The following is a 522,330-nucleotide window of genomic DNA, read 5'->3' on the forward strand; positions in this document are numbered from 1 at the left end:
ATATGCTTGGGGCCCACAGTGTTAGTGATATGCTTGGGGCCCACAGTGTTAGTGATATGCTGGGGGCCACAGTGTTAGTGATATGCTTGGGGCCCACAGTGTTAGTGATATGGTTGGGGCCCACAGTGTTAGTGATATGCTGGGGGCCACAGTGTTAGTGATATGCTGGGGCCCACAGTGTTAGTGATATGCTTGGGGCCCACAGTGTTAGTGATATGCTTGGGGCCCACAGTGTTAGTGATATGGTTGGGGCCCACAGTGTTAGTGATATGCTGGGGGCCACAGTGTTAGTGATATGCTGGGGGCCACAGTGTTAGTGATATGCTTGGGGCCCACAGTGTTAGTGATATGCTGGGGGCCACAGTGTTAGTGATATGCTGGGGGCCACAGTGTTAGTGATATGCTTGGGGCCCACAGTGTTAGTGATATGGTTGGGGCCCACAGTGTTAGTGATATGCTGGGGGCCACAGTGTTAGTGATATGCTTGGGGCCCACAGTGTTAGTGATATGCTTGGGGCCCACAGTGTTAGTGATATGCTTGGGGCCCACAGTGTTAGTGATATGCTTGGGGCCCACAGTGTTAGTGATATGCTGGGGGCCACACTGCGTCCTTAAATGAATGGAAGCCAATTGGGACGCGGAAAGCATGGGTGCCACAAGGTGGCTATACACTGGCTACATTAACCCCATATTTCTTTAATCAAACGCAGCAGCTGGAAAGCGGCAGCCAAGCCGGCACATGCATCTTAGCACCACTAAGAGTAGCCCTGCAGAATGAAAGACAAACAAGTCGCTATATGTTATGGCATTTAGCTGTGGTAAACCAATGTGCGTTTTCCATAGAAAGCATCACGTTTTTTCCTGTCATAAGACATCTCCAGTCACCCCCAGTAACCGAGAAGCTCGCCAAGGCGTTGCTAGGCAACGTCTCCTAGAATCCGGAAACTGACCTATCTCCTTCCTGCACTTTCACTCACCAAACTCAGACTACAGATGGCTCCGCCCACTATGCGCTGCGCATCACCGCACCCAGTACCGCTGCTGCCTTCACTTTCTATGGAGAACTTTATGACTCCTCCTTGGTTCTGTCCATCATCTTAGTGTTGCCCCGCCCCGCTTAGCGTCAGACGTCACGCCAATCCCGCCCCCTCCCACACGTCACTGGCCCTTGGCTGTGCCCGCTTGGTGCCGCCCGGTGTTTCCCGGTGTGAGTTGCCCCCAAGGATGGCGGCCAGCGCGAAACGAAAGCAGGAGGAGAAGCATCTCAAAATGCTTCGGGAGATGACCAGCCTCCCGCACAACCGCAAATGTTTCGACTGTGATCAGCGCGGCCCGACATACGCCAATATGACTACGGGGGCCTTCGTGTGCACGTCCTGTTCCGGAATCCTGTGAGTAGCCGGCCAAAATACCGCTACCTGGCCAGGGCAATGGGACGTGGGAGGGGCTGCGTTTCTGCGGGGTTTGACTGTGATTCCTTGGGTTATAGGATAGCTCTGTACCTCTGCAGTGTTATAGGTCGCTAGTTAAACCTGCAGCTGTCATTGCATGCTGGGACTTGTAGTTTGGCAATAGCTGCAGTGGAGCCCAGGTCTAGCGGAAAGGCCAGGGGATGACAGTTGTGACAGATCGCCCCCTTTGAAACCTTATAACCTACACATGTTGCTGGCCTGGTGGCTAATTGGTGCATTGGTTTCTGTGTAGCCATGGGGTATTGCAGATGAGCCAGTAAGCCCTAGGGCATGGGAACTTTATAGGTGCCCTGCCTTGTATGGCTATGACAGAGGAGCATGGACTCATCTCCCAGCCATGGCTTGTGCTACAGTGCTGGGGAATTCCATGAAAGCCATGTGGCAAGGTGGCATGAGGGGCAGCATCTGTGGCAAGGAACATGTGGCCCTTGGCATTCCTGGTGCTTCTCAAGTGAGAGCTGTCAGAGTAACGGGACTCATGGCTTCTCTATATAAAGCTTGAGGCTTGAGACAAAGGCGATAAAATTGGGTTATTTGTTAACCCTATTCCTCCTCCAGAAAAAACCTTAAAGAAACAATATAGTTATTTCTTCTGCTGTAATACACGATCATAGGACATATAACTTACACATTAACACTGCCTTCTAAATGAAATGGACTGTGGCACCTCTTGCGCCATTCATTGCACCAATATATCTATATTATTAATAGGACAGTAGTGGTGTTTTCTGTCATTAGCTCATCTAACCCTCCCAAAGCAAAGCAACTTTTCCATATAGATATCATATATATATTATATATATATATAAACTGGCACAGTTGGTTGTGCCTCACTGCATGTACTGGTCAGTTGTTTCAAAGCAATGCTGTTTTGGGTTACTATGAGAAACTAGACCTGGTTAAAATGTTGTGACTTCTATGATGTAATCCCCTAAGCTTTGCTGTTTGGCATTTGCAGTTCCTAAATGCCAGCTGGAAGATGACCACCTTCCAATGTAGTTTGAAGAATGGGCTGCTTTTCTTCCTGCGTTCCCTGTGGCTGAACGCATGAACGTTCCAATGCAAGGGAATATGGGCTGAAATACCTGTGTGTAAGGGCCCTTAGGACTATGGCACACATGGGCGTTTGACTGCTGTGGTGCTCTCACTTAGACCTGGAGCAGTCAGCATCCCTTTATTTGCCAGTCACCAGCTTTGAAAAGCATAAGAATGTACTGCCTATGACAGCGACTGGGGTTGGCACATTTGCACCTCTCAGAAATGCTTGCTCTGGAATTTAGGGTTATAAATGGGTTTTTCAGTGTAAATAGATTCTAGTTGGCGTAAGAGTTTGGGGGTTCTGCATTAATTCTGACACCTGTGATAAAATATGAATGCATGTCCTTCGCTATTCTGAGCACTAGGACATTTTGTGCACTGCAGCAGTGGTCAGAATCTGATTTGTTTTGCCCTCAGCCTGTCCAAACACTCCATAAGCTTCTATGTATTGTGTGATTTTATCATAATGTGGTACCGTATATTTCATGACTGGCACATAACACGGAAACCCTTGGAGAGAACAGATAAGGTTAAAAGCAAAATAAAACTTTATATCCATATTAAGAATACATTAAAGTATGTGCTAAACTGTATCATGTAGGAAAAAGGACAACCTTGGCAGACAAGCTACTTTTTACATTGTTGGCCAACCTCTTGTAATTTAAATTCTTTATAGAGTAAGGTTTGGATGATAACAGTTCTTTCCTTGACAAGATTTGTATAATAGCAATTCTTTCCTTGTTATGAAGTAGCTAAAGAATTCTACATGTTCTTAGGGGTGCGCTACTAGAGGAGACATGCCTAGCCTGGGGGTACTGCCTATAGTTGCACACAGCTGTTGAGGTCGCGGTGTTCATAAAAAAAAAAAGTTGCTATTTTGAAACATACTTTTCTTATGTGTTTATAAAACCTGGAGATCTTATATGTAGAAGGAGACGTTAGACTGATGGCAGATGTACCAATTTCAGGGGTATTCTATTTTAAAATACATAATTAAAATGACCCAAATAACTGCAAACATCATGTTTAATTATTATCTTATACTTTTGTTTATACATTTCTGCCTTGTAGCACTAGAAATGTGTGTTGCATGTGCTGTGCATTTCTCTTCAAAAAAATAATTGTGTTTTAAGATTCACGTTTGGTATATTGTGCAATGGAATTTGCTTTTGCTGGTTACACCCTCAGCCTGGCTATTCTTTCATATGGAGGCCCATTGTTTTATTATATTTCTTTTATTTACTCGTACTACAAATGTTCTTTTCCCTGTTAGAAACTATGCACAATACTCATGTACGTTACATTTGTGTTGCCTTTCTTTTTGCAGTAGAGATGGATGTAACTAATGTTTTCCTATTAAGTATTGTTTATTGATCTGTAGGTGCAGCAAGGTGTATTTGTGTGGTTTGTTGCACTCACCAAGTAGGGCGGGGTAGTCTTGGCCAGTGAATCTAGGGGATTGCATGAAAATAGGCATTGACTATAGCCTGCATGTTAGTTCTTTTTACTTGAGGCTGTAAATAAGGTAGAAACTACTAATCTAACCAGTAAGGCTTTATACAGGACAGACAAGGGTACAAAAGCTTTGTTAATAGGGCAGGTGTTGGCATCTGTACTCAAAAGTGCTGGCCTACCTAGTTCGGGACCAAGATTGTTTTGGCAGTCAACCAAAATATGTAATAGGAGGTTTCAGTGAAATTGGGCTTTAATTTCATATGATTCACTCAGTCATTTCCACTGACAGTTCTTTTGATCTCATTATTGGTCCTAGTGGCCCACACTGGCTGTGTGTTGGGCCACCATAGTTGCTTACTGGGGAACACATGAGTGCATAATCTGTGCATGTTTGCTACAGCCAAGAGTGGAGGTAGGGACATGGCTCAGAGGCAGTGTCTTGTCTAAGGTGTTTGAAAGGATGTGGGTGGCATTCTGAGGCAGTTTTCACTTTTTACTTTTGTTATGATTTGCAGATCGTCAGTTTGGAATTTAAATTGCCTTTAGGTTGTGATGTTTACAGACAGCATTTTAAACCCAAGGTTGAAGAAAGTCAGAATTATACATGACCAGACAAATCAAAAATCAACAGATAATTTTTCTAGAAAACCATTGTTATTTTGCAATGCTACTGTCAATAAAATATATAGATAGGGATGATAGCTTTCCCAGATAGACAGTGACTCTTTATTATTTTTATTTTATTTATTATTGTTTTAGAAATATCTATTTATGCCTTTTTGTAACTGTTAATTTGGTGCAATATGTTATTTTTGTCTACAGTTAATTATATGTGTACCTAATTGCTACAGAAATCCTGGCTAACGGGCACAATCTACTAACCTGTGCTAGGCACATTTAGTCCGTCAGTTATTGAGGTTACTGATTAACCTTCAGCAGTGCCGCGTTTTAAAGCCTGGCCCATTTTAAGTGGATTTCAGAAAGGAGCTTGATCAGTCTGAAAAGGGCATGGCACAATTGCACAAACTGTATTCTGTTGTAGTGGCTACTGTAGGAGTGCTTCTGCAATGCCATGTCTCCTACCTGCAGTTGGTCTTTCTGTGATGCAGTGACAAATGTTCGTATACATCATAGACTAATACTGTTTTTCAGCATTGGGGCAGATGTTGCTAGAGTAGAACAGTAAGCATTCTTCAACAAACATTTCATAATCAAGGGCTAAAGAATGCGGGTCCATAACATCTGGTTCAGAAACATGGCCTAGGAAGAGAAAGCCACTGCTGGCCTTTTTGGCAGCAAAATTTATAGGCAAATTACATCGCTAAAAGGCACAGTGGAACATTTCCCCATATGGATTTAGTAGAGATATGAGACCTGTTATCTAGAATGCTCGGGACCTGGGGTTTTCAGGAAAAGGGTCTTTTTGGAGTTTGGACCTCCATATCTCTACTAAAAAGTAATTTAAATATTAAATAAATCCAATAGGATTGTTTTGCCTTCAGTATGGATTTACTATATTTACGAGGATGAAATACAAGGTACTGTCTTATTACAGAGAAAAAGGAAATCATATTTTCAATGTTAATTTTTTTTATTAAATTTGAGTTTATGATTAATGGTCTTCCTGTAATTCAGATTTTTTGGGGGGGTTTTTGAATAACAGGTGTGCGAATAACAGATCCCATACCTGTATTGAAGCAGATCTACGCCGATGCCTGTTTTTTTAATAATTATGTATTTATATAGGGCCAGGTTATGCAGCTTTTTATAACAAACAGGAGTCCTGAATTAATTTAAGGCTTGCAGAATAAGGGGGTTGATTGCTGAGCAACTTTCCAATATAAATATATTACAAATTTTTGATGGGTTTAAAGTTTCTTTGTAAGTGTAATTGCAATCTAACGCAGGATTTGTTTATGCATTTCTGTTCTCTGCTTATAAACAGAAGTCAGTTCTCCTCCAGGTCATTTAATCAGCTGCTTTGGTTACATTGTTTCAGGAGTCAGAAATGGGATTAAAACTAACCCAGAAAGTTTAATGTTTATTGGCAAATTGCTTAGAATTACATTTTCCTTCATTTTGCAAAATCAGTTTTTGGGTGGAGATCCCATTAAGGTTCCAGATCAGAGAGCAGTTGTGGAGTGACTTCAGCGAGTATTTTTCTTCCTTACTGAATGACTATATCTGGTGGAAATTCTAGCAATTCAGGCAGTTTCCTGCATTTGAACTGTTTTTAAAGATTTGAGGTTTAAGCATCCCTGAGGGATTTCCTAGCAGCATCTGGCGCTTAGCTTTCAGTTAGGGTATACATGAATATGTTTGCTGCATGCTGACAGTCTTCCTACAGAACTGCCATACATACTCGCCCAATAGACTGTTGCGCCTCTGCATTCTTCTGTGGAAGCTTTTTGGCACGTGTCTGACATCTGTAGCTGCCGTTCTGTTTTCTTTTATCCAGCATGATTCCATGGAAACTCTGGTGTGAATGTTTGGATTGAGATCTCCTGGCAGTACTAAGTACTGAGAGCAGGCTACACCCTAATGTTGTAAGCACGGTTCTTGTTTTCACATTTTTCATGGATTACTGTCATTAATTCTATATTTATACCTATAGCACAAGTGCCATTTATGTCACTTACTGACATTACCATATATATAGGCATAACTGCTGAGCAACTGTGCTAAATGGCTTCATCTCTTACAGGGGCCCTGCATTGCTAATAGGGATGCAGTGAATCCAGTGTTCAGTTTGGAACATAAGGCTAATGGCACACATGGCTGTTTCCCTGCCTGCATCAAAACACAGGGAGAGGAAAAAAATAGGAACTAGGCACAAAAGTGCATACTTTCGCATTTCTGCGCCAAAATCCGCCACCAAACCTCTTTGTACATTTATATCAGTAGATCAGCTTGCTTGGACTCCTTGCTATAAGCAGATAGCCTGATATGCCACTGACCTGTGTGTTTAGCCGAACTGGAGTAATCAACATTCACAAAAAATGCGCCACTTGTACCCATTGTAATTCAATTTACCAAATTCAGTAGTTGGTCCAGGTGCACAAACCCCAGACCCTCAGCTTAAGAAGTGGAAACCGTCCATGAACAGAAAAAAGGGGTCACAAGGCACACTGGAAATCCACAGGGCCACAAAATAAAAATAACAATCTCTTCTTTATTAAAATTGATTAAAAAAAAAAAAAAATCCGAACTGGAACACTAAAGGACAAGGAACAGTGTTCTCCCCAGAAAGAAAAAAAGTGGGGAAAAATTTAATGCAGCAGGAGACAAATAAATACAATGAAACCTCAAATGTACATCCTGGTTTTGTTTTCTTCGTTTTACATTGTGGTTTTTGTGGTCCCATGAATATATAATGCATTTTCCAAATTTTACACAATTTTTTTTGGTCCCCTGAAAAACATAGAATAAAAAATAAAAAGCCAGGTGATGTTCTTAGCAAAAAGGGTCTTGGGAGAACAGTGAGGACAGGGTACTATAAAATAAAATGTTAGGCATCCCCCGCAATATAATAAATGACTAGTTTTTTTTTCCCAAACTTGTGTGCCTGTTAAGAAATAATTGCTCCTTCCCAGGGATCGTTTTTACCTAATATCACGCCGCTATCTTATTTGTATTTTCTTATTTTCATCTTCTTCAGACTTCCAGATTTGCAATTTTCCACTTTTACTATACTGCACATGTGCAAGGACCGGAGAGCCACAAGGGAGCCTTTGGAAATATTCAAAAGATGGCGGCACAGTGCTAATCAAAAAAAAGGTCCCTGGACCGGAAAACAATTTTTTTTTCACTCAGACTTAAATATGCAAATGAGGCAGACAGAATTGGGTAGGGAGGGAGTAAAGGTGGCCACACACGTGGCGATTTCCGATCGTACAATCGGGCACTAACCGTTCTGGGCTGAAACGGCAGATAAGGAGGTAGAAACAATAGGATTTCTACCTCCTTCTGCCGATTCAGCCCTGAAGGCAGATTGTGATCAGGCGCCTTCGATGGCGCCCGATCAAAATCTTTTAACCTGGCCGATTGGCGAGTCGACCGATATCCGCAGCCTCCTGCGATATCGGTTGACTCGCCAACTTGCCATACACGCACCGAATATCGTACGAAATGGGGCTTCGTAAGATATTATCAGTGCGTGTATGGCCAGCTTAAGTTTTGCTGCAGCGAAAACTATTTTACCTGTTGGCTGCCTAACCGCAGGGCCGCCATCAGGGGGGCACAGCGGGGACAGCTGTACCGGGCCCGGTCAATATTTACTTTTAAAGGGGGCCCGGCGGTGCTACAGTTTTCTTAGTCGCTCGGGCCCCCTTTAATAAAATCCGGGCCCTGCCATTGGTTGGTTGCGCCCCGCGTGTATGGGTGACGTTATAAAAGGGCCTGTCTCCATTCGCGTGGAGACAGACGTGCGGAGCCGTCGCCCATGAAGGATCTGGAGATGTTGCCGAAGATTCCAGAGGAGCCACTGAAGCCATCGGAGAAGCCGAAGAGGACTGCTGCAGGTCGCCAATGTATTGGGAGGGCTGCGGGACACACTGACCACCAATGTATTATGGGGACACTGCTGCTGGGCACCAATGTATTATGGGGGCACTGCTGCTGGGCACCAATGTATTATGTGGGCACTGCTGCTGGGCACCAATGTATTATGGGGGCACTGCTGCTGGGCACCAATGTATTATGGGGACACTGCTGCTGGGCACCAATGTATTATGGGGACACTGCTGCTGGGCACCAATGTATTATGGGGACACTGCTGCTGGGCACCAATGTATTATGGGGACACTGCTGCTGGGCACCAATGTATATGGGGGCACTGCTGCTGGGCACCAATGTATTATGGGGGCACTGCTGCTGGGCACCAATGTATTATGGGGGCACTGCTGCTGGGCACCAATGTATTATGGGGGCACTGCTGCTGGGCACCAATGTATTATGGGGACACTGCTGCTGGGCACCAATGTATTATGGGGGCACTGCTGCTGGGCACCAATGTATTATGGGGGCACTGCTGCTGGGCACCAATGTATTATGGGGGCACTGCTGCTGGGCACCAATGTATTATGGGGGCACTGCTGCTGGGCACCAATGTATTATGGGGGCTGAAGGGCACACTGACCACCAATGTATTATGGGGGCACTGCTGCTGGGCACCAATGTATTATGGGGGCACTGCTGCTGGGCACCAATGTATTATGGGGGCACTGCTGCTGGGCACCAATGTATTATGGGGGCTGAAGGGCACACTGACCACCAATGTATTATGGGGGCACTGCTGCTGGGCACCAATGTATTATGGGGGCACTGCTGCTGGGCACCAATGTATTATGGGGGCACTGCTGCTGGGCACCAATGTATTAAGGGGGCTGAAGGGCACACTGACCACCAATGTATTATGGGGGCACTGCTGCTGATCACCAATGTATTATGGGGGCACTGCTGCTGGGCACCAATGTATTATGGGGGCACTGCTGCTGGGCACCAATGTATTATGGGGGCACTGCTGCTGGGCACCAATGTATTATGGGGGCACTGCTGCTGGGCACCAATGTATTATGGGGGCACTGCTGCTGATCACCAATGTATTATGGGGGCACTGCTGCTGGGCACCAATGTATTATGGGGGCACTGCTGCTGGGCACCAAACTGCTGCTGGGCACCAATGTATAATGGGAGCACTGCTGCTGGGCACCAATGTATTAGGGGGCCCTGGCTACCAATGTTTGTGTGTCCTTTCTACTGATGGGAGGGTCACTGGGGGGGGCATTGGGGGGCAGGGCGTGGGAGGAGGAGGGCCCAGAAAATTTTGTTGTGAGGGGCCCCGTGATTTCTGATGGCGGCCCTGCCTAACCGCATCAGCCTTTGGAACCAGGTGGGAAATTTTGGGGCCCCTTGGTTCTGCCACCTATGAAATTAGGGCTTGGGTTCAGTTTGGTATTCTGTCAAATGTTGTGAAGTATTCAATATTCAGTGCAAATCAAAATGTTGTTTTGTAGAACCCTGATTTTACATCCTTGGATGTTTACACCGCTTTTTTGCTGTCAGTTTTACCTTGTTTTGATGCAGTCCCTGGACAAAGTAAAATTGGGGCTCTAATCTATTTTATAGAGTATATTTTAACACAGTGATGAATGAAGGACAGATTGCACATGATCCCCCAGTGCTCTGCTGATTGTGCCTCTTGGAAATACTATTTACAGACAGCAAGGAGAATGCCTTGTGTTTAATATACACGATGCCTTTTCACTAGAAACGGTTCTATATTGCTAGATAAACAGAGCACCATAGAGCTGTCTTGAAAGACCTGCTTTTCACTGATAAATAGGCTTATTGTATAAACATGGGAAATCCCGGGGTAAACAGTGTGACTTTTACACTATACATTTTTTAGAGATACCCTAGGCGTGTCCAACTTTATGTCTTGTTGTCCCATGCTATAAAGAGACTTTATATTCTTATTTCTCTCTTAATATTCAAAAATGTATGATTGCTTCAGTTTTTCTGACAATGAGCGGTATTTATTTTTCTGTTTGTATGCAGAGATCAATCAGATTTATTTCTCCAAGAACTGAACATACTTTTAAAGGAGAACTACACCCACCAGCTATAAAAACCCCCTTAACTGGCCTGCCTCAACCCCCCTCACCTCTCCCTTATCGCCGACACGGACCCCGCTTGAGTATGCGCAGTTGAAGCTGATTTCCTGATGGCCCCAGCTGCGCATGCTCAAGCAGGGTCCGTATCGGTGGAGAGACCTGAAGCTTCTATGATTGAATGGAAAGATGGCGCTCAGGTATGCTGCTGCACTGCTCTGCTCTTTTAGGTTGGGGTCAGTTTTTTAAGTCACAAAGTATGCGATAAGGGAGAGGTGTGGGGGGGTCGAGGCAGGCCTGTTAAGGGGCTTTTATAGCCTAGGGGAATGTAGTTCTCCTTTAAGTACATATTTATTATATTGTGTAAGCTAACATCACCAGTGATGTTGCCATTAGAAACCAATCAGACCTTTGCTTTTGTTTTCTAACTTGTAGGTGACTGTTAAATTCTAATTGCTGATTAGTTGCTATGGGCAACATCACCATTGATATTGGCTAACACACTGTATGTAGCATGCCCCTTTGACTAGTCATCTCCTCCTTTGTAGAACAGTTTGATAATCCTCTGGATGTTCTGAACAATGTCCCATTTCATCTTTCCTATGCCAGATGTAATTTATTTCTTCCAGGACCACCAAAACCTTTTTCATGGAGGATATTCTCATATTGGAATGGAACTTGTAACTATTACATGCAAATGAATTATGATCCAGTAACGCTGAACATACTCTTTAAAGGTGGCCATACACGCACCGATAATATCGTACGAAACCCCGTTTCGTAAGATATTCGGTGCGTGTATATCAAGTCGGCGAGTCGACTTGCCGATCGGGCAGGTTAAAAGATTTTGATTGGGCGCCATAGAAGGCGCCTGACCAAAATCTGCCTTCAGCGCTGAATCGGCAGAAGGAGGTAGAAATCCTATTGTTTCTACCTCCTTATCTGCCGTTTCGGTTAGTGGCCGATTGTACGATCTTTCGTGCGACCATCCGTAGGCAGATTTTGGTCAGGCGCCTTCTATGGCGCCCAATCAAAATCTTTTAACAGGCCCAATCGGCGAGTCGAACGATATTGGCAGCTTCCTGCGATATCGGTCGACTCGCCGACTTGCCATACACGCACCGAATATCGCACAAAACGAGGTTTCGTACGATATTATCGGTGCGTGTATGGCCAGCTTAAGATATGCTCGTTTGCAATGGTTGCTAAATAAATGGATTTTCACCCTGTTTGGCCACCAACATGCAAGCCCAGACAACAATAGAAATCTCCCAGTGGTATTTTCTAAGCAGCCCAATAGATATCAGATTTTCAGCTGAATGTATGGCTAGGTTGTTCAAAGGGGCCAAGTCAGCAGCATTTCTCAGGCTGTTTTGCCCATCTTAAGAATTATTGTTCTCAATTCATATTCTCCAGTCTCATTTCTAGAAGAAACACGTTTCTAATCATTTATTAAAAGAAGGAAATCAAAAAAGTACAAACAAAAAAGACATGAAAAAAACACAACTTTTTTGCATTGTTGCACAAATGCAAGCGTCGAAAAAAAGCCTGAAAACCTCAAAGCAAAGAAAGATCTTCTGGTTGTAAAAAGGACACTTGCCATTGACTTCTACGTAATCTCAACAGCTTTTAGATAGTGTATTTTTTTCCTTTTGGATTTGTTGCTGTTTTGTAGCATGATACATTGGGCAAGAAAAATATTTTTTTCCATGCCAAAATTGTATTTTGACACCAAATAATTACAAATCGTGAAAAAAAAAAAACAAAAGTTAGTAAATGCCCCCAATTATGTTTTGTCCTCTGACAGGGAAAACACCAATACAGGCTAGATCTGACAGACAGTAGTTTAGGTAAATTATCATTTACTTTTTACATTTTTATCAACTTCAACAACTGAATATCAAGCGTGAGCCTGGGAAACACTGCTCTTTTATTCCTTTATTTTTTGCTAGAGAAGGACAAGTCACTTTATATAGCCACATCTTGCTCACAGGCTTCAGCTGAAACATAATACATGTGTAGCCCTATGGTTTTAATAGAAGTGTGGTATCTGGTCTTTTAAGTGAAGATGAAAAGAAACTGGGACTGCTTTTTAGGAGATAACACCAAATACCCACCCATATTGAATGTGGGTAGAATTGGCCTCTATCTGCTCTAAACACAAGTATTCTGGAATTGAAGCACCAAGTGATCCTAATGCCAAAGTGATATTGCTTCCTGGGAGCAGCTACAAATCTTAGTTTATATTTTACATTTACCGTACCTTATATTAATATTTCTGTCAAACAGGGTCCTTATAATGAGGGTGGCTTTGCACCTAACAATCAGAATTGAATATAAATAGTAGCAGGCCTGAGTGTAAATCTATGCAATACAATATAACAATAACAATGCAGTTGAAACCTCACCATGTGGAATTTGGTTGCTGGAGTCATTGAGGCTAATACGGTATGGGATCCCATATCCGGAAACCCGTTATCCAGAATGCGACAAATTACAGAAAGCCCGTCTCCCATAGACTCCATTTTAATCAAATAATTCAGAATTTTAAAACTGATTTCCTTTTTCTCTGTAGTAATAAACCAGTACCTTGTAATTGATCCCAACTAAGATATAATTAATCCTTATTGGATGTAAAACAATCCTATTGGGTTTAATTAATATTTTATTGGTTTTTTTAGTAGACTTCAGGTATGGAGATCCAAATTACAGTAAGACCCCTTATTCGAAATACCCTTGGTCCCGAGCATTCTGGATAATGGGTCCCATACCTGTAATTAAAACCACGCAAGATAATTAATGTAGACCATCTAAAAAGTTGTGTAGATTACATCTGTCTATAACATAATCTCACGTGATGGCATGCTGTCATAGCTTCCTGAGGCCTTAAATTGTTTAAAGGGAAGTTACTTAAACCTGTTGTGGCTGAATACACTTTCACCAACACTATTGTTTCTTTTTAACCTTTAGTCCTGTGGGTATATATATATATATATATAATGTATTATTACATTTTATATTATGCCCTTTATTTTTATTGTTATTAATATTATTACATTATATATATAAATTATATATATAAATATAATACAGCTCACCATAATACTAAATCAGTGGGAGACCTGAGATCGTTTCCCTGCAACTAGATGCACCCAGCTTCACAGCTGGCCTGGTTCAGCCCGGTGGTTGGGGGCCACTGCTGTAAAGTATTGTATTTTGCAGTAGGACATTGTGTTCACAGAATGTTCCTTCTTTGTCTATGCATTAAAGGCATCCTCCATTCAAGCACTAAATCTTGTGCATAATAAAATAAAATTTATCTCTAAGCCACTTTCTAATATACATGATTTAGCTATTGCCAGTGGTTTTAGTTATTTCTAAATGTGTTTGCAATTTGACAGTAGTATCTGCCTCTTCTCTTCTCGGTCAGACTCTTAAAACTGTGTAACAAGTCTGTTCTCCTCCAGGTCAGCTGGCTTGCAACATTGTTTCTAGAAGCCAGAAGAGCAGAAAATGTGAGCAGTCAGTGAGGTTATGCTTTCAAAAGCTTTTGTCACAATATTACTGTTTCAACTTTTTACCCATTGATCACTTTCTTAAAGAAATGTGTATCCATATAGATTTAAAAAAAAAAAACTTGGTTAGATATCATCTTGGCTTTGTACATAAAATAATTACAATAACCTTGCATTGTTTACAGTGTAATCCATTTATTTCCCCTAAAGGTATATGGGTGTGATTAATCCGCTTATTAGTGGGTAGTGTAATTTATGTCTTACATAGATCATTTCTTGACTTAAGCCAAGAACGCATTGAGTTCAGTGACTTGATGGAATCCAAATGATAATGTACTGCAGATTATTAAGATGTACTTGCTTTGTATGACATATATCCCATTGTTGTAAGATTACTACAATATTGCAGGAGATAATTCAGCTCCTAAACACAAAATACGAGTATCCAACCAAGTTGTATGGTAATACTAGTAATATGCAGTACTATTATTAACATACTGCATTGCAGGTTTTTAAAGGCTGAATACCTATATTTTGCTGTTTTGTATATTCATGGAACTTTGGATAAATTACTGACACAATTATATTTTCATTTGTCTTATGCTTTTAGCTAAGGATCTCCTGACAAGCTGTCAGGCTGCATAGGAGCTTTTTCTTATTTTCTCATTGTCACATTGGAATTTCTGATTAAAATATCTTTTCCTTTCTTCTTGTTGAATTTCCAGGCATCTCTAAGCAGCATTGCTATAAACAAGCCTAACAGATAATGGGCAATTGATCCTGTTGTGTGCCTTATGAGCCTATATCTTTTATCCTGAGTGATTTCTGTAATCCCTGCTATATAACAGGACTGTTGTTTTTCTGCTAGAGAAGAAGCAGACAAGAATTCCAAGCAATACAAACCCCCAAGGAAACCAAAAAGTTCATTTTTTTTGTTATTTTAGGTATATTTATCGTGGCAGCAGTATCCCTGAACTGTATAGGTAGCTGGTAGCTGTATAGGTAGCTTATTTTGCCTTATTCAGGGTAATAATTGTGTGACACATAGTATTATTTGTAGAGAATTAGCACAAATGTGTTGGTTCTTAGCCAGCAGTTTTTTTGTTTTTTTTTTTACTCTGACCTAAAACTGTAAAATGCTCTAATTTGACTAAAACATGAGGAATGTAGGGGGAAACCCTTGCAGACAAAAGAAGGGCATACAGACTTTATGCTCAGGATGCATCCCAGGTAGCAGTGCCTACCCACAGCACCAGTCATATCCATACCATCACAATCTGCTCTATATAGTTTATGAACTTACAAATGTGTTAAAAATATGCTATGGCAAAAACATATAGTTTAGCAAATTCCTTGAATCATATGTATAAAGCACCAGCAGTCTAACAAAGGTTGTTTACATCAAACATACAAATCACATACACATACTGATGAATTCATTAAATAATGATGGTCCTGCTCATTAGAACTACCAGCCTAAGCCTACTGCCACCCCAGGAGAATCAGCACCTCATATTTTGTTCTTTCTTTTGATTTTTTTTCCCTGCTTAGTAATAATTGAGGCATCTGGCTTTGGCTCAGTGAGATTTTGCTGGTATTTGGCTAGTGATTTGAACATGGAGAGAGAAGCTTTAGTTTCAGTGAAGCATGTTGGTTGATGGAAGAGTTGGTCGCTGGTAGATAAAGATGCTTGCCCATGAGACAGATTGAAAGAGGAAACATTGTCACGCTAAGAACAGTGAGTGTGTGGGAGTAGAGCAGTTAGATAATAGTAATTGATGGTGGTAAGCCTTTGGTAATTTCCTTGCAGATGGATATTAGGTTTAATAAGGGGCATATAGAATGGGTGCTGTCACAAATGTAGCACAGCAAGGGCTGTTACTTTTACAGATATAGACTAAAGCAAAGTGAAACATCTTAAAGCTATATCAGTAAAATAAAGGATAATAAAAATCAGGTCTGCCTTGCATTGCATAACATAGACTCACATAAGTTAAATATATTGGCCCTCTGGCCTGTGTGTCAGATCTGTGCCATTTGTCTATCCATATGTGTGTATGTGTGGCTGACCATTTGCTCTAAATTTTGCCAGTTGCTTTACTTGGCTTATATAAAGCATGCTGAGAAAAGCTAAATAAAGGGAATGGATAATAGCATCTGGATAATAGATCTCTCACCTATATTCTTACAAATGCAAGACAGATGTCCAGCCTACAGCCACATTTTGGAGCTGTCACATGTGACATTAGCTTAAATGCATTGTCCATGGCCCCTTATTTTCTAACAGTAGCCTTGTAGCAGATTATTTGCATTTATGTGAGTAGTATAGAATTGGTAGTAGGGAAGCAATCACTTAACTTTTGCCACAAAGCAAAAAGATGGCTGTCTATAGGTCATTCAATACTGAAAGCCTGTAAAGTGCTGCACTCATAAAATATAGTTCCTGAAGGTGTTCTCATTGAGGAGAGGCAGCTAAAATACTTGAGTATGCTGTATTTGCTAAAGGCTTATATTATTATATATGTATATAACGCAGGGGGGTTCTTGCAACACAACACAGTTCTTACTGTCAGCAAGTAGAGCTTCCTGGCTCACTGCTCCCCTCGTCTCACTTCCCCCCCATCTACTGTTTCATAAACTGAATTAATCACTGGGACTCTCTAGTTCCCTTGGGATAGATTAATTAGCACATGTATAAATGTATAATCTTATTTATATATAATCGCCAGCTACATATCTTCATCAGTTACTTCACTTGCAGTTCAAAACACAATGCTCATGCAAGAGACTAAAGCTGAAATTAATCTAAAAACTCATATTTAGTGTTGTGTATAGTAGACAGGAGTTCTTAAAGTAACTCTCAAAGCAATTTTGAAATAACCGAAAGGCAGAAAGCGGACGGTAAAGTACAGCTTAGCTTTTGCTTGGTACAGAAGGGACCTGCACACCTTCTTATTACGTGAGAAGGGGGACATGGGTTTATAGGAGCTGAAGCATGCTGAATATTAGGCTGTAAATGTAGTTAGGACATGGAGCTAGATAGATTTAAACAGAATAAAGGTGGCCATACACGGGCAGATTTAGGCTACCGTTTCGAATCTTTCAGACCATCTCGGCAGCTTACCTGCCCGTGTATGGAGACTCCCCCCATCGGTCCACCCTGACCAATATCTGGTCGAAAATCGGGCAGATGTTGATTGGCTAGATGTGAGGACCACCGATGTGATCCTCACTCCAAAGGCTCCAATACCCATCATAGTAATTCAATTGAATTAGCCCAGTATTGCCCACCTAAGGTGGGCATATGGGGAGAAAGATCTACTCATTTGGTAGAGGCATGTTAGGAAATTATCTGCACTTCCTAGATGTCACTGCACTCCTTACATTCCCCCTCCCTCCTCACCACTTATAATGTAGCATGGGCATCAGGTCCCCCATTCTGGTGCATTCACAAGATTTCGGGATGATGCTAAACCTAATAACAGTGTCCACAAATTGGTACTTACCTGCTTGCTGTGATTGTGACTGAAGGAAACAACAACAACAAGAGAGCCTCTGCACTCACCCATTATCAATATATATAGGACATTAAGACATTCTGTGCATTAAGCTACTAAGAAATGCTCTCCCCTTTAAGCAAAACTGGGATTGTTTGTACATATATTGCAATATACTTCAAGCAGGCCAACTGCGTCAAACTCATCCCTTCTGGCCAGTCCTACACTGACTTATGCGATTCATTGAGAATTCTGAAGGAAACAAGTTTTAAATCATTTATATTGTGTAAAGTTTATTTTTCTTGACTAACACAATGGAAAAGGATTTCAAATTGTTTGTTAGGTTGAAAGGTCTCTAATAATTCCACTTTCAATGTTTTTTAATAAACATTGTTAAAGTGCTGTTGTTTTCTGTCTCATTACAGGTTCTGTTTTCATATTTTAAATATTTATGCAGTTTAAAGGACACTGGCATTGTGTTTGCTTCACATCTTTTGAAGTCTCCGAGCACAAATTTGACAAACCCTGCCAAGAGCACTGTATAGTAAATAGCTTTTCAGATGAAGGGCAGTTGTTGCCCCAGTTTGCCTGCCCTGTCAGTTAACAAGATGGGGTGTCTGATTTTGCTATACAAAAAAAGGAAAGCATTAAAGGAAAGTTACATGTGGTTTGGACTTTAATTTAAAAAAATTGGCAGATGACTTATTGCTGAGAATAATATTCCATATGTGTTTTTATACATAACTGATTTATGAAAACAAAGGTTTAAACCACTGACATTCCAGTTTATTTCTAGGGTATATTGCACCAAGCAGGTAAACCATATATTCCAAACTTCTCTAATGATTTTTGTGAAATGCCTTGCACGTGAGGGCCCATGCTTTCTATATTACATTCTATTCTGATTTATTATCACTGAGAGGATGCTAGTCTCTGTGCTGCTCTCAGTGCTTACACCACAAACACATTGCATAACAACATATGCTGCAAGTTCCCAGTTCCCTTTTAGCTCTGTCTTGTGCAACAAAGGTTAGACAGCAGTTTAATTTAAGTTTGAAGGAACCTTGCATCTCCATGCAGGAATGGTATCCGTCTGGCAGTGCGAATAGTTCCACTCGAGGTCCACCCCAGGGGCCCACTGGCAGTGCTTACTTTTATGCAACACTCGTCACCATGTGTGCCATTAGCCTCAGGGTGATACAGTGTGACTTCAATCCCTATGTGACATTGGGATTACTTTTACATCGTATGATTTATTGATCAAGGATCTGTTTACCTCCTGTATCAGCCAGCATTTGTATGTAATTTTTTGTCTGAAGTATACAACCTTCTATTGTACAGTGATTTGGAATACACTGGTGCTTTATAAATACATGTCAATAATAATGAATTACCCTTTGTGACCTCGAAGACCCTGCAGCCAACTTTTCTATCTTACCTCCAAATGGTTGCTTCTGGTCTGCTCAGGCTAGCAGAGTGTTACAGGCTGAAGTATAGTTCCTCTCTGCCCCCTGGCAAGTTACATATAATATACAGGTATGGGATCCCTTATCTGGAAACCCACTATCCAGAATGCTCCAAATTACGGAAAGCCTGTCTCACATAGACTCAATTTTAATCAAATAATACAAGATTTTAAAACTGATTTTCTTTTTCTCTGTAGTAATGAAACAGTACCTTGTAACTGATCCCAACTAAGATATAAATAATCCTTATTGGATGCAAAACAATTCTATTGGGTTTAATTAATGTTTTATTGATTTTTTTAGTAGACTTAAGGTATGGAGATCCAAATTATGGAAAGACCCCTTATCCAGAATACCCTCAGTCCCAAGCATTCTGGATATTGGGTCCTATACCTGTATATCAATATATGTAGAATTAGACAAAGACAAAAGGCCCTCTGCACTCACCCATTACCATTGCAATGTATTCAAACTAGCCTACTCCCTAGTGGTGAGCACAACTTTCCATTCCCTTTGAAGCTATAGATAAAAAGCCCATAGGCCCTGCTCTATGGCTGCAATCACATTAGTCCCACCAAGGGAGCAAGGTAATGTTGCTATGACTATTCTATTATGAATGAATAATGAAGTACCCCTGTTCCCAAGATGGAGACAGCTCTGTGATACATCTACTATTCCTTTTTGTCAATAAATACCATGTGACTGGTGTAAAGCCATTATGAGATCAGTACTGAACCACATTCAGCAAATTTTATATCAGTAAGTAGAAGACACGACTGGTAAATAGGTGATCAGATTCTTCTACATTTACAGTTTAGAATGTTAGTCTTAACTGTATCACATAAAACATTAATACATACAGTTAGGACATAGGTCGTGATAAGGAAAACAGGTTGCACTTGTATACAAAGCTATTTGGTACAGGGCTGTTCGTTTTTACTAATTTGAATATATTAGTTCTAATGCAGGTTTTGGTTTAGGTCCTACTAACCTTTAGGTTTTAATGGACAAAAGATACTGTATCGCTAAAATCAGGGGCCATTCTTATGATTTATATATGGAATAATGTACTCCGAATTGTAAAGTAAAGGTAGGGGACCTGTTATCCAAAATGCTTGGTACCTGGGGTTTTCCGGATAAGGGATCTTTCGGTAATTTGGATCTCCATAAATTAAGTCTGCTAAAAATTATTTAAATATTGAATAAACCCAATAGGCTTGTTTTGCCTCCAATAAGGATTAATTATATCTTAGTTGGGATCAAGTACAGGTACTGTTTTATTATTACAGAGAAAAAGGAAATCCTTTTTAAAAATTAGAATTATTTGCTTATAATGGAGTCTATGGGAGATGGCCTTTCCGTAATTCGGAACTTTCTGGATAACGGGTTTCCGGATAAGGGATCCCATACCTGTACAACCATTTTCCTCAACACTGAGGGGATTGATGATTGTAAAATAGCACAAGGCCACAGTTTATATGCTTTTGCACTTAAACATTAGCTTCTGTGTCCTTGTACCAACACACAAGATCCAAGATGGGAAGCTGTAGTAGGCAACTCTGAAGGCATAGATCATCACTGTTACAGGGCGGCTCTGAGCTGCTACAGTTCAGTATATAAAACAGAGTGTTTCTAGCTGTATTTTTTTCTCTCTAGGTTTCGATTTCCCTTTACGTCAGCGTTTTTCAACCGCTGTTCCACGGCACACTAGTGTGCCGCGAGATGTTGCCTGGTGTGCCGTAGGCAGGGCCGCCATCAGGGGGGCACAGCGGGTACAACTGTCCCGGGCCCGGGCAATTTTTACTTTCAAAGGGGGCCCGGCGATGCTACAGTTTTTCTTAGTAGCTCGGGCCCCCTTTAATAAAATCCGGGCCCTGTCATTGGTTGCGCCCCGTGTGTACGGGTGACGTCAGTACGCACGGGGCGCAACGTTATAAAAGGGCCTGTAAGCGGTCACGTGTAGGCAGAAGTGCAGAGGCACCAAATCAGTGGGGGGGTGGGTTTGTGGAGAAAATGTCCCGGAAAATACTTTCTTTGTGTTTATTTGATTCCTATTCAAGAGAATTACTTTATATATAGTCAATATAGGCACAGAGTTACATTTTTTAACATTTTCTAATGGTGGTGTGCCTCGTTATTTTTTTTATGAAACAAGTGTGCCTTTGCCCAAAAAAGGTTGAAAAACACTGCTTTACGTAACACTCGAAACAGGAATATAAGATGAATACACAGATCATTAGAGTTTCTTCCCTTAGTTCTTGTAGGGCTCTGGCACACGGGAAGATTAGTCGATTAAGTCGCCGGTGGGATGGCAGACGTGGCGGGGCGATTTCAGGAAATCGCGAAAAAGCCTCACAAGTCTTTTTCGGCGATTTGCGCAAAATCACGCCGCCGCGTCTGCCATCCCGCCGGCGACTTACATGTTCGCTGGTGGGATGGCAGGGGAAGGCAACTCGGGGAGATTAGTCGCCCGTGAACAGGGAGTTTTGCCGCGGGCGACTAATCTCCCCGTGTGCCAGAGCCCTAAGAGTGTTTTTCCCTACCATATCTTCAGCCAGTGTCTCTGGTTGTGTTGCAGCCATGTGGCCCATTGAGAACTCTATATTTAAGTACAATGTAGAAGTTTCTTTAGTGTTGGAAATAGATCATTATCTTGGGTATTTGTTATATATATATTAAAGAAATATTCCTCATCCACAGCTTAATAAGTTGCACCCAATATGGCAAGTACTGTGCTATTTTAACTAAGAGCTCTAATCCTCTTTGTGTATAATTCTTTCTAACTGAAAGAGTCAAAAGGATTATCACATATTTAAAAAGGGATTAAACATACGGCTAGATTTGGAGAGGCCAAATTCATGTTAGAGTGGAGTGTAATGCCGACGGTGCCCATCAGTCACATCTAATAAGGCTTCATACACTAATTCTCCCTTAGGTAGGAACTTGGTTGTAGCTTCCTAATGGTGCCCTGTAACAAACTCCTTCCCTGCACTTATGTACATTTCTGCTGTTATCTTTTCTATGTGCTTAAAGATTGAACAATAAAATGATAAATAAAAAGAGAAATGTGAGCAGCTGCAGTGTCACACTTCTCTGCATATGGCCAGTTAGGATTGCTTTAGAAGCTGGACAGGAAAATCAACAATCAGCTATAAACCTTTGCCCGATCCAGGTAAAATTGGAGAAAAACCCATTAATCAGGTACATATACAGGGTTGGCCATATTATTATTTTTATAAGTGGAAACTTATTATTCCATAGGCCTTTCAGTCCCTGCCCCAGTTTAGTTTATACTGTCATGGAAAAACATGTTTTGTTTTTTTTGTTTTTTTCCAAAACCCATCAGGTAATAGAGCTTCTCCAGCAGAATCCAGATTTTTTTATATTTCATTTTGAAATTTCACATAGGGCTAGCCATATTCTTTATTTCCCAGGGTGCCACAGTCATGTGACCTGCTCTCTGATGAACTTCAGTCACAGTTTACTGCTGCGCTGCAAGTTGGAGTGATATCCCCCCCAGCAGCCGATCAGCAGAACAAAGGGAAGGGAGCAAGATAGCAGCTCCCAGCTCAGAATAGCACTCAATAATAAGAAATCCAAGTCCAGCTTGCAACTCCTCCAGTTACATGGGAGTAGGAGAAACAATAGGTTACCTGAAAGCAGTTCTAATATGTAGCTCTGGCTCCTTCTGAAAGCTCAGACACGGGCACAATGCACTGAGATGGCACCTACACACCTGTATTACAACTAAAAAATATATTTGTTGGTTCAAGAATAACATTTTAAATGGTAGAGTGAGTAAACACTGTAATTTAGATAAAAAAAGTACACCATAAAAATCATCACAGAATCCATTTAAAATTTTTGGTCCCTATCATGCATGCACACACCTGCCTATATGTTTTTGGACTGCGGGAGGAAACCCACCCAAACACCAAGATATAACCTCCTTGCAGATACTGAAATTGAACCTGTGACACCAGCATTGCAAGGCAGTGCATGTGTGGGGCATATAAACTAGATGATGATTTACAATTTACTATGATAGGAGCTAAATTATACCAGTGCAGTTGCTGATAGCAACCAATTAGATGTGTACTTTTCCTGTCCTAATTGGCAAAGCTGATATCATGGGCTGTTGAGAAATATGTATGAATCACCAGTTACCTGGTACCCATATGGTGCAGGTGGTGTGCCATCCCTGGGGACAGTCCCTCTGCATGGTGTATATAGTGATACACAGTGAGACTAGTGTACAGCGAGTGCATGGATAGACTTACTGCTCTCAATGAGTCAGCTCCCTGAGCATCTGCTGTGTGATCTGTGTGCATGGCATGCAAGCGCTCAGTACCAGGAAACCCACTGGGACTGCTGTTATGTATGGCTGAGCAGCAATGACATAGGGGCCAGCTTGTTAGCACTTATTATGTTGCTTCACCTGATACTCAAAGGAATGGCAGCTGCTCAATGAACACTAAATAATATAGACAACATGGCATCATTTCAGTAATACCTTTCATTGTAATAGAGAAACACCTCCTCCATCAGCAGCAGCATAAAGGTTACCTTCTCCTTCCCATAGCTGAAGCCTCTTGGGGAAGGTAACCGTTCTTATATACGAGATCCTTGTGACATTAAAGGGCCAGTAAAGCCTCACATGACAAGTACTACACAGATCCTCCAATCCCAGGTACCAAGTGCTTTTCAGAATAGTTTCTCCAAATGCAAAGTTCAGATTTAAAGTGCAATATATTTGCTTATCTCTGTTTGTACCTGCTGACCTCTAATAAACAACCCCCATTCCATTCAATTAATGGTTTTAGTTATTGTCTTAGCTAATAAACATTATTGAAGGTAAAGCCCAGGGCCCCACAAGTATATCTCAGAGTGGGCCTGTGAGATGTAGCTTGGCAAGCAAAGCACATTATGGCACCTTGTGTTGATAGAGGCATTTAAGCAGCCGTACCTCAGGGATTTCCGAGCAGTTAGGCTCCACCTGAAGCTGATGCAGTGCGTCTATGTCTCTTTTATTCAACTTGCAGCAAAATCTTCTTCTAACCTCCTATAGTACTGTATTGTAATAGAAGCTAACAGGGGTGGTGGCCTAGCAATGTAGGGCAGTAATTCAGTACATTAGTGTAGCATTACACCTAGGTTTGCTTATAAGGATAAATACCACAAAATCCTGCAATCATCGATGTACCCCTGTTCAGATTTCTTTTCCGTAGGAAACCTGTTAGGTATAGTGACCCTTAAGGTATCCAGTTTTCATAAAAAACCTAATGTTTTCTAAGAGTTTTTTCTTTCATATCCTGCATCATACTTTCCAGTTTTAGTAACATAGCATTTAGGGCTTAGCCAATGCTTATAAACAAAATCCATAATTTTTCATTATGTATTATTTTATTTTCCTATTAAAGGGAAAGTATTCCAGATTAAATATATCTAATTGCCTTTGTAATCTTTATATTATAAATTATTTATATGATATCTTCTATCTTTCATCTGGAATTGTCTGTAGACAACATAATTGCAAATGTTTTTACTTTTTTTATATTGAATTGTTGTAATGAAAAAATGTTGCAGTGTATTCTTTATATCAAACTGCAGTATTTTCCTTTCAAAATTTAAAACCCAGAATAACTCATACTTTTAATGTGATTTTTTTTTTTATATTTTGAATTAATAAAGTTTTCTGTGCTTCAGTAAGCGCATCAATATAGTGAAATGTGCGTGTTCTAATTTGAGCCCTTTTACTATTGGTGATACAATTAGTTTGTGATTGGTGGGGACCATCTTTAAATATATTGTAAGTGCTGTTACATTTTTGCCTACGATTAAGCGTCTCTGAACATGAAACGTGTAAGGCAATTCTTCATGGTACTCCAATAAAACTACTTTGCATGAAGAATTCTGAAGATTTGCTCATTGAGTGTCTGCTCTTAAAAAAACGCTGATATCCACTTCCCTAGTTGAAGGCTCAGGACGGTGTACCTAAACCTCTTCTTCTCTATGGGGAGTTGTTGGACACATTTTATCTTTTGTTAAGGGAAAGTATACCCTGAAAAACACCTTTGCTAATAAATAGGACTTGTGTTGAAATTACATTATGCCATTTTTAATTTAAAAAAAAAAAAATCCTGTTTTTATAAAACACTTAAAGTTGGGCTATTTCTATTGACTTAACCCCAGTTTGTTCAGATCTGAGCAGCAGCCTGTGATAAGCTCAATATCAGGGGCTTCTCCTTGGGCTGGTAATTAGTTTTGTCAGCTCCTTTGAAGTTCTGTTGGGACAGAAAGCACTAAAGTGAAATTTGCTTCATGTTCTTGTTTGGTGCCATAAATACCAGATATTTCTTAATTAAAACAATTGGCTAAACATATGTTCAGAACAAGCCCTATATATTCAGCTTATGTTGCTTATGTTGCAATGTTGCAAAGTAACATTGCCAGAGCTTAGTCTGTGGTTAAGGGTAAAGATGCACGCTCTGTTGTAATGTACCCATTGCCTATATCATATAAAAATGTTTGCTTATATCTGTGCTGGACTATACAGGTAGGGATCCCTTATCCGGAAACCCGTTATCCAGAAAGTTCCAAATTACAGAAAGGCCATTATAAGCAAATAATTTTAATTTTTCAAAACGATTTCCTTTTCTCTGTAACAAATAAAACAGTACCTTGTACTTGATTCCAGCTAAGATATAATTAATTCTTATTGGAGGCAAAACAAGCCTATTGAGTTTAATCAATCTTTATATGGTTTTTATCAGACTTAAATTGTGGCGATCTAAATTACCGAAAGATCCCTTATCTGGAAAACCCCAGGTCCCGAGCATGTGGATAACATCTGGATAACAGGTCCCATACCTATATTTTAATACAGCATTTCTACATAGAGATCGACTCTTTCTGTATTTATAGGTATTCTATATTTGCTATCGTCTACTGGCTGAAAGGGGGACGTTCTCCAGAAATGAACTTCTATTATGTTGCACACATACTAAATCAGATTTTACTGTGCTTGCTGAGATCAGTGACAAGCAGAAAACCTCTTGATGTCGCATTTGTTATTATCTGTAAATGAACTACATTTTGATTAAGGCCGCCTTCTGTTCCCACTTCGTAGACCCTCTGCCTGGTTGCACGGGTTCTGAAAAATAAATAAACAAAAGAAAAGTGCCTTAGAAGCCTGCCTATATCAGAGTCATCAGACTCACAACCTTCCAGCATCTTCCAGCATTTGACGGTTGCTAACAAGTGCAGGGAGTTGTAGTTCCCAACATCTGTCCATTGGTACCCCATTTGAGTATGTTTATATGATGCAGTGCTGAAGCCTAGTTGCCCTGCTGACTAACTATTTAATTGGTGTATGACAAGTTGTCAGCAGGTACACTTGTTCTGTACATTGCCCGTGTGTGACATGTATAGCTTACAGTTTGTGTGAGTAAGTATTCTAAACTCTTTTTTTTCTCTTGTACCCTTTTTAGGCGCGGTCTTAACCCACCCCACAGAGTGAAGTCAATCTCTATGACTACGTTTACACAGCAAGAAATAGAATTCCTACAGAAGCATGGCAATGATGTAAGTGAATTTTGTATCATTAGCTCATAGTAGCCATATGTAACAACTATTGCCCTGCCCCCCCCCCCCCCCCATAGGTTTATGCTGTTAATATATGGCAGCCTTTACTGATGTCCAAACATGGGCACATATAAGCTGCTGATTAAGCCCCAAGACTTGGCAGATTATCTGACTGTCTATAAGGGAATTCCGAAAGGCCTGCCTGAGCTGGCAGGCAGGTTTGATTTTCGAGGACCACGCTGGCTCGCCGATGAAGCCCTCACTGTGATGGCTCGTATTTCCTAGTGCCACATTTTTGAATTAGCCCAATATCACCTACCTTAGGTGGGGTATATTAGGGAAAAGAACTGCTTGTTTGGTGAGCTGTATGTTCAGCTTTAGAAAAAAAATATATGTATGGTGGGGGCATTCCTGCACTCTGCTGTAATCAGTCTCTTTGTTTGGGGGCTTGGTCAGTTTGTTGTAACCACCAGTCAGATATATCTGCTTGGATAGCATATTAGAACTAATATCCTCTGACTTCTGTTGCAGAAGATGCAAGTTCATATGAAGTTTTTAATAGTGCCAGCATGCTACAAACTTGCTTTGAACAGTCAGAATGCATAACATGGTCTGAATTGGATATTTTCCAAAGTAACCAGAAATGTAACATATCTATTAAATGGCAATATTGATTTTCTTTATATTACCTTTCATCCCTTTTTATATTATATAAATTATTTTCCAACACTGCTCTTGATTTTATTGTTATCTCCTTTTTTTGCAGTAATGACCATAAGACCAATCTTATAACACTGATCAAGCTGGAACCAAATAAAAATGAAAACTTTTTTTTTTTTTCATTTTTGCTTCTGTTAGTTATTTTCAGCCACTTTCGGTAGTTCCATATTTCCAAAAGATAAATTTAAAACTTCTTTTTTTTATTGCACCATATGGTGCAATAAAAAAAAGCTTTAAATTCATCTTGAGCTCCTTGGAGTTTGCATGTAGATAATATACAGCCTGTCAGGGCTGGGCAGTTCCCAGTTATTTGTATTTTCAGCAGAATGGCAGAGACAGGAAGGTCTTGCTACATAGCAGGAAAGCCCAGGAGATGACCTCTTGATTGTGCTGCCCCGGTATAACATGTACCGGAGGTACCAGGAAACACGAAACACGTGCATCTTTCCCTGTCATTGCAAGGGAGTAAAATTAGCTCCAATAAATTTAACTGGGATAATGCACATATAATGACATGGCGTTTTCTCTTTTATAAAACCTTTACATTTTTTTATAATGTACTTAAATGTATCTCAACAGCTGCGATCTTATTTTTACAATATACATACACTCAGGCTATATTAATCTGTACAAATTATTTATTTTTTTGCAAGCAACAGAAGCAAAAAAAAAAAAAAAAACCCTTTATGGCTATAGGTTATTTGGGACAGGTTTATCATTCATTCTCTAGTAAAGCAAGATCTTGTTCAGCCGATATCACTAGTAATATTTATTTCCTCTGTGCTTTAATGTTTATGTTTTTACTTTGTGCTTTAATGTTTGATTTTTTTTTTTTCTTGTTTTTCCATTATTTAGTTCAGTGGGGTACAGTCCAGTTTCACTAGGCCTGTTGAGAAATGTTGTTTTGTCAAAATGACATCAATCCTTTTCATAGTGCTTTGTACACAGAGTCTCCTGCTGTGTTATCTTTGACCCTTCCTTTTCCTAATATACATATGTAAATTCGGATTTGGTTCATTAGGGCCGTGGCAGACGGAGAGATTAGTCGCCCGCGACAAATCTCCCTTGTCGTGGGCGACTAATCTCCCCGATATGCCATCACACTGGCTTGAATGTAAATCACCGGTGGGATGGCATATGCGGCACCGCGATTGAGAGGCAACTTCCGCAATTTCTGCATATGCCATCCCACCAGCAATTTACATTGGCATATCAGGGAGATTAGTCGCCCGCGACAAGGGAGATTTGTTGCGGGTGACAAATTTCCCTGTGTGCCATGGCCCTTACTCCGCCAAATCTTTCACGAAGGATTCAGGGTTCGGCCAAATCGCAAAATAATCGATTCCGTGCATCCCTAGAGGACAGTTGGGCACATTAAAACAAAAAGTATAAGTGGCATAATTATTATATATAATACCGTACATGATTTGAAAGATAAAGAATGTATTTTTCTTTTGAGGGCTGGTGTATATTTTTGGGGAATTATTAATGATTTAGACAATGTTTGCAGGTATTTGTTATATTTGCCCAATGTAATAAAAAGGAAAAGGAGGGTTACAATCACTGGGGAGGTGCCAAAATGTTATGCTTACCCTGTCCAGTGCTCCTGTCAGGAGAAAACTGTACTGACTGGGGTGTATGCGAGCGAACGTTGTGAATACCCCAACTGGCGGAGGGTGCCGAATATTTGGCACCCCCTATTGATTTAGCCTTTTCCTTTAAATGCTTCCAGTAGACAAGGCATCTAGCCTACCTGGGACCCCTTTCAGGTTTTTGTGAATTTCTGTTACTGGGCAGATATGTGAATGCACTGCTAGATCACCCTGATCTACTTCATGTTCAACATATTCCATCTTGAATGAACATCATGAAAAATGTGGACTGTTGATTGAGAACCTGTTTCTATAGTCATCATAATTTGCCAAGACAGCTTCTTCCTGCTTTGCCTGCTTCTATAATTATTAGATTAATAATACCTTGTTACAATTAATATTGCTGTCACTAACATTTTTATGAAATCTGACATTCTAACATCCAACAGATAAATCAAACCTGTGCCGATCAGCACCTGCTCGGTTTCAGCCAGATATCGATTAGGAGGCCCATCGGTCGGCGCCATACATGGGCAGGTAAGCTGCTGAATCAGTCTGAAGGGCCTGAATCGGCAGCTGAATCTGCTTGTGTATGGCCACCTTTCCAATTTATTGGCAAACAAGGGCTATAAAATCTAAGTGTGGGATTTGGTAACAAATAAATACTGTAAATGCAACATGTGGCTGGAGATTTTGACAAGGCCAGGATCTTGTGTAGCCTGATTTCAGATTGCTTCCTTTTTGTGTTAGTATGCATCCAAAGCTTTGTCTGTTAATGAAAACACTCATCTGCCTGTCCATTATTACACTCTAATTGCTTCCTGATGTTTTTGTAATTATGTCTGCTGTAACTGGTAAGGTTAGAGATCTGTTATTTGCTTTTGATCAAGATGGATACCCATGCCTTATTGACAGTGGCCATCTGGTACTAAGGCTGTTGGTGATACAGGGGGGGTGGATGTACAGTAAATAAGGGCATAATGCAATTAACCATTCTCATTAATGCAATTAGCAGAGAGCACACCCACAGTAGACTTGAGGAATCCCAATGAGTGTAAACTATTGTGTAGGCCTTTTCTCACATAGTTGCATTAAATGTTGGTTTGATTTTGAAGTGAGATATTAAAGGGAAAGTATTACTACTTACAAATTCTAGATACATTGTATGGCCTAAAGTATGTAGAGGATTCATTAATGGAACTGAATATTTTAAACCAAACCCATTGCTGGCACATGTTACCAGTTAGTAATTTAATCAAATTTCTGCTTTGTCAGAGCTGCCCTGGTTGAAGGTGCCCATACACACGCACCAATATTATCGTATAAAACATTGTTATATAAATGCATAGTTTGATACAGCCTCACTTATTGGAACGTCTGTAGTCTTCTCCTCAACTTTAAATTAAACCATAGTTAGAATATGAGTTTGAAAACATAACTTCCTGTTTGTAAGCAAAATACATGGTGATTTTACATTTATACTTCTTCCGTGCATCTGCCTAATGCAGTACTGTTAACTTTTTCTAATTAGTGGGCTGGATTATATATCATTGAATCATACAAAGAAAGCAGCAAAGCATGTTGGTGGGGAGTGGTGGCATAAATATCATTTGGAGTGCCTAATGTGTGAATGGCCCACCACTTGGACAGTACTGATCTAACTGTAATATTAAGTGTTGGATTTAAAATGTGTGTATGTAACCCTATTACAGAAACCCAGTACCATCAGATGGAACAGCTATGCTGGACAGTCACAATTCTCATTATTCCCTTTTCTGTAGGTATGCAAACAGATATGGCTAGGATTATTTGATGACAGATCTTCTGCAATCCCAGATTTTAGAGACCCACAGAAAGTAAAAGAATTCCTCCAGGAAAAGTATGAAAAGAAGAGGTGGTAAGCAGCATCTTTTTGTCTTAGCTTTTAAAACCTTGCGTTCATTAATTGTATGTTCTGGCCGCACACAAATACCTTATGAAGGGGGTACAGTAGGAGGAGTGTGGGGTAAACATTTTAGCAATCTGTATGTATTACACCTACTAAAGCAGCAACTATATACTATAGTGATATATAGTCAACTTGTGACTCTCTAGCCATAGCTGAATTAGAATTCTGTGAGGGTGTATGAAGGTGAGGATGGGATACTGTGTTTGAGAATATACCTTAACATCTTCAGTTTATAAGATAATGGAACATGTCTTACAGGCTCTTCTCTTATTTGCTTTTTTACTGTGCTTCTTCCCTTTTCACAATAACAGGTACGTTCCTCCAGAGCAAGCGAAGGTGGTCGCGTCTGTTCATGCTTCTATTTCAGGGTCTTCTGCTAGCAGTGCCAGCAGTACACCGGAGGTCAAACCACTGAAAACACTTTTAGGCGAGGGTGCACCAGCACTGCAGTTGAACAAAGGGACCCCTAGCCAGGTGAATGCTAGAGAGGTTTGTATGGACACAAAAAGTTTTATCTTACATCCTTAATAAATGCTAATTACATCCTACAGTTGCAATATTGCTTAGTTTTTAATAGAGAAAAATCACTTTATAAAAGATGTTTAGTACAACGCAAGTAAGTAATATGGTATGAGACCTGTTATTCAGAATGCTTGGAACCTCTGGTTTTCCAAATGGGCTATTTCCTTAATTTGGATCTCTATACCGTAAGTCTACTAAAAAAATCATTTAAACGTTCATTAAACGGGATAGTTTTGTTTGCCACTAATAAGGATTAATTATGTCTTAGTTTGGGCTATTTGTCAACAACTATGGGAATTTTCTGTAAGGGCTTGAGCAAACATTTGCCAATTTCAGTAGATGATAATGGGTAGGGGGTGGCGTGGGGGCATGTTGACCCTTTCTCCTAAAGGTGCCAAAACACCTGAAATGTGAAGACACATGGAGCTACTAGTAGCTGCTACTTTTTCACAGCTACTTAACTCCAGAACATACAGACAATACTGAGAATTGCCTCTGCTAAAACACATGTAGAGACAATTATCAGTAAATGATCAGAATTGTCTATTTTAGTAGCTACTTTTTTCACAGCTACTTAACTACAGAACATACGCCGCCATAGTCAATACTGAGAATTGCCTCTGCCAAAACACATGTAGAGACAATTATCAGTAAATGATCAGCATTGTCTATTTTAGTAGCCGTGACAAGTAGCTGCTACTAGTAGCTCAGTGTGTCTTCACCCTTAAGGGCTCTGGCACACGAGGAGATTAGTTGCCTGCGACAAAACTCCCAGTTGCCTTCCCCTGCCATCCCACCGGCGAAAGTGTAAGTCGCCGGTGGGATGGCACATGCGGCAGCGCGATTTCGCGCATATCGCCGAAAAAGCCTCGCGAGGCAACTTCGGAGATATGCGCGAAATCGCGCCGTTGCGTGTGCCATCCCACCGGTGACTTACATTTTCGCCGGTGGGATGGCAGGGGAAGGAAACTCGGGGAGATTAGTCGCCTGCGAACAGGGAGTTTTGTCGCGGGCGACTAATCTCCCCGTGTGCCAGAGCCCTAAAAGAGATTCTGTAACTGTTTTTTAAATATATTATGACTTCGTCTTTGCATGAACTTTATAAGTTTGCCATAAAAGTACTTCCTGATGCTTTTATGTTTTCTGATCCCCCATGTTCTTCTATGAGGGGGTGGCCATATTTGTGCAGCAGGAGTCCATTACCATTAGAAGCTGTAACTAACAGGTTGAGAAGGGACAGTCAGGTTGGCAGAACAGTCAGGTTTAGCAACTTGTAACAGTCACATACAACAGCAGCCCTATCAGTAAAGAATGATTAACTTTGACCTATAGGGAACTTTTTATGTACATTAAAATTTTGAAAAGTATTCTTTTTGTGGCAGTATCACTTTAAGTTTTTTGTTGTTTTTGCATCTCAACAACAAAAACCCTGTGCAAAGTCTGAAGGGGGCCAGTGTTAACAGTGCTACTTGCCGCCTTTGGGGGCTGCACATGGTTGCACATTTTTTATAAATCAGGGCTGAATTCATCTGCACTGTATAAATAAAGGATATTGTGTGGAGACAGTAGCAACAACTGCTGTAGTGTCATATTCTTCAAGAACTGGCCTATTTTTTTCAGTTCATTAAAGTGTCTAGAAAGAAATGCTCGGGTTACATTCTATAGCATACACCTATATGGAGGCAATAAATGTTTTGATGAATGCTTTTGTTTTTTCTGGTTACATTTTTCCCTTTTTTTTGCATTTGTGGTTGATTTATATACACAAGCTCTTAATCTCCCTGCCCAGGCTCTTAGAGAATACAACTGGGTGCAATATATATACAATATAGTGAGTGCTCTTAAGTGCTCTGTTAACAGTTATCTTGAAATCATTTTCCGTGTTTTAAAGCACCGTTTGAATAAAAGCATTATATCTCTAGCAATCTGTACATTGAACAGTCTATTGTATACTCAATTATATTTCTGTACATTTGTACCGCAGGGTGCTCTTTCTTTTCTTTTGTCATTGTGGTTTAGTTACATTAGATTATATAGTGTAAGGATAATTATGAAATGTCCTCAATGTCTTGGCCAACATGGTTTATTTACAGTGGTGTGAAAAACTATTTGCCCCCTTCCTGATTTCTTATTCTTTTGCATGTTTGTCACACTTAAATGTTTCTGCTCATCAAAAACCATTAACTATTAGTCAAAGATAACATAATTGAACACAAAATGCAGTTTTTAAATGAAGGTTTACGTTATTAAGGGAGAAAAAAAACTCCAAATCTACATGGCCCTGTGTGAAAAAGTGATTGCCCCCCTTGTTAAAAAATAACTTAACTGTGGTTTATCAATTTCAATTTTCAATTTCAATATCAATTTCTGTAGTCACCCCCAGGCCTGATTACTGCCACACCTGTTTCAATCAAGAAATCACTTAAATAGGAGCTACCTGACACAGAGAAGTAGACCAAAAGCACCTCAAAAGCTAGACATCATGCCAAGAGCCAAAGAAATTCAGGAACAAAAGTAATTGAGATCTATCAGTCTGGTAAAGGTTATAAAGCCATTTCTAAAGCTTTGGGACTCCAGCGAACCACAGTGAGAGCCATTATCCACAAATGGCAAAAACATGGAACAGTGGTGAACCTTCCCAGGAGTGGCCGGCCGACCAAAATTACCCCAAGAGCGCAGAGACAACTCATCCGAGAGGCCACAAAAGACCCCAAGACAACATCTAAAGAACTGCAGGCCTCACTTGCCTCAATTAAGGTCAGTGTTCACGACTCCACCATAAGAAAGAGACTGGGCAAAAACGGCCTGCATGGCAGATTTCCAAGGCGCAAACCACTTTTAAGCAAAAAGAACATTATGGCTTGTCTCAATTTTGCTAAAAAACATCTCAATGATTGCCAAGACTTTTGAGAAAATACCTTGTGGACCGACGAGACAAAAGTTGCACTTTTTGGAAGGTGCGTGTCCCGTTACATCTGGCGTAAAAGTAACACAGCATTTCAGAAAAAGAACATCATACCAACAGTAAAATATGGTGGTGGTAGTGTGATGGTCTGGGGTTGTTTTGCTGCTTCAGGACCTGGAAGGCTTGCTGTGATAGATGGAACCATGAATTCTACTGTCTACCAAAAAATCCTGTAGGAGAATATCCGGCCATCTGTTCGTCAACTCAAGCTGAAGCGATCTTGGGTGCTGCAACAGGACAATGACCCAAAACACACCAGCAAATCCACCTCTGAATGGCTGAAGAAAAACAAAATGAAGACTTTGGAGTGGCCTAGTCAAAGTCCTGACCTGAATCCTATTGAGATGTTGTGGCATGACCTTAAAAAGGCGGTTCATGCTAGAAAACCCTCAAATAAAGCTGAATTACAACAATTCTGCAAAGATGAGTGGGCCAAAATTCCTCCAGAGCGCTGTAAAAGACTCGCTGCAAGTTATCGCAAACGCTTGATTGCAGTTATTGCTGCTAAGGGTGGCCCAACCAGTTATTAGGTTCAGGGGGCAATTACTTTTTCACACAGGGCCATGTAGGTTTGGATTTTTTTTCTCCCTAAATAATAAAAACCCTAATTTAAAAACTGCATTTTGTGTTTACTTGTGTTATCTTTGACTAATAGTTAAATGTGTTTGATGATCAGAAACATTTTGTGTGACAAACATGCAAAAGAATAAGAAATCAGGAAGGGGGCAAATAGTTTTTCACACCACTGTATATGCAAGAGCCACAGTACCTTATTGTATTCTATGTAACTGATGGAAATAAGTGTGTGCTTCTCTCTTGCTGTGTATGCTTAGGCTTTTATGAAGGTTACTCACGCAGGTTGCAGTATTGGCTTTGGCTGCAATGCCATTGTTTTGCGGCCTGTCCGGTCAGCCCTCAGTATGCCCTGCCATAGTCAATATTCAGCATTGTTAAACCCTCATTACAGAGGCTAGTAGACTTTTTAGGATAAAGCGCAGAATTTGTTTATTACCCCCTAGCGAGGAGAGGCCTATTTTAATCTTGGCAGGGGGTGTTAGGACAGTGACACACGGGGGGAGATTAGTTTCCGCACGACAAATCTTAGTTGTCGCAGGCAACTAATCACCCGGCAATGCCATCTCACCGGCTAGAATGTAAATCGCCGGTGGGATGGCATACTCTGCGCCGCGATTTGCCGATGTTGCCTGAATTTTCTTTTCAAGGCTCCGCATATGCCATCCCACCACTGTATGTTAAAGGAACAGTAACTCCAAAAAATGAAAGAGCTTTAAAGTAATAAAAATTTAATGCACTGTTGCCCTGCACTGGTAAAACTGGTGTGTTTGCTACAGTAACACTACTATAATTTATATAATAAGCTGCTGTGTAGCCATGGGGGCAGCCATTCATGCTGGAAAAAAGGAGAAAAGGCACAGGTTACATAGCAGATAACAGATAAGTTCTGTAGAATACAATAATGTTTTATCTGTTATCTGCTATGTGCCTGTGCCTTTTCTCCTTTGAATGGCTGCCTCCATGGCTACATAGCAGCTTTATATAAATTATAGTAGACTTTCTGAAGTAAACACACAACTTTTACCACTGCAGGGCAGCAGCACATTATATTTTAGTTACGTTTATACACTTTCATTTTTTGGTGTTACTGTTCCTTTAAGTAAGCCTGGACAAATTCAGTATAGGATTTTTTTTTTTACTTTGCCTCCGCTGAGGTTCCTTAAGCTAGCTAAAGCTAGCACACAGGGAACATTCCATATGCAGAAGTGCTGCCTCCCATTGATTTCAGTGGGAGCTGCCTGTACTGACTCTTCTTGGCCTGAAAAGAACATTAGTGGGGTTCTTTTTCTGACTGAGAACCACCTTAACTCACCGTGTCAGGCAGTTCCTATGTCAGGAGACAGCCGGCAGTTTGTTTCCCTTATGCCAAAGCCCTTAACTCTTTCGCTATTGTTATAGAAGTCTTAGGCATCCTAAGCAGCAGTGCCATATGTCTTAATGAATTTTCAGGTAAAGGGGAAAATGATCCAGCATTATCTTATGGGACATGTTCTCTGATACTGTGTCTAGAATAATTGCCATAAAGCAAGGCAGGAAATAGTTTCATGGCTGGACATTCTCTTTAGAGTCAACTGCAGTAATACATACTATGCTGTCCTTTCTTATTGGATTGGGCGGCAGCATATGCACACACATGGGTACAAAATACACTTTATGCAGGGGTGTAGCGATACGCTGCCAGGCCCCCCTGTAAAAATCTTTGGAGGGGCCCGGCAGGGTCTGCTCCTTCTATAGTTACTCCACTGACTAAAAGTTAGGAGGAATAGGTTTTATATCTTTAACTTACTGGTAGCAACTAATTCTTGAGGTGCATAGCATGGTTTTCTATCTAGGAGTAATCACTCTACCTTTAAGTTGTTTTGTTTGCGCCCCCCCCCTCCCCCCAGTCCTTAGTTAATGAGTAATGTACGTAAATGATTATCTCCTGTGTTTATTATAAATTGCAGTAAGTGACCTCTGTGGCTCACAGGCATTACTGCATTCTTACAGACATGACCTCAGGGATTTATTCTGCTTTGCAGCAACTTAACCTTTGAGCTTTATAGTGGACTGGCTAGATCCAGAGAGAGGCTGCCCCGTCAGCCAAACAACTTTTCTCTTTAACATCGCTATTTAATTGTTAGCTTTGTTGTTTATTACTTGTTTCATTTACTTGTTTCATTTCCAACTCTTTCCTATTCACATATTACCAATACCTGGCTTGAGGGTAAATTGGACCCTAATGAGCTGCTAAAATTCCAAACTAGAGAGTTGCTGAAATTCCAAACTAGAGAGCTGTTGTAAAAAAAACTTAAATAATTACAAATTGTCTCAAAATATTACAGCATGCAAAAAGTTAGGGGAACTACCCTTTTTATGATAAGTTGGTTACAATTCATTACTTTTTATTTCTTATCTTTCTATTTAGCTATTCTCCTATTCGTATTCCAGTCTCTCATTTAAACCACTACAAAACCCAAGCAACCAGACCCTAGCAACCCTGCAAAAATTCCAAACTGGAGAGAAACCATAAAACAAAAATGAAAATCAACTGCAAATTGTCTTAGAATATCAGTGTTAATTCAACAACCCCTTTAGGGCCTGGGAAAATGTAAATCGCCGGTGGGATTGCATATGGGATGCCTTGAGAGGAAACTTCTGCGATTTCAGGGAAATCACGGCGCCGCGTATGCCATCCCACCGGCGATTTCCATTTTTGCCGGTGGGATGGCATTTCGGGGAGGTTAGTCGCCCGCGAACAGGGAGATTTGTCGCGGGCGACTAATCTCCCCGTGTGCCAGAGCCCTTAAGCTCACCATACAATTCAAGATTGTTTGGCAACCTCACCAAACTATCTGATCTTTAAGTATGGTCAGATTAAGTGTGCTTATAGCCTATATGGAGAGAAACTACAGGATATCTTTCTCCGATATGCCCATTTTAAGCTGAGCAATATCAGATCAGACAATGCTAAATTGCTGTGATGGGATTTTTAGACCTTCCTGATCGACAGCTGAAAGATTTATGGGGAGATATTGGTCAGGCTGGCTTATTGGAGGGCTAGATACATGGGCCAATAAGCTGCCAACTCGATCTGCAAGGTTAGGGCAGGTTGGTGACAAACATTAATGACCAAAGTGGGCTGACTACATTGGTTTGATTACTAAACAGAAATGCAGTCTGCACATTTCTCAGTCAGACAATGACATTGGGTCAACACAATGTTGGTAGACTGTTAGCCTCTTGGTCTCATTATCAGTCTTATAGGGTTAATGAATAATTATTGTGAATTTATTTTAAAAAAATGTCCACATATAATATATTTAAAGCCCAAGCACTACAATTTCTCCTGTTTAACTAACTTACCTTTTATTTTCAGTCTCCGGTCGTCACTCGAAATCAGGTGCCCCAGGCGCATCACGAGAAGAAACAGTTTGACCTTCTGAGTGACCTTGGAACAGATATCTTTGCTGCCCCTGCCTCCCAGCCCGCTGCCAGCGCCAACTTCGCCAATTTTGCTAATTTCAACAGTCACACAGGTACAGAAATGAGTATTTGGAACAAGGCAATTTCAGTAGTGCTGCTCCCAGTTTTTCATTCTGTTGTTTTCACAAATACAAGATTAGAAAAATGGTAATGTCCCCAAATTTTCTTGAATTTAAATTTTTTTTATTAGTTTTATTTTATTTTAGGTTTTCTGAATATTTAGAAGTTGTGTATTGCAGGACTGTATTGCACTATTTTATAAGCATATGTTGCTGGAGATCTGTCTTCCAAAGCATCTTTAATACCTCCCCCTCCATTTGAACCACTAATAAGAGTAGTTTTAATAATGTACAGTGTTGCTGCATAATTCAGCATGCTACGGTTAGCAGTATCAGGTGTAGTTGGACTCAGGCCGGTTGCTAGGGAAAGAATCCAGTAGCTGACAGTATATTCGATTACACATTCTTTTTATGCATGCAACATTTTGCCTGGAAAATAAGTTCCTCACTCTACATTGCTCTCACATTTTTATTTGTATGCATATTTTTTCACCTGTTGCTTTAGCCTTTTCCTGTTATTTGCTTTGTGTGTGTGTGTGTGTGTGTGTGTGTATATATATATATATATATATATATATATATATATATATATATATATATATATATATATATATATATATATATAATTTATTTATTTTTATTTGCTTTCTTATTGAAAAAAATTGCAGAAAGAAGAATTTTGAGTACCTTTATTTATTACCGATACCAAAGTTAAAACACAAGTGGGCGACCAGCCTACTAATAAACAAATATTTAGTAAAATATGCACTGGTCCATTATCATCAGCAAAACAGAAGAAGGAATCGCTCAGGCTGGTGCGGTTTTCTCCTAACAGGGGCACCAGCCCGGGGTACAAGGTAAGGGCTCTGGTACACGCGACTGATCTCCCCGAATGGCATCCCACCGGCGAGAATGTAAATCGCCGGTGCGATGGCATACGCGGCGCCGCAAATTCCCGCGGGCGACTAATCTCCCCATGTGCCAGAGCCCTAAGTGATTAAAGTCACTTGGGGGTGCCTAACATTTTGGCACCCCCAAGTGACTTAGCCTTTCCTTCTCCTTTAAGGGTAGGAAACGTTTTACAAATTAGTTTTAGTGATGAAGTCCTTGCAACTCAAAATAGTTGTCACCATAGGCAGTGAAGTTGAGGCCTGGCACTTTATACATTTTGGTAGCAACTTTTATTTGTAAAATACTCTTGTAAAGCCTTAATGTAGAGACAGACCAGTTTGTCTTATGGTGAGAATAAGAATTACAGCATTTAGAAGTCTGAACATGTTATATTTGGTGTATGCTGCACAAACACGAGGCATAAAAACTCAATATGCAGAGCTTTATATTCTGGTAAAAAGAGTGGATTAGGCCTCATAGAAATCTTTTTAGGGGGATTACTGACAAGACGTAAGATGAGCACTTCATTCAAGAAGCTTTTGTAGCTTTAAGAGCCAGGATAGGTCACTATTTTAGTGTGAGAGTATGTTGGTCCCAGGGATTGTTGTTTCTTTCTGCCACTAACAGCACTTACTCTGTAATTTCCCTGCTTGACATGAGCCAGTAAGTGGCCATATACCAGCTGGGATGTCTGGTATCCCTTATTTACAGATTTAACTATCTAAGAAAGAAATCAACACATAGAACTAGAGGACAGACAACCTGTTAAAACTGACACCATCAAGATGGCCTTGCATGCCCAGATTTTCAGGCAGGAAGGTGGAAACAGACCAGACTGTCCAGCTAAAATATATATTATTTATATATTATTATATAATATATTTAACTAATTACTCCCACAGTGTCTGATGTCAGCAGTGAACACATTAGATCTGAATTGATAGGATGCAATTTTGATGCAATCCAGTCAGAATTGACTGGATTGAGAACTGTAATTAATTTCTGGTTGCAATTGGACCCTATAGTGATAGAGGGAGATTGCTGGCTAATTGGCCAGATCAGATAAAAGATTTAGCATGCCCTCTGTCAGGCTGTAGGGGCCCACCCACAGTGGTGCAGCTCTGGCAGTCAGCAATAGCATGCCTAAGTCACATTGTCTTGCCAAGCCAGCCTTGTATCCTTTGTGTCATTGGCCACAGTGCATCAAGAGCTGGGCCCACAGGTAAGACTACATTAAATGCAGTGAAGGCTGATGGTGTGATATACTGAATACATAGGCCAGAATGGCCTCTTGCCTGGGCAGTTCAGTCACTGCATATGTTGCTTGTGTATGTTATGAAATACAAATGATCAGGAGAAAATACAGTGGTGTGGTCTAATCACACAGTGAGAATTTACCTAGCCAATGACTGGAGAGGCAGGGCTTAAGAAAAGCATTTAGAGGATGATAGGATTATACAGAACACCTTGTTAAAAAGTGCCTTTGATGCATGGGTGGCATTTGCACAGGTGGCATTTTGGCAGGTTTTGAAGCATTACTGGTCTCTAAGGTTTATGCTTATGTTTGTAAAAAATTGTTATTATATTATATTGGATTATACCATGTACTGAATCCATAGGATAGAGCTTGGGGTGCTTTGGTGGATATTTAGAAAAGGCCAAATATGCGTTGTATATAAAAGATAGAAAATATTAAGATGTTTCTCATTTTGCTGTTGCTCAGGGGATGTTTGCATTAAAGATTGTGTGGCGCAAAAGACCTGCTTGAGCCATCGGCGTGATATGGCCGCCAAATCTGTATGAAGGAATGTGTGTATAATCCATTGTCAGCAAGAGAAAAAATGGCTCTAATTTGCTTAGAAAGGACCAGTCATGCCAGAGGGCCCATTTCACCACTAGAAAGCCAGTAAAAACAACATTAAACTACAGTTTTCATTTGTATTTGCTGCCAATTTTTATCATTTTTTGGTAACTGTATTTTTATATAATAATGAGGTTTTCTGTTTTACTGCATCTACGGTAATATTGTATATTTGTGTATGTAAATATTACATGACTTATTCTGTATGCTCTAACCTACCATTATTTTCTTATCATATTTTACAGACTAAATTGCTAAATTGATGGGGCTTGAGTCACCCTACAGTTCACTGACTCCCTACCCCCCAAGAACATAGGCCCAGTTCAGGTGATCAGTTGCCAGTTGCCATGGGCTGCATAGGTGCACTGGGGGTTGTGGCTAGTGCCTGTAAGTCCCAACGGTAGGATTGACTGGTTGGGCAAAATTGTTATGGGGAAAAGATAATGTTTACAAATACTTGCCATTTTACTCATAAGTCCACTAAGAATTTTAAGTGCTGTTATGGGTTAGGCTCAGCACTTTTCCAGTTGTTGGTGTAATTGTGGATTGATTTGGTGGTTCATTGTTTTTAATAGTAAAAAGTTATGTTTTAGTGCTAGGATGGTATATATATATTTTTTTGGTAACTGGCACCTGATCACCTGAACCTGGTCAGAAAGTGGAATTGTAGGGTGACTCCAGCCCCATCAGATTTACATTTATTGTGGTCCTGTGGGTGTGTTGGTACATTACTGCTGCCATTGTGTGCCATTCAGTGCTGAGGGCAGAGATCCTTTTACCTGATGAGAAGCCATCAGTATGCGTGTTCTGATCACGTGGAAGCCTTTAGCGTGGCAAAGGGATTGTTCCATTTTGTCTAATTAACATTAACTGTAAACAAAGAGCTGCGCCTTGTCTAGCACTTCCTTGATGGCACAATCAGCACTTAAAGGCAACAGAGTGTATTTCTACTTACAGTTGTCTGCCCTGGTTTTTCTAAGAGGTCCAGTAGAGCAGTGATCTTCTAACAATATCACACTATAGGGGTCATTTACTTACTGCAGCTTCATTGCAGTCGCAAGGTGGGAGATGTGCTTAACATAGTAGCAGCCAGTGTGTCAGAAGTAGCACAACTCACTTGCACTTCACCCTAAATTGGAGGCAATTGTAAAGACAATTTTTGGGATATCATTTGCTGACAAAATGACACCTGCAAACAATTCCTTTGGCGCAAGTGCTTTGTGTCTAGTGATGCAGGCCGCTGTGGAATGTAGCGTCAGTGATTTTCGCACAAATGTTACTCAGTGCAACTATATGGAAGTGCAAGGACTGGCTTTAGACAGGCCAGGGATTTCTTGTGCTGTAGGGTTGAAATGAGAAATATATATATACTTTTTTAAACAATAGTCAGAATATAATTTCAACACAAGTCCTATTTACTGTGCTCATTTTTAGAAAATGTGTGTATAGGTGTATACTGTCCCTTTAAACTGTACCTGTACCTAGAACTGTAAAAAAAAAAAAAAAAAAAAAAGGGGGTTTGCTATTGCATATTGTTCATATTAAAATTAAGCTATTCATCTGTGACACTGGCATTTTCTCTGCCAGTAGATTTCAGAAGCACGTGGATCCACCCCTGCCAGTGTCAACACCAGTGCCAGTACCTTTACTGAGGCGCTAGTGAGTGTTTTAGGCTGCACTACACCAGTGGAGGTGACCCCCGTTGTGCTGTTAGCCAAAGGAGCACCATTTGATTTTGTCATTAATAACATTTATAGATTTTATGTTTCTGACGGCTCATTCTCATTAACTCCATTCTGTTACTCTTTTTGTTTTTGTTTGTTTTGTTTCCCTCGTTTTACAGCTCACAATTCTGCCCATGCAGACTTTGCAAACTTTGATGCATTCGGACAATCTAGTGGTGTGAATAATTTTGGAGCTTTCCCCCCATCAAGTCAGACACCCACCCCGCCCTTAAACACAGGTAGTCATACCTCATACAAACAAGAATGGGAAACAGCTTGTGCTATGGTTCCAAACAAGCTGAAAACACTTCTCTCTGTGCTTGTGTTTGTGTTTTCTCTATACCTCCATTTCCCTTGGGGGGGCTTGTGTTCTCTTTGTGCTTCTGTAGTATAGCATTATAGATCTGCTTGTGTGTGTATTTGTATTTATGTTTAATATATATGTGTGTGTGTGTATATATATATATATATATATATATATATATATATATATATATATATATATATATATATATATATATATATACACACATACATACACTGTTCTATGACTCATCATACATAACATTTCCATTTCATTGTATTATTTTAATATTCTTTTTACATGAAGTATAGCAGTGTTTTAAATGTTGTTGCTAAAGCTCCAAAATTTGAGTGGGGGCCAGACCAGACCATTACTCTTGAAGATCAACGTGTTAAGGTCCCCATACACGGGCCGAATCTAGTTGCCGATATCGGTCCCTTATACCGATTCGGCAGCTACTTGGCCCCTGTATGGGCACTACCGACGGGCCTGCCCGACCGAAATCGGCCAGATAACAGGCAGGTTAAAAAATTGAGTTGGATCGGGGACCGCATCGGTTTGTTGATGCGGTCCCCGGACCGACTTTGCCTATACCCATCGTTATAATTCAGTCGTTTGGCCCCAGTAGCCTGGATTCTGCCAGTATCGCCCACCCGTAGGTGGGGGATATCGGGAGAAGATCCGCTCGCTTGGTGACATCACCAAGCGAGCGGATCTGAAGGTGTATGGGCACCTTTACAGTGATTTAATTGAACATCCCCACATCCTAGGAAGAATTGCTAATACTCATACTGTGTAATTTAGGCCCAGATGAGCTGAGAGTACAAAAGTTCTACTTTCCATCAACCAGTTCTTGGGCTGAGACTTGGGCTCTGGCCTTTATATATAATAGCGTAAGTTAAAGAAACAAAGTTCTATTCTGTGCAACAGGGTCTTTCATTTTCACCCTATAGTAGTAGTTTCAGTAGTAATCTGCTTTTATTCTTCAGTTCACTTTCAGAAATACAGTCCATGATGGGGAAGGCTGGAAATGACTGCTGCTTCCACCTTCAGAATCCTCATAACTGAGTATACTATGGTTAATTATGTGACACTGATTTGATCCAGGATCTCATCCCAAACTGAATAGGAAGCAATCTATGATCTATCCTGGTGATTATGGTGGTTGTACTGGCAGATACAAAAGCTGCAGAAAAAAGGGGGGTTGGATGCCTTACTATTATCTAAATCTAGGGTTTCCCCTCTGAGTCTTCAGAAGACTTTTTTTGTCTCCTCTGGATCAACAGCAGTTAGGCAGCTGTTGTTGGGGAAAAAGATTGAACTACTTGAACATGTCTTTTTGCTATGGTATTGATATTTGGTACAGAATGTAATATGCACAGTAACCACCTAGAGCACTTAAAACAAAAGGCCAACAAGTCTTCATAGTCCAAACCAACTTCCTAGCCAATGTACGAAGTCTTCCAAACCGTCTTATAAACACAGCAATGCTAATGCAGAGGAAAACCAGTCATTCCCCATATGTGTATGTAAATACTAGGATAACAAAAGAAGGTGCCTGAAGAACAGAGGAGTGTGGGCGTGTCATCTCTGGTTTTCTGGGGGCCCCTGCTCCCCAGTCTCACACTGCACATTAAATCTATTTCAGTGTGTATTCTCCCTTCTATCCACGCACATGGTTAGTTTGAATCGCTTCTCTTAGTGTGCTTATTCTCTGTACTTTCATTATAGTCGCAGACTAGATACAGTATATCTTGCTGTTAGCCTGCTGTTCTGGTAGGATGCTACAAACGCCCAAGCTCAAGAAAAGATTAATCGGCAAAATCTGTTAATAAGCGTTCAATGTATTGAAAGTTGCACATTAATCCAGATACCCTGCTATAAACACGCTACAGTTCAGTTCAGTATTACTGGTGGCCTCGTGTGTGCGCACCCTGGTTAGTGCATTCCTGGAGCTACTTTTCCTACTGCCCTGCTCTTGCAAGGCCTATGCCCTGTAGAAAACTATTCACACACATAGGCAGGGGTGTCGCTTTGTGTCACACCTTGTCAGTGTTTGTTCACTAATTGTGATGTCTGCACACTTGTATCACCTAGTATTCAACCCCCCCCCACACACACACTGCCGTTGCATGATCTGCTTCCCCTATAGATCCAGCACCTTCATCAGTAACTGAATGTGGAATCCTGCAGGGGTCCTAGTTATTCAACCTTTGCTGGAATTTAGATTGAATCAATCAATTTAGTTTATTGATTTGATCAAAATAGTTATTTATCATTGTCCATAGCCTTCCACTTCTCAGTATCTCAGACTCCCAAAACAGCTTGTCTTAAAGGAACAGTAACACTAAAAAATAAAAATGTTTTAAAAGAATTAAAATATAATGTCCTGTTGCCCTGCACTGGTAAAAGTTGTGTGTTTGCTTCAGAAAGACTACTGTAGTTAATAGAAATAGCTGTTGTGTAGCCATGGGGGCAGCCATTTAAATTGAAAAAAGGAGAAAAGGCACAGGTTACATAAGAAGATAACAGATAACTGTGTAGAATACAATGGGAATCTATGCTACTTATCTGTTATCTGCTTAGTAACCTGTGCCTTTTCTCCTTTTTTCAATTTAAATGGCTGCCCCCATGGCTACACAGCAGGGTATTTATATAAACTATAATAAGGTTTATGAAGCAAACACACAACTTTTACCAGTGCAGGGCAATAGTAGATAATATATTAATTATTTTTATACACTTTCATTTTTTGGTGTTACTGTTCCTTTAACTATTGAATGTCATAGTAGGCTATGGGCGATATTTACATTTTTGGGTTTTTTTCCCGTGCAGCCAATAATAATCAGTATGAAATTCAGATGCGCTGCAGAGGTCGCCAAACACTGACCCACAGTCCACATTGTGGGCACCCTAGGAGCCCTCTGTGCACCAGAAGAGACAGTTTCCGTTGTATACCATGTGGGAGCATAAAGTATAATGGGAGTTGGCTGAGAAATCTTTAGCAGTAAAGGAGATTTCTCTGCACCCTCTATATACTGGTTGGCTAGGCATAGCAATTATAAGGCCACATTGCGTGTAACTGTGTGGTTATTTTTATATACCCAATAAATAATGGTGCTGTTCTGTTCAGGGCACCCCCAGTGTCTTAACCTTTTGTTCTTCTTTAAACAGGCATGTAGAACTGCACTATTTCTCCTGTACCTTACTATGTGCCACTAAGATCATGTTCACAAGAGCTTACAGTCTCAGACAGCGTTGTTGCATGTTACTAGTCTGTGATTGTCAATCTGCCTTTGCATGCTTTTTTGTTTTGGGGCTTTTTATCTTTTGTGCACCCTTTAATTTCTCCAATATAGCATCTTTTGATTTCTCTCTGCACCCCTTTTTTTCTTCCCTCCTTCCCTGCACCTTTCTCATGGCTGCCCAGCGTTCAGAACGCTCTCCTCCAGTTGCAGTTTTGGCGACTTTACGTCTGCTTTCTCTCTGCAGACCACTCACCACCGTAAGTCTTCCTGTCTCCATGGGGGACCCTCTCCTGTTTCCTGTTTGCTTTTGTTGTATGTAGCTCTTTGTTGTACTTTGTAGAATAGAATGTTGTTGTGTGTGTTTCACAATGATCATTCTGGGGTCAGGAACACACATCCAACTGTTGCTCAGTGTTTCCTGCTTCTTTACCAATCACCAGAATTAAGAATAATGTCACAAGTCACTGCATCAGTCGAAAAGACTTCTCTTTCAAGTTAGACTTTGATGTTGGCACCCTGCGAGATAGCTTCCTACAGCTTAGAACAAGCACAGATATTTTAATTTCTTGTTCTTTGTTTCATCTTTTTTATCAAGTCATTATTATTATTTTTTATTTATATACGACTGACATTCCACAACCGCTTTACAGAGATTATACATCAGTCCCTGTTCCAGTGTCACTGACAACTGACCATAGAGTGTGCGAATATGATAGAGACCTTAGATTGTATCAAGAACCAGTGAATCTGCATCTGGGTTGTTAAAAACACTGGGCTTCATTTTCTCCATGCCACCCCTGCCTCCCTGGCAGCCAGTATGTACCCAATGTTGTTTGATATAAAGCATTTATGGGAATCAAAACCTATTTCTGATTGGCTGCCTTTGCAGGGTCAGTATTAGCACTAAGAATCATACTCCCCAGGGCACACTCTCTCTCAGCTTGCTTTGCTGTAAATCCATAAATGTGTTCTTAGGAGGTTTTGAGTTATCACCGCTTTTCTTTCAGGCACAAACGCCAATGCAAATTTTGCTCAGTTTGACAATTTTCCCAAGTCATCGAGTGCTGACTTTGGCGCCTTCAATTCAACGGCACACAGCACGGCGCCAAGCAAAACTGTCTTGAGTAAAATGAGCCAGCCTGCAGCTGATAAATACGCGGCACTCGCTGATCTAGACAATATGTTTAGCACTGTTCAAGGTAAGGAGGTTTAAATAATACTTCCGGTTATTATCCACTGTCTTGTATAGCAGTCGTTTTGGTTTTTTTTTGTTTAGGGCAGTGGCTAACAAACAGCAGGGTTTTTAACCAGTAACAGGGCTTAGCCTTAAAGGGGTTGTTCACCTTCAATGTTCAAATCTTATTAAATCACCAACAATGCTCTCAGAAAATCCATTTTCCATAATAAAAAATAAATAAATAAATAAATAAGACCACTGTAAAAGTTACTTTTTATACCTGTTAAATTGGTCCTTCTTTTGTCTCTCTGATCAGTTTTTTGAGGGGATGGGAGTGGCCTATTTTGAACCTGACACACTAAGAGCTTCCTATATGCCTACATCATATCCAGGCTTTGCCTGGAAATTAACCATTGACCTTTCTATTTATGCAACTTGTTAGAGTGCACAAGCAACCAATGAATTGGTCTAATAGGAAAAAATAAGGATTTATAGGCAAACAGCATATCAGAAATCTAACACACTGTTGTGTTAGCGTTGCAGCATAGGCACAGGAAGCAGTGTCAGACTGACAGGAGACATAGCCAATAGGAGTTAAGTCTGCTGCCAGTACTATGCGTGACATCATATAATGAAGTAAAAAAGCAACAGTAGTGTTTATAGGGGTCTCTGACCCCCCCCCCCCCCAGCACTTTGTGTACAAAGGGGAACAACCACTTTAAGTTAATTTAGGGTGAGATTTAGTGATAATACCTATATATTATTTAGATACCCCTGAAAGCCAAGCTTGTGCTGCTGAATGATCTACACATGCTTCTGGGTTGATTCCAGTTATAGGTCTGGAACCTATGAGCTAGACTTAATCTATAAATGGGTACGGCCAGGTCTGCACTGGATATTTGATTCAAAGTTCCTAGCTTTATTTACATGTACTGTGCTGTGCCAAGCAGCCATGTTGTATGATAACCCTAGTGGTTACGCTTCTTGCTGTTTATTCTTCTCCTAGAACCTGACGGAAGCAAGATTTTTGTGCCTGCATTCTTATAGATGAATGTTAAGCACAGACCAACTTCTACAAAGAAACCCTAAATACAGTCGTAAAATAATTGTGCTTTCATTGTTTTTACCCAAGCCTTGACTATAGAAAGGAAATGGCACAGATGCTCTCTCTTGTGCTTCAAAATTAAATCCAGCTCATAAAGCAGATCTATATTTGCTTTTATTTCTTAAGCTTGCATGTTAGCTGCTCTGTTATGCATTGTGTGTCATTTTCACTGCACCCTTCCTGCCGGAGGGTATATGTACCTTATCTTAAATTCCATCAAGTTCTCAAAGCAAATATCTGTTAGTGCTACAGCAGAATCAGCCCTGTGTGTCTGAGTGCAGTGCCACCCAATGCCAGAACTTTGTTCTTATTCATTTAATGTTTTGTAGGTGGAGGTGGTGGTCAATCAAGCAGCTATAGCAGCACGTCTGTTCCTGCACCGTCTGGCCCAGCGGTACCAGCCCCTACAGACAAGTATGCCGCGTTAACTGAATTAGACAATGTGCTTGACTCCTCTTTTAATAGGTCTTTCATTTCCTCTAGTAATGTTAGCAAGTAAGTGGCTCTTATCTTGCAAACCATGACCTACAGTCAGTGACTTGGTACTTTCCAAGCTATAAACACCCCTGAGAAAACAGAAGTGTAGTAAATTATATAGACTTACATTCTGATGGGCCACTTCAGGGTATGCTAGAAGGGAGAGGTGAGGGCAGTTAAGGGGGCTTTTGTACCTGGGGGAGTTTAGTTCTCCTGCAATGCTTCCCTGCCCTGTAGAGCTTATATTCTAAGTAAAATTCCCCCCTCCCCAAAACTATATGGTGCTGGTTTTACTCTGGGCTTGAAATGATCAAAATCTTTACAATTGGCCCCTTTATTGGAACTCCCTATATATCTTCCTCTCTGGTCCCTGTCTGTGTTTCAAATGAAGATGTATAAAGATGTATACAAAAACTCTTTATTATAATATGATTAAAATACATATAAAATATATACCAACCCCACAGTCTATAGCCTTATGCGTTTTATGCCTAAATGGCACTTAGTCATAGGCAGTAAGGAGCTACAGGTATACACACTCTGTTTTATGAAAGGTATCGTGTTGTTTTCAATAGTACATTGATTGAGGGAAAGTTACAAATAGCCCTGCAGTATGTGTAAGGACAGCTATATTGTCTCTTGTATTTGTATCTTTTTTGTCAGATGAGTGATTGCTAATGTAATGAATAGTGATTGGTGAAACTTGGATTGTTGGGGTGGGGCTTTGTTTTTAAACTGTGTGTATACCTGTATGCACTGACTGCTTATGACTATTAAAGGAGATGGAAAGGTACAAAATGTTAGGCATCCCCCAGTGATTGTAATCAGTTACCTGGTACCTTCTATTTTTTAATTTTGGATTTAAGAGTTAATTGATATAATTCTGCTATAGCACCCCATTGATACTGGGGGTTTCTCTGCTCTCTAGTGCTCATTTACTATAGCACATGTTATCCCTCCGCATTTTTTAAATAATTGGCGGCATGTTTTAATGGTCCCTGTCAAAATCACAGTAGGAGGGGATAGCCAATAACAGCGTTACTGTCACACAAGAAAATACAGGCTGCAGTTCCCTATCAGGTCTGCCTAGATGCTGATTGGTTCCTGTCATACAGTGCAGTGTGCCTCCAGCCCCCCTGCACATCCAGAGGATAAAACCATGAACAATAAATGACTTCGAAATTGCATACTAAATAAGTATGAAATTGCATACGCCCACCTTTTATTTAAGACAGGATATAATTAGGTCAGGTAGATACAATTAGAGACTGGTATGTATGATTGATTGCAGACTTACAGGGCGATTATGCAGTGCCAGGGAACAACAGATTCACTGTATTAGGTTGGTTCTGTAACTCCTGTGATTAAGTCACATTATTATTATTTCTCCTGTAGCCCTGTATTCTGAGATCACAGTGCCTCTCTCTGTATGTCTTTTTATCTCTCTCTCTCTCCTCTCTCGCTGAACCTTCATTTGTTTTAGGATCTTTTAACTTAACATATTAGCCCTTAAGGTCAACGCCTCTTTATTTTGCAGCAATGTTTTCGGATTGGGTTCAGCAGTTCCCACAGCACACACGCACCCTGTTGCATCAGCAGCGGGACCCTTTGCAGGTTAGTTATAGTGTTTATAATTTCCCTGCTATGTGTTACCCTGCTTTTATCAAGAGCAGTAAAGGGCAACCTGGGGCTGTCTAGAAGTTGTTGCAATTTAAAGGGACAGTATACACCCCTTTTCAACAGTTTTAATTGAAAAATATCTGTGGTTATAGTTATTTCTTGCATTAAACATAAATAGAAGGCCAGTTTTACTTCCTGTCAACTTCTGATCCCAAAGAACTTCAAAGGAGCTAATAAAAGGAATTACCAGTCCACTGAGAAGCCCCTGATAATGAACCCCTTAAAGGCAGCTGCTTAGAGAAGGCAGGAGTTTGTTCAGATAATTGAGCTCTAAATAAATTGCCTTGTTTATAAAGGAAAGGAGTGGAAGACTAAAGTAAACATAGCCCAGCTTTTAAATAAGTGATTTACCGTACATGGCAAGAAAAACAGGAAAATATGATTTTTTTTTAGTTAAAACAATAGACAGAATGTAATTTCAACACAAATTCTAATTAATGTGCATTTCTAGTTCAGCAAAATATGGGTGGCCTCATGTTTCCCAACCCTTCGAGTAATAGCAAAAAAACAGCACTGTGCCATGTTTGGCAAGGGGAGAGGCTGTATGCAGTGCTAATCTATGGCTGGATTTGCTCCCTGCTTTGGTTGCCAGGTCAATATAGAATTGCTCCCCTGGAAATTAAGGGGTCTCCCTATAGCATGTCAAATAAAATCCTTAGGGGTGCAACGGCATTTCTGGCCCAATAGATAAGGACATTGTCACATGCTTTATAGACTTTATTGGTTTATTTCATTTTTTTTTTTTTTTTTTACTGTTTAGCTCCTGCCTCTACAAATCCGTTTGTCTCAGCCTCTGTGGCCCCTGCAGTTAATCCATTCCAGACTAATGGCCGCGCACCTCCAGGTAAGTAACATTCCAAGTAATTGGTAGAATTTTTCAAGTGAAAGCCCTAAGGGCAGGGGTACACGGGGAGATTAGTCGCGCCACGACAAATCTCTGTTGTCGCGGGCGACTAATGCAATGCCACCACACCAGCTAGAATGTAAATTGCCGGTGGGATGGCATATGCATCGCTGCGATGTCCCAAAGTTGTCTCCAGAGGAAACTTTGGGCGACTGCGGGACATCGCAGCGACGTGTATGCCATCCCACCGGCAATTTACATTCTAGCTGGTGTGGTGGCATTGCGGGGAAATTAGTCGCGGCGAGACTAATCTCCCCGTGTACCCCTGCCCAAAAGCGTCTGAAATGTGACATTTTTAAATACTGGCAATGGCAACAAATTTGCTGAACAAGTGAGACCGTTGTTTCTATCCAGTCCATAAGCCAAGCAACTCAGCTAGCATCTGATGTTCATACATATGGCTGCAGAGTTACAATCAACAATCGAAGTCCCTTAAAGGTATATAGTTATTGCAACATCTCATTATTTTAGGTCATGTTTTTTTTTTTTATAAGTTTTTATTTATTTATTTTGCATTTAATATTTAACATGACAAAAACACAAAAAAGGTAGATAGAAAGGGGGATTGTCCCCTTTAGAACCAAGAGGAAGACGATAGAAAGGAAGAGGAGAAAGGAGTGAGTGGAGGGGGAAGATATAAGGGTTATCAGCATTACATTGAAGCAATTACTTCACTGACTAGAGGTTCCATTATATTATCTGAGACACAACTAGTATGTTCATTAGCCTCCAGCCATGCTCCCCAGGCGGCCTCAAGCTTATCAGGGCATCCATGTGCTAGGGATACAAGTTTCTGTTTGGGTAAAGAGTCATTTATAAGCTTTTTCCCGCAGTTCAGCACAAGTGGCCTTGTAGCCTTCCAATGTAGCAATATTGCCTTCTTGGCATAGTAAAATAATTGTAAATAACAGTTTCGCTGGGGATCTCAGCATCAAAGTATCCATGGTGCCCAGGAGGCATAGTCTAAGTGACAGTATATTATTGGGAAGTGCAAGTGCTGATTCAGCATTATTGAGTACTTCTTGCCAAAATCCCTGTATTATTGGGCATTCTCAGAAGACATGGAAGAAACCACCCATAGCTTTTAGACACTTGGGACACTGGTCAGAAACATTTTAGGTCATGTTTAATGTACTTCCAATCAGTACTTGGCAGTTATTTAATCTGCTTATATAATTTTAATAACACTACATATACTTAACTAGCAATTAATTTGCTTTCTTTGCTTTGCTTCGCTTTCTTGTCTCTAATCTAATAACTGATCATGTCAGGGGCACAGAATGCCAAAGTGAAGTAAATTGTGCTTTTTAGATAGAATTTTGGACAGCTGATATAATGTATGGCAGAATTTTGTTAATGTATTCTTGACCTGTACTATGTCATCCTTTACTGATATCTGATGTCTTTCAAATACAGCCTGTTAGTAGTCAAATCGATGTAAAATCACTTTAAAGGTGAATACCAGATTGTTATAGGCACCCCAGATTGACACTACTTGCTAAACTTCCTGCCCTGGCCAGCGGGCCATCCCATCATCCCATCATCCCAAGCACCCCAGGCACCCCTGCATCAGACTTTCATATGGCATCTGCAAATGAAATTATTTCTGGCCACTGAAAAAGGGGTTGCCTGGGAAGCTAAGGGAACATGCGATGGCCTGTCTGCTGAACAATATGAGGTTAGCAATTGGCCATTGGGGATACAAAACAAATTTGCCAACCACTGTGAACTCTACCTGTCATTTAATGGCAGAAAGCTAAAGGAGAGCCTGCATGAAGTTAGCTAGCTGTGCTTTCTGTCATGGCTTATTATGCACTTTGGTATATTAACTGAATAAGTGGTTTCTTTTGTTACAAACTGCTTTTCCATTGCTAGGGGTACGAGACGGCCACGCGGCAGAAGCCCCATTCCATGCTTTCCACCAGACCCGACTAGCGACAGCCGCAGGAGCATTGGATGTCTGTGAGTGAGATGCCTTTGGTTCTCTTATGGAGAATATAACACCCCTGTATGACACGCATTATTAAAGAGGCCATATAGCTATTAACTGTTATGCATATATCCTTGTACTTGACTCAGCCTAACTTCAATGCTTCTGAGTAATGCTAGGATGGCAGCAGGGGTAGAATGGGTAGTATTCCCATATTTTTATAATGCATAACCTCACATTCTTATTAAAATACTTGTGTCCAAGGACATTACCCTTGTGGTTCATGCCCAGTGCTTCCTAAATGCAGACGAGAGTATGAAATGGTCCAAAAATCAGATACACCATTCACCCAGCATTTATGTGCTATTATACCACTGTGATAAATAGACATATGATTGAACATTCCCTCCCTAGCACATTGTGTGATTCCTGGCCTACAGACATACAGTGCTATCTAATGTCTCCCCTCCTCTGTGCACACAATTCTCCTGAGGCTAATTCCCCACAGAGACATTAGTCGCCCACAATAAATCTCTGCTACTGCAGGTGACTAGTCTCTCCGAAATGTCTCTCCACCTACAACAAAGTGAATCGCCAGTGGAAGGGCATATGCCTTGCTTCTTTTTTCCAAAGTTCCCTCCTGCAGACAACTTCGGAAAATGAAACAATGCATAGGCCTTTCCACTGGCAATTCACTGGTGGAAAGGCATTTTTGAGAGATTAGTCGCCCGCGGTAGCAGAAGTTTATTGTGGGCAACTAATCTCTCTGTGGGACATTAGCCTTATGCCGTTACATTACCCTCACCCTTCTCCTAATGTATCCCTTCCAATGCATTTCTAGCTCCAGCCTCTGCCTTCCCTCATTTAATTGCCTTTTTTTTACCACCACCCACACATACACCAGCCTATATTTCTGCCCTCTTGTCTAAGCCAATATGAACTATTGTTATCATATTATTAATAATTATAAAGGCTGCCTTTGATTGTCTTTCAGTAAAAGAAAAAAGTAGTAAAACAACCTAAAGTACTGAACAAATAGTCTGACATTTTAGAGAAATACATATTAAAAAGAATGTGCCTTTATTTCTTGTGCCTATATATCTCTGGGCTGTTATTTCATATGTTGCTGTTCGTTCATTAATCATATGGCCTATTGCTATATGATCTAGGCATAACCATATTCTGAGAAACCTTTTGCAGTAGAATGAGTTATTTATCTTCTCTCCACAGCTTCCTTTGGCACAGCATCTCTAAGCATGCCCGCTGGCTTTGGAACACAGACACCATACAGTCTTCCTACAAGCTTTAGTGGGAGTTTCCACCAACCTGCCTTCGCCCCTCAAACAGCCTTCCCCCAACAGACTGCTTTCTCGCAGCAGCCTAATGGGAATATACAAGGTACCCCAAAATTTAAGTGTTATTGGGAGGAATTAACTCATAATAATAATTAACCTGAAATGCTTGTGTAATGCAGAGCATATTGCTGTAGGTAGTGAGCGGAAGGATATAATTGTAGTTAAGCAAGGACATTCCCTGATGCGCAGCTGAAATTCAGTGAGAGATTGTGGAATATCCGCTTACCCCTGAAATTACATTTTTCTGAGCCCCAAATTAGCACTACATTAGTAGAAACTGTGATTTAACTACTCTCTAAGCCAAGTTGCTTTAATCCAGAAAACTGATCCTTGGGGCAGGTTATTTTTGGGATCCCTTAAATTCATTTGCATTATAGAAATCATGCACAGTGAAACTGAAGATAACCTCTGTTTTTGTCTCTTAGTTTAGTGTATGTCTTGTGTTAGCCTGAGGCAAGTTTGATTTTGCAGGTAAAGCCGGCCATACACTTAAAGATCCACTTGTTCCATGAGGTCCAAAGATCAAATAATAATGCTGCTTTTCCTTTGATTGAGGACCGCATCAACACACAGATCCAGTCCTTGATTCAACAGGAATATCAAATGTGCCCGACACCTGGCTGATTTGTGTCCAGATATTGGATGAGTAGGCCCAGACATAGGCCAATTAGCTGCGGGTTCAGGAAACAGGGTTATGGGAAATATAAAAATGATGCAGAAGGTACAATGTGTTGGATTCAGTGTATTCCCCAATATGCTGTATCATGTAAAATAAATATAAATGCAGCAAATTTAAATGCAAAGCTCTTATGTCTCAGTTTAGTAAAATATAATCACATAGGTTGCTGAGTGTTAGCAGCCATGCTTGCCCTGATGGGTTGCTCTTAAAAAAAAAAAAAAAGAAAAGTGCCCTCTGGTGGCCAAATACTTTCTTTTGCTGAGATAATTATTCTTTTGTATATAGGAATATGCTTGTTCTAATAAGCAAAAAAAAGCAATAGAATATAAATAAATAAGAAAAAATAATAAATGACAATGTTTTATATTACAAAATGTAATAAATTGGTCAAACTTGATAAAACATATAAAAAGAGAATATATGCCACAATGGAATAAAAACATTGCGTTATTTAGCTAAAGGGGGATGCAGTATGTTTCAGTGTCAGTGACCATGCCTTTGCAATGTACCATCCAGTTTTAATGTGTAATTCAAGCCGATTCAGAATATTTTGCTGAAATATTGATTCTTTCTGTTTTGGTATTTTTTGTGCCTAAGGTGCAGGGTTTGCTGTATTTGGGCAGACCAAGCCTGTTGTTACTCCGTTTGGCCAGGTTGCAGCTCCTGGAGTCTCTAGCAATCCTTTCATGGTAAGGTTGAGTCCTGCTTTGTGCAATGGAGTATCCCCTGACTGTTTGTCTAACAGTGTAGCTTTCTCTCCATCTAAAAGAGATCCAACCTCTAGGTCAGATGGAATGTAGTGTGGCTGATATGTTTATGCACCTTTATGGCCACACACAACCACTTCATCTGTTTTGATGCTCTGTTGGTTTAGATGGCCATCATGCTGGGTGGGTTCATATGCAAAAGCAGTATGAGCAATTGCACTTGTCGGCACAAAATGGAAAATGGAATCATTTGACCACATCGTATATTGGGGTGGTGCTCAAAATGAAATTCGATTCAGGGTGCACCTGCAAGGTTTTGATTGGGAAATGGATTTAGATCCAGTAGAGTCCTAAGCAGGGTAATGATATGGGCCCCATCCTTCCACTACTGCTGTCAGCGTACATTTTTTTTGCCTCACTGCACACAGAAATCCATACATGTATTCTCTGTACTTTTTCTACCTAAATATTGAATAGCACCTTTGCACCTAATATTGATAGCACTGATGTGGCCCTAGGTGGCAGCCTAGACAGCTTTGTGAAAAATCTAACTCTGTTCCCAAATTGCCCACCAATCTAAGCAGCACCTACCCTTGTGCACCGCTGCAGCCCATGTTCCAGGTTTATGTACCACATTCTGGAATGTTATCCCAGAGTAACATCAGACAACATATGTCCTGCTTATATTACTTGGCAATGTGGCAGGGTTTGCTGAATGTTTTGTAAAATATATGGATATTATAAGTTCCATGACCATAGAAATGCATATTACATAGGTAAAAATACAGGTCATGGTAACATAACACAATTTATAGAATATAATTTACAGGATAATTATGGCTCTTGTGTATTATATAAGTTTTACCCCCCTCCCCTTGTAAAAGATGAGGATATTATGACTAACCAGGGCATTCCATTACCATTTCAAGCTACCATTGCTTTTATATAGGTCACAAAACTCCAAGGTGGTGTTGAGTATCCTCCCATTTCACTTTTTTAGGTACATTATCTCTTATAATACACAAGATTTAGAGAGTCATCTGACACAGTTTATATACTGTATATATGTAATAGTTTACCGTGTATTTCAAATTAGAAGGATTTTAGAAGCCACGTGGTAGTGATGGCTGAGAAAAATGAATGGATTTGTCTTTACATTTTACTGGCTGTAAGAACCAGTAACTCCTAAACCCTTATTTTAAATTGGGATAAAAAGCTACATGAACTAAGTGACCCATAAGCTAAACGAAGGCAGAGAAAGCAAAGCATACTGATTCTGTCTGTCTGTCTGTCTTTGCAGGCCGGGGCACCTTCGGGGCAGTTTCCAACTGGAAGTTCATCCACGAACCCTTTCTTATAGCCTTAGACTAACACAGGAGATTACCGGGCATCACCGTACATGTACTGCCTCTTGCACTGTTTGTCTTGTTTAACCAGCGTAAGCTTTAAACACAGGGAGTTCTTTCAGAGCCTGCAATTATATATATATTTTTTTGTATTTAAACAAAAAAGGAGGACAAACAAGGTAATATGTGCAATTGGAAAGCCTTTTAGCATCAAAACCCTTCACTGCCTGAAGGTTTGACTGGTAATTTCCTAGCAGAGCGGAGAGTCAATAGCTCTTCAGCAGCGAAGGGTCTAACCTGAGGCGTATCATGTATATTAAATTTGGTAAGTTATTGCAGATTCCATATTCATTAAGCTGCAGTACTGTACATATATTTTCTTAGGGACTAGTTAATTATTCATATCAGTATTTCTAACTCTTAACACCGTACCCGATGCTGGAGAGCTGAAGCAGGTTCCGGATCCATCACTTAAAATGGAAAGAAAAAAAAAATTTGTTTTAACAATCTGGTTTCAAAGGGAGTGGGGATTGCAAAAGCAATGTGGTCTTTATTACAAATTTTATTTGTTGACAAAAGACAAACTTTTATTTTGCCCAATAAAGCTACCCATTTCTATGCGCCTAATCTCCATACTAAAGACTCATCTCTGCATAATAAAGCTAATGTTTTGCTACAGTTTGCAGGTGAAAATAAATATTAAAATATTAGAAAATGTGCTGTGTGACTGAGTGATTTATGTGACTCACGCCTTGTGCAAACTCTGATTAATGGTTAAACTGCTGACTTGGGACTCAGCGGCTAAAGGTGCTGAAATGAAAGAGTCCCCAGTTCATATCTTAACGGAGATCCATGGGGCGTTAGATACGTCATCCTATGAACTTAGCGCTTCCCGTTGCTGTAAAGTGCTTTGTCGGCACTTTCCTAGATTTGTTTAATCACTATCATACTGTATATCTTTGATTTTATTTTTATTATAGTCTTAAGCTGCCGTACAGTACAAATGATATTGTTTTTACAATTATTGGTACATTTATTGTGCCCTGCTGAGGTTTACCGATACCTGGTGTACTATTTGTATTGGTTTGTTCCAGAATTAGGCAGGTTAGAAAATGTTATCCACCAATGCACCATCTTGGCCAGTTCATTTTGCACTATAAGATAAAGTGAATAGAAGCCACAGCTCTGTGGGTGGATTCCCCAAAACGATAGCCTATTACTTGGTGAAACACTCTCTCTTTATAAGTGTATCTCTCTTATCTCCCTTTTACCATATAGTTGCAAAGAGGGTATTGGGTGATGTACCCACCAATCATTTCATGTTTGCTCACAGGCATTTTTTAGTCAATTGCTAAATGTTGCAATTTGTTTTACAAGTTTATCTAGGATGATCTGGAAGCCTTTATTTACATGGACATAAGTAACCCCAGTGCAAGCAGATAGAAGAAGACCCTTATCCAAAGCCTACAATTCAGAGTTTGTGTGATTGTCCATTACAAACACTGGGGGTCGTTTATCAACACTGAGTAAATTTGCCCATGGGCAGTAACGCTTAGTTGCTCTACCCAAACCTGGCTGCTGAAAAAATGCAATTGCTGATTGGTTGCTGGTGGGTTACTGCCCATGGGCAGGTTTACCCAGTGTTGATAATTGCCCACTACTAATACCTTTAAACATATGTTCCTTGAATAGCAGGGACCTTACTTAGTGCTTGGATGTCTCTAGAATCTTGTCTGCTCCTTTATGGCATCTTCTGACTTCTTACAGTACAGAGATATTAAAATGTACATGCTCCTTACAAAGAAAATCCCAGTGATAACTGCAAAGTAGCATCCGTACACCAAAAACTGTAGAGAAAGAAGACAAACAGGCTGTCAGTTACAACAATGGGCTTCTAATTGGGAGAAATCGGTACTAAACCACAGATCAGATCAGTCACTGGGCAGCAGGACATGTCCTTCAGCATGAGATGCCATATAATAATATTACTGGATCTTTGTTTAGACGTGTGGCTTTGGAATTAATGCATAGTGTTTTGATTCAGTCAGATAAATGCCACTTTACCAACGTGAGGCTTCAGTCTAGATTGGCGATTCTTCTAGGTGCCATAATGTTTGATTGTTGGCCCTGTGTCATGCAGGTGTAATAAATCTCCTATCTCTGCATATTTCTTAATTATGCCACAGTTTGGTGTCTAAAAAAGCAGTACAAAATATAAATACCTCTGTAGGAAAAAGTCACTGCCATCGGAGCAGTGGAAATGCATTCTTTGGAGTGATAAGTGGCATGTCTCCATTTACAAGTCTGATGGAAAAGTCTTTATTCAAAATGCCGCAGAAACATTCCTTGTATGAATGAATAATGTCAACACTAAAGTTTGATGGAAATATATAATGGTCTGGGGCTGTTCTAAATCTTGTAACACTTCTAAGAAAATTTTTTTTACAGAGTATTTGACTTTGGTTTTTTTTTGTTTTTTTTTAAATATTGGTTTCCACACCTGAGTAACAATGTCCAATGCCAGGCCTCGAGGATCAACCACAATGAGTGTCAGGATGGTCTGAAGAGCCAGAGCCACAAAGGTGTTAACCCCAAACATTAGAGCATAACGTTCCATGCTCAGATTAACAGCAATCTGGAACCTAAGGAGAGAGCATTATTTGTCATTTTAACCCACTCCACTCTGATTTGTCCTTGTGTGAAATAGTAGCTTAGTTTTATTAAATATAAATATGATATTGTTTTATAATGTAATAGCAATAAAAGTGTTGTTGCAATAAGTTCAAACGCGGTATTTCATAACTTCGCTCTTATCATGTTACCATAAATTGTATTAAGCCAAGCAGAGTATCTTTTATTTATTTCTATATGAGGTTATTTCAAAGTAATAGCTTAGAGACCGATTTATTTGAACTTTTATTTACCAGACTTGATTTCTATAAACATTAGTTAAATGAGAATCTATCTGTGTCTGTATTTAACTTAGATCTAACGTAGATCCACTTCCTGTTTGGTAAATGGAAAAGCTCAAACAATTTAGCCGAGACCCATTCCTCCTTTGGAGTAATTTCCAAAAAGCCACACTGCATTGCGGGTACCAAAGTATAACCTCATATAGAAATAGAGATGATTTACTATTTGATCACAGGCAATGTAAGAGAAGAGTGAAGATAGTAATTGGTATGAGCATGGCCACCTTTACTACTGGATGCTTTATATCTACAGAAGGAAAGCAAAGACTGAACTCTCACTCCGAGGTTAGAGAGAAGTGTAATAGGTACTTTCTAATGATGCCTAAAGGGAGCATCTGGGGGCTCCTATATAATTTCCCTGCAAAATTAATTTCATGCACAGCTGTGACAATGACTTTGCCCGGCACCTTGCATCAGGCTGATGTGCTGATTGGGAAAGGTCTGCGGCTTGCACACCCGCCACCACCTCTAAAGCCAAATAAATGATTAAATAAGTTGACACTAATCAGTAAGCTCTCTTGCTGGCACTTAGTAACACTTTCTTGATATGATTTAATCCACATTTGTTGAGTTTGGCAGGGGTAATATTGGATGGTTGATATACAGAATGGGGCACTGTGCTACTCTAAAATGTGCTGTCGCAAACTGATAGATCAGTAACGGAACAGCCACATAGAAAACATATACTCATTATTAGTGGAGAAATATAAATACAGGCTTAAAAACATATGCAATATGAATGCAACCCAGAAACACTATAAGGGAGGGGGTAATATAGATATAGGCATTAATAAAAGGAAAGTTATCTCCGCAGGCAAACAGAACAAGTTTCTAGTTAAGCTTTACTGTACTTGTATATAATGTATAGTTTAGATTGGGCTGCACTTACGTAGCAATGGTGATGAGGAGCATGTATGATGCTTTGAATATCAGGTACCCAGCATAGCACATCCAGATATTGGTGCTATAATCCATAAGGAATAGGGCTCCCGCATCCACCGCAGAGAAGATGGCAAGCGCCAGTTCTCCCGAAACTTCCCAATTCACTTTGACATAGCCAACCGCCAAAGAGGCTAGGGCTCCTGTAATGGTATACGTCTATATGAACTGAACAACAGTTTTCAGCCATGCAAATATTTGTGTCTCAGAAAAGCTGGATAATGTATGTAGGCTGTGATTGGTGTGTGAGTTGGCAGTATGCCTATAATTAAAGTTGCCACGCTTACTGTACATATTGAACATTATCAGGTTCAACCCTTCAGTGTATTATTGATGGAAGCCCAAGATCATCTTACCTAAAAATGTGGAAACCGCTTCTACACCTCCATTGTACACAGTTGCATTTTGAGCAGGTTCAACATGTTCCCACAAAACTTGCACATAGTTTCCTACTTGGTAGTATCCGGCTGTTGCAAGAGCCCACCACAAAGACCAGTAGATGAGCTCCTTTGAGGAATAACAACGCTTCAGGTCTTTACAGAGCAGCCAAAGGACTTTGAAGAAGTGACTGTTTGCCGTGTCCTTCTCTTTATCCACATCCTGACCATTCTGTGGGGTAGGGTCACTGGAGGCCTCTTGAACAGGCTCCTTTTCCATCCTTTTGTGAAAGAACATGGTCTTACTAGGCATTGGGAGGAATATGGAGGCTACAAAAGCCACTGAAACGGATGCCAGTGTAATGACATTGAGATAGAAGTAGGATACTCCGGCCAACGACACTAAGATTTGACCAAGCACAGCAGCAACTGTAAAGCCCACTAACGTTACACACCTACAGTAGCTGGTGACCTTCTGGTAATGCTCAGCATCAACCACGCTATAGATGTAGGCATAATAAGCTATTTCTGTAGCAGTGACCATGCCATAGACAAACTCCATCCCTTGCATGGCTGAGACTCCCTCAGCAAACAGCAGCAGAACCCACACAATGATATAACATAGACCCTGCAAGATTATGACTGGCTTGTACCTCAGGTAGTCAGTCAGCAGGAATACAGGGAATAAAATGGCGAGGTAACTGTACGTCCATACTGGGAACACAGAGTTTGTCACCTGGAGTGAGAGAGACCATTCATTTTAATGATCAATAATTAAGGCACCAGATAAGTTAATGTTACTGCAAGAAGTGTTCAAATACTTTTTAATCATTCAGTGGGATATTAAAGGAAAGAATAGCTGTTTAATTCTGTAGGCACATGGTATGGCTAGGGGTAAGGGACATGCAACATGTTCTGCATGTACTAAACAGGCTACATATATGCAGCCAATGAAAGACTGAGTGTGTAATACATGAAATGATACTTGCCTTCACTTGCTCTGATATACAGTGTACATAAGCTTTTAAAATAAACGTATCCTCATCCTCCTTAATAATTATGAAGTTATTACATTCCTATAAACAGATCACTTCATTTTTTTCTGCAGGCTGAGAGTTTCAGATCCGCTCCCTTCTGCCTCTCTGTATGCCTACTGTATATTGGCAGTCACAGCTTCTGCCTGTGTGTATCTACACGCAATGTGACAGCAGGTGGATGCTGTGCCAATATACAGTAGCTATACAGAGAGGCAGAAGGGAGCGGATCTGCAACTCTCAGCCTGCAGAAAAAAATGCCAGCTGGTAGCAGCGTAGCCAACGCTCCGTGTGCCCTTGTCCTTAGGCATAGTTCCTTTTTATTAATTCATTATAACTTTTTCCATTAAAAGTCACAGCATGTTCTACATTTAGAATTAAAGTTATGGTTTGTATGAACGAGAAGCAGTTTGCACCATAAACCTCCACATACCAAATACAAATATTAGACATTTAACCAGCCATACACAACCAGTCCACATAGTTCAACCCAGCCATGCCCCTGACCAGTGTCAGTGTTCCCATACAGTAATAGGGAATGGCCATAAAATAAGCTAAATAGATAGAAGCAAGAGGGCCCACTGACACCTGGGCCCACCGGGAGTTTTCCTGGTATCCTGGTGGGCCAGTCCGACACTGCCCCTGACCAATCCCAAGCCGCTACCTGTTTAGGCTCATAATTTGCCATCATTCTGCATCAAGGCTGGAGGTATGGGAAAGGATAAACAACATTTTTTTTAATCTTAATATAAATTTCTCCAAATGTCTCATGTGATATTAAGGTTCCAAAATAAAGTCACTTTATCCCCTCCTCTACAAATGGCTCAGTGAGTTCATACAGTATGTAGTACAGGAATGGGACCAGTTATCCAGAATGCTCGGGACCTGGGTTTTTCCAGATTAGAGATCATTCTGTTATTTGGATCTTCATACCTTAAATCTACTAAAAAGTAAAGATTAAACAAACCCAGTAGTATTGCTTTGCCTCCAAAGATTAATTATGTATTAGTTGGGATCAAGTACAAGGTATCTGATAATTTTTAAAAATAAAAATGATTTGTTTATAATGAAGTCAATGGCAGATGGCTTTTCCAGGTTTCCAGATAACGGATCCCATGCCTGTACTATGCAATAGGCTTTTGACTGCAGGGCTCTTAGCTCAACATGCAGCCCAACAATATTTAAAATGGACAGTTAGCTACTTGTTAAAATGACCATGCATAAGGCAGTAAGTGCTAGTAAGTGCTAGACAGCAGAACTGCAGGGCATGCAGGAAAGCTTGCTGAGAATTTTATAGAACAAAAAGCTCAAGAAGAACCGAGTTGCCAGGTATAACAGTGGCATGTTGCTAGCGGGTTTAACAATCGCTCTTACTGTGTTTGGTTGGGCACAGAATACCGTATCAGGGCAGGGGCTGGCTTGCAGAGCGTTGGCATGGTGAGACCTGTTCCACCAGTTGGTGTTTCCAATCAACACACTACATTTTCTAACTTACCTGCTCTACAGTCAGATTGTGATCCGGTCCTGTAAGGTAGGGAGTGAGGAAAGGCTCTGAGGGTCTGACAAAGGTGAAGAAGCCATAGAGACAGAGGAGAACTGTGGGGTAAACCCATCCTCTGGTGTTTATGCAGCCACTGCCATCCATGGCCCTGGTGTGCCACACAGCTGAGGTTAATACCTCGCAACTGCCTCTCACAGGCTGCCGGCTCTACTAAGCACCACGTGCAGGTTAAAGTACATTGTCTGTTTGGATGGGAGGATTAAGCAGGCACAATGAAATCTCAAACAGCAGAGTGTGTTTATTAAATAACAGCTAAGGTAGAATAACATTTCTTAATTACCAGTGTGGGTGCCACTGCTAGGTGCAGAAATGCGAGCAAGTTAGTGTACATTAAAATGCAACACATTTTAGGGTTATGTAACAGAAAACTTTAGGTTTGCCCAGATGCAGTAACCCAAAGCAACCAATCAGCAAGTAGTATTTACTGGTCACTGGTTTGAAAGCAAGCATCTTATTGGGTGCTATGGGTTACTGCACCTTGGCAAACTTAAGGTGGCTATCCACGCTAAGATCTGCTCGCTTGGTGAGGTCGCCAAGCGAGCGGATCTTCTCCCCATAACCTACCTATGGGTGGGCGATACCTTCAGTCATTTGGCCCCAGGGAATTAGAACGACAGTTATAGGCGTCCATTGGTTCGGGGACCTCATCAATGAGCTAATGATCAGACTAAATTTCAAACCTACCCGATCGAGATTTGGCTGATTTCAGGCCAGGTGTTGGTGGGGCAGGCCCGTCATTTGTGCCCATACACGGGCCGATAAACTGCTGACTTGGTCTAAGGGACTGATATCGGCAGCTATATCGGCCCGTGTATGGGGGCCTTTAGTCCCTTTTATTACATATGGGGAAAGTGGATTCACCTAAAATGTCTTACAGCTAATGCCAATGTGCCAGTTGTGCCTGCTAATATGAATCAGGGCCAAGGGACCCCTGTACTTTACACCTGCCACTCCCGACGGGACTGCCCAACTGATATCTGGCCTGAAATTGGGCAGATCTCGATTTGGCAGGTTTAAAAATCTAGTTAGATCGGGGTCCGCATTGGCTTGTTGATGCGGTCCCCAAACCAACTGCCCCATTGCCGCCAATATAATTCGATAGTTTGGCCCCAGGGCCAAACGATCGAATTAGCCTACACGTTCCCCGATATTGCCCACCCTGTAGGTGGGAATATTGGGTGAAGATCTTCACGTGTATGGGGACCTTTAGCCCTACACTTCCTAGTCTGCTGTTACTGAGCTGAATGTTACAGTAAGTTTCAACTTTAGATAATTTCATCTGTGCAATTATTGGCCCTTAGATAGGATGACCACTTCCTGCACACTGTAATATAGTGTTATGCGGACTCCTGTCCCACATCTGTCTCCACCGGGGTGTTATACTGTTCTGCTTGTCTTGCAACTGCATTTGTACAACAAGAATACATAACTGTTTTTCTGATTATATTTATTAGAATTACAGAATAAATGTAAACATGAAATACTCTACTCTGTACTAGGAAAAATATTTATATTTGTGCCAGAAGCTGTAGTTAAATTAAATATGAATTGTTCTGAAAAAAATATCAACACATAAATAAAATTCTGATTAGTAAACTATCAAAGAATCCTATATATATATATAGATGTATCCATTTTATATACCTTGAGCCACCATTTAGCAATGTTCTGTGTGCCACTCGCTGATCACCTGACAGGAAATAATGCAGATTCTCAGCGGAACGGGAAGACGTGTGGGAGTAAGCAACACACTTATGTTCATTTATTGTAACCATGCAAGTTTCCTTGGTTTGTGTGTGAGCATGGTGGCTTATATGTGCCAAACAGAATCTCTTTCAAAAATATTCCAGTGGAACATATTTTTAAAACAATATAGGTATCGTAAAAGGCCCTTGCTATTTTGACACAGGGGCGCTGCTCCCATGAGATGTGCTGAGAAACTCGCCTCAGGCAGCAGCACCCACGGAGTTACCAGGGGCAGCAAAAAGAGGCTTTAAAGGAACAGTAACATCAAAAAATTAAAGTGTTTTAAAGTAATTAAAATATAATGTGCTGTTGCTCTGCAAAAAACTGGTGTTTTTGCTACAGAAAAGCTACTATATAAATAAGCTGCTGTGTAGCCATGGGGGCAGCCATTCAAGCTGGAAAAAAGGAGAAAAGGCACAGGGTACATAGCAGATAACTAGTAGATAAGCCCCATATAATGGGAGTTTATCGGTTACCTTGTGTCTCAACCCTTTCTCCTAGTAGATTGTAAGCTCTTTTGGGCAGGGCTCTCTTCACCTCTTGTATCGGTTATGGATTGCTTTATATGTTACTCTGTATGTCCAATGTATGTAACCCACTTATTGTACAGCGCTGCGGAATATGTTGGCGCTTTATAAATAAATGTTAATGTAATGTAAATGTAATTATCTGCTAAGTAACCTGTGCCTTTTCTCCTTTGAATGGCTGCCCCCATGGCTACACAGCAGCAAGCCCTTATATAAACTATTGTAGTCTTTCTGAGGCAAACACACCAGTTGTAGCAATGCAGGGCAACAGTACATTATATTGTTATTACTTTATACATTTTCATTTTATGGTGTTACTGTTCTTTTAAGAGACGGATTTCTGTTTTTTAACATGTTAATTTGGCTCAGGCAGCTCAGGGGCCAGAAACGCCCCGTTTCAATATTTTAGGAAAAATGCCTAAACAAAAACAGCAGTAAATGACCCCCCCCCCCCCATTAGTTTTCAGCTGTCAAACAAAAAAATCTCTTTTGATACTGTAAGGTGATAGGTAACTGAGCCGTAACCCATTGCAACCAATCAGTAAGTAGAATTTACTAGTCACTTGTGATTAGCAAACATCTGATTGGTTGCTATGATTTTTACACTGTGTTTTTTTGGGCAAATTCCATTTTAGACAGCATAATAAATAAGCCCCTTAGTGTCTTTTATTACATATAGCGTTTAATCTAGAGATAAGCCCTTGCGTAATGTTGGAGGAAGGGTGTTACAGATCTATAATTCTCAGCTGGAATTAATCCAGTTGTCATTAAAATAAATAATAACTTATTTATTGTAGGAATGTAATGCCAATTTCTTGGGTAATAGGCACAGATTATTTAGTACAGAGGTTCAGCATTTACTCACAAATAGAACCTTTAGAAGTAACCAGTAACCAGTCTGCAAATAGTCAACTTGCAAAAGTTCCACCACAAGCTTTAGGCCCTCCAAGTGGAACTTAGGCATTAACACGTCTACCCCCAACTCTGTGCACTTCAACCCCTATCCTGAGAGTAGTACACCCTGGACTCTATCAGTTTCTCCTTTTTTTTCCTGGACCCCTCCTGGCCAGTTATGGAACTGCCAGAAGCACATTTACACAGGATCTTGAAACAGTTCCCAACTGCGATTTAGAACCCAGCTTAGCTGTCAATAAACTTTAGGAGGCTGCCTGCAAACATAAAGGGTAAGTAATCTATCAGCCCCCTACAATACAGTTTACACATGTAAGTTTCAAGTTGCAAGGCTAGGGTTTTTATATAGTCTCCAATCCAGTACGATAATTTCTAATATGATGAAAACTGAAAAGGTAAATTGCTAAATTTTTAGAAAAGCAATTTAAGATTTAGTTATATGAATGTGTGACATGTTTTAGCAAACTAATAAGGAGGCCTGCTTTATGGAAACATGGAAGGAGTAAAGCAATTAACATAGCCCAAAGAAGTAGACAGTGCTTCTGGTATCAAAATAAATGGTTTCTCTTTGATCAAAACTTGCTAATTACCTGCAAAACTTATAATCAAGCCAAAAGCTGTTATGTGCTACAGAACATAAAGTAATGGGTGTACAATAAGTGTTCACAGGGACCCGATCAATAGGAACATTCTGTCCTTACAGACACAGTTTCCAATATAATTTACGTGTAAAAAGTAAGAGTTGCAGATTGGGCAAAGTAGGGTCAGGACAGGTCCGACTTTTATGATATAGTTAAGCTGATATTGTTACAAGTGATCATAAAACAATTAATCTCCCCGCATTATAGATTGTCCAGCATCTTTGAATGAACTTGACTCCAAAGTCTAGTTGCTCTGGCATAAACATATGTGTTGTAATATGAACTAAGGCCCATATGCCTAATAAGATAATGTTGCTCAATCACCAAAGGTCTTATTTCCAGTAATCCTATATATGTATATGTACATTCTAAATGAAATGTATGGCACAGGTATGGTACCTGCGCAGGGCCAAAGGGCACAAAAATGTGCTTCTGTTAGTGACCCTGATGGCGTAAGCAACTCACTAAATACTATGGGCATCATGGTGATTTATTTATTGTATATCTGATAGTTCCTTTTATATATATATATATATATATATATATATATATATATATATATATATATATATATATATATGATGTATGGCATGAACAAATCTCAGTGTTTCTATTACATAAACTTTATAACATGATTGTTTTCATGTATTTTGCAGTCTCATGGGTCCATTGATATATGCTGGATGCTACTGTAAGCCTCCTGAGTTTAATGACTTCTCTTATATATGGGACAAAAATATGGGGAAAATATTTCTTTGTGCAAAGGCTCCAGTTGAATTAAAGGGGAACCGTATGTTTCAAAAGAAAAAGACATGTAAATAATATCCCGATTAGTAAATTACCAAAGAATCCTACCAAATTGAATTGTTAGTCTCATGGGTTGTCATTTAGACTATGTAATATGTGCTTTATGGGATGCCCAGTTTATTTCCAATAAGGTATGTAGAATACCAGAATACCCAGACTAAATGAGCAATGTATAAGAAGTCATGTGTAGACCTAGAAATGTATTGGCCATTCCTACAGATAATGATCAGTGCAAAATAGTGAGCCACATTATGAAGAAACAATGCAATATCCAACTATTCAGCCTACAGGTTTAAACTAGTGCTTGACTTTTGGAATGCAATAATATAGATATTTCAGATCCCCTCCAATCCATGAATTATCTGCATACTGCAAAAATTAGGGTTACAGATTTCAAGCAATGGAGTGGGTCTTAAAGAGCCCCACACAACGCAGAAACTCATAATATAACTATCATTTGTGGGATTTTGAGGAGGCAGGCTGAGGGCAGTCGACAACTGATCCAGTAGTAGAACAGAATCATAAAATGGCTGCATATTTTTTAATTGATGTATATTGTAAAGAAGTTGCTTGAAATTATGTTTGGGTGGAATCTTCAAGCGCCATCCATTCAAGTTTTGAATAGCCCCAATCCACTTTCCCTGTCATACAATCCCAGGACATACATCCCCGTTGCCAAGATTAAAGCCAATCAGTTTATTTCAGAAAGGTTTTTATTTGAATGATTTTTTTCTTGAAGCCAAGCTGTGCTGGACAGATGAATTTACCATCAAATAACCGGGGAACAGTTTCATCAGTTAAAACAAATATTGTCTACAAAAGGCACGTGGGTCGTGGTTCCAGTTGATGTTATCTGTTTAGTCCATAAAGCTGAGTCTCAGACCTGATTGCAGTATTTAAACTGTTCCTTGGGCTCCTGCAGTAGATTGAGATGAAGATGAACATGTTCCACACAAAGAACATCCCAGCAATGACAGCGTAGTAGCTTCCATACACCAAAAACTGCAAAACATATTGGAATAAAATCAGATTTTATTTATAAGCACTGGCATCAGATCATTTACTATTACTCTGTCTGATGTTCAAACCACTGCTTGATTTCCAGGGTAGCTTCAGTAGATAGCTACTGAAATTCCAAAAAATAAAGGACAAGTAAAGGTAAAATTACTGGGGGTGGATGCTAAGTTGTTAGGAATGACTATAAATTGACTTATTGCTGAACCTGGGAATTCTGTAACTGTTGGTTGAAGCCCTGGATCAAAGCCTAAAATCACTGATCGCGCCCTAAATCTACTGCTATAAAGTTTAACAGTTGCCCTTTAAAAATGCTGAAAACACTTTTCCCCCTGACATGTCTCAGAAAATCTGCTAGAAATAAAATAAAACTTCTACCTGTCTGAATATGTCCAATCCCAGACCAACAGGATCTACTACAATGAGACTGAGAAGGGTCTGAAGTGCCAGAGCTGCCAAGGTGTTGATGCCAAAAAGAAGTGCGTAATGCTCCATACTCAGATTAACTGCAACCTTGAACCTATGGATGGAACAGCATTGATATTATAGGTAGATCAAACAGAATAATGAAAGGGGTTAGAATTGCAAGATCTGGGCAGGTACCACTCTGAGCATGGAGCTTGCCCTTCTGCTCCACTTACATCTGAACATGACAAGTTACTGTGCTGGATTAGGAGCCCTTCTATAGTTCTGATGTGCTGGTGTGGGTTCCTTCCCAGCAAAATGCTCTGTTGCTCCACCTACAAACACATCATTACCTTCCTCTTCTCTAATAGATAAGGCACACAGTGCTCTGAAATAATAATCTACAGTACACCATACATTAACTCCATGGAATCCAAGCTTCCATAGGAATTAGTGATGCACAGGTCACAACATTTTTGACTTTCACTCAACCTTTACCTGTCACTAATGGACCCACACCCACCTGAGCCCACATACCCTTACAATCCCCTACATTTCCCTTGACCTGAACTCGCTGAAGATGTCATGGAGGGGGAGGGGCCTGTCACTGATGTCACTAAGTGGGGAGCACTCACAGGAAACAGAAATGGCTACAGTGAAGGAAAGGCACAAGGGCTATAGGTGGTAGGTCTGGAAATACTGGCAGCTGGACCTGCCACTCACCCAAACCTGCATGAGCAAACTTGTTTTGGGACTTAAACCCGTTTGACTCATGAGTCCCATGGATATTGTATTCACCCGTGCATCACTAATAGGAATGTTGGTTTAAGCCAAAGGAATATACTGCTGCATCTTCTGCTCCTGCTGCAAATCAACCACATCTTTACTTTTTAAAGTTTTTTTTTTAAAGTTGTAAATAGATTATCAGGTCTACACTGAACAGCAATGAGCACCATTGAGGAGTTGAATGAAATCACAACACAGTGGCACCGTTGCCCAGCTAATATGTGAGATGGCATACTGAGTAATGTTATGCATTGAAGTAGCCTTAAAGCTGACATGAACAATGTACGTACGTGGTTATGGTGATGAGGAGCATGTAGGAGGATTTGAATATCAGAAATCCAGCATAGCACATCCAGATATTCCTGCTGAGTGCCATAAGGAACAGAGCTCCTGCTTCAGCGATGGAAAAAACAGTCAAAGCAAGTTCTGAGGACATTGTCCAACTCACCTTTACATGTCCCACCAATAAAGACAATAGAGCACCTAGAAGAATGATATAATGAGTATTTAGGTAATTAAGTATTGTAAGTGTAACTGGAGTAAAAAGCACCAAAATTATTCTGTGCCATGACACAGTATGCCCAATAAGATGCTTACTAAATGTCAAGTGCAAGACGCAATGTGCAGAAACCTGCCATTGGCCAGGTGGAAAGTACATGGTACCCTTGGCTCAGTCTGCCAGTGTGCACTTGTGTTTTATTTAGTCATTTAGGGGCATGGAAGTATCCAACCATGGATCAGCCATATGCTGCCCTTTTACTATTGGGTCTAAGCACAACTAAAGGTCCCCATCACCAAGCGAGCGGATCTTAAGGTGTATGGCATCTTTAGAGCCAATAGCATGCCTATTTAATAAAGGGTGACAATATAATTGTGAGAAAAACATGGGTACAATTCCTTAATTAAATAAGCCCCAATATCCATGTTGGTGGATGATATGGAGGAACCCTCTGCAGACAAACTACAAGGCAGGTTTGATTCATAGTTATAAATACAAACATACTGGGAAGGAATTCTGTGCTGACAAGTTACCCTGTGAGAATCCCAACATATAAATATTGTGCGATATATATAATAAACTTGCCAAGAAATGTGGACAAAGCCTCAACTCCACCATTGTACACAGCCATTGTCTTGGAAGATTCCACGTGTTCCCACAATATTGGAGCATAGCATATGAGTTGGTTGTATATTGGTGTGGCAAAGGCCCACCAAAGGGACCAGTACACAATCTGCTTGGAGGAATAACACTGTTTCACTTCTTTAGACAGAAGAAAAAGCACTCTGGAGAGGTGTTTGCTGTCGGGCTCCGTATCCTTGCCAGTAGCAGCAGCTTTGATTTTCTCTAAACAGGGAGATTCTGCCTGTTGCACTGACATCTTTATTGTGTCCCCTGCCATTTGTTTATGGAAGAACATGCTCCTTGTGGGCATGGGCAGAAACAAAGTGAACACAAGTCCCACTAAGGTCAATGTCAGTGTCAGTACATTAAGGGTGAAATAGGAGACCCCAGCCAAGGACAGTAACAGTTGGCCACCCAAGGCACCAAGGGTGGCACCCACCAGTGTTATACTTCTGCAGTAACTAGTAACTCTCTGATAATGTACTGTGTCCACCACATTGTAGATATAAGCATAATAGGCCACATCGCAGGAGGTGAAAATGGCATAGGCAAACTCCATCCCTTGCATAGCCGGAACACCATGGGTGAAGAGCATTATGATCATAGAGATGCTTAATCCCAGGCCCTGCAGGAATATGACTGGTTTGTAGCAGAGGTAATCTGTTAGTAGGAACACAGGAATCAGTAATGCCAGGTAGCTATAGGTCCATACTGGCAGCACAGAGTTTGCCACCTGCAACAGAATATAACACTGTCAATGAAACACCGAGTGCCACAAATGCCACCATTCCAGCTCTGAATATTTTCAGTGTAACTTTATGTATTTTGATGACTTGGGCACAAATTTGCCATATGCAGGTTTATCTCATGTCTGCAATTATTATGGTATTGTGATGGGGAAACTGCATTGTGGTTAAAAAAAAAAGATAAATTGCATCCAAAATGGGACTTTGCACACTGCACTGATGTTCATCAACGCTATAAAGTCTTTACTTGGATGGGTTGAACTTGATGAACTCTGGTCTTTTTTCAACCCTATGTAACTATGTAACAGCTATAATGTGACCTGTGAAATATACACATATATACTGTATATACTTAGTGATGTCAGCAGTTTCCTTTGAAGCTTAGTGACATCACTTGTGTCACATGATTCACTGAAACTTGTTTAAAATAAAACATAACGCACTGCCTGTTGCTTCAGCCTTCAGAATGATATCATTAATCTATTTTATTCAGTTTTCTTTCTCTGAACTCTCTTTATCATACCAAATAACTGTAATGGCAATATATGTATGTTTTTTTATTGTACTTACTTAAAGGACCAGTAACCTTTGATAGAAGAAAGTGTTATTAATGCAGATATAAAATGTATGTAATGTACATTTCATTTAAATCTAAATAACTGTTACCCTGCAAAGGTAAAAATGTGTGTTTGCCTCCCAAATTCTACTATAGTTTATATAAATGAGCTGCTGTGTACCCAAGGGGGGTAGGGGGCCACTCAGTCTGTAAGGGCTGTGACAGACGGGGAGATTAGTTGCCCACGACTAATCTCCCCAAAATGCCATCCCACCGGCGAGAATGTAAATCGCCGGTGGGATGGCATACACAGTGTGGCGATTTGCCAAAATCACTGAAGTTGCCTTGAGAGGAAACTTTGCCGATTTCGGTGCTGTGTATGCCATCCCACTGGCAATTTCCATTCTAGCCGGTGGGATGGCATTTCTGGAAGATTAGTCGCCCGCAACAAGGGAGATTTGTAGCGCGGCGACTAATCTCCCTGTCTGTCACAGCCCTAAAAAGGATAAAACACACAGTTTATATAGTAGATAACAGCTAAGCTCTGTAGAATACAATTGGTTTAGTGTCACAGACAGACAAACAGTCAAACGCCAGTCATGGCTCTCTACAGAACTACAGAATAAAAACATTTCTAATATAATATAGGACATGTGTTGCCAAGAAACAGTTAATTTGATACAAACTTTAATCATTATACATGTATATATGAATGATATTACGGGCTCTTGTAGTGTAAATTGCAAGATTATATCCTTGCATTAGAGCAACAGATGGTACTTTGCTAAAGTGCAAACTGATAATGTAAGAGTCAAATGCCAGCCCAATTGGTGGTGTTAAACAGTGTTGGACTGGGGTGTCTGGGGCCCACCCGGGCTGCCACCTCATGGTCACAAGCTTCCCAACCAATTAATATTTATATACTTGAACTTGCCGTGTATGTCTCTCCCTACCCTGAAGGAACTTATCCTTTACTGGACAAGAAGAACAGGTTCCAATGGGAATTAAATATAGTAAAAGGAGGTTCTTAGGCTAAAAGTGAAGGTTTTGTACTACGGCTGCAGTATAAGAGCCACTTGTGGAAGGTTGCACATGAACCAGAATAGAGCAGCTTGGATCTAATTTAATTGTTAATTAACTGAGCAAGTTTGCATTTTATTTGCATCCTGATATAACCTGGTATGCCCACTCCCAGCAGAACACCCTATTACACCCCTATTACACCCATAACACCCTATTACAGGCACGCACAACTAGTTGCCTTCCAAAGGCTGTTGGGCATTGTAGGTCAAAAACATATGGAAGAAAACCAGTTGCCCATCCCTCTTCCAATGTTCTTAACGCAATATACTGTATGTACTAATGGTTTTTTTTATAAAGGAAAGCATGAACACGTCAATGAATAGAAACAGACTTAGCCTACCTGCACAGCAGTCAGATTGTGATATGATCCAACAAGATATGGGATGATAAATGGGTCTGTTGCATTTAGATTGACAAAAAAGCCATAGAGGCAGAGAAGAACTGTGGGATATATCCACCCATTGGGGTATTTCTTGCAGCATAGTTCCATAGCTTCTGAGGGTGGTGCATGTACTGCGTTAGAGTCTTCCTAGCCCCTTGCACATTGTCTCCACACAAGGAAGTGAGCAGTGCAGGTAATGCTACGTGCAGGGGATGCAGAGCGAGCGGAGCAATGTGTGTTTGCTCATGTAAATAGGGCCTACATCAAGGACACTGTAAAATGGAAATTGTTGTTTGCATTGAGCGTTTTGCCCTTAGGACCATGGCACTTGTGAGCAACTTTTATTGGGAGGTGGTGAGACGTGCTGTTGGGTTCCAATCCCTTTCAACTCATGTTTTCTTACTGAGGTTTTTCTTAGACAGGCACCTTTCAGGAACTTAGATGATGTGAATTGCAGAGAAGTTGGTGGTTAAAAACCCTTTGGGATGTATTGTTGCCTTTTAACATTTCTGTGTAACATAGTTGTGTATTTTGGGTCCATGAATGAACAAAATGTAAACAAAATGAATCCGTTAATAGGATTTTCTGCATCATTTAGACAGAATAAATAAGACTATAGTTTTTGTGCCACAAAATAAATGTAGTCATGCTTACAAACATGCTTGTATTGTTGTATTGACATACAGGCAATCTGGGTAGTGAATCATGTCATCCACATACGGGCTTAGAATAGGGACGGCCAGGGGGCATTGCTAGGGAGGTCAGTCTCGATCGGTTGGATGGTTGAGGAAAGCTGCAGCACTGAATGAAGCCAAGAAAAAATGCTGCAGAATTGAATAGAGCGATGGATCCTTTGAGCTCCAAAAAGACTGGTCAGCAGAAAAGCTCAGGAGAACCATGCACGACATCCGATCCCAGGAGAACCATGCAGGACATCTTATCCCAGGAGAACCATGCAGGACATCTGATCCCAGGAGAACCATGCAGTACATCTTATCCCAGGAGAACCATGCAGGACATCTGATCCCAGGAGAACCATGCAGTACATCTTATCCCAGGAGAACCATGCAGGACATCTTATCCCAGGAGAACCATGCAGGACATCTGATCCCAGGAGAACCATGCAGGACATCTTATCCCAGGAGAACCATGCAGGACATCCGATCCCAGGAGAACCATGCAGGACATCCGATCCCAGGAGAACCATGCAGGACATCCGATCCCAGGAGAACCATGCAGGACATCCGATCCCAGGAGAACCATGCAGGACATCTGATCCCAGGAGAACCATGCAGGACATCTTATCCCAGGAGAACCATGCAGGACATCTGATCCCAGGAGAACCATGCAGGACATCCGATCCCAGGAGAACCATGCAGGACATCCGATCCCTTCAAGCGCCAGAGGAGAAACTGAAAAGGAAGCTGGTTGCTATTCATAGGCGGAGGGTGAATTATCTGTTTGGGGAGGCTAAAAGCCAAACAACTGAAAACAAATCTAAAGTTAAGTAAAAATTAGAATTCGTGAGCCAATATGGGTTACACACTTGGTATTTTGTTTGATAAAGGGGCCTTGGTGCTCAAAAAGCTTGCAAAAGCTTATAATACATACCTGAAAAAGATTTGGTAAAATCCAGGAAAATGTAAAATTTGGTAGATGTATTATGCCCTATATAGTACATAGTAGGACTACAAAACAACTGTATAAAATAAGGGAAATTTAAAATCAGGGTATGTAAAACTGAGGTTTCACTTTACTACATTATCCATGGAGTATTGTGTGAATAAGATATATATTGTTACATTTATAAAAAGTATGGTGCTTACATGTAAAAACTATAATCATGCTCTGCTTTAATGTTTGCCTTATATGCTGAAGCCTAATCCCCATGTAACTTGTGAAAGCATTTGTGCCCCATAGTACCAGTGCAGTTCTGGAAAAGAATAAAGTTGGAATATTTGCTTCAGGGTTAGCGCAGGAATCCCTTTTCCAATAAAGAATCAGGTGTTGGGAGCCTCTCTTACTGCCAGGACCTGCTGTTCCTAAGAGGGAGGTATGAGCAAACCCAACAGCGCCCCCCAGTGGAACCACTGGTGGCTCAGAAATACAAAGTCCTCCAGGACACGCTGCAGGCTGTAGGTTTTGATTTCTTATTGTTTTTTTCTTTCTTTTCTTCCACATGTTGCTAGTAACTTGCTGGGAAGAAGCTGACGGCAGCGCGCACGTAAGGGAGAAGAAGCTTTCAGGCCCTGCAAGATGGCGAAGACCATATATATTTAACTGAAAATCGGCGCTTCAGATTTTTTACTGAAACATTACAAGCAAGCAGCTTGTATTTGAATTAAAGACTGCCTTCCACTGGATCAACTAGCAGTGAGGCAGGTTATATAAAGGCATTATGGTTGAAAACTTGATGGACATATGTCTTCTTTTTTTTTTTTTTTAATCCGGCTATTTCTTTCTCTATTTATTACTTTTAGTTTTTTTATTGGCCATGTTGCTGCTGCAATTTCCCACATTGCCCTTGTGATGCCATATCATTGGTGCCTTTGCTGAGTACATATAATGGAAAAATGTCAGGTGAGCGGCTGTAAAGAATCCTGAAGAATCTAAAGAATAATAAATGACTAAGAATTTTATTGATTTGGGGGGCAGGTATAAGTGTGAATGACTCCTGATGTGTGGTCAGTTTAATATTATGCTGTCTCAATGTCCATACCTGGCAGCATGATGGCAGACCTCTATAGCACTGTCCCGTGGCCTTCCCCTATTCTAAGCCAGTACATGGCTGGTATGGCCCACCACCAGACTGACCGTACACAGCTCATGTTTAACACCAGTTTGACCCCCCCAACACGATCCCTATCAGGAGCGGTAAGGACTGATTTGGGGACTTGAGACATTACAGCTGTAATGGTTACAATGGTACCAGTTGCCAAATCATGGCATGGATATAGTTACCAATAAATTGAGGCTATGAAGCTAATGGTTATGGCTATCCTTGCTATGGAGACAACAGTGTTGATTGCCGTAAAGACTTCCCATGGAGACAGCTATGATGGTTGCCATAAAGGCAACTGATATTGAGCAGAGGAATGGAGGGCTTTGAAGGTTAGGAGAAGGAGTTTGTAAGATATTCTTGTTTTTAGTGGAAGGGCCTGGACTCTGCTTGATGAGAGAATTCTGGCAGTGGTACAGTATTTATTACGGACTGCAAGGGGGGAAAAGAAGGGAGTAGGGGATTCCAATGAAGGGGTTGAAAAGTATATTTGGATATCATCAGCATACATATGATATTTAAAGCCAAATGAGCGGATGAGACCCCCTAAAGACAAAGTGCAGAGGGAGGATAACAACAGCCCAAGTACAGAGCATTGCGCCACCCCTACATTAAGTGGAACTGGAGATGAGGTTCTGTTAGCATAAGAGACAGTGAAGGATCGGTTAGAAAGTTAAGAAGAGAGTCAGGGTGCAGCTTGATTACGGATACCAACAGAATGCAGAATCTGCATGAGGAAGTGGTCAACCATATCAAACGCAGCAGATGGGTCAAGAAGGATTAGGATAGAGAAGTGACCTTTGGCTCTGGCAACCTGAAGATCATTGGTAACTCTGCACAATGCGGTCTCAGTAGAGTGCGCCGGCAGAACACGAGATTGTATTGGGTCCAATAGATTATGGGCATTAAGAAAGCTAGTGATACTGGAGAAGACAATAGATTCTAGGATCTTAGAGGCAAGCGGTAGAAGCGAGACAAGACTATAATTAGAGAGACAGGATGGGTCCAGAGTGGCCTTTTTAAGAATAGGCTTGACACAGGCCTATTTAAACTGGGAGGAGAAAGTTCCAGAAGTCCGAGAAGAATTGAAGAAATGAGTAAGAACTTGGGTAAGTTCAGCAACACAGAACACAGAATGCAAGTTGTGAGTGGGGATGACAAGAGAAGCCAGGAGACTTGGCAAAATATTAAGACATGCAGAAGGGAACTCAGGAAGGAGGAGCTGGTTAGTATTAGTAGGGGTGGGAATCTGAGTGCAGATAGACTCCACTTTGTGGAGAATTCAACAAAGTCCTGGGGAAAGTGCATCAGGCTGAGTGATCCTGTTGATGAGGGATGCAAAAGGGTATTGAATATAGAAAACAGGTGTTGTGGGTTAGATTAGTTATTATTTATAAGGGTATTGTAGTATTCCTTCTCACCCTTTGAATCTGGTTTGTGAATTCAGTCAGGGGTGTGGGGTTTGAGCCTGAGTACGCAGAGGCTGTAGGGGTGCTCTACAAGGATCCTTGCGAGTTGGAATGTTTGTCCATTGTTGGAGTTCAAAGGGAGAGGGTAGGTGGAGAAAATGAGAGGGCCACTGTTGCGAGGGACCATCGATATGGGAGATAAAATCCCCAAGGATGATTGCTGGATTGCCAGTAAAGAGAAAGAAATGATAGCCAGGTCGGAGAGGAAGGTAGCAGGGGAGGAGGCTGACAGAGGTCTGTAAATGACAACCACCTGTACAGAGAGAGGATGGAAGATTTGAATGGGTTGCACCTCAAAAGAGTTAAATGAAAATGCTGGAGGAATAGGAATAGGTCAAAACCAGCAACGAGAGGAGAATTCCAACTCCCCTGCCACATCCAGTGGGTCGGCGGGGGGTGTGAGAGAGAGAGATCACCATGGGAAAGTGCATCAGCAATGTCCGTATCATTCTGTGACAGCCAGGTTTGTGCAAGGAGATGAAAGGAATTCCAGAAAAAGAGATCATGGATGAAAGTAAACTCTAATCAGAGACCGATCCATCCTGTCTCTTAGAGTTTTATCTTGAATGTAAATGTATGTTTTTTATATTCAGAATTGTATTGTTTTAGCACTATGGAAATAAAACATATATACATTTCCCTTTATAAGCATGGGTGTGTCACAATGATACTGCAGTATGCCCTGTGCGTACAATGTAGGATTGTAAAGTTCTTTTTTAACTTCAATACGTAACTGGCTAAGAATTTTTACCCATGAAATTTTTACTGAAAAATAGCGAAACTATTTTTTTATTTTATTGTAATACAGTGGTAGCTTTAGCCCCCCAGCAGGTTACCATGCACAGACAGCTCATCAATGCATTCCATACAGGATTAATATATTCACACCAGCAAAATCATTAGTTAAAATATAAAATATAAATGTACACCTTCAGGGGCTGCAGTGCAAGCCCAGTACCAAATCTGTGAGCAAACTTGTGGCTTCTTGTGTTTACGACAACTTTCAGGCAACAAAGAGAAAGTATATGAAATAAAAAAATATAGATCAATATGCATATTAATTTGTGATTAGCTGCAGTTTGCAAATGTTCCTTTCTCCCAAATAATATATATATAAAAAAAATGAGTGTATCCTTCCATAGGGATGCCCAAAATCCATCATTCCAGGATCTAGCTGAACAAAGAACACTAAAATGAGCAACCTGCCTAAACCTTAGTCCTATCTGCATTCCCACAGGACTCATCCCTAGGGAGGTTATATTTTCTGAATAAATGCCAAATGGACAGAGTATGTATGAGGGGCCACACACTTTGCACAAATGAGCTGCGGCTCCTCTTCACTTCCTCAGCTGTTGATGCACAACACGGCAGATTACATATACAAGCCTGCCCTATGACCAGAGTACATGCATAGTAGTTGAGACCAGCACAATAAGACAAAGACTGTACATGTATGGCCACCTTAAAGTCTGACCCTGGAGTATTGTCCGCTTCTTTCATTCTGGCTTTTGTAGGCAGGCGGAGAGAAGTAGATCCGCTTTCATCCATAGCTCCGTGTAGTTGGTACAGCTACACAGTGTAGGGATCAGCCCGAAAATTACTGCTTACAAGTATTCCAGCTCAATCTCCATTCAGCTCCATGTAGCTGCACTCATGCCGAAGCTGTGCATGTCACATTGAGCTGCGGGTGAAAGCAGACTGCTTCTCTCTACCTAGCTACAAAACACAGGTGGAGAGAAATGGACCATACACCAAGTGTGTAAAGGCCTCAAGTCTAAGAAGTGCCTGGTCCGGCAATTTCCAAATGCACGAAGAACACAAGCAAACGTGGCCTCCAGGTAATTATCAGGTTGTTATAACAGTAGATAAATACACAGAATTAATAGAATTCTTTTTAAACACAGAGTTTTAATTACCCAGACATTAATCTGCACACCTACACTCTCATCACTAGTTACAATTTAAGCTGAATGTGTAATTTACCAACTTCTAAGAACAAAGTATTTACATTACAACACATGCAGGGGGGAAATTTACAAAGATGGGGACGACTCATTCAAACAAATATTTTACATGACAAAGCTTGCTTCATAGAAATAAATTGGGGGCCGGTTTAAATGTATTTGAATCTGCCCCAGCGAGTGGTGAATGGTGGTACATATAGCAAGCAAGCACTGCGCATAACTCTTGGCCATTTGTGTTACGGAGAAAATAGAGACAATTTAAGTCTGTTTTATCTTTCTCATTTTTTCACTTAGTAATGCACGAGGGCATGATTTTATATGTATAACAAGTCCATTCTGTTTATTTATAGTCATACAAGCGTGGGTGGGGGACCACACTCATTTCTTTCATGAAGGGTAGGCAATAGGGCAGCTCACACACAGCTGCAGAGAAGGAAACCCATTAGGAACATCCCTACACTTTTTATTAAAGGCAAAATGAGTAGAACTTAAGACATGGGAACAGAGCAGCACAGCTCAAGCACTACTGAAAGGCCAACATTTGCAGCTTACCCCTGTGAGTTAAGAAATCGCCACTTTAAAGGAACAGTAACACCAAAAACTGTGTATAAAAGTAATTACTATATAATGTACTGTTGCCCTGCATTGCTACAACTGGTGTGTTTGCCTCAGAAAGACTACTATAGTTTATATAAGTAAGCTGCTGTGTAGCCATGGGGGCAGCCATTCAAAGAAGAAAATGCACAGGTTATATAGCAGCTAACAGTCATTTATTATTACTATATTCTACAGAACCTGTTATCTGCTATGTAACCTGGGCCTTTTCTCCTTTTTTCCAGCTTAAATGGCTGCCCCCATGGCTACACAGCAGCTTATTATATAAACTATAGTACGGTTTCTGTAACAAACAAACTAGTTTTACCAGTGCAGGGCAACAGCATTTTATATTTTAATTACTTTAAAACACTTTCATTTTTTGGTGTTACTGTTCCTTTAATACTGCTGTTATGCTGAAACCCTTCCATGATTATATATTTATACAGGCTGCATTTCTATTACATGAAGATGTGATTGTTTCTGTGTGTTTTAAAATAGGGATGTAGAGTAAGCAAGCCAAGAGCCATCACTGGATCCCAAAAAGCCAAGCCCTGCTTAGACTGTTTTCTGTCTAATAGTGAGGCTGATTTACTAATGGGCTAAACCACACAAATACAATGGCCCAAAGCAACCAGTCTGTTTCTATCTGGTAAAAGACTGACTAAAAAACTAAATGCTGATTGGCTGCTATGGGTAACTGCCCTTGAGCAGCTAAATTAGTAAGTAAGCCCTGGCATGGATTACACTGCACTTGTACTTTATACCTGCTGACAGCCGCACTTAAATAAACACGTGCTAGGTGGGCCCATTATGCTGAGAAAGGGGGAAAGAGAGGAATGGCATCTCAAGATGTGGCCACTGCATATAGTCTTTTTATTTTAGGTGGGCAGTGGTTTGTGCTGTAAATATGGAAGTCCTCAATATCCACCTCATAAAGTGGTCCTGCAAGGTTTTAGTAGTATCCGACAGCAATAGCAGTCTGAGCTGCTTTAACGCCGGAACCACAACCAGCTATTAAGGAGTCCGAAGATGATGATGATGGAATACATGGTCATTTCATGCTTGACTCGTTCTTTGTTTTCTTCTTCAAGCAGCAGGAGCCGTCTGTTAAGTTTGATTATCTACGAGAGGGAAAAGGAGGTATAATGAACTTACAGCCACCATGATTAGAAAGGTTTGCAACAAAACCACCCAAATCTCTGCACGTGCATTGGGCCTATCAGCCAAGCATGCAATGCACCTTCAGTTTAACCTTGCCATCAACACTTACCTGCCTCCTTAATGATGCAGCATCTGCTAAAGCTAAATCATCTGGGGTGGCGTCCAAGGTTGCATCTAAAGTGGACATTGCAGACCTGCAGAAGGAATGATGGAAAGTATATCAGGAGACCCATGAATAAAGATGAGCTTAGTCCAATCCTCTATGGCATGACTTGATGTGTGTGCTACAGAGAGACCCAATAAGTGGCATAAATGGAAACAGCTCAGAAAAAGAGGCGGAGATGAGTTTTAATCATAAACATCTCAGGTACATTGCATTACTAAAGCATGATAAGTTCACTAGTATGAGTATTATGAGTACATTGGGTTTTACATGGCAGTAAGTGGCTAATAGTTGCTCCCACTACATTCAAATACTATCAGGTGTATGTAGCAACAGTTAAAGTCGCCATACACGCAATATGATCCATGATCTGACAGGAAAATCAAACCTACCCGATCGAGATCTGACCACATGGAACACCTTTAGCATTTTATGGAAGAGCCCTAAAAACAGGGCCAACTGCAACCAGTGGCGAGAGGTACATGATAGCACTTGATAACCCATGGCTGAACACTTTACTGTCCCCCATAAATAAACACACACAATGTGGCTCACAGCCTATGGGTTTGCAATACACATGACCAGACTAAGACACAGCCTTACGTGTCAGTTAGTGACATTTAAAATACAACTGAATGAATTAATGAAACAGCAGTACCCTCTTATTTCTAAATAAAGCAAAGCAGTGTATGTAGTGCCACAATGGGCATCTAAATTTACCCAGGAATTACCTTTAGTCTTCACTGGGGACTACACCATCAGGATAGATTCTCACTATACCTCAGGCTCATGTGAAAAGTGTTCAGCACGGATGAGCCCATTCCCATATAATCCTGCCAGCCCTAGCCCTGCCACAAAATTACAGTTCCATCATTGGAAATCAGGCATTTAATGTGGTGGGATTCAGACAGTATCAGAATGAGAGGACATAGATAACTGAACACACAGAAAATCTTGGGTTACCTGGGGTTATCATGATGGGTGACTGGAGCAGAATTTGACGATCCACCACGCAAGATTGGCCTGGAACAGGCACGTGCAGGGCAGAGACAAGAACAGAAAAAGGGAGAGAAGAAGAGAATAAGGAGAGGAAAGAGAATTACTAATGGCCCAAACACATTCATGTAATCACCACATGACCTGTGTATGCAGGGCTCCAGGATTTAAAACACACATATATTTAATAGGAGGAGTAGCTTGGAACAGGTGGGTTCACATTGGCACTGCAAGTCATTCTGGCACTGAAAGGATTAGACGGGTGAGGAAGGTAATAGGGAAGACATTCACCTGCGGTTTTCATCCAGCACATCAAGGACCTGCTGATAAGCCCTGCGGGTGGAGGTCTGGATGAGCGACAGAATGCCACGGGCAGAGAAAAGATCTGCTCCAACTGCAGGGGGCGAGGGAGCGGGGCACAGGCGGCCTGCAGGGGCAGACGGAGTCGGGCTAACCAAAGGAGAGCAGCAGAGAGAAACAAAAAAGTAAGACTGTGTGTAAAAGGCAGACAGTGGAGTAAGAAATAGGGGAGCTAATAAGAGATGGGTTAACACTGATTGTGGAAGGCACAAAAAGAATGAAGAATAAAAAAAAAAAAAAGAGTGAATATAAAGGGAGTCCAAATATTAAGAAAACAAGTGCAAGTGCCCGGAAGAACTGATCTTTGGCTTTTGATCAGTTCTATACAAAATAAAAGAGAGGCCATGGATCTTGTCATGCACCAGTACTAGTATTTCACTGGCACAGATCAGAGATACAATTAGAAGCTCTGAGAGCACTTTTACTATGGCGTGTGTCTTGTCATGTTTAACAACAGGGTATATTTTCACTTAAAAGATAGTAAAATATAAATATTAAGGGTTGCTAGGGTATAAAAGGAAAACTAATGAAGGTGGCATTAAAGCAGAAGCACGGGACTTGTAGGACACAGGGACAGGAAGAGGAGGAGTTATACACACAGGTACAAGAAGAGATGCATGACTATAATAGTGACAGGAATATTATGAAGATGGCATAGAGAAGTAAAAGATGGGCAGAAAGATAATGTCATATAGAGAGACAGCTAGGGGAACCAATGAGGAAAAGTATCTAGTACCAGGGAGAAGTCCCAAACTATGGGGCAGGGCCAAAGGAGCAGAAAATGGTCCCAGCTTAAGGCTGATGCCACACTGAGCGTATGGCGTATATTTTCGGCTTGCCGAAAATACCGCCATACGATCCTACCTGTGCCTGCACCCGAATGAATGAAATACACTCAGGTGCAGGCACAGGTAGCGGATATCCACCGAAGATAAACAGTCTTTATTCTGTGTTTTTTGGCTTTCTGAGAATACGCCCATATGGCATCAGCCTTAAGGCCTTGTCATTCCAGCTAAAGGAAAACGCTACCCATTTATTTGAACAGCAAATTGCCTGGCTAACAAACCCCCTAGAAATTTTTCAGTTTCGGTTGCCCATATAATCGTGTTTCCTGACATCAGTTACATGGTCATTAGCTAAGGAGACCAGACTAGAAGTTTGGCCTTTAAAAGGGAGCTGAAAACCTAGGGAATTACTAATAGAGATACTAAGGGGCACATTTACTAATCCACGAATCCGAAAAAAATCGGATTGGAAACGAAAATTTCTGAAGATCGCAAATATCACGAAAATGCTTACGAAAAAATCATATTAGTCACGAAAATATCGTATTGGCGATCCGAAAGTCACAAAATTTTCGTACCAAACAATTGTAAACAGTGGTAAAACCTTTCCGAATTTTTCGTTTAAACGTCCGAAAAAGTCGTGCGGCGTACGAAAAAGTCGTCCGGACGCCCGAAAAAAAACGGCGAAAATACGCTCGAGCATTCGTGCCTTTGTAAATGTGCCCCTAAGTGTCAGAAAGTTTATGGTAAGGTTATATGGGGCTGCAGGCTGCGTTATCCCATGAAGAATAAGAAGTGTATAAATATATAAGGAGAAATTATATAGAGCTAGAGAAGGGATGCAGAGCTGCCACCAATCTGCTTGGCCCTCAGAAGCACATCTGCTGCCTGCTGAACATCACTAAATACTGATGCTCAGAGTGCCAGGCAGGAATGGACCCAGTACAGTACATGGAGGTTAAAAAGTTTTATTAGGATACTGAAATATAATGCTATTAAAGAGTAACTGAAAAACAATGGGATCCTTTACAAGTACAAAACAGTGTGCTATATCCAAGCAACCAATCTTTACCAGGCCACAGGATATCCATACAATGCATGTGATCAACCAGTTTAGATTATAACATTATTTTAAAAACTTTATTGTATTTTTGAAAAACAGAGCAGAGTCCCAGTTATTTGTATGCAAAAAACACAGAGAACACCTAATGCATTTCATGCTGCTATCCAGCACTTCTTCAAAAGTATTTCTGTACAGGTATCGGACCCCTTATCTGGAAACCCATTATCCAGAAAGTTCCTTCATCATTTTAATCTAATAATTCACATTTTAAAAAATAATTTCCCTTTTTCTCTGTACAAATAAAACAGAAGCTTGTACTTTATCCCAATTAAAATATAATTAATCCTTATTGGAGGCAAAACAATCCTATTGGGTTTGTTTAACGTTTAAATGATTTTTTTTAGCAGACTTAAGGTAGGAGATCACAATAATGGAAAACCCCAGGTCCTGAGCATTCTGAATAATGGGTCCCATACCTGTACCAGGTAACAGGCAATTACAATTGCATTAGGTGGCTATGTGTTTCATATTAACAACTTCTGAGTAATTACTTTGTATTGAAATGGTGAAAATAGTTTCAAGATATTGTCAGCTAGCCCAGAACATGCCCTGTATTTGCATGAGGGGTGAAAGTGGTACCATAGTATTGAGAATGCACAGCAGTGGACACTGGCAACAGGCCTGGAATGGCTATCCGTGTATTCTGGCAAATGCTAGATACTGTAGGTTCCCACAGACAGTCACTATTTAGTTGGCTCATGGGGGCTGTTTTGGCCTCTGTAAACTTGAAATTCCAGGGCCATATTCTGAATCCCAATCTGGCTCTGGCATTTCACGTTTACAGAGGCCCAAACAGCCCACACAGGCCCAATAAATAGTGACTGACTATGGCATTTTACAGCAGCCCCTCGGGCATTTGCCTGAAGCCACAGATTGCCTGCCTGGACCTGCTACAAATGCAGGGGGTGCCTTGTATAGCACATTACACACTCAGGTCTTGCAGCATTCTCAGATAAGTGAAATCATTATTATCCAAGCTGAAAGGACATTCCAGTGCTTATATGCAGGAATAATTATAACAATATTTGTATTTGTACATTACAAGGCAACCAAAAGTCTGGAACTATATCTTTAACTACCTTCAACCAAATACTCCAAAGTACGTCAGTATAGGAAAGGTATCTATGAAATGGTAAAAATAAGTTTGCCCAGAAAAGGAATTGAAACATAATGCTTAGTGGTTATGTTAATATCCAGAAAAAGGTAACTACAATGGCTTTTGCTAGATTACCCACGATAATGTTTCTTAATCCAGCAGAGCTTCTTAAAGTAATGGATTAGGGTTAAATTAATGGGAGAGTCAGACAATCCCCTACAAGCAGTGGCTAGCATAATCTCATACAAAGCTCACAAGACAGGGAGTTTGCTGTTCCTCTGAAAGCCAGTGCATGTTATGAAAGGAGGGGTGACTTGGATGGACCGAGATCAGTTATTTTATTGTGTGTTAGAAGATTGTGCCTGACAAGTCACCTAGGAGAATTTACTAAGGAAAACTAGTTTGGCTTGGGGTAAAACATGGTCACCTTTATTTATTATGACCAATACATCAGTGGTACAGAAGGGTTTTGCCAGGAAGAAATTGTAGGTGAAGTAGTTTCTTGTAAGCCTCTCAAAAAACATCCTTGCTTGTCAGTGTAACCCAGTGGTTGCCCAACTGTGGGGGGGGCTCAGCATGAAGGTCATTCGGGACAGTGACTATACATTTGTTGTGCCAGATAATGTTAAAATTATGACTGAATGATTGATACACTCATATCTTCCTAGTCTGTACTCATTTAGTCAGCTAAGGGGAGCTCTGACCAACATTGTACCTTCAAGGGACAGCGCTGATCCAAGGTTGTGCATTCAAAGTGGGGCTTCAACTGAAAACTACTACACTACTAGTGTAACTTGCTGACATATAATTGCATAACATTTTTTTTAATCATTTTCTGGATTAATATTTATAAACCACTCTTTTCTGCACAAGCAGAAACAGACTCAAAAGTCTTCAAACAACAGGGAAAAACAAAGATATGAAGCATAACAACACAGTCTTAACAGAGAATAGAGGCAGCAAGGCTTACATGGAGTCATGTCTGACAAGTTGTCCATTCTGCCGCAATGGATTCTCAGAGGCTAATCGCTCTTTCTTCAGATGCACACTGCTGCGTACCTAAGGATTTAAGTGAGAGAGGTCAGGGCACTAGGCATACAGAGCGCTTTTGTAATTATATACAGGAATATACTAAGTTATAAAAAATAAATTAAAAGGAGTTCTGTAACCCTAAAGAAATGCATTGGTAGTTTATAATACTTCATATGCTGATCTAACACTACCCTCCACTGAGTAGCACAGGCGGCACATGTCTGCTGTATAAGCAAAGGTGCACAGGCCAAGTGACTAGGTACAAGTCGCAGAGATAAAAGCGATTCAGTCAGCACAATAAGAGACATTACGTCCCACTGTGTCATATGCCATATTTTAGTCAAACGCAAGATGTTCAAGGCCTTCAGTTTATCAAATCAAAGTGACAATACAACAAAAATGTAGGTTTTTTTATGACAAAAAAGGAAAAGGTAATATCTGCCTCTTCGTTGTGTGGAGTGGCTGGTGTAGATCCTTCCAAATCCAGGAAGTCTAGTGGCCTCTCACTCAGAGTGAGGACTCTCGGTGGTGTTTTCAGTGCAAGGGTCTCAATGTTAGTTCCAGGGATGAAATCCAAATCAGAAGGCCTTGAGAAGGGAGACTCCTCATTGTGACCTGGAGTTGAGGTCAGACTGTTAGTAATGGCACAGACTGTGGGTATAAATCTGAGCTCTATGTGTGGCACATGCCATATTATTTATATATCACTAACAAATTACTCCGTTACCAGTTAAATGGCTGACAGGAAATCATGTTCTGTCAAAATGCATGCTAATGCCCAAAGAAATCTTTATATGTTGCATATGTCTCACCTGCTACCACAATCCTCTCAGGCACCTCCATCATTACTCCAGGAAGGGACATGTCTGGCTGAACTTTTGGATCTACTCCTGAGTTACTTGGAGCCACTTTAAGCTTCTCTGGGACCCTCATCCTCTGGCTGATCCCTTCTGTGTACTCTATCTCATACTGCATTCGGTTTATTTCAGCCATCTCAGCCGCAGGGGGTGAGAAGCCTTCAATGCTCATCCTAAGGAGACAGTAGATCACAGTTCAGAAAGCTGAGAATTGCTGTTTATGATTACAGTTTATGATCCAGGGATGCCTCTGAAGTCATTGCCCAGATATCATTTCCCAGGAATGGACACAGCAGCAAGTCATACTTTTAGTGCAGCAAACACTGCTTTTAATTCTGGTACATGCAAGCACTTGTTCTATAGAAGCTACTGAAGACAGAATAGGGATCAAGTTCTTACAGTATTATAGGGATATCAAATCAGAGGCTGCTCAAATAAACCCCCACAACCCCGAGCATAGACAGCTGCTGGGGAAGTTAGAAATGATCCGTCAACAACTATAGTAGGGCTGCATGTGGGGGGGGGGTTCCCTGTCTAGTCGTAGTGTGGGGAATGTGAGTGTTAGCTCAGTATTAAGTATCATTTCATATTATACTGTAAGCTTTCCCATGCAGAGTTAGCTATTAGGTTATGTGCATGCTTTGTATATACTGCAGATAAATACAGGTAAAGCTCCAGTCTCTCATGTTATTCTTTGAGCAATGTTAATATAATAGAAAAAACATTGCAATCCTGAGTGTCATATTAAACTTCAGCTGCCTCAGTACCTCTAACATGCAGTTGTGTGACCATGCTGTGCGGTACACTCCAAGCTATTGCACCTTTACCTGTTAGCCTTGCAGCTATAATGCCAAATGTAATCTGCAGTACTGAGCCTGAAAAACATCAGATCTGGCCTTTGAAACATTTTGTTGATTAACAGGAAGGCAAAACAGCAAACCGAAACAACAGAGATCAGTATATCTTATTATGGGGGTAAGGGGGTGATAGTGTCAAGCCTAACGGAGGGAACTCCCCGCATACAGTATAAGGCTAAGCTCAAGGTCACTAAAGCTGGCCATACACGTGGCGATCTGACGATGTTTTGTGCGACCATCGGTTGCACGAAACATCGTCAGATCTGCCACACACCATTCAGGGCTGAATCGGCAGGTAAGGAGGTAGAAATAATAGGATTTCTACCTCCTTCTGCCGATTCAGCGCTGAAGGGAGATTTTGGTCAGGCGCCTTCTATGGCGCCCGATCAAAATTTTCCAACTGGTCCGATTGGCGAGTTGGCCGATATCAGCAGCTTCCTGAGATATCGGTCAACTCGCCAACATACCATACACGCACCGAATATTGTACGAAACGAGGTTTCGTACGATATTATCGGTGTGTATGGCCACCTTTAGAGTCCTGCTACTGGTATAAAGATCATAATCTGACTATCCATGTGTTATTATCCATGTGAGCAAACCCATTTGTGAACTTGTCTACTAAACAGTGGGGGTTGTCCCTTTAACAGGGGCCAGAGGAGTGGTTAGGGTGTCCAGCCTGAAGGCAGGTAAGTGGGAGTTCCTGCTTCTTACACTGGTGAGTCAAGGGCAGAGCGGCACCCATATTGCCTGTGCATACACATCAGCCCTATGGATAGGTGCAGGCCCAGACTGGCAATCTAGACATTTTGGTAGCGGCCAGGGCTACGTCACGCACCTGTGTGGGGCAGGGGTCTGGGAGGTAGGACCAGGCCTGGACCGAGTTTTAAAATAGGCCCTTGGCATTTCCAGTACACAGAGGCCCAAACAGCCCAATAAATAGTGACTGTCTATGGCATCTTCCAGCAGCCCCTCTGGCATTTGCCAGATCCCACAGATTGCCAGTCTGGGCCTGTGTAAGCCTAAGGGCAATGTGCAAAGGAACTGGCCAGCTTATGTGGCTGCACACAGATCCAGTAGCTCTTGCTGCATACAGCTGCTCTATGGAGGAAACTTGCTTTTGGAAATTCACTGGGGTATCCATGTAGGGCAGTGGTACCAGGCATTTACTGCTGGGGATTCATTTGTTAGCGTAATAACGAGCAGTGTATGTAGGGCCGCCATTGGGGGTGCAGTAGCACAGGGCCCGCTGGTTTGGGGCTCAGGATGGGCCTGGCTGTGCCGCACTTACTGCTAGTACCGGCCCCCCTGCTGTCAGTGAGCCGCACACCGCGGGAGGAGAGGGGCTGCTGGGGGTTGCTGGGTGCCTGAGTGCTCCCCTACAGCTTTCTCTACCGCCCAACGGTCCCGATTTCCCCAACACAGCCCGCCGGGGGGGTGAGAATGGCGTATGTAGCACACAGGAGAATACACTATGGTCTCTGGCACATCCCTGAGATACCCACAGCTCAGCATCACTTACACCCCACTGCCCATAGGCACCATTGCCTCACAGGGGCTGCCAGTAACTCGCCACAAACAGATATAACAAACAAGGATACATACGATGCAAGCTCCTTTCCCAGAACGTCCTTAGTGTGCAATCGTCCTAAACTGAGCCTACACGGCTGCCATATCCCGGAAGCGGCTCGCTATGTGTTTGACATTGGAAGCGGAAGTACCCGCGATAGAGAAAAGGCCGGGCACGTCACATGACGGCTGCTCATTCCTACACGGCACTAGGGCTGGGGAGCGGCCGGGACTTCTTTGTGCGTAACAATAAAGTGTGTACTAGAACTGGCACTCTCAGCACTGTCATTTCTGTTAGCGCAGCTCATATTAAAGGCGGGCTCATTACAAACTGTTGCACTGTGGGTACGCCCTGAACTTACAGTACATATGATACACCTTTATGCGTACATGACGTCCCTCTGAGAGCTTTCAGGGGGTGCTGGGAGATGTAGTTCCTTGAAAAGAAGGACACAGGTTGTAAATATAAGCATTGTAGCTATTCTCAGAGCAGGGTCAGTCATGGGATGTAGGCATACCTATACAGCAATGGGGCCGGGGTGTGGCTGTGCCTTTGTGTGTAACAATAAAGAGTGTACTAGAAAAGCACAACAACCCTCAGCTCTATGTGCAGGGACTGGCATTTCTGTCAGCACAGCCAATGTACTGTTTGTACTGTATGTATTACAGCCTCATACATACCTCTCAGCTTCCGGGGGCTCATGGGAGTTGTAGTTCCTTTGCAGGAGGGACACAGGCTGTATATCTAAGCTTTACAGCTATTCTTAGTGAGTGCAATAACCCTAGGCTGCGGCTGTGCTGGGGGTTTGTAAATGGCACCATTATTCAATAAACAAGATACTTTTTAAGATTTGATCCCTTTTCTTTCTGTGTTTTCTTTTCTAGAAAGTCTCCTATTGGCTGTGCGCTCTATAAATATCCATTTCCTGTGGTACAGATTTAGCCCATGATAAGTGCCTATAGGACATGAAATGTGAAGGGCATTGGGAGATGGGCTTTTGTTTTTTTGAATAAAACCTTTTTTATTTTGCTTTTTGTGACCCATGAAGAGCCTATGAGAGCCTATAAGCCCATGTTCTTTTTCAAGAAGGAGAGGTTGCAAGTAATCTCACCACAGAACAGACATTTTTCATTTTGAGTTAAATATGAATAAATATAAGAGGGCAGAATGATGTTGAACAGTTCTGATGGTTTTCAGCCACTAGGTGTCAGTATGAGGCAGCAATGTTGCTTTTGTGGCTGTTGGTACCACAGGTTTGTTCTAATAAACTGATACAGCTCTATAGTTATTAGCTCTTGGAATACTTAAAGGGCCAGTGCAACTTAAAGTTAACATTTAGTATGTTATAGAATGTACAATCTATCAATTAGTCTTAATTTTTTTCTACATTATTTGTCTTCTATCTCATTCTAGCTGTCAGATGGGGGTCACTGACTCCGGCAGCCAAACAAGTATTGCTCTGCGAGGCTACAATTGTATTGTTTGTGTTATATTTCATTCATATTTCAGTCTAACATTTAAACCACTGGCTGGTTTGTAAAATAAACCCTTAGCAACAAGATGCTAAAATTGGGTGAGCTGCTGAACAGTGTGTCAAAAACATACAAAACAAAAGAGGATATGCAAAAAAGATGTGTACAGCATACTAAAAGTTAATTTAAAGGGGAACCTCCCCTTTAGGCTGATGGCAGACAAGGCGTAGGGAGGATATTTTTGGCAAGTGCTTTTCCGCTTAAGAATGGTTTACCAATTACACTTAATCAATGAGTTTAAGATGATTGTCCACATGTAAACTTATAATTTATTTCATTTTCTTGGGAGTCCTAAGTAAACAGCATGGAAGCTCTTTAAAGGAAAACTGTCATGGGAAAACATGTTTTGTTAAACCCATCAGTTAATACAGATTCTCCAGCAGAATCCTGCATTTTAATCTGTTTTTCAAAAACAGACTTTTTTTTTTATATTTAAACTTTCACATGGGACTAGCCATATTCTTCATTTTCCAGGGTGCCACAGCCATGTGGCTTGTGCTCTGCTAAACTTCAGTCACACTTTACTGCTGAGCTGCAAGTTGGAGTGAAATCCCCCCCCCAGCAGCCGATCAGCAGAACAATGGGAAGGGAGCAAGATAGCAGCTCCCAGTAGGTATCAGAATAGCACTCAATAGTAAGAAATCCAAGTCTGGCTTGGGACTCCTCCAGTTAAATGGGGAAACAATAGGTTACCTGAAAGCAGTTCTAATGTGTAGCACTGGCTCCTTCTGAAAGCTCAGACTCAGGCACAATGCACTGAGAAGGCGCCTACACAGGAATATTACAACTAAAAATATACATTTGTTGGTTCAATAATAAAATTTGAAATGGTAGAGTGAATTATTTGCTATGTAAACAGTGTAATTAAGAAATAAAAAGTATACCATAAAAATCATGACAGTATCCCTTTAAGATGAAGCTGACACAATGCCTTCCTTCATACAATGAATACGCTCATATCAAACTGTAAGCATAGATGTAGGAAGTACAGTCCTAGGAGCATGGGAAATGCTGTTGATGCCACTTATTGAGATTCTTCTCTGGAATTTCAGTGAGCTCATGAGATTGTGACCTGGCTTTTTGTCCCATTCCTCTCATTAGCCAAAGGCTAAAGCAGTCACTCTGAGCCCTGCGATCAGCAATCGCCATGCAGCTGCCCTACTGATTGCACCACTAGCCCCACCCTACTTCTCTCCTTTATGCCATCAAGCAAAATCAATTGGCACTGACACAGCAACGTGCCATATTTGCCATGCTTTATTGCGATCCCAGCCATTAACTTTCAGTATGATGGAGAGAGACAATTTGCATTTGGTATTTATTATTTTATTATCTGTAGTTTTTAGTTATTTCAATTTGTGTTCGGCAGCTGTCCAGTTTGGAATTTCAGTATCTATCAGGTTGCTGGAGTGCAAATTACCTTAGCAACCAGAGAGTGGTTTGAATGAGAGATAAGATTATGAATAGAAGAGGACCTAAATAGTAAGACAAATAATAAAAAAGGGATCAATAACAATAAAACTGTAGCCTCACAGAGCAATAGTTTTTTAGCTGCTGTGGTCATTAACCCAATTTGAAAGCTGCAAAGAGTAAAGGTCCTCATACACGTGAAGATTCGCTCGTTTGGCGAGATTGCCAAACGAGCGGATCTTCACCCGATATCCCCACCTATGGGGTGGGCGATATCGGGGAGCGTATAGGCTATAATTATATTGGGGGCAATGGGGCAGTCGGTTCGGACACCATCAACAAGCCGATGCAGTCCCTGATCCAACTAGATTTTTAAACCTGCCCAATCGAGATCTGGCCGATTTCAGGCCAGATATCGGTCGGGCAGTCCCGTCGTTTCTGCCCCTACACGGGCCGATTAGGGACCGATATGGGCAGCTAGAATCGGCCCGTGTATGGGGACCTTTAGAAGAAAAAGGCAAATCATTTGAAAACTATAAAAATTAAATAATAAAAACCAATTGAAAAGTTGCTTAGAACTGACCATTCTATAACATACTAAGAGTTAAAGCGGACCTGTCACCCTAAGAAATAAGTCCAAATTATTTTCTATATTGTTAGTTGAGCAAAATAAACTTTACTTACTCTATATAAATAATATAAATCTTGTTTCCTTCCGTCTTGGAATTGCTCAATCAAAGCAAGCAGGAAGGCACCATTTTGTGGACACTGTTATTAAGGCAAGCTTTGTATCATGCCAAAATCTTGTTTCTGTGCCAGAATGGGGGACCTGATACCCAGGCCCATGCACTGACTACACAATTAGATGATGAGGAGGGAGGGGAAACGTTAGATGTGCAGTGATATCTAGGAAGTGCTGAATGGAAAGCTAAAGTTATTGCCTGCCCCGCCTCTACGCCTAAGGCATAGAGGTTGGGCAAGCAATATATGATTGACAGCTGTGATTTTTAAATGCCTTTATAATGGGTTTGGATGTGTTAATAAAAAAATGAATTTGGGTTTCAAGTTTAATTTGAACAGGATTTTTATTATACAGATTTTCATGTCTGGGTGACAGTTCCACTTTAACTTAAATGTGAACCACCCCTTCTCCTTCTCTTAGACTGCACGTTCCACATGGCAGAACTCTGCATATTTTTTATATTCATCTATACTTGTATGTATAAATCTGCATTTCATCTACTCTTACCCATCCTACCCTGTGGAACATAGGGGTTGGGGTTATAAACATATAATGGCATGCTGATAATTCAGAACCATTAGTCTTTCAACATATTCATCAGAGACACAGGAGCCCCAGTTCCCAGCGGAGCCCCTTTGGGGGCAGTAACCTGGGCATCTCCCAATGCTCACAGGAGTCCATAGAGAGCAGGGCAGTTTAAATGTGGGCACAAGGTTATATATTCAGCGCTGCTAATAAATGAGAGTGTGATATTTCACTTGGCTCAGGTTGTGTTTTTCTCCCCCCATTCATTTTGTTAGTTTTGGTCGGTCTCAGGGGTGTTTGCTGATTTGTGGGGCTTTATGGAAAGGAAAACATCTTTTCATGCCGTCATTTTAATTTCCTCAGACGTGTGACACAAATCAACGGACAACATTTGCTCACTACTGGCAACCTGATAGGGTATGGGCAGGACTGTGGCAAGCGTAAGGTATACAGTGTATACTGTATACAGTTTATATATATATATATATATACAAAGCCAGAGAAGACAGGCACTCGCGTCTAATAGAATGAGGTGCCTGGGTGCTATAAAGAAAAACGTATAATCCATTGAAGAAGATGCCGCACTCGCAGGACTTCAGTCACAAAATAGATTTATTCAAACGTGGTACTAATGTTTCAGCTGTGTCCACAGCCTTTATTAGAATGGCACTTTGATAAAGGCTGTGGATACAGCTGAAATGTTAGTACCCCATTTGAATAAATCTATTTTGTGACTGAAGTCCTGCGAGTGCGGCATCTCCCTCTATATATATATAAATATATATATACAAAGGCTGGTGTTACAGCCGAAACGTCAGTTGTCGTGCCTCTTTAAATAAAGCACTTAAATGGATCACTAAGTCCTGCATGAGCGCTTCCTTCCTTCCTTCCTATATATACACATACACACACACAATGGTTTCACTTATATAGCTTATTAGGTGGCACAATCCAGGGGTGACAGCTGATTCTGAAAATGCAAATGATAGAAAGCAGGAAAGACATAACACATCTTCCCAGCAAGCGTGCAAGGTGTGCAGGTTTCCATGGAAACCAGAGCAGCATGAAAATGCTCATTTGCAGCAGAGCAGGGAAATGCAGTTATGGCTATAGCCTGACGCTATCTGATCAACTGAGCCAAGCTGTTCTAATCCCACAGTTCAATAAAGAGTAGCAATAAGACAGTAATTACTACCCTTTGCTCTGTAAGAGGCACTGTATATTCATAAATAGCACATTATATTTGTTACTGTCTCGCTGAACCTGGATTGTACAATATACATTCCTACATGCTGACAAGTAGCACAACTGTGGCTTGCAGGATACTTGCCAGATCTCCTCTGCCCCTTGAGCCTAGTATGCACAGTTGGACTGGACCAGCTGGACACCAGGAAAAAAAAAACAGTGGCCCCAGTGAGACAGGCCCGCTTCCCAGCGGGAATTTGGGGCGCCCTACCCCTGATCACAGTCGCATGGAGAAAGTAGGGGTATGTGGTGCATGCAGGGTGGGGTGGAGGCTGGCACTGGGGTAGGGGGCCCCTGGAGCTCCACTGAAGTGTTTAGTTTGGTTAGTAAATTGTCTGTACCACAAAATGGCTCCTTGGTATACTGTATATCACAAGGGAAAGTGGAAGGTTGTATAGACCCAATACTGACCATCAAGTTGGGTTTTTGGTGGATCTAGGAGAGAAAATAGACATTCTCCCCAAATCTCATCCTAACTGACCATCAAGTTGGGTTTTCAGGTAGAACTAAGGAGAGTAAATAGACATTCTCCCCTAATCTCACTCTAAATGACCTTCAAGCTGGGATTTTGGTTGGATCTAGGAGAGCAAACAGACATCCTTACCTAAATCTCACCCCAACTAAATCTGAGGCGGATCTAGGAGAGCATTGTCCCCATATCTCACCCTATCTGACCTTCAGGCTGCTTTCAAGGGGTAGAGAGACAGCAGATACTGAGATACTTGCCTTGCCATTAGCCCAATATGCCAGCGCTCCCTCCTTCTTCCAAGGGCTTCAGACCTTTTGGGTTCTGGCCGTATTTTGTGGTTCAGCATTTGTTGGGGCCTTGTTAGCTCATAAGGTTCCAGATACATAAAACTACACTGAGCACACATTGTGCATTGCTTGTAAATAGAACAGAAAAGGGAAAGTAGGAGGCACGCAACTTTCTGAACATTAGCAGTAACACTGAACCCTTGAGCCGCCCTATCAAGAGATTTGGGGCCACCGTTTCTGCTGTTAAACTAAAAGAGAAATAAAGGGAAGTTTATGATAAAGCCTGTGATATGGTAACATGCACTTTTACAGAAACTGAAAAGATCTATATCTCTTTTTTAGCCCCTGCCATGAATCACAACTGGTATATTGGGGGCCAACCAAAAGTACGATTGCCCCAAGTGCCACAAGTTTGTATAACAATAGATACTGGCTGACTGAAAGGGTTACTTCTCCAACAGACCGACGGTTACTCCAGGTGATACCTGGCTTTGACACCACCATTTATTGCCCAATGGCACTAACCAGGCTCAAACAAGTTTCTGTCTGTGCTTAATTGGTTATGTAGAGAAGCCCCATGATTTATTGTACTTACTGTCACTTTACACACCTACATGAACTCGCCATGCTAGTTACCCTGACCTTATGTCTCAGCCCTCCCTTTTAGAATGTAAGCTCTTGCGAGCAGGGCCCTCCCCCTAGTGTCTCCGATCCTCATCCAATGTAACTGCAAACCATTTTTGTGAATTGTTTATATGTACATGTTAACTGTTATGTCTTTTGTACCCCTCTATTCTGTAAAGCACTGCGTAAATTGACAGCGCTATATAAATAATAATAATAATACTTGGAAAGAGACATTTTTTGGTGCCAAAATATGTGATTTTTTTCATAATTTATCATGCAACAAAACCGCAACAAATCTGAAAAAAATACACTATCACGATCATGTACATGTCAATGGCAGATGTCCCTTTTACAACTGGAAGATCTTTCTTTGCTTTTCGAGGTTTTAGGATTTTTTTGATGATGACATTTCTGCAACAATATGAAAAAGTTGCAGTTTTCACATTTTTCATGCTTTTTTTTCATTCCTGCTTTGTCAGTTCAAATCTTTTGATAAATGACACATTCAAAATAAGTTTAGTTGTGGTTTCAGCAACCTCTAAAACCATGAAAATCTGAATCTGATAAAAGAGCCTCTTAATCTAGTGATTGGGGGGAAGCATTGTAACATTCCCTATCAGCAGAATGGACCAGGAATTTAGGAATGAGTCAGTGTCAATCAGTGATTTGTATAAAGGGTTTCACAGATTTGTTTACTCATAATCCTATATATATATATATATATATATATATATATTATATACATTTTTTTCAGAAGTCATTGGGGAAGAGCAGTTTTGAGGGATACCATGTGGGAAATAGTGATGTCTGCTAGAGACATGCGGAGAGTCGCGTAACTTTACCTCCTTCTCCCACGCTCAGGGGCCTGGGACAGTTAGCAGCCTTTGCTTTCCATCAGCCTACGCTCGCTTCATATGTCAGCAAAGGGAACCAGCTGCAGCACAGCCTGCGGAAATATGGGAATGGCCCCTATTATAGGCAGCACTCATATACTGTATTGCTTCTCTCCTCTGTGCACCTTCCCAGCATCCCACAGAAGGAACATTATACCCCTTACTTTGTAGGCTCCTTTCCACTGTGCTACAACTGCTCTTCCCGTGATTCCAATTTTTTCCTAAACACGGTTCCCGCAAAACTCCTTAATCAGGGGAAGGGCTCCAATCTTATTGGTTGATATGGAAGGCAAGGCACGCATAATAACAATGTTGGCATTTTTCCCGGTGCAAAAACCTACATGTTTTTATTTAGTGAAACAAAACAGAACTGAACTACAGGGCTCCTATGTGCCATGTTTCCCCTGGGAATCCCGGCTTATGTGCCTTGAATACTGTGCAAGCTGGGGACATACCTTGTGTACCCCCCATGTGGAGGCCTGCCTATAAGAATCCTGCCAGGCACAAGAACACATAGAGAAAGTGGTGCAAATGCACCAAAGAGAAACAGATGAGGCTATGGGCACTGCTGGTGCAATTTGGGGGGCAAGAAATCTTTGTGCCTGTTTTTTTTGCATTTTTCACTTTGCTTTTGCACATAAGGACATACACAGAACTCATTAGGCACACTGGCACGTTGGGGGTCGCCATGCGAGTTGATGCTGGGCTCACTGTATCTGTATGTCAGTCGGTGTGGTCGAAGGTGCCGAAATATCTGTGCCTACTGGCACCTTATGTGCCCGGGCCATATGTATTACAGTAACTACTGTTCCTGCTAAACAGCTGCCATATGCAAGATCTGTGCCACAACAGCAGCTTCACATCTCTGGCATACAAAGTTTTTTATTCTTTATTTCTTTCACCTGTGACAGACGGAGACAGACAGAGACAGACAGAGACACACACTAAATATATAAAGAAATAATTCTTAATGAAATTCTCATTTCCAGCACTGGGGCCCAGCAGACTATTCCCTTGTAGGAATTCTTGGAATAGGAAATGCCAGAGATTTTTTTTTCTTTTGTCTATAAACATATTTTATGTCAATCTTCTAAATTCCTTTATTACCAAAATCACCCTGCTCACTGCCATAGACTGCATACCATGCAGAAATTTTTACAGGAATAGAAAGGTATTCATTGCCTTGTAAGTTTATCCCCTGACTACAAAACCGCTGCCTGCGGAAGTCATGGTGCTTACTGGGCAGAATTAGGAGTTTGGGCTGCATTTAGGGGCACAGTTGTCAGAAATCGCCTCTTAGCGCAGCATTATCTTTATAATCATGACTCCATTGCTGTCGATTGCTGAGCGAATCTCACAAATAGGTTAGTGCCAACAGAGCTCTACTAAAGACAGTCTGTATTACTTTATTATACTAGTTTGGATTTAAATTTCTCCAGGCTGATGGTGGCTTAGTAATGTGGCACGTAGGCACCCGCAGTAAGGACTTGTCAACGTTTTAAGATAAGGGAACACAAATTTATAAAAATGGCGTGTTCTGTAATTTTCTCAATTTACCCAGCACCCTAGGGTGAGTGCTTTGCATCATTCATGTGATTGCCAGAAGTGCCACAATACTTCATGTCAGCACTGACATTGTGGGGGCTCACCTTCATTCAGGCAGGCCTTGGAGTTGGTCCCATACATAGACAGACTTAATTAACAATTTAAATCTTCATCTTAAGGCTGATGCCCCATGGGGTGGTTAGTTGCCCGCGATAGATCGATCGATTAACTGTCCAAAATGCCTTTCCACTGGCAACCATAGGAGTCATTGGTGGAAAGTCCAACGCAAATTATTCAACTTTCCGAAGTTGCACGAAGTTGCCTGCAGGAGGAATATGTGTATGTGTGGGGGGACCCCAGGATCTTTTCTGCATTTAGCACAGGAATGTTATAATCTTATTTGAATAAAATAAACGACTGCAGAAACCAGGGACTGACTGATATTTGGGGAAGGAGATTGGGCGCTCAGCACTGCATATGGAATCACACACATATCGGTGATATAACATAGAACTGGAAAGCATCAGCCCTTGACAAGACAGCAAATGTAGAAGAAGGGAGAGAGTAAGTGCTTCCTGCCCAGCCGCCCTGCTGGTCACACTCTAATTCTGTGTAATGTGGACCATACCATTTCCATATTGAAGCCATACAAAGCATACTGGGAACGGTCCAAGGAATGAGGCAAATATGGGAAGCATTTGAGGCAGCACACAGCCCCTTTTGTGAAGGAAATTCTCTTGTAATGATATGGAGGCATAAACATCACATATTCACTTGTTTCAGCAGCCCGAAGGCTATCTAAATATTTACAGTTCACTAATTCCTACTAAGTAGTTACTATTATCCCCGCCTTGCAATGTTTAATGGAAAAAGCAATAAGCTGCAGCCCCACTAAATACCAGACCAATATGGAGCAGTGTTCTTACAATGAATATCATGGGCCTTAGCAGCAATCATATTCCACTTAAAGGGAAAGCTACAGTTCTTATTCTTTTCAGAAGTCTCCCTGTCTCCTGACCTGCCATAAATGTGCAGACTTGCAGAGTGGAGTTTTATGGGGCCATCTTCCCCTGTCTTTTAATCCTCCTCTGTCAGATCACCAACATGGATCTTGGAGGAGATGTGCAGTTGAATCTATGTCCTGAATCAGCTTTGACTGCTCTGGCAAGATCCAATCTACGACTGACAGAAGAGGATCAGAAGCCAGACAGAAGATGGCGCCGTTACCCTCAGTGCGGAACTCAGTAGATTTATAGCAGGTTAGCACACAAGGAGACTTCGGAACACAATAGCTATTGCGGGAGGGAACTTGAAGGGGGCGGGGGGCAGTGGAGGGGAGGCTGGGAATGGGGCAGGGTTAAGTTCTCCTTTAATTTTATAATACGCTACACATTGCCATCCTTATTCTTTGCTGCCCTTTATGTATACAGTGGTGAATGTGGCATGGGTGACATTCTTTCAGTTCTTGTGTTTCTATTCTCTGAAATAATATGGGGAAGCTTAGAAATCTAGCAAAGAATTCGGCATTTGAGCATAAAAATACTACCACGCTTACCACATCAACATGTTTTTCAGTTCAGCCAACAAGCTTGTACCACATTGGCATTGAAACACTGGTGGCCACTGGTCACACGTAGGCTACTTGAGTTGCGTGGCTCTGGGACATTTCTAGTGATGCCCCCATTAGGCAAATAAAGCTCAAACTTAGATAAAAACATAGATGAAAAAATAGAACTGGGGAAAAGGACACCCTGGGGCAGTTTTCATCTTGCCAACCAATGTATGTGCCCCATACTGGCATTGTACCGGGCAGCGTTAGTCCCAAATAAACACAGGCCACAAAGCTCTGGTAAACAAGTCTGTATTTTACCTTTGTAAATAATACATTTCTTATATGAAAAAGCAACACTTTTGACAACCAAAATAGCTTCCTTGGGGCAAAATGTTGTTCTCTGGCTGACGGACACACACACACAACGTATCTGAAGTTCCAGCAAATAGGATTTAACACATTCACAGTGACCGATAAAACATCTGAAACTATTAACATACATCATCATATTAAGGAATAGAATATAAAATGTCTATGTACACAAGCTTACATACTCTGACGTGTGGATCAGATCAATTCTTGCAGGAGCCGAATACAAAAATAAATTCTTCTATCATACCGGTGTCGCTTCCTTCTTATAAGCGTTTAAAAGAACCCGCTTCCATCCAATGGGCTTATGATGCAAAGCATTTACTGCTGCTCGGAGGAGCAAGGAAAAGCTGGATGTTATTGGCGCAGATATACATCTGGAATGGCCAGTCTGTCACCTTCAGCCGGCCCCATATAGTGAGACCTTGTTGGTGATAGAATAGTGACCCAACCTCTACACTGGGGAAAAAAAAAACAAGAAACGTGTTTGCTAATGATCTGCAAGGGCTGGTCCCAGAAAACCGCCAGCTTCCAGAAGCATGGGTGCATTAACTGCCACAGAGTCATTGGCCAATACATGAGGAGCCGGGCACATTAGTGTCCAGTCTTTGCAGCTGACTAGTAAATACATCTCTCCTTTTGTTCCCATAAGTATAAAGTGAAGGGAAACATGCAGAAATATCATATAGACTCCACCCCCATCTCCAGTGAGGTTTCTTATGTAAATCTTTTACTAACACCTTTAAAGGAGAACTAAATCCTAAAGATAAACATGATAGAAATGCTGTACGTTATGTAGCGAACAACTGTACCAGCCCAAAGTATCAGCAGCCCAATAACAGTAATGAATTCCTCATATTGGATCTTACTAGGCCATCTTTTGATCGCTAGTGACACCCACATGCTCAGTGTGCTCTGGGCAGCTGTTATAAGCAAAGCTTAGGGGTTGATGGAAATGGGTCAGAGAAACTGGTGCTGCACTACCGATTATTCAATTCTGATGCAGAATGCACAATTTTTTTCTGAGCTGCCATGTGCACTGGCTAATAAGTCTTGTATTTTCTATTTTATATATACAGTATATTGTGAGTGGGTCCCTAAGCTCAGGTAAGTGACAGCAGCACAGAGCATGTGCAGGGAATCAGCAGAAAAGAAGATGGGGGGCTACTGGGGCATCTTTGGGGGCACAGATCTTCCCTGCTAAAGGGCTGGGGTTGCCTTGAATAGCAAAGCAGCCCTAAACATTATGTGTAGCATTTCCAGCCTCCCTGTTAAGCTTTAGTCCCCCTTTAAACCATGTGTGTCTGTGTGTAATCTTCAGGTCAGGTAGAAAAACTCAAAGTTTCAAGCAGTAAACCCAGAGAATCGGGGTGCCAAGCAGCAGCGTGGCCCATTGCATGTAAAGATTCGGTTGGCTACACCACCACAGGGATCTCTGTATAAAAAAACTGTTCTTCTAGGGCCACAGGTTGTGGGGGTGTTTTATAATCCGGAGCTGAAGAGGTGCCATTCTACTCTCATACAAAGAGCAGGCTTTAAAGGAACAGTAACACCAAAAAATAAAAGAGCTTTAAAGTAATAAAAATATAATGCACTGTTGCCCTGCATTGGTAAAACTGGTGTGTTTGCTACAGTAATACTACTATAGTTTATCTACTAAGCTGCTGTGTAGCCACGGGGGCAGCCATTCAAGCTGGAAAAAAGGCACAGGGTACATAGCAGATAACAGATAAGTTCTGTAGAATACAAATAGTGTTTTATCTGTTATCTGCTATGTGCCTGTGCCTTTTCCCCTTTGAATGGCTGCCCCCATACTACACAGCTTATTTATATAAATTATAGTAGACTTTCTGAAGTAAACACACAACTTTTACCAGTGCAGGGCAGCAGCACATTATATTTTAGTTACTTTTATACACTTTCATTTTTTGGTGTTACTGTTCCTTTAACATCTGACATGGCAACCCCAGAGGCCCAGTCTGCTTCTTACCCCCCGCAGTGAAAGCAAATTACAACTGATATAATTCCACCATGCAGTTTTCATTCATTCAATTAGATTTCACATTTAACATTTTGTTAAAGGCAAATGCACTCTGTGTTTATGTGGGGGTTGTGTTTCATTCCTATTCCCAAAATGTAATGGTGAAGAGACAAAGGTTATTTTGTGCCCAAATCTGCTGCATATTTACATTTACACTTTAGAGCAGAAGCTGCCATATTGTTTGCCTGCGTCCAGCTCCATCACGTTAGTATAGATGTAAATATACAGAGACGCAACACCCCTTGATTTACTAAATTTAACAAAAAATATATATACCCTACTTGAATTCAAACCCCTGGAAACATAGAAGTGAAAGAGTTGAGACCATGGCTAATATAGGAGCAGAAAATAACAACATGAGAGGGAAGGAGGAAACATGTGTCTATTAGCAATGAAAGGGTTTATAAACTAATGATTTGGGGGCTGGTCACATATGTAACTAACAAAACGGATATGTGCCCTGATTGGCTACCTACAAGGTGGCCCAAACCAGGCCGATCTACTGCCTAATGCAAGGGGAATGTGCGGATATTGGATTTGTTTCTTCAAAAATCTATTATAACAACTGAGCCAAGAAATGGCAAATCTGCAGCCAACATGTGCCCGTGTATATAGGCTCCTTAAGCCAAAGGTCACTACATACAGCAACTTACTTTTTCACCACCAAACACTATCGAATGATAATGAAAGGGCCCTCCGTGATGCAGTGGTGTAAATGTAATAATGTTCCAATTAAGAGAATTAATAATCGTGCTACGATTCCGATGATTCATGTGACTCTTAAAATAAAAACCACAACTGGACGAAGCTGTTTCATGGTAGTATCCCTTTAAATATGTTAAGGTGATTTAGTATTGAATGTAAACTCACTGCGAAGCGTTTCGCTTACAAGAAAGCCGCCTCAGCTCCACAGCCTTGAAGAACCCTCAGTAGACTACTTATCATTAAACGCCTGATCATGGATCTCCAGATGGCAAGTGGTTGTGTGTATGATCATCTGCTAACACTGTTAATATTAAAGAAAAATATATGCCATATATATAAAAATCTATACTGTGTAAATAAAAATATGCTTCGAAATATTTAAAATGGACACTTTGCTGTTCCTTTTAGAACTCTAGGTGTCAATCCGTGAAGAGCTTATTCCACCAAAAACACTCACTCATAACTCATTCTGAATGGCAGGGGAGCAAGGGATTTCAAAGGCAACTAGAATCTTTTTAAGACCAAGAAAGAAAAAGGTTAGGGCTTTGAATTGGCACTGAAAGGAAGGAGGTAAAAGGGGGTTGGGGGGGGGGGGTGGATGGGGAGAAAAAGAAGAGTTGTCACATTTTTGGGAAAGCAGCACTGTAACGGACACTTTAATGTTGCATCGATATAGGTGCATTTTTTGTTAAGGATGCTGGCCAGATAATGTCCTCTAGTCCCACTCCCGATATGGACCATTCACCAGCTGCTGCTGCTTCACACAGTTGATGCCTTTCCCCAGAAAAAGAAAAGTTCAACCATCATCAGACTCGAATCCCTGAGACACCTCCTCCGAGGAGCTATCTTGGTGGATTCGCCCATCGCTCCTCATGCTCTGGAAGGTCTTCTTAAATGCCACCATCATGGCATGTGCCAGCTTTTTAGCTTCTAACTTGCTTTCACACTCCACAGCATGACAATCCATCTGGAAGCTCAGATCATCATTGATTTCTCTGTATACCCAGGCAAAGATGTTGGGACTCACATTGTGATCGGCCGTACAATAGGCTATGCGTGCCACTTGGAAAGTGTCCATGTGGACAGTAGCTTCACCCTTTAGGTCCTGGTGGTGAAGCCGTACCTGGAAGGGGCGGATTTCAAGGAGGGCATTAGAGGGGAAAACATCTTCTCGGGCCAGGGTATGCTGCTTCCACAACTCAATCACTGGCTGTTCTGTGCATCCTGAAGCAAACTGACCTCCTGTGGTGGATACTTTCCCCAGATATGTTACCTGGAAAACAAAATCATGACTTTAGACATCAATGTAAATGGATAGCTTTGCTAAAACCAGACTCGGCAATACTCTAGGTCACTGTTAAATATTAGCAAACACAAGGGCAACATCTATATTAATGACTATAATCCATGGTTGCATAGCTGACAATTCCTAACAGATGTTTGGATAGGGGTAGAAGTGCTGACGTATCTAACAGAGGTGAGGTGATAGAAAAGCTGACACTGATTCACAATTACAGTGAATAATAGTCATTATGTTCATGATATCTGCACTGGTGTGATTTAGCACCTACGTTAGTAAATCAATCCCCATCTTACATGATCAAGTAAGACTTTTCACAGATGTGAAGTGATGACGACTATTTTACAAAGAAAAGGTGATAAACTGACACGGATTCAAAGAGGTGAGTTGACAGGAGTTGAAAATGTTACTTCTTAAAGCTCAGAGACCTCAGAAGAAAGGTTACCATTGCAAAGAAGAAGTTATGCATTTTGCATTAGACAAGTGGGACTGAAAGTAGACTATAAATGAGAGTGAGGTGCTCTTGTCAGGATGAGAGTCGACACTCTTTACAGAGTGTGGAGATGCTTTCATAAATATAGTTTAAAACTTGTGCAACTAAGGCCACTCACCGCGCCACTCTAATGGTCTTGGTGTAGTGCAGACACGAAACACGTCAGTGAAAATCAAGGTAAGAAACTTGCCATCATTTTTTGTGTATTTTGACCAATTTGCCTTTTTCTTCTTTCTCCCTCCCTCCACTATAATATTTGAAATTGAGTCTGGCTGCAAAGGCTCCGCTGAGGTTATTAATAAATGGAATTTCTTTCTTCTTATCTTTCTGTTTAAGTCATCCCCATTGACATTGCACATTTTTATAATTATTGCTAATTTTCAATAATACCGCTATATGTATGAGAACAGCAAGCTGTAACTTTTTTCTTTAGGAGACATGCATAATGTGTCCTTCCAGCCGGAGTAAGCAAACTTGGCATGAAACAAGGTAATGACAATTTAAATTCCTCTGGTTTCCGCTTAAGCAATCGAGCCACGGTGCGCTGACTGTACAAGACTCCGCTGGGTCCCAGGGAAGCTGGCCTGCAGTACGCTGGCTGCTGCTGATATATATATACATATATGCTACTTTGGCTACAGCACAAAACCAAGAGGCCCCAGACATTCCACTGACTGAGGGACAAGGGGCTTCATTTAACTGTTACTCACATCAGCAAAGAACACTCATTGCTATTTTCCGCTTTATAAAAAAAAAAAAAAGGCTTATTTAACTTCTCCCCCGCAAGCTGGGAACATCTCCTGCACTCCAGTCTGTCAATAGGCTGTAAAATCTTACACCTCATTTCATTCCAACCCCATTCTCATACAGGCCAATTTCCTTCCAAAAGAAAAAAAAATAAATTATATAATTATATATATATATATATATATATATATATATATATATATATATATATATATTTGAAGGGCCTTATTATACTATACGGTGTCACAACTGGACACTTTCTGCCTTCCAGCTTCCCCCCCCTTATTGCTTTATAACTTGACAGGGAACCCTTTTTGCATAGAGGTCAGTGTGGATCACTATATATCTATAATAAATGGCAATTTCAATAAATACTGGATCAACTATCCAAAATAATCTAAAATCCATTGTGATCCAATCTCTTTTGCTCTCTAATAATACCCTGAGCTTGATGCTAACATGGCACAAATCAGTAATGGTTTCTCTTAACATTTACGTGTGTTTAGTAGTTGAGGAATTTCAACTAAGACAAGCACCTATTACCTGGAAAACTCCTGCTCCCAAGCATTCCATACTAGATGCTGTAGCTGTAGTACTGCAGGTTTCATTGGGAACCACACGTCCCTACACTGATACAATTAAAGACAGGCCATTTAAAGGGTAACTGCTAAGATGGTTTAATATTAATAACGTAACCTTGCGACAGAAAGAAAATGGTGTTATATTATACATTAGCTGAGGTGTTTTCAGATGAATTACAATTCAACAACAAATGAGTCACGTCACATGACTGTTCCAAATTCCTGGTACATGGGAGGACCAAGTCGTCGGCCAAAGAATTACCAGATGTTGCCTGTTTGGATAACACCAGTCCCAAACACCCATAGCACTTTACAGTAAAAAAAATTATCCCAGATGAAAATCCTAATTTACTGCCTGAAAAACCTGACACAGAACTGGTTATTAAAGGCAATGGCACATATGTTTCTATGCTACAAATATGGCATTAAAAAAAATGTCACAGGAGGAAACAGTGCCCCAGGCAATGTGCTTGTGTGTGTTTTTGGCTAAGAACTATAGAAAAATGTGTATTTTTGGTTGATTCCCATTGGAGTATAAAGGGGGTGGGGATTGTAGGGATTAAGAATTTTAGGCAGGGAAGCACAGATGGTTTATAACAACTTGTGCCGCACACATACACAACACACGTATACAAGGTTGTGTTCAACTATACTGCAGAGAATGAGTATGTATAATATCCCTTTACCCATGAATATGAATTGTACAGATAAGGGAAGTTAGACGCAGAACACAAAGTACTTCCCTACCCCAACTTGTGAAATCAAAACAGTCGCATCCGCTCATAAACTGAGACACTCAATTCTAAAAAATGCAGACGCTAGTCCAGTTTCCATTGCTCAGCTTCTTGTCCAGCAAATACCAGTGACAAATGCCAGAGGGGCGTGCCGACTACACTATAAAGGGCCAGTTTGTGGCAGGGAAAGGGTTACAGGCAGGACTAGATATTTGGCTCGGTTAGAATATTCCACCAAACCACTCTGTAGAGTACAAAACCAAAACATCTGCTAGGAGCTCCCGCAGAGTCAAAATATTGGATGAAACCAGACATTCCAGCATCTAGACACACTCACATGGCCCTGTTAACCCCACTGACGCAGGGCGCCATGCATTGTGGCCCCTGTGAGAGCCTAGGAGTCCAACAGCAGCCCATGAATAGCTATATACACAGATATAAGAGAATGGAAAGCAACCAAGCAAACTAATGGTGCATTGCACTAACTGCAGCATGGTCAATTAGCCTTTCTTCTGTAAAGCACAGCTGGTTTGTAACAACTTTAGTCACATGCATTACGTTCAACTATCTCATATATTGAGAGCCACTTGTGTATTTTTACTTTACCTTAGAGGAGAAGGAAAGGGATGATTTGCTTGCAGCTACCCCAGGCTGGTGCGGTTTTCTCCTAACAGGAGCACCAGCCCGGGGTATAAGGTAAGGGATTACAATTACTGAGTATTTTGGCACCCCCCAGTGGTTTTACCCTGCCTTCTGTTTTAAACCATGAATACTTATTATATAGATAAGAAAATTAGAAGCCTTACATGGCCCTAACACAGGCAGGCACCGGACAAGTCTGCCCAAACTGGATCTATATTTTGGGAGTATAAGCAGAAAACAGGCAGGTTAACTTGGTCCTGGCCCCTAGTAGTATGTGCAATAGATTGTCCATTCTTATCAATCACTGCAGACTGAGATATGTTATTTGCCCCCATGTGGCCACATATAGGCTGCAGTTTACAAGAATACTATGTCACTGAGGGTACAACACAAACAGAAGGAATAATTTACTGCAGGGGTCCCCAACCGCCGGGCCGCGGACCAGTTCCGGGCCGTGGACGGTTAGGCACCGAGCGGCAGCGGTTCCCACGGTGCACATGTAAAGGCTCGAAATAGCGTGCCACACACAAGAAGGCAAGACAAAATGCATGCATAAGGTGCGGAGAAGGTGACGCGCGCACAAACGTGCAAATAAAGCGCACGCCTGCATCTGAATTTTGTGCACAGACCCCACCCCCCGTTCCGTGGAAACATTTTTTGGCTTGGTACCGGTCCCTGGCGCTAAAAAGGTTGGGGTCCCCTGATTTACTGGACAGTGTTAGATGGATTCTGGATTCTCTGGATTATACATATACTCATGGGACAATCAACTGAAAGCAACACCAAACAGAATTATTTTTCCATAGCTACTGCATTCAGAACAGCTCAGGGTGTGAGCAGTCACATAGGGGTACTTGGGACCAATAATGTCCCTGCGATACAGGTAAATAGGGTGGGGCAGGATCATCTTCAAGTAACTTGTAAATGCAATTACTACTGAAAGCAGTTTGTCTATCCTTTGCTATTTTATGAACTGGTGGTTCTGATGTCTGACATTTGCCATTAAAACCATAGTAGTAGTCAGCTTCCCAGCAGCTAAGATTCCAGTTCCCACAGTGCTTTGTATGTTCTGTAGTAACAGGAGAGCAACAGAAGAGTTCAAGACATTATGGGCAGGGCCTTGGCTGGAGGATCTCAATGGTACATGAATGTAAAACGCAATCTTGGGGGATGCAACAATTAAAAGGATGTATCACACTTAAAGGGACACTAAACCCTGCTGCACAGCACTGCTCAACCAAACTTTACTCAGTTGTTGCTAAACTACAAATCCCAGAATATTATAACATATAATGAAGGGTGACGCATTCTGGGAGCTGTAGTCCAACAACATTGGGGTATTAAAGCAATATTGCACAATAAAACTGTTCAGGTTCTCCAGTGCCCACGGCAGAATTGAAATGCAAAACAATCTCCAATTAGAATCCCAGCTGATGTGTGTATATCTGGCTCCATGTTCTCTGTTCCTGCAATTGGAGTTGGGAGCATTTAGCAACACTGAACAAGTCTGTCCTTTATCCCCATGTCGGATTCCTGTGCCATATAATGAAGGGAAAAATGACATAATTATCTCTATATGTAAGATAACAGGACATAGTGCTAGGAATTGACATTCTCATTGGTCAGTTCTCTTGCATCTATAATTATGTTTTTGGACAGTATAATTCTCATTGGTGAATTGGTTTAAATGTATAATTAGTTTTTTTTTTAACTTCTATAGAGAACTAGGGGGCACAGTGGCACAGCTTCATGGTTGCTTTTAGTGTCACTTTAAATGAAATTTTAGTGTGAAGTAGCCAGTATTCCAAGACAACGTGTAACTAGTCTTCTCTTTTGTTGTGGTTCTGAAATATGTACTTTTTTTGTTTTCCAGCTCTCAGGCTTGGACAATAAACTGCTATTTAGTTGATTGGGGTGAATTACTTTGGTTACCAGGCAGCAGATTATCAATAAGAGTGGAAGATGAATAAAAAAAATGAAACAAAAATAAATTAAGACCATTACAATTGAAACCTTCCAGCTGATCTGATTTTTCCACAGGAAACAGGAAGAATGAGAATGCTAATAATTAAAAAACACACAAACAAATAATGAAGACCAATTGATGTAAATACCTGCACCTATTCTGAAAGTTATTATAAAGTTAACCTTCCTCTTTAAATTGAAGAGCAAGTTCTGCAGGTCTCTGGAAGTTATTTTACAACACAGACAGACAAACAGAACCTCCATTCAGTATCTGCTCACACTAAATACAGGAATTCAAGTCAAAGGCAGAAAGATTTATCAGACCCACACAAGCAACCTCACAGCTCTGAGGAACTTTTTTTTCTTAGCTCTCTTCCAACCCTTATATTAGGCTCCTGCCAGACGTGGTGTGTTCTCGGCCTGCGGATAAACACAGGCAGAATATCCACCCCTTTGCTCTGGCCAGAGCCATTGCATCTGCCCGAGTGCAGAGAGGAGATTGGTGCAAAACTGCACGAGTAGCCTTAATATTCTCCACCAGTCAACACTTATCTGCCCTTAGTCTTCCTTATTTTCAGTTCAGACCAAGCAGCATACAACCTTCCTCTCTCTCCCAGTCACCACGTGTGCAGACTACCGTGTGGAAGGCCAAAAAAAGCAATGAGAGACCTGAGCCTTGTCCTCGGCAGAGTTCATGCCACTGGTTACTCAGATATTGTGGTTTAAATGAATAGTCTTTACATTAATAGTCAGAACCCAGAATACATATGGGGAATGCAAGAACTATTTGTGCGGCAAAAATACAGGAAAGGTATAAGAGGATCACTGAGAAGGCCATGTTTGTGTGTACAGATATTAATGTGCCACATAAAGGCACTTAACGCTGTAAGAGAGTTACTTAAAGACCTGTATGAAGCAAACACTTTCCACTCCTCACAACACATTTGAGTCTTAAAGGAATGCTGTCATGGGAAAACATGTTTTTTTTCAAAAGGCATCAGATAATAGAGCTTCTCCAGCAGAATCCTGCATTGAAATCTGTTTTTCAAAAACAGTTTTTATATTTAATTCTGAAATTTTACACAGGGCTAGCCATATTCTTAATTTTTCAAACAATAGGTTACCTGAAAGCAGTTCTAATGTGTAGCGCTGGCTCCTTCTGAAAGCTCAGACTCAGGCACAATGCACTGAGATGGCGCCTACACACCAATATTACAGCTAAAAATACATTTGTTGGTTCAAGAATAACATTTTAAATGGTAGAGTGAAATACTTGCTATGTAAACAGTGTAATTTAGAAATAAAAAGTGCCCCATAAAAATTACGTTGATCATTTATGGCCTTCCCCATCTCTATGCTTTAGGCATAGAGCTGGGGCCAACAATTACTTTCACTTTCCATTTAATACTCACTTCTCCCCCTCTCTCCTCACCATCTAATTGTGTAACCAGTGCATGGGCATTAGGTCCCCCATTCTGGCACAAACAAGATTTTGGGGTGATACAAAGCTTGCCTTAATAATGGTGTCCACAAAATGGAACCCTGCCTGCTTGCTGTGATTTTGTAATTCCAGGACTGAAGGAAACAAGATTCGTATTATTTAACAGTGCAAGTGAAATTAATTTTGTTTGACAAACACAATAGAAAAGAATTTGGAATTATCTGTTAGGGTGGCAGGTCCCCTTTAAGTATATTTCTCAGTGCTGTGCTCATAATTCACAAGTGTGGCCGCCATGACTTTATGGGCAATGGAGACACTGCTTTGAAGTTGACAGAATGCTTTACTGAATCAGGAGGAAAAGGAAACATCATCCTATGAAATGAATGCAGTCCTAATGATGAATTTGAATAGTGAAACTCTAAGGTTTTTCTATATTACAGCTTGTCATGGGGGTTGCTCAATTAAAAGGACAGGACTAAAACCATTTGCATACAGGTTTTTCTCTTCAGTGCGTAGAAATTTGCAGTTACATAACCATCACCAGTTTCTGCCATTGAACCTTTTTTCCTCCCAGCATATCACCATATTTATATTCCCTGAGCCATTGATTTTGTCTGATGGTATTAATTACCTGATTTTCATATTGGCTGGGCACAATTCATTAGTGCATCTGTCACCACATTTCATGCTTCAGAAGGTCTCACAAAAATCAATACTTGTACTAACTAATGAGAAAATGTACTGAAACTGAAAAGGCAATAGGAACGGTTTGTACTGTGAGTTATAAAGCAGTAAAACACATTGCGCCAGTGAATTTTCTAAAATCTATGGTATTTCTAAGGTAATAATGGATCTCAACAGTCTTAAAATGTCTGGTTAGCTGAAGCACCCCAACCAAGTCAAGGTTTCTGTTTTCCTCTAGGCCTGGCATATACAGTATGTATTATTAACTTTAGCTCTGTGTGTCTTTACCCTAAGAAGGTATATAAATATCTATATACTCCCCACACATGGTCTAATAAGCTGCCACTTTGTGCAGCATCATGGCTGGTTGGCAGCTAGGGTTAGCACATGTATGGCTACTTTAAGACTTGTTTTTGCTGTCCAGTTTGACTGGAAAGCCACCTATACTAAGCAGCAGAAATGGTGAGAAATGGCTTCCAGCAGTTCTCACTAAAATACACAAATATTTTCATATTTTTGCAGCTCTGTCCACCTACTTGGCTCTTGCTAACCATATCCTGAAGAATGCTTTATGGCCCTTCCTTTTTGAGCTTTTCCTTCAAATATACCACCATACCAATTATCCTTGAAGGCAGGCAGTAGATTGTGTTTCCACCTGCCACATAACAGCACAGACAGGGGATAATCCAACCTTGTGTGTGATGCAAATACGCAAATTCTTTGCAACCAAGTTAATTCAGTAGGGGAAAGGTACCCGATACCAATGCAATATCAGTAGGTTATACCAGCCCATGGAATCTTTAGGAACATCTGTAATGCTATCAGGATCATCCTGTTCACCAAGATCAACACAGAGGAGATTCGGTTTGTGCCCTTAAGCAAATATAACTCAAAATATACTCAAACACTTAAACATTGAAAAAGTGTTTAGGCTATGTCTGCTTGAAACTTTAAGCATGATGACTTCTAAACACCAAAGTTTACATTTACGCTGGGCTTCCATCTGCACTAGTATGCCTACCGCAGGTCTATGAGGTGGTTTGCTAAGTTTTTCCATGTTTTAGTTTCTCGTTATTGTTGTCTGTAGATAACTCAGAAGTCAAAAGCAGTATAAGATACATATAAATGTTCTGTGTGTTTACGGAGCCCTCTTACTCACTTAAGGCGGCCATACACCATAAGGCCCACCTCAGGCCTTAGGAAGGCATATCTTTCCACTCATATGCCCACGTAAAGCCCAAGGGCTACATGTTCAAATTACAACAATGGAAATAGGACCCGCTGGAGCATTGACCGTATCAATGAGCCAATTCGGTCCCTGATCCAACGGGAAAATCAAACCTTGCCCGATCGAGATCTGGCTAACTTTAGGCCAGATGTTGTTTGGGTAGGCCCATTGGGGGTGCCCATACATGGGCAGATAAGCCGTCAAATTGCTCCGAAGGACCCAAAGCTGCAGCTGAAATCCTCCTGCAGGCAACTTCACGTGACTTCAGAAAGCTAAAGCCATGCGTAGGCCTTTCCACCACCGACTCCTATTGTTGCCGATGAAAAGACATTTTGGAGCAGCTAGTCGCCCACAGTAGCATCTATTGTGGGCAACTACCTCGCAGCGTGGGCCATCATCCTTAGAGTGTAGCTAAAACCCTCAATAAAGAGTACTTCTATCTGAAGGGAACACTGTTCTTCCAGCAATATTACATGCCCTCTGTGCAACCTCGTGTGTTGGCAGTCAGTCCCTTGACATGATATCTGCCATAGAATGCTAGCGGGATTTAGTCCAGTAACACTGTATTCTCACTCCAATAAAAATGTTGCTATAAGCAGAAACTTCAATTTGTGCTCAGTTTACCTTAATTTTCCATTTAGGATGACATGAGCATGAGACAAATCATTTGACATGGCAGCCAAGTAAGGAGATGCAATTGCTTTAAATGTGAGTGTGTGTGTGTGTGTGTGGTGGTGGTGGTGGGGGGGGAAGGTTGACAAGAACATTAAGCATGACTTGGAATGGGACAAATGCTGTGACATGACAGCCAAGTAAGGAGGAGGAATAGATTTGTGTGTGGGTAGCAGGGTGGTTGGCAACATCCAATATTGGAAAGCATGTTATATACATATGGACACTATTTATTGCACCCATTCTCTTTTAATAATGCAGTTATAGGATCAGTTATCTGGAAACCAGTTATCCAGAAAGCTCAGAGTTACAGGAAGTTAATCTCCCATAGACTCCATTTTAAGCAAAAAATTCTAGTTTTTAAAAGTGATTTCCATTTTCTCTGTAAAAATGAAATAGTAGCTTGAATCCAAATTGGTGTCAAAACTATTCTGTTGTGTTTATTTAATGTTTAAATGATTTTTACCCCATTCAGGAATGGACCAGGATAAAGATTGTTTTGGTACCATAAAGGGCCCATGGTTTTATTTAAAAAAATATCACCAAATTAGCACCTAATATCTGCCTGCATATGGGTGTGTTGAAGGGGAAGTTTACCTTTAAATACATTTTTAGTCTGTTATAGACTGGCCTGGTCTTAGTAAATTTGGAAAATATGTTAATTTTTTCTTTGTTTTAATGGTTTTTGACCTAATTATCCTAGTCTGCCCTTTTCATATTGCAATTCAAAAATGCTGTCTGGTTGTTGGGGGATCACTGACCCAGCAACTGTTGTTATCTTTAATTTAATACCTTATCTTTTTTTATCTTGTATTTCAGTCCAGGCCCTTTTCTAACTATCTTCCATTTTGGAACCATAAAGGGTGGATTTGAAGCAAGTTAAATATTGCTCAGTTTTGCTCTGTGTGTTTTTCCTATCTATTGCTGGCCCTACCCCACTAGCACTAAGCACCCAGTATCCCTCAAAGAGAGTTCAGTACCTTGCAGCCTGCGTGAGGTCGGGTCTTCATAAGTGGCATTGTGGTGCAAAGTTCAATGTCTTCAGGCTCGTGGAAGATAACAGCTGGAAGAGGTTCCTTATGAAGGGTTAACACGTTCAGCTTGGACTTTATCATGGTCTGGAAGTGCTGAGACAATTTAAAAAAAAAAAAAAAAAACAAACAGAAATGAATTAGAAACAATTAGGAAACCAAACTGATCAAAGTCACTGATCATTTCAAACATAAAAGTTTAAACAAGCTCATGCTTCAAGCCAGCTGTTATCTGCTATCTGTGCTCAAGCAAAATCAAATTTATCCTCAATAACTAATACAGCTGTAAGGAAACATGCCTGTTTTAATTCTAGTAGCCTGAACAAACAATCAAATGCACAAGAGGTCAATATGGGCTTGCGACACCATGGCATTAGATTGCCCAAAATATTTCCTGTAATGCAATCCTGTTTTATTAGAATGCTTCCCAAAAGTACAAAGTGACTTCTGTCTTGTGCCCTTTGCCTCTGTATAAACATGTTGGTTTTGGAGGCACGGAGCTGACCTTAGACAGGGTGGAAAAGCTGCACTGCATAATTTGTATTTTCATAAGCCTCGCTTTCCAAACCTCGCGTTAGGAGCCTCACATTAGGAACCCTTTTGCTTGGCTGCATGTTTCTGCATTTCTGTGACTTCCAGCACATGTTTTTCCAATTACCAGGAGGGGCTGAATACTCCAGCTAGACCCCTGGTTCCTGGAACTTAGCAGGACATGTGCACTAATCCAGGAGAATGTAAAATAGCCATCTTACTTGCCAAATCGATGCAGACTTTGCGTAAGACTTGGCATCTGGTAGCAATAAGGCAGAAAGCAGCGGGGCTTCATGCTCCAAAATGCAGTTTATTAATGTGTTTGCATTTTATTTGATGTTGTCGGCTCAAGCGCATCTGAAGAATGTATAAAACTCTAAACCTGAGACAAATAAAGCTCAGCTGATTATCTTTCCCCAAATACCAGAGGCATATTACACCGAACTTTACATGTTCCTAAAATGCCACATGCAATACATGGCTGGAGGCACCTACATTAGTATCATTCTGCTGGGCCACAAAGCCTTTGAAAATGTACCTTTTATTTATCTATTATTATAAAATTTGTTACATTACCAAAACAAGAAGTTTCACTCTGATTGGGATATGTATTACTTCACTGTATATGAAGATATTGTTATGGCTACCATATGTGCAGGGACCACAAGATGAGTAACATAGGGCCCAGAATGATGAATAGGGTGGTGGTATACAAAATAAGGTTGCAGGAATCATGGCTCAGGGCTGTAATTATGGAAGCTCTTAATACTATTACTCACAGCTTGGCTCCAGTTCCAAACTTCACCTACCAAGCTTAGACTGGGGTTCAAAATAGGCCCCGGCATTCCAAGTACACAGAGGCCCAAACATCACCCCCAGCAGCCCAATAAATAGTGACAGTCTATGGCATCTTACAGCAGCCCCTCTGGCATTATAGCCAGAACCCACAGATTGCCAGTCCAGGGCTGTAACCTACAGGCTCCCTCTTTTAATCCTCTAACATGCCGTGTAATTTCAGCAGCCCCCTTCCCCTATAGTGCTCCCTTTTTAATCCTCTAACATGCCGTGTAATTTAAGCAGCCCCCTTCCCCTATAGTGCATCCTCCAGCTCCTCATCCTATCATCTATCACCATATAATGAAGTCAGGCCCATACTGGCAATCTGTGGATTCTGGCAAATTCCAGAGGGGCTGCTGTAAGATGCCATAGACAGTCACTATTTATTGGGCTGGTGGGGGCTGTTTGGGCCTCTGTGTACTTTGAAGATCTGGATAAAGTCTACATGCTTCAAAGCCCTATCACCAAATGGGTCACTGGCAAAAGGTAAAAGAGAATCTCCACTATCCCACCCATAGACACAATTCCAATCACTTACAGACATGGCAGTATAACACTACCAGCTGATAATTAGGTTATGGTCACATGTCGTAGAACAGTGCTGTCCAACTGGCGGCCCGCGGGCCGCATGCGGCCCGCGACCCCCCTCTGTGTGGCCCCCCACCTGTCTGGCTGCTTTGATGGCTTACTCTTGTGTAAGCTTTAAATGGTATCAGTACTGTGATTAACTCCCCCCCCTGCATGGTTCTCACCTCAGATTCAGGCTGTAATCCCCCTGTATTGTTTAAAAATGTAATCCCCTGTGTTGTTCACACCTTTTAGTTTCTGCACTGTTCACCCCCTGCAGTGTTCACACCTCAGGCTCAGGCTGTAATCACCCCCATTGTTCCCCTGTTCACACCTCAGGAGCAGTAGAAACCCACAAATAATCCCTGCACACTACAAAAAGAACATATACTGTGGTGGTACTGCAATTATAAAGTTTTTTTAATATATAGTTATTGTGCAGACTGTAGGAGCAGTGCCAGCATTGTGTCACTGTAGGCTGCCTGTGTGTGCCATACACACAGGCATCATAGGGCAAGCAGAGTATGGCACACACAGGCAGAGTATGGCACACACAGGCAGAGTATGGCACACACAGGCCAAGTATGGCACAAACCAGCCAAGAATGGCACACACAGTGAAAGTATGGCACACGCAGGCAGGGTAGGGAAGGCAGAGTATGGAACACACAGGCAGGGTAGGGCAGGCAGAGTATGGCACACACAGGCCAAGTATGGCACAAACCAGCCAAGAATGGCAAACACAGTGAAAGTATGGCACACGCAGGCAGGGTAGGGAAGGCAGAGTATGGAACACACAGGCAGGGTAGGGCAGGCAGAGTATGGCACACACAGGCCAAGTATGGCGCAAACCAGCCAAGTATGGCACACAGGCAGGCAGAGTATGGCAGGTTTTTGCTGTACTACAACCATTAATATGGGTATGGTCATGTGATAACATGGGTGTGGTTTCAAGTGGGTGCAGTTTCAAAAAGGGGAGTGGTAAAAACTGGCTTCCATTATCGGCCCTCCACCATGCAGGTCAGAAAAATTCCGGCCCTCGGTACAACAGAAGTTGGACAGCACTGTCGTAGAAGGTTACCGTGAATGGGGTATTTTTTCATTAACCACACATACAAAACACAAATGCTTTTATAGATTACTACACATTATAGAATGTAACATGTACCTACCTCTCTGAGGTGACAGGGCCAAGAGTGATGCACTAGCCATTACCATGCTGCAATGCCAAATATATCATTTTACAGACAGCAGAAACACAGCCAGCCAGGATTTTGCATTACAACCTGTTATTGGAGGTTTTAGCTTACTCTGAGTGTTCCCATTTTTGTACAGACCACCCCTTAACAAAATACTAGAACCGCACAAAGGAGAGAGAGGTGTGAGGACTGAAACACACACTGAACATATTGAATAGACAAAAAAATTATCCTATTCATACCGGGAAAGCAGCCAGGTATTTGTTCATAGAATAGAAGAACAGCATGTGCTCTCAGGCCGTGGGATGGAAGTTGGCTTTTGGTCCTCAAAGAACAAACAGTAAAGAAAAAACAACAAAAACCCTCACGTTTCTGTATATTAGCCAATACGAGGTTTTTTCCCCATTCTCGTTCTCAATCTATCCACTAGATAACAGCTGGAATAACTGGAACTACCAGGCACTGCCCTTCCAGGTAAAATGAGGCAAATGGCACAGAGTTTATCAGTAAACATGACAGAACCGCTCATTTTGTTCACAAGCGCTAGTCCTCTGTGCACTGCTAATCTAAATACCCATCCCACAAACACCAAACATGGACTAACCCAAATCCCTTGTTTGCCCTGTTTAGCTCATGAGGAAAACAAAAATATAGATTTTTCATGATTAAAAATAATCTAGACAAAAAGTAAAGTATGTTTAGCACAATTCACCAAGCTCATGTTTAGGGAAAAGTATAACTCAAAGTCACAAAGATTCAGTGGGTACAAGTAACATGCAATATGAAGATTGAAATGCCCTTTCTCTAGAAATGACTTATACCCACCCAAAACGGACGATATTTTAAGATGTCCTATTGCTTAATAGTTGCAAATACAAAATTTGTGCTTATTTCAACAATACTCAAGATAAAACAAGAGATGAGTCATTTGGAGAAAGACATTTACTCATTTTGCTATTCACTGCAACCACTGTTTGGTAACATGCAATAAATCTTAAATATTAAAAATATTAAAAAAAAAAAAAAAAAATATATTAAAAAGGGGAACTCCACCCAAACACAAGCTTTTGGAAAAGTAAACATAGTTTCAAGCAACTTTGCAATATACATCAATTGAAAATGATGTCGCCTTTTCATGATTTTCATGATCTGACTTTGAGACTCAAATAAAATGTCACAGTAGTCGACTGTCCTCAGCCTGAATCCTGAAAATCCCAGAATTCCCTGCACACGTGATGGCAATTAAAAAAAAGAAACAACATCACATTGCAGTGCATTGTGGGATGTGTAGTTTCTACCAACTTTCTGTAAACTGTGGAGAAGTTGTTACAATTTGTAACATCAATGTTAAAATCCCCTGGCAAGAGAGAACTGAACATTTGCAGCTGGATTTCAGCATAAAAAAAATTGTATTAATTCCTATTTTTTGAAGGAACAGATTACAGAGATAGGGATATTGGGGGTTGTGTGGGGCTCTTTAACAAATTTTGGTTCGGAAGCCGGAGCTCCCCTTTAATGTCATGAATAGTCCCCTAGGAACACAGAGAAATAGGATGCATGTATAGTAACACATGTCACAAAGTGCTAGTATGTGGCAGCAGTATTGTTGAAGGAGAAGGAAAGGCAAAACCTATAAAGGATACCCTTCAATAGTCCTACTACTGTTAATCAAAAACGCTTTACTTTTGGCTCTATTATTGCAAGAATAACCAAGTTTAACTTACTGCAAACTTTAGCATTGCTTTAGTGAACGACACCACCATCTTTGAAATGGGATGCCCACTTCCTTTCCTTCAGCGCACTACACTGCGCACGCGCATCATTCCCTCCCCCCAAGCCTAGGTGCGCGCTCGTAGTGGGAGTGACAGAGGGTCCGTGGGAAGGGGAACGCTCCTGCTTGTGTGCGCTCACAGAAGATCTAAATGTGCATGCGCTGACTAAAGAGCTGGCCTTAGTCTCGGTGCAGGAGTGAGGCATTATGGGAATCTTCTTTACCCAGGCTCAGCGTTTTTTCTTCCTGTTTGGCTTCTGATCATCTGAACAGGAGAAACATGGGGAGACTTAAGGGCACTATTGAGAGAACTGAAGGTATGCCTGCAGCTTGAGATTAACTCTTTACTAGCCTTTCCTTCTCCTTTAAACAAACACAGCATGAGAGACACAAGCATACACTGCAGCACTATTCATCTCAGGGACATCAAATGCACCATTAATATTAGCCAAGTGTATGACACCAGGTTTGAAATTCAGATTCAATTAAGCACATACTGGAAGTTATCATTGTACAATTTGGATGCTATACACCAATCCATTTTAGCCACTGGTATCTTCAGTTCTACTTGGACAGTCAAGTAAAGAACTAGAGCAACAGAAAGCAACTGCTGAAAGGACAGCCTGGCAAGCACAGGCAATTTGGGCCCCCCTGAGCTACAAAACATTGTGGGCACCCAGAAGCACCCCTAGGGACAATGACCCAAAAGTTCCATTCCACAACTAATGAAAGAACAGAAAGTGCTGCTAACTGCACAAAAAACTGACACTGACACAAAAAAACTACTCTTCTAAACATTAAACTATATAATAATTTACCTATAGGGCATGTTCATTTTTTTTCACTGATGGGGCTGTTTTTATAAGTAATTGTTACTTGAAGTTCCTAAACCTGACTGTTCTGCCAACCTGACTGTCCATTTTCAGCCTGTCAGTTATAGCTTCTAATGCTAACAGGCTACTGCTGAACAAAAATGTCCGCCTCCTCATAGAGGAACATGGGGGATCTGATAGGTAATGTAGAAGCATCAAGCAAATACTTTTATGGCAAAATTAAAGCTTGTGCAAAAGGAATGTTATTATATATTTAAAACAGGTATAATTTTAGGTGTCAGTATCTTTTTGAGCATCAATCTCTGCACGCAGTCACAGTGTAACCAAGGTATAAAGCCAACTCATACAATCAAAACATGAACAATAGCAAAACAGATCATTTAAAACTTCCTCCCCCAGTAGTTATTTACCTCCCTACTAATCACCCCCCACATCCCTGGAATATGACTCAGACCACATGATCACAGCAGACGTACCAGTGTAAAGCTACAAAACTGGTGCATGTTTTCAGAAATAAATACCAAACTGAATAAAAATCAGCTGATCCCACAAACATTTAACCACAAGTGCGCTTGGGATGAAGCTGTGGCTAATTTTCTGTAACTCTGCTATACATGTCCCCATAGAGAACCCACTTTGCCCCCTGTACTTATGCAAGGACAGAGCTTTGATTGTCTATACTTCCTGTTCCTGGGTGTTCTCTCCAACATTCTTAGCTGGGGGGTAAAAGTGCCAGATGTTTTCAAACAGGCTGAATTCAAGTTCCCCTTTGTGCTTTCCAATCTTTGCATAAACCTTCAGAGCTTCTGATCCAGGAGTATCCAGGGAAGCAAATGCTTCCTTTAAACTCTGTGTACCCATTTGCCTCAAATGCAATCTCAACTGGCTGTCAGGCTGGGCCACCTCTGGTGAGGGAGGGGGAAGAGTTAATACATTTGCTACATATTGATGGAAGATCAAAATGAGGAATTCATAAGATCTCCCAGCAGATTCATCTTTTTCTATTTATCAAATCTTTCATGATGTCAAAACTTGATAAAGATGCCAAATTTTTAAATGTTCAACTGGGTTATTAACGCCCAGAGATGCTGCTGAGCTGCCAGGGCACTAACAACCACCCAAATGCTCAGTGTAAATGGCATTTGGGGAGAGTGGATTCCACGCTGGAATACTAACTTGCCTCCTTATTCTCTATAAATCTCTATTTACTATGTTAGCACTATATGAAAAGTAATCAACATCCACTTTTGTTATAACTTGGCTGAACTTTTGATCTTTACTTTAAAGAATGCATATCTGGGAAATATTTTACAGATCAGTGTTACAGAAATAAATGAGTCACTGGCAGTTGCTTTGGTCAGCTTTGAACCCTTTTATAGTAACTCCAAGGCAAACAATAAATTCTGATGTATTATTATTAAGATAAGGTTTTGTGCAAGAAATGCACCATTACCATAAGTATTCAATCATTTTACTGTAATTTTGTAAGGGCTGTGACAGAGGGGGAGATTAGTCGCTTCGGGACAAATCTCCCTTGTCACGGGCGACCAATCTCCCCGATATGCCATCCCACTGGCTAGAATGTAAATCGCAGGTGGGATGGCATACGTGGCGCAGCGATTTGCCGAAATCTCCAAAGTTGCCTTGAGAGGAAACTTTGGCAATTTCGGCGCCGTGTATGCCATCCCACTGGCGATTTACATTCTAGCTGGTGGAATGGCCTATCGGGGAGATTTGCCGCGCGGCGACTAATCTCCCCGTCTGTCACAGCCCTAAAACTACCTTTGCAGCAATAGCAGCTTTAATGGTTTTTAGTAAGTGTTTACCAGATTGGCATAATATTGCTATATTGCTGATACAGGTAGGGGATCAGTTATCTAGAAACCCATTATCCAGAAAGCTCTGAGTTACGGAAAGCCCGTCTCCCATAGACTCCATTTTAATCAAATGATTCAGAATTTTAAAACTGATTTCCTTTTTCTCTGTAGTAATAAAATGGTACCTTGTAATTGAGCCCAACTAAGATATAATTAATCCTTATTGGGGGCAAAACAATTCTATTGGGTTTCATTAATGTTTTATTGATTTTTTAGTAGACTTAAGGTATGAAGATCCAAATTACGGAAAGACCCCTTATCCGGAATATCCTTGGTCCCGAGCATTGTGGATAATGGGTCCTATACCTGTACTGCAGTATTTCCATTTGGCGATTGTACCAGTAGAAAAGATTTTGTCACATAATAGCTCGTCACTTCATTATTTGCACGTTTACCTGGGTAACAACAAAATTAAAACTTTTTATTCAGAAACCCATTATGCAGATATAATTATATTTAATTTAAGGTAAAGAGGATTTCATGGCTAACAATGAGAAAAACTGATAAAAAAAAAAAAAAATTAAATAAGAAAAAAAAAGCTGAAAAGCAGGAGGTGTGAACATTGTGTAGAGACAGGGGTTTGGCTGGTAAAAGCCAGGTCACAACGTAAAACACTTTACTGAATGGATGTTTTATGGCAATATATATAGTAACAAGTAATAAAATGCTCAGATTCCATGAAATCCAGCTAAACCAGATACTTAAAATCAAAAGTTCACCATAGTAAAACGGGTGAACTCTAACTTTCAACCATTGATAAATACACAAATAAAAATCCTAGAGAAACAGATCGAGAGTAGTGAAATTTTACTGTGATAATCTCTAATTTAACACTTTGATAAATCTGCCCCTAAATATAATAAATAGGCTGAACAATGTGACGACATATATAAATAAAAATTATATGTATGTATGATATAATGATATATAAGTCTTGATGAAAAAAATAAAGAGCAGAACAAATAATAAACGTTTTTACAACAGTTCCTACTGGTGTGACTCACGTATTGTTTCTAAGAAATAAATCAAAAGTTGCTGTATACTAAGGAGTGAGCATACAGTATCTGCTGTAGGGTAAGGATGTGTGGAGTAAAACGGACTTGAAAAGGATAAATCCAGGAGCTTCTCCCATTAATGTTTATAATAAAAGCAGGGTGCTAGTCAGGGTGCTTGTTTGCCTATAGTCTAACCAAGACTGCCAATTTTTTTAAAAAGTTTGCATGGGTATCCTGTAGCAGACTAACTTTTCATTCACCATGATCTAATCAACCTTCTGCTTAAAGGGCACCTATGACCCTCAAATTGTTTCTCCACCAGAGGTGCGGGCTAATAACTTGAAAAAAAAAAATAGACCCCATCCCATTTAAGGCTATGGATTATGGAGAATACAGCATTGTTTACTCCAGAATTGTGTGTGAATCCAGAAATGAGTTACCGTAGGGCAGGTCCACCGTGTTAGAGGGAACCAATTTGCACACAGCCCCGAAAACAATTGGGGTTAGCAGTTGGGATAAATTTAGCTTACGTTCTGGGGTTGTATACAATCTTAACATGACTTTATATGAAGCTACTAATAATATTGTGTTAATGGAGCTTGTTTTGGTGGTTTGCCAGATGCAAGACCATGTCTCTGGTTCTAATGTACTTTTAATATGACTTTCCCAGGCCTCAACATACACATGTTCCCTGGGATGGTTTATTTTACAAAGTGCAAGGTAAAAAATATAGATACCATACCAAGAGGCGTTAATGCACCAATTTTGATATGAACATTTCAAAAATCATTTATGGTAGTGATAAAATGTAGTAGTTGCATTACTCTAAAGACCTCTGAAGAAGGAAGCAGACATTGATTGCGTAGGTATGCTCGAATCAATAGCCCCTGTGGGTTGAAATGGCCCCCATAAATAAATAGAGGATTCTGAAATATAAGTAGCACAGGAATTCCGGGGGACATAAGCCCGGAGGAGAATTTGAGTCTATCCCAAATGTTCAATGTAGTGCTTAAACATGGGCTAAGTGTCCGTCCGTGGCAGCCGATTAGGTGAGAACCAGACCATAGCTTCTGCACTACATGGATAACAAAACTGATTTTCCACATTGATCCAATGGGGCCCTGAGGACCCTCTATGTAGTGCTGGGCGGTATACCGGTAAAAACCGATCACCGGTTTTTTTTTTGAAACCGATATGAATTTTCTACATACCGGTGTGCTGAATACTTCCGGGTGCGCACGTGACGTCAGCGCGCATGTGACGTCAGCGCGCACGTGACGTCAGCGCGCACGTGACGTCAGCGCGCACACTCTACAAAAGCGCCATCGCTAGGACGCATTCAGAGTCGGATACCAATGTGAGCTGTCGGGGGGTGCCTGGCCAGTAATTATATTTTATGTGAAGGGGATGGGGTTGTGTTTGGGGGGGATGGGGTTGTGTTTGGGGGGGGTGGGGTGGGGGGTTATATTTATGTGAAGGGGATGGGGGGGTTATACTTATGTGAAGGGGATGGGGTTGTGTTTGGGGGGGGTGGGATGGGGTGGGGTGGGGGGTTATATTTATGTGAAGGGGATGGGGGGGTGTTTGGGGTGGGGTGGGGGGGGGGTGTGTGCGGGTGTGTGCGGATGGGGGGGTGTTTGGGATGGGGGGGTGTTTGGGGTGGGGGGGTGCGTGCGGATGGGGGGGTGTTTGGGGTAGTGTGCGGATGGGGGGGTGCGTGCGGATGGGGGGGTGGGGGGGCTGCGTGCGGATGGGGGGGTGTTTGGGGTGGCGGGGGGGGTGCGGGTGGCGGGTGTTTGGGGTGGTCACCTAATCATGCATGGGGAAAAAAAAATACCGTCAAATACCGTGATACCGATATAATTTTGAAAAATACCGTGATATAAATTTTTGGTCATACCGCCCAGCACTACCTCTATGTATTATGGGCATACTGGCTAGTTGATCTACACAAAAATACTGGTGGTTCAGAAGGCCTAGATTCCCTTGATTATGATAGGCATAAAGAGTTTTTTACAAGGTATTGTTTCATTATTACAGAGAAAAAGAAAATATATTTCAAAATTGTGAATTATTCAATTAAAATGTCTATGTCTATGGGAGACAACCTTCTGGATCTTTCTGGGTAACAGGTTTCTGGATAATGGATTGTTAATGGGTCGCTACTGTACTTTCAAATATCCTGAACACATATCATAAAGGAATTACAGTGCATATCTGAGATGAAAAGAAGATGAAAGCACAGTTACTAATGTTACACAGCTTCTTGCATGGCCACCTGAAAGACACATTTAAGACAAACATTACTAGAGCTGCAATGTTCTGGCTGGAAATGAATGGCACAGTATTAGCTATCATTACAGAAAAAAGTAAATGGCTTTGAACAAACTGCTTAGGGAATTTATTATCAGCTGCACAAATATCTGCTTCTGTGGTTTCATAAACAGATCTTGCAATGCATCAAGTGCCGAAATAGTCGGAACACTTCAAAGCATTCTGCCTCACACCCCCCTACAGAATACCTTGCTTTATATCTGCTCTTTCTAAATCATCTGAAAAGGGAAAAAAAAAAAGAGAATGGTAACCTTCAAAGAAACACTGCATAGTACAGAGTGAGTTGGGAAATCTGCAAAGCATATGTACAGCTTGCACCCAGAGAAATAAACAAAATAAAAACCCACTGAAGATCGATACTCCTGCACAGTATGGAAGCCTTTTTCCATAGCAGATTAAAGGGTATGCAAACCCTACAGACAAGCCAATAGTATTGGTGCCAGCCCCTACCTCTTGAAACAAAACCTTGTAGCACAAGTCAGATCTCCTCTAGCCAATACTCAATTTCTCTCAGTGCCTTTTAGGTTTCTTCACAGATCTGGTATAAGTTGGCTTCTGCTTACATTGTTTCAGACAGATATTGCTCTCACTAGCAACTAGATTTACAAATAACTTGCCATTCAAAAATATCAATGTGTAATGGTTTAGTTACTTAGAATTGCATTTTCCATGTGTTTACATTACCTTTAAAAACCTTTTAAAACTATTTGTGTTCTAGTAAGTAGGACTCTTCAACCTATGGGCTTTCATTAAACTATATGTCACAGTACTCCCTGAAGTCTTGGCTCTTAATAGGTACAAAGAGTTTGTACCTCCACAACAACTAAAGGGCTGAGAATGGGGCCACAATTGTTAATGTGACTTTTTCTACCATTCCTATGGTAGTCGTGTATATATGCACCCACCCCTTTCCCTACAGACAATTAAGGTCACACCACATCACACTGTAGTAACACCCATTATATGGCTTTCGTGTGTCTATAAAATAGGTCTCATTCATGGAATGTGCATACACAATTTTACATATTTCTATTGTTAAAATGTGTACATCACATTTGTTGGACTATATTTATATATTTGAGAAAGGTTTTGGGAGCAGCTGAAATGTCCTGTGAGTGTGGCTCCTTTGAACCACTAATTATATATATATATATATATATATATATATATATATATATATATATATATATTATATATATATATATATATATATATATATATATATATATATATTACATACATGCATATATACACATATATACACATACATGCATATATACACATACATGCATATATACACACACTCACTATATAATGTAACATATTACATTTAAATGCTTTACCTTTCTCATTCTCTATGTAGGACACCACTAAAAATCTCAAACCATTGTACTTGTTCTGTACAAAGACTTATACATTCACAAAACAAAGCTAAAGAAAACCCTGTGACAGTTTAAGAGAGGAAACGGAGAGGGACAGCTTGGCTGGTTCAGCAGCGATGGAATAAAACAGTGCGGGAGGAGACAGGGCACATCTGGAAAAGAGAAGAACGACATGGCCACATAGCTGTGTAAGGAATTTTAAAACAATTTACAGGAGGAAGTGAAAAGGTGTGTAATATGGTCCCCCAGGCTGTGTAACATGCCAAAGCAGTCAAGGGGTTTAGATTAAGACACTGAGCTGATGCATTAGTACATGAACATAACAGGAACATAAGCACGGATTCCTATGACAAGTTAGTGACATCACGGGAGGAGCCTTAACAGCAAAGGCAAACGCCATTCAGCCAGTGCTACGAAAGGGAGCGATTAGCAGCGTAGGATGAACACACTTTCTTCAGCAAACTTACCCACTAAAATATACAAGAGAAGTGAAAGTATAAGGTGGTCAGTAAGGAAAATCAAACAAACAGCTGCATTTTAATAAGACCCTTCATGATAATTGGAGAATCAAAGTGCCTTCAACACTTGCAAATGCAGGCAAACCCTACTGTCTGATAATTATGATACAAACTCTATATTTTATTTTCTTCCCAAGCAGAAGCATGATTCTGATCTAGTGACTCAAAGCTTGCACTTTCAGTACCTTATTTTTCAGTGTCAATGTACGACTGCTTCTGTCAACAAGTTTACGCCCAAAGCCATGGGGAACCTACAGTTCCTGAAAAATTAATCTAAACTAATATATTTCTTTGTATAAAAAATCAAAACCACAAATATGTAGCAAATATAGATATCTCAATAAATTACAAATATATAATGACATTTTAGCTCCTACAAACAAGACCACACTCAGCTGATTTTATGCACCTCAATGGAAAACAGTGAAGCAATGAATGCATAGCCTGGCGACCCTGACTGGCACTAGGTGGCTGCCAAGTTGTCCCATTTGTATAACACAAGCTGGCTAACCCTAACCCTAGCTAATAACTAAGAGGGGACTTCCTTGGGGGGGGTCTTATCCCTATACGGCGCAGGACCAGTTGTGCTTAGATTTCAGTTTTACAACATAAGTTCAGGTTAAAGCAACCATTTATTTTCGTTCTGCTATTCAAGTGCCACAAAATAAGTTCAATAAAATAATGTTTTTTCTCTCCCAGCTCTTTAGAGGAATCAATGTTTATATGCATACAAACAAATTACACATTCACGCAGCCTTCAACTATAGAAAGAAACGTAGCATTTCTCCTTTTATTGCGAGGATGTGACCTGCATTCTGCTGTACTGCTTCTAAGAAGGTTGCACAAAAACTACTAATTAGGCTGCAGCTCGTGCCAACCCGGTACCAACTTTGATCTGCTCTTGATAAAATGGTGCCTCCGATTTTAAATGTGACTTTTACAATAATTAACATGTATTTAATGTATTATAAAATGCAAGTTACAACTTCTCTATGTACCAAGAGTATGGATAATGCTTCACTATACCAAGCAATAGTTGTAGCGTTGGGTGCAAGCTGCTGATCCCACTACTAAGAGTCAAATATAACTCACAGATGCACACACAGCAGCAGTCCAGTCCTTGTGAAAAGTGTTTATTGTGCCTGGTTTGTTGCCACAAAAAACACGGGGATCAGAGTGCTGCAGTGTGTTCATCTTTGAACTTCTGTGTGTGTGTTTTCTTTGGCCAGTCAATTCTACCTCCTCAAAATCATTAACATTTATAATATACCAGAATGTTTTCCTTCTACAACATTCATATCAGTGATATTGTGCACCAAAGCAACAGCAAATATAATATTTACAACTGTGAATGTCATGAACAATGTGCAATTGTGAGTGCAGTCGCCATGCACGTGCCGGGGGTGTTGTGCCTAATGTAACTGTGACCGATGCATCAGAATACACACAAATGCAATTGCACTTCGCCACAAATTGGATGTGAGTGGCACATGTGAGGAGCGCATTTTGATACAGGTATGGGATCCCTTATCCGCAAACCCAGGATAAAATGAAAAAACAGCAGCACTCCGGAAATGTTGTAGAAAAAAGTGACTTTACTCAAGTGCACATAGCAACGTTTGAGCTTAAACCAGCCCTTTATCAAGGCTTGATAAAGGGCTGGTTTAAGCCCGAAATGTTGCTATGTGCACTTGAGTAAAGTCACTTTTTTCTACAACATTTCCGGAGTGCTGCTGTCTTTTCATTTTATCCTGGATATTGTTTTACCCTGGCTGAGGGTTCAGCTTGCACCTGGGGCTACAACTAAGCGGTTTGTCCATTGTGTAGCACACCTTAATCAATTTGTTGATAACCTTATCCGCAAACCCATGATCCAGAAAGCTCAGAATTACAGAAAGCCCGTCTCCCATAGACCCCATTTAATCAAATAATTCAGAATTTTAAAACTAATTTCCTTTTTCTTTGTTATAATAAAACAGAACCTTGTAATTGATCCCAACTAAGATATAAATCATCCTTACTGGATGCAAAACAATCCTATTGGGTTTAATTAATGTGGACTTAAGGTATGGAGATCCAAATTACGGAAAATATTGACTTATCCGGAATACCCTTGGTCCCAAGCATTCTGGATAATGGGTCCTATACGTGTACAAGTATCTTTAATAAATGGAGTTTTACACCAACCCATTGTGGGAACATTTGCAGGACTGCAGCTTTCAGTCATAAATAACCCATAATAACTCTTTTGTATACACATAGACACAAGAATGTTACAAGCAAATCACTCAGTACAAGTGTTTTATCACAGCATCATCACTATGAAGAACAGAGTGTAAAAGTCTACCATAAAAAGAGGTGATATCTTGAAAAGTCACATAAAAATTCTCACTTAAGTATCGGACGTCCACATGTCACCACCATGTGACGTGTTTTATGCAACTTGTTTTTTATAAATGACATGGGTGTTAACAGGGGGCTAGATGCCTGATGCCAATTTTTGCCTTGTCTGATAACAGTTATGGCTGTCTCCCCTGCACTATTGTGAGATAATGCCACAAAAAAAAATGCATCAGATGCCTGGCATTCTAGACACAGGTGACATCTAATAGCACTTGGAGCGTGGCAAGAATAAGGGGACTGACACACGATTTGTTGGGCTTCCCCATGGGCAACAAAGTGTCGGAAAATAACTTTCACTGCCAGCATCAGCTTGCCGAAAATATGCGCCAGACGCTTCGTCTGACATTAGCCTAAGGGGCTACAAGTTTTTTCTCTTGGGAGTTCCAGTTGGCTGGAAGGAAAAGGTATTCTATAGCATAATATTATGCTGTGGGAAATTGCCATGTGTTTCATTGTTCTTAAAGTTGCTTTTCATTTTCATTACAGACCCTGCATATTTTTTTTTTTGCCATACAATGTAATACCCTTTTAGGGCAAAGACACATGGGGTAATTAATCATGTCGATTTAGCTGCCGTAAGGCTAATGTTTAAGTCGCCATGACTAATCGCCAATTTGCAGTGTGCCAATTAGGCCACATGACAGTCAGGTAGGCCCATCAGGGTGCCCATACACAGGCAAATTAGTTGCCGAATCGGTCTGAAGGATTTGAAATGGCAGCTGAAATCTGCTTGTGTATGGCCTCCTTTAAGGGCTCTGGCACACGGGGAGATTAGTCGCCCGCGACAAATCTCCCTTGTCACGGGCGACTAATCTCCCCAAACTACCATCCCACCGGCGAACATGTAAGTCGCCGGTGGGATGGTACACGCTGCGCGACGATTTCGGCAAATCGCCGAAGTTGCCTCGTGAGGCAACTTTGGCAATTTGCCGAAATCGCGCCGCCACGGTTGCCATCCCACCGGCGACTTACATGTTCACCGGTGGGATGGCAGGTGATGGCAACTCGCCCGCGAACAGGGAGTTTTGTCACGGGCGACTAATCTCCCCGTGTGCCAGAGCCCTAAGCCTGCAAAAGATATCTCTGCTAGGTCATTAGCAAGCTATTTGTCTACAGATGACGTAGTGCATACAATGGGATTTTCAAAATGCATTGAAAAAATTGAAAAAAAACACAGGCCATTAACTCACAGCAATACAATTAGCAGTTAGAGATACTGCAAATAGTAAGATGAGCAAATCTGACAGCTAGTAATGCTTTGTGTGTCTGTCAAGCAATCATTAGGTTTCCAATAATTATGCACTGCTACGATTCAGTATTCAGTAGTACCTACTAACAGTACCAGCAGTGCACTAGTTATAAGTGGAGCAGCATATGTTTAGCTTTTATATTTATTATACTGAAACAGGTTGGGGGGGGGTTACTGTTCAGTTATTGAACTATACAAATGATATAGAGTTAATGTGTTACAATGCAAACGAGCTCTCTCTTTACAGTTTTTAATCCTTAGTCATTTTAAAAATGATATGTCTTGATTTCACACTTATATTCCTATAATCAAACAACCATTTCCCACCAACCATTGCTACTTTAACCACTTTAAAGGGGACCTGTCACCCTAAGAAATAATTACAAATTGTTTTCTATTGTGTTTGTCAAGTAAAATAAACTTCAATTACACTATATAAATTATTTTAAACTTATTTCCTTCAGCACTGGAATTCACAATTGCAGCAAGCAGGCAGGGGCCATTTTGTGGACACTGTTATTAAGGCAAGCTGTGCCTCCTGCTAAAATCTTGTTTCTGTGCCTGTATGGGGGGACCTGATACCCATGTCCATACTCTGGTTACACAATTACGGTAGATGGTGAGGAGGGAGGAGGAATGTGAGGAGAGCAGCAACATCTAAGAAGTTCTGAATTGAAAGTGAAAGTAACTGTCTGCCCCACCCCTATGCCTAAGGCATAGGGGTGGGGAAAGCAATATATGATTGACAGCTGGGACTTTAAATGCTTATATAATGGGTATAGATGTGTTAATAAAAACGTGACTTTGGGTTACATGTTTCATTTGAAAAGGACTTTAATTATACAGCTTTTTATGTCTGGGTGACAGGTCCCATTTAACAAAAAACACACATATGGGCAGTATCAGTTATCAGTGGAAAAATTGTGGAGAGGCCTGACAAAGCCCCAAAAAGATGATCACAATCCACAAAGTTCTCCAAAATGTATCTTGCATTCTAAAGACTACAACTTGAATTACACTTCACAAGATTGCATTACGTATATTATATAAAAAAGTAGATAGTGAGATTTAAGAACACAAATAAAAAGCACTATTCATAGCCTGCAGATTAGGTGAAACGTGTCGTAGAGTTTACTTTAGGGTACATAAACATATATGTGGCCGTTATGCTTAAGAAAGTGCATGATAAGTGGATGCAAATCTGCCCTATATGGGGAAGGGCGCATAGTGCGTATATCCGCTTCTCTCAAGGCTAAGTTTTCCCATCAGGCTGAGAGAAGCGGATATACGCACTATGCGCCCTTGCCCTATGGGTCAGTTTATGGAAGCAAAAACAGATAAACAGATGTAGTTGTCTTCCAGCTGTGGCTGGGGTTAAAGCAATTGCGTGGCCTGGGAATTAAAAAGAACAAAAAAACATGCATTTGCAGGCACAAATATATTTATACAGGCCAACTAAATTGACCTAATGCAGATTCTGATGTATGAATGCAAAAGTAAGCTGGACACCATGCTGTCTAACAAATAAGGTTTATTTATTTGGCACTTATATTGGTAGTAGGCCCTACCTTTGGCCTGCAATGCTAACAATCCCTTTCACACTGTAAAGTCAATGACCTTTACTTATTAAATAGGACTCTTGCAGGGTAAATACTAGGGATGCTCCAATCCCACAGTTTTAGCATACGGCCAAATCCCGAATCCTTTGTGAAAGATTTGGCTGAATACTGAACTGAATCCAAATTTGCATATGCAAATTAGTATAACAAAGGGTTAAAGAGAACCGCGCACGAATCGCACAGTGAAAAATGTTCAACTTCTGTTTAACGGACAAAAAGTCACATGATTTTCAGGATTCCGATTTGTTTTGGCCAGAGGCATGGATTCAGCCGAATCCTGGATTCGGTGCATCCCTAGTAAATACTGCAAAAAAAAAAAAAAAAAAAAATATATGCAGTTTCAGTTTTAATTTTGGTAAGTTGTTCTAAATAACAGAGCAATGCTGTCTAAGGTCTTACAGTTGTAAACAATAAAGGAGCTTACAGGTGTTAATACAGCCTGAATCTGAGGTGTGAATAATACAGGGGGCCAGTTATCTCAGTACAGATACCATTTAAAGGAGACATATTGGATAAATGGAATAACCCCTAATTTTGTAGGCAATTATAAATTATATATGGTGCTGGTTTCCCTTTGGGCTAAAATTGAATACTGTCTGCAAAAATGGCCCCTTTATTGGAGCTCCCTATTTGGGCGTGTCCTAATAATGTCTGCCAGGAGCTCAGCAGGAGGGGGATAGCCAATCACAGCCTTCCACTAACACAAAGGCAGACTTCAGTTCCCGATCAGGTCAGTCTAGCTGTCAATTGCTTCCTATCCTACAGTGCCTGTACTGAGGGCCGACGGCCCCCCTGTACATCCAGAGAATTCAGCCAGCAGGAAGTGGAACAGATGGGTGGGACTAGTAGGGATTTGGGGGAATTTCTGAAACATAACTTTTTAAAGCACAATCCTTCTATATTTAGAGGAGTATAATTCACTGGTACATTCATAATTTTTATAGGATATGTCTCCTTTAAAACTTAGACAAAGGTAAGCAGTCACGGCAGACAGATGGGGGGCCCGGCCCACCAGTTAGACAGCACTGACATAGAGGAAGAGCTCAAAATGCAGCATTAAAGGATTTTAGACCATTACTGAGGTAAAGATATGCCAGATACAGTTATCTGGAAATCAGTTAAGTGACCTTTTTACTGAAGATGCTTACCGTATATACTCGAGTATAAGCCGAGTTTTCCAGCACTCAAAATGTGCTAAAAAAGGAATCCTCGGCTTATACTCAAGTCAAGTAGGGGCACTGATGGATTACCTGTCCTGTTCGGCGAATCCATTGCCGAACATGGACGCATCGCGCTCCCCCCCCCCAGCCAAGTAGGGGCACTGCTGGATTACCTGTCGAGCGATTCCGTTGCCGAGCATGATGGACACATTGCGCCCCCCCCCCCCAGCCAAGTACAGGCACTGATGGATTACCTGTCGACGAATCTGTTGCAGAGCATGGACGCATCGCGCCCCGCCCCCAAGCCAAGTACAGGCACTGCTGGATTACCTGTCGGCGAATCTGTTGCAGAGCATGGACAAATCGCGCCCCGCCCCCGCGTCGCCCGAGTGCACACGTCGCACGCCAGTCGCGCGTGACGTGTGCGTTGGGCGACGCGGGGGGGGGGGTTGCGCGCGGCGTCCATGCTGACGAACGGATTCGCCCGACAGGTAATCCAGCAGTGCCTGTACTTGGCTTGGGGGTGGGGCGCGATGCGTCCATGCTCTGCAACAGATTCGCCCGACAGGTAATCCAGCAGTGCCTTAGTGCAAGTTAGTACTGTGTAATTCTGATCAAAGGGCATTACATTTAACAAAAGACAAAGCAATTCTTGCATACATCCCACTTCATAGAATACTTCTATAATGACTTCTGTCTAAATATCAAATCTTTTTAGTATGTAGATAAGATTCACTGGCATCTCTCTCCGTTTGCATTATAGACTTTAAGATGCTCAAACAGTATGGCTAAGGACAGGTTACATTACAGGCTTTACAGTTTATGCAGTTACACACTGCTTCTTTGGGAAGCAATGGGCTTATTATATGTCTGCTTAAATATTTGTATGTTGGCCTGACCTGAAAAAATCAACAATAAATATTCTACTGCATCTGTGCAGAGGGCTGCTAGCTGCTGCAATAGAAAACATGTCCCTGTGTGTGCTTTACTGCAGTAGGAATGGGACCCCTAAATGTATGCACATGTATCTCCTTATTCTGGTGCATGCTCGGCAACGGATTCGCATGCTGTGGTTACCTTATGTTGGATGCGCCTCATTTTCCAGCCCACACCTTGTGTTTATTAATATGGTAGTCAGCTAAGCACTTGTGAGTGTCCTTTTATTAAATAATTTGATTATTGAAACTTAGCAGTAGTGGCTGCATTTCCCACCCTAGGCTTATACTCGAGTCAATAAGTTTTTCCAGTTTTCTTAGGTAAAATTAGGTACCTCGGCTTATACTCGGATTGGCTTATACTCGAGTATATACGGTAAGTCTTAATAAGGTAGTTTACCGTTAGGTTAACTTTTAGTGTGTTACAGAATGGCCAGTTCTGATCAACTTTTCAACTGCTATTCATTATTTATTTTTTATAGTTTTTGAATGATTCGCCTTTTTTTTTCTAACTCTTTGCAGCTTTCAAATGGGAGGTCACTGACCCTGGCAGCCAAAAAAAACTATTGCTCTGTAAGGCTACAGTTTTATTGTTATTGTTACATATTATAGCTAATTTTTCTATTCAGATCCTCCCCTATTCAAACTCTTATTCAAAATTCTCCCTGGTTGCTAAGGTCATTTGGACCCTAGCAACCAGAAACTTGCTGAAACTATAAACTGCCTACAAATAATAATGAAGATAAATTGCAAATTGTCTAGGAATATTACTCTCTACATCATACTAAAAATGAACAACCCCTTTCATAAAGTAGTTTAATAAAGTAGCAGTAGAGATACAAATATCCCTGATGGTAGATCTTTCTGCCTGTTTTGTATTTAAAAAAAAAAAAAAACAAGAATCCCTATTTTCTGGTGACCCAGCTGACTACTGCACAAGAACCAGAATGTAAGTTTCAATTTCTTCACGTTCCCTGTTTAGCTTAAGAAGTGAGAAAAGCTATAAATGTTTCTTAATTAAAACATTATGCAAAAAATAGATTTAGCACATGCCCTATTTGTTGAAGTCATGTTGAACAAAATATATTGCCAGTTATTATAACCTTGTTTGCATTTTAATGGAAACCAAATTGTCTGGCAAGAAAAGAAACATATATACAGTAAATATAGGCAGCAAACTTCTAAACAAAAGCTATCACAACAGTTGCCAAATGAATGCCATTATCTAATGAGCTCTTTACATCTCATTAACTTAATGGCTTGCAGGTACTTTTTCTAAAATGATGTTCTGAAGTACAGTAGCTCACGCTCCATAGGATACAAGTCTCCAAAACACTGTTAAAACTTAAAGGAAAAAAAAGCCATTGCTTTTAGTCATGTTTGCTTCATGTGATGTTTTATGTCAGTTCTCCAGAGTTTTCTGGAAGATATAAAGCTACTTGAGAACTGCCAAAAAGGTCCCTTAGTGAGATTGTGTAAATTTATCTGGCACCACGTCCGTTCCACCATCTGGAGAAGATTTTCCAGTGAGCAAATAGAAGCAGAGGCTCCAGCTAAACAGGACAAGATGACTTTGGTCTCCTGAGACTTCCTTAAAACGTGTCACTCTGTACTGTGTTCTGGACAGCGAGACACCTAGCCCAATTCCCAGACGACACAAGCAGTCCTGTAAAAAACCACTAACTGCATTCCTGACACAAGACAGACATGACATATATCTAAAGCAAAAGTGTGCATGGAGCTTACACAACTTGGACTGTGACCTGTTTCCAGACCATGGCTGCACAAAATACATTTTAAAATAAATCTCTCTATAAATCACCATGCTTGTCAATCACCATAAATTTCAGCAAGAAAATATCCTGTATTGGGTTGGGCTTACATTTTTTTGGCAATGATGTTATTACAGATAAAGGTCTTGCAACAGTTTTCAAACAACTGGCCATACACGTTGAGGTCCGTAAGGTCGCCAAACTAGCGGATCTTCTGCCAATATGCCCACCTGAGGTGGGCAACACTGGGCTAACTACATTGGTTCTTTACCCCCCCAATGGTTATCTGGCAGAGATTTTTGTCCGGAAGGCCTTCAGGAAGGTCCCACACAATCAAACAACTCTCTTATGAAGGGTTGACTCAGCTGCCAATGTATGGTTACTAGCTTAAGATAAAGCAAACCATCACAACATGTTTGTCTAATGGTGAACTCAGATTACTGTAAGTAACTAAAATGGTGGGAAGAATTTTGAGGGCTACCCACTTCCTCATCATTTGTTTTTCAGCTTAGTTTGTGGTTTACATTGGCTTGGAGCAGTCAGGGATTCAGGAAGACACTTCAGTCATTTTAGGAAGCAAATATGGCGGACCCCTCATACTAGGGTTGCCACCTCTGCCAGAAAGCCAGGCAGGGAGCGGGGTGACATCCTGGGGGTGGGGGGATAGAAGGGCCATGACCGAGTCCTGCCCAGTTTTCCTAACTAGGCAGGTACCTAGTTATCTCATACACGTGAGTGCCACCCTGCAAAGTCATCTTGGCAATTATGAAGGATCACACCAATAAAATACAATTTATAGCTATGCAAAATAAATAGCATTTAAGGGGTTAAACAGAATAATTCCAGCCAGTTGAAGCAGCTTTAACACAATGCTGGCAGTGGCCAGATTTTCCTCATCCAGCACACACACAAACTTATGGCAGTTCAGTCAACATGTAATGTTTCTCTCCCAAAAACCGAGAAACATCTGGACCCAACGACTGTATCCAGCCAAAATGTTTTCCCTCTGTCATTTTACTAGAACTGTATAACTCATAGTTAGTTGCCCCTTCTCCGGTGATAAATATGAAAAAACAGCCCTAAAATGACCGCAAACACGGACACACAAACAGCTACAAATGTTGAGAAAAGAAGTGCTTAACTCTCATAAGAAATTAATAAGAGTAATAAAAAATATACTTTGTTCACATAACTGCATTTATTAGTAACTGTGAAACAATATATGATTCATACACATAGTCACACCCAATTATATCCTACAGCTCTAAAATAATAGCTTTATTGTGTGTGCAAAATATTCCTTTCTTCCATATTTGTAATGTACATTGCACACCTCAGCAGTCATTCTTTCCCAGATTTCCACAGGACACTCATTTAATCACTAAATGAGAAGGAAATGTACAATCACTGGGTGCCAAAATGTTAAGCACCCCAGTGATTGTAATCGTTTACATACTACCCTGTGCTGGTGTGAGCCATCCTCTTTCGTCTGTCTTCGTTCTGTCTTCCGAATTCTGAGGCCATCGCATGTGTAGTAGGGGGAAGTTTAAGTTTGGCTTTTTTACTACACTGCACATGTGGAGCAAAGACAGAAGAAAGAAGAGGATCGCTCACAGCTACCCTGGTCTGGTGCGGTTTTCTCCTTTACAGGGGCACCAGCCTGCAATATAACGTAAGCAATTACAATTTCTGGGGAGTAGCCTAACATTGTGGCACTTCCCAGTGACTGTACGTTTCCTTCTCCTTTAATGGATCCATATGGATCTTGCAATATCAATGTAGCCAGAGGGGAAGGTATTTTCAGGGAGCCTGTGTGTCACTGCCCTAAGAGCCAAATCTACTGTCACTAATAAACTGTGCCTGTGGAGGTGCCTAAATCATCTAAATCAAAAAGCTGACTTTACAGGGTATTTAAAAGACAGATAAACACGTGCATTGTGCTGTTGCTAAAAGTGAGCAGGATTTCTTTATAAACTGTGGTATTACAAATGAAAACAGAAATTTACTCACTTATAGTAAGCCCAAATTGGATATTTTGACTCCCACAATAAAACTGACACTAGCACAGGTGACAAGACATATGAAAATAGCTTTATATTGCAGGTAAAAAGTTAACTTGCACAATTCCATAAAAATGTTTCTATCCTCCACTCCCCTTAGATAAAGCATGAATACACCGGCTGCTCCGGCAACTGATAAAATATGAATGGACAAATACAAATCTATTGTGAAACACAACCTTTGGCTTTCTGGCCTTTCGGCAGCTCCCAGCATCACTTTCCACTGCATATGATAACAAAAAGTTGTAGTTTACTTTTTGCTGGAGAGCAGACAGTTCTGGGCTCCCACCCACTGAGAGAGAATGGTGGTGGGTGTGTAAGTAATACAACTCCATTACAAATCCATTTAAGAAAAGCAAGATCATACACAAACCCCAAAAGGCTTCTGTGGTTAGCGGCTTATTAATCTGCACACGTGCGGGAACAGCACTAATCAGGTGGCTAGTACATTGGCTGCAAGTACAAATGTAACCGTCCATGGAGGCACGTAGATAAAAAAAAAACAAAAAAAAAAAACATCCCACTTTTTTTTTTTTCTACGCATTAAGGAATGTAAATTATGGAATCTACTGAGACTGGCAGTGTGCCAAGGGTGAGGGGAACCTGGGGATGGAAAGTACTCTCACAACAGGAGTTGCAAGCACACAGCAGACAAATGGATAGATCAAACACAAAACACTTTAAAAGATATATACCTCAACAAGACAAAAAAAGTCCCATTTAAAAAAGCACTGAAGATGAAAGTCTTGGTTGACTTTGAAAAGCAATGAAAAACAGTATGGCACAAGCAATACAATAACAAGGACAGGAGCAATGCAGTCGTCTTTTCAGGGTGCACATGTACTAATCTTTATTGGGACTGCCTATAATTACCAATATGTTTTTAATAGTATCCCTTATTACATTGCAACAAAATTACGAGTGGAAAAAACCCGTTTCTCAGCCCCGTAGCAATGTATCTCTTTTATATCCTCTACATCCACTACCTGTTCTGTTCTTCTGATAAATCTTTGTCAAAATATTGAGTTTTTAGAGGCAAGACTTCAGATTATCCTTACATGACAAGGTTTTAGCAGGGGCTTCAATACTCAGAGATTAGGGCTGGGCTTTCTTGTCAAACTGCAGGGCATGGATTCCAATGCAAATGGAAATGCTGAATTCTCATATGGTTTTTATAGAAAAGGTTAGCGCAGGCATTCCAGGGTAGCTGCACTGCACAAGGGTTTGCAGAATGCAGAGAAGAGACAATATACCCTTTATATAAGCGTACATATACATACTCAAAAAAAAATACTGTTGCTATTCCATATATATATATATATATATATATATATATATATATATAATATTTTGTAATTATTCATATAACAAGGAAGCAGCCACATTTTTTCCTGAAATATTAAAAGTGCATTGTAACCATTTATATCCCATGACAGTAACTTGTTTGGTCACCAGGAAAAGCTTAATATTACATTAATAGTCTATAAGCTTTTAATTTATCAAAAAATAACTACTCTTAAAATGACCAATACTGTGGTTTATATAAACTTGCATAAATAAAGCAACCTGTTCCCCAGGGAAGGATTTCCCAAACACCTGCACATCACTCAAAGTTTATGAAACTATATTTTTATATGAATATGACCTAAAACATCATCTGATTTTCAAACGTCCTAAAAAAGTAGATGAAGGAAACCTAGTGAAACAAAATTATATTTAGTCATGTATTTATTGAAAAAAAAATGATCCAATAACATATCTGCATGTGGCAAAAGTAAGTGAATTGTGCTCTCAGTATTTGTGGCAACCCCCTTGTGCAGCAATAACTGCAACTAAACGTTAGCAGTAACTGTTGATCAGTTCTGCACATCGACTTGGAGGAACTGAGCCCATTCCTCCATACAGAACAGCTTCAGATCTTGGGTGTTGGTGGGTTTCCTCACATGAACTGCTTGCTTTAGGTCTTTCCTCAACATTTCAGTTGGATTAAGGTCAGGACTTTGACTTGCCCATCCCAGAACATTTACTTTATTCTTCTTTAACCATTCTTTGATTGACTTTTAGGATCGTGTGCGTAATCAACTGTCTCGTGAAATTAAGTTCATGGACAAATATCTTGACATTTTCCTTTAGAATTATCTGGTATAATTCAGAATTCTATGTTCAATGATGGCAAGCCGCCCAGGTCGAGATGCAGCAAAACAGGCCCAAACCAGAACACTCCCACCACCACGTTTCACAGATGGGATAAGGTTTTATACTGGAATGCAACGTTTTCTTTCGCCAAATCTAATGCTCCTAATTTAAGCCAAAAAGATCTATTTTGGCTTCATCCGTCCACATAACATTCTTCAAGAATCCTTTTGATTTGTCCACATGATCAAACTGTAGGCGGGCAGCGAAATTTTTGGGCAGAGCAGTGGCTTGCTGTTCAGTGTTCTCCTGATGGCAGACTCATGAACATCAATATTTGCCAATGTGGGACAGGTCTTCAGTTACTAAGGAGTTACCCTGGGTTTCTTTGTAACCTCTCAGACTATTAGACACCTTGCAGCTGGAGTTATCTTTCATGGTTGACCACTTCTGGGTAGGGTAACAACAGTATTGAACCTCCTCATTTGTACACAGTATGTCTGACTGTTGATTGGTGGAGTCCAAACTCCTTAGAGTAGGGATTCCCCAAACTTTCTTACTCATGAGCCACAGCATCATAAACATTCATGGAGGTGCCAAATAAGGGCTAAGATTGGCTATTAGGCAGTCTCTATGCACACTATCATCTTATAGGAGCTTTATTTGGTAGTAAATCCTGTTTCTATTCAACCAAAACCTGCCCCCAAGTCAGGAATTCACAAATAACTACCTGGTTTGGGGGCACTGGGAGCAACATCCAAGGGGTTGGGGAGTAACATGTTGCCCCCGAGCCACTGGTTGGGGATCACTGCTTTAGCAAGTCTTGTAACCCTTTTCAGTATTATGGGCATCAACAACTCTTTTTCTGAGGTACTCAGACACCTTCTTTGTTCAAGCCATAATATACATCCACAGATGTGTTGTGTGATCAGGCGTTGCTGGATCCTTGTTCTTGAAATAAAACAGGGTCTCTCACTCACACCTGATTGTCATCCCAATGACTGAAAACACCAGACTCTGATTTCACCTTTAAATTATATGATTATCCTAGCTTAATTTACTATTGTCACATACAGATATGTTATTGGATTTTTTTTTTCAAATAAAATACATTGCTACTATAGGCAACATCTCTCCCTACTATACCTGCTATCCCACAGCCACAGTCCCTTCCCAGAGGCTATTATCCCACTGCTACTATAGGCACCATCTCTCCCTACTATACCTGCTATCCCACAGCCCCAGTTCCTTCCCAGAGGCTATTATCCCCCCACTGCTACTATAGGCACCATCTCTCCCTACTATACCTGCTATCCCACAGCCCCAGTCCCTTCCCAGAGGCTTTTATCCCCCACTGCTACTATAGGCACCATCTCTCCCTACTATACCTGCTATCCCACAGCCACAGTCCCTTCCCAGAGGCTATTATCCCCCCACTGCTACTATAGGCACCATCTCTCCCTACTATACCTGCTATCCCACAGCCCCAGTCCCTTCCCAGAGGCTTTTATCCCCCACTGCTACTATAGGCACCATCTCTCCCTACTATACTGCTATCCCACAGCCACAGTCCCTTCCCAGAGGCTATTATCCCACTGCTACTATAGGCACCATCTCTCCCTACTATACCTGCTATCCCACAGCCCCAGTCCCTTCCCAGAGGCTATTATCCCACTGCTACTATAGGCACCATCTCTCCCTATTATACCTGCTATCCCACAGCCACAGTCCCTCCCAGAGGCTATTATCTCCCCACTGCTACTATAGGCACCATCTCTCCCTACTATACCTGCTATCCCACAGCCACAGTCCCTTCCCAGAGGCTATTATCCCCCCACTGCTACTATAGGCACCATCTCTCCCTACTATACCTGCTATCCCACAGCCCCAGTCCCTTCCCAGAGGCTATTATCCCCCCACTGCTACTACAGGCACCATCTCTCCCTACTATACCTGCTATCCCACAGCCACAGTCCCTTCCCAGGGGCTATTATCCCCCCACTGCTACTATAGGCACCATCTCTCCCTACTATACCTGCTATCCCACAGCCACAGTCCCTTCCCAGGGGCTATTATCCCCCACTGCTACTATAGGCACCATCTCTCCCTACTATACCTGCTATCCCACAGCCCCAGTCCCTTCCCAGAGGCTATTATCCCCCCACTGCTACTACAGGCACCATCTCTCCCTACTATACCTGCTATCCCACAGCCCCAGTTCCTTCCCAGAGGCTATTATCCCCCCACTGCTACTATAGGCACCATCTCTCCCTACTATACCTGCTATCCCACAGCCACAGTCCCTTCCCAGAGGCTATTATCCCCCCACTGCTACTATAGGCACCATCTCTCCCTACTATACCTGCTATCCCACAGCCCCAGTCCCTTCCCAGAGGCTTTTATCCCCCACTGCTACTATAGGCACCATCTCTCCCTACTATACCTGCTATCCCACAGCCACAGTCCCTTCCCAGAGGCTATTATCCCCCCACTGCTACTATAGGCACCATCTCTCCCTACTATACCTGCTATCCCACAGCCCCAGTCCCTTCCCAGAGGCTTTTATCCCCCACTGCTACTATAGGCACCATCTCTCCCTACTATACTGCTATCCCACAGCCACAGTCCCTTCCCAGAGGCTATTATCCCACTGCTACTATAGGCACCATCTCTCCCTACTATACCTGCTATCCCACAGCCCCAGTCCCTTCCCAGAGGCTATTATCCCACTGCTACTATAGGCACCATCTCTCCCTATTATACCTGCTATCCCACAGCCACAGTCCCTCCCAGAGGCTATTATCTCCCCACTGCTACTATAGGCACCATCTCTCCCTACTATACCTGCTATCCCACAGCCACAGTCCCTTCCCAGAGGCTATTATCCCCCCACTGCTACTATAGGCACCATCTCTCCCTACTATACCTGCTATCCCACAGCCCCAGTCCCTTCCCAGAGGCTATTATCCCCCCACTGCTACTACAGGCACCATCTCTCCCTACTATACCTGCTATCCCACAGCCACAGTCCCTTCCCAGGGGCTATTATCCCCCCACTGCTACTATAGGCACCATCTCTCCCTACTATACCTGCTATCCCACAGCCACAGTCCCTTCCCAGGGGCTATTATCCCCCACTGCTACTATAGGCACCATCTCTCCCTACTATACCTGCTATCCCACAGCCACAGTCCCTTCCCAGGGGCTATTATCCCCCCACTGCTACTATAGGCACCATCTCTCCCTACTATACCTGCTATCCCACAGCCCCAGTCCCTTCCCAGAGGCTATTATCCCCCCACTGCTACTATAGGCACCATCTCTCCCTACTATACCTGCTATCCCACAGCCCCAGTCCCTTCCCAGAGGCTATTATCCCCACTGCCACAGTTACTGCTACACGGACTGCATACGCAAGCGATAAATGTATGGTGCATCGGTGGGCTCGTACTACACCCATCACACGTACAGCTGGCGGCCTATGAGCCTTGTATGAGCGAGGCCCACTGCAGGGGCCCCATTCCCAAGCCCCCTAAAGACAGCTCAGTATAACCCGCCGCCTGAAAGCAAGCTCAGCCCCAGACAGTCTCACATCTCGGCATTCCCAGCTCCCCTCCTCAGGGCACTACTTACCTGCAGCCTTTCGCTCGCCGGCTGCCACATCTCCCTCAGGGCTCCCCACAGACTCCCAGGCGTTGCGTACGAAAGGGCCAAAAGAAGCCGCGCTCGAAATGGACCAGGTTCCTCACTGCCCCGTTATCCTCCTTACCCCAGGCTCCTCTCAGCTCCCAGACACCATGGGAGTGGCCTACCAGATTGGCAGCCGTATTCTCCTACAGCTAAAAGGGAGGGCCTTTCTGAAGAGACACGCCCGACGATCTCACATACCCAATAGGTTTGTGGGAAATAAGTGGCAGCCACTCGGGGGGAGGAGCCAATGATATCCCCGCCTTTGGCAGCGCGCTAGTGGGATGGGGGAGGCTCTGCAGTTGTGAGATTGCTGGAACTCTTGTGTGGCAGGGCTGGGAGCTGAATGGTGAAAGGAATGTAATAGATTATATACAGTAAATATAGCAAACTAGTCTGCTCTATGGGAAATGTTCCATTCATTGGGCTTGAAAGGGGTGAATTATAAAACTGCTAAATGTATCTCTAACTTCTTTTTTGATGAGGTCAGCTGCCCCCTGCGTTATTCTGTTGCCATGGTATTTGTTGGTGAATTCATGGGGTAAAATGTAGACAGAATTCTATAGACATAGTCACCTTTATCAACCAATAAGCTGGAAGGGCCTGCAGTTCACCTGTGTATCATTAGATAGGTTGGTTGGTTGGTATGGGTCACTAGACTGGGGCACTTTGCTACTTGATTGACGGGTACCAGCGGATGTTGTCTATTAGAAAAGCAATGATGGAACGTGGAATGAAAAATGGAATGTTCAAAATCTCTTCAGCTTAAGTATTAGCCCTTTTATTAGAATGGGTGGTCTTTCCTTCTTAACACTGCCCTGTTTGATTGTTTATTAAAGCGGCCATAGTCACTTTTGCCATGTACAGAACAACCGGGATGTAAGCATCTCTGAACATTGTAATTGGCTTATTGAGGATAGGGTTGCCCCCCTTTGTGGAAAAAATACTGGCGTTCCTATACTTTTATAATGTTTCCTATTAATTACATTGGAATTGAACTTTAGTTTTAAAAATACCAGCTAGGTGGCAACCCTACTTGGGGGTCACAATTAGTATGACAAGGGAAACCACCTTCTCAGTACCAAGTGCTTTTTGCTGAAACAATTGCCATGTGACAAGGCCAGGAACAATATTATAAATTTACCAGCAATTTACTTGCTAGTAAATTAGTAATAACTAATCCTCTGACCCAGGCACACCTCCTATCTGCCCCAAATCAGCTTCTGATCTGCTAGGGTTGCCACCTGGCTGGTATTGACACGGGCAGCCTGGTTAAAACTAAAACTACCCTATCTGTACTCACATGTTTGGACTGAACAAACATATTCCCATCCAAGAGCGATCCTGATGGCAAGTTGCCATCCATTTACCCTTACATCAGAGACTTACTCCCTCAAGGACCCACCCCCACCCTGGCCATTAATGTATTGGTGCCCGGTATCATTCAATGAATCTGTATGAACACTGAAACTTTAACATTGCAGTCTTTACTGTTTTGTATATTGATCATTGTAAGTTCTTTTGAACAGGGCCCTCTGATCCTATTTCTGTTCTGGACTGTAACTCTTATTTGTTAAATGTTTGTAAGATCCCTGTTTGATAAACGATAACAATAAATGTCAGCTGAGATCCACTCAGCTATACTCATGCCCCAACCCATCTGCTTGATGTTCATATTATGGGCATCTTCCATTAACAACAGGGAATAGCTACAGTAGTTACAACCACAACCAGGCCTTGGGATTGTGACATGACAAGTTTTTGTTGTTTTCCCACCCTGTCTTTTTCAAACTTTGGCTTTGATAAAGTTTTTTTTTTTAATAAGTAAACCGTTATTCTTTTAGTGAAGATACCCATGCCATGTGATATTGGTTACCTTGTCATTGAAGGGACCACCATAATTCTACATATAGGTATGTATAATATGAGTATTTACAATCTTGGACTGTCACCAAGAATATAATTGTGCTAGCCCTATGACCAGCATGACCATGCAGTCCTTTCCTGGCTCCTGCTCCCCTGAGCCCAAGATTTTGGGATGGCAGACGAGAAACAGCCATACGTGACCATAGCCTAAAGGGTGTCAGCATGAAAGCAGAGGCTGTTTCTTTCACCAGATATATTATTGCAGATGTGCCCCCCAGCCAAGGTGCATCTAAATGCAGGGCTGATTACATTCCCACCAATTCCCTTTCCTGAAGCACCTACTTCCCCTTTAGCAAACTGACTAAAGTCTGTAGCACAACATATAGGCAACTACATGTTTGCAGGCACTGCTTATGTTTTACCTCATTCAGCTTTATGTCCCTGCTACTTTCAGTGGCCAGATTGTGCCAAGCTGCCGGTTATATTCCTAATTTCTTCATGTGTTTAAAGGAGAATGCAAGTCAAAATTTAAAAAGCATACTGCCCAATAGTCCTCCTATTGTTTAGTAAAAACGCCACACTTTTGACTCACCTAATCAAATATTTACTCAGTCACACTTACTTCACATTTTCTATCTGTTTTCTTGAACAGGCAGCCATCTTTAAAAAGGTATTCTCCCTTCCTTTCCCTCCTTGCTTCATACTGCACATGTGTTTCATTCCCCCCTCCCCCCCCCCCCCGGCAGATCCGCTTCTGATTGGCTGGTGGGCATGTGTAGCTCAGAACAGGAGACAGGATCAAGTTACACACATGCTCAGAGAATAGGAAGGCTGCCGCTGGCACCTACAGGAAGGGGAGAGAGATTTCAGTGATGTCACTGTAGGCTTCACACTGCTGTAGGCTACCAGCACCATATCTCAGAGAAGCAAGCAGGGATCTGGGAATTTAGATATGCAGTAAGTACTTAAAAAGAATGCCTTTAGACTTACTTTTAATTTATATTAACCTTTCATTGTCCTTTAACCTTTGCCCTTCACATTAGCTGACTGCTGAAACCATGACTTCATCCACATTCAAGAATCCAAAAAATCAAAAGATACCTCTTCCTTGATCAGTGTTTTACTATTTAAATAGGGCCATAAATGAAACAATGGCCATTTACCCAAAGAGTCAGTCTGGATTAGACAGTTTAGTGGCTATGTGATAAAAGTTGCATGTTTTCACAAGGTCTAGTGACCAACAGCAACCAATCTCAAAATGCTGCTTGCTGATTTCTAGATCTAACAGAAACTTGGGACTTTTATTACATCACATAGTGTGCCTGTCTGCTGTTTTTTGGCTACCCTCCAGTCAACTGTTCCTCTGTTTTGTTTTTGTAGGATATTCATGTTCCTGCATATTAGTGCTATCAGAGATCACCAAGCCTGTAAAGGACTTCTGTACCAGGGTAAATTGTATCTGAGATGCAATCATCAATCATCTAACTTCACCTAAGTAATCACTAATCTGTAATGATGAGGCTGTAGCATGGGAACCCGCTATGTGGATGGAACACAATCCTGTCATCACTGACTACTGTGAATTAGTTACTGTGAATATGTTTGGAGAATTCATGGTATTCTTTTAGGAAATGCATATAGGTTTTTTTTTTATAGATTTTCAGTAGATGTTGAAACATTGTTGCTGGAATTTGCTTCCATTCAGCCACAAGAGCATTAGTGAGGTTGAGAACTGATATTGGGATTCATCTCAGTCAGTATTCCAGTTCATCCCACAGGAGTTCACCTGGGTTAAAGTCAGGGTTCTGTGCAGGTCAATCAGGTTCTTCTACTTCCATCTCTGCAAGTCCATTCTGTATGCACCCCTCTGTGTAGGATGTAGAAAGCACAGCATTCTCAAGAATTTCACTGAACGCTGTAGTGCCAAGAACAGCTCCACTGTTCCAATAACATAGATCTTAATATCACTCCAGCAGACACATATAGTGTTAAACATAGCAATGTTTCCCCTTTGATCTCCCATAAAAAGTCATGCTCTTATTGAACAGTTTTTGTGCTGACAGTTTGGAAATCCAGCTAAGCATAGGGGCGCTGCTTCCATAAGGTGAGTTGAGAAAATTGCACCAGGAGGCAGCAGGCCGCTAATTATGAGCAAAAAGATGCTCCTGGAAACTCCAGGGAATGAAATTCCAATTTTTAAATCAGAATTTCGGCTCTGCTAATGCAGATTCGACAATTGTGCTGTGCCCCCCTCCGCACTCCTGAGAAGGGTGCGAGGGGGAGAGGCAAGGACCCCAGGAATGCCCCTGACTAAGGACATATCAGGACTGTCCACATACTTTTGGCTAAAAATCCATTTGAATACTTTTGCCCATTATGGAGCTGACTGATTAATAATTGAGATAGGGAAGTGAGTATATAAAAAAATTATTCTTGTTCATGTATCACGGCTGCGTATTTTATAGTCTTGTACAATCTTTTTCATCGTTTTTTTTCCTTGCAGTTCTTAAAAAATGAAAAACTTGCAGCCTAAAGCAGCAGTAAAATTTTAAAAAAACGTGGACATAAAGCATTTGATGAATTTTTTTTTGCCTTAATAGATATAATTACATTTGATTATTAATAAATCAGCTCCATATTGTATTATAAATGATTATAATGGCATTCATTTGTAATATTATAAAAGTAACATATATACTGTATATGTGAAGAAGGTGTGGCTATACAGAAGCAATAAAAACCTAATGCTCTACACTGCATACTCACCTTATGTTGTTTTTAGGCACATTTATTTATAATCTTATGGAACACAGAGCATTTACAGACCCATACTAGTGGTGTTAGGCAGTTCCCAAAAGGAGGTTGAAGGATTTATTTAAAAAGCTTCACCATTGCCAGAAAGATTTAAAGGGATTCTGTCATGATTTTTATAATGTACTTTTTATTTCTAAATTACACTGTTTACAAGTAGCAAGTAATTCACTTCACCATTTAAAATGTGAGAGTCTGAGTCTGAGCTTTCAGAAGGAGCCAGTGCTACACATTAGAACTGCTTTCAGATAACCTATTGTTTCTCCTACTCCCATGTAACTGGAGGAGTCCCAAGCCGGACTTGGATTTCTTTCTATTGAGTGCTATTCTGATATCTACTGGGAGCTGCTATCTTGCTCCCTTCCCATTGTTCTGCTGATTGGCTGCTGGGGGGGGAGGATATCACTCCAACTTGCAGCGCAGAAGTAAGGGCTCTGGCACACGGGGAGATTAGTCGCCCGCGGCAAAACTCCCTGTTCGAGATTAGTCACCCGCGAACAGGGAGTTTTGCCGCGGGCGACTAATCTCCCCGTGTGCCAGAGCCCTAAAGTGTGACTGAAGTTTATCAGAGCGCAGGTCACATGGTTGTGGCACCCTGGGAAATGAAGAATATGGCTAGCCCCATGTGAAAATTCGAAATTATTATTATTATTAAAAAACAGATTACAATGCAGGATTCTACTAGAGAAGCTCTATTAACTGATGTGTTTTGAAAACAACATGTTTTCCCATGACAGTATTCCTTTAATAATTAAGTTATAAAACAAATTTTACAAAAATCATTATAGAATCTACATAAGAACACCAAAATTGAAGTTGACAAGAGTGATGAGGACAGAAGCTACAAAAGGTGGTTTGATAACATTTATTTAGAATATCTGGAGGATCCAAGAAGAGAGCTGAAAAAAGACCAAGTAATCAAATGCCTACTGCATATAAATAAGAATACTGGACAATGCAATGCACAAGCTAATGAGCAGAAACGTCTGAGACGAAATCAGCGTTATTTCAAATAAGGCGCCTTGCGTAATCACAATTTAGAAAAAAACCTTTGCGTTTTGAGACACCGAAAAAAAAAATCTTATTCTATTTCTAATCTGCTTCCTATCATTTATACAAGAGCTGCTTTTAGCAACACAACAAAGGGATGAACAGGTACATCGATTCAAGAGCAGATTCTAAAAAACATTGCTGGAAATATTGTTTGCAAACCATGCAGAGAGGAAAGCTAAACAAAAAAAATCTAGTAAATTGTGGTTAGAAAGATTTACCACTTGGTTTTGTATTTTTTTTTCTTCACAACACAACATTGTAGACTCCCACTATGCCTATCAACAGATAAAGTATGTATTATATACGCCCCTACATCTACACATAAAGCCTGCATACGGTTCCAACTGTAACATTGCTATGATAACAGAATTTCCCTAAGAAATTATTTCTTCCCCAACTGGTTTAACCCTTTCACTGTCGGGGTTCTGGAGCCCGGATCTGGCAACAAATAGGTTATATTTTCAGTTGAGACACTGTGCCTTGAACGACTTCTAGAGGAGGTAAATTCCGCAGTGAAGAAAAACATCACAGATTTTTTTCCTTAGAAATAGTTAGTCAGTTTAGTAATTTATCCTTCTTAACAAAGACCCCCCCCCACCAACTCAGTCTCCTGGATCTAAATATGGAATGAAGGGAAAGATTACAAATCCTTTGTCTTGATCAGTGTAACTAGAGGCTTATCATCGGGGCTGTAATCCTCGTAAGACACAGGGGTTGCATCGTACATGGCAGGTCGGGACTTCTTGCCAAACCTGGGATAGGTAAGAAGGACAAAGTCAGATAAATAAAAGTAGTGCTCACTAGAATAAGTGTTCTCATTTTGTTCATCAAGGCATCACATACTTGTAATAGTCAAGACCTAGGCCCCACCCTTAATGTCCCAGTAGCACCACAGACACTCATGATAATATGATTCTTTCCAGGCTGCAAAGTTGTACATTCAAAAGTCTAGTGAGTGAGAATAATTTCTTGATGCAATGTGAATGCATCTCAGTGCATTGTGCCTGAGTCTGAGCTTTCAGAAGGAGCCAGCGCTACACATTAGAACTGCTTTCAGGTAACCTATTGTTTCTCTTACTCCCATGTAACTGGAGGAGTCCCAAGCCAGACTTGGATTTCTTACTTTTGGGTGCTATACTGATATCTACTGGGACCTGCTATCTTGCTCCCTACCCATTGTTCTGCTGATCGGCTGCTGGGGGGGTGCTTGCTTGCAGCTCAGTAAAGTGTGACTGAAGTTTATCAGAGCACAAGTCACATGAGTGTGGCACCCCGGGAAATGAAGAATATGACTAGCCCCATGTGAAATTTTAAAATTAAATATAAAAAATCTGTTTGTGTCTTTGAAAAACAGATTTCAATGCAGAATTCTGCTGGAGAAGGTCTATTAACTTTGAGTGCTATTCTCAAATCTACCACTAGGCGGGGCATGGGAACATTTTTAGCAATACAGGTATCAGGGAGCTGTTATCTTGCTACCATCCCATTGTTCTACTGATTGGCTGCTGGGGGGAGGTTAGCGCAGCAGTAAAGTGTGACTGAAGATTATCAGAGCACAAGTCACATGGCTGAGGGCACCTGGGAAACTGCAACATTTCTAACAAAGTCCTTTTGTTCTTTTAAAAAACAGATTTCTGCACTATTAACTAATGCATCTAGTATAAATAAATCTAAAGCAACTGCACTTGTTAGGGCTGCTTGGATGAGTAGTGAAACGTCTTCAATGATTACCTAACAAGTCCAGTTGCTTTAGATTTATTTATACTAGATATACCATTACCTGGATGAATGAAAATCTTCATACACATATAAATTAATGCATTTTGAAAAAAATACATGTTTTCCCATGATAGTATTCCTTTAATGTTACATTTATTATATATATATATTATATTTATATTAATCAAATAATAACTGTTATATAAACACGAGGCTTAATGCTTTACATTGCTGCTTAATAAAGTGCAATAAATTGCAGTTTGCCCATGAATGCAGTGCCCCAATGTTCAGTAGCACTGTATGCATGAGGGGTGGGCTGGGTGAGGCATAGAGGTACCCTATATATCTTTCCCCCCTAAAGCTGACCATATTAACCCCTTCAGACCAAATCAGGCAGTTATCTGATTATTAGCCTGGGGACCAAATGATCACCTGAATTGGCCTGGCATGTAGGTGGCCTCACTAAATAAGCAGATTTTGATAAGTATGGCCACCTTAACTTGCACATCATTTAGAAAAGCAAGTTAAAAAGTGCCAGGGGATGCATAGGTGCCCAGTCCTTACCATCTTTTTTATTGTAGGCTTTAAGCACAGGGCTGTCTCACCCCTGTCAGTGCTGCATCTTGTGCAGGATTTTGCATTTAGTGCAATGATAAATAACTCCTCCTGTTGTGTTGATAAAACAGTTCTCTCTGTAATTATGCATAGGCCTGATGATGGGCAACATGTATTTCTGCCTGAAGATCAGAAATTATTTGGGTCCAAACAAGTTTTTACTCATCACCTGCTTCATAGCAAGCGTTTGATTGGTTTCTATAGGCAGACCTGGTGCAAACTTTGTGAATTTTGTTAAATAACCTTAGTTTTGTGTCTGAGATGTAAGGAAATTTGCCCAAACCCACAAGTGGTTGACACAGACGATCGATTGCCCCCCCCTCCACAGGTTTGACTCACCTTGCATGTCTAATTGATGCTATTGCACTGCTGAATTCACTGTCAATGCTTCTGCAATTGTAGAACTCCTCATACGCCGGCCTGGAGGATCCTTGGTACTCAATGCGACTAATTCTGCAGATCCCCACAATGAGGATAATCAGCATGAGTACAAAGGCCACACAGAGAGCTCCAATGATTATATAGAGCGAGTGACGAGGCATATTGGTGAGACTCTCTGCCATATGTCCCACTTTCCACTGCAGATCTACACGAGGGAGAGAAAATCAGAATATACAGACACCTGGTTTTCTGCATCCAGAAACCAGACTGAAACTTTGATTTAATACATCCTCCAAACTATAGCGAATGTTTAATAAATCTGCTATAGTAGTTTTCATTTTCTTCTTATTTGTATAGCTTTTTAGCTTAGTTTTTTTAAGTGAATTCTCTAAACCTATAGATTATTTTTCTCATTATATTTTTGAGAAAGAGTTTTTTTGAATTAAAAATTGGAAAAAAAAAATGTTGCTAAAAATTAAAAAGTTGCTAAAGTAGGACATTCTGTAACATGAAAAAACTTAATTTAAAGGAATATCCCATAGCAAATGGATAACTAGTGCATATGGAATGTTGTACTTACGAATTTCACAGGTGGCCCCAACCCAGCCATGGGGACAGTGACATGTATAACCATTGACCTGGTCTACGCAGGTGCTGGCATGGTGACATGGGTTGCTGTCACACTCATTAACGTCAATTTCACACTCCTCGCCTGCATGGAGAAAGCCACAGTCACATTGTGCAAGATATACCCACCCCCTTAACAGCAGCAAGGTGTATGTGACAATGAGGTGTTGTCATTGCCAGAAGTTACTGGGTTGTAGGGAAATCTACGCAGCATACCTACACCTAAAAGCTAAGCATTTGGAGGTATCACCATATTGCTGTTCATACAATACTCTTATTGGGGTGAGAATGTAAATCACCAGTAAGAAAACATACGTGTCTCTTAAGCTTTCCTAAGTCACCCAAAGTTTTCTTGCAGGGCAACTTCAGAAAGCCAATTCCAAACAGCGATTTACGTTCTCACCGGTAAGAAAGCATTAGAGATTAGTTGCTATCACCAGTCGAGATTAATCGTAGGACATGAGGACATCTCCTCATGGGTCATTGCCCTAAGGCACAGGCAGATTAAGTAACATGCACAGTTTCTCAAGGGCACAGAAATTGTAACCAGGAACTGGAAACAAGATGCACCATCATTCCTTGCTATAACCTAGCAACAGACCACTGCCAGAGGCTATTATCCCACTTCTACTATAGGCACCATCTCTCCCTACTATACCTGCTATCCCACAGTCCCTTCCCAGAGGCTTTTATTCCCCCCACTGCTACTATAGGCACCATCTCTCTCTACTATACCTGCTATCCCACAGCCACAGTCCCTTCCCAGAGGCTATTATCCCCCCACTGCTACTATAGGCACCATCTCTCCCTACTATACCTGGTCTCCCACAGCCCCAGTCCCTTCCCAGAGGCTATTATCCCCCCCACTGCTACTATAGGCACCATCTCTCCCTACTATACCTGCTATCCCACAGCCACCGTCCCTTCCCAGAGGCTATTATCCCCCCACTGCTACTATAGGCACCATCTCTCCCTACTATACCTGCTATCCCACAGCCACCGTCCCTTCCCAGAGGCTATTGTCCCCCCACTGCTACTATAGGCACCATCTCTCCCTACTATACCTGCTATCCCACAACCACAGTCCCTTCCCAGAGGCTATTATCCCCACTGCCACTATAGGTACCATCTCTCCCTACTATACCTGCTATCCCACAGCCACAGTCCCTTCCCAGAGGCTATTATCCCCCCACTGCTACTAAAGGGACCATCTCTCTCTACTATACCTGCTATCCCACAGCCACAGTCCCTTCCCAGAGGCTATTATCCCCCCACTGCTACTATAGGCACCATCTCTCCCTACTATACCTGCTATCCCACAGCCACAGTCCCTTTGGGTTGGCAGAAGAGGTATCTGCCTAGTGCCCACCTACATACACCCAAGACAGAAATGACAGAAGTATCAAATAGAGCAATTAATACAGAGTTGGACGGGGGTGTGAGAGGCCCACCAAGGAAACTCCCCTAGGGGCCCACTAGATTTTTTCCCGGTGTTGCCAGGCCAATCTGACCCTGATTAAATATTATCCTGGGCATTATAAAATGTCCCATGCAAGTCATGGAGTAACATGAATTTTTTTTCAAATTAAACTTAAATTTTACCAGATAATTAACTCACCTATAAACCCAGGAACACACACACAGGTGGCGTTCATTCCCTCGCTGTCACATGTTCCTCCATTCTGGCAGCTGACATTGACACATGGGTCCTTATAAAGCTCACAGTGAAGTCCTGGAAACAAAATAGAGCACCTATTTCTCAGTATACAAATATAAACCCAGTTGATATGATGCTTGTTTTTTTTAATTTATATTTTTTATTAGTATGCCCCTATGGCTTTAAACCCTACAACTTCCTAGTTTATGCTGTTACTGGGCAAAGACCCATGTATCCAGTTTATAGTTTTGCAAATGTGCCTTATTGGTTTACAGGTTGACTCCACCATTTGTACTCCAATATAGTGTTTAGCAAACTTAGCCTCTGTGTCTCAGGTGGAAGGTCCATTGAGCCTGGATCAGCAGGGCCCCAGTAAAGCCATCTCTACTCTAGAGAAGTCGGGGACAGGGACCCCGTGAATGAGGACCAGTTATATAGTTATATTCTGTTGAGTACTTTCTAGGAAAGTGAGGTAGTGAGGAAAGGAAGCAAGAGCAGTTTCTGGCTCCAACAAGGAAAGTAGCTGGAAGTACCAACCCATACAGGCACTGTTGCCTTAGCATAGGGCCACGGTTAAGACACAGGATACAGGCTAGTACCTTAACCCTGATCCACAGTCAGCTGTAGGACTCTTTAAGCTAAAGGTATTCAACCTGAGGATTGAGGTATTTATCCAGACTGCTTCCATAGGGGTGCCGAGCCGACCAGGGGCTTTACCCTGCCCAGTCCCCCAAAGAGGTGGGATAAACCGGTGGCATCCTCTTTTGTTGTCCTTAGAGTGTACTACTGCTATAACATCTGCATTTGTGAGTATATGAGCTAACTCGGTGCACTTATTGTCTTTGACAATAAACCAGTTATCATTTGTTCATCCACAAAGAACCTTCTAGCGTCCATTATTCTCTCTTTTACTCTGCACACAGCTACAGTCAGTTGTAGTTGCAGTACACCCCAGGCTACTTCCATATAGCGAAGGCCCATCCTGTTAAGAGAGTCACATGTACCCCATGCTCTAACCTATCCTAGGGCAAATAGGGGTTACATTAGTTTTAAAGTAAACATTCAACTAGACAAAATATATCTGAAGATATACAAATCAATCAATTGTCAAGTTTCAAGCTGGCCATACACGCACTGATAATATTCGTACGCTATTCGGTGCGTGTATGGCAAGTCGGCGAGTCGACCAATATCGCAGGAGGCTGCTGATAACGGTCGACTCGCCGATCGGCCAGGTTAAAAGATTTTGATCGGGCGCCATAGAAGGCGCCTGATCAAAATCTGCCTTCAGCGCTGAATCGGCAGAAGGAGGTAGAAATCCTATTGTTTCTACCTCCTTATCTGCCGTTTCAGCCCTGAACGGTTAGTGGGCGATTGTACGACCGATGGTCGCACGAAAGATCGGAAATCGCCACGTGTGTGGCCACCTTTACAATTTTAGCTCTTACAAAAAGGTTGTTACAATATTTTTTTTTTTTTTTTTTAAATGCCACAAATGGCACAGACAGATGAAAATAATGGTACAAGTTAAGTTGAGAACTCAATAACTGGGCTTTTCTTTTTAATATCCAGAGTAAATTGGGTCCTGTTATTAGTCAATATTACCTATCTGTCTGTGTATCCCCCGTTGCACATTTCTGGGTGCTTTTTTAGAAATATGCAACTTTTGTGGTGTCCAAAGGCAGGACTGAAATAAATGATTGAGATCCAACAAGACGTTTAGAAGAATCAGTAACGTCCAAAGGAATGTTGAATTGGGGCATCCTGACCCAGTATTGTGTATTCATAGCAACAGGATACAGGGGAGTCAGACTTACAGCAGAGTTTTACATTATTTAGTTTCAAAAACCCTTTTGCAGAAAATGTTTTTTCAGGTTCAACCCTTGGCTTAAGAAAATGCAAGATATACATAAAATATTATTTTATGGTCATTTATGGTCATTTTCATGGAAGCTATTGCACAAATGGCTGCATCTAGACAGTATGTGCCAATACAGGGGAACACACAGAGCTTATTGTTCATATCCTTTATAAACAGGGCAATTAATTCAGTGCACCCTATCTACCTTGGAACAACCAAACCACTCTCTTCTCTAAGCAGCAGACTTTGAGCAACTCATTATTAGGGGCTTCTTACCAGTGACCTCACCTGACACCTATACATTGAGCTCATGTTGGAAAGGTGGAGATTCTGTCCCCCCTAAGAACTGATTTCTGTTGATGTGGTCAATGAAATTTGTGTAGTTGGGCAGTTTTACAAAGTATAAGCCAAGGACAGAAAGTCAGAACAGGGAATGTACATGAATATTACTGACCACGGGCAGCTATGATACCAATTTTGTTTAATAAACAGGTTTATTGGTTACATTATAGGACAAATTTAAATACAGTTAAAATGTTTTTCCCCTGTGCTATAGGGTATCTAGAAGAAAATTAATTTCTAATTTTGGCCTAGGGTGTCAAGTTGTCAAGATGTTTTGTTTCAGAGTTTAGTGGATAATAAACAAGCTGCTGGGGTTTTATTTACATATTTCTGTGTTATTATCTGTAATGCAGGCCTGGAGTTCCCCGGGGGAGGGGGGGGGCAGTAACTAACAAGAAGCCCTGTGGGGTTGGTGGGGGGTTGTTGATCAAAAACTTTGAGAAGTTAAGGAATAACTGCAGTTGTCAAAAGCAGTCAGCCGGATTCCTGGTGCTACCAAGCTTCTTGAGGAAATTTTTACTGAAGCAGTATAAAAGGCAACTCTTAAAACATTTTTTGAAGGCCAGAAATAAAACAATGTCCTAAGCTTCATGCTTTGTAAATGTTTAGCCTGAAAACTATTTCATCTTAGCAAACAACAAATAGGTATGAAAGCATGTTCCCTCTGTCCCAGCATTTGTATTATTATTTTTATATGGCCCAGATATGTCTGCTGGCTCCTGGCCTGCCTCCCTGTTGTAATTCTGCATTCATCTGCATAATGTAACAGCAGCAAATAGGCATCAAACACAAAGCGCAGCTGATACTGCTCATTTATCTGTCACCTCTCTCACAGCAGAGAAATTTCTTTCTTTCTTTAGCAGCCAATTTACTGCACAAGAACCTTAAGCTCATTGTACGGCAGTCTCATTAACAAAGAAGGCCATTTAAAACACATTTATGGTTAGATTTATCTAAAGGACACTTACAAGGAATACATACAATTTGGGACCTAATTTTTTTTTGCAGACTCTCCTGGGGCGCTCTTTTTCTATGCTTTCCAACAAGCAGTGCTGCACTGAGCCGACTGGCCAGGTATGCTCTTCTGTATGATGCCTGCAAGTCAACTCAGCACTGAAGAAGTACTGGAGTAGGACATTTGGAGTGACATATACATTAGAGATTGCGATAAAATGTGTCATTTCCAGAAGAACAAACAAACCTTGGTAGAATGTAGACACAAATCCCAAAGTGTCACTATCAGTGTAATGCCTAACAGAAGACCCATCCTTACTGATATCAGGTTCTTGGAAAATCTGAGTAATTTACACACTCCAAGTCCAAAACTGTTCTAACAGTGCCAGAAGAAGTTCTTATAAAGTCTACATGATAGTAGCATATTCCTTATCGTTTAGAAACATAATATAAATTGGGCTACACACTTGCATTAAGAAAGTTTTTAGCAACTGCAATGCTAGTGAAAAGTTAGTTATATATAACTGTGTAGTGACAGCTAACGGTACAGGCCACACTCTGCTAAGAGATATGGCATTGTCTTTTTAAGTAGCCACGACAAGTAGCTGCTACTAGTAGCTCTGTGTGTCTTTACCCTTAGTGTATCTGGTCTCCTCAGGATATAAAGTTGCCATTTTAAGTCGCTAGGAAGCAGAATAAGTTTAGCTACCTTTCTTTCTTCCTGTTCAATTTACCTTCATATTCAACCGGACACACACACTGGTACCCATTTACCAGGTCTTTGCATGTTGCGCCATTCTGGCATGGGTTAGATAGGCACTCGTTGTATTCCTCTTCACAGTACAGTCCATGGTAGCCTGCAGTGTAAGGAAGAACAAGAGAAAAGGTACCATTTGTGTTAGGAAGAGAAACACATTAAACACATAAATTTGAAGTATTTAATAATCAATGTTTAAACTTACGTCAAAGAGTAGAGACATGACATCTAATATTATATTAATATTTCTAAATCGTCACCTTTCACTCTGTCTATTTACATGATAAGCCAACTATTACTGGCAAGTGATTAACCCTAAATATGTATAGGCAATCTAAAGATAACAGGTTGTTAGATATTCCCCCTCCTGGTTTGTACTCTGTGCATCACCACGTTACTGCTATTGCACTGTTACTATAATAGCCTTACACAAGTATTTTACCAGATGTATGCCATTTACTCACTAGGTGGCGCAAGTCTAGTTTTGCAATCTGGGCAAACTGCATTTGGGAATCATGTATCCAAGTCAGTAGCTAAAGTCTTTGTCATTACAAAGCAAGAAGTACTGTTATATTCAGCAGTTCAAAGAATATAATCTGCTTTCAGCTTTTAGTATCCCGCTGCTCTAAAAGGCACCCACTCAGCAAAAGAGTTAAATTCACCATTTTAGCACACAGCCTGCCCAAATGCTTATTCTCCAGAAGAAACCTCAGGGGGCTGCCGTGCAGAACCCACCTGCTTAATATTCTTCTCACTGGCAAATCCCTCAGACAGGCACAAAGGCTCTGATCCAGCATGGGGGCAAATAGTGGAAACATGTACAGCGATGGTTTGTTAACCCTTCCAGCAGTCAGGAGATACCACAGTCATCTGAGGGTTATCTGCATCCCACCGGTTATAAATCCCAGTTCCTTCTTTATGTGCGAATCAAAAGGATTCTGACATTTCTAAATGAATATGCTAATTTGTGCAAAAGATGGAACAGAAAGCGTAAAGTGGTGCAGTTTTTGCCCAAACAAAGCCTCCCTGACTGCATGCTGATATACTTCACATACATCTCCTTTATTTCTCCCTTACTAAATCAAATCACGCTGAGATTTATAAGAAGGTGAAGATCCTCTTCGTTCAATGATTTTTATTGGGTTTAAACATTTAACATGGCAAGGAGGTGTCAGATAAATATGTAGATATAGTCTAGGTTCACAAATGCATTTATTTAAGACATTTTGTTCATTCTTCCTTTGAAAGCGCTGGTGTAGGATAAAGAAAGGGATTATACCCCAAAAATAAAGGAAGAGGGGAACGAAGAGGGGGGGAACAGAGTTCTAAAATAGGCCTCATCTTAAAGGTACAGAGACTGAGTGTATCTAAAAGGAAAAGGAAGCAACCGCTGTTAACATTACGTCCAGGCAGGACTCAACGAGGTTCCGTTTCAGAGGTAACCCTCTCACATAATAAAAGGACTAAATAAATACATTACAGGTGGCTTCAAGTAGTTAAATACTGATGGAACAGTGAGATGTAATGTCCCATAGTTGGTCCCAAGTATTATCAACCATAGCAGGATGCAAGTCATTTTTCCCAGTCTTAACATAAGGCAGCAGATTCTTTCTGTTTATATCCAAAATATTTCTATATTCTGACACAATATGTAATTTATTAGACAGCAAACCTTTGATATAAGGATATTTTACCTGGTTATTTGCATTTATCCCACATAAGGGTGTTGGTTAACATGAGGCCAGCAGTGTTTGGGCTATCAGTCTTAGGGGTCACAGGATACAAAAGCAAAGCCAAAAGTGACCCCACCAGCACCATCACACAGACCCCAGAATTCTGGCATTCATGCACAGTTTCACATAGGACATATTTATTATATTGTGGAAGCCAACATGGTATGGTATGGCCCATAGCAACCAATAAGATCTTTGCTTATGTCAGACGTGGCATATTCTCGGCAAGCCGAAAAACACCAAATACGCCCCGCTACTGTAAATGCGTCCTACCTGTGCCTGCACTCGAATGAATGCGATGCACTCGGGTGCAGGCACATGTAGCCGATATACGCATGAAAACGCGAGAGAATGCAAAATCTTGTGTTTTCATGCGTATATAGGCTACATGTGCCTGCATCCGAGCGTATTCCATTCATTCGGGTGCAGGCACAGGTAGCAGGTGTAGGGCTGAATTTATGGCAAGCGTTTTACCGCTTGCCGAAAAAATCAGCCCTACGCCACGTGTGGCATCAGCCTTACACAACAGTATATGGGGCACATAACCCAAACACTCAAGAGTGGATTAGATAATGGAATAATTGCCAATTAACACAGGTAGAGTCAGAATACAACATCTGCAGTGACTGATCTAATGATCATCTGCTTTAATGACACTGTAATTAGTAGTCTAATCAAGTAATTAATGAAAAACTGCTTACTCCAGACTCATCCAATTTTGTTGCAATTAGCAGACTTTGCAACAAAAAACAAATGATGAAAGTAAAAGCAAAACTGCAGCCTGGGTAACTTTTAGCAGATGATCTAAAGTTGTATTATGACCACCATTTGTAGACAAATACATATACAAGCTTGTATTAAATCTACCAGAATGAGGTAGTTTGAGATGAGGGGCACAGGGCACTGCAGGTAGGCTATAGCTGTCAGCGGGATGCTGGGTGCTGCAGGTTACCCACAGCTGCAGTACAGGAGGTTGGGCATCTCTCATAACCAGAATACAGATATCGAATAATAGGTGCAAGGCACTGATGGCATCTCAGAGGGCCCCGCATTGGATAGCTTTCCCCAGGCCCCTCAACCACTAAGGACTTCCCTGGGTTCAAAAGATATCAAGATGGCCTTCTCAAATTAATTTCCTAAGTCATTACTTGTTTATATAACCTGGCATCACCTCCTTAACTTCCAATATAATCAGTCATTTTCCAGTTATTTATCTGCACTTAACAGTTTGACTGGGTCTTGTAACCCATAGATACCAATCAGATGTTCTAATCAGCCCATTGGTAAATGCTAGCTTCTGATTGGTTGCTATGTGTAATTAGATTATGCAATTTAATTTTTCCCATAATACAATATGTGGCATGTAGTAGAAATACAAGGGAGGAAAGTGAATATTTTGTTCAGGGGGCTACAAATAGAACACATTTAACAGGAGAGTTTGTTGATAATATATATATAATATATATGAATATTATTAGGATTTCACACAGAATTATCAGACAAAAAGATTTAATAACAAGAACTGACAGAAACTGTAACTCCAGGCACAGGTCTGGGCAGGCAGCAAAGAATCACAGTCCATATAACAGGCAGAAATCATGTAGAGTCAGATAATGGGCCAAGGTCAAAACCAGAAAAGTCATATCAGATGAAACAAGGACAAGGCAGGAACATTTCCTTACTGAACAGGAACTCAAGGCATGAACAAAGCAGAATGGGCCAATGATCCAGCACAGGATATTTGAACATATCCCCTTAATGGAACTTTTTCCTATAGCTGACTCATGGGTGTGGTTAGGCAATAGAGCCAAAAGAGAAGAGTTGTTGGTATTACGTGCAAGTCCCTTACTGCACTGCCTCCAGCTAGTAAATGCCTGGTCCCTGGTCCTTATCCAGGGAGTTCCTGGCAGTAATATAGCATTTAATGTCTCTTTTAGGGAGGCTTAGCAACTCTAAATCTCCATTATTCTCTTGATATGCTCTTAAACAAAAGTTCAGATCATGACCATGTCTTCTGAGGCACAGGGCACGGCACAGTTAGTTGTCGCTGGGGCCAGAATCACATGATGAGCAGTATAACATAAAACCCAGCTTGGTATGTCCTGTGCATAAGGCAAGGGAGACATGGAATATTACAGATAACTTCAACATTTTGTTGGCAGCAGGAGGCCGTGGCTATGTGCTGGGAATGATAATGGGAAAACTGACTGCTCCAAATAAATCAACAGGGAACATTTAGTTGATGTCTGTGGTTTTGGCTTCTATGATAAATATGGAATAAATATATTTTTTTCTGTCCATGCTGCGTTCTGATTAATAAGGTCCATTGTTTTCAAAATCTCTCACACTGCTGCCATCTCATATATCTCCTATGGCTACTACTAAATTGGTTCTTATTAGAACATAAAAATGACTGTCAAAATTGAACGAGCTGGCTAGTTGATTGTCTGATTAATGCATTTATTGCCTTAGAGAAAATAGCTCCAGCCTATCGCTAACATGCCCTCCTCTAAAAGCTGAGTAACAGAAATGCATCACTGCTGAGCCGCATGGATTTTGGATAGAGTTACCCGCCTAGCACATCCCAATCAATAAGCTCTCCTGCTGATACAGCGCTCAATAACATCTGACAAGCTCCAAACCACTTGTCCTTCTCCCAAGCCAGGATGAATCTAGCAATAACGCAGCACCACAGATTTCTTTCTCAGATGCTTTCCCTTCATAGCTGCCTGATATGCACTTCCTTCCATTGACAGAATAAACGGCAGTAGCTGAAGAGCTTAAAATGGCCCTGCATGACAAAGAAAGGGCAACTAAAGCGCTAAAATAACATCTGCCCAAAAAGACTGTCAAGGAGAGGTTTTATGAGATGGCAAGTAAGGGCACTGCCATGGGGCAGAGATTTAGAGGAGTCACCCAGAGGGGTAGAAAGTAGATAAATATACAAAGGTCTCATTTATACGAGATTTATATGGAGATTTGTTAATTTGTTCTTTTTTAACTACAGCAACTTTCATAACACTCATAGATACATTTGACAACGATGACCCTAGGTAACAGTACAGTAAACTGTATTTATACAGTTTAGGACTGTACAGAGTATACAGTACAGGGCTGTATTTCTATGCAGGCACCCCTGGGGCCCATCCTTATTTTGGCAGTGTTGGGGGGGGGCAGTCTCAGTTTCCTTTCTAATGCTTTATTTACCAGTAGGTCCTTCCAACGGACACGAGGCCATCCACTCCGTTTAGAAGAAGGGAGGTTCCATTTAAATATTCGGAAAGGATTTTTTACTGTGAGAGCTGTGAGGTTCTGGAATTCCCTCCCCGAATCAGTCGTACTGGCTGATACATTATATAGCTTTAAGAAGGGGCTGGATGGATTCTTAGCAAGTGAGGGAATGCAGGGTTATGGGAGATAGCTCTCAGTACAAGTGAGGGAATACAGGGTTATGGGAGATAGCTCTTAGTACAAGTTGATCCAGGGACTGGTCCGATTGCCATCTTGGAGTCAGGAAGGAATTTTTTCCCCTCTGCGGCAAATTAGAGAGGCTTCAGATGGGGTTTTTTTGCCTTCCTCTGGATCAACTAGTAGTTAGGCAGGTTATATATAGGCATTATGGTTGAACTTGATGGACGTATGTCTTTTTTCAACCCAACTTACTATGTAAGAGACCTATTTAGCATATTAGTTACAATTGTATCTAAGTGCGTGGGTTGAGTATTCTGGGCTCTCTGCCAAAAGCCTACTTATCTAATTAAGTTTAAAAACTTTTTTAGCGTTCAGTGCAGGAGATCAAAGGGAAATAAGGGACTTATCAATAAGGACTGTGGGCTGAGCTGTTAAAATTGAGACTGTCCCACGAAAATCGGGACATTTGGGAGGTATGAAGTGTTTAAATCCAGGGAGTACTAGCACATACACCTTACACATACTGTACTGAGTATGCACTAATTGCCGAGGGAAGGGCATAGCCAGTTTTTGTGTCTGTGGTGGCACTGCACATAAATTGATCACTAACATACTATCACCTCCACAAAGAGACTGAAATTTTGAAAAAATGCTGCATTGTGGGAGAAAAATATGGCAATTGCTCTTAAAATTGCTTGCTGCACTCGTGGTCCTAAATTACCCCTTTTTTATTGCAGTGACAGCAGTGCCATTCTGCCATATTAGCCATAGGCCAGTGGCAACACAGACAGATTTGGGGGAGCAGCCCACCAGAGGTAAAGATTCCCCCACCTACCACTGCTCCTGCCATGAAAGTGAGAACCTTTCCTCAGGGCACCTCTGGTACATTTAAGAGGTAGATTTCCATTTATTAATGGGAAATTCAGGTCTTTGTGATGCTGAAAGTGGGGGCAGCATGGATCCAACCACCTCAGAGCAGCATTTTGGCCAAGAACACCCATTACTTCCACCAAATTTGGAAACACACAGTGCAGAGAGTGCATCACTGCTGCCGGCTACCTACAGTTTGTATAATAGGCATGCCTAAGGGGAAGGCACACTGAGTTTTGCCCCTGGATAAGAGTAATAAGAATAAAAAAGAAATATCTTGCAGACAGCAGCGAATGGCTTTGACACTTGTTTGATACCCTACAGTGCCAAATCAGAAGTGTGATGAGAAGAGAGCGGAAGTGAAATAGCACCGTTCTTTGTCTCCTTTCACTCCTTATTACTTACACAAGGAACACATATTCATGTGACAGCTATTTAATGAACGACCCTACTACAGCAAGTCTAGTGCTTTTAATTAACACTATTTAATCTTAACTCTTTCTTTTTTCCTTAGCCACATTCATAAATAACTTCAGTGCGGTCTGACATTGACAAGCACTGATAAATCTTTACAATAAGCATTCTGGCCAACAATACAAATACATTATTTTAATTTATTTTAACCCCAGCCATTGCAGTACATATAATTATTTATTAATAGATTTTGTCATTCTGGCATTAGATGAAGTAGGCCTTGAAAATTAACAGCAGAGAATATACTTTGCTAGAATCTTTTAACAATGGAAACTATTGGTCTCAATATTCCTATTCCTCACCTTTAGATTAACTACAACCGCTTGACACAGATGCTTCTATAGCCTGCCTAATTTTCAAAGGTAGCGCCAGACACTCCGGACACCAGGATATACTTTAAAGTTCAATCTTTATTTATCCATTTAAAAACAAAAACGCCTGACGCGTTTCGTACACGAATGTACTTAATCATAGGCCTATGATTAAGTACATTCGTGTACGAAACGCGTCAGGCGTTTTTGTTTTTAAATGGATAAATAAAGATTGAACTTTAAAGTATATCCTGGTGTCCGGAGTGTCTGGCGCTACCTTTGAAAATTCGGAATCTTCCCTTGGCTGCGGGTTCGGGGCCCTGAGCACCCGGACCATCACAGGACTACGGTGAGCTTTGTCCATGCACACAGATACATCTGTAAATTTTGGATCGAGTGATTGACCCGGGGTTTTTACACCTGGGTCCCAGCTGTACTTTGGTACGGCTTTTGATCCTCACTATTTATTATAACACGTGTTTATCAAACTTAGTACTTACTATTTATTCACTTGTTTATTAATTTATTTGTTTATAGCCTTGTGCAGTTTTTATTAAAATTGTATAGCCTGCCTAAAGCTAGAAACTGCCCTGAATGATTCTGAGGCCGAAGAATTCAGATAAGGGAGACAAGGCTGCTATCTTTACAGCCAGGCAAGCCATCCATCCTCAAGTATAAATACAGCATTGCTATCAGACTGAAATATCTTTTTAACAATGTCTATCATTTTTATATAAAGGGTAAACATTACTGAACTTTAATAAATAAAAGAAACAGTGAGTGCCCCTTTAAAAACTGGACCACAGGGGCCATAACAAGAGCTTGAAATAAATACTGTTTTTGAGTATTATTTTAATTTAACAGAAAATAAATTCCTAATCATGAAAGCATGAACCTAAAGGTTGGCGATATCGGGCTAATTTGGCGGGTATAGGGGCCGTCGGACAGAGGATCGATTTAATGAGCCAATGTGGCCCCCGACAGGAAAATCATCCTGCCCAATCGAGATCTGGGCAATTTTAGGTCAGGTATTGGTCGGGCAGGTTTAACTTTTCGTCGGATTGGGGACCGCATCAGCGAGGTCACCAAGCGAGCAGATCTTACCGCGTATGGCCACCTTAAGTCTTATGGTAAAACTGTGCAAGTACTATGCATTCTATACGCCTATATACAGTACATACTGCATACATCTTATAATAATTACTAATTACTTTGTATAACTCTCTTTTCTTTCTTTTCTTTTCCCTTTCCTTTTTCTTTTACTTTACACTTCAAGGGACCACACCAAAAAAAAAAACATTGTTTAATAAAAAATAAATCAAAAGGAAAGGGGGAAGGATGTATGGCCCTTACTAGCAAATCATTCACATGTAGGCAGTTATGGAGCAACAGAGTATGTGTCCCTGTGTCCACCTTGTACCTTGCGATTTTTTTATCCAGTACGAGGTACACATTGCAGCTATTCCTGGGGAAGAATTGCACTAGAGGATTGCCCAGTAACAGTAACCCATAGCAACCAATAAGAAGGTAGAATTTACTGGTCACCTGTTTAAAAGCAAACATCTTATTGGTTGCTATAGGTTACTGCTCTTGGGCAAACCTAGTGCATTTTATTACATATGGGGGTTAGGCTTCTGCCCAGGGGAATCCTAAAAGACCCTTATTTTCTTCCTCCCACAGTTGCTCTGTAGTTCCAAGGAGGAGGCTAAACTAAGCATAGCATACAAGTATTCAATTGCACTTTTTTAGTACAATAAATAACAAAAATAGCATTTTGTTTCCAATATGGAAAACATTTCAAACATAAGCCATAGTTATAAGACTAATGTTATATAGAGGTGCATATTGCCTGCTGAATTTCTGTTCCATATAATTTAATTCTATCCCTTTCACAGGAATAATGCTAGTTTGAAAAAGGAATAGAGAAGAGAATACCAGGAAAAAAACTGCCCCACATCCCATAGCAGTCTGCATTTCTTCTAGCACTAATTTGCTTTAATAAATATTAACCGTCACAAATAAGTTTTTATGGTTGCTAAATGTGTTATCGGCTGCATCACTAACTTCCCTCCCCCTCTCTCTCTCTCCTTGAAAAAGAAACATTTTATCAACCTCCCTAAACCTAAATTCATCCTATATATTTGGTTTCCTCTCTCAATTACATTTTTAATAATACGGAGAATATAATTTTATTTATCATGCCAGTCATAAGAGTCTTCTACCCCTGTGTTTCTAAGGTAACAGTTATATCGTAATTACGTCTGGGAAATTCAGTGTTTAATTCTTACTCTGAAGATTAAACAAAAAAATAATGGCTGGCTGGGGTACTATATAATTTTAAGAGCTAATCCTGTCCAATGCTTGATTTTATTTCTAAGCACAGAAGCTCATATGGCTGCTCTCCCTGTAAACGTTACATGTAAAATCTCTGCTGGGATGAAAAAAAAAGAAATCATATAATTGCCATTAATGAACATTAATCCTTTCTGGTACAGATATAATAAGTGCTTCACAGTCAGTGGTCAGCACATACAGTAAGCAATATAATTACTATGTGAAAATAACCTAATGGGAAGTAACTTGTTTATAATGCATTTGTGTTTTCTGCCTAACAGCAATTTTCAGCTCTTCTTATTTGTAAATATATTATGAAAAAGAGATGCTACATTCTTCCACTACATAAAGCTGAGAGCACTAGGAAGACTAAGTTGCTCATTGTGGCTGTGTGACCCTGTCTGAATAGAGTAAGCACTGCATACTGGTGATTCAGGTTATCCTATTAAAGAAATACCCCACAACATAGCCAGGGATATTGTTAGGAGGGTATCAGTAATAGAATGCACTGTAATGTATATTATTGCACTATAAGCTATTCCTCAACTATGAGGGCATGCAGTCACTAGGCTAATGCTCCCTACAGCAGGGGTGCCCAATGGTAGTAAATCTTATGTTGTTGAGACAAGTAACGCCAGTAGCTCCCTTTTTCTGGTACCTTTGTTATTCAATAAAGTTCTAGTTTCCCTAGCAGTGCAGCACTCGAGATGGTAACACTGAGGGGATCACTTCACTAATGTTTGAACCCATACTGCTTACAATTGTGAACCTGTTCCATATAGTATGCAGTTGGGAATACAGATCAAAGTTAACTTAGAGATTAACTACCCCTTTGAGCTACTATACAAAAGTGCTGAAATAGTTTTGCAGCAATCCATAGGTAGGAAATGTATTATTATTCAAAGTAATAATGAGATCCCATAGTTGGTTTCACCCAAGGTGATAGCCTATTTTCGTGAAAGTTTTTCCACCACTATTGTGTGAAGCCTTTTTTTAACCAGGGAACTGATGGATAAAGTACAGATTTCAGTTGCTACTCACCGGGGATACAAAGACATTTATAGCTTGTCCCAATGCTGCGGCAAATTCCATGGGCACATGGGCTGAGGGCACAGAAATCTACCAGCTGAGCGCAGGTAGGCCCAGTATAACCTGGACTGCAGCGACAAGAGTATGAGATTCCAGCGGAGGTGCAACTACCATTATTAAGACATGGAGAGGCAGCACACGGATCTACTTTCTCTTCACAGAATGAACCCAGAAAGCCTGTTAAAGACAGAGGGCAATCAGTGCAGCTGGCTATGAAAGAGACAGAATTTGCCTGCAGAAAAGAACACATTGCTCTATCTAGTTTGCCTGTTTACCTAAGTACTCAAACAGCTCAGAATTTAATTTCATCCTTAGGACATGTCTATCCCAGCTAGTAAGGAATTCAGTATTTGTATGCACAGTATTCAGGCAAAGGCTTATCTGTTTCAAGAACCCCTGTAAACAGATTAAAGGGACTAAATATATATTTTCAGCAAAAGAAAACACATCCCTCAATCCTCTGTCATCGTAGTCATTAGTTCTGACAGACATGGGAGCAGAGAAGACAGGTTCCACTTTTCAGGTTAACGCAATTTGGCACGAGTAAATAAATAATGTCAATACCGCAGTCTCAGACACATAATTTTAGATCACTGGTAAGTACCCTGTGTCCAGCCTGTGTCCCCTATCCGGGATACAAAAGTATGTTTATTGTTTTAGGCAAATGACCTAGATTGGATATGAGCTGAATGTGCATCTTTCAGTCTTCGTTACTGTTTAGTTTAGTGGCTTTTCTTACCCAAACTGACACCATCAGCCATCACATCTTTTGTTCTGTTTGCTCTCCTGAATGCACCTTGGAATACAGTAAGGTGCTATTTAGTTATATATATATATCTATAGCCCAATTATCAAGAAGAACGGGCCTGAATATAATTTATTCTGCCTTGAGGGGCTTAAACCTGAAAAGTCAGAAAAACACTGACCTATAATGGACCTAAACAGCTGCTGGGCTGGGATGAAGTCAGGAGAGGTGTTAAAATAAACAACTTTGAGATCTTTATTTTAGCCATAGGCAAACACATCTGGTTATTTCCCAACAGCCATAATTTTGAAAATCTACCTACAGGAAAGTGAAAAAATATGGACCCTGATGCATGCTTGTCCCATAGGCAGCAAGAACGCTGAATACGTCAAAGGTAAATTAATTCAGCAGCAAAAGGATTGCTTTGTCTTTAAAACAATAAACATGGCAAAACAGTAGATTCTCTTATTTATGGTGCAATCGCTTTGTCCCACAATTTTATATAGTTTATATAAATAGTTAATTACATCCTTGATATTTTACTGTAATTATGGAAACAGATAACCTAGGCCAGAGGTGAGAAAAATTACTGTAGATAAGCAAAATACTGGCGCATTGTGCAATACCATGGCTATAGTATGTAACCTTTATAGTGTGGATGCTATGGGTCTGACCTAACACCTGATTTATGGAATTCTCTGTCAGAGCTATACAAGCCTGTTCTAATTGTTTCTTAACCTCTTATTCTTCCCTTAGAATGAAGATGGCACCAGTATCCTTACCTTCAGGGCAATGGCAGCTGAATCCACTCAGGCTGGTGGTGCAGGTGGCTCCATTCCTACATGGTTGGGGTGAGCAGTGATCTACAAGTGCCTCGCAGTGCTCCCCTGTGTAACCTGTATTAGAATAAATGTCCTGCGTTAATACCTGCACTGACAGGGGGTGTGATATTATACTGTATTGTAAACATACAATTTTAATAAGAAGCTGACACATTCTCTATTGCCTGGTGTCTCTAGTGTCTGGAGCAGAATACATACCAGGCAGGCAGGTACAAGTAGCATTTTTCCCATGATGTCTCTGAGGGATGTCAGTGCAAGAGGCATTGTTTAGACAGGGGTGCAAGTGGCAGGCATCAAACTCCTCACAATAAGAGCCAATGTAACCAGCTTCACAATGACAGGAATATGTATCCTGGAAGTGAAAAAATTAGGATGAATCAAAAGGGGTTATAAGCAATAACGCAGAATCAACTGAACCAAAGTAGAATGTAGCTGGGTTTGATTCTGCTGGTACAGAATGCCTTTTTGAAGACTCCCTTCCAAACCATGATGCATTTTCTCTCAAACCTTATCTCTTACTAGGCCTTGTGTCACAAAGGTAACAAATAGTATTATTTTCTTTCAACTGCCTAGGAATTCCAAGCACCCATTGTTCAGTAGTGTTCATAGGAGTGTTCATAGGAGCCCCAAGGAATTATAAATGTTACAGTATACAATAGCCTAATATAATGGGGTAATATAATGATATGCATAAGTCTATTAGTAGTAGTTTGTTGGAGAATTATAGAGGGCTATATATAAATTCTTTCAATTTAATGAACACAAATAAGCCTTTTGACACAAAGAGCCAGAATTAATTTGATTAAAAAGAACTTCTGCCTTGGTTTATCTCATAAAAACTAAATAGAAACCTATGGGGAAATTTGGAATTGAATTAGGAGATAAGTATTTCTCATCAAATCAAATCTGGCCTATAATATAAGAACAGGAAAAAGAGCTCCCCTGTGTTGGAGTCATGAAGGCATTTTATCAGCCCCATTTTGACCCTTGATTCCCAGGTGTATTCTGATTATGCAATAAAACATGGTTTGCTGTGTACTAGTATTAGTTGCAATGCAGTCCCAGTAATTGCTCCTGGTTTAAGAAAGACACAGAGTAGGCTTGTCTGTATTTAGAGTTAATCTTTCAGATTATAACAGTTGGTGAGCAACTATCTGTTTCAATCTGATTACAGGGATCTCAGTATGTACATCTATGTATTGGCTTACTGTTAATCTTCTTTTAGGGGTTCTGTGTTATGTCTCAGTGTCTACTTTTGATTGGATTTAATGTATATTTATAATATAGCTTCTCTGAAAAAGCTTCTGAATGATCAATTTAAAATATATATTTAGCCTGAAACTGTAATAGCAACATTAGGGCCTAATCTCTATTTAAGTTTATTTGGCATTATGTTGAATAAAGTCTGTAAGATAAAGCTCCAATGCAAAGGACTCTGGAGATTAATAATGTTCAATCACCTTTATATCACATTTATTAATGTTCTAAGCTACACCTACAGTTGCAGAATACCCCAATATTCACAATACTGCAACTTGAGTCTGGCTGTGTACCTGCCACTGCACATTATTCAATGTGATTTTTATGGTATGCAATGTGATTTTTCATGGTCTCTCAGTTAAATAGGCTGCATTTGTTTCTTACCTCTGAGCACACAAGATATACCTGGTCATACAAGTATTAGGTCCCATTATAATGGTGGCAGAGGAACCAATTAAATGTGTAAATCACTTTCTAATACCATATGACTAAACATGCTTTTTTCTCATAATTCTCTGACAAATTTAGTTTAACAATACAGGTATGGGATCCCTTATCCGGAAACCCATTATCCAGAAAGCTCTGAATTACGGAAAGCCTGTCTCCAGTAGACTCCATTTTAATAAAATAATTCAGATTTTTAAAACTGATTTCCTTTTTCTCTGTAGTAATAAAACAGTACCTTGTACTTGATCCCAACTAAGATATAATTAATCCTTATTGGATGGAAAACAATTCTATTGGGTTTAATTAATGTTTTATTGATTTTTTAGTAGATTTAAGGTATGGAGATCCAAATTACGGAAAGATCCCTTATCCGGAACACCCTTGGTCCCAAACATTCTGGATAACGGGTCCTATACCTGTACCAGTATGCATTGCTTAGTATGTACAGTGCGGAACTGATAGAAAACCTTTAATAGAAAGGGGGTAAAAGCAGCGGTAACTATTTCAGACTCTAACAGAAAAAAGGAATAAAGGGGAAGTAATAAAATGTTTGTGTCCCACAAATGTATTTTCTAGGAAGGGGGTGCAATGGAAGAGTGTGTGTCTGAAGGTGATATGGTGTTAACACTTTGCATCAGATCAATATTTTATTCTAGGCCCTACTTATTAGAAATACTGCTGCCACTTCCTTCTGCCTAAAATGCTAGAATTTGGGGTTCAGGAACAGCCAGGGGACCGTCAGTTTTACATCCCTAACTAAAAGTATCTGAATTTGATCAGCTGTGGGGTTTTGGGTGATACCTTTAGAATTGTTTCATTACAAGTCTCAACACAAGGTATTACTGTGGCTTGGCAGCAGTGAGCAGGAATAACAAGATTACTGATATCGCTGTGGGTTACAGCAGGGAGCTGGTATCAGGCGCGGCAAGAGTAATCCCTACTTTCTCTATCATGTTCAATCTGTGTCATTTATAAACAGCTTTGGGGATTCATTTACAGTAGCTTCGTTATGACAGCATGGGCACCAAGCAGCTTTAACTGTATAGGAATTAAAAAATGCATCTGCACTGACACTGGGCATACGCAGACCAACATTTGCAATATAAAACCGATCAGCCATTTGACCACAACGATAAATGGTCAGATTTCACTGAAAAAGTTGATTGGCCTCTAGATTATCACGTCAGTTAAAGGGGAACTCTACCCAAACACATTTTAAGCTTTTTGAAAATTAAATAATAAGCAACTTTGCAAAATACATCAGTTAAAAAAAAAGCAGCCTTTTCATGATTTTTCATGAAATGTGGTTTGGAAGTTACCTAAGCCTGGCCAGGGGTGTATTTTGGTCCGCTGCTGCCCTAGGCGCCCGACCTAAATACGTCACTACGTTGTGCGTGTGGCGCCACACTCATCTATGTCGTGTGTGATGTTTCCCATGGAAATCTGCAGTGGAGGCCGGGGGCATTTTTTTTTAATGCTGATCCGGCTGACTACTTTAAGAGTCGAAAAAATTTAGTCGACTGTCCTCAGTTTGTAGTCTCCAAAGAAACATCACAGTGCAATGCATTGTGGGTTATGTAGTTCCTGCATGCTGTCTGTAAGCTGTGGAGAAGGTGTTACAATTTGTAACATCAATGTTTTAGTCCCTCCTACCCTGCCAGGATTTCAAATGAATCAAAAGAGAAGAACTGTTTTGCAATGTGGATTTCACATATAAAAAATTTATTTTTTCATACTTTTCGAAGGAACAGATTACAGTGATATATTAAGGGTTTCTGTGTTCTGTGGGGCTCTTTAATAAATTTTGGTTCGGAAGCCAGAGTTCCACTTTAATCATCACCATGTAGGTAAACCAGGTCAGTTTCCTCTTAATTAACTGTGATGGGCACATCAAACCCATATATACAGCCCACTCCCTACAGGTCCCCTGTAGGCCCCACATGAGATAAAAAAAACATTGGTTTAGACTGCATATTTAGATTGGTAGAGATTCCCTCATTTAGTGAGATTTTAGAAAAAATAAATGAATGATCAGTTTGGATTCTCTTATCCAAAGATGTGAACATATAGTAAGTAAGCAAGGGCTAAGTAAGTAAGCAAGGGTACTGGTTCTGCTGGTGGCAGAAAGCCACATTTGTTCTACTATTAACTGGTGAAAGAAGTTGTCAGTCAGGCACTATACAGTGGTGTGAAAAACTATTTGCCCCCTTCCTGATTTCTTATTCTTTTGCATGTTTGTCACACTTAAATGTTTCTGCTCATCAAAAACCGTTAACTATTAGTCAAAGATAACATAATTGAACACAAAATGCAGTTTTTAAATGAAGGTTTACGTTATTAAGGGAGAAAAAAAACTCCAAATCTACATGGCCCTGTGTGAAAAAGTGATTGCCCCCCTTGTTAAAAAATAACTTAACTGTGGTTTATCACACCTGAGTTCAATTTCTGTAGTCACCCCCAGGCCTGATTACTGCCACACCTGTTTCAATCAAGAAATCACTTAAATAGGAGCTACCTGACACAGAGAAGTAGACCAAAAGCACCTCAAAAGCTAGACATCATGCCAAGATCCAAAGAAATTCAGGAACAAATGAGAACAAAAGTAATTGAGATCTATCAGTCTGGTAAAGGTTATAAAGCCATTTCTAAAGCTTTGGGACTCCAGCGAACCACAGTGAGAGCCATTATCCACAAATGGCACAAACATGGAACAGTGGGGAACCTTCCCAGGAGTGGCCGGCCGACCAAAATTACCCCAAGAGCGCAGAGACAACTCATCCGAGAGGCCACAAAAGACCCCAGGACAACATCTAAAGAACTGCAGGCCTCACTTGCCTGAATTAAGGGCAGTGTTCACGACTCCACCATAAGAAAGAGACTGGGCAAAAACGGCACAAACCACTTTTAAGCAAAAAGAACATTATGGTTCGTCTCAATTTTGCTAAAAAACATCTCAATGATTGCCAAGACTTTTGGGAAAATACCTTGTGGACCGACGAGACAAAAGTTGAACTTTTTGGAAGGTGCGTGTCCCGTTACATCTGGCGTAAAAGTAACACCGCATTTCAGAAAAAGAACATCATACCAACAGTAAAATATGGTGGTGGTAGTGTGATGGTCTGGGGTTGTTTTGCTGCTTCAGGACCTGGAAGGCTTGCTGTGATAGATGGAACCATGAATTCTACTGTCTACCAAAAAATCCTGAAGGAGAATGTCCGGCCATCTGTTCGTCAAGTCAAGCTGAAGCGATCTTGGGTGCTGCAGCAGGACAATGACCCAAAACACACCAGCAAATCCACCTCTGAATGGCTGAAGAAAAACAAAATGAAGACTTTGGAGTGGCCTAGTCAAAGTCCTGACCTGAATCCTATTGAGATGTTGTGGCATGACCTTAAAAAGGTGGTTCATGCTAGAAAACCCTCAAATAAAGCTGAATTACAACAATTCTGCAAAGATGAGTGGGCAAAAATTCCTCCAGAGCGATGTAAAAGACTCGTTGCAAGTTATCGCAAATGCTTGATTGCAGTTATTGCTGCTAAGGGTGGCCCAACCAGTTATTAGGTTCAGGGGGCAATTACTTTTTCACACAGGGCCATGTAGGTTTGGATTTTTTTTCTCCCTAAATAATAAAAACCCTCATTTAAAAACTGCATTTTGTGTTTACTTGTGTTATCTTTGACTAATAGTTAAATGTGTTTGATGAGCAGAAACATTTTGTGTGACAAACATGCAAAAGAATAAGAAATCAGGAAGGGGGCAAATAGTTTTTCACACCACTGTATATGGCACAGGGGTAAAACCCATCTCAGGAGTGTGGCCAGTGTCGGGTTGTAGGGAGGTCACTGGGTCTGAAAATTGAGGTGATAATATTTTGTTTACTAATGGAGTAAGGAGAAAGAGCGGCCCACTCTACTGCCTATATATGAATAGCCCTGTGTAAGACTAAAGCTCGCCAGTACTTCTGGGGTCTCATCACTGTCGAAGGCAATGGCTAAAAGTAAGGCATTTTTCCTCACTGGTTATCCTATCAATCTCTACACTTTGCAGGAGCTTATAGAAAACCCTGCAGCGCTTAGTCCCGTCATTGTGTTGGGGAAGGTTCTTTTATTGCAATACTTGTCTTAAGCCTAAAGGGCAAGTCACCTTAAATATTTTTTTTATGTTATAGACAACCGTGTTCTATGCAAATGTGAGAATTGATATTCTTAATTTTTTGTTAAAAATTATTACTATTTTTAATTAAATATATGCTAATTTAAGGACAAGGCAGAGGTCAGCATGGGAAGATCAGGTCATTTGCAACAGAAAGTGCAAGAGATTGTGTAGTAATGAAAAGCTGGGTGCGAAGGATTCACATGATATACAGTGGAGGAAATAATTATTTGACCCCTCACTGATTTTGTAAGTTTGTCCAATGACAAAGAAATGAAAAGTCTCAGAACAGTATCATTTCAATGGTAGGTTTATTTTAACAGTGGCAGATAGCACATCAAAAGGAAAATCGAAAAAATAACTTTAAATAAAAGATAGCAACTGATTTGCATTTCATTGAGTGAAATAAGTTTTTGAACCCTCTAACAAAAAAAGACTTAATACTTAGTGGAAAAACCCTTGTTTGCAAGCACAGAGGTCAAACGTTTCTTGTAATTGATGACCAAGTTTGCGCACATTTTAGGAGGAATTTTGGTCCACTCCTCTTTGCAGATCATCTCTAAATCCCTAAGGTTTCGAGGCTGTCTCTGTGCAACTCTGAGCTTGAGCTCCCTCCATAGGTTTTCTATTGGATTAAGGTCCGGAGACTGACTAGGCCACTCCATGACCTTAATGTGCTTCTTCTTGAGCCACTCCTTTGTTGCCTTTGCTGTATGTTTTGGGTCATTGTCGTGCTGGAACACCCATCCACGACCCATTTTCAGTTTCCTGGCAGAGAGAAGGAGGTTGTCGTTCAGGATTTCACGATACATGGCTCCGTCCATTTTCCCGTTAATGCGAATAAGTTGTCCTGTGCCCTTAGCAGAAAAACACCCCCAAAGCAAAATGTTTCCACCCCCATGCTTGACGGTGGGGACGGTGTTTTGGGGGTCATAGGCAGCATTTTTCTTCCTCCAAACACAGCGAGTTGAGTTAATGCCAAAGAGCTCTATTTTGGTCTCATCAGACCACAGCACCTTCTCCCAGTCACTCACAGAATCATTCAGGTGTTCATTGGCAAACTTCAGACGGGCCTGCACATGTGCCTGCTTGAGCAGGGGGACCTTGCGAGCCCTGCAGGATTTTAATCCATTGCGGTGTAATGTGTTTCCAATGGTTTTCTTGGTGACTGTGGTCCCTGCTAATTTGAGGTCATTAACTAACTCCTCCCGTGTAGTTCTAGGATGCTTTTTCACCTTTCTCAGAATCATTGACACCCCACGAGGTGAGATCTTGTGTGGAGCCCCAGAGCGAGGTCGATTGATGGTCATTTTGTGCTCCTTCCATTTTCGAACAATCGCACCAACAGTTGTCACCTTCTCTCCCAGCTTCTTGCTAATGGTTTTGTAGCCCATTCCAGCCTTGTGCAGGTCTACAATTTTGTCTCTGACATCCTTGGACAGCTCTTTGGTCTTTCCCATGTTGGAGAGTTTGGAGTCTGCTTGATTGATTGATTCTGTGGACAGGTGTCTTTTATGCAGGTGACTAGTTAAGACAGGTGTCCTTAATGAGGTTGACTAATTGAGTAGAAGTGTCTAACCACTCTGTGGGAGCCAGAACTCTTAATGGTTGGTAGGGGTTCAAAAACTTATTTCACTCAATGAAATGCAAATCAGTTGCTATCTTTTATTTAAAGTTATTTTTTCGATTTTCCTTTTGATGTGCTATCTGCCACTGTTAAAATAAACCTACCATTGAAATGATACTGTTCTGAGACTTTTCATTTCTTTGTCATTGGACAAACTTACAAAATCAGTGAGGGGTCAAATAATTATTTCCTCCACTGTAAGTCAAAAGGCTTGGGTTTATCCAATGGCCCACATTGTTTTAGTGAATCCTGGACTTTGGATAGCCCCAAATTGTGTGTAGGGATTTCTGGAAAGTGTGTAGGGTTTTGGGGTGGATTGTGAGCTTACCCACCATAATTGGGGAGCTCTATGACTATATAAAGCTGCAGCCCAAGTTCTTTTGTCCAGAGGAGGAATTTCGTCTTCTAATGATTTGTGGCTGTTCAGGGGGGTTCTGGGAGTTGTATGTCAACCATACCTGACTGACCCGTGAGTCGGAATATATTTTCATCCAGGCCCTAACACCGAAAAGCTGACCTTGTTTTTATAATGCTAAATATGGCCCCATGAGGCCAAAGAGATTCCTAAGGATCTTTGTACATATGTAAGCTCTAACTTGTGTAACGTAGCAAATAAATGTTAATCTTAGACATATTAATTCTGGGCAGTGCCTGGCTGGGCCTCACAATGAAGGCACATTACTGACCATCGCAAAGACCTCTTATCATATAGTAGTGTATATGGTGCAATCAAATAGTCTGAAGACTCCCATATAACAGCCCTGTGGGGATGACTGCGTTTATACATTAGTACGGTATGGGACCCATTATCCAGAATGCTTGGGACCTGGGGTTTTCCGGATAAGGGGTCTTTCTGTAATTTGGATCTCCCACATTAAGTCTACTAAAAAAATTATTTAAACAGTAATTAAACCCAATAGAATGGTTTTGGCTCCAATGAGGAGTAATTATATCTTAGTTGGGATCAAGTACAAGTTACTGTTTTATTACTACAGAGAAAAAGGAAACCATTTTTAAAAATGTGAATTGTTTAATTAAAATGGAGTCTATGGGAGATATTTCCGTAATTTGGGTTTCCGGTTAAGGGGTCCGATACCTGTACTGTTTGTAAGTGTTTAACTACCACATTCTAAAGACTGCAATTCTGTGGAACATGCTATGATCACATGTTAGTAGAAATGATTAAATGGCTATGATCATGTGTTAGTAGAAATAATGACAGTGCAGAGATTCCAATTCCATGGCATAATAAAACTGTTGTGCAGATGGTGACCGCACAGTTCCAGATACAAATCGTCTGTCCAAAAAGCAAAATAATTTTACATTGTCAAACCAGTAAATAGGAACAGCAAAATAGTCTTGTCTTCTGGTAACAAGTGAGGGATGTTCCTATCTCTTTGTTCCACCATGGTAAAATAAAATATTATCCATAGACATTGATTAAACAGTGCACTCTATGATCAGCTTATCATAAAAACCAGTGCCGGCCAACCTGGACCAGCGCCCAAGGCAAGTAACAATGATCAGCAACCTAGTTGCCTAGAATGTTCAGAATACAGACTCATGGTATCAGAAGCTTGAGCTCTCTAGATAGAAATGACAATTACACTGATACCTGATTATGATCCTGCACTCACCTCTGTAGTTTTGGTAAGACAATCTCCTTTCCCATGGCACTGCAGAGCATCTGGCAAGCTTCCCTCAGGTACACAGTCTGTGATCTTTACCACCACACTGAGACGTAAAGCCACGATTGATTTACTAACAGAGTCGTTGACAAAGCCTGAAAAAAAACAAAACCTCTAAGATTCCAATCTGATGTAATCTAGCAGGTATATATGCCCTTGGTTTGTGAGCACAGTGTCCTATATAAGCCAGAGGGACAGACAAATACATCATATGGCTTTTTCCAATAGCATATACTATACACTATATACATTTTTCATGAAAAGGGTTTATTTATATGAAACGTTGTTTTACATTTGGGTTGTTTTATGTAAAATGCAGGTCAGTAGGGACATTTTCTAGGCATTATCAAGGGTTGGGCCTCCTGTGTCTGATATCAGTGTGTATGTGGGAGCCTGCAGTGCCCAGCTGCTTCATATCCTGTAGATGTGGGTCTGGCTCTGTACATCTGTCATTGCCAAGCATTTAGCACAGGGCTCTGCAAGACGAATGCTTGTGGTAATTACAGAAAGCACAAAGGCTGCATTCGCTGACAAGGCCACAATGCCCTCCAATCTGTAGCTAAATCAACCTCTAGAGTTTCGCAGTGATCAGATATCAGCACTTTTAATTTTCATTCCCGGCTTCCACAAAGGCACCAGATTTTATTTAGGCCAGTAAGGAAGATTTGCCTTAAAAAAATATATAACTGCAATCTGCAAATGAGTGGCTTCAGATTAAATTGTGTATGTGAATGATATAGGAGCCTTAGATTGTAAGCTCTACTAGGGCAAGGCCTGATGTATAACCTCTGTAAAATGGGATATGTTGGTGCTTTATAAAGGTAGAATTTGCATTTTTCACCTCTCTCATGTAATTGCCAGCACACTTCTATTATAGCTCTGGGTTACAGTAAGTGAGGCCGCAGATATTGATTCCCTCGTTGATGCAAAAATAGCCCTTCAGCGTCATAATTCTTAAGCTGTAGGAAGGTACTGGAATTTTAACTCTCTTTTATATCCTGCTCTTTTACATAACCAGAGCCAGTACAGGAATGAGATTCCTAATGTCATTTGAAAATTGATTCACTTGTTGAAATTGATATCCTATGCACTGCCACTTTCATCACACAGAAACACGTACCAATAAAATAGTTGTTTCCAAGGGCTAACACTTCATCAGGGAGCACAAGCCCCCCCAGCGCCTGCAGCAGGGTAACACTCCTTCCATCTATAAGTGAGCACTGTTTGAAGCCACTGGCTGTCACTTTCCACAGGAGAATCAGGGCCGCAGTTGCATCCTGGGAGATCCTTACAATACACAAGCAGAGGAAAACTCAATCAGCAAAGGATAAGTAACAATTTTTTTTTTTATTATTTATATGTTCTAGATGGGCAGATACAAACTAATAAAGGCTGCACTGTGGTTGGGAAAAGAATACAGGCATGGGATCCCTTATCCGGAAACCCATTATCCAGAAAGTTCCGAATTAAGGAAAGGCCATCTCCCATAGACTCCATTATAAGCCAATAATTCTAATTTTTCAAAATGATTTCCTTTTTCTCTGTAATAATAAAACAGTACCTTGTACTTGATCCCAACTGACATATATTTAATCCTTATTGGGGGCAAAACAATCCTATTGGGTTTATTCAATATTTGAATGATTTTTAGCAGACTTAAGTTATGGAGATCCAAATTACAGATAGATCCCTTATCCAGAAAACCCCAGGTCCCGAGCATTCTGGATAACAGGTCCCATACTTGTTCTAATTTGGCCAATATAATGCTCCGGCAAGCGTTATGCTGCATACACCAGTTGATAGATTCCCTTTACTGATTCCTAATATTCCAGCAGAGTGTGGCAGGAAAAGAGTTAGTAAAGGCTGCCACACATTTCTGAAAAGTCTTAAGAGTAAAAAGTGACCTATTTTAGTGACAATACATCTTTTTGTTATTATTAGTCCCTGAAGTCTCAGTGAAGCGCTGCTGATTGCAGTATCAAATGTACTGCCATAAAGTTCCCTCAGAGCCCCAGCTGTATCTTCAAGGTAGAGGCACGAAGCAGATAAAAATGTGGCCACAGAAAATGTCCTTGGAAAGAAGAAACATATATGTATAGATTGGGGAAATAATACTGAGAATATTTAAGTCACATAAGTCTAACTTGCAGCTCCGCAGCTTACTTTGAACTATAGCTCCCAACAGACCCCGAAAGACTGCAGTTTAAGGGTAACAAAATGAAGCTGCAACAGATGGCTTGGAATACTGAGGATAAATTAGCAGGGAAGAAAAAGATGGAAAAAAACAACTACCCAGACTGAAATTCATAGTGAGGGATGGAATGGGAGAGAATAAAACAAGATAGTACATCTGGTGAGAGAAGGACAAACAGAACAGTATGGAGACAGAGCAGTCTGGCTTCCTCCGTATAACAGCAGGAAATTATAGGCAGATAGATTGATAGATAGATGGACCAAGATAATGATTTGTTTAAAAAATCTGACTATAACCACCCCCGTAGTATTACTAAACATATTGTATTCACACTTCTTAATCTCTGCTTAAGTAGAGTTATATTTTTACAATATTCTTCAAACTTCGCTATAAAGCAATAGAGGTATGGGACCTGTTATCCAGATGCTCAGGACCTGGGGTTTTCTGGAGATGGGATCTTTCCATCATTTGGATCTCTGTCTAGTCTAGAAATAAACCACTTAAACATTAATTAAACCCAATAGGGTTGTTTTACTTCCAATAAGAATTAATTTAAACTCTGCTGCCAGGATCCTCCTGCTCTCTCCGAAGAGGGAACCTGTTCAGCCTCAATTAAGCTCTCTTGCATGGTTACCTGTTAAGGAAAGGATAGCTTACAAAATCCTTCTGCTGACATTCAAAGCCCTTCACTCCTCTGCTCCTCACTACATTTCTTCACTGGTCCCCCTACATGTTCCTGGTCGTCTCCTCCGCTCCTCTCAGAGCCTCCGTCTCTTTACACCATCCACACCCACTGCACTCTCTCGTCTTAACCCTTCTATCTCGCTGCTCCTTACCTCTGGAACTCTATCCCTGAAAGATAAAACTCAGATACTACCTTCTGGAACACTAAAACATTATTTTGCCCAGTCCTGCACTTAAGGACAAATGCCCATACCTGATGCACTCTTACCTTCCAGTTTGTGCCTGTATGTTACCCAACCACTTAGATTGTAAGCTCTATGGGCAGGGACCTTCTTCCTACTGTGTCTCATACCACATGGCACTTATATGTATATACATATATATTTATTGTATTTATTTATTATATCACTTGTCCTCCCTGTGTGTAATTTTGTATTCTGTAGGACTTTACAGCGCTGCGTACCCTTGTGGCGCTTTATAAATAAAGTTATACATACATACATACAATTATATCTTAGTTGGGATCAAGTACAAGGTTCTGTTTTATTATTACAGAGAAAAAGGAAATCAGTTTTAAAAATTAGGATTATTTGCTTATAATTGAGTCTATGGGAGATGACCTTTCTGTAATTCAGAACTTTCTGTATAATGGGTTTCCAATACCAGATCCCATACCTGTACCTATATTTCATACAGTATATCCAAAAAAGGAGTCATTCTAACCACCAGGGGATGCTGAGAGTTGCAGATCTGCAACTGCACGAATGGAAAATGTGAGCCAAGCCTGGTAAAGACACATACATGAATATATATGCATGTTGGTAAAATAGCTGCCAGGCGGTAACTATGTCCCGTAACTCACTTAGTTGGTCTATTGAACTTACAATAAGATTTGTTGCTATTGGTAACTAGACCAGTGCACACTTTGCTAATACTATATAATAGGCAGAAGCAATGAATAACCAGCAAAATATAGCTTATTGATGTCATCAGTAATAATAGGTGTTCAGTGATGTCATTCATCTCACATGATTTACTGGAGCCTTTATGTGGTCATGGAATTTCTCAGTGTCTTCTAATATCCTTGTAATTTACAATATATAATTTACAATTCTCTATATAAAGCCAATAGTTACGTTATGGGAGTAATGAAAATACTGTAATACCATGTATAACAAATATATAAATTACAGACCTCTCTGCAAATGGGAAGTGACACAAGAGTTTTGCAATAGGAAGTGATGAATCAGCATGAATTGTGTCCTCTAGCAGAATATGAAGGTCACTGTGTTCCATTATTACAAATGAACCTTTATTTATTCACGTGCACAACCCAGAACAGACTTGCAACTGCTATGCAACACAGCAGGATTCGGTGGGAAAACTGAACACAGATGCATACAGGAGCCTTTCCAGGTCTCAGGCAACTGGTGCTACTATGGAGGTTACATACTTGAAGAAAAAGCCTCTGCTTTAGAATTAAATTTCCATGGAATGTACAAGGTGAGAACAATGTAGAGAATGTACCTATGGCAGAGCCACACTACAGGTCACATTCTCAGGGCCTCTACAGTTTTGCTGCAGAGTTAAGATGGCCATACATGAACCGATATTATCCTATGAAACGTTAATTGATGCGTGTATGGTGGCAGATGAGGCACCTGACATTGGCTAAAGCCTTGGATATTGGTCATATCTTGTTTCTACCTGCATATCTGACGATTCCACTTTCAGAGTTAGTAGAATGGATGAACAATATTTCCCGCGACAAGTGGTCATGGGAAAAATCATAATTGTAACGTGTAACTAGTGATGGGCGAAATGAATTCGCCGCGAAAAAATTTGCTGCGCGACAAAATAATAGCCACGGGCAACAAAATAATAGCTGTGGGCGACAAAAGAATAGCCACGGGCAACAAAAGAATAGCTGCGCAACAAAAGAATAGCTGTGGGCAACAGTTTTTTTTGACGCGCGACATTTTCGCTCATCACTACATGTAACCTTTACTGAATGGTATCCAGTCTGACACAGACTTTGGGTGCAGGGTTACCACCTGTCTGGTTTTGAACCAGACAGTTCAATCTTTACACAGGCTGTCTGGTTCCAAACTGCTTGTCCGGGTTTCACAACCTGGAAAACTCTGACTGTGGGACACAGGATTTTGACCAGGTTGCTATAACTAGATTCCCATATGCCATTGTTCCTGACCTAACAAGCCTGGATTTGGTCCTGCACTAAGGTAAAGGTGGCAACCTGAGTTTCCCAATATTCTTGGAACTATGGACTAAGTGGGGGCCCAACCATATATTTATTGAAGACAGGGAAAGCAAAATGAGATAAATAACTCATATTCACCTCTTATATTTCCACAGGGCAGACCCAAAAAGAAAATAAAAGATGAATCTATTGCAGCCCTTTTATGATAAACATCAGCCAGGTGGAAATACTGACTACCACTAGTTCCAAGTGCTGCTTTCTCTAAAATGGCTGCAGCAGTGATCACCCAGTTCAGTGCATATGCCTTCCCTCCTCTTCTGTTGAATTGGTCTCTCGGGCTACATTTGTTTCCCTGTGATATGCTCGGCAGCACCTTTGATCCCCTCTAAACTACAACACGTCTGTGTGAGGGACAGGTTGCATAATAACAACACATGCCCTAATTCCAAAGAACATAGAGAATCCAGCAGTGCAATGGGTAACATATGAATATTAAAATTCCAGATGTTTCACTTTTATGCTTTTAGGTCAGTTTCTGTTCCATAATCCATAACCAGCTGCTTTCAAGTTTTTTTTCCAGACAAAGACCTTTAAGATTTAGATCCTGTAATTAGATTGGTCAGTGCAATATCCATAGCATCTGTTAGTCATCAAAAAGAGAAAATACCAGGCTATTATCTAGTTAAGACTAAATGGTTTAAATGGCAACCAGCACTGTGAAGAATGACTATATTAGTATGGGTTACAGTATATTTCAAATTTTATAACACAGGGCTCTGCAGATTATAACAAATTATCCCTGAAATGGGAACCCATAGCAACCAATCAGCAGGTAGCCTTTAAAAGTCTGAAGTAAGAATAATGAAAGCAAGCATTTTATTGGTTTATATACATTAGTGACCCAGGATATGCATCAGTAAACCTGGTTTGTGTGCTCTCTTCCAATTACTCTCAAATACATTAATTACTGCTTTATTGCTGGAGGATAGTAGGTTGCCTATTCGTGGTCTAGTGAAGTGGTGGTCACATTTTTTCAGTTCAAGCCCCACTCATGGGTCCAATCTTGGCCACGGCCTCACTTGAGAACACAAAAATATCTAGGACAGCAAACTTACCCAAAATCACAACTGAACTAACCTTTCAGGTGTATCTAATAGACCAAAAGGCCATTCTCCCCTATTCTAACTGGCCATCAGGATGAGCCCACCCTGCCACTGCTGTAAGCCCCTTCCCCCCCGGGGGGATCCCACAGTGTGGGAGCCACATGTCTAGGGCAATAGAACAGAATTCAGTTAAATGCAAATTGGAATTTTTCAAACATTTGGCATTGAGCCAGTGTCTTACTTCACAGATGTGTTCTCTGCCACTTCAAATGAAACCAGCCTCCCTCCAGAGGAAGTGTTGGAGCTGGCGTTTCCACACGCAACATCTGGAATTATCTGCAGCAAACAAAAAAGCACAGGTGCCATATTATTAGTATTTAAGAGATGTACAAGTATACACAAACTAATGCCCTGGTTTTTATCATCCCACCATGGCTGCTTCTTCCAGATAAATCCCATTCCAATGCAAAGGGCAACTTAGTATCAGATCTAGGCAAATGGCCTTCAGTTTCTTATTAAATGCAATAACCCACTAACCAATTAGCTCTAATTGGTCAAATGCTATGTTTTTCAAACTGTGAGGCTTACGTGAACTCTATAATCTCCATACATATTTGGGCCTGAAAACAGACACCATATTGGTGACACTAGGGCCTTTGTTTCACAATGACTTGCCCCATCGCAGTAAAGGTATGGGATCCCTTATCCGGAAACCCCTTATCCAGAAAGTTCTGAATTACAGAAAGGCCATCTCCCATAGACTCCATTATAAACAAATTATTCTAATTTTTAAAAAGTATTTCCTTTTTCTCTGTAATAATAAAACAGTACCTGTACTTGATCCCAACTAAGATATAATTACCCCTTATTGGGGGCAGAACAGCCCTATTAGGTTTATTTAATGGTTAAATGATTTCCTTTTTCTCTGTAATAATAAAACAGTACCTTGTACTTGATCCCAACTAAGATATAATTACCCCTTATTGGGGCAGAACAGCCCTATTGGGTTTATTTCATGGTTAAATGATTCCCTTTTCTCTGTAATAATAAAACAGTACCTGTACTTGATCCCAACTAAGATATAATTACCCCTTATTGGGGCAGAACAGCCCTATTGGGTTTATTTAATGGTTAAATGATTCCCTTTTCTCTGTAATAATAAAACAGTACCTGTACTTGATCCCAACTAAGATATAATTACCCCTTATTGGGGGCAGAACAGCCCTATTGGGTTTATTTAATGGTTAAATGATTCCCTTTTCTCTGTAATAATAAAACAGTACCTGTACTTGATCCCAACTAAGATATGATTACCCCTTATTGGATGCAAAACAAGCCTGTTTAGCCGGTTTATTAAATACTGAAATGATTTTTAGCAGACTTAAGTTATGGAGCTACAAATTACGTAAAAATTCCTTATCTGGAAAACCCCAGGTCCCAAGCATTCTGGATAACAGGTCCCATACCTGTACTCAGAATATGGGTATGAAAGGCTGGTGTCCTCTAGCTTTGGCATTTGTATAATTACAGCCCTGACGCAGATCTGCAGCAAAGATAGATTTCTGACTCAACTGCTACTTTTTAGTTTCTTGGTGAAAGAAAGTTTACAGACACTTTTGTGTATTTATCTTTTAAACGCCATTTTAATGCCAATTTTTTTTTAATTTTTTTACCTTACATTTGCATTATAATGCTAGTTTTAGCTTACTAACTGAGGCAATAGTAGCATTTTAAGCAAATATATTGTGTAAATCTTTCATCTGAGCTGCCTGACAGCATTGCCCCCCACCTTAAGCTGTGCCCCTTCTGTTCCCAGCCGCCATCTTGGTGATCAGCAAGCAGCACATCCACACTGGCACCCAAACTGGGATACTGGGCTACTGTGAATTCAAGGTTGGACTGGCCCAACAGGGCATTAGGAAAAAACATGGTGGGCCCTGATCTTGTTGGGCCCTTTTCACCAGGCATGTTGGTGGGTGAGCCGGATTGCTGTTGAGTGGTAATCAGTTGGGGCTAGAGAAGTAGTACGGTGGCAGAGTAGTGTAGAGGTTGGGCCCTTGATTCCTTTCTTCCCATGAGCCCCAAATACACCAGTCTGGCACTGTGTGCAGGTTCCTAGTTGAAATCCATTTCAAGACCACAAATGAAGGAAAGCTTTGTGGTTTGGTAGTTTGGAATAGAAAGCCATATTTACCTATTTTGGATCCCTCATACAGTATGTGCTTTCTAAAAATATATGGTTTCCTGGAGTTAACCTACTGGTTTTGGCCTTGGAATCTGAAGTACAGTATGTTGATTTCTGTGGTGGGTCTTTTGGAATTTTGGTAGTGTCCTGAGTTTTAGTTACATACAAGTCAGAAATCTCCATAAAACTATTCATATTTGGCATTGGAAGATTCATGAATCATACAGATTTCTAAAGAATAAGAAAGCCCAGCTTGTCCCGTAACAAATGATGTATAATTTTCCCCTTCAGGAAAGGCCCCTACAGTGAAATGCCAGCAAGTGAAATGCAACATCCTGCTGGTAAAATCCTTATTCCACCGACAGATCTAAAGGGAATAACCACATGGAGACTGGATAACATAATTAGCAACTGAAAACACACCCAATTGCTATTTCAGGTTTTTTTTTACATATATTCAGTTCTATACAGGTGTGTGCAATAATGGTTTTGCCCAACTATTTAACAGAGCTTTAGTGGATCCACAGCACTTTATTAACAATAAGAACACTGAGTGCAGAACATCTGTTTATACTGTGCGGCTGTGGTACTATAAATACTAAACTGTCTGACGGAGTATTGTTGTGATAGTTCTGGGTATTTTTATTTTCGTTATACTGTTATTTAAAGTATGCTTTAACATCTGGTATTGTTTTTATCTCTGAAATGAATCACTATAAAAGCCTCCTGCTGTTATGACAGTCATGCCATTTTATCCTTATGCTTTTGCAGAGGACTGAAATAAGAATGTTATTTATCTTCTTCTTAGGCTGCTCATCTAAGGAATCAGCACAAGCAATAAACATCTTACGTTAGAATACCTCACTGATACTTACGGCTGTCACTCTGACTTATTTATTTGTAACAGGTAAGCCAGGGTAAAGGGGAAATCATGTAAACAACTTGCTTCAACTTCAAGAGGGCAGAAACGGAGGCCTATGCTTCACTAAGGAACATCGGTATCCAAGACTGAAAGGGATATTCCAATAACAGACAGACATACAGACACCCAGATAGATAAATAGATAGATGGTATAGATGAGATGGATGAGATAGATAATAGATAGATGATAGATAGATAGATAGATAGATAGATAGATAGATAGATAGATAGATAGATAGGACGATGAAATAGATAGATGATAGATAGATAAATAGATAGGTAGATAGATAGATATATATATAGATAGATAGATGATAGATAGATAGATAGATGATAGATGATAGATAGATGATAGATAGATAGATAGATAGATAGATAGATAGGAAGATGAAATAGATAGATGATAGATAGATAGATAAATATATATATATATATATATATATATATATATATATATATATATATATATATATATATATAGATATATATAGATAGATAGATAGATAGATAGATGAGAGATAGATAGATAGATGATAGATAGATAGATAGATAGATAGATAGATAGATAGATGATAGATAGAGTCAGAAAGACTGACTATTTTAATCCACTCAAAGAGTGGTGAACATTAAAGAAACGTATGAAATGAAGACACCTTTGTTGCATTGTAAATAATGCTTAAATATATATCAAGGCCGGTATAGAGAAAAAGACCCCAAAAGTGAGGTTTGACCATTTCTCACCTGCACTTCATCCCACTTTAGAGTTGTAACCTTCTGCCCCACCCTTGGCCTCCATGTTGGAAGTTCCTGGGCCGCTGGGGAGTGAGCCACCTCGATCCTTGGCCCTGTGGTTGAATGGATGGGCTCTGTATGACTTGGAGTAACAATTTCTGCAGAGTGTAGAGGTGCCTGGTCACAGTTCAACCCAGTGAACCCATCGCTACAGATGCACAGGTAACCATTGCCAAGGAGACTGCAGTTTCCATGGTTACATGGGTTTTCACTACAGGGGTCTGTTGCAAACTGGAAAGGGAGAAAAGCACAAAGAAAAATGTTTTGTTTTGTTTGCGATTGTGTGCATATAATTTGCTCTGGTTACCTACACGCTGTATTATTCTTTAGCCTTGATGTGAAATGTGAGTGCTCTGCAGAAACATAACAAGCAGTTCAACTCTAAGTACCAGAGGCTGCTGCCGTAGCACGAGGCCTTGGCATACCCTCCTTTTATTGGTGGCAGAAGGGCCCCATTCCTTGTAGCTGTGGGCATTTGTGCATGGCAGTAATGAGTGAAATATGAAAGGAATAATAATAATAATACACATAAGGAGATGCTCATCAACAATGGCATAAATAGGAAGAAGAAAGTACTGAGAAATAAGGAAGGGAGAGCAGAAAGGTCACTTATTGCATACAAACTGTCTATTTTATGTTTGTGTTGTAAATGTATGAAGGTAAATGTAATATAAAATGTTTAGAGCACACATATTTTTTAAATTTCCTAGATATTAGCAGTTTTTAAAATGCATTTCAAACAACAGTGCCCCCTGCTGCCCATTTTAGCCTACTGGCTACATTTAGCTGAAAATGAACATCCTGAGGAAGGCAATGTTTTGTAAGGTAGCCCTGCTCACCCCAAAAGCCCTAAAGTTGTTGTTGCTGTAAAATGTCCTCATACAACATGTAGCATGGGACTGAATACTTAGAATTTCACAGCTTGCACAGCGGCAAATAAAAAGGCCTAATCTTATCACAATCAGCCAAAAGTGCAGTACAAAATAGTGCTAATATACGGCAGGGCTGGCTTCTTTCAGCTGAACTCTTTTGCTGCTATACTGTAGGCAGTCAATGCAGAAATGAAGTGCAATATTGATAGTCTCCACTAACTGAAAAGCCAAAAATTGAAGACCAGTTCTTAAAAAGTCATTTAAGGTAGACTGCCAATACCCTATCTACTGAATTAGCAAACCTGTACAGAACTGCACAGAGATGGAATTAAGCTGGGGGTGAAGCTATGGTAAGTTCTGCTCACACCCATGTACCGGAGCATTATATTTTTATAAAGTACAAAATAGAGCACATTCTTCACCGGCCACCTTAAAGCTATGACAAAACATATCTGTAGTTAACAGGAACCCTTTGTGCCCCCTCTATTCCCCCGTTCACCAAGCAGCAGCTAAATGTAGAGTCTCTATGCTTACCCTTCTGCTTAATTAGCTGTAATTATATCACTGGTTAAACTTAATGGATGTATTCATTTTTTAAGTATTAATGACTGCTCTACTATGTTCTTTCTTTATTGTGTGTTCATGCTGTTTCCATGTAGACTATGACAGTACTTGATATAATGGACATTCCACATAATATATTATACAATACTGGTACTACAAGGTGCCTTTTCCTATTGTACATCAAGGTCATTTTAACTACAAGGGCCTGCAGCAGACAAAGGCTTAGGTACTAAGCACATCACTATAGCAAGATAAAGCTATTGAAGTATTTTTGCAGCAGAGTGGGGTAAGTACAGTAATATACACTGCTTAGAACGAATGTGCTATGTCTGTGTCTATGCATGTTCCCCCCACAGTCTAAAAAGGCAGAGTAATTGGCTCATGATACAATTCACCAGGGTATTGGTGTACAAGTGTATTTATGTGGGGGATTCAAAGAGCAGCAATATACAAATAAAGGCTAATAATAACCAAATATTCCTTTTAAAAATGATGCACTCAACTGATACAGGAAAATACAAGAAATGTGACTGACATAAGTACAGAAAAATGGTAACAATTGTTCTCAATTCCCATCACTCACAGGCTTGGCATAGCTCTCTCTCAAGTCTGTACAATAGAATACTGCTTAGTTAACATGGGCCCCTGCAGTGTTTCAGAGACAAAAGAAAATGCCTACCCAGTGCACCAGGGAAAGGAGGTTTATGATGGCATTTGTTATCCTGCAGATCTTTGCTCGCTCTTCCCTACTCTGGTTTAATGTGCCCACCCCCACCAATATATCAACTCTTTTAATGACTTGTATAAATTGAGTCATTAGTCTCTCCTCCTCCTCCATGCAGTCCCAAAGGGTTGCATCTCTGTCTGAAAGAAATTGCTTGAATCCTCTATCTTTCTCCTCCCCCACTATCCCCATCACTTTCTTTGTCTCTCGGCCCCTACGCGTGTCACAATATTTCCCTTTTCCCCTCCTGGTTCAGCTTCCATTTCTGTTGGTGTATGTCCTATCACCTATTCTTTTACATCTTTCCACCAACTGCCACTCTTTTCTACAGGCTCTTATACCTCCTATTCTTCATTCCGCCATTCTTTATTTTGCCCACATATCAGTTATCTCTGCTCCCTTGCTACTTCCCCATGATGCTGCCTGTTTGTAAACCATTTGGGAAGATAGGTATCTAAGGAGGGGGCCACATGAACAGCATGATGTTTGGTTCCCTAAAATGTATGCACAAAACTGAACTGGATTTTGCCAAAACTCCAGCAGAAGCAATGAACCTGCTATTTCTGTTTTGAAACAGTAAATTTCCCATATTGCAGGGACAAAAGTACATGTATGGGATTTACCATCCAGAAAGCTTCATTTTCCATAACATTTTGGTTCCATAATAGGAGCAAAACTTGAGCCTATTTGTAAATGTATCTCAAGTTGCATTGTGGGAATCATAATTTTGTAGCCCCTGTGCCCAAAGGGATCTGTGTACTTTCTACCCAATCAATGTCAAATATAAAGTACATGGCTCCCTCCCTTGCACCTCTGTGTTGCACTTTGTGTCACATTAATAGATGCAATGAGCACAATGTTAATAGGTCCAAGGAAACTTAGGTGCAGGCGCATTATTTATGGTTCTATGGTACATGCAAGTTTTGTGAGGTAGTTGCTATTAGAGGAGAGCCAGCTGTTAGTGATTGACTGAGCCCCATTGCCTTGTACTTGATGCTAACTAAGCCAAAATAAATAATTCAATTCATGGCCTCCCTCCTGCCTGTACATTATCCACCTACTTGGGTTATAAGCTCTATGGGACAGGGACCATCTTCCTACTGTGCCTACTGTGCCTAGCACACAGGACATAGAGAATACATACAGTATAAGGCAATAGCACATAGAGAATACATACAGTATAAGGCAATAGCACATAGAGAATACATACAGTATAAGGCAATAGCACATAGAGAATAACATACAGTATAAGGCAATAGCACATAGAGAATTACATACAGTATAAGGCAATAGCACATAGAGAATTACATACAGTATAAGGCAATGGGCAGTATATACTCAGGCAAATAAGATCATATTAGAATCTTATACTTCAGCAACACCCAAGGGGGTCCAAATTTTGTCGAATTTTGAGAGACATCCACATGCTTTATAGGTCAGTCTATTGGAGGGAAGGACTGACTTGACCAAGGGAGTGAATTGTTTGATAAATGGGGTTCCAGTTCCCATTCAGTGTAAAATAACTCGTTTTTTAGCAAATGAGAGTCCTGAGAGTCACAGTTCTGGTGTGCATATACTAGGGAAGTCCAAGTACTCACTGCCCTTAGCCCAATATCTGCTTATCCGTATCCCGTACCTGCACTGTATTGCATCATGTGTGGCTACACTTTTTATTCTCAAACTACAACATTGAATTTCAAGTCCTTTTCTGTGTATGTGTGAATGTATTTAGCACCTGACTTAGCGGTTCCTATTCCTCTGCCATCTCTGGCAACCTTTTGCCTTGTTTCCGGGCTACACTTTATACATTTAACAATATTATTTTTCCCCACATTGATTTCTTAATTAACACCATGCTGAGTTAAACTGTGTGTATTATTTCATCTGCTTGTGTGTTTCCCAGAGTTTTCCAGGCACTGACAGTATAAAAGCCAACTTAACGATTTTTTTTTTTAATTTAACAATTATTTCCACATTGTTTTCATGACATACGGGTGATGCAATTTTCCAGGCTTATTTTATTAGTCTTAACTTATAATTAATGATATACACCCAGCAAGATAAGTGTCTCATTGGACACATAAAGGCACCATGTGGCTATAATAACTACATTAGCAAATACATTGACTGTTTGTCAGATATACAAAGCGCTCTTGGCCTTTTTGTGATCCTCTTCACTTGCTGAGTTGAGCTATAGGAACCTGGGAACCTGCAGTTTCACTTTCTGCTCTAATAAAGACAGTTAAACTATATCCTGGATCATAGTGCTTAGCAGGAAACCTTAGTCTTGGGACCCCCCATTCGCTCCATTTGTGTCTTTGTTTCTTTCTCTTTTCTGTTCCCTCCTTTATGTTTTTCCTCTTCCCCTTTCTCCTCTCATTTGCCTTTTATTTTCCATTGGTCTTAAATTATTCCTCCTTTCTGTCTTTCATTTTCTTTCATCTTTCTGCCCCTCTCTCCCCTCTTGTTATTCTCTTCCCCTTCCATCCAATTTGCAAAAAAGCATTTATAAGTACAATATTAACTTCTTTATGCTACAGAGCTGCCTATTCTCTCCTTCAGTCTCATTATGTATCTGGCCCGGCCTGTGTCATACAAAGTAACTCTCCCCGCAGGATTTATGGTTGCAAAAGTGAATGAACACAGACTGAGGCTTCTTATGGCCTCCAAGGCTTTACTGACCTGTGATGTTGGATATAGGAAGCTATATCCTTTACAAAGGGTTTAGGGGTTCGTTTAAATACGCAAAAAATAGATTTGGTGCATCCCTACTTTAAAGGGATACTGTCATGATTTTTATGGTATACTTTTTATTTCTAAATAAGACAGTTTACATAGCAAATAATTCACTCTGCCATTTAAAATATTACCGTATATACTCGAGTATAAGCCGAGATTTTCAGCACAAAAAATGTGCTTAAAAAGTGAACCTCGGCTTATACTCGCGCTTATACTCGTATATATATGGTATATGTATTCCCCGTGGACGACCTAACGTACGTGCTGCCGCGCATGCGCGCAGCATTGTTGACTAGCAGCGGCTTCATCGCCGCGCATCGGTACAGCTGGACTTTACATGGCAGCGTATGTGCTCATTGTAGACAACCAGCGGCTGCATCGGCAGGCTCGGTGGCGCTCGGTGGGGTGCAGGCTCGGTGGCGCTCCCACCACAATAATGTGATATAGTGTGGAAAACTGCATCAGTAATGATCTCACGTATAAATTAATAAATTTTTTTGGTTACCGGTATGTCATTAAAACCAATCATCATTTTGTACTTACAGTTATAGAAGGGGAACAGTTGAACACCACACTTCTTTGTTATTAAAATTAAGTAGGTGTTTTGCCAACTGCATCTTGGTGTGTCAAGTGGTACATATATATCACAAGATACTTCATATTTACTTGGTTGATTTTTCAATGCCTATGATTAAGTTTGCCTGCGCACAAAACACGTTAGGCATGATGTCTTTAATGGGTCAATAAAGCTGAGTTTTAAAGTGGATATCCACTTGCTTGAAGCTACCTTTGGATATATGATTTTTCAATTCAGCAACTTGGAAATCTGAGCAGATGTTTATATTATTTTGTCACAACCATATTCCATTTTTTCAGATTTTGTACATTAATATTCCTGTACCAAAAACACACTTTAAATATGAAGACAATGAAGTCCAGATATTCAATTATTTATGGTATACTTTTAGTTCTAAATTACACTGTTTACATAGCAAATAAAATTGTGTTCTTAAACCAACAAATTTATTTTTTAGCTGTAATATTGGTGTGTAGGCGCCATCTCAGTGCATTGTGCCTGAGTCTGAGCTTTCAGCCAGCGCTACACATTAGAACTGCTTTCAGCTAACCTATTGTTTCTCCTACTCCCATGTAACTGGAGGAGTCCCAAGCCGCACTTGGATTTCTTACTATTGCGTGCTATTCTGATATGTACTGGGAGCTGATATCTTGATGCTTTCATATTGTTCTGCTAATTGGCTGCTGGGAGGGGGGGGGGATATCACTTCAACTTGCAGTAGCGGCTGCATTTCCCTCGGCTTATACTCGAGTCAATAAGTTTTTCCAGTTTTCTTAGGTAAAATTAGGTACCTCGGCTTATATTCGGATCGGCTTATGCTCGAGTATATACGGTATTCTTGAACCAAGAAATGTATTTTTAGCTTTAATATTAGTGTGTAGGCGCCATCTCAGTGCATTGTGAGTCTGAGCTTTCAGAAGGAGCCAGCGCTACACATTAGAACTGCTTTCAGGTAACCTATTGTTTCTCCTACTCCCATGTAACTGGAGGAGTCCCAAGCCGGACTTGGATTTCTTACTTTGAGTGCTAATCTGATATCTACTGGGAGCTGCAGCTTCAGTGCTGGATTGTAATGAAGGTGCCCAGAGGATTCTGCTGGAGAAGCTCTATTAACTGATGTGTTTTAAAAAAAAAACTCTTTTCCCCTGACAGTATTCCTTTAGGTCTTTTTGTTTGCATTTATTGACCCCAGTCAATGGCTACGGCCTATAAAACTGATAACACTCAGATTAAATTATAGATTACAAACCCCTTTTTGAAAAGATTTTAATGTTGAATGAAAAAATGCTGTCATGAAAATCAATTACACGAGGAAACAAAGAACCTAACTGTATTAGGGAATATACACATTGGTGTTGGGAACCAGCTGTACTGTAGTTTCTCTGAATATACAATCAGTACACAGCACATTACATTGTGATCACTACGTAATATAAATTATGCCTGTCCTTTGGGTCCAGTTTGTGCAATGAGTGTTCATGAAAAGCTATGTAATTGATATGAAGTCCTAAGGGGCATAACAAAGGGTCCCATGGCTCCCCCCCCCCTGCAGAATTATGGGTGATCCACAATACAATCAAAATTGTGGTACATTCCTCTCTCCAAGCACATTGGTCACTTGTGATATCCCTCCCCTTGTCCTGTGGGCCTCCTTCCCTCTGGGATGGCGCCCTCTGTACGTTTTTCTTCTAAAAGTCCTCCAAAAGAATGGCTTTACAGTGTAAGACAAGAAAAATAATTAGGGGTTTTTACCAGGAATACTATTTTCTACCTGTGAGCCATATTCAAATGCAAAAATATCTGGGTAGCAACACAAGCAGATTCCTGGGGATACAAATAGGGGCTATGATTGGCTATTTGGTAGCCCTATGTGGACTGGCAGCCTACAGAAGGCTCTGTTTGGCAGTACAGCTGGTTTTTATGCAACCAAAACTTGCCTTTAAGCAAGGAATTCAAAAACAAACACCTGTTTTAAGGGCCACTGGGAGCAACATCCAAGGGGTTGGTGGGCAACATGTTGCCCCTGAGCCACTGGTTGGGGATCACTTTTCGCTAATAAATAGAAACTGTAATCTTGGCATGGGGAAAATTAGACTGGATAATGTATAAGCAGCAGTAATGGGGAAATAGTTATGCCACATTTTTGTTAAGATCAACTATGAGTAGCATGGCCAGTTCTAGAGGCGCAGTTATGTAACCCCTAAATAAACAACGTTAAGGATGGTGAAATAATTTATTCAAAAAAAGAGATGTTGGATGGAGGAACACCAAGAAGTTCCACACCTGACTGAGGGGAGGGTAGGGCCTTCAAAGAATATTCCAGAAGCAACATCTAAAGAGCCAAAATAGGAGCAGTTTGGCCTTGGAGTATAAATCCTGGAAGATGCAAAATCTTATCTAACAGATGTATGAAGTAACTTCATTTTTTGTATGTTCCTGGGTGCAGTTATAACATTTCAAGGGGATATTAACAGAAAAATGTGCAAAATGTAGGCCACATGGGTCATTATGGGCATTGTGGTTTTCTGTACATGGAATAAAAGTCACTCTAATAGGTGCAGTGGTACTAGCCAGAAGCTTTTTATATATGTGTAGGGGTTTACCAAAAATGGGCCCTTAGGACAGGAACCCCTAGGACAGGCCACAGGGTGGTGATAGTTAACAGGGACACTGGGATGACTGGGTTGCTAAATAGTTAACAGGGTGTATACCTGTAGTTCGGGTTATGGCCACAGGGTGGTGCATAGGCCCATATAAGGGGTTGTAGCCATGTGCTGTTAGGCAGACATTTTGGGGACTGCTCCAGTAAGGAGTACCCCAGGTACAGTTAAGATATAGTAGTTTGGTAATAGGTCGCTCTAGGAGTGACATGTAGGACACCAGGAGTTTAGCATGGGCGGACATTGCCCCTCCAGGAGTGGTAGTGAGGTTAAGACCTCCCAGCGTTACATCTGCTGGAGTGCAGGGTACAAAGTGGCTAGGTAGGTGGACAAGGTCGCCGCTAGTCCAGGAGGCTGGATCTGAGGGGGCTTAGGCGAGAGTACCGGAGTGGGCTGCCTGTGGTGAGGCTGCTGAGGGGGTGCCTTCTGGCGTGAGTACCGGGGAGATCACCTAGAAGGGGACACTTGGCGGGAGTACCGTGAGTTGCCCAACAGGAAAAGGCTCTCAATGAGTAGTAAGGTGGTAAAGCCCTGCATGCTGTATGAATTGATATGTGCCACTCCTGGAGAGGTCCTGCCCTAATAAACCGATTCATCTGATTCATCATATTCCTTGTGTATCTGACTCTTTCCTGCACCAAGGATCACCTACCTGCCGGTAAGCAACTACCCCAGGGAGGGGCAAGGTACTGGGGGCTGTGTTTGTGTTTCAAAAACATCAACAGAAACACGTTTTACTTTTTTTTTCTTTATCTGATTCGAGTCTTTGTGTCCAGAATGGTAAGTATTTCATTTTATTTTCATCCCTATTTAAATTGTTTTGGTTAGTAAGAACTTACAGCAATTGTGTCAAGCGTAAATATTGTTAAGTTTTATTTATTAAATAAAGAATACCCCTCACCCTGATGCTTTACAGCTGCCAAGCGTAGGAATTATCCACATAATGATGCATGGCCTTCAACCACAACACTTGTACAGTCTTAACAATGGGGCAATAAATAGACCTTACACAATGTACTGTAGGCAGCTGTCACTTACATGGAAACAGACAGCCAATGTATACAAGTCAGTATTGACTTTGTTTTGTTCAGAGGGACAATCAAGGATTTGGATTCCAAGTACAATGCTTCGAAATATTGCTGGATATGTATTAGTCAATGACTAGTAATGTATCAATAAAGCTGGTCCTGCTCTGTTCAATGACTAATTAGCAGGTCTTATTTAAGGTACCACTAGGCCCTGGGCAAAATTCTACTGGTGGGCCCTTACTGCCCCAAGGAATTTGAGATAAAATAACACTTAAGTACATGAATTTCAATATAATAAGGAAGGCAGTGTATAAATGGTCTGCGCTTACTGAAATAGACTTGGTCCCCAGGTGGGTCACCCTGGACCAACAGCCCTGGGAGCAAAAAAATGACAAAATGGTAATGTCAGAGGAAAATTACAATAACCATGCTGTAGAACTCTCCCAATTGATTAAAATGAAGGGTCTGCTGTTCATGTAGGATGCTTCTGCGAAAAGTTATCCCAGATGAAAGGAGTGCTAGTGGGCCCCCTATCCTGGTGGGCTCTGGCCAAATGCCCCTATTTTATTTCATTTATTAATACTCCCTGCTAATTAGTATAAAAAGTGAAAACCATGATCCAGGCTAACAGAATCAGCAAATGTTCTGTGTACAGAAATAATGTAAAGACCCTCCCATTCTCTGACCTTCATATAAAGCACTTAGGAAAGCAGTAACAATGCATTGCTCTTTGCTTAAGACCTTCCGAGTGGTATCTGCTGCCTCTTTAAACAGTTCCATGATGTTCCTGCATCTCCAGTAAAATTCACTACAAACCACATTTATTACAATGACTTTCTCGATGGTCCCATGCTCTGGTCTCTAGAGGGATGGCAGTAGGTGATTTATCAAATTTTTCAAGCATATTGCCTCTCTGTGGCAGATATAACTCGAGTCAGTGAAATTTTGGATTTTCTTGTTTTGCTTTCCAATCTTTCTAAACTTTTCTTTCCATTCTAAATGGATTTCATTGTAAAGGGTTTATATAAAATGACTGGTATCACTGAGCAAAGTGCATGGCTATGGAAGAGGATTCTAGTGAGCGCAGCACAGGGGCAACAATGGCACTAAGTTTACCCAGGAGCAGCAGCCCATAGCAACCAATCAGCAAATAGAATTTACTGGTCACCTGTTTAAAAGAAAACATCTTATTGGCAACTATGGGTTACTGCTACTTGAAAAAAATGATGGATCACCTACTGCCATTCCTCTAGTGTCCAGAGCATGGGACCTCGAGAAGGTCATTGTAATAAATGTGGTTTGGAGCGAATTTTACTGGAGATGCAGAAGAGCAGGAACAGCATGGAACTGTTTAAAGAGGCAGCAGATACTACTCAGAAGGTCTTGCAAAGAGCAATGCATTGTTACTGCTTTCCTAAGTGCTTTATATAAAGGTCAGATAATGGGAGGGTTCATTATTTCTGTACAAAGAACATTTGCAGATTATGTTAGCCGCGATACTAGATCATGGCTTTCCCTTTTTATACTAATTAGCAGAGCTGTATTAATAAATGGGCAAAAGGGGCATTTGCCAAGAACCCACCAGAATAGGGGGCCCACTAGCACTCCTTTCATCGGGCAAACTTAGTGCCTTTTATTACATATGGGGGAATAAGTCTGCTTTATGCCTCTGATATACTTGCATATTAGTGGGCCCATTGTTCTATCCAGATTTCAGTCAGTGACAGTTAATAATGGACAGGCAGGTTGTTCCTTGACACAGAGACCTTCTAGTTCTGAGCTATTCTGGGACTGGATTCCTGTTGGCTTCTCCGGGGTCTTTGTGTCTCTCTTTCACGTGCTGCTGGCTGGCAGCTGGGAAGTGGTAGGAAATTAGAAAAACAGCACGTTTTCTTCTTCAGTAACATAATTAACCCCTCATTTTTCACTTCTTAACTAACCAGCAATTTCTTATTGGTACTGGTATGGTGTCCCGCTGATCCCAACTAATATTCAGATACTGTGGTTATAGGTAGGTTCAGGGATTAGGCAGTTTGGAAAATTTCATCTACTGATGCACCATAACTGCCAGTTCAGCTCATGCCATGCTTGGGCCCCCTGGGCCAGTAAGGAAAAGAGTGTATGCAGTCAGCTCTTGTATGGCAACCTAAATTGCAGTACACCCATCAAAGCTAATCACTGACTGGTTTGCAAATGGGCCCCTGTGAGTTCAAAGTAAATATATCCTTCTAAACAGTCCCTATGTAAGGCCAGGCTGCCTCCGTGTGCAAGGCTGGACAGGGGCAGGAGATGCCAGAAGGGGGCATAGGGTTATAGGGTTCATTGAGACATTGGGTTCATCAGGACATGCCTTAGTGTAAATAGGCACATGGTACTTCTACACAATTACATGTAAGAATAGCTTTAAAACAATTTTGAATGCATATTGGGAAGTTGCTTAGATTTACATTTTCTTTCATTATACAAAGTTTTTGGTTGGAGAATTTATTTTCCATTTCCAATTGCATTATTTTTCTTTATGCATTAAACCACTCACCAGCCCAACTGACCCTACAAGAACCATAACATTAATATTCTGTCCCTGTATTCCTCAGAGCCTCCGATCTTCCCGAGTATCATCTGAGGAACCTGCTGACCCAATTTCCTTCCTCTAATGCTTAAAAAAAATAGAAAGTAAAAAGGAAAATAACATGCCGACAGTTTGGCTTTAATGTTCCTGATGCAATTAACCCCGTTACTGTAGCTCTCTCCCAGGCATGCTGATTAAGGGTCCATATTCTCTGGCTACATCTACATGGGAAATGTCCTCTATTCAGAATACCAGCACAAAATCTGGGTGATTGGGAGGAATTTTGTGGGTTTCTATGGTAACCCTGTTCATACCGGTGTTAGAGGGCAAAATGTTACTACAGGGAGACGAGTACAGAACAAGTCTTTGATTTATATGTTTCTCTCTCAGCATGCATCTATTTTCTCTGATATACTGACTTGATCTAATTTTATTATTATAATCCTTTCTTTATATAGTGCAGACGTATTCCACAGCACTAGACAGGGCTGGTTTTATTTCAGTGCCGACAGAGCATTTGTTCTACCCCTCTTACACCTCTCATGGGGAACCAATGGGCCGGAAATGTGCTTGGTTAAAGTCCTTTTCAAATTAAACATGAAACCCAAATTCATTTTTATTATAACACATCCAAACCCATTATAAAGGCATTTGAAAATCCCAGCTGTCAATCATATATTGTTTGCCCCTCCTTTTTGCCTTAGGCATAGAGGCGGTGCAAACAATTACATTTACTTTCAATCCAGCACTAACTTTCCCCCTCCCTCCTCACCATCTAATTGTGTAGCTAGTGTATGGACATGGGCATCAGGTCCTCCCTTCGGGCACATAAACAAGATTTTGGCATGATACAAAGCTCAATAGTGCCCACAAAATGGCCTCTGCCTACTTGCTGTGATCGTGTGAATCCAAGACTGAAGGAAACAATATTTATATTATTTATATAGTGTAGGTGAAGTTTATTTTGCTCAACTAACATACATTTGGAATTATCTCTGAGGGTGACAGGTCCCCTTTAAAGACAATATATATATTACACCGATAATTCTGTTTTACTATTTATATTAGAGATATTCAACCAGTAGCCATTATATTGTCAAACTTCAGTTCCCTGAAAATCTGAATGCCAGATGTTTCCACTGGAGGCTACTTTGTTACACTGAAACGATCAAATTCTAATGGCGGCAATGGCACAGTTGGTTCGATCCAATCCGACTAAATCTTTTAACCTGCCCGATCAATATCTGGCCAATTCCAGGCCAGATATCAGTCGGGTATGGCCATTGTTTCTGCCCCTACACAGGCCGATAATCTGCCGAATCGGTCCAAGGGACCAATATCGGTAGCTAGAATCGGCCTGTGTATGGCCAGCAAGTTCTTGTACCCAAGCCAGAGGGCTTTAATCTGCTCCAACTCCCGCTTCCATCACACATTACCATTATTTCATCTCATGTCCATACCAATCTCTCCATGATTAAATACCTTACCCAACCCAACACCCTCAACATAACTTTGCTGCAGCATGACTTATAATGGGCCCATGCTTTCTATCAAAAATGTTTTGAACTCCCACATAGCGCCCCCTGCACTTCCCCATACATTGCTTACTGCTCTCGGTGAAATAAATAAGGCCACTTGCCTATCCAGCCACCGGCCTTTCATTTGACAGTTAATGACATGGCACAAACAATAACACGGAACCACTCTACAGCCAAAATATCAGTCTATGAAAAAAACATGAGTCTGAATTTCAAATACTATAGCTAATACTATAGCTAGAATCAGTATAACCAAGCTATTGCTGTTACAAAGGGTAACATGTGTAAATTAATCCAGCACATTGCAAATTCATTTGTTCTGAACTCTTAGATGTTATGCATAATTTATATTGAACTTTACAAAACTTTTACAAATTACAAACTTACAAACCAGTTTTATATTCAGTGTTACACGGAATGTTCTACAGTCAAAGATTAAAATATCCAGATGTGATGGTAAAAAAAAGACCATGCAAAAATGATCCTTTGCCAAGGGGCTCATTTTGACCAACTAACATATCCACATGAACAAGAGGTATAGGTAGAAGATCACCGCAAGGTTTTCTTCATCTAGTCTAGCATCCAGGTGATCCCCTTTGATGATGGGTAAACTCCTCTGTCTGGCTTAATATAGTTATATGTGTGTATGTGTGTGTGTGAATTATATTGGTTCTGTGTGTTTGTGTGTACAGGATATACTTATTACATATCACTCACTCTGTATTCATTTTCCTTGTGTGTTTAATTGTACTGATAATATACATTTAATTGTTCCACTTGGAATTCTGTGCACCTTGGGATTGACCAGTCACAAGTGTTCCCTCATTATGATGGTAATTATTTGGGGTGGGCTTTTTTTTCAATGATAGTGTTATTGTAACGTGACAGTGGCCTTGTGGGACCAAAATATGAATCTCATTATATGTCTCTGATTTTAATTTCAGCTGCCAAGCATACACTTATTTGTTCTATTACTCATATATAGCTTTAAGGTTATTTATATCTATATCGGTCTTGCCCACTTGGGACTGAAACACGTAGAACAAATAAAGCATGTCTAATTTTCATTTAAGCCCCAAGAGTGTTCTAATTACTTCATTTATTGAGAAATATTCATTTATTAAGATATATATATTCATTTATTGAGATATATATATATACTTTTTATATATTATATATATTTATATATACAGGGTGGGTCATTTATATGGATACACCTTAATAAAATGGGAATGGTTGGTGATATTAACTTCCTGTTTGTGGCACATTAGTATATGTGAGGGGGGAAACTTTTCAAGATGGGTGGTGACCATGGTGGCCATTTTGAAGTCGGCCATTTTGGATCCAACTTTTGTTTTTTCAATAGGAAGAGGGTCATGTGACACATCAAACTTATTGGGAATTTCACAAGAAAAACAATGGTGTGCTTGTTTTTAACGTTACTTTATTCTTTCATGAGTTATTTACAAGTTTCTGACCACTTATAAAATGTGTTCAATGTGCTGCCCATTGTGTTGGATTGTCAATGCAACCCTCTTCTCCCACTCTTCACACACTGCAGCAAGTAGCAACATAGCAACACCACAGAGAAATGCTAGCACAGGCTTCCAGTATCCGTAGTTTCAGGTGCTGCACATCTTGTATCTTCACAGCATAGACAATTGCCTTCAGATGACCCCAAAGATAAAAGTCTAAGGGGGTCAGATCGGGAGATCTTGGGGGCCATTCAACTGGCCCACGACGACCAATCCACTTTCCAGGAAACTGTTCATCTAGGAATGCTCGGACCTGACACCCATAATGTGGTGGTGCACCACCTTGCTGGAAAAACTCAGGGAACGTGCCAGCTTCAGTGCATAAAGAGGGAAACACATCATCATGTAGCAATTTCGCATATCCAGTGGCCTTGAGGTTTCCATTGATGAAGAATGGCCCCACTATCTTTGTACCCCATATACCACACCATACCATCAATTTTTTTCTTCCAACAGTCTTGGAGGGATCTATCCAATGTGGTTTAGTGTCAGACCAATAGCAGTGGTTTTGTTTGTTAACTTCACCCTTCATCTTTGGGGTCATCTGAAGGCAATTGTCTATGCTGTGAAGATACAAGATGCGCAGCACCTGAAACTACGGATACTGGAAGCCTGTGCTAGCATTTCTCCTGCGGTGTTGCTATCAGTGTGTGAAGAGTGGGAGAAGAGGGTTGCATTGACAATCCAACACAATGGGCAGCGCATTGAACACATTTTATAAGTGGTCAGAAACTTGTAAATAACTCATGAAAGAATAAAGTAACGTTAAAAACAAGCACACCATTGTTTTTCTTGTGAAATTCTCAATAAGTTTGATGTGTCACATGACCCTCTTCCTATTGAAAAAACAAAAGTTGGATCCAAAATGGCTGACTTCAAAATGGCCACCATGGTCACCACCCATCTTGAAAAGTTTCCCCCCTCACATATACTAATGTGCCACAAACAGGAAGTTAATATCACCAAACATTCCCATTTTATTAAGGTGTATCCATATAAATGGCCCACCCTGTATATATATATTGAGGTATAAAATGGTTATATGGTTTAGCACCTGGACTGCTGCTTCACCACAGCCCCATTGCCCCTCATCTTTTAGCATAAGAGTTATACAGTTTTTTTTCTAAATGCAGAATTATTTCATTTACTGTGGTTAAATGAAGCTAACAAAAGCAAACTAGGTTAGGCATTATACAGAACCATAAATGGAATTGTCATAGCTGTTTTTTAACTTTTAAAGGGTTATGTTGTCTGTTATACATACTGTAATTGTCGGGGTCCCAAACTAAGGCTCTTGCCATAAAGCTCCTTCCAATGCTCTGGTGGGCAGCCAAGGGATCATTCTAGAAATCACCCTATTTCTGATTTATATTTGTTTAAAGCAAAGAGGATCACAAAACCCACAAACTTCTCCAAATGTGTATAAGTCCATATCCTGTACGCTATTAGTGGTTTCAATATATCCAAGATACAAGGGCTGTAGCTGGTAGGAAAGTAATTTAATGAGTATATTTTACTCCTTTTCTATCAGGAGTCTTTCAGAGGGGAACAGTACACTACAAGTTAATTAGTGCAGCTTGTCAGTTCATCAAGGGCTCAATGATTTGCCTCTGGGTTACTTTGCAACTGTTCCTTGAGTCTGGGATTTAGACCTATGAATAGCCAAGTATAAACCGTGGCTTGTTTAGGAATTTTGTTAGGGTTGGCAAGCTGGGTTGGCAAGAGGGTATGAATAGATTCTTAGGCGAGGTAGGGACATATGGACTGGTGAAAATATCCAAATGTAAGCTTCAGTATTAGCAAATAAGCCTTCCTACAAGCACCCAACCTGCACACCAGTGCCAACTGGAGACCCAGTAGCTCATTAGACATGCTCTGGTCTCTTTAAACTTTGCAGTGCATATATAGAGCTGCAGTAAAGCAAGCAATTATTTATTAAGAGAACTGCACTTTTTTGCCTATTAATGTGTCTGACTTGTTTTGAATACAGATCTGGTCAGTTTCTATAATTCACCAATACAGATGTATCATCTAACTAAGAGTTTAAGTATATACTGCAGTTGTTTTCGCTGTTTTTGTCCAAGCTTTTGACAGAAATATTAAATGGCTTAGACATCTGAGCAAAGCCTAAATTGCTGAACCCAAACAAAACTAAGAGACTGAGATCTGAGCGGCAGAGATGTCTGCCCAAGACAACCTTCTAACTTATTAAACCACAGACCCGCAGAGACCTGCGCTCCATGTACCTCGGACCGTCACAGCCCAAAAAGCACAAGAATCTTTACAGGTAGCAAGACCTGCGGTGTCCTTGTGTGTAGCTGTATTTATAGACAGTAAGATCCCTTTGTAAGTTAATTTGTTGCCTCCCTCTAACTAAGGGCTGTATTTCATTTTTGGTTAATGCAATGTACTAGGCATACAATGTATGCAGTCTACTGACGGGAAACATGACCCTTGTTTTGAAAGAATACATTTAATGGAAGAAAAGAAAAGGAAGCAATAACATTCTAAGAAGGTAACTTCTGATTCCACCACCGTTAGGTACCCAGTATCCCCTTGCTCTTTAAAAGCAAAGCTCTTTCCTTTTCTTCCCCGAATGCACACTGTCATCTGACTATTTAATCGCTGTGTGTCCACCATACTATACTCAATCCCCTCTTATTAATACATTGACCTGCACTGAGTGGATGCTTGGTTACCTCTCATTAAACCTTTACAACCTCTATACATACATAGTGTTTACGTACCTCAATTGAACTGTATTGACATTAGGCACATATACCTTTCATTAAATCCATACACATAGACACACAGGCTATATCCAATTATGTTACGCGCTATCCAATACTGAGCCGGTGCCTCCTGTTCTGTCACTGCTGCCAGTCTCTATGGAGTATGACAAGTTATACATTTAATAACGTCTCGCTGTTTCTCTCTAATGTGTCCCAGCTGCCACCTTGTTCTGACACAGGGGGATAACTGTGGAGGCGGAATTATCAGTCACCCAGGTAACAATCTGGCTCAAGGGGCCAGTCTTTTTGAATATTGCCAGCAACCCTATCCTTCATGTATTTACTCTGGTCCCGTGGTTGTTGTCAACACAATATAAGGCTATGGTTCACCTTTCATCTGAGGATAAGAATAGCCTGCTAATAACAAAACATTCCTGCACTAACATGGCACCATGTAACTATCTGTTTCCACCATTATACCTAAGGGAATGTGACCACAGCCATTTTTGTTGGGGATGCTACCAATAGAAACACTTATATATAAGATATGAGAATATAACAGTTTCTTTTTTGGGAAAGCTAAACCTCCCTAACATCATCCCCAAATTCCCTTGTTGTTATAATAAACAATATGTCACATAATATGGCCAATCCCTTTACACCAATATCAGACCCCTATTCTCATGTAAGTTGAGGCTGGGACTGAAGAAAAGACACTGGGACAACAGAACGCCCCCAAAGAGCAATTTCATTAGCCTCTGATTTAATAGTGATGTGGGTAAAGGTTTCTCTGAGGAATACCTGATCTCAGAATATGAGACTCAAACAGGAGATTTCTTTTCAGCATGACTAGAAGCAAAAAGCTACTCTGAATCCACCAGTCTTTCTCGAGGAACCTGAAACTGCCTCAGCAATTTATTAAAAAAAAATATGGAATATTGATTTATAAATCAGCATATTATTAGGTATAAGGTTCACCTCTCAGTCACAAAGTGCCAGCTTTAAAGCCATGCTCTTCTCTAAACTGAAATAATCTGATTTTAATTTCCATTTCTTGGCAATGTGCAGTGCAGTAGCTCTTTATGTAATGTTATTCTTTGTCAAGGCTGGCCTTCAAAACAATACTAAACCAAAAGCCACTTCCAGCAAGTCCATTAAGTGGTGCTGTTTGCTCCCTGCATGCCAAGCGAGGCGTCGCCATTTAGAGAGATGCAAAATAGGAGCTGAATTAACAGATTCTTTTGGGTGCAGAACAAATAAATTGACACAAAGAGAGAGATCAATTAATCACATTATGGAACACATTTGGGAAAACCCTTCTTTGGTTAGGTAAATAATGAATTTAAATCCAGTTTTTAGTGGCAACTCTACCTCCTCTCAGTCTAGAACTGGAAGCCACAGGTAAAGCCATGAGCAGCAGTGGGAGTTCAGCAGTGTAATTAATGTTGATGACTGTTTATGCCTTTAAAGTATCAGCTCTAGATGTGTCCTTGGAGGGTCCTGAAAGCATCCTGAGAGCGTCCTGAGAGTGTCAGACTCCTGCTCCTATAAGTCTATTCCTGCCTTGTCCCAATATTGTTACTGTTGATCTCCTGGTGTGACCCTTGGCCTATCTCACAGACATGGTTTGTCTAACCTAATGCCTGCCTATGGGCTTGTCTGTTTTGTCTGCATTTTTGGATTATTTTTGTTCATTTTTACTTTAACTCATTTATTAAAGCCTTCATTGCGTCATTATTTTTTTTTTGTGTAAATCATTAATTACGCTTTCAGTAGGTTACCTAGCACTTAGGCTCCTCATAGCCAGTGCTTGTGATATGTTTAATACTGATAGCAATTCTGGCACAGGTTTAATTTAGGTGAAACATTTATATTTAAGTTAATAAATATACCTAATAAGTTACTAGATACAATGTGACTGCAATGACAGAGTGATCTTATGAAAATCTAATCAATTGAGCCATAATTAGTTACAGGATACAACGTGACTGCAATGACAGCATGATCTAATCAACTGATCCATATTGTTGCATTAAATGGAATTTTATACACAGATGGTGAAGTTCCCGAGTCTCACTATCAGTTCTGCCCAGCAGCCATGGTATCTTGCCTCCCTGCCTTTGTAATAAGAACAGTCTTTTATGTCCCATCAGACCTGTACCTTCAGCGACCTCTCTCGTGACGCACAGTAACTCCTGTGGATATGTCTGCACTGATCAAAGCCAGGAGAAGGTGACGTGCACAGGAGAGACATAATGGATTGTTTAAAAGGACAGGTACAAAACTTCCCCTTACAGAGCTTCCTGCCACCGCAGTGTCACTTGGCTTTTAACTAAGAAAAACCATAAACTGCAGAGAATAATTTTTTTTAAAAAACTTGCCCATGAAATTTGACTTTAGTAAATAAAAAAAGTTATTATATAGGATATGAAGAAATAGCCATTACATAAACTGATTTGGAACCACAAAATGTACATTTCTCTCTTTATTTCTTGTGACTTAGTCTTGCTTGTGTGGCATGTGTTTAGGTAACAGGGTAATGACAGTAAGAGTAAAGCCTCACATACATGGGACAATTAAAAGTGGTATTAATCTCCCCAAAATGAAGCTAACTGCCATATACATAAATGTAAGATTATATACCCTGATTTAAAGAGAGATTCCCCAAACAAGCCAGCCAGAGTATGGTACCTTTAGATTGAGGAGTATATCTACAGAGGAAGCAGACCAAGACCAAGATGGGTCGTTTTATGCAAGATTTGGGGGATAGAGGAGCTTATTTAGTTACACTACTAGTTATATTTCTAATTAACTTTTTCAGAAAGGTTGCCCAGCACAAAGCAATTATAGTTGCTACCTCAGTCCTCCCCAGACCTAGTAAGTATCATATTGGCCTGTGTATGGGGGGAAACTAAAGGCCTGCTGAACACATATCTGTAGCTGAGGATCTGGTTGTTTGGAAACTTCATCAACCAAGCAGGTCTTTAGATGTACAATGAAAACCCTTTACCTTGCAGCACATTATCCATACAGTAAGGGTGAAAATGGTAAAAATTCAATTCTGCTGTTCCCAGTGACCCCACGCTGGAAGCCATACAACTGCAGAACCTTCAGTGGAGTTCAGGAGGCTATTATGAGCTGAGTATGTCATAGCAGGCAGCAAGATGAGAAGGCCAGAGTATCATTCATCACTAGAGTTCTAGCAAAGCCTAGGAACTGTCTATTTCATAAAGATATTTTTTGAGCAACAGTCACCATCATTCAATAAGGGTTGCAGAGCAACTACATTCACTGAATGAATATACTGGATGAATCATTGCATAGCAGCTAATGACTACACACATATCCTTTGGAGAATAAGGAAAACAAAAAAAAACTTCTTTTATCTTATAGGGGTAGCAAATAATTTTTAAAATAATTTTCTTTGTCATCCACACTTTTCACTGGTTAGGCATTTCTACTTTAACTACATTTTTAAAGGAACAGTAACACCAAAAAATGAAAGAGCTTTAAAGTAATAAAAATATAATGCACTGTTGCCCTGCACTGGGAAAACTGGTGTGTTTCCTACAGTAACACTACTATAATTTATATAATAAGCTGCTGTGTAGCCATGGGGGCAGCCATTCAAGCTGGAAAAAAGGAGAAAAGGCACAGGTTACATAGCAGATAACAGATAAGTTCTGTAGAATACAATAGTGTTTTATCTGTTATCTGCTATGTGCCTGTGCCTTTTCTCCTTTGAATGGCTGCCTCCATGGCTACATAGCAGCTTATTTATATAAATTATAGTAGTCTTTCTGAAGTAAACACACAACTTTTACCAGTGCAGGGCAGCAGCACATTATATTTTAGTTACTTTTATACACTTTCATTTTTTGGTGTTACTGTTCCTTTAAGCCCCCAGGCTGAAGTGCAATAGCACTAAATGGAAAAAGAGCTTGCTTCTTGGTACAAACACAGGGGAATGGCTGGCCTTTGTACCTTATGTTGGATAAGAAATTGAGTGCAAGATGTAGAGAGCAGCATTGGCAGCCACAGGCAAGCACCCCCGTGAATACAGCACTGCTAAATGCAGCACTGTATTCATGCGGTGGCCGCAGGGCTCTGTTATTTAAAATGCAAACACCTGCAGCAATTCCTGAAGAAAGGCAGTGTGCAAAGGGCAAAAGAATGGTGGATTTACACTGCCATAAATGTAAATAACATCTACAGTAATGGGGGGAAGCAGGAAGCAGGCAAAAAGCAGGAGCATCTACTCAACTAGTGAGGCAGGAAAAAGCTGGTACAGACAGGGCACAGTAACAGGCTGGATAACTTTAGGAAGAGGCTTTGGTCAACATAAGGGACAGAGTGTAGGATACAAATCAAACACAACAGGACAAGGAACAGAGGGATTTATATCATCTTAATATGAACTCAAAACCTCTTCCAGGTTAAAGGGGTTGTTCAAGTTAATCTATAGTATGATGCAGAGAATAATATTCTATGACAATCTGCAATTGATCTTCATTATTTTATTACTTGTGGTTTCTTAATTATTTAATATTTTCTTCAGCAACTCTTCAAATTGCTATTTCAGCACTTATCCGGTTGCTAGGGGTTTAATTACCTTAACAACCAGGTAGTGGTTTAAATGAGAGACAGGACTTGAGCTCAAACACAGGCTGAGACCAATAATACACACCTAGTGCTGCTTTACACGTACATACAGTATATAGTGCAAACGGTGGAAATGACCAGAGCAACTGCTGGGGGAATACGTTTGACAACCCACAGAGGGACCTTGTAACTATGATATACTTTATATAGCAATAATAACAATTTGTACTCTAAACTCTTGCTTCCAGCTATGGTTGGATTACAACTCCCTGCCAGAGGCTGTCTGGGGAAGCTCAGCCCCATGTTAAAGGCTGAACGACTCTTCTTATTAAAAGGAACTGGGACCAATACAAGCTCTGGTTGCCCTGTCCTCTGAGCTAAAACATATTTGCCCTTGCAGAAGTGAGCAGCAACCTGAAGCCCTTGCACAATGGGAATTTTACGGCAGCCCCTTGCATTGGTACAGACAAATAAAGCAAAGGCCTGGATTTATTATTCCTTTAAATCGATGTAGGTATAGGCACAAAGAGAATGAAATGGATGTCTCTGTCAGTAGCCCCACACACATTAATTCTTAATGGATTTTACTTCTGTCCTGTTCCAAAATACACACTCCAAATTAGTAGCGATTTCATTTCAGATACATTACATAGCTCTCCTTTATGTACAATTCAATTAGCGTCGGCCAGGCAATCTCTTTTGTGCAAGCGCGTTAGTATTCCGCACAGTACTTAGGGGTAGAGTGGTGCCATCCATCCGCTGCGAATCTCTTCTTGTCCTCTCTGTCACCTAGCATCTGATAGAGTTCTCACAGACAGGAGGCCTGATTGCTATCTTCCGACAGACTTATGTTCAAGGGGGCCTGCCAGCTCATTCACCAATTATACCCTAATAAATGTGACAGATCGTGCGCTCCAGCTCTACACCAAGCAGATCACACAAACCAAGAGTTCTCTTTAACTCTTCGGCGCTAGAGGGATCTGCCATATGTTTTCAACATTTCCATTATTTTAATTAAGCATTTACAGGACTAATAACACTTAGCTCTGGAGCCCATGGTTGGAACCCAACAATGTTTCAGCAAAAATCATCAAAAAGGAGAAGGCAAACACAGGCTTGGGCTGTTATTCAAAATAAGCCCTGGCATTTCCAGTACACAGAGGCCCAAACAGCCCCCCAGCAGCCCAATAAATAGTGAGTGTCTATGGCATCTTACAGCAGCCCCTCTGGCATTTGCCAGAACCCACAGATTGCCAGTCCGGGGCTGGGCAAAAATGACTACCAAGGGGGCAAGGTTTTCATAACACTTTACATGTACAAATATTTGGTATTGTACGGTATCACCCATTCTGCCCATGGACTGATCTGTTGGACACTGCCTCATACATTAAATGATTACTTTATAAAAGGAAGAAAATTGGGAATCTTAAGACACGTTAAAGGAGAAGGAAAGGTAAAAACTAAGTAAGCTTTATCAGAAAGGTCTATGTAAATACAGCCATAAGCACTCACAGAAATGCTGCACTGACTTCTCTGTCAAAAGACTTGTTGTGTCTGTTTTCCTCTGCCAGAGACACACAGCTGCTCTCTCCCCTCTCCTGCTCTCCCCTCCCTCAAGAATGCTAAGAACTCACTCCCCCCCTTAGGAATGTGGATCTGAGCCAATCAAATCCCGAATGGGGAAAAATTCGGATTGGATACGATAATTTCTGAAGATCGCAAATATCACGAAAATGCTTATGAAAAAATCTTATTAGTAACGATAATATCGTATTGGCCATCCGAGTCACATAATTTTCGTACCGAACGATTGTAAACAGCGGCAGAACCTTTCCGAATGTTTCGCGCAACCATAAGAAAAAGTCGTACAAGCGTACAAAAAGTCGCGCGAGTGTACGAAAAAGTTGCGCAAGCGCAAACAAATTGGCAAAATCGAATGAACGCTCCGAGTGTTCGTGTCTTAATAAATCTTCCCCATAGTCTTACTAACTGAGCATGTTCACTTGGTCTGCATGTCTGTGCAGGAGTGAGGCATTATGGGAACTTTCTTTACACAGCTCAGCTCTGGCTTCTGATCATCGGATCAGGCGAAATATGGGGACACTTAAGGGCACTATTGAGGCAACTGAAGGTATGCCTGCAGCTTGAGATTAACTCTTTATTAGCCTTTACTTCTCCTTCAAGACACATGCCAGGTACTTTCCTATTTACCTCCCAGTGGAGCCAATAAAAGGACAAGGAGTTTTAACCCTGAAAGCAAGTAAGTTGCAGGTAAATCTCAGTCCCTGTTTAAAATGTATAATGAAGCAGTAGAATTCTTAATGAATCAGATGAAAGTGAGTGTAGGACTGGCCTGACCGGGGATGACTGATGTAATTTTCCAGCTTGGATCTATTGCAATATATGGACAAACAATCCCTGGGGAGGGCATCCCTTGGTAGCTTTATGTCTTCATGTCCTATGTATATTGATAATGGGAGAATGCAGAGGACCTATTGTTGCTGTCTGTATAAATTATGTGATCACAGCCTCATTGCACTCTCACTTAATGGTTTAAAGTTTAGTATTGAGCACAACTTTCCCTTGTTTGCTATATATACTGTATAAAGGAGAAAGGTAAAGTATTCAACAGTACAAAAAAGTTTTATTTAAATTCCAACGTTTCAGTCACTACATGTGACCTTTTTCTTTTATGTTTATCTTTATAGATTCACATAGTTTTTGATAGAGTGCTCTGTATATATAATTGTTTTTTTTTATCTTTCTAAAAAACTGACAGTGGGCCAGTTGTACCCTATTCTGGGACTCCTTTGTGTCATTTTGTAGGTGTCTCAGCAAGGGTGTGCCCAGTCTGCCCCAGGAAACCAACATCCTGCCACCTGTAATCCCTACTATATATATATACACAATATATCATGTATAAGAAAGTATGGCATCCATTATCCAGAAACCCATTATTCAGAACTTGGACCAAAACACTGACAAAATAAACTTAACATTTTGATAAATAAAAGACCCAGTGAACATTCTGCTTTTTTTCTTTATGTTGGTGTCTGGATAAGCAGAGCTGCCTGGGCACCTAATAACCCTTTCCTTATGAGTTGTATATAACATGATAAGTTAGAGACTGCTTGTACCAGAATGCTTCTCCCCAGCCATGATGCATGCTATATCCCTGCAGCTCCCTGCCATAAATAGAACACAATGCTACGTATTAAAAACTTACTGTATATCCACTTGCCTAATGGAACATTACAATATCTAGTTACAGACCTAGAATAAAGAATTCTGTCTATGTGGCTGGCAGTGCACATATCTGAAATGATACAATTCAATACAAAGAGGAGGGAAAAATTAAAAAGTATCAGCAGAATTTAGGGGAATGATAAATAGCTTGCCCTTTGACCTGAGAAGCCCCGTTACTGTACAACTTTGCTGTCCACACAGCCTCTGCTTAAACCCTTCCTATTGATCCTGCTGACCTTGGCCAGAGTAATGAGGAGCATCGCTAGTGGTGGCTGCTCAGGCATTGCTGGAATTATTATCCAAAGGAAACTGCTCCTTTAACAGACGTCATTTGGAGATTGACAGCTCTTTAATGTGCTTGGGCCAAGGAGGGAAATAATGTGACAGCAGATAAAGATCGCAGGAGAGATGGAGAGATTGAGAAGCTGTCTGGCGTGAGTGTGCATTACCATGCGAGAGCGGTAGCACCGGGCACACACACACAGGGAACTTGGGTGACCTTCACAAGGGGACTTTATGCAATCACCAGCTTGAATCATTACTTTCCCCAGTGTGACTGCTCCCGGATACACGTTAACTCATTTCAGATCGTATTCTAGTTTCTTTAGACTAAAACTATACATATAGACACTCATTCTGAGCATGTTCCTTCATATGATGCAGGCTAATAACTAAAATTGGCATTGCCACTTGTTTGACCAGATTCATTAATCCTTGCCTAATTTGATATACTGGTGTATCTGTTTATTATAGTGTGTAAGCCAGCATCACTGGAGAGCCTGGTAGAATAGTCAGCCCCTTGCTGCGCGCACAGCCCAATGTGATCCTTGGCTCATGTGACTTCCAGTTCATTCCCATCATCACCCTAAGGAAGCCCAGTTATATAGTAAAAGGGAAGCAATCCCGGGGATTGTTTTTGTCCTATATTGGAGATGATGACTACAAGACCCTTAATACTGTATCTGGATGACTAGTTCTTTACTTGCTATGAGATTAATGAGAGAAAATAAGGAAATTGAGTTTTACCCCAAATAATGTAACATTTTTTAACCCCCCCCCCCCCATGAATCAGGATTATGCTCCTGTGATGCAGTGCCCTAAGTGGCATCCAATGCAATGTGACTACAGTATAAACAATGCTAAAAATAGGGATCCCTGTGAGAGTGCACACTGTACACATTTTTACGTTTTTCATCAAATGCCCAAGAGACCAAAAATATTTCAGGCAATGCTCAAGGTCTGCCAGGTAATTGATTTAAGACCATATGTACATGGTAAAGTGGTTATTTTTGGCTACTGTTGGCAAACCTTAGGCTACATCTACCCCCATAGAGCCCTGGGCAACAGAGTGTATATATTCTGGGCCATGTACACACACCCCACATGACAAAGTTACACCCTTGCCACCAAGTGTCCCACATTAAGTAAAAGATTCCAAGTTTGGTTGCTGGTAGCTGGAAACATTTTTATAAATCTACATTTAACATTTAACATTTATCTACAACCATTAATAGGGAGTAGTAATGTAGATCATATATTGTGAAGTTCTTTCCACTACAGCAGAAAATAATCCTTTTCTGGTGAAACTGATATCTTTCTCCCCAAGGCTGCAGCATATGGTACTGGCTGCGCTTGCTTTGATATCTACCTTGTTCTAATTATTTCCCCCCAGCTATGGATAATCCATTGGCGATCCATTAAATTAGCAGACATCTTTTGATAAAGAACTTGTTATTGAAGTAAGATACAAGGTCACTTGACGGTACATATGGAGAGCACAGCTGAAGGCCTAGTGTTGGTGGTTCTGACACTTTGCCAGACCTTTTGGGACCTTGATAAATATTACAAATTGTGGGAAAGTGTAAAATATCAGTATTACACTATATAGTTCTTTGCAAAGACACGAAAATAATGAAAGCAAGACTTGTTTTTAATTCATCAGCAATTCACCTAGGAGTTCACAAAAAGATGAAGACAAATTTGCCTATTTATTACGACATTGCTGACCTCTTTTATTAAGAAGGATTTGAGTTTTTTTGTGTAGAACAAGCGGTGTAATTCTAGGCAGTGCCACTGGCTACTAAAGCATATAAACTGCTGTCTTGCATAAAAAGGGCATTGACCCGTGGGATGAACACATAATAAACATATGTTAGTATATAGATCAGTCTGTTTAAGTATGTGTATATATGTACTAAGGATCATTTGGAAGGGTGGAGCTTGATGGACTTAACTATTTAACATTTATAGATTCTTATTTCTTTGCATTATAGTTTATTTTTGTATTTGTCTAATGAAAATATTAAGAGGTGAATTACACACTGCTTTCCTATTGATTTCCCACCTCCCCCCCTCCTATATTTTTTTTAATATTTGCTATACAATACCACAGCAGGTTTACACATAACTCGGTTGCCACTGTCTCACTGGTTGGCTGGCCACAATATTCCTTATCGCATCTCTCCTATTGTGTTATAGTGAGGGGTAAGGGAACAAAATCATTAAAGAATGTCTCTATGTTTATGCACATAGGTGCCTATAACTGTGGTGGTAAATCCCCTGTCAACTGTATTTTAGTAATTTGCAGAAGTGATCATGTGACCCTACCCAGACTACAAATAAACTGAATGGAGTGGGAGGCTCTTTGGAATTGTAGAACAATACTGATATCTGTGACACCTTTGTGTAAATGTTCATCTCTTCTGGACCAGTACAGTGGCTATAAACCTTTCTCAGAGACAATAAAGCCCATGCAGGGTTATTCTCTTTGCTAACAGTTATATCTTGATATCAAACCAGAACAAAAGTGATTTCACAGAACTGGGCAGAACCTGCGCCTCTCTGCAGATACTGTCTGCTGTAAAATTGCGGCTAAATGGAGCTGCCTTTGTCTGTATCAGGATGTGCTGAGACACGCGGACCCTCGCTGACAAAGCAGTTACCACAGAAACAGAAGTATTCAATACATCTGCCATTGCCTTCACCCTGCCAAGCACACAAACATGATTCTGATGGGAAACTTTCCTGGAAAAATAATAAGATTTTAGACAAGGAGGTCTTTGTAGGAAGGAACCACCAAACCAGAATTTGTTCCTACAATTCTAGTCTATATACAATAGGATTTTTTGCTGTATAGATTCTCCCCACCCAGCCCCTGGTAGAAAATACTGGCATCTAGAAAGGCATGCAGTTACCAGTATAAAGCTACTGTGTATAGTGAATGCACTCATTTACATAGGTAATGTACAGTTTAGTTTATTTAAAAACTATATATATTTTGATCCTGCATTTCAAAGGTACCCCTCCTGGGTTTTTTCTATATCTGCCATCTGTACCAGCTTCCAGTCATACACAGGAGAAGCACTATACATGGCAGCTGTAGTGATACCAGAGAGCAAGGCCATTGGGTGACTGTGTGGCTCTACCCATCTGTGCATTCAGCGCCCTGTATCTATGTATCTAGTGCCACGTGGCTTGTTATAAGCACTGTGTGTTGTGTTGCTGTGAATTTGTAAACAAATCACCCAAATAGCAGGTACTTTAATGCTGCATTGTTCTGGTCATGGCATCATGTACTGGGAAAAATACATGAAATTGTGCCGCAGGCCTCAATGCTGAAGAGAGCAAGCCTTGCATTTGACACCTTGAAGAACACAGAGAAGACAGAAAAAAGTGCAAAAGTGTCTGAAGAAAAGGCATATGTCAGGTTCTGTTCTGAGAGGATTTTATGTTCTAGCATAGCATTGGCCCTGTTTATAGCAATTTCTACAAAGAAGGTTGAAGGGGAACTCCTGCTTCTGAACCAAAATTTGTTAAAGAGCCCCACACAACACAGAAACTCCCAATATACCTATCACTGTAATCTGTTCCTTCAAAACGTATGAATAAATACAATTTTTATATGCTGAAATCCAGCTGCAAAACAGTTCACTTTCTGCATCATTTGAAAACCTGGCAGGGGAGGAGAAACCATGAACTACATACCCCACGATGCATTGCTCTATGATGTTCCTTTCCTGATATCGCATATGCAGGGAATTGTGGGACTTGGAGGCTGAAGGCAGGCTGAGGAGTCAGCCAGATCAGCAGGAGAACAGGGGGCCAGGCTAAGGCTAATGTTCCACGGGGAGATTTAGTCGCTGCGATTTTTAAAAAGTGATTTCCAGTGACAAGTCGCTCGTCTTTTCCTAACAAGCGATTACTTTCAGCGATTCCAATAGTTTTGAATGGCAATGCTTTCTTTGTAAAATCGCTTGAAAAAGGGTCTCATAGCAATTCGGAGCCATAAGCAATTTGAAGTAGTATCGTCGGTTTAGGTACTGCCAATTTATATTCTTCTCTATGTAGAGACAAAACGAGCGACTTGTTGCTGGAGCCCCCTTTGTAAAAATCACAGCGACTAATCTCCCCGTGGGACATTAGCCTTAGTTATCAAACCATATTAAAACATTAAAAATGATGAGAAGGCTGCATATTTTTTAATTGCTGAATATTGCAAAGTTGTTTTAAATTATGTTTCCTTTTCAAAAACCTTAATTTGTGTTTGGGCGGAGTTAAAAGACATTTCAGTGACACTGCTGGGTACAGAGGGAGGGCATTATTGCTGGATTAAATATATCTTATCTGCTTGGATGCTGCTGCTGCCTGCTACCTGCTTTCCGCCAGTTTTCTGCGTAATGGTGACCTTGCTCTTGTACTCACTGATTATGAGAGTTTAAGGACTGTAATTTAAACCTTTGCATTAACACAAGGTAAAATCCACTGCCAAATGTTTTTTTTTTTTGAGGCATAAATGTGATCAATACTGAGGCAAAAAACAGATTTGGGAAATACAGGACCCAGTAGCATCAGACACTTTCATCAATGTCAGCCTGAGATTTCCTCTGGGTCCATCATTTGCATAAGCAGCTGTGCATATTTAACTAGTATTAATTCATTCTGGCACCAATCACATTTCTACCAAGTGTTCTATCAGTTTCTTTGGGTAACAACTGGCGATTTCAAAATCAGAGAGGAATTGGCATTAGTTACTAGGATAGGGGCGTCTCTGCAGGAAGTTGGAGGGCAAAAATTGTACTTCTTACGTGATAGGAAGTTCATTTTGGGCCATATTAGATTTATTTCACTTCTGGGCCAATATCAGGACACACAGGGTACCAGCCAGTGAGATCTTGCAGTCTATGTACCAGGGTGCTCCAAAGTAAAGCCCAGTGCCACCTTTTTGAGCTGTTTCTGTGCATGTAGCTACAAACCACTCAAACGCCAGAACCATAGAGTAAACATTCATGTAAACATAAAGCAGATATTAAGGCTTTTGTGTTAACAAGGAACTGCCTCTTTAGTACAGTGGAAAGTGTAAATGAGAAATGGTAGCACTGGAATTCAGCGCCTATAATGTGCTCAGTATATTCATTAGTTACTGAATGTTTCATGAACTGAATTCTGAAGCAGAACATTTCATTGCTTGCAGCTATTATTTTGCCAACATATGTGAATGTGGAAGAAGAGAACAAAGAAGCCGTCTCTGTCTGTGTGTGATGTTGCCCGACAATTATATGTTTCCCAGCGAGAGGAGACCCTCTGTAGCTTAGCTGTGTCACACACACTAATTACAGATTAACCCTTTATAAAAGGGAAACCTATCTGGCCCCACGTATGCTGTTTTCCCTATAAACTACATCACCTCAAGGGATAGAGAAGGCAGTGACAGTTTGGGGACAGTATGGGGTGGAGAATTAGAAGGCATTTGCTATGGGACCCCATAATGGTACAAAGGGCAAATTACTGTACAGTTTTCAGTTAAAATGGAGATTACAGAGAGGGCATCAGCGTCCAGTGCAAGTCTCACCCAGTTATAAAGCAGTCTCACTTCCGTGCCAATCCCAGCTGCTTTCTCTTTCCAGCTGATTTTTGGGTAGAAAGAAGTGGTTTTCAGATGATACAGCTCCTCATCTGCCCACGTATCAGCTCCTCCTATACATAAGCCCGCAGCCTTTCCTATATAGAGGTTTGCGCTGATGTTTTAGCTGCTGTCCATTATGTCCTGTTCCCCATTAGAGGCATCAATATATACACTGCATGTTCCTAAATGGATTGCTTAGTAGCGAATGTAAACTCAGCAATGAGACAATGGGCTCCTATGGTTTTTACATGCTCCTAGTATAAGCAGATGCATTATTCTCTGAGTCCATTAATCAAACATCTTCAGCAATGTCAGCCCATGTCATTAGGGTGATAATGACCCAGTTTTACATTTTTAGAATCTCATTTTTCAGTAATATGAAATAAGTTCTCAAAAATGCATGGAGTGGTAATCTCTGCATCCATCAGGTAATAGTAAGCATACACCTCTCCATCAGGTAATACTAAGCATACACCTCTCCATCAGGTAATAGTAAGCATACACCTCTCCATCAGGTAATAGTAAGCATACACCTCTCCATCAGGTAATAGTAAGCATACACCTCTCCATCAGGCAATAGTAAGCATACACCTCTCCATCAGGTAATAGTAAGCATACACCTCTCCATCAGGTAATAGTAAGCATACACCTCTCCATCAGGCAATAGTAAGCATACACCTCTCCATCAGGTAATAGTAAGCATACACCTCTCCATCAGGTAATACTAAGCATACACCTCTCCATCAGGTAATAGTAAGCATACACCTCTCCATCAGGTAATAGTAAGCATACACCTCTCCATCAGGCAATAGTAAGCATACACCTCTCCATCAGGTAATAGTAAGCATACACCTCTCCATCAGGTAATACTAAGCATACACCTCTCCATCAGGTAATAGTAAGCATACACCTCTCCATCAGGCAATAGTAAGCATACACCTCTCCATCAGGTAATAGTAAGCATACACCTCTCCATCAGGTAATAGTAAGCATACACCTCTCCATCAGGTAATAGTAAGCATACACCTCTCCATCAGGCAATAGTAAGCATACACCTCTCCATCAGGCAATAGTAAGCATACACCTCTCCATCAGGTAATAGTAAGCAAACACCTCTCCATCAGGCAATAGTAAGCATACACCTCTCCATCAGGTAATAGTAAGCATACACCTCTCCATCAGGTAATAGTAAGCATACACCTCTCCATCAGGTAATAGTAAGCATACACCTCCATCAGGTAATAGTAAGCATACACCTCTCCATCAGGTAATAGTAAGCATACACCTCTCCATCAGGTAATACTAAGCATACACCTCTCCATCAGGTAATACTAAGCATACACTTCTCCATCAGGTAATAGTAAGCATACACCTCTCCATCAGGTAATACTAAGCATACACCTCTCCATCAGGTAATAGTAAGCATACACCTCTCCATCAGGTAATACTAAGCATACACCTCCATCAGGTAATAGTAAGCATACACCTCTCCATCAGGTAATAGTAAGCATACACCTCTCCATCAGGTAATACTAAGCATACACCTCTCCATCAGGTAATAGTATGCATACACCTCTCCATCAGGTAATAGTAAGCATACACCTCTCCATCAGGTAATAGTAAGCATACACCTCTCCATCAGGTAATAGTAAGCATACACCTCTCCATCAGGTAATAGTAAGCATACACCTCTCCATCAGGTAATAGTAAGCATACACCTCTCCATCAGGTAATAGTAAGCATACACCTCTCCATCAGGTAATAGTAAGCATACACCTCTCCATCAGGTAATAGTAAGCATACACCTCTCCAACAGGTAATAGTAAGCATACACCTCTCCATCAGGTAATAGTAAGCATACACCTCTCCATCAGGTAATAGTAAGCATACACCTCTCCATCAGGTAATAGTAAGCATACACCTCTCCATCAGGTAATAGTAAGCATACACCTCTCCATCAGGTAATACTAAGCATACACCTCTCCATCAGGTAATCCATTAATCAAACATCTTCAGCAATGTCAGCCCATGTCATTAGGGTGATAATGACCCAGTTTTACATTTTTAGAATCTCATTTTTCAGTAATATGAAATAAGTTCTCAAAAACGCATGGAGTGGTAATCTCTGCATCCATCAGGTAATAGTAAGCATACACCTCTCCATCAGGTAATACTAAGCATACACCTCTCCATCAGGTAATACTAAGCATACACCTCTCCATCAGGTAATACTAAGCATACACCTCTCCATCAGGTAATAGTATGCAAACACCTCTCCATCAGGTAATAGTAAGCATACACCTCTCCATCAGGCAATAGTAAGCATACACCTCCATCAGGTAATACTAAGCATACACCTCTCCATCAGGTAACAGTAAGCATACACCTCTCCATCAGGCAATAGTAAGCATACACCTCCATCAGGTAATACTAAGCATACACCTCTCCATCAGGTAATAGTAAGCATACACCTCCATCAGGTAATACTAAGCATACACCTCTCCATCAGGTAATAGTAAGCATACACCTCTCCATCAGGCAATAGTAAGCATACACCTCCATCAGGTAATACTAAGCATACACCTCTCCATCAGGTAATAGTAAGCATACACCTCCATCAGGTAATACTAAGCATACACCTCTCCATCAGGTAATAGTAAGCATACACCTCTCCATCAGGCAATAGTAAGCATACACCTCCATCAGGTAATACTAAGCATACACCTCTCCATCAGGTAATACTAAGCATACACCTCTCCATCAGGCAATAGTAAGCATACACCTCTCCATCAGGTAATAGTAAGCATACACCTCCATCAGGTAATACTAAGCATACACCTCTCCATCAGGTAATAGTAAGCATACACCTCTCCATCAGGCAATAGTAAGCATACACCTCTCCATCAGGTAATACTAAGCATACACCTCTCCATCAGGTAATAGTAAGCATACACCTCTCCATCAGGTAATAGTAAGCATACACCTCTCCATCAGGTAATACTAAGCATACACCTCTCCATCAGGTAATACTAAGCATACACTTCTCCATCAGGTAATAGTAAGCATACACCTCTCCATCAGGTAATACTAAGCATACACCTCCATCAGGTAATAGTAAGCATACACCTCTCCATCAGGTAATACTAAGCATACACCTCCATCAGGTAATAGTAAGCATACACCTCTCCATCAGGTAATAGTAAGCATACACCTCTCCATCAGGTAATACTAAGCATACACCTCTCCATCAGGTAATAGTATGCATACACCTCTCCATCAGGTAATAGTAAGCATACACCTCTCCATCAGGTAATAGTAAGCATACACCTCTCCATCAGGTAATAGTAAGCATACACCTCTCCATCAGGTAATAGTAAGCATACACCTCTCCATCAGGTAATAGTAAGCATACACCTCTCCATCAGGTAATAGTAAGCATACACCTCTCCATCAGGTAATAGTAAGCATACACCTCTCCATCAGGTAATAGTAAGCATACACCTCTCCAACAGGTAATAGTAAGCATACACCTCTCCATCAGGTAATAGTAAGCATACACCTCTCCATCAGGTAATAGTAAGCATACACCTCTCCATCAGGTAATAGTAAGCATACACCTCTCCATCAGGTAATAGTAAGCATACACCTCTCCATCAGGTAATACTAAGCATACACCTCTCCATCAGGTAATCCATTAATCAAACATCTTCAGCAATGTCAGCCCATGTCATTAGGGTGATAATGACCCAGTTTTACATTTTTAGAATCTCATTTTTCAGTAATATGAAATAAGTTCTCAAAAACGCATGGAGTGGTAATCTCTGCATCCATCAGGTAATAGTAAGCATACACCTCTCCATCAGGTAATACTAAGCATACACCTCTCCATCAGGTAATACTAAGCATACACCTCTCCATCAGGTAATACTAAGCATACACTTCTCCATCAGGTAATAGTAAGCATACACCTCTCCATCAGGTAATACTAAGCATACACCTCCATCAGGTAATAGTAAGCATACACCTCTCCATCAGGTAATACTAAGCATACACCTCCATCAGGTAATAGTAAGCATACACCTCTCCATCAGGTAATAGTAAGCATACACCTCTCCATCAGGTAATACTAAGCATACACCTCTCCATCAGGTAATAGTATGCATACACCTCTCCATCAGGTAATAGTAAGCATACACCTCTCCATCAGGTAATAGTAAGCATACACCTCTCCATCAGGTAATAGTAAGCATACACCTCTCCATCAGGTAATAGTAAGCATACACCTCTCCATCAGGTAATAGTAAGCATACACCTCTCCATCAGGTAATAGTAAGCATACACCTCTCCATCAGGTAATAGTAAGCATACACCTCTCCATCAGGTAATAGTAAGCATACACCTCTCCAACAGGTAATAGTAAGCATACACCTCTCCATCAGGTAATAGTAAGCATACACCTCTCCATCAGGTAATAGTAAGCATACACCTCCATCAGGTAATAGTAAGCATACACCTCTCCATCAGGTAATAGTAAGCATACACCTCTCCATCAGGTAATAGTAAGCATACACCTCTCCATCAGGTAATACTAAGCATACACCTCTCCATCAGGTAATCCATTAATCAAACATCTTCAGCAATGTCAGCCCATGTCATTAGGGTGATAATGACCCAGTTTTACATTTTTAGAATCTCATTTTTCAGTAATATGAAATAAGTTCTCAAAAACGCATGGAGTGGTAATCTCTGCATCCATCAGGTAATAGTAAGCATACACCTCTCCATCAGGTAATACTAAGCATACACCTCTCCATCAGGTAATACTAAGCATACACCTCTCCATCAGGTAATACTAAGCATACACTTCTCCATCAGGTAATAGTAAGCATACACCTCTCCATCAGGTAATACTAAGCATACACCTCCATCAGGTAATAGTAAGCATACACCTCTCCATCAGGTAATACTAAGCATACACCTCCATCAGGTAATAGTAAGCATACACCTCTCCATCAGGTAATAGTAAGCATACACCTCTCCATCAGGTAATACTAAGCATACACCTCTCCATCAGGTAATAGTATGCATACACCTCTCCATCAGGTAATAGTAAGCATACACCTCTCCATCAGGTAATAGTAAGCATACACCTCTCCATCAGGTAATAGTAAGCATACACCTCTCCATCAGGTAATAGTAAGCATACACCTCTCCATCAGGTAATAGTAAGCATACACCTCTCCATCAGGTAATAGTAAGCATACACCTCTCCATCAGGTAATAGTAAGCATACACCTCTCCATCAGGTAATAGTAAGCATACACCTCTCCAACAGGTAATAGTAAGCATACACCTCTCCATCAGGTAATAGTAAGCATACACCTCTCCATCAGGTAATAGTAAGCATACACCTCTCCATCAGGTAATAGTAAGCATACACCTCTCCATCAGGTAATACTAAGCATACACCTCTCCATCAGGTAATCCATTAATCAAACATCTTCAGCAATGTCAGCCCATGTCATTAGGGTGATAATGACCCAGTTTTACATTTTTAGAATCTCATTTTTCAGTAATATGAAATAAGTTCTCAAAAACGCATGGAGTGGTAATCTCTGCATCCATCAGGTAATAGTAAGCATACACCTCTCCATCAGGTAATACTAAGCATACACCTCTCCATCAGGTAATACTAAGCATACACCTCTCCATCAGGTAATAGTATGCAAACACCTCTCCATCAGGTAATAGTAAGCATACACCTCTCCATCAGGCAATAGTAAGCATACACCTCCATCAGGTAATACTAAGCATACACCTCTCCATCAGGTAACAGTAAGCATACACCTCTCCATCAGGCAATAGTAAGCATACACCTCCATCAGGTAATACTAAGCATACACCTCTCCATCAGGTAATAGTAAGCATACACCTCCATCAGGTAATACTAAGCATACACCTCTCCATCAGGTAATAGTAAGCATACACCTCTCCATCAGGCAATAGTAAGCATACACCTCCATCAGGTAATACTAAGCATACACCTCTCCATCAGGTAATAGTAAGCATACACCTCCATCAGGTAATACTAAGCATACACCTCTCCATCAGGTAATAGTAAGCATACACCTCTCCATCAGGCAATAGTAAGCATACACCTCCATCAGGTAATACTAAGCATACACCTCTCCATCAGGCAATAGTAAGCATACACCTCTCCATCAGGTAATAGTAAGCATACACCTCCATCAGGTAATACTAAGCATACACCTCTCCATCAGGTAATAGTAAGCATACACCTCTCCATCAGGCAATAGTAAGCATACACCTCTCCATCAGGTAATACTAAGCATACACCTCTCCATCAGGTAATAGTAAGCATACACCTCCATCAGGTAATACTAAGCATACACCTCTCCATCAGGTAATAGTAAGCATACACCTCCATCAGGTAATACTAAGCATACACCTCCATCAGGTAATACTAAGCATACACCTCTCCATCAGGCAATAGTAAGCATACACCTCCATCAGGTAATACTAAGCATACACCTCCATCAGGTAATACTAAGCATACACCTCTCCATCAGGTAATAGTAAGCATACACCTCTCCATCAGGCAATAGTAAGCATACACCTCTCCATCAGGTAAGAGTATGCATACACCTCTCCATCAGGTAATAGTAAGCATACACCTCTCCATCAGGTAATAGTAAGCATACACCTCTCCATCAGGTAAGAGTATGCATACACCTCTCCATCAGGTAATAGTAAGCATACACCTCTCCATCAGGTAATAGTAAGCATACACCTCTCCATCAGGCAATAGTAAGCATACACCTCTCCATCAGGTAACAGTAAGCATACACCTCTCCATCAGGTAATAGTAAGCATACACCTCTCCATCAGGCAATAGTAAGCATACACCTCTCCATCAGGTAATACTAAGCATACACCTCTCCATCAGGCAATAGTAAGCATACACCTCTCCATCAGGTAATACTAAGCATACACCTCTCCATCAGGTAATAGTAAGCATACACCTCTCCATCAGGTAATAGTAAGCATACACCTCTCCATCAGGTAATAGTAATCATACACCTCTCCATCAGGTAATAGTAAGCATACACCTCTCCATCAGGTAATAGTAAGCATACACCTCTCCATCAGGTAATAGTAAGCATACACCTCTCCATCAGGTAATAGTAAGCATACACCTCTCCATCAGGTAATAGTAAGCATACACCTCTCCATCAGGTAATAGTAAGCATACACCTCTCCATCAGGTAATACTAAGCATACACCTCTCCATCAGGTAATACTAAGCATACACCTCTCCATCAGGTAATAGTAAGCATAACCTTCTCCATTAGGTAATAGTATGCATACACCTCTCCATCAGGTAATACTAAGCATACACCTCTCCATCAGGTAATACTAAGCATACACCTCTCCATCAGGTAATAGTAAGCAAACACCTCTCCATCAGGTAATAGTAAGCAAACACCTCTCCATCAGGTAATACTAAGCATACACCTCTCCATCAGGTAATACTAAGCATACACCTCTCCATCAGGTAATAGTAAGCAAACACCTCTCCATCAGGTAATAGTAAGCATACACCTCTCCATCAGGTAATAGTAAGCATACACTTCTCCATTAGGTAATAGTAAGCATACACCTCTCCATCAGGTAATAGTGAGCATACACCTCTCCATTAGGTAATAGTAAGCAAACACCTCTCCATCAGGTAATAGTAAGCATACACCTCTCCATCAGGTAAGAGTAAGCATACACCTCTCCATCAGGTAATACTAAGCATACACCTCTCCATCTGTTTATTCCAACAACAGAAATCTCCATTAGGTAATAACCAGCATCAACCATCCCATTAGGTAATGCCCAGAACCCCTTAATATATAATAAGCACATACCTATCCATCAGACATGTTCACATTAGGTAAAACCCAGAACATACATCTTTTTCTATCGAGTAATACCTATCAAACACCTCTATTCTAACCCCCCACTCTAAGGGGCGCCACTGGAGCAATGGGTCAAAGCAATGATTCCAGAGGACATCTGGTTTTAGAACCATGAGGAAGAAGAGCCTGTCAATACAAGGACTCCTGACAGAGAACTGGAAACATCAGCAGACAGGAGTGTGAAGTTTGCTTTTATTTATAGATTTGCTGATACAGATGCTATTTTTACAGAATCCACATCTGCTGGGTGGTGATGATGATGATGCTTCTGAGAAAGGACATGTATGATATTTGCAAGAAAAGGAATCTACAGCCAGTAGCCCAACCCATCTTTAGTGATAGTGGGTCTGGGGCAAAAATGTCAGCCCTCTGGAAAATGTTTTTTGGGAGCATTTTGGCCACCCTTCATTATACCCCAATCACACCATCCTGTGTGGGAGGACAAGTCCTGTGTGCCCTGTATTTGCTCTGTATAAGGATGCAGCTCATATGGGCAGCACTTCACTGATATACAATAATCTCCCCTCCCATTTGAACTAAATCAAAGTACTATTTACAACTGTCACACTGCAGCACAAATGATCCATTTCCTTCACTGCACACAAAATCCCATGAACAACCACATGAATATTTGGCCCAAGCTTCCAGTGATGTCCCTAAAGGGATAATGACAATTTTTACTGGGTTCTAATGCCCCCATTCCTGAGCTGTTCTACATCGGAGTGGTGCTGGCAGGTGTCCAGCTGAGATATTAAAATACAAATTACCCTCAATCTTTCCCTCCAGTAGGTGCCAGATTGCAGATTTAGATGTCACTTGTAAAATATGTGCACGGCTTTCTATTAGGAGTTCCATAAGTACGGCAATTCCAATCTGAGCGGGTCAACATTGGTAGGGGGCTTATTTATTTACCCACTTTCCTTTTTGCCCTGCAGAAAATGCTTGGCACAGTATAAACAAATCAATATAAATGTGCTATGTCCCTTCATGTTATGTAACTGTAATAAGAGCAACATTATATTTCATGTCACAAATTGCACAGTCACTCCAAGTCTAAATTTTATTTTATATAAAGAAAGTGAGTGGCTGACACATGGCCCAAGACCTATTTAGAGATACTAACCTAGTGCTAAGACGCAAAGCAGAATTAGTTACCACTGACTCCATGGGCTGAACTTTCAAGAAAGATGACAGCAGAAGAAGACCGGTACTAAGAGTATCTCTGTGTTTAACCAAAGGGGTGACATACTCTTTTGTGGACATCAGGGCACATGGCATCTGTTGAATCTTCGTCATTTAATAAATATACAGTATGTTGTAGTGCCCTGCTTAGCCTGCTACACCCCCCAGACAACAGGGACTGCTTCCTCTGTACGTTACTGTATAGCATTGAAACAAACCAGCCTTGCTCCATCTTTGTTACATAGAATACCAGACACACAAGCCCCAAGCAACTCAATCATATACAGCAGTGCTGTCCAACTGGCGGCCCGCGACCCCCCTCTGTGTGGCCCCCCACCTGTCTGGCTGCTTTGATGGCTTACTCTTGTGTAAGCTTTAAATGGTATCAGTACTGTGATTAACTGCCCCCCCTGCATGGTTCTCACCTCAGATTCAGGCTGTAATCAGGCTGTATTGTTTAAATATGTAATCCCCTGTGTTGTTCACACCTTTTAATCTCTGCATTGTTCACCCCCTGCAATGTTCACACCTCAGGCTCAGGCTGTAATCACCCCCATTGTTCCCCTGTTCACACCTCAGGAGCAGTAGAAACCCACAAATAATCCCTGCATACTACAAAAAGAACATATACTGAGGTGGTACTGCAATTAAAAAGTTTTTTAATATATAGTTATTGTGCAGACTGTAGGAGCAGTGCCAGCATTGTGTCACTGTAGGCTGCCTGTGTGTGCCATACACACAGGCAGCATAGGGCAAGCAGAGTATGGCACACACAGGCAGGGTAGGGAAGGCAGAGTATGGCACACACAGGCCAAGTTTGGCACAAACCAGCCAAGAATGGCACACACAGTGAAAGTATGGCACACACAGGCAGGGTAGGGAAGGCAGAGTATGGCACACACGGGCAGGGTAGGGAAGGCAGAGTATGGCACACACAAAGGCAGGGTAGGGCAGGCAGAGTATGGCACACAGGCAGGGTAGGGCAGGCAGAGTATGGCAGGTTTTTGCTGTACTACAACCATTAATATGGGTATGGTCATGTGATAACATGGGTGTGGTTTCAAGTGGGTGCGGTTTCAAAAAGGGGAGTGGTCAAAACTGGCTTCCATTATCGGCCCTCCACCACATAGGTCGGAAAAATTCCGGCCCTCGGTACAACAGAAGTTGGACAGCACTGATATACAGCATTTGGCATGCAGACATAAAGCCAAATTATTTTATGTGCATCCGAACAAAGTTTCCAATTGACGTGTTTATCATTTTGAATGCCCGCAGCTGCAATGTACAATATGTTGTTTGTACTTAATAATGGAGAGCAAGTGTTTCCTTTATTATCCAGGATTTATTCTCTTTGGTGATTCGCCCTCTTTATTTCACAATGAAATGCTCAAACATTGGCTGGGCACCAGTTCTGCACATCAGAGCCTAGCCCTGCTGCACGAAGCATTTATAGATTCCTATCCTTTCATTCAAAGCTTTTTCCTAATTGCCAGGCATAATAAATCCTGCGGGGCTTTTACATCTGTTGATCATAGGAAGGAATGTGTCCAGGTTGTTCTGGAAATCGTCTATGGTCGGCAAACAGGTTTGTGCATCTCTATTTGTAACAGAGTCAATGTAAGGAGCATGGAACCCTAGCTCCATCTGCAGCCCTCCAAAGTTCTGGCCTGAATCTGCATTTCATTGACCTTTTACAGTATATAGCATTGTAGTTATATAGTAGTATCACAGCTTGTGTTATGTGTCCACACACCTAGTTGGTCCTAAACTGAAAGCACCTTACTTATATGCTGAAATCCAGCTGCAAAACTGTTCTTCTCTGTCAGCATTATTTGAAAACCAGATGGGGGTGGAGGGACTAAAACATTGATGTTACAATTTGTTTCTCCATAGCTTACAGTCAGCATGCAGGAACTACATAACCCACAGTGCAAGTTCCTTTTCTTATTGACATAATGGGGGCAGGGAATTGTGGGATTTGGAGGATGCAGGCTGTAGGCAGGCTAAGGACAGTCGACTAATGTTACTTGTCATTATGGTTGAACTTGATGGACGTATGTCTTTTTTCAACCCAACTTACTATGTTACTATGTTACTATGTTACTTTTTTTTATGAGTCTCAAAGTAGCCAGATGTATATTGCACAATTGTTTAAAATTATGTTTACTTTTCAAAAAGCTTTAATTGTGTTTGGGTGATGTTCCTCTTGAATCTGAATATATTAAAGGAAAACCATCAGTCATAATGGAGGACATAATAATAAAGCCAATAAGGCTGCATTGATTTAAACACAATTCTGTGTATTCTCTTACCCTCATTTTATTTCTTTCTACCGATTGATCCTAGTCATGAGCAGGAGTTAGTAGTACAATGTGATTCTACACAATAGTAAATACCTACCTTTAAAACTGCAAATAGCACAAACTACTCCAATGAAGGACAGACCCATAAGCGTTTTATTGTCAGTGACTCTAGGAAAGATATGGCCAGTGTCCTTTAGATCCAGCAACATTAACTGCTTTCGCCTTTTGTTTAATGAATTTAAAAAAGAATAAAGGTTCATACACATGGAAGCATTATTCAAACATTTGATGCATTTTCCAGTTAATATTTGGGCCGTCCAATATTGTGAGATACATAAAAATGTATCATGCATCTGTGTTTAAATGCACGTACTTGTGCATTCTCCCCCCCATTCTCACAAGTGAGAAACAACAAGACAGAGCGATATATAGTTACATAGTTAAGTTGGGTTGAAAAAAGACCAAAGCCCATCAAGTTCAACCCCTCCAAGTGAACCCCAGCACACACAACCTATACTTACAAATCTATCCACTCACATACAGACCCATACTGACCTATCTATCCACTCACATACAGACCCATACTGACCTATCCACTCACATACAGACCCACACTGACCTATCTATCCACTCACATACAGACCCATACTGACCTATCTATCCACTCACATACAGACCCATACTGACCTATCTATACACTCACATACAGACCCATACTGACCTATCTATCCACTCACATACAGACCCATACTGACCTATCTATCCACTCACATACAGACCCATACTGACCTATCTATCCACTCACATACAGACCCACACTGACCTATCTATCCACTCACATACAGACCCATACTGACCTATCTATCCACTCACATACAGACCCACACTGACCTATCTATCCACTCACATACAGACCCATACTGACCTATCTATCCACTCACATACAGACCCACACTGACCTATCTATCCACTCACATACAGACCCATACTGACCTATCCACTCACATACAGACCCATACTGACCTATCTATCCACTCACATACAGACCCACACTGACCTATCTATCCACTCACATACAGACCCACACTGACCTATCTATACACTCACATACAGACCCATACTGACCTATCTATCCACTCACATACAGACCCACACTGACCTATCTATACACTCACATACAGACCCATACTGACCTATCTATCCACTCACATACAGACCCATACTGACCTATCTATCCACTCACATACAGACCCATACAGACCTATCTATCCACTCACATACAGACCCATACAGACCTATCTATCCACTCACATACAGACCCATACTGACCTATCTATCCACTCACATACAGACCCACACTGACCTATCTATCCACTCACATACAGACCCATACTGACCTATCTATCCACTCACATACAGACCCATACTGACCTATCTATCCACTCACATACAGACCCACACTGACCTATCTATCCACTCACATACAGACCCACACTGACCTATCTATCCACTCACATACAGACCCATACTGACCTATCTATCCACTCACATACAGACCCATACTGACCTATCTATCCACTCACATACAGACCCATACTGACCTATCCACTCACATACAGACCCACACTGACCTATCTATCCACTCACATACAGACCCATACTGACCTATCTATCCACTCACATACAGACCCATACTGACCTATCTATCCACTCACACACAGACCCATACTGACCTATCCACTCACATACAGACCCACACTGACCTATCTATCCACTCACATACAGACCCATACTGACCTATCTATCCACTCACATACAGACCCATACTGACCTATCTATCCACTCACATACAGACCCATACTGACCTATCTATCCACTCACATACAGACCCATACTGACCTATCTATCCACTCACATACAGACCCATACTGACCTATCTATACACTCACATACAGACCCATACTGACCTATCTATACACTCACATACATAAACCATATGCCCTACTGAGGGCAGCTTCAAATAAAAATAACCTGTTCCCCCTTTTGACACAAGCTCATTCAGTTGGGCTTATTTAAGATGCATAAACACTATCTGACCTTCCTTAAATGTTTATTTATCACATGTCTGTGTAAAAAAATATATAAATATATCTTTATTTGGAAGTTCAGATAGTGTTTATGCACTCAACTGAATAAGAATGTCCTGAAAATATAAAAAAAAAATTATTAAAAATGAATATTATGTCTGGCAATTTTACACACAGTTCCTCATCACACATAAGCAGAAAGCAAATTTTGCAATGTAAATTGAGTAAAATCCTCAGTGTGCAGCGTATATAGGGAGCTTCTCTAAGGCGACGCACATCTGGAACAAAACCCATTGTATTGTCTGAAATATTTCGACAAAACAGGTGGAAAATTATATGTCTTTGCATTGGCAGAATGTCACAACTAATCAGAGGCAGCTCCCAAAAACACTAATTCCATAGAGAAGAGCAAAAATCCAGGCATGGTGTTTAGTTAAATTGGCATTTCCATTAGATTGTAATTAAAAATAAGCCGTGTGCAATTACTCTGGCAGAAAAAAAAGCAAGGCATCTAAACAAGAGCCAGGCTGATGTCAGGCAAGGGCCTGCGGGGAGTATGCAGGGAGTACTCCGGTAATGCAGCTGAAATGATGGTGAAAATGGAAATATTGCAACAAGAAGGGATCTTTTGTGTTTGTCAAGCAAAATAAATTCCACTTACGCTATATAAATAATATTAATCTTGGTTCCTTCAGTCTTGAAATTCCACAGTCACAGCAAGTAGGCAGGGGCCATTTTTTGACACTATTATTAAGGAAAGCTTTGTATCACCCCAAAATGTTTGTGCCAGAATGGGGGACCTAATGCACCAATGAACATGCCCCATGTACTGACTACACAATTAGATGGTGAAGAGGGAGGGGGAAAGTGATTGCTGAATGGAAAGTAAAAGCAATATATGACAGCTGGGATTTTAAAATGCCTTTATAATGTGTATGGATGTGTTAATTAAAAAAGGAATTATGGTTTCATGTTTAATTTGAAAAGGACTTTTAATACACAGTTTTTTAATGTCTTTGTGACATCACCAGGACCTTCCCCAACAGCACAGCTCCACATTCTGACATCACCAGCCTACTCCTCTGATGTCACCACCTGCCCCTTTGGCTGGATTTTTTATGCCGGAAAGGTGGTAACCTTAATCTGAGCTATTACAGTCTTTCTTATAGGCTGGTGGTAAAGCAAATAGAGTGTTTTTGCTTTTTACTACATGAAAAGGGGGTGGGTGAAGGAAGAGGTAGAAGAGGAACATGGCTTGTACCCCCCATGGTTGCTCCATAGACACGTGCCTCTCCTGCCTACCCCTAGGTCAGGCCCTGTTCTTGTGACTTGAAATCCATCTACCAACACAGCACAATTTGTGTTACTATTGTTCTGATCAAATGGCACAGTTACCCCCTGCATCAAATGGCAATATTGCCCCCAGCATCAAATGGCATAGTTACCCCAGCATCAAATGGCATAGTTACCCCCAGCATCAAATGGCATAGTTACTCCCAGCATCGAATGGCATAGTTACCCCCAGCATCAAATGGCATAGTTACTCCCAGCATTAAATGGCATAGTTACTCCCAGCATTAAATGGCATAGTTACCCCCAGCATCAAATGGCACAGTTACCCCCAGCATCAAATGGCATAGTTACTCCCAGCATTAAATGGCATAGTTACCCCCAGCATCAAATGGCACAGTTACCCCCAGCATCAAATGGCACAGTTACCCCCAGCATCAAATGGCACAGTTACCCCCAGCATCAAATGGCACAGTTACCCCCAGCATCAAATGGCATAGTTACCTCCAGCATCAAATGGCACAGTTACCCCCAGCATCAAATGGCACAGTTACCCCCAGCATCAAATGGCACAGTTACCCCCAGCATCAAATGGCACAATCACCCCCAGCATCAAATGAAATAGTGCCCCAGAACATTCAGTGAAACACAATATTGAAATTAGAATAAAAAAAATATTGAAAAATATTGAAATTAAATAAAATGGAACTGTACCCCCCCCCCCCCTTCCTTTAGGCTAATTTACAAAAACTACTCACTTTCCCTGTGGCTCTTTCTGGCATGTGTCCCTATGCCAATGGCAGCACCACCACTAACACAGACTACTGCCAGTTCTTATGGAGCTAATTCAGCTGTCTGTATGTGTTTAGAGTGCAGGGGAACATGAAACAGCCAATAAAAAACCCATTCAAAGGAAGACAGAAAATACAAGCTCAATGCAGATGCACTGGTCAGAATCACTGTCATTAAATCACCACACATTCTATAATTACCCTTGCAAAGATGGCTACTGCAGATCTGATTGTGGGCCCCTTGCTCAAAAACAAAATGTAATCAACAGCATCTGAACAAACAACAGTTACTGTGCATTACTCGGATCTCGCTGGAGTTGGCTGTGAGCAGGGTATAATCAGGCGTTACCCACGTACTGAACAAAGCCAGCAATCTCCACATCTCCTGGGCCAGGACATAAGTACGCATTTGCCCAATTACCTGCCATACAGCTGAGGCTATTTATTTGCATGCTTTATTATGAATGCCTGCCAGTGCCCTGTGTTTGTGTTGGACAATTTAGATTTTAGCTAGGCCTTTGTAACCTATTGGGAATTCTGTGGGGGTAATGCAGCCATTTGGAAAAATGAAATACAGATTTGTAAATAGACCACAGGGAATTACAGAAGAATGACCTTAACAATGCAGATTGAGGAGCCTATTTACATTTATCAGCATCCAAACTAAATGTTGTTGAGTAAAAACTCCCAGCATCCCCCAATAGTCTTACACTAAAACAGAACCTGACACACAGCTAAGCAAGTTTTGCCCAGAGATGTATAATAATATAATCTAATATGTAGCTGTTTAATATATTTATTCTAGCAGAGGCCTCATACAAATATAATGGTCTGTAGAGACCCATGAATAGCAAGGAGGAATAATTCATTCAGCTTTTTGCAGAAGCATAGTTATATATAGGCACCGTTAGCAGAGTACAAAGGCCACCATGTAAAATGGATACTTGTTGTTCCATTACGGCTTATAATGCATAGCAGCTTCTATTTCCATAGATCTGCTCATAATCTAATAGCACAGCAACTGGGGCACATGTATGGCATAAGTGATGCAACAAAATTAAATTTACAATACTCCTGTGTCTGCCATGTGACAGACAGGTGTTTTAAGTCCTTAGCCCCGTGCTACACTCATACAGCTATTAGTTTTATGTATGTCTAATAGATACATTTACACAGACTATTCATAAGTCCCTATCACATACACACTATGGTCAGATTTATCAAGAGCTAATGATCTTGCCTGTATGCATTTCATGGGTGGACCGAAACCCTCACAGACATGGGGGAAACAATTGGTGATAGTGACCCCAGTTAGAATTGAACTGAGGACCCTGGAGCTGCAAGGCAGTAGTGCAATGGGCTACTGTTCCTCTGTGCTTGGGTGTGCATAGAGTGGAGCATTTTTTATTACAGTTTTTGGGTTCCTGGCAACAACCTGAAAATGAGTAGTAATTAAACTTGCCAATCAGGTTGTAGCTAGGCACTATCATTTCACTATATTAAAGTGGATAGAGTTAGGTCTGTGAGAGATTGTTCCATATTCCACATATCGACTAATATTAGCTGCCATTGAGCCGACTGAGACAACGGCTTTTTGTATTGGAATACCCCAACAATAGCAGTGGCTCAGCCTCTGGTGAGGACCCTGGTGGCCAAATAGTTAACAACAAGGGAAGCTCCACTGCCTCAGAGACCATGGTTCCCACAGCCCTGACCTGCTGCCCACCTAATGCAAATAGTTATTTTATAAATTCTCACACATTGTCAGTTTTACCATATTGACAGCTCTGACTTTGTACTGTGCATAGTTACATGTACACAAACATATATGTACATCCTATATGCATGTGTGTGTCAGCTGCATCTTGGGCCTCACTCTAAATTTCTTCCCCCATTTAGGGTTGGGGGTGTTAGTGATTTAACCTGGAACCCTTCAGCTGTTGTTCATCTACATCTCTAAGTAGAGCTCTTATTGTAACTGCTGCCTTGTGCGGACCGACATTGCAGACTGGGGTAGTCAAATATCTTCGCACCCCACAACCCAAAAGATAGCTCTGTTTGGATCTTCCCAAGCCCCTAATGTGCAGTATAGTCTGCCCCCAGACTATAGCCCAGAAGTTTTCTATAAAGCAGACGTGGCCCCCAAACCCACGCATGTTATAAACTCGCCTCCGCCAGTGCCATTCCGCTCTGCTGTAATGATATCACCATTCAATAAAGGAACCACGCACATCTTCAATCAGATTTCACTATTCTCAGCACAAAGAAACTGATGATTCATCATGAAAATAGGAAAAAAATCCCGGATGTGTGCAATTAGGTGGCTATCGGCTATACACTGGGAGCAGGCAGCTGTATATAAGGAAGAGAGCAGGGGATATGGTAGCAGTGCTGTACCCCACACTGAGCAGTACATCTCTTATTAGCTAAGGGGGATGGCAGCTTATTATTTTAGCACTGGCACACTGAGCTTCAAAGGGGAACGCCATCCAAATGCTCAAATAAAAAATAGAATTTTTATAATGAAAAAATGCATCTTTCCAATATAAATGAATTCAGCACGCTCAGTGGTTTTATAGTTATTTGTTAATGTAAATGCAACTGGACACAGTATCGGTCTGTCCTGTGCTATTCTCTGCACTGCTAGTTCTGACTACCCATACCACTGAAACAATGTAGCAAAAGTTAGCTTCCCTCCTGCCAAGATGCCAGTTCCCAAAATACCTTGAATGCTCTATGATTTATAGACCTATGAAGAAGAGGAATAAACAGAGGTGTGCAGTGCATTGTGGGAACTGGAGTCTTGTCTAGAGGAGCGCAGGCTATTGCAGCACTGTTTCAATGGAACATGTAGTCGGAAGCAGCAGTGCAGAGACTAGCAAAGGTCAGGCAGATACTGCTTCCAGTAACAATTACAAATGCCATTTCCCATTAGACATTTAAATGAAAAAGCTTCCTACTGGCTGCCGGGGTCAGTGACATCCATTTGAGAAAAATAAATAACAAAGACCAGTTGTAAAGTTGCTAGGAGTCGGACATCCTAATAATATTCACATTAAAGATACCGTAAAGGTAAACCACCCCTTTAATTATCATTCTCCTGCTGAAAGATGAACTCCCAGCCAAGCTGACACATGTTCTGTTGCAGTATTTGCCTTTATTTTGCACCTTCCATTATTCCTTCTCCTTTCAAGATGCCCAGGCCCTGCTGATGGCATATATACTATATGCTTTATAGCTGAATGATGGAAGCCAATATCATAGCACAGCCACACTGTGCTTCCAGCCCTCTCTAACCCACTGCAGGAGGATCGCCCCTACATGTAACACAAGTGATGATCTCTTCCTCGCACATACATGTAGCCACACATCCATGCAGTTCCCCAAAACACCGTTTTTATAGCACTTAATGTAAATGTAATGCAGAACACTGTGTTTCAGACCAATGCACTCATTAATCAATCACAAATAACAAAGGCCGCAGAACGCACAGTATAGTGTTAGAAAACAATACATCTTGTAAATGCTTTCAGAAAGTGTAGCGACTCTGTTAAAATCTTCCTAAAAGAAGCAACTTTCTAAGATACTATCACTACTTTGGTATTAGGGCTCTGGCACATGGAGAGATTAGTCGCCCACGACAAAACTCCCTGTTCGCGGGCAACTAATCTCCCCGGTGGGATGGCATACTGAAATCGCGCAAGTTGCCTCGAGTTGCCTCGGTGGGATGGCAATCCGGGGAGATTAGTCGCCCGTGAACAGGGAGTTTTGTCGCGGGCGACTAATCTCCCCGTGTGCCAGAGCCCTTATTGTGTATTGGATATAAGGCCCAGTTCCCCAACAGTAGCTGCGGGCTGCGCTCTCTAATATGGGACTTAATATGGGAGCTGTAGTCTGTCTGAGAAACATGCTGACTGCTATTATTCTAAAGAACATATTCCTGAATTTGATGCCTTACCAGTCCTTCAGTTCAATTCCCCATTATTTTGGAGCTTGTTTACCAACAAGCTAAGCAAATTTGCACCTTGGCAGTAACCCATAGCAACCAGTGAGGGATTAGCTATTTTTCAGCCAGCTGTAACTAGAACAGTGAATGCAAAAAATTGATTGGTGGCTATTTGCCCAGTGTTGATAAATGAGCCCCACTATATTTTCCCAGGTGCAGTAATCTGTAGCAACGACATACTTCTTACCACTTGATGGGGTTAGGGTTTCATACAATTCCACACTATCACTGTTATCCTTGTCAACCAGCGATGCATGGGCCAGCCAGAGACCTGCTGGGGGGGGGGGGGGCAGAATTTAATGACATTACTGCTGTACCCTGTCCAAATTCTAACTGGCACAACACTGTTTTCAGGAATTTCAAATCCAACCCAGTCTTCCGCTAAGAGTGTGAACCACTTCCCATAACAAACAACATTGTAATTCTAAGCAATTTCCTTATATATATATATATATTTATTACATTTGTAAAAATGTTTTTCACATTATTTGTAGTTATTTGCAATACAAGTCAGTATTTGTCACTGCAGGTTCTGACCTATGAAATAACATAGCAGAATCCATCTCTCCTCCAACCAAGACAATAAGTATTAAATGTCCAGAGTTTATTTACGTCCCGGGCTTTTAGTTGAACATCCCTCGACAAGATCCCCCTTTCCAAGCACTCTCATCTGCCATAAACATATGAACATTTCAATAAGTCATAAATTAGTAAAAGCAGGATTTAATAAGACAGATTTAACCATCATTTCAACCATCATTTACACTCATACAACAAAACCTCCTTCTGTTCTCAAATCCTAAGAACAAATTCATTTTTAAATGCTCATTAAAGTACAGTGAATTGCAGCCTGGAGATACAAACAATACCATAGCTTGGGGGTGTTACCCATGAGCTGCCTTCATCATTACACAACATAGAGAATCAGCAATTACACATTTATAGACATCTACAGCCTCAAATGGCAGCACATTCACCCAAAATATATCACCCATAAACAACACAGTCACCTCCTTAGCAATACTAAGAGGGGGTTAGACTATTAGACTCCCAGTGCAGCCGGCAAACAAGCTAAAGTGCTCACCTGGCAGTGCCCAATACACATGTATCAGAAGCCGCCGAACATGGAAATGATGCCCAGCGGCACATGTTGCAGCCTCACCAAGTGTGAAGTGAATTCCAGCGTTTAAAAAGTCCTAAATAAATAAACACAGCACAGGGGACTAAGCCAGATGATGCACTGACGGGAGAGGGGAAGCGCAGAGAAAAATAACGGAAGAGAATTTGAGATCAATAGGTAGCTCTGTTTCCCCCACTCTGGTGATAATCCTGGCCCACTTACCATTAGTAGCAATTCTGTATGTTCTGGAAAAGGGCATTGGTTTTCCTTCTCCCTAAACTTCTAATGAGCCGATTCATTAATATGGTTACTTGGTATAATTACATCACCAAGCTGACACAGGCTTCAGCACAGACACAGCACCTTTATCAGTTGGGATCTCCAACCCAAACAGAATAGGATCAGGCACACTGGGAAAAGGTGGCAAATGCTTGCTTATATTAATATTAGCACATGGGGAGGGACTGTGGCTGTGGGATGGCAGGTATAGTAGGGAGAGATGGTGCCTATAGTAGCAGTGGGGGGATAATAGCCTCTGGGGAGGGACTGTGGCTGTGGGATAGCAGGTATAGTCGGGAGATATGGTGTCTATAGTAGCAGTGGGGGGATAATAGCCTCTGGGAAGGGACTGTGGCTGTGGGATAGCAGGTATAGTAGGGAGAGATGGTGCCTATAGTAGCAGTGGGATAATAGCCTCTGGGAAGGGACTGTGGCTGTGGGATAGCAGGTATAGTAGGGAGAGATGGTGCCTATAGTAGCAGTGGGGGGATAATAGCCTCTGGGAAGGGACTGTGGCTGTGGGATAGCAGGTATAGTAGGGAGAGATGGTGCCTATAGTAGCAGTGGGATAATAGCCTCTGGGAAGGGACTGGGGCTGTGGGATAGCAGGTATAGTAGGGAGAGATGGTGCCTATAGTAGCAGTGGGGGGATAATAGCCTCTGGGGAGGGACTGTGGCTGTGGGATAGCAGGTATAGTCGGGAGATATGGTGTCTATAGTAGCAGTGGGATAATAGCCTCTGGGAAGGGACTGTGGCTGTGGGATAGCAGGTATAGTAGGGAGAGATGGTGCCTATAGTAGCAGTGGGGATAATAGCCTCTGGGAAGGGACTGGGGCTGTGGGATAGCAGGTATAGTAGGGAGAGATGGTGCCTATAGTAGCAGTGGGGATAATAGCCTCTGGGAAGGGACTGGGGCTGTGGGATAGCAGGTATAGTAGGGAGAGATGGTGCCTATAGTAGCAGTGGGATAATAGCCTCTGGGAAGGGACTGGGGCTGTGGGATAGCAGGTATAGTAGGGAGAGATGGTGCCTATAGTAGCAGTGGGGATAATAGCCTCTGGGAAGGGACTGGGGCTGTGGGATTGCAGGTATAGTAGGGAGAGATGGTGCCTATAGTAGCAGTGGGGGGATAATAGCCTCTGGGGAGGGACTGTGGCTGTGGGATAGCAGGTATAGTCGGGAGATATGGTGTCTATAGTAGCAGTGGGATAATAGCCTCTGGGAAGGGACTGTGGCTGTGGGATAGCAGGTATAGTAGGGAGAGATGGTGCCTATAGTAGCAGTGGGGATAATAGCCTCTGGGAAGGGACTGGGGCTGTGGGATAGCAGGTATAGTAGGGAGAGATGGTGCCTATAGTAGCAGTGGGGATAATAGCCTCTGGGAAGGGACTGGGGCTGTGGGATAGCAGGTATAGTAGGGAGAGATGGTGCCTATAGTAGCAGTGGGATAATAGCCTCTGGGAAGGGACTGGGGCTGTGGGATAGCAGGTATAGTAGGGAGAGATGGTGCCTATAGTAGCAGTGGGGATAATAGCCTCTGGGAAGGGACTGGGGCTGTGGGATTGCAGGTATAGTAGGGAGAGATGGTGCCTATAGTAGCAGTGGGGGGATAATAGCCTCTGGGAAGGGACTGTGGCTGTGGGATAGCAGGTATAGTAGGGAGAGATAGTGCCATTAGTAGCAGTGGGGGGATAATAGCCTCTGGGAAGGGACTGGGGCTGTGGGATAGCAGGTATAGTAGGGAGAGATGGTGCCTATAGTAGCAGTGGGGATAATAGCCTCTGGGAAGGGACTGGGGCTGTGGGATTGCAGGTATAGTAGGGAGAGATGGTGCCTATAGTAGCAGTGGGGGGATAATAGCCTCTGGGGAGGGACTGTGGCTGTGGGATAGCAGGTATAGTCGGGAGATATGGTGTCTAAAGTAGCAGTGGGATAATAGCCTCTGGGAAGGGACTGTGGCTGTGGGATAGCAGGTATAGTAGGGAGAGATGGTGCCTATAGTAGCAGTGGGGATAATAGCCTCTGGGAAGGGACTGGGGCTGTGGGATAGCAGGTATAGTAGGGAGAGATGGTGCCTATAGTAGCAGTGGGGATAATAGCCTCTGGGAAGGGACTGGGGCTGTGGGATAGCAGGTATAGTAGGGAGAGATGGTGCCTATAGTAGCAGTGGGATAATAGCCTCTGGGAAGGGACTGGGGCTGTGGGATAGCAGGTATAGTAGGGAGAGATGGTGCCTATAGTAGCAGTGGGGATAATAGCCTCTGGGAAGGGACTGGGGCTGTGGGATTGCAGGTATAGTAGGGAGAGATGGTGCCTATAGTAGCAGTGGGGGGATAATAGCCTCTGGGAAGGGACTGTGGCTGTGGGATAGCAGGTATAGTAGGGAGAGATAGTGCCATTAGTAGCAGTGGGGGGATAATAGCCTCTGGGAAGGGACTGTGGCTGTGGGATAGCAGGTATAGTAGGGAGAGATGGTGCCTATAGTAGCAGTGGGATAATAGCCTCTGGGAAGGGACTGTGGCTGTGGGATAGCAGGTATAGTAGGGAGAGATGGTGCCTATAGTAGCAGGGGGAAAATTCCCTCTGGGAAGGGACTTGGGATAACAGGTATCATAGGTAAATAGGGTGCCTATAGTAGGAGGGGTAACAGATTCTGGCTATGGGTACTGTGCATTGTAACAAGAGAGTAGAATCCTACATGCAGTAGACAACTGTACACTAGTTAGTATTTCTCAGATTGAGGTGTGAGGAATGGAAACATTGTGCCCAGCCTGGCCTGTTAGATGTATTTGCAAACCTGTGGAGGAACACGTTGTGTCACTGATCCCCATATAGAGTAACAGGTATATTTTCTGTGCGACCAATGTAAAAGTGTATAACAATGACTGTACGGAATGTGAAGGTACAAGAGGCTTTGGTGTTGTGGGTGGCAATATGAGAGCACAGGGCAAGCACCAGCAATGGCAAAGTATAATCATATAACACAAAGCAAGGACTCACACCGATACAAAATACTGTGTTCTCCACATAAAATGTGTCCTGTAGGTAAGAACTGAGGGTGAATTCCAATCCCCAGAGAGAGCTGCTCACTTGCTATGAGAAATGCTGTGTGTGTAATATTGCTGCTAAATAAAATATTGCTGCTAAATAGACAATACGGTGTAAATGGGTGCAGCTGCAAAGCCACGGCTGCTGTGAGAGCACCCTGGGAATATTCACCCCATAACTCTATAGAAATAGAAGCCAGACCTATCCTCCTGCCTGTCTGTGGGTACATCGGACCGGTCTGAACATGGCCTGACGTGCAGTTAGAAGTAGGGTCGTATCTATTGAGGAAGAAAATGCCACGAGTGACAGTTGCAGCCCCAGAAGGTATAGGGGCCCAGTAGGACACTGACTGATGAGAAATTTAGTAAAATGTCCCATAGTGTCAATAGGGTCCCAGCATACTCTGAGCCTGTAACACTGTGGGGGGCCTGCCGGCGGAGCCCAGGCAGCGAGTGGGACACAGAGATGTTTAATTCATTCCTGACCCAGTTGCAAGTGGGCCAGGTTCTGTATTACACTCCCAGTGGTAGCTAGTAAGTATGCAACCTTAGTACTGGTAGGGCCCAGGGCAAAAACAGACTTTTAAGTGGCCCCATTATTTATATGAAGTAGGGCTGCCTCACCTGTGTGGCCTGTAGCACTTGTGAAACTACAATTATCTGAAAAGCTTTAATTTTTTACTGTAGCCATTTTGCCCATCTGATGCCATCTTGTCCCACTATATCTGCTATGCCTCTGTATTCTTTCCATCTCTGCTCTCTAGGGATCACAATGCCAGGGGCCTTATCTGGACCCCCACTTGACTGCAAATACATTCCATATTAATTAATCTTAGATATGAGTAATGTCATATAAAGGTATTCAGGATCTTCTTGCCCTCTTTTATCATTCTACACTACTGTGATCTTTCAGAACCCTGAAAGTTTGCATTGGTAGACCCCAGACATGAGACCCCTGATCCAGCCTTACTGGGGTGCCAGTACTAGCCCAGAACACAGTAAGGCATGAGCTTCCAGCCATCACCCCAGGTCCAGGGACCCTTGGCCAATGAGAACTTTAGTTTAACAGCTGGGGGGCTAAATGCTTAGACACACACATGGAGAATCAATGCTGCCCATTACGAACAATGGTGCAGCCAAGAGAAGCAAATATTGGGCATTACCCACATTACTGTTGCCAAGTAATACTTTACATTAAGCACAGCTGCAAAAATGAGCCAGTTCTGCCATTGCCCCCAACAGCACTACCAGGGTAGTGGAAATTCTGGCCACCTACCCATCAAAAAGTACCAAGTGAATTGCCCATTTTTGCCCATTTCCAATGTCCCTACAGAAATGCCTGGCACTTACCCTGCCCACCCTAACTCTCTGGGTCCCTCCAAGAGCCACATGTAGGGATCCGTGCAGCCGGGGCACAGATGGGAGGATACAGAGGCATAAAATCAAATGGCCAGTCCCATACCTTGGTTCCGCCACTCTCGCACGGTTCGGCCCCGCAGGGTTCCCCAGAGAGCTCGGCACAGACCAGGATCCCGGAGAGGAGGAGCACAAGTGCGGACAGAGCAGCGAGGGAGTACGGGGGAGGCATGAGGATGAGTGCAAACGGCTGCTCCCCTGTTCCGGAGATGTCGCTCCCTCTCCTTGCGCTGGATGCTGCGATCACAGAGCTGGAAGCAGTCGGATTCTGTTACCATGGCAGCCGTGTGACTGATGGGAGGGAGGGATAAGGAGGAGGGGCAGAAGGTGAAGGGCAGATGGAGACAGGGGACAGGAGGGAGCTGATGGGAAGTGTGGGAGCTGCCATGGGAAGGTGTGGGAGGGAAGGTCGGGGAATGAGGGAATGGGACACAGAGGAGAAGGGCACAGATACAGACTCTCTCTCCGGCTTTTGTTTTACCATTCCGGCCGGGGCAGTTATCCATAGGACAGGATAGGGACGTTCAGTTGCCCCCAGCATCACAGGGACCCCTTGTGAAAATAATAATTTGACAGGTGTGAAGGGAATATTATATTGTGCTACAAGTATGGGCCAATTACAGGGCGAGCAGCCTCTGAAGTGTTTAACTACAACTCACAAATCACATCCATAGCTGAAGGGGCTTCAGACTGTACATTCTTCATTTATGTAACTTCCTGCAAAGATGGGGTCCCAGTAGGGTGGGACTGGGGGGTGCAGGGCTCACCAAGGCTGCTGCCCCAGGGGCCCCTCCTTTTACCCCCATAAACCTCCACAGGGGCCCCCACCACCCAGCCGACCCTGTCCCCTGAGTGAGTATAAAGCTGGCCATACACGTGGCGATCCGACGATGTTTCGTACGACCATCGGTCGCACGAAACATCGTCAGATCCGCCACACACCATTCAGGGCTGAATCGGCAGGTAAGGAGGTAGAAACAATAGGATTTCTACCTCCTTCTGCCGATTCAGCTCTGAAGGGAGAATTTTGGTCAGGCGCCTTCTATGGCGCCCGTTCAAAATTTTCTAACCTGGCCGATCGACGAGCCGACCGATTTCAGCAGCTTCCTGCGATATCGGTCGGCTCGCTGACATACCATACATGCACCGATTATCGTACGAAACGAGGTTTCGTACGATAATATCGGTGCGTGTATGGCCACCTTAAATTAAACTTACTTTTAGCAGTGTTGGGGGAAGGAGATCTGCATCCTGGGGGACTCCAATGGGGAACAGGTCTGGGTCTGCAGGGCCCACCTGTTTCTCCCAGTGCCCCACCGGCCCAGTCTGACCCTGCACCCTTATGTTACAAAAAATTGATTGTTGTGCCTGCACCCAGTGCCAATGGGTCGGCCCAGACACACACAAGCAGTGCCCATGTCCGCCCCATATGCCTGCACCCAGGCCAACGCAATGGCTCCAGTTGCAGGCACATCAGTGAGGGTCTTTGAAAATAGGGAAAATACACCACATATGACATTGGTTTTAGAGGACTAAATCCTTCACAAAAAGAGTGTTAACCCTTCCAGAATTTATGAAGTTGAAATGAGACAGACCATGTTAAAATTAAGAATGTACCAGTGCATTATACTCCTAAAAATATAGGATTGTGCTTAAAAAAGTTGTGATTGATTTATTGAGAAATTCCCACAAAACCCTACTAGTCCCGCCCATCTGTTCCTGCTGGCTGAATTAACTGGATGTGCATGGAACCAATCAGGAGCTAGTCTGACCTGATAGGGAACTGAAGCCTGTCTTTACTTGTGTGACTGCCATTTTGGTCCCTGCACTTTCCCCACAGTCAGTGCATAAAACCAATTTCTTTAAAGGTACTTGCATCACCTTGCACTTCCATTTAGCTGCACCTTTACTCATAGCAAGCACACTGTAGTGCATTAATAGCGTAATAATCTCCCCATTTGAGAAATCCACAATGTACAACTTATGCATGTTTAATGCATTCAGTCAGTATGTTTGCATTCTCTCAGTGATAGCCTAAGACAAGACAAATGGTGCCTAAGTGGGAAAGAGCCTTTGGATTAAATGACCATGTCACTCTAGTAAGCAGAATAGAGCTAAAATTATAGATGTCCTACAGATCTTCTGAACTGACATGGCTTTTTAAAGATTTTATAATAAAATTATTATTTCTTTTGGAAACATTATTAAAATTAATATTATTAGAAGTAAGCCAAGTCTCTTCCTTGCTACCACTTTCAAGACTTTTAATGTGCCTCACACTAGAGATACAAAGCCGCCATATTATGACATATGCAACTGATAGCGTACGGCCATACACCATACTGGATGCTGGATGCAATGCTATTTACCTGCTGGTTTAGAGTAAATAGACATTTGCCTTGCTATTAAGTGTATCCAGGTAAGAAGTGACCAAAGAAAGGTCATTGTTAAAGTGTATATGGTGCATATGGTCTGCTTGTATTAGTGACTACGTATAAGATTAATTAGAGCATACACTGCGCCAGAGGATTTGGGTTGAAGGGCAGGAGAGAGCAGTGATATTAGTCTAAATCAGAGAAAGTGAGTGAGGGAATATTCCTGTTGGGAAAGTAAACTGCACTTGTGTATAGGCTTATTTCAAAGCTTTTAAAGGGGTCATTCATGCTTAGGAAGTCGCATGGAGGGTTAAGTTGACCTTCAAGGACTTATTCAATTTCCACTTCTATAAATGCTGTGTCATTGGGGCAATGAGTGCTTGAATCTGTGTGCATTTCTTTGAGTTGCGTGTATATTATATATAAATATATCTCTAATCAGGGTAATAATAAATGTTAAGGGTCTCTCTTCACATTGCAGGATCATTCTAAAATGAATAACCAGTGGCAGTTGCGAGTGGGCAAGACAAAAAGGAGGACAAATGGAGGAAGCTAGACTCTGGAAAAGCAGTGGATGTGACCTACTTAGAATTTGCTAAAGTATTAAATACAGTGCCATACAGAAGCTTAATGGTAAATTTAAGAAATATTGGCCTGGAACATAACATTTATATTAAATTAGAAAACTGGCTGATGGATTAATTACAAAGAGTGGTGTTAAATAGAGCATTTTCTAATCGGGCCAGTGTGGTTAGTGGAGTTACGCAGGGGTCTGTCTTTTGCTTTTTAACTTGTTTATTAATGACCTGGAGGTGGGCATGGAAAGTACTGTTTCTATTTTTTCTGATGACACTAAATTGTGCAAAACTACTTGACTGATTTCAGCAAATTGGCAACTGAGGTTCACTGTTCATAAATGGCAGGTTATGCGTTGGAGGTATCCTTTATTGTAAAGGATTGGGGATTTTGGGGTGTAACTCTTAGCAGGTTATACAGTGGCTACTAAAGCAAATAAGTACTGTCTTGCACAAAAAAGGGCATTAACTTAAGGATAAAAAATTCTTTATAGGTCCCTGGTAAGGCCTCACCTTGAGTATGGGGGGCAGTTTTGGGCTCCAGTCCTTAAGAAGGATATTAATGAGCTGGAGAAAGTGCAGAGACGTGCAACTAAACTGGTTAAGGGGATGGAAGATTTACACTATGAGGTTAGACTGTCATGGTTGTAGTTGTTTTCCCTGGAGAAAAGGTGCTCGAGATAGCAGGCCTCCCCTTTAGACTAGAGGAACAGAACTTTCATTTGAAGCAGAGTAGGTTCTACATGCTAAAGGCAGTGAGGCTGTGGAATGCCCTTCCTAGTGATGTTGTGATGGCAAATTGTATTAATGCCTATAAGAGGGGCTTGGATCATTCATTGAACAAGAATAATGTCCAAGGCTTAAGATCTGAAGTTAGTTAGTAAGAAGGAGTAGTACTGGTATATATAGTTTTTTAAAACTAAGTTAACAATGTAACACATTTGTAATTACTAGAATCCAGTACATTATATTATAATAGATGAATATACCAGTGAAATGTACAAACTAATTTTGCTGTTGCCGCGATTGTCTTTCCGGTTGTCCCAGACACCACTCACCTGTACACACCCTGTGTATATTGTTGTTGGAAGGATGAATGTAATATACCTTTTGTATCAGATTTTTGTGGCACAATGTTTATGTTATAATGGGAAAAATATATTGATCTATATATACCCTCAAGAGTATGCCTCAGATATGGCATTCAGGGTGGTGAATCCAGCTGCACTGTCAGTCTCTGAATAACTCTTGATGTCTGTGTTGTGGGTAAGTCATTAAAACTGCTTTGCTGCTTTGCTGCTTCACTACCAAGCTCTACCTGGGCCAAAGTTTTTCTTCCAGACATATGAGTGCATCAGGTATAAGCAGGTTAGCCAAATTTACTATTCTGATCAATGGAAATCTAGCCTGGGGCGCATAGATAATCTACATGTACCCAAGGTTCTGATTTGCCTACTTTGGGGAAAAGCATAGCTCTGGTATGCAACAAAATCCCCTTTTCCCCTCATATTAGCATACTATTCAGGTAGGTACAATAATCAGGTGGTAAAATAAAGGATATGCAAGTTAGGGGACAGGTAGGGAGATTACTTATTATTATATAGAGAAGCTATTTAAATAAATGTTTTGCACTATACATGCATCTTCTCATCTTTGGTTAACCCTGTTCATACTTCTGGCATCAGGATCCTTTATCCTCTTTATCCCATTTCCCATCCAAAGTTAGTTTTATAGGGAATAGCAATATCTATGGCCAAATATTATTATATTTTACATCCATGTTCATTCGGTCCGGTAAGTAGCTAGACTCACAGTGTGACTGGTCAAGGGGATCTTCATATATTTGCACTGAGCTCTAAATGAGTACTTCACATGCTTAATGTACATTATGTATATGTATTACACTATGTTTTGTTCCTTATGTATGTTCCTTTTGTACATTATGTATATGTATTACACTATGTTTTGTTCCTTATGTATGTTCCTTTTGTACATTATGTATATGTATTACACTATGTTTTGTTCCTTATGTATGTTCCTTTTGTACATTATGTATATGTATTACACTATGTTTTGTTCCTTTTATATGTTCCTTTTGTACATTATGTATATGTATTACACTATGTTTTGTTATGTATGTTCCTTTTAGTCACTACACTCCATGAATACAGCATTGCCTTCATTCGACTGTGCTGTATACATGAAGAGCGGGCTAGGAATTTACTGCTTCAGATTATCATCAATTTGTATGTGTCTGCACTCTTTAGAAGAATCATTTTGTTGTTATTGTGGTCAGGAAGGATGTCCATTTTTAATGACCTACTTTTTAATCAGAATTATATATTGTCATTTCCTTTTGATTATTTAACACTGCAGGAGTCATTTACAAGGCTGAACAGACAGGTCTGTATGTAACACCTGCCATTGTATCTTGTGCCGCCAGTGCAGGGTCAGACTGGGCCGCTGGGACACCGGGAAAAATCCCGACCCTTTCCGGTGCTCCCCCTGCCCGGCTGTTCATCCCCTGACGCGTTAATTTTATACGCGCTTGGGGAGAACGTCTGGTAGGGGCCATGCGGGGGGGGGGGTTAGGGGACACAGCCGACGGGGGCACCTGCAGGGCCCCTGGGGCGGGAGCCCCGGTGGGCCCTGCACCACCCAGTCCGACCCTGCGCCAGTGCTTCCCAACTGGCACATGTGAATGAATGCAGACAGTGCTTTATTTACCAGCAAATCCCAGGCCCTTGTGCTCAGATCTGGAGTGCAGAGATCTCACCATGGGACAGTGTGCAAACTATGGCTTTTTGCACTTTGCATCCGGTTTCACCCTGCTTGAGACTTGATCTGAAATGTAACTGTTGAGGTAAAAAGACCAGAGTGCATGACTTCAATTCTGGTTTCTATTATGCTGTTTACAAATTGCCAGGGGAATCAATTAAATCTTCTACAACTCCTTGTGTAGGAAATTATTCACCTACATGTGTTATATATGTACAGTTGCATGTAAAATGTGGCTGACAAAGTTTCCAAAATGTCAGGGGGGGAAGGGATGTCAGTGAAGAAGATAATTTTCAAGAAAGTACATCTATCGGCGAAAATCATGTATTTTAAAAGAGTCCTACTATAGAGGAACATGAGGTACCTGATATTGCAGTTTGTACGCTGCACTTAAAATAAGTCCTACAAATTCCCTGCAAGCAGTGGCATGGCTGCAATTGAACCGAGGGTCCTAATAAATTATGTATGTGATTTAGAGATTATTTTTCTGTTTGAAGGTTCTACACTGCAGTGATGGTGCTTGGCCTTCAGTTCCTGCACTCAGATTTTTTGAATGTTGTGTTATATTATATTATATACCCCAATTTCCTTGGGATACTTAAGAAAACTATATATAGCAATATTCACTGCTACAGTTTTATAGGACTGAATTGCTTCCAGGGCAGCTGAGATATGGCTGTATATTAATCAGTAAATACTACTTCTGTATAATATACCAAATATTGTAATTTAATAACCTCTTAATATGCTTGGAACTTTTTTTTATTACATACATTCATTGTGGGTTACAGTGATCTGAAACCTAAAAACATTTTGGTAGATAGAGGAGGACACATCAAAATCTGTGATGAAATGGCCATGGAAGGAATCTTTGATGGGAACTACTGGATTGGCAGGAACTCCTGGAAACTGGGCCCCAGACAAAATCTTTTGTAATAATCACTGGGAGGGGGGTGCCTATACCCCCCCCCCCCCCCCAGGGATTGTAATCTCTCACTTTATACCGCGGCCCAATAACTTTTTACTAAAACAAGTACAGGGTCCTACCAACAAGTACAGGGTCCTACCAAAAATGATCCATGCTGCCATTTCCTTTCTGTATCTTCTGCTACATTCTGGTCACACAGGCAGCGTAGGGCAGGCAGAGTGTGGCACACACAAGCAGCATAGGGCAGGCAGAGTATGGCACACACAGGCAGGTTAGGGCAGGCAGAGTATGGCACCCAGGCAGCATAGGGCTGACAGAGTATGGCACACACAGGCAGCATAGGGCAGGCAGAGTATGGTACACACAGGCAGCGTAGGGTAGGCAGAGTATGGCACACACAGGCAGCGTAGGGCAGGCAGAGTATGGCACACACAGGCAGCATAGGACAGGCAGAGTATGGCACACACAGGCAGCATAGGGTAGGCAGAGCATGTCACACACAGGCAGCATAGGGTAGGCAGAGTATGGCACACATAGGCAGCATAGGGCAGGCAGAGTATGGCACACACAGGCAGCATAGGGCAGACAGATCATGGCACACACAGGCAGCATAGGGTAGGCAGAGTATGGCACACACAGGCAGCATAGGGCAGGCAGAGTATGGCACACAGGCAGCATAGCGCAGGCAGAGTATGGCACACACAGGCAGCATAGGGCAGGCAGAGTAAGGCACACACAGGCAGTACTCTGCCTGCACTATTCTGCCTGTGTGTGCCATATTCTGCCTGCCCTATGCTGCCTGTTTGTGCCATACTCTGCCTGCCCTACGCTGCCTGTGTGTGCCATGCTCTGTCTGCCCTATGCTGCCTGTGTATGCCATACTCTTCCTGCCCTATACTGCCTTTGTGTGCCATACTCTTCCTGTCCTATACTGCCTCTGTGTGCCATACTCTGCCTGCCCTATACTGCCTCTTTGCAGGGGCGGGCCGAGCCGACCAGGCGCCCTAGGCAACCCGGTCGGCTACCTCGCCCCTACACCTGCGCATCACTTCGTATCGCACTCCCCCCCCCCCCGTGTTTTTGGCGAACATGCGCAGTTCAGCGGGGGGGGGGGCAAAATACGAAGCACAACAGAGCACAGACTACAGAGCTAGGCAGGAGAGGTTCCTGTCTGGCCCCCCCAATTGTTGCGCCCTAGGCAGCTGCCTCTTAAAAATTATTTTTAAAGGCAAACTAAGCACTGGCAAACTTTCTTTCTCTTTGTGTATAATTAATGGCTTTTTATCGTTTATAACAGCTGGTCAACTCCAGAATGTGGGTTAGACAGAGCGCTGGCACAATAGTGTGTTTCTAGAAGCTGGTCAACACTACAGCGTGGGTTAGACCGAGCGCTGGGGATTTCTTTCTGTGTTTTGTGTACAAATTGTAGCCAAATTTTGCTTCTAGCTGCTATGTAGCCTTTAAACCAATGAATCACTTTCATGTGTGTGCTAATGAGCTGGGGCTTAAAAGCTCCCTGCTTTTCCACTAGAGCCTTTTTGAGCTAAAGGTAGGTGCAATAGGTCTTAATACTCAGTCACATTGTTTGCTGGGGGACTTTATTTTAATTGCATCACAGACTCAAAGTCATTAGACAGTGTAGGACTCACGTACAATGAGGGGCCTTGACGTGGCACGTGAGCTTACATATTTTGGCCAAAGTGTGGTACTAACACCTCTTTTTTTGTAAAAATTATTTTTAAAGGCAAACTAAGCGCTGGCAAACTTCTTTCTCTAGGCAGCTGCCTCTTCTGCCTACCCCTACTTCCGGCCCTGACTCTGTGTGCCATACTCATTCTGCCCTATGCTGCCTGGGTACCATACTCTACCTGCCCTACCTTGCCTGTGTGTGCTATACTCTTCCTGCCTTATGCTGCTTGTGTGTGCCATACACACAGGCATCACATATACACATATAGTGATATATGAAAATTGCACTTATTTATATTTAGTACATACAGTGATACAATGCTGGCACTGCTCCTACAATCTGTCTGAGGTGTGAACAGGTGAACAATGTGGGTGATTACAGTCTGAGCCTGAGTTGTGAACACTGCAGGGGGTGAATAATGCAGAAACTAAAAGGTGTGAACAGTACAGGGGGATTACAGCCTGAACCTGAGGTGTGAACCATGCCAGTTAATCTCAGTACTGATACAATTTAAAGTTTACACAAAGGTAAGCCATAAAAGCTGCCAGACAGGTGGGGGGCCACACACAGGGGGGTCGCGGGCCGCCAGTTGGACAGCACTGCTCTATAGGTTTCAATATGCAGACTGGGAATATTAGCTAACTGTTCACTCACAATAAATTGATTCCTACTGATTCCATATTACTTGGCCCCTTATGAAACATAAAATGCACAATATATGTGCCTGTATTTTCATGACTGAAAAGAAATATTAATTAATAAATGTAACATAGTGTTTTACTTTTTTATAGCCATACACAGGTAAGTTAATTGTGATTTCACCAGGATTCTGCACTGATGCTTCCAAAAGAGAGAAAGTGGAAGAGCTTTCCTATGTGGACCCCACCTGGAACTGGCAGGAGTAAAGCATTCTTTCTGCGCTCATGTGTTCTAACATCGACCTGCCTACCCAGCCAGTGGCCAGAACAACACACCATCTATAGCAAATGCCATCTAAACCATCTGAACCACCAGTATAAAACCTGTTTCAACATCCTATGCCAGCACCACATGGGATCCTTGTATCAGGTTAAAAAAAGGTATGCTAAGAATAGAATTAGAAATTAGTATAGGTAAAATAGATTTAGATACATAATAAAATAAAAAAAAATTGGATTGGGTAAGGGTTATATGGGATGTGGGAAAATGTATGTGGGATTTAAAAAAAGGGCTGCTGGGTAAACTTAGGGTAGCAAGTAATAAAGATAGATGTATATGATAGGTTATAAAAAAAAATAGATTGAATAAGGGTTATATGGATAAGGGATGTGGCATATGGTAAAATATATGTGGGAAATAGGGAAAGGGCAATTGTGTAAGCTTTATGGGAAGGTATGATTAAAGATAAGGGATATAGAAAATAGTTTAGTAATATTGTGTATGGGATAAGGGATGTGAGATATAATAATGAGTGATATGGGATATAGTAAGAGGGATGTTATAATTAAAGATATGGGAATTATTTAAAATAATATGGTGTAATGTGAATAATTGGTAAGGGGTATAGCATAAAGTATTTGTATAAGTTACAGTAGATAAAGGAATAGGGGATAAGGGAAATCAATAGGCATAGCAAAGATAGATTTTTATGCTAAATTATACAAATAATTAGTTTGGGTAAGGGTTGTATGGTGCTATAAGGGTTATGGGAAACGAGACAGGGGGTTTAGGAATAGAATTGTTGGATTAGGGAAATGCCATATCCATGGAGGCAATTGCAATAAATCATAGCAGTAACATTTACAGATGAAAGACACTGCCACCTGCAGTTTGCTTTCCTTTGGTCCTATTGCCGTTGTGGAGTCAGGAAGGAATTTTTCCCCATCTAAAGCAAATTGGAGATAGCTGTAGATGGTTTTTTTGCCTTCCTAGATGTTAGATTAAATTGGATGGACACACTCACCCTCAACTACTATGTAACAGTGTCCTTAATCCAGAAATAGGCCCCAAGACCATGTATCTAATCCCAGCTATGATGACCCTTTGATTTGCTACAGGAAAAACGACAGTGTGTGAATGAATGGGAGCATGTGAATGTATAAGGCGTGCCTGTATTAGTGTTTATAGCCCAATGGGGAACTTTTGTTCCTTATACCTCCTAGTCTCATCTGGGGAGAAAGAGTACCATGACAGTTTATTTAAGCTGCTGCCTGGCCAGATAGGGAACTATTGCAGCAAGTGATAGGGTGAGCCATTTGCTGGAATAGATGTGTGAATGGACAGTAACAAGAGTTGAAGCCTTGACATGGCGTTACAGCTCACATGGGTAACCTTGTGCCAATTTAACCAGTGCCATTATAGTAGGTCTACTAAAATATCACAGTAGAGAGACTTAGTTCAGTTAAAAGAATCCCTAAATTTCAAGAGTTGCAGCTTAAAATCTTGGTAGTGTGCTTATAATACACAATAACCACAAATAACCTACAACTACAGTGCATTAAATTTCTCCTTTAAAGGACAATGAAAGGTTAAAATAAATTTAAAGTAAGTCTAAAGGCATTCTTTTTGAGTACTTACTGCATATCTAAATTCCCAGATCCCTGCTTGCTTCTCTGAGATATGGTGCTGGCAGCCTACAGCGGTGTGAAGCCTACAGTGACATCACTGAAATCTCTCTCCCCTTCCTGTAGGTGCCAGCGGCAGCCTTCCTATTCTCTGAGCATGTGTGTAACTTGATCCTGTCTCCTGTTCTGAGCTACACATGCCCACCAGCCAATCAGAAGCGGATCTGGCAGAGGGGAGGAGGGGGGAGGGAATGAAACACATGTGCAGTATGAAGCAAGGAGGGAAAGGAAGGGAGAATACCTTTTTAGAGATGGCTGCCTGTTCTAGAAAATGTGAAGTAAGTGTGACTGAGTAAATATTTGATTAGGTGAGCCAAAAGTGTGGCGTTTTTACTAAACAATAGGAGGACTATTGGGCAGTATGCTTTTTACATTTTGATTTGCATTCTCCTTTAATGAAAAAAGATACTTTGTTTGGAATGATTTAGAGTCAGTCACTGACATGACCTTATGAATGAAATCAAGAACTAATAGCTTTGATACTGGTAAGGAATTTGGTGGGAATACAAGCGAATCAGGAATGTATATTTACATGTTCTGTGCTTCACATCTGAGAGTTAAGATATTGGGTATATTGTCTTGTTATCTGTGGTATTTTAGATACAAGGTCTATCTTTTATTTGGAGAACTGCACCTTAAGGCCACTAAAATATTTAAACATAAGAAAACAAGCTATATTTTGATATTTATATTATTATTATATTTTAAAGTTGCATATTGTTTTTTCTGGCAATCATAACTCTTTGGGGGGTATCTCTGTCTGGCATAGGTACTATACATGTTTGTGTTGCTTTCTGTCTGACTGCAGCAGCCTACACTGTTAAGGTGTAACGTTCCTTATTTCTCCACTTGAGCCACTTTGTATCTGTAAAGTCTGCTTTGCCCCTACTGTTAAGCCTCACTGAGTGAAGCAAATCAAAAGTATTCTTAAAAAAAATATTATTTTAAATGTGTATCTCTCTATAAAGTATTTGAATTTGGATGAACATAGGTAGGGGTTGCCTTCACCGAGGCTTTGATAAACTCTAAGGCAGTTGGTAACATTTTTAAGTGTTCCTTTCCCCTGCTGGCAATACTTTTACTCTGGCAAGTGGCTATTGGTCTCTGACAGGGTCAGACTGGGCCACCGGGAAAAACCCGGTGGGCCCCGCGGCCCAGACCCGATCCCCGTAGGGCACTCCCCCCAGGGTCGGACAGGTGGTGGGGACCCCTGAGGGGGTTGTGAAGGCCACAGCAGGGGCCATTGGGGGGGTGCAGGCAGTAGCCTCAGTGGGCCCTGCACCCCCCCAATCCGACTCTGGTGAAGTTTCAGCTCCAAGGTCTTTGCACATTATGGAAAAATGCAGTATCTGCAATGAGAATGTGTGAATGTTACACGCTCATTGAGCATCACCAACTTTCATTGCAACACTGATCTAACTTGTGGAAACAAAGATGGTCTCTTGCATGCTTTAGAAAACTGAATGTATAACAATTAAAGACATATGGCCACTTCAACACACACTATGCTAAGCAGAGATTTACATGATACCGGATCAAGGTAGCCTATAATCTGCAGCAAATCAACCCCAGAGAGGAACAGAGGACATTTTTTAAAATTCTCTATGTATAGTACGGTTATTAATTATTATTTATTAATTATGCCTGTGCAATTCCCACAGCCCCCAACACTATATACACACTTTCCTGTAAGAATATGTGGCCACTATATTGAAACATCATTTTATAAAGTGATTTTTTTTTTGTAAAACACATTTTTTTAGTTTGATAGAAAAATCCTTACTGCAACCCCGCAAAAATTAGAATTCTTTTAATATTTTTGAAATGATCATTCACCCCAAAGCTCTTTAACCAGATCCCATCAACATGTGAGCTGTGATTGGATGGCCAATAGCATGGAATATCAAGAATATTCCAGAATTCCAGAACTTTGATCATTCTTCTTGAGAGGGTTACAGAAGATGATCTCCCCCAGTCAGTCATACAATTTTACATATAAACATTAACATTATAAACATTAAAATACTTCTATCATCCTGATCCATAATGACCCAATGTCAAGTGGATCACGCCGACAGATATGCCTTATTCTAGTGGGTTGGGTGAAACAATTTATGTCACATAATTACCTTTTAACTAATCATAAATCATATTGCATTTATATTTTCCATGTGCCATGATAGTAAACTCATTACTAAGTGACTAAGCTGCACGTGTAGTTTAATAGGTCCCTGTCTGTAAAATACCGGTAATGATCTGCCAAATTATGCCTTTAAGAACCAAAAATTTCTAGAGGCACTGATGATACTACAGGTATGGGATCCGTTATCCAGAATGCTCGGGAGCAAGGGTATTCCAGATAAGGGGTCTTTCCATAATTTGGATCTCCATACCTTAAGTCTACTAAAAAATCAATAAAACATTAATTAAATAGGATTGTTTTGTCCCCAATAAGGATTAATTATACCTTAGTTGGGATCAATTACAAGGTACTGTTTTATTATTACAGAGAAAAGGGAATCATTTAACCATTAAATAAACCCAATAGGGCTGTTCTGCCCCAATAAGGGGTAATTATATCTTAGTTGGGATCAAGTACAGGTACTGTTTTATTATTACAGAGAAAAGGGAATCATTTAACCATTAAATAAACCCAATAGGGCTGTTCTGTCCCCAATAAGGGGTAATTATATCTTAGTTGGGATCAAGTACAGGTACTGTTTTATTATTACAGAGAAAAGGGAATCATTTAACCATTAAATAAACCCAATAGGGCTGTTCTGCCCCCAATAAGGGGTAATTATACCTTAGTTGGGATCAAGTACAGGTACTGTTTTATTATTACAGAGAAAAGGGAATCATTTAACCATTAAATAAACCCAATAGGGCTGTTCTGTCCCCAATAAGGGGTAATTATATCTTAGTTGGGATCAAGTACAAGGTACTGTTTTATTATTACAGAGAAAAGGGAATCATTTAACCATTAAATAAACCCAATAGGGCTGTTCTGCCCCCAATAAGGGGTAATTATATCTTAGTTGGGATCAATTACAAGGTACTGTTTTATTACTACAGAGAAAAAGAAAATCAGTTTTAAAATTCTGAATTATTTGATCAAAATGGAGTCTACGGGAGACGGGCTTTCCGTAATTTGGAGCTTTCTGGATAACGGGTTTCCGGATAAGAGATCCCATACCTGTATATATATTCCATGATCATTTTTTAGGGATTTTGGGGGCAGGCCATAAAGTTATACTAGTTTAGGCTCTTACTGAGTACCAATCTATTATGAGAAAGGGTTGGCATTGTTTCAGCTGAATTTAGCATGAAAAATCACTTTTGTTTTTTCCACTCAAGAACTGTTTTAAAATAAAGCATATGGACACCCATAACATTGCCCATAACATTGTGCTGCTTAAAAGGCCAAAGCGCAAGCCTGCCATGTTTTGTAATCGGGTACTTGCTGTACTGCAGGCTTGGGCTCTGTGCTGCCAGAATTTGTTGACAAGATGATGTTTGATTGGTGTGATCCTAATAATTCCCACTACAGTGGTGTTAAAATATTACATAGCAGAATATAGTCTCCCCCCCCCCCCCCCCCCCCAACCCATCATGTAGTTTCTTACTTGGCTGACATGTGTATTTAGGCTTTTCTATTAGTACCGACATTAGTGCTACATCTCCTGCATCACCTTGGGCTGTGCCGTGCCAGACTAGAGCTCTGATTGTGGTTAGGGGACTACAAAGTAACTGAAAGTAATTACAGTTTTTATCTCCAGGTGCAATTTTCGGGGGGCAACAAAGGCGCACAGGCCTGTTATTCATATGCCAGAATCCGCAGATCCTATTATCATTGTTTTTGTACTCGGTTACACTGGGGATTGGATAGCTTTGTCAGTGTGCATGTTTTCTGTGTTGTGGGATTCTGCTTATCATAACTATTCATATTCATCTTCTTCAGAGAATGGAAATCACTGCCAATCAAAGGAAGTATATGTTTTTTTTAATCGAAGGCTGGAGCTGAAAAAAAGAGCATTACCTGTTCCTTCATAGGCCAGAGGAAGGGAAAACTGTGAAGCAGCAATTCAAGCTGGAAAAAAAAGTTGGAAAGGCCCAGGTTGCATAGCAGATAACAGATTAGCTCTGTATAATACAATGGTGTTTTATAGAGCTTAGCCATTTTCTTCTATGTAACCTATACCATTTATCCCAATTTAAATTCAATAAGCTACTATATAAATTAAGTAGGTTTTCTGACAGCAGCATAACAATGACGTTTCGGGCCCCCCGTGCAAAAAAAAAAAAATCTTTAGAGGGGCTGGCTTTCACTCCAACTGCTTGCCCGTGTCGTGCTAAGTAGGTGAGAACTAGGCTGGGAGGGAGGACTTTTTAAACCTATAGAGGAAGCAGATCACCTAATATGGGCCCTCATGCCCACCGTTGGGTCTGCTTCCTCTAGCATTAAGTCATTGGTTTCTGAACACTCTTTTTACAAGTGCAGAGTAACTACATTATATTTTAATCGCTTTGGCACACTTTTATTTTTTGGTGTTACTGGGGGTCATTTATCAATATTGAGCAAAATTACCCATGGTTATTTTGGTATACTTTTTATTTCTTCCATTTATTTAAAATGTTATTCTTGAACCAACATGTATTTTTTAGCTGTAATACAGGTGTGTAGGCGCCATCTCAGTGCATTGTGCCTGAGTCTGAGCTTTCAGAAGGAGCCAGCGCTACACATTAGAACTGCTTACAGGTAACCTATTGTTTCTCCTACTCCCATGTAACAGGAGGAGTCCCAAGGCGGACTTGGATTTCTTACTATTGAGTGCTATTCTGATACCTACTGGGAGCTGCTATCTTGCTCCCTTCCCATTGTTCTGCTGATTGGCTGCTGGGAGGGGGGGGGATATCACTCCAACTTGCAGCTCAGCAGTAAAGTGTGACTGAAGTTTATCAGAGCAGAGCACATTGGTTATTAGTCCCATTAAACCAGTAATGTTATTGGTTGATCCACCTCCAGAACCCCATAAACTAACTAACCTCCCATTTCCAGTAGTGAGTTCACATTTCTTGGTGCAGCGGTGAAACTACCACTAACCAAATATTATAAACTTAATGTACATACATTGAGAGACAAAATAAAGCATGGGAGTCGCTTCTACTAGATCCAATGGAGAGAATACAATTGTTAAAAATGGTTCTTTTACCTAAACCGACATATATTCTCCTTCAAACTTCTTTTATGGTTTCTAAAATTATTTTTTTTTTGTTAAACTGAATTTGATATTGCGCCAATTAATATGGGCTAGTACTAGATGCAGATTGATCTTAACCACACTTACTAGGGACAAAGATATGGGAGGTATAGCCTTCCCTAACATGTATTTATATTATTTGGCGGCACAGCTAAGTCGCTTGGCTTCTTGGGTTGAAGAGACAACCCATCAAACTCTATTCCAATTACATAAACGACTGGATACACCTTTCCAATTTTTATTTGTTAAAAAAAAAACACCCCTCCATATTAACATAATGTGGTGATCCAACTAATTGGGTCTATATCATTACAGATTTTTCAATTCACTGGTTCCATCCCCTAACTCCAATGTGGCAGAACTTCTAGTTCCAGGTTGCAAAATTGGGTCATAAGCCGGGTACAAGTGGTATTCATATCATTGAAGGTTTGTGGCAGGGAGGGACTATGGTGACATTCATAATCCTCAATCAATCTTATCACCTCCCAGCCAATCAATGGCTGCAATACCTACAAGTTAGGGCCGTGGCACACAGGGAGACTAGTCGCCCACGACTAATCTCCCCCAAATACCATCCCACCGGCAAGTATGTAAATGACCGGTGGGATGGCATACCCCGAAATCGCAGAAGTTTCCTCTCAATGCGACTAGTCTCCCCGTCTGCCACAGCCCTTAAGAGAAGCTTACAATCACAAAACGCCAGACTTCCCATCCAGTTATGTCAAAGCTTGGTAACTGGTGGCTGGATCCTCCAAAGAGCTTGTTGTATGCCAGTTTACATTAGGAGCTATTCAGTAAACGCTTGGAAATACAGAGAAACAAATGGGAAAGTGATTTAGGGCCCTAAGATGACGACTGGTAGGCAGTTCTTGATTCCGCACCATTGGTCTCCCTTAGAAATAGGGTGATACGCCCTTTGTATACAATGTAATTGTATTACACTCCTGCCAAACTGCATCAGTTATTCCCAAAGCCTCATCAGAATGCCCAAGATCCCTTGCAGCAAACACTAATTTGAAGGGGTGGGCCAAACCAGCCAGTGCATCATCACTATGTGGGGGCGCAGGAGAGTGCAGTGACCATAACCTGCAGCGGGGCTAACAGAGCCAGGACTAGGGGTAGGCAGGAGAGGTACCTACCTAGTGTCCCCTTCAATGTTACACCATAGGCTGGTGCCTCTTCTGCCTACCGCTAGTTCTGGTCCTACTAACTTAATACACATGGTATGGTGTTGTACTGTCTAAATCCATTTTTGTACTAAAGTTCTTGATCAGAAGATTTGGGGTAATGGCAAGGGCTGTTTGCTTAAATGTCCCATACAGTGCCTGATGATCAGCCAAATGTAAACATCAGAGATATTTTTTTTTTGTAATTTGTAATGTCTGGGGTACCACATTAAAGATATGGCTGCATTCGATAATCTGTGTAACCTTTCTGGGATATGTGACATGTCTCTATGCTGCCTCTCTTCTAAATAACTGTTTAAAGGTTTAGATACCCTCTCAACCAGTACTGCTTGGCAAGTTAATAATGTCCTCACCCAACAGGACAGGCAAGGCAGCAGAATGATCTGTTGATCCAATAGAATAAAAATGCAAATGCATCAGACAATACTGGATTTGTGGTCACACCACATGAGCTTTCCGTCACACTGCCAAAGAGCTTTCAGGGCAAAAGCAACACACAGAATGGTAAAAAAAAAAAAAAATTATTAAAAAGTACCTTGTCAACATCTACAATGTTTGCAAAAAAAGGAAAAAAAACTTAATTACATTTGTAAAATAAATGTTATGTATAACAGTAGCCATACACGTGATCCCATATGGTATCCCATTGCGCCTCTATCAGAGCATATTTAATAGAATGGGGAACACTTTGCACCCTGCACCTGCCGGGGCTCTATAAACTTGCATGTCTGAATGGTGAGCAGATTATGGGATGGGTAGGGGATGTAAGAGGCCTCCGACACCCCGCTAGCCCTTCATGAATACAACACTACTGAAGGCAGGAAGCACTATATTCATGGAGAAAGCACACAGAACACGTCCATTGTGTTCAACCTTTTATGTCTGTATAAAAACTGCCTGCTAGTTGATCCAGAGGAAGGCAAAACCCCTTCTGAAGCCTCTCTAATTTGCCTTGCAAACTCCCTTCTGACTCCAGGATGGCAATCAACCTGCCTCTGCATCAACATTGCAAGAGCTAGCCTCAAGAACCCTCCAAGTGAGATTTCCTCACTTGGTAAAAAGCCATCCAACCCCTTCTTCAAGCTATCTAATAATCTGTCAGAGAATTCCACAACTTCACAGCTCTCACTGTCCCCTCCCAAATACTTGTATGGAACCTCCTTTCTTCTAATTGGAATCGGTGCCCTTGTGTCAGTTGGAAGGCCCTACTGGTAAATAAAGCATTACAGAGATTATTATATGATCCCCTTATATATTTATATGTAGTTATTATATCACCCCTTAAGCACCTCTTCTCTAGTGTAAACAGACCCAACTTGGCCAGTCTTTCCCCATAACCGAGACCTTCCATACCCTTTACCAGCTTAGTTGCCATTTTCTGTACTCCCTGTAACTCAATAATGTTTGCGAAAAAATTGCGAAGCATATTCTACATAGAAAAGGTTTCAAACTGAAAAACATGCCTTTACACAGCTGATTTTTGCTCTTTGCACTCTGCCCCATCCACAAATAAAGCCCCCCAACTTCAGAGGCTGCCATACATAAACTACTGTGTATAGCTCATAACACAAGCACTAGAGAATGGCTAGGAAGAGGGATCAAACACTACAAAATTTGAATGTTAAGGACAAAAAAAAAAATCTTTTGCCACTGCTCAACAGAATACTACTGTATATATAGTTGTATGAAGTATCCCTGTACTCAGTACTGGCATATCCAGTGCTAAGAAAATCTAGGGCTGCATAAACCTTCATTGCTGTATAGAGGATTATCTGGCAAATGCTTCAGTGAAACAGCGAGGGAGTTGGAGGAAAAGGGCAAGCGCAAGGATGAATTAAAGACACGGGAAGATGAAAAAGGTGAAAAGAAAATATTTTTTTATGTTGCTGCAGAATTTTTAAAGTGGCACAAAAATAAATTAAACATGAAGCAAAATGTTTTCTGTTTTATTTATATTCAGGTAAAAACATGAACCTGATGAAGTAGATTATTGCGGATCTGAGAAATCAGCACATAGAACAGGACATGGTGAACGCTTTATCTGTGTCAGAACCTAAATGCTTCCATTTTCTTTCCAAACCTCGAACCAGAATAAAAAAAAAAAAAAAAAACACAAACAAAAAAACCTCAGAACTCAAGAGAAAAAAAATGACTTTAAACAGGGAATTAAACTGCATTTTTATATATTTTTTAAAATGTACAATAATTTGAAATGCTATGACTGTATAGTAAATACAGGCCAGCCATGTTTTGTTTTACATTTTTTGACAACGGAGGAAAAAGAAAAACCACTCTGCTTTTTATAGTGTGTAAACGAAGTAAAAAGGCTGGTACAAAGCGATCAGTCCAACTCTGCAAGATGGGCCAACACCACAATGGAATACTGGGCCACTTTGCACAGAATGTGGCCAAAGAGACTGCCCTTTTCCCACCCCGAAAGCCTATAAATAAAGGGCTTGCTGCCATCAGTTTGCACGACCCAGGGAAGTAAATTGCACATTTCCAATATCAGAATGCGGAGGGGGAAAAAATGCTTTGTGACTGCCCACAGAACTACATTTGCCATATTCGACTTTCTTTCCACTTCTGTATGTGGGAGGGAGGCCCGCTGTGAGACAGAGCCATATGGATACACACAGACTGGGCATTTTCAACCGCACGGCAGTATTTATTGTACCAGCTTCAAAACATACCTTTTTTTTTTTTTTTTTTAATGGTTTTTGTGGGGGAGGGTGGGACGTTTTGTAATCCCTCCTCTTTTAAAGTCACACGGCAAAAGCAATTTAAAACTCCACTCTTCAAATAAAGGATAATTTAAGCAAAAAATGTTCTAAACAAACTTATGCCACAAATCTTTTGAGCCTGATCAATATTAGATGTCCAGGGGCAGTTTAATGGATCTAGTGTGTCTCTGCAACAACTGCAATCGGCTGCACCGGGTTCTTTACAGCAAGGCAAAATATGTGGCCTTGACTCTTGTGATACATTTAGAAAAGAAATCATGATTTTACTAATCCATCAAAGGGGCTCCGTAGCAAGTCCTTCAGGATCAGGAAAGGTGGAATGACTGTTGTCCTTCGCGTGCAGCCATTAACAGTTTCTCACGCATATTGTCAATGCTAGAATAATCTGGCAATTTAAGGTAGTTCACACAAGTCATAACTGAAGGGAGGAAATCATCTGGGTTTTCTGTGGCTTCAAAAGTCTTGCGGACTATTGTCAGAGGAGGGTTCAGACTCCGAAAACCTATTGGTGGACAAAAAGCATAAGAGTTTGCTCTGTAGATCTCTCATAGTAGCACATTATTTAAATGTTAAACTATAATAATACCTCCAACCGGTAGTCTGGGGCTTCCAGTGACAAACTGGAGGAAAAGTCTTTGTTGCTCCTTATCAAAGCTGCTAAGGATTTCAAATAGGAATTTCACAGCCCGGCTGGAAAAAAAAGGGTTAGAATTATGTTCAACAAGCAGATGTGAACTGGAGCTTCTGAAAAATGTTACAAGCGGTTATTCACTTGTCATTAGACGAGCACCACCTAAGGGGTCTGCCAAAACCTGTTTGTACAGCACATTGCCTAACCAACCTATAGAGAGATAGATATCAATATGCCACACTTTATTCCAAGTATCTTACGGGGTGTGCAGGATCGAATAGTTGTATGTAAAGGAATCTGCTGAAATCTTAATTTAATAAGAAAGAAGGCAACATGTTATGCACTAGTATATCTGGTATTATTAATGCTGACCTGTCATGTGTGTATCCATGGTCTGGTCTACAGCACTCCATCAGTGTTTTCACATCCCAAGGGTCTGCTCTACTTCCACACAAAAGCTGATCCAGCTGCACAACAAAGAAAAAAAATCTGAAGCCACATATAATAGACTTTCAAAAATCTTTTATGACCAAATACTAGGACTAGTCATGTTCACATGTCTATGCGCTAAATGACCTTCAGCTTAGACACTTGGTGACCTGGTAACTGGCTTTGGGTGAATTATAAAAGAAAGACATTGGATAATGGATGAGACAAAATTTTCAAAAGAAGTAACAAAATTTAGTGGTCCCTAGCAAACAGTAAGCATAGTGAAAACTTTAACCATTCTGTTTAGATTCACACACAAACTAGATTACACACAAAGATATTTGGTTGTTTCAAGTCACATGGATTCAGTGCATTCCTAGTTGTTTGCCTTTAATGTTCCTTAAAAAATAAAAAGCAGTAGCCCCGCACCAGATACTTCTCAGGCTATACCTAAAGATTCTGTTCATTACACATACCCTTTTCTGTGTTCCCAGGGCAACCTTATCCAACTGTGGAGGATGCCAATACCTGGCTTGTGTTCCTTTAATTTGGTGTATAACTTTCTATTGACACTCAGGAAAAATGAAGTGAGCTAACACTTTTTACTGTTCTTACATACAGCAAGCACAGTTATGTCTGCATAAAATAGGAAATACCCACCTCCTCTGGATAGAAATACTGTAGGTGGTTGAGTGGAAAAACAGATTCAAAGCCATCTCTAAATGAGTCAAGTTGCCGGGACACGCCTTCATTTAGTGCCCAATAGATGACAAGCTGTAGAATAGACAGTAATATAAGTCTAAATAATAGCAATGATTTTGGTATACTCATACAGTTCCTATGGTATTCTTGTTAACATTTTCAAATAAAAATGAAAATACATTTACAAGTCCTACACTTGTGTTTTTAGTGCCTACTGAAACTAAGTCACCAACCCAATCCTGTGATACTGTATAACAGCCTTTTCAGCAGCACACACCTGTACACATATCTTACCCGCACATAGTCCTCTAGATTGTGAATGGTAACAGGAACATCCTTTCCCCCTTTCTTAAGTTCAATGTTGGGAAACCCTGGTAAAGTAAAGTCCAGCCCCAGATCTTCCACAGAGCAGCCATTCATATTTAAGCTTTCAAGTGCAAACTGCAGACTCTCTTTGGTCTAGAAGCAAAACACAAGGATTTTACACAATACCAAGTTTATAGAAATGTTAGTAAATACTGCCTGCTTTCACTCCAAAAAAGGCTTTTGCCACTGAATGGCAGATTGTCACACTCTTCCCCCCTATTTGTTATCACTTTTTACCTGTGCTTTGTCCTGCTCAAGCCTTTTCTTTTGTCTTACAATGTCCTCCAAGTGGTAAACTGACTTGGCTACGACTGGATCAATGTTAACCAGATCATGGGTGGCCAAGGAGGATTCCTGCCGTAACATCCACTTATAGAATGGGAGACCAAGAGGAATGTCGACCTGTACGGAGAGAAAAAATAAATTAAATCACACAACTGCAGCTTAGGCACTTTAAAGCATCCATTCAGTTTGTTTCATTTTGTTTTAAAATTAAGGCATTCTTACCAGTCTGAAGTCCATGATGGCTTTTGCCATAAGTTTGCCAAGGAACCTGAATTTCATCTTAACCTTGGCAATATGTGCTGGCTTTGCTGTTCTTCCAAAAGGAAGAGCAAATAGGCCTTGCAGATTATGAATGTACTTGGTCCCTTCTTGGCTTCCTGGAATGAAAAGAATGCATAGTATTATCCGGCAAATAGAGGAAACATTTCCATAGTAATAACCCAAATATAAAGTCGCTTGTTTATTTCCATGCTATAGTAGCAACTAGACACACATGAAGTGGGGGAAATAACTGGCCCCAACAGTATGTATTTTTTCACTCTTTATCAGAATCTATTCAAAGACTAATATTCACCATTTATCCATTTTCAGATTAAGGATACCTTCGTTTACCCTCTGGATAATTTTTTAGTTATGGCTATCAAAGGCACTTCGGCCACTGAATCTGTGCCACTCACAACTGTCGATACTTATTGCAAGTATTCACTACCCAAACTTATAATTAATTTACCTTTTGGATTAGGGAGTGTTACTTCTTCCCCCCTCCAAAGGCCGAGGTCAGCTCTTTGTAATTCCTGAGATACAAGTGCATAAAACTCCAGAGTAGGTCCTAGTCCTGTCCCAACCTGGAGGTAAACAAATAAAAGGTTTTTGTGCAACACAGTTTGGAACAATATGTATAGTCATATTAAACCAGCAACTGTACACTTACCGTAGCTAAACGAGAAATGTGGGGAGGGGAACACAAAGTGGCTGACAATTTTGATTACATGAAACCACTACAATAAATTATTCTGTATTTTTGTTGTTGACCTTAGAAGTTAACTAGACATGAAATGAACACCCAAAATAGTAAATCAATGGCTTCAATGTGATACTGCAGCAATACAGTTGTGTTACCCATTTCCAACATAGTGTCATTCTCTAGCTTAGAATCCATGCCTGGACTGGCAATCTGTGGATTCTGGCAAATGCCTGGGGAACTGGTGTAAGATGCCATAGACTGTCACTATTTAGTGGGCCTCTGTGTACTTGAAATGTCAGGGCCCATCGTGAATCACAGTAGAAAGTTCCTGCTGCAAACGTTCCCTATTAAGAACTCCACTCCCAAGCCCTGTCCTGAACATGGCTAAAATGGCTTGGGTTTCTTAAAATAACCTTGGTCCTCTCTCCCAGGGCAGATCAGACTGCTGCGTGGTACAAGAGATTTGGCTCATAAACCAACCCTCTCCTTTTCATATCTACAGTAATAGGGCAAACTACAAACCAGTAGTCCTTGGCCCAACTAGAAAAAAAAATACAAATCCAAGAGTGCAAGTCTTTACATAATTAAGATGTAAAAATGTAGAAAGCATGCCTGGCCCAGGCCGACTCTGTCCACAGACCACGTAACAACCAAATTAGTTAGTTGTCTTTCAAAGAAAACACTGGCTAAGCAAAAAATATCAATCAAGACTAAGAACTTACTTCATTTTCATACTGAATCTCCAGCATGGCCCGTGAGCTCCCCAAGTCTTGCATCACAGACTCTGCCTGCTTCAGAAGGTCCTCTCTATTCACAGTGCGCTGGGAAAATAAAAAAAGATGTAATCTTCAAAGCTCTGTCAGAAAGAGGAGTATGTGGGGCAATGTAATAAAAGATAATAGATCTACAAACTCATGGCAAGCAATCAGATGCTTGTGATCAAACTTAATCAAATCAAATGAAAATACTACCTCTTCTTGATCAAAGTTCTCAGTCTCAAAAAGAAGGGAAATGCAGGATAAATGTGGATATTAGCAAAATGAAAAGAAGGGGTAACAAACAAGCTACACTTCATATTCCCCATAAGAGAGACATTATGTAAAAAAAAAAAAAAAAAAGTAACAAGTGTTACGGTTTGAACCAAACCTTTAATGCCTTGTGACAAAAGGAGATTTTGTGATAACTCACCGTTAAATCCTTTTCTCTTAGGACGTCTGTGGGACACAGGGCTTCCCCCCCTGAATCTGTTCTTCTGGAAAGTTCTATGCTAAGGAAGCTACAGGGGGTATAGTAGCAGGGAGGAGGGGCTTCTTCCTCTTCTAGTGTCCTGCCTCCTGCTGGTAGATACTATACCCCATGGTCCCTGTGTCACCATGGGGACATACCAAAGCTGCCCCAATAGAACAAAGGGTGGGAGAAGTGGTTCTTAGGCAACTGCGGCTTGCAGCACCTTTCTTCCGAAATGGGCATCAGATGCCGCAAAAATCTCAAATCTGTAAAACTTAGTAAAGGAATGGATAGAGGACCAGGTAGCGGCCCTACAAACCTGCTCGGCTGAGGCCCTGTTTCTAAAGGCCACTTCTTAGGTGCTAATTCCCCCGAGTAAAGTGAGCTCTAAGGTGAAGAGGTGGCTGTTTTCCCCTGGCAATGTATGCTCTGCGGATGGCTTCCCTAATCCAACGGGATATGGTAGCCTTGGAGGCCGGGGAACCCCTCTGGGGGCCAGAGGGCACAATGAAGAGGGACGAGGACTGACGTATGTCCTTGGTCCGGTGGAGGTAGAATTTTAGCACCCGGACCGGGTCCAAGGAATGCAGGGCCATCTCCTTAGGAGAGGCTGGCCGGGGGCAAAAGGACGGGATGGTAATGTCCTGGTTGATATGAAAGGAAGAACCGACCTTAGGCACAAAGGAGGGTACAGTTCTGAGGACAGCACGGGCCGAATGGAAAACGAGGTATGGCTGGAGATGCAAAAGAGCTGAAATCTCGGACACCCTTCTTGCCGAGGAGATGGCCAGCAGAAAGACTGTCTTACAGGTAAGCCATGCCAGAGGTATGCTGACCAGGGGCTCGAAGGGGGGCCCCTGAAGGACCGTGAGGACAAGGTTGAGATCCCAAGGAGGGATGGGATCGCGAAAGGGAGGGTGAAGCCGAGAGACTCCCTGCAGAAAGGTGGCTATGTCCGGCAGAGTAGCCAGACGGCGTTGGAAAAGAACAGACAGGGCTGAAATCTGGGATTTAAGGGATCCCAGTGAGAGGCCCTTGGAGAGTCCGGCCTACAGGAAGGAGAGGAGACGGGGTAAGGAGAAGGTCTGGAAGGGATGGCCTTCAGCATCACACCAGTCCTTGAATATCCTCCAAACGCGGTGGTAGGTCTTAGAGGAGACCGGCCTCCGGGCTGCCATCATAGCACGGATGACTTCGGGAGAGAAGCCCTTACGCTGGAGCACTAGGGACTCAATAGCCAAGCCGTCAAACTCAGGAGTGCTGGGTCCGGGTGGCGGATTGGGCCCTGGGTGAGAAGGTCGGGAGCCAAAGGAAGGCTCCAGGGCTCTGCCCTGCTGGGAGCTACCAGCTCGGAGAACAGGCCCTTCTGGACCAGAAGGGGGCCACCAGAATCACTGGGCCGGATCCGGCCTTGATCTTTTTGATGACTCTGGGCAGAAGAGGAAGCGGGGGAAATACATAGGCCAGAGGGAAATCCCAGTTGGCCGTGAGAGCGTCCGCTGCGAGGGCTAAGGGGTCGTGGCACCTGGCCATGAATTGGGGGACCTGCCGGTTCAGGCGAGAAGCCATGAGGTCCACGCTCGGGAGAACCCATCGATCGACGATGTCCTGAAAGATTCTTGGGCTTAGGGCCCACTCTCCTGGATCGAGCTGCTGCCGGCTGAGGTAGTCGGCCTGCCAGTTCTCTAGCCCTGGAATGTAGACCGCTGTCAGCCGGGAGTCCTGGGCCTCCGCCCAGGTCAGAATGAGACTGACCTCCCTGAGAGCCTGTCGACTTCGGGTTCCTCCCTGGTGATTTAGATAGGCGACCGTGGTGGCGTTGTCGGATTGGACTTTGATGGCTTGACCCCGAAGAAGGTGTTGCCAGTGCAACAGAGCCAGGCGGACTGCCCGGATCTCCAGTATGTTGATGGGAAGGAGAGCTTCGGCCTTTGACCAGGTCCCCTGTGTCGAGAGGTGGTCCAGAACCGCTCCCCAGCCCTTGAGGCTGGCATCCGTGATCAGGAGGCGCCAGTGTGGTTCCTGAAGAGGACGCCCCCTGGCTAGGTGAGGCGTGTTGAGCCACCATGCGAGGGAGACCCTCGTTTTGGGAAGAATCCGGATTCGCTGGGACAGGCTGGTACGTGTCCACTGATCCAGGATGTTCCACTGGAGGTCGCGTAGATGAAACTGGGCAAAGGGCACGGCTTCTATGGAGGACACCATGGACCCCAGCACCTGCATGGCAAACCGGATGGATGGGGACGGTGAGCGGAGCAGGCGGCGCGTCAAGTCGAGAGAGATCTTCTCTGAAGGAAGGAATACCCTTTGTTGGGCTGTGTCGAAGATCATGCCCAGGAAGGGCATTTGACGAGACGGAGTGAGTCGCGATTTCTCCAAGTTGATCTTCCAGCCCAGAGACGTTAGGGTTGAGGTGACCAGGTCCAACTGGGATGTCGCTGGTCGTCCAGATAAGGGGTGATGGACACCCCCTGAGACCTGAGAGATGCCGCTGCCGCCGCCATGATCTTGGTGAAGATGCGCGGTGCCGACGTAAGCCCGAAGGGAAGGGCTGTGAACTGGAAGTGGAGGTTCTTGACCGCAAATCTTAAGTATTTCCAATGGGGAGGGAAAATGGGAACGTGGAGGTAGGCGTCCTTTATGTCTAGGGCCACTAGGTACTCGTTGTGGCCCATGGCCGCAATAACTGACCTGAGAGATTCCATTTTGAACCGGGAAAAGCGGAGGAAGGTGTTGAGCTTCTTGAGGTCTAGGATAGGCCGAAATGACCTGTCCCGTTTTGGGAAGAGAAAAAGATTGGAATAAAATCCCTGGAACCTTTGCTCTGGGGGTACCTGCATGATCACTCTTTCGGCCAAAAGATCCCGGATGATGGCGAGGAAGGCGGACTTGTCTGAGTGGGTCCTGAGAAAGCCGGGACATGAAGAACCGGCTTGGAGGGATGGAGAGAAACTCGAGGCGATAACCGGAGGATACCACTCTGTGTACCCAAGGATCAGAGGTAAGATGGAGCCGGGCCTCGTGAAAGAAACGAAGTCTGCCCCCTACAGGAGAAGGGCCTGCTGCCCTGAGGTAGTCATGTGGATGAGGACTTGTTGGCAGGCTTGAATTGAGGGCGCCTACCCTGCCAGAAGTACCTGGACCGCGCTTGAAACTTGGGTTTGCCCGAAGGATTCTGCGTGGCGGAGTCCCTGGAAGAGGAGACCTTGGAGCCCCTGGGGCGAAAAAAGCGTCCTCTGCGAAAGGAAGAGCGAGTCCGAGGCTGGGGGAGGAAGGTGCTCTTTCCCCCCGTAGCTTGGCTAATGATCTTGTCAAGCTCTGGCCCGAATAAGAGCTTACCCTTGAAGGGAAGAGTAGTGAGAGATTTCTTGGAGGACATGTCGGCCGACCAGAGTTTGAGCCAGAGCGAGCGGAGCGCCGCTACGGCCAGGGCGGACGTACGGCTGATGGCCTGAGCTGAATCCAGAGAGGCTTCGCAGAGATTTTCATTGGCATCACGAATCTGAGAGGCTAAGAGGGACAGCTCCTGTCTGGAAGGAGGATAGGCCTTCAAGAAGGGAATTAGACCAGGACTGAACTGCCCGAGAGACCCAGGCCGAGGCCAAGGCCAGGCGGAGACTTGGCTCTGAGGAAACCCTCCATCTTCTTATCCATTGGATCCTTAAAGGAAGAGGAGTCCGGGACAGGGAGGGTGGTGTTCTTAGACAGGCGGGACACCGGAGCGTCCACCAGCGGAGGGGTGGACCATTTCTCTAGGGTCTCTTGTGGAAAGTGTTAAGAGCGCTGGAAGGAAAGACCGAGGCGGTCCTTTTCTGACGTTTGAAGAGAGAGGAGGAAGACTCTAGAGAGGATTCTGGAGTCTTGAGGTCAAGGCAGGTCATGACTGACGCAATGAGAAAATCAATGGCCTCAGGGGAGGCTTTAGATACGTCGTCCGGGTCGTCAGGCCCATCGGAAGAGATCTCCCCTTCGCTTAGGGAGTGATCCTCCCAAGTGGCAGAGGCGTGTAGAGACTCGGAGTCGCTATAGTCATCCAAGGCCTGCCGCTTGAGGGATTTGGTAGGTTGTGGTTCCTCCCTATCCAGCCTGTCCATGAGTTTATCAAGACAGGCTGCAAGCTTGGGAATGCCGGACGACAGCTGGGCCGCCCAGGGAGGGGGTTCCTGGGAGGAAGAGGGAGCCTGCGCTAGAGCATCCAGTGCCGGTGCTGGAGTAGGGCCCCCCCCTGTTAATTCAGAACTGGGGGGAGCTGGCACGTCCGGAGCCTGGGACTGGGTCTCAGCCGGGATTTTGGAGCAAGAGGAACAAAGAGGTTCCTTTCTGCCAGATGGGAGACGTTTGCAGCATCTGGCGCATGCTAGGTATTTTACCTTTGAGGAACTAGAAGCCCCCCTAGAAAAGGGGCCTTCTGGAATGCCCTCTGCCATGACAGAAAAGAAACAAGACGGTGCAGTCTTGAACAAACAGTCAGCAGATAATAGCAAAAAAGACAGGCAGGCTTTAATGCAGGTCAATGCAAGGGAGTAAGGGATTTTCCCCTTTTTACACTTTTTTTTTTTTTTGTGTGTGTGTGTGTGTATAGGAGAATATAAAAAAGCGAGTAATGCACAATATATATTACTTCCCAAGCAGACAATTACCCTCACAGTACTCAGCAAAAGAATACAGTCCCCCCCCAACCCTGTAAGGGGTTGCCTGATCAGACAGACCCAGCCACGCTACCAGCCCAGCCTTGCCCTTCCTAATGTTCCCCTAATAGTGCCCCCTCTGCCAAGAAACCGTCCCTGTGTCCGGAGGAACCGAGGAGAGTCCCAGGATGCGACCGTTCAGGATGGAGAGCGGAGGAGAATGGCGCGAAGAGGTAAAGCGCGCGAACAGAAGGCGCGCAGAAAATGGCGACGCGTTGTGACGTCACCCGGAAGAGACGGTGGAACGCATGGGGCCGCGGTGGAATACAAGGGAACCCGGAGAGGGACCACTGAGGTACTAAGCGAGGGGGGGAACCACTAGGGTGACAGGGCAGGCTGGACAGGCTGGCTGGGAGCTGGGACTGACCTGGGGAGTAGCTGAGGAGGAAGCGCCGGACAGCGTCTGCACTCACAGGTAGAGGCAGGGAATTCTGTGTGGCCCGCTCTAGAGAGTCTTACTGGCCCCGGTGCCTGTGTCCCACGTAGGGGGAAGCCTGTGGAGGGAACTGCAGTTAGGCCCTATAGGTTGACCCCTGGTGCCAGAGTAATCTGGCTGCAGACATCAGAGATAGCTGTAAGGATCCTGTCTCCTGAGGACACTAGAAAAAAACTGTCTCTCTAAGGAAGCTACAGGGGGTATAGTAGCAGGGAGGAGGGGCTTCTTCCTCTTCTAGTGTCCTGCCTCCTGCTGGTAGATACTATACCCCATGGTCCCTGTGTCCCACAGACACCTGTAAGAGAAATATGTAATGCCACTTCACTGAAGTTCCATACCTTCTACTAAAGTAGTTGCTAAATAAAGTAAAAAAACAAAGAGAATATGGAGAAAGAGGAACTGACTACATGCACAAGCATTGATGAGGCCTCAAAGTGTACCAAAAAGCACTACTATAAGATGAAAGGTAGCCAACAATAAAGCCACTGGAAAGTGCTCTCTTGTGAAAAGTGGTTGAGGAAGCTAGATCCAACCCATACACAAATGATGGTAATGGGACAACATACTTCTTTGTCTACTCAGTGCAACAAACAGGGCTTGTGCTAAACATACTTTTTCGCTATTGTTTTAATCAGGGAAAATAAATTGATTCTGTTCTTTCTTAAACTAAAAAACAGAAACTGGTGTTGCTCTATGTTTGGTTTTTGTGAGGCAGATAATAAGACCAGTAATAACAATATTACCAGTATACCACCCCCCTTTGTTGTAACTGCTTTATTAATAAGAGTATATTATGCAGGGTGATTATCTGTGCACTTTCAATCTAATTATCTACCTTGCAAGGGTCAAACATGGAGTAGCTTCAATTTGCCTCAATAAAAAACAGCCGTTTGCAATTAAAGGGGTGTTTTACCCCCTTGTTTAACATGAGCTCTGGGCTCATAACCATTTGAATTGTAAAATGCTGGAAATGCTAGTTTGTCATTATTATGTTGCACATCGTGCATTCACTTACTTTTTTTCTATCCAGCCTTGGGGCTACTCTGCTGTCCTGAGAGTCTGACTGGTTGATCTCTGGGTTTGTGTCCAAAAGTCTCTGCATAGCCCGATCTCTGTCAAACGCCGTTACATAGAACAACATTTGCCGAGTATCAAATGGGAAGAAGAATGGACTACAAGGAGAAATGGATGTTTTTATTTTTAATAATCTGGTTAACAGGAAAATTCATCATATTTTAAACTAATACAGTAAAGTAAGTTTAGCAAATGCAGAGGATTTCTCTCTTACCAACTCTTCCCAAGCTCTGTTAACCAGGTTGGGATATTTCCAGTCATGATAACCAGAGGATCCTGTAGCTGTCTGTTCGCCTTTGCTGTTAGCTTGCTGTTATTAAACTCTGATGTGGGAATTATTTCTTTGCAAACAGCATTCTAAAAAAAACAGAAAGATTAAATTTAACGGAAATTCTTTCTGTTAAAGCCCCTAAATCCCCTTAATAATTTCTACAAAAAGTACCAGTATTAAAAGAATAGCTTAAAATGCCATAAACTGAGCACCTCTCCCCTAATATACATGGATTGCGGTGTATGCTTTAACCCCACTATGTAACGGTAAAAGGTTTGCAGGTGATAAAGAGGTCTATGTGATTAATTCAGCATTACGCTCACTCTTAATGTATAACATTTCCTTTTGTCTGGAGCACCAGCAACCACTACACAACTTCATCAATTTCTAATAACAGACCCTATTTCAGTTGAACCTTTTAATGTTCTTTCTCCAGCTGCAGGATCTACATCCCCATGGTGCCTCCCCAAACTAGGGAAGAAAAAAAAAAAACTTACATCATACAGGTAATACCAGTATCGGCTGATGGCATGAAGAACCCGAAGGAGTATCACCACATCCAGAGAAGGGTCATCAAAAGTAATATTTTCAGGTGGCCCGGAGATGAGGTATACTTCTAAAGGGTTTAAAATTCTGGGGCATACTCCATCTTAAGACAAGAGAAGTAAATGTAATACACAGTAAGTAGAAACCACAAAACATATCGTTACAAAATGAAAGTTGCAAATAAAATTAAGGATTGTAAGTAAAATGAATACTAATATTAAGTTTCTGTTTTTCAATAATTTAATTATTTATATAAAATAATATTTTTTTGCAGTACCATATTTTTCACATATTTATATAAGTGTGCAAAATTAGTCTGTAACATTTCAGATTTAGGTTACTATTACTACATTACCTATTTGCTAGATAATTACTTGAACTTTTGTATTGTTTCCACTACTTAAAGTCTACAGTAAAATGAACTTAAAAAAAAAAAAAAAAAACATAAAGGATACAGACCATCCATCTCGCTTACCCTTACCATGCCACAGTTCATCATGTTTCTTTGAGTTCCTTGGAGAGGTTTTGGTGGGTGCAGTTTGGGCACGTCCTCTCTTGCCCCCTACTGTATCTTTTGCACTCTCTTCTTCTTCTCGAACAGGTTTGTACCTGACAACAAAAAAGACATTTAAATACAATTAACAATTTATAATTAAACAATTTGCCTACATTTGCCATATAACCAAAATTAGTGCACACCAGTGGCAAAGCATGTTGGAGCTCTATAAGAAAAGTTTGTACTGACAAATTTAAAGTTAATTCATTTGATGAGGCGCTGAAATCAAACCTTTAAAGTGCTCTGGAGGTGCAAGGCAGTGATAACTACTTATTGCAATTAATTTTGGATTACTTGTACATGTGCTTGGTCAATGAAAGCCTAATTCATTCAATGTATGGCAGAGTAACATGCGAACTAAATGCTGGACAGGGAGAGTTTTAAAGCCAAGTCATCTGTAAGCGCACACAGTGGCTGCATAATTTAGCTACTGAAAATGGACTACAACATGCCTGTGAAATAATTCCCCAAAAAGGTGAAAAAAATCTTCCAGCTCATTTAAACAAGGCACACGATTTTTGGAAGATGTTTTATTCAGAAGTTGCTGCGGTTAAAAGCGTGTTGATTGCTTGAACTTAGTAGGGTACGCTGAACCCGAAATCGGTACAGGATTTATCTGAATCAGTGACATTTTTAGCAGGATTCGGATTCAGCCGAACCGAACCCAATACTATGTACTAAAAAATATTTGCATGCACGAACAGACACTTTCCCCTGCATTTTCGGGTATTTCCCCTTCCATGTTCAGGGGATTCGTCCAAATACTGAAATATAGAGTTTGGTGCAAACCTAGAAGTTAGTAGTAGTAAAATTTTTGATAAAATTCGTCTGGAATCAAACTTTTCCAAGCAACAGAACAGAAGCAATATTTTTGTGAAGATAAAATAGTGGTGGTTTTAAATGAAATGGCATTCTAATACCATATCTTCTAGGCAAGGCTGCATTCTCTTTACCAGTCAGAAGTTGGAACACTGCTACATCTGACCCATAAAAATGTGTATACTACCATTTTAAATCACATGGTTTTTAAAAGTCACAGACTTAATGACGGAATCCAACCATATAAATGCATTTACCAAATAGTATGGGTCTTGGTCCAAATACCAGCTCTTCCTAGAGGGTTACTTTCATCATCTGTAGATTCACGTTCTTCTTCTGTCTGTATACTGTACTGCCGTACTGCTTGGTACACAGTCATGTTGTAGGGAAGAAGGTGATCTCCAATGTAAAACTGCAACCTGTGCCTCACATTTCCGGAATTCAAAAACTGTGCAGCCTGTAGGAGCAGAGTAATAAACATACATATTTGTTCTCCAATGAGTCTTTGCATAAGTAGTGCAAAATCTAAATTATTCTGGTAGGGCGTTTTTTGTGGAATGCCAGGGACCGTCTAGTATCCCTATTAAGTTTTTAGTCATACAGACAAAGTGATATCATGGTATCCTTGCCACATTTGAGCATGGAAGAGTCAACTACCAATGCCCCAGGGGAGAAAGGGAGCTAGGTGAGGTACAGGCACACTAAATAACACACAAAACTACAAATCAAATTGTTCAGCACTAAATGAATAGGAAAAGCCCTTTTTATTCTAATGCCTACAAAGGACAAAAATATCGGACTTTTATTAGTACCTGATGATTGTGTGTTTAGCAGAGTGAATAAGGAGGCAACCATTACTAAGAAGCCCAGTTAAGTATTGCATACTTACCAAAGATTCATCAATCTCTTCATCAGAGCCATCATCATCACTATCTTCGTCATCCTCTCTAACTCTGCCATAACCTTAAAAAAAAAAAAAAAGGTATTGTACATATTATGGAGGGACACTGTAAAGAAAATTCGGAGACCAACGGAGAGCGTGGGTGCAACCGAATAAAAACAAGCCTTGCAGATACACATTTTTACAATCACAAGAAGACCCTCACCTCTGACCACTAGGTATCGTTCAATTGCTTGTACAAGGGCTAATGGATCTATTTTAACAGGACCACCTTTCCACTGCTTTACATTAGTGCAATCAGGGTGCCTCTGAAGCTGGCACTTCAGCTGGTGAGTGTTGAAAAACTTTAAAGCTTGTGATCCTCTGCAAATGAATATACAAAAAAGTATGCACATTATTCTGTGTACAAATGTGTCCCCAAAAGTTACATTTGTGCTAGTATTTAACATTAAAGAATGACAGATTTATTTAGAGTAAAGTAATATCATACCATATTACATCATTTTCTATGACTCCATGCTTTCTACCTTGCAGCGTTTAACTTACCTGCTTCCTGTGCCATTACCACTAGGGAAATCATGCACTTTGACTGGAAACTGCTCCATCTGACTAAGGCAATTGTTCATCTTATGGACAAGTGCTAACAAGTGCCTATTTTCTGTTGGATCCAGTTTTGCAAGTGGTTCCTCTCCAGGAAGCTGTGGAGAAAAGAAGAATGGGACTGATTCCTAGAGATTCATACCAAAGAACAATTACTAACTTGTACCTGCAAGAAACAAGGAATTTAAGCAAAAGAGCAGAATAATGTATTTATTGTGGTTTTGAACTATTTGCTTTTCAGTCTCTTTCTTGAACAAGAATCTCAAATGTTATTTAGTAAAACAAGCGGCTCTAGTAACCAGAATACCTGTGGTGTAAATATTATTATACTTCTGACAGAGATTAACACCAAACCAGAAAACTGCACAGACAAAGTTCTAGAAAAGTACAGGGCATGAATAATGTGCTTTAAAGGATAAGGAAAGGTAGAGTTACTGTGTGGGTACCAATTTGTTTGGCACCTCCCATGGACTCTAATTGCTTACCTTTTAGCCCTGGCCAATGCACTTCTGTGAAAACTGCATTAGCCCATGGTAGTTTTAGAAGTGCTGCCATGTTTCTTTACCTACTGAGACATCCCCTGCACTGCTTTAGACTTTGACATGAACAGTACAGAAGTGGCTGGAAAAGGTTTATAATGTTCATGTACCAAGCCCAGAGTGCAATGTTAGTGCAGGGAATGCCATGGTAAGCACTGGGCAGCTGCTCTGCTGAAATCTACCCCAGGACAGTGTGTTTTTCTTAGCCCTGGTTAAAAGATTAGCAATTAGAGTCACTGGGGGGTGCCTGGCAAACTGACACCCCACAAATACTTTAACTTTCCTTGCCCTATTATTTCTTTCAAAAGAACCATAGCTGGTCCAAAACTGTACAGTACATGATTCAAACACATATATATATTATATATATATATATACACACATGTATTTATACAGCAGAACACATTCTGAAGCTCTTCACAATAAATGGTTGCATACGCTAAGCATACAGATTAGATACAAAAATATAGCCTATACTAAGACCTATAACTAAGATAATAACTTATACAAGGGATAAAGAAGGGGCTACACAAAACTGCTTATTATCTATTCATTTTGAAAAGTTTTCATTGAGGAGAAATACTAAAGAAAGCTATCGACAAACTCTGTGGTTATGGGTAGCTGTGCTCAGACAGCAATGAACTATAAAGAGAATTTGTAATACAGGCTGAATATAACAAATAACTCCATAACCTGGATTTAAAGGGACTGTTGGTCACTAGTGGCAGAAGCCTTAGTAAGTAAAATGTGGACTGAATGAGAGCCTGAATTCATATTATTTACTATTATCATTCTAATAAGACCTCCAGTCTGCTAGTGAAATCTCTATCTGCTTAGGGCAGGAAACAATGGTTAGTCATAAACTAAAAAAAATCACAGGTTATCACTACTAATTACCTTGAGTAAGTATATGCCAAATGCACCCTTTAGCTCAAATGGTTAAAAACACAGATTTTGTGAGGCTCTTATAAATATGGTATGGACTATGCTCACATGGCTGTTGTGTAAATTCTGACAATGTAATACATGACACCAGAACACTTACAGGGGTGCCGAAGAAAACATGAAGAAATCGTTTAAGCCGTATGTCACGGCTCACTATGTCTTTATCACTTTTGGAAGTCAGGTACAATAGCAGCTGTTTCACAAACCCACTGTGCTGGATTTCGAAAGAAGAGACGTCTGACTCTGAGACAATGCTACGGATTTCTACAAGGCACTCAACTCCTCCATCCACCTAAAAAAAAAAGGAATAGTATTAAACAGCAGCACAGAGGAGATGTTTCTGTTACAAAGATAACACATAGGGGCCTATATTTTGTGTCCCAAATTTTTGGTTTGGTTGCTTGGGCCAGAGACCCTCCACAATCACTAAGATTTAAAAAAAAAATTAACTCTGGGAAAAAAATAATTTGCAAAAGACAGCTCATATGTAAAACCCTACTACATCTAAACAAACAATTTTCATTAAAATATACGTTAGCAGCATTACTATTTTAAAAATTTAGGGCTGCCTCCAGTAAAACCTTCCTGATGTTTTTAGTAGATGTAAGGCATGAAGCTCCATATTACAAAAGATCCACTATCTAGGAAATCCCAGGCCCTAAGCATTTTTGGCTAGCAGATCCCATACCTGTACAAATTAGCTCGGAACACTTTCATAGACTGGCAACAGATATTGCTTGCGGTGGCTAAATACACAACTTTATATTTATTTAAAAGACAAAAACAGAACCCAATAAAAACATAAAATTTGCTTTACAAATGTAACATTTGGTAACAGCTCTCTCTCGCTTACTGCACCTGAAGGTTGAGCTGTTCGGTGGCATTGCAGAGTCGCTGCAGCACATTAAGTGCGGGATTACTGCCATCCATGTTCTCTGAGCTGAAATATCTCTCCACAAATTTGTGAGCTTGCTCCTTAATCCAGCCACGTATTCTCTCTCTAAGCAATAAGGAAGAAAATTTAAGGAGCAGGATAACCACAACCTATTCATAACAAGCAAGGGTGACACAGGTGTCCGGGGCACAGACTATACATGGTTTGAAGCTGGTGCTTGATGAACAATTGAAAATGGAGCCACTGGACAGTGATCGAATAAATGGAATATAAAGAAAATATATTAAAATCTCAAAGATAAACCCTTTGCTTAACAGACCTCTCAGAGAACTCGCTTGGGCATTTTTTATTTTTTTATTTTTTACAAAACATGCGTCTGTTCCGGAGAGAGGGGTCTGTTACAGGGGGAAAATAATAAGTGAAAGGTGCCCTTTAAGGTATCTGCACGTAATCAGCAGTGGGTGTTTAAATGTACTCTTCCCTAAAGGACAACTTGCTTTGAAGATCTGTAATGGAGAGCAATAAGCTGTTGGCTACTAAACAGAATATTATAAAAGCAACTGATGTTACCTGTTGTTAGAAATAGTATCCTTGGAAGCCGCCCTGGCCAATCCACTGACACCTGCTGTCCTTGCTGGCTCTATGTTGTTGCTGTTTGACTGAGTGCTTAATCTTCCCCAGGTTTTAGGATTTAGGCTGGCAAGGAATGATTTGGGAGACTGTGTAGTTGTAGGGCTTTTAGCTAAAGAGACAGTAAAGGGAAGAAAATTTAACAGATTCAGTAAGTTTTAGGTCAATCTAAAAGCTTTAATCATTGTGACTACTGCCTTCCATTGATAAAATCTGGTTAGATTTTATTTTACGGTACCTTGATTGTCAACTTTGTCTTCATCCCTAGGAGGGGAATACTTTGGTCTCCTCGGCCCCCGTTTTGGCAGCCGTTTTCTCTTCAGGACATCACTTAGTCGGCTAAAGCAGCAAAGTAAAAACAAGAATCAGGGTTTATGTATACGGTACGTGCAAACTTACTTCCAGAAACTATTTCACAGAGGTTAAGGGCCGTGAAAGATGGGGAGATTAGTTGTGGCAGACAAATCTCTCCCTTGTTACGGGCGACTAACCTACCCGATATGCCATCCTATCAGCTAGAATGTAAATCGCCGGTGGGATGGCATACGCAGTGATTTGCCAAAATCGCCGAAGTTGCCTTGAGAGGAAACTTTGGCGCCGCATATGCCATCCCACCAGCGATTTACATTCTAGTCGGTGGGATGGCATATCGGGGAGATTAGTCGCCCGCAACAAGGGAGATTTGTCGCGGGCGACTTCTCTCCCGTCTGCCATGGCTCTAAAGAACCATTTATCTGTCTGATACCTAATTGAAACGCAAATGTTCTCACCCTGGTGGGCTAAGGTCGAGAGAGTCATCCCGATGCTGCAGGCTTGGAGAGCCCAAATCAGCAGCACTATTTCCAGACGCAGTACCACTTCCGGTGCTTATGGTTGTTGTGCTCGCTAGAGATCCAGAGCCATTTGTGCAAACTTTTGGTGGGCTTGTAAGAAGTGCCTCTGATTCAGCCAAATTTTTAACCTGGTGCATGACACCTGAAAAAAAAAAAGTCAGTCAGTTCGCACTTATGTTATCTGCTGTACAGGAGGAATCAGCAACAGCAATGTATTAAGAGCCAATTAAGAGCCATATTTTCTGTGATATTCCAAAATGCCAGGCGGTGGGCTATTGGGGATTGACGCATCGTGCCGTGTGAGCAGTAAGGCTGAGCGTTTATATATTCAATTTTCTGGTATTAAGAGCCAACACAACATAGGAATTATACATAAATACTATTTAGACCTAAATTTTTGGCAGCAAACTGTACCTACCTTACAAATACAGTAAGTAACACCAGTACCTGAGGGGCAAATATGCAGTCAAAAACATTCAAATGTGCCCTGTACACAAGTACCAGTAGTATAAAGGAATATATATGTTATAAATAAAAAGAAGAAGAAGATGTAGCCAATCTACATTACCTTCCCTTCTGAAATACACACTAAATATATCCGGCAACTTTTGCATTAAGATTTCAGCCATCTGAAGAGCTCCCACTACGATTTTGAGGTCTTGACTTGACAGCATGGATGCAATATGACTACAAAAAAACAGAAGACTGCTGTTGTAACTTTTTTTTTTTATAAAAAAAAAAGATAAAACAAAATCTTAAAGCAGTTTTATATGTTGACATCAATATGCTTCGTCAGTTTAGTAATTCATAGCAACCACAAATGACAATATAATGTATTATATATACTGCCTGCTGAGTGAGTAATAATTCACTATTGGTCACTATTGCCTTAAAATGATTCTTATCAAGATCCCTTAAGAAAAGCATTTAAAACTGTCATGGAAAAACACATTTCAAAGTTAAGGGGGATAGCTAAGCTAGGGTGACCAGATCACTTGAAAATTCAGGGACACGTCTAATTAATACATATTACAGGGCAGCACAGATTAAAGGAACAGTAACACTAAAAAATGAAAGCTTTAAAGTAATAAATATATAATACACTGTTGCCCTGCACTGGTAAAACTGGTGTGTTTGCTACAGTAACACTACTATAATTTATATAATAAGCTGCTGTGTAGCCCCGGGGGCAGCCATTCAAGCTGGAAAAAAGGAGAAAAGGCACAGGTTACATAGCAGATATAGCAGATATAGTGTTTTATCTGTTATCTGCTATGTGCCTGTGCCTTTTCTCCTTTGAATGGCTGCCCCCATGGCTACATAGCAGCTTATTTATATAAATTATAGTAGACTTTCTGAAGTAAACACACAACTTTTACCAGTGCAGGGCAGCAGCACATTATATTTTAGTTACTTTTATACACTTTCATTTTTTGGTGTTACTGTTCCTTTAATATTATAATTAATTTATAATTAAAATAAATTGCTATCAGTTTGGCCATGCTAGCTGGGTTTTTAAGATGTGTCACTGAATTTTGTGATCTGGTCACCCTAAGCAAAGCTTTTATATTTAAAGTACAGGTATCGGACCCCTTATCCGGAAACCCATTATCCAGAAAGCTCCGAATTACGGAAAGCCTGTCTCCCATAGACTCCATTTTAACCAAATAATTCACAATTTTAAAACTGATTTCCTTTTTCTCTGTAATAATAAAACAGAACCTTGTAATTGTTCCCAACTAAGATATAAATAATCCTTATTAGATGCAAAACAATCCTATTGGGGTTAATTAATGTTTTATTGATTTTTTAGTAGACTTTAGGTATGGAGATCCAAATTACGGAAAGACCCCTTATCCGGAATACCCTTGGTCCCGAGCATTCTGGATAACGGGTCCTATACCTGTATATTAAACCATCAGATAATAAGTGATATAATTATCAAAATTAAAGAAAACTAGGAATGGTTTCAAGATCCATACTCCCACATAAATTATCAGAATGACATTACCATTTAGGGACCTCTTTTCTTAAACATGTCAAATCTATGCTTAAGCAGGGGACAGAGAGAATTCTTCATATATAAAAGCTACATGACTCTAGGCAGGTATCACAACATTTAAGAATTGTTAGAAATTGAGTTATTAAAGGAGGACTAAACTATAAAAATGAATGGCTAAAATGCCATATTTTATATACTGTTCTTATTGCACCAGCCTAAAGTTTCATCATCTCAATAGCAGCAATGATGTCAAAGGAGCTCCCCATCTTGGAAAGTATTTATTTATAATTAATAAACAAGCCATTAGGAAAAAAGGACAACGCTTGGAGCACTGGCTATAGGCTGAAGACTAATATAATTAGAGACAATATAAAGTTTTAATGAAATATACATTTTTAGGTTTAAAAGTTACAAAAATATATAAATTTTAAAATAAATTCTGCCCAGTTACATTTTTTTTTTATCACAGCCCCAGAAATGTACTAGAAAGTTAAAAATCAGGGTGACCAAAAATATGAAAGGTTTGTACAAATGTGTGGGTGCTGTGTCATATGCCCAATCAGTGTTATTGCTATAGTCTCCCAGCGCCTGAAAAAGATGGATGCACCAGAACATATAGTATTTGCATGTTTGGGATAAAACACTGTTATTAACACAATGTGCAGCTCGTGATATTCAAAATCCCTACCTGGATACAGCATGGTTCTTTAAAACATCTTTCAGCAGCTCAGCATCTGCAAAATAAATTATCCTAAGGATTGCTCTAAGGCACTTGTGTCTAACAGCAGGTCCTGCAGAAGAGCTGTACACTTCATAAAGCACTCCAAACAAGGTCTTAATAAAAGACTTAGCCAGCTCAGGGTCCTCTTTCATCAGCTGTGCTCTGGCGTCATCTCTTTTAAGCTCAGAATGTCCAGCTGTAAAAATTGGGGATAAGGATAAAGGAATTTTAATTGAATGTTTAAGACAGAAAAACACTGGAAACCATAAGAGTATTTTTTGGAAGTAAAAGTAAAAACACAAACGTATGATGTCTTATGGGGCAGCTTACTGGGCCATGTACAAGGCATGTACAAGTCTGCTGACTGAAAATTGACCAGATATCTATTGGGTAGGATTGAAAATCCTGTTGGCAAGGTTGATGCATTTCTCTACGGATGTGTTGCCATAGTTCCCTATTACCTGATCATTGGCTCAATCCAAACGACTGGATCATCCAGATATGGCACAGCCTGCTGCTGGCCAAATTAGGTTAAGATATGCATGTTTAGTGGTCTCACCAATCGAGCAGCTCTTAAAGCCCAGAACATAAAACAGCTTTAATAGTTTTGTAATTTATCAAGGCATGGCATACTAGATAACCACCCACTGTACATTACCATATAAAACAAGACACTTGAATCTAAACAGGTTAGACCTCAACCATAAAGTCATTTCAAAGAAAAAAATGTTTTGGGAAATTATCTAGAGCTATGTATCTGATATTAGGTGGGATCTTTCTTCTGTGGGGACACAGCTAACACAGGCCTGTAACAGGCTATACTGTTTTTTTTTTTTTTAATGACAAGTGCTTATGGGATACTTACTAGTGTTAGCATTGGCTACAGGGTTAGGCTTTCTCTGAATAGCGCGTGCAGTTCCGGTATCCTCGTTGATTTGCTGCATAGAATTAAAATCAATAGTATAAACACGCCCCAGTGTAGACAAACTTATCTCATCCTCACCAACCTGATGGGCTGCCTGAGAACACAGATATAAAACAGAGAGATAATCCTTGAATAGAAACACAAGACTTTGTCACACAGAATGTTAGACTGTGTTTTGTCCTCTCTGGGTCGCCAAAAACTGGAAAGACACATACAGTTTTTGTAGCGTATCAAAAAGGTGTGTGTTAATAAACTGGGGGGGAAAAAAAGCGAGGACTTTGTTCAGCATAGGTTGCCTTCTTAGTAAATGCCCAAAAGAACTAAGGCCCACAAAAACTTAAAGTGTAACCAGGATCACTCAGATCCTGAGACTTATAAAGTTATAATGCACATTTGCTTCATTTCAGTAAAACCTATCATTTGATCAGCAATTAGCTTTAATCGGTTTAGTACAGAATAATAGAAGCAAATGACTTGTTACTATAGACTACAGGTCTGGAGCAAATCTACATAATTATGATATGCCAAAATAAACATATTATGATATGCCAACTAGAGTTTAGAGGCTGATGATATAGGGTTAAATAGGTTAGGAAAGATGGAAAACACATTATAATGCATGGAATGTAACTAGTACTGTAATATAGTATGTTACTTAATAGTATTGCATTTTCATTACTATTTTAACAATGGCACTAGCCATTTGGACACTCTTAAAAAAAAAAAAAAAAGTATGAAATCCCCACTTGGCAAAAGGAGCCCCAGCTGGGATCAGCACCAGGAGCCTGCACACTGGACATGACTGCACAACTCTGCATTTTCGCCTTTTTGGCACTTCAATAAAATTGTATGGGTGGGGTTGGTCCATTATATTGAGGGAAGTTTAAGATTTAAAAATAAATAAAAATCACTGAGCTCTGAGAGATCTAAGTTGATGGTGCTCATCTGCACTGGTAGTTTTGCCATATCAAGTGATCAGAAATTGTATTTGATTGGTATAGTGAAGTCCAAATAATAAAATCTGTCTGGTTGCTATGGTTTACTGCACTGGTGCAATGCAGAGTATGTTTTTTAAACATGAACCTACTAGCCGAAGCCTGCAGATATGTAACACCCACAGAGGACAACACATCGCCTAAATGTCATGTATAAGCAATGCTATTTATCTAAACGGTTGCTAACATAGGGCAGCTTCCAACAGACAAAAAAATAAAGCAAGCAGTATATAAATGCTGCTGACAGCTTATTTACATACACCTATACTGCAGCAAGGAACAATCAGAAAAATTATTGTAACTAATTTGAGGCTAAATAACAACTGCTAATCTACTTATAGCTCATGTTAACTTAAGATATACTTCAACTTATAAAGGATATGAACATCTTTGGAGCTTTGTGATAAAAAGCAGTGCACAAAATAAGGTGGTCCCCCGGCACACACAGCCCATATACAAACACTATCACACACACATGACCTAAGCACATAAACAAAACAAGTTTCCTATATGTGACATAGCATATACAATAACATTTCCCAATACAGATGTAAACTTTCTGGTAAAAATAATACTTAGACATTACTAGCTGTATGAGTAAACTTTTACCTCGATGATCCTGCTGTCGATCCGGCTGTATGGATGCCAGAGGCCACGGTCATCCCTCCACTGCCATATTGCTCCATCAGTGTTTTGGGCATTGCCCTTCTTTAGCATTGTATCCACAGCAAATATTCCTTCTTTTGGTAAGCAAGGCATCAGCTCACTGAAACAGCCATAGGGTATCGTTGAACAGTTAATGCAATAGATAAGCAGTTACATTGGCAAGAATATTTAATAACATTTTATTGCAAGTGGTTACACGATCATTCATGTACATAACCTTTATTGTTCAAGGCCTTTATGTGAAAAACAAATAGATAATCAACGTACCATATAAGTGAGGTCAGTTCATATAGCTCCTGAGGACTTCTTGGGACCAGGTCAATTTGCTCCAGGCAACTACCATTTGAAGCCCCGCAAAGGAGGAAATGCAGAGTCTCTGCAATGTCTGCAATTAACAACCTTGTTAATAACTAATAAAACAGACAACCTTCATTGCCTATTTTTGTTAGTCATATTTTAGTAAAATATTTAACAAGCAAGAATAGCATTGAACTTTGACTCATTTCTTCTGGACAATATGAAGCTCTTAAGGTGAAAAAAAGAAAAAAAAAGTAGAAAGTTCTTACTCTGCTTCATGAGCTGCACGGCCAGCGTGGGGCAGTTGGAACACATTAAAGAGAACATGCGGACCACCATAATAAACATGCCAGAGCTCAAGATGGGGGGTGTCACGACAAGAAGCTGTTGAATGTTTGTAAGCAGGTCCCGAGAAGCCACTTGTTGCAGAAGGTTCTGTTTGCAGAAAAAAAACAATAATTTGAAGTGGTACAAAAATACCAAGCCAACAGCTTTACACAAGCTTTCCAATATAACAGAAAGCATTTAAAGGGATGCTCTCCTTCCAATTTAACACTGATGTAGATAGTGGCATTCTGTAATCATTTTCAAATTGAAACCACTTATTTTAAGATGATTTTTTTTGTTCTGCAGCTAGTTACTGAATAGAATACAGAGGGAAAAAAATGACAGTTAAAAGAAAGACAAAGAGAAAATGTAACAGAAATAGACAGGAACATGGGTGAAAAAAGGAAACAAAAAAATGGCACATATAAACAAAAAACACATGCTCTTGCTTCAAGGTGTTGACTAAAAAGAAACTATAGCCCAGGACATTGCAGGTCTCTTAAAAGGAGATTTTGTGATACTCACCGTTAAATCCTTTTCTCTCAGGAAGTCTGTGGGACACAGGGACCATGGGTATAGTAGGTACCAGCAGGAGGCAGGACACTAGAATAGGAAGAAGAGGCCTAACCCCTCCTCCCTGCTGCTATACCCCCTTGCACTTCCTGCCTTAACCAGTTTTGTCCACAAGAACCAACAAGGTAACGAATAACAATAACTATATACATGTAGGCAGAGAGAAGTTCAGAGTTTTCCGCTTCCAGGGGGGGAAGCCCTGTGTCCCACAGACTTCCTGAGAGAAAAGGATTTAACGGTGAGTATCACAAAATCTCCTTTTCTCTAACCGTCGTCTGTGGGACACAGGGACCATGGGGACATACCAAAGCTGTCCCAGAATTTCAGGGCGGGAGAAGCGGTTGGTAGAATATTGGTTTAATTCACTGCCGCTTGTAGAACTTTTCTACCAAAGTGTGCGTCAGATGCTGCGAATACCTCAAATTGGTAGAATTTTGTGAATGAATGGATGGATGGAGGACCAAGTAGCGGCCCTGCAGACTTGTTCAGCTGAGGCTCTGTTCCTGAAGGCCCAGGAGGTGCCTATGCCCCTGGTAGAGTGCGCCGTGATGTGGACAGGAGGAGATCTTCCACGGGCGATGTAGGCTCTTCGTATGGCTTCCCGTATCCAGCGGGATATGGTGGTCTTGGATGCCTGGTGACCTTTTCGAGTTCCGGAATGAAGGACAAATAGAGATGTCGTCGCTCGTATGTCCTGGGTACGGTGCAAGTAGAATTTGAGAGTCCAAGGAATGTAAGGCCACTTCTTTGGGAGATGCTGGATGAGGACAGAAGGAAGGGATCGTGATGTCCTGATTGATGTGGAAGGTCGAAACCACCTTGGGAACAAAGGATGGGAGGGTTCGTAGAACTGCTCGATCCTCGTGGAATATCAGAAATGGATGCTGGCAGGAAAGATCGCTAATTTCCGACACTCTGCGGGCTGAAGCGATGGGCAGAAGAAAAACAGTCTTCCAGGTCAACCAGACTAGCGGAATAGTGGCTAGCGGCTCGAATTGAGGAACCTGCAGTGCTGAGAGGACCAGGTTGAGGTCCCATGGCGGCAGGGGCTCTCGGAAAGGGGGGGCAAATGCGTGATACTCCCTGAATAAACGTGGTCACGTCGGGAAGGATGGCTAACAGTTCTTGGAAAAGGACTGAGAGTGCAGAGATTTGTGATTTTAAGGAACTCAGTGAGAGACCCTTGTCAAGGCCTGACTGCAGGAAGGATAGTAGCCGGGGAACTGATAGGAGTTTCCTGTCTGATTGCACCAGTCATTATACGTTTTCCACACGCAATGGTAGGTCTTAGAGGAAACGGGCTTTCTAGCCGCCAGCAGGGTGCATATGACATCTTGAGAGAACCCTTTCCGGGTAAGAACTAACGACTCAATCGCCATGCCGTCAAATTCAGGAAGGCTGGATCGGGGTGGGGGATAGGCCCTTGACTGAGAAAGTCGGGAGTGAGAGGTAGAGGCCACGGATCTGCTGTGCTGAGAGCCTGGTGAACCAGGCTCTTCTGGGCCAATGTGGAGCTATCAGTATGACCATGCATCTTTCGGATCTGATTTTTCGGAGAACTCTGGGAAGCAGAGGGAGAGGTGGGAATACGTAAGCCAGGTTGAAGTCCCACGTGGTCGTCAAGGCATCCCCTGCTAACGCTAGAGGGTCTCTACATCTGGACATGAATTGTGTCACTTTCCGGTTGTGACGGGAGGCCATGAGGTCTACCTCTGGGAGACCCCATCGTTCCACAATGTCTAGGAAGATCTTGGGATTCAGGGCCCATTCCCCTGGATCAATCCCTTGACGACTGAGGTAGTCTGCCTGCCAGTTCTCGAGTCTGGGAATGTAGATTGTGGTTAACCGGACTTCCCTTGCTTCTGCCCATGTTAGAATGCGACTGACTTCCTTGAGGGCTTGCCGACTTCTTGTGCCCCCCTGGTGGTTCAGGTATGCAACAGTGGTTGCGTTGTCCGATTGGATCTTGATGTTGCGTCCTGTGAGTCGGTTCTGCCAGTGGTATAGAGCTAGCCGTACCACTCTGATTTCTAAAATATAGATTGGAAGTCGGGTTTCTGCTGCTGTCCAGGTTCCCTGAGCTGAGAGATGTCCCAGGACTGCGCCCCAGCCTTGGAGACTGGCGTCCGTGGTTAGGATGAGCCACTGAGGTTCCTGTAGGGAACGGCCCTTCTCCAGGTGAGTCGGGTTGAGCCACCAAGACAGGGCCACTCTTGTTCTGGGTAGAAGCTTGATTGGTTGGGAGAGAGAGCTGCGGTTCCATTGATCCAAAATATTCCACTGTAGAGTCCTTAGATGGAACTGGGCAAAGAGAACTGCTTCTATAGAGGACACCAGGGACCCCAGCACCTGCATGGCAAATCGAATGGAGGGCTGAGGGTGTGGATGAGTTGACGAACTAGGCTCTGGATTCTGCCGATCTTTTCCGAGTGGTCAGGGTGTCCATGACCAGCGAGAGCTGGGATGTGGCTGCAGGACGAGAGGGTGCTTTGAGCAGTAAGTCGTCCAGGTAAGGAGTGATGGAGGCTCCTCTGGATCTCAGCGAGGCTGCGGCTGCCGACATGATTTTGGTGAACATCCTGGGGGCCGAGGTGAGTCCGAAGGGGTGTGCGGTGAATTGGAAGTGATTGTTTTTAATCGCAAAGCGCAAAAACTTCCAATGGGGAGAGAAAATGGGCACATGGAGGTATGCGTCTTTGATGTCCAGGGCCACCAGGAATTCGTTGGGGTTCATGGCCGCGATTACTGACTGTAGGGATTCCATCTTGAATCGTGAAGGACGAATGAAGACGTTTAGGTGCTTCAGGTCCAGGACGGGTCGGAAGGATCCGTCCTTTTCTGCAACGATGAAGAGGTTGGAATAGAAGCCTCGAAACCTGTCACCGGGAGGAACCGGAACAATAACTCTTTCTTCCAACAAGTCCTGGACGATGGAAAAGAAGGCATCCTGTTTGTGTGGATCCTGAGGGAGCCGGGACATTGGGTGGTCCGGACACAAATTCGAGACGATAACCTGAGGTGATTATGTTGTGTACCCACGTGTCTGTGGTGAGGCGAAGCCATTCGTCCCGGAAAAGGCGGAGTCTGCCTCCGACCGGGGTGTGATGTTCTAAAGGAAGGTAGTCATGCTGTGGAGGACTTATCGGAGGCCTTGGCTTGAGGCTTTTTGTTTTGCCACGAGTATTTGGGATGGCCTTGGAATCTAGGCTTGCTGGAATTCTGGGATTGGTAATCCCTAGAGGGTGGTGCCTTGGATGGTCTAGTGCGAAAGAAGCGTCCTCGACGAAAGGAGGTACGGTTCCTTGGTTGCGGAAGTAGAGTACTCTTTCCCCCGGTCGCCTGACTGATAATTTTGTCCAGTTCTGGGCCAAAAAGGAGTTTACCCTTGAATGGGATGGTGGTAAGCGATTTTTTGGATGAGAGGTCGGCCGACCACAGTTTTAGCCACAGGGAACGGCGTGCCGCCACCGACAGTGCGGATGTTCGACTGATGGCTTGAACCGCAATCAAGGGATGCTTCGCACAGGTATTCATTGGCGTCCTTGATTTGGGATGCCAGGGTCGCCAATTCCTGTCTAGGGGCGCCAGAGTTTATGCCGTTGATTAATGAGGAAGACCAGGTTTGTATGGCTCTTGCTACCCACGCCGATGCTAGGACGGGTCTCAGACTTCCCCGGCGGCTGTGTATGCGGCTGAGGAACCCTTCCGTCTTTTTGTCCATGGAATCCTTGAAGGAGGACGAGTCGGGGACCGGAAGGGCAGTGTTCTTGGAGAGGCGTGAGACGGGTGCGTCCACCGAGGGTGGAGTGGACCACTTGTGAAGAGCTTCCTGAGGGAACGGATATGAGCGCTGAAACCGCCTGTTGGCTTGGAAGCGCTTCTCTGGGTGATCCCACTCCGACTGGATGATACTATCCAACTGTTCATGAGTGGGAAACATGGATAGTAGCTTCTTCTGGCACTTGAATAAGGATTGCGCCGAACTCTGAGCCTCTGGCGTCTTGAGATCAAGGCAGGATATGACTGCCGCGATGAGAGAGTCTACCGCTTCCGATGGGGTCTTTGACGTTTCCTCAGCATCGGCAAGGTCATCGTCATCTGAAATTTCGCCTTCGCTTAGGGACTGTTCATCCCAGGTGGCCGAGGGCTGAGGAGAATCAGAATCACTGTATTCCTCGGCATGAGGAGGGACGTGACGTTTGAGGGACTTGGTTCGTGGATCTGGGTCTTCCCGATCCAACTTGTCCAACAGTTCAGACATGCTGCCAATTTGGGAATGCCTGTGGATAGAGAGACCCCATGATGGAGGGTCCTAGTTGGAAACCGTGGCCTGTGGCTGTACTGTGTGTGTCTCTGCGGAGGAGGGCCCATCCCTTGGTTCCTCTGCCTGGACCGTAGGCGTAGGTTCCTGGGCCTGGGAAGTAGTCTCAGCTGGGATCTTGGAACAGGAGGAGCATAGCGGGTTCTTCCTGCCTGAGGGAAGGCGTTTGCAGCACCTGGCGCAAGAAAGATATTTAACTTTGGATGCGCTAGAGGCCCCCCTGGAGAAGGGGCCCTCTGAATTGCCCTCTGCCATGATACTGTGAGCGATAGAACAGGGAAAACAAGGCAGGAAAAAACAACAGAGCAGAAATAGCCGTGCCAGTACAGTGCCAATCCTATATCAGTATGGTGGCAGTATAGTGCAAATAATGCAATTAGGCCAAAACACAGAGTTAGTACAGTGCCAGTACAGAGACAACCGTATCAGTATGGTGCCAAGCAGTGCTAGTACAGGTCAGTATAAAGCAGGAGAGGTGTCAGTGAAAAGCCAATACAGCATAACATCAAAGAAAAATTTTTAAAACTTTTTTTTTTTATATATCACAGTGCCTTGTAGAATAGCATATAGTATGCAAATGAAAAAATGCCCTTGTAGCCTGCGTGCCTGCCTCCCCCAACCAGTAAGCCCCAATCTCCCTATTGCCAGTGCCTAGCTCCTGAGGTAGAACAATAACGGTCCCTGTGAGCCCGTGCTGTCTGGGAAGCCTGGTCCAGGATGGAGAGCGAGAGCCAGCGATTCAGGATGGAGAGCGGAGGAACCGATGCGATCCGGAAGAAAGGAGAAGCAGAGTGACCGGAGGAGAAGCGCGCGAAAGGAAGGCCCGAAGAAGAGACTCCAAGCAGGGCACGTGACGTCATCCGTCTGCGCCGAAGGTGGAACGCATCGGGTTCGGAGGATCCAGAGAGACAGCGGAGCATACAGAGGCACAGCATGGTAGGCAGACAGGGCTGGGGGACGCAAGGCAGAGGGAAGAGCATGGCTGGGAGGCACGATCTGCGCAGGGAGCAGACCAGGCAGGGGGGAGTAAGGCAAAGGGGAGCAGGCATAGGCAGCGCTGTATGGCTAGGCAGGATTAATGGCACTAGGACACGCTGGGCAGCTTCTGTGCTCTGTAGGCAGAGGCAGGGAATCTGCAAGGCTAGTAGCAAAAGCTTACATGAAAAGCCCCAACGTCCTGTTTTTTCCACGTAGGGGGCAGCCTGAAGAGAGGGGCTCCTGTTGGAGACCTCTAGGAACAACCCCTGTTGCCAGATTGGATCTGGCCAATGAAAAGAATCTGAGTAGTGAGATGATCCTGTCTCCTTGTTGGACACTAGAAAAAAAACTGGTTAAGGCAGGAAGTGCAAGGGGGTATAGCAGCAGGGAGGAGGGGTTAGGCCTCTTCTTCCTATTCTAGTGTCCTGCCTCCTGCTGGTACCTACTATACCCATGGTCCCTGTGTCCCACAGACTGTTAGAGAAAAATATATGGCATAAAACAGTCCATATTTAAAAAATTCATATAAATAAAGCATTTCAAAAAGAAAAAAACCCCCACACCATATTTCATTGTAATAGGTGTCTGAAGCTGCCTGCAGGAGGAAATTTTGTGTGACTTCTGAAAACCGAAGCGATGCGTAGGCCTTTCCACCAGCGATTAGTATTACTGCCGGGTACAAAGGCATTTTGGAGTGTTTAGCAGTTCAAAGTGTGTGCTTGTTTACATCAAATAATGGTTAACTAAAACACTTACTGTATATACTCGAGTATAAGCCTAGTTTTTCAGCATCCAAAATGTGCTGAAAAAGTCACCCTCGGCTTATACTCGAGTCGGGTGCCATGGGTCCCTCTAGACTAGCACCCTCTCTCCTTTGTGTGCAAATTAGGCCACCTGCAACCAGACCCTCCAGTGCCCTGGCCTAGGCTCCCACTAGCAATACTTATTTCCCCTTACATCCCTCCGGGACCGGGTCTGCTGCCAGTTTTCCAATGTGCAATGAGCGTGGGGTAGTACTCATATTGTTTTTGTTGACCCTCTTCTCCGCTTACAGAGCTAGTTTACTGTTTTTCTTTGAAATAAATATTGAAAAACTTATACCCCACTGATGCCTCAATTAATGTAATTTTATTGGTATTTATTTTGATTGTTAAAACTTAGCAGTAGCTGCTGCATTTCCCACCCTAGGCTTATACTCGAGTCAATACATTTTCCAGTTTTCTTAGATAAAATTAGGTACCTCGGCTTATATTCGGATCGGCTTATACTCGAGTATATACGGTACACACAGCATAATTATTATAACTGCTTAAACTGTTCTCATGTGCATTTCTCTAGCACCAAACAAAAAGTTTTTAAACATATACAAGACTCTCTTGAAGAAGCTTACTCTGATACCATGAGGAAATATAACAAACTCAAGCACAGTATTTTGACATTTGAGGACTTATTATACAGACCAGCAAAACCTGCCAGTCACACAAACAAGTGGAAAGAACACATATTACTGTAGGGCTTTTTACTTGTTTAATATCCCATTTTTATCTCAATAAGATGGCATACTGCTTTTTGACTGCATGATTCTCTGTGAGAGAAAGACAACTTTAAAGCACCCTTAATCACCTGTCACATTTTAATAGTTAGAAAATCAGGTGAAATGCTCGGTCTAGGGCAGCCTCAGATGTTGATAGGTGGGCTTTGATCAGTAATGCTCCTTGTTATTGCAGAGGAGCAAACTGTCATTACTAGTGTATGCCAAAGGCAGAGAGCATTACATATTTTAAAATTGTTTAAAGAGGGCAAACGACAAATTGTAGAAGTTTTACCTCTTCATGCTGAAAGTTATCTACAAGTCGTGCAAAACAGAGGCAAGTGCTCTCCACAGATTTCTTATCCTATGAAATAAAATGAAAGAGCAGAGTTTGTCAAAACATTTAAAGAAGACATACTGTAAAAAAAAAAAAAAGGCTATCCCCCTCCTACTGTGCTCCTGGCACTAACATTAAGACACAGCAAAGCCTCATTTCAAACAGTAACAGGGACTGTAGAATATCTATATGGTGCTCCAATAAAGGGGCCTTTTTTAAAAGGTAATGATAATTTTTAGCCCAGAATGAAACCTGACACCTGAAGAGAAATTACTTATTATATAGGTCTCCCTTAATTCTATGATTAGGAATACAAGACTAACAGCAACCTGACAAAAACCTCATATACATAAATCAGCATGTCTCCATGTTCTAGTCATACATGTGGGTATCCAATTAGTCAAAACAGTAACATTACAATAAAACAGGCTCACCTGGTGTGTTAACCTCTGGGTTAGCAATGGCAAAGAATCTGCAACAAAGTGAAACTCGTCTGGGCTGATACTCTGGCAACAGTTAGCTGCTATGGCTAAAGCATTCCTCTGTGCATTGATGCTGAAGAATTCCAGGTACAAGAGGCAATCGGCAAGTCCTCCCTGTAAAAGAAAATTGTGATAAAAAAAAAATCACTGCAATACATAATTCCACTGTAATTTATAAGGGAATTAGTAGACAAGACTTGTGTAGGTCAGATGACAAGTATATATAATAGTTACAGAACTGTGGTATGACTAATAACATTCTAGTTTGCTAATGGATTGTACACAACAGAAATCACTGTAGGCATAGTCCTGTAATAAGGTGAATTTTACGGAAAAATAGAACTTTCCCCTTCAAAAAAATGTTTTTGTTTTTTTTAAAATTGGTCTTTAAAAGGTCGCCTTAGTGCAACATCTAAACGAGCACAATTATCTATATTTAGCTATTCTATTAGAGCAGATTACACCACGCAGGACAGATATTGTCTATCATAGCAAGGTGGGATGCATGGTACTTACAGCCTGTAAAATGGCTTTGCTGTGCCTCCGTGATAACATTTCAAGGGCAGTGAGAGCCTGTTCAGCCACATCAATGCACTGAATGACTTGGAGCTGGAGGAAATGTAAACAGGGTATTAATTAGGTACCTTCTTTACTAAGCTCTCTGTCAAAAGCAGGTGCCTTCTAGGAAGATCCCTGAGTTTAAGCTTCTTACCTTCTCCAGAAACACAGGGATGGCATCAACAACTACTGCAGAGGAGCGAGGAAGTGCTTCCATCATGTAGGTTAAGGCTCGACATGCATGGTTCATCTGTTACAAAATAAATATTTCAAGGACCATTTATTTAACATAGGCTGGAGGAAAGCCCCACACATTTTTAGTCACTGAAGTTATCCAAGTAAATTCTAACTTCCAGATGGGGTTAGTTCCTGGATTAACATTTAGGGGGCAACTAGGCATAAAAAGCTGTATAATAAAAGTTATTTTCAAAACCCAAAATCCATACTAGTTATATAGTATTAACAAAGTTTATTTTGCTCAAGGGTTTGGAATTATTTCTTAGGCTGATAGGCCCCCCTTTAAGAGTTCTATAATCTGTAGCCTTATAATGTTGAGTAGTAAAAAAAAGTATACAGCCCTTCCTGGAAGGCACACTATCACTACCATAAATGTATACTATAGAAAAAGCATAATAAATTTGCTTCACAAATTGTTTCTATTACCTATATTCGGCTGTTTACATCTTTAGCAATTAGTGAGTTCTCCACCTTTTTCTTTTAAGCTGCAACAAAAAACCCCATGCTGCATGTCACTGACAAACTCTACCTGCTCTAACTGGCTGATTACAGCACGAGTCAGCAATCAGCAGGGCTACATATGTTTGGAATAGAAAAAAATATTTAAGGTTATGGAAGCACATTAATAAACCATTAAAATGTAAGCTTAAAAAAAAAAAACCACTTGGTTTAAAACTTAATTTTTTCAGGTGTATAAATACATAACACCTTCTAATCTCAAAGGATGCCCTTGTAGTTTCAACATATTATAGATAGGGGCTTACCATAAAGGGTACGAACTGCTTGAGTCTCCTAAACCATTTTAAATACATGGTTTGTCCTTGCTGGCACTGTCTGGTACTGCTTGCCAAAGTACAGTTTATTGTTCACAATTACCCCTAAGCCCATCAAGGATTGCCTTTTGTTCCCATTAGGGGCATAAATAGCCTGCAATGTCTTAAAGAAACAGTAACACCAAAAAATTAAAGAGTTTTAAAGTAAATGAAATATAATGTACTGTTGCCCTGCACTGGTAAAAGTTGTATGTTTGCTACAGTAACTCTACTATAGTTTAAATAAGCTGCTGTGTAGCCATGGGGGCAGCCATTCAAGCTGGAAAAAAGGAGAAAAGGCAAAGGTTACATAGCAGATAACGGATAAGCTCTGTAGAATACAATCGTGTTTTATCTGTTATCTGCTAAGTGCCTGTGCCTTTTCTCCTTTGAATGGCTGCCCCCATGGCTACACAGCTGCATTCTTTATATAAACCATAGTAGTGTTTCTGAGGCAAACACACCAGTTGTACCAGTGCAGGGCAGCAGTACATTATATTGGAATTTCTTTTATACACTTGAATTTTTTGGTGTTACTGTTCCTTTAAATTTCAACATTTAAATTTCAAGTAAATAACTTTACATTTATCAACAACTGAATCTCACCTGACACTAGCAGTCCAGAACACCAGTTTGAATAGTTCCCCCTACAAGTATGGCCTGTTCTGTCCATCAGCAAACACAGATACATTGCTTTCAATGTACTCATCAAAGTCATTAAAAAGTGAATTCAACCTAACGCTGCTGCACACCACATAGAAGCCTAGCCCAATATATTTATAACTACTTCCTGTACACAATATTTAACATTGGTGCTCTATCCAAGGACAATGCCACAAGACAACCTGACCTTAGTTGAGAAAAGAAGTTTATGTGATAACGTAATATAAGCCTTGGCCATATCTAATCTGGATACCATTTATTGCACTACTAAAAAGCAAGTCAATTCATTTGACATGATGCACTTAAAGGAACAGAAACACCAAAAAATAAAAATTGTTTTTAAGTAATCATAATGCTATGCACTGTTGCCCTGCACTGGTAAAATTTGCACATTCAGAAACACTTCTATAGTTTATATAAAAAGCTGCTGTGTAGCCATGGGGGCAGCCATTCAAGCTGGAAAAAGGAGAAAAGGCACAGGTTTCATAGAAGATAATAGATAAAACACCATTGTATTGTACAGAACTTATCTGTTAGCTGCTATGTAACCTGTGCCTTTTCTCTTTTAAAAGGCTGCCCCCATGGCTACACAGCAGCTTCATTTACTAAACTATAGTAATGTTTATAAAGCAAATACACCAGCTGCACCAGTGCAGGGCAACAGTACATTATACTGTAGTTCCTTTTATACACTTTGATTTTTTTGGTGTTACTGTTCCTTTAACAGAAAATGCTGAATCCTATTTATCACACCATTCACCAATCTTGAACATTATCTAAAATCTTGAAATAACTTTTCCACTAGACGTCAAATGTTCAGACCTTTATTACTCCAAGATTAAGCCCAAAACCCCTTTTTAAAGGAGAACTAAACCTCAACAAAAAATTAGGCAGAACTGATAAATATTATGATTGGGGACTCTTTACAAGTTGAAGGCAACCACTGCCCTTCAGCATTGAAGATCTGAATCTCTCTAAAAATTCCCCCAGTAGCTCCCAATCATTATCTTTAGACATTGCACATGCTCTAGGCTGCTGCATAACTGAAGCATAATAGACCAAGCTTTTAGTTGTGGATCATTATTGCAGGGATGTTTAATCTCTGGGCTAGTACAGGAAATTTGTATATAAAACAGCATTTTTACCATACTGTTATCTTTTAGTTTTTTTTTTCTCTTTCAGATATTGAAATTGCATCATGAGACATACCATAAGAGTGAATTAAAGAAAATCAGAAGTAATGCCTTGGTTATAACTGAACTAAGCTAAATAGTCCATCCACCTTGCAGCATTGATTAAAGCGGACCTGTCACCCTAAGAAATAATTCCAAATTGTTTTCTTTTGTGTTTGTCAAGCAAAATGAACTTCACCTACACTGTAGAAATTATTTTAATCTTATTTTCTTCAGCCTTGGAATTCACAATTGCAGCAAGCAGGCCGGCGCCATTTTGTGGACACTGTTATTAAGGCAAGCATTGCATCCTGCCAAAATCTTGTTTCTGTGCCAGTATGGGGGGACCTGATACCCATGTCCATACTCTGGTTACGAAATTAGATGGTGAGGAGGGGAGGGGGAAATGTGAGGGGCGCAGCAACATCTAATAAGTTCTGAATTGAAAGTGAAAGTAACTGTCTGCCCCACCTCTATGCCTAAGGCATAGAGGCAGGGTAAGCAATATATGATTGACAGCTGGGATTTTTAAATGCTTTTATTATGGGTATGGATGTGTTAATAAAGAAAAAGACTTGATTTCATATTTAATTTGAAAAGAGCTTTTATTATACAGCTTTTTATGCCTGGGTGACGGGTCCACTTTAAATGTGCTTAAATGTTCTGTCAGCCAATAATAATTAGTCTGGGCAACATCTTCTGTACCAAAAAAGAGGTCCTGCAAGGCTGGCTATACTGATAAGAATTAAGCACTCCCAGAAAACCAAAATATTTCCATTTTTTTAAAGGTCCCATAGATCTAAAGTTTAATGTCTCTGCTGATCAACTTTTACCTTCATTTGTGGTAAAATACATTAAATGATACAATATTCTGGGCACATTTCCACAGGCATTCTATTCCAAGCACAGTTGTAATGCATTCTGGGTTGTTAACAATCACTAGATCACATTCATCGCTGGGCCCAAAACTAAGTGCAATGTTAAATTAAGATTAAGACACAGATTACTTTTCCCATTGTAGCCTGTTTGCAGCAGCAAATAGATCTGTTTCCTTTGCTTTAAATAAGATGTTCTTGAAGCACATAGGGCTTCAGTCTTATTATTAATTGCCCAGTCAGGCAAACCATTTACCTACATTTCTGCAACATAAATGTCATATTTCCCAACCATCATAATTAATATGACCTATTTAAATTAGCCAAGCTTATAACATACATGTAATACTGCTACCAGGTTGATTATTGTGTCAATCCTGCAGCTTTAGGATCTGACCTTCCTGCCATTATAGACTTACCCTATCCTTCTCACTACCCCCTTTGCACTATTCTCATGTAACCTCTCTTTCCTGTACAGGTAGGGGACCTGTTATCCAGAATGCTTCAGACCTGGGGTTTTCCAGATAAGGGTTCTTTCCATAATTTGAATCTACATACCTTACATTACTGTTTTATTATTAGAGAGAGAATGAAATCATTTTTAAAAATGATTTTTAATTGCGAGACAGCCTTCCCAATTATAACATAATTATATACATAATGGATCCCATACCTGTATTACTTTATTTTTTTTATTAATTGTATCATTAAGAATGACTAACAAAATCAAAATACCAAAAATAAAACAAAAAGGCTACAGAGCACTGATGTATACATATGTTTTGAGTTAATAAAAGACTTTCTACTGTATTTCTAACTTCTCCCCCCATCCCACCTAATGTCTAGCTGAAATAGCAATAATAACTTTACCTAACAAAATTATAAAAGGCAGAATTGTTTAAATCAAATTAAAATTAAATAAAACCAATCTCATATACAAGGGCTGTCCAACTAGAGGCCTGTGCGCTGGATGTGACCCACCAAACGATTTTTATGTTCCCCATTCTGCTTGAAGACTCCACAGACGTATAGACATCATTTTAAATTAAGCTGGCCCTTGAACATGCTATATAAGAAATAATTTGCCCACTACATGTAATACGTTGGACAGCACTGACAATCTATAAATGGATTTTAGTAAAAACTTACTATATCAAAATTGTGCTCCATCTGCAGCAGTGTTATCTAAAAAAGAAAAATCAGAATCCCTGGGTTAGTAGAACCAACATAAAAGAGAGAGAACTTTAGCAAGGGGTTAAACCAAAGTAAATGTAAAAATGTTATTTATACAGAGAACAAAATAATTGCAATGAATGATTTACAGACATCGACTTCTAGTAATTGCCATTTGAAAAACAATTCCTAATTCACAAACATTAAACCGTTTGACTAATAAACTTCTATCCCCTCTGATGTGCCCAAATACATGACAGGAAGGTCTGAGATTCACGTTTAAGAAAGGGCTGTGGCTTTGGGTCTTGTTTGGTTCATGTCCCTTTGTGGTTCAACATTTGGTTGAAGGCCAAGGTAACCGCTTATAACAAAATTACACGTATAAAGATGCAGATGTACAAGTCATTCAGTCATAGCCTTACCCAAACTGACCCTTAGGCTTGGACTGATCAGCTGCTGTATCCCACTGTTTGGAAACCAACAGTCTATGGATTATGTCATATTTAAAAACTGACATGGTAAAAGGTTTTGACTAAATCCCATACCCTGATATTTTTTTTCAATCAGCCTCTACCTATTTGGTTTGCAATTTGCCTCATTGATCAATTGCAATAGGTTTGCAGTTTGCCTCATTTGGTGGGCCAGTGACTCATTGCTACATCTATTAACTTCGGACAATGTAGTAACTGCTGGTTGCATGTGCAAGTATTGATTAAAACAGGGATCCCCAACCTTTTATACTCGTGAGCCACATTCAAATGGAAAAGGTGTTGGGGAGCAACACAAGCATGGAGAAAGTTCCTGGGGGTGCAAATAAGAGCTATAATTGGCTATTTGGTGGCCCCTATGTGGACTGGGAGCCTATAGAAGGCTCTGTTTAGCAATTACAATGGCTTTTATGCAACCAAAACTTGCCCCAAAGTCAGATATTCAAAAATGAGCACCTACTTTGAGGTCACCGGGAGCAACATCCAAGGGGTTGGAGAGCAACATGTTGCTCACAAACCACTGGTTGGGGATCACTGGATTAAAACATGTAGTGTATGTGAGAATATGCACACCTTAATATGGGAGAGCAGGGTTACCAGTGGGGATCCCAAGAAACATATCTTCAATTTCAAAGAACTGTTGCGGTCTCTGATTTATACTACACCCCAACAGAACTGTTCAAAATACTGTAAATAATTACATTTAGATGAAAAAAAATAATTTTAGGCCTGTTTTGCATATAAATATTATGAAATGACCCCTAGAGTTTCTCTTACCAGTGCTGGGACAACACTTTTCACAGGGAATCCACCCAACGTCTCTTCATTTCCCATCACCAGTAACTGGCACATCTCAATGACAGCCTGGAGCTGCTGGCTCTCGTCTGTAGCCTGGAGACCCTGCAGCAGTTGCTGTGCCTTGGAGCCTACAGAAGAAAATGCACACATGATATGCAGATCTTGTGGCTGGCACAGCATCAATTTATGCCCTCAGCACAAATCCTGAAGAGCTTAACATTCAGATTTAACAGTAATACATGCAAAATGCATCATATTAATAGCAGCTACTACAAACAGCTGCTTGCAAAAATCTCACAGAATATATTCTCTATATGCACACATTTAATGTGATGTGTGTGAAAAAGAAAAAAAAAAAAAAAAGAACACACCTACACAGTCCGCTATATTCCCTTTTCACATTTGGTGAAGTTCACCTCAGAACTAAATTTTATTATACTAAGAATAGTTGTAATCTAAGACAAATTTCATCTTATCTTTGAATTTTTATTTTCTGCATTTTTTGGGATGATTCATTGACTTATTTCAGCTAGCATAGAGCTGTAGGAGTTACTGAAAAGCCCTAGCACAAATACAGATAGATAAGAAGAGAGAGAGAGAGACTTACTTGCCCCACTCCCAATTGTCCGATGGAAGAGCTGGGACATCCTAGGTCCAAGAGGACCAAAGAGGTGTGGAGGAAGACCTCGGGCCTCCAGAAGAGCTGTGTGGTTCAGAAAAAAATTTGAATGTATGACGGTCATGAAGTTTCTCCTAAGAGCAACTAATTAAAACAGCACAGTGCTTTGGTCAAATTTTCATTACAAAAAGAAGAATGCTTGCTACCATTTACTAAGCAATCTGGTATGAGAGTACCCACTCTGGTGAAGAAAAATCTAAATAAAAATATTTCTGTTGCAGGCAGGAAATGAAAACAGCAGTAGTGTTGTGGGGGCTAACTCAAGTGTTGTGAGTGAAGCAGGATCAGGCTGGCTCAGTGATCTCCCATTAGGTGGAGCTTACCTTTGCACTTTGTAAAAATTTGTAGCGCTTTAAATGTTATTTGTAAATGTAATTGCTATTTTGCTGAACTCCTGGTTGTTACATTTTGAACAATGTTGCAAAGGTCTTGCTTCTCCAGCAAGTCAGGTCTGTCAGTCTGCTGCCTCGTGTTACATTGTTTCAACAGTCTGAGCCACAGGCAAACACTGCTTCTAACAGCAATTATAAATACAAATAACTCAAAAACCATTACAAACTTGTAATAAATGTATATTGCAAAGTTGCTTAAATTTTTGGTTTCTTTTATTAGGCAAAAAATTATATTTTGAGTTGCCTTGTCCTTTAACTAGGAGGGGGCTGATGATTATCAGGTGTGGGTCAACTTTCTGATGACCCATGCATTACTAATGAGCAAAACTTTATCTTTGCACAAAATGATTGGACCATACAAGCATTTCCCAGTTAAGGTTAGCTAAAATGTGAATGCAAGTTAAATCGCAATATTTTGTAAGGCTGCACCAAATCCCAGGTTTGGTAAAAGATTCAGCAAAATCCAAGGGTCTAGCCGCACTGAATCCAAACCTTTAAATTATATATGACTTTAGACAGCGCAACAATGGAAATTATTTTTTCCCAAGTGCGGATTCCGTATTCGACCAAAAAAGTGTATTTGGTGCATCCCTTGTATTTTGCAAACTAACTTGCCGACCCTACTACATCATTAAGACCCATACCTCTTAACAATGCTGGTGCTGCCATCTTGAATTTTTCATGCTAGGCTATTTTGGCAAGCCTAGGGGTATGCCGTTGAAGTCAGTGATGACATGCGGTTTGTCACATGATTTGCATGGATATCACTGACAACATAAATTTTGGGAGAATATGCAGACCTGGGACTTGCTCAGCTGCAATGTTGCATGCCTAGACACTGTCACATTTGCTATTAAAACAAAGGGGAGTTTGCTAAAACCAGGTAAGAAATGCAGGTGGAAAACAGGCAAATATGTGTGTAGTACTACACTAAAAATTCAGGGTGCTTTGTCCATTAAATGAACAAGGAATTAAACTGCTTATTGTCCCCCAAAATCAGTAACTTTTATTTCTGCTTTTTGGGGGGGGGGGGGCTTAGATACAAAAGTCTCCAAATGTGTTCTTAGTCTGTACTATACCTGATTAATCAAATAAAATGTGTCTGCAGCAAATCAGAAGGTGCATTTACAAAGGTGAATTGGTACCTTGAAGCCGTCCCATTTCAGAGTCATCGCTCTCACTCTCCCCAGAGGTAGTCATCCCTACTGCACCCGCTACAGAGCTAGAAGCTAAAGAGAAATAAAACTATTAAAAAACAAGAACTTGAACAGTGTGCAGCCGTTTGCATTTCACACACTTGTCACACATTCACTACCCGTGACTACAGCAGAACTCCAATCTCACATTTTCCAGGGGACAATGCCACTGGGTTAATTTTTGCAAATTAACTGTTCTTTTAGGTCCTGACAGCATCTCAGTCACTGTAAATTGAAGGGAAGCAGTTCTTTCCTATACAGAGCTCATGATACATTTTCATTTAAATGGACCGATTACAGGTAAAGGGGAAAATATACCTGTATTCAACATGTTTCTAATAAGTAATGCTTGTGCTGGACATGCATTCTGCAGAATTGAAACCAAACATTGCGTTTACCACTGATTTCACTGCCTTAAATCTTCAAAACTATTGTGGGATGGAATGGGTTCTTAATAAATTGCCCTTCTCAGTTAAGCCCCCTGTATAATATACTCCATCATGAGTGAAAAACAGAATTTAGGGGAGGGGTAATTACAGTGTTCATTATCTTCCTTTAAAAATGACTCCCCTGCTTCCAGGGGATTGGGATGGTAAAAACAAAAGAATAATTCCTTTATAATGACAAGTACAGATTATTTAACATAACACATTTTTAGTGCAAGCCTTGTTTATACAGCTTATGTACAGAAGAGGTATATATTGCCCCTTTAACGTTACAGAGCAAACAAATTCTGTTCACCTGTCACAGGTCAATTTTATACTAATAAAACATGGAATGGATTAAGTTGCCTGTACTGTAGTACTTGACTGTCCAATTCTATTATCCTTGTACGGTTTATGTTTGTACGGTTTCCCTTTGCTTGTCTGGCACTGCCACCAGTGCCAAAGGTTATTTGTGCTTACTACAATACACATCTCCCACTTTGTTTTCTAACATTACAGACAGGTCACAATTAATTACTCAAGTTTGCCATTTCCCCCTAAATGAATTTTACGTAGGTACGTTATGAAATGTGGCATATGAATAAATTTGTGATAATATTCAGAAATGTCATAAAAACTGCTACATTTAGCATAGCTTTGCAATTTGGTAGTTGCAGTAGAAAGACATACATTTACCCATTTTGGTTTGTCAGAATGTGTACTTTCAGAACATATGTGGTTTTCTAGGGTCTCTGTACTGTTAGGGGGGCTTATGGTACATAACTCACACCGGGTGCTTATATTGCAGCAGTCAGATGTGAAAATTCATATGCACTATTTTTATTTGGGTGCCTCTGTACGTCACAGTTTGGTAAATCTATGCATACAGGCATAAAACTGTTCCGTTGGCCTGTGGCATTCATATTTAGGATGTTTTATGCTGGAAAACTACCAAATGTGGGGCATATAATGGGGTAAATTGCAAGCTTTGAGACAGTTTTCAAAGACATATCTCCCCATTTTACATTCTGAAAAAATACGAGGTTTTCTGGGGTCAACTTACTTATTTACCACTTTGACCACTCAGTGTTTTTTTATTAGTAGTAGAAATATGTGAGACACATTAGTAATTCTATGCACAATGGGCATCAAACTGTTCAGTGGACCCTTGGCTTTCATATTAAGGATGTTATTTTCTTGGTACCTAATGCTATGTGGGAGATAAGGTGCCACAAAGTGGAAGCTTTGAGGCAATGTTAGGCATTTAATTAAACCTGTTAATTTTCTTTTTTGTTTGTTTTAACCCCACAAAAATGAAGAAAATGTTTTGAATTTTTAGTAGCTGAAGTGATCATCTGGGCAATTTGTATGCAACAATAACTTCATTTAGGGTTCTCTAAATGCCTGATACTGGTAATCCTAAGCACAACTGCATCAAGCTGCTCAGTGCTCCCTTGGCTTTCATATTTAGGATGTTTTTTCTTGGTACCTAACGCTATACAGAAGATAAGCTTTGAGACGATTGTTTAGAATTTTCATACATTTTTATAGAAACAGCAGCAAGAGCATTGCCATTTGGAGATGAAAGACATGGTTACTCATTTTGGATTTGGCAAAATGTGTACGACTAATGTATGGTTTCCTGGGGTAAACCTAATTTTCCAGGATTTTTGGCTTTGGCATTGAATGTTTGCCATATTCTGCTGTATTGCATTGAAAATTTGGTAATTTACTGCTGGGAGTTTTTGATCTCCAAAAAACTATAAAAAACTCTCAATAAAACTATACATACCTGGTATTGGCATGTTTGAGAAACATGATGCTTTCCAAATTTCAGTTGAATTTGTTTCCATAAGAAAAAATATTTTTCTAGTATAAATGCCTATATCATAATTTAATTTTATTTGGTAAACTAAAAATGCACTTGAAAGAGCACAAAATATTCAAAATAAGTTTGCATGAAATGCAAGATTCTGCTGGCACTTAAAGGGTTAAAGCATTGGAAGCAAGACCCTCTTTTCCCCAGGATCTGCCCTATGTATCACTGAAAATTTCAGTACACCAAACCCAAATTTTACCTGCTGCACCCTGTGCAGTCTCATCTGTGCGAGCAGCTGAAGAATTTGCACCTTCCTGGTTATCAGGATCGGCCATCTTCTCCTGTCGGCGAGCTTCAGCTGCTGCTCGCTTGCCAAGGCCAGAGCCTCGCCGACTGCAACCCAAAACAAAATGAGTGAGGAATTGGCAATAGCATGATTCTAGTATCAACATAATGATACTATTAAATGAATTCAAATAATATATGATTAAATTAGTTAATTTATAGTTATAAGGCTATTATAATTTTTTGAGGTTAATAAATACATTTTATATTAAAGTTTGAGAATTTCAAGATTTAACCTGGTGCTAGCACAGGAGCCCGTGGTCTTTTGGCGTGTGCTCCGCCGCAGGCTGGGGAGCTCAGCGGGTGGCGACTCACTGCGCTTCTTAGTAGATTTTCTTAAGTCTGGGACAAAGGAATAGGGAAAGTTTAACAAATGCCAATTCCCACAAGCCACTGTATTTCTTTTAAATAAAATAATATTTATATGGTCCAGGAAAATTCCAGGCCCCAAATGATATACAGTGGTTTGCATAAATAATTACCCCTTTAAACCTTTCCACATTTTGTTGTGTTAGAACCTGAAATTGAAAAGGATTTGTTGGCGATATTTAACACTTGATTTACACAACATACTTAACACTTGGTGCAAAATATTTTTTGTAAATATAAATCTATCAAACAAAAAGCCGACATTTTGTATGTTGTAAAGGTTTTCACGCCTTATGAGTCAACAATTGGTAGACCCACAGCTTTTGGGGTAACTACATTTTAGCTTTGCACATCTAGAGCCTGTCATGTCTCTTGGCAAAATTGCCAACTCTATCAGACTGAATGAGGATTATTAGTGAGCAGCAATTTTCCGGTCTTGCCATAGATTTTTGGATAAAGGGAGAAATAACTGCCCCACCATAACAAACTCAGATAGTTGGCTTTAAACCACTCCAGTGTAGGTATTGTCTCTATGCTTAGGGCAATGATGCTGCTGAAAGGTGAACCTTCCCATCAACTTTAAGTCTATTGCAGACTCTCTAATAGCCCTGCCAGCTTCTTTAGGGTTTTCATTGGCCTCTTGATCGCTCCTTTGGAGACCAAAATGCACCACATGCCAATAAAATTTGCCTCTGAATTGGTATAGCACCACTGCAGAGCACTAATTGCTCAGACAAAGATAGAAAGTATTGAACTTTCAGTTTTAGTCATTGCACTGTTTGGCGCAAGCACAAAAATTATGCTCAGCACAAGCACTAATTATGGACTGTGTGTTGAACATGGGTACATACTGCCTATTTAACCTTGTTGCACAAAGACTTTTGCTGTCTATAACAGATATTGCCAATAGGCAGGTATCATCTGGAAAAGCACAAACATGTGTTCTTTGGCATTGCCCAACTACTGGCAGAAATGTCTACCATATCCAGGCCACCTTCCTGAAGAACCAAAGTATTTAAAAAGGACAGTCTCTATTTTAACTGAAGATAGAAGCACTTCCACCCCCCCCCCCCCCCAGACTAAGTGAGTACGCCTACAAATAGATATCCTGCTCAACTGATATCTGTCCAAAAATAGCCAGCCAGATATAAACCAGGCAGGATGCAATTTCCACCTATTGTGTCTCTTTAAGACTATCATCCAATCTTTGGCCCGAGGGTCAAATGCCGAGATGAGCCTCATTTGGGCCAGAACATAGGTGGTTAAATCTGGTACAGAATTGTTTATTAGGCAAACTTGCAAAATGAAAGAATTGTCTGGTATAGGGTCACCTTAGTTAAAATTATGTCTAAGAGAATTCAATATTATTTTAATCCAAATTATTACCACTTACAAATTTATTTTAACTGCTCTCCTCCTCTAACCCACTCTGTCCCTTCCTTGGGAACTGACTTTGGCTCTTGGCTAGCTAAGCATGCTCAGTTCTTTTTGACATCCTCCAGTCTGGTAGCCAATTAAGAGACTACACTGCTGATTTACATAGAAACTCTGCTTTAGCTAGCTGCTTCTCCTGGGCTCAGCTTAACTATTACTGAGCACAATCCAAGCAGGACAGTAAGTTCTGCCGGTGTAAGCTTGCATTCTTTATTGCATGAATGCTACAGAGTACGTGCTGTTTGCAGATGTAAATGTCCCTGAAGACATGCAAGAGGGAAAATGGCCCTACTTGTTTTAGACTAACGTGATGGTGCTGGCAAATAAAGGGGATATATGCAATACAAATGGTGTTATTCGGGTGGGGGGAGATGTGACCAACTTATATACATGGTAGGAAAATGTAGGGTTTACATGTCCTTTAACTATTTAGGTACCTCCAGGTTTTGTATCAAACGCACCATTATAATAATTTTGAATAAAATAAATACACTAAACTAAATATTTCACATTAAATTACATTACAGATAGTTACATGATAAATAAAACAAACACACAACCCATCTATGACAGCTTTCCATTAAAGGGTTATTAGCTAGTGAAGAAAACTAGTGGATGTTCATAATGTCTGCTTGTCAGTAAAGCAGTCAAGCTGTTTGGCAGTTGGGCAACCAAATCACTGTGTGTCATGCTGGAATCCTCCTTAGACCAGGTAAATTAGTCTGTCAATAACAGCATGAGTAAGCAGTAGGAAGCAGGAAACAAAAATGCTGGTCTGAGGAGTTCACAAATTAAACTATTAATATCTTAGAACCATCGGTATGAAATAAGTGCATGGGTCTGTATCACAATAATGAGAACATCCCTACTTTTCAAACTGTGTGCTTTATTATTATTAATATAATTAATTAATTATTATTGTTTGAAAACAGATTAAAAACAATTTAGTTTTAGATTTTAGTTTTAGATTTTCTGTACCCTTTTACCTATACATATATATCTTCATTATTAAAAGGAACAGAGCCAAATAATTTCTTTTAAAGGACAGGAATAATATAGGAAGTAGAGTAAACAAGGTCTATTCTAGTTATCAGTGATCATTATTTTTGTGTAAAAGGCACAAAAAGCACAGCTCATTCACATTTAGTGCTAGTACAGTTTGCTATTCCTTGGCACCACTCTATAGTTAAATTTCTCATCATGGTAAAAATGTAATGTAAGGCTCCCCAAATGCAAACTCCAGGCTCTTTGCCCTAAATACTCAACATATTATCCTCATGTACAGAAGAAAATGGGGGCTTGACTTGTAGTGTTTTCACCCATGCAAACCCAATGGGTTACAGCAAGAAAACAAAATGTTTATAAAAGTTACAATTTTACATTCTGCTGAACTGTTCTTATTACTGGGCAATACCTAAGCTAATAGCACTGGTGTAACTACTGTAGGGAGCAGGAGGTACAATTGCACCTGGGCCCCACCCCCTCTCCCCATGGGGAGGTTGCAGCAGCAGCAGCATGTACCAGACAACAGTAATGGTAGCAGACAGCAGGCAGTTCTGGGGGTAAGGCACTACTGGCTGATAACTAACAATCCATAAGAAAGTGTAGGGATTATTAACCTCTCTCTTACATACACAGTTTAATTCTAAGAATCAGTCCTTGAATCAATATGTTGGGTTTTCGGATGAATTATCCAACTTACTTTAACTACATTTATTGTAGAACAATCTTCCATATAAATGGAGATCATGGAGACTCAACCTGAAGTGGTGGACACAATTGAGGGGGTGGGGCCCAAGGGGTAAAAATCGTCTATGTTCAGTTACCAAAGACACCCTTTCCCATGTCTTGATAAGCTAGGCCATCCAGACCAATGCTGACTTCTTGGTGGAGGATCATGGCAGTGGTTGGGGAAATAGTTCCCAATCTAAGGGAACTGGACAGCCGATTGGGCAAGCTTATTTACTATGTTGGATATCCTGACAAATAGAGAAGAAAGACTCTTACAACCATGGCTCAACATTTACCATAGTCACCCTGCACGACTGAAGGAATCAATTGTTTGTTTAAAAAGGGAGACCAGAACCCAAAAGGTCCAAAGCCTTTTGGATTACAGAATTATACGAGAGGTAATGCATGTTCTCCTATACCATAATTACTGTGTCTCAGGTAGACTGGTCATAACCCTTACCCTCTTGGGCCTCCTACTGTGTAATATATCCCTTTAAAAAAATAACAGCTAACCAGAGCTCCATGAAGCCCTCTCCAGTACGTTGTCGTACACTCTCACTGTGTTGTTTATTTTTTTCCTCAGCTGCTCAAAAATAGTTCTAATTATTGCACCACCCTTTAGTAAAAAGACTGACATTTATAAAGTATATGAACTGGCAAGAATATAATAGCCTTCAACAGGATAAGAGCAGCAACTTGCAAAAGGACCCAGTATGTAAGCTAAAGCACTGCATCTGGCAGTTTCTATATATGTCACTTTTACTGCAGTGAAATATTGTCTTTGCTGACTTAATGGCATGCAACTACACTCAAATGGAGAATTCTTATAGTGTGCGCAATACTTCTCTTTATTGATTGGCAAGTATTTTTAGAAATTGGGATGCAAGGGCATACTTAATCATCCAAGTAACACTCTCAAAAGGAAATATTAATCAATACATTTCCCTGACAACTGGTAAGAACAGCTCAAAGAAGAACAGCTGTTGCAGTAAATAGGGATAAATACCTATGGAAAATTTGTGTTCGAGTGTGGCATATAAGAAACACAATCAAAGAATTAAATATTGTGAAGTTACAATTTTATATAGAAATTATTTAAGTAACCTGCCAATCTCATCCTAATACTCACATTTTGAAATGTACCTTGGCAATCAGAATGGTGTTGAACTAAAAACCGCTGCTCTAAAAAGGTGCCAGATATATTAACTCCTTTAGGGCAATGTCACACTCTGCTGTTTTGGGCACATAATGCACCGCTTTAAAAGTGAGAAGCTAAAGCACCCAAACAGCCCTTCATATACAAACAAATCAGCACCTGAGGCATCACCTGAAGTGTTGGTAAAAGTGGATGTCAAACGCTTTCTCTATGGTGGTCTGTTGTGCATCCGCATGTGACTCTGCCTACAGATCATATTTCAGGAAAAAAATTACATTATGTTTAGCTAACTTACTTGCTAGTTTTGCCTGCAATCCAGATGGTCCAGGTTTCGATGTCTCAGTCTTGGAAGACCCTGGTAGAGAGAGTTTTGTTTTTGGGAGACTGACTTTAGGGCTAAAACGAGCTGCCCAATCAAATTTAGAGGAGCTACTGGTTTTAGTCTGCTCTTTTTCTCGACTGCTTCTCCGAGGACTGGGGCTGGAAGCAGACCGGGAACGCCTTGCCTTGTTCTGGTCTTTTCCTTGTTTAACACGGGCTCCTGGAGGTGCTGCAGAGACAGAGGCAACAGCGGAAGAGGAGGAAGATGTTGAAGCAGAAGAAGAAGAATCTGTGATGTTGCTACACCCAGCTTTGGCTGAGGTGGCCGATTTTGAAGCCAGCTTGCTTAGTTTTGGAGGTCTGTCTTCTGCACCGGTCGATATAACCGCCGCGCTACTGCTTTTTACACAAGGGGAGAGTTCTGTCCTTTTTCTTTTAGGTAACGGGGACGTGCCTTGGGATCCACCCTTCCTGCTGTGGGCTTTGCTTGTTGATGGCAATGATGCAGAAGGAAATGGCTGCTCTTGGCTGCCTTGTCTCTTCTTGGGTTTATTATTTGGTCGCCTCGGCCCTGAAGAGGGCTCAGGGTGCTGAAGTGCTTTGGGTTTTTTAGCAGAGCTGGGAGAGTTGGTCCGACTGTGATCTGGGCTGGCACTGCGTTTTACACCACGGACGTGGTCTTTCTTGGGTCTTTGAGTATCTGTGGTGTTTATTCGCTCAGTATCCTCTGGATTTGGTAATAAGTTAGAAGAGCTACAGCCCCTGGTTAAAAAAAAAAAAAAAAAAAATTATATACATATATAAATACATATACACATATACAGGTATTACTGTTGTTTAGAAGAACTAACATTTAGCTTATTAAACACCTGTCTCATTATCTTTAATGGCTCAAAGCAGCAAATTCCTTTATGTACTAGTGAAGCATCTGACAGGATCTAAGCAAGTAACTTAAATATCAAACCAGGATGGTGAGCTAGTGATTTTACTGAAACTCACTCATGGGTCCTAAGTTTGTTCAGTTTATTTTAGAATAATTTTTTTTCCTATTTAATGCTTATTTTGATGCAGAAAAAAAAACGACCTTTTAAGCAAACACATAAGAGTATTTAGTGGTACAGGAGATCCTAGAAACTCAGCAGATGCCCGTTGGTGCTAGCAAACTCTGCATTTATGCAGTATACCTCTAGCCAACACTACCAACCACAACAACATGATTCATATATTAGCAAACTCCTCACGCACCAAACAACAGCGGTCAAATTAAATCAACAAACTATTAGTTTGGAAATATCTTTTGGGTATGTATTCATTAGTAGAGGTAATGGAATTTGCAATCATTTAACAGGTCAGTATACGCCATTTTTTAACTCAAGTTAAACAGTGCAACAAATGCAATGAATAGGGCTTTTTAAAATACATACTTTTTGCCTATTGTCTTAATCACAAAAAATTCTATGGTTTTTGTTACTTTTTTGAGCTAAACGAAATCTATTTTTAGTCATTGCAGGATTGATAATTAGATAACCAGTACACAGATTACCCCCAAATAATGGAGCACAGTTTTTCCTTCGATAAAGGCAACCCACAAAAATGGTTTTATTTTGTATTTTTAATGTGTCTGGAGTTTCTTTTTTCTGTTTTTAGGAGTAGGGTAATTGAGGGCCAACTGCGATTCCCTGCTGTGGTTAGCTGGAACAAGAAAACTTGTGCAAAGAATATGTACATTCAAGTCATGTATGCATGAAGTTTATTGATTTAAAAACACTGCTGTAACATATGCAAATAAAAGGAGAATATCTTTCATGGTAATTGTTTCTGGCTCTGGTGCAGATTCCTGTGCACATAGCAGAAAGGGGCATATGAATATGAAAGCCAAGAATGTGGGGAGCTATACTATACTCATTCATACATTAGTCTGACACTTAGTAATAAATCTGGGGGTGGACAAGAAGGAGAGGGATAAATCATGTAAAAATAAAAAATGTATACAATCTATTATCTAAAATGCTTGGGATCAGGGATTCTCCTGATAGAGGGCATTTACATGATGTGGAGCACCATGCATTAATCTACTAAAAAAAACTTTTAAAGGAGACATATTGGATAAATGAAAACCCCTAATTTTGTAGGCAATTATGAATTATATTTGGTGCTGGCTTCACTTTGTGCTTATCTGTAAAAAATGGCCCCTTTATTGGAGCTCCCTATAGATCAATTCTATGGGCGTGTCCTAATAGTTCCCTGCAAGAAGCACAGCAGGAGGGGGGATAGCCAATCACAGCCTTGCACTCACACAAGCAAAGACAGGCTTCAGGCAGGAAGTGGAACAGATGGGTGGGACTAGTGGCGTTTTGGTGGAATTTCTCAATAAATCATTCCAAAACAACTCTTTTAGGCATAATCTTTCTATAGCTAGAGGAGTATAATTCACTGGTAAATTCAATAATATATGATATGTCTCCTTTAAGAATTAAAAAACATGCACTTTTGTCTTCTGCAAAGATTTATGCTAGCTTAGTTAGAATTAAGGGAGAAGGAAACCCATATAATATATATTATATATACATACATACATACATACATACAGGTATAGGACCCATTATCCAGAATGCTCGGGACCAAGGGTATTCCGGATAAGGGGTCTTTCCGTAATTTGGATCTCCATACCTTAAGTCTACTAAAAAAATCAATAAAACATTAATTAAACCCAATAGGATTGTTTTGCATCCAATAAGGATTATTTATATCTTAGTTGGAATCAATTACAAGGTTCTGTTTTATTTCTACATAGAAAAAGGAAATCAGTTTTAAATTTCTGAATTATTTGATTAAAATGGAGTCTATGGGAGACAGGTTTTCCGTAATTCGGAGCTTTCTGGATAACGGGTTTCCGGATAAGGGGTCCGATACCTGTATGTGTGTGTGTGTGTGTGTGTGTGTGTGTGTGTCCATGCAGAGACTTCCCCTTCCTAACTGCACCACCCACACTCCACAATACTGTCCTGTACCAGCTAACAAAATGCAGCTGGTTTTACTTATCTCTCTCAGCCAAAATCTGGCAAAAGGATGTCACGCAGCTAGTGATGCTGGCTGCCAATCTGCTGTGCTACTCTGTATTTAATTAACCGATACCAGTAAATGAGCAGTATAAGGGTGGGTGATATGGTTTAGAGGGGCCTTCACAGGAGACATATGCTATATACATGGGTTCCTTGTACTTTAAATGTTGTCTTATTGTATTAATAACTGGTTACTAGATAATAGGTCCCAGATAAAAGATGGGTATGCAAGAACCAGAATTATCAACACAACATAATAACCAAGGACAAAGTTAAAGGCAATGGGGCAAGGCAACACATTTCAAAAAAGCAAAACAGAAAGCAGTCAAAAGGTGGTGATGAAAAATTAGTAAGAAAATGGAATTGTAAAAAATGTATATATACACACACATACATACACACACAAAAACCTACAAATCTACTACAGAACACAATTGTAGCCTTTAGCATAAGGCAGGCTGATTATAAATTGAATCTATTAAACACTGACAGAATAAACAGTATCTGTTTCTCATTACTGCTTGTAATTTGTAGTATACCTAAAAAACAAATATCATCTTGTACCTCAAGAACAGAAGTAAAAATGATTTACAGGTTTTATACTACGATCAAACAAAACCTAAACAGGACAAAATCTATATTATGGGTATAACGTTTCATAATGTTCTATGCACTACATTCTGCAACTTGCTTTTTCAAATTTAAGATTTTAAATACCGTAAATGATTTTTTAAGAGCAGTCTAAAAATTGCACCCCCCAAAAGACTTATCCATAAATATGTGGGCACATGCAAAGCCATTAAATAACTATGTAAACCCCATTTTAAGTTGTGCTACATGCGCCCAATGCATCTACAGAGAAACAGCAAATCTACTGGGATCTTATACATATTTGCTTTTTGAAAGATTATATACTAATAAATAATACAACCAATAAAAAAAGTAAAAAAAATGTGTTTATGTATCAATAAAAACATTAAAAGTAATCTGTAATGTTACCTTTTAGAGCTGTGTCCTTTGGACGGGCCAGAGGTTGTATTAGACTGCACTTTGGGGGTCTTAAAATGAGATTTTCTGCTCTCGGGAAGGCTATGGGTCTTATTCTCTGCCTGCTCTAAATTGGACCTGTAGCCAAGAAAATACCAAAACACAATTGCATCAAGAATAAGGAAAGCAGATCTCCTTAACTATTCAAAAATGCAAAAAGCAAATCCTGATGTAATTCATGGAGAAGACTTGTGCCAAAGCAATGTTGAACTTTTTATGTGCCAACAGTGCTGAAAGTTGCAGGAAAGCAACAACTCACAAACTAGGTTTTCTGATTTTTCAAAGGTGCTGACATTTAAAACAAGGCTGCAAGATCCATACACAATCACATTAACTTTTTCATTCCTAAATTATAGGTATTCTCTGTTCAGAGCTGGTCAGGCCATGGTGGCAGTGATGCAGGCTGGGCCTGGGTGCAGGATGTGCAACCGGTTCCCCTGCCCCTCTCCAGACTTGAATTTTCTTAATTAGTGCTTAAATTCCCTCCAGTTTTTGGCTCCGGTGGGCCCAAAGGGGTACGGCCCGGGTGCAAACACCTGGTAGTTACACTTGGTGGAGGATAAAAAGACAAATGACTGTTGTATACCATGCCTTAAAGCAGGGGTCCCCAACCTTTCCCCAACCACATTCAAATGTAAAAAGACTCAAGATCAACACAAGCATCATAAATGTTCATGGAGGTTCCAAATAAGGGCTAAGATTGGCTATTAGGCAGCCTCTATGCACACTATCAGCTTACAGGAGGCTTTATTTGGTAGTAAATCCTGTTAAGTCAGAAATTCAAAAATAACTACTTGGTTTGGGGGCACTGAGAGCAACATCCAAGGGGTTGGTGAGCAACATGTTGCCCCCGAGCCACTGGTCGGGGATCACTGCCTTAAAGGTTGTACAAGGGAACTACAGCTTCAACTTGAAAAATGTCATATTGGCAGTTCTTCACATAAAAATATAGGAGGAACACTGGATTAAACAAGGTTTTTCTATATGGATAAACACACCATGTACAGGTTCATGGTCCTACAAAGTACACACATGCAAACTAAGAAATTGCATTGTATACTGGTCCCCCTTTGCAGAACAAATACATACTGTATGGGCCGCCATACATACAAATCAAGCAGGTTCTTATTCTTCTCATCCACCAATACACCAGCTGACATGTTTTGTTAGCAGACATTTTGAAACCAAGCCGATCAATGAACCAACCTATATTTACAGTACATATTTATAGCTGGGATGATCCAGTCAGCACACAAAAATCATGTACTTTTGTCTTCTGCAAAGATTTATGCTAGATTAGTTAGAATTAAAGGAGAAGGAAACCCATATATTATATATCTATAAATGTAAATTGCAATTGTACGACGTATCTTCGGCCCCCACCTCTAATGCGATTTTAAGTTTGCAAGTTACAACATATTAACTTGGATATGGAATGTAACAAACCATGTTACATGTTTAAGAAATGTTATCCTGTCCTATTTCTTCAAAGAACTTCTGCCCATCACCCACTACAATGGCCTGCCAATCTATCGGTTAAAGGAACAGTAACACCAAAAAATTTAAGAGTTTTAAAGTAAAAGAAATATAATGTACTGTTGCCTTGCACTGGTAAAATTTGTGTGTTTGCTACAGTAACTCTACTATAGTTTATATAAATAAGCTGCTGTGCAGCCCTGGGGGCAGCCATTCAAGCTGGAAAAAAGGAGAAAAGGCACAGGTTACATAGCAGATAACGGATAAGCTCTGTAGAATACAATAGCGTTTTATCTGTTATCTGCTAAGTGCCTGCGCCTTTTCTCCTTTGAATGGCTGCCCCCATGGCTACACAGCTGCATTCTTTATATAAACCATAGTAGTGTTTCTGAGGCAAACACCCCAGCTGTACCAGTGCAGAGCAGCAGTACATTATATTGGAATTTCTTTTATACACTTGAATTTTTTGGTGTTACTGTTCCTTTAAGGTTTCAGTATTCCACAGTATACAAGCAAGCACCATGTAGAGTTTCTTAAAAGTGCAGCACTTTAGATACCTGTATACTACAAGATCACATCTATACTACCAAATCAAACACATATGAGATTGTAACATTCCGGAAAACTAAAGTGTTTATTGATGCAAAGGAGATCCCACATACCTAGTGGTTTTCAAGGTTGGCAAGTTTACCTATCTGACCAATGTCATGCTATCATTTTTAAGGACGACAAATTACATTTCCTGGGCAATACTAGGTACCTCAGCTAAAATCACACAGTACGATTCCTCTGGGGTAGGTGTTTGCTGACAGGGACAGGATGGTCCATGAAATGTTTTCTTTATACCAAGTTATTTGGTAACATAAAAAAAACACTTCAGACAGGGGTGCCAGATATGCAGGACCAATGCATTCAGAGGCCTGATTAGTTTTGTACAAAAAGTAGTAGTTGACCTCTTCTTTGATGAGATGATTGTCCCTGAAAAATGTTGCATTCCGCAGTCTCTCACGCAAACCACAAAAATCAGATCACATCTTTATAAGACAATATACCGCTTGCCCCTGCTGCCTTTCCCCTGTATCTTTAAAGCCTCATCCTTATATTTAACAGTGTAGGGTTGTTCTTACAATACAGTAACCTGTATTAGTGTACTAATACTACACTGTAGTAGTAGTGTAAATTTCATTAAGTATTTCATTAGGGCATTGCACAGCCCATTAGAGCCTTTCTAGGGACCCAGTGTCACCCAGTACTGTTGTACAATGCCCCTATAATGTGAGAATGGCTGGAAATATAAACCAGTAACTAACAAGTAAAAATTTCTATAAAATGGACAAAGTAGTAATATGAGTTTATTCAGCAAAGTGTATATATAGTAGACCTCAACATTTATGTATTTTACATCCAGTTACAAGTTGTTAGGGTTTAGAAATCAAACTTTATTTTGTGTTACCCTAAATGCCTTACCAAGACTGCATAAATAAAAATATACATAATTTGAGACAAGCTACAGAGAAAACCATGTTAATAACATTATGTTGTTAATTATGTACAGTAAATGGAATAATTTGTCCACAATCTGGGCAAATTTATAAACACTGAAGGTATGGGGGATGCATCATTAAATAACTCACTACAAAAGCATGTTGCAAAATAAATACTAAATCAAGTATCTTTATACGTTGCTCCACCTCTTTCAAGGGCAGGATTAAAAAAAAAAACTCCCTACAGTTAAAATTTCATTTAGACATAGGAAAAAAAATGAAAGCATAACGCATATTTATATATAGTGCGCCTTTGACATTATTTACACTGTGACAGTTGTATGCTAGTGAAGGTTTTCCTGCAGTGCCAGAGTCTCAAAGCACAAACATCTTCTGACACCATCCATATCTGCTGGCTTTCTCATAAGAAACCGTGAGAGATAATGCCACTGTCAGAGGTTTAAAGATTTTAAGATTAAGATTTTTTTGGTCTGGTCAACTGGTTACTCCTTAAATACAGCAGAAGCATCCATAAAACTCAGTAAGTGTGTGTGGCTAACAATCTACTAGAGTTGGCAACACCCAATTTCTCACCTTCCTCCTGCAGTGTCCTCTTGCGGCTGGGCCCCAGCAGTGTTCCTCTGTGAACGTCGCAGTGACCCCCCTGGATTGTTATTAGGCCGGCTGGACATTGGCACCTCTCTCCTGAAGGGACATACCCTTTCCAGACACTACCATTCACTGCAAAAAAAAGAAGACACTTGTTATATTATGTATGGAGGTTTTTCTTTACCAAATTCAACTCTTTAGCCTTCTGTGTCAATTTTTTTTGCTATTTCGTAGCAGCTACTTATCATGCCTACAAAACCCCAGAAGGTACCCTGCCATAGACAATACTGAGAATTGCCTCTGCTAAAACACATGTAGGGACAATTATCAGTAAATTATCAGCATTATTTATAAAGCACCAACATATTCCACAGCGCGGAACAATAAGTGGGTTTAATACATTGGTCACACAGAGTAACATATAAAGCAATCGATAACCGATACAAGAGGTGAAGAGGGCCCTGCCCAATCTACAAATTATATATATAATATATATATATATATATAATATATATATATATAATATATATATATATATATATATAATATATATATATATATATATATATATAATATATATATATATATATATATATATAATATATATATATATATATATATATATAATATATATATATATATATATAATATATAATATATATATAATATATATATAATATATATATATATATATATATATATTAATATTATATATATATATATATATTAATATTATATATATATATATATATATATATATATATACTATGTCAACTGCCCACCCAAGAGGCCATAGGGGTTCCTAGATCTACTTTGGTACTCTGCTCATATCTCCCAAAAGAATACACCATGTTACTTTTGATCTTTCATCTTACAGGGGTAGCCTAAAAACATTTTCTGGGGAGAACACAGGAGATATTTCAATTACTGTAGAGGTGATTGAAGGGAAAAAAATGTGGGCTGTCTAAAAAGTTTATTGTGACCTAAGATACCATTTAAACTGGATTAGTTCAGGCAGAGAACCAATGAAATTGTTTTTTTATGGACACTTACACAACCTTGCGCAATCATCAGCATAATATATTTAAAAAGATGCCTTAATGTTATCAATTACTGATACGAAGGGGAAATCAACTAAAAGCTAATCCAGCAACACAGTCATGAAAGCCAGAAATAACATATATATTGTCACTAGCTAAATGGACAGGGAGGCAACAAATGTACATGTGAAACACAGCGTGAATGATTTAATGCAATGTCTACACAAACAAAATCAAGGAAGAAACATTTAGTATGTATAAAACACACATGTAAAAGCAGCAGGCATGCAATAAAACTGTGCAGCCCCGTGATTGCTTCAGGAAGGAAGGGCCTCTGCCCAACCCACAGAGTTGAACTCTCCTGACACGACTAGCTCTCAATCTCATATCACACACAAAAAGCCTGTAGTCACAATAAAAACCTTTTCTTACCCCACCAAGATGACTCATGTCTGTTTTCCCAGCATAGCCAAGCCAACAGCAACTATGTCTGCTTGAAACATGGCCACTAAATCCACTGTAAATAACCGTGGACAGTACATTAAGCCAGCAAAGAGGGGAAACAGGTCATATTATTACATATAAAGCAGGTCACTTTTTTTTTATATAAGACAGAAACTAGGAGAAAAACACAACTTCCGGGACTCTCATGGCCATCTGGGCATGTGTGTGAAGTGGGGCTCACATGGGCAGCTTCAGGTTGATGCTCCATGCAACTCTATGACAGAAGAATAGGGCAATGAAACTACCTGAAACTGCTGCCAGCTACTTTCCATTCAACTGAATGAGATGTGTGCTGGAGTCAGAATTGCTTGAGAACGTGGCAGCTAAACCATCTGTTTGGATAATCGTTTCAGTGTGTCCTTAGCATAGAATTTTGGCAATCAAAACAAAATCTTGGCTTCGCCCTGAAAGGATTATTGGAATCATCCTGTGCCTTTACCCTAAAACTGTCACATTACTTCTCTGCCAGGAGTGCAGCCAATGAAACAGGGCTTGAGTACAGGATAAGGAATCTGCCCATGGGTGTTGAAAGATTATTGCTGACTCGGGAGTTAATTTATAACCCTAGCCAAAATGCAAGACAGGCCTGCCAGGTTCTTTTTGCCAAATAGAAGAGTACGTCACGTGACGTGACTGCTACATCATACCGTAGAAATACTGTGGCCTCACCCACTAGAAACAATACTAATTATCATAATCATTTATAAAGCACCTACATATTATGCAGAGCTGTACAATCTATGTGTATATATTAAACATAAAAAAAGAATAAGTACTGATAGAGGAATTGTACTGGATTCACCACAAACATACTTATTTTCTCTGCAGATCCTCTGCCAAGGAAACATTTATGAAACTGTGGTCAATGCTCAAAATATGAAGAAGTGATAGACGGATGTTTGTTTGCCTTTCCATTAACTTTTAGTGGATGCAGAGCGTAAAGGTCCCCATACACGGGCAGATTCTAGCTGCCGATATGGGTCCCTTAAGCTGGCCATACACGCACCGATAATATCGTACGAAACCTTGTTTCGTACGATATTCGGTGCGTGTATGGCATGTCGGCGAGTCGACCGATATCGCAGGAAGCTGCTGAAATCGGTCGACTCGCCGATCGGCCAGGTTAGAAAATTTTGATCGGGCGCCATAGAAGGCGCCTGACCAAAATCTGCCATCATGGCTGAATTGGCAGAAGGAGGTAGAAATCCTATTGTTTCTACCTCCTTATCTGCTATTTCAGCCCTGAACAGTGTGTGGCGGATCTGACGATGTTTTGTGCGACCAAACATCGTCAGATCGCCACGTGTGTGGCCACCTTTAGACGGATTCGGCAGCTAATCGTCCCGTGTATGGGCACTATCGACGGGCCTGCCTGACAGATATCTGGCCTGAAATCGGCCAGGTTAAAAAATCTAGTCGGATCGGAGACCACATCGGCTCGTTAATGCGGTCCCTGGACCGACTTTGCCTATACCCGTCGTTATAATTCGATAAAACGATAGAATAAGCCTGGATTCTCCCGATATCGCCCACCCGTAGGTGGGGGATATCGGAAGAAGAACCGCTCGCTTGGCGACATCGCCAAGCGAGCAGAATATTAAGGTGCCCATACACCTTCAGATCCGAGACAATTTGCAACTAGTCTTCATTTTTTATTATTTGTAGCTTTTTTGGTTATTTCACTCCTTGTTCAGCAGCTATCCAGTTTGGTGTTTCAGCAGCTGGTACCTTAGCAACCAGGGACCAGCCTCTGAATCAGAAATTGGTATATGAATAGTAAAGGACCTGAATAAAAAAATTTGCAATAAAAATACAATTAAACAGTAGCTTCACCAAGCAATAGTGTTTTGCCTGTGGGGGTCAGTGACTCCCATTTGAAAGCTGCAAACTTATATAATTTACAAATAAATGTAAAATTGCAATCTAGCAATTGCAAGATTGTAGCTATTTTGAAACTAAACCAGCACCATCAGCTGCTAAGTTCTGCTGACCTTCCTACAGCTGTGAGAAACATTGCAGAAGATGGAGGAATATCTGGCTTTCCTCCGCTCATTCCTAGGCAAAGCAATATGAAAAAGGTTCCCTCTTATTCTTCTGAGCTTTTCTCCTGACTGTAGAATGCTTAGCAGAAATGACCGCTGGCGATGTTTCAATTTCAATACACAGGTAAGAGACCGGTTATCCAGAATTCTCAGAAACTTAGAATTCTCAGAAAATTATATCTTTATTAGGATAAAGTACAAGGAGCTGTTTCATAATTACAGAAAAATATGTTTTAAAATTAAATTATTTGATTTATTTGAAGTCTATGGTTGAATACCTTTCTGTAATTCAGAGCTTTCTGGATAACTGGTTTCTGGATGATGGATCCCATACCTGTCTTTAGCAGTGTAAATTTGCTAATATCAAGAAATGGAACAAAAAAATGAATGTAAACGCAAAAAGAGCTTAGAAGAACATGGAGGAATTTTACATGTATTTTTATGATTTACATTTCCTTTAATAACCAAAGACAGGCAAGCACAACCAGCATTTCATTTAAGATTATGTGGATGTAAATTTAATTTCTATTATAGTGGTAGGAAATAATTAATGATGGGTTCAGCTCTGCAAAAAGAAATGGAGATGGGCTGGACAAAGAAATATACATCATGAATAGCCCATAATTCCTTAAATGGGAACGGGAACTCAAAAAAAAAGAGCCCGATGCATCAAGCCAGACATGCTGCAAGTTCACACGTGAAGCATAAATATTAAATGCTGATTTCAGAGTTATAAATAGAGCAGCGACCCACAAGCATACAGGCTGTGAGTAAATGGATAGTGTTAACCTACAAAAGGGATAAAAATGCTCATCCAAAAAGGTTCCACAAATTAAAAAAATATATTTTATGCACAAAAATAAAGAATGTATAACAGTAAGAGATTACATAAGAATGGCTGCCAAAACAGATATATTTTTTTTAATAGAAGAAACCACGATAGTCTGACTCGCAGGGACCATTTCTGAACCACCACCCTTTCCCCACTCTTAATGGGAAAACACATCAGTCAATAGAGCTTCTCCAGCAGAATCCTGCATTGAAATCCGTTTTTCACAAGCAGATTTTTTTAACATTTAATTTTGAAATTTCACATGGGGCTAGCCATATTCTTCATTTCCCAGGGTGCCACAACCATGTGACCTGTGCTCTGATAAATTTCAGTCACACTTTACTGCTGTGCTGCAAGTTGGAGTGATATCCCCACCCCCCCTCCCAGCAGCCAATCAGCAGAACAATGGGAAGGGAGCAAGATAGCAGCTCACAGTAGATATATTAGAATAGCACTCAATAGTAAGAAATCCAAGTCTGGCTTGGGACTCCTCCAGTTACATGGAGAAACAATAGGTTACCTGAAAGCAGTTCTAATGTGTAGCGCTGGCTTCTTCTGAAAGCTCAAGCATAATGCGCTGAAATGGCGCCTACACAATATTACAGCTAAAAAAAAAAAAAAATTTTATTCTTGATAAAAAAAATAACGGTAGAGTGAATTATCTGTTATGTAAACAGTGTAATTCAGAAATTAAAAGTACCCCATAACAATCATGACAGTATCCCTTTAAGATACATACTCAAGGTCTCCAAACAAGCACATTCTGAGCCAAATGAGCTGACCCCTAGGGTCAATGACTGGATCATCCATTTGGGACATACAGACAAAGACTCATCAAAATGCTGATGAATCAATATTTTATAACTTGATGGATGTCAGTCGGACAGGCCTGTCTGTGGGCCTCATACAAGAGTTGCTGATTAATCTGAAGGTGCTGAATTGGAAGCTTAAACCTCAAAAAAAAAAATCTAATTAAAATCTTATCAAAATATAGTGAGAACAGGCCTTCTAAAGGTCCATCCCTGGTGCACTGGTATTCTGACTCAAAAACAGAGGGTTTTGCCAGAAAAAGAACTAGCTCCAGTCCGGTCTGTGAAGTGGAAAATAAAATGGCACTCATGCAGAATGCTACAACTAGGTGTAATAAGTTGCTGTGAGACGCAAAGGAACAAAAACAGAGGTAGAGCAAGGCGGAAATTGGTTGTTCTAGTAACATAGCAAGTTATTGAGCATAAAAAGGGAAAAACGCTCATATGCATGTGCCACGTCCTGCACACATTTGATCTATATAATAAACACACACAAAAAGGCTACTACTATTAACCATAATGCTTGGGACCTGGGGCTTTTAAGTCTGCTTTACAAACATTTAAACAAACGCAATAGGATAACTTTGCCACCAATATGGATTAATGCAGCTTAGTTAGGGTCAAATAAAAGCTACTGTTTCATTACAGACATAACAGGAAATCATTTTCAAAAATTAGATTTTTTTTTTTTTTATACTACTCTGTATCGGAAGGCAGTGACAGAACTTTGGGAGTTGACAAATGCTGTGGGGGCACAATGATGGGAGCACTTCTTGCTGATACCAGTAACACTACATCCATTGGCACAGAATGTCATATAGGCTTCTGCACCCTTCTACACTTGATTTTTTCCTAAAACCTATTTTTTTCCATGCCCAGCCCAAAATGATTTTCCGAGTTCGGCCTTATTAGATGGCTAACTATAACAATGGTAGAACTGCCTAACACACTTATCAATGAGCTGTGCCAGCTGGAGCACTCACTTGTGACCACTACAGGCTACAGAACCAGTACCACTCGATTTCCTCTTTTTGATCTCCACGGACTGAACAACTATATTTTTGCCATTTTATACAGACTGCAGTACAGTTATAGCATGCTCCTACAAAAAGCCAGATCTCACACTGTGACCTAACACCAAATACTGAAGAGTAATTAAAAAGGTATGAGTGATGTGATGGGTTTAGAATAAACCGAGTTAACTGGTTTTCATTATTTTAATATATGTTTTTGAATTATGCCCATGGCTAGCCAAGAACTGAAAATGCTATCAGGTTGCTAGGACTGAACCCAGTAAAAAAAAAAAAAACCACAGGTGAACTGTGAATGTTCAAAGTCAAATTTCTTCATGGTTTTATTTATTATTTCTTATCTTCCTTTTCAGACCCGTTTCTAATGATCTTCTATTCTGACTATGGCTGCTTGCTAGAGTAATTCCAAGCCTGAGAGTTGCAGAAAAAAATGTAATGGATTAATATAACCACAAAGATTAAATACGTTTTTTTGCAGTTTGCCTTTCAATATACTGACTTCTGTATCACACTAAAAGTTACCTTTAAGGTGCATTACAAATGTAAAGGGCATATTCTTTCACCCACCAGAGCTGTGGGCTAACAGAACCTGCACTCTGATTGGGGGAAATATTTTTTTTTTTTTTTTTTTTTTTTTAAATTGCCTTAAATTGTGAGGGAAACAATTTTAGGGTGCCAGGTGTCCTTTAAGAGCATCTGCCAGGATAACAGCAATTTAAGTCATAAAATACTTTTTTTATGGGGGTGCACTGGCCTCTCATATCACAAATATTCTCCTGACATACAAGGGGTGCTTTCTAACATACCTCATACACTTATCATCAACTTGAAGGTACTCCTGTAACTATCCATCATTTACACTAATGGCACAGAGCGCATTTTGACAACTGATTTCAACATATAATTGCAAGGCAGGTTAGTGATATCATCTAACAGTCAACCTATAATATATAGATAACATTGCCAGAAGCCAGGATAACAGGGAGTAGTGTATTAAGGTGGCTATACACAGTAAAAGTCACCAAACATATTTTTACTCCGATATGCCCACCTTCATTACAGTGAAGGGGGTACAAAAAGTTGGAGCAAGGGCCGCATCAATCAGCCAATGCAATCATTGATCCAAGAGAAACATCACCTGCCCAACTGACATCTGGCTGATTTTTGGCCAGATATTGGTCAGGGAGGCCTGTCAGAAGGCCCCATACACAGCCAGATAACTTGCCATTTTGGTCTGAAGGACCCAAATCAGCAACTTAAAACTGTCCATGTATGGCCACCTTTAAAGCAGCAAAGATCCACGTAAACTGGTTGAAAGCAGGTTGTCCATTGCAGCAACCAGGCAGGCTGCCCCAGATGTGCCAATGCTGCTCCCACTCAATGTAAAGGAGAATGGGTAAAAGCTTAAAACAAAAACTTCCCCCAAGGAGAATTTTCCCCTTTTGTGGGAATTTCCCAAACAAACTTCCCCTACAATTAAGGTGATTTTCTTCTTTGTTTCCTCTATAGCATACATAATGTATAAATATACAGGTATCTGGCCTATTATGCATTTTCCAAACAAGGGGTCTTTCCATAATTTGACCAATCAATATACCCAATCTGAGTTGTTTAGCCATCAACATAGATTCATGCAGCTTAGCTACCATCAAGTACAAGGTATTGGTTTAAGAGTAAAAGCTAACTATTAATATAAAAAAAAAATACATATATATTATTTGCTTAAAATGTATTCTATGGATGACGGCCTCCCCATAAATCAGAGCTTTCCGGATAAGGGGTTTTCCGATAACCCTATATCTATATCTAATCATATGTCGAGCCTGAACCCCTACACCTCCAGGAATCTCCTCATTTACTATTTTTAACAATACATGTTACTGTTATATGGTTTTTTGACCCACCAGATTATAGTAACGTGCCTCTTAAACTACGGCTGAACTTAACATAGCAAAGCAGTAATGTATGGGACTAAAGAGCATGAAGTATTTTCTCCCACCAGAAAAACACTGGTGAAGAAAATGTCATTTTACTCCTTACTGCCCGGTGACCAGTAGCACTGACACACAGCATGCACCTGTCAGTGCACGTGGGGCAGATTTAAGCCACGTATTACCTCTATAGAGGTACTATCAATCCTGCAGGGGTGCTGCAGAGGCAAGGTTCCGCTTAAAGGAACAGTAACACCAAAAAATGAAAGTGTATAAAAGTAACTAAAATATAATGTGCTGCTGCCCTGCACTGGTAAAAGTTGTGTGTTTACTTCAGAAAGTCTACTATAATTTATATAAATAAGCTGCTATGTAGCCATGGAGGCAGCCATTCAAAGGAGAAAAGGCACAGGCACATAGCAGATAACAGATAAAACACTATTGTATTCTACAGAACTTATCTGTTATCTGCTATGTAACCTGTGCCTTTTCTCCTTTTTTCCAGCTTGAATGGCTGCCCCCATGGCTACACAGCAGCTTATTATATAAATTATAGTAGTGTTACTGTAGCAAACACACCAGTTTTACCAGTGCAGGGCAACAGTGCATTATATTTTTATTACTTTAAAGCTCTTTCATTTTTTGGTGTTACTGTTCCTTTAAGCCCAACTGTTTTTGGTACTTAATAAATCTCTACTTGACTTTTTAGGGTAAGACACACAGAGCTACCTAGTAGCAGCTACTAAATGCCAGAAAATACCCAGGCATAGACAATACTAAGAACTGCCTCTGCTAAAACACACAGAGACAATTATCAGTAAATGATCAGCATTGTCTATTGCTGTAGTCAAGACAAGTAGCTGCTACTAGTAGCTCTGTTTGTATTCACCCTTAACCTACCTTAAGGCTAATGCCAGAGGAGGCGCAGGGCAGATATTTTCTGCAAGCGGAAAAGCGCTTGCTGAAAATACCGCGCTACGATTCCATTAATTCGGGTGCAGGCACATGTAGGAGGCGCACTGACTGCTCCCATACAAGGTTCTGACATTCCTTCATAGCTTTACTACTACTAAGAAATTCAGGTATAGCTGCGAGGCTTTGAGCTGGAAAGCCGAAATGTATATGAATTTTGCCGACTGTCCATATATGATACCCACAAACACCACATCTTAGGGGAAGCATGCTGCTAGAAGCCTCAAAATAGTTTCAATCCCTGACTAGTGAAAGACTGCAGGAAAAAACACATTGCATAAAAAGGCCAACTGCAAAGTGCCTTAGAATAATATTAATGCCAGTGATTATTAGGCAATATTTGCATCCATATTTTCTGAGGTAACTAACACCAGACACGTGACTGCAACATACAGTGGCGCTTGAAAGTTTGTGAACCATTCAAAATTTTCTATATTTTTATATGAATGTGACACAAAAATGATTATATTTAATTTCCTTTAGAATTCATCGTTTGATCAATGATGGCAAGTCATCATTGACCCAGATGCAGCAAAACAGGCCCAAACCAAAATACTCCCACCACCAGATGGAATAAGGTTTTTTATGCTGGAATGCAAAGTTTTACTTTCTACAAAAGTTCTATTTTGGCTTCATCCGTCCACAAAACATTCTTCCAGTAGCCTTCTGGTTTGTCCACATGATCTTTAACAGTCAGCAATATTTGTTTTCTTCATCTACCTTTAGAACTTATTTAAAAAAAATCAGAAGATGTTTTTGTTTACATACATATAAAAATATAGAAAATTTTAAAGGGTTCGCAAGCTTTCAAGCACCACTGTAAATATAAAGTGGGTTGTTTCAGGCACTGAATGCTGCATTTCTGGGCTCCTGTTTGCCCAAGGCCTAAATGGATGTGAAGGCATCCTTCTACTTTGAACAGAAAGTTGGCCAGAGAGCTATCTACTGCAAATGCCTGATTGATTTCTGCTGGGGGCAGCAAGCATGCACAGTAGGCAACTATTTGGCCAACTTCCTATTCAAAATAGAAGGAATGGGTAATGGGGTGAAGTTACAGCTAAATAAGGAACTTACAGATTTAATCTTCTTTCTTCGAAAATAAATCAGACTCAGTGAAGGGAGTGAGGTGTGCCATTTTGGTGGCTGCTTTTTAAGGATTAATAAAAACCTTACTTATCCTTTATCACAGCAATTGTCACTGCTATGAGAGATATGTAGCTCTGAGAGAAAGAATAGAATAGAACTCAGTAAATATTTTGAAAAAGTTAAACCTAGACTAAAGAAGTTATCACATACATCATACACAACATTTACTTTTTTGATACATGCAGATTTTTAAAGGAATCAAGCCAATTTTCAGCTAAAGAGCATGAAGAGGGGCAGACACAAACAAATGATGTTTACTGATTGGTACTTTAAAAAAAAAAAGAAAAAAAAACTTTTAAAGATACCTGCACTGCTTTTAAAGCAAGTATGGGTTCATATGTTTGTCCAGACCTGCATGGGCCTATATTAAACCTAGTAACTGAACTAATCAACCCACGTGAGTTTCCAATAGATCAGTGCAAATCAGCCATGTATGGGCCATACTAAAAAAAAAAAAAAAAAATACCTGGCAGATAGCGCAATATTTCTTGTGAGACTAGATGAAGTGATACTGCCATATACCTATAATTACAAGGAATGTGTCCGTATCACTAGTATCAAATGGCAGTAGTATTATTCTGATTTTATGTATTTTTTTTTTTTAAACACCCCACCAACCCATTACTGTCCCTGGTGTCGGGCTGGTGCAATCTTTCAACAGACTGGAGTACTATTTACATTTGTTCTCTACTGAAGGATCAAACCACCCCCAGCTTCAGCCACGTCAGACTATCAAAAGCTCTTAGTTGGGGTTTTATATTTATAAAAGAAAAATAATTCAGTCCCTCTCTTACTAGTGGTATTTATGACATGTTCCTATAATTGGTAGTAATGTGTGTCACATTAAAGACCTCGGGTACAGCCTTTGATTTGATTTCATGTTGATTTATATGGGACTAGGTAATAAGTGCAACATATAAAGCCCCAAAATTCCGCAGAGCTGTACAATAAATAAGTGTATACATTAAATATACAGATTAGATACAAAAAAACATCCAATACAACAGGAAAAGAGGACCTTGGCAAAAGAGCTTATAACATTTAATGGTTACAGTTTAAAAGCAATCATCATATTAGTTGCCATGGGTTACTGCACCTGGGCAATCTCAGTGTCTTTCACTACATGTGGGGGAGGGGTATAACACCCTAATATTTCCCATATCAGCCACACAAGCCTGTTTGCTCTATGCATAAACTGTAGCATACTGCAACTTTCCTACATTAGCTCATGGCACATAGGGCTACTTCGGGTGCTTTAAACAGCACATTTGGTAAAATCCTCTAAATGCAGCTTAAAAGTGCACCCCCACAGCCTTGAATGTAAATTCACTGACAAGCACTTGTGTGAGACACAAATAGCTTGGAAACATATATAGACAGACAGACAGACAGCAAAAAAAATGACTCAGCACTCGGTACTTTTTTGTGTCTTTTTTTTGCTTTTTTTGTCGCTACGGTGTAGCATAACGCACCAGATTGAAGGGGTTGTGCTGCATTACTTTTTCTAAAAACTACACACATATACATGGAGAAAAGCCAATCTGCTGCATTCTGCACCTTGCCTGGTATAGTTTCACAAAACTGAAATCTACTGTGTGTGTGTGCTTACAGGCTGTGTGTGCTTAAAATGCCTATCAGCGCGCACACACACTTACAAGGTACGGAAGGTACCGTAGCGTTTCTTCTTTGCTAGCACATATGTGTGCAATTAGCCTTAGGCCATTACAAAACACAATGCTTTATGCGTCAGAAACAGGCACTTGTGCATGTGACGAGTAATTTACAATTTTTTAAATAAGTATTTGCCAAGCTAAAATCTATGGATGCACCAAGCCGAATCCAAAGTTTGTCATGTGACTTCTAGACAAAACAAAATGGCCATTTTTCTGTCTAGAGATGATTCAATCTTTTTGTTATCATTCCCACATTTGAAATGCAAATTACCACTCAGATTCAGCCTATTTTTTTTTTTTTTTTGAGAATTTAGTAACAAGCTGAAACTAAAAATGATGGATTCCAATTAATACCCAGTTCAGACACATGACCCAAGTAAGCAGCTGGAAATCCCTGTCAGAGTCCTGATGTATGTGTACTGGGAGTAAGACTGGCTTGTGCTACAGTATCACTAGGGATTCTTAACCCTAAGGTTACCCCACAAAAAATACTAGGCTGCCCCATGTATGGCCTCCATGGCACCCCTGTATACAGAGAAGTGTCACACTACATTACACAACAGCCATTAAAAGAAAGTGTATAGCTAGGTCACACAGTTGACTGTCCCACTTCATGTCCCCAGAGAATAATGTTACAAAGCACTGGGTACAACATTATCACTGAGATAAGGGAGGAATCTCAGATGCCCCCCCACATACACTAACATACAACAGGCGTAATGGTGTGTGTGGCCTGTGCCCATAGAGTTGAGCTGGAAGTTGCCCACCTGTTGCTCAGAGTCGCATCTCAGTGCAGCTGGGAAGGCACTACTAGCACCCACCCTAGCGCTATAGGAATCGTGCGACTGTCTGTGACTACCATTCCCCCATGACTGTGGCAGTTGTGCGAGTGCGGGAGCCGTGCCAGTGTGACTATGCGGTTCCTGTGTGTGCGGCCCAATGACAGATCGCCAATGCGGAGCCTCCCTTCCCTCAGTGCCGTCTCCCCGGGCGCGATCACTAGTCTAACCCCCTGTCTAAGTGCGACACTGAAGGCCGCAACCATGCACAGGCCTCTACTGTACAGCATCTCCCTCCGCACTGGGTCCGGCAGGGATCTCCAACCTGCTGCTACTCACATCCACTCTCCGGTATCCCCAGGCAACACCGCGGCTAGGGCTGCTGGGAGCTGTAGTCCATTTAGCTCTATTCCCACGTAGCAGCGTCCCCTGCGCCTCAAGCGGGCTGCTCCGTAGGTACCTACTGCCAACAGGGCGGCGCTAACGAGCCCCGGGCCCCAGTCTCACACACCGGCAGCCCCTGGCGCAGGGAAGCACGGCTATTGTTTGTAGGGAGAGCTGCCCACTGTACAAAGCGACAGAGAAGCCCATGTACAATGCAGCCCATGTATATACACACACATATCTCTCTCTCATATATATATATATATATATTATATATATATATATATATATATTATATATATATATATATATATTATATATATATATATATATATTAGTGGCTACAGGCACAACACATACACATATGACACAATGCCAGTCACAAGAGCATATTGTATGTAGTTACAAAAACACACACAAACCTCCCCCCTCACAATCATGCCAACACACAAGGGAACAATACATACATACATGTGCCACACTGACTGACACACAATCATGCCAACACACAAGGGAACCATACATACATACATGTGCCACACTGACTGACACACAATCATGCCAACACACAAGGGAACAATACATACATGTGCCACACTTACTGACACACAATCATGCCAACACACAAGGGAACAATACATGTGCCACACTTACTGACACAATCATGCCAACACACAAGGGAACAATACATACATACATACATGTGCCACACTGACTGACACACAATCATGCCAACACACAAGGGAACAATACATACATGTGCCACACTTACTGACACACAATCATGCCAACACACAAGGGAACAATACATGTGACACAATCATGCCAACACACAAGGGAACAATACATACATGTGCCACACTGACTGACACACAATCATGCCAACACACAAGGGAACAATACATACATGTGCCACACTGACTGACACACAATCATGCCAACACACAAGGGAACTATACATGTGACACAATCATGCCAACACACAAGGGAACAATACATGTGCCACACTTACTGACACACAATCATGCCAACACACAAGGGAACAATACAAACATGTGCCACACTGACTGACACACAATCATGCCAACACACAAGGGAACAATACATGTGCCACACAATCATACCACTGCCAGCTGCACACAGGCCTCATCACAACCCAATATATGTGTTATGTGTTCAACACACACACACCCTACTAAGTATTTCCTACACAAGGGACACTGTATAAATACAGCAAGACATAGGCCTCATTATAATCACAACACACACAGAGAAACATTATACAAATATATATCTGTCACACACAAGTCTTATTGTGATCCATGTACAGGGAGGGAACACTGTGTGTTAGTGTATTTACTGACAATAATACCAGCACACAGGGACACACACATACTGTCACACATGATACATAAAAGCCTCCCAAGAATCAGAGCACACAAATAATATACATTACAGATATATATTCAAGCCTCTCAATCTCACCTGGTAGGGACACAGTATACAATGTATTTACACACACAGGCTATACATTCATACAGGCCTCACAACAAACCTAGCTGACAAGGGCACATTTTAAACCTACACTGTGTCCCATTGTGCCATGTACCTATTCAAATATACACTGAACACATGCAGAAATATTATAACTACTACACAAAGACATGCAATATAAAATCCCCTTTACAGAGAAAGACACAGCTGACTCCTACACACACCAGCACACACTCACAATACAGACACAAGCACAACAAAGACTGTGCAAATACAAATGCACAAGGACACATCAGCACAAACCCAGGACATAAAGGCAGATGATGCTGTGTGTATGAAGGCACAGACAAGAGGCTCAGCCAATGTACACAAGTGTTATACACAGACACACAGCTATGTACATAGAAATATGGATCCTATCACAGTGCTATATACACAAAGCAGTGGATCTGGGAAGGCCTGTACACTTGAGATAAAGGTAGGGGGCAATAAGAAGCAATAAAAGCCCAAATAAGCACATAATGCTGAGCCCTATATCTGTGCAGGAGGAACTGCAGCTCTCACACTGGATATTATTGCCCCCACCCCCAGCCAAACAATGAGCAGCCACAGAAAGGCGAGCTGGGAGCCCCTCCAACAGGGCTGGCTAGGCAGGTGTGTGGCCACTGGGAGCCCTTATGTAAGTACGTACTTGCCTGGGCCCAGGCCCCACACAAACATTAGGCCCAGGAGTTCTACTCGGCGATCAGTGACAGCCCCACAGCCCTAAGGCACCTCTGGCCCGGTGTGCGAAGGGACACATATATAACACACATGTATAGCATTACTGTACATCAGCTCCATCCAACCTTGACTCCTCCAGCCGTTGCTTAAACACACACTTCCCAAAACCTTGGTTATAAGAAACTGGAGTTCAAAAACAGCCGGAGGGCCGCAGCTTGGACGTACATGCCCCCCCACACAGACGCAAAGTTATTCACAGTTGCGCCACTATGAGTCCGAGCAATGGAGTTTCTCCGCCACCGCAGGACAAGGCCACAGTACCTCTGTCTCCGCCGCGCTCCCCTAATATCTCCGATTCTCCTGCTCCTTCTCGGCGATCAGCTGAGGACGCGCACGTCCCAGATCCCTCCGCGCGGCACTACTTTCCCCAGAACAGATTCTTCCGCCGCAGCACTACGTACCAGGGAAACTAGCAAAACGTGCCCTCTCGCCGGACTACTTTGATAAGGTAATACGACTAACGCATAGACCTTAAAGACGCTTGGCATGGAGAAAACACATTGGATTCGGCGTTAGAGCATATCAGTAAAAGTTAACGGAAGGCCCTATTTCCAGAGAGGCCTTCGCTTATAACACCAATCTTACAACACCTCGCCCAGGCTCTTTGTCTCACACACACAAAATGACAGAATTTAAGTTCTTCTGGTCATTTTCGCCAGGTTCGGGCGGTAGCGAGAAAGTTAGTGGGACGGACACAAGGCACGGCGATGAACGTGCTCCACATACGAACTGCTAAGTCCTCAGTTATTGTTCGGAAGGGCTTTGGGGCGGATAGATATTTCATGGGCGTTATTCGCCCCCTACGCGCAAAGATCCTCTTCCAGGTAGTAATTCGCCTCCCGTTGCCGTGGTAACCTCAAAGAGCGTCTCAAGATGGCCGCCGTGTTGCCGACAATTCTATACGAGTGTGATGGGCAGGCTCCAGCCCCGAGTAAGGACTTCTATCATCTCCTTGTCACACGCACCGAGGTGAGTGAGACCAACATGTGTGCAATAGCTTGTGTTCCAGAGTAAACCCTGCAAACCTATGGTTTAACTCGTGTAAAATGAGGGAGGTGGCAATACAAGGAGGGGGATGGGTTAGAAAAAGGTTGTACTATACTTTATAGTTACTAATGTGCCAAAGTCATGTTTTTTTTCTAACTGCACTATATATATATATATATATATATATATATATATATATATATATATATATATATATATTGTGTGTGTACACAGAGAGGAGCACACCCTATACAAGTCCAAATATAATAGAAAGAGTGCCACACACACAGGGGCTTGATACAAAAGAAAAAGTGTTTTTATTGAAAAAATTCCAATGTTTTAAGCATGACCAGTGCTCATCCTCCGGTTTTGTCATGCTCGAAATGTTGGAATTTTTTCAAGCCCCTGCGTGTGCAGCACTCTTTCTATTTTATATATACAGGTCCTTTTCAAAAAATTAGCATATTGTGATAAAGTTCATTATTTTCTGTAATGTACTGATAAACATTAGACTTTCATATATTTTAGATTCATTACACACAACTGAAGTAGTTCAAGCCTTTTCTTGTTTTAATATTGATGATTGTGGCATACAGCTCATGAAAACCCAAAATTCCTATCTCAAAAAATTAGCATATCATGAAAAGGTTCTCTAAACGAGCTATTAACCTAATCATCTGAATCAACAAATTAACTCTAAAAACCTGCAAAAGATTCCTGAGGATTTTAAAAACTCCCAGCCTGGTTCATTACTCAAAACCGCAATCATGGGTAAGACTGCCGACCTGACTGCTGTCCAGAAGGCCATCATTGACACCCTCAAGCAAGAGGGTAAGACACAGAAAGAAATTTCTGAACAAATAGGCTGTTCCCAGAGTGCTGTATCAAGGCACCTCAGTGGGAAGTCTGTGGGAAGGAAAAAGTGTGGCAGAAAACGCTGCACAACGAGAAGAGGTGACTGGGCCCTGAGGAAGATTGTGGAGAAGGACCGATTCCTGACCTTTGGGGACCTGCGGAAGCAGTGGACTGAGTCTGGAGTAGAAACATCCAGAGCCACCGTGTACAGGCGTGTGCAGGAAATGGGCTACAGGTGCTGCATTCCCCAGGTCAAGCCACTTTTGAACCAGAAACAGCGGCAGAAGCGCCTTACCTGGGCTACAGAGAAGCAGCACTGGACTGTTGCTCAGTGGTCCAAAGTATGTCATTCGGAAATCAAGGTGCCAGAGTCTGGAGGAAGACTGGGGAGAGGGAAATGCCAAAATGCCTGAAGTCCAGTGTCAAGTACCCACAGTCAGTGATGGTCTGGGGTGCCATGTCAGCTGCTGGTGTTGGTCCACTGTGTTTTATCAAGGGCAGGGTCAATGCAGCTAGCTATCAGGAGATTTTGGAGCACTTCATGCTTCCATCTGCTGAAAAGCTTTATGGAGATGAAGATTTCATTTTTCAGCACGACCTGGCACCTGCTCACAGTGCCAAAACCACTGGTAAATGGTTTACTGACCATGGTATTACTGTGCTCAATTGGCCTGCCAACTCTCCTGACCTGAACCCCATAGAGAATCTGTGGGATATTGTGAAGAGAAAGTTGAGAGACACAAGACCCAACACTCTGGATGAGCTTAAGGCCGCTATTGAAGCATCCTGGGCCTCCATAACACATGAGCAGTGCCACAGGCTGATTGCCTCCATGCCACGCCACATTGAAGCAGTCATTTCTGCAAAAGGATTCCCGACCAAGTATTGAGTGCATAACTGAACATAATTATTTGAAGGTTGACTTTTTTTGTATTAAAAACACTTTTTTTTTATTGGGCGGATGAAATATGCTAATTTTTTGAGATAGGAATTTTGGGTTTTCATGAGCTGTATGCCACAATCATCAATATTAAAACAAGAAAAGGCTTGAACTACTTCAGTTGTGTGTAATGAATCTAAAATATATGAAAGTCTAATGTTTATCAGTACATTACAGAAAATAATGAACTTTATCTCAATATGCTAATTTTTTGAAAAGGACCTGTATATATATATATACACAAAGGATGGCACACCGCTACATAACATACCTCGGGTGCTCGGTAAAAGGTTCCAATAGTGTAAAAAAGACCAGCACACACACACACACACTGTTTTTGTCTAGTTTCACTCTTTCTAAAATATATTACCCTAACTGGAATCTGTAATGAAAACAAGGCCTGTAAGTATATATGTGCACCATGTATGCCTAAACACAAACGTTACTCTATGATGCCTGGGCACCCTTCACCCTAGTAAAGTCAGAGAACGTCAGGAAGGCGGGTGTGCAGACAACCACAACAAAGGAGATATAGCGACGCATAGAATGGTCGCACCATGTACCAGGGACATGCACAGAGATTAAGGCAGACAGACTATTCCTTAAAACATAATATCTGTATAACTGTCTGCCCTTTCCTATGTCCATATTTGTACCAGCACACTTGGCCTATCGCTCCAATGATAAAGTGATGCATATATTGCATACTGCATAACAAAGCAAGAAAAAAACACCAAAGAGGAAACTTTATTTGTACATATTTCACTCATAGAGAGCTTTCTCAAAAGGGAAGATGCCATAACTCTAACTGAAGAAGAAGAGTTGCACAGGGAAGTTTACATTCATCTTCTATCTTGACCTAGGATAATTTGGCATTTTACCATTATCCGCCACCTTTTTTAGAGTCCAGGCCCCTAGAAACAAAGAGGACTATATAAGGAATGAGTGTGGTTAGGAACTGGGAGTGGTGGGATATCCAAGGTAAAAGGAGAAGAGAAAGAATATATATAATTTGGCTAAACTTGTGTTGATACAATGTTGTATCTGTACAATGCAAAATAGAGTACCATTCAGAAGATTCCATGTTGAAGAAGCAGTATAGCCCCTTGTTCAACATGAGTACAATGAACAGGGTTTGTGTCCAACATACTTTTTGCCTGTCATTTTAATCATGAAAAATCTATAGGCAGACAGGGAAGCTGAAGCTACTCCATGTTTGGTTGACAATTAGGCTACCGTTATACAAACCCATTCCCTCTTTTTGTAACAGTTTCTTAGCAGTCCATTATGCAAGGGGTTATCAGTGCACTAGTCATGTAATCATCTATCTTTCAAGGATCAAAAATAGAGTAGCTTCAGTTTCCCTTTTTACACTGTTTAGCTCAGAAAAATAAAAAGGAAAATGCTTACACGCATCTGGGCACAGGCAGGACCAGGTACTCGTGGATTAAAGGAACAGTAACTCCAAAAAATGAAAGAGCTTTAAAGTAATAAAAATATAATGCACTGTTGCCCCGCACTGGTAAAACTGTTGTGTTTGCTACAGTAACACTACTATAATTTATATAATAAGCTGCTGTGTAGCCACGGGGGCAGACATTTAAGCTGGAAAAAAGGAGAAAAGGCACAGGTTACATTGCAGATAACAGATAAGTTCTGTAGAGTACAATAGTGTTTTATCTGTTATCTGCTATGTGCCTGTGCTTTTTATCCTTTGAATGGCTGCCCCCATGGCTACATAGCAGCTTATTTATATAAATTATAGTAGACTTTCTGAAGTAAACACACAACTTTTACCAGTGCAGGGCAGCAGCACATTATATTTTAGTTACTTTTATACACTTTCATTTTTTGGTGTTACTGTTCCTTTAAAGGGTAAGTCCTGCTTCTTACACACGCTTAATGGAATTTCTTATGACCTTAATTAGATTGGGCTTAATGGAGAAGAAATTACTAATTAGAGCATTAAGTAGATAAATATAAAAACAGCTGGGGATACTGAGAACTGTAGAGCGGAGTTAGATATCTTAAAGGGATGGTTCACCTTTAACTTAACTTTTAGTATGTTATAGAATTGCCTATTCTAAGCAAATTTCAATTGGTCTTCATTATGTATGTCTTGTAGTTTTTGATCTATTTGCCTTTTTCTTCTAACTCTTTGCAGCTTTTTAAATGGGAGTCACTGACCCCAGCAGCCAAGATACTATTGTTCTGTAAGGCTATAGTTTTATTGGTATAATTACTTTTTATAACATGTTTTTCTATTCAGGTCCTCTCCTATTCATTTACGATCCTTTCATGCAAACTGCTCCCTGGTCGCTAAGGTAATTTGGACCCTAGCAACCACATAGCTGCTTAAACTTCAAACTGCAGAGCTACTGAACAAAAACAGAAATAACTAAAAAAAACTACTAAAAATAAAAAATAAAGACCAATAGCAAATTGTCTCAGAATATTACTCTCTACATCATACTAAAAGTTAACTCAAAGGTGAACAAACCCTTTAATGTCATTTTATATTGATGTGGTCCAGTGCTTGTTATTTTTACAGAGGTGGGGTTTTATATTCGATTCCAGTCATGGTCCTATCTGCAAGGAGTTTGCATGTATTTATTTGAGTATTCTGTTTTCCTGCCATACTTTCTAAAAGATACATGAAGGTTAGGTGGCACCTGGTCAAGTTGGCCATAGTGCGATAGGATGAGCAGACTGGGAGGCAGGAAATTTTATGAATAGTGTAAAATCTCAATACTATATGGCGGAACATGTCGGTGCTCTAGACATTGAAGGAAAATAATATTTTACACATATATTTTGTTGCTTCTTTTGATTCCTTTGGCAGCGGCTGTGAGGTTACTTACCATTCCTGGTGTGCCTTGTGGGCATGCCCCAGCATGGGCACTCATACTTTCTTCCATGCCAGCATGAACACACAACAACAGTTCGTCCTGATGCAATTTACAGCCTCTATGCACCTTTTGTCCTTAAAAAGCATTTGGCTTTGATATAGGCTCTTGGATGTCTTTGTGTTTTGCCAGTTCCTAGCCCTTTTCTGTGTATATTAACTATTTCTCTTGTTACTACTCAACCTTTTTCTGAAATTCCACTTGTTTGCTGCTTGACCTGACCCTCTGTCTGTCTGTTGTTCTGATTGTCTACTGCTTTCCCTAACCTGAATCCATCTTACCCTAAGCCTGTCTTCCCCTGGTTAAGTCTCACTGGCCTCTCTCTATTTTACTGGCCCCCTGTTTCCCACTTCAGGGGTGCTTTGTTTGAGGCACTCGTGGACCTCCCTCAATGGCATTACTACCTGGAGCCTGACAGTGGCTCTCAGTATGAGCATTATAGTGCTCTGACATGCTGCAGGTTTGTTCAAACTTTGTGCGTTTTTACATAGATGGGCCATGAAGTAAGTAAATGGCTTTCTTTCAAGATAATGGCATTCAAAATTGGGTATCGTGGTTTATGTAGGGTTTAATTGTAGGAACAGGGTAGGATGATAAATCTCGTTTTGTTAAGAGAGTTGCCAGAGACACACCCATGTTTGGGATACATACCATGCATTTCATTCCTACTTCAATTATCAACAAATACATTCGGTGCTGCAAATTGTCCGTTTCTTCAGAAGAGGATGCTGAAAATGAGGAACTGGTTGAGCAAGAGAATGAGAAACCTCTGGGTTGCACGCTCTTTATCATATCCTGTAGTTGACCCATATTCATAGGACACCAGAGTCTTTAGCAGCTAAATTGCTGTAGTTTATTATCTTTACCAGGTGGGGAACTTTACAGCTTTCTTGCAAGGACAAAGTGCTGCTCTACCAGAATTGGGGTGCTGCTACCAAGAGTACCAAACACTTAGATCCCAGTGTATCATTTCACCTTTTGTACCAAGACCAATGACTATTCTTACCCTTAGCCATGGGAAGTTTGTAATTCAGACCAAATCCTGTACTGCCTCAAGAAACATTTATGGGTCACCTGCTTGACTAAAATAAGTATGAGTGTGTAATTAGTCGAGGTGTTGCCACAGAAGGATGGTAAACCATTGTGTGAGGAGTTAACTGTTGCATAGGGACACGAAGAACTGCATCAACTCTATTTATTGGTTCTGTTTACATCCTTTGGATCCTTTCACTTCATGAGGGCCCTGAAAAATTCTAAAGGTAGGCTGACCTGTGGACCAAGCAAATGTATGTACTTGTTGTGTGCTAAAAGGTGTACATGGGAAAAATCATCTGATGCTCTGAGAATCCAATGGCCACCAGCTCCTTTTTGTGGCTGGGATCTCCCACAGTAGTTCTTTGATAATTTAATATTAAAGGCAGTGGAAAGGAATGGTAAAGTGGAACACTATAACTCGGGGAGAAACGTATTTCTGACTTTGAGCACTTTATTAATTTGCTTTAGTTTTCTCTGTAAGCCCCATAAACCATAGAGATGACAAACCCTTTGCAATGTTGTACAAGATTCTTGCATTGGCATTGTTATGTTAAGAAATTTCCAGGAAAAAGACAATTTTACTATGTCAAAATAAACAGTGAGATTTGCTTTTCTTTTCCTGGTTGTTATATCAGTATTGTGAGCCAGACAGCCAAACTGGCTTGTATAATGAACTCCTGTTTGCCTCAAAGTCTAACAGACGCTTCAGCTGGTGGATTAAAGGGGGTTTGTTTATGAAGAGGTCTTCTCAGTGGGCTGGTAATTTGTCGACTCACACTTTGGGCCTATTTTTTTTTTTTTTTTTATTTACCTTCTTTGTTTTTTATAGAAATCTATGTAAACAAATACTGGAAACACATTTTCTTTCTAATTCCTCTGGGAACAAGTAATGGCCAGGTATTAGTGAAAGGAACTTCAGGGACTGTTATCCCACTTCCCATGGACAGCCCTAAGAAAACAGAAATTAATGAATAAAAGGTAATCTTTAAACTGGGGACAATTCTAGTGAGGCTTAACCATCTAAATTCCTATTAAATTCACATACACTATGGCCAGTTTTATCAGGAGCCAATTAACCTGTCTGTATTAAGAGTGTGGGAGGAAACCAGTATACCTGAAAGAAATACATGCAAGCATAGAGAGAACATGCAAACTCATTGCAGATGGGGTCCTGCATGGAATCAAATCTAGGCCCCCGGTAACATGCTATATTTTTATAAATGTAAAAACTTTTGTTTCTTTGGCCCTAAAATTGGGGTTTGTCATTATGCGTATCTGTACAACAATGTGACTGCTCCCCTTGCTATCAGGCTTGGTACACAGAAGTGTGCAGTGTAGTGCTGAGATACCAAATGAAACGATTCCATCTGATTCCTCTCTGCAGGTCATTATGAGATACTGGAAAATATCTCTTAGAAGTGAATTTCGTGATGCTAGACCAGGGGAGGTTAAAGAGTCGCACCAGGACTTCGTGGATGACCCAACGCTGCAAGGTAAGCAGGAGATATGGTGATAATATAAATATATACAGCGGGTACATTCTAGAGCTAGGATGCACAGCAGTGATTTCTAGTTAGTGTCTCTGACACTTTTGCCCCTGTGCAATTCAGCTGTTAGGGCTACAGGTTTAATAAGTGCCAATTTAATCTGCCAATTTGGGTCCTTCAGACTGTCTTGGTAGCTTATAGCTTATCTGCTCTTGTATGGGGCCCTCCCGACTGACCTACCCGACCCGATATCTGGGCAAAAATCATCCAGGTGTCAGGGCAGGTTTGATTTTCGAAATTCATCAGCTTGTTCATGCGCTCCTTGCTCTGATGGCTTGTAGTTCCTTTATTGTAATGCAGGCCTTAGAAAAGTGGCCTAATATTGCCCACCTTAGGAGAAAGATCCCCTCATTTAGCGACCTCGGCAAACACACAGATCTAATAGTGCATGGCCACTATTAGCCCATAAAGATCAAACAAATTCCTTAGGAATGTTAAGGTGCTTGCCATCTGTCAGCTCTGTTGGCTGATGAACCCCAGTTCAAGGCAATGATATGTATGTGTGTCAGTATTATCCAGAAGGGATGACACCATGGCAGCTAGTGACCCCCAAGGCAAAAACAGCAGAGTAACTGGACCTTCACAAAAAATCAGCCCTTTAGACCTGTTGAGTCATCATGCATATTAGTGGCTTTCTTGCGATTGTCATTGCCTTTGGCTCTGAATGTTAGGGGAGCAGCTAGGGTAACAGTCTAAACTGTGAGTGGGCCAGACTACATAAGAAGCCAGCCCATGTTATTAGCTGCAAGGTGTAGCCATGTAACTCAATGCTGATATTACCAGGATTCAACCCATCATGACAAAGTTGCTCTGGTTGCACACAAGGAAACCAGATGGATGAGTTACTCTTTATGTGGCTACTGACACAATTAAGAACAATAAATGATTCCCGTGTTTGTCACATGACACTCGCATGACTGAATGCGAGAGACGTTTTGCTGCTGTATATTCAGGTAATGTTGTATCCTAAATTAGAATCTAAACATGTAATTAAAATGCTTGATGTAGCATTGCCTCCCTAACTGCTTAGGGTGTGGTGTGTAGGTGTAGAGAGGTATGTCTCCCCATGGTTGCACTGCTCTGTTCCTCAGGAATCTCATTGGTTGTTTGGTCTCTGGAAAAGATATAGTGACAACATGGCAGTGAAAATATTTTCTGAAAGCTCAGCACCAATTTTCCTAGATCCATGTGTGCCATTGTCACAGCAATTCCCTTTCTTTCCTAGATCCATGCCCAGTGAGCTCTGTGCCAGAAACTGATTGCAGCACCGGCTCCAGCAAGCACAGGGTATAATAGGATAAAGAGAACAATACGAGGATGTGATGCTTGAAATAAAAATATTCAAAGAAAAGCAAAATACTTGACTGTATTAACAAGATATCTGGAGTTCCATACTTTAGGAAGACTCTAGGGGTAATTTTTTTATTCCCTGTGGTGCAAGTGTTAGAGAAGGGCAAAGTGTGATTTTCGCCTTGTGCCGCATTAACGTGTTCATCTGAATGACACCCAAGTGCCTCCCACCCATCACCAATACAACTCTGACTAATGCAATAAGCACTGTATCTGTGGGGGGAGACACAGGGCTCTGCACCCTGAAACAGAGCATAGGGACCTGCTGCAATACAGGGCATGCACAATTTACAATGCAATACTTTGGCAATACAGGACATGCACAATTCAGTGTGCCTCCATGTAGTGCTTGCATATATTCCCTTGCTGTGCAGTAGCCACAGGAGCTTTTCTAAGGATCTTTCTACAGAATAAATATGTACATTACTTTGGTAAATGTCTGTTTATGGCAGCCGGTACTTTTTCCATTGCTAAGAATGCGCTTATTGTATGTTGTCAATGTGGCTCTTTCTTTGGCAGCTGCAGAGCCCATTCTCCAAGTCGGCCATTAATGAGAAACAGCTTACAGAGGGGATGTTATTGCAGCCTTCTTATGTAGCTCATAGCTCTATGGAATGGTGGGTTGTACATGAATATAAAGTTGGGGGCCAGCAATATGTAGAATATAACACAATTAATGACACTGTAACAGGGGGTAAAGTTTTAGCAACATTTATTCCCCCCATATTATAATTTTTATAGCGGATCAGTGCTTTACTCTCTGGTATCGCTCTTACTTTATTTTCACTAAGGGTTGCACGTTTGTCATTGCCACCAAATAGCTGAAACGAAAGTTCTGCTCACCACTAAATATATTTAGAATATATGACAATTATGAGGCTAATTTGGCATAAGATGGTATCTGATTATAGAAAAACTAAGGTCGGCTGAGTGTGGTTGACAGCCACAATTTGTTTGCCAAAAAACAAATATGCTGTGGGAATGTTGTATCAAGTCCTGGGCATTGTCTTTTATTAACAGGCTGGTTACAGGGCGGTAGGGTGAAGGTGGTTCAAATGAGGCAAAGATATTTCCCATCACACATTGCTCAGGGTATTAAGCTGCTGAGGCGATGGGGTATTGGGGCAGAGGAGGTTGCCTCAGTGCCAATGAAGAAGATATACTGTAAAGTCTTTTCATGATCCCGTTGACAGAGATTGTCTCAACAACACTCAGCAGCAGGTTTTCGGGTATCTGAGTGGTACAAGGTTACCGGGGAAGTACTTTGATAACTCCTGGCTGTCTCTGCGAGGTAAACTGTTAGTCAGGGGCAATATGGAGTATTTTACACACAGTGAGTTGGGAGTGTGGGGAGGAGGAGAGTCAGGAGCACTTCTTAGTGGATTGTGTGGTCTCTAACAGTCTGTATGATAGTGCTGGGGCTTCATGGTGTGTGTAGTCACAATTATGCTGATTATGATTATGATTTGCTATCCGCAGTGCGCAGGTGGGGTGCAAGTGCTTGCATAATGAACACTAAGGGGCATTTGCATCCCCCAGGCTCCCCCCTAAAGAGATCCTGTGGTATTGACAGACCATTGAGACTCTGACTTTGGTGCATTGTGCAGCTTTGGGGACACACAGGGCCACATTTCATTCATTCTCCTTCTTTAATCTGCAATTTCACCATAGGCTTGTATGGAGTTTTCACTTGATGAGCCATAGTTTTCTCATCAAATTGAATCTGACCCATAATAAAACTGAAAGTGCCCCTAACAGGGAGTTGCACAAGTCCATTTCAGTGACTTCAAGCTACAGTACCTACACCTAGGTGTCCCATAGGAGCAGTGCCATGGAACCACTCGGGCACAGAAAGCATTTCTTCCTGTTGCCATTTCATTAATCTTCTGGCTACACAGCATGCAACTGTAATACATCCTATTAATGTTATTATTGGCTCACTGTCCTGCAGTATATATTTCTTCCTATACATATCAGTTTTCAGCCACAATTGTGCCAAAATCCTTAATGCAGCAACTAATGATTTCTTGGGCCTAACAGCAGAGCTGCATGAAGGGATAACTGTGATCGCTTTGTTTCCTCCCCAGCACAGATTGCTATCATCTTCAGTCAGAATACCCTGCAGTATGTGCTGAACCTGTGTAAAGGGAATTATGATTATCTGGAGCGACTGTCAGAGCCTTTGCTTCTTTATATAATGACTTTCCTGGATCTTGAGGACATTGCCCTTCTCTCCCAAGTCTCACACACCTTTCAGAAGGTAAGTATATGTGTATGATTTGTGTATGTAGCTGCCCCTACCCTAGTGCAGGTTACATTCAATAAGTCCATTTTATGAGGAGCCAATCACCTGCCTGTATGTATTTGGAGTGTGGGAGAAAATCTGAGTACCCAGAGGAAACCTACACAGACACATGGGTAGAACATACAGAGTCCTTGCAGATAGTGCCCAAGCCAGATCAAACTCTAGACCCCAGTGATGTTATTTTTAAGCCTTGTCCAGCGATAGAGATGGTTTGTATTCATAGAGCCCCTCACAAACTGCATTGCCCTCCACCACATAGGATGGGCCCTGATTGGGCAGAGGACACACTGCCTTAAAAAATGAGTAAAAGAGGCTCCAAGACATGAGGTGTTTGGGTTAAATTCCATTTAAACTCCCAGGAACTACTGCATGCAAAATGCCTTTAATACAACCAAATAAGGAATATTTTCATAACCTTACAAACACGCTTGTTTAAAACCGAATGTACTCCTTTTAAGAGGTTGGTTGATCTAACCTGTGGCACCTAGCCCTGTAAGTCTAGAGTCAGTTGTGCCCATGCTGCACTGAATGTGGCCCGGTGCTGCACAAGATGTAAGAAGATGATATGATTTATAGCCAGAAGGGGGAGCTGTGTTCCACAGTATGGGCAATGGATGTGAGTGTAACTACTCATTTCCCTGTTTAACTGCAATGTGAGCTCTGCTGTAGTTAGTGGGGACAAGAACTGAACCCAGAACCCAATGGGCATTACAAATTATTTTTTTTTAGCTCTAGCCAAAGGGAGGGCAGGTGTTTGGAGTACACGAGGGGCATTTCTGGCTATACTTTCATGGTTTCCAGTAAAGAAAGTTAAGAGGCAGAGCCTTCTTTATAATGGTGCAGGTAGGGTGATTGCCCAGGGGCCAATCAGAGAAGCAGCTGAGACTGGGCTCGTGTGAGTGAGATATCCCACAGGGGAAAGTCATATTCCTCTTGCTTAGAAACACTGCTGTAACTTTACTCAGGTTTATATCTTATTCTGTCTTCTGCCCCCTGTGCCACATCCAGCTATCGGACTCTGAATAAGCACCAGAACCCTTCCCAAGTTGGTTTTCTAGGAAAGATTTTCCTGTGTGGGGGCAATCTGAGCCGGAGCAGTAACACCATCCTGCCTTTGCTTGTGTGCTGCAGTATTATCCTTGGCACCATGCCACGTGCAGCCCAAGGCTTCTTTCTCTCTGCATTAGCTCACCCGCTGCTGGCACTGGCATACACGCATCTCATGCAAGGGAAGGAGGAAAAGGATCTATAGGTGTGTGTGTCACATTCATAGATACTACAGGGTGTAGGGATGGGCAGAAAATGTACTCGCCCTCACTATTAGAGGGGTATCTAAGGGTACATGCCCATGGGCTACCACCCAGTGCTGCCTGTATTCAGTAGTACTGTGCCACATAATAGCAAATACTGGCCCAGCTTTATCCCTCAGTGGTTAATTGTTTACAGAGCTACTCTATACAACTCTCTGGGTGTTGCACACGTTTACAGGCTACTAACAGGTGCTTATATTTTGCCTTGCAGCTGTGCAACTCGGACAGACTGTGGGAGCACATTGTGGAGAGCTCCTGCGACAAAGTCACCGCAGAGATGAGGGCTCTGGCGCAAGACATTGGCTGGAAGCAGCTCTTTTACACCAACAAACTGCAGCTGCAGTTACAGCTCCGGAGGCGGAGGGAGAGAGATGGCGAAGGAGATGCAGTTACTTTGAGTTGCCATTATCCCCCCACTTCCCTGCCAAAGAAGCCTGCTGAGCACTATGGGAAACTGGAATCAACTGAGATCAATTAGCCCACTTACAGCCATTCAGAATCAACAAATAATATTACTACCTGCTATTTATATACAGCTGACATATACTATATAGACCATTCAAGGGTTATAGCAGGTCAGTTACCGATACCAGTTATTGCCAAGGTCAATTAGATACCATTGGCCAATGGGCACTATGTTTGCCACTCTTTATTACACATGGATTTGAGTTTCTCTGCACTTTTCCTACACAGTGCCATACCTACTATTGGAAATTACAGCTTCTTAGTTATTTCTTAGGTGCCAACTATCCACCCCTCTCCCCCAAATGGCCACTCAACCCAAAATTATTCTTTTTGCCCAATGAAAGAAATTGTCCTTCTAAGCAACTGTCCAATGTACGTTAATTAAATGTTCAGTTAAAATGTTGTGTAAATGGAATTGAAACCACTGTCTGCCTATCTGTTCTCCACCAGTATATTTCTAATCAGCTGGTTTGCTACATTGTTTCAGGAGTCAGAGCAAAGAGTGCAGAGAATATAAACAGCAATATAGACACTGCTTTTAATTCAAATTACCTTTACAAATAAATGTAAATGCACTGAACGTGTGTAATGAATATACATTGGAAAGTTGCAAAGACCTTAATTTCATTGATTCTAATAGTTTTGAGTGTAGGAGCCCTTTTATCTGAATCAGACAATTAAATTGGGGGATATTTTGCTTCCCATGATTTTTGATATATATTTTTATACTGGATGTTGGAGGCATCTCCTGTTTCTCTGGACCCTAGAGATATGCACTTGTGTATCTCAGATGGTTCTGCTCTTAACCGGCTTTGTAGTAAAAAGTGTATAATAAAATATAACTCCTCCACCTTGTGTACTGTTATCGCTGTTTCCCACTTTTCCCGCTTTTAGCCAATGTGCCTTCTCCACCTGAGAAATAAGTCTCTCCCAAAACTAAAGTTGGCCATAGAGAAGAGCAAGAGGCCACCCCTTTAGCCTTGAAAAGCTGAAAATTTATTTGAACATGAAAAAGTGGTTCTATACAGGGAGGGTGGGAAATGTCCTGCCAGGTGATTTGGACAATATCCAAGGCTACAGTGATCTTAAGGTATGCAGCTCTATCCCCACGGATCTAGTTGCCAGCCCATGATTGGATTAACCCATACACTCCACCACTCAGGAGGCCACATTAGGTAAAGCTTCCTGGACATAAGGAGGTGAGCAGGAACCTCAACGCTGGAAAGGCAGTGGATGTCATCTACTTGGACTTTGCTAAAGCATTCAATACCACACAGAAAGATAATGATAAAATTGAGAATTATTGGGCTAGAACATAATATTTGTACTTGGATAGAGAACTGGCTGAAGGATAGATTATAAATAGTGGTGGTAAATGGAACATTTTCTAATTGGGCCAGTGTTGTGGAGTTCCGCAGGGGTCAGTCCTTGGTCCTTTGCTTTTTAACTTGTTTAAAGAAAATACAGTTTCTATTTTTGCTGATGATCCTGCATTCCGTGCAGGATGCTGCCACTTTGAGAGCAATTTGATAAAATTGGAAAACTGGGCAGCAAAATGGAAAATGAGGTTCAATATTGACAAGTGCAAAGTTATGTACTTTGGTAGAAATAATATAAATGCGAGCTACTAAATGGTGGTATGTGTTATCCTTAATTTAGAAGGATCTGGGGGTTTTTTGTAGATAACAAGTTGTCTAATTCCAGGCAGTGTCATTCTGTGGCTACTAAAGCAAATACAGTGCTGTCTTGTATAAAAAAGGGCATTGACGCAAGGGATGAAAACATAATTTTGCCTCTTTATAGGTCTCTGGTAAGGCCTCACCTTGAGTATGCACAGTGAGGGCAGTTGTGATGGCAGATTCTGTTAATGCCTATAAGAGGGGTCTGGATTAATTGAGGCTATTGTGATACTAATATCTACAGTTAGTATTGATGTTCGTACAGTATATATGGTTTATGTATGTGAGTGTATAGGTAGGTCAGTATGGGTCTGTATGTGAGTGGATAGATAGGTCAGTATGGGTCTGTATGTGAGTGGATAGATAGGTCAGTATGGGTCTGTATGTGAGTGGATATATAGGTCAGTATGGGTCTGTATGTGAGTGGATATATAGGTCAGTATGGGTCTGTATGTGAGTGGATAGATAGGTCAGTGTGGGTCTGTATGTGAGTGGATAGATAGGTCAGTGTGGATCTGTATGTAAGTCGATAGATAGGTCAGTATGGGTCTGTATGTGAGTGGATAGATAGGTCAGTGTGGGTCTGTATGTAAGTGGATAGATAGGTCAGTATGGGTCTGTATGTGAGTGGATAGATAGGTCAGTATGGGTCTGTATGTGAGTGGATAGATAGGTCAGTATGGGTCTGTATGTGAGTGGATAGATAGGTCAGTGTGGGTCTGTATGTGAGTGGATAGATAGGTCAGTGTGGGTCTGTATGTAAGTGGATAGATAGGTCAGTATGGGTCTGTATGTGATTGGATAGATAGGTCAGTGTGGGTCTGTATGTGAGTGGATAGATAGGTCGGTATGGGTCTGTATGTGAGTGGATATATAGGTCAGTATGGGTCTGTATGTGAGTGGATAGATAGGTCAGTGTGGGTCTGTATGTAAGTGGATAGATAGGTCAGTATGGGTCTGTATGTGAGTGGATAGATAGGTCAGTATGGGTCTGTATGTGAGTGGATAGATAGGTCAGTGTGGGTCTGTATGTAAGTGGATAGATAGGTCAGTATGGGTCTGTATGTGATTGGATAGATAGGTCAGTGTGGGTCTGTATGTGAGTGGATAGATAGGTCGGTATGGGTCTGTATGTGAGTGGATATATAGGTCAGTATGGGTCTGTATGTGAGTGGATAGATAGGTCAGTATGGGTCTGTATGTGAGTGGATAGATAGGTCAGTATGGGTCTGTATGTGAGTGGATAGATAGGTCAGTGTGGGTCTGTATGTGAGTGTATAGATAGGTCAGTGTGGGTCTGTATGTGAGTGGATAGATAGGTCAGTATGGGTCTGTATGTGAGCGGATAGATAGGTCAGTATGGGTCTGTATGTGAGTGGATAGATAGGTCAGTATGGGTCTGTATGTGAGTGGATAGATAGGTCAGTATGGGTCTGTATGTGAGTGGATAGATAGGTCAGTGTGGGTCTGTATGTGAGTGTATAGATAGGTCAGTGTGGGTCTGTATGTGAGTGGATAGATAGGTCAGTATGGGTCTGTATGTGAGTGGATAGATAGGTCAGTATGGGTCTGTATGTGAGTGGATAGATAGGTCAGTATGGGTCTGTATGTGAGTAGATAGGTCAGTATGGGTCTGTATGTGAGTGGATAGATAGGTCAGTATGGGTCTGTATGTGAGTGGATAGATAGGTCAGTGTGGGTCTGTATGTGAGTGGATAGATAGGTCAGTATGGGTCTGTATGTGAGTGTATAGATAGGTCAGTATGGGTCTGTATGTGAGTGGATAGATAGGTCAGTATGGGTCTGTATGTGAGTGGATAGATAGGTCAGTATGGGTCTGTATGTGAGTGGATAGATAGGTCAGTGTCACTTGGGAGTTAAATAAATGGCAATTTGCCTCTAACAATTTGTAAATACAGTGGTGTGAAAAACTATTTGCCCCCTTCCTGATTTCTTATTCTTTTGCATGTTTGTCACACAAAATGTTTCTGATCATCAAACACATTTAACTATTAGTCAAAGATAACACAAGTAAACACAAAATGCAGTTTTTAAATGAGGGTTTTTATTATTTAGGGAGAAAAAAAATCCAAACCTACATGGCCCTGTGTGAAAAAGTAATTGCCCCCTGAACCTAATAACTGGTTGGGCCACCCTTAGCAGCAATAACTGCAATCAAGCGTTTGCGATAACTTGCAACGAGTCTTTTACAGCGCTCTGGAGGAATTTTGGCCCACTCATCTTTGCAGAATTGTTGTAACTCAGCTTTATTTGAGGGTTTTCTAGCATGAACCGCCTTTTTAAGATCATGCCACAACATCTCAATAGGATTCAGGTCAGGACTTTGACTAGGCCACTCCAAAGTCTTCATTTTGTTTTTCTTCAGCCATTCAGAGGTGGATTTTCTGGTGTGTTTTGGGTCATTGTCCTGCTGCAGCACCCAAGATCGCTTCAGCTTGAGTTGATGAACAGATGGCCGGACATTCTCCTTCAGGATTTTTTGGTAGACAGTAGAATTCATGGTTCCATCTATCACAGCAAGCCTTCCAGGTCCTGAAGCAGCAAAACAACCCCAGACCATCACACTACCACCACCATATTTTACTGTTGGTATGATGTTCTTTTTCTGAAATGCTGTGTTACTTTTACGCCAGATGTAACGGGACACGCACCTTCCAAAAAGTTCAACTTTTGTCTCGTCGGTCCACAAAATATTTTCCCAAAAGTCTTGGCAATCATTGAGATGTTTTTTAGCAAAATTGAGACGAGCCATAATGTTCTTTTTGCTTAAAAGTGGTTTGCGCCTTGGAAATCTGCCATGCAGGCCGTTTTTGCCCAGTCTCTTTCTTATGGTGGAGTCATGAACACTGACCTTAATTGAGGCAAGTGAGGCCTGCAGTTCTTTAGATGTTGTCCTGGGGTCTTTTGTGGCCTCTCGGATGAGTTGTCTCTGCGCTCTTGGAGTAATTTTGGTCGGCCGGCCACTCCTGGGAAGGTTCACCACTGTTCCATGTTTTTGCCATTTGTGGATAATGGCTCTCACTGTGGTTCGCTGGAGTCCCAAAGCTTTAGCAATGGCTTTATAACCTTTACCAGACTGATAGATCTCAATTACTTTTGTTCTCATTTGTTCCTCAATTTCTTTGGATCTTGGCATGATGTGTAGCTTTTGAAGTGCTTTTGGTCTACTTCTCTGTGTCAGGTAGCTCCTATTTAAGTGATTTCTTGATTGAAACAGGTGTGGCAGTAATCAGGCCTGGGGGTGACTACAGAAATTGATATTGAAATTGAAAATTGAAATTGATAAACCACAGTTAAGTTATTTTTAACAAGGGGGGCAATCACTTTTTCACACAGGGCCATGTAGATTTGGAGTTTTTTTTCTCCCTTAATAACTTAAACCTTCATTTAAAAACTGCATTTTGTGTTCAATGCTGTTATCTTTGACTAATAGTTAACGGTTTTTGATGATCAGAAACATTTTGTGTGACAAACATGCAAAAGAATAAGAAATCAGGAAGGGGGCAAATAGTTTTTCACACCACTGTAAGCTCTACGCACATACGTAGAATCACAGAAAAACCCAAGAAGAGCAGCATCAGAAATACAAACATGCAACAAAACAACTGTTTTGTTTATTTATTGCCTCTATTTCTTTTGAGACGCTCCCCTACACATGCGCCAGTCTCTCATGCAAACTGCTGCCTGGTTGCTAGGAAAAATTAGATTCTAGCAACCAGATAGCTGCTGATTCCAAACTGGACAAATGCTAAACAAAATGCTAAACAATTCAAATGGACACAAAAAATGAAGGCCAACTGCAAATTGTCTAAGAATGTTGTTTACGTAATAATAAAAGTTAGTTTCAAGATGAACTACCCCTTTGAAAGCTCATATCACTGAAGAGCCCTGTGTAGGTATCGGGGCCCTGTGTGGAGCCACAAGCTCAGGAAGTCATTCTGCTCTTGTTCTACAAGTACAAACGGAAATGTTTACCAGGAAACCAGCCGGGCTGTATCTGAGCAGCGATAGATGAGTATTTACAGAGAGATGCTGCTGGCTGTCACCTTTGTACCCTCTCCTGTACGGATGCTAGGCATAGGGGCATTCTGGGTAGAAGACACTACTTTAGGTGTGTAACACAGCGATGAAAGCAAGAGTGCCTACTGTAGCAAGCACCACAAACCCACATCCTCTGTGGTGTGAGTGTTACATGTCACACGTATGGCTGTAGTACTCTGAGAGATGGGCAACATCCAAACCTGCCTCTTTAGCACTAACTCTGTGAATGTTTCCCTTTCCTGGTTAGGCAGTGATGTGTAGAAGTTGTTCTATTTTTAGCCACTTTTCAGTTGGTCTTTTTTTATTTTGAATGATTCCTTTTATGCCTATTTCTAGCTTTCACGTGGTCACTGCCCCCAGCAGCAGAAAACTGCTCTGTGAGACTACAGTTTTGTAGTAATTGTTCATCTTTAGTACTTAGCTTTCTATTCAGGTCCCTTTAATTTATCTTCCATTAATTTGCCTCTAGCAACCAATAGCTGCTGAAGAGTAAAGAGCTGCTAAACAAAAAGGAGAACTAAACCCTAAAAATAAATCTAGCTAGAAATGCCATATTTAATATACTGCACCAACCTAAAGGTTCAGTCTCTCTATTGCAGCATTGATCCAGGCCTTCAAAGCTGTCACATTAGCTCCCCATCTTGGGAAATTTGTTAGGAGAGTCAGTGACACCGCACATGCTCAGTGTGCTCTGGGCAGCTGTTGAAAGGCTAAGCTTAGGGGTTGTTGCAAATGATGAAGCAGAAAATGTGGTCTGTCTGTAATATAAGCTGATGCTACAGGGCTGATTATTACATTCAGGTGCTAATTGCACTGGTTCCTGAGCTGACGTACTAATAAACAGAATTATTTACTGGTCAGTCTCGTATTGTGACATTTCTATTCTATATATACAGTATATTGTAACATTTCTATTCTATATATACAGTATATAATGAGTGGGTCCCTAAGCTCAGGTAAGTGACAGCAGCACAGAGCATGGGCAGGGAATCAGCAGAAAAGTCGATGGGGGGCCACTGGGGCATCTTTGGGGGTACAGATCTTCCCTGCTAAAGGGCTGTGGTTGCCTTGGGCTGGTACAGAACCCCAAACATAATGTACAGCATTTCCGCCCTACTTTTTTTAGTGAAAGGAATACTGTCATGGGAAAACATGTTTTTTTTTTCCAAAACCCATCAGGTAATAGAGCTTCTCCAGCAGAAATCGGTTTTTTAAAAACAGTTTTTTTTTTATATATTTAATTTTGAAATTTCACAAGGGGCTAGCCATATTCTTCATTTCCCAGAATGCCACAGCCATGTGACCTTTCACACTTTACTGCTGCGCTGCAAGTTGGAGTGATATCACCCCCCCCCCCCCAGCAGCCGATCAGCAGAACAATGGAAGGGAGCAAGATAGCAGCTCCCAGTAGATATCAGAATAGCACTCAATAGTAAGAAATTCAAGTCCGGCTTGGGACTCCTCCAGTTACCAGTCCCGGATTTGTGGCGAGGCCCGGGGTTAGGGCGGCACAAATTTAGGGGTGGCATGCTGCCCAGCGCACCTGAATATGCTTGTATACTGAGCACTGGGACCAACTTCATTGCGTCCTGTTCCCAGTGCTCCACAAATTCAATCCTGGGGGGGTTGCCGGGAAAGAGGGAGCCCTCTGGGCACTTTCGCAACAAATCTGGTGCTGCCAGTTACATGAGAGTAGGAGAAACAATAGGTTACCTGAAAGCAGTTCTAATGTGTAGCGCTGGCTCCTTCTGAAAGCTCAGACTCAGGCACAATGCACTGAGATGGCGCCTACACACCAATATTACAGCTAAAAATATACATTTGTTGGTTCAAGAATAACATTTTAAATGGTAGAGTGAATTACTTGCTATGTAAACAGTGTAATTTAGAAATAAAAAGTACCCCATAAAAATCATGACAGAATCCATTGAAGGTTTAGTTCTCTTTTAATTGTTAAAAACACTAAATAAATAAAAGCCCAAATGAAAATTGTCTGATTGTTGCTGCCTCCATCATACTAAAAGGTATTTTTAAGGTGAACTACCCCTTTAAAAAATTAACTGTATAAATGTATTTTTAGGAAGCAAGTTGTGTCAGTTTCCATATTTAAATGCTTCCAGAGATGATTGCATTTCCAGAGAGCATATACCACAGAGAGGACTTCAACCCTACTCTATAATTAGCCAAAGCTGTAGAATTTATGATCTATGGCAAACAACAGGTTAAAGTGCATGAATGTGAGAGCTTGTTATTTACTCAGCGGGAATGGTGCCCTACAGGCTGCGTGGGCACCACGAGACACCAGGTGGCAATGGGAGGTTGGGATTACAGTAACCTGTCTGTATGTGCGGCACATTACTTTATCTCAGCTGAACTGCCCCACACTGCCTGGCAAATGTGAGCAGGGCCGCAATCAGAAATCATGGGCCCCCCTCACAACAAAATTTTCTGGGCCCCCCTCCCACATGCCCCTCCCCCAATGGCCAGTCCCATACACAGTAACCCCCATACACAGTGCCCCCTATCCACAGTGCCCCCATACTCATGCTGGCAAGGGCCCCCCATACCCATGCTGACCAGGGCCTCCCCATACTCTATGCTGGCCAGGGCCCCCCTAATTATGCTGGTCAGGGCCCCCCATCCACAGTGCCCCCCATACTCTATGCTGCCCAGGGCCCCCTAATTATGCTGGCCAGGGCCACCATCCACAGTGCTCCCCATACTCATGCTGGCTAGGCCCCCCCCACATACACAGAGTCTGCCATACTCTATGCTGGCCAGGGCCCCCGTAATTATGCTGGCCAGAACCCCCCATACTCATGCTTGCCAGGGCCCCCCATCCACAGTGCCTCCCATCCTCATGCTGGCCAGGACCCCCTCCACACACACAGTGCGCCCCATCCACTGTGACCCCATCCATATGCTGGCCAGGGCCCCCCTAATTATGCTGGCCAAAACCCCCATGACACAGTGTCCCCCATACATAGTGCCCCCCATACTCCATACTGGCCAGCCCCCCTCTAAGTATGCTGGCTAGGGTTTGCTGGGGTCAGTAGGAGGATGGGAAACCTCACATCTAGGTAAAGTCCATCGCAGAGTTTATATAGCTAAGTGGGGTTTGCTGGGGTCAGGGTTTACATAGTAACATAGTAACATAGTAAGTTGGGTTGAAAAAAGACATATGTCCATCAAGTTCAACCATAATGCCTATATATAACCTGCCTAACTACTAGTTGATCCAGAGGAAGGCAAAAAAAACCCATCTGAAGCCTCTCTAATTTGCAGCAGAGGGGGAAAAATTCCTTCCTGACTCCAAGATGGCAATCGGACCAGTCCCTGGATCAACTTGTACTGAGAGCTATCTCCCATACCCCTGTATTCCCTCACTTGTACTGAGAGCTATCTCCCATAACCCTGTATTCCCTCACTTGTACTAAGAGCTATCTCCCATAACCCTGTATTCCCTCACTTGTACTGAGAGCTATCTCCCCTACCCCTGTATTCCCTCACTTGTACTGAGAGCTATCTCCCATAACCCTGTATTCCCTCACTTGTACTAAGAGCTATCTCCCATAACCCTGTATTCCCTCACTTGTACTAAGAGCTATCTCCCATAACCCTGTATTCCCTCACTTGTACTAAGAGCTATCTCCCATACCCCTGTATTCCCTCACTTGTACTGAGAGCTACCCCCCCTACCCCTGTATTCCTTCACTTGTACTGAGAGCTATCTCCCATAACCCTGTATTCCCTCACTTGTACTAAGAGTTATCTCCCATAACCCTGTATTCCCTCACTTGTACTGAGAGCTATCTCCCATAACCCTGTATTCTCTCACTTGTACTGAGAGCTATCTCCCCTACCCCTGTATTCCCTCACTTGTACTGAGAGCTATCTCCCATAACCCTGTATTCCCTCACTTGTACTGAGAGCTATCTCCCATACCCCTGTATTCCCTCACTTGTACTGAGAGCTATCTCCCATAACCCTGTATTCCCTCACTTGTACTAAGAGCTATTGCCCATAACCCTGCATTCCCTCACTTGTACTGAGAGCTATTGCCCATAACCCTGTATTCCCTCACTTGCTAAGAATCCATCCAGCCCCTTCTTAAAGTTATATAATGTATCAGCCAGCACGACTGATTCGGGGAGAGAATTCCAGAACCTCACAGCTCTCACTGTAAAAAAACCTTTCCGAATATTTAAATGGAACCTCCCTTCTTCTAAACGGAGTGGATGCCCTCGTGTCCGTTGGAAGGACCTACTGGTAAATAAAACATTAGAGAGGTTATTATATGATCCCCTTATATATTTATACATAGTTATCATGTCACCTCTTAAGCGCCTCTTCTCCAGTGTAAACAGACCCAACTTGGCCAGTCTTTCTTCATAACTGAGACTTTCCATACCCTTTACCAGCTTAGTTGCCCTTCTCTGGACCCTCTCTAACTCAATAATGTCCCGTTTGAGCACTGGAGACCAAAACTGAACAGCATATTCTAGATGGGGCCTTACCAGCGCTCTGTAAAGGGGAAGAATAACCCCCTTCTCCCGTGAATCTATACCCCTTTTAATACAGCTCAATACCTTGTTTGCCCTTGCAGCTGCTGCCTGGCATTGTTTGCTACAGCCAAGTTTATTATCTACAAGGACTCCAAGGTCCTTCTCCATTATGGATTTGCCTAGTTCAGTCCCATTAAGGGTATACGGGGCTTGCATATTTTTACATCCCAGGTGCATGACCTTACATTTATCCACATTAAATCTCATCTGCCACTTAGCTGCCCAGATTGCCAGTTTGTCAAGATCCTGCTGCAGGGATGTCACATCCTGGATAGAATTGACTGGGCTGCAGACTTTTGTGTCATCTGCAAACAATGATACATTACTCATAATACCCTCCCCTAAGTCATTTATGAACAAATTAAACAAAAGTGGACCCAGTACAGAACCCTGAGGGTCAGGGTTTGATGGGGTCAGGGTTTGATGGGGTCAGGGTTTGCTGGGGTCAGGGTTTGATGGGACCCAAACTAAACAGCACTGGCGCCAAGTCCTGAGTTGTAGGTTAAGTACTGTAATAACAATGAGACAGAGTTCATTAGGGCCCCTTCCCATAACACTAAGCAGAATATAACAAATGATCTAGAACAGGGTTCCTTACCTATGTCAGTGGACCCAAACGAAGTCAAAGAATCAACTTCTTGACCCACAAATTGGCTCAGAGCCATCATGCACCTTATATTTTCTGCTATGGAAAGAAACTCCACACTATTAAAAGGCATCATGGGGACCCACCGAAATAGGGACTAATTTTTGGCCCTGTGGACCCTTGGTTAAGAGTCTCTTATCCAGAACAATCCAAAACAACCAAGAACATTATAAACCCTAATTTTTAGAAAAACTCTAACCTGTGTCTGGAATAAGTTACTTACATAGTCACCAAACTCCAACCTTACCTGTATTTGTTGTCTGTGCCCCCAAGCAGTAAGGTCCTCATGTACATAGTCCAAATGTATTAGTGAATATTAAGGTTATCCACCTTTATTTAAAGGACAAGGAAAGGCTAAGTCACTTGGGGGTGCCAAAATGTTAGGCACCCCCAAGTGACTTAAATCGCTTACCTTGTACCCCGGGCTGGTGCCCCTGTTAGGAGAAAACAGCACCAGCCCGGGGTACCTGTAGCGAGCGCTTCCTTCTTCCTACTCGCACTGCAGCCAATTGTCCCGGACAAACGCATGCGCAGTAGAGTGAAAAGCCGACTTCTCTGTTCAAAGTTCCACTATTCACTCTACTGCGCATGCGCGCGATCGATCAGGAAGAAGGAAGCGCTACAGGTACCCCGGGCTGGTGCTCTTTTCTCCTAACAGGAGCACCAGCCCGGTGTAAAAGGTAGGCGATTAAAGTCACTTGGGGGTGCCTAACATTTTGGCACCCCCAAGTGACTTTGCCTTTCCTTCTCCTTTAAGTTGAAAAGCCATTTTCTTGGGTGAGGACTGCTGGTAAGTTTTTGGTCGTTGCCAGTCCCTGCTATATATGGTGTGATAGGAAATATGGGTTGGAGAATCCATAGGGCGCACTATGTGATGAGAGAGAGTGGAGCTGCTGAAACATGGCGCTTATTCTGTTGCTGACATAACAGGCAGCATGGTTCATAGTAAGTGTACTATTGCATGCAAGCCCCCTTATCATACAATGGCCCTTTCTCTTTCCTCTGTCTCCTTCCTTGTTTGGAATGGCCTTAAAGGGGTGGTTCCCCTTAGTGGAGACATTAGCATAAGTGAAAATCCCCCAGTCTTGCAGGCAATAATGAATAAGATATGGTGCTGGTTTGTGCTGTGCTTGGAGCTCCCTATAGATTAGCCACAGTCCCAGTCTCTGTTTCAAATGAGTCCTAATGGTCTCTGCCAGAAGCAAAATATAAGAGGAATAGCCAATCACATCCCACAATTTACACAGGCAAAAATTGGCTTCAGTTTCCTATCAGGTCAGCCTAGCTCCTGATTGGTTCCTATCCTACAGTGCAGTGTGCTGAGTCCTGCTGGCCCCCCTGCACAGCCTGGGAAAGGAGGCAGCAGGAAGTAGAACAGATGGATAGGACTGGTAGGGTTTCTGTACACATTTTTAAGAAATCAGCCTGAAACAACTTTCTCAGAAATTCCTATATGTTTTATATTTATTTTTTATAGTTTTCAGATGATTTGCCTCCCACTTCTACATCTTTCGAGCTTTCAAATGACCCGACAGCCCAAAACTATTACTTATATTTCTATTCAGCCCCATCCTAGTCATTTTTCAGTCTCTCATTTATACCTCTGCCTGCTGAAGTGAACTGAAGTACTGCTAAATTAATGAAAAACCACAAAATAATAAAAATGTAAACCAATTGCAAATTGTCTCAAAATATCAATGTCTACATCATGTAAAACATTATTATTAAGCTGAACAACCTCTTTAAGTCCCCAGAATAGAATAGACGCCTATACCCATCGTTCCAATTTGATCGTTTGGCCCCAGAGCCAAACAACCAAATTAGCCCGATATCGCCCTCCCGTAGGTGGAGGATATCAGGAGAAGATCCGCTTGCTTGACGACCTCACCAAGCGAGCGGATCTTAGCATGTATGGCCACCTTAAAGGTGCCCATACGAGAATATATTGACTGCCGACCTTACCACTCCTGACTAGGGCAGCATACCATAGACCTGTACATGAGTTTAAAAGCTATATCCTCCATGTTCAGTTTTATTTCCAATTAAAGCTTAGAATAGCGCACCATATTCTAGGTGTTGGTATCAGTGTTTATATAGAAGGCGCAGCGGCTGCCTGACATGGAATGCTACATATGCTCCTATTCATGAACCCAGATCATTTCTTTAGCAGGATTTTATTGGAATTTGTAGTTTTTATTTTTTTATAGCTCCTCATCTGCCTGATTCCCACCATCTCCTGATCACCAGTACTCTAATTCCCCTTTCAGTTACAAGGCTTGAGAGGCCACACTGAGGTTATGGGGGAAAAAAACCTTTTAACAACTGGTATATTCAGTACATATATGAGGAATATCCAGCTGTTGTCTAGCTGCAAGTAAAAAATTCCAACATATTCTGAATGGGAGAAAGCACATACAGTACAACAGATAGCAACAAAACTATTTCAAGCCATAAGCCAGACATGAGGTCTGAAGACCATTCCTGTGAGAGCGTTTGCATGGCTGTAGTACTGCAACAGACTTAGGGTGGCAGGTAGGACATTAATCTTTTCCTTTTTAATTATGGCAATACCCAGCAGCCCAATATATGTTTGACTCCAGTCCTACATTTGTCCCAATTAGAAAAAGTTTATTAAATTGTGCACTGATTGGCACTCCAGTGTGGCAGCAGCAAGACCCTTGCTAGACCATAGACCTAAAAATAAGTATTTTACTCCCAAAGTCCTAGAATTCCCCAACAGTAAGTTATTGAGGGATGGAATTACCTGTAGATGGTAGTCATGTACCTACTTGCACCTATCCCAAAAACTAACTATTCTAGAATCTCCTCTTCTCATTGTATTTCCCACCTCCACCCTCCATGTGGAAATAAGGCTTATTCATGAAGGGTAGACCCAAAGTCTTAATTTGCAAGCCATTCCCTTAGCAATTGTACCACCCCCTCTGCAGGGCTGGCATGTTCTCCTCCCTGGTGATTATTGTGTTAGCCCAGCAATCTGAGGCATTAAGCTCATGAGTATGAAAGTGCATTGAGCCCACTGGTATGCCATCATTAAATATGTGCATTGACATGTTTTATAGAATCCCATAAACATAAAAAAAACTCACATTGTGACTCCTGAGTCAAGGGTAATGGTCAATCAAACCGTATGACAAACTGTATAAGACTAGAACACAATATGGCATCATTTTGGCTAAATTAAGAATGACTAGAAGGAAACTCCTTGGTAGCCATTTGAAATTTAAGGCGCTCCTATATGAGAGCCATTGGAACAATCACAAATACTATTTGTTTCATAAATAATGAATGAAGAAGTATTTGCTTCGTCTCTGAAGCCATTTTAGCAGCAATGCATAATTCTTGCATGCCTGGACCCTCATCATGTGACCAAGTCAATGTGCCACAGTGCTGCCCACTACCTGCTGAGGAAACACTTGTGGCTGCCATAGTGGCTACATAGGGCACATCCCATGGCTGCATATACAGAGTCATGGAAACTGCTGGCAGCAGTGATGTTTTGTACATAATAAGGCAAAAACCCATTAACCTATAATAAAATAATTTTTCAATATATGTATTTATAAACAATACACAGTACTCTTTATAGGGGCAATTTGTTGTTTAATGAGAGTGTTCCTGTACAAAGGCCCATATTATGCAAAACACAATGTGTGTCATCATTCTTTCAGTTTCTGATAATAAAACAGTAATAAAACACCTACAAAATGGCTGATGGGATGGGAGAGGACTTGCAGGACTTTATATATAGACTACATGTTTATAGATAAACATTTAATCTGCCCCACTAGACATTTTTTACTTCTAATCTGAGTAATCTAAACAAACCTTTTGTTTTTTTTATTTAGGAAGGACCTCCCCTGGGCTTATTTAGCCTTATGGCTTGGGCACCAAGCTAAAGTAGGAGCCAGGGTCTTTCATCATTTGCATACAATCCCCACGCTGCTGATCTGGTTACCAATTAACTTGCCAAACTGCCATCCCAATCATACTTCAGTTCATTAATAATTCAGATTTTTTTAGGCTGTTATACACATAAGGTTGCTACCATCATTCACTTTGCAAGGGTGAATAGCAGCAGGCAGTTAACACTACCTTAGGCAATACTTAAAAAAGGCCCCTTAGCCGCCAACCCATACACTGACCCACAGAGCTGAAGCCCAGGCCCAGGTTCTGGCATTTTAAGTACACAGAGGACCAAACAGCCCATCTAGGGCATCTTACAGCAGCCTCTCTTGCATTAATTTACACCACAGACATTATGTCAGTTTCTAACTGCGCTGACATTATTACTTGCTCCCTAAGCTTTACAGGACATTATATAAGCAAAGCAATAAATTTGTTCTGATCCAAGTCAGAAATGTTCTGCTGGAACAGACAAAAAATGTCATCAGTTTTCTAAAGTGGTGGGACTACTGTGGAGCAGGGGGGGGCACTGCTCTAGGGCCAGTCCTGTCTTGGCCTGCTCTCAGGCAGCAGCTATTCTATGATGGGAAGCTGCTATGGCTGTGGGAGGTACACAGAGGTGTACTAGTGGGGAAAATGTTGTACCAAGGTCTGAAAGCAATTGCTTACTATTACAATATCACTTGCTTACTATTACAATATCACTGTGATCCACTGTATTCTTGCAAGTGGAACTTTTCCCTCTGTAAGGTATAATTTTTGCACTAGTGGACATCTTCTGGTGACTAGGGTGGCTACCGAGCCAGGCATACCCATTGTATTGTGTGCGCTAGTTAACAATGGAACACTCTGGTCTGGAAATAGATTTTCTGACGACTTAACAAACAAGATTTAAGAGACATTTGCTAGGATTGCTTCCAAGAGTCTACAGAAACTCCCATCTTGTTCCAACCCCCAACGTGACAAAGCAGAAGAAACAAAGGGTTGTATGCAACATGCATACACAACTGCACAGTGTTCTGGCTCTGGTCCTTTCCCTCTGGCAATGAGAGAGTTTATGGAATATTCAGGCCTCTTGGCTGCCAGATAATTTCTTTGATGGTTGATCTTTTGATTGCAGACAGGGCTCCAGAAGCAAGCAAATGATTCCCACCATATACAGCAAGCCACAAACATAGAAGGAATAATCATATTTCTGGGTAATGTCATAGATCCAACCTGCAAAGAGACACACACTGTCAAATCTATAGGCCACAAGGGCTTTTCTACAATACCTAAATAGTATCTAAGTCATGGATGGTTTTGTCCCTGATTTTTGTACATCTTACCTACTTACTATGTTTGCCCCTTCAACTTTTACATGTAGTCCAGAGCTAAAGAGAATTGTCTCAGTATAAATACTGTTTCAATGCCTTTCTTTTATTTTCAAAGACCTGAGGGTGGCTGCCTTGCCAGGGATACCCATGTAGTGACAATGCAATCAGCTAGTTGCATTCTTAGCACTGACTGCCTCTTATATTTGAATGTTTATGAATTAAACATAGCAGATTAAACATCTGACTGAGTTATATACTTAAGAGCCCATAGAACTAGTCTAGGATTTCCCTGAATAAACAAAATCCCATGCATTAACTGCAGAGCAACCTATGAACAATTAATGAAGATCAGTTGTTATTCCTTACAGATGCTTCTGCTTAATACATAAGTAAATACCTGCAAAAGGTGGTCCCAAAAGTGCTGAAATTCCATTGGCGCAGATAATGATCCCATAAGCATTCGCCAGCTGCTTGATACCCACTAAATCTTCAGTGACAACAGGCATGAGAGAGAAGTATCCACTGGAGAACCCAATGAGAGCACAGACTAGAGCCAGGCTGGAGTACACATGCATGAGCGGCAGAATAAGGATGCTCACGCCCAGGGTAAAATTGGATGCAATGAATACATTCCAGGCACTAACACATGGCAGGTCACCAAGGAAACCTAAAATGACTTTGCCAAAAATATGGACAATGGCAATGATGGAGGTGAGGGGAAAAATGTTGTTCTGCTCTGTCAGGCCATACATCTCCACAATCTCCGGCAGGTGAATGAAGGGAATCACAAAGCTACAATAGGCCAGTAGTGCCCAAAATACAAAGGCAACAAAGACTTTATTAGTGAAAAGGGATGATGCTCCAAAGTAGCTGGAATACCAGGCAAAGAAACCGGATCTTACAGACACAGTCATATGGGTTAGGGTCTTCATGATGCTAAGCTTGTTCATATCGTTAATAAATATGTCATTTCTTGTTTCTTCCTTGCTCCATGATACAGCAGTATCTGCACTGGCCTTTCCCTCTTCTTCTTCATGTAACTCGCTGTTAGCTTTTATGGCATTAACATTTAACAGTGCACCTTCCTTAGCATCTTTGGGATCAACTGCAGCCTCTTCATGGTCTTTCAAGTGTTCCTCATCGTGATCTAGTGGTCTCATGAGTGCACCGCACACACACAAGTTTAGGGTGACAGCACCTTGAATAATCATGGCATTCCTCCAGCCTAACTCCCTGCACAGGTACTTCAGTAGGACTGTGATTAAGAATGTCCCAAAGCCAGTACCTGTGGTACTCAGACCTTGTGCTAGTGCTCGTCTCTTTTGGAAATAATGGCCAACTGTGACAACTGCAGGTAGATAAACCATCCCACTGCCAATACCTTAAAGAAAAGCAAACAAAAGAACTGCTGAAACACAGTTAATGGGGCACAAAGCAAAATATAATAAGCTTAGCTGTAGTAAACAATGCCAGTCAGGAGCAGCAAGGAGTCTTTTATTAGAAGTGGTACAGATTCTTCCCCTTTACAAAGAGCAGCTAAGGCTCTATCTAGAATATTCAGGGCAGTATTTATATACAGTACTGAAAAGGGACATGAACTGAAATAGGATAAGTGTAGAGAAGAGCAACTAAGCTAATTAAGGTTATAGGAGGTCTTACTTATTATGAAAGGCTGGACACATAGGCGGAGGGTGACTTTTTTGTTTGGGGAGGCTAAAGATGGCCCATACACAGACTGACCTACAGCTAATGTGACACTTAGTGGATTCACTGCTGGTGTAAAAAATTAACCTCCCATCTACCTCTGGCAGTTCCCACTGACTCCCAGGGATACTGTGCAAAAGTGCGGGTGGGGGGGATTGTTTTAACCCTAAAATGCTTAGGATGTAAAAGCATTCATACGTGCACTTCTGTTAGGGGTTCTCTATACATTTGTGTTCAGTTAGATTAAAGGGGTAGTTCACCTTTAAATTAACTTTTAATATGATGTAGACACTGATATTCTGAGACAATTTGCAATTGGTCCTCTTTTTTATTTTTAATGGTTTTTCGGTTATTTAGCTTTTTGTTCAGCAGCTCTCCATTTGGTATTTCAGCAGCTATCTGGTTGCTAGGGTCTTATATACCAGGTAGTGGTTTAAACAAGAGATGGGAATATGAATAGTTACGGGGCCTGCATGGAAAAATAGAACTGTAGCTTCACAGAGCAATACTTTTTGGTCAGTGACCCTCATTTGAAAGCTGGAAAGAGGCAGAAGCAAAAGGCAAATTATTCAAAAACTATATAAAATTAACTAGGAAGACCAATTGCAAAGTTGCTAGGAATAGGCCATTCTATAATATACTACAAGTTAACTTAAAAGTGAACCTCCCCATTAGATGTGTTTAAGTTAGCTTTATAGAAAGTGAGGCAGTGGGTACTGACACCCCAGGCACGTTATATACAGCGAGACACAGTCTTTATATACAAAACCAGCACATTATATACAGTGAGACGCAGTGGGTACAGAGGGCAGACATTCAGGCCCTGGCACTATAACACTGGCACGGATACACAGCATTGGCTCCACTGTAACTTACTATAAATTAAAAAAACAATGACAAAAGTAAAAAAAAAATAGAATGTGCAAAAAACCATAACAAATATATAAAAGCACAATGAGCTTTGTCAGGGGGAAAAATTAACTTACCCTCCATCTGTTAGGGTAGGGGATAGGGATATTATAAATGTCAGATGACAAAAAACAATTTAATTCCAGCTAGTGGGTCAGCCTTTAGAACATATACAGTATAGCACCTGTGTATAGTACCTGTGGGATGAAAACTGCAGCAAAGTTCAAAGCTGGTTCATGGGTAAACTTACAGTCTGCAGATTCTTCTTTTTTAAGTCTTCATTTCTGCAGTTTGCAAAATTTCCCGATCCCTGTCTGCATCTGTGTCTTGATTGGTCAATTTTACTGTCTGTCAAGAAAGCTGTGCTCTGATTGGAGAATGTACAAAAAGAAAGATCCAATCAGAGCACAGCTGATTAGAGCAGAACCCGGAGCTTGCAGGGACAGGAGAAGATTTGCAGGACAGCGCAGAAACGGAGCCAGGTTTTTTTATTTTATTTTTTTATTTTTAGGGTGCCAGAGCAGGTTTGGGGAGGCTTAGCCTCCCCAAGCCTTATTGAAAATCCGCCTATGGCTGGACAAGTTGGGATTCTTTATATTGGAATGAGGAAAGGGTATGTATTGAGTTCTCCCAAACCTATAGAAACAAAGCCAATTAATCGTTTAGCCACTTTCCCAAAATGTGTGGCTGGGTATCTAGTGGGACCCAAGTGAAAGGAATGCCCAATCTGAAGGCAAACCAATTAAGATTAGGGATGAATGTCATTTAGCTATCCAAGATATTCCTTAAAGCCTTGTCTTATGTTCAGTTAATGTGAAATCTGGGTTGAAAACCTAACAAGAACATTTATGGAATAATTACAAGATGACATGATAGTTTTTTAATATCCAGTGAGAGCCCCGAACAAATGATGGGCCACAAAAGGGGCCCAGAAACCAGAAACATTACAAAAAACATTACAGAAACTGTAATCATTTAGAAAAAATGTATCCTCCTAATTGCTTTTTTTCTCTCTCTTAATTGCGTTATGATGCCCGACCCTAAACAGTGACTGTTTGGTTAAAAACCCTATCAGCCACTCACTTAGTAATACTCTCTCTTGTGTGAGAGCACAACAATATGGGAATACCTGCTGATAAATGAATGGCTACAAAGTAAATTATAAAAAAAGTACCTTGATCACGTACCTTAATATGCAAAGGAGTGAGAGCAGAGATACTGACAATATTTTTTGAATCTGAGATGTCTTTGCTTGAGGCTTCAGCCTTTGAGGCATTGCCTGATCTAACTAGTAGTCACATTTGACAGTTATATGTGTCCCTTATGCATGCATGGTCCCTTCTGGCTTTCTACTAACTAGGTAAATAAGAACTAGGTTTGACTGAGCACTAAGGTCTTCCAACAGAGCAATTTCTTACCCATTTCCTAAAGGTGGAAAATGTGTGAAGCGCCTGTCCAAGTGTCTGAGATGTTTATGAATGAGGAAAATTAATTTCCAAGAAAACAACAAAAATTCAAAGCACAGAGTGATCTATTTATAATATGTATACTAATGAAATTATTCATGAAAAAATCTAGTTGTGGTATTTATGAAGGTTTGTATTTCGACTTTATGAGCCTAAATGGCAATGCCTGGCATTAGCAATTGGATGAATAGGTTTGCTGCCTGTAGCCAGTAAAGGGAAATTCCTGTATTATATTGTGATGACCAACCCTAAATAGTCACTATTGGTTTTAAAACTTTACTCTCTATTAGCCACCAACTTGGTAATAATGTCTTATGTTTGAGGGCATTGCATTGAGGGAATACCTGCTTATAAGTGACCAGCGAACGTAGCACATACATTTACAGAAGGCAGCCTTTTCGTGTTAGAGTAGATGTAAAGCTAATAATCCACAATGGAAGTTTTTTTCTGACTAAATGATAGACTTACCAGCAGTCACGCCAAATGAGAAGAACAGAAAATGCACATTAGGGGCATAGGCACTCAGCACCCAGCCAAGGGAAGTCAGGAACCCTCCAATCATCGCAGTCTTTCGACACCCACACGTGTTAATGAACAAGCCAATAATTGGACCTGCAGAGAGGAAATTCATCTACCTGTGAATGAGCTCAAATGTGTCCATTTTCATTGCTACTCTCTCTCTCTAAGGAACTTTACTGTAATGCACCTTTCTAAAGTATCTAAGGAAACTCAGCAGAAAGTAATGAATATATTCAAACCTGATAACTGAGAACAATCCTTAGCCCCACTGATACCATAAATTATATTTACAATTATAAACATTTCTAACAAAAAATGAATCCAAAGAAGCCCATTATTGATACCTAACAGTATAATCTTTATCACACTGAAGTGTATCCAGTAACTTTACTGTATAAAACAATAGAGAGACCCTTGCTGCACATTTAGTTACTAAGAACATTATCAGGATAGTTCCTCCAGCCAAATCTACAACTTCCCCTAACTCTCCATTTTGGTTCCTATCTGTGATGCGACATGACCCAATACTCTAAGTTATTTTTTACTTTTTATCTCATCTATATATTATATAAGGTATTTTCTATTGTTACAGGGTCTAAAGGTAATGAATGTCACCCAAGTTTATGAATGTTCAACCTATGGCTGCACCAGAACAAGAACTTTCAGGATCACAAAACTGATAAGCCCTGCCATAAATGACATAAATATAAAATGCCATTCCTTTCCTACCTTGTTCTAGAAGGTGTCTGTACAGAGGATACTTACCAACAATCAAAGTGATGCCCATACTGAGGGAGCTGATCCAGGCTGTCAGACCTCTGCTCTGTTTGAATTCTTCAAGCCATTCTAAATTGAGAATCCCAAGTGCCATCTGTGATCCCATTACTAGCAGATGGACAAGGAAAGATGACAGCACCACCATCCATGCCCACCCCCTGTCAATGTTGGGGTTCACTTTCTTCATCTGTGTCTTGCTCTTTGTATCTTTGGCCAACTCCTTTCCCATGTCTGTTCCTGCGCTGCACATCCTGCGCTACAACTGAAAGTAAATAATATGATAAAGAAGCTAGCATATTAGAAAGAAGCAGAGGGGAGGGGACCAAACTGTGCCTACTCAATATGTTGGAGCTGCTATTTAATATATAGGAGCTGCCATACCTCAACAAGCATAATATCCAAGGCTATTGTGATCTTATTTAAATTGTAAGCTCTACGGGGGAGGGACCCCAATCCTCCTGTCTCTTTGATTTTTAACTTATTGCAACTGTACCTATATTTATTGTTATACTATGTATTTATCTATTATTATTTTAATAACCCCCTGTTGTATCTATTCTACTGTACAGCGCTGCGTACCTAAGTAGCTTTGTATAAATAAATATATACAAACATCTTAAGACAAAACAATAGAGATAAAAAGACTCCCACAGGAGTTAAGAGTCACACAGTCCACACCCCAGTGTTATATACTAAATAGTGGTGCACCAAATCCAGCCAGCCTTTCTTGGCAGGATTCGGAATCGGACGAATCCATGTGCCTGGCCAAACTGAATCTGAATCATAAACACGTCACAAACACAGAGGTTCAATTTTTTTTTACCTTGTGCTTTGTGCACGGTTCTCTTTAACCCTTCCAAGACCTTATTTGCATATACAAATTAGGATTCCAATTCGGTTTAGTATTCGGTCGAATCTTTCATGAAGGATTCGGGGTTCAGTGAATCCCTAATCACCAATGAGATAAAATCCAACGCTTGTTGTGGATTCAGTAACTTTGCCAATTACAGAGCTGATAATAGTACAATACAGTAAAGAGCACTATAATCAGCTCTGTAACTGACAAAATGGCATTTTGTCTCTTTGGTGGTCAAATGAGAGCCAACAGCAATAGGGATGAGGCCCCTGAATTCTTTAGGTGCCTCTGAGAAGACATATGGTAGTAATCAGGTTTCATTCACTGAGACTTGAACTTTTGTTTTTCTTCCTGCAATTACAACTCAGTTATGTGCTCTTATTGCCATTTATTCCATATCGAATAAGTGGTTAGCCCTTATTTGTATATTAAAACCTCAGTGTGAGTAGAACTATTAATTATACAACCACCTATTGCCTTTTGATAATAATATATATTATATATATATTTATATAGAGGTTCCAAAAGTATGAAAAAGAGGGCCATAAGGTCTGATAGGTGATCCTAGCAATTTCAAACGGTTATACACTCATTCTGTGAATTCAACTATCTAGATTTGGTGAGCATCAACATCATTTCCTTTTCTTTTTGCATTTAACCATTTTAAGTGAAAAATAGAGCTAAATAAAAGTTACATTTTATTGGTCTCAAATAGTGCACTTGAGTGATCCTTAAGTTAAGAACATATTAAAGTTAGGCTCAATTAACAGAATGTCTTTTGCATAATAGGATATAATCTTTCTATATTGTCATATTAAAGTATTTTGTTGAGATAGAATTTTTCTAATTAGTCTCTTTTGACCAAGGCTTGTTGATGACCGGCATATTTAGTAGATAGCACTGGGGTGTGGACTGTGTGACACTTAAACTCCTCTGGGGGGTTCTTTTTCTCTATTGGTTTGTGTTCTTTGTGGAGTCGTCAGCATGTCTACTTTTCTAATTAATTGGAAATTAGTTATTAGGAGTTACAGAGGATAGCAGAGGATATACAGAGGATAGCACTATACACAGAAATGTATTGTGTTCTTAAAACGTACAGTTAGTATAGATATAGTATACAGAGTTTATATATGTGAATGTATATATGTGCCCTGGGGTTCATTCGGAGAGGTTTAACTTGATGAACTTTGGTCATTTTTTAACCAAAGTTAATTATGTAACTATACTGTACCAATGAGTCCAAATCATTGCTATCAAAAGGGGTGGGCATTTTGAAAATTTTCCAACAACAGGCAAGGAATTTCTGGTTGGATTTATTATTGGATTCAGATTTATTAAGGTTAAAGTTGCTCCCTTGCTTCTAAAAAATTGCATAAAAGAAAACTTTAGCTACGTATCCTACATACAAATTGAATTTAGTTGCACACACATTAAGACATATCCCTTTCCACATATGAACACAGATGTATGAATACATGAACGCTGATATGCATGCAACTTTGCAAATATATATGTACAAAGACAAATCTATCATTAATCACATGTATATGTACACTAAAGCACATGTAAACATAGACACATGATAAAACAAGCCAACTCACATACACACACATGGGCACATATATCTATCAGCACACATATACAGAAACAAGCATACATATATTCATATAAAATAGATACTCTTTTATTTGTGTGTGTGTGTGTGTATGTGAACAAATACATTTATATATTTTAATCATGGTATTTGGGTAGATAATGGTAGATAATGATAGATAAATAGATAGATAGATAGATAGATAGATAGATAGATAGATAGATGTACAATCATCTAAATACATTTTAGATGCATACATTTATAAAAATTTATAAATTGCATTTATAAAAACACCAGTCTATAAGTATATTAAGAAAGGCAGGCACAATCTATCCCAACACACTTTGAATCTCGAATACCTAGATACTCACTGACCCCTTACCAAGAGTGTTACCGTGGCTGAGTCCAGAGATTGATGTTCACCTCCACTCACTGAACCATTGCAATGAATCCCACTGTGAGCACAATTTATTGACTGAAGAATTTGAGTTTCCTCCCAGATTAGGGGCAGATGCCAGTTTCATTGGCTCCTACTGAGGGTCATGCTGGAGTCTAGAAGTTGTGTAAATGGAATGTAGGAGACTGAAGTGTGGAAAGCAGCAGGATAAACAGCACCAGCTAAGCACCATGTCAGCAAATGCAAAGTCCATTTCTCTTGTGTTTAATGCTATAATTTTAATGTATAATCAGAGCAGGGAGAAAGAGGAATGCTGTCTATACATTATAGGACATGAAAGTCAATTCCCGAAGGGTATTTGAACATTGGGTAATAACAAAATGCTTTTACAGTCTCTGGCAATAAACCAGGCTGACCTGATATTCTTCATGGCATTTGTTTGACTCTGAAGTAATGACGACATGGTTATTATCAGCCAAAGGTTTCCTGGGATCTGCAGGGATTTTGCAATAATGTATTTAACACAGAAATCCCTCACCACTTTTATAACAATGCTCCATACACAAACTCCATTATATTCTCTTTTATTGCACCACATAGACACCACTCTTTATGCCAGTAATTGTCAAACTTTTTCCAGTTTAATCACTCTTGAAGGTCCAAACTTTTACTAGGGCCCACTCTCGAGGGTCCAAACTTTAGTCAGGGCTCCTGCACATGAAATGAGTACTGACTGTACAAATACTGGTGTATCAGAGAATATACGGAATATATAGGACAGCAGACGCACCTCCTTGTGTATCTAGAAGAGCAAATGGCCATTCTCCCCAGTTTAGAACTTCAGGCTAAAACCCCCTACCATTGTTCCTAGTCCCTTTTTACACAGTATTAACTGCTAACTGGAAGGGGTTCCACTACCAATTCAATACCAATTGCAAATCTCAAAACCTCAGAAACACCAAATCACTAATTCTCCCCCCCTCAGGGTAGCCATGCCTACAGTCTGGGAATCAATGCTCTATACATTATTTTGGTTTCTTGACTTTATATGTTGAGTGGGAATATACAGCTTGGGAAGTGAGACCAGGAAATATGCAAGGTAAGGGTTTAAAGGGTTGCTTTAGTGGCAGGTTTTAAGAGAACCTCAAAACCAAATAACTTGTGTAAAATGGCATCTATATAGATCCAAACCTGACCAATTTGAAGTATCCACTCTCATTGTCTATTGGAACGAACAGTTGATTCGAATAAGCAGTTTAAAGACAGAGGAAAAGTCCAACCTACAGCACATACAGACTTTCATGTCAAATGGAAATGTCAACAAGACTTTTTCAGTAGGATACACCAGAATTTGGGAATTAGATGGAACAGGAAAACAAAATGATTGTGGGTTCCTTCAGTTCCTGGTAAAATATTTTCTGTTCTACTGTGAAGGATTCTTGGGTAGGTTTCCTGCTTCCCAGCTGCTGTGTAGCACAGGTTACAGTATAATTTGAGATGGCATCCTTAACAGACACAAGGAGCAGTTCTGGGCCTCTGGATTCCCGAGCAGTACAAAACTGGAAGAGTCCCAATTGCTGCCAAGGAGCCAGAAACCAGATTTGAGGGGTTTTGGCCAACCCCACAGCAAAATTTTGTAGTCAAATAGACAGCACAAGGGCTCTGGTACTTTTGGGTGAAGGCATCAATGTGTTAGGGCAGGGGGTCCTCAGCAGGTGAGTGATAAGTCAAAAACTGAAGGTTGGGGTTTACTGCTTCTTAAAATTTCAGGTCTGATTGAAACCTTAAAACATTCCCTATTTCTATGTTTGGAACAACAGTATACATAAATGTAGGAAGTGCCACAACAAAAATATAATACAGAGTATTATCTTTAATACAGAGTATTATCTTATGGTAGCTATGGCACAATCAGTTTTCTTCACAGTGGTTCCTTGGGTCCCAATTTCTTTTAAGCTCTGTATCCATTGGTATTTAAAGATATATTTGCTTTTACTGCCCGACAAAGATTACCAATAAAAAAGTTGGTCTTGATCTTTACTTCTATGTTAGGTGATGGTGCTGTGCAGATATATAACTAAACCACAATCCATATGCGTCCTTAGATGTTCACATGTACATGCATATTATAGAAGTAAGAGGTTATTTTCCCCAAGCAAAATGTAAATTCAGGCAATACCTTGCAATTATTTGTTGCAAGTTGCACAGTGCATGCATGCCAGCCCAGTCCTTACCCCCTCTTGTATAATGCACTGCTCCATGCAGGCAGTTCTCTGTTCAAGGGGTTTGCCGCAGGTCTCTATCATCTGAGACCTGCAACAATTTTACAACAAGGACAGGTAGTATGCAAAGTGTGATAAAAAGTATTTTAAGTTTTTTGCACTTCACACACCACTATGGAGGTCATAAATAACTAAATATATATTTATATTATACAATATATATCTATAATGTAAATATTTAAATAAAACATATGCCATGGACTGTTTTGCACAGGAAGCTTTACTGATCTGTATGTAACTTTGATGGGAAGCAGCTGCAGGAAGGGAAGGAACCACTGCAGTTCTTCTTAGGAGCACAACAGTGGCCAAAACTCCTTGGGGCTGATAAAATATAGACAGGGAAATTATAGTTTGTTGGGCTTGTAATACATTATGCTAATTTCTTATTTGCTCATAGCTTATATTATGTGCTCTAATGGTCCATTTAGGGTAGAAAAAAGAAAGCATTTGCTGTGGCCCCAACCTTCTGGATTAAAGGTACAAAATACATATTGCTAGGTATTTTTACCATATACATTTATGCATTTTGTGCAGCCACTTTTGTGCCCATTTCCTGAACTCCATTCCTGGTATCTTATCTAAACTGAATGCTCATACTGTGCCATATTTGCTGTGCATTTGTAATGTTCATCGCAACACATCACTTACTAAGAGAGCTGTCCAGCCCCCACTGACTGTTTCATTGTGTTCCAACGAGAGGAAGCAGAAGGCAGCCAATCAGCCACTTTGTATTTCCTCACAAGAACAGGCCTCCCAATCATTTGATGAACCATATCGGAGAGAAAGACACCCTCCAGTAATGCACCAGTTAGGGCTGGCGAGAAATAACGAAGAACCTCCTTCAGCCAGTTGCACAACATGGGCACAGGCAGATTTGCTGCAGCATCCTGATGACCCGGAGACAGACTGCGAGGGGATGGGAATTCCACTCACATAAAGCCTCTCACTGACAGATCTTTCCACCTCTTCTGGACAAAGAGTAATGATCTGTCTATGGGTCTCCCATAACCTACAGTAACCTCGGCCCTGCTGTCCTGCTAGCAGTAGGGTGCCCATGGAAAGACACACAGGATTCCAGCACACAGAATGGTTCCAGTTAAAATGTCATTATACGGAGATGCCTATCCCATTTGCCTGGGTCACTGAAGCTGAACAGCTGCAGGACAAACACACACGTATATACTGTATCAGCATAAACACACTCGCCTTTTTATTTACTCACATTTTACATCAGAATTTCCCACATGAATGTGTATTTCACCTATCCCAGGGTTATATTCTTGCAATCCATACTCATGCACATTTCTAACTTACACAATAGCATATACAGTAATTACTGTAAGTCCAGGGTTAACACCATATGATTTGGAGCACTTACACAAGTATTAGTGCACACACACACACACACACACAATGCTCCAGTTAGTACTTGTATACCATATGTAAAACTGCCCAAGCACGCAAACACACAAATCCATGCTGCTATATAAGACAATGCATTGGGATGCATAAAGCTACATCTATTTAATTGGTGATCCAGTGCACACTACACCCAAAGGCACATACTGTATGTACACAAAGGCGATGGGCAGACACTGACACATAATAACAGTGTGATCACAAACACACACCGGCACATTACACACACCAGCACATTACACACCCAGTACATTACAGAGACCCTGGCCAAGTGAGCAGGAAGTTTGCCCAGGCTAATGACAGCTACCTTGTCCTGGGTCGCTCCACAAAAGCTGCAGAGATCCCAGCTCTCTCCTCCTAGAGTTTCACACCCTCGTCCATGAAGAACTTGCTTTATCCGACCTCACAGCTCCCCTTGTCAACCTGCTGGTTCTTCTGCATATGTACATAGTATCCAGCCTGGTTGGGAACTGAGGAATAAGCCTCAGGTCATCCCTGTTCTGCCTCATACCCGTTTCTTCTCTTATTGCACAGGAGTAGGCTTCGGTTTAAAATCTCTACTCTTTCATAGCCATACCGGCTAATTCTGGTTTGCAGGGAAAAAAACAGATGAAGAGATCTTTGAAAACACCTCACAAGCACACTCTTGTGGCAGAAGGGAGCGTCAGTCCTGCTGCTGTCACTCTGCTGCTCTATAGCCTGATGCTGAGCCTCTTTCTCTCTCTACCGGGCAAGAGCGGCACGTCAGGGTACTACTTCCCACATCATAGCATGGACTTTATACACTTCAGGAATAACCATGTATTCTGCACATTTATCCCACAATGTATTCTCCCCCTAGGTGCCTTTTCTGCACATGTGTTCCTGTGTAATCTCACTGATTCTCTCTGCTGCACGTCCCACCCTAGGCATTAGCCATAATTCTTTCAGAAGTGATACAAAGAGGAAAGGTGTTCCAGTTATAAATGCAAAAATTTATATTTGTTTGGTCTATACTTAATTCTCTTAAGTGCTGTATAAGAGGGGACTTTATTTATAAAAAAAAAGAATGATCTTTTTGATGTTTTTATATATGTATCCATTTACTGTATTTAGTATGTTTATTGCTTATGACGCCTCTACAAGCCGCAAAGGCAGGTGAATAGATCCAAAGACAGACAGGTCTTACAGGTCGCAGGGTACCTTCAGTGCAGCAACTAACTTGTAAGTGTTGAGTGTTAAGGTGCCCATACACAGACAGATTTCAGCTGTCCATTCTAGGGATGCACTGTTCCAGGATTAGATTCGGTATTCGGCCAGGATTTGGCCTTTTTCAGCAGGGTTCAGATTCGGCCGAATCCACAGTTCCGGACCGAACCGAATTTGAATCATTATTAGCATAGGCTAATTAGAATTTGGAAGGGTTAAATGTTGCCACGTGAACACAGAAGTGGACATTTTTTGCCATTTAACCCTTCCAAATCCTAATTAGCATACGCTAATTACAATTCGGATTCGGTTCGGTATTCAGACGAATCCCTTTCTTTGGATTTGGGGGTTCGGCTGAACACAAAAAACTGGGTTTGGTGCATCCCTAGTACTTTCAGACTAGACTAGATTCTGTAACTTATCTGCCCATGAATGGGAATCCCTGACGGACCTCACCGACTGATATCTGTCCTAATACAGATCTTGAACAGGCAGGTTTGATTTTCCAGTGTATCGGGGAGTGCAACAGCTCGTTGATGCGGTACTCAGTCTGACAGCACCTATGCCCATCGTTGTAATTCGATTATTTCTAGGTCCACCCCCTTTCTTAGGTCAATTACATAGTTAAAGAGAAACAGAAATTCAAAAAAAAAATAATTTTCTAAATATAATCAATTCAAGATTCTGTAGTGTTTTTGAACTAATCAAGTTGCTCTTCACTATCTACCTCTTAGTAATCTGCCTCTCTTTATTCTCTCTTTGGGCAAGAGTCGGAGTCAGATTTGCACTCTTTGCCTAGAAAATGTATTAGAGCTGTCTTTCAATTAGTGGTGATATATATATATATACACCCCCAAAATTTATAAACTAATGTTTTGCTCTTAAGATAGTAAACAGTGTCCTATGTCAGTTTTGCCCTCCTGCATGCATTTATCAGTCAAGCACACATTTTCAGCTGCATAGGGGCCAATGTTCCGCCAGTTACAGTTGACAGTAGCAACCAAGCAACAACTTATTTTGATCAGTCTACTACTGTGGAAATCAAGATCTGATTGGTTGCAATGGTGCAATTTAGTATCTATGTTAGTAAATCAACCCCAGAGATTTTGACCCACCCTTCCTACTTTGTGCACTGCTTTTATAAGTTCACCCAAACAGGCTGTCCTAGAGCCCTTCAGAGAACTGAAATCCAAAAACCCCTGTGACAAGAATTGATTGGTAATAGTGCTAAATCCTAAAGCTGTAGGTAGTGCTAAATCTTAAAGGTGTTATAGACAGGTATTTAGAAATAAAAAAGAGCCGATAAAAATTAATCTAAGCTGGGGCCCCTTTAGAAGAACCACTGGTACTCTGGCAGGTCAGTCCAACCTGCACACAAAAGAAATAAAAATAACATTGTTTTTATTGTCAGTTTGTGGGGTGTTCTGGAAGGGGGAGCTTGATTGTGGAAGGTCTTTTTCAGGCTACACTGTATATGATATTTTGGCTCTGGACAAGAAGTTCAAAAAGTAGACACTCCTTTCAGCCGCATGTACTAGCTTGTGATCACACAACATTCTTTGTTCTTTCTGGTCTCCATTATCATCGCTTGACATTTTGTAATCAGAGCTTTTTAACTTGAGAGCAAAGCTGCCAATATCTTAAGGAACACTCATGTAATGTGTGTCGTCAGTGCACCATTCTCAAGCTCAGGGTGGGGGGACTATGCCTGGCACCGGGAATTAGGAAGCCATGCCACTTGAAACTGGTTCTGGTTGCCTTAAAAAATGCAGGCAGAAAACATGAACAAAATATTCCATATGGACTTCATGCTGTCAGCTGGCTTTAGAATACATTTTGATTTTCTGCATAGACCAAAAAAATGTGATTTTATATTACTAAGATCATTAAAGTAAGCTTGAAATATTTTGCATTGTCTACATATCTGCTGGTATTTTCCTCACATCCTTTAACCAGAAGATTGGTGTCAGATTTAGTCACACAAAGATCAGGGACTTCAACTAGCCCAGTGATATTATGGCCATATTGATCCAGTCCAAGATTTTATTTTCACCTTAATAACACTAATGTGAAAGTTGATGCTGGTCTGAGGTTAGTTGACATATCTTCCAGATGCAGACAAGTCATGATCCTTTTGCACTAAATCACACTTTTTCTCCATGAAAATGTTGCTATGAATTTATTCAGAGGAGGTCCTACTTTTACCAACCATCAAGATATAAGCCTTTATTTATCAGGTTATATTCCTTCATTTATCAGGTTATATGAAGTTGAGAGAAAGGGGGGATTATTCTTCTGACTCTTTTGCCCCCAAGCCCCTACATGCAACAGGATTACTTGCAGATCCCCTTGAACTTGGTTAGTGACAATGTTTCCCCCTAAAACAGAAGGTATATTTTTTTATCAGAGTTTGCATTGCTGTATTTAGATTTTGTATCTCTATGTGACTTTTGGTAACAGCAAACAACAGTTGCAACACAAACTGATTGCCTCAGATAAAAGCATAAAGCCTTACTTACCATAAAGTAGGCCTCCTAATTAATGCAAACTTCCAGGCATAACTTTCTGCACATAATGTTCAAGTCTCTGTATGTTGCTGACAAATGTATTCTAAGGAAAAGTTCCAATATAAAAATAACCTCAACATTCTCATAATCAAAAACAATGGCTAAAACAATTTAAGCGCAGGAAATTTCTTTTCAGTAAATATGTTTACTTGTCTACATTTTTATCGCCCGGTATGCATATGTTTATTGGGTTGAATGAAATACAAATTGCCACGTAGGTATCTGTAAATATTGCTGTTATACATCTTTTCTATGGAGACAATGTGTTAAAGTTTATAAGTAGAACGTAGAACACAAGGTTTGGCCATCCAGTACTGATAAAATTGCACAAAACCAAGTTTTGTCTGCCAACTATTTCATGTTCAGAACAGCCTTTGATTTGTTATTTTTAGGACTTTAAGCTACAATTTCAGTCTTATGACCGACATCCAAACATTCATTGGAAGAAGACTAAAATCTGAACGTGTATGGCCAGCTTTAGGAACAAACCAGATACATGGACTCACAATTCTAGTAGCAAGCACCCCTGCAATAAGGCTGGCTATGTTTTCTGACAAGAACTGCACTTGACTACTAATGCCCAAGATGAGGTCCTTTATCCACCTATTTGAACTCCCAGCATCCCACCAACAGCAGAAGGCTGATCATGTTCAGCTTATTCATTGTTTAGTAGAATGTTTTGTTTCAGTGACAAAAAGAATGGCATGAAAATAAATGGCTGATAGTTATTTAAATGTAAATCGTACTATTGTAGTTTGGCAGGCAGGCCACTTTTTCACATGTGATTTATATAAATAATAAAGTTTAGGCCAGGGGGTGGGCAAACTGTTTGGCTCAGGGGCCAAAAAGAACTGATCGGTGCTATTACAAGTGGTGGGAGACCGGCGCATGCTCTAACCTCTAGGTGCGCCAGTCCCTGGCTCGTCCTCTTCTTCATGTGTACTTACTCTGCACTGCATTGCGATGTCAGGGGATGCACTGACGTCAATTTGGCGCTAAATTCAAAGTTAACAAGCACTACTTTTTTTCTTTTCATTGCCTAAGCTGGTTCTAGATTGTAGATAAAGCCTTGTTTCATTTGCTCTTCTGGTTTTTGACTCTGCCTGGTTTTTGAATGACTCTGACATTGCCTCTAGTTTGGTATCAATTTTGGCAGCGCTTAGAAGCCCTGTCTTCCCCGCAGCAGAAAGTCTGGGGCCCCAAAAGGGCATCGGTGAAAACTGGGGTTGCTAGGGCTCTTCTATTTCATCTAAAAGGTTGGTACTAGCAGTCTACAAGCTTCCTCATGCTACAGACTGTAACAGATGCTAAAAGCAACCATATGCAGAAGTGTGCCGTGAATGTGTATGTACGCTGCGCAGCTTACGTACGCTGCGTCTTGGGGGAGGAGTCATCGGTCGATCACCGATGGAAAAAGTCTGGCCACCCCTGCTGTTGGTGGTCCAGTGGGACTCTGGCTGCTGTGCAGTAAATATATGTTTATGAACAGTGTCTTATTACTAAAATATAGGGGGTCCCTAATATTATGTTGCTGTTGGGCAAAGTATTTTCTAGTTAAACCATAGTATAACCTATCAACCATTTCTTTTGGTGCCATTTTGCTTTCTACTAAAGCCTGAAGTGATCCCAACATGAATATATTGTAGCAAGGGGAATCTTGCTTAACAAAATAAGCCAGAGGGTTAGTCAAATATTAGCTGCAAAAGTGTATATTTTTGAAAGGTGGGGAATATGTAACACCCTTGAACTGAACTTTTTGTCCGAAAAACATCCAAGTGTTTATATATACTTTCCCCAGTCTCCATTCACCATAGAGTGTGAGTGTTGGCTTCTAGGAATGTAATGAGCCCTGCACTTTCTAGCAGAGAGGACAAAGGGTCTTGTAAATGGCACCACATCTATTGTTTCTTCTTATTACTATCTTATTTCTATAGCGCCGGCACATTTACTTTACAGAGACTGTTCAACACTGACATCAGTTCCTGCCCTGGTCAAGTTTACAGCCTAAAGTCCCCATCACATTCACACAAAACACACATACTAGGGCTGGTTATATCTAGATGTAACCCGATTGTATGTTGGATTGATGTGATTATTTCAGTCAGGGTTATATTCATTTTATACTTATGGGTCAATTTAATAAAAAAAGAAGGCAAACATAGGCAGATTTTCAATAAGGCTTGATAAGGCTACCCAAATATGCTTGGCACCTTAAAAAAAACCAACTCACTCCATTTCTGCACTGCTCTGGAACCTTTAATATAGGGCAAATGTTCTTGCTTTCCTGCAAGCTCTGGATCTGTTGTAATCAGCTGCACTCTGATTGGATCTTTCTTCTTGGGCTTCTCAAATCAGAGCACAGCTCTCTTGACAGACAGTAAAACTGACCTATCAAGGCACAGATGTTGGCAGGGCCTGGGATGATATTGCAAACTGAAGGCACTGCAGAAATAAAGAATAATAAGAAGGATATACAGGCTGTAAACATTAAAAATTAAAAAATTAATTTTTTTTTTACAACTGAAAAAAGGCTTTATTCACAACGTTATATTTTTAAAGGCTTTGTGAATGTGAACTGCTCTTTTACTGTAGACACTGTCAGGCCCAGGCTGGAATTAAAATAAGGCCCTGGCATTTCAAGTACATAGAGGCCCAAATAGCCCCCGCCAGTCCAATAAATAGTGACTGTCAATGGCATCTTATAGCAGCCCCTCTGGCATTTGCCAGAATCCACAAAATGCCAGTCTGGCCCTGCCCACTGTATATTTATAGAGAAATAAGTATTCTGATAGTGGTTTGCATCTCCTTATCATACGCGGCATCTGTAACTTTTATGTTGTGGTATGCTTATAAAGATCTTCTTTTATATGTGCCCCACATGTTCCATTGTACAAGAGCAACTGATCAAATATATAGTATATTTAGTCAAAAAATGACAGGTGGCATATGCATACAATAGGATTGGAGCCCATTTTTAAAGAATGGGTGACTTATTTCACAGCGTTTATAAATGAATTGTAACACTCACAGTTCAGGCAGCTGAAGACTCCAACCCCCGTGGTTACTGGGGATTCTTGTAGAATCAGGTTTCTCTGGGATGTCAGCTTTATGTTGAAGGCTGCAATGGTTTTCTCCTCCTATATGAAAACAGAGGTATGTCTACAAACAGCTGTCAGACATATGATCATTCTTCAACAAGGTCTAAAACATTTCACATTTTCATACTATTTACACCATAGCCCATCACAAACACTACAACTCTTCAGTTTTTAGATTAGACTGCAGGTCAGAATAATGCACTTATCCCTGATTTATTATTATTATTTACTAACACATATTAAAAGAGAAGAAAGGCATTTTGGCATTTAGCTGCAAACACATTAGTGCAAGCTAGAACACTATATTTATTCTACATAAAACTTTACCATACCTAAGTAAACAGCCCTAGCAGCTGCCATTTCAGCTTAGGTCTGAGTAGCTTCCGTGCTGCAGCTCTAGCTGCTGGTAGCTCAGATTACACAAAGTTGGGAGGGGGAGCAGTAGAAGGGAGGTGGAGTGAGGAGCAAACTGAAAAGACTCATGCAGTGCCCTGAAGAATTGTTCTGAGAGAAAGAAGACTCAGTTCAGGGTTAAAAAAGGTACAATGAATGCTACTATTGTAAATAACATCAGTTTGGTGTGGGACTCCACAGTAGGATTCAAATGAAAACCTTTGCACTGAAAACATTAAAATTAAACATACAAACCACTATGTTTCCCTTATCAGCTGTAAGTCCCTTTTAGATATTTATATCATTTGATTCGTAAAAGATCATTTTAGATAAGTCTCTTGAGTTTAATGATGGTGCTCTGTACTGCAAGCAGACATCCTATACTGCACTGACACTAAAGGCAACATCAGTCTGTAGTTGGAAATCTCCCTAAAGAGCACAGTAGGTGTTTGGATTTACAGGCATGAGAAATCTTTCATTTAGAGGAGTGTGTCATAATTGGAGATTCATAGCTTGCATGGGAAATCTGGTGCCATTTGAAGCATTCAGAGTGTACCTGTTCTTTTGGCGCAGCTGAACTGAGGTGACTGATGCACCCGCTGAGGAAACCCTAGAGCTACTGACTGGTCAGAAGGAGACTGTAGCTTGAGGGTTCCCCTGCGTCCATAGGTGCAACAGAGCTCTATTTGGGCAGAAAGGAGTGAGCAGCGCTCAGCTACAGGGCTCAGCTACAGGAAAGTACAAGGAGCACATTTTGGTGCAAGTATCTTTAATGAAAGTGGTTTTACTCGCAACTGTGCTTGTGGACGTAAATGAGCCCTAAGAGCTTGTGAAAAATTTGTGGCATACAGTAAACGGCTATGGGTATTCACACTATAGGGGTCATTTATGAATTCATGAAGGTACTTCCATCCAAAGACATTGGCAAGTAAGTGTGAATATAAGTGAGGTAAGTGAGTACGCATCAAGCTGAGGCCCCAACAAACAAACCTGTGGCATCACTGACCTAACCTAAAAGAAATAAGACAGGGGCCTTATAATTTATACTAAGAAAGTTCAAGTAAAGTAACAAAAAAGTCAAATAAAAAGTAGGAAAGAATTTAGTAATATGGTAGAGACATTTCCAGCTCAATAATATGAGGGGCTTTATTCAAAGGTTATTGCAGATTAAAGAGCTGACAACAGGCCCCATGTCTTAGTGGGCCCCAGGCAAGTGCTCCTTTAGCCCATTTATTCAAGCAGCAGGTTGCGTGCAGAGTATAATGAGACAGAAGTGAAAGAACACAAAGGAGAGTTGAACATACTTAGATACAAAATTCCTATAGAGACAAAGAGAATGAAATGATACAAACCATTGCATACGGAAATGTTTTCTGTCTCACCCAGCTGGAATCCAGCGACTTGCCAGAAAAAGGAGTGTGCCAAGAATATGAACCAGATACGTTTATCAAAGATTAAATATCCCAGAGACTGATTATTATTACAAAAACATTGTACAGTGTTGTTCAAATACACAAGAGATAAACAGAAGTCATTGAACAAAAGCCCCGCAACACAATATTTGTAGCGATGAGGGAATCTGTCCCATTTGCAAAACTGTGGGAACATTTTTGAAACACATTGAAGTCAATAAGCTTTTCTAGTCTATGGGCATTTTTGCTGCAACTTTTTTAGGCAAAATACATCAGGGTCTGTAGGCATTTTGAAAATTTTCACCCATCGCTAAGTAGGGACCTTAGATTGTAAGCTCCTCTGGGGCAGTGACTGATGTGAATGATGTATAATCTCTGTAAACTGGTGCGGAAATGTGTGGGGCTATATAAACAGTAGGAATTAAATATTTGTAAGCTTTGTGAGTTTCGATGCATAGGGGTGTTTGGCCATTTGCAAATTCCAGTAGCTTCCTGTCTCACCCCCTGGAAACCAGCCAAATAAAAGACAGACTATTACACAAAGTTTTAGGTATACAATTTTGCTATGTGACCCAAAGTCAAATAAAACATAAAAAGCCAAAACCATAAAAATCCCTACACGTGACAGTAAGTTGATTGCAATAATGGAACACGCCCCATCTTTGAGCAGCAGAGCAGCAGGCCTAAGTGGGACATTCATCTGCAATGCTGGACGGCAGGTTTGCCCTTGAAAATCGCAACTGTCCTGCACAAAATGGGTCACTTAGGAAGTATAATTCACAGACTTTTACTTCATTGTTTCAAAAGAGAGAACCAGCAGTGCACAGAAAAGCAAGGGATACTACTAGTACACATACTGTGGCCGAGGCTATACTGAAAACTTGTCCAGAACTTACAGTATATGTGTGGGCAATTGGCTTGCCTGCCTCCGATGTCTATGTCTAATCTCCTTGTATGATTTCCTAAGTCTTTGCCACAGTTTGACAGCGTATCTCTGAATGCCAGTAACCTCAATGGGATGATTTATCTGTTCTGATAACGAGACTTGCAGTAACCAGAGAACATGGGTGATGCATGACATGAACAATTGTTGCAACTCTCAGAATAATTCCATCATATTGTTCCATCTGTTGTAACAATACTGGTTTTATTTCTGAAACATCTTGAGTGACAAAATCTGCCAGAAGCTGGTTCAAAAGCCCAAACCTAGAAAGAAAGGAACCCTGTGATCAGCTGGAGTGTTATGTATCATGTTTAGTGTTGGTATATAGTGATCATATCAGTCAATAACTGTTACAATGTACTTTGTAGTGATAAACTCGACTTCCTGCATCAGTCCCGTGCTGCAGCATTTCCTTCTTATTAACACGCATGTACATATTTATTTTAGATATATACATATAGATAGATAAGCAATGATACAGGATGGTAGAACAGATAAGAGAATTATACAGATAGGAATACCTAGCAATTTTCAGATTTATTAGATTTTGTTTAATTACTTTCAACAGAATTGCCTACTTTTGCCCCAAATTTTTATCCCTCAGTCCCCATCTCTCGGGCTCTATTCTTCGATAAATATTGGTATCACTATCACTTTAATGTGAAACAAGTTAATAGGGTCTTAACAAATACATTAAAAAAGTGCTACTATTGTGAAAAAATGATTATCACTCAGACCTGTTGATTATGTTCTTAACTTCTGTGGTTATAAAAAAAAATGAAGGGACATGGCAAATGTTCCCCTTAGTCATTTGCATATGGTGATAACTGGCAGAAAAAAGGGTTTAAAACACTGTTTGCATGTACCTTTTAGCAATAATCAAACTCTACTTCTTGCATTATGCATTGTAGTATTTCCTTTTCTGTACGGGAATAAACAGTTTGCAAAGAAGGATTTCTTAATCACCTTAGCACTATTAGTGGCAAAATACACCAAATAAAATACTTGTAGCATACATATGTTATATGGACACAAGCCACTAGGTGTCACTGTTACACCCCGTCAGTGTGTATCCTTCTATCTGTTCTGCAAGAAGACATAGGGGCAGATTTATCAAAATGTGAATTTAGAGCTTAGGACATAAAAACTCACCCATGTTCTATTCATTTATATGGGATTTTTAGAAGTGTATTTATTAATTGGTGAAAGTTAGAGTTGACCATTTGACAAATACGCTTCTAAAAATCCCATAGGAATGAATAGAACATGGGTGAGTTTTTATGGATTACGTTTTAAACTCACATTGTGATAAATCTGCCCCATAATGTACAGCTCTAAACAAAAAAAGGCAATCCATTAAAAAAAAAATCATATAAAAACTTAAAATAAGTGTGACTAAGTGACAGATGAGATCAGATGGTTAAGGTTATGGATAATATTAGTCATGAAAACAGGGTCAGTGCCGACACTTGCCTGCGCTCCGGCTGCCCGTTCCTCCTCTGACGCGTTAAACTTATGCGTGCTCAGGGGAGGACGTCAGGTGGGGGACCCTGCGGGGGGTTAGGGAGGCTCAGCGGGGGCCTCTGCGGGAGGTTCAGCGGAAGGGTTAGTGGGTGCGAGGGAGGCGGCTGGTGGGGGCACCTGCACCCTCATTCCGACCCTGCATGAAGAATGGCTGGTCAAGTTGGGATTTTTATACCTATATATGCCTATACACCGACCATATAAGAAACTCTCAGATCCTTTATTCACCAGTAGGCCCTTCCAGCAGGCACAAGGGTACACATTCGAATTAGAAGAAAGGAGGTTCCATTTTAATACAGAAAAAGGAATTTTTACAGTAAGATCTGTGAAGTTGTGGAATCAGTTGTACTGGCTGATACATTAGATAGCTTCAATAAGGGGCTGGATGGCTTTTTAGCAAGTGAGGGAATACAGGATTATGGCGCAAAATCACTGAAGCGGAAAGATTCTACCTGCGCAAATGCATTAAATAACGTCACCGTCACAGAACACTTACTGCACATGCGCACCTGAAATTCACCACAAATCTGGAGAATGCTGCTGGGGGACAGGAGAATGGGGAGAGCCTTCAAAAACAGGTAACTCCAAATAAAAAGGGTTGACACCTCTGGTTACTATCCTTTTAATTGTAAACTGCCACTAAGCCTGATAGTCCTTTGTTATTTGCGGCACTGCTGCCCAGGGGCGGGCCAAGCCTACCGGGCGCCCTAGGCAACTCAGTCGGCCACCTCGCCCCTGCACCTTCCTCATTGCCCCCCCCCCCCTTTGGCGCGCATGCGCAGTTGAACGCACGGGGGGCGGGGTTCGCGTTGCGATTCTATGGATCATTGCCAACACCGCGCAAGGACAAGCGGCGGGGGCAATGACTAAAGAGAGCGGACTAGGGGTAGGCAGGAGAGGCTGCCATTGCCCCTAGGCAGCTGCCTCTTCTGCCTACCCCTAGTTCCGGCCCTGCTGCTGCCTCCAGTTACACGCTCCCATGAAACAATGTAGGAGGATCTGTAAAAATTACAACCACAAGATTACCAGAAATATTTCATGCAATACTTATTAAAGGAGAAGGAAAGGTAAAAACTAACATTTCAAGAGATATACAATATATCAACTAAGGGGAAATAACTGAAAACAGCAAATTAAATAATAGTTAATAAGAGGCTAAGAAAGCATTAAGTTGGTGTACAGGTCTCTTTACTTCTTTTAGTTATGAGTTGTATTTTTGTATGTATCTATGGCCTAATTTCTAAACACTGGGCAACTTTTTACCTGGTCAGTAACCGATAGCAACCAGTCAGCTGCAGGTTGAACACTGAAAGCAATCATCTGATTGGTTGTCAAGAGTTACTGCCCAGGTGCAAAGTTGCCCAGTATTTATAAATTACCCCCAGTATGTTTAGTGTATACACTTTTATACACCATTTATTGTACAGCAGTAATGAATATGCTAGTGCATTTTAAAGGAGAAGGTAAAAACTAAGTAAGCTTTATCAGAAAGGTCTATGTAGATACAGCCATAAGCTATACAGAAAAGAGTCCTCTATCAAAAGAAACACAGGATTTCTTGTCTTCTTTTGTGTAAACATGTACGTTGGTATCTGACTTCCTCTCTCAGAAAAATCCTTAATTCCCAGGGCCAGAGTCTGTGCAGCTTTCTCCTTTCTTCTGCTCCCCCTCCCATAAGAATTCATAAGAATTCACTCCCCCCTCCCATCAGAATGTGTGATTTGAGATACCAACAGCTAGAGCTGCAGCACAGAAGCTACCGAGGCCAAGCTAAAATCGCAGCTGCTATCTTAAACAGAGGGAGCTATAAGTTTAGTAATGCTTTCTGCAGAATCTATTGGCAGTAAAATGCCAAAATGACTTTCCTTCTCCTTTAATTAAAAGTGCACTATCCATGTATAATTATATTGGAATATATGATATACATGTATGGGATCTGTTATCCGGAATGCTCGGGACGTGGAGTTTTCTGGATAAGAGATCTTCCAATAATATGGATCCCCATACCTTACAGGAGAACTAAACCCTAAAAATAAATATGGATAGAAATGCCATAATTTATATACTGAACTTATTGAACTGCCAAAAGGTTCAGCATCTCTATAGTAGTAATGATCTAAAGTTGTCACAGGGGGTCACCACACTCACATGTTCAGTGGGCTCTGGGCAGCTGTCGAGAAGCTGAGCTTAGGGGGTTGTTGCAAATTATCAAGCAGAAAATTAGGCTGGTGTGTCATATAGGGTGATGCTACAGGGCTGATTATTAAATCCTGATTGGTTTCAGAGCCCGCCATGCACTAATAATATGTATTATTTACTAATCAGTTCAATACAATATTTCTGCCCTACTTCTTTAGTTAAGCTTTATTTCTCTCAGTCTCCACATATTTCACCTGTTTAAATGATCAGAAGCCTCATAGGAAAAAAAACACTGAGCTCTGTAAAGAAAATTCCCATAATGCCTCACTCCTGCACCAACACCAAGACTGTGTACATGCCCAGTTTGTAAGACTATAAGGAAGCTTCCTGCTGATTGGCTCAGATACATATTGCTAAGGGAGGGGGGGAGGGAGTTCTTAGCATTCTTGAGGGAGGGGAGAGTAGGAGAGAGGAGAGAGCTGTGTGTCTGTGGCACAGCAAAACAAAGAGACAACAAATCCTGTTTCTCAGTGCAGAGTTTCTGTGAGTGCTTATGGCTGTATTTACATAGAACTTTCTGATAAAGCTTACTTAGTTTTTACCTTTCCTTCTCCTACTAAAAAAATATTTATACATTATATAAACCCAATATGACTGTTCCTCCAATAAGGATTAATTAGATCAAGTACAAAGAACTGTTTTAGAAAAAAAGGAATAGATTTAACATTTTTAATTAAAGCTATGGGAGGCGACCTTCCCCGAAAAAAATCGGAAAGGTTTTACCACTGTTTACAATTGTTCGGATCGGCAATACAATATTATCGTGACTAATACGATTTTTTCGTAAGCATTTTCGTGATATTTGCGATCTTACGAAATTTTCGTTTCCAATACGATTTTTTCCCATTCGTGATTCGGATTCGTGGATTAGTAAATGTGCCCCTATGGTTGGTCTTTGCAGCCATAATATTATGTACATGTTCAGCTGTCGTCATGCTAATGGTTCTAATAGTTTTACCAATACAAAATGTATGAAATGGACAAATAATCAAGTATACAATGTATATGAACCGACAACTGCCAGAGGTATCCAGGTGGTGCATCCTTGTTATAACATTTACAGGTGTCCCTAAGACAATATTTGGCCAATGTAATAATCTTACCACAAGTCTTAGTGGATGCTACAATGTTTTTAAGGATTCCAAGCCACACTAGTAACCTTTTTAATCAAACCCTGATTTTTGTTTGTACAAAATGTTGTGTAAATAAAAATCTAGTTAATTCATTCATTCATTAATGGTCTCCAGGGAGAGGAGCTTTGGTTTACTTTGGGTAGATGATAATATAAAGGATAGATATAAATAAAATAATTATAAACTCTCGTAAATTATATTTACACTTGCTTTGCTTAGTATGTATTAAATTCTTTAATGTATTTATTAGTAAAGTCAAATGTTAATCTCTTATAAGTTACTGAGTAACTAAGTACCCTTCAAGCCTCCTTCATGTAGATAGTTTTGTTATGTATATCAATCCCAACCCCATTATATGTCTATATTATAATTGTTGATCTATGCCAGACTGTTTGTGTTCCCCCTTCATAGTCATGATACTTAGAAGCAAGTTTACCTCTTTTGCATTACCGTATATACTCAGGTATAAGCCGATCCGAATATAAGCCGAGGTACCTAATTTTACCTAAGAAAACTGGAAAAACGTATTGACTCGAGTATAAGCCTAGGGTGGGAAATGCAGCAGCTACTGCTAACTGCTACTGTGCGCTCCCCTGTGTGCGCCAAGGCACGTGGGATTCGAGGTAACAATTTATCACTGCGTCTACTGTTTACATACAGAAAGCATATGATTATGTGCAACCTTGCATGCAACTCACTTGCCGTTTAGTCTTTAACAGCTCCCATCGTATGCCATTTAGTCTCTAACAGCTCCCATCATATGAAGGCGAGCATGCCTCTAACAGCTCTCATCATATGAAGACAACTCCCATCGTATGAAGGCGTGCATGTAACTTGTTGGTGTTCGTTGCGCACCCCCCCCCCGTGGACGCACATACATATTGCCACATATAGCAGCCTTATGAAAGTAAAGTTTTTACCTTTCTGACAGCTGCAACTGATATTGCCTCTAACAGCTCTCATCATATGAAGACAGCTCCCATCGTATGGCATTTACTCTCAAACAGCTCCCATCATATGAAGGCAAAGATGTGACTTGCTGGTGTTCGTTGCGCACCCCCCGGCGCGTCCACGGGGGGGGGGGGGGGTCTGCGCAACGAACGCCATCAAGTCACATCTTCAAATTACCTTTATACTCGAGTATAAGCCGAGGGTGACTTTTTCAGCACATTTTTGGTTCTGAAAAACTCGGCTTATACTCGAGTATATACAGTATATTAGTTCTTCTTCTAAATTATCACAGTGTGTCACAATACTTAAATTAAGTTTCATACACTCTTTAATTTTACTATATATATATATATATGGGCAGATTCTCCTGTATATCCACTATATCCATCCCTGCAGTGGCTTGTTTCTTCTCCCTATACGTTACTATAATGCCCATCAATTTCAATGAGCATTCATCATGTATTTGCTCTCATTCTTCAATGAATTTAGTGTCTTCACTGTTAAAACTTGCCTTTTTATCGATTCTTAAACTTCTAGATACAGGTATGGGATCTATTATCCGGAACCCCATAAACAGAAAGCTCCTAATTACGGGAAGGCCATCTCCCATAGACATTTTAATTAAATAATTCAAAAATTGAAAAATGATTTCCTTTTCCCTGTAATAACAAAACAGTATATTGTGCTTGATTCCAACTAAGATATAATTATTTCCCTCACATAATGCTTATTGAAGGCAAAACTATCCTATTGCTTAAAGGGCAATAAAAAGGTTAATATAAATTAAAAGTAAGTCTAAAGGCATTCTTTTTAAGTACTTACTGCATTTCTAAATTCCCAGATCCCTGCTTGCTTCTCTGAGATATGGTGCTGGCAGCCTACAGCGGTGTGAAGCCTACAGTGACATCACTGAAATCTCTCTCCCCTTCCTGTAGGTGCCAGCGGCAGCCTTCCTATTCTCTGAGCATGTGTGTAACTTGATCCTGTCTCCTGTTCTGAGCTACACATGCCCACCAGCCAATCAGAAGCGGATCTGGCAGAGGGGAGGGGGGGAGGGAATGAGGGAATGAGGGAATGTGCAGTATGAAGCAAGGAGGGAAAGGAAAATATCTTTTTAGAGATGGCTGCCTGTTCTAGAAAATGTGAAGTAAGTGTGACTGAGTAAATATGTGATTAGGTGAGCCAAAGGTATGGGGTTTTTACTAAACAAAAGGAGGACTATTGGGCAGAATGCTTTTTAAATTTTGACTTGCATTCTCCTTTAAATTATTATTTTGTAGACTTAGGGCATGGAGTTCGAAATTACAGAAAGACTCCTTATCCAGAAAACCCCAGGTCTCAAGCATTATAGATAACATGTTCTATGCCTATATAACCAAATATTACCAACAGCAGCCAAACAGTTCAGTGTTAATTTACTAAATGTTTCTAAGTTGCCTGTATTGAACATGGATTGCATCAAGCTGAAGTTGGCTGTGGACATTTAAGTAAATATTAAGGCACCATACAAGGTGAAAATGGGCTTTAAGTGCAGTTAAGTACAATTAGATAAAGGCTAACTTCTGGGGTTATGTAAGGCACTAAGTTTGACCAGGAGCAGTAACCCATAGTAACCAATCATCAGGAAGCATTTATTGGTCACCTTTTTAAAAGCAAACAGCTTATTGGTTGCTATTGGTTACTGCCCATTTGGTAAACTTAGTGCCTTTTATTACATATGAGAGAACGAGCATTTATTTTCCCTATGAAAGGACATTTGGTAAACAAAATAATCCTATCGAACAGGAAAAACTGGAGGTGAGTATTGCAGAAGAAGAAGAGGAGACGATCAGAAGAGACGATAAAGAAAGAGGTTTCCATTCTAAAACACACAGATAACTTATCAGAACAAATCCATCCCACCTCTCACAGTATTTACACTGTCTACAATATCCCTATCAGCTACTGGTCACAGACACATAATCTTCCCCTTAAATAGCCACAAAGCAATAGCCCAGCACAATATACAGCTCCTGAGAGCAAATTATACACAAGTGTTTGTCATTTATGCCATGGATGCAAGAAGCCTGAATTATCAAATGTAACTCCCATCAGTTAAGAAGGTAAGAATTCTCTGTATTTGCTTTCTTAAAAGACTGTTACTTTAGGCAAATCCTGTTTGGTACACTTACTTACTACTAACAGGGAAAGATGCCCCCAAACTGATATTCATTTTCACATCCGTATTTGGAAAAGGTTGAGCTTCTGTAAATTTTAGTTTCATCCGGATTTTCAAATTCTTTGTTTATTCAGGTATGGGATCTGTTATCTGAAAACCCGTTATCCAGACAGTTGCAAACAGACTCCATTTTAATCTAATATTTCAATTTTTTTTAAAAATTTCCTTTTACTCTGTAGTAATAAAACAGTACCTGTACTTGATCCCAACTAAGATATAATTTACCTCTATTGGAGGAAAAACAATCCTTTTTGGTTTAATGTTAAATTATTTTTAGTAGAAAACCCCAGGTCCCGAGCATTTTGGATAACAGGTCCCATACCTGTATGATAAATGTATGTACTGAGATGTACTCAATTAGTCTTACAGACATGATTGAACAAAACTAAAGACTAGGGGAGTTCTAGTAGCTGCAGTTTAACAAAAGCTGCAGAGCACATTAAAGAATTCTAATAGCCTAATAAAGTTTTGTACCCCTTCTGTTACTGCAAGTGCAGCAGTTATCATGGGAGGGGAAAATCTTAAATATGTTTCTTAGCTAATGCCAGAATGTAAAACAATTACTTATGTCTATTTTAGACTTGCAGAGAGAGGTGATTCTGTGGTAATGGTTGCTACAGGGTTTCCATATAAGGCACCTGCATAGCTCAATAGGAAGTTCATCTAACAATTAACTTTTAGTAAAATGCACCCTAAGGGGCTGATTTATTAATGCTTTTATTTATTATCGAGCCTCTCAGCTTAAGCAACTGGTTACTGAAATTATATCTGAATTCCAGTTAATTTTTCCTGAGCAGGTTTTAAAAAATAAAAATCTTGGCACCTAAAACCTGCTGAGCTTTTTATTAAAAAAACAAAACCTCAGCAGCAAGCGGAGGTGATCGGATGCAAAAGCCACGTGTGAGTTCAGGAACTCGCATGTGGTTTCAGTATGAATAACTCAGCCCCTAAGATTCAGTGGTCAAACTCGATGTTCCTGGGCCCCCCAGCAAATCTGACCAATATACACATTGAAGTTAAATAGTTAGAGCCCAGGGTCATGCCAGCATGCCATGCAACTTTTTAACCACTCCCCATTTAAACCACACCTACTCAGGATCATAGCCATTTTTCTTCCTCTTATCTTAAAAATAAAAATTTCCCAACAAAGGGTGAACTGCCCTCAATTTCATTTTTGGTCCTAACATGGTAACATATTCTCATACTCTCCCTGGCCAAAAAAATGTTGATAATCTGATTTAGAAATGGTACTTCTGGCTTCCAGTTTGAGCAGCCAACAGGGGAAGACACTCTCCCATATATCACCCTGTGCCCTATCAAGATCTGACATGACCCTGATTGTGACCCTAATGGAAGAAGAGTGAAATCCCATTCATCCCATCCCATGAATACCATTTACTCTTCTTATCACCCCAGAAGGCCAGATAAAATTAAAGGTTACAGCACGATCATTCAAAATGGCATCACTATCAAACCCTTCAGCACAACCACTTTGGAAAAGGCATCTACTTTCCTCCCTCCGGATGCATCAGTGACTGCAGCACAGGTAGCAAAGCTAACACAATCCTGCCTAAATGGCTATATATTAACTTTGTGGATTGCACTTACAAAATATACAGAGGCAAAATCTGTTTCCCACTTTCAAGTGAAGACACCATGGGCTTTGAGTCCTGCGTGGGTCCAGTTGGACAGACCTGTTCCCCATCCTGGACCAACTAACTCAGAACCTGAACCCGCTGTCAAGCGTCCCTGTCCCGCTACCCTATTCTACCCCTACTACCTGAACCTTCAAACGAACCCGGGGACCCGTGCAAACAGAAAATGACTTCAACCAGGTCAGGGGGAAGAAATTACTTTTAACTTCAGGAGGGGGGGGGGGGATGTGAGCATTCTATGTCATTGATTGAGCTATTCCCCAGTTCATCTGAGGTATCTCTCTAGCTAAAATCATTAAACATTTTAATATATGGCTAACACCACACGGGGGGCTGATCTCGGCCTGTGGAAAATCTGACATTCTCTGACTTTCTTTTTTGCCTGCACCCTGAACCACTGTGTGGGCCGGATGCAGGCACACGCATGGGATATCTGTTCCAAATTGCAAACTCTCTTGTTTAAAGGAGAAGGAAAGGCAAAGTCACTTGGGGGTGCCAAAATGTTAGGCACCCCCAAGTGACTTAAATCGCTTACCTTCTACCCCAGGCTGGTGCCCCTGTACAGAGAGAACAGCACCAGCCTGGGGTAGCAGCGAGCGCTTCTTACTTCCTGATCACGCGCGCACATGCGCAGTAGAGTGAAAAACTGTACTTTAACAGAGAAGTCCGATTTTCACTCTACTGCGCATGCGTTTGTCCGAGACAATTGGCTGCAGTGCGAGTAGGAAGAAGGAAGCGCTCTCGACAGGTACCCCGGGCTGGTGCAGTTTTCTCCTAACAGGGGCACCAGCCCAGGGTACAAGGTAAGCGATTTAAGTCACTTGGGGGTGCCTAACATTTTGGCACCCCCAAGTGACTTAGCCTTTCCTTGTCCTTTAAGTGCAGATATCTGCCGATTGTGCCTGCACCCAGTCCAACACAATGGTTACGGGTACAGGCAAAGAAGGATGCTAATGTCAGTGTTGGGGCTGATTCAGCTGATCAGCCCTTGCACTATATAAACAGTATATGTTTAAATGGTTAAAAAATAATTGCGACTTGGCCCACAGTCAGATATCGTTTTCCATTTGGCGCTTACTTATCTTTTCTCTACATTTGATAAAAACATGATGTGCTACTGTGAAATGAAGTTTAAACCCAATTATCAGTGTTTATAAACCTTTATTGGTTCTGCAATGGCGAGACTGGAATAGCTCAACAATGCTTCTTCCAATATATTATATTGCAGCTTGTTTAGTCAGCCAGGCAACTATGTATATGAATTGCAAGCTCATATATAACTATTATAATGTGTGGAAATCAAATAGTTATATATATTTAAAAAAACAAAAAAAAACAAAGGTACTTTCTGCAATGGCTTTTTATGTCAAAGTCACTGGGGGATTGTTTCCCTAGGACTAATGATAACCTCACAAACAAAAATGTAATCAATAAACAACCTCTTTGAAATCTTTCAATACCTGCAACTCTGGTTGTTCAAAGGTTCATAGTAAAGTTGCAGCATCCCCCTAATCTCTTAAATTTTCTTCTCCTCCACTGACCCACTCAGCCCCCTCCCTCAGGAATTTGCTTTGGCTGTTGGCTAGTGGGCATGCTCAGTTCTTCTCAGCTCAGGTTACTAAACACGTCCTCCAGTCTAGCAGCCAATGAAGACATGGCATTGCTGGCTCCCATAGAATCTCTGCTCTAGCTGTCTACACCTATTTTTTTCTCCTAACCTCCTCTCCTGAGCTCACCTTAACCAATACAGTGCTCAATCAAAGCAGAACTTTTTATCAAAGAAAGTTCTGCCTGTGTGAGCCTACATTTTTGATGACATTTTTGTTGAATAAGGGTCTTTGTGCACATATGCTGTTTGCAGATTAACCCCCATATGTAATAAAGGGCACTAAGTTTGCCCAGTAGCAGTAACCTATAGCAACCAATAAGATGCTTGTTTTAAACAGGTGACCAGTAAATTCTACCTGCTGATTGGTTGCTACTGGCTACTGCTCCTAAGCAAACTTAGTGCCTTTTATTACATAAACCCCTTAAATGTAACGGATGATGTGTGAAAGGAAAAATGGCTGCCGGGTGAAAGCTGCTATTTACTTTAGGAAAATGTGATGGTGCTGGCAAAAGGAGTGGATATATGCAGTACAAATTATGCCATTTGGGTGGGGGAAATGTGATAAACTTATAAACATTGTACAAAAATGTAGGCTTTACATGTCCTTTAAGAGCCCCTCCCACATCTGCAGGGTCTACATCCACTAGTTATGCCTTTTTGGATAAGTTATGCCTAATTACCTTTCTCTTCAGATCCCTTTCCTATTATCTATCCTAGCCTAGATGACATCGTTGTTTTGAATACTCTTTTAGCTCTTGCTCTCCCATTTACACCTGTAAGGGCCTGCATTGTTCTCACCTGTAAGACCTCAGACTCAGACGGTAGGCTCCCACATTGTTCACCTGTTCACACCTCAAACAGACTGTAGGAGAATTGCTGGCATTGTGTCACTGTATGTACTGTGTGCCATACTCTTGTTAGCATTTGGGGGGTTGATGTGCTATCTATAGGGGAGGTGGAGCCATATGGAATTAATGGTATGTCTTAATATAACATAATAAACTTCTTTCACATATGAGTGTTGGGTGATATCCCTGCAGTGAGCACCAACCATTTGGTTTTTTAGTGTGCTACCACCATTAATGTAGGTATGGTCTTAAAAACTCTTGTGATAACATGGGTATGGTTTGAAGTGGGTGTGGTCAAAATTGGTTTTCATTATCGGCCCTCTACCATGTAGGCCAGAAAAATTCTGTCCCTCTGTACCACAGAAGTTGGACAGCACTGCCTTAAGATATATATGCTAACAAAGAAATAAGGTCTGATTGTTCTCTTAAGAAATCCATATGATACTGAGATATTGGTTGATTGCCTGTTGTAAGGTTCTCATCTGAGGGCTCTCCAACTTTATGTATGCTGTGGGCTGATTTACACAATCTCACAGGAAGTACATTAAAATGATGATGTCTTAATCTTTGTATGTCTCTTAAAAACTGGAATAGGGATGTACCAAATCTAGAATTTTTTGCAGAATTCAGTCAAATCCAGCAAATCCTGATTTCCTTTTTCTCTGTAGTAATGAAACAGTACCTTGTACTTGATCCCAACTAAGATTTAAATAATCCTTATTGGATGCAAAACAATCCTATTTGGGTTTAATTAATGTTTTATTGATTTTTGAGTAGACTTAACGTATGAGCATTCTGGATACCTGTACCTGTACAGGTTTTGCCACAGTAAAGAAACCCACATAGGCACTTGATAAATATACACAACCTCTTCAGGTACATGTAATCCTTTGTCTAATGGATTATACTTTACCTGTGTATGGATGAATAAAGTGTCACCCACGATTAAGGAGTTACACATCGTGCAGCTGCCACATTTAAAAACACCCATCTTGCTCATCTTTATTTGTGGGGTATATTTGCTTAACGGGTTGCTGGGAGAGAGGAACTCCTTTAAGTTCTTTTACCTTCTGTGGCCAAAATGGATTTCCTTACGATTAACAGCTATCAGTATCAGATTTCACAATGGGCCAGTGCAGTAATATAGATTTTTTTGCATACTTCACATATAGTCATTATAGTCTAATAAATCATCCTTATTGGCATTTTGCTGTATTGATCTTACATTTCTTTAAACTAGTTGACGGCAAGTGATCTAACCCACATTGCCACATTATCATAATCAACTTAACCGGATACCCTCTCTCTAAAAAACATTCAAGTTCTCCAATGCCATAATCCTCCTCTCTTCCCTGCTTGTTACCTGTACTACCTGTACCATGTGGGATCTAGGCAAAGAATTCTTTCTTTCTTTCTTCTTTTTTCTGAATCCTGGGGCCGGCAGATGTGCAGGAGAGTGAAAAAGCCGACTGTTATGTTAAAGTTTAGCTTTTCACTCTACTGGGCATACACAAGAGCGCGAAGACAGAAGAGGAAACACTCGCTTCAAGTACCCCAGGCTGGTGCGGTTTTCTCCTAACAGGGGCACCAGCCCGGGGTAAAAGGTAAGCGATTAAAGTCATTGGGGGGTGCCTAACATTTTAACACCCCCAAGTGACTTAGCCTTTCCTTTTCTTTTGAGGGGTGCCAGGGATGGCTACTGGTGTAATGCAGGAGTGAATTCCTATACGTCTGTCTGTGACACCAAATCCTTATTTACTGTCACATCCAGAAAATTAATACTACGTGGGTCCTTATGCACTGTAAACTTTACTGTTGAGGGCACTCTATCTAGATCATTTGCAAAGGTCAAAGATCTTCATCTGGGCCATACCTCAGAAAAAATAGATTAGACTAAGTAGCGCCCAAAGTACCCACCATATTTCCGAAACGGTGGGCGACAACACATATTGCATGTCTCATACCAATATATAAAAAGGTTAGCATATGTGGGCCCTACATTAGAACCCATGGAAGAAAAAAACTGTTCCCATATGTAAAACATTACAAAGGAGGAATGCGCTGTACCCACAAAATAATAGGAGCTTAAAGGAGCTCCTCTCTCCCAGCGACCCGGTAAGCAAATATACCCCACAAATGAAGATGGGCAAGATGGGTGTTTTCAAATGTGGCAAATGTGCCAACTGCATAATGTGTAACTCATTTATCGTGGGTGACATTTTTTTCATCCATACACAGGTAAAGCATAGTCCATTAGACACAGGATTACATGAAACTCCAGAAATGTAGTGTATATTTATCACGTGGGTTGCTTTACTGTGGCAAAACCTGTATATAGTTAAGGGAAAGAATCATTATGCACAGTTCAACCGTAAGAGCAGCCCTTGATCCAAAACCAAAGAAAGATTCTAAGCAACATATTTCTAAGCAACCACTGGCACAACACTGGCTTCAGACCAAATATCCAGCCTTTTTTGAAGTATATGCCTATTGTCTGTGTTTCAGATTTTACCAAGACCAAGCATTTTGAACATACAAACTGAACTGTATGGCTCCTAACTGTTTTCTGTGAACGACTGGTCCAGAACTGCATCTGAACTTTAAAAATGTTTCTTACTAATTACTATAGGTTACTTTATATTGCTGGCTTTGTACTGATTTTTTCTCAATTGTTGTGTAATACTAAATTATGTTCTGTATAAATGATGTGACCCTAATGTTGCTATATCTTGTTGTTGTGGCTTACTTTTTTTGTATGAAGTGCAAAATTGATCAGTATAGGGGGCCCCCATTAGCCAGGATAACAGCATTAGATTGACTAGCCTGGGCACCATAACTAATCATTGTTATATTCTGTAATATTTAGGCATTTGTTTTACTTTGTTGTTGATTTTAATGCAAGTTTTTTTTTTACACCAGCACTTGGTCACTTTATAGCACTACTTTGCTGCATTTTCAAATGCTTTACTGCAGTAGTCACTTTTTGGCTATGATGTCACTATATTATGGATATATATACTGTATAGGATCTGGTGGAAGGCATGGTTGCCTTGAGAAAGGTCCCTATCGGGACAGAAATGTCACATTGACTGTTTTTTATGCTGTCAAGATGATCCACAGCGCTGGGCAATAAATAGCTATATACTGTATACTGAACAGATAACATACCAAAATACAACCAAATATAGATATATATTGTAAGAGAAGTACTGGGCAGGTAGTTGATGGGGTGTATGTTGAAATGATGAAAAGTTATATGCAATAAGCTCCAGGGAAATGTGTGGTATTGCTACATTCTTTTACCATCTTAGGAAGCTGGATAATGGGTCCCCCCTGAGTAGGCCCTCTATTCCAAAGGCCGGTCCAGAGTTTGCAGGTATCGGCCAGGTAGCTGCTTGATTAGCCTGCAGTTGTGCAGGGGAGGCCTAATCCCTGGTAAATGGGCTTTAGCTGAGAGTCTGTCTCACTGTGCCTGGGGGAGCAGCAAGAGAGCCTGCTGGATTTTTGTGAGAACACAAAACTGTGTTCTGTTTGTAGGAGCTGGGCACTAGGTCCTTACCCATAGTAGAGAGGGTTGTTTTCTTTATAGAGATGGTTGTTTTCTTTCTGTATTAGTTAGTGCCAAATTGACATAGCTTTGTTATTTTGTGTTATGGGCCAGTTATACTCTATTTTGGGACTTCATTGTCTTATTATGTGGGTGTCTGAGCAAGAGTGTACCCGGTCTGCCCCAGAAGACATCCTGCTACTGCTAATTCCCACAATATATACACAGTATTTATATCATACCTCCCAACTGTCCCAATTTTCGCAGGACAGTTCCTCTTTTAACAGCTCAGCCCGCAGTCCTGGATTCTTACTGAAATGTCCCTCATTTCTGTTTGATCTCCTGCACTGAACGCTAAAAAAAATACAATGACTCTCAAACTTAATTATATAAGAATCTTTTGGTAGAGAGCCCAGAAACCATAACAAGCTACACCTGCACTTAGATACAATTGTCCACATGGGGCTACCAAATAGCCAATCACAGTCCTTATTTGGCATCTCCAAATAATTTTTTCATGCTAATGTGGCTCACCAACACTCTTTACATCTAAGCGTGTAAAAAAGGTTGGGAATCCCTGCTCTAAAACCTACCTAATTTTCCTGACTGAATCTAACTCACTACTAAATTTTTTATTTATCAGGGACTCGTAGGAAATAATGTCATTTCCATATGAACTTCAGCTGCTCTCTCCTGTGGGAAACTGATAGTCACTGCACATACCTTTAAGTTTGCTTTACATGTTTGCCAATATCCTTATCTATGATTGTTTCCACTATATCCATGGTGTTCTTGCACAAACAATTAACTCATCTCCTCCTCTTATCATACGGAGGATGAGCTGGTTCAGGCCATTTACACATGTATTTTGCACCCATTACAGCAGTGGCAGAATTACAAACACATTTAAACAATTACCAACACAAATGCTAGGAAAAAACAGCTTCATCAGTCACATGTTCATGTGGGTTAAATGGGTGCAACACAAGCATAAAAACAGTTCCTTAGGTGCCAAATACTATGGGTTATTTGGTAGCCCATATAAGTACTAGCTGCCTACAGGAGCCTTTGTTTGGCAGTTCGCCTGGTTTTTATGCAACCAAAACTTGCCTCTATGTCAAGAATTTAAAAATAAGCACCTGCTTTGAGGCCACTGGGAGCAACATCCAAGGGGTTGGTGAGTAACATGTTGCCCCTGAGCCACTGGTTGGGGGATCACTGCCCTAGCTGAAGACCCTATGATTCCCCAATTTTAAGGGGCGATTCTATGACATGAGCAGCTCCTGCAATGCCGCCCCACCTCACCCCTCAGCGCTTACCTTTCCTGCACTGGAGGGGGTCCACTAGAAGAGCCAAATATCTGATTTAATAACCGTAAGCTAGGGAGCTGCCTCTTTAGGCAAGTTTTTCAACTCATCTCACGGCAACAGTGCCCCTGACAATTTTTCAACTGTTGGTGAATGCTTAGGGCTGATTAAAGTTGTAAAAAATGTTTTATTTTCACAATTTATTATCAGTAAAAAAATCTGAAATCTCTGGAATCATAAGAAAATGTTTGCTAGTATTTTTTTCTGGGTGAAAAGATGGGAATTGCAGGTCCATGGGAGGGAAACTTTTATTAAAGGATGAATTGTTTTTCCTGGTAAAATTTGCACTTTTTGAGTTCTATTTCTACTTTTTTCTTCTCTTTAAAGGGTTCTCCAGTTTTAAGCAGCCGAAAACCTTTCTATCACGTGGGCCAGGCCTATGAAATAGAAATAGAATAGCTCAGTAAAATTTCTTTCACCTCTGTACACCCAGGAAAAAATACTAGAAAAGAATGATAAATACAGGGAGATCTCATGTCAATTCAACTTTTTGCACTGGTGATAAAATGTAAAAATACAGAATTTTTTACCAAGTGTGCTGTTTAGGAATATGCTAGGTAACAATTATTAATATGGGAACATTTCTTTTAAACTTGCATTTTTTCACTAGCTATAGATTATGAAAAGAGTGGTATTTTTCCCTCAACCATTGATATATCCACACATGGAAGGTCTCCAGTCATGGTAGCCATCACAGGTGTAGGGGGATGTACATATACAGGTCCTTTTCAAAAAATTAGCATATTGTGATAAAGTTCATTATTTTCTGTAATGTACTGATAAACATTAGACTTTCATATATTTTAGATTCATTACACACAACTGAAGTAGTTCAAGCCTTTTCTTGTTTTAATATTGATGATTGTGGCATACAGCTCATGAAAACCCAAAATTCCTATCTCAAAAAATTAGCATATTTCATCCGCCCAATAAAAGAAAAGTGTTTTTAATACAAAAAAAGTCAACCTTCAAATAATTATGTTCAGTTATGCACTCAATACTTGGTCGGGAATCCTTTTGCAGAAATGACTGCTTCAATGTGGCGTGGCATGGAGGCAATCAGCCTGTGGCACTGCTCAGGTGTTATGGAGGTCCAGGATGCTTCAATAGCGGCCTTAAGCTCATCCAGAGTGTTGGGTCTTGTGTCTCTCAACTTTCTCTTCACAATATCCCACAGATTCTCTATGGGGTTCAGGTCAGGAGAGTTGGCAGGCCAATTGAGCACAGTAATACCATGGTCAGTAAACCATTTACCAGTGGTTTTGGCACTGTGAGCAGGTGCCAGGTCATGCTGAAAAATGAAATCTTCATCTCCATAAAGCTTTTCAGCAGATGGAAGCATGAAGTGCTCCAAAATCTCCTGATAGCTAGCTGCATTGACCCTGCCCTTGATAAAACACAGTGGACCAACACCAGCAGCTGACATGGCACCCCAGACCATCACTGACTGTGGGTACTTGACACTGGACTTCAGGCATTTTGGCATTTCCCTCTCCCCAGTCTTCCTCCAGACTCTGGCACCTTGATTTCCGAATGACATACTTTGGACCACTGAGCAACAGTCCAGTGCTGCTTCTCTGTAGCCCAGGTCAGGCGCTTCTGCCGCTGTTTCTGGTTCAAAAGTGGCTTGACCTGGGGAATGCGGCACCTGTAGCCCATTTCCTGCACACGCCTGTACACGGTGGCTCTGGATGTTTCTACTCCAGACTCAGTCCACTGCTTCCGCAGGTCCCCCAAGGTCAGGAATCGGTCCTTCTCCACAATCTTCCTCAGGGCCCAGTCACCTCTTCTCGTTGTGCAGCGTTTTCTGCCACACTTTTTCCTTCCCACAGACTTCCCACTGAGGTGCCTTGATACAGCACTCTGGGAACAGCCTATTTGTTCAGAAATTTCTTTCTGTGTCTTACCCTCTTGCTTGAGGGTGTCAATGATGGCCTTCTGGACAGCAGTCAGGTCGGCAGTCTTACCCATGATTGCGGTTTTGAGTAATGAACCAGGCTGGGAGTTTTTAAAAGCCTCAGGAATCTTTTGCAGGTTTTTAGAGTTAATTTGTTGATTCAGATGATTAGGTTAATAGCTCGTTTAGAGAACCTTTTCATGATATGCTAATTTTTTGAGATAGGAATTTTGGGTTTTCATGAGCTGTATGCCACAATCATCAATATTAAAACAAGAAAAGGCTTGAACTACTTCAGTTGTGTGTAATGAATCTAAAATATATGAAAGTCTAATGTTTATCAGTACATTACAGAAAATAATGAACTTTATCACAATATGCTAATTTTTTGAAAAGGACCTGTACAAATACAGGGTGCCCAGTCTTGCCAGATTCATGGCTTTAAAGAAGAAGGAAAGGTAAAATCACTGGGGGGGGCAATAAGTCAGGCCTCATACCTCTGACCAGTGCTCCAGGAGAAAGCTGCAAAAGCCCAAGGTAGCTGCCAATGAGCGATCCTCTTCCTCCTGTCTTCTTTCTTCGCGACACATGTGCAGTAGAGGGAAAGGGCCGGCTTTCTTGTTAAAGTTCAGCTTTTCACTCTACGGCAAATGCGCAAGCGGCATGAAGACAGAAGAAGGAAGAGGATCGCTCTCTCGCAACCACCCCGGGTTGGTGCGGCTTTCTCCTAACAGGAACACCAGCCTGGCATATAAGGTAAGCATTATTCTGCAAATAAATGATTTAAAGGCATTGCTGACACACTGGTGTGCTTCTTCCCCTTTGCAAAGAGTTCATTTAGAAGGCAATGGGAGCTGTCCAAGCAAACTGTAACTTTTTTTCAGTAGACCCTGTTTTTTATTAGTTTTTCTTATTCAAGCTTTGTTTTTATTTGGATTTACAAAGTAATGTACAGCAATGGCGAACACTGCATGTGTCTGCCTACATGAACATTTGACATCAGTTGTTTGCACTGTAAATAATATAACAAAAGAGGAATAAAATCGAATACAGGTATGAGATCCTTTATCGTGAAACCTGTTATCCAGAAAGCTCCAAATTAGTAGAAAGCCATCTCCCATAGACTAAATGAACTCCCTTTTCTTTGAAATAATAAACCAATATCTTGTACTTGATCCTGACTATGATATAATTAATCCTTACTGGAGGCAGAACAACCTTAATGGGTTAAATAAATGTTTAAATTACTTTTCATTAGACTTACGGCATGGAGATACAAATTGCGGAAAGACCCCTTATCCGGAAAAGGCCCAAGCATTCTAGATAACAGGTCCAATATCTGTATTTAACTTTGTAAGATAATTAGCACAGTAGACTAAATGCTCACTCAAATTGGTTTGGTCTTACAAGGTTGGTTCTAGAGACAGTGGATTTGATGCCAAAAGTCTACTGATGCGGTGGCTCCTGGTGGGGATGTTGCTGATCATAGTTACATAGGGTTGAAAAAAGACCACAGTCCATCAAGTTCAACCCTTCCAAGTAAACCCAGTACACATAATCCTAAACTGACCTATCTATACACTCACATACTTAAACCATATATACCAGTGATCCCCAACCAGTGGCTCTTGAGCAACATGTTGCTCACCAACCTCTTGGATGTTGCTGTCAGTGCCCGCTAACAAGGTAGTTAGTTTTGAACTTGGTGGCAAGTTTTGGTTGAATAAAAACAAGATTTACTACCAAATAAAGCCCCCTGTAAGCTGATAGTGTGTATAGAGCCTGCCTAATAGCCAATCTTAGCCCTTATTTGGCCCCTTCCTGAACTTTTATGATGCTTGTGTTGCTCTCCAAGTCTTTTTACATTTGACTGTGGCTCACGAGTAAGAAAGGATGGGGGCCGATGATATATACAAACATCAATATTAATTGTAGATTTTAGCATCATAATAGCCTTGGATACTATGCTTGTTCAAGAACTTATCCAAGCATTAACAGAATCTGCCATCACAACATCACTAGGAAGGGCATTCCCCAATATCACTGCCCTCGCCGTGAAAAACCCCCTAAGCTGCTTTAAATGAAATTGCCGTTCCTCCAATCTAAAGGTGGGGCCTCTAGTGCGCTGATCATTTTTATGGAAAAAAAAACATCCACTATCTGCCGTGCCTATAATCTCCTCTAATGTACTTGTACAGAGTAATCATGTCCCCTCGCAAGCGCCTTTTTTCCAGAGAAAACAATTCCAACCTTGACAGTCCACTTCTGTAATAATATTGGAGCTTTTTAATAAATAAGAACACATTTGAGTTTGTAAGTTTTTGAGTTTATTTGAATTAAATAAAACGATATATTCCAGCAAGGCAATGAATATTAACAGCAGAATGTTTCAGGCTGGCTTCCCTTGTAATAATATCTATTGACTACTGCTGCCCCTACATATGAGGAGCAATTTTTTTTTTTACAAAATAATATCACTATTCATATATATAATTGCTATTAATATAGGGATACCATCATTTTATATGGAAAGGTCCTGAAAGCAGACTTGCAGTTTAAGGCCACAGTCACACATGGCACACTGTTCCATTTTCTGTTCAATCTTCTCAACTCACCTGGTTTTTGTAGCCATGTAGAGAGAAGCAGATCTGCTTTCATCTGCAGCTCCGTGTACTTGTACTGACAGGTACAGCGTCGGCACATTGAGCAGCATAGGGAAGCGTATCCTCTTCTCTCAGGCTGATGGAAAAACACAGGGCTGAGAAAAATGGATCTACGCTCCATGTGACCTTGCCCTTAGAAATACATCTTCTTTTATCATCAAAATCAGAAAACTTTAGCGTAAACTGCAGTTAAACTCATCTGAAAAGTATAATTGGATAAATATAGCTGGAAGCAGAGGGGCCTGTCCAAACTATTTCACAGAGGAGGCCCAGTAAACAATGTGCCCAATTTATGGGGAGGGGCATAGCAAAGTGATGAGATGATATTCAGTATTCTGTGGAGCCCCCTTGGAGGCACAACTTTATTTAGGCTTCTCTTACCTCATAACAAGATTACCGATAAAAGAAGTATGTTATAACTGAAGTATGTATCAGTTAGGCATCCATAATTTCAAAAATATCTACAACAGTAAGTAAATGTTCAACATAAATCACATCCTAATTGGCCTTCAAGCATTCATCTCAAATCTTTAAAGGGATAGTAACACATTCCCGGTTTCAACAGAAACTTATCACTATGCCTAGATAAACACTAGTGTTGCTCATCTTGCCTCCCCCCAGCTCTCCCCCTCGCTTAGTAACTTATGTCTCTGACATAAGCTTGAAGGAGAGCAGCTTCATGAGTCACAGTGCTTTGTGCGGCACAATGTTCTGATAGGCTGGTGGACACAGATACAGTGCCAAATAATGGATAATCAGTGTGACTGTGATCCAATTCAGTCATTTAGACGCACATTCAAACCAAATGTGAATCAGTGCCAGAAATATACAGTATGCAAGAGTCATATAATATATATACCTGAAAAATAATGTCCTTTTATTAACTGACATTTATTGAACCCCTGAAGTTATTTCTTTGGCTAATTAATTGTTTCTTATAGCAGAAGCCAGAACCTACAGAGGATGAACTCTTCCACCAATGACTCCAACTCAAGGCAACTTACTGAGACAGTCAAAACTTGTATCTACCTGGTGGACTTCTTGATATGCTCTGTATTTGCAATAGTGATCATAAGGACAATATCAAGCCATTCTGTACTGAAGAAAGAAGTGCGTTTTTTTCTGTTGTGTCACCACCTAACGTACCTGACTTTATTTTTTGCATTTGGGACCATATATAACAGTGTAAGAGCGTCCAAGCCCAGTGCCCCTGTACTCGCTTGCTGGACACTATTTGCAGTACTGATTGTATGTGGAAGGGTTCTTTTGATGACCCTGGTGTTGATGATAGTAAACGTATGCATTGCAGTCTGTTGGCCACTGAAATATCTGGCCTTTGTTCATGCTGTCAAATTCAAAATAATTGCATGCATATGGATTATTGCGTTTTTTGAACCTTTCTTATCAGTGTTGTATGAGATTATAAACACACCGGACCGTATATTAGAAACAGATCCACTTTGTCCATCTACTTTTTCAAGTGTACTTTCCAGAACAGTAGCAATGGTTTTCATGATCCTGCTGGGAAGCATTGTGCTGTGCAGTTATATTCTAATAGTCAGAGAAGGAAGTAGAGCGGGACATTTTAACCGTTCCAGTCAACAGGCCAAAAGAACCATTCTGATTCACGCACTGCAGATTGTTCTACACTTCCTGCCTACGTTAGTGACCATCTGGGTAGGTGGAAAAACTCAGTACATTATTTTTGATCTTGCCAATTTCATTATTTTTTCATTCGCACAGTGCCTCAGCCCTGTTGTATATGGTCTACGTTGCACTGAACTGAGGCAGAAATTGACTGAAAAATGGCAACACCAAAACACAGTCTGCAGCGGCTCAGCTAGGTTATGAAATAACCTACAAACAGTTGTTGGTAATTCTCTGGCATGATGAGGGGTTGGCAGAAGAGTTCAATGGACACAAAAATGGCTTTAGAACACAAGAGCCAAGAGTCAATGGCAGCAATTAAGGGTAATGGCACATGGGGCTCATTGGGTGCTGTATTTTTTAGTAGCCTGAAAACATGGCACCAAAACACACAAAGCATTCCCATCTCAGACATAAATGCAAACCGTGTAACCTCTAGATAGCAACCTAGAGAACACAGTGAACTGGGCTGTCATTTCTATATGGGGGGGGGGGGGGACAGATATAGAAAAAAAACAGGACACTTAAGGTCCCCATACACTATAAGATCCGCCCGCTTGGCGATGTCGCCAAGCGAGCGGATCTTTACCCGATATCCCCACCTACGGGTGGGCGATATCGGGTAGCAAGTTGCTTTAAAAAAAACTAATCCGATCGTTTGGCCCTGGGGCCAAACGATCAGATTACATTTGCGGCCATGGGCAGTCGGTTTGGGGACCACATTAACGAGCCGATGCGGTCCCCGATCCGACTGGATTTTCTAACCTGGCCGATCAATATCTGGCCAATTTCAGGCCAGATATCGGTCGGCCAGGCCGCTCGTTTTTGCCCATACACGGGCCGATTAGCTGCCGAATCGGTCCAAGGCACCGATATCGGCAGCTTCTATCGGCCCGTGTATGGGGGCCTTTACATCTTAATATGGCATTGGTAGGGGCATCCATCTCCTTTATGATCCTTTAGGGCAGCGGTTCTCAACCTGTGGGTCGGGACTCCTTTGGGAGTTGAATGACCCTTTCACAGGGGTCGCCTAAGCCCATCGGAAAACAAAATTTCTGATAGTCTTATGAATAATTTTATGGTTGGGGGTCACCACAACATGAGGAAATGTATTAAAGGGTCGCGGCATTAGGAAGGTTGAGAGCCACTGGTCTAGGGAAAGGCCTGTGTCTGGGGCAGCACACTGCCAATGACACCTATCCAGGCAGGCAAATATAGCCTAACAAGCAAAGACACAAGTTTTTGAAAGACCACAACATTCATGCCTAGGGGATCTGCCCTGAGCATTGCATTTTTTGGCTATTAAGAAACACAGCTCATAAAGTGCCCAAGGAGCCTTGTTTTCTGCTATTGCTATCAATGTCCTATTTGATAATTATCTCAATATTTAAAAAAAAAAACAAAAACTATGTGAAAAATAAATAATATGAAATCAACCAGTATTTTTTTTTTCATTTCATTACACAGTTTAAAAATAAAATCTTTACATTTTCCTTAATGGAGGATATTTCACCCAAATATACAACATTTTGCTGTGAATAGGAACTGCTATATTAATGTTTTACTTTGAAAATGGCAAAATGAACGTAGCCCCTCCACAAAATAGAAAGAAGAACATTACCTTAAATGACAAGAGGTGAATACATATAACGGCATGATAGCGCCTTACCGCACACACCAGCCCTCAGGCACAGGTGGAAGTCACATGACGCCGCGGCGCAGACGACTCGGAGCGAGAGACGCACATTCCCTGCCCATGGGCACAGAAGCACAAGAAGAGTTACGCCTGGGTGTGAATTCTATCACTTTGTCAGCTTAGTGCGTAACATGTTTCCCACCCATACTGCAGTATTTGCGCCGCCCCTGCCCCGCACTTTCAGGCCTAAACTCGCCACCAGATTTGCGGGGGATAAAGGAGGCTCTGTGTAACCCGCTGACGTCATGAAAGTCCAATATGACGTTATGGCCGGGTAGCCACAGACAGAAACGGCTACAGTCACGTTGTAGCAGAGGTAAGTGCTAGGACCTGGCTCTCCACAGTCTGAATTCGAGTAACAGGCTGTTATATCCTTATATATAATGTGCTATTGTATATTTATTCCCGTTTGTCTTGAAAGGTTATGTGTACATACAAGAGCTTGTAAGGGCTTATAATGGGACAGATGAAATTCAATAATACAAAGTAGTGTTCAGTACTCTGCTGTTTGGGAACACTTCATTTTTCCTGTTAAAGGAGACATATCCTATAAAAATTATGAATGTACCAGTGAATTATACTCCTCTAGATATAGAAGGATTGTGCTTTAAAAAGTTGTGTTTCTGACTGATTTATTGAGAATTCCACCAAAACCCCGCTAGTCCCGCCCATCTGTTCCACTTCCTGCTGGCTGAATTCTCTGGATGAGCTGGGGAGCCGGCGGCCCTCCGTACCCTGCACTGTAGGATAGGAACCAATCAGCAGCTAAGCTGACCTGTCTTTGCTTGTGTGACTGCAGGGCTGTGATTGGCCCTCCCTCTCCTACTGTTCTTCTTGCAGGGACCGTTAGGACACGCCCACTCTTCATTTTAAACATGGACAGAGAAATGATAGGATCTAAAGGGAGCTCCAATAAAGGGTCAATTTTTACAGATAGTATTCCATTTTAGCCCAAAGTGAAACCACCACCATATATTATTTGTAATTGCCTACAAAATTAGGGTTTTTCCCATTTATCCAACATGTCTCCTTTAATGATTTAGAGTGCCAGGAACAAACTAGCAAGATTGTGCATTTGCCATCCCCTACTTCTTGCACCTCCGCTTACATCAGTCTCCTCATCCCCAGTGCTCTCTGCTGAGGTGACAGCTATGCAATTCTTCCCCTTCACCCATAGGCAATTTCCTATCTTGTCTGCCCCTGGTTCCAACCCTGTTTATCACTCTGAAGTGTAAAGTGCCCTTTTCATTCTGTCTCATTGTCACATTGCCAGATTTACAAACTGATCTCTTAGGTTTATGGCACATAGTACTACAATAAAATCCCCATTTCATGTTTATCGGGATCAGGAAAAAAAATGTGTAAAATCAGGGAAATGTGTTAAAACTAGGGATGCACCTAATCCATTATTTTTTGGGTTCAGACAAACCCCGAATCCTTCGTGAAAGATTCAGCTGAATCCAAATCCTAATTTATATATGGAAATTAGGCTACAAAAGGGTTAAATAGAAGTCATGTGATTTTAAGAATTCGGTTAAGGTAGACACTTGCATACGGCGGAATCTGAATCCTGCTATGAAAGGCAGAAACTTTGCTGTATCCCGACCGAATCCTGAATTTGGTGCATACCTATTTAAAACAATTTATTCTTTAAGTACCCAAAGGATATAAGCACAGGAGTCAGTTTAATTTTGAAATACAAGATTTACTCTCTTAACAACAAGGGTTAAGCAAAAAGAAAAAAAAGGAGAATGTGTAATTAATAACAACCAGTCATGTAGGTCACCCTAGGGCAAGGATCCCTAACCTTTTTTACTTGTGAGCCACACTCAGATGTAAAAAGTGTTGGGGAGCCACACAAGCATGGAAAAGGATCTTTGGGGATGCCAAATATGGACTGTGATTGGCTATTTGGTAGACCCATGTGGACTGTTAGCTTGCAGGAGGCTGTGTCTATATAAGGGATTAACCAAATCCCGGATTCAGTTTGGGATTTGGGCTGAATCCAGGCTTTTTTTGAAAGTATATGCTAATTAGGATTCAGATTCGGTTCGGGATTTAGCCGGATCCGTCAGGGTGGGTTTGGGGGTTCTGCCAAACCCAAAAAAGTGGGTTTGGTGCGTCCCTACTCTATATATACAAAATGGACACCTACTGTGAGCCACTGGTTGGGGATCACTGCCCTAGGGCATTGACAAAACAATTACTAAAGACAGAATCCCTTCAAACAGTGAAAAATAATAGAAAGATTGACAAAAAATAGGTAGTATAGAGTGTCATTTAACAAAACACACGGCCACTTGACAACCCGTGCCATATATGCCAGGTTATTAATGTGCAAGGTCAAACATGCATTCTTTGCAGTGCAAACAAGCATATCTTAAGTAAACAATCCAGGCACTAAATGTGATCAAAAGTGCAGTGCAGAGAAAAAAAAGAAAGCCATTAAATAAAAATTGATATAGATTGAAAACCCTACAGAAAATATTAACCTTTATATAGAAAAGGATCTCTGCTGTGCGCTTTTATAAAAATGTAAAGAAACCAACAGTAACATAACCAGTTCCTACAACCCCCCCCCCCCACTTTTAGGGCTCTGGCACACAAGGAGATTTGTCGCCTGCGTTTTTTCCCCCAGGCGCTTTGGCGACAAGTCACCACGACAATACCCACGAAGAGATTTCATGCGAGTTGAGCTCCAGGCGATCTGCTACCCATGGTACACTCAACAGTTACCCCTCCCACATGTTTACTCAAGTCGCTCAGAAAAGGGTCTGTGTGCGATTTGAAACAGCAGGCGACTTGAAGTAGCCTCGTATGTTTTGACACTGGTGATTTCCATTGGTTTAGCATTGGCGTCTTGTTGTTCGTCTTGTCGCCAAATCGCTCTTTTAAAAATCGCCGGCGACAAATCTCCTCGTGTGCCAGAGCCCTTACATGAGAAAGTTTTTATTTTTGTTGTTTTGTAGAGAGCCATGAATGGCATTTGACCTTTTGTAAGAACTGAGATCACTGTATTCTACACAGATTAACTGTTATCTGCAATGTGGAACCATTTGTGGACAGGAATTAGTGATATACTAGAATAAACTTGGGGATAAGAAATACTACTTTAATAAAATATATATTTTGATGGAATTCTGTACAGGGTCAATGCACTGATTATGGCTAAATATCAAATATGTGAATTAGCAAATTGTTATTTAGGAAATGGACAGGGAAGCAGAATAACTGCAATTTTTTCTTAAATATACTGGTATGTATTTATCATATTAAAATGTTAAATTATTCAAAATGATGCTTGTTTTTAAAGCTGTAACAGATAAAATTAAGAACCAAATATTAGGCACCCCCAAGTGATTATTATCACTAACCTGATACCCTAGGGCAGTGCACAAAGCAATCCTTTTCTTATGCTTCTTCTTCTTCAGGGAGCTGTTATCTTGTTACCTTCCCATTCTTCTGCTGATTGGCTGCTCGGGGGGAAAGGGGTGACATCATTCCAACTTGCAGCACAACAGTAAAGAGTGACTGAAGTTTATCAGAGCACAAGTCACATGGCTGAGGGCACCTGGAAAACTAAGAATATGTAAATTATATTTATATTTTTAAATATAAATAAAATGTTTGCTCTTTTGAAAATTGGATTTCAGTGCAGGATTTTGCTGGATGAGCACTAACTATTGATGTATTTTGTAAAAAAACACGTTTTCCCATAACAGAATTTCTTTAAATTACTCTAGTGGTGCCCGCTCAGAAGTACCCTGGGCTGGTTCAGTTTTCTGATAACAAAAGATCCTGTTCTTCTAATTTTTTCTTCAATCCCCAGGGGCAGACACATGCAGCAGAGTGAGACAATCTGCTTTTTTCTTAACGTTCAGCTTTTACTCTATTGCATGCACCCCCGCGGGAAGAAAGAAGAAGCAGGAAGAGGATCACTTTGGGGTTCTCCTAAAGTGTACCCCAAGCCAGTGCAGTTTTCTGCTAGCAGGAGCACTGACCTAGGGTATCGGGTAATTAACTACAATCACCGGGGGGGGGTGCCTTTTCTACTCTTTTCAGTGCAACATCAAGAGTTAGGGTGAATGATAAAAGAGCATCTGAATTTATTCCCTGCAACCTCTCTTCGACTTAAATGGGAAACATCTGAAAGTGTATTTGAAGTCAATCAATAAAGTGGCCTGGCACAATAAGCTGAAGGTTGTGACCAGTTGGAACAGCATTAAATTGAATAATCTACTTGCTTTTCATTTAAGCCATAGACAATGATATCACATATTATCTGTCTTCACCACTTAAGGGCTCTGGCACACGGGGAAATTAGTCGCCCGCGACAAAACTCCATGTTCGCGGGCGATTAATCTCCCCGAGTTGCCAGTGCCCTAATACATTTGTTTGGTCTTGTTTAGGATTAGGTAAATTCACTGATTAGCCTTATACTTCTAAGCACATCTATTGATGCCTTGAATTAAATTGAATAGTTGTACTGTGCCTTGAATAAAATGAATAGTTGTACTGTGTTAGGAATTTAAAGGAACATCTCCAATGCACAGATAGGATAGTGGGAAGATTTTTAGGCAAGGAACTGTTTGGGAGCCAACTGGACAGACTAGAGCAGGACAGGACAGGCCCAAAGAAGGACTGGAGCAGGAACAGAATCAAGGCAAGGGAGGGTGAGATAAAGGAAAAGCTAGAACTAGGGGCAAGCCACGGTACTCAAGCCATAACAACCTTAATGCTCAGGCCAGGAAATAAGGTACAGGAATTGCTTAAATAGGGCACAGCTGGCTCAAATCAAGTCAGACAGATGAGTGAGAATCAGAACAAAACTGGCTGCTCAACTGGCCCAGCGGTAAAGACAGAGAAGCCAATAAGCAGGAAGTTCCCAGCTCAAACCCTGCCAAAGCCTAACATTGTGGTGCCTTCAGACCCTTTGCTGAGTTCAGTTCTTGGGACTTCCAGTGTTAGATTTGTGGGTGGAGGCAGTTTTCAAGAGCTAAGAATAACTTTTCTAAAAGCAAATCTGTAAGTAAATCTGTTCATGTGTAGACTGAATACGTACCCCAATTTGTGTTTGTGTTGCTCTATAGTTTATATTGCAATAGGGAGAATATTTAAAATATAATATATCTCTCACTTTACTTGCTTAGTGGAAATGTGTGCGGCTTCATTGATGACATTAACAGCTAGCACAGGGGTGGGCAAACTACGGCCCGCGGGCCACATCCGGCCTCTTTGCCTTTTTAATCCGGCCCGCCGCCGACGCCAAGTCTCATCACGCGAGACTTGGTGTCATTGGCGTGCCGGAATTAAAGAGAGAAGGGGGCCCGTCCTGGCCCGGTCCGGCCTGGGGGTGAGTAAATGTGGCCCGTCAGCCAAAAAGTTTGCCCACCCCTGAGCTAGCAGGTTATAAATTCACAAAACTATCCCAGATAGTATATACTCGGAGAAACATTTAGACATAAAACAACTGCAGAAATCTAAAAAAAAATGGCCACTGGAGCTGATATAGCTGGAGAGTCTATATGTTTGGATCTGCAGGCAGCTTGCTTTGCGGTAATGGTGTAATTGCATAAGGAATGCAGGTTGCTGCTTATCATTCTGGGAACCATACTCGCTGGCTCAAAGAATCCTGCAGGATGGGTGCCATGATCATTTATGGAGGTAGGAGTGCTGGAGCTAGACTCATAAGGAAGAAAGCAAAGAAGTAATGAATGGATTATAGGAGATTTGATTAGTAGGAAGTATAACCCTATGCTTATGTTGCATTGATGTCCATTACCTAGCTTTTAACTCCTAGAGCGAACTATAAAAGAATTTTCTTACAACTAACTTCTCCTACTGGGCCTAACTCCACCTAGGCTACAGTTTTCTTCCACTTTCCTGGTCAGTTACGGAACCTCCAGGAGCATAGTTTTATACAGGATCTGGAAATAGTTTCCCCTCCGAACTGTGATTTAGGACCCAACTTGGCTGTGTATAAGCATTAGGGGACTTCCTGCAAACATAAAAGGTAAATGATCTGTCAGTTTCATACACACGCCTCATTGCCTGCTATAGCAGTTACCTGAAATTACTGCTACTACTGTCAGAAATGTGAACTGACTCATTCTAAGTGACAGTGGCCTGTGTGTGATTTGGTACAGCTACTCAAGCCTCTAGAGTCCCTAAATATTTTCCCATTTGCAATTGTTTCAGAACTACTGTGAAGAGGCTGAATATTTTAGGTTGCCTAAAGCATGACCCAAGCATCCACCTACACTCGCTCACCTTACTAACCAATAAAAACTGCGTGACGATATCATTTGTTGGAATGATAGTGGCCACAGCTTTATTTATAAATACAAACAGTGCAAAATTGAATACAAACATAACATGTTTAAATATAACAATACATCAATGTAACAAGTGCAAACATTACCGAACTGAAATACTGACCCCGAGCCCCTTGCCAGTCTGCCCTTCCACAACCACCTTGAGCCGTGCTATCCTTCAGCCGCCAAATCCCTAGCTCGGAGGATAACCGCCGCCACTCCGGGACCTAACTGGTCCCCTTTCCCAATTAGCCACATTCAGTACCCACCCAGCGCTTTTCAGCGCACCTTTCTTATTCCATCCGCCAATGGTCACCCACCTTAGGGGTTAAACCATCCACTCTACCTGATCTGGCATACCAGAACAAGCTTTCCTCCCCGGCAGACTGACAAGGACCCGCCAAAGCTGTGACAAGTACCATGACGCTACTCATTTGCGTCCTTTCCTGCTATTCCCCATGTCGCTTATACTGGCTAGCTAACCCGTGTACCCCTGACCCTCCAAGGCCACATGTGTGACGTCTAGAATCGATGGCATAACCCAATAGAACCAACCCCCAACTAAGGGAGGGTGGGTGGGGATCTTTCCTTTCTGCTATCACCTAAAATGGTGGATAGCCAGCCCTCACTACCTCTCCTATATACCCTTCTCCTCCCACCTTCTTCTCCCTCCCCTTTTAGCTTAACTGACCTACCCCCACACTAGTGATGCTGGGCTGGGTTATGCAGCCCCTCCTCCGACCTTGCTGCTCCGGGGCTCTCATGAGCCATGAACAGAGTTAGAGGATTCTTCTTCCAGACTGCAGTTTAATTTACCCCTGAGGTTTCTATTTTGCCTTCCCAGAAAGGGAAAAGGTATGTGTGATATATCACTGAGCTAGTGCAGTTTTCTGCTGACAGGGGCACCGGCTCGGGGTATCAGGTAAGTGATTACAATCACTGGTGGGGACCTAACATGTTGGCACCCCCAGTGATTATACCTTTCCTTCGCCTTTAAATTCCACTTAAAGGGGACTGTCACCCAGACATAAAAAGCTGTATAATAAAAGTTTTTTTTAAATAAAACATTGAACTTTTTTTAATTAAAACATTCATACCTGTTATAAAGGTATTCATAAATCTCAGCTTTCAATCATATACTGCACCTTTATGCCTCACACATAGAGGTGGGGAAGGTAATTACTTTCACTTTCCATTCTACACTTCCTAGATGTCACTGCACTCCTCTCATCCACCCTATAATTTTTCAGCCAGTGCATGGGCATCAGGTCCCCCATTCTGGTACATAAACAAGATTTTGGGATGATGCAAACCTTGACTTAATAACAGTTCCACAAAATGACTCAATGCTGTCACTAAATTTGAAGTCTAAAAGTGTAAGTAAAGTTTATTTTGCTTGACTTACATGATAAGAAAGAATTTGGAATTTTCGTCTTAGGGTGACAGGTCCCCTTTTTGGGCAGATATCAGTCGGGCAGCCAAATAAGTTTAAAGGGGTGCGGTCTGGCAATTTTGCCAAATGAGGGAATCTCCCAGATATGCTCACTAACCAGAACATTGTTATTATTTTCTACCTGGCAGCAGACTGATTCAAATAAATTACTGACTGGTTGCTCTGGGCAACAGCATATGTGCAATTTAGCACCTATATTAGAAAGCAAGCTTTAATAGGTATAACAGAAGCAACTTCAATGTGATGATATTTACTATTTTGTTTGTTTGGCATTCTAAAGTAGCATCTGATAAACTACTTGATGAAAGAGGATTCTCTTCTTGAAGTTTCAGCAAATGAAAAATATTTTTAAGAAGCACTTGAACCCAAGTTATTACAATATATGTGAAGTGTCTGGTGTCAGTATGGTAACTCTTCCTCCAGTCTTACTGCAAGAGCCCACCTGAGGGAGAGAGACTCCTGTGTAATGCATGCTCTATTGGGAGTTGCAGCTTGCCAGGCTTGTGTTAAATGACAAATCAGCTGTTATTCCGAAGGAAAGGGTTTTAAATCTAAAGGAAAACATGCCCAGTGTCCTAAATAGTTTAATAATTTAAACAATTCATGTTCTTTTTAAAAAGTGATCTTAAAACATCAGGAGTGAAATGAAAGTTTAATTTATTTTCCACCGTTGTCCATTAGAAATCTAAATGTCCAGACCCAGCAGACCCCCAAAAGTTTCTGGGCTCTAGTGGGCCACAGAACCATAGTACTAGACACTTTGTAGATAGTTTTGACCGTGGAAAATGCATGTGCTTATAGTTTTAGTTCAGAGATATGAGAACAGTCTTTCCCCTGTACTGTAGGAAAGGAATTCCTCTTCCTTGTTTACACTGGTGAGGTGACGTGTTTGAGTGCCGTACCCTGTGGCAGGCAGGCAGAGAGTTAAAGATCTCCATTGTCCGTATGCCAGTACAGTTTGGGGTTTGTGTAAAACTTGGTGATATGTAGGTCAGCTTGCAACATAAAACTGTACTGGATTACTGCATAACTCTGCAGAATCCAGTGCTGAAGGATTCACTTTCTATCACTAGAGGAAATAACAATTCTTTAGTACGTATGTTCCTGTGCGACTGAGCAGCTGTAACGCTGGTATATTTAGCCCTTGCAGAGCTTGTGGTAAGTAGGGTGTTGCCTAAATACAATTAGCCGGTCAGATGACGCGATCCCTGCTCTGGTGGCTTGCGAAGTGTAGAAAGCCTATTGCATTCAATAAAACTAAAAAAATGAGGTTGTTTTAGAAGAAATAGGAGAAAGGGGCACTTGAAAGCCTTTGAGTGAATTCAGCCCTGACTAAGAAGGGAATCATGGCTTACAGAAGAACAGCAGATTTCCCAGAAACGAGAAGGATGACATCTTTCAGTGTCTGCGTATGCCACAGCAGCTCAGGAAGGTTTCACATATGGTTACGTGAGGCAGCGCTGTTATCTCCGAGAATCTTGGCATGCACTGTGTAGTGCACATCCATTAAAGTACCTCTTTCATTTTGCACTACTTGTTTTTTTCCTTCTTCTTAGCGATCTAAGGCAGTCGGAATTTTTCAACTGTGTTCTTTCCATAGTGCGTTTAATGAGAGCTGGCTCTGCCCTTCCTGCTTTTATTAGCAGTGCTGCAGGATGCATCTCTTGCAAGGCTGAAATGGCTGGGAGGATTCATGCCTTCTCTGCATGCCGTGCTGCTGTCAGCATGTAAATACCCCGTCTGACATGGTGCACACAGTATCTAAACATTGCATCATCATTTTACAGCCTGTATTTTGATCAAGATCTCATGAAAAACACAGCCTAAAAAGCCATCGAGACCATATTGCAACCAGATGGTATTAACCTTGCTTTTTATCTCGTGTTATATTTACCCAGTTAAATAATGTATGCTGTATTGTTAATTAATGTGAATATCAAATTAAACAGCTTGAAAACTAATATGCTAGCCATTCAGGTAGGAGGAACGGAAAAAATCTATTTTTAACTCTTGCGTAGCTCTATAGCTTGGCTGGCTTGCGGAAAACGTTGGACCTCCAGGGGATGTGAGAAGTGGCCCTTTGCAGTGGTCAGTCTGCGACCCTTTACAAAATAAGCTGCAGATCTGTGGGCTGCATAATGGAGAAAACCCGGATGTGGATTATTATTGTTGCCACAATCCGTTCCCTGATGGCAAATCCATTTCTCATGAATACCATCCATCCGAGCTGCTTTTCAGCTGATTTTACCAACGACAGCTTCTCAGAACCATGAAGCGAGGACCGAATTTAATGGTTTATTTTTACCTCCGACTGCGCAACATACGGAACGATTGACTGTATATTCTAAGTTAACACTTCCATAAATGATTCGTACAGGTAGGTTGAAGTGCATGTTATCCTTGCAATTTATACTTAACGCCGAGTATATGCATAGCCATCCATACTGAAAACAGCTAATATAATTCACAGGGGAATTATCTTATGATAAGAACAAAGCATACGTGAATCTCTAAGTTACAGAATGAAAGATTTTATTGATTCACATGTATTAAGCTGAATATCAGATAAGTATCATCTTGCTTTAAACTCATATATACATGCACAGTTACATATATGTATGTATAGATATATAACTGGTCGTTTTGATAAATCTACAGTATATGTACATCTCAGTATAATAGGGCTATTGCACAGTATGGCGGATGACATATTATACTCTTTAACTGTTCACTGCTCTCATTCATACTATAAGGCTTGGATACAAGTCGAAACAAATAATACACAATAACAATAAACTAGGATTTTTATTTTTCAGTGTTCCTTTTTTAAATATTTAGGAAATAGAATTATTTCTGTCCTTGAGAGCAACACAAAAGTAAATTATTCTTACCCAGTTCACAGACAGAGAGAAATACGGTGAGGCCTTGAAAGTAACCCTTGTGTTTCTGCATCCCTGTGGGGCTACGGAAGGCTTATCCGCTAATATCGTCCAATGGCCACGAGCTTTGGCGGTTAAGGGCATCTCTGATTTCAAAAGCCTTAGGACAGAAACTGAGATATTTTGATTTGTTTCCTGTTTTTTACATGGCCTGAAGTAGAATGAAAAATATAGTTTGAAAAAAGAAACCAAACAAGATTTCAAGAAATGCCTTGCAAGTGAAATAAAGGGCATGCTAGGCCGCTTCAGTAACTAAAGGGTTAACTTTCGAGAGGGTTTCATGCAAGTTGGAACAGTGACATTATGATTCCGGACAGAACGGGGTGTTTTTTTTTTTTAACGTCTCATGTCTAGCTCTGTGCCTGTAGCAGAGCTCCTTTAAGACTGACGGTGATCTCTTTCGACCGGGCCCTTGCCTTGTTTCTGTGGCAACAGGAAATTTCTGCTAAATGGTTTTAACACCAGAGGAAGAAATGTTATTTCTAGAATAATTTTCATCAGGCAAGTAGCAAATGCTTCTCAGAAAGAGCTTTTTTTCCTTTCAGTTTTCTCTTCCCGGGGAACAAGAGCTGATTTAGTGTTTATATCCGTGGGCAGACAAAGCTGTGTGCTGCATATCCTCGTCTATTTTGACGTCTGTTTTATTTATTCATTGTGTATTTGTTCTAGTATCGACTGATTTATATTCATGAAGCATAGTGCTTTTTCCAGCAAATGTCCTGACTACTAGATAGATTAACCCGTCGCAACCCGTAAGCCTCATCGCAGTTCTGTTGCTAGATTCGGCCTAACGAAAGGGTTCATTTTAGTTCTGTTTACTATAATGTGATATTTTCACGTTCACAACAAATGGATAAGCATTTTAAATTTACGCTTATCTTTAGTAGCTAGTATTAGACATAGGCCTGTAACTCAGTGTTACGCTAATTCTTGTTATATTCTTAACCTTTACATTTACAAGGTAACTAATATTAACATTTTCTCTGAGACTGTAATGTGGCTCCGACCGTAATGGTAGTACAAGCACCTTGTGTTTCTTGCTGAAAGCATTCCTTTGTTATACGTATTGTGCTAAAGTGGAGCTGCAGCCATTGTGATTTGTGTACATTTGCCACAAAATGGTCGCTTAGCGCATGTTATAAACATGGTAAGTGACAGCGGTTTTTGAAGCACTGCCACATTCCGTGATCAGGTGGTGTGTGCAAATTGAGACAGTCTGTTTTTCCCCTTATATTTTTTTTACATGTAAAATGTATTCACATTTTATCTAAAAGGGAAGTATAGATGTGGCGAATCACAGAGTCTTTACTGATAAGGCTAGCACAAAAGCTCTGTGATCGTTTTTGCTGACTAGAATTATTTTATTATCTGTGTTGTACGAGAAATTGAGGAAGCAATCCGGAGCTGTGGCCATTTTGATTCTACCACACCAGCCACAAAATGGCTGCAGGCTAATGCAACTGGAATGGGGTTGTGCCTGAACTGATGCTAGTAAAGGCCTCACAGTCATATTTATTTTTCTTTTTTGTGTTTTACAGGACACCATAAAACAACAATTTTCTATTATCCTATAACGTTCCTGTTTAAGCTTGTATACTATATTTTGCTCACAGAGAAGCACCTAATACTTGTGTAACCATATCTATGTTTTTCTTTGCTTGCACGTTCAAGGCCTAAATTTAACTGGCTCTATCAATGCTAAGTCTAATTTGACACTATTCTGCTATACATGCAATCACAATTATCAGGTTGAATGTTTGGGAAAGGGCAGCACAAAGGTAAAAAAAAGAAAAAAGCATAAGATGGTTTTTGTTGAAAGTTATTGTATAGCTTCCTGTAAAGCTGGCATGCTGGGACTTAAAGTGCAACAAAGCTAGAGAGACACGTTCGTTCTAAAATAAATGTACTAATTTATTTATTTATTTTTGACAAGCCTTTTCTCAACTGCCAAAAATGAAAGATAATTTCCAGGATTGTCACTGCATCTTTGTGCCATATGAGTGGGCATAAAATTGCACACCTTGCATATGGGATATGCGTAATGGTCATCAATCTAACAATGCAATTCTTTTTAAAGGGCCAGTAACACCAAAAATGGAATAACTTTATATGCAATTTAATATAATGGACCATTACAGAAATTATAGAAATACACTTCTTAGGGACATAGAACACTTTTGCAGTTTTAATCAGTTAGTTGGGCACACATTTACATATTAGCTAATTAGGATATCATTTTAGAGTTGTGAAATAGTAAAAAGCAACTATCAACTGTCATTTATGGTCTTCTACACACCTATAAGTGCAATGGCATTTTATTTGTAGCTTAATCAGTGTGGTACAAAACACTTAAAATAATCCTACTATTTATTTAAATGAACATTGTTAGTAGGTTAGTGACCCATTTAAATAAAGTGAGGGGCAATTTTGGCCATTTTGTCCTCTGCCCAACTAACTAGAAAATGCTCAGTGTCACCCCATGTTCTGTTGCCATAAGATGAAATCATTCTTAAGCAATATAGGGCTCATGCTGAGAAAAAAATTCTATTGGCAGTTTCTGGGCATCCATAAATGAATATATTTTCATTGCTTGGTGTCAGTAGACCTATAAGCACCCCATTTAATAACTATAGCTTAATTTGAGTGCAGGGAACAGATATGCTGCCATGAGAAAATACTACTTATTGGCACCAAGGAGTTTGTCCAGAGAAAAATATGGTCAGAACCAGTAAATGTGCCTGCAAATTAGGAACAGTTAGCAACTCTGCAGCATTCTAGAAAAGTTTATTACAAAAGAATTGTTGGGACAAGGCCTTTAACATCCAGCTGGTAGTTACCAAAATTTATGGAGCAATTTCCTTTTTAACTGAGCAAATACTGGTCATTGTGCATTAATCCACTTGTATGTTATTTATTTATTTATTTTTTCTTTCCATTTCTTTGGCCCCAGAGGTCTGTATTGCATTGTTATGCAACAAGTTAACTAAAGGCATAACCAACTGATTTTAATAAGCTTATGGTAATTGCGCAGGTTGTTTTTCAGGCACTTTTATCTGTATTTTTACGTATCCCAAAAACAATGCACCCAAAATAGCCCCCATTAGCTTTCATTGCACTCACATGGCAAGCTTTGACACTAGAGGTAATTGTGGTGTACATTTATGGGAGTTTTTGGGTGGTGTAATAATTTGTAATAATTTTTTAGCTATATAAAAATGTGGTCCATAAAGTACCCAAAACAGTCATATGTACCTTTACCTAGGGGTTTTAAAATTATGTACTGACGCTGGATTTCCCCAAATGCCTTTCTGAATATGGAATTTATACCACAATAGAAATACAGGCTTATGCTACTAAAGTGCCCTAAAACCACAAGCATGCAAAGTCTAGAAACAGGGTGAGCTCAGGACAGGAGATCAGCAAAGTTAATGGAAAAGTGGTCTTTACCTAAAGTTTCAAAACAACAAACATGCAGCTATGGTTGAATGAATCCATGGTCATACATACAAGGGTAACCACAAAGGTGGGACCAGGAGGTAATGGATGTTACACTTACACTTTCAAAGTGCTTTCTTCTGGTGTAATAGAACAGCATGTTCCAAATATTCACTGACCTTCCAAAAGGCTAAGCTGTTATCCTGCATTTTTCCAGCTTTGCATTATTTACCACTCTCTACTCTTATCAATTGTTTTATTTTTTTTCCAAAAAGAACCAAAGAATAACCTTCCATTGCCAGTAGGACCTCCCTCTAGGCTTCATTCATGTCACCTACCCTTTCAGAGTCACATTTTTCTTGTCAGTTTATAAAACTGCCAACATAATGGTTTATATTTGGGTCAACCTTGCTAGAGGCTATTTCTGCGCTGCAAGTGTTCTGACCTAGATTCAGTTTTATATTTTATCAATTACACTTGAGAACTTTCAATCTGTGTGCACTCAATAACACCCAATGCAACATAGACCTCTTCACTGACACTTTTCCTTTCAAACTCACATTTTTGTAACAAATGGAAGTATATTTAGCACAGCTTTCTTAGATTGTGTTTTCTTTATGTAAATAAGCCCGTTATTTAACCCTTGAAGTTACTATTAAAACACCAGATTCCAATTTTAAAGCTGTTACCTCTCTTGAAATTATACAGATGATGGGCAGTGATAAATGGAAGTTTACCTGTAACATCTCATGTAGTTAATATGAATATCTGGTTCTGCCCTTTACATTTTCTTCTCAGACCCTGGTCAGATCTTTGAAGAAGACTTAGGTAATTTTGATCAATAAATCAGGCACATGACCCAAAGGTAGGATGAAAACTGATTGCCAGTTAAAAAAAATGTATTTATTTTATTTAAAAAGGTGATTTTCTTTGTTACCTTATTTTATGCTATCCTAGCATCTTTCTGCAATGTTAAATGAACCAAAACTATTGGGCAATAAAGGCATTTTTACTGGTCTTTTTAGTCTAAAAGCTTTTCAGAAATCAGGCTGTTATCTACTATAGGCGGGCCCTGTCCTGATATGTGCCGGCAGTGACCAGTAAAAGAACTGTGTTTATCCTTAACATTTTTGGGATTTGTTGACACCATGAAATTCTGAATCAACATATTTTTCCCTTAAAATGGTACATTTTCTCAGTTTAAACTTTTGTTCCGTGATTTATGTTCTATTCTGAAATATTAGAAGTTGGCACCTCCGCATCATTGCGTTCAGTTTTTATTCACAATTTGTTTAGTGTCCCAACTTTTTTGGAATCCCTGTTGTATATCATGCATCATGGATTTGCCTTTGTTGAATGGATTTGGGCTTTCCCATTGCAAGGTTTAACTATGCTTACATACATTTTATACATAGATAATATATTTAGCTAATTGGTTGATTATAAGGTAGAAGGGCCCCTCCTTAAAGTGATATTGTTTTTGTTTTTATGGGTTAGGTTTCCAACTTTGCTGGCAGAACTGTATTTAAAACATTGCATTTTATATACACTATTCAGTATTAGTTACTCTGTTGCCACTTGGGGGTATAGTCTCTCAGTGCCCACAAACTGAGTGGGCACTGGAGCTTTGTGACACTCTGATGTCTGCAAAATTTAAACAATGTGGTTGATCTGTGGTTTTCAGTAGTTTAGAGGATTCTGTAAATGAGGACAAAGTTGTAAATAGTGAATGAAGCACACAGTTACAGAAAGCTTTAGGCACCACAGGCTTCAATGAAAATTAAAGCCTCCATGAAGATTTACATTTAGTGCCATTACACTAGCCCCCTCATCAACCACATTACTGAGAATTTTCAGCGTTGGCGGTGGTTGCCTTCCTGTGCCATGTCATTTCTGTTCCCTGCTTGGATCTTTGTGATAAGCATGTAGGTGCAAGGTCATTGGTTCAGCTTTTTGAAAAGTCAAAGAAGCTTAAGACTAAGGATATAAAGCCAGACAGAATCACCCATCTAAAATACAGAATTAGCTTTGTGTCTGCATGAAAGTTCTGTTGAACCTTTTTGGCTAATTTTTTGCAAAAGCTTGTAATTACTTGCCAAAGTAAGCTTCATATTCTACAGCAGGCATGTTGGGCCATTTCATTTGTGGACAATTTCATGAAACCACAAAGTTTCAACAAAACACATTAGAGTTAATGTAAAAGTGGAATTACATTGCAGTTAAGGTGTTTTTATCTCTGCAATAGTATATACATTGCCATATATTGTTAGGGAAGCTCCTTCCACTAGGTTTCAGCTGTTCTTCACAGAAAAAAGTCATACCTTCTAGATATTCTTACTCCCAATTGTTCAGACCAGAAAGTCTTCAAAGCAGGCTGACCAAAACCTCCTTAATTTTTCATTATGCGCTGCAGTGAATGTAGCTGTATCTAGTATGCTCTGCAGTAGATGTGGAAGGCATGGGTCAGAAATTATGCCTGCTGGGAGATTTTTTCAAACAAAACAGACAACGTGGTGAAATTCTAGTGTGGCTTTGCAAAAAAGTTTGCCCCGGGTGAAATCGAAAATTTTGCTACGAAACTGCACCGAATGAAAAAGTTTGCTCATCCCTAGTCCTGAGGATAGATCCATAAAACCTACTGGATAAAAAATTGTGGTTGATAAGTGAAGAATTGAAGAGAATTAAGAAAAAAAAAAGCCAAAACTATAAGAGAAAACCAATAAGAAAAGCACTCGCTTTCCCTTTTTGTGAGTTAAAGGCTGAAGACATAGAAAGTATCATTTGAAGACTAAAGCACAGAATGCTGAACTTCAAAGTGAATTGTGCACTGCTACCAGGTATAATTCCTTTAAGAGTATTAATAAATATGCCCATGATTACAGCAGCAGAATGATTATTGCAATCAAGGTATGTGCAATCTTAGTTTCTTGACCACTGCCATGACAGCCAGACAGCTATGGTATGCTCACAATGAAATCCAAACAATCAGACCTTCAAGGAGAGTCAGGAAAGGGAAATGGTCAAAAGATGAAACTTCCTTTAGCTCTGGCGCAAGTACATGTATAGGACCCGTTATCCAGAATGCTCGGGACCAAGGGGGTTCCGGATAAGGGGTGTTCCGGATAAGGGGTCCATACCTTAAGTCTACTAAAAAATCAATAAAACATTAATTAAACCAAATAGGATTGTTTTGCATCCAATAAGGATGATTTATGTCTTAGTTGGGATCAATTACAAGGTACTGTTTTATTACTACAGAGAAAAAGGAAATCCGTTTTAAAAATCTGAACTATTTGATTATAATGGAGTCTATGGGAGACAAGCTTTTTGTAATTTGGAGCTTTCTGGATAATGGGTTTCCGGATAAGGGATCCCATACCTGTATCACAAGAAAAGACCTGATGTCAAAAATTCCTTCCAAATGACTAGCAAGCTAATTGTCACCGATTAGTTTCAGGACTTCAAGTAATGATCCAGGATTGAAAATTTTGCATTAAAGGAATAAGAAACAAGATTTTACAGAATAACTTTGTGCAAAAGGATACATTTTGCTCTGACATTAAAAGAACATGGAGGAAGACCTGGTTGAAGAATGGTATTACTAAACATGGGACAGACAACAGAAATTATAAATGGTTATTTGCTAGTAAAATGATATATGGTACAACTACATTTCTATTCATTATAGTTATTGATGTATTTTAGATGTATTTTGTATTGTCATTCATTTAATCATTGTGGAACACTGGCCATATAGCTGCTAGAAAAATGTTGGAAATCAAAATGGTTGCTTACTAGTGACTGCAGTGAAAAGTTCATAGGTTCATGCCATGGACATGTCATTTAACAGGATATCCAACTGATTCTTGAAAAAATGTTTGTGTTTTTTTTCATTAAGTATATTTTAACAAATGTATGTACAGGTATTGGATCTGCTTAATAAAGTCACCAAGGCTAACTTGATTCAAATATATGAACATTTTAATGTGTCCTAAAATAAATAAGTTATAATAATTTTTTGCCTGCCTCCTTCCAGAATGCAATATAAAAAGCTACAACAACAAAATTGATTCTCCTTGCTCTTATATATATTTATTGTTATTTGTAGTTATAATTAGTTATCTTGCAATGGGGCCATCTCCTATCCACCTTACATTCTCACTTGGAAACCACTGCCTTGTTTCTAGGTTAAGTTGGCCTCCAGCAACTTATTAAAATGTAAAACTGGAGAACTGCACAACAAAATGTTTAATAATTAAAAAACAAAAAAAGTGAAGGCTGTTTGCAAATTGACTTAGGGGCACATTTACAAAAGCACGAACGCTCGAGCGTTCATGCGAACGCTCCGAGCGTATTTTCGATGATTTTTTTTTCGGGCGTCCGCACGACTTTTTCGTACAGCGCACGACTTTTTCGGACGTTTGCACGAAAAAATCGGAAAGGTTTTACCATTGTTTACAATTGTTCGGTACGAAAATTTTGTGACTTTCGGATCGCCAATACGATATTATCGCGACTAATACGATTTTTTCGTAAGCATTTTCATGATATGTGCGATCTTCCGAAATTTTCGTTTCCAATATGATTTTTTCCCATTCGTGATTCGGATTCGTGGATTAGTAAATGTGCCCCTTAGAGTTCTATTTTCATTAGCATATTAAAAAGTAATTATAAGGTGAACTACCTTCAATCCTATTAAACTTGTTTGTGTGATTTGTTTCTACAGCTAAGCAGGTATCCAGCTTACCTGCTCCATTAGACAATCCAGATATTTGACAAAGCAGTCTAATTTGTATTTGCGCTATCATGCAAGAAAATAGGCACCACCTTGTGGAAAGGAATGTGAACTAGGTCAAATTGATATTAGGGCCTTGATAAAGGCCGTAATACGACCAAAACTTTGGAAGCACAGTGATGTTTATTACACTGTTATAAACATTGGAGCAATGGTCCCTCTGAAAGTATATTGCGCAGCATTAGGTCAATTTTATTAGGACAGTGCAAAGTACTTTTACTGTTTTATCACACAAGTGACAGGTAACTTTGGTGGCAACCAATTTTGTCAAAATGTTTTGTTTACTGCTTCCAAATAGACTTTTATCATGACTGCTTTTGGAGTAGGTCAATGGTGGTGTTCAGAATAAGTCATAATCGTTATTCCATATAGTGTTTCTAAAGGCATGTAAAAGATATATAACGTTTTTTGTTTGTAAAATGTGTCATATTAATCAGGTAATTTATGAGTGCCATTAGCGGTTAAGAGTGCATTGTCAAGGAATTGTTGCCTTGAGTTTGTCCAATATTTTTAAGGTATGCAGCAGTAGAGGGTGGTCATTGTACAGTATACACCTGTGGATTTTGTCTGTCCAGAGAAAATGTAGTATATGAGTATGGTGGCTTGCTGTTCAGTTGCACCCACCGCTAAGACTGATGATGTGACTTCATGATCTGACCAACCAATAACTCTATTAAAGGAGAAGGAAAGTCATTTTGACATTTTGCTGCCAAAGATTAACCACATTGGTGCCACCTAAAATGCTGTATTTATTCTGCAGAAAGCTTTACCATACCTGAGTAAATAGCCCTAGAAGTTCCCTTCATTTGTTTAGGATAGCAGCTGACATTTTAGCTTGGTCTTAGTAGCTTCCTGCTGCAACTCCAGCCATTGGTAGCTCAGATCATACATTCTGATGGGAGGGGGGAGTGAATTCTTATTAATTCTTATGGGGGGGGGGGGACAGGAAAAGGGAGAGAGGAGAGAGCTGTGCAGACTCTGGCCCCTGGCAATGAAGGATTTTTCTGACAGAGGAAGTCTGATACTGAAGAACAGGAGAAATCCTGTGTTTATTTTGATAGAGTACTCAGTACAGCTTTTCTGTGAGTGCTTATGGCTGTATTTACATAGACCTTTCTGATAAAGCTTACTTAGTTTTCACCTTTCCTTCTTCTAACATTCTGTTTTAGGTTGGTTTCCGACTTCTAGTACATTATTTCAAGGAGTCAGAGCCAGCAGTGCAGAAAATAGAAAGGGACAGATATTGATTTCAGTAGCAATTACAAATAAAGTCAAAACCATTTAAAACAACATTTAAAATGAAATTCACCCTTTTTAAGCTACTGTCACACCAGGTGTCTCACATAGCCATGCCATTTCAACCTTTTACAGAAACAGACTGTCACTGCTGATGTAGGAAGTTCTCAGGCCTAAGATGAATAAGTGTGCATTTTTGGACAAGAACTGCATTCACCAACTATGACAGATGGTTTCAATAAAAGTCCACCTGCTTTAACATTATCTAAAAAGTAAATAGCCTTCTTGATTTGTAAGGGCTGTGGCACAAGGGGTCTCCCGAAATGCCATCCCACCGGCTAAAATGTAAATCGCCAGTGGGATATCATATGCGGCACGGTGATTTGCTGAAATAGCCGAAGTTGCCTCAAGAGACAACTTCATGATCGCGGCACCACGTATGCCATCCCACCGGCGATTTACATTCTAGCTGGTGGGATGGCATTTCGGGAGATTAGTCGCCCGCGACAAGGAAGATTTATCACGCGGCGACTAATCTCCCCATATGCCACAGCCCTAAGGCATAATAAGATGCAACTCAGGCAAAAATGTACTATGGGCAGTTTTACAGAAGAAGAAAAGGCTTAATCACTGTTAGTTATCAACACCCTGTTATTTAGCCTTTTCTTATCCTTTATGGGATAAAAAAGCTGTTATCATAAAAGCTGTTATCCATGTTTCACTGATTTGGTTCCCACTTCTTGGGACACAAATGTGGGCTGATATATGCAAAATCAACTGCAATTATTGGCCTTTATATGGACACTATAAGCATTATACAGACTGACTGCCCCTAAAAAGCCCTTGGTAACAATTTTACGTGCTAATTTATATCCTTTTCTTTTTCAAAAGGGAATATTAAAGAAAGAATGTCTAGTTATGTTCCTCTTGCTGTTTTTTTTCTATGAAAATGTTCTCTGACTCAACCCTATTTATTCCCTTCCACATTCCTTCGGTAGTGGCCAGGGGAAGTTTTATCACTTTTTTTTTTCATTACATCTGACCAAAAATGACTATTAATGGAAAATGTTACTCAAAGCAGAAGCAGAAACAATCCACTGAGTTTGTTCATAGACTGTACAATGTTCATAGCCTTTACTGAGGGATACCATAAAACTGTATAGGTGTTCTCTTGTAGTAAGTGCAATTCAGCAATAAATATTCAGGTTATAGTGTCACATTAAAGTTATTATGTAATTTTATAACGGATAGCTGTTTTATTACAGTATGATGTCAAACTGCAGGTTGTTGTTAAACTATAACTTACTGCAAACCACAGGCAACATAAAGGTAATGACTACTGCCCAGCTCCACTTTGTAATCCTATTCCTGATTCTAAAATTTGCTGTCCTTTGACGTCATAACACAGTCATTTGTTTAAAGAATCAACAAACTAATATATTTTGTTGTACAACATTTTGGAATTTGCTAAAATGTATGGTTCTATTCTAGGAGAGCATATTTGCCAGTTGCGAAATCCAGCAGTATAACAGGGTTCTGAATCTGGTATTCCAGGCTGCCAAATTAGTCAATAAAAAAGGTGAGTTATTTTACAAAAGGTATTACATTTCTGTATATCCGCTTTGTATAACGTGAACTCTGAAAAGGCTGTGTATGTATGTTACATAGTTACATAGGGTTGAAAAAAGAGTCCATCAAGTTCAACCCTTCCAAGTAAATCCAGCACACACAACCTATACTTACCAATCTATACACTCACATACATAAACTATATACCAGGGGTCTCAAACTCGCGGCCCGCGGGCCATTTGCGGCCCTCGGTACAGTATTTTGTGGCCCGCACCAACGCCTTCTCAAAAGCAATGAATGGATCATGATTTTTATTGCGATTCAAGGGATAATGCAAGGCACGGCGGACGGGAGCTGCTGATTGCGGAAATGACGTTATGCCATCATAACAGTTATTATGGGAAGACGTTCTGTGTGCACAATTAGCTGCTAAGGAGCTAATTGTGCACACAGAACGTCTTCCCATAATAACTGTTATGATGGCATAACGTCATTTCTGCTATTAGCAGCTCCCGCCCGCCGTGCCTTGCATTATCCCTTGAAAGGCAATTTTTTGTGAAATCCCTTATGCGGCCCAGCCTCATCCTGACTTTGCCTCCAGCGGCCCCCAGGTAAATTGAGTTTGAGCCCCCTGCTATATACTGTATACAACAATACAAACAAGGTATCCACACAAAAAGTTTTTATAGGTAAAAATGTGAAAACTGTATACCATTAATCCATTCTAAAGTTTAAATTCATACAGATAATTAATCATGGTATGGGATCTATTATCTAGAAGCTTGTGACCTGAGGTTTTTTTGGAAAAAGGGTTCTTCTGTAATTTAGACCACCTTTTCCTAGAATTATTAAAAGCATTTAAATATTAAATTAGCCCAACAGAATTTGTTTATGCAGCTTAGTTAACATCAGGTACAAGGTACTGTTTTATTTTTAGAAAGAAAATAGATACAATTAAAAAAAAATAATCTAGAAACCCATTATCCAGAAAGCTTTTAATTAAAATTTTAAAAAATGATTTCCTTTTTTTCTGTAATAATAACAGTAGCTGGTACTTGATCCCAACTATGATTGTTTTTGCAGGCAAAAGAATCCTATTAGGTTTTTTTAATGTTTAAATGATTATGCAAGTCAGTTCTTGAATTCACCGGTGTTTTCTGAAATTCATTACTTGTCTGTGATGTCATTTTAATAAAAAATGAGTGCCTTTTTTCTACAAGCCCACTTCTGCATAGGACACAGTAAAGGTATCCATTTCTTTTATTTTTTTATTTTTGAAAACCACATTAGTTGCATGATATTTAAGGCAGTAAGCTCCTGCTTATATTGGTTGCACAGGGCAGATTTCAGGCACTTTGTCATCAGCTGATCAAGCATAGCTGTCAATACAGTTTAGTAGTTGGCCAGTTTTGGGTTTACTTTCATGTGCCTAAAAATACAGCAGGCTGTATGCCATTGTATCTATATTGTGTGCTAAATATCTTTATAATGACCAGCATCACTATAAAAACACTAAATTTCCATTTTTTCTTGTATTTATAGATCAAAATGTGTAGCTCAGAAGACATAGTGGACTGCTATCACAGCGACACATTGCTCTGCCGTTTAAATGAGCAACGCATGCAGGGAACCCTATGTGATGTCACCATTGTGGTTGAAGACACTAAGTTCAAAGCACACAGGAATATCCTGGCAGCATCCAGTTTGTATTTCAGAAAACAGTTTCTGAGTCAAAGCATTTTAATCCAGGGACATGTATTGGAACTTACAGACTTCAAAGCAGACACATTTACAGAAATACTGAATTATATTTATAGTTCTAAGATTGCAGTAAAGCGAAAAGGAGCACTACGAGATATTGCAGATGCTGGGAAAAAACTGGGAATAACGTTTTTAGAAAACATAAAGAATGCTAATTCGAGCTGCAAAAGATCTTCATTGCCTTCTGCTGTCTGCTCCTCACAAGCAGACAATAGGCTGCCACTTACATTGTATCGGGATGACACTGGTCTGAAATCAGAGGCTGTGGAAAAGAAAGGAGACGATCCAGCCATTGCCAATGGACCTAGAATTACCAATGCATTTTCCATTCTAGAAACGGAAGTTTGTGGTTTTTCTCCACTGGATCTGAGAGCAAATTTTAAAAAGACAACAGACTCCACACAAGAAATCAATAGTAAAGATCATTGTGAGAATGGAGTATGCAATGATGGTGAACCAGTAAATACTCTGGCTGAACACTCTTACGCTGTATCTTCAGGGGATCTTCTTTATAAAAGGGATTCTGTATTTGACCATGGAAACAGGCTTAATCATTCAAGGACTGAAGAAAGATCAATGCCTTGTATTGTACCTACAATCCAAGAGGCAGTACCAGCTAGTAGCATGCCGGTGCTTGAACCCCAGTGTGTTATCCCAAAGACTACAACACAAAGCTGTAACGCTAACAATGTAAACAGCTTGAATTGCCCTGGTGTCAAGGATCAAGAAAGTACTCCTTCAGATTTATACAAAGACAATGAAAATGGAGTGGTACAGCTTCCTCCAAATAACTCACCTGCCAAACAGTCCTTCCATGATCCAGCTTTGTCATATTCACTCCCTAAAAAACGCCAAGAGACGTTTAACTGTAAAAACTGCAGCAAAGAGTTTGCGCATTTGAAACGACTGCAGAGACATGAACAGATATGCTTTAAGATGGTGCACAATGACAAAGATACTAAGATAACAGGCAGTCTTTCAGGGGATAATACTTTAGAAAAATCAAGTACTTCTTCAGGTCCAATATCTGACCAAAATTCTCTTCCAAATATTACCACTCCTGGATCAGACCATTTTGTAAAGATAGTAGATGGTAAGATTTTTTATGTGTGCATTGTTTGCAAGCGGAACTATGTTACTCTTTCAAGTCTTCGAAGACATTCAAATGTCCATTCATGGAGGAAATCATATCCCTGTCATTACTGCAACAAAGTCTTTGCCTTAGCTGAGTATCGTACTAAACATGAAATCTGGCACACAGGTGACAGGCGATATCAGTGTATATTTTGCTTAGAAACATTCATGACTTATTACATACTTAAAAATCATCAAAAATCTTCCCATGGAATTGACCCAAGAATGGGAGTGGTCAACAAAACTGCCAATAGAGGGCTAAAACCTAGCATTTATCCATACAAGCTTTATAGACTTTTGCCTATGAAAAATAAAAGAATGCCCTTAAAAACTCCTGGAAATGACACCCCAGCAGGAATACATTTCCAAGGTCACAGCTCCTTTAACACAGCAACCATTGTTCAGAATTCATTAGTTTCTCAGCCCTTTAGTTTGGAAAGCCAGGAGAGTTTGCCTTGCTCTTCTGATACACCACAAAATATTTCAGGCTCAAACATAAATCAGGATACTTGGCCATTTGATGTTTCACAGTCTGATAACAATATAAATGCACTGCCTGAAAAGAAAGATAATTCTCCTCTGCATAATTCCAACTCAGCTCCTACAGGGTGTAATACTTTAGTCAGTTCTTTGAGTAATGAAACCCAAAATATGCCCTCTGTTATTAACTGTACCAGCTCTGCACCTTCTGTGATTATGCACAGCAGTAGAACATCTTCTGTAATAATGCATGGAAATTCAGTAACAGCAACAAATGGGGTAAATTGGTACCATGGAAGAACCATTGTGTCCCCAAAGAGGGATTGTAGTTCTCAAGACCCTGGCAAAGGTGTAGTAGATTCACAATCCATGAAAGAGATGAGTTCTGACGAGAGCAAAGTTAGAGATGTTCAACAGGAAGGACTAGGCTTATTTAGTCCTGTCCCTTCAAAGAAAAAGAAAAGTGTAATCAAACATGGAAATAAAACAGAAACATACATAGCCAAACCAGCCTTGCCTGGAACTCTAGTGAACAGTGGAATTGCTCCTCTTTGCAAGATCACTGTAAAGATTGGTAGTGAAGCTTTGGTAAAACGTCAGATCTCTGGGTCATCGTTGTTTTTTAGAAAAAGTGTAAGACCAAAACATTCAAGGTCAAGAGCAGACAAATCAAATCAAGATTCTGAAGAAGAGAGGAAAGAAAGAAGCTCCATTCGACTTCGAAAATCAGAATCTGCAAAGATGGAAGAAATGTGTGATGATCCTAGTGACCAAGATATTTCTGACAAGCCATGGCGGCCATATTACAACTATAAGCCCAAGAAAAAATCCAAGCACTTTAAGAAATTTAGGAAACTAAAGAAAAGGAAGAAACACAGCAATAAGAGGTCAGATGTGGAAAATAATGAAGAAGCAGACACTAAAGATATATCGAGGAATGTAACTGAAGAGACTGAAAATGGCAAGGAAGAAAATCTACAGACAGCTGAGTATACTGAAAATTCAGCTGCAGAAGACATTGATGTCTCTGACTGGCAGTTAGCCTCTAAGCCTTGTTTCTGTGAACTTTGTCAAAAGTCTTTTCGGAATCCATCAACTTTAAAGGTTCACATGCGTTGTCACACAGGAGAGAAGCCCTACCCATGCAAAACCTGTGGAAAGTGCTTCTCATTCCCGGGAAATCTAAATAAACACGAGCGCATTCATATGGGTGTGAAAAACTTTATGTGTCAATTTTGTAGTAAGTCATTTATGTTAAATGAAACCCTAAAAAAGCATGAGAGGATCCATACAGGAGAGAAATTGTATGGCTGCCAGTTCTGCCCACAGCAATTCCTGTATCTCTGCACAAAAAATAACCATGAGCAAAGACATCAAACAGAACGCAGTGTTAAAGGTTTTGTTTGTATCCAATGCTCCAAAATTTGCAAGACTGCAGCAGCTCTAGGAATGCACCAAAAGAAACATTATCTGAGGAGTCTAAAGCAAAGGGAAAGGAAGGAAATTGCAGCAACAGAGAGCTGGGAGGCATCTACGAGCACTGCATGCAAAATGATGGATTTAACAAACACTAGTGGAGTCACAGATGTGCCTGAAAGTGTTCCTGTTTCCTTTGCAGACAGTGAAACTCCATTATTATCATTTGACAGTGGCTTTAGAGACAATTCCCCCCAAAATGTAGGCACCAGTCATGTTGCTGAGGGTTTGGCACCAGAAGAGCTGCCTGAAAGCAGACTTGGGACTGCGTCAGCACTGCCACCAGTTGGTGAGCATGGCACTGTCTTAATGGAGGTTCCAAAAAGCTGGAAGCACTGGAAAACACGACACTATAGTTTAGAGGACGGTATGAACTCTGATAATTCTTCCACAAGAGAGTGCACAAAGACTTTTACTGAATTAAAGACAATGTCGAGCTTCGACCCCTTTGTCCCTTAAGGTGGTGAAACACTTTGAACCAAACCAGATACGTGAGTTGTAGGATATACAGCTACACATTTGTTAACCTGTTTTTGCCAGTTGCTTCCCTTGGGCATCAGCCAAGTCTGTAATGTATTGTAAAACAGTGCTTTAAAATACAAGGATATTAAGCATATCATATCATTAGAGATCAAGCGTTAGTGTTTTTTTCTTTGCTGTAAATTCAAGTCATCTATATAGCAAGTTAACCTAGAATGTATTTAAAGAAAGCACAGGCAGTAGGACAACACTTTCTAAAGAATCCATAGCAATTTTTTTTGGTTTTTAATTGCAGTAAGTGTTTTTGCAATACCAACAACACTTTGTAAAGGGAATTTAGGTTATATATTTCCCTTAATCAACTCTAGGTCTTTTATGGTACTTAAATACTATAACTGTTTATGTGGTGTAAATTAATTTCTAATTAGTAGCTAAAGTTAGCATAACCTAATAAATTAAATATTCTATCTGTATTAGCATATTGTCTAGGACAGTGCTTACTACAAGCAGGTTGAGAAAATAAGGTCAGTACCACAAAAGACAGTTAAATAAGGAGTATAGTGTTGGAATGAATGCATAAAGTGATCTGTTAACATATCTTACAGTGTCTCCTGCTGAACTGCAGTTTCAACGTCTTAGTTGAATTCTGCAGCAATTTAGATTCTCAAAATATAAGAATCTTAATTCTAAACATGAAAATGCCAAAAAATGGCAACCATTTCTATGCAATTACTTTTGAAAGAATTTTAAATTTGAAATGATAAAATTACTGATCATGACACACAGTGGGGCTACGATGAAAAGCTTTTTCCATGTGTACAACAGGTTCTCCCCAAATTATAACATTTTGTGTAAAAATTAATATTTAGATTCCTTTCCATCAGGATTGATGGATCATTAGATGTTGTTCACAGATAGGTTTAGCTGACTTATTTATCAAGCTGTCCACATACATTGTTAGCCCGTCATTTGAAGTTGAGACAGAGCATTGACTGTTACACAGCTGGTTGAAAGACAAGTGTGATCATTAGTCAATTTTTCCTCAGATCATTAAATCATTTTGTGTCCACTTAAATGGACAATTCTGTTATAACACAACCAAACTAACCAGATTGCTTGGTGTATGGCTGGCTCCAGAATTAACCCAATACACCCAATAGAAGCTGGACGATTTTTAAACGTTTTTTGTGTTTTTATTTAGAAATATCAAAGAAGTATAAAAAAAAAGGAATGTTGCCAATTTTTTTTTTACTTTTTGGAAAAAACCCACTGTTTTAAACTGTAGTGTCAAGAGTTTCAAAAGTTCATTTATTTACAATGTAGTGGTGTAGTGTATGCACCGGAACATGTTTTTAATTATGCAATAAATGAAGCAAAGTATAGGAGAATTAAATACATTCTTGACCAAGGAACCAATAATTCCAAATGCTATTACATTTCTTACAAGACACTTTATAAAGGTTGAAATTTTAAAAAGTGCATTACATAATAGTGCAAAAGGAATACAATGTAGCAGGAAATATATACACACATATACATATATATATATATTTATATTTATGATACAAAGTGTTTTTGAAAGACCCGTTAATATGTAGTTTCATTAGTAATGTTAATTATTTGTTAGAAAAGTGATAAAAATGCCCTTATAAAATAATTTGGGTAGTCACACAAAAAGAAGCACTGGAATGGAATTTTATGCATTATAATGTAAAGAATGTAATACGATTGTTATCTTCACATAGGTTTTGTATTGGTTTATAGCATTTAATTCATAATTTGATTGAAAAAGAATTAGAAATGAGTAAAAGGTTTACTTTTTAACTAAGAGAAAAAAGGGGTCATTATTTGTATGTATACATCATATAAAAGGAGGTAACAAATAATAATGAATCCTCAGTAAAGATGTATTATGGCTGGGGGTAATATGGTTTCCAAGCCAATCGGTATAGAGAATGCAGAATCCACTGTACTTCATAATAGGCAATAAATGGTTGCTGATTCCAAGGTAAGTCGCAAAGTGCAAAAATCTGGCACAGACCACCATGCACAGACCACCATTTGCACTCTGCTCTGTTTTTTTCTGAATAACTGCTGGTCTTTGCACTACAAGATTGAGCACAAAGATCTGAATCTGTTTCATGAATGCAGAACTGCCTGTAATTCTGCACTTTGCACCAGATTTTTTATCCGGCATGGGGTGCAGAGCACAGCAAGACCCTGGGCAAAAGTACTTCTTAATTGAGCACTAAGGGACATGACTTTATAATTATAAATGACCCCTGGTTTATTTATATATATATCTAAGCATATTCATTCCAGATATTTTCAATTGTCTAATAAGGTTAGATAAACATTTCTTTATATTACATTATATTGAGATTGCATTATGGGACGTGAGAGATGATAATGTGAAAGTGAGTGCTGGGCTTGGCAAAAGATAGGTTAATTAGCTGGGAGAAATAACTGTAAATTTGAGATGATAAAATAAAGCTGATGTGTTCAGGAAGTTAGGGGAAGGCAAACTGAAACTGAAATATAGAAGCAATATTACTCTAGAAAGGGAATATGGATTCTGGTTGATGGAGAGAAAGCCATCTAAGATCTGCACACACATATTAAAATTATAAACACAAATATATTGTTCCATGAAACGTATTTAGCTCTACTATTATACACCTCACTCTCTGTTTTATAGAGAGGCTAAGAGGAGAGCTTTAGGAGAGTTCTGTAGCCCTGGAAATGGTTTTTATATCACTATCTTTTTTATTTTTACTTTGATTCTCTCTGCAACCCTTAACTTACATTTTAGATACCAACTTATTCTGTAACCTATTAAATGGACATTTCCTAATCTTACAGGCAATAGAAATAGATTCTCTGAAATAGTGATCCTCAACCAGAGGCTCATGAGCAACATGTTGCTCCCCAACCCCTTGGATGTTGCTCTAAGTGCCCCCAAACCTGGGAGTTATTTGTGAATTCCTGACTTGGGGGCAAGTTTTGGTTGAATAAAAACAAGATTTCCTACCAAATGAAGCCTCCTGTAAGCTGATAGTGTGCATAGAGGCTCCCTGAGTAAGAAAGGGACCCCTGGTCTAACAATATAGTAAAGGACAGTAAACATTTTGTGCAATAAGCTACTAAGAAATAAAAGCTTTTCAGTTATTGTTGGAACAATTAAAACGTATAACTTGCCAAAACACAAATAAGGCCAGGGCTTATACTCTAGAACTTTCAGCACTGAAAGCTGACTTCAGTTAGGAGCAAAGGAGGCAGGAACTTTAGCTGACCACATGGTAGATGAATGCAGGTTAAATTTGTTTATTAAAAAAATTATATATATCCAAACAAAAGCTGGCCCTACTCTCAATTGAGTCATTTATGAAAAATTAAAATTTTACAGGGACTAAGTTTTACTTTCAGCTTGCACTTCCAAGGTTAAAGCTCAGAAACAGAGCTCACCTGACTAAAGTTAGAAATAATGGGAGCTACAAAAAGGAGCTGGCAACTGATCCTGTATATGTGGTTGCACCCTTATTCTACTTTTACTAATGTTTAAGGAGAGTACGACATTCCTTTTTGCTATTAGAAAACATACAAGAATACTGTTCATTTTTTTAATTTTAGGTTATTTGGAGCCTTTATTATATGGGATGGCATATATATATATATAATGTCCAAGAAATAGCCGGCACTCACATTTATGGTGCAGGTTCAAATAAGCAGATAGTTTTTCTACTAATATATATATATATCATACAAATATCATTTTGCAAACTGTCACCTGTTCATAAATATGTCCCCTTAAAGGGATTCTATCATGATTTTTATGGGATACTTTTTATTTCTAGATTACACCATTTACATAGCAAATAATTCACTCTATCATTTAAAACTTTATTCTTAAACCAACAAATGTATTTTTTTTAGTTGTAATATTAGTGTGTAGGTGCCATCTCAGTGCATTGTGCCTGAGTCTGAGCTTTCAGAAGGAGCCAGCGCTACACATTAGAACTGCTTTCAGGTAACCTATTGTTTCTCCTACTCCCATGTAACTGGAGAAGTCCCAAGTCAGACTTGGATTTCTTACTATTGAGTGCTGTTCTGATACCTACTGGGAGCTGCTATCTTGCTCCCTTCCCATTGTTCTGCTGATCGGCTGCTGGGGGGGGGGGGATATCACTCCAACTTGCAGCTCAGCAGTACTGAAGTGTGTGACTGAAGTTTATCAGAGCACAAGTCACATGATTGTGACACCCTGGGCAATGAAGACCATGGCTAGCCCCATGTGAAATTTCATTATTACATATGATAAAATCTGTTGGCATTTTGAAAAAACAGATTTCAATGCAGGATTCTGCCGGAGAAGCTCTATTACCTGATGGGTTTTGAAAAAAAACATGTTTTCCCATGACAGTATTCCTTTAAGACCAGCAGTTCTTAACCTGTGGGTCAGGACCCCTTTGGGTTCGGACGACCCTTTCACAAGGGTCGCCTAAAACCGTCGGAAAATACATATTTCCAATGGTCTTAGGAATAAGTTTATGGTTGGGGGTATTAAAGGGTTGCGGCATTAGGAAGGTTGAGAACCACTGCTTTAAGACACATGGGACATTTTAGAGGCACACCCTGTGTGCCTTTAGCTTTGTACAGGTTAAAGGTCCTGTTTTCTTCCTAATTTATTTACAACAGAAAAAAATATTCCTAATATTCAACATAAAGATATCAAGACCAAAATGTGACTGATAATGGAAGTTGTTAAATTGCTTTAATCATGTATTAAAGATGTATTTTTTATATGATTGTGTCTTACGATGAGTCAAGTTAAAGCAAACCATGGTGTTTCTTCTCTCTGTGGATCCCTTTTGATCTAAAACTGCTTTCTGTTTATAGGTCTCTTGGGACAAACTTTGAATTCTAAATGATATAAAACAGCTTTTATTTCCTTTTGTTAAAACAGTGTTAAGGTTCTGTAACCTCACTTTTACACCGGTATTCCAGACAATAAAAAAAGCAGTGAAAATTGTATGAATGTTTCACAAAGGTTTGAAAACAAATCTAAACAGATCCCTCTACTCTTGCTCCTCTGAGAGACTTCAGTTTCAGTCTTAGATCACTATTGGTGTTGATGGGAAATGTTTAGATGTCACCCTATTTTTCTGCTTTGTGGATGAAATATAACCAACGCGATGCATTTTTAAAATAGTGTTTGTGCAGTTTATTGATTTAGACTCTCAAATTATTCTTCACCAACTTGGTAGAAATACTGGAAAAATAGAATAAAAAATACATTCTGTAATATTGTTTTGTGATGTGATTAATAGTTGCCCTTGTGTGTTATCTGAGGGAAGAGGTAGATTTTAACAGTTCAAAAATGGTGGAAAGTCTTTTATGAGAGGAGACATATAGTGCAGTTATTTTCAGATGCCTTCAAACTTCCTTTCTGGGTCTTCCAGTTGATCAGGGTGCCCTTAGCTCATAAGGGTTGATTCACTAAAGTGCGATAAAACGAGCGCTATTTATAGCATGCGTTAAAAAAAAAATTGCAAAGTCCATATTGTGTTGCCAAAAGCTCATGAACTGTACTTTTCTATAATTACCGCCTGCCCCATGTAGGGGTTAATTTTTGCATAGACTAATGCGATATTTTGTGAATCATGCGTTGGTAATATTTCTGTGTGAGAATTAACGCGATGCGGTAAAATTAACGAAATGCAGTAAAAATAAGGCATTCGGTTGCGCACTAACGCACATGATATGCGACTTAACGCATGCAATAATACTTAAGCGAATTACACGTTTTTTTTCGCGTCAATTTTAACGCAAAAAAGCATGCGATAAGTGTTATCGCACTTTAGTGAATCAGCCCTATAATGTGATAACAGATCTTTAAAACACTGCAGTATCAGCGATTCAGCCAGTCATAGGTCCAAGAAAATCTAGGGCAGCAAATCAGAGTCTACCACAGATATTATCCTAATAGACCTTCAAGCTGGGTTTGTAGGAGTATCTAGGAAAGCAAATAGCTATTCTCCCATATGTCACCCTAACTAGCCTACAGAGTGAGCCATACAGCCACTGCTTGGGGGCCAGCACCAAAGTTTGGAAACCACTGCATTTCATCAGGAGTAAGAAATAATCATTGATAAAGGTGGAACTGAGAAATGGAAGGGAGAGGCTGAGGGAAAAATTATATGGAACCATGCAGTAACAATCAGTGTGAGACAAATGTCAAATTTTCGAAAATTGATAGGGGAAATTGGTCCACATCATAAATTTATTTGTTGGCCGCATATTTTTTTCTTCATTTAAGGAAATTGGCTAAGATATGAATACATTTAAAATATTAACAAAAACGGTTATGTTAATGAATTTACATTTGGCTATATAATGTTGAAATGCAATAGGGGAAAGCTGAATAAAAATTATATATCAAAAAAATTATCTTAAAGTGGGGTAGACCACATTGTAGTACATTTGTAATCATAGATAATAGATCTTTACGTAAAACTAAAGGTGACCATAAAATTTAAGATCTGTTTGGAGTTGCCAAAGGAGCAGATCTTTACACTGATATTCACACCTAACGGCAAACCATCGAATTACAACATCAGGAATAGGAACCATCCTAGTGAGTATTGCATCAATGAGCCGATGTGGTCCCTGATCCGAAGAGAAAATTAAACCTGGCCGATCAACATCTGGCCAATTTTAGGTCAAATATTGGTTGGGTAGGCACTTCGGAGGTCCCCATACATGGGCAGATAAGCTGCCGCCAAACCGGCCTGAAGGACTCGACTCAGTAGCTTAAATCTGCCTGTGTATGGCCACCTTAAGCCTGATGGATGTGGTCCTTTGTCACTAAGATCTTCCAGCCTTCCTGAAAAACATCAGACTGAATCTTATTTAGATGGCCAAGGGAGGCCACTGCTGTCGTACTATACAAAGGCAATAAACTGAAAAGTGGCCTAGTCAGCAGCCACTGTTCAGCCTGTTTAGCCTATTCTGGTGAATAGATAGTAAGTTAGGTTGAAAAAAGACATACTGTACGTCCATTAAGGCAAAAAACCCTATCTGATGCCTCTCTAATTTGCCACAGAGGGTAAAAAAAATTCCTTCCTGACTCCAAGATGGCAATTGGACCCGTCCCTGGATCAACTTGTACTAAGAGCTATCGTCCATGACCCGGTATTTCCTTACTCTCTAAAAAGCCATCCAACCCCTTCTTGAAGCTATCTAATGTATCAGCCAGTACAACTGATTCAGGGAGGGAATTCCACAACTTCACAGCTCTTGCTGTAAAAAAATCCTTTCTGAAAATTTAAATTGAACCTTCTTTCTTCTATTTGGAATGGGTGGCCCCTGGTGTTTGACCTTATATTTATCCACATTTAATCTCATCTGCCCCTAAGCCAGTTTGTCAAGATCCTGCTGCAAGGATGCCACATGCTGGATGGAATTGACTGGGCTGCAAAGTTTTGTGTCATCTGCAAATACTGATACATTATTTTTAAGTGGACCCATTACAGAACCCTGAGGGACCCCACTGAGAACCTTACTCCAAGTAGAGAATATACCACCCTCTGTCCCTGATCCTGTAGGGGGACATTTACTAATCCACGAACATCCGAATGCGGTTTTTTCGTTATGATTGGTATTTTTGAGATTTTTCCGTGAATTGACGCAACTTTTTCGTTGCGTCACGACTTTTTCGCAAATTGACGCGACTTTTTCGGCGCACCGAGTACGAAAGTTTTGGATTCATTCAAGCTTCGGTATCGTGACTTTCCTTGGGCCAGGTTGGAGCTGCAGAGTGCCATTGAGCCCTATGGGAGACTTTCCTTGGGCCGGGTTGGAGCTGCAGAGTGCCATTGAGCCCTATGGAGGCTTTCCTTGGGCCAGGTTGGAGCTGCAGAGTGCCATTGATTCCTATGGGAGGCTTCCAAAATCATGCAAAGTCGGAAAGGTTTGCCTGCCGTTTACGAGCGCTCAATACGGAAAAGTCGCGACGGCGACGGAAACATCGCAAAAAATACACAAAAGTCGCAAAATGTTCGTTTCCAATCCGTTTTTTTCCATTCGGGATTCGGATTCGTGGATTAGTAAATCTTCCCCGTAGCCGGTTTCCTATCCATGTGCAAACGACTTCACTAAGACCAATAGACCTTAGTTTAGAAAGCAGTTGTGTTGTTTGCACTGTCCAGCTCCTTACTAACCTCATCATAAAAAGCTATTTAATTGGTCTGACATGACCTGTCCTTTATAAAGCCATGCTGATTACTACTCATAATGCCATTCTATGGATCATAATTTTGTATTTGATCCCTTAACAAGCCTTCAAATAACTTGTCCACCATGGATGTCAAACTTACTGGCCTATAATTACCAGGCTGAGATTGTAATAGCTTTTTAAATATTGGAGTGACATTAGTTTTCCTCCAATCCATAGGTACCATACCAGATGAAAGCGAGTGAGAATATCACAAAAAAGAGGCCATTGTAAAACTGATCCTAGCTCTCTCAGCACCCAAGGGTGTATTCCATCTGGCCCTGGTACCTTGTTCAAATGAATTTTGAGTAAACCTTTATGCACTATATCCTGTGTCAACCACTGACTAGAATGAGATGAGCCAACATTGCAGCTATTAGGTTGGTCTTGGCACTCTGGCTCCTCTACTGTATACACTGGTTTATCACATTGCCTTGTAACCATATTGTTACCATAATTCAATGGGGGTACACTCTCAACCTGCATCTTTTTCCTATTAATATACTTATAAAACGTTTTGGGGTTAGTTTAGCCTCTGCTGCTATGTGCTCCTCATTTTCTATCTTTGCCTTCCGGATTTCTGTTTTACAACACTTGTTATAGAGTTTTCAATCATTAAATGTAGCTTCTGTCCCTTCTGATTTATATTTCTTATACGCTTTCCTTTTTTCTCAACACTTAATTTGCTTCTTAATAAAATACATTGGGAACAGTATAGATTTAAGATCATTTCAAATGACAACCATTTCTGTTCTGAGTTTTAGTAGAAAAATATAATGCCCCAGTCTATGCTCTGAAGCACTGCCCTTAAGGAGCTAAAATTTGCTTTTCTAAAATTCAGAGGATTTGTTGCCCCAGTGTATATTTGTTTTTTTGCTCCAAACATCAAATTAAATAACATTATGGTCACTATTACCCAGGGGTTCGACCACTTGCACATTTGCTATAAATTCTGGGTCAACAGAGATCACAAGATCCAGTATAACATGATTTCTGGTTGGCTCCTCAACAACCTGTGACATAAAGTTGTCTTGCAACAAGTTTATATTTACTGTGGTGGTACCGTTGCTCCAGCCAATATCAGGATAATTAAAATCCCCCATTATTATCACTGGCCCCAAAGTAGGAGCCTTTTCTATTTGCAACAGGAGCTGAGCCTTCCTCTTTGCTTACATTAGGGGGTCTATAGCATACCCCTACCATTAATTTGGTGGATTTTTTACTTTATGTGAGAAGCTCAACCCATAAAGCTTCAGCTCCCTCATATTTGCTTATTATTTGCTTTTAATTCCTGTTTAAAATACAGGCACACCCTCCTTTTATATTGCCTCCAATATCAACTGCCCAGTCATGTGACTCATTAAACAATGTTTCAGCAACACCAATCACATAATATTTCCTCTCCGAATTTTGCCCGCTATGCCCACCTCTACCTAGAAGACATCAAGCTGATTCAATCAAATGGCACTCTGGCCAAACAATCAGATTACAATGACGGGGATACAAGCTGTTGGAATGAAGGCTGCATCAATGAGCCAATGTGGTACTTGACCATATGGAATATTTAAACCTGTCTAATCAATATCTGTACAGTTTTCTGCCATTTATCACTCAGGTAGGCCTTTTGGAGGGCCCCATACACAGGCAGATAAGATGCTGACTTGGTCTGAAGGGGATGAATCAACAGCTTAAATCTCTCTGTGTATGGCCTCCTTATGAGTGGCCAATTCTGTGCATGTGTCGTTTCACCAGGCTCTCCTACCTATCTGGAAGGTTCAACAGATTTGCTATATGGGTAAGTTTCTACCCTCTACCCTCTTAAAATACCCTTTGAAAAGGACAAAATGTTCAGAATTTTTAACCTATAAAGACACCAGAAAAATTACAAAAAGTAAAAATAAAAACTAGAAGAAATTGAATATAAAACAGGATTAATTTGTTTATTTGGGGATTAGAAATGTTATTTTGAAATCCATTATGCACAGTAAATAGTATATTATTTCCATACAGTATTCAAAGGCATGTAGTCTGGAAACTATGTTCTTTGTTGTTTGAATTACTTCTACTTGTTTAATCTGTGTTGTATCTCATCACAGCTCTACCATTTTTATTCCGCTAGCATCCCAGAGCAGCTGACTGTAAAGGCCTTTTTTATCAACAGCACCCCATCTTTACTGAATACTGCCATTGTTCCAGTCCATTCATTCTAGCTCATAGCTCCCAGCTTGATTTGGGATGCTTCTGACTTCAGATCACACTTATATCACAATGCTGCCCTCTCCCTTGATTCTTAAGCATCAAACTATGCCCCGGGCTTCCTTAAAAACTCGTGCACTGTCTCTATGACCTACTCGAGACCTACTTTATTTCCACTTGTCAATCAAACTCAGTCAGGCGTGGCATTTTGTCCACCAATATTTTCCAATACTGCCTTATAATGCCCTTGCCTTGTGCCACTGACTTCAGTGGCATCCGCTGACACTGTGTCCAGGTGGTGCCTTTTGGAGTGACAATGAGCATGAGCATTTTCAGGCCAAAATCCGCCCCATGCGGGGCATGGTAGGCAGACACCATTGAAGTCAAAGGCATTAGGCACAGGCATTATTAGGTGGCATTTTGTGTTTGCTCATACATGTTTTTTTTTTTTCTATGTCTATAACCTAACTTTTTTTATACTGGTTTTGACTAGGGGCTTGACCAATAACCAAAAATTTACAATAACTAAGAAACTGCCACATTTGATATTAGATTATCCACACACTCCAGCACTTAATGTTTATGGTTTGAGTGAAAAAAGAAGAGATATGAATAGCAATAATAAAAATCTAGCATCATGATCAACCTGCCTTCTGACTGCAGCATATTAAATTTCAGACTGTAATAGAAATATAGGAAAATATTTAAAAAATATATACAATGTGAAGGCCAAATGCAAATTGTCTTACAATATAACTGTCTACATTATAGTTAAAGGTAAATTAAAAAAATTGAACCTCCCTATTAAAATGTTGTATTTTCCCTTGGATATATATTTACCTCTAAGAAAATTACTGTTAGTGGTTCTGAGAACTTCCTGGTAAAACCTATAAACAGTGGTGTAACTATCTATTGAACATACCTTATGACTGCAAGAGGCTCAGTACGTGAGTCATGTAGATGTCAAGTAATTGTTATACAATTCTGTCAGTGGAGCTGTGGGGGTGAGGGTGCAGGGGACGAGTGTGACGGGGTAGTAATGTCACTTCCAGCGGACCTAAATACAGCCCTGTGCATGGTATGGAGAGGCCGAAATTATTCTTCATGTCATGAAGTTACACCCTAGCCTAAAATAATACTGTTCTAAATATTAAATTTTCCTGAACCAATCTCAATACACAGGCTATACATAAGAGCATAATTGTTCTTCTTCTGCCCTCTGCAGTTGTGGCAAGTTGTACCCTAAGGGTACATGGAATCTAAGTAGTTTTTCAGATGTATTTACCTGTATCTCCCATACGGAGCAGTGGGGAGAGGTACCAGACACAGGCTCAGACTGGCAATCTCTGAATTCTGGCAAATGCCAGAGGGGCTGCTGTACTATTTAGTGGCCCTTTCCTGTTTGGGCCTCTGTGTACTTTAAATGCAAGAGCTGTTTTGAATCCCTCAGCCAGAAGCTGGATAACCGTGGAGCTGGATGGTGTTTAAAGGAGAAGGAAAGGTACAATCACTGGGGGGTGCCAAGATGCAGGGCTGGAACTAGGGGTAGGCAGAAGAGGCAGCTGCCTAGGGCGCAACGATTGGGGGGCGCCAGGCAGGAACCTCTCCTGCCTACCCCTAGTCCTCTTCCTCTGTCATTGCCCCCACCGCTTGTCATTAGCGGTGGAGGCAATGACCGTTCGGATCGCGCCCCTCCTCGCACCTCTCCCCCCCCTCGCTTGTGCTTTGGGGGGGGAGTGGCCGACCGGGTTGCCTAGGGCGCCCGGTCAGCTTGGCCCGCTCCTGCCAAGATGTTAGACACCCTCCAGTGATTGCAATCGCTTACCTTCTTCCTGGGGTAGCTGTAAACAAGTGATCCTCTTCCTTCTTCTGTCTTCAAGCCACTTGCGCTTGCACAGTACAGTGAAAAGCTGAACTTTAACATCGGCACCCCCCCATGCGCATGCGCGAACGTGCGGATGAAAAAGCTTAAGATTGTGGTGCGGCGGGGCGGCATGCCGCCCCCAAATTTGTGCCGCCCTAGGCCCAGGTCTTTGTGGTCTCTCCACAAATCCGGGCCTGCACGTCACTGGGGGGGGGGGGTACCTAATATTTTGGCACCTCCCCAGTGATTTTACCTTTCCCTCTCCTTTAATTTTCATAAAAAAATATATTTATTAAAAAAAAGAAAAAGATTATATATATAATCATTTTGTTTTTCTAATCCAGTTAGTTACTTTTCTACTTATTTCCCCCTTTTTTTGGCCATGTTGCGCATCCTAAATTTCCCACATTGCCCTTGTGGTGCCAGGGGATGGATAGGTGGTTTGAGTACATGATGAGAAAATGCCAGGTGAGAATTCTAAAGAATCCTAAAGAATCTAAGGAATCCAGAAGAATCTAAAGAATGCTGAAAAAAGAATTATATTGATTGGTGGGGGGTAAAAGTGTGCATTACTCCTGATGTATCAGTCTGATGCTATGCTCTATCCCTATTCCAAGCCAATACATGGATGGCAAGGTCCACCACCCAGACTGACTGTATATCAATACATGGCCTCCCTATGCTGTCCCATGACACCACATTGACATGGAGCAGTGGCCCCCAGCAACACATCTGAGTGGTATTGCTCTAGCAGGTTGTACTTTGCATGATTGGGTGAGATGAATTCTAAAAAAAATCCACAGAGTTCTGAAGGAGAAAGAATTTATTGATTGGGGGTGAAAAAGTGCCATGATGTGACTGCTACGTCAGTAGTGGATGCCATGGTCAAACACGCAGGCTGACCTCTATAGCATGGTTTCCCTGGCCATCCCTATGATCAGCCAGCAGGTGGGATGGCACGGTCCACCACCCAGACTGGCTGTAAGTCAATAGCAGCATGATGGCCGCCCTAACTCTACTACATGATATCCCTCTCAGACTGTTGGACTGGCCCACCAGGATTCCAGGAAAACTCCTGGTGGGCCCAGGTGTCATTGGGCCTCCCTGCTCCTAAGCATTTGGCCTACTTCATGGTCATTTGCTATTTCTGAATGGGAAGAAAGAGGAAGAAGAGTAGATGCCAGCATGTAATTAAAAATAATAGGAGAATAAAGATGTTGAGTGAGAAAAGGAGGAAAAATATTTTGGAGAGTGGGCCCATGGTCTAAGGTTTTCTGGTGGGCCCCTGGGGTTCCAGTCTACACTGCTGTCAGAGCACAGCACCATATTGACAACCAGAAGTCCCCCACTGGCACATCCCAACTGAGCAACCAAAGTGGTATTTATCCCCCTGAATTGCTGATTGTTTGGTTTTTATAAGTTGCCAATTTCAGTGCACAGTGTTGTGCGTGTCATCAATATTATCCCTGCGTGCTCCTCGGGTTTCTTAATCAAAGCATAAATTTGCATATTTCATATGACTAAATGAGTGTTCCCTATGAAAGGAATTCAAGGATTGAATTCCAGAGGTTAGAAGCTTTACGGTAGAATATTTTAATACTGGTGGCAGTGGGTGTGGATTGTGTAAAAGAGGCTGGCTCTAAGAGGAGCAGAGATGACAGCCAGGAACATACGGGGAGTGAAAAAATGTAGTGTGTTGTAGAGGAGTGAAGGGCAGAAGGATTTTGTATGCAATCCTTTACTTACTAGCCAGCCATGAATAGGGTTACCCAGACAGGGGTGTCCGAGGCCCACTGGGGCTGCCCTCTCGGGGCCCCCCAACTCCAGTTGTGCTTCCTTCATCCTCAGCAACACATCTGAGTGGTACTGCTCTAGCAGGTACCATGATGAGTAGAATGCAAAGGTGAGAAGAATTCTAAAAAAAATCCACAGAGTTCTAAAGGAGAAAGAAATGTATTGATTGGGGGCGAAAAAGTGTGCACGACTCCTGCTGTGTCAATCTGGTGCCATGATGTGACTGCTACATCAGTAGTGGATGCCATGGTCAAACACGCAGGCTGACCTCTATAGCATGGTTTCCCTGGCCATCCCTATGTTCAGCCAGCACGTGGGATTGCACGGTCCACCACCCAGACTGGGGGCCCCCCAACTCCAGTTGCGCTTCCTTCATCCTCACCCCACATACACGCTTTGTTACGCTGCGTCACGTTGTATGTGTCTTGTTCTTTAAGGCATCACATTAGTAAAGTTCGGGACTGGGTTGGCACTGGGCAAGTGCCAGGGCCCCCTGGGTTTTTTCCCTGGTGTCCCGCTGGCTCAGTTTAACCCTATAGTGGTATTGGGGCTGGTAATATTACATAGAAAAGAGCAGTGGCATTAATATGGTTAGAAAAGTAAAGGGACTGGTCCAAGATAACTCCAGGTAGCGTGATAACCACCAGGAAGATGTATTTTTTTTTCTCCAGGACTGTTTATTTTTTTCCTAACAGGGGAAAAAAACTCACTGCGCTGGCCTTCCTATATTTGTCTCTTTCTTCCAGGTCAGTGAAACACCAGACAGGTGGCAACTCTGGTGCTGCTAGGGAGCCTTCCAACTCCTGGCACATTGACTGGGAGGGCTTCCCAGGAGAGAAAACCTAGCTGAGACAGAGTTAACCAAAGCACTGAACTTGTAAAACATGAACATCAATACATAAAGCTCTGATAATACAGAAAAAAACACTATATTATCAAACCATGAGACAAAAATGTAATTAATGTGTTTAATATGTGTTGTACATATGTAATAAAGAGGAAATGCCTCTACAAAGAAACCTTGTAGCCCTTATTTCCTTATTATAGACACGGATATGGTAAGCTTTTGCTTTAAAGCAGCTACAATACAATCAGCCGGCACCTAGTTTCCGTCAAAGAAACCCCGCCCTATGCCCATTTACCGCCGCCCCTAGATGTGACGCAGAATCAGGTATCACTCCGCCTTAGGTTTACCATTCTTGCTTTTCACACACAGACACACACACACTTGGACAAAGTAGTTCTCCAGGCGGAGTAGGACTAACTGAGTGGGCTTCTAGTGCCGCCGGAGATGGCGGGAGAGCAGCGGGCAGGGGGTGGAGGAGAGGTCGGGGATCCGCCCGCGGCCCCAGTGCGGTTGCTGCAGAGTCTGCGGGGGAAGATATGTGAGTATGCTACAATTCGGAGTTACATGCGTCTCATGCAGTTGTGTGTGTCCCATAGTGACTGGGATATTTACTGATGTGTATTGTGTGTGCATCTAGGTACCACATACATTGGGAGAGCCCCTTTCATCTGTGTGTTTTATATTCCTGCTGCTCAGCACCCAGCTGGGACAGGACTCAAACTTGGGACTCCCCAGATGTTATTGAACTACAATTACCAGCAGTCCCTTATATCTCTCATGTCAGCCTTCATGTGAGCAAATATCTCCCATTTTAAGCAGGAAAAGCCAATGGGGTCATTTGCCTTTGAACTTTGTAATAATATTTTCCTTACAAGTAAAGTAGCTTTAGCCTATGTCTGTGTCTGAAATGTATCACTCCCTACATCACAATGCAGAGTCTTGTAGTTCAGTACTAGCTTGTCTTCCAGGTAAAAAGGAATTCTGAAAGAACCAACTAGGATTTAAAATGCTCAATTACAGGTGCTATTCACAGATTTCAAAATATATTGAATATATGTTACACACACACACACACACATACATATATTGAATATAATATTTCTACAGGGTTAGCTTTTGGACAGTTTTTTATCAGCTGGTGAAATTGATAATTGTTGTTGATCTTATTTAGTAGGCAAGAAAGATACAGAAGACAGGTATTGGCATACAGCGCAACATTAAACCTTTTGATGCTCGAGTGGCTTGTAGAGCCGTTAGCGTTTGTCACTTGGCAGGACCTGATGGCAATTCCCATTTCCTTACAAGTTATAGCAGCCCAACACTTGACTTTTGATTTCAAGGGTTTTGTCTCCCTACCAAGGAGCAACAAGATGCTTGGAATTGCTTTCTGCTATTATTCTAATAGTCTGCCTCAGTTTACACCAGTGATTCTCAATCTTACTAATGCCGCGACCCTTTAATACAGTTCCTCATGTTGTGGTGACCCCCAACCATAAAATTATTTCCAATTAAGACCATTGGAAATATGTGTTAGGCGACCCCTGTGAAAGGGTCGTTCGACTCCCAAAGGGGTCCCGACTCCCAGGTTGAGAACCGCTGGTTTACACTCTGCATTTGATTGTGAGCTCTACAGGAAGCTCTATGGAAGAGAAAAAACTGGTGCTCAATGCAGGGTATAAACAGAATATTTTGTATAGTAAACATATATAAATACAGTGATGCTAGTTATTTTTTTCCACACCCAAATCCCCGATAACCAATAATCAACCAATAGAATTTCATGAGGGCCGTCTCCAAGAAAGTCCATTCTAAGCAAATAATTCTAATTTGTTTTAATTGATTTCCCTTTTCTCTGTAATAATAAAACAGTATATTGACGATAGCTAAGCTGCATGTATATGTTTTGGTTGCAAGATATTTGATTTTAGTAGAGCTCTACTTTTCTATTAAGGAAAAAAAAAAGCTTATTCGGAAATTCCTAGGTGCCAGGCATTTCATATAATAGATCTTATATCTGTATAATGCTAATAGTTTTGTTTTATTAGCGAACCTACCTCTTACAATATATATGGCTGTTGTATGTATGCCTTGAGATTGCGATGCTATGCCATTTATTTGGATCAAGTTTAAAAAGTTTCTTTTATTTTGTTTGAGTTTTTAAAAATTATTCATGGAGAACAAAAGGTGTGTGATTGGGTTACAGAACATTATATTCTGAGGCAAGTTGCATTTGGTCTTTATTTTTTATTTGTAATTTTTTTTAATTATTTTAATAATTGTTCAGCAACTCTTCAGTTTGGATTTATAACTATCTGGTTGCTATGGTTCATATTACCTTAGCAACCAGGTAGTGGTTTGAATAAAAGACAGGTATATGTATAGGAAAGGGACTAAATTGAAAAAAATGTTTTTGGCTGCCGGGGCAGTCTCCACCATTTGAAAGCTACAAAAAGAAGAAGGCAAATAATTCAAAAACTATAAGAAATAAGTAATGAAGACCAATTGTTCATTCAATAACATACTACAAGTTTAATTAAAAGTGAACCACCCCTTTTAAGGGCCCAAAAAGCTAAAAAAAAAAAAAAAAGGCGTTTATATAATTTATACTGGGCTTTAGAAGTTCTAATATGTAATATAGAAATATTTACCTTTGTAGTGGATGCAGCCTTGCTGGGTACTGTAGGAACCACTTAGCATATCATGTAGTAACACCATATACGTTTGTTCTTAAGGCCCATAGTATGAGATCTATTCTAAGCTGGGGGAGAAATGCCTGAACTTGGCTAAAAACAAACAAAAACACACCAGCAGAAAATGCCATTGGCCTACGCAGTGAGAAGCTGTGGTCAAATGTCATTTATGGCTCTTCTCTTGCATAATTAAATATTTAATAAAGGTATTAAATAATACTGTTGATTTTAAGAAATAGTTTTTTTACAGTTGCCTAATGGCTGTTATTAATCTCTGTAAAGTCTGTTCTGTTTTGTGTCACTGGCCCTTTACTGTATAGGTATGGGACCTGTTATCCAGAAAGCTTGGGACTAGGGTTTTTCCGGATATGGGGTCTTTCTGTAATCCTATTTTACGTCTACTAAAAAATTCTTTTTTATTTTTGGATTATTAAACTCAATAGGATTGTTTTGCCTCCAATAAGGATTAGTTATATCTTACCGTAGTTGGGATCTAGAATAAGGTACTGTTTTATTATTAGAGTGAAAAAGGAAATCATTTTTAAAATCGTGAATTATTTGATTAAAATGGAGTCAATGGGAGATGGCCTTTCCATAATTCGGAACTTTCCGGATAATGGTTTTCCGGATAAGGGATCCAATACCTGTACAAGGTAAGTTAGAATAATTTGCCAGTCGGCTGCTTCGTTGCACAGGGCTGCTGTACTTGCTGCTCTGATTAACTGCATCCCCCACTGCACCTATCTGGTTCTTTGATGATGGCTGCCCTCACTGCAATGGCTTGCAGAGCAATGCCTAGCTTTGAGGAAGCCCAGTGTGCAGGTGGTGTATTATGGGCACAAGGACAAGGTGTGGCTGCAACATCAGAGGGTCACTGGACAGGTGAGATGGCAGTGTGTGTGTGTGTATATATATACTTTCATTATGTATGGCAGCTATAGGAAGGGGAGTTTATAGCAACCCTCTACAGATGTTGGAAATGCAGACACAGATGTTGCCTGGACCTCGGTGCTTCCTTAACCCTTTGCCTTCCAACAACATATGTGCTATGTCATCAGCCAGCAAAGTGACAGCCTCCCAATAATGTAGCACATACATTTCCAGGTTTAAAGTTATGGTACGGTGAAAAAACATTGCCTAGCAACACCACATTTTTTCATGAAATGTCCTTAATGCGACAAAACTGCTGGCAGGGAATGGGTTACATATTTTTATTTTCTAAAGTATTTTTGAGCAAAGCAACCATACTGAAACATCTGAGTGTAAAAATACTTTTTATCTTGTCTTCACTATTATAAAATATAGTATCATATTGGAACATAATATTTCAAAATTTACTAGCAAAGCAAGTTTATTTATCGAGAAAGATGACTACAGAGTAAGAAAATAAATAAACAAAACTTAAGGGGGAACTCCTGCTTCCAAACCAAAATTTGTTAAAGTGCCCCACACAACACAGAAATCCCTAATATACCTATCACTGTAATCTGTTCCTTCAAGAAGTATGAATAAATATCATTTTTATATGCTGAAATCCAGCTGCAAAACAGTTCTTCTCTTTCTGCGTCATTTAAAATCCTGACGGGGAGGAGGGAACAAAACATTGATAAAAAATTGTAACATCTTCTCCACAGCTTACAGACAGCATGCAGGATATTTTGTATAGTAAATACGGTATAACCCACAATGCATTGCACTGTGATTTTACTTTCCTAATAGGCATCAGGTCTGCAGGGAATTGTGGGATATTGATGCAGGCTGAGGACAGTCGACTACTTCAACATTTTTTTGAGTCTCAAAGTAGTCAGCAGGAGAACAGGGGACCAGGCATAGGTGACTGTTCCACACCATACTATTACATTAGAAGTCAGCAGAAGGCTGCATATTTTTAAATGTTATATATGTCAAAGTTGCTTGAAATTATGCATACTTTTCAAAAAGCTAAAGTTGTGTTAGGGTGTAGTTCCACTTTAAAAGTATCAGTCCTTTTAAAGGAGAAAAGCCTGAAATAATATATTGCCATTTTATTTTTAAACATCTGCAGGTGGCTATAGGTACAGCAGCCATAGGACACCAATACTTTCTCTGTGATATAGCACCCTTATTGTGGTCCCTCTCTTAAGCTGGCCCCACACGTGGCGATTTTCGGTTGCACGAAAGATTGTTCCAACCCTCCACTGACATTCGGGGCTGAATCGTCAGATATGGCGATAGGCTGCATATGACAATAGGATTTCTACCTCCTTCTGCCAATACAGCCCTGAACATAGATTTTGCTCGGGCGCCATCAAAATCTTCTATCCCACCCGATCGGCGAGTTGACCGATATCCGCAGCCTCCTGCGATATCGGTTGCCTCGCCGACTTGCCATACACGCACCAAATATCGTACGAAACGAGGTTTCGTATGATATTATCACTGCGTGTATGGCCACCTTAGGTTTGAGCTGGAGGTTGATGTCCATTTTATTGACGTTCTTTTTCTTGTGCTTTAAATTTGGTCTTGATAGTGCTCAGAGAGTTCTGTTCGTATCTAAGTAGGCTGCTGGCACAGATGCATGCAGGCTATCTCTTGTATTTTTGACAGTGTCAGGTTGAAGGCAAAAGTTTTAGATCACCCATAGTTTTAATGCCAGTATTTTATCCCTTCAAAATAGTGAGATTTAAAGTGACCTAAGCCATAGAGTAATAGGAAAGGTACTGGTGTAAGAGCCTCGTTATGATCCAGTGTGGGGTAACTGCAGAAGGCTGTTGGTGTGCTAAACATTGGCAATTATTGCTGATATTCATGAAGGCACATTAAGTTGGCTGCTCATGAATGCTTTATCTAGCAGCCAAATCCTAAATGTTAAAAATTTGGCTAATCTGCGCACAACCCACAAGCCACACTGAGCTGGCTAGATCTCATAAAGAAGGGGAAGTGTTGATGAGAAGAACCAGCTGTCTGACGTTTGACTTCATTGCTCCATAGACAACATCAGCAGACTTTCGCCCATGGGGAAGTAGCCCAGGGTGACGGTGCCCTTCATTTTGGTTTGTCTGTTGTTTTTAGAATGTTGCACATCTTTCTAAACCGAGAGTAAAAGAAAACATGCAAGGCTGCGCACAAGACTTTATACAGCCAAGGCTTTTTGAGATTATGAAACGTGATGATCTGCCAGTTTGAGGATTTCTCACTGAAGTATCCAGCCGCTGCTCCATTTGTTATGCCCATTAGGCAGTCTCATCAGTATTATTTATTTGGAAATTTATGATGGCAGTTACTTTCCTTTAGCTGGCAGGAAGTGTCACGGTTGCATTTCTTCCTGATTCTTATGTTGTGTAATCATAAATATTTGACTCTCTACCTGCTTGATTTCAAATCTCTCATCAGCTTTTAAATTATTTAGGGTTGCATCAAATCCATATTGTTTTTTTGGATTTGGCATTTGTTTGTTCCCTCTGCTGTTGCTTGCATTGAAATTATTTAGAGTTGCACCAAATCAATCATTCGAGTTTCCTGAATACCAAGTTGAATCAAAACCTAAAAATATATAGGAAAAAAGCAATATTCGGTCAGAATCATTTACAGTATAAACACTGGGCAAATTTGCACCTGGGCGCCTATAGCAACCAATCAGTAATTACGTTTTTCCAACCAGCTGCATGTGTAACAGCCAAAGCAGACTTCTGATTGGTTGCCATGGTTAACTGCCCAGGGGGAAATTTGCAGATGGCCATATGGAAGAACATGACTATGGCCAATACAGCAATTCATCATATGTTTGTAACCTGGTTAATGGCTAATGGGCTCCCTGGCCTAATGTTGGGTCTCACACAAGTCAGAAGGACACTTTCACCATTTCTCTGCAATAGGCATTTCATGAAAACCTACTGGAAGGCCGTCATGCCTGTAGCCTCTGGCTCATGTGACTGCCGCACACAATTTCACTACCACAGACTAAACTGTTCTTTCCTGGTAGAAATCAAATCATGTTTTCTGATCCGTTGTTGTGGCAAGCTTCTCTGTATGAGTATAGTTATTTTATGACACAAACCTGGGGGAATTTTGTTATTTGTAATTTGTTTTTGGGCTTCCCCTGCTAACAAAATATTGATAAAACTCTTTGTGGGTTGATGACTAAGGGTATTTCTTTTGTTTACTCATTTGTTATTTTATGTATATGCAATATTTTAACAGGGCAGCAAACCTATAATCAATTCATCTGTGAATTAAAGCAATCCATGTTCATCAAGGGAAATCGCATTAACAACCAAATAAAAAAGATTGCATTAATTAGGGTTCTCAAAAAGGCCTTGATATTAAATTGCTTACTGAGGGACAGTTGTTGGGTGAACATCCATGAGGTACCATTCATTGGCTTCTACTACCTAATGAAAAAGGTAAGAGATTCCAATTAAGGGTACTTCAAGGTTGTTCCTTAAGCGATTTTTAAAGGGGACCTGTCACCCTAAGAAATAATTCCGAATTATTTTCTGGTGTGTCTTGTCAAACAAACTTCACGTACACTACAGTTTCCTGTGGGGAGCACCCTACTGCTACGTGTGCTATAGGATCAGTTAGAGTGGGCAGTATGGTTTGCCCTTGATCATCAGGATTCAGCATTGGCTTAGACCGTGACTGATATAGAAGAATGAATGACATCTCTGGGTGTGGGTGCAGGTACACACTGCTCTGCTCAGCACCTAAAATATATATTGGAAAACAATGCAGTTAAATTACAAATGCTAGGCAACACATTAATACTAAAATCACTTCCCCCTTCAACCGATATAGCTATAGCAGAATTCATATTAAGGTTTAGTTAACAATGACTGACTTTGAAAGAATTCACAAGAGCCGCGTGAAAATGCTGGCACTTCTCTTCATTGACAAAAAAAAATTTGCTTAATTCAAAGACCGCATAGCCCACATCTCTGAGTTTGCGCAATCTATTTCCTTTTTCTCAGGAAGTTGCTATAGAACTGTCCTAAATACCAGGCTCACACTACAATTTCAGTTTTGTTTCTTACAAAAAAAAAAGAAACATTTCTGCAACTTGTCATTGAGGTGGTGTTTTATACTCGACACAGATTGTGGGTAAAAGACAATCATAGAAGAAAAAAAAGATTGTGGTTTCCGTTTGAGATTGAAGTTACACAGAAGCACAAAAGGCTTTACTTGTTTCCTAGTGTCTGTCTCTTGCAGCAGCTCTTATCATTCACAAGGAAGGGCCATTTCCTTTTCACAAAGTCTTTTATTCAGTTGATAAAGGTAAGGGTAGTTCTGTACTGGCCAAGCTGTGTTTGGGGCGTGTCTCTTGGTATATTTTTTCATAATCCAAAATTGCTACTGATCAAACATACCTTTTACTTCTCAATCATACCAGCAATACTCTGATTGCTGCTTGATAGATTTAAACATAGACCAGTGTTAACCATCTAATTTTTTAAATTTTCATTTGTCAAAAATAAGTATGTCTTGCAAGAAAATGTAATTCTAAGCAACAAGCGATCAGGCCAGATCTCGATCGGGCAGGTTTGATTTTTCCCGTCTGATCAGGGACCGCACCTATACCCGTCGTTCTAATTGGTCTGCACTAGATGTAAATATGCAAGGGGGTGTCTTCATGAATGGGGATTGCGAAATGTGAGTGGGAGGGTAGGGAAACTGATTGACCACAGTTCCTTACTGGGCCCGGTCTGTCTTGGGCAAATACTCCCATATTCCATACACTCCATTTTAATCAAATAATTAAAAAAAAAATTGTCTGTAATAATAAAATAGTAGCTTGTACTTGATGGTAACTAAGATATAATTAATCTTTATTTGAGGCAAAACATTACTATTTAGTTTATTTCATGTTTTTACTTGCTTGTTGTAAGGATTTTGTGTCCCATTTTAAAGGAGAAGTAACTTACAAACTTGCACCCCCGCTGGTGTTTTTGAGTTTAACACCTCACTGATGTCCAAAGTAATGCAGTAACCTTTCACCGTGAGTCATTGCACCTTCTTTATTGCAGGATTGGCCTGGATTAAAGGTGGCCATAAACGATAAGATTAGCTCGTTTGGCGAGGTCGCCAAACAAGCAAATCTATTCCCCAATATGCCCACCATGGGTGGGCGAAAATGTGATTGGTCCTAGGGCCAAATGACCACATTACAGTGAAGGGGATACGAAAAGTGGGAGGGATGACTGCATCAATGAGCCAGTGTGCTCTTCGATCCAACAGAAAAATCAAGCCTGTCAGATCAACATGGCCAATTTTTGACCTGTTTGGGGGCCCCGTACACAGACAGATAAGCTGCTGAATCTGTCTGACGGGCCCAAATTGGCAGCTTAAAGGAGAAGGAAAGGCTAAGTCACTTGGGGGTGCCCCCAAGGGACTTTAATCACTTACCTTTTACCCCGGGCTGTTGCCCCTGTTAGGAGAAAACCGCACCAGTCCGTGGTACCTGCAGCGAGTATTACCTCTTCCATATTTCTTCTGTCTTCGGAATTCCTGGACCGCCGCATGCGCAGTAGAGTGAAAAACTGGTCTTTTTTGTTAAAATTCGGCCTTTCGCTCTACTGCGCATGAAGGAAGAGGAGACGCTCACTGCAGCAACCCCGGGCTGGTGCGGTTCTCTCCTAACAGGGGCACCAGCCCGGGGTAAAAGGTAAATGATTAAAGTCACTAAAAGTGCCTAACATTTTCCTTCTCCTTTAAATCTGCCCGTCTATTGCCACCTTTACATTTATTAGCTTTGGGCATTCCTCTAGTATATTTTTTTATAGTTATGTTTTTTCCCTTGTCCGTAAAGTATAGTAATACATCTATTGCTGTTAACTTATATGTGTTTTATCTTTCCCCTTTTAGGTGAAGCAAAGCAATTGCTACCTTATTCAGGCCCAAACAAAATGAGAGACTGCTTTTGCACTGTGAATCTGGACCAAGAAGAAATTTTTCGCACGAAAGTAGTTGAGAAATCTTTGACGTGAGTAACTTATTTTTGTGGGATAGATGTTTTTATGTAAAGATTTACTTATTTCAATTATAAATCTTAATAAAAAAAGTATGTATTTAAAATAAAAATGGGGTTTTAAAAAGGAAGTGAGTTTAATGTTGTAGTATGCCTAGGCCATTGACAGGTGAATCGGCTTGTTTGAGCTTGTGTTGAGCTGCCAAGCTTACATCTAATAATATCAAACCAAAAATACATGCTTAATATGCTTGTTTCATATAAAACAGATTTTTACATGGCAGTTTATTTGTAAGCAGAAAATGAAAGGCATTAAAATTCTGACACAGAGCATGCATTTTCATCTTTTTGTTTTATTTTTGATTGCAGAGGAAATTATGGGCATGAAATAAAGTGACAGCACTTGTTAAAAGCAATGAATCAAAGTATTCAGTCTGTTTTTTTTAATGTGAAATTTGTTGTGTGTTTAACTACTGTAGAGGTGAAACACTGGTACGGTAGCAAACAAGTCAGAGTATTCCTTTTCTCTAAATTAATAAATAGGTAATATTTATATTTATAAGGCCATTATGCCACTTGTGGTGCCTCTTGGTTAGGATTTTGGGCAACTGGACTATGTTATGATTACAGTTGGCTCAGTGGGTAGCAATTCTTCCTTGCAATGCTGGGGTCCTGCGTTTGATTACGGCTTGGGCACTATCTGTAAGAAGTTTGTATGTTCTCCCTGTGCCTGTGTGGGTGTTCTCCAGGTAGTCCATTTTCCTCCCGCATTCCAAAAACATGCAGGCAGGTTAATTGGCTTCTGAAAAAAATTGCCATAGTGTATGCAAATGTGATAAAGACCTTAGTTGGTAAGCTCCACTGAGGGTAGGGACTGATGTGATGTATGTATAATTTCTGCAAAGCACTGTAGAAATGTGTCAGCTATATATAAATATGAGGGAATAAAAAGAAAATAGCTGATATTTTAAACCAGACTGACCCCTATATACATAATTATGGATCCCTACTTGGCATTGTACCATATAAAAGACATAGGCAACGTCTGTATGAAAGAATATTTTATGGATTGGCAGGGTGTGGGAGGGTAGTGGGCATGTTTGCATGGTTTATTTAGTTTAGTCTAATTAGTTGTTACATCATAACTGGGGTACTGTTTTACTTAGTTGGCTGGGCCCACTGCTATGGTAATATGCATTTATAAAACTATGCAATGGTACTGCTATGGTAATATGCATTTATAAAAGCTACACCTGAGTCATCCTGGACATTACATTGATGGAGAATAGGCATACACCTACATGACTTTTAGTTGCCTGTCAATGCAAAATAAGATTGTGGTTGTAATGCTAACTGGAAAGTGAATGGTATGGTTTAGAGCAGTGATCCCCAACCAGTGGCTTGTGAGAAACATGTTGCTCACCAACCCCTTTGATGTTACTCTAAGTGCCCCCAAACCAGGTAGTTATAAATAAAAATAAAGCCTCCTGTAAGCTGATAGTGTGCATAGAGGCTGCCTAATAGCCAATCTTAGCCCTTATTTGGCACCTCCATGAACTTTTATGATGCTTGTGTTGCTCCCCAAGTCTTATTACATTTCTGTGTCTCATGAGTAAGGGGTTGGATAGCTCTGGTTTAGAGGGTTCCCTTGCATCTTTGTGCGGTACACCTTGAACCTTTGTGACATTATAGTCGTATTCTGCACATTTGCTGCATGGGCTGGTATGTATGGCTTTATTTATGGTGTTTTAATGCAGCCAACTTTGTAAACATTTTGGATTTAGTACTGCATCATCTAATAGTAAATGAAGCCCCCAGGCTTAGAACTGTACAGGAGTAGGGGTTGGTAGAACCGAATGCAGCAAAGTATCACTAGGGCATAGAAATCCAAGTGCTGAAAAAGTAAAGTGTTAATACATACAAAGGAGGGTAACTAAAATAGCACTTGGCCTAAGTAACAAAGGATTACCAGGAAAGGTTCAATATACTGAAGTTACCTTTGCTTATTCTTTGTCTCGGAGTCTGATGTTTCACTGCCATGTTGATTGGGATAGCATGAGCTGCTCCATCTGTATGTTTTGTGTTTATTGTTATGAATTTGTATGCTTTATTCTCACATATTATTCCTTTATCCTTTTTCTAGCCCGTTTTATGGTGAAGATTTTTACTTTGAAATCCCCAGAACATTCCACAATTTGTCCTTTTATATATATGATAAGAATGTATTACAAAGAGATCTGCGAATAGGTAAGTTGAATCTCTGCAGGGTTCAACGCCAACTGCTAGGAATTCCAGTGCATTTCATTGCCTAGGAATAATGTATTGGGACACTATACACCTTTATTCAACAAGTAGCACTGTGTGGATTGATATTTTTTTTTACACTTAATGGACAAGAGGACATAAACATTTGGCTTGGCATATAATAATATTTTAAGTCATACCTAGGTTTTCACTCATAGCATTCTATTATGCCTTGAGAAAGTTGTCTCATCTAAAGCAGAAAGGAGACAGCTCTCACTCCCCCTGCCTCCTTGGTCAACAATTAGAGCAATCGAAGCTCCTGTGGGATGGAAACTTGTGCACGTCTTTGCTCGCCCACACTGTGGGCAATTTTATAAGGAGCATGTTTATAAGGAGCCTTTTCAAACAAGTAACATTCTAATATTTGTCCCAAGTTGTTGACCATCATGACGTATTACCTGCTGGTTTGTCTTGTTAATGAGAAAATACTTTTTACTTTTGTCATGCTTTCATTTGTGTCCACAAGTGTTTACCTGTGTTTTACACTGCATAGTAATAGAAAACAGGTTCACTGTATTTATCTTTACTATATTGTTTTTTAAATTGATAGAAACCTACCCATTATTTTGCTCAAGGCCTTGTGCATATTGGTGCTTGGAAGTTTCTATTCTCCGAACTCCTGGAACAGTGTAGCAGAAGCCAGCTGATAACCAGACTCCTGCTTCATTGTTTCAGTTAGAAACTGAGAAAAGGAAGGTGAAGGACATGTTGCAGTTACACCACTACAGTTTGAGATTTGACATACTTGTAATATTTACCATGCATTAGGGGTAAAATTTTAGATTGTGGTCTTCCTAGTCATTTAAACTGAATGGGAGTATTTTATATATATTTATTATATATATATTTATTATATATATATTTATTATATATATATTATATTATATATATATATATATATATATATATATATATATATATATATATATATATATATATATATATATATATATTATAGTTAGGTCGGCATGGGTCTGTGTTTGCCTTGAGGCTAGCTTGAAAGGGTTGAACTTAATGGACTTTGGTCTTATTTCAATCCAAATTAACTATGTAACTATGTTAGATTTCTTTGGATGATGATCAATGGTTCTAATATTTATTTATTGTTAAAGGAACAGTAACACCAAAAAATGAAAGTGTTTTAAAGTAATTAAAATATAATGTTCAGTTGCCCTGCGCTGGTAAAACTGGTAAGTTTGCAACAGAAACGCTACTATAGTTTATATAAATGAGTTGCTATGTCAACACGGGGGCAGCCATTGAAGCTGGGAAAAAGGAGAAAAGGCACAGGCACATAGCAGATAACAGATAAGCTTTGTAGAATATAATGGGGTTTTATCTGTTATCTGCTAAGTAACCTGTGCCTTTTCTCCTGTAAATGGCTGCCCCCGTGGCTACACAAAAGCTTTATTTTATAAACTATAGTAGTCTTTCTAAGGAAAACACACCAGTTGTACCAGTACAGGGCAGCATTACATTATATAGTAATTACTTTAATACACTTTCATTTTTTGGTGTTACTGTCCCTTTTAAGTTGTGCGCAACTGGGAGAGAATGGAGGTTGGACTTGTTTTATATGTATTCTACATAATTTTGTAACACAGATGAGACGTTTGGAACCAAATTTATTTGGGCTGCTATTATAAAGGAAAAAGCACTATCTTGTAAGTTCAATTATTTTTTCCCCTGGGCTAGTTCTTCTTTTAGGGCAATTCTTTGGCCTGGGAAAAAGCACAATGGCATCATCTTACTTCCTTTCACAGATTTCCCTAGTAGAGACTAAAGTGTTTCTGCCTTGGGTCAAATGGGAACGATAAGAAAGATAGCGTTGTGGTACTTCTTTCCTTGGATCTGTACATTTTTCTTTTTTTTTTCTAAAAGGAGCACCAAGTCAGTGAAACATTTTTTTATTTACTGGGTGGGGTACTTAATATGGTCCAAACTTCAATTCTGTTATCCACATTTATGCAGAATGCATAGCTGTGAAGAATAGACCCTTGTGGTGCTACAATTTTTCCCTTGACTTACTCCCCCCTTTTTTTTAAAAAAAAAAAAAAAGCACCATTGTAAGCCTTATGTGATTTATTTCTTGAAGGGAAGGGAGCAACATTAACCATTATCAAACCACTTCATCCTCTTTTTATCTTTATATAGCACCAGCAAGTTACACACAATTATTTATAAAAAAAAAAAAAAAACAATTAAAATAATGTATAAGATGAATTACAGAATAAAAATAGGATCAGATATTCTCTGGTCAGAAGAGCTTATTTGTGTTTGTGGTAGGCTATTTCAGAGGCAGGCAGAAGTTTCAGAGAAGGATGAATATGGAATAGTGACCTTTAGACTACAACATTGGTTACTTTACTTTTAGGACTGTCTGGATATTCAGGGATCATTTCTGTAGGATTTTGAGAGTGAAGTGTGTCTACAATTACAGATTGTGCGAGGGTAATGTGATTGTGAACTCGGGATTGGTATTTCTAGATGGGACTGATCTTTCTAACAGCTGGGAGATAAGCATCTCTAGTAGTGGTGTGGAGGAGAGCAGGGCTAGGACTCAACAGTGTAGCTACAGGGGATTCATTTGTTATGACAGCAGATAGGGTAATATGTCATCATTTTCATACAGAAAAAATTAACCTGGTGCTAGGGTATGGCATATGGTTTATCACATAGAAAGATTAGTGGGTGGGGCTGCAGTCTTTCAATGTAATTTATCTTCCTCAAAATTTTAACTGTTGTGCAACCTAAAAATAGTGGGAGCTTAATGTGTTAATAATGTCAGGTTTGGGTTTTAGAGCACTGGGTTGATTTCCTTGGGGTACAAACTGTTTAGCCGTGATGAATTGCACCTTAATTGGAAGAGGCCCACTGTGCTTGGGGAAGGAATTGCTAAGCGGCAATGGGAATGGGTTATAAAGTTATAGGGAAGATAGTGTAAACAGGGCTGTAGGAATAAAGGGGCACACAATATACCTGTCAAATTGAAATTTGAGATTCTCAACAAAGACATTTGTCTACAGTAACTAGATCTAACTCGCCAACAACTAATGTGAATATCAGACAGAAATGTAGTAACCTCCGATGTCTGCTTGCAATGAAAAGAGCTTGTCAGACAAGACTTAAGGGGGAATTCACAAAAGTGGAGAGAGCCCTTTTTTGGAGTAAAAGTGGTGGAAAACACATTCTCGAGATTCACAAACAGAAATCCGCCTAAATTCCAACTCAACTGCCACTTTTTTCCGTTTTTGGTGAAAGAAAGACAGTTTACAGACACTTTTGTGAATTTGTCCTTTAAACGGCATTTATACGACATTTTTGAACGACATTTTCAAAATGGTGTAATTCTCTGTCAGACCAATGCTAAGCTCTTTTGTTTGTTTTTGTTTTGTTTCACCCAGTCTCCGTTTCACACCTCTGGTAGGGGTCCCATTGGGGGGATCATGAAAATAAAAATGGGGATTAGCAGACAAGTTCCTGTCTAACCCTAGAACAATAGGTGCAAAAAGCCTCATTAACATTTTATATACAAGTTAAGTTAAAAACTGATTTAAAAAAGTTTAATCTATATCCTATATGGTAAACATTTTTACCTCACATTTGCATTGTTATGCTAGTTTTAGTTTAATGAATGAGGCAATAACATTTTGAGCAAATATATTGTATACATTTTATTTAAAGGAAAAGTAAAGCCTCCCTGGCAAATTTTTAGTTGTAGCAGCAGTTCCCCCTCTTTAATCACTTCACTGACATTTGCCCCAACTTATTTGTGCCCCCATATCATGTCCTGAACTACAGAGCTGCCTGACAGCATTGCCCCCCACCTTTAACTGTGCCCCTTCTGTTTCCAGTAGCCATATTGGTGATCAGCAAACAGCACATACACACTGGCACCCAAACTGGGATACTGGGGTTCAAGGTTGGACTGGCCCAACAGGGCATTGGATAAAGACCTGCTGGGCCCCTTTTCACCGGGCATGTTGGCATGTGGGCCGCATTGCTGTTGACCAGTAATCAGTAGGGGCTAGAGAAGTAGTGCAGGGGGTGGGCCCTTGATTCACTTTTCCCCACAAAGAAGGTATTTAGGCCCTTACATCTCGTTGCAGAAATTTAGAAAGCATTAGAAAGCCCGGCTTGTCCTAAAAAAAAGTGATGTATAGTTCCCCATGGCAAACGAAAATGACCCTTCAGGAAATGCCCCTAAATTGAAATGACAAAATGAAATGCAAAATCCGGCTGGTAAAATCCTTATTTGGCTGGACAGTGTTTTGGCAAATGGAACTTGACCACTTTATTATTCCTTTTGCATAAAGACGCAAAGGCAATTTGCTGCTCAGAGTTCATTAGTAATTAGTTTTTATACATGTGTCGTGGCTGCTTGGGAATCTGTGTAGTCTGCAACATACTCAAAACTGGGGCCGTTGTTAGTGTACCCCCTGCTGAACTATATACTGGCTGAAGAGTTCCTGATAATGCATAGAAGTAGGGTGAATCTCCTGTACCATATACCAGCAGGGGATAACAGTGCTCACAGGATATCGCCTGTATTACATACCAGCTGGGCACTATTATGCGGCTCAGAGAATATCTCCATTACTCTCCTATCCGCTCCCCAGTGTAGATTCTGTTCTATGATTATTTCCATATATCCTAATCAAATTCCCAAAAATAACCCTAAAATGCACTTGCTGATTTTGGCGGCCTTTGTAAGCCCCATTGTCCCTGCGCTGTAGCTCAGCTCACCTATCAATTGGCTTCTTATTGCCAGTGATAAGAAAATTTTTTCCCATGAGAGTTGCTTTCAGCTGCCATAGACAGCGCAATTCTACTCACCGTGACGGGGGCAAGCAGGCATGCTTATGGTGGGCAATTTAATAGCTGGTACAGGTATGGGATCCATTATCCGGAAACCCATTATCCAGAAAGTTCCAAATTATGGGAAGGCTATCTCCCATAGACCCCATTATAAGCAAATAATTCTAATTTTTTTAAATAATTTCCTTTTTCTCTGTATCAATAAAACAGTGAGTTTGTACTTGATGCCAACTAAGATATAATTACCCCTTATTGGGGGCAGAACATTCCTATTGGGTTTATTTAATGGTTAAATTATTCCCTTTTCTCTGTAATAATAAAACAGTACCTGTACTTGATCCCAACTAAGATATAATTACCCCTTATTGGGGGCAGAACAGTCCTATTGGGTTTATTTAATGGTTAAATGATTCCCTTGTCTCTGCAATAATAAAACAGTACCTGTACTTGATCCCAGCTAAGATATAATTAATCCTTATTTGGGGCAAAATAATCCTATTGGGTTTCATTAATGTTTAAATTATTTTTAGTTGACTTAAGGTATGGAGATCCAAATTACAGAAAGACCCCTTATCCGGAAAACTCTAGGTCCCAAGCATTTTGGATAACATTCAGGATACCTGCATCATAAATCGTGAGCTGCCCTTTAAAGTGCAAAAAAGAGGATTTGTGGGGAAATGTAGCCATTGAAAAAGTCATAACGACAACCGCAGCGGCCCATTTCTGGGCCAAGCGGTCACCGGGACATAGGGAGGTTAAGTGACTTCTGTCCAGGGGTCACAAGGGCGTAACCTGTGGTGAGACATATTTCTAGCTATGGGGGGATTAGAACTACTGGCTGGCTGGCTTAAGGCGGGTGTCTTGACCACTAGGCTACGCTTGCTCCTCCCGCTTGTAGCATGTTTCTTTCGTCCTCTTTTCAGCGTCATATTGGCGGGTGGCCTATCCTAACCGACTGAATGAAACATTCAGGGTTAAAGCCTGCCCCTTGCACCAAGACCTATATAACTAGGGGGATGAATCCTCCACTCTCTGAGAAAGCTGATAAGTGAGCCTCAATGTCTTTAACGTTAAGGTTACAAAAGATGCTTAATAATGTAGTTATCTTAAGGGTCATATTGAGCGCTCTGGGTGAAAGTGCTGCTCAGTTTTCCATGTGCCATCATGCAAAAAGAATAAAGCATTATTTTTAATTAGCATAGTATGAGCTAGTGTAGTATAGTATAACTGGTGGAGGGAAGATATGGCCATGACGGCAGTAATCCAAGTAATCCAAGGCGGCACTCTGCAAATATATTAGAAGACTTATAAAGGACTTTTTAAAAGACGTGTCAACCCCCGAAAAAAAGTTTTTGCCTAATAAAAAAAAAAAAAGAAATAAGTTTTTGCCTAATTCCAAGCAACTTTCCAATATGAATTTATTAAAAAATATTAGTGCTTTAAAAGTTATTTTGAAATGTAATTGCTATAGTAAGTAGCATTGGGAATCAGTGTAGTCTGCAACATACTCAATACTGGGGCCGTTGTCTAAACAAAACAGCTACATGGTCAGCGTACCTCCTGCTGAACTATATACTGGCTGAAGAGTTCCTGATAATGCATAGAAGTAGGGTGAATCTCCTGTACCATATACCAGCAGGGGATAACAGATAGCGCTCACAGGATATCTCCTGTATTATATACCAGCTGGGCACTATTATACAGCTTACTGGGATATTGGGGTACAAGGTTGGACTGGCCGCCAACAGAGCATTGAATAAAATCTCGGTGGGTCCTAGTCCTGTTGGGCCCCTTTTCGCCAGGCATGTTGGCGTGTGGGCCGGATTGCTGCTGACCAGTAATGATTAGGGGCTAGAGGAGAAGGTTTTTAGATCCTTAAATCTTGTTACAAAAGTGGAATTACACAGAAATATAGAAACTATTAGAAAGCCCTAAAATTACCCTTCAGGAAATACCCCTAAAATGAAATGCAAAATCCTGCTGGTAAAATCCTTATTCTGAGGCTCATGTAGATAAGGGGCCGGGTTTGAGACAAATTCATACAAAAAATTGTTGGCAAAATGACAAAATCTGAAAACTGTCTAAAAGACAAATTCACAAAAGTGGAGATAGCCCTTTTGGAGTAAAAGTGGTGGAAAAACTGGTGGAAATCACTTTCTCCAGATTCACAAACAGAAATCCGCCTAGATTCCTACTCAACCGCCACTTTTCTGTTTTTGGTGAAAGAAAGACAATTTACAAGACAGTCTTGTGAATTTGTCGTGTAAACGGCATTTATACGCCGTTTTAACGACATTTTCAAAATGGAATAAAGCTCTTCAGTTTGGTTTCCCCCAGTCTCCATTTCACACCTCTTTTAGGGGCCCATTGGGGCATCAGTAACATATATTAATGGGGGTTAGCAGCCTAGGGAACAAGTTCCTGTCTAACCCTAGAACAATAGGTGCAAAAAGCCTGATTGACGTTTTATAAACAAGTAAAACACTGATTAAAAAAAAGTTTAATTTATATCTTGTATATACAAAGTTTTTACCTCACATTTGCATGATTATGCTAGTTTTAGCTTAATGAATGAGGCAATAACATTTTGAGCGAATATATTGTATACATTTTTATTTAAAGAAAAAGTAAAGCCTCCCTGGCAAATTTTTAGTTTTAGCAGCAGTGCCCCCTCTTTAATCACTTAACTGACATTTGCCCCAACTTATTTGTGCCCCCATAGCATGTCCAGAACTACAGAGCTGCTTAACAGCATTGCCCCCCACCCCCACCTTTAGCTCTGCCTCTTCTGTTCCCAGCAGCCATCTTGGGGATCAGCAAAAGCATATGCACACTGGCACCCAAACTGGGATATTGGGGTACAGGGTTGGACTGGCCCAACAGGGCACTGGATAAAAACCCGGTGGGCCCTAGTCCCGTTGGACTCCTTTTCACCGAGCATGTTGGTGTGTGGGCCGGATTGCTGCTGGCCAGTAATGAGTAGGGGCTAGAGAAGAAGGTATTTAGACCATTAAATCTTGTTACAGAAGTGGAATTACACAGAAATACAGAAAACACTAGAAAGCCCAGCTTGTCCTGAAAAAAATTATGTATAGTTTCCCTGGGCAAATTAAAATTACCCCACAGGAAATGCCCCTAAAGTGAACTGACAAATGGCAAATGAAATGCAAAACCCTGCTTGTAAAATCCTTACCCCAAGGCTCATGTAGGTGTGGGACAGAGTTTGATGGCACCAACAGATTTACTAAGAGACAAAGGCAAATTCCTAAAAAAATTGTCGGCAAAATGAAAAAATCTGAAAACTGTCAAAAGACAAATTCACAAAAGGGGAGATAAAGATTTGTGAATTAGGTGGAAAATCCGACAAATCTATCTCCACTTTTATTTTGTTTCAATATCACCACGTCTGTGAATTCCCCCCCCTAGAGTTAATTGCATGTACTGAGACCTGGTGGGATGAAACGAGACTGGGCTGTAAATTTACACGCTACATGATTTTCAGGAGAGATAGATGAGTTTTTCTATGTAAAGCCGGAATTAAACCAGTGCACTAAAGAAAATACCAAGACACAAAATTTTACAGTTTTTTTACAATTTTACAATTTTACATTTTTATGTGCAAACTGTACAAGGGCATCACTGTGATATATTAACTAGAAACCCCTTTCACAGTAATGATAGAAGGAAAATGGAGTGTCTTTAAATTGCTTCTTAACAAATATACATGTTAATAAATTACCCAAGTAAGCAAAGTAATACATAACAAAGCAAAACCATTATGATTTGAGTAAAAGGTTAGTGTCTCACTTAAATATGCATTTAAGTGGGACAGCTGAAACTTTTATAAGGTGCAAAAAAGCTAAAATATGGAATTTAAAAGGCTATTGTAGTAAGGAGTAATCTTAATCCAAGAATGCTTTATTTATAGTAAAAAAACAAAAAGAAAATTAATCAAGAAGGACCCTTAGTATCAGTAGGAGGTAAATTGGTTGATTAAAGCAGAGATTCTGGTTACACAGCTGAGAAACAAACTAATGAAAGTTCACATTTTAATAACTTGGATTGGGATTTGGCTAAAGAATAGATTACAAAGTGTTGGCAAATGCAACAGTTTTCCTAATTGGACCAGTGTTGTTGGCGGAGACCCACAGGGTTCTTATTGGTCTGTTTTGGTACTTTGCTTTTTTTTAATTGTTTATTACTATGATCTTGAGGTGGGTGTTGTAAGTTCTGCCTCTGCTTTTGCTGATGATACTAAATTGTGCTAAAATATAAGTTCAAACAGAATACTGCCTCTTTGCAGAAAAAATTGACTAAATTGGAGATGCGGGTCAGTGTTGCTAAATATAAGGTTATGCACTTCCATAACATTAATGTTCATGCAAGTTATACACTAAATTTTATCCTGTTGGATGCCTCCTTAATTAAGAAGGATTTTGGGGGGTTTTGTGGATAACAAGTTCTGTAACTCTGTAGGCAGTGCCGCTCGGTGGCTGCTAAAGCAAGTAAAGTGTTGCCTTGCATAAAGGGATGAAGACATCATTTTGCCTCTATAGGTCTTACCTCACCTTCAGTATGCAGTACAATTTTGGGCTTCAATCCTTAAAGGAACAGTTCAGTGTAAAAATAAAACCGGGTTAATATATATATATATATATATATATATATATATATATATATATATATGGCAGTGCAGAATAAATTTTTCTTTTAGACGTTTACTCACTCCAGCATTTACTTGTTTGCATTTTTGGCTAACATAATAGCCAGAAAACTACTTACTCCATTCGGCTCTCTAACCTCTTAGTTAGTCAGTGACTTTAGGGGAGCCACATGGGACTGTGGAGTTAGTTTGCTTTTGATTAAAAGCAATCAGTTATGTCCTATATGGCCCCCCTCAAGTCACTGATTGGTTAGTGACTTTTAACTGGTTAGAGAGCTGTAAAGGAGGAAGTTGAGTTCTGGCTAGTATGTTAAGTGTAAGCTCACTCCAGCCTTTATAGATTACATTTTTGGCTAACTAACTATATTGAAAACATTTTTAATTTTGCGCAATCTGTCTCTTTTACCCTGTTTCATTTTTACACTTAACTGCTCCTTTAAGAAGGATGTTAATGAACTGGAAAGCATGAAGAGACATAAAACTAAACTGGTACAGGGGATGGAAGATTTAAGCTATGAGGTTAGCCTGTCGAGGTTGGGGTTGTTTTCTCTGGGGAAAAGGCGCTTGCGAGGGGACATAAATACTCTATACAAGTACATTAGAGGGGATTATAGGCAGATAGAGGATTTTTTTTTTTTTAACATAAACCATAAGAGGCCACCCCTTTTTATACTTGAGGAACTGAACTTTAATTTGGAGCAGTGAAAATATTTCTTCCCGGTGGGGGCAATAAGATTATTGTATACCCTGCTCAATCAATGTCTAAACTTAAACGAGACCTGCCAATTTATGGCTAGCTTTGGACTAAAGTAGCTCATGGAAACTTTGGGTGTTTCAGAGTCACAAAAAAAAGTTGCACCAACAAAATACTAGAAACTGCTTTCTTTGCTTTGTTACCAATGACGTAGGGATTTTTGTTTTAACTGTCTGTTTTTGTTTAAACTTGAGCAATTTCCATATAAAAATGTATTGAGGTTTTGTGGCTCAAACTTTCAGGTTTCTATGTCCCAACAATGATTGCTTGAAGTCTCTACTGGTCTTTCTTTGGTATTGCTGAGATATAATTCTTAATTCCTAATTTTATTTTTTTTTAATAAAAGAAAATAGAGCAGATATGAGATCTCTACTTCAGCTCTAGTGTCTCAACCTGCCCACTCAGACAAGCCTGTTTTCTTCCTCTAGTTTCCATTATCATGTTGATCTGCCATAATGACTAAGTGCTGCTCACCAGTTCCCTTTAACCAATTCACACACTGTAAATTCACACTGTGAAACTGTTATCATGCTGTCTTAAAACTAGTCTATTTTTTAATTAAAAAACAGTGAGCATATATTATACTGATTAAGTAGTTGTAATTTTCCAGTGCAGAGAATGGTGTATATATTAGATCTTATAGAAGGGGAAGGCATTTTGGCATTGTACTGCCAATAGATTTGCCACATTAGTGCCACCTACAACGCTATATTTATTTTGCAGAAAGCTGTACTACACCTGAGTAAAGAGCCGTAGAAGCTCCCTCTGTTTGTTTAAGATAGCAGCTGCCATTTTAGCTTGGTCTTGGTAGCATCTGTGCTGCATCTTTGGCTCCTGGTAGCTCAGATTACACAGCACAGTTTGGAGGGGAAGAGAGGACAGATGAGGGGAGCAAACTGAGCAGACTCGTGCCGTGCCCTGAAGAATTTTTCAGGGAACAGGAAGTCTGACAGAGAAGAGCATGTGTAGACAAAAGAAGAAAATAAATCCTGTGTTTCTTTTGATAGAGGAATCATTGCAGAGTGCTTATGGCTGTATTTATATAGACCTTTCTGATAAAGCTTACTTAGTTTTTACCTTTCCTTCTCCTTTAAGTACAACCTATCTTCAACGTACTTTGCATTATGGTTGAAAAGCATGTTTTCATCATTTTTCTCTTTACTTGGACAACGTTTTAGTTTTTCTTCCAAGGAAAACCATGTATTGGCATTTGTTGTTCTTTCATAGAGAAGATTTCTGTGAATACCTGAATTATTTCTGTAATACAAAAAAAATCCATAATCTAAAGATGTAATGTAAGCTTATATTATTGTACATGCATGAAAACACAAACTGATTTTGAAAGCCTGGTACCACCCAGGTATACTAGTACCATGCACTTGGGCAGAAAGTTTCTGAAATATGAAAGGTATGGAACTTAGTACACATTCACAGAATACCAAAAATGCTGGCTTCTGTATATATACAAACACACACACACTATTATATTTTTGCTATGATGTATTAAACTATTAAAGTTTTTCTTTTAGTAGTGTGCAGGGCATTTTTAATGTCTTTATGTATAAATCTCTATATAATGCCACAAGAGCCATAAATATCCTGTAAATTATATCCTTAAAATCTGCAGTTTGGCCATTTTCCTATGGGACTAAACTGTAAATTATATCCTAGTAAATAGCACTTTCCTATGTCAGAATGCGTCATTTATAACGGTAATTTATACAGATATTGCAGCCTCCTGCTTTTATATGGCTATGTAACCCCTCTGTGACTTTTAAGATCTGTATAAATTAGAATAGGAGATGCATTTTTTACTCTAATTCAATCTAAACACTGCTTAGTGATGTCATCAGTTATAATTGGTGCTTAGTAATGTCATTTGTGTTACATGACTCACTGAAACGTGTATATTACAGGTATGGGATCTGGTATCTGGAAACCTGTTATCTAGAAACCCCAAATTAAGGAAAGGCCATCTCCCATAGACTCCATTGTAGCAAATAATTCAAATTTTTAAAAACGATTCCCTTTTCTCAGTAATAATAACACAGTAGATTGTACTTGATCCCAACTAAGATATAATTAATCTTCACTGGAATCAGAAAATATTGAGTTAAGTTCATGTTAAAAGTCCTGAGCATTCTGAATAACAGGTCCCATACCTGTATAATAAAAGTTACCCCCTGTTAAAAAATATAAGGATATTAGAAGTTGCCTTAGAGTTCCATGACCTGTATAAAAGCACTCACCATTGGCCTCTTGTTTTTATATGGCTAGTGAACTCCTTGGAACTACAATACAGAGGTTAATTTTATCTATATAAAGTATATAAAAAGCTTGTTTAGTTTATTTGTGTTTTTTAAATTTTCCTGCAGGAAAAGTTTCCATCAAAAAAGAGGATTTATGCAGTTCTAATGGAAAGGAAACTTGGTTTCCACTTCAGCCCATCGATCCTAACTCTGAAGTACAGGTATGGCTTTTTCAGTAATATTTTTATTAAAAGATTTTTCAACTGAAAGGGAAAACAAGGGAAGCGCTGAGAATAAGGAAGGATGGGTACATTGTAAGCATTGTTGAAGTGTGTTCTTTGGTGTAACACAGTCTGTTGTCTATATGTGAGCCAATGAAAAATGAAATACATTTAAGCCCATCTGTGCCAATAGAAGAAATGAAAGTGCCCAAGCAGGAAGCCAAATTTCACAGGAAAAATCCTTCGTGAGGGAAGATGCTCTCCAGGACCATGAATTGAATGCTTTCACTGCCATTGTGTTGTGTCTGACATTATGGGCCAGATAGCATTATTCCAAGGTTACAGTTTAGTAACTGGAAGTGGAGTAAAATGACTTAGGGTGAGATTTATCAAATTATGCCACAGAGCATTTGTCTTTTTTTCTTTTTTTTTTTTTCTTTGTCCTTTGGTATTAATCATTTGTTGCATGAGACCATTCTCTCTGCCTGAGTACTGTACATGGCTTACTGGTGCTGATGTATCAACATTGGGCAGATTTGCACCTGGCCAGTAACCCTTTGCATCCAGTCAGATTTTTAGTTTCCTTTTGCTATTTGCAACTCTCAAATTAAAGATAACGAATTGCTGGTTTGCTCTGGGTTACTGCCCATAAGCCAGATGCCAAATATTTGTTTGCAGCCTGCGAACAGACGCATAATCCAAAGAACTTGTTGCTGTTACTGCACCTGGAGCCATTGCGTTGGCCAGTAGCAGGCACATGGAGAAGAATTTGGTGCAAAACTTCTCGATAATGCAGTTTTGTGCTAAAATCCACTACATGTGCCTCCACCCAGGCAACACAATGACTCTGGGTGCAGGCACATCAATAAGTTATTTGGAGCTGAGGGGCAGATTCTAGTACCGAGTTTATCCACAGGCTGAGAATCCACCATATCTGCCACTAGAGTTTGTCAGTTATTATTACTAGAGCTAATCAGTGTTGGCAAAAGGGACTCGTTAAATAAACTATCAATGTAGCCTCAGGCCGTAATCCTGTTAGTCAATATATATGCCTCTTACATATTCATTATCTAAGCTACAGTTCCTCACATTTAGGGAAACTGGCTCTTTGGTATGCCATTAAAGATATGGCAATGTATGGAGGATGTTACAGATAGCTTGCAGAAGTCTATTCCCTATATATAATATCATATATATAAAAGCTGTAAATCCAGTGACTGACATGATTGTTATTCGACAAATTCACAAAAGGACTCCTCCCTGCCTTACCAAACAAATCATTAAACAAATAATTGAAAAAAATCATCCTCTCTCTAGAGATGTGCAAAAGCAGTTGGCATAGGCAGATACTACCTTGACACCTATAGAAGTCCCACAGGCATGGTTAACTTTTATGCTTTGAAGCTAATTATCTGGTTAAACTGAAAGGCATTAAGGTGTACTTTATATCCGTGCAATTTCCATTTCATAGAATAGGAAGCTCTTGGTAGCTGGGAAAAATATATACATTGCTGTGGTTTTCCCTAAGAGGATTGTGGCAGGAAATATGTAAGGGTTCTATTGCAGTAAGACTGTAAACTGAGTTAGTAATACTGTAATCAAAGCTAGAAGAGAAAAATAATTACATTAATTATACTTCTACCTTTACATTTCTACATGTAGCAGTTAGAAATAAAAATCACTTGACATTGGCTCTTTAAAATAGGAAATATATAAATATAAAGGTGCATTTTGTGCAGGTACCTCGGGGTAGGGCATTTTTTAAAAAAAAGAGTAGGAGGTTAGCTGTTAGTCACTGGTGGGGGTGTAACTAATATATTGATTTCCCATTGTCCTTTTAAAGCACGTTTCAAGCAGCTGTACCTCTCTGATTTGTCTGTGCTACTTAAATGGAATTGAAAGGGTTGCTAAACATCTTCCGGTAAATGAATACTTAAAGTGCACCTATCTATCATTGATAGTTAAAATCATTTGAATGGGAAATGAAATGCTTAGTGATACTAGGCACTCCCTGTACTCAGCAGTTAGGCACCTGGAACCGGTTTGTACTGAAAATCCAGATGGGAGGATATAGTCCCTAATCATGTGGCACTATTACATAGTTAAAAATATCCGAGGCAAGTCGTGCTCTGTTACACCCACATGTGTCCAATTGGGGTGCACAGTTCATAAATGAAACTAAAACTACTTGCAGTGAATCTAGTTCCACAGACATGGGCCACAGTATGGCCATGTGTTGTCATTACATCCTCTTGTAATTACAGGGTTGGTGACTGCTCAACTAAATTGCTAACCAAGTACAATACATAGCAAATATATCTCTTTCAGAGTTGCAGAGTCGCCTATGATCAGTGCAGGGTTGCTGACACTCTGACTCTTAGAGAGCTGCTGAGCTGAAAGTCTGGTATTAGCAGTCTAAAACTGTAAATATAGTTAAAAAAACTAAAAATTGATAAAATAATGTAAATTGCAAGTGTTCAGGGAAGTACACTGAGTGAGTTTACATCAGTTTTTGGGTTTTTTCCCCCTTTAAAACAGAAGAGAAATGGGCAGGTGAAACAGTGTTTGTGCCAAAGCATATGTGTTTGGCTGGGGATGCACATAAAGGCTCATTCTGACTCATTCTGAAATAACAATCTGTAAATAAAGCTCCGACACATGGGAACCTCCCCTAGTTATATTATTGCCTTTAATTCATTCAAACGTTTTACTAAAGCTTAGTGTAATAATAAATCTGTCACTGGATTGTTAAAACATGAGCAAATAATAATGAAGTGGATCAGATGCTAATAAACAGAATAAGTGTAATACAATTCACACCAAGTGCACCCTATGCAGGCTGGAGGTTGGATACCCGTATGCACTAACGTATAAACAAGGCATTTCATTAACCTTTTACAGTAAATAGGTTTTCTCATCTCTTAGGCATGAAAAGAAAGAACATATAGTAGCCCAATACAATACAATTTATTTAAGTAATTAAAAAAAAAAAAAAAAAAGTGTTTCTAGAGAATATAGTAGCAGCCTACACTGAAAATCTGTATATTCCGGCATATGAAGGAGGGGCTTCTTGCTGCCATAGACAAGTTTTCTTAGAATACCTGTTGGGGGCTCTTTGAGCTCTTAAGGTGGCCACACACGTGGCGATTTGCGATCTTTCGTGCGACCAAAAGATCGTTAAATCCGCCACTAACCTTCAGGGCTGAAACGGCAAATAAGGAGGTAGAAACAATAGGATTTCTACCTCCTTCTGCCGATTCAGCCCTGACGGCAGATTTTGCTCAGGTGCCTTCTATGGCGCCCGATCAAAATCTTTTAACCTGGCCGATCGGCGAGTCGACCGATATCAGCAGCCTCCTGCGATATCGGTCGACTCACCGACTTACCATACACGCCCTGAATAACATACGAAACGAGGTTTCGTACGATATTATCGGTGCGTGTATGGCCAGCTTGGGTGTTGTTTAAATGCTAGAGTTGCTCTGTGAACTTTTAGGTGGATGCTATAACAGTTTAGCAAATGTGTTATTGCTGCTTCTTTATGCTTTACATTCTCTTATTTTAGGGGAAACTGCACTTGGAGTTAAAACTGAATGAACTGATTACAGAGAATGGCTCCGTGCAACAGCTTATGGTACAGTAAGTATATGTGAGGGGATGGAAATGGCATGCAAAGAGTGCTCTGCCTGTACTGGTCAGCAGTTCTGTAAGTGAGACAGGCTTTCAGATGCTACCAGGACACTTCCTTTTTTTCTGTAGCTTGCAAAGAGAGGAAGCGTAGGCGGCTGCAGAGAGTGTTTGAATAACACACAAATGATTATCAACCCATTCACTCCCAGAATAAGGCTGTGTGATTCAGGCACAGAATTAACACTTTACTCATGGAAAACTGTTCTTTGAACACATTTCCTCTCATGTGGTCAATCCTGTAGCTTCTGTTTCAGATTTCTGCTGCTTCTAGAAATGTTATTATGTATGTTTTGCTCTTATTTAGTTCATTGTTTAGTCAGCAACTTGGGCATAAAGGGGATGTAAACCCAAAAATGAACTGTAGCATAATTAAAGAAAATATAATAAAGTTTCCAGTTTCAAATAGTGATTTAAAAATGAAATGTAATTGCTGTTGAAAGCAGCGTGCATCTGTCATTTGCAGTTTTCCTTTGCTTCTTCTGATTACATGTACTATTTGAAACAATGTTAAAATAGTTAGCTCTCCTTCAGACAAGACTCCAATTCCCACAATGCCTTGCATCTTTAGTGATTAACAGGCTTGTAAAGAAGGAGAATCATAGACATGCGCACTGTGGGAAATGGAGTCTTGGTTTAAAACAGGGGTGGGCAAACTTTTTTGCTCACGGGCCACATTTACTAACCCCCGGCTAGGGCGGGCAGGTCCAGGCCAGCGTTACGCCCCCTTAGTCTGTTAAATTCTGGCTCACCAATGACACCAAGTCTCGCGTGATGAGACTTGGCGTCGTCTGCGGGCCGGATTAAAAAGGCCAAGGGGCCGGATGTGGCCCGCGGGCCGTAGTTTGCCCACCCCTGGTTTAAAAGGAACTTTCTTTTGTTGCATTGTTCAAATGACAGATATGGCTTTCAATAGTTAATGCAGTTAAAATATTTACTGTATAATGGAAAGTTGCTTAGAATTACATATTATTTCATTATACAGAAGTTTTATATTTGGGTTTTCATTTATTATAATTGGTTGATACAGCAGCACATACATCTGTGTAAATGTGACTTAAGGCCCCCATACACGGGCCGGTTCTAGCTGCTGCTATCGGTCCCTTAGACCAATTCGGCAGCTAATCGGCCTGTGTATGGGCACTAACAACCAGCCTGCCTGACCGATATCTGGCCTGAAATCAGCCAGATCTCGATCGGGGCAGGTTTAAAAATCGAGTCGGATCAGGGACCGCATCGGCTTGTTGATGCGGTCCCCGAACCGACTGCCCCATTGCCCCCAATATAATTCTATTGATTGGCCCCAGGGCCAAACGATCGAATTAGCCTACACATTCCCTGATATCCCCCACCCCGTAGGTGAAGATATCGGGTGAAGATCCGATCACAAATCTTCACATGTATGGGGGACCTTTACTCTTACAGATGACTTTTTTTTTTGGAGGAGGAGGAGAATGATTTTAGTGAAGCTTTGTTATCCCATTCTGTTGCATGTTTATACACGATTTATCACATTTAAGATCATGTTATATATAAATACCCAGTGCAGATAGCCATCAATGGTTTTTGAAAATGTATTATATCCTGATAGTTGTTTGTATATAGTTATAGCTATGGCAGAAGTCACCTTGCCTGTGCAACTCATACAGCTTCCCATGAACTGTTGCTGGCAGTGGTGACACAGCAGTGGTCAAAACAAGTTTTTTTAAATTGTTTGCTAAATATTTTTAATGTTTTGTCACTCCACGAACACTACATATAAAAACTGTTTTCATGTAATATTTTCTTCTTTTAGCATATTGGAATGTGAAGGATTACCGCTTGTGAATGGGCAGAGTTGTGATCCGTATGCCTCTGTATCTGTTGTTGGGCCTTCCAGGTGAATTTTGCATATTGCTTTTTTCAAAGTTTTAATTTATTTAAAGAAAAGTCATTAGGTGTAGGTTTATACTGATTCTTATTAAAACTTTCGGCCGAATACTGAACTGAATTCCAATTTGCATATGCAAATGAAATTACCCAGGGGTACAAAAGAACCATGTGGGCGGTGGAAAATTTTCAACCTCCTTTTTTATGTGACAAAAAATCACATGATTTTAAGGATTCATTTCTGCCAGGACCATGGATTCGGCCGGATGCGAATCCTGCTGAGAAAGCCAGAATCTTGGCCGAATCATGGATTTGGTGCATCCCTAATTCTTATTGCAAATGGGTTTCACTGATCCCAGCAGCCAGGTAACTGTTGCTTTGTGAGGCTGCAATTTTATTTTGTTACTTTTCATTACTTACCATTCTAGTTAGGAACTCCTCTATTTTCCTGTCTCTTTCTCAAACCACTGCTTGGTTGCTAGGTTAAAATGGGCCCTAACAACCAGATAGCTGCTGAGATTTCAACCTGGAGAGCTGCTGAACAAAAAGCAAAATCATTCAAAAGCCACTTTAAAAAAGGCAAATTTCTCAAAATAGCATTCTCTACATCAGTGTTCCCCAACCAATGGTTTGTAAGCAACATGTTGCACCCCAACCCCTTGGATGTTGCTCCCAGTGGCCTAAAAGCAGGTGCTGATTTTTGAATTCCTGGCTTTTGGGTTGGATAAAAACTGAGTATAATGCCAAACAGAGCCTTCTGTAGGCTGCCAGTCCACGTAGGGGCTATTAAGTAGTTAATAATAGCTCTAATTGGCACCCCAGGAACCTTTTTCATGCTTGTGTTGCTCCCCAACACTTTTTCCATTTAAACGTGGCTCACGGGTATAAAAGGTTGGGGATCCCTGCTCTACATCATACTAAAAATTAATTTAAAGGTGAACAAACCCTCTATGAATGAAGAGTTCTTAATGCATAGATATTGTTCAACTTCAGTAAAATCTGAACCATAAAATATTTTATTGCGCACAGAGTACTATTTCAATTAAGCGCGTATATTTATGAACCTTTTGTGTTGTGCTTCCCCCACACACATTTTTCTCTTTTAGAAACGAACAAAAGAGAACAAAAGTAAAAAAGAAAACCAGTAACCCACAGTTCAACGAGAAGTTTTACTTTGAGGTAAATAAATTTGATGTTTTAGTTGCGTGTCTGTGCTGTGCGTATTGTCAGTGATGTCTGATAGACCCAAGCTTGCCAGTCAGGCTGCCAGCAAGGTACACTCTCCTAATAATGATGAATAAAGTGTGAGTGAAAAAGCACTAACACTTCTGTGAATGCCACGTTAGAGCTGTGTTGAGCTTGTTGTACTTCTTATTTTCAAAAATCGTGGTGGCCCTAATTCTCCAGCCCCAAAATGGACATGTTTTCATACACTGTATTTAGTCACTGATTCTTCAGCTACCAAAATGTAGACAGTCTATATTTATTGTATTTGTGCTTTACATAGTCTCTAGAGACCACTGATTGTTGTAGATATTGAGGTGAGGCTTAGGTTTACAATTCAATGTACTTGTTGGAATTATAAATAATTGATACTATTTGTGGGGAATTAAAGGATTTTCAGCTATTCAGGTATAGGGTCTATTATGTAGAATCTTTGCAATGTGGGGGCTTCCCAGATAAGTATAGTGTTGCTTTGCCACAAATATAGAGTCATGCAGGTCAGTTAGAAGGTACTGTTTTAACAGAGAAAAAAAAAACATTTTTGAGCATTAGAATTATGTGCATGACATGGACTCTCTGTACTACGGGAGCTTTCTGGATAACTGATTTCCAGATTAAAGAAAATTTGCTCTGGATTGTTTTTTTATACTTAAGGTATTTTCCTAACACAAAATAATCACATTAAAAGAACCTTTACACATGATGAGAAACTGAATATTAATCCATACATATGGCAAAACAAGTTTTGGCCATAAATATGGCGCTCCTTAAGCATATAAAGACACACATTCACAGGTTGGTTGCTTTTTGCAAATGGTAAAGTTTACATTGCATTTCCAGGTGACAAGATCAAGCAGCTACACCAAGAAGTCCCATTTCCAAGTAGAAGAAGAAGATATTGAAAAACTGGAAGTGAGGTTTGTAGTACAGAGTTTTTATTAAATGGCTTCCTCTAGAGCAGGGATTGAATATAAAGTGGGTGAATTTTGGAAATTTCACATTTTGACAAATCTTCCCCTATGTGTAGAAGCCATAGAAATGTAAAAGTGTAAAAACTTTTTCAGCAATTAGTGAAAAGGGGATTTTATTCTAGGAGGTATCATTGATGATCACATCAGGAGCCCCAACTGTATAGATAAATCTTTGCAGAAAGGTTTCTCCAGGAGTGGTGGTTCTTTTTTATATATTTATCTTTGCCTTCAGTATATTCAGTATATTTTGTTATAAGTATGAATGTTTGTGTTAACATCACAACTACAACAGAAATGAGCATTTACAGGAATTGTACAGCAATGCCTAGACATACAGGAGCATGGTTTAGATAGGTGTCTTTCCCTTCCTAAACCTGTACACAGTGATGCAGTTAGTTCCATAAATTTGCTGCTTACTTTTCTAGAATAACTTTGCCGCCTGGCATCATATTCTCATCTACTTATCTTTTTTCCCCCTTTACATTGTAAATGCTGTTTTAGCAGACATGCCATGGATGGTAAGCTGAAAGGCACCAGCATGTGTTTGCAGTTCTCATGTGTTGAGTGCAAATCCTTTACTCTTAGCTCTGTTTTGGTAGGATGGGTTAGGGGTGTACCTGCAACAGATTGCATTTAACTGTGTATTGTCCTGCAGATAACCGCATGACTATTTTTGGGCCCAGTATAAAGCTTTCATTCTGTGCTTACTTTATCTATATGTTTATATACACAAAGATCAATTTGCCTGTGCAGGACTGCAGAGTGCATTTTTAGGTTTATCTGGAGAATTCCATACCATAACAGATTGAAAAACTTCCTGTTCTTTATAGGATTTTTGCAGCATAATTGAAAGGCTTGGCCAATGCCATTGTCATCTATCTGAATCAGAAGCACAACGAGAGCAAAACTATTTTTTGTACAAAAGTCTGGTAATATGACTTGTCTAGTAGATATACTTGTCGCATTAGTAATCTAAAGATTGTATATTAGTAAACCGTGCATCTAGAGAATTTCTTCTTTTAACGCTTAGGGTGAAGACACATGGAGCTACTGAGTAGTAGCTACTTGTCACAGCTACAAAAATAAAAAATGCTTCTCTTCAATCTCTATTTTTGTTTTAGCAGAGGCAATTCTCAGTAGTGGCAGGTCTATGGTCTATTCTGGCATTTAGTAGCTGCTACAAGTAGCTACGTGTGTCTTTTCCATTAGACTAATTTCACACGTGGTGTTTTGACACTACTTATCAGAATGAAATCAATATCCTTTTCTGCCTGTCAACACTGCGCGAGTAGCCCTGTCACCCTTCTGTCCATGGTGCATTTTGGCCACTGATGCGCTCAGGCTGAAACGTTAGCATTCAAAATGCTGTTGAGATGTATGAAATTCGCTATGCTTATGGCAGGACCGTCAATAACAGCTGGACTACCCACCCAAAACATTTTTGCCTCTTTGTGAAGTAGGGACAAGCAGATAAGGTATATTTTTCAAATCTCCCAGAAAACTGCATTGGTCAGAATATCTTATCCCTTAGTCTAACAATGGCGTAAGCTAATTTCCCAGTATATTGAGCACCTTCTTAAATATGTCTCAGCATAATAAAGAACAGACAGGGAGAGAAAAACTGTAAACAGGAAGGAGGCTCCATCTGTACAGTTCTGAACAAAATGAATAATTTAACAAAAATACAGAATGCATATTTGACATTTCCTATTTATTGTTATGTGTTGATTGCCTCTTTTGGGTGATGTGTGCTAATTTGAAACACAGCAGCTCCTTTACTGCTTTTTTTTTTTTTTAGTAGAAAAAATATGTAATTTAATTAATGCCTTTTAGGTAGGTTTTATTTAATTTAGAGATTCCCATTTAATACAGTGAAATGGCCATTGGTGTGGCCCTTGTTTTCCCATTTATGTTATCAAATGTTTTCTTAGCACAGCAAAGTAACTCATTCCCAACAATCTGTTTTCTACCCTTGGAATTTTGATTTGGAGGCATGCATGTTTGTTGTGGTTGAGTGTTCATCGAGGAAAGGTACTACTACTAGAGAGTCTTAATATTTTAGTAAATTTTAAAAAAAGGGAAAGCTCTCTTCAGAAGAGCTGAGGGTTCTACTTGAATGGTGGGTTGGAGACATTTTTTGAAGTTTGTTATTCTGTTTCAGGGTTGATCTGTGGAACAATGGAAATCTTGGCCAGGACGTTTTCCTTGGGGAGATAAGAATTTCAGTAAAGGTTTTGAGGAATGATTCATCTCACAGGGCATGGTAAGGCAAAGCAGAACATATAATAGCATTATTTTATTTTTATTTAGCTTATGGAAATATTCATAGATCAATGTATCATTTCTTATAGAAGTCACCCTTTATGTAAAAGTTTCTAAGCAGATTCTGCATTGACTTGTGATATTTCTGGTCTTCAAAATCTTCTTTATCTCATTCCCAAGTCATCCTGTCAATCTGTTAATCCTTTTACATAATATGGGAAAGGGATGTGGTATTCCAGAACCTGTTTGCCCTTAGAAACGCAACACTAAGATCGGACTAACTTTGTCCATAGCTTATGTAGAGATTTACCGTGGAACAATATTTAGTATTGTGTTTAGTAAATGCTAGGAGATTTTAAACCATAGTGTCTCTTTAAGGGAGAATAAAAATATTCATTCTTTAGGCCTGCATAGTGCAGCAGTAAATGTGACTATCTATTCAAAACTAAGACTTGAGTTGTTTATGATGTGCTAACATGAAGTATTGCAAGAAGTATCAAACTACCAGAATGTGGTATTTAATTAATTTGTAAAAATATTTTTTTGCAACTGGTCACATTTCCTACTGGTCAATATGGCAGATTTATTATACTGCATGGCATTACTTTTGTGAAAACATTATTATAGTTTGTGTGTGTGGCCCATCTCTTTTCACATGTGGATCTGGTTTTAAAAGGACAAGGATATGTGATCTCTACCCTGCCCCATTTAAATGTTTTTTGTGATTTAATTCTCCCTCATTTGGACAGAATTGCTCATTCTTCATAACTGGACTGGCACTGGCTACACACATGTTCTCTTGTGATTTAACCGGTTCATTCGCTCTTAAGTACATGATCTGAAGTCTTCCTTTTGCTGGCCAATACGAACTTCCAAATTCTGGAGGTGCACAATTGTATGCAAGAAAATTGCTAATCTGCTGGATAGGTCCTTATATAATAATGGTTGGCAGACTGCAGAAATGAAATGCCAGTTTTGTATCTCTTATTAAACTAAACCATTAGGTGAGGGGTAACAGTGATTTTCCTCATAGGATAATCCTACTTGTCATAGCTCGTTGAACATAATTTTCTTAATGTAAGAGTACCAAATGAATGTTTCTTCATTTTCTTGTTTTAGGTATCTGCTACAGCCAAAAGATAATGGAAGTAAAACTTCCAAATATGATGATCTGGGCTTCTTGAGACTGAGTATCTGTTATACAGAGGACCATGTGCTTTCTTCGGACTGTTACTCTTCTCTTAGAAGCCTTATATTAAAGTCCCCAGAGGTTCGGGTAGGTTGCAGTTGAGCGATGTTGTTTGTATGTTGACATTTAGAATTTCAAGAGTAGAGGTACCACATTGGAGAGAGACAGGGAACAGGAGGGATAAAATAACAGTATATCAAGCGACTGTTACAAGAGTATAAGTGGGGTGAACTGAAAACAGGAAGGCTCATAAAGCTTGGCAGAGATTAAGCAAATTGGCAGATAAGCATAACGGACTTTAAATGGTCAAATAAATAAAAGTTGCATACAGACTGATTAATTTCTCTTTTAACCAGCCTATATCTGCGTCACCTGCTTTTATTTTGGGAGAAGTTTGCCGAGACAAATATGATGCCGTCCTTCCTCTCGTCCGGCTTTTGCTACACCACCAGAAGTTAGTTCCCTTTGTGGCAGAGATTGCTCAGCTCGACTTAAATGATACACAGTATGTATTTTCTCTAAGGTACTTGAAATGTGCTTAAGTTAATGGAATTTTTAGACTTACTACATCATCAGTTTGTGCTACATCTACAGTCTGACTTATAAGAGAACATAATTAATTGCAGAGTTCTGCATTTACTTATTTACTGTATTTCTTTGTAGGGAAGCAAATACCATCTTTCGGGGCAATTCTCTAGCCACTCGTTGCCTTGATGAGACTATGAAGATTGTAGGAAAACATTATCTGAAAGTAACACTGAAGAATGTTCTAGATGAGGTAATGCTAATTTTAGCCAGAAAAAACAGTAGGGAGATACTTTATACTTTCCCACACCTAAAAAACGACTATCCAACCTGTACAAAAATGTAATGGAGAGCCTCCCACCACCCTTTAATCGGGCCTGCCAACTTTGGCACCAAGCTATCCCAAATCTTCAGGAAGACCAATGGGAAGAAGCCATAGATACAGCCTATGACTACCTCATTTCAATTAAGGATAGGCTTATACAATACAAATCTCTCCATCAATTTTATATAACCCCCCCCCTGAAGTTACTGAGAATAGGCAAGAGACAGAACGATCTCTGCCCCCGATGTGACACCCCTGGTGCAAACTTTATTCATATGATTTGGGCATGTCCCCCTGTAAATAGATTTTGGAAGGATGTAATGGGCACCATGGCTCAAGAGCTGGGCACCCCCCAAATAATCAACCCTGTAGTCTGCCTACTGGGGGTCATTGATGATATCCTCCCCACTAACGCAGCCAAAATTAGATTCCGCACTCTTATGTTTTATGCAAAAAAGACAGTTATTATGCACTGGATGGGGAACAACTTACCTTCACTGAACTTCTGGAGGCAGCTAGTAGATAGCGCTCTCCCGCTTATGAAACTCACGTATAAAACAAGGGGAGCGATGGACAAATTCGAAAAAGTGTGGAGTGACTGGTGCAAAGCAGACTCTCAAGGCCAGTAACCCTAACATAGCCCACCGCCAACCAAACCCACATAAGTACACCTGCCACCAACGATAGAATACTATACTTTGTACTGAAATAATGATGACACTGCAATACAATTTTCTTGATTTATTGTAACAAACTGTATAGCAACATTTATGCTTCCACTTTGTTGTCTTGTTTGACTTTTGTAAAACAAATAAAATCTACCTTTAAAAAAAGAAAAAACAGTAGGGGAAAAAAAGCAGGGGTACACTGTCATAAGGATAAGTGTTTACATTTAACGGAATAGTGTGGTTTGAAAAACAGAAAAACCATTTCTGTTTCTGGCAAACAACAGTCTTATCTTGCTTTATGGCAAAGATTCTAAGTATATAATCAGGATAAGAGTTACAATTACACATATGCATGTCACTTTATCTAAAAGGCATATTTATATTTCCTACATTGCTGCTAACACTGTGCCCTCAGCCTTAGAGTGGCTGATTTATAAATGAGAGTGAAGAGAGCAGTGCTGAGCTCCAATTCAGTTAAAGGAAAAGGAAAGCCTTAAAGGAACAGTAACACTAAAAAATGAAAGAGCTTTAAAGTAATAAAAATATAATGCACTGTTGCCCTGCACTGGTACAACTGGTGTGTTTGCTACAGTAACACTACTATAATTTATATAATAAGCTGCTTTGTAGCCATGGGGGCAGCCATTCAAACTGGAAAAAAGGAGAAAAGGCACAGGTTACATAGCAGATAACAGATAAGTTCTGTAGAATACAATAGTGTTTTATCTGTTATCTGCTAAGTGCCTGTGCCTTTTCTCCTTTGAATGGCTGCCTCCATGGCTACATAGCAGCTTATTTATATAAATTATAGTAGACTTTCTGAAGTAAACACACAACTTTTACCAGTGCAGGGCAACAGCACATTATATTTTAGTTATTTTTATACACTTTCATTTTTTGGTGTTACTGTTCCTTTAAATCCATAACGACTCCAAACTGTAGTCCATTGTAGCCCCTTTCCAGTACATTACAAACCCCAAATTTGTCAATAAATGAGCTTGAAGGAAATCCTTTGCACAGTAAAGCTTGCATATTGGTTCTACCAACGTCATTCAGGTTTCACTTCATGTAAATTCTGCATGTAACAGTAAAATAATTTTTACACTTAATTAGGATGATATTATAAGGAAGGTAGCTATTAGATGACAATATCCCTTTTCCATAAGTAGGCTGAATTTCTCTGCATAGCAATATTATATAAAACTTTTATAAACATACAGGATATATAGATAGATACACAGAAGGGGATTGTGGAAACACTCCAAGGCTAAATAAAATATACAAATACAATGGAAGTGCGACTGATCTGGCCAAATTAACTACAAGCAAACAAGAGAAGGGGGATTGATCAATGCACACTACCTGGTCCCCTGTTGTAAATACATGCAGTAGCATAGATAATTTACTTATGAAACGGGACCAGGGAATGTGCATTGATCAATCCCCCTCTCTTGTTTGCATTATTATACTAAAGTAAAGCTAGCTAATTGCTTCTTCAACCCATCTCATCCCAAACTCAATTCGCTAGTGCTGGCATATGGTACTAGAGAAGGCCCTTTGTGGAATATTGCCCAGGTTTCCCTTTATGGCATGATCTCACACGGTCTTTGTATATTACAGATTTGTGATTCCCCAAAACCCTGTGAGATAGACCCCAACCGCCTGAAAGAGGGAGACAATGTGGACAATCACAAGGTAAGTTTTTATTATAATCTTTGTGTTTTGTTAGGTTTTTGTTTTTCTAGAAATGAAACACCAACATGTATTACAATAAACAATTTAGAGGGAAATATGAATGACTTTTAAACTGCTGCTTCTTGCAATTTTTTCTTAAGAACAACCTTGAACACTGTTTTGCTTTTCCTGTAATGCAGTTTTGCCTATTTGAGAAAGCTATTTTAGGCAATTCTGTTTACTGTGAAGGAACGTTGTACTGAAAACTTAAAAGGAGGTAGGGCATTGGCCAAGAAACCTTTCACAGGTGGATTAGAAGAGATATCAACTTTGTAGTAATTATGAAAAGCTTTGTTTTTAATGATTGAGACGCATTATGAAGGTAGGTTTTAGAGGTGCATGGCAATTTCCAGTCTGGCGCTCCTTGCAGAGAGCAACAGCCCTGTGGAGTGCAAGTCCTGCTTAATGAACATTAAGGGATGCAATTGGTCTTCATTTTCAATTTGTATATGCAAGTTAGGGTTCATATTTGTTTTGGGATTCAGCCGAATCTTTCACAAGGGACTCAGGATTTAGCCAAATCTTTCACAAGGGACTCGGCATTCAGCCAAATCCCAAAATATTGTATTTGGTGTATCCAAAAGGAATATATTATTTCTGTAATACAATTAAGAAATACTAAAAATGTTTAGTGAATGTATGTTAAAAAGTTTTTTTAGAATACTTATATCTTTTTATTTTGCATTTACATTTTTAATGAGACTGAGCTAGTGTCCTTTTCAGTTGAACCATGTTACATTGGGGAATAATGTATAACTCTTATTTCTGTTTGTTCTGCAGGAGAACCTGCGATACTATGTAGATAAGGTGTTCTTCTGCATAGTTAAATCTAGCATGAGCTGCCCCACCGTAATGTGTGATATTTTCTCTACTCTTAGACATATGGCTGTCAAGCACTTTCCCAGTAAGTATCACAGCATTGAACCTGCTGGAGATAAACACTTCCTCTTTAATTAAAGATATATGTGTGAAAATGTACAACTCCCATTGTAATGCAAATGTTAAAAAAATACAAGTGAGTATTACTGAGCAGTGACAATCATCTCATGCTTGCAATTTTTATAGAAGGTAAAAGGTGTCGCCTAACCCTATATTTTCAATGATTTTTGCTATAATGGTGAAGGTGTTACCTTTTATTGGGCAAGGTAATTGTTAACATAGAGAGTTCGGACCGCCTGTATACATTGTTGGGTTGTGATTTTCCACTGAGTAGTTTTTACAGGGAATTTTTGCCAGAAAAATGTTAACTGATAACCATATAAATAAGAGGATTACAGCATTAGCCATTATCTTTCATATTAATAATAGTTAGCCCAGAATTTAAACATATATATCGGGTTAGGCAACCCAACACAACCGCCACCCAGTTTGTCCTACCCAGACCCGCTACCTGACCCTGACTGCAAATAGGTAACTTACCTTCTGACTTGCGATATCCTCAGGGGAGTGTGGGAGGGACCAGTTTTGCACCTTAGCCAGGACTTTTTGCCTGAGACCCAACTGCTCTGTGGGTATTTCTCGTGTACCCCACCCGATGCTGAATTATACTGTCACATTCAAATAGAACTGACTTTTCTAAATGGAAGAATCTTCCTACAGATTTTTTGTTACCATAAAACAGGCTTGTGGAACTTGAGTTTTTTACAGTTGTGGATTACAGATTTACTGGCAAGTAGAAATGCCATCTTCGGCTCTGATGCTACATTTTTAAGGCATACACTCAGTATAATGGCTTTTGTTTATTATTATTATTTATTATTATTTTTCTTTACACTGGTTCCTTATGGAACTCTGTACAAGTGCTGTATGTGTATCTATAGTGTCACTGTATATGGAGCAAGGGCTAGGGCATCATAGGCACCTGTCACATGGGCTTAGTTCCGGGAATCCCATTATATTGTGGCATGTGCAATGCTCTGTTTGGCAGTTCTGACACTGGACCATCTCCATATCTTAATCCTTCCTGCATTGGCCACTCAGTGTCATGGATGTGATGGGAAAATTTTATGGTGGATGCTTTGGGTGTCAAAACTTTTTGCATTTGTTGCAGAAGTCTGCCCCTTGTGTGCAGTGACAGCCATTAGGGCAGTGGCACATGTGGAGATTAATCTCCCACGATAAATCTTCGATAAAGCTGGCGACTAATCATCTTTAAATGCCATCCCACTGACAAGAATGTAAATCGCCAGTGGGATGACATAAGCATCACTTTGGTTTGCAGAAGTCGCCTGAAGTTTCCTTGTGAGGCAACTTGGGCGACTTCGGGAAACCGAAGCGATGTGTATGCCATCCCACTGGCAATTTACATTCTTGCCGGTGGGATGGCATTACGTGGAGATTAGTCGCCCGCGGTAACGACAATTTATAGCGAGCAAATAATCTCCCCGTGTGTGGAGTTACTTAGTAGCAGCTACTTGTCATGGCTAAACATCAGATGATACCCTGCCATAGGCAATATTGAGAATTGCCTATTCTAAAACACATGTAGGGGCAATTATCAGTAAGAGATCAGCATTGTCTATTTTAATAGCCATGACAAGTGGCTGCTACTAGTAGCTCTGTGTGTCACTTTATGTCACTGACTCCCTTAGATTGTAAGCTCTACGGGACAGGGACCTCCTTCCTACTGTGTCTCATACCACATGGCACTTATATATACATACATATATATATATTTATTGTATTTATTTATTATATCTCCCTGTGTGTAATTTTGTATTCTGTAAGACTGTACAGCGCTGCGTACCCTTGTGGCGCTTTATAAATAAAGTTATACATACATACATACATACTCCCGACCTCAGCCTATGAATGAGGATAAAACAGCTACTTTTGTGATTAGATTAGACTTTCTTTGATAGCAATAACTATTAATCCCAAAATCACTCACATAACCCCACCTGATTTAGTAAAATATATTGCTCAAAAACCCACTCCACCTTCCTCATGGAGAAATACACTTCTTCCTGTAGGGGGCGAGTACTATTGTTTTATTTTTACTGATGCTTTTCCTTTGAGCCTCTAGGACAATGACACATAGAGCTACTTGTAGGGCTACAAAATAAACAAGTAGCACCGCGTGTCCTAGCCCTAAAGGTGGCCATACACGGGCACGGGCTGCCAAATCAGTCTTAAAGACCCGAATCAGCTTATCTTCCTGTGTATGGGCTTACCTGACGCCTGGCCTAAAATTTCCCATATCTTGACTGGGCAGGTTTTATTTTGGCCCTAAAAAAAAGTGCGACACAAGGCAGTGGAGTTTTGTAGTGCCGTGCAAGATCCTTTATTGTATAGTCCTATAACATAAAAGTAAGTAAGCAACAGCACTGTGATAAATATGAAGTATAAGTAACTTGCATCCAAATTACAAGAGGGTTAAAGTAAGAAAAATGGTCTGAAGGGCATATAGGCACATTTTGATGGATACAATTCTAGTTAGACCTGAGAAGTGTCACTATCCCCTTAAAGGAAATGTAACACGAAATATTTTTAAGTAAAAAAAGCTATTCTACCCTACACCAATAACTGCCCTATCCTGCAAACCACTTAGTATTTTAAATGCTTTAATAGAAAATACCTGCTAAAACTTGGCTGCTTGTCAATTGAAATACGGCGAAGGAAGGAGCTGCATCCACTATGCGACGATCGACTGATCGAGCCTAGCCTGACTACTTCCTATACAGAAAGAAAGCTAGGCTTGATCAATAGTTCGTTGCATAGTGGTTGCTGCTCCTTCCTTCGCCGTATCGCCATAGTTAAATTGACAGGAAGCCAAGTTTTAGCAGGTATTTTCTATTAAAGCATTTAAAATACTAAATGGTTTGCAGGATAGGGCAGTTATTGGTGCAGGGTAGAATAGATTTTTTGCTAAAAACATTTTAGTGTTACTATTCCTTTAACAGTAAGAGCAAAAGTAGGAGATTTAGTATTTTTTTTTTAACTTTTAAATGAAATAAACATGTGAAATCTGAACCAGTAAAGTGACAGAAAAGTACACAAAGTTTGTGCAAAATAATTTTAATGGTATTGAATAATAGGGGTAAATGATGTGGTGACTGTATCTGTTTGTTGTGGGTATGGTGGTATGTATTGAATTGTAAGCTCTCTCTTTGTCTTTCAATGCAGAAGACCCCCATGTTCAGTATTCTGCAGTTAGCAGCTTTGTGTTCCTGCGTTTCTTTGCTGTTGCGGTTGTGTCACCTCACAGCTTCCAGCTACGACCCCATCATCCAGTGAGTGATCACCTTCAGCCTGTTCAATAGCATGCTTGGTCTGACATAAAACATCATAAATTCATAAGTCACAGCTTCATTCAACTAATGTACATGGTTAAAGGATTATACTTTTTATACTCAAGTCTTCGGACTTGTCTGCCTTGTTTCCTTATGGCACGCCCAGAACATTAACTATTATTTGCTATTTGGAGGCCCAGCTTTCTCTCTGTTTTGATAATAATAAATGAAAGAATAATTTTATCATAGTTTTTTGGTTTATTTGTATAGGATGCACAGACATCTCGGATACTGACCCTTATCTCAAAGACTATCCAGACCCTTGGTAGTGTCAGCAGTTTGACCAAGAGCAAACCAGTAAGCTTGTGCTACTCCGCAATAATATTTCCTAATACACGAATAGTATTTCCATGTATATATTTATATATAGATATATAATAATAGTTGCTATGACTTTATTTTCCTGTTTTAGTCTAGCTTCAAGGAGCAGTTCATGTGTGACTTTTTCAAGATGTTTGAAGAGGAAACGTACACTAAAGTGGTGAAGAAGGTTTGTTCAGCATATTATATCAATGAACAATAATTACCAGCATGGTTTTAAAGGTTGTTTATAGTTCGGAATCCTCGGGACCTGGGGTCATTCTGTAGTTTGGATCTCCATACCATAAGTGTGCTAAAAATCATTTAAACATTAATTAAACCCAATAGGATTATTTTGCCTCCAATAAGGATTAGGGTCAAGTACAATCTACTGTTAAATCATTACAGAGAAAAAAGAAAATCAATATAAGCAAATAATTTAACATTGTTTTAAGTGGAGTCTATTGGAGATAACCTTTCTATAATTCGGAACTTTCTGGATAAGAGGTTTCCAAGTAACGGATCATAGACCTGTATATAAAATGCAATAGTATATAAAGTTAGCAGCATAGTATGGGTAATCATACAGCAGAGCTAGCGAATGACAATAGACAAGTACCATCAATCCTAGACTTTTCATGTTCTGCAGCACATAAGAAAGGGAAATAATAAAAACCTCCTATATCTATCAAGTATTTCTGTGGGCAGTGCTATTTGCAACAGTGCCCACAGCAACACTAACAGTGGCCCAAATGTTTCCTATTTCCCACACCACAGTCAGTACAGACACATTGGTGTGTGGTGCCAAATCAGCCCCACCCCTTCCCTTTTGCACCAGTCTACAATGCTGAGGTTAAATTCTGTGACTGCATGGAAAAAGTGTCAGAGAGTACAGTTTGGTTTAAATACTATAACACATCTGCTCATCTACTGAACATCAATCTGGCACGCAAGGCACACACCCCTATAATCCAAACTGCATTTGGGTGGCTTTCTTTAGCAACCCCCTCAATGGACATGGTGGTCTGTGTGATTTAAGGGGAACAATTGTGAAAATAAAAATTATAAATTAAAATATCAAATTATAAGCTTCATTACACTTACTAAGATACTTTATGAATACAATCAATTAAAAACTACTCTATCTCCCTCTCCACATCTGTTTTTCTTCATTCTCTGTTCATGCAGGATCTTGGTATCAGATTTTCATTGACAGATCCAATATATCAGGCTTCCGACTTCTGAATAAAGAGATACAGATGCTTAGAGGGGGAGAGTGAAGAGTAACTTGATAAGTTATTTTGGAGGTGCAATTTACACAGGGGAAGGATAGGGGAAGACATACACCTTTGCTCTGTGGGTTTTTTTCTGTTTTTTACTGATTTTTGGGGTTTGACTCAACATGATATGAACCATACTAGGTGATGATTGAGTGTTTCATGATGCACTATTTTTATGTTCACTTTTGCTGTTATTGTTTGTTTTTTCATTTTATTATCTTTCACCAAACACTGTCATTAACCACAATTCTGTGATATTTTTGAAAAAATATTAAGAACCCTGTAAACGCAAAGACTTACTCAGTATCAGTGATCAGAACTCTGCATGTGTTTTAGCCCTTACAGTTTGTTTATCTGCAGCTTGAAAATGAGTTAACATATCCAGCCATAACTTAAGGGCCCTGACAAACGGGGTGCTTCAACACTTGGCAGGAAAGCGCCTAACATTACCTGCCACTTCCCATTATATGGAATATAAAACATGTGGGGATCCCCAATAGTAGCCCTATAAAACAGAAGATGGCATTTTTGAGTGATTACCAGGATAGCAGCATATAATGTGTTTTACATGCGGTGATTCCAACTAATGGGAAGAGGCAAGTATTGTCGGGCCCTTCATCTCCCACTAAGCTTCACTTGTGTCCGTGCCCTAATAGTTGCAAGCTCAGTTTATCTAGTACCGGGGTAAAATGGTATCCTTGAGAGTGGGTACTAATGAGTATATGTAATAGTATGCAGCAGGAAACAGGGCTTACCTCTGGCAGAATATAATATAAACTAGAATCCCCCCCCCCATACTGTTCCCTGTATATATTGGCAGCCCTTCTTAATGATTTGTATAATCCTGCATAAAACATCCTTTGGTGAGTAAATACATTGCAGAGCTTCGGAGATGTTAAAATGTGAAAGATGTTAAAATATGAAAGGCCCTCAAGAAACTTTAATTTTAAGTTTTTAATCCATCCGAACTATTCGGATAGCAAACATGCCATACATAACATTACTTTATATACTGAATCGTATAATTTGGCAAACTTTAATATGTTTTTTTCCCCTGCAGTTTCTAGAGGAAATCTCATCTACAGAAACCAAAGAACCAAGTGGAGTCAGCGAGTCACTGATTCTGAAAGAGGGGTAAGTGTATAGCTAAGTATTACATTTCTTTAACATTTTCTGCTGCTAGAAGTTAATTTAGCACATGCACCTGCGTTACTTCTACAGGATGTTGTACAGTGCCATAACTATACAGGAAGCAGACCCCACTGCTTCCTTTTTGGTTGTAGAGACTATAGAACCCAGAGACCGACATCCCACTCACTGCCCTTCTCCCCAGCCACTCTCCTATATAAAATTGAATGGGTGGTCCAAGCTGGTGGTGAGCAAGGGGGACAGGTGGCCAGGTATGGGCGGGTGGATTGCTGTTTCTGTCCCGCCACAGATTTTGTTTTTTGGCAGGGTGTCTGTCGAGGGATAGTTAGGCCACTAAAGCAAATTAAGCTGCTTCTTAAGTTATTCCTTTTCTTGCCATTGTGAAATTCTGAAAGGAAGGAAAATTGCTTTCCTTGTCTAAAAAAAAAAAAGACCTCTACTCATTTTGGTGCTTTCTATGTATGCATATTTTGTTTTTCGTCAAGCTTAATTTGAAGGAGTCCTAGAAAAAAATATTATGCTACAGTACTAGAGCGTATTTATTCCTGGCAGTGTCTATCAGTGGTTAGCCGTGTGCTGGTGCAAATGTGCAAACAAAATGCATATTAAAGGTCAGGCACTTCTGCCATCCCCATGTCTTTTGAAACATGAATAAAATGCCTGCATTACTGTGTTATTCTCTCGCTTGACAGGGAGATGCATAAGCGAGCACTGGGGCGTACCAGAATTGGCAAAAAGAACTTCAAAAAACGATGGTTTTCCCTAACAAGTCATGAGCTCACGTACCACAAACAGAAAGGTAATGAGACATCTGGATGCTAATAAAAGATGGAGGGGTACAGATGTGGACTATTTGGGATAAAGAAACTGGGGGCTTGTGTGATAACATAATTGAGGTGAGCATATGGGGAACAATGCATTCTAAATATGCACTGGCTTGCTTATATTGGTCTTTTTATAGATCCATCATGCTGTTTGTGTTTAGTTGACTGCTCATGTTTGCATCCACTACTGCAGTTTCTTTGCAGCATATTTCCTTACAATGTTTAGTATATTGGCTATTTGCCAGTTCTATGCAGGCAATCCATTGGTGATAGCTGAAATCCTGTCTATCTCATAAAGAATGTGTCATGTAGGAAATCTGGAAATGGCAGAAACCCCTGTTTAGAATCCTCAATAGAATAAGCAGTGTGGCTTATTTTAGAGTAACTGTGTACTGGGTTGGACAGAACCATCCCACAACCATTAAATTGTTACACTTTCATATCTGGTGTGAAATAACATTAAAACCCCTCTAATTTTCACAGATAAAGAACCTGTATTTAGTATTCCAATTAAAAATATCCTGGCTGTCGAGAGACTGGATGAAAGTGCCTTCAGTAAAAACAATGTAAGTGATTGTTGCTTTCAGGGCAGCCTCTGTACTCTATACTCTGTAGCCTCTTTTTTTCAGTGTCCTGGTTAAAAACATGCCTATATATGTACCTTATTATCTGTATCTGTTTCAGTCAGCAGTTGTATTTACATATGATCCTCTAACTGACTTCTCTTACAGATGTTTCAGGTGATTCATAATGAGAAGCCTCTGTATATCCAGGCCAATAACTGCATAGAAGCCAATGAGTGGATTGAAATACTAAGCGGGTTAAGTCGACGCAACCAGAAAAGATTAAGCAAATACCACCCCTCTGTATTTCTGGGTGGGAGTTGGCTCTGCTGTAAAGCAGCCAACGACGGCACAGAAGGATGCTGCCCCTGCACTGTGTGAGTATACAGAACAAAAGTAGCCTGGCACAGATGGATACTCCCATGTAGTTGTTACATTTCATGGTTGATTTGTGGGCAGAGTTAAAGAGGAATTACCACTGGAATGAAAGCATTCAGCGCTATTTCCAGTGTGAATTTAATCTTATATGCAAAATATTGTCTCTAGCCAACATTTTAGACATTTTTATGTCTCATACAGAGCCATATAAAGCATAGGAAAGGGCTACATTTGTTTGGAGTTGCCAGCTCACTCCTGTAAATTGGGACACGCAGAAAAATTGGGTGGGAAACAATTCACATGCATATGTGCATATTCAACGCAGAATCCTGGATAAAGTGCCTCCCTATTCACTGCGCAGTGTGTTCGTCCTGCTTGCGTGGAGAATGGAATATTGTATGAGCTCATTCTGAGTTACTGGTTGTGTTGATCTGTGATCCTGTAATACTCTGCAACTGTTACATATTACTCTTATTCAGTACACCTGCTCTCTATCTGCCCTTTAATAGAACCTCTTGACTACATTAAAATGGTCCATTGGACAGTTTTATGGGAACTGTCCTTAGCTTTTGGTTTGCTTCATGGTCCAGGCTTTTTATTAATATTTTGTGAAATCCCAGCGGTTTCATTCCGGAACGTTCTGTCCTGGGTACAGTGCGTAATGCACTCAATTATATCTTTTCAAAGTCACTTCATTGGTTTGTACATGTCATGATTTCATTTGTCAGAGATGTTCCAGCTGATGTGGCACTGGATATTGATGGAGATCGCGAATGTGAAAGAATTCACCGTCTCTTCAGTGTGAATATGCAAAAGCTACTGAAAATGGAAGGTTGGTTTTCTACCCACTGTGTATGACTGTATTATGCCAGTTAACTCATTTGTGAGCCATTTTGGACAGAAAGCAAACTGCTCCAATCTGTCTTATAAAAAATACATGCTGAATTAAAGGAAGAACTCCCTTATTCTCTACCCTGTTCTAGACCTGCCTTCTCAATTGCCTGAAGGCTACACTGTGCCCACAACTTTTATGCTTGTTTTGGGGCAGTGTAAGCTTCCGAAAGGCTAAAATACTCCTAAACCAGTATTTAGCTTATAGAAGTCTCCACGTACCATCTAGTCTTACATAAAAGCAGTATAGAATGCATTCCAAGGTCTAGTGGGAAGGCCAGAGTTCCACACCCACAGGCAGTGCTGCCATCAGAAATATTTCACTCCCCATAAGAGTCATTGTGGTGCTGCCTTATCACACAGTACAAATATACAACTGCTACCCATAAGCCTAGTGCCACACGGGGCAGATTCTCGGCCTGCAGATAAACGCAGCCCAAGAATCCGCCCTTACTCGTGAAGAATCTGCTAGTTGTGCCTGCACCAGGAAGCATTGCTTTGGTCCGGGTGCTCAAGCATGTAGTTTCAGCCTGAAATACGCTGCAAGCAGATTTTTAAAGTGGAGGGGCAGATTCTCAGTTTATCTGCAGTGTAAAATGCTTAAAGGAACAGTAACACCAAAAAATGAAAGAGCTTTTAAGTAATAAAAATATAATGCACTGTTGCCCTGCACTGGTAAAACTGGTGTGTTTGCTACAGTAACACTACTATAATTTATATAATAAGCTGCTGTGTAGCCACGGGGGCAGCCATTCAAGCTGGAAAAAAGGAGAAAAGGCACAGGTTACATAGCAGATAACAGTTAAGTTCTGTAGAATACAATAGTGTTTTATCTGTTATCTGCTATGTGCCTGTGCCTTTTCTCCTTTGAATGACTGCCTCCATGGCTACATAGCAGCTTATTTATATAAGTTATAGTAGACTTTCTGAAGTAAACACACAACTTTTACCAGTGCAGGGCAGCAGCACATTATATTTTAGTTACTTTTATACACTTTCATTTTTTGGTGTTACTGTTCCTTTAATCTTTTATTGCTTTTAGCGATGCAATGTGGGGCATGTAATCTCCAGTAATTCCTAACACACATGCATGTAATTATCAGGAATCCTGCATATGGACAAAGTTCCCAGTATTCCTACAAACAGAAACTCTAATCTTGCCTACAGATTTGTACACAACCCTCAGCAATCATATATATGCATGCACATATTCTCTTGTAATCCTACAAGCAGGTGTTCTAGTAATAGTGCAGAAAGTTTATACATAATCCCCTATAATGTTGCACCCATATTCACAATCACTAACATCCCTACAGTCACCAGTCTGCAGAAACACACTTGCATAATCCCCATTATTGGTGCAACTACACGTTCAAATAATTGCTAGTAATACTGCAGAAACATTCTCCAACAACCCTACTGCTTATGTCGCGTGAGCACTTACAGCTGGATGCTGTGCCTGTACTTGGCACCATATGTGACATACAATCAAATCAAATACTTCGAAGAAACAATCCCCTGTTATCCGGTTCATTGGCACATAATCCTTTGTAACATATGCATATAATCCCAGTATTGCTGCAGATATATATGCTCTTTATGCCCAGTAATACTTCAGGCACATTTACGCTTAATCTCCCTATAATCCTGCAAAAATTTCCTGTCATCCTGCAGGCTAATTGGCTCATGATCCTTTATAGTTTTTCATAAAGATATCAACATAATTTCCAGTATTGCTGTAGATACATATGCACATAATTCCCAGTAAAATTGCACGCACCCAGAGTTGTTATACTAAATATTCCTTTAGGTAGCTTCTTATGGAGATGATGCCCAATCCGGCAGACTATTCCTCAATTCTTCAGGTATCCTAACGCATAATTCCATGTAATAAGGCAATCATATAACCCCCAGTAATTCTGCATGCACATTGGTACATAATCGTAAAATTTAGGATCCTTTGTGAAAGATTGGCCAAATACCAAACCGAATCTGAATCCTAATTTGCATGTGCAAATATGAGAACCGCACGCTTTGCACACGACGAAAAATGTTCAACTTCCACGTTTGTGGCAAAAAGTGATTTTAAGGATATTGGATTTGGTTCGGCTGGAGGCATGGATTTGACTGAATCCTGGATTTGGTGCATCCCTATTTTCCTGTAATCCCTTCCTTTATTTATTCCACACTCACCTATTTGTAAACTATATACAGATTAAATACAAATGTATAAAACACTGCTCCTATTTGTAACAGCACCACCCATAGGACTTCTGAGTGAGCAGCACAGAGCGATCTGCTTCTTCTCTCTTCATTGGCCGACGCCTGCGCAGTAGAGTGAAACAGCCAGTTGTTAAACCTTTCACTCTACTGCACATACACAGCCAACGCAAAGGAGCAAAAAGATCGCTCTGTGGTGCTTGCTGGAGTAGGGCTGGTGCGGGTTTCTGCTAAAAGTAGCAGGTAAGTTATTATAATCACGGGGGGAGGCGCATAAAGGTGATTTCACCTTTAAAGGAGAAGAAAATGGTAACATAAATACACACGTGAGGATATACCTTGACAAGAGACATAAGGAGTTGTGAATTGTAGCTGTGAAATACGGGTGGCTGATTTCTAGGCAGCCAGGGTACCTGAGCATTGCATTCCTCAAGGATCAGAAAGCCAGCAGCACTACACAGTTACCACATTCCAATAAAGCATTAGCTTTGCCCTTTGTGTGCAGTGAATCCTGGGGTGTAAACTGCTGCCAGTTCAGATTCATACCATGGGTCTCCAGATTCATACCATGAGTCTCCAGATTCATACCATAGGACTTCAGATTCATACCATGGGACTTCAGATTCATACCATGGGACTTCAGATTCATACCATGGGACTTCAGATTCATACCATGGGTCTCCAGATTCATACCATGGGTCTCCAGATTCATACCATGGGTCTCCAGATTCATACCATGGGTCTCCAGATTTAAACTTCATGCCGCACTGCTTGTCAGGTCCCATGCCAGCCACCCTGAGCCTATGAATGTTTACTAAAATGGACATGCTTTTTCAGCATAAGCTCAATGGATAGGGCTTGTGCTGAACACACTTTTGCCTATTGTATTTTGTTTGTAATTTTTTTATTTATTGTTGCCCAAAACAAGTACTGGTATGGGACCTGTTATGCAGAATGCTGGGGATCTGGGTTTTTTTTTTTTGATAAGGTATCTTTCTGTAATTTAGATCTCCCTACCTAGGCTACTAAAAAATCACTTAAACATTAATTAAACCCAACGGCATTGTTTTGTCCCCAGTAAGGAATGTTTATAGTTAGGATTTAAAAGTACAAGGTACATTTTTATTACTGGTAAAAGGAAACCATTTTTAAAATATTTGATTGTAATGGAGTTTATGAGAGATGGCCCTGTAATTGAGAGCTTTCTAGCTAAAGGATTTCCAGATAATGGATCCGATACCTGTAATTAAAACCACTTTTATTTTCTTTCTGTATCACTTCCTGGTTCTTTTGAGTCACTGTTTGTGCTGGAGTAGGTTCTTAAACAAAGTCCACATGTGCTCATCATTGCAAAGCTTTGTAAACTCCACTTGAACAAACTGCAGGGGGGAGGGGTGGTGTGATAGTTCACATTAGCAAAAAAATAGAAGAGAATAGAAAGAGAATAAGCAATATATTTTTAGCATAAGTTGCTTATGTTGAGCAAAGCAGTATATAAATGTACAGATATGGGATCAGTTATCCAGAAAGCTCAGAATTCTGCTTTTTGAACTGTATTTACTTTTTCTCTTAGTTGATCCCAACTAAGATATAATTAACCCTTATTAGAGGCAAAACAGTCGTACTGGGTTTATTTAATGATTTTTTAGTAGACTTAAGGTATGGAAATCCAATTTAAGAAGGACCTGCTATCTGGAAATCCCCAGGTCCTGAGCATATTACAGGTCCGGTACCTGTATACTGCGCCTTTAATACTCCATTGAACTAGCAAGTCATGATATGAAAAACTTACCTTTTCAGAGGCCTGCGGAACGATAGCAGTCTATCAAGGACCCCAAAAAGAGCACAGCGACTACAATTTTACCATTGAGGATTCTGTGACCACTTTTAAAGTTCTCCAGCAAATCAAAGCCATCACGGAGAACCTCAAGGAACTGCATGATAAACATAAAAAGGGCTCGACAAGCGCAAAGTATGGCAGCCAGTGAGTACTGAATCGCCCTGTGACTCATTTACAAACAGAAGCAAAGCACTAAATATCCTTAATGAGGATTAAATGCAAACCTGATTTGACGATTTATATATTATAGTACTTATGCAGTTAAAGGGGTTGTTCACCTTTTAAGTTCTCTTTTAGAATGTCCTATTCCTAGCAACTTTGCAATTGGTCTGCATTATTTATTTATTTTTTATTTGCCTTTCTTCTACACCTTTCCAGCTTTTTAAATGGGGGTCACTATCCCAGGCAGCCAAAAAACTGTTGCTCTGTGAAGTTACCATTTTATTGTTATTGTTACTTTTAATTTCTTATCTTTCTATTCAGTCTTTTTCCTATTCATATTCCTGTCTCTCTTTTTAACCAATGCTTGGTTGCTAAGATAAACAAGGCTTTAGCAACCATATTGCTCTGAAATTCCAAACTGGGGAGATGTGGAACAAAATGGTAAATAATTGGAAAAAAACACAAAAAAAAACAGGTATATAAATTAAGCATATTTGTTGTCACTGGATATGAAATGTGGTGTGTGTTTTTTTCCCCCGTCATACATTAAGTGTAAGGACCCACAGAGAAGTCTGCTATGGATCTCTTCTATGGTGGGCGACTAACCGCTCCGAAATGGCTTTCAACCAGCAAACACAGGAGTCGCTGTTGGAAAGCCTTCTCATCGCTTTTGTTTCTGAAGTTGTTGCAGGAGGAAACTTTGTGCAACTTCAGAATTCAGAAGCAATGCCAAGGGCTTTCCATAGGCAACTGTTATTGTTGCCGGTGGAAAGCCATTTCGGAGCGGTTATTTGCCTTTGATAGCAGAGATCTATTGCGGGCAACTGAACCACTCCATGGGTTCAGTTGCTGCTATAAGAAATAGTACATCTTACAGATTTAAATCATAGGCACACAATTATCAACTTTTTTTAATGCTGAGTTTAAGCATCAGTTTTAGCTTATTAGCAATTTCATGGACTTGTGCACTGACTTTATCCCATGCTTTTCTTTTCAGGGAAAATCCCATTGTGGGTAAAGGATCTTAGCAGCCACAACGTTTTGTTGTCTCTGAACTGGAACTGCTAAATGTCTGAAGCAAGAAGAAAATTTCTCAGCCAGTATCTAACATGGAGTTGGAAACTTCTACATTATGTAACCACTTGGAAGGAAACTCTTAAGCTGGAGCACTTAAACTTTCCTGGCATTAACAGTGCACAGAACTTACTGAACAAAAACAACTGAAAAAAGTAAAGAAATAGATCCCTGTGCCCAATAGGAGATCCAGCATGATGAGATTTGCACTGCTGGCAGTGCCTTGCTGCCATGTGTTATGACACAGCGTGGCAGGTATGATTCTTGCATCTGGTAAGGAGTGTGTCCTACGCTGGCAGAATAGTGTGACTAAGCAGTGGGAAATCTAGCAAATGCAAAGGAAGAAATCGGCAATCACAAAACTATTGATTTCTTCATGGATTGCATTGTGCTCTTTAGATTCCATGTTCAAGATGCCGGGTGAGACAGATGGAAAGGGTTTGTGCTTGTCCATTTTAAAAATCATCAGAGGATTGAGTGTTTAAGGAGCCCTCGCAGAGCCCGCATTTGGTTCTTACCGCCTCTGACAAACTTGGACAAATCAGAAAAGTTGAAACGGTACACATAGCATTCTTTTATTTATTGTTCCCTTGTTAATTCGGTATGTGGATTCTTTGTTCTTCCCAAGAGAGGTCTGGATGAGCCAGATGCAAAGCGAGAGGCCAAGTAGCGCACGTGTTTTTAACCAGTATGCAAGGGACATAATGAATTCCCTTTCAGATGGATAGCATTGTGCTGATGCGCGTGCCTATGAAATATGCTACATGCAACAGGATTTTACAAAAACAGACACCATGTATTGCTTTTTAATTATAGTTTTAAAGAATCCTAAATCCTATAGAAATGTCTGCCCGCTATGTGCTTGGGCTTCATTTTACTGACCGTGTTGATTGTAGAAATACATTTTTATATTTTGTGTAATGAACCTTTGCTTTGTCTGCGGAGGGAGCAACACTTAAAAGGGGCACCAAAGTTGTATAGTGGTATGGCAATCTCATTTTCCTGCATTTATGAAAAGTTGCCCTTATTTGTCCAAGTAGGTTGCTTTCACATTGCAAATATCTCATAACTAATGGAGGGCACTCCAACTGGAGGCCCATGGGCTTCATGTGACTTTCATGTGACATTTTAATGGTTCCCCCAACCTAAAGGCTCTGTAGACTTCCGTGTATGATCAAGATTTCTTATGCCAGATTTTATTAGCATAATTTCATGCAATTTAGTCTATACAGGCTTTGCCTGGGGTGGTTGGGGGGCAAACACGGCCCAGGGGCCTTCCACCTGGTTTCTTTTAATTTCCCACAACCTCTTTTAAAAACCACTTTGAGCACTTTAGTAATCTGGTCGCTCTGGGTTATGTAAACCTTTTCTCTCCTCTCCTTTTGCCCTTGTTAATAAAGATACATGGTGTATCTGGTTTCTCTTTTAAGATCAGTTCCATGATCAATGCTGTATTTCTATAGAGAGAAAAAAGTTAAAAAGGCTTAAATATTGTTCGAAGACCAAAGATATTTTTTTTTCTATATTTCTATTTATTTTTTAATCTTGCTTTGCTTTGTCAGTATTAATATGCTGGTACTACTTTCCCCACATTATCCCAGTGAAGGCTGCTGCTCTCCTAGGCTGCTTGCCCATTATTCCCAGTCTGTGTAATGCATAGCAAGCTCTTTCATACAGCATATATACCATCTCATACCGTATATATATCATACATCCTGTAGCAGATGTGGATCGCCAATTAGGTACCTTTGAATATTTTTTGTGGTCAGTGGGCTGTAGAACAGTCGCCATACATTAAAGGCTGGGTAATGCTTGCATTGCAGCTACATGTCCTTTGTGTACATACCCTGTGTATACCATCACCTCTATCCACTGTAACTGAACAAAACTGAATGAACACAGGGTCCTATCTTCCATTTTCATAGCTTAATGATGCCCTTGAATGGATACCATCATCACATAATTCCATGGGATATTTTATACAGTCTAAAATTGTGATCTGTAGTTTTTCGTGGGGAACCTGGGCACTTTTATCAGTTTCTCAAGCACTGACCCATCATATCCCTCAATATTCCTACCTGGAGTAGCCCACATGGTTTCTTAGGGGTTTGCTTTCATATAGTGGTATACTGCTGCAGTCAGTAACTGCTAATTTCTTTACACAGGGTAAGTATAGAGGGGCTGTGTGTGTTAGGTGAGTGCTACAGGTGATTACTTGGAACTAGCACTGAAATATAGAAGTGTTCACCCCCCAACAGCACCTTCTAGAAGCATGTACAATGCAAATAGGCAATAGCAACAAATCACTCCCTAACTGGCCTTCACCCTGAGCCCCCCGACCCATACTCTGTAATCCCCAGAGGGGCCAAGCTCACAGTTTGGCAATCAAGAGTGTAGTTGCACTCTATAGCAACTATATATTTGTCTTTGTTGCTTGTCGTTTAATCATTCATCTGTTTCTTTCAGCATCTTCGCTGTATTTGTGGTGAATTTCGCTTTTCTTTTTGCCACTAGCCATTCTTGCAATTCACAGAAATTAACTTAGGACCTATGGGGCCTGGCATTCAGTTACTTGAACTACAAGTACCCTACACCCTTTTCTCCATGAGGTTTGAATGTTTATGGGTAGCCAGGAATTTTATATACAGAACCTTGGGGCTTGGTGAGATATAAACGCAACCCCACTCTGATGGAGAGGAGGGCAAGTCGGAAGTGGAAAATGAAAGATAGACTGATTGATCCCTTTCATTATTAATCAGTATAATATCCTGATTAATATCCTGTTCTGCTTAGGGCCATTCCAAAGTATGGACCCTTGCAGAAGATCAGCTAGTGATGCTTTAGTGTATTGTGAGTGTTTGGCACCAATAACCATGGCACCTTCCATTTGGACACCCTTTTGTACTCCATAAACCAGCCACATAATCACCATAGGTGCACCTTGTAGTCCCTACGGGTCTAATTAAAGAATAATTACAGGCAAAGACAGATACTTGGCTTAAGATATAGGTACAGATGGAGAGGACCTTGTCGATGCTTTTTGTTTGAATGGGGACAAGTAGTGGCTGCAGCCAACAGGTCCCTGTGGATGTGAGTTGTAGTTGAGAGCAGGTTGCCTGGAGCCAAGTGCTGGCATTGCTTGGCCGGCAGCCGTTGGTTAATGAGCAGTTAATACAGCCTTGCTAAGTCCTGGGGCGCTACACGTATATCCCTCTCTGTCTTAGAATTGATCAGCCGTGATTTCCCAATGTTGTCCTTTCCTGTTGCTGTTTTGTATCCCGTCGTGTAATGCTGATTTGTTTTCTTTTAATTTAAATTTATTTTCTTACTGAAAGTATTATGTGTGTTTGTAAATTACTGTGTGGAAAACAGAACTTAAAAAAAGCTTCCGAATAAAATTTTACAAGTGATTTGTTTTTTTCCCCCATTTTGGATAAAGTATTTTGGGCTTAGATGTTGGCATTCTGTACTCTTTGGGTCAATGCTCTTTTTCTGTCTGTCTGTTCCCAACCCCACTCACACAGCACTTTGGTACCAACTGGCAGGAATGAACCAACCCCACTCTCACGGCACTCTGGTACCAACTGGCAGGAATGAACCAACCCCACTCTCACGGCACTCTGGTACCAACTGGCAGGAATGAACCAACCCCACTCACACGGCACTCTGGTACCAACTGGCAGGAATGAACCAACCCCACTCACACGGCACTCTGGTACCAACTGGCAGGAATGAACCAACCCCACTCACACGGCACTTTGGTATCAACTGGCAGGAATGAACCAACCCCACTCACACGGCACTCTGGTACCAACTGGCAGGAATGAACCAACCCCACTCACACGGCACTTTGGTACCAACTGGCAGGAATGAACCAACCCCACTCACACGGCACTCTGGTACCAACTGGCAGGAATGAACCAACCCCACTCACACGGCACTCTGGTACCAACTGGCAGGAATGAACCAACCCCACTCACACGGCACTTTGGTACCAACTGGCAGGAATGAACCAACCCCACTCACACGGCACTCTGGTACCAACTGGCAGGAATGAACCAACCCCACTCACACGGCACTCTGGTACCAACTGGCAGGAATGAACCAACCCCACTCACTGAAATTTCACATAATAAAATAGGGGCTTCACCTTTAAGTTAACTTTCAGTATGTTATAGAAATTCCTATTCCTTGCAACTTTGCAATAGTTTACAAATGATTTGCTGCCTTCTGCCTCTTTCCAGCTTTCAAATGGGAGTCACTGACCTTGACCTTGAAACTATGGCTCTAAGTCTACATCACACTTAGGGGTATATTTATCATGCTGTGTAAAAAGTGGAGTGAAGCATTACCAGTGATGTTGCCCAGGGCAACCAATCAGCAATTAGATTTCAACAGTTAGAAAATCAAAGCAACACATCTGATTGGCTGCTAAGAGTAACATCACCGGTGATGTTTTACTCCACTTTTTACACAGCATGATACATATACCCCTTAGTAAATTTAAAGTTGAACTACCCTTTTAAATTACTTGCCCATTCACTGTTAAATATATTTAGCATACTAGCAGAGCATGGTGATGTGATTGGCACGACTGAAGGACCTTTAACACAATCTGTGAAACATGAACAAACTGGAGCCAATATAACTGCCAATATAATTAATTTAGTAACGACAGCGCCACCTGCTGGTCAATCCCTGTAACTGTACAGTCAGATATACTATCAGAAGGAAAACAGACAAGGGCTCTGATGTTGCTCTGCTCAGGAAAGAGATCAGAGGCCTCAGATGCCCTTTTCCATCTCCTTATTATAAAATTCATTAGATGGACTGTTTATAATAACTAAATGTAACTTGCAAAAATGCTTAGAAAAATCCTGAGTGCATAGTTATATATAATTATATAACTAAACACAAACCCATACTGACCTATCTATCCACTCACATACAGACCCACACTGACCTATCTATCCACTCACATACAGACCCATACTGACCTATCTATCCACTCACATACACACCCATACTGACCTATCTATCCACTCACATACAGACCCATACTGACCTATCTATACACTCACATACAGACCCATACTGACCTATCTATCCACTCACATACAGACCCATACTGACCTATCTATACACTCACATACAGACCCATACTGACCTATCTATCCACTCACATACAGACCCATACCGACCTATCTATCCACTCACATACAGACCCATACTGACCTATCCACTCACATACAGACCCACACTGACCTATCTATCCACTCACATACAGACCCACACTGACCTATCCACTCACATACAGACCCATACTGACCTATCTATCCACTCACATACAGACCCACACTGACCTATCCACTCACATACAGACCCATACTGACCTATCTATCCACTCACATACAGACCCATACTGACCTATCCACTCACATACAGACCCATACTGACCTATCTATCCACTCACATACACACCCATACTGACCTATCTATCCACTCACACACAGACCCACACTGACCTATCTATCCACTCATACAGACCCACACTGACCTATCTATCCACTCACATACAGACCCATACTGACCTATCTATCCACTCACATACATACCCACACTGACCTATCTATCCACTCACATACAGACCCATACTGACCTATCTATCCACTCACATACAGACCCATACTGACCTATCTATCCACTCACATACAGACCCACACTGACCTATCTATACACTCACATACAGACCCACACTGACCTATCTATACACTCACATACAGACCCATACTGACCTATCTATCCACTCACATACAGACCCACACTGACCTATCTATACACTCACACACAGACCCACACTGACCTATCTATACACTCCCATACAGACCCATACTGACCTATCTATCCACTCACATACAGACCCACACTGACCTATCTATCCACTCACATACAGACCCACACTGACCTATCTATACACTCACATACAGACCCATACTGACCAATCTATCCACTCACATACATAAACCATATATACCAACATCAATACTAACTAGATTTTAGTATCCCAGTAGCCTTGGACAATTCCAGGGCACTGTAAGGCTAACAATCTCTGCTGTGACCTTGTTTGACTGGGCACCTTCCCAAGAATCCTGTGAGCTGGGCCCCTGGCACAGCCCCTTGTGCCCTGCCCTTATGGCAGCCCTGTGTAGCGCAGCTGGTGGCAGTGCAAAGGGGACGTTTCTCACACGGCCATGGGTGCTCTGCATTCTGGGAACAAATACACAGTAACTCGGCGTTGGGTTCTACTTAATGAGAAACTGGGGGAAGCAAACTCTTCCCAGGCTTGAGACAAGGACACTGCCTGCAGATATAAACACTGCCGGGCCAAACATCATGTGATCTTTGGGGGTGCAACACTGAGATGCAATCAACACAAAAACACACATTCTGTTTCCCCTCCCCCTGGTGTTAATCCTTGTGTAGTTTGTATCCTTATTAAAGTCAACCTTCTCTTTAACGTTGCTATAGTTCAACTATATCTTTATAAGTCATCTTGGTTCTGGAAAGCTTAATAGATACATTTGGATAGGTAAACTTCTCCTCTTCTTTACTATTTATATAAAGGTAACTCACTTTAATGAGACCGGGGTCTGCAATAATAAATACTAGTGCATTAAAATAACAAATTGTACTTGTTCTGTTTGGGGAAGTAAACTGAAATGCACTCTGGGTTTTTTTTCTTTTCTAAAAATACTACATTGATCAGACCTAGAGAGGGTTGTCTTGCTTTTCTTCTTAATTTACTTATTATACAACTACATTCTCCCAAGGTATTCTGGTTCTTGGGATCTAAATAGATAAAAAGCATTTCCCTTTTCCAATTACAGTCTGCCTGCACAGTACAAAAATGGGCGCAGATTTGCATCAATGAAACCATATACACCTTGGGAAGATTAGTAGTATGGTATATACAGTAGTGCTGTTTGGGCAGGGCTGTATATAGGTGCGGTGCCACCCTAGGCTCCTAATCTAAACACGATTCCTGTGTAATGCGCAAGATGTCACTTACATCACCGACCCCTCACCCCAGCTCCATAGCCAGATTTCCTATGGAAATTTTATTTATTTTTAATTAAAAAAACAAATAACCAGTGGGCTGCCCCAAGCCCAGGTCCTTGGGTATCTTCATATAAATAGTGGCCCTGTGTGCGGGCAGCACTGATACCCGTGGGTTGGGTGGGTTCTGGCAGACTTCTGCATGCCATTTGTTGCTCACAGGCAGGTTCGGGTTGAGCCTACCAGGAGAACCCTAGTGACCCCGGCCTGTCAGGTGAGGTTG

General features: G+C 40.6%; 11 protein-coding genes across 37 annotated transcripts; 4 read left to right on the forward strand and 7 right to left on the reverse strand.

Moving 5' to 3' along the window:
• Positions 1-1,100: 1,100 nt before the first annotated feature.
• On the forward strand, positions 1,101-58,590 carry agfg1 (ArfGAP with FG repeats 1). Of its 5 annotated transcripts, none has more exons than XM_012970406.3 (15): positions 1,101-1,391; positions 26,545-26,638; positions 30,732-30,847; positions 31,210-31,387; positions 38,320-38,479; positions 43,081-43,200; positions 46,696-46,770; positions 47,521-47,712; positions 49,125-49,209; positions 50,810-50,886; positions 51,713-51,796; positions 53,732-53,818; positions 55,017-55,184; positions 56,418-56,509; positions 57,828-58,590. In XM_012970406.3, the coding sequence occupies exons 1-15, from the start codon at positions 1,225-1,227 to the stop codon at positions 57,885-57,887; spliced, it is 1,755 nt and encodes a 584-aa protein (XP_012825860.1). In that variant the 5' UTR covers positions 1,101-1,224; the 3' UTR covers positions 57,888-58,590.
• Positions 58,591-58,827: 237 nt separating this feature from the next.
• LOC100489406 (thiamine transporter 2) lies at positions 58,828-64,895 on the reverse strand. The gene is made up of 5 exons (XM_012971203.2): positions 64,691-64,895; positions 62,141-62,897; positions 61,735-61,927; positions 60,374-60,515; positions 58,828-59,720 (listed from the first exon to the last, which is right to left on the reverse strand). The coding sequence occupies exons 1-5, from the start codon at positions 64,838-64,840 to the stop codon at positions 59,595-59,597; spliced, it is 1,368 nt and encodes a 455-aa protein (XP_012826657.1). The 5' UTR covers positions 64,841-64,895; the 3' UTR covers positions 58,828-59,594.
• A 5,205-nt stretch (positions 64,896-70,100) lies between these two features.
• LOC100489252 (thiamine transporter 2) lies at positions 70,101-76,057 on the reverse strand. Its single transcript, XM_002933363.5, has 5 exons — positions 75,443-76,057; positions 72,679-73,450; positions 71,885-72,077; positions 70,782-70,923; positions 70,101-70,391 (listed from the first exon to the last, which is right to left on the reverse strand). Exons 1-5 carry the CDS (start codon positions 75,590-75,592, stop codon positions 70,239-70,241), a joined length of 1,410 nt encoding a protein of 469 aa, XP_002933409.2. The 5' UTR covers positions 75,593-76,057; the 3' UTR covers positions 70,101-70,238.
• Positions 76,058-81,055: 4,998 nt separating this feature from the next.
• Positions 81,056-92,481, reverse strand: mff (mitochondrial fission factor). 10 transcript variants are annotated; one of them, XM_004917816.4, is made up of 9 exons: positions 92,329-92,481; positions 90,694-90,741; positions 89,822-90,039; positions 89,452-89,624; positions 88,948-89,036; positions 84,905-85,063; positions 84,581-84,640; positions 83,564-83,648; positions 83,144-83,414 (listed from the first exon to the last, which is right to left on the reverse strand). In XM_004917816.4, the coding sequence occupies exons 3-9, from the start codon at positions 90,036-90,038 to the stop codon at positions 83,283-83,285; spliced, it is 915 nt and encodes a 304-aa protein (XP_004917873.1). In that variant the 5' UTR covers position 90,039; positions 90,694-90,741; positions 92,329-92,481; the 3' UTR covers positions 83,144-83,282. The 10 variants fall into 10 exon arrangements, with proteins under 10 accessions (XP_031758462.1, XP_004917873.1, XP_004917872.1 ...); XM_004917815.4 differs by lacking the exon at positions 90,694-90,741; XM_012971231.3 differs by lacking the exon at positions 84,581-84,640 and having other exon boundaries at positions 92,329-92,480.
• Positions 92,482-105,510: 13,029 nt separating this feature from the next.
• pid1 (phosphotyrosine interaction domain containing 1) lies at positions 105,511-147,776 on the reverse strand. Its single transcript, XM_004917824.4, has 3 exons — positions 147,561-147,776; positions 117,703-117,849; positions 105,511-107,508 (listed from the first exon to the last, which is right to left on the reverse strand). Exons 1-3 carry the CDS (start codon positions 147,588-147,590, stop codon positions 107,032-107,034), a joined length of 654 nt encoding a protein of 217 aa, XP_004917881.1. The 5' UTR covers positions 147,591-147,776; the 3' UTR covers positions 105,511-107,031.
• A 5,800-nt stretch (positions 147,777-153,576) lies between these two features.
• dner (delta/notch like EGF repeat containing) lies at positions 153,577-250,349 on the reverse strand. Its single transcript, NM_001122791.1, is given in 13 exon segments — positions 153,577-154,096; positions 156,018-156,264; positions 156,640-156,771; positions 158,305-158,418; positions 162,235-162,357; positions 172,432-172,656; positions 174,007-174,120; positions 174,265-174,418; positions 183,190-183,335; positions 184,361-184,527; positions 189,681-189,775; positions 193,288-193,569; positions 250,180-250,349. Coding segments are annotated over 13 exon segments (2,037 nt in total). The 5' UTR covers positions 250,306-250,349; the 3' UTR covers positions 153,577-153,984.
• A 19,043-nt stretch (positions 250,350-269,392) lies between these two features.
• On the reverse strand, positions 269,393-342,863 carry trip12 (thyroid hormone receptor interactor 12). 10 transcript variants are annotated; one of them, XM_031901548.1, is made up of 42 exons: positions 342,673-342,696; positions 327,073-327,219; positions 323,471-323,596; positions 319,384-320,171; positions 314,635-314,740; positions 314,313-314,446; positions 311,759-311,842; positions 310,150-310,245; positions 309,522-309,670; positions 308,233-308,268; positions 303,479-303,574; positions 303,283-303,375; positions 302,719-302,880; positions 302,243-302,311; positions 294,487-294,652; positions 294,188-294,305; positions 293,864-294,020; positions 292,200-292,353; positions 291,302-291,530; positions 289,180-289,298; positions 288,549-288,753; positions 288,017-288,117; positions 287,719-287,890; positions 287,112-287,253; positions 286,354-286,545; positions 284,716-284,867; positions 284,375-284,532; positions 284,158-284,231; positions 283,526-283,725; positions 282,369-282,502; positions 281,845-281,996; positions 281,291-281,433; positions 281,018-281,174; positions 274,374-274,472; positions 273,418-273,532; positions 272,910-273,064; positions 272,640-272,804; positions 272,331-272,495; positions 271,995-272,108; positions 271,278-271,372; positions 270,861-270,964; positions 269,393-270,776 (listed from the first exon to the last, which is right to left on the reverse strand). In XM_031901548.1, the coding sequence occupies exons 2-42, from the start codon at positions 327,168-327,170 to the stop codon at positions 270,580-270,582; spliced, it is 6,171 nt and encodes a 2,056-aa protein (XP_031757408.1). In that variant the 5' UTR covers positions 327,171-327,219; positions 342,673-342,696; the 3' UTR covers positions 269,393-270,579. The 10 variants fall into 10 exon arrangements, with proteins under 10 accessions (XP_031757408.1, XP_012825572.1, XP_012825575.1 ...); XM_012970118.3 differs by lacking the exon at positions 342,673-342,696 and adding an exon at positions 342,573-342,666; XM_012970121.2 differs by lacking the exon at positions 342,673-342,696 and adding an exon at positions 342,769-342,863 and having other exon boundaries at positions 269,456-270,776; positions 282,375-282,502; positions 292,200-292,272.
• A 297-nt stretch (positions 342,864-343,160) lies between these two features.
• fbxo36 (F-box protein 36) lies at positions 343,161-357,057 on the forward strand. Of its 2 annotated transcripts, none has more exons than NM_001004838.1 (4): positions 343,161-343,476; positions 350,615-350,723; positions 354,215-354,387; positions 355,954-357,057. In NM_001004838.1, the coding sequence occupies exons 1-4, from the start codon at positions 343,381-343,383 to the stop codon at positions 356,218-356,220; spliced, it is 645 nt and encodes a 214-aa protein (NP_001004838.1). In that variant the 5' UTR covers positions 343,161-343,380; the 3' UTR covers positions 356,221-357,057. The 2 variants fall into 2 exon arrangements, with proteins under 2 accessions (NP_001004838.1, XP_031757485.1); XM_031901625.1 differs by lacking the exon at positions 343,161-343,476 and adding an exon at positions 350,065-350,208.
• Positions 357,058-370,763: 13,706 nt separating this feature from the next.
• On the reverse strand, positions 370,764-384,951 carry slc16a14 (solute carrier family 16 member 14). Of its 3 annotated transcripts, none has more exons than XM_004917825.4 (5): positions 384,630-384,951; positions 377,763-378,036; positions 376,947-377,090; positions 372,797-373,780; positions 370,764-372,301 (listed from the first exon to the last, which is right to left on the reverse strand). In XM_004917825.4, the coding sequence occupies exons 2-5, from the start codon at positions 378,022-378,024 to the stop codon at positions 372,150-372,152; spliced, it is 1,542 nt and encodes a 513-aa protein (XP_004917882.1). In that variant the 5' UTR covers positions 378,025-378,036; positions 384,630-384,951; the 3' UTR covers positions 370,764-372,149. The 3 variants fall into 3 exon arrangements, with proteins under 3 accessions (XP_004917882.1, XP_031758465.1, XP_002944264.2); XM_031902605.1 differs by lacking the exon at positions 384,630-384,951 and adding an exon at positions 380,619-382,956; XM_002944218.5 differs by lacking the exon at positions 384,630-384,951 and adding an exon at positions 380,607-382,956.
• A 42,596-nt stretch (positions 384,952-427,547) lies between these two features.
• On the forward strand, positions 427,548-446,098 carry zbtb38 (zinc finger and BTB domain containing 38). Of its 2 annotated transcripts, none has more exons than XM_004917827.4 (3): positions 427,548-429,021; positions 440,541-440,628; positions 442,161-446,098. In XM_004917827.4, exon 3 carries the CDS (start codon positions 442,167-442,169, stop codon positions 445,926-445,928), a length of 3,762 nt encoding a protein of 1,253 aa, XP_004917884.2. In that variant the 5' UTR covers positions 427,548-429,021; positions 440,541-440,628; positions 442,161-442,166; the 3' UTR covers positions 445,929-446,098. The 2 variants fall into 2 exon arrangements, with proteins under 2 accessions (XP_004917884.2, XP_031758467.1); XM_031902607.1 differs by having other exon boundaries at positions 427,548-427,802.
• Positions 446,099-461,228: 15,130 nt separating this feature from the next.
• rasa2 (RAS p21 protein activator 2) lies at positions 461,229-518,401 on the forward strand. Its single transcript, NM_001097197.1, is given in 24 exon segments — positions 461,229-461,460; positions 470,453-470,570; positions 472,699-472,802; positions 485,470-485,564; positions 489,130-489,203; positions 491,047-491,130; positions 492,227-492,299; positions 493,185-493,261; positions 495,477-495,578; positions 496,697-496,853; positions 497,123-497,271; positions 497,430-497,544; positions 499,905-499,979; positions 500,799-500,922; positions 504,144-504,250; positions 504,521-504,607; positions 504,723-504,800; positions 506,951-507,024; positions 507,732-507,838; positions 508,347-508,429; positions 508,595-508,803; positions 509,533-509,636; positions 513,716-513,899; positions 514,915-518,401. Coding segments are annotated over 24 exon segments (2,505 nt in total). The 5' UTR covers positions 461,229-461,366; the 3' UTR covers positions 514,946-518,401.
• The last annotated feature ends 3,929 nt before the right edge of the window (positions 518,402-522,330 follow it).

Source organism: Xenopus tropicalis, chromosome 5 (genome assembly GCF_000004195.4).
Source record: "Xenopus tropicalis strain Nigerian chromosome 5, UCB_Xtro_10.0, whole genome shotgun sequence".
NCBI lineage: Eukaryota > Metazoa > Chordata > Amphibia > Anura > Pipidae > Xenopus > Xenopus tropicalis.

Coding starts and splice junctions, on each gene's coding strand:
- agfg1 (XM_012970406.3), top strand. CDS start 1,225: ATGGCGGCCAGCGCGAAACGAAAGCAGGAGGAGAAGCATCTCAAAATG. Junction 46,771..47,520: donor TCTGCAGACCACTCACCACC/GTAAGTCTTCCT, acceptor CTTTTCTTTCAG/GCACAAACGCCAATGCAAAT. Junction 47,713..49,124: donor TATGTTTAGCACTGTTCAAG/GTAAGGAGGTTT, acceptor AATGTTTTGTAG/GTGGAGGTGGTGGTCAATCA.
- LOC100489406 (XM_012971203.2), bottom strand. CDS start 64,840: ATGGATGGCAGTGGCTGCATAAACACCAGAGGATGGGTTTACCCCACA. Junction 62,898..64,690: donor ACAATCTGACTGTAGAGCAG/GTAAGTTAGAAA, acceptor CTCTCACTCCAG/GTGACAAACTCTGTGTTCCC. Junction 61,928..62,140: donor AGCGGTTTCCACATTTTTAG/GTAAGATGATCT, acceptor ATACCATTACAG/GAGCCCTAGCCTCTTTGGCG.
- LOC100489252 (XM_002933363.5), bottom strand. CDS start 75,592: ATGGAACTATGCTGCAAGAAATACCCCAATGGGTGGATATATCCCACA. Junction 72,078..72,678: donor GGCTTTGTCCACATTTCTTG/GCAAGTTTATTA, acceptor TCATTCTTCTAG/GTGCTCTATTGTCTTTATTG. Junction 70,392..70,781: donor GATTGGACATATTCAGACAG/GTAGAAGTTTTA, acceptor TATGTTTTGCAG/TTTTTGGTGTATGGAAGCTA.
- mff (XM_004917815.4), bottom strand. CDS start 90,038: ATGAGCATTGAAGGCTTCTCACCCCCTGCGGCTGAGATGGCTGAAATA. Junction 89,625..89,821: donor TGAGAGGATTGTGGTAGCAG/GTGAGACATATG, acceptor CCTCAACTCCAG/GTCACAATGAGGAGTCTCCC. Junction 85,064..88,947: donor CTTGTCAGACATGACTCCAT/GTAAGCCTTGCT, acceptor TCCTTTGGTTAG/CCCGACTCCGTCTGCCCCTG.
- pid1 (XM_004917824.4), bottom strand. CDS start 147,590: ATGTGGCAGCCGGCGAGCGAAAGGCTGCAG. Junction 117,850..147,560: donor CGGCGAGCGAAAGGCTGCAG/GTAAGTAGTGCC, acceptor AAATTGTCTCAG/CACTTCCAGACCATGATAAA. Junction 107,509..117,702: donor GACCTCACGCAGGCTGCAAG/GTACTGAACTCT, acceptor TTTGTTTTCCAG/GTAACATATCTGGGGAAAGT.
- trip12 (XM_031901548.1), bottom strand. CDS start 327,170: ATGTCCAGCCGGCCTAATAACAATCCAGGGGGGTCACTGCGACGTTCA. Junction 294,653..302,242: donor ATAACTTTCAGCATGAAGAG/GTAAAACTTCTA, acceptor TTCTGCAAACAG/AACCTTCTGCAACAAGTGGC. Junction 272,496..272,639: donor TTGAGCAGGACAAAGCACAG/GTAAAAAGTGAT, acceptor TTTTGCTTCTAG/ACCAAAGAGAGTCTGCAGTT.
- fbxo36 (NM_001004838.1), top strand. CDS start 343,381: ATGGCCGCCGTGTTGCCGACAATTCTATACGAGTGTGATGGGCAGGCT. Junction 343,477..350,614: donor TCCTTGTCACACGCACCGAG/GTGAGTGAGACC, acceptor TCCTCTCTGCAG/GTCATTATGAGATACTGGAA. Junction 350,724..354,214: donor GGATGACCCAACGCTGCAAG/GTAAGCAGGAGA, acceptor TTTCCTCCCCAG/CACAGATTGCTATCATCTTC.
- slc16a14 (XM_004917825.4), bottom strand. CDS start 378,024: ATGTGCAGCGCAGGAACAGACATGGGAAAGGAGTTGGCCAAAGATACA. Junction 373,781..376,946: donor CTCATTTGGCGTGACTGCTG/GTAAGTCTATCA, acceptor CTTTTCTTTAAG/GTATTGGCAGTGGGATGGTT. Junction 372,302..372,796: donor TTTGGGACCACCTTTTGCAG/GTATTTACTTAT, acceptor GTCTCTTTGCAG/GTTGGATCTATGACATTACC.
- zbtb38 (XM_004917827.4), top strand. CDS start 442,167: ATGTGTAGCTCAGAAGACATAGTGGACTGCTATCACAGCGACACATTG.